The 552,026-nt window shown below is 44.5% G+C and overlaps 12 protein-coding genes, 5 long non-coding RNA genes, 1 other non-coding gene and 2 pseudogenes across 47 annotated transcripts; 9 read left to right on the forward strand and 11 right to left on the reverse strand.

Moving 5' to 3' along the window:
• Positions 1 to 10,184: 10,184 nt before the first annotated feature.
• Positions 10,185 to 32,989, reverse strand: DDX19A (DEAD-box helicase 19A). 2 transcript variants are annotated; one of them, XM_003998235.5, is made up of 12 exons: positions 32,834 to 32,989; positions 27,154 to 27,202; positions 24,286 to 24,336; positions 22,915 to 23,050; positions 20,466 to 20,558; positions 18,771 to 18,873; positions 18,045 to 18,159; positions 13,748 to 13,925; positions 13,130 to 13,367; positions 12,416 to 12,578; positions 11,735 to 11,926; positions 10,185 to 11,348 (listed from the first exon to the last, which is right to left on the reverse strand). In XM_003998235.5, the coding sequence occupies exons 1-12, from the start codon at positions 32,888 to 32,890 to the stop codon at positions 11,287 to 11,289; spliced, it is 1,437 nt and encodes a 478-aa protein (XP_003998284.1). In that variant the 5' UTR covers positions 32,891 to 32,989; the 3' UTR covers positions 10,185 to 11,286. The 2 variants fall into 2 exon arrangements, with proteins under 2 accessions (XP_003998284.1, XP_019675596.1); XM_019820037.2 differs by lacking the exons at positions 24,286 to 24,336; positions 27,154 to 27,202; positions 32,834 to 32,989 and adding an exon at positions 22,557 to 22,617 and having other exon boundaries at positions 22,915 to 23,055.
• Positions 32,968 to 49,158, forward strand: LOC111558057. The gene is made up of 2 exons (XR_006590680.1): positions 32,968 to 33,249; positions 43,713 to 49,158. It is a non-coding gene; the product is annotated as an uncharacterized LOC111558057 (long non-coding RNA).
• On the reverse strand, positions 45,266 to 66,707 carry LOC101087696 (ATP-dependent RNA helicase DDX19B). 5 transcript variants are annotated; one of them, XM_019820035.3, is made up of 13 exons: positions 66,600 to 66,707; positions 65,948 to 66,071; positions 56,814 to 56,862; positions 55,862 to 55,915; positions 55,006 to 55,141; positions 54,597 to 54,689; positions 51,038 to 51,140; positions 50,386 to 50,500; positions 47,951 to 48,128; positions 47,354 to 47,591; positions 46,640 to 46,802; positions 45,962 to 46,153; positions 45,266 to 45,575 (listed from the first exon to the last, which is right to left on the reverse strand). In XM_019820035.3, the coding sequence occupies exons 2-13, from the start codon at positions 65,993 to 65,995 to the stop codon at positions 45,514 to 45,516; spliced, it is 1,431 nt and encodes a 476-aa protein (XP_019675594.2). In that variant the 5' UTR covers positions 65,996 to 66,071; positions 66,600 to 66,707; the 3' UTR covers positions 45,266 to 45,513. The 5 variants fall into 5 exon arrangements, with proteins under 5 accessions (XP_019675594.2, XP_019675593.2, XP_006941790.4 ...); XM_019820034.3 differs by lacking the exon at positions 66,600 to 66,707 and adding an exon at positions 64,356 to 65,486 and having other exon boundaries at positions 65,948 to 66,566; XM_006941728.5 differs by lacking the exon at positions 65,948 to 66,071 and having other exon boundaries at positions 66,600 to 66,697.
• A 3,193-nt stretch (positions 66,708 to 69,900) lies between these two features.
• AARS1 (alanyl-tRNA synthetase 1) lies at positions 69,901 to 93,758 on the forward strand. Of its 3 annotated transcripts, none has more exons than XM_045046829.1 (21): positions 69,901 to 70,232; positions 73,299 to 73,463; positions 77,126 to 77,314; positions 77,662 to 77,807; positions 80,012 to 80,203; positions 80,746 to 80,890; positions 81,257 to 81,402; positions 82,029 to 82,137; positions 82,297 to 82,447; positions 83,404 to 83,528; positions 83,960 to 84,104; positions 84,884 to 85,062; positions 86,175 to 86,288; positions 87,746 to 87,952; positions 88,479 to 88,663; positions 90,495 to 90,603; positions 91,298 to 91,411; positions 92,011 to 92,130; positions 92,246 to 92,332; positions 92,736 to 92,849; positions 93,238 to 93,758. In XM_045046829.1, the coding sequence occupies exons 1-21, from the start codon at positions 70,224 to 70,226 to the stop codon at positions 93,421 to 93,423; spliced, it is 2,937 nt and encodes a 978-aa protein (XP_044902764.1). In that variant the 5' UTR covers positions 69,901 to 70,223; the 3' UTR covers positions 93,424 to 93,758. The 3 variants fall into 3 exon arrangements, with proteins under 3 accessions (XP_044902764.1, XP_003998291.2, XP_019675592.1); XM_003998242.6 differs by lacking the exon at positions 69,901 to 70,232 and adding an exon at positions 70,234 to 70,346; XM_019820033.3 differs by lacking the exon at positions 69,901 to 70,232 and adding an exon at positions 70,417 to 70,694.
• A 1,209-nt stretch (positions 93,759 to 94,967) lies between these two features.
• On the forward strand, positions 94,968 to 96,306 carry EXOSC6 (exosome component 6). Its single transcript, XM_023245549.2, has one exon. It carries the CDS (start codon positions 95,047 to 95,049, stop codon positions 95,863 to 95,865), a length of 819 nt encoding a protein of 272 aa, XP_023101317.1. The 5' UTR covers positions 94,968 to 95,046; the 3' UTR covers positions 95,866 to 96,306.
• A 757-nt stretch (positions 96,307 to 97,063) lies between these two features.
• On the reverse strand, positions 97,064 to 107,968 carry LOC102902362 (RNA-binding Raly-like protein). 14 transcript variants are annotated; one of them, XM_045046835.1, is made up of 7 exons: positions 107,337 to 107,968; positions 103,542 to 103,620; positions 99,696 to 99,749; positions 99,467 to 99,612; positions 99,169 to 99,321; positions 98,705 to 98,847; positions 97,064 to 97,784 (listed from the first exon to the last, which is right to left on the reverse strand). In XM_045046835.1, the coding sequence occupies exons 1-7, from the start codon at positions 107,413 to 107,415 to the stop codon at positions 97,746 to 97,748; spliced, it is 693 nt and encodes a 230-aa protein (XP_044902770.1). In that variant the 5' UTR covers positions 107,416 to 107,968; the 3' UTR covers positions 97,064 to 97,745. The 14 variants fall into 14 exon arrangements, with proteins under 14 accessions (XP_044902770.1, XP_044902769.1, XP_044902767.1 ...); XM_045046834.1 differs by having other exon boundaries at positions 99,467 to 99,615; positions 99,696 to 99,746; positions 107,337 to 107,966; XM_045046832.1 differs by having other exon boundaries at positions 99,467 to 99,615; positions 107,337 to 107,962.
• On the forward strand, positions 101,134 to 101,204 carry TRNAG-GCC. Its single transcript has one exon. It is a non-coding gene; the product is annotated as a tRNA-Gly (tRNA).
• Positions 107,969 to 109,315: 1,347 nt separating the features above from the next.
• On the forward strand, positions 109,316 to 140,545 carry LOC123382180. Of its 2 annotated transcripts, none has more exons than XR_006590163.1 (3): positions 109,316 to 110,324; positions 130,059 to 130,200; positions 135,948 to 137,042. It is a non-coding gene; the product is annotated as an uncharacterized LOC123382180 (long non-coding RNA). The 2 variants fall into 2 exon arrangements; XR_006590162.1 differs by lacking the exon at positions 135,948 to 137,042 and adding an exon at positions 139,872 to 140,545 and having other exon boundaries at positions 109,318 to 110,324.
• LOC101095392 (C-type lectin domain family 18 member A) lies at positions 112,231 to 126,331 on the reverse strand. Of its 6 annotated transcripts, none has more exons than XM_019820048.3 (12): positions 125,997 to 126,326; positions 125,395 to 125,513; positions 123,057 to 123,296; positions 118,260 to 118,357; positions 117,749 to 117,870; positions 117,452 to 117,559; positions 116,778 to 116,870; positions 116,270 to 116,376; positions 115,531 to 115,582; positions 115,142 to 115,238; positions 113,850 to 113,941; positions 113,165 to 113,337 (listed from the first exon to the last, which is right to left on the reverse strand). In XM_019820048.3, the coding sequence occupies exons 1-12, from the start codon at positions 126,133 to 126,135 to the stop codon at positions 113,300 to 113,302; spliced, it is 1,305 nt and encodes a 434-aa protein (XP_019675607.2). In that variant the 5' UTR covers positions 126,136 to 126,326; the 3' UTR covers positions 113,165 to 113,299. The 6 variants fall into 6 exon arrangements, with proteins under 6 accessions (XP_044901490.1, XP_044901488.1, XP_044901489.1 ...); XM_011290215.4 differs by having other exon boundaries at positions 115,531 to 115,660; positions 125,997 to 126,320; XM_006941732.5 differs by having other exon boundaries at positions 115,531 to 115,660; positions 125,395 to 125,486; positions 125,997 to 126,317.
• A 6,987-nt stretch (positions 140,546 to 147,532) lies between the features above and the next one.
• Positions 147,533 to 184,607, forward strand: PDPR (pyruvate dehydrogenase phosphatase regulatory subunit). 2 transcript variants are annotated; one of them, XM_023245673.2, is made up of 18 exons: positions 147,533 to 147,669; positions 153,788 to 154,081; positions 155,238 to 155,371; positions 160,768 to 160,849; positions 160,946 to 161,109; positions 161,813 to 161,934; positions 162,704 to 162,821; positions 163,553 to 163,702; positions 164,777 to 164,969; positions 166,655 to 166,779; positions 168,618 to 168,773; positions 168,969 to 169,102; positions 169,732 to 169,880; positions 170,373 to 170,485; positions 171,566 to 171,660; positions 173,214 to 173,303; positions 178,374 to 178,556; positions 180,132 to 184,607. In XM_023245673.2, the coding sequence occupies exons 2-18, from the start codon at positions 153,858 to 153,860 to the stop codon at positions 180,534 to 180,536; spliced, it is 2,637 nt and encodes an 878-aa protein (XP_023101441.2). In that variant the 5' UTR covers positions 147,533 to 147,669; positions 153,788 to 153,857; the 3' UTR covers positions 180,537 to 184,607. The 2 variants fall into 2 exon arrangements, with proteins under 2 accessions (XP_023101441.2, XP_023101442.2); XM_023245674.2 differs by lacking the exons at positions 160,768 to 160,849; positions 160,946 to 161,109; positions 161,813 to 161,934; positions 162,704 to 162,821; positions 163,553 to 163,702.
• Positions 182,325 to 196,052, reverse strand: LOC102902613. Its single transcript, XM_045045856.1, has 7 exons — positions 195,955 to 196,052; positions 195,671 to 195,867; positions 194,800 to 195,440; positions 188,425 to 188,718; positions 187,135 to 187,268; positions 185,413 to 185,605; positions 182,325 to 183,251 (listed from the first exon to the last, which is right to left on the reverse strand). The coding sequence occupies exons 1-7, from the start codon at positions 196,050 to 196,052 to the stop codon at positions 183,234 to 183,236; spliced, it is 1,575 nt and encodes a 524-aa protein (XP_044901791.1). The 3' UTR covers positions 182,325 to 183,233.
• Positions 196,053 to 197,710: 1,658 nt separating this feature from the next.
• LOC111558035 lies at positions 197,711 to 200,534 on the reverse strand. Its single transcript, XR_002738513.2, has 2 exons — positions 198,826 to 200,534; positions 197,711 to 198,375 (listed from the first exon to the last, which is right to left on the reverse strand). It is a non-coding gene; the product is annotated as an uncharacterized LOC111558035 (long non-coding RNA).
• Positions 200,535 to 206,036: 5,502 nt separating this feature from the next.
• Positions 206,037 to 210,822, reverse strand: LOC123382181. The gene is made up of 2 exons (XR_006590164.1): positions 209,295 to 210,822; positions 206,037 to 209,156 (listed from the first exon to the last, which is right to left on the reverse strand). It is a non-coding gene; the product is annotated as an uncharacterized LOC123382181 (long non-coding RNA).
• On the forward strand, positions 207,683 to 217,628 carry LOC102899111 (immunoglobulin alpha-2 heavy chain-like). Of its 2 annotated transcripts, none has more exons than XM_019820053.3 (5): positions 207,683 to 207,862; positions 214,978 to 215,337; positions 215,887 to 216,180; positions 216,507 to 216,563; positions 217,237 to 217,628. In XM_019820053.3, the coding sequence occupies exons 1-5, from the start codon at positions 207,775 to 207,777 to the stop codon at positions 217,539 to 217,541; spliced, it is 1,104 nt and encodes a 367-aa protein (XP_019675612.1). In that variant the 5' UTR covers positions 207,683 to 207,774; the 3' UTR covers positions 217,542 to 217,628. The 2 variants fall into 2 exon arrangements, with proteins under 2 accessions (XP_019675612.1, XP_006941800.1); XM_006941738.4 differs by having other exon boundaries at positions 215,203 to 215,337.
• A 1,392-nt stretch (positions 217,629 to 219,020) lies between these two features.
• On the reverse strand, positions 219,021 to 369,854 carry GLG1 (golgi glycoprotein 1). 2 transcript variants are annotated; one of them, XM_023245357.2, is made up of 27 exons: positions 369,388 to 369,854; positions 279,873 to 279,905; positions 269,107 to 269,193; positions 265,521 to 265,736; positions 259,650 to 259,853; positions 258,862 to 258,933; positions 257,766 to 257,949; positions 254,113 to 254,327; positions 250,119 to 250,240; positions 248,572 to 248,673; positions 246,841 to 246,994; positions 245,462 to 245,599; positions 243,150 to 243,236; positions 241,803 to 241,865; positions 240,972 to 241,085; positions 239,859 to 239,947; positions 238,611 to 238,728; positions 237,309 to 237,401; positions 233,596 to 233,733; positions 231,171 to 231,294; positions 230,113 to 230,255; positions 229,821 to 229,922; positions 228,527 to 228,634; positions 226,827 to 226,947; positions 226,102 to 226,208; positions 223,963 to 224,126; positions 219,021 to 222,916 (listed from the first exon to the last, which is right to left on the reverse strand). In XM_023245357.2, the coding sequence occupies exons 1-27, from the start codon at positions 369,826 to 369,828 to the stop codon at positions 222,841 to 222,843; spliced, it is 3,615 nt and encodes a 1,204-aa protein (XP_023101125.2). In that variant the 5' UTR covers positions 369,829 to 369,854; the 3' UTR covers positions 219,021 to 222,840. The 2 variants fall into 2 exon arrangements, with proteins under 2 accessions (XP_023101125.2, XP_023101123.1); XM_023245355.2 differs by having other exon boundaries at positions 219,021 to 224,126.
• LOC101095870 lies at positions 333,876 to 334,308 on the forward strand (annotated as a pseudogene).
• An 18,406-nt stretch (positions 369,855 to 388,260) lies between the features above and the next one.
• On the reverse strand, positions 388,261 to 430,634 carry RFWD3 (ring finger and WD repeat domain 3). Its single transcript, XM_003998245.6, is given in 14 exon segments — positions 388,261 to 390,609; positions 392,447 to 392,658; positions 393,536 to 393,750; positions 395,792 to 395,968; positions 397,254 to 397,404; positions 401,633 to 401,809; positions 401,812 to 401,860; positions 402,356 to 402,470; positions 410,981 to 411,072; positions 411,169 to 411,360; positions 412,980 to 413,050; positions 416,064 to 416,260; positions 425,400 to 425,871; positions 430,479 to 430,634. Coding segments are annotated over 13 exon segments (2,262 nt in total). The 5' UTR covers positions 425,870 to 425,871; positions 430,479 to 430,634; the 3' UTR covers positions 388,261 to 390,465.
• Positions 418,280 to 420,951, reverse strand: LOC111557996 (annotated as a pseudogene).
• A 13,864-nt stretch (positions 430,635 to 444,498) lies between the features above and the next one.
• FA2H (fatty acid 2-hydroxylase) lies at positions 444,499 to 497,897 on the reverse strand. The gene is made up of 7 exons (XM_003998246.3): positions 497,573 to 497,897; positions 471,527 to 471,619; positions 459,528 to 459,670; positions 458,610 to 458,716; positions 450,368 to 450,540; positions 448,806 to 449,058; positions 444,499 to 446,010 (listed from the first exon to the last, which is right to left on the reverse strand). Exons 1-7 carry the CDS (start codon positions 497,840 to 497,842, stop codon positions 445,931 to 445,933), a joined length of 1,119 nt encoding a protein of 372 aa, XP_003998295.1. The 5' UTR covers positions 497,843 to 497,897; the 3' UTR covers positions 444,499 to 445,930.
• On the forward strand, positions 466,711 to 472,630 carry LOC123382273. The gene is made up of 4 exons (XR_006590399.1): positions 466,711 to 466,796; positions 470,915 to 471,087; positions 471,289 to 471,638; positions 472,068 to 472,630. It is a non-coding gene; the product is annotated as an uncharacterized LOC123382273 (long non-coding RNA).
• Positions 497,898 to 552,026: the final 54,129 nt, after the last annotated feature.

Below are 552,026 nucleotides of genomic sequence, written 5' to 3' on the forward strand. Positions count from 1 at the left end.
CTAAAGCCTGGTGGCAGGACAGTGTACGCATAGGCTAGACTTCCGAGAACCATTTCTTGTTTGGGTCCCACTCAACTCAAAGCCAGCTGCCTTCCAGGTCACTAACTGGTTGGAGCAGCACTCCCCAATGTTGTACCTGTTGCCTCCACAATCAAGAGTTCCACCAAATTGTGTATCTTTTTTTTTTTTTAATGTTGGCCAAGGGCTGTGTTGCTTTGATCCCACAAAGATATCATATCTAGAACAACAGGTCAGCATTACCATTCGATTGCATTTGCAATAAACTGTCAGTTTTTAAGAGTCAAATGATGAGTAAGTGGGATGAGGAAAAAATCACCCACCCCTGTACAACTCAAGTTGATGGCAGCACCAATTTCTGTAGATGCTGTTAGAGTGTGGTGTTGACTTTTTTTTTTTTTTTTCCACTTACTATTTTGGACATTGTCCCAGGGACTTCTGTTTGGTCCATCTATCGTAGTCACCCTCATTCCATGGGTAAGGTTGTCAATCTGGGGATTTCACCAGGTAGTGAATGTCTCTTCCCTTTTGGGACAGGAAATTCCAGGCATGACTAATATTTTTGCAGTTTGCTTTATTGCCCTTTGCAGATACTGAGTTTTTTTACAAGTTGAAGGTTTGTGGCAACCGTGCAATGAGCCGGTCTATCAGCACCATTTTTCCAACAGCATTTGTTCACCTTGTGTCTGTGTCACATTTTAGTAATTCTCACAGTATTTCAAACTTTTTCATTACTATATTTGGTATAGTGATCTGTGATCAATGGTTACAACTTGCTGAAAACTCAGAAGATGGTTAGCATTTTTTAGCAATAAAGTTGTTTGTTTTTAATTTTTTTAAATTTATTTTTGAAAGAGACTGAGTATGGGGCGCCTGGGTGGCTCAGTTGGTTAAGCATCCGACTTTAGCTCAAGTCATGATCTCATGGTTCGTGGGTTTGAGCCCCACGTCGGGCTCTGTGCTGACAGCTCAGAGCCTGGAGCCCACTTCAGATTCTGTGTCTCCCTCTCTCTCTGCTCCTCCCCCACTCAGGTTCTGTTTCTCTGTCTCTCAAAACTAAAACATTAAAAAAAAAATTAAAAAAAAAAAAAAAGAAAGAGACTGAGTGTGAGTGGGGGAGGGACAGAAAAAGAGGAAGACAATCCAAAGCAGGCTCCAGACTCTGAGCTGTCAGCACAGAGCCCAACACGGGGCTTGAACCCACAAACTGTGAGATCATGACCTAAGCCGAAGTCGGAGGCAGTTGGCTTAACCATCTGAGCCACCCAGGCGCCCCAGGGCATAAACATTTTTATACATAATGCTGTTGTACACTTAATAGGCTACAGTATAGTGTAAACATAACTTTTATATATACCAGGAAACCAAAAAATTCATTACACTCACTTCATTGTGATACTTTATTGTTGCAGTCTGTGACCCAACCTGCAATCTCTCAGAGGTATGCCTGTACCTTAAAATGGGTCTGTGGTCTTATTGGACCCACCATTAAATGAACTTGGGTCAGAGCTCCATCTATCATTTGCCATAATAAGCCTGACTCTAACTGGTGGACCACTTTGGTTGGATGTGAGAGCTTGTATCTGATAACTCCTGAAGCTCTGGGTATTTCCCTTTCCCTAGTGCACTGTCACTTTGGGAAGTAGGTCCCTCAGGAAAGACATGGGGGAAGATTTAGGTTCCGCACCTGAGCTATGTCAGAGAGTCACTCCTCAAAGGACCCTGGAATCCTCTTGAAAAAGAGGCTCCATGTGTGACCTGAATTAGGTCTGGGAACTGGGTGAGAAGCTGTGAATCCCCAAGACTGTGACCCAGGCTCCTCAGCAATCTTTGAATTTCTGCTCCCATGCATGTTAAGCAGAACCTTAGTAGCCTGTCTGGCATCTAATTCCTAGAGATCCTAATGGTCCATTAACTATTGTCCCAAATCCTTGTAGGTCAGAACTCTAATTATCATCCTGTGGTCTGTTGTGGTAATGTGCCCACCACCACAAGTAGTAGGCACGTCTTTTTGGACTTTATCATGTTGGGATCACATCATTCTGACTTACACATGACCGCCAACAGAGTTCATCAAAGATGGCACACCAATCACTAATGCATTTTTTAATTTTTTAAACCATTTTTGATGTGGGATATAATCAATATGCAGAAAAGAGCATAAAGATCAGCGTACTAAAATAGATAATTTCATGAATTATTTTTTTTAAAGCTCCATAATGGGAATTTATTTGGCAAAATTTATAGATAAATAGATAACATTTCTATGGTAAAGAAAAGCAACTTCCACTGCCATTTCATTATCAAAATGGACTGAGGAAAAGGAGAAGAGAGGTGGTTGAACATGTTATTTGGAAGAATTAGAAAAACTAGAATGTTGTATATTTTTCCAGCTTCAATGAGATATAACTGACATATAACATTGTGTAAGTGTATAAGGTATACAACATCGTGCTTTTATATGTGTATATATTCCAAAATGATTACCACAATAAGGTTAACACATCAGTCATCTCATATAATTAACATTTTGTGTGTGTGTGGTGAGAACTTTTAAAATCTCTCTTAGCAACTTTCAAATATACAATACAATATTGTTAACTATAGTCACCATGCTGTACGTTACATCCCCACAACTTATTTATCTTATAACTAGAAGTTTGTAGCTTTGACCACCTTCACCCCACCACCTCCTCCCCCTGGGAACCACCAATCTGTTTTATGAGTTTGTTTTTTTTAAGATTCCACCTATTAAAAACAAAACAAAACAAAAAGATTCCACCCAAAGTGAGATCATATAGTATTTCTCTGTCTTATTTCACTTAGCAAAATGCCCTCAGTCCATCCATGGACTTTGTTGTTACAAATGGCAGGATTTCCTTTTTTATAACTAAGTAATACTCTATTTTATATGCCCCACCCCCACCCTCACACACCACCACATTTTCTTTTCCCATTTTTCCGTTGATGGGCACTTCGGTTTTTCTATGTCTTGTATATTGTAAAAAATACTGAATTGAACATGAAGGTGGAGATATCTCTTTGATTTCATTTCTTTCAGATAAATACCCAGAAGTGGAATTGTTAGGTTGTATAATAGTTCTCTATTCACATGCAAAAGAATGAAACTGGATCCCTGTCTTAAATCAGTCACAAAAATGATTCCAAATAGAGTAAGGACTTAAATGTAAGACCTGAAACCATAAAACCCCTAAAAGAAAATGTGGGTGAAAGCCCCTTGACATTGGTCTTGGCAATGGTTTTATGGATATGATACTGAAAGCACAAGCAAAATAAACAAGTGGGACCACATCAAACTATAAAACTGCTGCACAGCCAATGAAACAATCAACAAGATGAATGACAACCTCTGGAATGGGAGAAGATATTTGCCAAACATATCTGATAAGGGTCTAATACCCAAAATATATAAGGAACTCCTACAACTCAATAGCAAATAATTAATTAGATAGATAGACCATTTAAAAAGTGGGCAGTGGATCTGAATAGACATTTTTCCAAAGAAAATATTCAGATGGCTAAGAGACACATAAAAAGGTGCACAACACACTAATCCTCAGGGGAATACAAATGAAAACCACAATGAGTTATCCCCTCACACCTGTTAGGGTGGCTATTATCAAAAAGGTGAGAGATAATTGCTGGTGAGGGTGAAGAGGAAGGGAGCCCTTGTGGTGAGAATGCAAATTGGTGCAGCCACTATGCAAAACAGTATGGAGGCTCCTTAACAAGTCATTTTCAGATGAACACCCATAGCCACCACCCAGGCTGTGGGAGTAGTCCAGAGGCCTCCCCACTCCATCTTCCTTGCCAAGCACAACCCCCTTCCTGTCTCTGAAGGTGATCACTGCCCTGACATTCATGTTCACTTGAGTCTATTTCTGGATACTCTGTTTCATTAGCCTGATTGCCTAGACCTAAGCCCATATGGAAACGTGGTTAATAATAAATATGGCCTCTCAAATCATTTAGGAAAAGAGGGATGCTTACATAAATTTTATCAGGATAACTAGATAACTATTTGGAAAAAGATACAATTACAGTCCATACCTTAAACCATTCACCAAAATGCCAAGTGAATCAGAACTAAATGTAAAAAAATAAAACCCTAAATATGGTAGCTCTTTGATTTACTAAAACAGATAAATTTCAGCTTTGTAGTTGGTTTTGGATTGGGATTTTTTTTCATGCTCTATATAGTTCCCTGTATTGCTAAAAATGGGAACTTTTTCATGCTGTTTGTGTGTTCCAAACATTTTGTTAAATTCCTTTTCTGCTGATGTAATTGCCCCCATTTCATTTGTCCATAGGAGTTTATCCCTTATTCATTTTTTCCTTATAGGTTATAGGGGTTGTGGGAAAGCTAGGTTACGTGCAATGTTTAATCATATACTTAGTAGACACCTTTTCCTTCCTTGGTTTCCCTCTGTCTCCACAGAGTAGGCTCTTCGTGATTGCTTATTTAACTCCTCTCTGTCATGATGGAGGCTTTTGAAATAATTCGGAATTGAAGATTGTTTTCAGAAATAGTAGATCAAGAAACTGCTTGGGAACTTTGTACATGGATGGGGCTTACCTGCTATCTGGGTGGCTGGCCAGGGAACCAGACATTCCATGGGGGTGAAGGGGTAAGGATGAGCTGGGTTATGTTACGGTAACAAATACCCCTGAAACTCCCACTGGCTCAAAACAGAAATGTTTGTTTTTCACTCAAGCCACATTTCCATCCCAGGGATCTTCACTCATCATGGTTACTCAAGGACCCAGATGGGTAGTGATACCATCTGTGGTGGATTTGTGGTCTCAGGGGCAGGGAAAAGAGAATCTGGCGAACCACAAACTGTCTCTTAATGTCTACTCACAATTCCTTGATGCCAAAGGAGTCCCATGGCCATGCCTGAGTTTAGCTGAGATGTGAAACTCTTCTCTAGGTGAAGTACCGTGTGTGGATGAGCAATAATACAGTCTATAACACAGAGGGCTCTTCAGAGAGAAGTGCTTGGATGTATGGTTTGGACAGGGGCGGATGGATGCCTGGGAAGGGAAGGAAGGGGTTAAGTGTTTTACCCACCAGGGAACAGCTGCAGGCTGCCATTCAGCAGGCTAGGAGCTCCTTCCTGTAACATGTTTGGCAAGATTAGGAACAATTCTTCTTTGCTAGGTGAGAGAAAAGATGGGATCCTAAAACTGTATTGAAAAATCAAAATATTGCAAGGAAAATGAAAATCAAAACATTCTTTTCTGAGTGTGATTTAGGAATCAGTGCTCCTTCTCACCACCCTTCCAGAAAAATCACAGCTTCTGCAGCAAGTCTATGCCTGGGTGACAACCAACCCACAAAACTGCAAGAAGATGCCCCCTCTTCCCACTCTTGCTGAACCATGGCTATCAGGGCCAGCCTGTTCCTGAGAATACAGAATTAACACCTTTCATCTAACAACGGATTCTGTTCTTGAGCATAATACAGGCTCTTTATGGCAGCATGGTTTCCCTCCAGGGAGAAGGTAGAACATTTGGTGTCAGCATTCAGAGGGATCAGAGTTTAATCCTCCCTTTGCTATATACCCTTTGTTTTTTTTTTTTTTTTTACATAAAAAAATAATATATTCATTACAAAAATAATTCAAACATTTCATAAATATATAAAGTAAAACATGGAAGACTTCCTGCAGTATTTCATTTGTATTTATAACTTGTCATAAAATGGGTAAAGGGAACCATAGAAGGAAAGGGAACCCTGCCCACTTTGGACCACTGTTCTAGTCTCCCAGGCTTTGTCTCCAGAGCTCTTCCTGTGCAACCCATTTCCATACACCCTTCCCTTCAAGGGAAGGGTCTGGAATCTCAGCTTTCTTTGCTATGAAGAATAACTAAGTTTTAAGACTTGAGCATACATCAAAAAAAATTTTTTTAAGTATCAAAGTCACCTTAACCATGTGATCAAGATTAACATCACCAGTCTATACTTATATAAATACATGATTCAATATATTAATAAATGGGGAAGAGACAAATCTCCCATGTAGAATTCCAAATAATTTATGTAGCTACTGTGCCCTCATGGAGGGGGAGCATGCTCCCCACTCCTTAGATGTGCATAGTGACTTCCTTTCAAAGACTAAGGTATGGAAAGGAGGGGAGGAAGAGTAATTTTACAGTGGAAAAACCTGACAAACACTACCTCAGCCAGGTCATCAAGGTCAACATTAGCGACCTTGCTGACACTGATGTCATGTTGATTGTGCCTTTGTTATGTGATGAAAATGAAAATTTACCTCTGTGGTCTTCCTTCAGACTTCCATGTTAGACTTTAAAATCATTTTATTATGTAACTCTAATGAAATTTGGTTTGTGTTTTTATTCTTGCTTTAAAATGAGAGTATAACTAAGATTTTGTTTTTTTTACTTTTTTAAGATTTTATTCTTAAGTAATGTCTACACTCAATGTGGGGCTTGAACTCATGACCCTGAGACCAAGGGTTGAATGCTTCACCAGCTGAGCCAGCCAGGTGTCCTCAAGAGTGTGTGTGTGTGTGTGTGTGTGTGTGTGTGTGTGTGTGTATATATATATTTTTTTTAAGTTAAATATATATATATATTTTTTTTTTTCTCTTTTTTAGAGAGTGAGAACACAAGCGGGGAGATGGGTGGGCGGGGAGAGAGAGGGTAGGAGAGAAGGGGGGAGAGAGAGAGGGGGGGAGAGAGAGAGAGAGAGAGAGAGAGAGAGAGAGAGAATCTTAAGTAGTCTCCAGGCTCAGTGTGGAACCTGACACAGGGCTCGATACCTCAACCCTGGGATCATGTCACGAGCTAAAATCAAGAGTCGGACTCCCAACCGACTGAGCCACCCAGGTGCCCCAATATAATTAGGATTTTAAATATAGGATTCCCATTTATTGAATTTATCTCAATGACTATCTTCCTCTTTTCCCAAATTTCTAATATTTTTTTATTGCTGTCCAGTGGTATGCTGGTGAATTGTCTCTCTAAAAACAAATAAAACCCTGATTTGTTTAAGTAGGCTCCATGCCCAACGTGGGGCTTGAACTCAGGACTCTGAGATCAAGAATCACAGGCTCTACTGACTGAGCCAAGCAGTCAACCCAAGCAATTTGTAGTTTTTGCTCATTTCTGTGGTAAACACACCCAAAATGGCCAGTTTCAAATTAACAGTGACTTACTGCTTGTGTGAGTTTCAGCATGCCACCGTTTTTGTCTAAATTTACTTTAAAAAAAAAAATTTTTTTTTAAACGTTTATTTTTGAGAGAGAGGGAGAGACAGAGCATGAACAGGGGAGGATCAGAGAGAGGGAGACACAGAATCTGAAACAGGCTCCAGGCTCTGAGCTGTCAGCACAGAGCCCGACGTGGGGCTCGAACTCACGGACCGCGAGATCATGACCTGAGCCGAAGTCGGCCGCTTAACCGACTGAGCCACCCAGACGCCCCACTTTCTTTTTTTAATGTTTGTTTATTTTTGAGAGAGGGGGCAGGGGAGGGGCAGAGAGGCAGACAGAGAATCCAAAGCAGGCTTCAGGCTCCGAGCTGTCAGCACAGAGTCCGACATGGGGATCAAACCCACAAGCTGTGAAATGATGGACCTGAGCTGAAGTCGGGCACTTAACCAACAGAGCCACCCACGCACCCCCAAATTTACTTCTTAATCTTATGGTCTTTTTTAGTGTAATGTATTCTTTCTCTTTGAGCCTTCGAACATACTTGAAATCTTTTATCAGGGTATTCCAAAAAAGTAGTTTCACCCGGGGTGAATCTGAATCTGTTTTGACATTATTTGCACGCTTTCTTAGCATAGATTTCTTCCCCTGACAATCCACAGGTGAGTTTAGCAGTTGGCTCCATGCAGCTCCTGCCGCTTTGGTCTTTATTCTAGAATCAGGTCTGCTGACATTCAGTAATCTGGGAATATCACAGAACAGGCAGTCAACAGGATTGTGTCAATTACCTGTTCTAAATTGGGGGTGGGTGGGTAGTCCAAGTCCTCCCGCCGTCTGCCTGGGTCTGGGTCCTAATAAAAGTCTGCCATCCAGCGGGTGTGCAGGCTGGGTTCTGGTCCGGCTCCCTCCCAGCAGGGAGCCTGACTTTGCATGCGGTGCTTCCAGTACTCTCTACTCCATAAGCCCTAACAGCCAGTAGCTTGTTTCTGCAGTGGAGCCCAGCAAGCTTTTGGCTTCCGCCCTGCCTCACTACTTTGCATTTTTACTCCATTGCTGGTCCACAGAAATATTCATCTTGTTTTGGGGTCAGTGTGTTTTCTGTTTTCTGGCTTTTACCTTTTCTAGATCACTGTTGTTTGGGGGCCAAAGTGGGCATCACTTAACTGGAACACTGGTGCTCCACCTGGACTCCACCTCCTCACCCTTCCCTCCTTCCCTTGCCCTATCTCCCTTGAGTACCTCTTCTGCCCTCTTGTCCCCTACCTCTCTGGAATCTTGCTCCCCTTCTCACCCACCTTTCTCTTCTGAACCCCAGCTTGCACCCGCCCCTCACACACTTGCAGGCACTCTGTGCCTGCGCCTGGCGACACCTGCACGGACATCGAGCCTTTCATTCACTTACATCCACTCCTAATGGACCCTTTGTATTCTGAACCCCTCAGTGGCGAGGACACCCATACCCACAGCCCACATCCATAGCTGTGCCACCCAACTGCTCTTAAGGCAACCATAATCACTTGGCAGCAAGCAGGGGAAAACATTTAAAGACCTACAAGAACTTAGAAAATTTACTGCCACTACAGGAAACATGAGTAAATAATAATACAGGGAGGAGTACAGGCTAAATTGGGATTTATGTTCCTGGGATGAGGACAGCTCTCCTAGCCATGACAAGAAATCCAGGTTTCTTAAAAATGAAATCCGAGGAACATTAAACTTTCATGCAATATTAGAAAAAAACCCGAATTTGTAAAGACAAACTAGGAAAACATTCACCGAAGTCTAATTTCCTTAAAATAGCGGTGGCTTAAAATCATTAAGGATTTGACAATCCGATAGTAAAACGATGAGGCAAGAGCGGGCAACCCCAAAAGACAAAAGACAAATACCCAGGAAACTGAACACTTGCCAATCCTCACTAAATACAAAACAACAAAAAACAATGATGTAATTTCTTTTTGCTATTCAGACTGGCAAATTTGTAAAAATTGAGAATATAGAGGATTGGCAAGCAGGTAAGAACATAGAGGTGTTTTTAGATCACTGCAACAATGTAAGTTGGTAAAAACTTTTCGGCAGGGGACATCGGGAAGGTATTAAAATTTTAAATGTCCCCACTCTCTGACCCAGCAACTGTACTTCCAGGAATAGATCCTCCAGCGACTTTCACAGGGCAGAGGTGAGCGAGGCTGGGCACTGTGGCACCGTGGGCAGCACAATACAGTGGAACCTTGCCATGCCTGTCACTAGAGAAGCCATGAAATAAATGCTGGGGCAGCTAATGCTCAATGACGCCATCATCCAAAGAGACATAGATCTGCGTGCTGCACGTGTCACATGTCCAACATACCAGTAAGTGAAGTGGTAGGTTGCACAAGAGCCTGAATAGAATGTTCACATTTTTGTACAAGAGAAGTGAATATGTGGCGCCTAGGTGGCTCAGTTGGTTAAGCATCCAACTCTTGATTTTGGCTAAGGTCATGATCTTATGGCTCGTGGGACCGAACCCCGCATAGCACAGAGCCTGCTTGGGATTCTCTCTCTGTGCCCACCCCCCCTCACTTGCACTCAGACTCTCTTTTAAATAAACATTAAAAAAAAAAAAAAAAAAAGATGGGGCGCCTGAGTGGTTCAGTCGGTTAAGTGTCCGACTTTGGCCTAGGTCATGATCTCACGGTTTGTGGGTTCAAGCCCTGGAATGGGACCTCTGCTGACAGTTCAGAGCCTGGAGCCTGCTTTGGATTCCGTGTCTTCCTTTCTCTTTGCCCCTCTCCTGCTCACGCTCTCTCAAAAATAAATAAACGTTAAAAAAAAATTTTTTTTAAAGTGGATATACAAATAGAAGGAAATATATCAAATGTTCACCAAAATGCTAGCAATGGTTGTCCCAGAGAGGTGGAGACAGAGAGCACTTGTACTTTATATATGCGTGTATACACACACACACACACACACACACACACACACACACACACACACACCTTTTTTAATGAGCATATATTAGTCTAATAAGCAGAAAAATACAAATAAAAACAAATCATGATTAGTAAAGCCTTTCATAACTACTTTAAAATTTCTTAACATAATGATGGGTATAACTCGAATTTCTCTGTCCTTATTCATATAGGTGATGTATGAATTAAAGTAACCAATAGGCCCAGTATTATGGATAAAGAAAGAGCAGAGTTTTAACTTGGTCATAACTTCCTTTCCAAATTCTCCTGCTCATCTCCAGGCACGGTGTGACACCCACCGATAAGAATCAACTCACTTGGCCAGGTGCGTGTCAGAAACGCACCTGGTCTCCCCTGGCTGCCATGACTGACTCCCAGTGCCTGAGCAGACACAGCAACCACAGGAAAGGGAAGTCCCAGATTCTCACAGGATTCGTCTACCCTTGCCAGACCAAGTCCTCTGAAGATTCGCTGATTTCCATGTCTCTCTCCAAATCGGAGGTTTACAATGTGCTCACCCAGAGAGAAGCAGGGACATCCTCTGGTACTGAGAACAGGGGTAAAAGGGGTCAGCCAGCCTTCTCTGGATTTAGGAGAAGGAAGATGGCCTCAAGGGCGGGAGACATTGGTGGCAGGTCTCCGGTCAGGGACAGAGAAGGGAGAGCGCTCCCAGGTCTCCCCGCTGCTGCTCCCCACACTCCATCCATGCAGTGGGGCTCCCATGCCTGTGCTGCTGAGCCTCTCCTGCACCTACATCAACCATTTCTTCAGAGACTGGAAATGGGTCCTAACACCCCACAACAAAACAAGCAGGGGACCCTAGGCTCAGCCATTACCAACAGCAACCAGATTATTATAAAGATGGGGAAAACCATAGCTTAAAAGGGCAGAGGTGGGGGGAGGACTAAATTTTCCAAAACGTAAAATTTTCCTTCTACCTTCCCCAATCATTTGCACAATTTTTGTAAAGTCCAAACGTAATTTAAAATGAGGTAGGTAGTTTCTCTCTCCTCTGCCTCCTCTTCTTTGTGGCGACTGTCGAGGCCTGTGCCGTGAAAGCACCAGTCTCCCGTGCAGGGGGAGCACCAGGGGTGGGCACTGGTGACTGACGGAGCTTCTCAGTTGGCTATTTTCTCAATCTCATCCAAATCATCTGTGTCCAATCTTTCTATTTTCTTATCTGGGGAAAAAAAGAGAATTTACAGAGACATCCACACGGGGCTATCATGAACACACACACCTAGGGAAGGGACAGCACAGCAGGGAGGGAGGAGGCAGACGGGTTTCTGCCCCCATGCCAAGCCTCTGGCCACAGCAAACTTTCATGAAACCCCACGGGCTCCTGGTGCCTGAGCACGGGACAGAGCCCTAGGCCCTTCAAGCCTGGCCAAGGGGGCGCTGTTGTTCGAGTTCCTGACCCGAACTCACCAGGTGTGCTCTTCGAGAACTTCCATATTGTAGGAAAGGAGGGGAATGTGACAAGGACAAAGGCCTCTCGAGGAGGCCCCAGGAGAACCTGCCCCTCTAAGGAAAGGGCCCTGGCAGGGGACACTCCCAGGCACTCACTAAAATGCTCCTGGATTCTGTTCAGGATGTTCATGCTGTGCTTGCTGTCGACCATGTTCACTGCCAGGCCCCTCTTGCCAAAGCGGCCCGTGCGCCCGATCCGGTGCAGGTAGGTCTCGTTGTCCGGGTTCCCATCCTTGTCCACGGGAAGGTCAAAGTTGATGACGACAGATACCTGTTCAACATCAATACCTGCACGAAAGAGGGGTGGAGTCAGGACGGGAAACAAAAACCACCACCCACCACCAGGCGAGGCTGCCACACGCCAGCATCAGGTGGAGGAAGAGTCTGGGGCAGGCCAGCTCTGGGATTCGGGGACCGGGGGCACGCAGCAGAATCCAGAGGGAAAAACAGAACTCTGGCAGGTGCTAACAAAATTATGACCTCGCTAGAAGAGCCTCTGCTAGATACAAGAATCTGGAGATGCGGCCGAAACTTCACTAGGGGCCCCCAGGAGAGCAGGCACCATTCACTCTAAACCAGTCACTGCCTGTTTCCTTCCACCACATCAGGACTCCTGGCTTCTGTGAAAGTTCTCATCTGCTGGGGGAATCCAGCCTCTCCCAGAAAACAAAGTCAGCACCAACCCCAGCTGGACTCCCCCGAACCATCTGAGCGTCCCGTACGGGAGCCCTGCGCTCGCCATCCGGAGCCAGGCGAACAGGCACATTCTCTGCTCACCGCGGGCACACACGTTGGTGGTCACCAGCACCTTCTCTTTGCCCTCTCGGAAGCGCTCGATCACCGCAGCCCTCTGCTCCACCATCATCTCGCCGCTCAGCAGAGCCACCTGGTGGCCTTCTTTGGAGAGCTCTGCTGCCAGCCAACTAGCCGTTTTGCGGGTCTGGAGTGAAAAGAATGGTTTTAAATGGAGATACCTGGAAAAATAAAAACAAAAACAAACCTGCCAAAAAGTGGCTTGTTTCCATTAAAATACGTGAAAGCCTGCTGAGTTCAGCCACCAGGGTAGGCTTACCAATTTTACAAAGACAATTTTAGCCATGTGAATTTTTTTTGGATGAATTACTTAAATCATCTTAGTGTTCAGCTAGGAAGAGTGTGGTAGGAGCCAATATCTTCATTCTCAAATAGTCTATATTCTTAATGTTATATAATCATTTCATTGGATGTTATCTGGAGTTTTTCCCAAGGTATGTCTAAGAGGTGGGGCCAAAGAAAAGTTCAATTCTTCACAGTCTTTCCCTCATAACTCATTATAGTCTGAGGAGAATATGCCCTGGGGCAGGTGGAGGTGCTTCATCATTTCCTTTCTGGCCACACAGAGGACACCCAGTCCTCCTCAGCACTGAGGTGGAGCTGGCTGAAGGGAGGGCCAGGCACACCCTCCAGTGGAGCTCCTCCCCCGGCAGGCCTGCTGCTGCCACTGCTACTCACGTGGCAGAAGATCATGGCCTGAGCAATGGTGATGGCCCCGTAGAGGTTACACAAGGCCTGGAACTTCTCATCTCTGTTATTGCACAGGACGTAATACTGCTTGATGGTGTCCAACGTCTCCTCCTCACGCTTCAGTTTGATAATGTTTGGGTCTGGGACCACTTTCTGGGCAAATTTCCATACAGAGTCCTCAAAGGTGGCAGAGAAAAGCAGCATCTGGCAGTTCCTGGGCAGCATCCTGCAAGGGAAGACCCAGGTATGTGGCATGACCCCGAGTCTTTCCCTGGAAGGAACAGAAGACAGCCACCCCAGGCTTGGATGCTCTACACGCCGGGGAAAGAGGCAAAAGGGGGGAGGAGAACAGCAGGGAGGAGGCAAGAGCAGCCATGGGGCAGGGAGGGGGCTGGTGTTAGATTCCCTAAGTCTCCTTCCTCAACCCGTGATCAGTGCTGGCGAGCAAATGGCCCATCCAAAAAATGCTCCTGAAGGTCCTAAAAGCAAATAACCTAGATGGAGAAAGAAGAGGAGTTAAATACAGCAGGAGGAAACACAGTGAACAAGAAGATCTTTACTTGCAAGTCAGAAGACAGACGTTCATCTTGGCTTAAGAGTTCCTACCTCTGGATGCGGATGCTCTGGTCTTGGTGGCCCTGAGTAGCTATCATCACGTCAGCCTCATCCAGAACAAACACCTTGATCTTCTTAGGGTCAATGAACTTGAGCTTGGCGCACCAGTCCAGAACAGTCCCAGGGGTGCCAATGACAATGTGTTCACTGATCTTCTGACCTCTTTCCACTGTGAGACAAGATGTTTTCCGTGGGTATTTCCATGGCAAAACCAGCTTTGGAAATCAAAGCCTTGCCCATCCTTTCAGAGTTTGTAAAACTAGTTAATTCCAGATGTCAAAACACACAGGATTGTTATCCAAAAGTCTTGGGTTCTACTGTAAAGCAGGCACAGTGGCACCTATTTAACTGCATTGTGCTCAGGATTAAATCCCATGCAGTGACCCCTCAGTGTCATTTCTCATTCCTACTTCCTTCTGATCCAGCGTTGTCCCCCTCATTCCCCTCAACATTTCATATCATGCATTCACTCATGATCACAGATTTTCTCTTAAATTGGTAGTTGTGACTACCAGGATCCTGGCCCAATGAGTTTTTGTTTCATGAGACATTCTGACATGTAGACAGTTTTCCTAAGTACAAATTCTCTGACTCAAAAAACACATTACTTTCAAATTATAGCTGGTGGAAGTTGAAACCAGTACAACCATCTATCAAAATTGCTAATGCAGAGCCTGTGACCAGGATTTCCGCTATTAGGAATTAATCCTGTATGTGTATTAACGTGTGAAATAACATATATGCAAGGATATACACACTTCAAAAAGTAACTAATTAAGCAAAATATGATACACCCAATGGATGTTGCCAATCCAAGTATAAAACTGCTTAGGAACTGATAGGGAACAATCTCCAAAATACATTATTAAATGTGAAAAAAATTTACAGAGCAGTTTGTATAACACAAGAGGCAAAAAAGAATACATGTAATAAATGTACATGTGTGTGAGTACATATTTATACACACACACTTACATACACACTGTGTGCCTGCAGCCACATCTCTGGTGTGCCACATGAGAAACTAGTTAGTACTGAGTGCCTAAATTTAGGAAGGAGAACTAGGTGGTTGGGGGGGATGAGACAAAGTTTCAACCACATATCCTTTCAATTTAACACATGCGAACGTGTTAACTATTTTAAAAGCAAAATTTAGGGGTGCCTGGGTGGCTTAGTAAGTTAAGCATCTGACTCTTGATCTCAGCTCAGGTCTTGATCTCGGGGTCGTGAGTTCAAGACCCATACTGGGCTCCGCACTGGGTGTGAAGCCTACTTTAAAAAAAAAAATAAGTAAAAACAAAAACAAAATTTACAACTTGAGAAAGGACTTTCATTAGAGATGCATCAATTGGTGAGCCTGAGTGGCTCAGTCAGTTAAGCGTCCAACTCTTTATTTCGGCTCAGGTCATAATCTCATAATTCATGAGATTGAGCCCATGTATGGTTCTGTACTGACAGTACAGAGCTTGCTTGGGAGTCTCTCTCTCTGCTACTCCCCGCCCTCCCAGCACAATCTCTCTCTCTCTCTGTCAAAATAAATAAACTTAAAAAAGAAAATTTATCAATTATCTAATTATACATTGGAAGAATTTTGAATTAACTGAAACACATTGTAGTTCTCAATGTCCATTGCCTGAGAGTCAAAATTGAACCTTTAAAAAATAATACATTAAATGTAATTAATATATTAATCCTTCACACACAATGAAGTCCCAGGTTATTTACAAAGCACTCTAAAGAAGATGTACGTTGTCACAATATTGTGGTATGCTTTACTTCAACGTACCCACCAGTTTGAAGCATCAAATAAACACACAAAAATAATCAACCTAATAATTTTTGGATAAAGTAGTTTTGCTGCATGTTGAAGCATGATGGTTTTCTCCAGGAAAAGCTCTTTTGTGATTATGTGGTGAGCTGAACTAGCCATTTCTCTCTGTTAACTGACAAACCAGAAAAAATGAAGTTGGGAATTTGATATACACTTTCTTGAAGATGAACAGAGTCTGTCTCTTCAATGAAAATAATCCACTGTATCTGCTGCCACTGTAACATTTAAGCTTTCAAGAGAAAATGATTATTAGAGTTTTGGAACACTTGTATGCGCCACTAAGTTTGAGTTTCTTGATGTGTATAAATTCCTCTGATGAATTTGGTGGTAATATTAGTGCAGGTAATTTAAAGTCTGTATAACAAAATGTCTCAACATTTGGAAGGTCAGTGTTACCCAGGTATTTTTTTTCAATTTTTCTAATGTATATTTATTTCTGAGAAAGAGAGACAGAGTTCAAGTGGGGTAGTCAGAGAGAGAGGCAGACACAGAATCTGAAGCAGACTCCAGGCTCTGAGCTGTCAGCACAGAGCCCGATGCAGGGCTCGAACCCATGAACTGCAAGATCATGACCTAAGTCGAAATCAGACGCTTAACCAACTGAGCCACCCAAGTGCCCCCAAATGACCAAGGTATTTTAATGTAACAGTATGAAAAATTCAGTAGTATGATTTCAGATTCCACATTGGAACTAACTCTTAAGTAATTACCACTTGTTAAGTTTTGGTGTCACATCCAAAAAAGAGTATCTAAAATTATCTGAAAGGCCAGACTTTCTTCATATTCTTCTAAAGTAAGTATTTTCAGAAATTTCTCAAAAAAAAAAAAAAAGTAATTTCTCAATTTTAGCTTCTACTATGGCAAATATCGAAAGATAAAACCTGTATAAACAAAAATGCTTTGGGATCCTCAGTAATGTTTAAGAGTATAAGAAACCAACAAGTTTGAGAACCACTGTTCCAGGCACTTACAAACTGCTGGGTCAAAGGAATGTCTGTCTTTAGTTTTTCTTTTAAAAAAAAGTTTTTTTAAAACGTTTATTCATTTTTGAGAGACAGAGAGAGACAGAGTATGAGTGGGGAAGGGGCAGAGAGAGAGGGAGACACAGAATCTGAAGCAGGCTCCAGGCTCTGAGCTGTCAGCACAGGGGCTTGAACTCACAAACGGCAAGATCATGAGCCGAAGTCGGATGCTCAACTGACTGAGCCACCCAGGTGCCCCTGTTTTTAGTTTTTCTAAGTAATGCCAAACTGCTTCCAGAAAGTAACTGTACCAATGTAAACTCCCCACCAGAAGTGTATGGGCATTCTAGTTTGGTTTTTGTGGTTTTTTAAATTTATTTTGAGAGAGAGAGGGAAAGAGCATTAGTGAGCTCTCAAGTGGGGGGGGGGGGGGGGGGAGGGGAGAGAATCCCAAGCAGGCTCCTCACTGTTAGTGTGGAGCCCAGCACAGGGCTCAATCCCACAAGCCGTGAGATCATGACCTGAGCTGAAATCAATAGCTGGACGCTCAACCAACTGAGCCACCCAGGTGTCCCGGGCATGCCAGTTCTTGTTCGTCTGCATCAACACTTGGCATTGTCAGACTTCATTTTTGCCCATCTGGGAAGCACAGAGTGGTTTTAGGTTTACATTTCCCTGATGACAAACGAGGCTTATCATATTTACTGGCCGTCTGAATTCCCTTCTTTTGTGCAGTGTCTGTTCAACTGGGCCTCTTCTGTCCATTTTCCTATTAGACTGCCTACTTTTTTCTTACTGAATTACAGTTTTATATACTCTGTTAACTTCCTTTTTAAGTAGGCGTCATGCCCAGCGTGGAGCCTAATGTGGGGCTTGAACTCATGACCCTGAGATCAAGACCCTGAGTGATACCAAGAGTCGGACACTGAACCAAGCGAGCCAACTAGGCGCTCCCTACTCTGATAACTTCCTAACGACCATGTTCTACCTGCCCCTCCTCACCATTTTAGTCCATACTCTCTACACTACATACCATAGAACACATGGGAGAAATAATTGGTGGAAGGATTTCTGGTTTCGATAAGACCAAGTTATCTGGTCTTATCTGCTCCTAGTTTACTCTTACTAAAGCTGGGCTTGTTTTGAAACAAAGGGATGTGACCCCAACCTGCCATCCTAGACCTACTAATCCCTTGTTAATAAGCAGCTTCCAGAACTCTGAATGCTGAATTCAAAACCCTGTTATCTTAGTGAAGAACGACAGACTTTAAGAACTCTATGACCCATACAAAGATTTTTTTTTAACAACTCTAAATCTTTTAAGAGTAGAAAGGACTGTTAAATAACAAGTTTAAAACAGATTTGCTGAAAGCAATGCAGTGGGCCCTAAGGTCAATTGAACCAGAAAGTTTAATGTCATCATCACATCTTCAAAATTCAAACACCCAACTACCCTATCCTGCTCACTGCTTAGGTTTCACCCCTTTATACTCACATTTATTGCCTCGAACAGCATAAGCAAGCTTTAGTTCCGGATGAAATTTGCCCATCTGCTCAATCACTTTTCCCGTTTGAAGTGCCAACTCATATGTTGGGGAGAGGCATAAACACTGAACAAGGAAATCATAAAGGTTGAGTTTAAGAGAGTCTTTTAATAAAAGACAACAGGTGCTAATGCAACAAATATTCTTATATTATTATCACTTTTTAAAAAATGTTTTATCTATGAGAGAGAGAGAGAGAGAGAGAGAGAGAGAGAGAGAGAGAGAGGCAGAGAGAGAATCCCAAGCCGACTCCATGCTGTCAGCACAGAGACCAGCTCGGGCCTCGATCTCATGAACTGTGAGATCATGACCCGAACCAAAATCAAGAGTTGATGGTTAACTGACTGAGCCACCCAGTCACCCCTGATCTTACTACCATCTAAAAAGGCAGGGAACCACATCCTCTCCAACCAGGCCCACTTTTCAGCTATAGACCGAAGCCTTCAGCAGGGAGCCCTGGCTGGGTGAATGCCTTCAGAAGCCACTGTTTAAAGCTGCTGTTTCTGAATGAACTCTACCTAGAGGCCTAGTACATGAACCTGCTCTGCCAGATCCACAGTCTGAGGCCCAGGAAACGTTCAGATCCCTTAAGGGGTGCCCTCACTAACCGCCCACCAGATAGCACTGTCTTTCCCAGGGCAGGCAAGCCAGGGCCATCAGGATCCCCCAACCCTCACCTGGGGATATCTCTCTGCTGGTTCCACTCGGCTGAGCATGGCCAGGACGAAGGCGGCTGTTTTACCAGTACCTGACTGAGACTGAGCAATCAGGTTCTGTGGGCTGGATCAGGAACAGAAAGGAAAATAATATTGGTTAAACACAATAAAGTACCAGAATGTTCTTTCTGGATGGTAGGAATACAGAATATTCTTCCTTTAATCCAAGTTTTCTGCATTGAGGACAATGATAAATTTTTTATATGATGTTAAAAAACTGCTTAAATATTAAGGGAAAAAAATGATTCTTTGAGATGGGTTTACACCAAGAATCCTCACTCTAGACTCCAGCACAGCCAGGGTGCCCTAGTTTTGTACCCCAGGGGCCGCATGAAAATTAACACTGCAGAGTAAAATCTGTGCCAAGGAAAATCCCTGAAGACATTTTCTGCCAAGCTGTAATGTGTCTCCAGCACTCGGCTCCCCGTCTGTTTCCTTTTCTTTTTTTTTTTTTTTAAATAATGTTTATTTTTGAGAAAGTGTGAGCAGAAGCAGGGGAGAGTCAGAGAGAGAAGGAGACATAGAATCTGAAGATTCGAAGCACACTCCAGGATGTCAGCACAGAGGCCAGTGCAGGGCTTGAACCCACGAACTGTGGGATCATGACCTGAGCTGTAGTTGTAGGCTTAACCAACTGGGCCACCCAGGCGCCCCTCCCCTTTTCCCTTCTTTATGAAAATCCAAGACACCAAGTCAGGCAGATGCTTTAGAGGGAACTTTCACATTTTACTTCCTGTAACTCAGTCATGGAAATAGGTGGAATTTTTTGTCATTAAGCAAGAAAAATAATACAATTGAATGGGAAATGTTGCTCCATAAAGTAGGATACCAATTATCTACAGTTTAAAATATGTAAACAACTCTTAGATTCTTAGGAATGTGTAGATATGTAGTAAAAGTATAAAGAAATGTAAGAGAATGATGACCTGTTTCAGGATGACATTACTTGGGTTGGGGAAGGGGATGTGAATGCAGAGGGGTGCATGGGGGCTTCCACTGTCAACTAGATTTCTTGACAAGATAGGGTTACAGATGTTCTTGACACCATTTTTTGCAAGTTCCAAAAATTTCATACTAAAAAAAAATTTTTTTTTAACATTTATTCACTTTTGAGAGACAGAGACAGAGCACAAGTGGGGGAGGGGCAGAGAAAGAGGGAGATACAGAATCTGAAACAGGCTCCAGGCTCTGAGCTGTCAGCACAGAGCCCAACACAGGGCTTGAACTCATGAACTTCGAGATCATGACCTGAGCTGAAGTCAGATGCTTAACCAGCTGAGCCACCCAGGTGCCCCCAAAATTTCCTATTTTTAAAAACCCTGTTTTAAAAAAATGCACAGAATAACATTAGCTTTATCTGTTTTTCATTTATTTTAAAGATTTTTATTTATTTTTTAAGTAACCCCTACAAACCAATGCGGGTTTGAACCCACACCACCAACTGAGCTAGCCAGGTGCCCCCATTAGTTTTTACTGCTAAGTGGGAAAGGCAGAAGCTGTACCAAATTCCATCTGACTCTCTGTACTTGCTCAAGCTGTTTCCCTGAGGAAAACATGCTGTCCCAAATGTCCCATCTTGTTCTCAAGAACAGTATGTTTTTGGTATAGGACATTAAACCAAATTCTGAAGAGGTGCACTGGGATCTGCATACTCACGGCTCAGCAAGCATCATGGGTAATGCATTCTCTTGTATCTTGGATGGTCGATTGAAGCCCATGGCATAGACTCCCTGGAGAAGCTGTGGTTTCCTAGGAGGCCAGGGAGAGAAAGGATTGTTTCCTAGTTCAATTGTTTTAAAGGCCTAAATCTCTTTCCCTATATCTAGCAAAGAGTAACACTTCCTATCTCTGTCAGACATATCTTCCTAGGCCTTAAAAAATATTATCTAAAATGAAACCAAACCATCATCCTTCTCTCCTCAGTCTTAATCTACAACTATTAGACAATTCATAGAATACAGACAAGTTTTCTTTCTTGGAGAAATTCATGCTTTCAGCAGACCCCCACAAATATGATTGGTCTTGGATGGCAAATGTTCCCTGGATACTGCAAGAGTGGAATTTATTAATTTGTATAAATTGTATAATTTGCATAAAATGAATTATAAAAGGCGTACCTAAAAATAAACACTGCTTAACTGTATCACTAAGATATAGAAATCCCTTTAGAAAACAAGATTCACGTTTAATTTCTTGGTGCAGATGTTAAAATGAACCACAGTCATTTTGTATTCCATGGTCCTTCCAAAGCCAGCTATACAAACACTCAGGACAATCAAGAGGTAAGAGAATTGATTTAGCCAGTTTCTGGTAAAGAGGAGTGTTCAATCACCTGTACTGAACTTCACGAATGCTCATATTTGGTTATTATGTTTAGTCAAAATCAAGCATAGGAAAGCACCAGCTTATACAAGTAGCTACACAACAAATACAAATTAAAGTTGCTTTTTCATTGCATTTACAATAACCTCTCTGTTACCTCTACCACCGACAGGGTGTTCGACAAAAATCCCACCACACTATTTGTAAAGAAGAGCCAAACCAAGTCAAGCCTTCTGTTCTCTGAGCCTTCCCTGGAGTTAACAGGCTCTCTAAAAGGCACATTCGTCTGGCATATGTTGGTTCTCAGACACAAAGACATGTGAAAGCATAATCTTTGGTGTCTTCTGTTTAGAAGAAAAGGCTATGAAGCTCAACAGATTGTGATTTGGTTGCTAAGGAAACAAAGTCACAACTGAATGAAGATCCAAATGATCCAAGAGCTTCCAGCGGTTCATTATTTTCCTTTTATTTTGCAGATTAATTCAAAATTTTTAAGTACAAAACAAATATATTATATTAGGCAACTTAGGTTTTATTTTTTGTTTCTTCTAGCCAACAACTACTAAATCAGAGAGAGCTTGATTTTTCAGAAAGGACAATTCCTCACTGGTCAGACTGAGAGCACAAGTCCTTTAAATGAAAGGGGGTTTAAAAGCCATCTATACTTGGGGAAGCAAAACTGTCACTTCAGGAAACAAAAGAGCACATCTAGCCGTCCTGATATAGTTTACGAATAGAAGCAGAGATGGCAGAATTGCTGAATGAAGCCCTCCATGGGAGAAATACAGAAAGAAAAGAATAATTTCCTGAAAACATTAAAAAACAACAACGCTTTAAAAAACTTGTTCTTAACTGTTACTTCATTAATGACTTGATTTGGTTTAAGTTAGCTCTTATATTTTAAGTGTCTCTTATTCTAAAGCAGTGGTAACAGTTGGCAGGAATGTGGCCCCTATTGGCCCACGGTGGGCATATTAAAGATTTTGCTGATAAAGGTAATTCCACCACTTTCTTATTCACCAGCTGCTTTCTGTCTATGATTCAGGTCCTGGCAGGCAGCAAGAACGGTGGTTATGTCTTGTGTTACTCATAACACCCAGCACAGTACCAGGTACCTAAACCAATGATTCATAAACATTTCTTTACTAATATATTGAAGTAAACAAAAAAATTGGTATGACCTTCCATAATTCTGCTTTTAAAATAAAGCGATATTGGAAGTCATTCTTAGCACAATGACATGAATATGCTCCCTTACAGCTTAATTCTGGGTTCTGGATTGGTTTTTGTTTTGCATTCTGGAATACTGAAGACTGCTTTCCACTGTAGGTACTGGAAATCCTGCAAAGGCTCTTTTGATCGATTATATAAAAGCAGATAAACTGTTCTTAACCGTAAACCCTATAGTCTAACAAAAGGGCTTACCTAATAAGAAATGTTCCTGACATCCAGAAATCACCTGTCAGCCAATATTTTATTGAAAGTTCTAAGAGCATAAAAGAAAAAAGACTTTCAGCTATGATGAATAAATCTGTGGCATTTAAAAATCCCTCCCAAGAGGAGGAGAACTGGGTAGCCAAGAGACAAGGGTGGGAGGGAAACCGTCACTGTAAACTGTTTCATACTTTCTGACTTTTGAGTCATGTGAATTATCAAAGAAGCAAATACATTAAGATTCTTAAAAATAAAAGTAAAAAGTAAAATTCCCCAAAGATCTTGGAGATGCTAAGTTTTACAAAGGAGGGCCTGACAAGGAGCAGCTGTTCAAAGAACAAATACTCACAGCCGAAGCTCCTCAAAGGACTTCACAGAGTAGAGCGGGGAACTTGGGTCCCGCTGCAGGACTTCCACTTGGTTCGTGTTATCGACAAGGTTGCTTCTGATCAGCTTGTTGAGTAAAGACTGGGCAGCTCTGTCCTCTGTCCGGAAGAAACCAGCAGATTGTCTTCACGCTCGTTTGGCAAACTCACCCTCGTGAAATCTCTCTCCCCATCTCTGCACCAGCACCCAGGCGGCCAGGCTTGGCTGGAGAACAGTCACTCCCACCGGTCTCCCTTTAGAACGGTGACTGGGAAACCCAAAAGGGCTAAGCTGCCCTATTCGTCTTCATGCTTCTATTCTCCACTCATTCACTCTTCTCAGACCTCCACTTCTACCTCCTCCTCTCTTCTCAAACTTCTAATCCCTCACATCCTCACTCACCTGATGACCTCTCGTCTTCCTTCACAGAAAAGTACCAGTGATCAGAAACACTTCCCCATTCTGTCGTGACATTCCTATACATCTACCTGCATGTGCGCCCGTGTTCTCTACATTCCCTTTGGTAACCTGGGACGGACAGCCTGTGCTCCTAAGGCTAACCCCTCCACTGGTACGACAGGTCCCAGCCCCTCTTGCCCACAAGGATATTTCTCCTGACGCTGACTCTGTTTTGCGTGATCAGTTTCCTGTTCCACTGGAACATTCCCACCAGCATGTGAACACATTGTAACATTTTTTTTTTTAATGTTTATTCATTTTTGAGAGCAAGAGTGAGAAAGGGACTGGGGGAGGGGCAAAGAGAGAGGGAGACACAGAATCCGAAGCAGGCTCTAGGCCGTTAGCACAGAGCCCGGCGCTGGGCTCTAACTTACAAATCACAAGATCATGATCTGAGCAGAAGTTGGACCCTTAACCAACTGAGCCACCCAGGTGGCCCCAATATTTATATCTTCTTAATCAACTTATTACTTATATTTAACTACCTACTTCTAAAATACTTCCTTCTTCTGGTTTCTGGATACCACCCTCTTGAGGGCACCTGGGTGGCTCAGCCGGTTAAGGGTCCGATTCCTGGCTTCAGCTCAAGTCATGATCTCATGGTCCACGAGATTGAGCTCAGCATCAGGCTCTGCGCTGACAGTGCGGAGCCTGCTTGGGATTCTCTCTCTCTCTCTGCCCCTCCCTCACTTGCTCTCTCTCTCTCAAAATAAATTAAAAAAAAAAAAAAAAAAGGATACCACTCTCTTTCATTCTCCTTCTACCTCACTGACTGCTTCTTCTCAATCTCCTCTGTAATTCCTCCTCATCTCCTTAATCCAGTGCCTCTGGCTCCAGGAGGGCAAATCTTGGGTCATATTCTATTTCTTGGTACAAAGTTTTAAAGACAAATTACCTTTCTCTTCTTCATCTGTTTTCTCTGCAGCGGCACTGGTTTTAATAACACCTACAAAAGAAAACAGTTATCATAGTAAGAAAGGCAAATTTCAAACCCACCCAAAAGGTGTGACAACATAAAAACTAAATCTTAGTTAGGTGATCAAAATGTAAATATTTGGCATTTCTTTATGTTTAATGGGTTTTTATTCCTAGAAAGCACACAAGAAAATTTCAACTTTCTAGGAATGTTGGCTGACTTCACAGTGGATCAGAATATGTCACCTCTGATTTGCTTATCCTATTTTAAAATATACTATTATATTAGCAAACACAATCATACATAAGAAAGAAAACAGGTATTAAAAATTAAAAGCAAGAGGGGCACCTGGGTGGCTCAGTCGGTTGAGCGTCCGACTTCAGCTCAGGTCATGAACTCGCGGTTTGTGAGTTTGAGCCCCGCATCAGAGTCTGTGCTGACAGCTCGGATTCGGTGTCTCCCTCTCTCTCTGCCCCTCCCCTGCTCATGCTCTGTCTCTCTCTGTCTCTCATAAATAAATAAGTGTTAAAAATTTTTTTAAATAAAAAAATAAATAAAAGCAAGAGGTAAAATGTTCACTTTTGGTGGATTACAGGATTGTAAACCTGCAGGATTAAGTATCAACTTAAAAACGATTATAGGGGCGCCTGGGTGGCTCAGTCTGTTAAGCATCCAACTCTTGATTTTGGCTCGGGTCGTGATCCCAGGGTTGGGGAATTGAGCCCTGCTCAGCATGGAGCCTGCTTGGGATTCTTATTCTCTCTCATTCTCTCTCACTCTCTCTCTCTGTCTCTCTCTCTCTCTCTCTCCCCCTCCCTCCCTCCCTCTCCCTCTCTCCTCCTCTTCCTCTCTCTCCCTCTGTCCCTCTCCCTCACTCGTGTTCTCTCTCTCTCAAAACAAAACAAAATACAAAAAAAAAAAACCCTTGCAAAATAACATATTTTAGCGAAAAACAAAAAACTAGGTACAAAATAAATAGAAATCAGTAGTTTTCATAAATACAGACATATAATTGAAAAGTTCCCATTTATAACAGCAACTAAAATGATGAAATACTTCACCAAGAAATAAAATTAATAAAATCAAATAAATACGCAAGATTTAAATGAAGAAAACTTTAAAACAATAAAATAATGCAAACAGTATAGCTAAAATGCCAATAGATCAATTAAAGTGGAATTCTAAGATATTCAATTAGCCTAAAAGAAGGCAGCAAAAGAAAGGAAGAGAAACTATGAGACAAACAAATCAAATAGTAAAACTGCTTAAGTAAACCTACCATGTCAACAATTATATTAAATGTAGATGGATAAGAAAAATAAATAAAAGGCATCCAAATTCAAAGGAAGAAAACTGTCAATATTTGCAGAAGACATATATAAAAAACCCAAAGATGCCATCAAAAAACTGTTGGCACTAATAAATGAATTTAGTCAAGTTGCAGAATACAAAATCAATGCACAAAATCTGGTGTGTTTCTATACACTAATAATGAACTATCTGAAAGAGAAATTAAGAAAATAACCCTATTGGGGCGCCTGGGTGGCGCAGTCGGTTAAGCGTCCGACTTCAGCCAGGTCACGATCTCGCGGTCTGTGAGTTCGAGCCCCGCGTCGGGCTCTGGGCTGATGGCTCAGAGCCTGGAGCCTGTTTCCGATTCTGTGTCTCCCTCTCTCTCTGCCCTTCCCCCGTTCGTGCTCTGTCTCTCTCTGTCCCAAAAATAAATAAACGTTGAAAAAAAAATTAAAAAAAAAAGAAAAGAAAAGAAAATAACCCTATTTACAACTGCATTAAAAAGAATTAAATACCTAGGAATAAATTTACCAAGGAGGTAGAAGACATGTATACTGAACATCATAAGACATTATTGAAAGAAACTGAAAACACAAACAAATAGGAAGGTTTTCCTTGCTCATGGATTGGAAGGGTACTGTTAAAATGTCCATTATTATCAAAAACACGAATCAATGCACTCCCTGTGAAAATCCCAACAGTATTCTTCACAGAAATAGAACAATTTTAAAATTTGTACAGAACCACAAAAGACCCCAAACAGCCAAAGCAATCTTCAGAAAGAAAAACAAAGCTGGAGGCATCATGCTCCCCGACTTCAAACTAGATTACAAAACTGTATAATTAAAACAGTACGGTACTTGCATTAACAACAGACACATAAATCGATGGAACAGAACAGAGAGCTCAGAAATAAACCCACACATATTTGGTCAATTAATTTATGACAAAGGACCCAAGAATATACAACAGAGAAAGGACAGTCTCTTTAATAAATGGTATTGGGAAAACGGGACAGCCACGTGTAAAAGAACAGAACTGGACCGCTATCTTAACCATACACAAAAATTAACTCAAAATGGATTAAAGACTTGAATGTAAGATCTAAAGCCTTCAGAAGGAAGGCTGACACCTTGGTCTCAGACTTCTGGCCTCAAGAACTAGGAGACAGTAAACTTCGGTTGTTTAAACCACTCAGTTTGTGATACTTGGCATGTCAGCCTACCAAACTAATAAAGACAGAGAGTGAGAACTGGGTAAATGACAGTCCAGAACAGAAAGGAAGCCTTTCACCTGTTTAATACTTTGAGTTTTGAACCCAGATTAACTTTTCAGAAATTAAATACAAAGTTTAAAGAAACACATCAAGCGAACAGTGGCAGGAGTTAGAAACTAGATAAACTCTGGAAAACTAATGTATCCTCTTCAGTAACGAAACTGAATTTACTGGCTCTCAAATACCTACTGTCATTCGCCAAATACTATATGAAAACTCCTTTTCACACTGCAGCTACTACTGCAAAGCAGAAGAGCTAATAGTTACAAGTGACTCACCATTGGTATCTGGTTTGACTTTTTCTTCCTTGATTTGCAAATTACTCATCTGAATGGAAATAAAAGGAAACAGAGTTAAGCAGAGGACCCAAAGGAAGTCCCTTAGCCAAGAGAAGTTCCCTAGTGAAAGTCCAGCAGAACTAGTTCAGCACCTTTACTCAGGGAGTTATCCTGCTCAAGCAGGAGTCCTAAAAGCTTGGGTGACGACATCATTTTGGGCAACTTCAAGAACCTCAAAAAGGAGAGTGGGGTGGACTAAACATAGTAGTTGGGGGGAAAAGTTTGACAACAGCCTCAAACCTCTAATTTTCTTCCAACTTATGCTCTTTCTAGAACATCTAACCTTCATTAAATGCCTTTGATAGCCTATCAATGGCAAACACACAGTTCCCTTGCAGATACACTGAAGAACAACACTATCCAGGGGCGCCTGGGTGGCTCAGTTGGTTAAGTGTCTGCCTCTCAATTTCGATTTCGGCTGAGATCATAATCCCACAGGTGAGTTCAAGCCCCACATTGGGGTCCACGCTGACAGTATGGGGCCTGCTTGGGATTCTATCTTTCCCTCTCTCTGTGTCCTCCCCTGAGCTCTGTCCTCTCTCTTTCAAAAATACGTAAACTTAAAAAAAAAAAAAAAGTATCATCTAAGTATTTCAACTTTGTTGTTAGTCACGAAACCCACACTGTATTCATGCAACACTAAGCAAATAAATTACAGCCTTCTTTCTTGTCTTATCAACCCCCTCCACTACAAGTTAGGTAAAAAAAAAGTTATTTATTATGATCAAAGAACACACTCATGTTCCTGATTTAAAATATTTCAGGAGGCGCCTGGGTGGCTCAGTCGGTTAAGCGTCCGACTTAGGCTCAGGTCATGATCTCACGGTTTGTGAGTTCAAACACCACATTGTCGGGCTCTGTGCTGACAGCTCAGAGCCTGGAGCCTGCTTCAGATTCTGCGTCTCCCTCTCTCTCTGCCTCTGTCCTGCTCATACTCTGTCTCTGTCTCTCAAAAAGTGAATAAACGTTAACAAAATTTTTTTTTAATTTATCAGAAACCTGAACACAGGTTTTTTATTGATTTTGGCCACTAGTCCTGGTCAATGCAAACTTGCTTATAAGTTGCAGATTAAAGTGCAAGCAGAACAGTAATTTATACATTCATAATGAAGTCTCCAATCTCATGGGAATTATTTTCCCATGTTCAAAGTGTTGGTAAGAGTAAGGGTGTGACACAGAAGTGGTATTATAAAGGTGTGTTGTCAGGTTCTAAGGAGTACCCCAAATCAAGCCCTAGACCCCAAGCCCTGTCCCCAACAAGATCCCTGAACTATGCAATCATTCATTATCCTTATAATGACCACCAGTGTTTCCTGAGGGCATTGAGAACCATGTCTTCCACCATTCTCCCTTCCCTCAACTGACCCTGCTCATGGTCTTTGGAAGTCCACCCTCACACTGTAGGGATATTTATCTGATCTCTTTAGAAACCAGGTCGTCCAGAGAAAAATCAGACCAACATACTACTGGAGGTGGACACCCTTTACCTGAAGGCTAAGAGGAATGTTGGTACCTAACAGAAGGTATTTCATACTAGAACTTATCCACTGATTAACCTCATTTTTAGGATGAATTCACAGGGATTCACAGAAGAAGACTACTCTTGGGATGGGCTGAAAAACACAAATAAAACAGTCCAGAGTCCCCAGTCCAACCAAGTTGATTAGAGTGGTCTCAAAGCCTGACTGATGAGAAAGAAAACAATAACCAAATCTAATGTACTATAATTTGACAAAGAGATATGGTAACAAAAGATGCTTAGGGGATAGTCAGATCTATGAATTTGTCAGGATTTATTCAGCTGCATTCAAAGGTAAAACTACCTGCAGACTAGTATTCCTGTCTTGAGAGGTAACTCCATCATGGGAAAGAGGCAGGCCAATTGACTCCCATTCTCCTTCATTCTGAATTCATCTTCACCAAGGAACCTTCCAATTATTAATCATGCATCCAACAGAAGGCAGCGTCCCTGACCCTGGACACAGGCTTTCAGTTATGATAGAAGCATCCCTTCTGTATCCAAATTAACAGTAGTTCCTGCAGGCACCTGGGTGGCTCAGTTGATTAAGCATCTAACTTCAGCTCAGGTCATGATCTCACAGTTCATAGGTTCAGGCCCTGCGTGGGATTCTGACAGCTCGGAGCCTGGAGCCTGCTTCAGATTCTGTGTCTCCCTCTCTCTCTGCCCTTCCCCCACTGGCACTCTGGCTCTCAAAAATAGATAAAAAAAGTGTTAAAAAAAAAAAAAAAAGAGTAGCTCCTGAAGGGTGGCCAACCTTCCATCAATCCCAGAGTCCCTGATCTGTGGAGGGGTGAACTCTCTGGCACTCAAAGACACTTCAGAAAGGCTTCAAGATCTACCTCTATGACAATTCTAATCGCAAAAGGGTCAAATTATGTCTCCAAAAGATTCTTAGGGTTGCCTTTGGTTTTTGGTTTTGGCTGATCAGGGGAAGAGAGAGAAAGATATTAAACTGGTCATACAACCAAAAGAGGCAGCTAAGGAAGCCATTTGTGTTGGAAGAGATGACAGTAACAAATGAACCGGCATCAGGTCCTTTCTACTAATTCAAACTCTCAGAATCTTTTATTAGGGCTGCTAAAATTGCATCCAAACTAAACTCCCTGACATACCCCTCTTTCCCCTCCAAAACCAATTTTGTATGCAAGGAAGACTCTGAAGACACACCTTTGCTCACATAAGCGTAAACCAAACAAAAGTCCTGTGTGTAAATATAAGATCTTTGTCTTTGTGTTTTCTCTGTCCTCGTCTCTGTCATTTCCATTTACTACCTGTACACTTGAGAGCACAGCCATATGATAACCTAATACTATGAATTAGTTATTAAACTAAGACACACAAGACTACATGGAAATTTAAAAAAAGGGGGGGGGGGTGGAGGAGGGTCTTCCCCAGCTATCAGGAAGCAATATTTTCACACATTTATTTACATCAGCCTTCTGAGAAGTAGAGTGGTTAAAACCAGATGCCAAGTATGTTTAGGTCTATATGTACAATATTCATAATATCACAGCTAGATTAGAGTCATAGGTTTAAAAAAAATTTGAGGGGTGCCTGGGTGGCTCAGGTGGTTAAATGTCCGACTCTCAATTTTGGCTCAGGTCTGTGCCAAGTGTGGAGCCTGCTTGGGATTCTCTCTCCCTCTCTCTCTGCGCCCCCCTCCCCACACACTGCTCACACTCTCTCTCAAAATAATAAACATTAAAACAAATTTTAATTCTCAGTAACTATCTTTTAGAAAAGATCTTGTGTGAAGCAGTGGATTTTAAATGCTACGGTGCCAGAACCTCATCCTTTGTAATACTCTGATTTCTTTGTGGATAATAGCCAGTTTTATTTATTGTTAACACTTTATTTTATTTTTTAATGTTTATTTATTTTGAGAGGGAGAGGGAGAGTGCGAGCCGGGAGGGGCAGAGAGAAAGAGGGAGAGAATCCCAAGCAGGTTCCACACTGTCAGCACAGAGCGTGACATGGGACTCAGTCTCATGAACCATGAGACTACGACCTGAGCCAAAATCAAAAGTCCGACACACAACCCACAGAGCCACCCAGGTGCCCCTATAATGAGTTTCATTGCTTGCCCTGATTCTTCTTCTGAAGTCCAATGCCACAATTCCAAATGTGAGATACACACTCTGCAGAAAACAGTTAACACAGTTAACAGTTGCCTATCCTTAGAAAAACCAGCTCGCAAGGTTGGCCCCTGGTTGGCCCCTGGGAACTTGGACTTCAGAAGGGTTCCCACCATTCCCAGAACTGCTGAGGGGTTTGCTATACCTAAATTGTAAAAACATGTGATTTACGTTAAACATCCGCTTTCCTTCTGTAAGTCTGGAATTTTGGTACGTGCTAAGCAGAGGGTGACTTTGTGACAACTCTCCAATAAGAACCCTAAGAACTGAGTCTCTAATGAGCTTCCCTGACAATACTTCACATGTGTTGTTACAATTAGCTGGTATAGGACTTTAATTAAGCTGTGTGTAAATCCACCAGGAGAGGTGTAATAAATCAGAGCTGAGAGTACAGTTATGTGTTGGGTCCTATGAGTTCTCCCAGGAAATCACTGAACCTAGACAATTCCTGGGGACTCACAACACAGGTACTTACCAAGATGTCCTCCTTGTCTAAAATTCAGAGACCTCCAAATCAAATCTGCCCATCTTCCCTCTTCTCTAGTCCTGTTATTAGCATTTTACTAATACCACCTCTGGGATGCCGCCTGCAAACAACAACCTTTGCCTTTTTCCTAAATCCCGCACATTATATCGCCACAATTCTCTCTTAAATCCATCTCTTCATCGTCACTTCCACCACCCAACAACATATGCCCTTCTCTGGACTATTACAGTAACTTCCACACTGACTGGCTTTCCTGTAGACATCACTAACATTCTATGTGTTCAATAAATCTTGCCAGCTCTCAGATCTAATCTTGTCAGTATCCTGAAAAATCCCCAAACCGACTAAGAAAAGTCTCTCCTCTTGAAGTTCTCAGTTGAGGTTGCAAAGTACACTCTATATTTTCTGTACAGCTTCTATTACAACCCATACACTTAAGCTGCAGCAAAAATCAGTTCTGATTCTTGCTCTCTAGACAAGTTCAGCACTTTTGTGCATTTTCTCCTGAAATGTTATTCAACTCTATCTTACATGACTCATTCTCTATTATCCATTTGAAACTTCTCCACAAGCAATTTCTTATTCCCTATTCATAAACGTCCTCTCTCTTTTCAGACATCACTTACCGCATTATTCTTACCATTTTCACAGCATTTCCCACATTCTCACCTTCCCAACTAGACTGTAAAGATTCATCCTGTATTCCACTGGATTTAGACCACAATATTTGCTGACAAACTCACAATCTTCCCAAGGCAATCAAGGCTGACTGCAGAAGAAATGTTAACTTAAGCATTAAAAAGTTACATAAGACTTCCAGACGACCAGACAAAACTATTAAAATCAATAGTGAATTATCACTAAACAAACCTACGGTTACATATAAGAACAGAAAGCCAGTTTACACTAATTACCTTACAATTGAATAGATCTTCATTTATAAAAGAACCAGGATGTGAAACTAAATATTCCTTTTAAACATCAACGAAACAATTTGTAGTCCCTCCCGCCAACATTTGCAGTAGACTGAAACACGAAATCTAAACCTGAATCTGTTATCCTGCAAAAAGCTACCAAATGCCAGCCACGTTAAGAAAAATCCAAAAACAAACAAACAAACAAAAAAGGGTTTAGCACCGATTCATCCGGAAAACAGATCAAAGAGAGAATCAGCATCTAAATTTTCCTGTGTCTACAATCCCCAGTGAGGAAGTGCAATACAAGGAAAGAAAACATACAGAGCGGGAACAAATTTGCTACAGGACAAAAAAGTCTTTAACTGGCCCAGATGAATAGAACAAGCTTGACACTGGTCTCTATCGCCCTAGGCGCAAATCAGGGCCACGGGATTCACCGCCGCAAAGTCTAGGGAGGTGTGGGCCACAACCCTTCCCAACCCGGGCAGCTCCCGGGGCTCGAATCAGGGTCGGCTCGGGCCCCTGCTACGTTCGCCCCGCGAGAGCTGAAGCCACTGACCGACTTGACAGCCGCTTCCTGCTCGTCCACTGCCAGGGCCCACGAGTCGGTGGCCATGATGCGGGGAGCAGGGAGGCTGACTTTGGAAAAAATTCACCGCACCGCGCGCCAACACCTGCCCGGAGTCCACTATCTCCGCAAGAACCGCCCCCACGCGGACCGGAAGCGGCGGTGCCAAAAGTGACGTCAGTTCCCGCCCGGCGCAAGACGTCACTATTCTGCGCCGCGCCGGTCGTGCGCCGACGTGCGTCTCCTTCGGACTTTCCAGGAGCAGCCTCGTGCTTTCTTGAAATCCCTAATCTCTGCGAAGTCAAACTCTTAGTCCTCATTTTATTGCCTTACTTCACACTGAAGTAACCCAAGTTTTATTTTAAGCCCGTCACATGTCTCAGTGAATTCTAAAGCTTTACACAAAGGTAAGTCCCGTGAAGGTGCTGTAGATGCCAGTTTCTGCATGTTAACAATGCGATAACGTGTAAGAAAACAAAACGACAGCAATTGCCCTTGGACCCCCATAATTCAACCACTCCGAAAAATAAACACAACAGTGTTTTCTTTTTCTTCTGGTTCCTTCCAGTCTTTGTATGCATCAAAGTACGGGTATTTTACATAGTCCTAAACAAAGCACATACGATTTTAAATTAGACCTTTTTATTATAAAGTATTTTTTCATGTTGTAATTATTAACTTAATGGCATTATAATACTCCATCAAACTCCTATCACATAAATTACCTGACTCCCCTACATCTTTCACCGTGGGGATATAGGTTATTTCCAATATTTTATCACTAATTCTCAGTGAGCATCAGCATACCACCAAAAATCATCTTCTTTGCTTCCATTTCGCTGTTTGTCTCCTGGCCGCTCGCAGAATATGAACTCTTCAAACAAGAGCAAAGATTTTATCTCTTAGTCACAATTTGTGAGCCTAGAAAAGTTTACGGCATGTAATAGCCTCTCAATAAATATTTTTTAATGTGTAGATGAATAGACTAATAGAGATTTTAGTTCAACATGTGTTAAGGACACATTTCTAATAGCAACATTTATGTCAAAATATGTGAATGACTTGAACACTTGCAAGAGAGGAAACTAGTGGTCAGTAAGCATGTGAAAAAGAGCTTGAAATCATTGGTTATTAAGGAAAGGCAAATCATAATCACAATGAAATACCACTGCACGCTGCTAGAATCGCTAAAATTAAAGATTAATTTTCTATGTGTTGGTAAAAATGTGGAATGTTAAAGAAAAAAAAAGTTCAACAACATGGTAGAGATGGTAAGGCATAGAGGATAGGTATAGGGACTACTGCAGTGGGATTTTTCAGTGAGGGTGAGATACAGCATGAACAAGAGAAAATTTATAGCCGAGGACGGGGGAGGGAGGGTATGCATGGTCAGTGGACGGAAAATTACTACGAAGAAACATAAAGAGTAAGGGGAATTCTGGTTAAATAACCTAACAGGATTCTTGCTGACAAAATGCCAGGATGATCAGACATCACGGGGGGGATGGTGCAAAGATGAAGACTCTATCAGACATCGAGGGTGACCAGATGCCACCTGTGGGGGTTTCTTGCTAAAACTGGATTTTGCCAAGAACTGCACAGGTTAAGTTTAGGAGAAGGTTCAAGAACCCGACTAAAGTCAAGCAAAGAAAGTTAGTCAAGAGCAACTGAAACCCTCATACGCTCCTACAGAAATTGTAAAATGGCACGATTGGTTTGCATGTTTGGCAATTTCTCAGGAAGTTAAACCTACACCTACTCTTTGACCCAGCACATCTCCCAGTTACTATCCAAGAGAAATGGAACATATATCCACAAAAAGACTTGTACACAAATGTTTATAACAGACTTAGTCAAAATGGCCCCAAATTGGAAACAACCCAAATGTCCATCAACAGAAGAATGGTTAAACTATAGTATGTTTATTCAATGGACTGTTACACGACTCAGCAGTAAAAAGGAATAAACTACACATGATGAAGTAGATGAATTTTAGAGACATTGTGTTGAAGGAAAGATGTCAGACATGAGAGATGATTGCTGTAGGATCCATTTATATGCAAGTCAACAATAGGAGAAATGAAATCTATAGTGAGAACAGTCAGAACAGTGGTTGCATCTGGAGCGGGGAAGGTTGAGCAGGACATGAGAACTTCCTGGGTAATAGAAATGTTCTGTATCTTGATTGGGGTTCTGGTTACATAGATACATAAATGTGTTAAAACTCATGGAATCGTATATTTAAAATGTCACTTCATTGTATATACATTATACTTTTCAATAACATTGATTTAAAAAACAAAAAAGGAATAAAGTACTGATAATACAACAACAGAAATGAGAGCTTTGCCATCCCATAGACATGTTGAGCAAATGAATCCAGACACAAAGTACATAGTACATGCCTCCATTTATTTAAGTTCAAAACAGGTATGTATATCTAATCTATAGTGATAGAAATCAGAACAGTGGTTGCTGGGTTTGGGGGCGTTAGAATGTTTTCTCAGCTCTTAACGATTCATTGAAACGGAGCATGCACATACTGTGCTACAGAAGTGAGAATGTCAAATGCCATATTGTCTTCCCAAGTGACTGATCTAATTCCCATCAACTATACCACCAATGAGTTGAGACAAACTGCATTGTTAATGAGGAGCCACAACCATGGTGTAACTCTATGTTGGGCAGCACAACCCTGGGGGAGACTGCTAATATGTTTTCTGAGGAATAATGTTCCTTCTGTCCTACTATTTTAACAATTGCCTAAAGAAACAAATAGATTTTGAGGCACCCTTTCCTCAGGATTTTTTATCTCAAACATCTACACAGAAAACTCTCATGAGAAGCAAAAGGAGCAACACCATAAGACTTGTAAGTTCTTTGGAGGCAGAGGATCTTGCTTAGAGCCGTATTGAAGTCTGGGTGCCCACTGTCCTCTTTTGATTGCTATTTCGTTACAAAGTCTGCTGCTCTAGCATTGGGAGGGTGATTCCTACATTGCTTCCACTGAGACACAATTCGTTGTGCTAAATATGGTCTGTAGGGGAATTGAAGTTAGAATTTTTGCTTGCATTGGATTTGTAGGGTGTTTACTGAAATTTTTCTTTAGTTTACCACCCATATCTATTGGAAGGCTGGTGGGCATTTGTTTAGTCCAGGTGAGTGCTCTTAGGGAGGTCTAGGCTGAGGCTCCAGCTGGAACAATGAAATCAGCCAGGCTGTTTTAGAGCACTTCTGGGCAACAGGGCTATCTCTTTCCCTTCAGTTAGCATTTATATTCCAAAAGGAGAATATATTATATTCTTCCAGGAAGAAGCCACTGAGAATCCCACTCTTCTCCAGACCAGAGACCAATAGGAAGGGCACATTGTTCTGAAGCTGTGGACTATACAGCCTCCTGCCCTGAGTCAGATTCAACTAGACTGGGCAATGATAACATAATGCATTAACATTTTTTTAAATGCATCCTACAACAATCTACTTGAAACAGCTAAGTAAATTCTCACATTACTATTGTTATCGCCATTTGACAAGTAAGGAAATAGAGGTGCAGGGTAGTCAACTTTTTCAAGATATATGGCCTAGTAAGTGGCAAATCTAGGATTTAAATTCAGGGCAACCCAATTTCAGAAAGCACTGGGCAAAAAAACCAAAAACTAAGGGCAGAGTGCAGGGCCAGCATTCCTGGGACCCCTTCCTGGGGGTACTTTCTAACTGGCCTTTTGGGCCTGGGTGAGCTTGAACTGTATCTTACATGGAATTGCCTGATCACATGATTATTTTGATTTCATCACTAAACAGTGAGTCCTGTGGGCAGGGACCTTATCTGCTTTGCTCACCGGTGGTTCTCCAGCATCTCACCCAGAGCAAGGGCACAGTAAACAGTTGTTGAATTAGGTAGCGAATGAATCAGTGAATGAACTGGTGATCAATAAGTAACCATCTCTCATGGACACACCTGCCTCTGTGGCATCATCATTTGTTCTGAGTGAATGGGTGCAGGGATGTTCCCTGCTTGTGCCTGCGGTGGGGGTAAGCCTGATAGGATGGTGGCTCTGCCCTGGGAACTTCTCCTTTTCTTTCTGCATGTGGGAAGCAAGGGAGGGGAATGGGAGGAGGGATGCTAGAAGGATTCAGAAAATAACAGGAATAATGGCAGGAGCCAGACTAAGTCTGTATTTGGCCCATAAAAGTCTGATGACTATAATAACAAAAAATATGAATGAAAAAATGGGGATAATTTAAAATTTTTTAATGTTTTTATTTATTTTTGAAGGAGAGGGAGAGCATGAGCGGGGGAGAAGTAGAGACAGAAGGAGACATAGAATTTGAAGCAGGCTTCAGGCTCTAAGCTGTCAGCACAGAGCCCGATGCAGGGCTCGAACTCACGAACTGTGAGATCATGACCTGAGCCAAAGTCGGACGCTTAACCGACTGAGCCACCCAGACGAAAATGGGGATAATTTTAAAAGAAAATATGTCAAACATATTCCATGTTTTCATTTGTTGACACATTAACAAAGCAGATTTCCCTGTAAAACACATCCTGCAGACAGCTAGGAATTCAGTGATTGAGTAAAACCACTTCCCACTCTTACTGTACTTAACTATGAGGGAGACAGGCGCTAAGCAAGCGGTCCCAAACTTAGACATATTTATATATGAGGCAAATACAGCCTAGCAGTTAAGAATGTGGCCCTGGAGCCAGACTGCCCAGGTGTGAGGACTGGCTTGCTACTTCCTAGCTGTATGTGGTAGGGCAAATTCCTTAACCTCTCTGTTGTGTCTGTTCCTCATCTGTAAGGTAGGAACAATATTTGTTATGAAGAGTTAATAAGTTAATCCATGCAGACCTTTGTTCTTAAAGATTTTATTTGTTTGTTTATGGTAGGCTCCACACTCAGTATGGAGCCCAGTGTGGGGCTTGAACTCACAACCCTGAGATCAAGACCTGAGCTGAGGTCACGAGTCAGATGCTTAACTGACTTAAAGGTTTTAAGTAATCTCTACCCCCAACATGGGGCCCAAACTCACAACTCCAAGAGTCACACGCTCCACTGACTGAGCCAGCCAGGTGCCCCAGTTAATCCAAGTAGACCTTTAAAAGGTTACCTGACACAATGTTCATAAAACAACTACAGGGCATGATGGAAGTTAATGACAGGGGAGTGAGGCATGCCTTCCTGGAGACATGGTTTTTACCACTGAAATAGAAAGGACCAGGAAGGGGCAGAAGAAAGGGAAGGATTGGGAGGGGAGTTCCAAGAAGTATAACCATGGCAGCGGATGCAACTGGTCACAGATTGTTGAGGGAGCAACTTGGGGCGGGGCAAGATTCCCCCTCCAGGATCCTCTCCCCAAGCAGGATATCCCAGTCTCCTATGCTCTGAGGGGGGACTTCCAAGAGATCAGGAGTGGAACAGTACATTGGCCCCAGGCAGTGCCCCAGGGTAAAGCAAAAGGAGTGTCCTATGAGCTCCTTCCATATGGTTCCCTGGCTGCCTGCAGCATTGGAGGGCTCCTGTTTTTAGTTACCTTCTTTTTCCTCATGCTCATCTTAGCCGCAGTGCTGGAGGTGAAAACCTCTCCACCTCAGCCTTAAGTCCTAGCAGTATCTTTTCACTTTTGTTTTGGCTTTAAAGTGGGCTAGGGGAGGAAATATGATTTTGAGAAAGAGGGAATTTACAGGATCACCATCTTTTCTGAGACGTAGCCCAGCACAAGGGCAGATTTCAGTGATAGTGGAGCAGAAAGTATGAGGGAGAAAGTAAGACAAGTGAGGCAGATCGGGAGAGCCTAGTACAAATCATTTTACACAGTTTGGGCTTATCTTAAGAAATACGGAGTGTGTATGGGAGGGGATGATCTTAGGCAGGAGAGTGGGCTCAGACTCAAGTATTGGATCATATTGGCTGCCATGTGACAAATGAACTGGAGGAAAACCCAACTGGAGGCAGGAGCACCTGCTGGGAAGTTGATTCGGTAGATATGACAATGGTGATCTAGACCAGGGTGAATTCAAGAAACACCAATTGAACCATATGAAAGTGCCACTTTTATAGGTCGACAATGGTCAAACAGCGCATTTCATTTGGTTTAACATGATAGAAGCTAGAATGGATAGCCGTGGTGGATTAAAAATAGCCACAGATACTTCAAGCTCCTCCCATCAAGAGATCTTTATTTCCCCCCATCTCTGCACTGGCCTTGTGACTGAAGGATGTGACAGAAGTGCACTGGGGAGTTCTGAGCCACGGCTTCAAGGGAACTCACAGCTTCTCCTCTCCTTTCTTGAAACCCAGACCACCTGCCATGCTATGATGGTGAAAGACTGTGGAGGGTCCCAGCTGTGTCAGCTGAGCCCAGACACCAGCCAGGGGCATGCAGCTGCATGAGTGAGCCTGGGAGAGACCAGCAGAGCTACCCAGACTAAGTTGTTTTGAGCCACTGTTTTGGGGCGATGTGTTACATAGCAATGGATGATAGATACAAAAGGACCTTGGGATTATTGGTTGGGGAGCAGGAAGATTCCTGATGAATCCAGATTTCTGGCTTAAGCAATAGACAATTATAGTTCCATTTTGTGAGATCGTTAGAGGGAGAGCCAAAAGCAGAACATGAGTTTTTTGGAGTGATAGTGTTTGGTGGTAGTACAAGATAATGGGTTCAACTTTGGATATGTTGAGTACGGGATTCCTTGAAGATATCCCAAGTGCAAGTGTCCTGTGGGCAGTTGTTTTTTGTAACCCTGGAGCTCACAAATTGGGTCTTGGTATAGATTTTGGAGTTGCCAGCAGAAAGCAAGCTAGAGAAGTGAACAAGATTGCCCACAGGAGAGAAAGAGGAAGAAATGACCCCAAACAGTCCTATGAGGAACAGTCACATATAAGAAGTAAATAAAAAAGGAGCCTAACCAGGAGACTGAGAAGTGACCAGAGTGAAGGAAGACCAGTGAGTGTGGTGTGTCACTTTAGTCACCAGAAGACTCGTTAAAAGAAGAGATTGTTATGGTGTTAAATGCTGTTGAGTCAGATATAATTAAAAAGTGTTTTCTGAATTAGCAACATGTAGGTCATTGGTGCCCTTGGTGAAGGCTATTCCCAAGGGGCAGTGGAGGCAGAAGGTGGACTGCAGAGAGATAAGGAATGGGACTCAGTGGGTAGAAGCAACTCCTAGATTTTTGGCCACCAGGGAAAAATGTAAGGCTAGAAGATAAAGAATAGAGGGAGTTTGAATTTAAATAGGAGATAGGTATAAACAATTGGAAATATCAAGAAGAGTTAATAGATGAACCTTGAAGACATTGTGGTGAAATAAGCGAGTCCCAAAAAGCCAAATACAGTATAACCCTGCTTACATGAAGTACTTAAGAACAGAATCCTAGAAACAGAAAGTAGAATGGTGGTTGTTAGGGGTTAGGGGCAGTGAGTCATGGGGAATTGTTTATTGGGTATGGTTTCAGTTTTGCAGGATCCAAAAGAATTATGGAGATAGGTGGTGCTGATGGTTGCACAACGTTATGAGTGTTGTAATACCACTGTACAACTGAAAATAGTTCAGATGGTAAATTTTGTTAGGTGTATTTTACCACTCCACACACAAGGAAAAATTGAGGGGAGAGGGAACCAGCTAATGGGGGTGGGAGAGGTTGAAAATATGAGAGGGTGTAGATGGAGCAGGTCCTTAAACAGTCACAGGAGAGGGAATTTGGTGCACTGGTAGAGAAATTTAGACAATAGGGACTTCTCCCATTGTAACAGGAGGGAGAGGGAAGGATAGGTATGATTGGGGGAAGGTCTGGTGGCAGAGGGCTGAGGGCAGTTTTCTATTGTTTACTCTTGAGTAGGGAGATAATGGGGTTGGAAGTTTGAGGTGAGTGGAAGTCTTAAAATGGTCACTGGACAGAGTGGAAGAGTTAACTAGAAAGGACTAATGAACCATGAGGTTAGAGGTACTGCTGCTGTTTCTGAAGTTCCCTCCATGGACGTTAAATATGAAATCAGGTGAATCAAACAACATAGCATAATCCTACTTGCTTTAGAAATTAAAGCAATGCCAGAACACTGGGACCTGTTCTGTTGTTAAACCTGGACTCAAATGACATTGGTTTATCAGGACAATTTTTGTGCAAATTTAGAAGCTGTTGGTGTCTGAGGGGAACAAAGACCAGAGGACAACACACCTAGCACACTTGACCGAATGCCCGACCAGGGCTGATTCAAGATTCAAGTCCTTTCAAGACTAAGCATGGGGATGTGTGTTCTCAGGGATAAGAATGAGACTACTTGGCTTTTCTCCACTTGGACAATTCCAGGATAGTGGAAGCCTATGGATGAGAATAGAACAGTACAGTTAGTTGCAAAGACTCACAGAATGTGTACTGGTACTTCCAGAAGAGTTCCGTCTAAACACCCCACCCCCACCCCCGACACACACAAACACCCCTTCTTATGAGAGAAGCCAACTGTAGTCCTGGGTTATAGATCTGCATGAACAAAAGATCTGCTACCCCTGCCTGAGAGATATCACTAAAGCAGAAATGACATTGATCTGAACCGCTGATCCCCCAAACAGCCACCTATCTCAGACCTCATCTAATGTTTCCCTCCACCTACTCCTATCCCCCATCTTACAATTAGAACTACCATGGAGAAGCCCCTTGCTCCAATGAATACTCAACAGTGGGACAGTTTCTAAGCCAAGGCAGAAGCATCTAGCAACAGGGGCTGGAGAATGAGAAGACATAATGTAGGGGGGTGACAAATATCCTCCAAGCAGATTCCCCACTTGGTCTGACTTGCAACTAGGTGTTTGAAGCTATTCTGGGAAAGCCCTGTCCCAGATTCAGGATTAGGAAGGCAAGGGACTGGAGCCTCCTAGCATCAGCCCCTCAGGTTCCCTCAGCTCATTTTTAGGAGATGCTACAATCTGAGTCAATCAACAGAATAAAGAACATTTATTCTCAAGCAAAAAAAAAAAAAAAAAAAAAGGCAAAATTAGGTAAAACTACAGGGAGTTCCTAAGAACCTGACATCTATGTCTAAGACCAAGAAAAACCTGAAGACCCCTGAAATCTACAAGTTGATGAAGAGGGGCCAAGTCCCTGCTTGCAAAGGCGACAGGCCTGAAATCCTACATGCTGTGTATGAGACTCAACCCTGATGCATCTGTTCTTTCCAGACCTTCCCTTTGGGTTTCTCCCCAGAGTTATTTTGTACAGTGGATCTTTTAGAGCCACAATCCTTTTTGGAATAACAAGTAGGCATGAAACCCTATCATTCTTCCTCTGTGATATCCCTCCAGTCCCATTTCTTCTTTTGTGCTTTTTCAGTACAATCAATGGTATCCTGGCACTTGCTGTGTGATGGGACCGATGAAATCCTCTTCAAACTGTGTTCTCAGATGCCCGCCTTTTCCAGCTCCAATGTATCCTACGTACATGTGCTGGACACTCCTCCCAACCCCACCAATTTCATAACTGCCTTTCTGTGATTTAACAACCTTTAATTCACTACTAAACTCAAATACTGTTCAATCAAGTTTTCGTTTTGTATCAAGACTTTTCTCTGCTTATGTGGCAAGTCTGCTGTCCATACTGTCTTTCCAGTATGCTAGGTTTATTCTGGAGAAACTTAGTTTTAATATTGCTTTCCCCTGCCTAGGGCACTCTGTCACTTTTCTCTCAGGAGCAAACCCCACTCCTTTATGAAATCTTCTCTGGCCTCAGAATTCCTTACCTTCTGAATACTAATGACACTGAAACTGCCTTCATGTTAAATAATAAACAAGATGGAACAAAGGGAGAATACCTGCTTCCAAGACCTATTTGTATTTCTTCCCTAGGACGAGAAAAATTTATGTAAGGACTTTGTATTGGCTGCTGCTTTCTTTCTAATTAGGTAGCCAGTGTTCCCTGGTTTACCAGCAGGAAAAAAAGGAATGTGAGGAGCCCTCTGGCAACTGAGTAGGGCCCTTGGCCTATGGAGACATTGCAACTGTTTGTGCTGGAGCAGTGTCAACTCTGAAATGGAACAGTAGTATCAGGTGATGACTAGCCTATGAAATCATAGTTTTCTCCACTTAGACATGATCATTAATACCAGCAACCAAAAACATAATGTCTTCTTATACTCATTAATGTTGTCCTAGTAACGTGTACTTCATAATTAAGTTCAATTAACATCAATAACAAATACATCAACAATTGACTAATTCTTATGCATACGATGAATGACACTCAAAAAAAAAAAAAAAGCAATAAAATCCATTGTTTATGGATGATGAACATATCCAGAATCTTCCATTGGGCCCAAAATCTTTCTGCTAAGGTTGTTTCTCTATTGTAGGACATATCATTCCATACATGAGTACTAAAATGAGTAAAAGAAACTCTGTGGACTGAAGCTTACCATAGGCTCAGTACATTTTCAACAGATCATTGATGGCTCAAGATAGCACATGGTCACAGAGGCAGCTGTTGGCCACTGAGCCCTGGAAGCCAAGCTCTGGCAAGAATGAATATGGATTGTGAAGGAATCCATAACAGTGAGTCTTACGTTTTTAAAAGACACTTCTTTGGGAGACCTCTCTGCAGGAAAATGCATTTAAACGCTTCATAGATTCCATGAAACCCATCCAGTGAATTCTTAGGGGTTTGGACCAATTAAGAACTGTTGACCTAGATTTCTACCAGATAACTAGTTACTCCTACTCTTGAATCTGAACCATATCCCTTCCCATTTTGTTTAGATTTAGGGCTACACAGTAGACTGGTTATACATGTTGTGAGAAGGTGGGAGGGGAATCAGCCTGCAGCCTTGTGAGGAGTCTATACTCCTTTAATTATTGCCTTTGTTTTTAATTGTTTCAGGGTTGGTCCACAGCACTGCAGGAGGTGGGAGACAAAATTTCTTCTTACAAGAAGACTCCCAAGGTGGGTCAGAGTTGGCCAGACGCACAGAGAAGACTCTATAGTCAAATGCCAACTGGGGAAATGTAGTAGGATTAGCAGTCTGTTGGTCTCTGCAGTATCTGTAATGTCAGATTAAGGGAACCATCTGGAGGCTGCCATTGGCCCCTTCCCTTCCCAGGTAACCAATCTGGTCCTAAAACACAGGAATACTTAAAAGGATAATCTGGGATTGGAGCAGTTCTCATCACAGAAAATCCTTCTTCCAAGCCTGGGCCTAGTTCTGTATCAAGGTCAAAGAGCTGGAGAGAAGTCCTTTTCGCTGGAGTTTCAGTTTCATCTCATCTTTGCTCTGTAACTCTGTGGGTACCATCAGCCTTGGCCAGGTAGGAAATGTCGATTACTAGTATTTGCTCTAAATGTTCTACACAAAGATGCTCAGTAAGAAGGAAGCCAAGTCCTTGGCAGTTACTCCTGCCTTACACAGGTAAATGGCTAGTCCATCTAGTCCCTTATTGCATTGTTTGTATTCCAAGAACTGTGAGCTCAGACTTTCAGAATCCCTTTAAAATCAAGACACCAAGTATCTGAAATCATTCCCAGCTCTGAGAAATTTGCCTTCTGGGATCTGGAGACAAAGCCAGTACTTGTCACACTATTGCTGATCACTTGTGGAACTGCCTTGAGGCTGGTCATTAGCAATTTGAAGCCATAATTTTCACTGAGGATCCAAACCTTAGATCACCTTTTATTTGCCTGGGACTATGAAGGGGTCAAGGTGACACCTGGGATGTAAAAAAGATGCTGCAAGTGCCTGTAAGCCCAGGCTGTGTGGCAAGCTAGGGCCACCACCAACTCTCCACTATGACTCTACCACAGGCCTTACTCAAGCACAGGCAATGGACCCACTGGTAATCAGATGTGCACTATATACAGACTGCACCTGCTGATGAAAACCATGAGGTCGTGGTCCTGCAACACAAACCTGCATACACCAAAAGCCCCAGGTTGGCATTTTGGTCCATGCTGTGGGCAACAGGGCAGGCGGGGCTGACAACACTCAGATAAGGTGCCCCAGCCCCAGGTCACAGGCCTCATGCCATACTCCAAACATGATGGCTGGCTTATCACCTATCCTACTTGGGATCTCTCTCTGTCTCTGTGTCTCTCTCTTTTTTTTTTTTAACATTTAATTTTTGAGAGAGTGCACGCAGGAGAGGGGCAGAGAGAGACAGAATCCAAAGCAGGCTCCAGGCTCTGAGCTGTCAGCACAGAGCCTGATGCGGGGCCCGAACCCATAAACTGAGATCATGACCTGAGCTGAAGTCGGACACTTAACCGACCAAGCCATCCAGGCACCCCTATCTGTGTCCCTCTTCATCTCAATTCTGTCTGGAGGCTGGTCTTAACACTCCTGGCCAGAGAATAGGCAGGGGCTGCTGCAAAGATCTTGAACAAGTGATTAGCCACAGCGTCTAGATGGGGAAAATGCTGGCCAAAAAAAAAAGACAGAATTTCAAAAGGTAAATTTCTGTGTATTCACGCCTAATCTTCAAGAGTTGTGTAAACAATTTTTTTCTACCTTCCCCCATCATTTGCACAATTTTTGTCTAGTCCAAACGTAATTTAAAATGAGGTAGGTAGTTTCTCTCTCCTCTGCCTCCTCTTCTTTGTGGCGACTGTCGAGGCCTGTGCCGTGAAAGCACCAGTCTCCCGTGCAGGGGGAGCACCAGGGGTGGGCACTGGTGACTGACGGAGCTTCTCAGTTGGCTATTTTCTCAATCTCATCCAAATCATCTGTGTCCAATCTTTCTATTTTCTTATCTGGGGAAAAAAAGAGAATTCACAGAGATATCAACACGGGGCTATCATGAACACACACACCTAGGGAAGGGACAGCACAGCAGGGAGGGAGGAGGCAGACGGGTTTCTGCCTCCATGCCAAGCCTCTGGCCACAGCAAACTTTCATGAAACCCCACGGGCTCCTGGTGCCTGAGCACGGGACAGAGCCCTAGGCCCTTCAAGCCTGGCCAAGGGGGCGCTGTTGTTCGAGTTCCTGACCCGAACTCACCAGGTGTGCTCTTCGAGAACTTCCATATTGTAGGAAAGGAGGGGAATGTGACAAGGACAAAGGCCTCTCGAGGAGGCCCCAGGAGAACCTGCCCCTCTAAGGAAAGGGCCCTGGCAGGGGACACTCCCAGGCACTCACTAAAATGCTCCTGGATTCTGTTCAGGATGTTCATGCTGTGCTTGCTGTCGACCATGTTCACTGCCAGGCCCCTCTTGCCAAAGCGGCCCGTGCGCCCGATCCGGTGCAGGTAGGTCTCGTTGTCCGGGTTCCCATCCTTGTCCACGGGAAGGTCAAAGTTGATGACGACAGATACCTGTTCAACATCAATACCTGCACGAAAGAGGGGTGGAGTCAGGACGGGAAACAAAAACCACCACCCACCAGGCGAGGCTGCCACACGCCAGCATCAGGTGGAGGAAGAGTCTGGGGCAGGCCAGCTCTGGGATTCGGGGACCGGGGGCACGCAGCAGAATCCAGAGGGAAAAACAGAACTCTGGCAGGTGCTAACAAAATTATGACCTCGCTAGAAGAGCCTCTGCTAGATACAAGAATCTGGAGATGCGGCCGAAACTTCACTAGGGGGCCGCAGGAGAGCAGGCACCATTCACTCTAAACCAGTCACTGCCTGTTTCCTTCCACCACATCAGGACTCCTGGCTTCTGTGAAAGTTCTCATCTGCTGGGGGAATCCAGCCTCTCCCAGAAAACAAAGTCAGCACCAACCCCAGCTGGACTCCCCCGAACCATCTGAGCGTCCCGTACGGGAGCCCTGCGCTCGCCATCCGGAGCCAGGCGAACAGGCACATTCTCTGCTCACCGCGGGCACACACGTTGGTGGTCACCAGCACCTTCTCTTTGCCCTCTCGGAAGCGCTCGATCACCGCAGCCCTCTGCTCCACCATCATCTCGCCGCTCAGCAGAGCCACCTGGTGGCCTTCTTTGGAGAGCTCTGCTGCCAGCCAACTAGCCGTTTTGCGGGTCTGGAGTGAAAGGAATGGTTTTAAATGGAGATACCTGGAAAAATAAAAACAAAAACAAACCTGCCAAAAAGTGGCTTGTTTCCATTAAAATACGTGAAAGCCTGCTGAGTTCAGCCACCAGGGTAGGCTTACCAATTTTACAAAGACAATTTTAGCCATGTGAATTTTTTTTGGATGAATTACTTAAATCATCTTAGTGTTCAGCTAGGAAGAGTGTGGTAGGAGCCAATATCTTCATTCTCAAATAGTCTATATTCTTAATGTTATATAATCATTTCATTGGATGTTATCTGGAGTTTTTCCCAAGGTATGTCTAAGAGGTGGGGCCAAAGAAAAGTTCAATTCTTCACAGTCTTTCCCTCATAACTCATTATAGTCTGAGGAGAATATGCCCTGGGGCAGGTGGAGGTGCTTCATCATTTCCTTTCTGGCCACACAGAGGACACCCAGTCCTCCTCAGCACTGAGGTGGAGCTGGCTGAAGGGAGGGCCAGGCACACCCTCCAGTGGAGCTCCTCCCCCGGCAGGCCTGCTGCTGCCACTGCTACTCACGTGGCAGAAGATCATGGCCTGAGCAATGGTGATGGCCCCGTAGAGGTTACACAAGGCCTGGAACTTCTCATCTCTGTTATTGCACAGGACGTAATACTGCTTGATGGTGTCCAACGTCTCCTCCTCACGCTTCAGTTTGATAATGTTTGGGTCTGGGACCACTTTCTGGGCAAATTTCCATACAGAGTCCTCAAAGGTGGCAGAGAAAAGCAGCATCTGGCAGTTCCTGGGCAGCATCCTGCAAGGGAAGACCCAGGTATGTGGCATGACCCCGAGTCTTTCCCTGGAAGGAACAGAAGACAGCCACCCCAGGCTTGGATGCTCTACACGCCGGGGAAAGAGGCAAAAGGGGGGAGGAGAACAGCAGGGAGGAGGCAAGAGCAGCCATGGGGCAGGGAGGGGGCTGGTGTTAGATTCCCTAAGTTTCCTTCCTCAACCCATGGTCAGCGCTGAGGAGCAAATGGCCTATCAAACAAATGCTTCTGGAAGCAGTACAGTAAAGAACCTGATAGGAGCAAGAAGAAGTGTTTGAAGTAAAAGGAGAAGATGCTGTAGATCAGGAGGCTGAGACGTTCCTCTTGGCTCAAGAGTTCCTACCTCTGGATGCGGATGCTCTGGTCTTGGTGGCCCTGAGTAGCTATCATCACGTCAGCCTCATCCAGAACAAACACCTTGATCTTCTTAGGGTCAATGAACTTGAGCTTGGAGCACCAGTCCAGAACAGTCCCAGGGGTGCCAATGACAATGTGTTCACTGATCTTCTGACCTCTTTCCACTGTGGAGACAAGATGTTTTCCGTGGGTATTTCCATGAAAAAGTCTGCTTTCCTCTCTGAGAAAAATGTAAAGCTATGATGTATTTTAATGCAACTGTTTTTATGTTTGCCTTACTGTTTTAAGGAAAGGTTATGTTATCACTACAGTATTTAATAATGCTGAACAGATAAGGTAAGGATATACACAGTGAAAAGATGAAAACCTCTTCAGTAGTGTTCTTTTCCATTCTCTGTAGTCATCCAGTTGTCTTTCAAGGAGGCTCTGTCGTTATCTTTATTTCTTCTCTGTCAACATCATTCCCCCAGCCCAGGATGGCACTTCTCCCAAGCAGACTTTCACAGCACTCTCTTCAGTGCACTCTGTCCCTCAGCTACCTTAGCATCTACGTCAAACAAGCCGGTTGCCTCTACGCACTGTCTGTCCGGGTCAGTAAACAGGATTCATCATGAAAGGCTTTGCTTTCCCAAAGAAACACAAAATGCCTCTATTAGATAAAGTGCTTCCCCAGACAAGGCCTGGTGGACCATAGCATGTTCTTGACTGTGTGTGCAGTCTGGAACTTAGAAGATTAGGCTCTTCATTTTGAATTAGATGGCACTTATAATTTTTAGCCCTTTGATTACAGTCTTGACCAGACACATCAAGCTTCCTCTAAACAGTCAAAATTTTGCCCTAATGTGAATGTTGAGTAAATTCAAAGCCAACACATGCCCCTTCTTACTTCTGTTAAACAAACCAATTATAGCCCCCCACAAAAGTTATTCAGACTCCTCTGCCATTCTAACCCAAATTGAAAAATTTTAAATGTCTTATCATCTTTCACTAAATTTTATAATATTATTTACTTTTTAGAAACAATTTTAAGTTGGTATTAGGACATTGTACACTGAGTAGATTTCTGTAGTCACAGTTACAGGTTAGTGGTAAAGATTCACAGGACTTAGCCAAACTTTCAACAAGACTTTTTTTAATTACTTAAATATTGTTAATTTGTTGTATAATAAAAGTAGGAAACCTGAATAAGGGGGGGGGGGGGGGAAGCTCCAAACCAAAAAAAAACTCTTAAATACAGAGAACAAACTGGTGTTTGCTGGTGGAGAGGAGGTGGTGAGTGAGGGAAGGTGAAATAGATAGAGGGGTTATCTTTTACATTTAATCCACTTATCTTGATAAGCATTGAGAAAAATAGAGAATTGTTGAATCACAGGGGTGCCTGGGTGGTTTGGTTGGCTAAACGTCTGACTTCAGCTCAGGTCATGATCCCAGGGTTTGTGAGTTCGAGCCCCACATTGGGCTCTGCACTGACAATGCAGAGCCTGCTTGGGATTTTCTCTCTCTCTTTCTCTCTGCCTCTCCCTCACTTGTGTGCTCTCTCTCAAAAATAAACTTAAAAAAAAAAAAGAATTGTTGAATCCTTATATTGTATACCTGAAACTAATAGCACTGTATGTTAATTACAATCAATTAAAAAAAATGAAATGCCAGAGTTAATTGTTCATATTCTAGAACATTTTTTGTTCTTCTAATGATATTAAAAAGAAACTAGGCAATTAAATCCAAAATGTGCAACATTTTATAAGCAACTGGTCTGGCCTGTTCAAAAAGTCAAATGTACTGGGGGAGGAGAAGATGTAGGAACTATTCTAGATTGAAAGAGTGCATATCCACTAATTTGATCTTGGTTCAAAAACAAAGCAGCCACAAAGAAACACTTTTGGGGAAAAATAAAATGGACTAGATACCAGTTCTTAGAGAATCTGCTAACTCTCTTGTGATAAGGGTTTTGTGGGTATGCTGAAGAATGTCCTTATTATGAGATGCATGCTCAAGTATTTAGGAATAAAGATCCACAACATCTGCAATATACTTTCAAATGGTTCCCCCCACCACACACACACATACAGATAAAGTAAATATGGCAAAGTGATGAGTTTTTGAATGTACGTAAAGGGCACGTGTGTTATCTTTATTATTTCACCTACTGTGTATGATTTGAAATTTTTAAAATGGAAGTTGTTAGGGGAGCCTAGGTAGCTCAGTCAGTTAAGTGTCCGACTTCAGCTCAGGTCATGATCTCACAGTTCATGAGTTTCAGCCCCGTGTCAGCTCAGAGCCTGCTTGGGATTCTCTCCTTCTTTCTCGCTCCCTGCCCAACCCCCTCACTTTTGTGCACGCTCTTTCTCTCAAAATAAATAAACTTTTAAATAAAATAGAAGTGGTTAGCCTAATGAATTAGAATCACATATTCATACTCACATTTATTGCCTCGGACAGCATAAGCTAGCTTCAGTTCAGGGTAAAATTTGCCCATCTGTTCAATCACTTTTCCTGTTTGCAGGGCGAGCTCATAAGTTGGGGAGAGGCACAGACACTGGCAGGGAAAGAGTGTACAGTGAGATCTCAAGGGCAGTGGGGAACTACCGTCAGGACTTAGTTATTCCTCCAGCTGACGCTGAAGAAGGGTATGTAAATTAAAGTGCACACCATTTGATTTTTTAAGCTGCAAAGTCATAAGCTAGAATTCTGAAGGGTCAGAACTCTGGCTGGGTAAAGACCGTTGAAAATAGCTATTGGCCACAGGAATATAAAAACCCCCACATGAGCAAGGATCTGAAATTCCAGTTGGAGATTAGCTTCCTTTTCACTTACTCAGAAAGTTCTCAGAACTTTCCAAAGGATGATACTTTCCTGCAAGTAGAGGTGCCAAGTCTGTCAGCAGTATCCCAGAACTGGCAAACCACGGAGAAAGAACAGGATGTGTGTGGCTACTAGAAAATCAACCATATTGCTTGTGCTCCACAAGGGGCTCTGGTTTATGTAAAAAGTAATAAGCACCTTGGCTTTTATTCCATCAAATGTAATTTCTAGCTACATGTTAGCAGAAAATCCAAATTTACCAAGCTCTTACCTGGGGGTATCTATTTGCAGGTTCTACTTGGCTGAGCATGGCCAACACGAAGGCAGCTGTTTTACCAGTGCCAGACTGAGACTGGGCAATTAAGTTCTGTGGGCTGCACAAGAAAACAAACTGTTTAGGAGTGTAAATCTCAAGTATTCTCTTAGTTAAGCACAATGAAGAATAAGGCTTAGTTTACAGAAGGAGGCTTTGATTTCTGCAGTGGAGTTACACATCCTAGCTCCACAAACAAAGCACCACAGAGAGAAGACTATGGTGGGATTCAAAGCACACTCTGTATCTTTTATTCTTGACACAGCAGCCAGTGAGTGATTCTTTTAAAACGTGAGACCGCTTATGTCACTCCTCATTTCATTCAGAATAAAAGTGAAAATGCTTCTGTGTTACAATCTGGCTCCCTAGTGGTTCTCTGTTCTCAGCTCCTGCTACCTGCTCCCTTAATCACCTACTCCACCACAAAGGCCTCAGTGCTGCCCCAAAAGCATGCCAGCCATGCCCCCATCTCAAGGTTTCTGCACTGGCTATACTCTGCCTGGGGCAACTGTTCCAGGTGACAACATGTCAACTCTCCTCTCCTTCAAGGCTTTGCTCGCACATCATCTACTTGATGAGATCCGACCCTAACACTTGATTAGAATTGTAACCTACTTTGAAATACCTTAAAGAATGATGTATTGGTGGATAGATATATGATGAAGTATAATAAAATGTTAGTGACAGAATCTAGATGATGGGCATATGGGTGTTCACTATAAAATCCTTTCAATTTTGTTGTAAGTTCGACAATTTTCATAATATAAAGTTGGGGGAAAACTGCAATTCATTTCTTTGGTATTCCTCATCTCCCCTACTATGCTCTGTTTTTCTCTTTAGCATTTGTCACCGTTTTAACTTTTATTTATTTTAGTACGTTTATTTACTGAGAGAGAGCAAGAGAGAGAGAGAAAGCCAGCAAACGAGTGGGGGGACAGAAGATCCTAAGCAGGCTCTATGCTGACAGCAGAGAGCTCAATGCAGGGCTCAAACTCATGAACCATAAGATCATGACCTGAGCCGAAGTCAGACACTTAACCAACTGAGCCACTCAGGCGCCCTATCACCTTTTTTTAAAAACAGCTTGTAAATGTACAATTCAGTGGCATTAATTACATTTAAGACTTATATCTTTTAACATGCTATATACTGTATATTTTATTTATTTTTAATAAAAATAAATGATCTATACTCCAGAGTAAGCTCCTTATACAGGGCAGGAATTTTTGTCTGCTTTGTTTACTAATGTATCCAAGGATCTACAATAGTATCTGTTACATACCTGTACTCAATACATATTTGTTAATGAAGAATAGTACTAGATAGTTCTCTTAGGTCTCTTCTAACATTGATGATTAAAAATTGAGCATCTATGAAAGCATTAAGATCTCTAGGGGCACCTGGGTGGCTCAGTCAGTTAAGTGTCTGACTTCGGCTCAGATCATGATTTTACGGTTCATGAGTTTGAGCTCCACATTGGGCTCTGACCTGACATTGCAGAGCCTGCTGGGGATTCTCTCCTGTCTCTTCCCCTCCCCTGATCTCTAAATAAATAAATAAACTTAAAAAAAAAAAAAGATCTTTAAACACAAATGACCAATGTGAAACAAATATTCCATTTATTCATCTCTATGTTCAAAGTGTCAAGCTAAAAAGCAAGATTATTCATCATGAAAAAAGTCACTATTATGACATGGAACAAAGAAAATGTTAAGAAAATACAGACCCAAAATATCTTTTTTTTTTTATTTACTTATATTTTATTATTTTTTAAGTAGGCTTCATGCCCAGTGCAGAGCCCAATGCAGGACTGAACTCACAATGCTGACTTCGTGACCTGAGCTGAGATCAAGAGTTGGATGTCTGGGGTACCTGGGTGGCTCAGTTGGTTAAAGTCAGGTCATGATCTTGGCTCAGGTCATGATCTTGCAGTTTGTGGGTTTGGGCCCCACGTCAGGCTCTGTGCTGACAGCTCGGAGCCTGGAGCCTGCTTCAGATTCTGTGTCTCCCTCTCTCTCTGCCCCTCCCCTGCTCACACTCTGTCTCTCTGTCTCTCTCTCAAAAATAAACATTAGAAAAAAATTAAAAAAAAAAATTGGACGCTTAACCAACTGAGCCACCCAGGCACACCCCCAAAATATGTACTTTTAGACCATAGGAAAAGGAGTTTCAGGATTTAAATTATATGCAGCATAATTTTACATAATCATATATAATGTAGGGATTTATTTTTATAAAGAGTTCCTCATGCTCTCGAACCTCGTTTCTCAAAATGTGGTCTGAAACTAGCATCATCATAATCACTTAGAAGCTTATTAGAAAAGATGAACTTTAGTCCCCACCTCAGATGGAGACTGAAATGAGAATCTGTATTTTAATAAATTCCTATGAGATTCATATGCCTATGCAAGAGTGAAAAGCACTGCACCAGAAAACAACCTTGGTAATTACCCTATTCTGGTCTTTCAGAACACTGGTTTTTGCCTGTTATATTTGACACAATAAATTTTATATATCCATCTAATGAAATCATAGTGTATATGAATGATAAATGTTTATTTATCAACACAGATGATCATCTAAATTTTCTTTTTTTATTGTGTTTCTAAAAAAACTTTTTTAAGGTTTATTTATTTTTGAGAGAGAGGGACAGAGCACAAGCGGGGGAGGGGCAAAGAGAGACAGGGAGACAGAGAGTCCAAAGCAGGCTCCAGGCCCTGAGCTGTCAGTGCAGAGCCTGATGCAGAGCTTGATCTCATGACCCTAAGATCATTACCTGAGCCAAAATCAAGAGTTAGACGCTTAACCAACTGAGCCACCCAGGTGCCCCTAATTAAGTTTTTAAAAAGCATTTGAAGATTTTATATGGTTCCATTTTTTTAAAAAGGTATAGGGGCACCTGGTGGCTCAGTTAATTGAGTGTCTGTTGTTTCAGCTCATGTCACAATCTCATGGTCACAGGATCAAGCCCCTCTGAGGTTTTGCACTAGGTGTGAAGCCTGCTTGGGACTTGGGATTCTCTCTCTTCTCCCCCTTTACCCCTTACCCAACTGCACACATGATAAAATAAAAAATAAAGTAGCTATTAAAAAAAAAAAGGTATGGGACGCCTTGGTGGCTTAGTCGCTTAAGCGTCTGGCTCTTGATCTAAACTCAGGTCACGATCTCACGGTTCATGAGACTGAGTCCCACATCAGGCTCTGCGCTGACAGCGTGGAGCCTGCTAGGGATTCTCTCCCCCCCCCCCACCTCTGCCCCTCCCCTGCTCGTGCACCTCTCTCTCAAATAAATAAACATTAAAAAAAAAGGTATAGCTATAGATATGTAAGTTTACATAAAAAAGTCTAGAAGTCTCTAAATGTTAGTGAGGGGTGGAGACTACAAATGATTTTTATTTTTCCTTGTTTTCTAGCTTTTCTAAAATAAGCATGTATTACTAGTATAGTTTTAAAATAATAATATGATTTTTAAAAAATGGAATATTAAAAATGGGATAGAGTTGTATCAGGACACATACGGCTCAGCAAGCATCAAAGGCAATGCATTCTCTTGTATCTTGGATGGACGGTTGAAGCCCATGGCATAGACTCCCTGGAGAAGCTGTGGTTTCCTAGGAAAACAGTTAAAGATGAAAGTCACTGTCTCTTTGGCTGAGGAAAGAAGCCAAATATCTGAGGGATTTCTTTTTCTCTTTCTTACTGTTGTTACACACATTTTATTTACAACTAACAATACTTGAATTATGTGAAATTGAGCACAATTCACATTACCTGGCAATTTTACTTAATAGCCCAAAGCAGCTAAATTCTTTTATTAAACTTGTGTTAGCTAAAAATGTTCTGCTGTGATGAAAAATACATATATAATAGGACTAGGATCTCTATCTAAACACAAAGGGGAGAGTCAGAAAGTAAACAAATACTCACAGCCGAAGCTCCTCAAAGGACTTCACAGAGTAGAGCGGGGAACTTGGGTCCCGCTGCAGGACTTCCACTTGGTTCGTGTTATCGACAAGGTTGCTTCTGATCAGCTTGTTGAGTAAAGACTGGGCAGCTCTGTCTTCTGTCAGGAAAAAAAGAGCAAAGAATTTTATTTTATTTTTTATTATTTATTTTATTTTTAATTTTCATTTTTTTGAGAGCAAAGAATTTTAAAAGGCCATGAAATCCACCATGAATTCATCTGAATTTACTTGCCATTGGCATTTTAAGCAGTAACATGTATTTGTGCTAGGACTTTATCATGTAATTCGGCCTCATATCCCTCTCCAGGATCTATTCCAAACAACTCTTCTTTCTGGAGGTTATCTATTCTTCCTATGTGTACCTAAGTATTTACTCCCCAATCTATGCTCAATAGAAAATTAAAAATTATTAGCTTAACAAACACATCACAGCAATAGGAAAAAAACCCCAGAAATTAACAAAGTTTATATTTTGATATCATATACGCTATTTCTATCTTGTTATCTACGTTTAATATGTCCAAATATCATTAACTTTATTAGACAATGGGGATGCAACTTAAAATTTCTTTTATAATACCCTGTACAAGATAATCATTCAGGGAATATTTCCTGCTGCTGGAGTCCCATCAGTGGTTCAAAACAAAATTTCCCTAAAATGTAAACAATGAAAATTCTTTCAACAACTATGTTGAACTTTTATTAGCACTGTGACTCCCATTAAAGTCAAACCAAGTTGGGCATAAAAACAAAGCCATGTAACAATCTATTCTCTTAAGACTGTAGAACCTTGTGGGTATAGCTCTAGGCTGTGTTACCTTTCTCTTCTTCATCTGCCTTCTCTGAATTAGCATTGGTCTTGACAACAGCACCTTTATCAGACACAAAGTGGCCGTCATTCAGTATCACATCCCATACCCAACAGCTGAGACAATTCAAATTCTATGAGACACTAGAAATGTAAAGGCCTGGGGAGCAGAAAAATAAATGAGGAAACCAAGCCACAGATAAAAACATTTTATTGTTCCTAAATAAATAAAGGTATGAAACAATGTTTCTAACATTTCAATTCTTTCCTATTCCAAGTCCTCTCACTATACCTCAAACAAATGTGACTTTCCTCATATCATCAATATTTCTGAAATGTTATAGAAAGATGATCACAGCAGGCAATGATCACAAACCACCTTGATGTTCAACAGAGGAAATCATATTTCATCAATATATACACGCTATAATGCCATTAGGAATCTATGTATATAAACTATTGATTAATAGAAATGCATATTCAAACAATGTTGTCGTTATCAAAAAATATACAGAAAAAGATTGTAAGTAAATTTGGAATGAGGTTAATGTTTCTATTCCCTCCACCCCGCCAGTAATTTTAAGTACATCAACAAAAATTTAATGGATTTTTGGTAGATATGATTTTAGATAATGACAATAGTTTAATTCTCAGGTTGCTCATACTTTGCCTCTCTCATCTCAAATTGAGGAATATTTTGAAAAAACAACAAATAATCTTTGGCAGTATATTCTCATGGACAGCAATCAATTTGATCATTTATAAGTCAATTAGGCATCCTCATGCTTATATTAAGGACAATACAAAGCAAAACAGTCCAGTTTAATTCCCAAATCAAACAACTGCCAGTATCTGTCAGGCCCCTTCCTGGTACATATATAATTTTTTTTCCAGACAGTTGTTATGTCACAGCAGAAATACTAAAGGAAATCACATGTGCTTTCAAACTAGCTTTTACTCACCATTGGCATCTGGTTTGATTTTCTCTTCCTTAAGATGCAAGTTGCTCAACTAAATGGAGAATACGGAGAGGGGGGGAAAGTGTCAGGAAAATCACTTAAAAGATTGTGAATCAACAGAGCCTCCCCAATGAAGCTAGGGAGAAATGAGCCACACTCAAGACCTATTCATTAGGTTGTTCTGCTGGGCTCCTTTTGTTGACTAAATGAGTGAGAATAAACAAAATGTCCCATAAATACAGCAATAGAAAAAACCTGGTTACACAACAGCTCAAAATCCACACCTCCTAATTATAATCCCTAGAGAGAATTATAATTTGTGGGTTTGCTTAAGGCCCTTATTACAAAGACTCTCTCAGTAGAATACCACTTGAGTTGTCATTCTCTTGTATTACAAACAGGAAATTTTAAAAGATACTGGGAGATGCAGTCACACTTCAGACAGAGAATATCAGGTGGGAGGGCTGCAATGAAAAGCATCTGTGGGTAGGCATCAGTTATGTTGCAAGATATGTTTGCGCCACAGGACCACAACATGCCAATATGCATCCTCACATTCAAGATTTCCTTGTGATGGAAGTCTGATATATGTCTATTTTTTTAGTGTTTATTTATTTTTGAGAGAGAGAAAGAGAGCAGAGTGTGAGTGGGGGAGGGGCAGAGAGAGGGAGACACAAAATCCAAAGCAGGCTCCAGACTCTGAGCTGTCAGTACAGAGCCCAACAAGGGGCTTGAACCCACGAACCACGAGACTGTGACCTGAGCCAAAGTTGGATGCTTAACTGAGCCACCCAGGTGCCCCTGGAAGTCTGATATTTTAAACAGAAAACAGTCTGGGGCGTCACAGCACACTGTATAATCAAAATACCTAGCAATCTGAAGTGGGAAAGCAAAGAATTCAAAAAAAGAATTATTAGGACTTTGATCAAACACTATAAATTAGGCAGGACTTATCTCCTCTATTAGAATGAAAATACACTTTTATTTGTCAATTAAACCTCAGTAAAAGCTGGGTGGAAAAGAAAATACCTTAAAGACAGGAATGTTTTTATTTTTACTTGATCTTTGGATCTAGCAGAAAGCAGGTGCTCTAACCACAAAATATTAAGGGGGCTTAGGACATTATCTAGTGAAGGGTGAAAGAATGAAAATGGCTACTTTTTAAGAATTTGTTTAATGTTTATTTATATTTGAAAGAGAGAGAGAAACAAAGTGTGATGGGGGACGGGCAGAGAGAGGGACAGACAGACACAGAATCCGAGTCAGGCTCCAGGCTCCAAGCTGTCTGCACAGAGCTCAACTCAGGGCTCCAACTCACGAACCGTGAGATCATGACTTGAGCTGAATTCAGACGCTCAACTGAATGAGCCACCCAGGTGCCCCGAAAATGGCTATTTCTTAAAAGTGCCACCTATACCAGCAATTCTTTATGTTTTGAGGTTCATTCTGTCTTTCCTCTAAGTCCAAGAAAGGGGAAAAGCAAGAGAGGAATGAAAATGTTGTTTATTTTGATGGGTGGTTAGTTGGGATGGAGGAACCTCACTTCTCTATTGTTGCTAACTGAAAAGGGAGTTTCTGGTGTCTCTGTATGCTTTACTGTTAGGGGATGGAGAAGTGGGGGGGGAGGGGGAGGGACACACTGGAGAGACTGGCAAGAAAGGAAATTGTCATAAAGCAGTAAAAATCCTTCATTAATTCCACATGACAGCAAACACACCAACAGACAGTCAATATGAAGCAGCATATGATGTATGGCACCGTTCAATGTATTTGAGTCTTCTCTAAAGCACTCCTCCACACCCTGCCAACAAATCTAGTTCAAGTGTAGTATTCAGGGCTGTGGAGAGGGAGAGGGATACAGATTGGGGGGCAGGGGCACAGAGACAGACTGCCTGACTTACTGGCAATATTTAAACAGTTAATAGCACTCACTCCTAGGGTGATAACTGCCAGCTACAACAAATGATAGGGCTGAGGTACAAATGATTTAAGTATTAGAAACATCTATTACCCTAAAGCATTTTAATTATCAATGATAAAAAGAACAAACCATTCTCTTGCTAATATATTGTTCAAATGGAAGTTCACAGAGTAAATAGTTAAAATAACTGAAATGCAGGAAAAGTTGGTAGCAACAATGTAAGTGAAATTAACAGATGTATCAGGATTCTGGAGAGGTTCCAGCAGAATCTAAAAACATACCCAGGGGGGGCCTGGGTGGCTCAGTTGGTTAAGCATCCCACTCTTGATTTCGCTCAAGTCATTATCTCACATTTCGTGAGACTGAGTCCCACATCAGGATTTTTACTCACCCTCTCTCTCTGCCCCTCTCCTGCTTGTATGCTCTCTCAAAAAGTAAACAAATAGGGGCGCCTGGGTGGCTCAGTCGGTTGAACGTCCGACTTTGGCTCAGGTCATGATCTCACGGTTTGTGAGTTCGAGCCCCGTAGGGCTCTGTGCTGACAGCTCGGAGCCTGGAGCCTGCTTCAGATTCTGTGTTTCCCTCTCTCTGCCCTTTCCCCGTTCATGCTCTGTCTCTCTCTCTCTCTCCAAAATAAATAAACATTCAAAAAAATTTTTTTAAAAAGTAAACAAAACAAAACAAAACAAAAAAAACCCTCAGCCCTCACTTGGCTATAAGGACCTCAAAGCCTATAAAGCAAGACCGTGAAGGATGGATTACCCAGTACAGTGTCAGTGAACTGAACAGTGAAATTTATATTAAAAATACAGTTAGTTTAGGGGCATCTGGATGGCTCAGTTGATTAAGCGGCCGACTTCAGCTCAGGTCATGATCTCGCAGTTCATGAGTTCGAGCCCTGCATCAGGCTCTGTGCTGACAGCTCAGAGCCTGGAGCCTGCTTCAGATTCTATGTCTCCCTCTCTCTCTAGTCCTCCCCTGCTCACATTCTGTCTCTCTCTGACTGATTTAATAAATCAACATTAAAAACGATTTTTTTAATACAATAAAAAAATACAGTGAGTTTAGATACCTTCCTTTGCTCTATTTACTTGGACCAAAAAGGAGAAACGATTTTCTGATGCAACTTCATCACAAACCATTTTGAAATTAACCAAAAAGCAAAAGAACAAAAACATCCACTTTGTAAGATCTACATTCTTTCAATGCCTTTATTATTTGTTTTTAAGATGTGTTAAAATAATTGAAAATTGTACAGTTACACATTGCACTTTATTCAAAAGCACTTGAGAAAGGATTCTTGAGACAGAAGAAGGAAGATTTAATGTCAAATGAACTATACTGAATAGAGATTGTCTTCGGCAAAATGGTGAAGTCGAGGACCTGAGTCATACTTGTCAGTTTTCTAATCTGTTTGCCCTCCTCTAAATTGAAAAGAAGTCTCCAACGGAACAGAGGGGAACAGAGTGGAGCCACTGAAGAACAAGGAAATAAATATAAATAGAACCTAATTTTTCTTATCTAAGATGAATAAGGAATGAAGCTTAATGAATATTTAAAATACAGTAACCTTGTACTATACACATCACTGTCACCTATGTCACATAGTACCTGTGGTGATCCTCAGCAGCAGTTCCATAAGGCAGAGGGTAACAGAGGTGTCTTTACTCATTTGCTCAGTGTTAGAATACTGTGATCTAATTTACCTGTGCACGGTTAAGTAGATTCACAAACCTTATCCAGGCTCAACTAACTAATCCATACAATATGGGCAAGTAATTTAAAAGATTCCTGCAAAGAAACTGTGCATTATAGATAATGATAATAATGGCTATTACGCATGTAGGACTTGTAATAGGCATGTCCATAACCCAATGAGGTAACCTGATTATCTTCATTTTACAGATGTGGAAACTGAGGCACAGAAAGGTTAAGCCATTTGCCCAAGGTCACATAACTAGTAAATGATGGACCCAGAATACAAATCCAAGTCTGTCTGGCTACAAAGGCTAAGGGTTTGGTTTGTTTTTTTAAGTTTATTTTATTTAGAGAGGGACAGATAGTGAGTGGGGTAGGGGCAGAGAGAGAGAAAGAGAGAGGGAGAGAGACACGGACAGAATCCCAATCAGGCTCTGCGATGTCAGCACAGAGCCCATTTAGGGCTCAAACCCACAAACTGGGAGATCATGACCTGAGCTGAAATCAAGAGTTGGATGGTTAACCGACTAAGCCACCCAGGCACCCGAAAAGCTAAGGTTTTAACCTCTACACAATGGTGCCTCTCATAGATAATACTATTCTCATAGGAAATAATCATTTTAGGGGCAGCTGGGTGGCTCAGTCAGTTATGCATCTGACTCTTCCAGCTCAAGTCATGATCTCACAGTTTGTGAGATCAAGCTCTGCGTTGCACTCTGCACTGACAGCACAGAGCCTGCCTGGGATTCTCTTCCTCTCTCTCTGCCCCTCTCCTGTATGCACTTGCTCACTCTCCCAAAATAAATAAATAAACTAAAGAAAAAAAGAGAAGAATCATTTTAAGGATGATACAATGGTGCAGCCACTTTGGAAAAAATGCTGACAGTTCCTCAAAAGTTAAACATAGAGTTATTATATAATCCAACAATGCCACTTCTAGGTGTACACCCAAGAGAAATGAAAATACATGTTCACAGAAACATGTACATGAATGATCATAGCCAGCATTATTCAAAATAACCAAAAAGTAGAAACAATCCAAATGCTCATCAATGGACATTGATGAAGGGATAAACAGAATGGGATATATCTAGACAACGTAATATTTTTTGGCAATAAAAAGGAATGAAGTACTGACACCTGCTGCAATATGAATGGACCTTGAAAACATTATGCTAAGTGAAAACAGCCAGACACAACAGACCATCTATTGTATGATACCACTTATATAAAATGTCCAGAACAGACAAATCTAAAGAGACAGAAAACAAGTCAGCAGTTGCCAGAGAAGGGTGGGGAGAACGGAGTGACTAAAGTTTGAGGGAACTTTTTGGAGGTGGTGGAAATGTTCCACATCCTGATTGTGGTGATGGTTACACAACTGGATGCCTTTGTCAAAATTCACAGAATATGGGTGAGTTTTACTATACGTAAATTGTATCTCAGTAAACTTGACTTAAAAACTTTAGAGGGCCAGGGCGTCTGGGTGGCTTAGTCAGTTAAGCGTCCGACTTCAGATGAGGTCATGATCTCACAGTTGTGAATTAGAGCCCCGCATCGGGCTCTGTGCTGACAACTCGAGCCCGGAGCCTGCTTCAAATTCTGTGTCTCCCTCTCTCTCTGCCCCTCCCTCCCCTGTTCACGCTCTGTCTCTCTCTTTCTCTCAAAAATAAACATAAAAAAATTTTTTTAAACAAGCAAAAACTTTATAGAAGGCCAGTCCAAGAGATCCAACAGTCAACTAGTAAGAATTCGTGAAAGAGGAAATGAAGAAAAATAAGGGAGAGAAATCAACAATGAATATTTTTGAGAAAATTTCTCACAACTTAAGGACAAGATTTTCCAGATTGAAAGGACCCACCCAGTGCCCAGCAAAATGGATGCAAACAGATCCATACCAAGACTTATTAGCATGAATTTGCTGAATAATGGAGACAAACAGAAGATTCTTCAAGCTTACAAAGGGAAAAACAGGTCACATCAGGAATCAGAATGGTCTCAGACATCTCTATAACCAATAAAGAAATCTAAAAGGCAATGACACAATGCCTTTAAAATTTGGTAGGAAATTAATTTCCAACCTACAGTTCTACATCCAGCCATATTATCCAAATGATAGGGCAAAATAAGATATTTCCAGAAATTCAGTAGTATCTTAAAAATACTTACTTCCCATACACCTCCAGAAAGCTGATGGATGGCTCCACCAAATCAAGAAAGATGAGAGGCACCTGAGTGTCTCAGTCAGTCAAGTGTCTGACTTAGGCTCAGGTCACGATCTGGCTATTACCAAGTTCAAGCCCCGTGTCGGGCACTGTGCTGACAGCTCAGAGCCTAGAGCCTGCTTGAGATTCTGTGTCTTTCTCTCACTCTCTACCTCTCCCCCCGCTCACTCTTTGTCTCTCTCTCTCTCTCTCTCAAAAATAATAAAATAAACATTAAAAAAAAAAAAAGAAAGATGAAGAGAGGGGATACAAGAGGAGTGAATCCCCAGAATGAAGTGAAGGGAAATCTGCCCTGTTTTCCTCCAGACCCCAAAATGAGTTCTGTTCTGAACATAGGGAGAACTAGTCCAAAATGAAGGAGGCTAAAAGATGTGGGGGAAATTAAATTAATAAAATAATGTGTCTGAACATCCTGAGATAATCTTAGACAATTAGCAAAGAGCTTGGGGTTGAATTGGTGATAAATACAAAGAACATGAAGAAAAAATGCAAGGCAATTATAAATTCCAAGGAAAAACAGAAAGTTTTAGAGGAAAGTAAAAGTATTGATAAGTTACTAATTATAGAAACATGAAATACTGATCTAACTAAAATTACAATATAATGAAAAGGTAGGGAATGGGAAAGTGTGCATGTGTGGTGGAGAAAGGAGGATGGAGGAAAGAATCAAAATCAGTAAATACCTAAAACTGAAAACTCAAGAACTAGAAAAACAAATGTGTTCCCTAAAGGGAACAAGGAGGTCAATGATGTAAATCAGTTTCAAGAGAACTATTAGTTGTCTCTGGGGAGGAAAAAATTGGTGGTGGTGGAACCAGTTTTTAAAACTATTTGACTCTGAATTATGTGCTTATAAATTATTATCAGTTATTGGGGCGCCTGGGTGGCGCAGTCGGTTAAGCGTCCGACTTCAGCCAGGTCACGATCTCGCGGTCCGTGAGTTCGAGCCCCGCGTCGGGCTCTGGGCTGATGGCTCAGAGCCTGGAGCCTGTTTCCGATTCTGTGTCTCCCTCTCTCTCTGCCCCTCACCTGTTCATGCTCTGTCTCTCTCTGTCCCAAAAATAAATAAACGTTGAAAAAAAAATTTAAATTATTATCAGTTATAAAAAATAAGACAAAGTCCTTTTTCTCAAGAGATTCACAGAAATAAGTACTAACAAGTAGGTTCAAAACACTATCAGAACTTAGAGTGTTTAGGTGGGAAGAATGAATTCTACATAGTCACGTTTAACTCCTATCTTGTTTACTGTGCATGAGGCCCAGAACAAAAGTTAAGGTGATCAGAAGAGGATTTACTGACTGCTGGGCCTAGTAAGTCGATCATTCATTATCACTAAGCATGCTGAGGAAGCACACAAAGATGAGTAAGCCACGGTCCCAGAGTCCAGGAAGTTCAGAATCCGGAGATGGAGAATGACACAAAGGTGATTACCATCCAAGGTTGGGAGTGGGGAGTGCAGTCTACAATCAGTCTTGATTCAGGGAAGACGGGCAGGCGGCTGAGCTCTTCATCCCTGGGAGCACTCACCTGCTCTTATGTAACCCAGGAGGCGGATGGATAAACAAAGCCGCTCAAAGTCCAGGCTTCATTCCCACACGCACTCTACACCCATCCTGACCAAAGTAGCAACTGTCTTTCCAAGGGAACTGATCGTCGGTCAAAACTGACCCCTAACCCTTTTATGGCTGAAGCCAACTCACCGACTCGGCCGCTGCCTCCTGTTCATCCACCGCCAGGGCCCATGAGTCGGTGGCCATGGTCCCAGGCGCCGGTGGGACGCTGGTGCTGGCGGACTCGCTGGCTGGGGAAGCGCGATCGTGGGCTCCGTGGGGTCGCAGCAAGCCCCGCTCCGGCCCCACAGAGGGGGAAGTCATTCGCTTTGGCGGTGGAGACCGGAAGCGGCGCGCCACAGTGACGTCGGAGTCCGCGCCGGCTCTCCCCTCGCCCACTTCCAGCTGCAGCTTCCGTCGCTTTCGGACCCCCACCCTTACCTCTGCTTAGCTCACGTTTTCTTATCTAATGTCCAGAAACACAGACTGAGGTAGGTAGTTGTCTGAAAACACCTAAACTTCTGCCAACTGGCTCTCCAACCCACGAGCAAAACCACATTTCCGCCCAGCACGCTGCCACAGCAGCTCACATAGATTGAATGTATCAAAACAGCCATTACAGATACAGTAGTCACCAAAATGCATATTGAAATAAGGAGATCTTCAGGTTGTCATTTCAGTACCCAGGTGTTAGGAATCAGCCATATCAAACGCCATTTGGTTAAAAATTTGGCAGACTAAAAGAATTACACCTTCAAAAAGACTCTAGGAAGGTGCTAGGGAAATGTGTTCCAGGTAGAGAATTGAAACAAGAAAGAGCAAGGAGGTTTGTGTCTGAAGGACACAATTTCTTTCAACTTCTGTGAGTACTGACAAGAGCCAGGGATGAAATTGGTAGGAGATAGATGCAAAGGGCCACGCAAAGCAGCTTGAGGAGCAAATGAGTTCATTCCAGGAAACTCTTCCCTATCTGGCATGACTTTTGGAGTTAGCTGTGCCTGGTTGGAATCCCAGCTCTCCCGTTTAAGAGTTGAATGAATGGGAGAATTTTTTAAAGAAAAAAATATCTTGGGCTTTTAGAAGAGGTAAAATAAGGATTAAGTGTGACACACACTTTTTCCCCTAACTGGAAACAAACAAGGTCCTCTTCCCTTATTACTTCACTAGAAAGAAGCTGGCATTTTCCTGCAACCTGAGAAAACGAATCCCCATTTCTCTCTCTTTGCCAATATTCCACTTCAGTAAATTAATTTCAAGCAGTAGCAGGCTGTAGAATTTTACCTGTAGAGTATGAGTAAGAATGTTCAGGAAATGGTAAAGTATTTCTAGGCAATACCCTATTTGCCATGATTCTTTTTCTTCTGCACCCTTTAGGGTTAATTTGGTGAAGTTTTTTTGGAAATCTATAGGTGAGGATGTGCAAAAAGAAAAAGGCAAACACATCCAGGGAAGACATGACCTACATCTCATCATGTCAGAAGCAATCTTGAGAAAATTTTGCCAGCAAAATTAAATTGATCACAGGGCTAAAGGAGGTTAACAAATTGTTTTAAAGTATAATGAGATTAAAAACAAATCCAAAGTGTAGGACTGTATATAATAGGATACACTTGTGCAAAAAAAAAAAAAAAAAAAACACCTCATATATGCTTGTACATACTATAGAGAATGAGATACAAAACTGCTAACAGTGCCTGCTTCTAGTGAGGGGCTCTAGAAATCTGGGGTGGGAGAAGACTTACTTTTCGTTGTGTACACTTTATCCTCTGAAATTCATTTTCCATGTGCATGTTTTCTTTTTAAAGTTGTGAGTATTTCAGGCAAGAAGGGGAATAATACAATAAACATCTAGATTCCCACCTACGGCTTAATAAGTAAAACAGTTAACATTCGATTGAAGCCCCCTGTATAGCCATCCCAAGAGACAGCAGCTCTCCTAAATTTGGTGCTTATCTTTCCCATAAATGCTATTAGCATGGGTTGCTTTTCTCTATTAAGAAACAACCCCCAAACTTAATTAGCATCAGGATTCTAGACTCTGTCACCATCCCACACACCAGCACAATGGGAGGCAACTGCTAAGAAGCAAACTGGTTTCCAAAGTGGTGCATAGAGAGAGGACCCAGGGTCATAAGAGCAGCTGGATTTGAATTCAGCCTCTTGGCATTTACCCGCATGTGACCTTAGGCAGCCTCCAACTCCTCCGAAATTATGGTAAGTACCCACTGCACGGTTCAATTATTCAACTAAGGCTTTTGGCCCAGTGGCTGGCTTATGGCGAAAGCTTGACACATATTAGCTATAATTACTATTCCTGCCCCTCCAGGGGTGAGAGTGAGGAACAAGCCTAAATGTGTTAAAAAGGGTCTCATTTCTAACCTCAAAGATACTCACATCGCCCACGGGTAGGGCGGGCTGAAAGCGCCCCAGGGCGCGGCCTCGGATGCGGCCAGCAGCCCCCGCCATCGCCGCTCAGCAGGGCGGTTACCTCGGTCAACGGCCACTCACTGCCCTAGCCTCATTGGCTGAGGTCTGGTCCAGCCAGCCAATCAGCGGAGGGGACGGCCCAGCGTCGGGCAAGCGTGCCCGGGTACCTAGGGGCCCTAGGAGCGAAAGACAGTCTAGGCTCCAGCAAAGGGTCCTTTGTGTATTGAACTTTGTCATTTTTTTTGCTGAATATCCAGCTCCTTCCTTCGCTAGGCTGGAAACTCCATGAGTGCAGGGCAGTGTCTGCTTTCCTTAATGTTGACCTTCAGGGATTAATGCATAACAGACCTTCATTTGGTGAATGAATAGATGAGGAATGCCCATCCCCCACACAGATCAAACTTCTAAATCTTTATGTCTGAATAGGTGAAGAAGCTCTTTCTCTCGTTTATGTCCTTGCCACTGCAAGTGTGATCTCCCTGCAGCAGTGTAGATATCAGCATCTATGGGAGCCCTTTAGTATTCAGAATCTCGGGCCTCACTCCTAGACCTACTAAATCAGGATCTGCATTTTAAGATACCAGGTGATTCCTTAACAACTTACACTTTGAAAACTATTCAGTCATTCCCATTTGTCCTGATAGTAAATAAATGAAAAATCTAAATCCGTTTTTATAGGTTTTATATATATGTTAATATATATTATATATATAAATAATATAAATATATATTCTATAAGTATCTATAAATTATATATTATATATATAAATTATATATATAATATATATTATATATTTATATATAATATATAAATAATATACATAATATATATTTATATAAATATATATTTATATAATATATATTTATATAATATATAAATAATATATAAATATATATTATATATAATATATTATGTATAAATAATATATAAATATATATTATATATAATATATTATGTATAAATAATATATAAATATATATTATATATAATATATATTATATATAAATAATATATAAATATGTATTAATATAAAATAATATAAATATATATTAATATATATTACACTTTATTTTTGAGAGAGAGAGAGCACAAATGGGGGAGGGGGAGAGAGAGAGAGAGAGGGAGACACAGAATCCAAAGCAGGCTCCAGGCTCCCAGCTGTCAGCACAGAGCCTGATGCGGGGCTCGAATCCACAAACCGTGAGATCATGACCTGAGCCGAAGTCGGAAGCTCAACCAACTGAGCTACCCAGGCGCCCCGATGATAAAATATTTTAGGTGCTATGGGAGAGTTAGAATCTAGGACTATGTATTTCCAAAATGAAGTATTTTAGTTGTACTCTCTTGAGCTCTGTTAGCTTTGTCATGTCCCAAGAGGGTCAACCAGTGTTCTACTGCAGAGTGTGTGTAGTACTTATTCTTACCTGCAGGCCTATTTGCTCAGCCCAGAATAAAAGGTTTCTTAAAATACACAATTTGGATGTTGTATTGAGATAGCTTTCCTTCTAGTACATAGTTGACATTAAAAGAGGAAAATATCATAGAGAACTGGATAATTAGCTGAATAATTCAAGTAGAATGTTCAGAACAATCTGACTTTTGGGCCTCAATGATTTCTCTTCATGTGTATTGACCCAGTTGTTGGGTGAATGAAAATAAATAAAAAAAAAAAAATGTCTCTAGGGCCACCTGGTTAAGCTTCCAACTCTTGGTTTCAGCGCAGGTCAAGATCTCATAGTTTGTGAGTTCAAGCCTTGTACTGTTAGCTTGGAGCCTGCTTGGGATTTTCCCTCTCTCTGTCCCTCCCCCTCTCACTGTTGCTCTATCTCAAAATAGATAATATATATAAATATATACATATATATATATATACTATATATATAAATATAAACTTAAAAAGTATATATGTCTTTAATTCTTTCACTAGTGAAGGTGCTATCTGTTAGGGTCAGGTGTAAGGGAGGGTAAAGATAAGAGTCAGAGGCTAAAAAATTTAGCAGTCAAAGGCTTTATTTGGGACCTAAGGTCTCGGGTGAGGTTCTGTGACTCAGGGAGAGAGAGGAGTCAGGGAAGTCGCCCCCAAGTGTGGTGGGGTGGGGTTTTTAAGCTGCAGCGGTTCCGGGTTTAGGCCCCCGGGTGGGCCTTTTTCGCGTCAGGTCGTGCTGTCGCTTGGTGATTGGTTGACCTCCAATTCGTTCTGGCACGCTCCTAGGGGCTTTTTGTTGGGTTGCACTGGCAAGATGGCCCTCCCCTCTACTGTGGTTCCAAGGACATCCTAACACTATCTTAATAGTGACAACTCTGGCAACATAGTGAAGTTATTGAGACTACAACCAATATTACTTTTATTTTGAAAGTATAATGTGTACAATTTTGGCTTTCCATTTTAATTGTGGTGGCACACAAGTCTGACCTATTTCTCAGATTGTTTAGGCTAAATATGCTATTTTGCATCAGAGCCAATTTGCATCAGAAAAAAATTGCCCTTAGCTGTCTTAATCTTTGAGTGTCTCGGTGTCTTCAGGTGTTAAAAGCAGGTAATATTAGTAACTCCTTGTAAGGTTGTTGTGAAGATCAGATCAAAAGTTTAGATCAGTGCCGGTTGCATCCTAAACGCTCAACAAATGTAAATAAGTAGGATGATGATTAACGAATCACTGTGAACTGGGAAGTTAATTCAAGTGATTTTTTTTTTTTTTTTTTTTTACTGGCTTTTGAGCTTGACCTTCTTTTTGTATAGAATGCTCTTTTACATATAAAAGTAAAATATTTCTGCAATATCTTTAACCCAGTTAAGACCAGACCAGCAGCACAACTTTATTTATACTCATGTGTTTGGATATATGAGTTGATGGAGGTAATAGTGTAGTGGTTTAAGAGTATGGACTTTAGGGGCACCTGGCTGGCTCAGTGGGTAGAGCCTGACTCTTGATCTCAGGGTAGCTGAGTTCAGGCCCCACACTGGGCATAGAGCTTATTAAAAAAAAGAAGAAAAGAAAAGAGTTAAACACATGTGGGTTTGGATCATAGTTCTGTAAGTTACTCTTCTGAGCAAACTTGGGCAAGGCAGTTACCTCATCTGTAAAGACGGATGCCAGTTGACCTGCCTCATATGTAGTTGAAAAATCAAGTGGAACAATCTGTGTGAAATACAGTGCTTCACATGTAAATATTTACTATTATTTTTCAAAGGCAAATTGAGGACCAGATACCAACTCAATCGTCCCTCTTCAAGTACTGAATCTTTCACACCAAATCCAAGAAGGTCTGACAAAGACAAGTGTAACCATGAGCACAACAAATCAGAATCTTTTAAGTCTGAAAACCATTCTGCGACTAAAATGAACACAACAGAACTGTACAGCAAAAGCTGTGACCTCTACCAAACATGTCGCCCGTTACCCTTATTAACCAAGTCAACTATGAGGGCTTTGCAAACGAAAATGTCGGCCTCCAGAAACCAGTCACGTGACGTACTCCATTCCCTTCTTTCCCCGCCATTGCATCAGCCGATTTAGAGCCGCCTTCCTGGAACCCGACTAATAAGCTGATTCGTGCTCGGGTTGATTGGCATGATGACTGACCAATAAATGTCCCGGGTAGGTAAGCCATGGCGGGGCACTCTCCATGGGCGCGCTCTGATTGGGCAGGGCCGTGCGGGTTGCGAACCGGCGTGGCTCCGGGCGGGTGTAGCTGCTCCTCTGCAGGAACAGGTAACCGCGAGCTCTGGGTGGTGGGCTCTGAGGGAGGAGTTAGGGGCGACGACCTTTGAGGGAAGCAGACGGACCTCGGACAGTTCTGAGGCGCCGCGAGAGCGGCTGGGTCCTGAGGCCTGAGCGCTCAGTTGCCCTAGCGGGTCTCTGGGCCAGGCCTCGCGAGGCCTCTGGAACCGGAGCCTGAGCTGGAGTTGGTGCGGGCAGCCGCCTGGCTACAGCGCAGCGGGAGAAAGGCCTCTTGTAGACCCCTGGAGCGCCGAGGGTGGAGTGGCCTCGGGTGGCCTTGCCGAGGACCAGGACCTTGGGAGGATCACGGTTGCCATTGACTACCCGCCCAAAGCTGAGGTTTTTTATGTCCCCCGGTTTTAATCCCCTAGGGGCGGGCGAGGATTTGGGGGTGGTAGTGAGGGTAGTCTGGATGGTTGGAATGCCTCTTGTGAGCCATTTCCTAATTTCTTAAAATTAGATAAGTAGCTGATCCTGGTTCCGGTTCACCTGGAAGCACTTTCTATGCCCCATCATATTCAGCTATTACTTTGTCGGAGTCTGCATTTCCCGGTGTGCTTTAAGTTCACTAACAGTTTGCTGCTAAAGGATTATACCTAATCCTGAAGTACTTATTTAGCAACCATTGTACTAGATGTTGAGGATATACCCCTTTGGTGGGCAAAAATCAGTCATGATTCTCACAGAGGTGAAACTTCCAGCCTGCTGGGGACATGGACATGAGACAAGCAGTCCAATGCATGTGAAGTTATGAAGGAAGACACCTGGAGCTACCAGAATAAAATAAGGAGAATCTGGTCAAGGAGAAGCCTTTCTTAAATAAGTCTGTGCAATTGATATGTCAAAAATGAGGAAACAAGTAGGAAAATGCAAAGAGGAGTAGGGTAGACATAAAGAGCACATTGAAAGGTCCTGTGGCTGGAGCCTCAACCAAGGGCCAGTGTGATTTAAGGTACTCAAGACCTTTACAGCCCTGTTTGGAAGTGGAATCTGAGGACCATCCTTTTTGCTACCTCTGTATCTCATACAGCCTTCTAGTATATTTATACTGAATAAATAAATTTGTGATGGTGACACAGCTTTTTTTTTTTTTTTTTTTTTTTTTTTTTTTTTTAGTAGTCTCAGCCTCCATAGAGCTTATTGTCAATATATTGGATCCTTACATCATTTTGCAGTTATTTCTGTATGTGACTGTCTCCCTGTTGAGGGCAGAGAGTCATTCTTCTCGATTCCCAGCACAGTGTGCATTTATGTAGGTTGAATGAGTGAGCAAAATGGAAAATTTATGTGTCCTTTGTAATTCAGTTTATTTACCTCAGGTAGCCCATTTAGAGAAGGAGCAATGAACATTCTGAAACTGTGCTGTTGCTCAATCAGAATTGGCACTGTACGTTCATGTTTGCCACCATTACGATTCAGTGAGAGCCGTGATGAGGAGGGACGAGGAAGAATATGGTGTGATAGAGTTTCTAAAAACCCTAGCCTTGACTCTCAGCATGGACATAAAAATCCTTATCTATGGGCGTTTTATTCAGCTCTTTGCCTCTTTCAGCCAGTGTTTCACCATCTTTTTGCCCAAAGGGCTTTTGTTTGAGTAATGAGTTGATTCAGTTGTGAATAAATCAGTTGAAATTGTGTTTATGCATAAATCTGAGTCACAGTCTCTTGTTCACCTTGTATGTCTTTATTTTTTATCATCCGTATACGAAGGAAGAAAGGCCTTTGTACTAAGTGACTTAAAGTAATAGCATCCATATTCCTATAGGGCTTTCCAGTGTACAAATTGCTTCCCAAATATAGGATGGCTTTTGAGTGTCACGATACCTGGGTGGAGTAGGCAGAGTAGATGCTACTTTTTTACAAAAAAGGAAACGAGTTGTGATAAAGTGACTTATTTAAGATTAGAGTTGGGTCTTGAATCCTAGAGAATTAGCTAATGTCAGTGAGATGGTTCCCATTTTTTTCCAGATGCCCAGTGCTGCATGGCCCTACAGCACTATGCCAGTGATTGGTACCCTCCACTAAGGGCTGTCACTTTTCCCTAACCTGCCTCTCAGAAAAATCATAATAGATGTGAAAGAGTTTTGAAATTGTAAAGTTGTTCTATTTCCCAGTTTCTCTTCTGATTCCCTTTCTTTTTCCACTGGCTCTGAGCTCCACTGTCCTCAGTGTGGCTGCACCTTCCTCACTCCCTAGGAATCTAATAGGTGGGAAGGTCGCAATCTACCAGTTGTGCTGGGGGTGCTTAGGCTAGGTGGGGGTAGGTACAGTCCTACTTGCAGGCGGTCCCAGCTGTAGCCAGGCCCATCCCCAGGTCCACTGTGTTGCCACCAGCCTCCCCAAGATGGTCAGGCCAAACCCAGAGACCCTGGCTTTAGGGATAATACGATTTTGCACAATTCTAGGCATGTAGATGAACAGAGCTGGAAGGATCCTTAGAGTTCATCTCATATGGACCCCGTTTTTTGTTGGTGAGGTAAAGTAACTCCCTTAAGGACTTGAAGCTAGGACTGGAACCCAGGTCTCTTGAGCATTCCCCCAACCCCAGTGAGCTGCTCTGCTGGACCATAAACCATGACGTTTTTATTCTGATTTCCTAATTCCTGGCCAAGGCCATGGCAGACGTTTGGTGTAAATGAATACGTGAAGAAAGCACTCATGCTCTACTTGACGTGTTGGTATATTGAACCTTTTGAGGTTGGCACAGAAAGGAAGAACACGTGGGCCTGTTGCCTGCTGCTGCAGCAAATTTTGTTTCGATGATGATTTTAGCCTTGGATGTTACAACATAGAGGTTTTAGGATCAAACAGCTTACCGGTAGGATCAAGCAGCTTACCGGTGTCCTGCTTTGACTTGGCCTGAGAAGCCAGGAATCTTGTGTAATGTCTGCTTATCTCTTAGTTTCATTTCTCCTAATTTTCCTTTATTTTTTCTTTGGTTAGTTCCATAGGGTTAGTTTCAAGATGGATTCAACTCTAACAGCAAGTGAAATACGGCAGCGATTTATAGATTTCTTTAAGAGAAACGAGCACACCTATGTTCACTCATCTGCCACCATCCCATTGGACGATCCCACTTTGCTCTTTGCCAATGCGGGCATGAACCAGGTAAGGGTTTTTTGCTTTTTCGTAACAGTTTATTTATTTACTTTTATTTTTTATTTTTATTTTTATTAACAGTTGTTTATTTTCAAGAGACAGAAAGAGCGCAAGCAAGGGAGGGGCAGAGAGAGGGAGAGACAGAATCTGAAACAAGATGCAGGCTGTGAGCTGTCAGCACAGAGCCTGAAGTGGGGCTTGAACCCATGAACTGCAAGATTATGACCTGAGCCGAAGTTGGATGCTTAACAGACTGAGCTACCCAGGCGCCCCTGTTTTTTATTTATTTTTTAAGTGTTTGTTAAAAAAAAAAAGAGGTTAGAGTGGGAGAGAGCCAAAGCATAAGAGACTCAAAAACTGAAAACAAACTGATGGTTGATGGGGGGTGGGAGGGAGAGGAGGGTGGGTGATGGGTATTGAGGAGGGCACCTTTTGGGATGAGCACTGGGTGTTGTATAGAAACCAATTTGACAATAAATTTCATACATTGAAAAAATAAAAATAAAAAAAATAAAAAAATAAATGTTTGTTTATTTTTGAGAGAGACAGAGAGCCAGAGGGAGAGGGGCAGAGAGAGATAGAAAGAGAGGGAGAGAGAAAATCCCATGCGGGCTCCATGCCGTGAGCATAGAGCCCAGTGTGTGGCTTGAACTCACATACCGTGAGATCATGAGCTTAACCCAAACCAAGAGTTGGACCCTTAATAGACTGAGCCACCCAGGCACCCCTATTTATTTTATATTTTTACAAAGAGAGAGCACATGCATGCAAGGGGAGGGGCAGAGGGAGAGGGAGAGAGAGAATCTTAAACAGGCTCCATGCCTAGCATGGAGCCTAACTCTGGGCTCAATCTCATGACTGTGAGACCATGACCTGAGCCAAAATCAAGACTTGAAGTCTCAACTGACTGAGCCACTGAGACGCCCTCACTTTATTTATATTTTTAAGTAAGCTCAATGCCCAACATGGGACTTGACCTCCTGACCCCGAGATCAAGAGTCACATGCTTTACGGACTGAGCCAGCCAGGCACCCCTAGTCTGTAAAGTCTTGCTTTTATTTTCTGCTAAGGAAAAAGCTGGGTTTTATTAGTTATTGGTTAGGTTAATCTTGCTGAGCTCTGAAGAGACTTTTTAACTCAGCTATTGTCATTCTCCTTCAATCCTCCATTATCCTTTTTTTTTTTTTTTTTTTAATGAGTTCTTCAGGATTCTTTCAAAGCTTTGCATTCATTCCCATTCTGAACCATGCAGCTTTACTGATTTTTTAAAAACTCTTGAAGCTGCTGCCACTGATGCCAGTTTAGATCCACTGCTGAAGAAACTATTAGTAGGGTTTATGTTTGGGGCAATTGAACTATAAAATGTAAAAGATAATTTGAAAGCTTTATTGTGATGTTGAAAACTGTTTACCAGGCTGATTATGGAAGTGGATTCAGGTTAGTGCTCTCAGGGTTTTCCTTTGGTGGTTCTTTTGGAGCCGTGCTTAACGCAGTGTACCCACTGGCCCTTAGAATGTGTCTCACTCTGGGTAAAGGATAAGTTGACATTTTCTTTTCTTTCTGGTCTCTTTCCTGGCATGGAAAATTAGAGGCAATGGGAACATTTTCCATCTTGTATAACGTTAACTATGAAATTATACAGGTTTTCAATTATATGTGTAAATCTTTTGTATACACTTGGGATGGGGGCACTGATTTTACGTGGACTTGCAAGGTGATTGGTTTATTGGAACACTGGAGAGGTTCTTTTCTGCTCAGGCATTCCTAGGCATGGGTTTTGTCTTCTCCCACATGTGCTGACTATACTTGGGAGAAGAACCATGAGAGTTCAGTGTTTCTAAATGTTCTATGAATAACAGTAATTATTCCCCTCTATGTAGCACTTACTATATGCCAGGCACTGATCTATGTCTTTTATGTATATTGACTAATTTGATCCTCACTCTATACTGAAGCACTCACAGCTCAAGTAAATAGCCCAAGCTGACATAGCTGGTATGTGCTGGAGTGTGGATTTGAGCCTAGGTAGTCATTTGCTCAACTTTTGTGCTGTACTGTCTCTTAATCAGAGATATCTTAATGGTTGTTTTGCTTCTTTTTTTTCTTTATAATATTTTGAAACAGTATTTATTATACATCTGCCCTTTTTCAGGTACTAGACTGGGTGCTGGATATACAAAGATAAGTAATAATAGTTATTGTTTTTAAGAAGTTCATGGTCTGGGAGCACCTGGGTGGCTCAGTCTAAGTGTCTGACTTCAGCTCAGGTCACGATCTCACAGATGATGAGTTTAAGCCCTGTGTTGGGCCCTGCGCTGACAGCTCAGAGCCTGGAGCCTGCTTCGGATTCTGTGTCTCCCCCTCTCTCTGCCCTTCCCCCACTCATGCTCTGTCTCTCAAAAATAAATAAACATTAAAAAAAAAAAAAGGAGTTCATGGTCTAGTTCAGAACTGTCTAATGGAATTTTCTGCAATGATAGTAATGTTCTATATTTGGGCTGCCCAATATGGTAGCCACTAGTCATGCATGATTATTTGTTTAGATTTTTAATTAATTAATTTATTTTTAAAAGTAATCTCTACACCCAGCGTGGGACTCGAACTTACAACCCTAATATCAGGAGTTGCATGTTCCTCCGACTGAGCCATCCAGGCGCCCCCATGCATGATTATTGAGTTAGTGTGACCGAAGAACAGATTCTTTTTGTTTTTAAAAATTCTAATTAGTTCCTAATTATTTCATTTTAATTAATTTAAGTTTACAAGTAACAAGTGACTAGTGGTTACCAAATTGGACAGGTCTAGTGGGAAAATAAAACTAAGTCACATAACAATGATACATCAAATTGTAACTTGATAAATATTAAGGGCAAATAATATCTTATGTCTGAACGTCCAGTCATTCATTAAATGTGCTGATTTTACTCCCTTAATAGGTCTCCGTTTTTTTTTCCTTTATCACCTTTACTATTGAGCCAGCACATCACTTTGTACTCTTCTATTTTTCTTCTTTTTTCTTTTTATTCAATGTTATTTTAGAGAGAGAGAAGGAGAGGGGCAGAGGGAGAGAGAGAGAATCTTAAGCAGGCTCCACGCTTAGTGTGCAGCCTGACGCAGGGCTCAGTCCCACCCCATGACCCTGGGATTGTGACCTGAGCTGAAATCAAGAGTCCGATGCTCAACCAACGGAGCCATACAGGCTCGCTGACTTTTTTTTTTTTAAGTAAGCTGTATGCCCAATGTGGGGCTTGAACGGGGAAGATGAAGAGTCACTCACTCTACCAACTAAGCCAGCCCAGCACCCCCAGCACATCACTTTTAGAATAAGTTCTTCCAGAAAGATGTAAGTCCTGACCACCAGAGACTTGTGAGGAAGCACGGGTTTCCCTACATCAGCCTCTGGCTGTTATCACACATCCAGGAGGCCTTTCCCTTGTGCAGGTGGTGTTACTGGCAGTGGTTGGGACCGTTAGAGAACTAGGACAGGGACAAGCTGCTTCAAGATCAGCTGCCTCTATCGCAGCCCTGTCAGGCCACCTGCCTCAGAATTTTCCCTATTCCAGGCTAATTAAATTACAAATTGAACAGTTCATGTGTGGTTTCTTCCTGCCAGCCTGATAGAGCTGCAGCTCCTTAAAGGTTGAAATGTTCCCCTTTTTTTTTTTTTTTAGTTCAAACCCATCTTTCTGAACACTATTGACCCATCTCACCCGATGGCAAAGCTGAGCAGAGCTGCCAATACCCAGAAATGCATCCGGGCTGGGGGCAAACACAATGATCTCGATGATGTGGGCAAGGATGTCTATCATCACACCTTCTTTGAGATGTTGGGCTCCTGGTCTTTTGGAGATTATTTCAAGGTAAGCTCAAAAAGGAGATCAGTTTGGGGTTTTGAGTAAAATGGTCATTTCCGTTGAAGGAAATTGGTTCTAATTTTGCTTGTTTTAAGATATGAAGTATCATTATCCAGGGGATTCAGGAGTGAAGGGCATTTATTAATACTAAGACTTCCTGGAAGCAGTGCCTATCATTTGATTTCAATTTACATTTGGATGTCTCCTATAAATTGATCCAGGATTTGGCTGTGTTTACAGTGAAGGTGTTGTAGTTTTATATTTGTGTTCCTAAGGATCTGGACTTTTCCTACTCATATTAAATGGATTTTGGTTTGGCCACATGACACATACTTCTTTTTGTTATTTTGTAGGAATTGGCGTGTAAGATGGCTCTGGAGCTTCTCACCCAAGAGTTTGGCATTCCAGTTGAAAGACTTTACGTTACTTACTTTGGTGGGGATGAAGCTGCCGGCTTAGAACCAGACCTGGAGTGCAAACAGATCTGGCAAAACTTGGGGTAGGAATGCATCTCACATGTTGAGGGTGTGGAGGAATAAAGTGATTCCTGACTCAGTGCCAGAGACGGGTCTTAGGTCTTGGAGTGCATTGCCTTTTCCAGTTTTGGGCTGTGCAGTTTGAGGGGGAGCGGGGAGTGACTGGGAGCAATTCTCCTTTAGTGCATTCATCGCTTCTTACTAGATTTACTTGATCATTCCAGTGTTCAAAGCCTGTATATATAAGTCTCTCACTGTTTTGCTTTTTATATATTTTTAGAAATTGTGCATATAGTGCATATGTTGTAAAAATTCACACTACAGTACATAGAAATGTGAAAAATAGGAAATAGAAGATCCTTAAGATTAATCAGTGTTAATAGTTTGATGCCCCATGTATATAGTCTTCCAGGCATTTTTTTGTATTTCTGTCACCCTGTGTATATGTGTGTGTTTTTTTCAACACACTGGTTTTCTTCATATGAAACATGTTCTTTCTTATGGAAATGGAATGGACTCAAACAGATCGAGGACAAAGGAAGTTTGTTTGTTTGTTTGTTTTAAGTTTATTTATTGATTTTGAGAGAGAGAGCACAGGAGGGGCAGAGAGAGGGAGGGAGAGAGAAAGAATCCCAAGCAGGCTCTGAACCATCAGCTTGGAGCCTTATGTGAGGCTCTAACTCATAACCTGTGAGATCATGACCTGAGCTGAAGTCAGACACTTAACTGATTGAGCCACCCAGGTGCCTGGGTTGTTTTTTTGTTTTTTTTTTTTTTCCCCTTTAATGTAATATAATTCTAAAGAAAAATCATGGAGCATGAAAGTTGATGCGACAGATGAGCAGTATGTATTCTACGCTTCGAACTTAATAGGACTTATGAAGTGCAGCATCAAGAGGAATCTGAAAACGGGGTGACATACCTCCTGTAGATAGCTGGCATGCCTATGTCTTTGTCTCATTTTTTTATTCTTTTACTTTAAGTCTTAAAAAAGAGGCATAGCTTTTTACCACGCTTAACTAGTGCCACTTCTCTGTTTCATTCATTCTGTCATTTATTAACTAATTACTTTTACTCTACGTATGTTATTCCAACCCAGCTTCCCCTGGTACTTGGTCTGAAATCCCTACTTGGTTAGACACTATGTTCTAAGTGTACTTGGGACATTTTGGGCAGTAATGCATGGGAACCTTACATACTACTCTTGACTTTGGAGTCCTGTTTTGCTTGGCTTGTGTATGTCCAGACTCTGTTTGTCAAGCAAGCACAGTCTTTTTTTTTTTTTAAGGCGGCTTCATGCCCAGTGCAGAGACCAGTGCAGGGCTTGAACTCACGACCCTGAGATCATGACCTGAGCTGAGATCAAGAGTCGGATGCTTAACAAACTGAGCCACCCAGGCACCCCTGCAAGCACAATCTCTTTTGAGTGCACTGTTATCTAGCGGCTCTCAGTGGAGTCCAATATTTTAGAAATATTTTGATCTTATTAAATTCTTTCGGTATCATCTTAGGGTGAAAGACTTGACTACGTTGGGGCCTAGAGAAATGGCTTGAAATAGTCAGCAGGGTTTTTTGTTTTGTTTTCTCAGCAGGGTTTTAATGTGTTTTTTTTTTAATTTTTTAATGTTTATTATTTATTTTTGAGAGAGAGACAGAGCACGGCCAGGGAAGGGGCAGAGAGAGAGAGGGAGACACAGAATCCGAAGCAGACTCCAGGCTCTGAGCTGTCAGCACAGAACCTGATGTGGGTCTAAAACCCACAAACCATGAGATCATGACCTGAGCCGAAGTCGGACGCTTAACTGACTGAGCCACCCAGGCGCCCCGGTGTTTTCATGCTTATAGTAACTGTCATACAGGAAAGTCATTTCAGTTTTTAAAACAAAGGAACATTTGCAAAGAAAAGATTTGCTTAAATTCTGATCGTATTCAGCATGGATGTTTTCATTTTTATGTGTTCCTTTCTATGCTTTATCCATACCTCTGCTTATTTTTATGTAGTTATGATGGCAGCCTATGTGTATTTTGTATTCTATTGTAGTCACTCTTGAGAAGAGTCATGTTCTGCATCTTCGGGCTCAGCCTTAGTAATTGCCAAAGAGTGGGCCTTTTTTTTTTTTTTTTTTTTTTTAATAGAAACGCATAAGGTCTTTTGATGGTGGGTACAAGTCTGGGCAGAATCCTTGTCATTGGTTGTAACTGTGTTTGTCTTCACCACTCTGCACAGGCTGGATGACTCCAAAATCCTGCCTGGCAACATGAAGGATAACTTCTGGGAGATGGGTGACACAGGCCCCTGTGGTCCGTGCAGTGAGATCCACTATGACCGGATTGGTGGTCGGGATGCTGCACACCTCGTCAACCAAGATGACCCCAATGTGCTGGAGATTTGGAACCTTGTGTTCATCCAGTATAACAGGTGGCCTTGGGGTCCTGGACTGTATCTGCTAATAGCACCTTTCCTCAAGCCAAATAGAGGAAGAGGAACTTGGAGCACAAGTCTGTCTTCTCATCCTCGTCTTTGGGGACAGTGGAGTGGAGCTAAAGCAGGCACTAAAGGCATCAGGAGAGCCTGATGACTTTATTTATTTATTTAGATTTTATTTCTCAGGTTTTCCCTCTGATCTCTGAGACAGAGCAGAGATCTAATCTTTTATAAACTAGTTTTATTCCACATAGTACCTGCTTAAGGACTGACTATTCCTGTAATGTCATTTTTGTGGTAATTTGCACTGCTGTGTTAAAGCTCATTTCCTTGAAGCTCACCTTACTCTGTAATAGACCCCTGATTACTTCTTCCCTTTTTCCCTCTACTCCCCTCCTCCCACCACACCAGGCAGAGGAAAGTGGCAAATAGTCCCAGCCTGCAATCTGTGCTCTCTGTAAATGAGTTTTAGCCAGCAGGGAGGGGTGGCACCCCGGAGTGCTTGTTTCAACTTCCTTTTTCTCTGGATCGTGCAGGGAAGCCGATGGCATTTTGAAACCTCTTCCCAAGAAAAGCATTGACACGGGGATGGGCCTGGAGCGACTGGTGTCTGTGCTGCAAAATAAGATGTCCAACTATGACACTGACCTTTTTGTTCCTTACTTTGAGGCCATTCAGAAGGTACTGGTCTTATCGCAAACATTGCAAACTTCCCCGGAGGCTGGACTGTTAGGCTGGACAGTTAGCAGTACTGCCAGAGAGAAAATAATCATGTGCTTTGCCAGCTAAGGGTCCCTGTGACCACCTGCCAACTTAATCATTAATCACCCGAGGCTCTAAGCACCAGGTGGTGTAGTTTGTTGAGTGCAGGGGCCTGGCTGGAGGCTCTTTACTCCTGCTGTCACCTTTCTTGGTGTTGTAAAGTCTGGCAAGAGGGCCAGCCTTTTTCTTAATGCCCACTCAGTTGACTTTCTCAGGACCTTCTGGCGCAAGGCAGTGCCAGAAGCGCTGCTTCCTAATGAGCTGCCTCCTGGTTTTTACCTGTAGGGCACAGGTGCCCGGCCATACACTGGGAAGGTTGGTGCTGATGATGCCGATGGGATCGATATGGCCTATCGGGTCCTGGCTGACCACGCCCGGACCATCACCGTGGCACTGGCGGATGGTGGTCGACCTGACAACACAGGGCGGGGGTGAGTGAATCACACATGTGACAGGGTTAGGACTGCCACTGTGAGTTTGATGACTCCCTGTGAAACTGAAAGCCGTACTTTATTATTGTTTTCTTTGTCATTTCGGTAGTTGGAGGGGGTCCCTTTATGTTTTTTATGGATTAAGAGAGCTCCGGCTCAACATTACAGAGTTGCCACTATGTTAAATCTTTGGTGCTAAGTATAAGATGTGGTCAAGATTGTATTTCAGGCTGTCTGATAGGATATTGGCAGGGTGGGATGGGGTAGGTATTGATTGGCCCTGGACAGCTTTATTATTCACAGGGAGGACTTGGAATTGTGGGCATCAGCCATCTGGGTTGTACTTGCCTCCATTTCTGGGTCAGCAGAATGTGGTAGAAAAACAAACTGGGGTTACCCCAGGTCACCCTTGATGCATATTTGTGGGTATATTCCTTAGTTTTCTGCTGGACTGTGTTAATGACCTTGGCACATAAAAGAAGCAGTCTTAGAATAAAACAAAGTCTCTGGAAAAGAAAGACAAAAAGCTGGTCATGTTGCTTTGGATAGAATTCCAAAAGCTCCATTACAAAATGCTTATTAGCTGTGAAGGTTGTCTAGAGGAGATGGGCTTCTGCCTCTTACAGGTATGTGTTGAGACGAATTCTCCGCCGGGCTGTTCGATATTCCCACGAGAAACTCAACGCCAGCAGGGGTTTCTTTGCCACATTAGTAGATGTTGTTGTCCAGTCCTTGGTAGGTATATCTCCCTGCTTACCTCTTTTCTCCTAATGCACACAGCTTAGAGGGATGGGGTGAGAAATCATATACTGCTAATGAGAGTTGTTGGGGGGGGGGGGTCATAGAATGGTCTCTGTCTTTCTTGCGCCCACATCTCTGTTTCCTCTTTTCCAGGGGGATGCATTTCCTGAGCTAAAGAAGGACCCAGATATGGTGAAGGACATCATTAATGAAGAGGAAGTGCAATTTCTCAAGACTCTTAGCAGAGGGCGTCGTATCTTGGACAGAAAAATTCAGAGCCTGGGAGACTGTAAAACCATTCCTGGTAAGGACCAGTTTGTTCCTTTTTTCATCCAGCCTGGTTCATCTTTCCAGAAGAGGCAAGCCCTTTTTCACAAATGACAGCGGAGTCTGTGTCTCCAAGGGCTGTGGATAGCTTGATAACGCTGCTTTTGGTATAAAATGGTGTGTACGGTAAAATTGTAAAAGTATTATGTTATCGTGGCAAAGTATTTAAAGAACACAGAAGTAAAAAATGAGGATTCTTTTTCCTAAACTCATTTTTCAGAAGTAACGATTCTTAAGAGTTGTATAACTATTCAGAGCTTTTATCTGTTCGCATACAAACGTATGTAGGGGTGTGTGTGTTTTCCAGCAAAAATGGGAATATATGGTATATACTGTTTTGCAACTTGCTTTGTGTTTTACTAGACTGGAAAATTAATTCAAAAAAACTTTTTATTTTTTTCACTTTTTATTTCAGTGTAATGGACAAGGGGAAAGCCTGATGAATTTCCACAAACTGAATACACTTGTGTTCAGATTAAGAAACAGAACTTTTACTAGGAGACCTCTTATGGTTCCTCCAGGTCAATTCTGAAAGATTTGATGGATTTTCTGACAAGTGCACAGAACCAATACTAACTTGCCTTGTCTCCAATTCTTCTGTCACTGCCAGCATCATTTGAGAAGGGCTTGGGATGAAAAGGAAGAGGCTATGTCGTTTTTTTTTTTCTTTTTATTTTTTTTTATGTTTAGTTATTTTAGAGAGAAAGAGCACACGCGTGTGCACTCATCCACAGGGGAGGGGTTAGAGAGAGAGGGAGACAGAGAATCCCAAGCTGGCTCCACGCTGTTAGCACAGAGCATGACTCCGGGCTCAAACTCACAAAGCTCGAGATCATGACCTGAGCCAAAATGAAGAGTTGGACGCTGAATCAACTGAGCTACCCAGGTGCCTCTGTCTGCATCATTCTTACACAATTCTTTTGTGTTGTGCAGGGGACACTGCGTGGCTCCTCTATGACACCTATGGCTTTCCAGTGGATCTCACTGGACTGATTGCTGAAGAGAAGGGCCTGGTGGTAGATATGGATGGATTTGAAGAGGAGAGGAAACTGGCCCAGGTAAAGAACTTGGGGAGTGAGCAGAAAACCCAGCACGAAACAAGGCAGGACTTGGCTGCAAAGCAAACAAGGGTTCCTTCCATTAAAGTCTTTTGAAAGTCTGTTTTTCCCAAGACCACTGCGTGTCAAGTAGGGGCTCTCCAGCCCAGGGGGATATTTGGTAGTGATGTATGAAGACAGTTTTTGGTTTTTGCAACCGAGGGTGGGATGGTACCAGTGTCAGGTGGGTAGAGATCAGGGATGCCGCTCAACATCGTACAGTGGACAGCCCCCCAGAGCAAAGAATTCCCTGGCTCCAAGTGTCGGTAGTGCCGAGATTGAAAAACTCTCTTCTGGAGCTTTATATTGAGCATAGTTTAGCGATTTTTGAGTCCTTCAGAATTCTTTTTTTCCACATTAAGGTAACTTCTGTTTCTTTCTCATACTGGTAGCTGAAATCACAGGGCAAGGGAGCTGGTGCGGAAGATCTCATTATGCTGGACATTTATGCTATTGAAGAGCTCAGGGAGAAGGGTCTGGAAGCAACAGATGATTCCCCGAAGTATAATTATCATTCGGATTCCAGTGGGAGCTATGGTATGTTACTCTGCTTACTGTGGTTACCTTGGGTAGCTTTTGAGAGAGGTCTCCATCCAGATTAGGAACTGAGGATATCTATTGTGGCCTCTCCTGTCATGCTGTGTAGTCCTGCTCTGTGATTTTATACTAGAGTCCCTTGGTGATTAATTTTCTCTTTATTTTGGAATAATTATAGATTCATAGGGAGTTGTGAAAACATTTACAGGGACAGTCCTTATCCCCTGTACCCAGTTTCCCCTAATTATAACACCCTGCAGAAAACCAGGAAATGGCCACTGATACAGCCTTCAGTGGCTGTTGAATTTTGCATCAGGACAGTGGCATTCTAAAGTTAAGAAATCAAAAGAAATAAACAGGTAATACATAGTTCCTCTTTTTTGCTCCAGCAGAGATACCTAAATGTATCCAGGCAAGCCCACAAAATGAATACATTTTTTGTGAATTGACCTTGGGAGTAGGGGACTTATTACTACTCCTAAATACTTACCAGACTTGCTAGGTTTCTGCTCAGTAGCTCAGAGTTAGAGTGACCAGAACTACCAAAGTTTTACCTGGGAACTCCTCAGTCCCAGTTACCTATTCCCTGTGACAGTGGGTCACCCTACTGAGTGTTACATTCCCTGGTGTGAAGCCCTTTTGTGGAGTCTAATGGGCTTGCATGTAAAATAAAATTAGACACTTAGGACTTAAGGAGAGCTTAAGAAATAGAATCGAGCAAAAGCCAGCCAAGAGCATGTGAATGAAGTCATTGACCCTGTTTTCCCCTTTCTGTGCAGCATTTGAGAGTGCAGTGGCTACAGTGATGGCTCTGCGCAGGGATAAGATGTTCGTGGAAGAAGTGTCCACGGGCCAGGAGTGTGGAGTGGTGCTGGACAAGACCTGTTTCTATGCTGAGCAAGGAGGGCAGATCTATGATGAAGGCTACCTGGTGAAGGTTGAGGACAGCAGCGAAGATGTGAGCAAGCAGTTCTTCCTTGTCAGCCAGGAAGGGGAATCCAACAGAGGTCTGGGCCTGGACGCAGTGTTGCTTTTCTGGCTCCTCATAATCCTGGCATTGCGGAGCAGACATGACCAGTCTTTGAGTTGCAGTCCGTTGTCAGTGTCTCTGAAGCTGAGGCAGCTGCCTCTCGTACCACTGACCTCATTGCCATTAGGTCCCCTCTTAGCAGGATCCCTGCAATTAGGCAGCTTCGTTGATATTGGGTCCTCCCAGCTTTCCTCGTGAATAAGAAGAGGGCAGACATCTTGCAGAAACCTTGGCATCTAGCTCTGCCAGTGCAGACTCTGTGATCTTGGACGAGTTTCCTAGTCTCATGGGCTTGAAGTTCCTTATGATGGCTTTAAATTCTCTAAGATGCTCCTAAAGGGAACGTCTATGTATCTGTGAATATATATGCATATATATGCACATATATAAAGTGGTCTGTATATTTAATGGTAAGTATAGGTATTGTTAAACCTTAAAAACAAAACCATTATTTTACCAGGAAAAGTGAGTTTATTGGGGAATAGCAGAGAATGGCAACTTGGGACATGCAAGCTGTGGCAAAACCATAGGCAAGTCCAACAAACAAAGAGGAACTGATATTTTATAGACAAGAAGGAGGAAGAAGTTGGAAGCGGTTGTTTAAAGGAAAGTCCATGAGAGAAAATCACAAATTTGGCGTGTTGATGGTTTCTCACTGGCAGAGTTGCAGGGGAGTTGATTTCTTGCAGGAGATGCAGTGTGCATCTTTGCTTGTTAGGGCCTGTAATTGATGGTTCTTTCCTGTTGAGGATGCCCAGTTGGGTCTGTAATTGACAGTTCTTTCTGAAATTGATTACTGCTCCTGATCCTAGCTCCCTGGCTCCACTTTAATGAGGTTTCTCCTTATTAGTTTTTGGTGTATAATAATAGCGCATGTGTATATGTACAATAAGTACAACGGTATGAATGGTGCAACGTGTATAATGGTATATACACACTAGTAAGGAGGGTCTTAGAGAATGTGTGTATAGCATGTACTATATATAAAAATATATAAGATTTGGATTTATTTACTTACTGGTCTCCTGGACTGCTTTTAGAAAACAGAGTTTACAGTGAAGAATGCTCAGGTGCGAGGAGGGTATGTGCTGCACATCGGGACCATCTACGGCAGCCTGAGAGTGGGGGACCAGGTCCGGCTGTTTATTGATGAGGTGAGTTGTGTTATGCTAGTTGGCACTAGACCTGATTAGTAATCCTGTTCCTTTTTTTTTTTTTTTTTTTTAATTTAAATTTCAGCTTTATTGAGGTACAGTTGGCATACAAAATTCTAAGATATTAAAGTGTACATCACTTTAATGGTGATTTAATGGTGATTTGATACACATTATGAAAAGTATTCATCTCCTTTTGGTTTAAATTGGTCTATCATTATTGTTACTCCTAAGTGAAATTGTAAGTAGATTATTATAAATCGGGTACAGGAGTAGATTTTATGACGGGTGCAGCAGCAAGTTATTAAATGTGTATGTTCCCAAGTCAGGTGACAGTGATTTTTATTTTATTTGTTTCTTCTTTTAGAGACAGAGAGGGAGAGCAGTGTGAGCAGGGGAGATGGGCAGACGGGAGAGAGAGAATCTTAAGCGGCCTCCATGCTCAGTGTAGAGCCCATTGTGGAGCTTGATCCCATGACCTGAGGATCGTGATCTGAGCTGAAATCAAGAGTCAGAGGCTCAGTTGAATCACCCAGGCACCCCTGATTTTATTTATTTTAATTTTATATATTTATTTTAAGTAACCTCTATACCCAGCGTGGGGCTCGAACGTCCAACTCTGAGATCAAAAGTCGAATGCTCTTCTGACTGAGCCAGCCAGGCACCCCAGATGACAGTGATATTAGTTGAGACTTACAGACTTGTTTCATGGATTGCCTTTCTCCAGATTAACCTCAAATACTTCTTCAGGATCCTGAAATTCTGTATTAATTAGGAAATAGGTTTTGTTTGTGTGACAGAGCTCCAAAATAACAGTAGATTAAAACAAGATAGAAATGTGTTTCTCACCTCAGAGTCCAAGCTGATATAGAGGCTCCGCCCCACAAAATCATGGAGCCCAGCTATTCCTTGCTTGTTTGTCTATCATCATTCCTGGGATGTTGCTCTTGATTTCATAGTCCAAGAAGGTAGCCATCAGATCCATTTCTAGGCTAGGAGTTGGCAAACTTTTTGTGTAAGGTTCCAGATAGTAAGTAATTTGGGTTTTGTGAGCCATATGGTCTCAATCACAACTATATACTTACGATATTGTAGCATAAAAGCACCATAGACAATACGTAACCACATGGGAGTGGCTGTGTTCCAGTAAACCTATTTGTAAAAATGAACAACAGGCTGGATTTGGCCCACAGGCCGTAATTTACCAACTCTTGTTCTAGACAGTGGGAAAGAGCAAGGGGAGGGCATGTTCCTTCCCTTTAAGGGTGTGCATCATACCTGCTTACAACTCACTGACCGGAATTTATTCATATGGCCACAATTAACTGCAAGGGAGGCTGGGAAATGTAGCTCTTATTCTGGGCAGCCATGTGTCCACCTAAAAATTCGAGTAGTCGGGAAGGAGAGAGCAGGTATGACTAGCACACCTCTCCACCAGCTGCCTCTGCCCTTCACAGCCCCGACGGAGGCCCATCATGAGCAACCACACAGCTACTCACATCCTGAACTTCGCCCTGCGCTCTGTGCTCGGGGAAGCTGACCAGAGAGGCTCCCTGGTTGCTCCTGACCGCCTTCGGTTTGACTTCACTGCCAAAGGAGCCATGTCCACCCAGCAGATCAAGGAGGCTGAAGAGATTGCTAACGGGATGATTGAGGCAGCCAAGGTAGGTGTGTGTAAGCTCTTGGGTCGTGAGCCTTGCTTCTTCCCTCACTTTCCTTCCGTGGAACCTTCTCAGCAGTACAGATGCCCTTCCTCTATTGTACATACCCTGCCAAGCATGCACATTTGTTTGAAGCAGTGATTGTCAGCCACACTGGGTGTAGGGGCAGTAATGGTATCCTGCAGAGCAGCCTTAGGGCCCCTGGGGAGGGGGCAGAGGGAGGTTTTTGCTCCACCCCCTCCTTGGGACAATCAGAGCTCTTCTGGTTTTGTCTCCTTCATATGTAGTGCATCCATGTAAGATTTGGTTCACAGTTGAGCAAAATAATTGGAAATTCCCATTTTGATCCCCTTGACTTTACATGTAGTGCCTTGTGTCAGCAGGCTCAGGGCACGTGATGGGTAGAGCCAGGATTAGACTCCCAGAATCTTGCCTGCAAGACCACAAGGCCACACTTTCCCTGCCACTGCCTGCTGCACCTCCAGAGAAGATCTTTTCCCAGCTTTTTTCTGTCCTCTTTCCATGGCAGCCTGTCTACACCCAGGATTGTCCCCTGGCAGCAGCTAAAGCCATCCAGGGCCTGCGGGCTGTGTTTGATGAAACCTATCCTGACCCTGTGCGAGTCGTCTCCATTGGGGTCCCAGTGTCCGAGCTGTTGGATGACCCCTCTGGTCCTGCTGGCTCACTCACTTCTGTTGAGTTCTGTGGGGGAACGTGAGTATATCAGGGGGAGCAATGGATGGACTCACTTTTGGTTAATTTGATGCTACCCTTGGAGGATGTAGGTAATAGGCTAGACCCACTCTTATTTTTCTAAGGTTGGCATGAAGTTCTCAGAGATGTACTTGCCAAACAGCACTCCCAAGAACCTTAGTATCTTGTGCCCCTGTCAAACCCCTTGGTGTCTGATGTTGACATTTGCTGGGTTTGTGATGAAATATTCTTCCTAGGCTGGGGAAAAGCATTATCTTAACACTTATAGTTGCTTGGTCTTGTGTCCTGGGCTGATCCTGACAATGCGGCCTATGAATTCAGGATTCAGGAAGGCCATGGAGTGGTCACTACGTTCCTCAGCTGGTCCTAGCTCTTCTCCACCGCTGGGCCTTCACTTAGCTTCCTTGGCCAGCTTGAGCAGCATCTGGGGGTCAACCCCATTGTGTCAGGGGCCCTGAGTCAGGCTCTGCAGCATACCCAGCTCAGGTTGGCTTGGGAGAGACACCTGTTTGTTCCAACTTGCAGTCCTCTATAGCCCTTGGGGTCTGTAGCCCTTGGGAAACACCTGCTTGCACGGGAATCTTGTCGAGAAGAACATTCTTAAGGTCATGATGGAGCCCATCCCGGGCCTCCTGCTAGCCTCAGGCAGGTAGGGAACAGGTGAGCATATGGAGGAAGGGGTAGGGATTTGGGGCACCACATTCTTGGCCCTCCTCTGTCCAGCTGAATTAGGCTTTCAGATGAGTCCCACTCTGCTTTAATGCCTCCTTAGACATTCTTTGGAGCACAGAAAACTGCATGCAAAGCCTTTATACCACTCTCTCAGAATGACTGAAAGTTCATGAGCTCAGAGTTTGAAGTTCTCTGAGCAATTGGGGAATAAAACCTATTTACGGCGGGGTGGGGGGGGGGGGTGGCACCTGGGTGGCTCAGTCGGTTAAGCGTCCGGCTTCGGCTCAGGTCATGATATCACGGTTTGTGAGTTCAAGCCCTGCATAGGGCTCTGTGCTGACAGCTCAGAGCCTGGAGTTGCTTCAGATTCTGTGTCTCCCTCTCTCTCTGTCCCTCCCTGCCTCGCGTTCTCTCTCTTTCAAAAATAAATAAACATTAAAAAAAAATTAAAACTCCCAAACCTTTTTACAGGGTTGTGGTGAGATTTTAAAGGTAATCCTCCAATATTCTCAGCTAGTGGCAGGAATGGAAGAATATAGTTTATGTTCCAAAGAGGACCAAAAATAATGAATGTAGAGCCTGCCAGAGTAGCATTGTGTTGGGTGTTAGGGATTACAAAGCACTTTTGTTTGATTTCCTTTGGTTTTCATTGTAGTCCTCTGAGGGAGAATTATCCCCCGTTTTACTTAATGTATTTAAAAAAAATGTTTATTTATTTTTGAGAGAGAAAGAGCACAAGCAGGGGAAGAGCAGAGAGAGAGGAAGACAGGACTTGAAGTGGGCTCTGTGCGGACAGCAGAGAGCCCAGTGTGGGGCTTGAACTCACGAACTGTGAGATCATGACCTGAGCTGAAGTTGGGACATTTAACCGACTGAGCCACCCAGGAGCCCCAGATTATCCCCATTTTATACATGAGAAAACTGAAGCTCAGAAAGGTGGTGTTTTGCTCAGTGTCAGAGTGCTCTTAGCCCCAGACTTTCCTGGGCTTCCTGTCTGAGCCATACTCTGAAGTCAACTTGAAGGGCCTCTTCCCACTGTCCCCTTGAGGGAGGTTCCCTGGGACCTCAAAGACCTCAGGTCCTCACCAAGGGCAGATGTGGTAAGGACCGGGGTGCATGGGCTTTCTTGTCACCACGGACTTTATGTTCTGCCATTCAGGCACCTGCAGAATTCGAGTCACGCGGGAGCTTTTGTGATTGTGAGTGAAGAAGCTATTGCCAAGGGCATCCGGAGGATTGTTGCCGTCACAGGTGCGGAAGCCCAGAAGGTGAGCATATCAGGCTGGTTCGTGGCTTATACGAACAAGATAGGAAGAGCCCAGTCTGTGAATTAGGTAGCTGGTTTTGTAGCTGCTGCATTCAGAATTGGAAGTACAATGCTACCCCCCAAATGTCCTCTGGTTACTCCTATCTGGCAGAAGAAAGCCACCACCACACGAGACTTCCTAGCTATGTTGTGTTTGATCTTTAAAAATATATGTAAATTCTGCTATTTGCTCCATAGCATATCTGTGTCTAGAAGGGTAAACCATGATTTTGCTGTGGCTTCCAGTGCCCCCAGCCACTTCCTGCCATCTCCCTAAGGGTACGTGCCTAGTTTGAGATGCACTGTGTACGGGGATAGTGGCCCTGGGGGTGGGGCTGTAGCTGGTGCCTGATGTGTGCTGAAGCTTGAGGATTGATCATTTCATTGGGGTGAGAAGACCTCCTAACTCAGGAGTTCTTGTTTATCTCCTGAGCCTGAGTTAGTGCAGCCTTTCTGCTGGTCAGACCGGTGAGGAGGGTGCTCTTTTCTGGGGTACAAGGCTGCCAACACATGCTCCTTGGAGGACAAGAAACTTCTGGTGTCCTGGGGATGTGATGTTCCATAGCCTGCCATCAGTTGCCACAGTTGTTTCCAGACAAGAGTGAAGCTGAAAGTTACCTGACTGGGAGTTTACAACTCTGATTGTCTCTGTGCAGGCCCTCAGGAAGGCGGAGAGCTTGAAGAAATCTCTCTCTGTCATGGAGGCCAAAGTGAAGGCCCAGACTGCGCCAAATAAGGATGTGCAGAGGGAGATCGCTGACCTTGGTGAGGTAGGTGTGGCCTCCCTCCTCAGGCCCTGCTCAGTGCCAAGTGCTAGGCCAGATAAATCACACACTGCCTGAAGAACTCTCAGATCCTGGTTCCAGTGGCCCTTTGAACTGACTGCTGTTATCTGGCAGCCTTACAAAGGGGACTCCATGGATCCTAGTCTGTGGACCCCTGGCATCTGCTTGCTGCCCCCATTGCCAATGGCAGAGCCCATTCCAAGCATGAGTGGGCAGCAGTGTTGAGGGAGTTGGGGGAGTGGGTACCCACTATTTCCAGGTCTCCTCATGTCTGTTAATAGGTGGGGGCTTCCTGTGAGCCCATTATAGGCTGTATTCACTGCTTGGTAGGGACCAGCGCTTATAGGGGGTCCCAGCCCTCCTTATCTGCCTCTTTCTCTCTTGCCCTACTTGTTACATCTGCCGTAGTTGCTCATAAAGTGACTGGTCTTAAGGCCAGTGGATACCTTTTTGTTTTTTGTTTTCACTCTCCTCCTGGATAGTAGTCAGGGAAGACTTTGGTGTTGAAAGACAGAAGGGTGAGATGGACTTGGGCCTCCATCCTAGTGGTCCAGGTCCCAGGGGTGTTCTGGTTCTCGTTCCAGGCCCTGGCCACCGTAGTCATCCCCCAGTGGCAGAAGGACGAATTCCGGGAGAATCTCAAATCCCTGAAGAAGATCATGGATGACCTGGACCGGGCTAGCAAAGCCGATGTCCAGAAGCGAGTGAGTCCCACAGTGCTGGTGGCTGAAGGGAGCCAGGAGGATTCACCCAGCAAAGACTGTGCAGACCGCTGTCTGGTCCTTTGACCTCAGGCCTCTCTTCTGGACTTCCTTGCAGGTGTTGGAGAAGACAAAGCAGCTCATAGACAGCAACCCCAACCAACCCCTTGTCATCTTGGAGATGGAGAACGGCGCCTCAGCCAAGGCAACGCAGGGGCTGGGACTGCACGTGTTGCCCTGTGCCTGTCCACTACTTATCTCTTCTTGGGGCCTCAGCTCTCTGGTGGCTGGAGTCTGAGCTTTGTGGCTCTGAGTGGAGTGGTTGCCTGACAGCCTGCTCTCTGGGATTGAGGTTAGGCTGAGCCATGGAGAGACCTGGTGGCTGTGGAGCTACAGCTCCTGAGATGGAAGGCAAACCTCAGAGCCAGAGATGTGGGCAGGGCCTTGTTCTTGGGGCCTTCTCCGTGAGTCTCCCGGGACTAGCACCTGCTCTTAGAGGGGGTAGCAGTCGGGGGTGCTCTGAAAACTGACCTCCACAGGCTCGCTGCCCTGTGGAGAGCGTGGCTCCCCTTCCCGAGGCCACGGCCTGACAGCAGGTTTCCCCACAGGCCCTGAATGAAGCCTTGAAGCTCTTCAAGACACATTCCCCTCAGACATCTGCCATGCTCTTCACCGTGGATAATGAAGCTGGCAAGATCACGTGCTTGTGTCAAGTCCCCCAGGTCAGCACACCCTGTAGTCCTGTGCTGTTTGTCATGGTATTGGTAGCTTTTCGGAGGAAGCTTGCTTCTTAGAGTTGTTTGCCAAGACCCTTGTGTGTGGCTGCAACCAGTTAGAAAAGGCCATTCTCCTGGCCACCTGTTTGTCACCTCCTCCAGCAACGCTACCCTCAGGCCTTGTCCTAGGGGCTGTGTGTAACTGTGCTGATACCCGGCTTTGCGCTCTGCGTGCCTCACCCTGGCTGCGGGCTGGTCTCCATCGGTAGCAGCACCCAGGCAGGTGGGAGTGGGTGTCTGTGGCTCCCCCATCCTTTTTATTTTTGTCCCTTCTCCATGTCTCCCTCAGTCTCATCCTCTGTCCTGACTCCCACTTTTCCTTTTTGTCTTCCAGAATGCAGCCAACAGGGGCCTGAAAGCCAGCGAGTGGGTACAGCAGGTGTCAGGCCTGATGGATGGCAAAGGTGGTGGCAAAGATGTGTCTGCTCAGGCCACAGGCAAGAATGTGGGCTGCCTGCAGGAGGCATTGCAACTGGCCACTTCCTTTGCCCAGCTCCGCCTGGGAGATGTGAAGAACTGAGTGGTAGGGGCAGCTTCCACTGGGAAGCATCCTTCCCTCACCCGATGCATCCGTCCAGCCAGCTCTCCATCTGCCACGAGGACATGTGAATCTTCCCTCCTAACCCAGCACTAACTGGAACTCACCTGGGAGCTGGCCCGTGACTCAGTGCCCACGTTATGTTTCTCCCCTGAGCCCTACACACCAGCGGCATCTGTGTAAAACCACTACCCCAGGATTGCTATTTATCATTGTCATGCTCGTGTCTGTAGATAGAGTTCTTTGTAGGCCTGAGGTTGTGGGTCTACAGGGAGGAATCATTTTTGCTGCAGAGAATAAAAGGACCATGTGCAATACTTGATGATGCCATGTGATCTCTTAACCCCCATGTTCCCCTGTGTAACAGCCTGTGGCTCCTTGGGTATCTATCGAATAAATGCTGTGTCTCCACCTGGCTTCTGGTTGTGGTCCTCACCAAGTCCAGCTCCAGACCCCTGAAATTTGGGAATGGCCCGAATTTGGGATTACCTGAAGACACTTGTGGAGGTGGCCCATAGAACATGGGGCTGGAGGGTGAGATGGAGAAAGGCATTAGTCATTCAGTAGAATGTGGACCATGGGTTTACTGGAAGCAGTTCATAGGAGAAGCTCTCCATTTCCTAGGCCTGTGTCCCTCCCTTTTGATGTTGAGTCGTTGGGTGTGAGACCAGAGGTGTTCTCCAGTACAGGAGGTATTTAGGGTACGTCACTTGCCTACCACCACCTCTTTGACCCATCATTCTTGGTTTCCTGACCCAAAGGTATACAGTGAGGATTGGGACCTGCCCTGGTCCTGAATCTCTTCACTCAGGTCTGAGGATAGCTGGGTTTGGAAAGTGTGCCGGGGAGGTTATGGGTACTGCTTGCTTGTGCTGGCTCTGGCTGATTTCATGTCCCTGGGGTACAAGAGGTGGCCCTGGGCCCCAGGTTCACTCTCAGTCCTGCTGCTGCAGGAGAAGGAGGAAAGCAGGCCTATGCTGGGAGAAGCAGCAGAAGCTAGCTGTCACGGCCTGGGGGCGAGAAGCTGTCCTAGCCTGGAGTGTGAGAGAAGCACACAGCGGGAGGGTGCAGAGGACCCCTAGGGATACAAAGCATTTACACAAACCAGTGCAGGAGAGGCTGTTCCATTCATCAACAAGCATTACTCCAGGTAGGGTACTGAAGGTGGCAGGAATGACCAAGACAAAAGACAAGAATCATTTTGGGGCAAGGCAGTGGGGAATATGTGTGAGATAGTCACACAAATAAGCACAAAATTAAAATAACTATAACTTGCACAAGTGAAAGGACAAAGACCTATGCCCTGGGATTGCCCTGGCCCTAGAGGCTAGAGGTCAGCCAGGCCGGCCCAGGTCTCACTTCTGCAGGCCTGCCCCGTCGCGCCATCTATTCATCCATTCGCCCCTCAACATCCAGGTGTCCTTGCTGCAGTCCCAGGGCATTGCTCCGCTCGCTATTCTCCCTCCAGAACGGCAGGGGGCGGTGCCGAGTCACCCGCCGCTATCCCGACAGACCCCGCGCGGGCGCGCGCCTTTAAGCGGGCGGAAGAGCCCTCGCGCGAGCCCAGGTCGGCGGGCGGAAGCGGCTCGCGCTCCAGGCACCGCCATGCCTGGGGACCACCGCCGTATCCGAGGGCCCGAGGAGTCGCAGCCGCCGCAGCTGTACGCGGCCGATGACGAGGAGGCGCCAGCAGCCCGCGACCCGACGCGGCTGCGGCCCGTGTATGCGCGCGCCGGGCTGCTGAGCCAGGCCAAGGGCTCGGCCTATCTGGAGGCGGGAGGCACCAAGGTGCTGTGCGCCGTGTCCGGCCCGCGCCAGGCCGAGGGTGGCGACCGCGGCGGCGGCCCGGCCGGGGCGGGCGGCGAGGCCCCGGCCGCGTTGCGCGGCCGCCTGCTTTGCGACTTCCGCCGCGCGCCCTTCGCCGGTCGCCGGCGCCGCGCGCCCCCGGGCGGCGGGGAGGAGCGAGAGCTGGCGCTGGCCCTGCAGGAGGCGCTGGAGCCGGCCGTGCGCCTGGGCCGCTACCCGCGCGCGCAGCTCGAGGTGTCAGCGCTGCTGCTGGAGGACGGTGGCTCGGCGCTGGCCGCCGCGCTCACGGCCGCCGCGCTCGCCCTGGCCGACGCGGGGGTCGAGATGTACGACCTGGTGGTGGGCTGCGGCCTGAGCCGCACGCCGGAGCCGGCGCCCACCTGGCTACTGGACCCCACGCGACTGGAGGAGGAGCACGCCGCCGCCGGCCTCACCGTGGCGCTCATGCCCGTGCTCAACCAGGTGGCCGGGCTGCTGGGCAGCGGGGAGGGCGGCCCGACCGAGAGCTGGGCCGAGGCAGTGCGTCTGGGCCTCGAGGGCTGCCAGCGGCTCTATCCCGTACTGCAGCAGTGCTTGGTGCGGGCTGCCCGGCGGAGGAGCGCCGCCGCGCCGTCCTGAACCAGAAGCCGGAGCCACGACAGACGCCAAGGACCTAGCTGCCGCCATCCCCTAAAGGACCTGTGCCGACAGCTTCCAGACTGCGCCGAGCTGAGATCTCCGAGGCCAGAAAGGATCTGAGGAGGCGTGCACAGAACTGATGGCACTGGACAGCTGTGTTGCAACGATTTCATTAAACGTTTCTACTTGAGCCGGTGCTTCCCAGCTCCGACCAATTAGAGGAAACTTGGGAATGCGCCCTGACTCGCACGTTGAAAAAGACTTCAGCTGGACTGGCCTGGAAAACGGGGCTTGAAGCTCTTGTCTTGTCAGGGATGGACCCTATGCAGGCCAGCTAGTGACTCCCTTTTATAGAATTGGCCTGCTCTTGAGAGAGTGGACAGAGGGCTGTGCCTTGTCATTTATATCTGAGCTAAAACAAATTCCTTTATATCTGAAAAAGTCTTCTGTTGTGCTTCTTGTCAGTGGCGGACTTAACGGAGCAAGGCTCTTCTGAGCATGTAATGTGGTCTTGGGCCCCTGGTGTCAAGGGCTTGGGACAGCATTGTCATAAAGGTGTCCTGTTCCTTAGAGCAACATAAGCAGAAGAGACCGGCTGAAGGTGAAGGAGGTGCTGGGGTTGGTGTGGGGAAATGTGCTTTGAAGAAGGAGAGGCTGCCCCTTTGAGCACCATAGCGGCCGCTGCCGAGGTGTGGCACGAGTAGGGAGCGTTGTGTGGCCCCAGGAGCACTCTGGGTGCACTCTCTGGCCTCTGGTTTGGTGCTGGGCAAGACCAAAGCTCAGGGGTGGGTAGCAGAAAGGGGTTTGGCTCTGGGTGGAAGCCAGATCCCACCTTTCCTTGGCCGTGTGCAGAGCAGCACAGCCGGAGGCCTCCTGCACTGCTGGTAAGAAGTAGGGGTCCAGGCTGGCTTTGTTATCGTCTAGTCTTGCCTCCTGGGAGATGGCGGATAAACTGCCAGGAGTAAGAGCTTCTGGATGTTGGGAGACCAGGTGCAGCCTGGCCATTATTCCATATGGCAGAGCTGGCCTAGCTGAGTGACCACAAGAGTGGCATCTTCCCTGTGTGGCTCCTGTGCCCTGGCTTGGTAGGAGCTTCTGAATGTGCGTGTGTCCGGAGCTTGCTCAGCTTCTCCTGGAAGGCCTGACCTAAGGCAGCCAAAGGACCAGAATGAAGCTTGGAGACCATACCAAGAACCCCTGACCAGGGAAAAATACAAATTTTATTCTTCCCCTTTGACATTACAGCATTTCCAGAGCAGGTCTGAAATACACAGTGTCAAGCGAGAGACAAGATAGAAACAGGACGTAAAAATGATATCCCTATTCTGAATGAGGGCTTTATAGGGTGGGTGGGCAGTCTGGAACCAAAGGTGGGTTATGTGGGACACACACCGAGGAGCTTAAAGACCGGAAGGGACTGTAGAACTTGAGTGGATCTTCCTGTGCATCACTGGAACTGGGAAAGCGGGGCTGGTGGCTGCAGGACGCTCCACACTTGGAACTGGCAGGACCTGGAGAGGAGAGAAAAGCAGCCAAAGCAGTGCTTGCAGTCAGAGGGGCTGAGGCGCTCCCAAGGCAGGGGCCTGTTCAGCTGCCCCTTGCAAGACTGGGCCTCAGCCTCATGAGGATGGCGAGCATGTGCTAGGCAGTTGCAGGCCTCCCTCTCAGCCCCCCCGGCTGTCTGGAAGCTTGGCCTCCAAAGCCAAAGCCACCATTACGGAGAGGCTTCCCTGCTGGTGCGGCTGAGCCACGCCTCCACTTCATTGTCCTCCTTCCAAAATGGGTGCCTCTGGTTGCACAGGTGCCACCAGGAGGCCTTCCAAAAATCATACGAGGCAAGGAAGGAAGCCTGGGAAGGAGCTGGGAGGGGTTCCACTCTTCTACTGACTGCCCTCCTGGTCTGATGCATGATTCTTCACCTGTAGAAAGACAGAAGCAGGACTCTGGCCAGGAGGAATGAGAGCCATGGGGTGTCTGGGAAAGGGAGGTCTGTCTGCCAACATCTCCCCTCACCCCCACATCTCTTTCTGGGCAGCTCGGGCAGCTCAGTGCTCCTCGAGATTCTTCTAGAGGCCTGGGAACCCAGAACCCCTAGATAAAACAAACATTCCCTTCCTCTAGCCCAGTCTTTCCCCAGATGTGACTCAGGCCTGGGCAATAGTAATGGCCCTCCAGAGCCCAGCAGTTGGAGGGGCAAAGCTGGACAGGTGGAGGAAGGGAAGTTCATTACTGCCAGCCCCTCCACCGGCATCCTGGGCCCTGTTGAGATGGCCCAAACAAACCCGGGGCTCGGCCTATCTCAGGGACTACCAATAAGGGAGGAGGATATGGTAGGTCAGGGAACATTTGGGCCCTTTGATGTTGCACGAAGGGCTCTTATCAGACTCAGGTTGGATGTTCTCCATCCGGGAAGGTCCATGTGCCACAGCTTCCCCAGGGAGCACGGTACAATATAAGATGTGGGGGCAGGGAAAAGGCAGAAATCGGTTTTAACAAGCTTGCCAGGTGGTTCTCAGGCAAGGGGTGTTGGGCCATGAGGCACAGCTGTGATGTCTGTGGTGCTCAAAGCCCGCCTCCCGGCTTCCGGGGGAAGATGGTATTTCAGCCCAGAAGTGGCCCAGCTAGTCCAGCTGAGCTCATCAAGCCTGAGTTGAGAGGGGGAGACAACGCAGTGCAGGGCCCATCTTCTGGCGCTTGCCTGCGGTAGAAGTCCTGTGTCTCCCCTCAACCACCACTGTGGGCTCCCGCACAAACCCGAGTCTCTCCCTTGTTCACAGGGAGGCCACAAGGACTCAAACGCAGGGAGGGTGAGGATGAGGGGAGGTGCCGGGCCACTCACTGTCTCCTCTGGGTCTATGCTGTCCTCGGGGCTGTCTGCTTCTGGATGGGGCCTCTGGCCCCTGGGCTCCTGCTTGGCTTCAGTGTTGCTGCGTGAGGATCTCTTACTCACCAGGGCCCTGTTTTCTTCACTGGCCTCTGACCCTGTTGAGGGACAGTCGCCAGTTAGTGGCCGGGTTTGGAGGTCCCGGCTGATCTCAGAGAGGCTGCTTGGTGCCCGGCACTGATCTAGGGTGCCTAGGGCTTGAGACGACAAGATGGGGGTGGACTGGGACACTGCTCTGCCCCCAGACAGCTGCTGAGTGGTGGGGGGAAGGTCCTAGAACAACCTTGAAGCCATAGGGTCTTCAGCCATGGGGACAACCAGACCCTGGGGAGGGCAGGAAGGAGCCCTGCAGATGGAAAGCAGGATGCCAGGTGCCATGCCCCCTGGCACCTTCAGCAGTGGGCAAAGCTGGAGCTCACTTGGAGTGCAGGCTGGGCCCCCAGTTGGAGGTGCTTGACCCAGAAGCTGGTCCCTCTGCTGGTCCATGCGCTCCAGAGTCTCCAACAGACGGTCCACCTGGGCTTTGATCTGGCTTAGCTCCCCCCTGATGGAGTGCAGCTCCTCGGTCTGGACTGTGTGGAGAGGGGCCGGAGCTGGTGTCCCACGGCCCAGGAGGCAGAGGGCATAGCTGCCCATGCTCCCGGGCCTGCCCTCACTGCCGAGGTCCTCCCAGCTCTTTCCTAGCCCTGTAGGTGAAGGCTCTGCCCCTTCACTCACGCTTTATTTGCTCTTGGGGCAGGTGGCTCTTCCTGGGGCCCTTGTGGGGACTGCAGCTGCTCTTGATCCCCATGCCCACCTGGGTCCTCCGGATCTTGACAGGCACGCGGTTAATGAGTGGAGGGATTCTTTGGCATTCATACACACTACTGGGACAGGATAGAGAGGGAGTCAGGCCAATCAGCCCCACCTGTTTACCCAGAGGACCAACGGGGCAAGACCCACCTACCGGTAGGGGACATCTTCCCTGTACAGCTTGTAGTCCAGGTCATAGTTACTGCTGCTGCAACAGAGACAAATGGGGAAGGGGTCACTCTCCATGGCCAGAGTCCTTTCCCAGACCCATTTAACTTGAAGAAACTGAGGTGTGCAACTTTTCCTTAGAATCCCAGAATTCTCCATTGGAAGAGGCCTTAGGGACTTGACCAAGGCCATTTTGAGAGAACACAGCAAACCAGCTTCCCCATGTCTGGCCTCTAATAAGGGGTATCTGTCAGGTGGCCCCGGTGGGCAGGAGGGGTCAATCGCCTGCAGCCTTCTGGCCGGCCAGATCAGGGCTCTCCAAAAGTTTCTCTGTCTGACCCAGGAACAGCTGATGTTCTGGATCGTAGTCTGGCAAAGGATGAAAGGAAAGAGTTAAGTCAGGGCCCAAAGCCACAGTGGGGGTGTGAGAGCCTTTAATCCTTGGTTGGGATTGCCAGGATGTGGCCCAGCACTGACTGGCAGGGCCAGCCAGGCAGGATTAAGGCTGTGGCCAGGCCACCTTCCTCTTTGCTCCAGTCCTTGGGAGAGAGCAGGAGTCTGGAAAGTCACAGACTCTCGCTGCCCGGCCTCTCCCCCTTCTCTCATGTACCATGCATCTCCAGGCAGGGAATTGGTGCCTAGGAGGGATGTGGAGATGGGTGCAAAGAGAATTAAGCACCTGCCTGGGCAGGGAGGCTCTGTGGGGACACAGCTACAGGAGTTTCGGGTGCCATCTGCACCCGGGGCTGGAACGGGGGATAAGGATCAGAGGAGGGGATGCACGCGGCGGCAATACAGCTTCTAAAACAACTTTCGGGTGCTGTGCGTCCCCAGCTCAGGCCCAGCCCACGAGGGGCAAGGCCTGTAAGGCTACTGGGTCAGAATGGAGGACGTTGGGGGCGAGGGGAGGGAGTTCCCCTTCATCCTGAGACGCCCCACAGGCCGGTTAGTGAAATTTCCGGCCATCCATCGCCTCCGCTTTCTGGCTTCAGGAGATCTGGACGGGCGGCCTGGACACAGCAGGGATGCCGATTGCTGATTCCGGTGGTGGGAGGATCATCCTTGGAGAAAGGAGAAAGTGACAGCGGCGCGCCAGGAGGGCGCGTGCGCAGCCCCGGGGGTCGGGCTAGAGGTGGGTGGGGGTCCCGCGCCCAGCGCCCAGCGCAGCCTCGGGAGGGCTTGGAACCAGCCAGCGGGAGGGCTTGGGGGCTTGGGGACTTGGGGGCTAGGACGCTAGGACAGAACTGAAGCTGATGCGTCTCCGCTGGGCGCCACTGCTCAGGGAAAATTCTCTCTTCTGGATCCTTTGGGATTGGCTGGAGAGCTCCGCCCCCTCGGACCGGACGGAAACGTTGACGGAGAGCAAAGTGCTGAAGCCTGTGGCTGACCACCTGAGTCTCCACGGCAAGCAGTTCTTCGTAGTAGCATTGGTGGTTCAGTGGTAGAATTCTCGCCTGCCATGCGGGAGGCCCGGGTTCGATTCCCGGCCAATGCAATGGTCTGACTTTTTCCTCCCTTCCATTTTTTTTTTCTTACAACTTTTTGACGTAGTCAAAAATGAATGGTGTAGGAATGATATTTCATTGACTGCTTAGCACAGACTGGAGAGCAGCCTGAGTTGAAACACACACAGGATGGGTTTGGGAATTAGATGTTAGGCTACGTGCGCCCCACAGCCGTCCTTGCTGCAGTTACGGGGTCCCTCTTGGCCTGAAGGAAGGTGGGCTCTGGTGCCGGCCCTCCTACCCTCATCCCACCCCATGCCACCCCTCAGTCATCAGCCAGGGCTGATGGCAACTGCCCTTGAGTCTTTTCCCCCAAGGGGCAGTGGCCTGGTCACATGGCTTCTCCGTGCTCTGTCCTCTGATCTGGGTTAATTGCTACAGTCTGCGAGTCCGGGCTTCCCACAAAAGGAGAAATAGAACACTCCTTCAGAACGGTGCTGTGGGCAGAGGTCAAACCACCTGTGTCCGCGGGGACTTGGGACAATCCTCACACCACAGGCCTTTCCCTACAGGTTGAAAAATTCCATTTGGAGGCTCAGGTCACATGTCCTGGACTTGACTAGTTCTCACGGACAGGTCATCCAGCAGCTCAGCAGCTGCCAGAACACATCCCCAACCTGTCGTTCCTCTGGGCACCATCCTAAGACCCAGAGCCACAGTCCCAGCTGCCCACCCACTGCTGCCCTGGACCCAGGCGGCGCCAGTGACAGCCCCCTACCCCCCACCCCCACCCCGCAAAATGCTTCATTCTCCCTACTGGAGTCTCTACTGGGGATGTGTGACTTAAGGAAGTCACCCCTGCCCCCAGCCTTGAAGGCGGGGTCCCCTCTGAATGGAGTCCGAGCCCCTGCCAGGCAGCTGCCATTACGCCCCATTGCCTCCCTATTCCTGCACCTGCACCCTTCAGAAGGCTGGCAGAAGCAGGTCAGAGCAGGCTGGGAAGGTAGTGGGGGAGGACAGGAAATCCGAAGGTGACAAAGCGAAGAACTGAGGCCCTTAGGGGCAATGGGGTTGATTCCCATGGTCAGTTTGGGGTGTGCAGGAGGCCTCAAAAGTGGCCTCAAAAGTGGCCACGGTAAAAAAGCACATGAGAGAACTACAGCAGAGAACCACTTTGCTCCTATCAGACAGTGATAATTACCAAACCCCCAGAATCACGAGATGCAAGGCAAACCAACACCACATATGCAGTTCTGCTCCACTGAAGAGATGCGAGTTTAAAAAACCGCATTACCTGTGAGCACACACCTACTCATCAGCCCCAAACAAACGCAGTGCAAAAGCCACCCACGCCGGCACACTCACAGGGTGACACAGACCTTCAGGCTGACGCTGACAGGGAGAGATTTGGCTTAATCTCTCTCAAGGTCAACCTGGAGGTTCAGGGACTTCTCAGATCAGCCCCCAGCCCAACCCCGCCATCTCCTTTCCAGGAAGATGAGGCAAGGTGAAACCCAAAAGAGACTGGAAACTTTGGCCCCAGGGGATTTACACACTGCTGTTCCTAACAGCAAACACCTGCCCCACCGCCTCCTCCACCGCAAGACAGAAACCACCCAAATGCCCGCAGGAGGGCCAGGAGCTGAGTGAGGCCATCACAGATGCCCAGCTGAGGGGACACTCGTTACGCCTGTGAAAAGGGCACGTTAGCTGGCAGAACGTGACAAGCTCCTTTCTGAAAATGTTTAAAGATTTCTTAATATTATCCTCTTTTTTTTTTAATGTTTATTTTGTTATTGTTGGGAGAGAGAGAGCAAGCATGAGTTGGGGAAGGGCAGAGAGAAAGGGAAACCAAGAATCTGAAGCAGGCTCCATGCTGTCAGCACAGAGCCTGACTTGGGGTTCAAATTCACAAACCCTGAGATCAAGACCTGAGCCGAAGTCACATGGTTAACCGACTGAGCCGCACAGGCACCCCTTAACATTTTCTTACACTTCCCAAGTTAGGGGCAAGATTTCATCCAGGGAAGTTCCCATTTGCTACTTCCCAAATATCTGTACCTGGAAAAAGCCCCCAAGCACCATGAAGGTGGGGATCCCCTGGGAGGACCCATGCCCCCTGGCTCCAGGTGGGAGGAGGGGGCATCCTGCCTCGGTCAGCAGGTGGTGCTGGGTGACATCAGCGATGAGAAGCCTTGGAATGAACGGGTCATCTCCTTCAGTTTATGGACAAAAGCTGAGGCCGAGTGAGAAGGAACCCCCAGGTGCCACAGTGAGTTCCCTGAGCTGGCCTCCTGAGCTCCTTGTTCCATCCCAGGGGGACCCAGAGCCCCAGACAAGCCCGCAAGCAGCCCCCCTCCCCTGCGGACAACCCTGGACAGACTCACCAGGAGATGGCTGTGCCCGGCTGCCTCTTCTGGCCTTGCTGGGTGGGGCCGGGCCTGGGCTCTCCAGCCATGTCTAAATCTGAAGAGAGAAAGAGCAGGGCAGAGCATAAGAGGAGGGAGGGAGGGGCGCAGAGGAAGGGCCCAAGTGCACAGGGGCTTCACTCACTTCCAGGCTGGCCCCTCCCTGCTCCTCAGCCCCCAGGCAGTGGGTATGGTCCCCTGAGTGGCCCCGAGACACGGAGCAGCAGAGTGGGCCGCCTGGCCTGACCTCCTTCACACCCCGAACCCACCATGGCAATCAACCGCATTGCCTATGCCCTTGGTGGTACCATCAAAAGGCAGGAGGGACGATATCCGTGGTCTTCGTGTCCTCTGGGGAGACACCTAGCCCTGGCCAGAGACAGTTTTCGAGTGTTCTGCTGCCTGTCTGCCTGCCCACTTGCCTGCCTGCTCCCGGCCCACGCACTGCAGCTGCCTGTGGGCTAAGCCCCTGGGTCGGAGATGGTCGCGGTGGCTCTAAGAGAGAAGCAAAGCCAGCAGCTGGCCTGCTCTGGGGAACAAACACCCCACTGCCCTCTGTCGGTGGGGGAGGCAAGAGTCGGCCGATCCCATGTAGGGGAGGACTGAGATGGGTCTGTGCGCCAGTCACCGCAGATCTTCTAGTCTCTGGGCTCCTCTCCTTTGCTGTTCACCACTGGAGAAAGCAGCTCTTCCACAGTGGGAGAGGGAGGGGACTCCTGCGTACCCTCACTCGGTGCTCAGGGCCTGGCCCTAAGTAAGTGCCACTTGATGTCTGCAGAATTCATGAATGGAAGTCCATGAAATCGATTCTGTTTTTTTTTTGGGGGGGGGGTTGGATGCGACCCCAGAGTTTCGCTTGTGACTTCAAGGCCCCTCCCCTGAGCCCAACCCCTTTCTTCCTGTCTGTGGTCCACTGTGGCTGCCAAGATGGTAACAAATGGGAGCCTTCTCATTTTCCTGTTCTCAAGACTTCATGCAACACGAGAGCCAAGAGCACTTACTCAGCACCTGCTTGCTTGCCGTGGAGAACAGGAGACTGGCCGTAGTGTCTCTGAGGCACTGACGATCCAGACTGTGTGTTTAATTAGGAGGAAGTTGGAATTTATCACCCCCACCTTAGCCTTCCTCTTCCACTCATGCTTCTGATTCATCCACTCAAGGACACATTACCCAAATGTCCATGTACCAAGGTGAACGTCTGTAGTTTGTCTCGTCTGGCTTTCTGTGTCTATTCCTTTGGTATATCTATTTTTTTAAATTTATTTTTGAGAGAGAGAGACAGAACATGAGCGAGGGAGGGGCAGAGAGAGCCGAAGACACAGAATCCAAAGCAGAATCCAGGCCCCGAGCTGTCAGCTCGAACTCATGAACCGTGAGATCATGACCTGAGGTGAAGTCGGATGCTTAACCGACTGAGCCAACCAGGCACCCAGTGACGTATCTTAATACTCCTGGTCACTTTCACGTTTGCAATGTCCACCGGGGACAGAAAATCACACGCACGTCCACCACGCAGGGCAGAGGCACTTAGAAATTCCTGATGTGCCCAAGATAGAAGGCACAGCGTTAATATAAATTCATCATTCTCTTTGGGCTAAACATCATCACTATCCCCTAAAAATGAGAATACTGAGTAGGATGTGATTGCACAGAAATGAGAGAATGCAGAAACCTGCATCATTCTCCTGGGGCCCCGATCATAGGACCCAGCTTTGGGGGAAAAACCATTCAATGGTACCAGATTGCCAGTGATGAGTCAATTATCACCAGGGGGCTAGTGGAGTGTCTGGGAAGTTCACCACCTATGGCAAACCATGTCCACATGTGTAATGGGCATCTTCCTGAGCACCTATCACCTGCAGCCCAGAGCAGGTAAGCCTGGTTATGGCTGGCCCCACCCCCATTCAAGGGCTGTATCGTCAAGATTCCCCAGAGAAACAGAACCGATAGGATGTATACACAGAAAGAAAGAGATTTATCATAAGGAATTGGCCGACAAATCTCAAGATTGGCAGTCGGCAAACTGCAGACCCATGAGAGATAATGGCATAGTTCCAGTCCAAAGACCAACAAGTCTGAGACCTAGAAGAGTCAGTTTCAGTTCAAGTCTGAAGGCAGGAAGAAAGAAAACTGATGTCCCAGCTCAATGGCAGTCAGGTAGGAAGAGTTCCCTCTTACTCTTGGGAAGTAAATCTTTTTATTCTATTCAAGCCTTCAACTGATTGGATGAGGCCCACCCACATCCGCTTTACTGCATCAACCCCTTCAAATGTTGATCTCGTCCCAAAACACTCTTAATGGGGTACCTGGGTGGCTCAGTTGGTTAAGCGTCAGACTCTGGCTCAGGTCATGATCTCACGGTTTGTGAGGTCAAGCCCTGCGTCAGACTCTGGGCTGTCAGCTTGCTCAGAACCTGGAGCCTGTTCTGGATTCTGTCTCCCTTTCTCTCTGCCCCTCTGCCACTCACACTTTGTCTCTGTCTCTCTCAAAAATAAACAAACACTGGGGCGCCTAGGTGGCGCAGTCGGTTAAGCGTCCGACTTCAGCCAGGTCACGATCTCGCGGTCCGGGAGTTCGAGCCCCGCGTCAGGCTCTGGGCTGATGGCTCAGAGCCTGGAGCCTGTTTCCGATTCTGTGTCTCCCTCTCTCTCTGCCCCTCCCCTGTTCATGCTCTGTCTCTCTCTGTCCCCAAAATAAATAAAAACGTTGAAAAAAAATTTTTTAAAAAATAAACAAACACTAAAAAATAAAAAGCAAAACAAAAACACTCTTAGAGACTCACCCAAAATAATATTTGGCCAAATCTCTGTGCACCCCATGGCCCTAAGTGAGACACAAACTTAACCATCACAGGGACCAAGCACCAGGAAACAGGGTGGAGGTCTTTGTTCCACATTCATCTCTCATAAAGACCCCGGGACAGGTTTCCTGGGGGACATGCCCTCTTACATTCCCCCGGGGGCTGTGAGAGCCTGATTCATGGAACTCGGGACAGATAGTTCATGAACAGAAGTCATAATGAGTGACCGCAGATGACACAAGGGCAGGGGAGGTCAGCAGTCAGATGGGAAGGAAGCAGAAGACAGAAACAGACCAAGTGGATGGAAGGAAGGACTAGAATGAGGAAAAGGGAGAGAAGCAGAAGGGGGTGAACATCCTGGACAACTGGTCTCCAGGGTTCCCTGAGCCGACTCCCTGATGTGCCCACTCTGACCTCATCAAATGGGCGCAAAGTAGTTCACTTATTTTCATAGGGCTCCCAGGAAGGAAAGGGTCGCCGTGTCATCCCCAATGCTAGAATGTTGCAGCCAGCGGCCAGAAGTGATTGAACTTAACCATCTGCCAGATGGGGCTTCATCTTCACACCCAGCACCTCACCCAACCCTCACCGCAGCCTCGTAGGGTAGATGCTCTGAGTGCCCCGTCTCAGGGCCACCGTAACCGGGCTCAGGTGGACAGTGAGCTGAGAGGAGCGGTGGGATCTCAGTCCCCAGCCTGGCAACCGCTGCAGTGTTCCAACAAGTTAGAGGACTTACTTGAAGCCATCCAGTGGGGGGGGCGCCTGCGTGGCTCCGTCGCTCAAGTGTCTGACTCTTGATTTGGGCTCAGGCCATGATCTCATGGGTTTGTGAGTTCGAGCCCCACATCGGACAGTGAGGAGCTTGCCTGGGATGCTGTCTCTCCCTCCCTCTCTCTCTCTCTCTCTGCCCCTCCCCTGCTTCCCCTGCTCTCGAAATAAATAAACTTAAAAAAAAAAAGAAAGAAAGAAAATACCCAGTGGGATCGGCTGGAAGAGGAGGCTGGGTCTGTCAGCGCCTTCAGGCTGCACAGTCCTGGCGCCAGACTGCTCCATTACCGGCTCCACCCTGTGCAGAATCCAAAGCGGGGCGAGAACAGAGCACGGGCAGACAGAGCAATGCTGCAGGCCTGAGTCCCGGACGTGCCAGGCGGCTTCTCACAGTGGACGTGAGTCATTCCTTCTACCCCTTCACATCTGAGCCCCCTTCCTGTGTTACAGGTATCCCCTAGCTTTGAGACATAAACTGCCTCCCATGAAAGAGGCTGAAAATGTCCCTTTCCGCCTCCCTCTCCCGGCCTTCGTTGCCCTTAGGGCCTGGGCACGTAACGTGGCTCCTCTCCTCAGACCCACAGGCTTGACTTTGAAGGAGAGCTGCCAGCGTGAAGAAGTCCCTCTCAGCAATTGACGGTGGCAGTGGCCGCAGTTACATCCAGCTTTCAAGGGCGGTGCACCTCCGCCCCACGTTGGAGGCACTGGCTGTGGCGTCTGCGCCCGGCACAGGCAGCGAGGTGTTTTCCCGACCTGATGCTCTGACCTCTCCAAGAGCTCCTGGGAACTAAGCAGTAGCTTCGGCAAATTCCTTTTCTGCTTCGAGTCGCCAGAGTCGGTTTCTGTTGCTTAAAACAAGAACCTTGATTGACACAAAATAGGATTAGGTGTGGAAGGGGCTAAAAGCCCAGGGGGAAACGGGGGTGCTTTAAAGCTGGAATGTGGCCAGAGGACAGTGAAAATCCAGCTAGTATTAAGGGACAGGATACCAGGAGTGCATGGGATGCCATGGTGAGATAGTTAATCCTGCGGTCCCCCAGAACAAAGTGGCCCTCAAAGGCAGGGCTTTGGGGATCTGGCGGCTCCAGACATAGAAGGGTATAAAGATTACCCTGAGGTCAAGGGCTGTTGGCCAGAGGGCTGTGCTAATGGCACCACACAGCTTAAAGGAAAGGACAATCTCAGAATCCAAAATCTCTGCTCAAGTCATGGTTAGAAAACCAGGGCATTTTTTTTAATGTATATTTATTTTTGAGAGAGAGAGAGAGAGAGAGAGAGAGAGAGAGGAGAGAGACAGAGAGAGATCATGCTTGTGAGACCAGGGGAGGGACAGAGAGAGACGGCCACAGAGGATCTGAAGCTGGTTCTGTGCTGACAGCAGAGAGCCCAACGCAGGGCTCGAGCCCACGAACTGCGAGATCATGGCCTGAGCCAAAGTTAGAGGCCTAACTGGCTGAGCCACCCAGGCGCCCCCAAGAGCAGGAATTTTTATATCTTGCAGTTACAAGGATGAGAGAGTAAAATAAACCAATGTTCCAGCTTGATCAGTGGCTATAGAACGCCATCAGGTGGCCTCATACCCTTCCTTGCTAGGTCTCTAGCTGGGAGAGAATGGAGAATGGAGGGCAAGGCCATCAGAACGGGGCTCTTGGGGAAGGTGGAAGACTTAGGTACCTTCCACGCCCAGGGAACCTCCCTTGCCAGCAGAAGCTACCTCTTGGTCCTACTGAACACGCTAGAGGCACACACTTGCTGGCTATTTGCCAAGCCCATACCCCTCCCTGGGTACACATCTGGGTGGAGTTTCCTGGCCTCCCTTGCAGTTAGTGTGCTACGTGCTACGTGACCAGTGCACACGTGCAACCGTGGCCAGCAGCTGGCACTTCCCGAAATAATACCCCCCCTTAGGACCTTGCCATGAACGAGTCCCCTTGCGTGCCCTACCCCACCACCCCTCACTTTCTCCAGACTGAAACACCAAGTCAGACCCCTGCAGATCCCAGGGGGCCGATGACTTCAAATCTAGAAGGAGGATATGGAATCACCAAAAGAACCCAGAGATTTTGCTAATTTATATCGGCAGAAACCTGGCACAGTGATCAGGAACGGATTCTGAGGGTGGAGGGCTGGGGGAGGGAGCAAACAACATGAGACAGGGTCGAACATACTGATACTAAGCGGGGCTCGTCTGAGTAGCTGGGACGGTTCTAATTGTTTGCCCTGGTGGTTGCCTGAAACCCGGCCTTAATCGTGGCCAAATGACATTAGCTGAGGGCGAAGAAGAAAAATGAGCCCCTGACTTTCTGAGTTGACTAACGACCAGGCACAGTTTCAAGCAACTTGTTTCACAGATTTACTTAGTTAACAAGCGAGGTTCGATGGTGTACTGTTGATGAAGGAATCGAAAAAATTTGGGGCACGAGCTCAGCTGAGCTGACATTCATCCCTGTTTGCTGACCTCAGGCTCTGTCGCCAACACCTTAATGTACCAAGTCAGTTTATTATCCTCACTTTACAGAAGAACAGAAGGCAGAGAGATGTTTTGGGGGTGACCAAGTGTCCCGGATCGCCTGGGAATGAGAGGTTTCCAGGCACATGGGGCTTGCAGTGCTGACACCCAGACCGTTCCAGGCAGACCGGGGTGACGGGTCTCGCGCAAAGTAACGCAGTAAGTGACAGAGCCTGCCCTGAAATCCAGGTGGCCTGACTTTAGGCTCAAACTCTCCACCTCCACCCCGTGGTTCTGGCACCAGAGCCTGCGTCTGAAGTAGCCAGGGATCTTGTTAAAACCCAAGCCCTGGCCTCACCTTCCCCATTCAGTTGGCTGGAGGTGGTGGAGGTGGCTGAGAATTTTCTCTTCTTTTTAAAATTTATTTATTTATAAGAGAAAGAGAGAGAGAGCATACGAGCACGAGTGGGGGAGGGGCAGAGAGGGAAAGAGAGAGAATCCCAAGCAGGCTCCACCAGCGCAGGGCCGGACACGGGGCTCAAGCGCACGAACTTGTGAGATCATGACCTGAGCCAAAACCAAGAGCCAGGCGCTTCACCGACTGAGCCACCTGGGAGCCCCGAGAATTTGCTTTTCTACCACGTCCCCAGCTGACGCCAGTGCCGCTGGTCTGCAGCCTGACTTGGAGAAGCTCCGTGTTGTGCTGCCCTGCCTCCAGACGAGAAGCTTGGAATGGACTTTTCAGGTAGGACCTGCCCACTGCCACCTCCACTCGCAAACTCCTGGATGGCCCCTTTGCCACAGCACTGAGAAATACACGGCCGGGGCACAAGCCTTCGTGCCGGGAATGCTGACCGGCGAGGCCGCAGCAGAATGGGAATTTGGTGTCTGGGCTCAGGAGGGCACGGGATTGCCAGCATTAGTTGTCAGCGCAGAGGTGGGGTTGCCACACGGGTGGCTCCAGCGTCGCTGCCAGAGTTTACCCTCTGCAGTTCCTGCCAGCACTGGCCTGGGTGTCTACCTGGCCTGACTTTCAGCCGAATCTGGGGCACTATTTCTGGCTGCGTAAGCCCCCGGGCTGGCTCTCTGACTCTCCCTGGGATCCTGTGATCAGGATTTTTGTTGTTAATTGAGGTGAAATTCACATAGCAGGAAAGTAACCAGTTTGGTGGCATTTGTGAGACCACCACCTCTAAGTTTTCAAAACAAAACCCAGACCCATCGAGCAGTTACTCCCCATTCTCCTGCCACCCCTGGCCACCACCAACATGCGTTTTATTTCTGTGGATTTACCTATTCTGAATATTTCGTATGAATGGAACCATGATATGTGACCTTTTGTGGCTACTTTATTTCACTGAAAATGTTTTCAAGGTTCATCCACCTCAGCACGTATCTGTACTTGATTCCTTTTTGTTCTTTGAGAGAGAGACAGAGACAGAGAACGTGTCACGCAAGCACGGGGAGGGGCAGAGGGGAGAAAGAATCCTGTGGGATCATGCCCCGAGCCGAAATCAAGAGTCGGACACTTCATTGGCTGAGCCACCCAGGCGCCCCAGTACTTCGTTCCTTTTAATGGCTGAATAATATTCTTTGGCACGTACACACCAAGATTTGTTTATCCACTCGTCCGTTGATGGGCGTTTGGGTTGTTGCGAATAATGCTGCTGGGAACTTTGTGCATATAAGGACTTGTTGGTGCATAAGGACTTGTTGGTGCATAAGGATTTGTTGGAGTACTTGTGTTCAGTTCTCTCAGGTACATACCTAGCAGTGGGGTTGCTGGGGCATGTAGTAGCTGTGCTTACCTTTTTGAGGACTCCCCAAACTGTTTCCAGGATTTTATGTTCCCACCAGCAGTGTATGAGGGTTTCAGTTGGTCCAAGACCTCATCAACGTTTGTTATCATCTGTTTCTTTTTTTAATGTTTTTATTTTTGAAGGAGAGAGCATGAGTGGGGGAGGAGCAGAGAGAGAGGGAGACCTAGAATTTGAAGCAGGCTCCGGGCTCTAAGCTATCAGCACAGAGCCAGATGTGGGGCTCAAACTCACGAACTGTGAGATCATGACCTAAGCCGAAGTCGGATGCTTAACCGACTGAGCCACCCCGGTTATCATCTGTTTCTTTGATAACAACTATCGTAATGGGTGTGAAGTGGTATCTCAGTGTGGTTTTGCTGTGAATTTCCTAATGACTAGTGATGTTGTGTTTGTTGGTCACTTGTATAGCTCCTCTGGGGAACTGTCTATTCATGTTCTTTGCCTGTTTGTAAATCATTGTCTTAAAAAAAAAAAACTTTTTTTCATGTTTATTTATTTTTGAGAGAGAGAGAGAGAGAGAGAGAGAGAGAGAGAGCGAGCGAGCAGGGGAGGGGCAGAGAGGGAGACACAGAATCCGAAGCAGCCTCCAGGCTCTGAGCTGGCAGCACAGGGACCCACATGGGGCTCGAACCCACAAGCCGTGAGATCATGAGCTGAGCCGAAGTTGGACGCTCAACCGGCTGAGCCACCCAGGCACCCCAATCAGTCTTTTTTTTTTTTAATTTTTTTTTTTCAACGTTTATTTATTTTTGGGACAGAGAGAGACAGAGCATGAACGGGGGAGGGGCAGAGAGAGAGGGAGACACAGAATCGGAAACAGGCTCCAGGCTCTGAGCCATCAGCCCAGAGCCTGACGCGGGGCTCGAACTCCTGGACCGCGAGATCGTGACCTGGCCGAAGCCAGACGCTTAACCGACTGCGCCACCCAGGCGCCCCAATCATTGTCTTTTTGATGAGTTCCTTTTCTGCCGTGATTAAGTCACAACTGTTTCTATGTTTCTACTGCTTACAACCACAATAGAAACTGTGGCTGCTACACTTCTCTCCGTTCATGACCCCGGGCCACACTCCCACCTCCAACCAGCAAAGCAACTTAATGTTCACACATAACAGCATGCAACTGGGTAGGGGTGCATTCTGGACGCTAATGATGGCACCTGCCAGTCTTCACCTGCCCCCACGGCCGCTCTCACCACTGAAGGGAGAGGAGGGCAACGGGGCCATAACCCGCCCCAGTTCCGATAATCACAAAGAAAGCGGGAACATGTAGGGGCGGGCACGGTGAATACAGGGAGAGGGTGTGGGCAGAAGCGCAAAGCCGACAGAGGCAGCGGTGAGAGGGAGCTGGAACAGGAAGTCAGGGATGCAAACAGGGCTTCCAAATCTGTGCATCATTCAGGGGCTAACACCAGAAAACTTCCAGAGGGTGGTCTGGGTCATATGGGTGAGCAGGGAAGGGACTGGGGTCGGGGGTGGGCAACCAGCAGGAAAGCCTCAGGCACCCTCTGGTATTCCCAGGATCATCCTGACTCGGCTAGATTCCCCTTCAAAACAAGCAGGCACAAGTGATTCATAACTTAGTTTAATCCTTTGTGGGGTGCACCCTGGGCAGTGAGGACCCCCATCTGCCCCACAGGGTCCGGCACACACGGAGGAGAGTGGTCTCTTCTGACTGCCGGCCCTGGGCGCCTGACACCCATCTTCCCAATGAAAGCAGGCTGAGGGGCCCCAGCCCTCTCTGGGTCTGACTTGTGCCCCCTGCCTCACTTCCCACAGGGTCTGCGACCGCTGTGGATGTTGGGCTTGCAGCCCTGGCTTGGCCCTTGTTCCAGGCAGGTGTGCAGATGGGCACGCAGGGCTGTGCCTCGGGAGGCTGGCAAGGGAGAGGCCTGGCTGAGTCTCAGGGTCCCACGGCCCACCGGGACATGTGCTCCTCCGCTGGAAAGGAAGCCGAACCGAGCGAGGGTCAGTGGCAGCCCAGGCAGTCCTCGGATGGGGACCTTCCTATAGCTGGCCCTGAAATGGCTATCGTGCCCAGATGGAGCTCCAGACCTTTCCAGCAGGTGTTGCTGGGGGCCGGTTCTGGGCCAGGTTTCACCCCTGTTTCCCACTGTCGTTCCCTGGGCCCTAGGGAATCAGGAACACCAGTGAAACCAACAGGTCCCCAAGCAGTAGCTTTAGTGACAGGAGGAAAGGGACCTTGGAGAGATCCCTGGCCAGGCTGTATTCCAGTCCTGCTGCTGCGCAGACAAGCTAAACCGGGCGCTTCTTCCTCTCTGGGCCTCAGGGGCCCGCAGGTACGACAATGCCCCGAGCGGGACATCCCCGGCGGCCCTGCACGCTCAGACTCTCTCTGGGCCTGTGACCTGGCTATCCTAGTGCCTGCAGCGGGCCAGCAGGGACCTCAGAGGACAGGGACCCGGAAAGGGGAGGTGTGAGAGGGCCCTTACCAAACTGGCAGATGTAACGGTTCCGGGTTTTACAACGTTGGTCATTCCAGTTGAAGGCGGCTGATGCCTGCAGCTCCACGCAGTTGCCAAACCTGCCAGGCCAAGATGTCAGGTGCTCAGGGTGGACGGACAAAATTAGGAGCCTGGGGCAGGATTAAATCTTCCTCCAGGGGCGCCTGGGTGGCTCAGTTAAGTGTCCGATTCTTGGTTTCAGCTCAGGTCATGGTCTCATGGATCGTGGGATCGAACCCCGTGTCGGGCTCCTCACTGACCGTGCAGAGCCTGCTTGGGATTCTCTCTCTCTCCCTCTCTCTCTGCCCCTCCCCTGTCCTGCTCATGAGCATGCGCTCGCTCTCTCCTCTCTCAGAATAAATAAATAAACGTTAAAAAAAAATCTTCCACTCCAGCAGGCCACCTGCGTCTAAGAAGCCTAGGTGCCTCCAGCCCACATAAGGGGCTTCTGGGAGCCAGACCCATCCCCAGGCTCCCATGTCTGCCACTCAGGCCTCTGTAGCTCTTCTCAGGGAAGCTGGGAGGTCTCGGCAAACCCCCTACCTGGGCAGCAACTCCCCCTGCCCAGTGCCAGCACTCAGCCATGCCAGCCGGTGGGGGTGAAGGTAGGACCTGGAACAGTCAGGCCCATGTCCTTCCTCCCAGCAGGGAGAGGGTGTGCCTGAGAACCCAACCGGAACAGTGTCCTCTAGGTGACAGAGCAGGGGCATGGGCCCGGCTGCCATCAATGAGGTCGAAGGACGTGGGCCAGATTTTTGGAGCCCTTAGTCCACACAGCCTGACTTCCTCTACCCTGCCCCCACTTGCCCTGGGCATTCCTGGGCTCTGATGACCGGGGCAGGGCCGCCTAACCAGAAGGCCCTCCGTATAGGCTGGCTGGGGGATGGGCGTGTGCAGGACTGGATGCAGGTGAGTGGATTGCTAAAGACCCCAGAATCAGGGTGTTGATGTAGGCAGAGGAGCGTGGTGGTGGGGGACAGGTGGAGATAATGGAGGGCTGGGAGGACAGCTGAGGGAACAGTGGGGATGGATGGATGGATGGATGGATGGATGGATGGAGCCTTCTAGAGCTCCCTCTCCTTTATGTAAGCCCCAAGACGCTGGGCTGTGGCTCACATCAGCTGTACCCAGACTTCCTGGGCCCCGGGTAAGGCCCAGGCCCTCACAGGGCTCAGCCAGGCAGCAAGCCGGGTGGAGGTTATTCAGTGGCATCTGAGGGCTCAGCAAGCGGTCCCGCGTGAGAGAGGGAGCCCAGAGGAGGGAGGGCACTCCAGACTCACCCCTGGTTGTCAGGCTGCCCAAAGGCGAAACTGGTGAATGACTGGTGCTCCCCGGTGGTCCAGCGGAAGGAGTCCTTAGTGGTCTTGTAGGTGAGCCCTGGGCCCCAGCAGCTGAGGTTGGCCCACCAGCCCTGGGCCCCACTCAGAGCCCAGGCTCCCTGAGAGGAGCGCCCCCGAGCTTGGAGCCTGCTGCCTAATGCCTGTCCTTAATCACCTTCCCAGCTCTTTTGGCCCCCAGGGCCTCTCCCCCTCCCTCTTGTCAGTGCTCCCCACAGGGAAGGAGGTCGCCAGCCCGGTTCCGGGTCCTCGGCCCTCATCACACCCTTACCGTCTGCTGGGGGAGGTTTTGCAGCCCAGATTCCTGCACCCCCAACCAGCCAGGCACTCACCGATCCAGAAGTTTCTGGTCTCAAAGTCGCTGTCGGTCACCTCGTTGGTGGTCTCCAGGTGGCCCAGGTAGAAGGCGAGGATGTCCTGAACTTTCTGGCTCTCAATCTGGGCTAGCACCCCGCCCTTTCCCTGTAACCCCCACTCCACGTCACACTGGCAGGGCCCCAGAGCTCAGGCCGGCCCTTCCTATCCATCCCGACACCCCGAAGTGGCCAGGGACATCCTCTCCCCCGCCCCACAGCCTCCTGCTTCTTAGAGTAGGGGTCCCCCTTCCTCTCCCCTGCCTGCATCTCCTCTCTCTGTGCACAGGGGCCCAGACTGGCAGGGCCCTGACCTCGGGAAGGTTTTGTTTCATCTGTTCAGTGTCTTTAATACGTTTGAATGGGTTGCCGACATTAATAAATCTAGCGATGCCCATGAAAATCTGAATTGCTGGTGCTCTTGAAAAATCCCAAGCTCGGACCTCTGTGAACTCCTACACCTACGTGACAGCCAGTAGCTAGGACTGAATCAGGACAGCTCCTGAGGTGGGGGTTGGGCAAGGGCTCACCCCTGGGTCCCTCAGCTCATTAGGTGACCTCCTGGCTCCCATGGGCCTCTGAGTAACCCCGCTTTACACTAATGACCAGAGTCAGGTCAGAAGAAGTCAAAGGAGCCACTTCTCAGTCCCAGCTCCCTCCACTGAGACCCTTACTGGAGACCCTGGGGGTCCCTGGGAAGGCAGGGGTCAACCATCACCTGGCATTTCATCTTGGCTCCGTAGTAGGTGTCTGCCTCTGAGGACACCATGAAGCAGTCTCCGTCGATCCTCAGGTCACAAGTGTGGAAGGGGAAGCGCACCTTGGCTGGGGACAGGGGGGCCTGACTGTGCGTGGGGACCTCAGACTCATTATGCCTCGCTCCCTGCCGGGGCGCCAAGCTCAAGAAGCCCCATCCCCTTCCTCTGGCCACCCTCTCCAAGCCGGAGAGTGGGTGGGAGTCAGTGTTGTGCTGGTGAATGTGTAACAGTCGGCTTGCTTTCAAAGACAAAAAAAAGATATATAGAATTTGCCAATCTGTGCGGTACAGATACCCCCACCAGGGACAATTTCAAGGTACCAATGTGATGTCACCGAGCAGGGAGTTGGGAAGAGATGTGCACAGTAGACTCCTGGGAGCCGGTCCGAGCCGGCTCCAACGCTCTGCTGCTGAGGGGGTCCTTGGGGTGTGGCCTGGCTCATCGGGGGACCTTGGGGGCAGGACTTACTGGCACACTGGGCTCCCCCATAGCCGACGTCACAGACGCAGGAACACTCCTCGTCCCGAAACCGGCCATGAACGCACTCCACGCTGCACCGCACTGCCAGGGCAGGCGGGGAGGAACAGAGCTCAGCCCGCAGCCCCGGGACCCCACGCTGCCTCTCCCAGGCCCTGGAGTGTGGGGAATGGCCACCTGCGGCCAGCACGCCCCTCAGGGACGGAACCCGTCCCGGCTTCGACGGCTGCTACACTTGGTTTGATCTCCATTGTAGAGAGAAGCAAATTGGGGTTAGGGAGGGGGACCTGCCCATGGTCACCGAGCTGGGAGGGGGACACTGGGAGGAGAGTCTACTTCTAGATCCTGATAATGTCCTCCTGCTACCATCCACGGCCTAAGGGCCAGATCGGAATCTACTCTGAATCTCCTACAAAGCTCAGGGTCTGGCCGGTGGTGCTCAGGCTGTTTGTTGAATGACTATATGCAGTGTCCGGGGCAGCAAGTACCTGGTCAGCACCCACCAACTCCCTCAAGACTGTCTCCAAACACTTTGAGTGAGTGCAACACGGCCCCTGGACACCCACGCAACACCGTGTGTCCCCCCCACCCCCTGAGGCTGCCTGCATGTGCCCTGGGCCCAGACTTCACTCCCTGGGTGATCTGGAGCTCCACGTGCCCCTCACCTTGGCAGTATCTGCCTGTGTAGCCAGGGGGACAATGGCAGTGGCAGGTGCTGATGTTGAGACGTCCGTGGTTCCGGCAGCTCATGCGACATGGGTTCCTGGGGACCTCTGGTCAGGCGAGGTTGGAGCTCTGAGAGGGAACCTCCTTCAGGCAGCCCAGCCAGGTGCCTCCCGGGTGCTAAGGGCCACGGCTTGGAGGACAGTCCTACAGGACGCTGCCACCCTCCACGAGGATCACCACATCAAGCTCTCTTGTACCACTGTCCCAGCAGGAGGCGGGCGGGGTGGGGAACTTACCACAGAGCCCCCCTGCGTGGTCCCAGGCTTTGAAGCAGCCTGAGACGCTGGCCGTGCAGAGAGAGCACCAGGAGCCCTTCTTATAGGGAGAGATTGTCTTCCCGTTTAGCTCCCAGTTGCCTCTGTGAGAGTAAGCACCAGAGAGGGCTGCAAGGGCCTGGCCTGGGGAAAGGGCCTCGGCCCCTTCAGCTCCTTCTGGCCCGGCCAGGGAGTCAGGGAACAGGGAGGTGACAGGGAGGTGTCCTAGGAAAGGAAAAAAATGGCCTCCAAACTAAGGCTAATGCTCCATACTTCAACCGGGCACAGCGGAACAGTGCCTCCAAAGTCGGGCATCTGGGAAGCCACATTCTGCCTGGCCGGGCTCGTGAGTGCTGCCCACTTCCATACCCTCTCCCTTTCCTTCTTTCTGTGAGGGTGCAGACCAGGGGCAAAGGTCTTGTGAGTGGGTGGGTGAGCGTTTTACCCTGGGAGGACGTACCCTCCACCCCACAACGCAGCGGGGGGCGCTTACCCAGGAGAATAGGCGCAGACGAAGGCTTCAATCTCCGCCTGGGCCCCAGAGCAGGGCTGCCGCCCGCAGCCCAGTTGGCTCGAGGTGGCCCACACGAGCTGCAGGAGACATAGTGGCTCAGACCATCATCACGGCCCCCCCCCCCCCCAGTCTTCTGAGGGCCAACGGCACTGACGATGCCTGTCTGGGGAGGGGAGACGCAGCCTCTGCCCCAAACCAGACAGAAAGACAACTCCATCACCTCCCGGGGCCTCAGCAGTGGCAGCTGGGCTGGGCAGGGCTATGAGGACAGGTGGGAATAGCCTAGGAAGGCTGTCTGGGTGGGGGGAGTGGAGGGGTTTCAGTCAGCAGATACCTGAAGAAAGGAGAGAATCGTGGATGGGTGGAAGTGGCAAAAGAAAGTCTTGGACAGGGCTTCTGGGTGACTCAGTCGTTAGGGGTCCAACTCGATCTTGGCTCAGGTCACGATCTCATGGGTATGCGAGACGGGGTCCCGCATGGGATGTGGGCTGACAGCAGCACAAAGCCTACTTAGGATTCTCTCTCTCCCCCTCTCTCTGTCCCTCCTCCACTTGCACTCTGTCTCTCTCTCTCTCAAAAAAAAAAAAAAAAAAAAGTCTTGGACATCAAAGGTCTTGTGACCGATTGCACAGATGGCTACAACCCTTCACTCCTTCCTACAGCCCACGCTTAAATGTGCTCTTTTGCATCATGAGGAGGACCCTCTTTTCCAGCTTGACTCTGGCTGGCCCTGTGGCTTGCGTGGGCCAACGGAATGCAGAAGAAGTGATTTTGAGCCAGTTTTGAACCTAGGCCTCAGGAGACCCCACAGGCAGAGGTGAGCCAGCTGAGGCCACTCTAGACAGCCAGCTCCCAGAAAATCAGCCAAGTGATTGCCCTTGCACGTGGGCCCCACCAAGGCCGGAAGAACTTCCCCGCTGGGCCCAGCTCAGATTGTCAACCTGCAGAATCACAGGATGCTAAACTTGTGGGTAGTGTATCATACGGCAAAAGCTGGTAGGTGTAGGTCTCGGATAGTACTCCAAACTTAGATTTAAAACCTTGAAATCAGCGATAACTTGGAAACAGCGCAGGAATAGTTCAACTCCTGCAGCACTTAAAATGACAATTGTGAACTAGGGAGACACAGACATGTAGTCATATGTATATGTGTGTACCCAATAATTAGAGAATGTACATTCTCTTTAGGGATGCTCGGAGCTTTTGCAAACGTTGACCCCCCCTCCCTAAACCACAAAGCAAGATTCAACAAAGACCAAAGGAACAATAGCCTATGGGCTGCATTCTATAAATACAATGCAATAAAATACCGAGTAAATAGCTTAGAAGTAAGGGAAAGGAGAAAACAAAATTTAAGCATACACTTCGAAATCAAAGATATCATGATGGAAAATAGGAAACATGTAGAAATGAAAAATCACTGAACAGCAAAATTCACGGGATATAGCTAATGAAGTTTAGAGGGAAATTTATAGCTTTAAATGAATTTAGCAGAAATGGAAAAAGACTTAAAAATTAATCAAGAATATAAAAAAAACAGTAGGGCCGCCTGGGTGGCTCAGTCAGTCAAGCATCCAACTTCGGCTCAGGTCATGATCTCACGGCTTGTGTGTGAGCCTGGCGTTGGGCTCTGTGCTGACAGTGTGGAGCCTGCTTAGGGTTCTCTATGTCCCTCTGCCTCTCCCCTCTTGCTTGCTCTCAGAAAAAAATAAATATTAAAAAATATTTAAAAAAAAGAATAATAAACTGAATAAAGTAGGAGAAAGTAAATAATAGGGGCGCCTGGCTGGCTCAGAAGAGCAAAGGACTCTTGATCTTGGGGTTGTGAGTTTGAGCCCCATGTTGGGTGTAGAGATTACTAAAAAAATTTTTTTAACACTTAAAAAGCAAATAATAAAAATAAGAGCAGAAATTTAAGAAAAAAAGAAAAAAGAGGCTAAAAATAAAAAAAAGCTGATTTGTTCAAATAAACACAGCTCTGGCAAGACTGGTAAAGAATGAGAGAGAAGGCACAGATAAAGCTGAAAAGTTTGAGAGGACCTAGCTACAGACACAGCAAATCTTTTTAAAATCCCTGTTTAATTCTAGTTTTAAATCTCTGTTAAATACTGAACAATTCTGACCAATAAATTGGAAAACATAAAATGGACAATTTTCTAGAAAACAGAACTCGGCAAAACTATCTCAAGAAGAAGGAGAAAATCTGAAATGGTCTCTGACCGTTTCTAAAAGTTGAATCAGCAGTTAAAAATCCACACATACAACGCATATACACACAAAACAGCCCCAAAATAGAACAAGGCCCAAATAGTTTTACAGGAGAGTTACAGCAAATATTATAGGAACTATTCCAGGAAAGAGAAAATGAGGCAAAATTTGCAATTCATTTATGAGGTTAGCATCGCTCTAACCCAAGTAAGGGCAGTATGAGAAAAGGAAATCAGAGGTCAATTTCAATATCAAATAATAATTAGCAAAGCAGATCTAGCAATGAATTAAAAACAACAGGGGCGCCTGGGGGGCTCAGTCAGTTAAGCATCTAACTGCTGATTTTGGCTCAGGTCATGATCTCATGGTTCATGGATTTGAGCCCCCATTAGGCTCTGTGCTCACAGTGTGGAGCCTGCTTGGGATTCTCTGTCTCCCTCTCTTTCTGCCCTTCCTTTGCTCACTCTTTCTCTCTCAAAAATAAATACATACATACATAAATATTAAAAAAACAACAACAGTAACAACAACAACAACACACACACACACACTCTGCATTACATTATTTCACATCACATGATATGCCAAGTTGGCAAATATTCAAAATATTTAACAACCAGTAGGCATGGGTACTTGCCAATCAGAACAGACACTGGGCTGAAGGAGGATCCTGGGACCCAATACTGTGTCAGGCATTCACTTTTTGGCTCTAGATCATGGGACAGATTCTAGGTGTCTCAGGGAAGAGGCTAGGCCAGGTGCATTCTGGGAACTTAGGGCAGCTACTGTTTACTAATACATCAGTATTTTAGCACTTGCATAACTGTTATAGCATATAGTGTGTAGATGGAGAATTTTCCTTTCACAACTTTTCTATAAAGCCATAATTAAAATATGATTTGTGTGGGGATAAACAACAACAACAAAACAACAGAATAGGACCAATAACTCAGCAAAAAACTTACGGGCAGATGTGAGCTTGGTATATGACTGAGGTGGCATTATGAATCAGTGGGGAAGGATTCAATACTCAGTAGAGGATGCTTATTTGGAAAGACAATAAAATGAGATCCTATACCACACCTGCATGAAAAATTCCAGGAGGCATAATGACATCAATATGAAAAAGGAAAGCTTTGGAAGAAAAGATATTTCTGATGTCAGAGTGGAAAAGGATTTCTTAAACATGATACTACAAACAGATGAACTATACATTAAACTGAGAAAATGGATTAATACTAAAATCTAAAAGGTCTTTCATATAAAATATAAGATACACAAAGAAAAATATAAGCCCTATGCTAGGAAAAAATGTATATCCATATGACCAACAGAAAGCATAAAGAATGTAGAAAGGATGCTTGAAAATTAGTAAGAAAAAGATGCACCGTGTTATAAAAATGGGCAAGACATTTGAACAGGTAATTAACAAAGCAGGTAATATGCTCAATTTCAAATTAAAAATCAAGTGAGGAAGCATTTCACAGCCTCGAGTTGGTCAAAATCAAGGAGCCTGGCAATACTGGGGAAGCGAGAACTGACTTGTAGATGGGAGTACAGTTGGCATGGCCACTTTGGCAATAACTCATAAGGTTGTAGTTGCATGCTATGCTATGACCTGGCCATTCACCTTCTAAATGCATCCTAGAGAAACTCTGGACACATATGCACGAAAGGAGCTGAAGTAGGATTTGTGCATTGTGGAAGTACTTTTATTTTTTAAAATGTTTTTAAAGTTTGTGTTTATTTGTTTTGAGAGAGAGAGAGAACACAAGCAGGGGATGGGCAGAGAGAGAGAATCCCAAGCAGGCTCCGTGCTGACAGTGCACTTGACATAGGGCTTGAACTCACGAACTGAGATCATGACCTGAGCCAGAATCAAGAGTCAGGCGCTCAACCAACTGAGCCACCCAGGTGCCCCCGGAATGACTTTTAATAGTAAAAAAGTAGAAATAACCTAGATGCCTATAAATTGCAGTTTATTCATTGTGAATCACCCATGTGTATCTGGGTCAATGGAAGTAAATCTTAGAAACATGGTCTGGGGTGGTAAACGAGACACACACAGAGAGCACTCATATGGGACTTAATAACACACAACCCACTTGCAAAAGCTGTAAAGGTATGAAAACACTTAGACATGCAGTGAAAGTATTAAAAATGCTTTGGCTTTGCCTGTGTTTTTCAGTGCTGCACCCTAGCGCCTAAACAATGCCAGGTACATAAAATAAAACAAAGGAAATGTGCTTGGGACTGATCCACCTGGATTTCAGGAAGGTCACCCACCTCTGGGGAAGGACAGAGGAAAGAGCAGGAGTAGCGCTTCAGTTCTGTTGTTTGTTTTTTCTTCAGAGATGAGAAACAACTATAGTTAAACATTTTCTAAATCTGGGTAATGGGTAAAAGGGAGTCCATTATTTGATGTTTGAAATATTTCGTATTTAAAGCTGAAAAAAGTAAAACTATACAACTCGGGGGGAAAGTGACCACCAATTTCAGGACGAACGGTAGCCCTTCTGAGCTGCCCCCAGTGACCCAGGGGCCTTGGAGCCAGGGGCACAGCCTCACCTGAGTGTAGTGGGTGCAGGTGGCATTGGGGGCACACTCGGCTGCTGTGTAGCTGTACCGCTGCCCCTCTGCGAACCACAGGCCCACCACGTGGACGAAAGATGCTGAACCCACGGGCAGCAGCTGCACGTTCCAGCCCACTTGCTGCATGGCTCGAGGTGCCGATGCAGACTTCGGGGCTGGGGCACCACAGAGAGCCGCCTTGGCCTGAGCCCATCGAGCCAGGCTCTCGCTCCAGTCCTGGGGGCGGCACAAACAGAGACGTCAGCAGGGACCTTTGGGCCAGGCCTTAGTGATTCAACCTCCCCACAGGGTGTAGGCTCATGCAGAGAGCACTGGACGGGGATTCCTGCTTGGCCACCTGACCCCTCCAAGCTTCTTTCACCCACTTCCCCCCGCCCCCACCCCGCCCGGAGCCAGGGGAGGTCAGTCTGGACCTTGGAGAGCAAGGAGCTCTCCAAGATATGTTTGTAAAAGTACCGGCGATGTTTGGATGCCTGACCCAGAGCCTGGCTCTACCCAGGCCTGAGAGCTCCCATCCTTCTGACTCCTGTGTGGGTGCCCTTAGGCCCTGCCTTGGGCACCACCCCAGGAAGGGGGGTGATGGGTGTTCCTGAGGGAGTAGTGTTAGCCGGGTGATGGGATGGGCTTCTCTGGTATTTTTTCCTGTCTGGTAATGCGAGCCCTGGGCAGTGCCCAAGCCTTGCAAACTGGTTTTGTGTTTGCCATTAGGTACAACTGGTCTTGGCCATTGGCAGAAAGGTTCAGTTGCTCCCACTTGACTTTTCTTTGATGCAAAAGGCCTCAGCAGCCATGCTGCTTTGTCCCGTTCTCTAACCCTGGCCTTGGAGTGCGTTGGGGTGCCAACAGGGAAGCAAGACAAGAGAGGCTCCCGGCCTCAGGGTCTGGCCCCAGACAGCACTGTCCTCTGGAGCGGCCCCAATCTTTTCTCCCCACCCACAAACCAACAGACTTCCCCTCATACCCCCACTGCCACCCAGTAGTCCTCTGTCCTCTTAAACAAGGGGCTCATTGGGGCACCTGGGTGGCTCAGTCGGTTAAGCATCCGACTCTTGATTTTGGCTCAGGTCATGAACTCATGGTTCACGAGTTCGAGCCCCGCTTTGCTCTGTGCTGACAGTACAGAACCTGCTTGGGATTCTCTTTCTCTCTCTCTCTCTCTGCCCCTCCCCTGCTCACACTCTGGCTCTCTCGTTCTCAAAATAAACCTAAAAAATTTTAAACGAGGGGTTCAGCAATGAAGAAGACATGGGTCACCCCATCACCATGCCCTGGCCCAACCCAGCCACCCCATTAGCAGTCCCCTAATCTCCACGAGACTCAACATGAGGACAGTAAGGTACCTGTGGGGTAAGATTGTCATGGGAATTGCAACTTCCCCAGAGCCTCAGCCTCCACTGGGGGAAAGCCCGAGAGGGCTGCAGAGGTGAGGGAGGCTGAGTGGTGGGGCTCCATTCTCATCTTTTATGAAATGCTCTTTTTCTAAGACTTTGGTCAAAGGGGCATGAAAACTATAGAAACTACTGACCAGGTGATCGGGACGCCCCCACGCCAGGCGCTTGAGCTGGGAGCAAGGAGAGTGGGCAGTGGGGGCCAGGACCTGCGCCTGAGGAGGGGCAGAGCTGCTGCGGAGCAGGGAAGGGGGGAGAAACGACCCCTTCCCGCCGGCTCGCCCCACCCCCACCTCCTGGGAAACTGACCCAGGAGCTCTCAAGGTCACCACCACTGAGCCAGCCTGGAGGAGTTTATGGGAGGCAGCCATGGGGAACCCTGCCCACCCCCACACGATCCTGCTCTCACTCCCGGGCCTGTTAACATGGGCCGGGCTTGCGTTCCTGGGCCCCGGATGGTCCCCGCCCGCCCGCCCGGCGGTCCCAGTTGGTGTGGTGGGAAGTCCTCCCATGCTACCCAGCCCCCAGTGAATGAGGAGGGAGTTCAGAGGGGCCCCACTTAGTCATCCAGACAAACCATGAAGAAGCACTGGGCCCTGGTCACATTCAAGCCCCCTCCCTCAAGCGGGTGCTGCTCCCTCCCAGTCCTCTGCCCCTCTGATCCTGCTGGGACTTCTTTGTGGAGCACTCCTTCCTTGTCTTCTGGTCTCCCGGGCAACGGGATGGGATGTGAGGAAAGGCCAAAGAACTGCCCTTCTGGGAAGCAGGCAGCTGCGGAGCCCCTGCAACCAGGCATGGTCCCCTCAGTGGGCCAGGTGACTGGCTACCCCCCTGCCCTGCTCAGGTGGATGGGCGCCTGGCACCAGTCTGGCCTCCTGAGCCCTCTTCACGTTTGCCCCTCCAGCCACCCTCTTGGGGGTCCTCACCATTCTCTGCATGTTGGCTGCAGGAGGGTGCACCCGGCTGCGCAGGCGGTTGTGGAGGGACAGGAGCAGGAACGTCTCCTTACTGCTCAGAGCTGGGGTGGGAGACAAGGTCAGGCCCCCTGGGTGATGGGGTGGGGGTCACCGTGGCAAGATTAGAGTGCAGCCCTGCCCTTAGGAAACAAGAGCAGGAGGGGCTGGGGAGGATGGTGGGCATAAGGGAGGGCTCGCGCAGAGGGATGGGAGACGGGTGTGGGGCTGGGAGAGAGGCAGGTGCCCAGGCACCCTTGGGCTGAGGGCTGGGGTGAGGGTAACAGGAGGGGGTGAGGGCCAGGGGCTGGGTGTGTGGAGGAGTCAGCCCTGGGGCCCCTTGGCTGGTCTTCCTCCTGGACCCCCCAGCCTGGGCCCACTCCCCTTCATTCTTCCTGCTCCCCAGCCCCCACCCCCCAACCATCTCGGGCCCTTGGACTACCCAAGGGGACTCTTTAAACCACAGCTAGCCTGCCCAGGGCTCAGGCCTGGGAACTGGCTTCCAGCAGCCCCGGAGCACCCCTCTGCAGAGCTCACAGCGGCTCCACCTCTTTCCTCACCCGGGGGCCCCTTACCTCCAGGCGCGGGAGCCTGTTCCTCCTGCGGCAGCAGCACCTCCACCTCTGTCCGGGCCATGCCAAGGAGAGCCAGAAGTATGGGCAGGAGGCCAGGCCAGCGGCCCCCCAGCCTGGTGGAGGGCTCTGGCCACAGCATGGGCCACTCTGGATGTGGCCTGGCTCAGCCGTCCAGCCCGCTTCCCAGGCTAGATAGAGTGTTCACAATCTCAAGGGGTCAGGCTGTACTGGCAGACAAAAGGGGGAGGCTGGTGAGTAATCGGTGTATCCCAAAAGCCTCCCGTCGGCCCTGGCATGAGAGAAAGCCAGCTCCAATCCCAGGGCTCCACCCCCCTCCAGCCACTGGCCTGGCCAGCAGCCCTGCCCATAACAACCAACCCAGCAGTGTGCACTGACCCTGTGGCCCCTGCTAATCATTGCAGGATTATTGGAGCCCTTGGGGAGCCCTGGGAGCCCCCGCCGATTGGCCCACAGACATTCCAGGGCTGTGGATTAGCAAATGATGGCCGTGCCCTGGCCGGGACAGTGTCCTTTGGGCACATCGGTAGCTTCTACTCCCAGGCCCAGGGCAGGCAGGCGGGAACTGGGCAAGACCCCAGGGGAATTCTTCCCTTTCTCGGGAAGCTCGTCCCAACCCCCAGCCATGAATTAAACATAGACGGGTGGTAACCACACACCAGGCAGGTGCCACTGGTGGGCGGCGGCACTGAGGTGTTGGGTTTGTAGGGGAATAGGGGCTAGGGTTGCACCTGTAGGCCAAAAAAAGTGCCTTAGAACTCGGGGCGGTGTGTGTCTGGGCAGTGTCGGGGGCTGGGCCCCAGCACTATGGCCTCCCCCCAGCCCCCGCACGACTGCAGGCCAGGAGAGGGCCAGGCAAGCAGAGGAGACCACGTGATGCCCTTGGCTGACTGGAGTCCTGCTGGGAACAAGTCAGGCTCTGGACAAATAGGCAGTGTAGCAGGAGGGCAGCAAATCACCGTGATGCTTTGGGGCCTAGCCGAGGCCTACACAGTCCCACCAGGATAAGTGGAAACAGATCCGCACCGTGGCCCACATTTCTTAGAAAAGACGAGGCTATCCTGCAGGCCCTACCCAAATGCCCATATCCCTCTCAGGGGAGAGCAAAGTTTATTCCGCCACCGCAGCGGATAGCCTTGGAAGCCAACCACTTCCTCCTTCTGGAGTCTGTGTGACCTCTGACCTCTAGGCCAGCACCCTCTCAGAGCCAGGTGTCCACTTTTGGCGAACTCTGCTGAGACCCAAGTGGGCTTGGGTTTCTGGGGAGAAGCACTGATGGAACGTGTATTGTCTTCATGGGGGGTGGGGGCAGGGCCAGGCACAAGGGCCCGTAAGCTGGCCTGGGGTTGTGTATCCCCCCCACAGACTACCCGGGCCTTGAGTGTCTCCTCCCTAAACGGATGGCCAGACAGCCTCAGAGTCATCGTGTCTGGATCCTAGCAATGTTTAACAATAGTGTAGTGACCTCTTTCTGTAGAGCTTACAAAGCACGTTCATACACGTGAGTTCCCTTAATTGTCGCAACAGCACCGCGCAGCAGTCACCCGTCTTGAAGATGAGGAAGCCGGGCTCTGTGTGTCTGAGGGACTTGCCCCAGGTCACCTGGCAAACACGTGGAGGGTCCCAGCTAATCCGGGGTTTCTGTCTTCACATTCCTGGACACCGGTGCAAATCTGGTTTAATTTACACCGCGGCCTTTTGAGTTCCCCAAAATTCCCACAGCCCTGCTCTATGCCGGGTAACAAAACCCGATTCTTGCTCCTGGGCTTAAGAGATAAATGTGGCGGTTCTCCTGTGTAGCACGATGCCCGGCACTTGGGACAGGTCGGAAAATGTATTTTGAGGCCCCGGGGCGGGGAGTGACTTTTGAGGGGCCCTGGCCCACTGCAAATGGAGGCCAGGGCAAACCTAGCTTCAGGAGCTAGAAGAGGAGGAGCTAAGGTGATAAAACACCAGACTTCTGACTGCCTGGGTTCTGAGATACCCTGTGTGACCCTGGGATTGTCACTTCCACTCCTGGGTGTCAGTGTCCAATGGTGTTAAGCAGGCCTTGTGCCTTGGTTTACGTGACATTTAGTTCTGGGTCCAGGCTTTTTACAGGAGCCTGCTGAATATTTGGGGTGGGCACCTCCTTTCTTGCCTGGCAGATTGTCCCAGTAAGCATCTTCTAGTCTGATTTCTACCACCAAGCTTAGTTTTATTGTTCTGAATTCCATATAAACCAAGTCCTAGGATACACACCCTTCAAGGCCTAGGTTCCTCTGCTCTCCAGGTCTATGAGATTCACCCGTGTTGTGGTCTGTATCAGTAGGTTGCTTTGTTGTTTGTTTGGCTGGTAGTATTTCATTGGATTTTCATTCTCTTATTGATGGGCACTTGGGGTGTTTTAAGCTTCTGTTTATTATGAATAAAGTTGCTGTTGGGGCATCTGGGTGCCTCAGTCAGTTAAGCGTCCCACTCTAGATTTCGGCTCAGGTCATGATTTCATGGGGTGAGATCGAGCCCTGTGTCAGTCTCTGTGGTGGGTGTAGAGCCTGCTTAAGATTCTCTACCTCACTCTTCCTCTCCCTCTGCCCCTCCCCCTCCCTCTAAAAAAATAAAGTAAATCAAAAGGAAATTGATTATTAATACAAGTCGCTATCAACGTGACTGTACAATTTAAATTTTCTTTTAGTAACCAAAAGAAAGAAAGAAAGAAACAAAAGAAAGAAAGACAAAATAACCCAATTCAAGAGGGAGACATCGTAACAACTGATACAGCAGAAATAAAAAAACTTGTAAGGGAAGATTAAGAACAACTTTATGTCAATAAAATAGGCAATGTAAGTACAATGGAAAAATTCCTAGAAAGACAAATTACTAAAGTTGACTCACGAAGAATAAGAAATCTGAATAGGCCAATCACAATGGAAGGCATCGAATGAGTAAGCAAAAATCTTCTCACAAAGAGAAGTTTAGGTGCAAACAACTTCACTGCTGAATCCCATCAAATATTTAAGGAAGGAGTAATACCAATCACACATAAACGTTTCAGAAAGCACAAATGGAGGAGCATTTCCCAACTCATTCTGTAAGGCTGGCATCACACTGATATCAGAGCAAGACAAAGATGTCACAAGAAAATAAAACTATTGAACAGTATCATGAATATGGCATGAATACTGACCCAAAAGTCCTCTACAAAATATTACTTACCTAGTAACATAGAAAAAGGATTCAACACCATGACCAGGTAGGATTTACTCCAGGAATGCAAGGTTGGTTGAGTATTAACAAAAGTCAGTTAATATGGGGTGCTTGGGTGGCTCAGTCAGTTAACAGTCTGACTTTGGCTCAGGTCATGATCTCACCATTCATGAGTTCGAGCCCCGTGTCAGGCTCTGTGCTGACAGCTCAGAGCCTGGAGCCTGTTTCGGATTCTGTATTTGTCTCTCTCTCTGCCCTTTCCCTGCTCACGCTCTGTCTCTCTCTCAAAAATAAATAAACATTTAAAAAAAGAAAGTCAGGTAATGTAATAGAACAAAGGGCAAAACCCACACAATCACCCCAAAGACACAGAAAAAGTATCTGATAAAATCCCAAACCAATTCCTTGTGAAAGTTCTCAACAAGCTGGGAATAGAAAACAAAATCCTCATCCAGATAAAGGGCCCTGTTATGGGCTGGAATGTGTCCTCCTCCCCAAATGTATATGTTGAAGTACGAATCCTGGTACCTCAGAATTGGAATACATTTGAAGACAGAGACTTTTTTTTTTTTTAATGTTTATTTATTTTGACACAGAGAGAGAAAGCACAAGCAGGGGAGGGACAGAGAGAGAGGGAGAGAGAGGATCCCAAGCAGGTTCCACACTGTCAGCGCAGAGCCTGATGCGGGGCTCGATCTCACGAACCGTGAGATCATGACCTGAGTGGAAATCAAGAGTCTGATGCTCAACCGACTGAGCCACCCAGGTGCCCCGGAGACAGAGTTTTTAAAGAGGTAATTAAGGTTAAAGGAGGTCATGGGGGTGGGCCCTGACCTAATATGACTGATGCTCTTATAGGAAGAGGAGTTAGGATACACATAAACGCTGAGAGGAGATCATGTGAAGACATAGAAGGTGGCCGTCTATAAGCCTAGGAGACATCTTGCAGAAGAAGCCAGTCCTGTTACACCTTGATCTTGGCTTTCTAGCCTCCACAACTGTGAGTAAAATACATTTCTGTTATTTAAGCCACACAGTCTGGTACTTTGTTATGACAGCCCCGGCAAACAAATACAGACCCTGTGAAAATCCTACAGCAAACATCATACTTGATGGTGGAAGACTAAACACTGTCTTTCTAAGATCAGAAACAAGGTGAGAATGTGTAGTCTCACCACTCCTATTCCACATTATGTTATTGGATGTGTGATTAGTGCGAGAAGGTGAAAACTAAATGCATCCAGAAGGGAAAAGAGTAAGTACAACTATCTTCATTTGCAAATGATAGGCTCCTATATGTAGAAAATCCTGAGGAATGTTTAAAAAAAACTACTAGGGTGCCCGGGGTTGAGTACCCAACTCTTGGTTTCAGCTTGGATCATGATCCCGGGGTTGTGAGATTGAGCCCCATGTCGGGTTCTGTGCTGAGTGTGGAACCTATTTGGGATTCTCTCTCTCTTCCTCTGCCCCTCCCTCCCACTCATGTTCTCTCTCTCTCAAATATTAAAAAATAAAAATAAAAAAAAAACCCTACCACAAAGGTTTTAGGATATAAAATAAATAGACAAAATCAATTGTATTTCTACAAATTAGCAATAAACAATCCAAAATAGGGGGCGCCTGGGTGGCTCAGTCGGTTAAGCGGCCGACTTCAGCTCAGGTCATGATCTCACAGTTCATGGGTTCAAGCCCCGTGTTGGGCTCTGTGCTGACAGCTCAGAGCCCGGAGCCTGCTTTGGATTCTGTGTCTCCCTCTCTCTCTGCCCTTCCCCTGCTTGAGTTCTGTCTCTGTCTGTCTCTCTCTCAAATAAACGTTAAAAAAATGTTTAAAGAGAAATAAAAGAAGGTGAGAAATAGATCCTAAAATGTACATGGAAAAGGTGAAGGAATTAGAATAACCAAATTGTTTTCGAAAAAAAAAACAAAGATAGAGAACTTGTACCTGATTTCAAAATGTGCAGTGAAACTATAGCAATCACAAATATGCACTCTAGAGAAAGGATAGACCTACAGATCAAGGGAACAGAACAGACAGCTCAGAAAGAAACATTAAGTTTTATGGTCAACTGATTTTTGACCAAGGTGCCAGAACAAGTCAGTGGGGAAAGGATAATCTTGTCAACACGTGGTGCTGGGATCGTTGGATATCCAAATTCAAAACCACAAATTTACAGTTATTTCATAGTACCCACAAAATGAACTTCAAATGAATCATAGACCTCCATATAAAAGCAAGAACTGTAAAAGATCTAGGGGGAAAAAAACATGGGAGAATATCTTTGTGACCCTGAGTCAGGCAATGATTTCTTAGATATGACACCAAAAAGACAATTCATAAAACCAAAAAATCAGTAATTTCATAAAAATTAAAAACTTTTGACTCTCAAAAGACACCATTGTGAAGATGAAAAGACAGGCCTCACATTGAGAGAAAAAAATTTTTTTAATGTTTATTTACTTTTGAGAGATAGAGACAGAGCATGAGAAGGGGAGAGAGAGAGGGAGACACAGAATCCAAAGCAGGCTCCAGGCTCTGAGCTGTCAGCACAGAGCCCGGTGCGGGGGCTTGAACTCATCAACTGTGAGATCATGACCTGAGCCAAAGTCAGATGCTTAACTGACTGAGCCACCCAGACTCCCCAATAGGAAATATTTTTAAATCATATCTGGTAAAGGACTCATATGCAGTACACAAAGAACTCTTACAATGAAATAATGAGAAGACAAACGACCATTTTTAAAAATAGGTGTGGCACCTGGGTGACTCAGTGGGTTGAGCATCAGATTCTTGATTTTGGCTCAGGTCATGATCCCAGGGTTGTGGGACTGAGCCCCATGTCGGGCTCCGTGCTGACGGTGTGGAGCCTGCTTGGGATTCTCTGTCTCTGCCTCTTTCTTTGCCCTTCCCCCACTCACACTTAACATTCTCTCTCACCTTCTGTCCCTTTCGTGCTCTCTCTTGCGCGCTCTCTAAAAAAGGGGGAGGGCAAAAGATTTTCATAGATGTTTCACACAAAAAGACATATGAATGGAGAAAAAGCACACGAAAAGATGCTAAACATCATTAGTCACTAAGGAAATGAAAATTAAAACTACAATGAGATACCATCACGCACCCAGGAGAAAGGATAGTCCAAAAGACAGGTCCAAGTTTGAGTGAGATGTGGTGAAATTGGAACCCGCATATATTGCTGGTGGCCGGGGAAAACTGTACACTTTGGAAAAGAGTGTGGCAGTTTCTTAGAAAGTCAAATATATACTTACCACGAACCCCAGAAATTTTACTTCTAGTTATCTGTCCAGGAGAGACAGACACACACGTCCATACAAAGACTTGTCCACAAGTGATGGCAGCAGTAACATTCATAACAGCCAAAAGCTGGAAACAACCCAATGTCCTTTGAAATGTTGAACTGATAAACTGTGTTTAGCCATAAAATGGAACACCATTCGGCATTAAAAAGGACCAAACGTTTTCCCCACCTTGCTTTACTGAGATATAATTGACGGTAATGGAACATGCTTTTGAGTCATACTACAATTTGGATGAACTTCAAATACCTTCAGCTAGGGGAGTGGAGTCACACAAGTGATATGTTGGGCGATTTCGTTTATAGGAAATGTCCACAAAGGCAACTCTCTAGAGGCAGAAAGCAGATCAGTGGTTGTCTAGGGGAGGGGGTGCCTGGCTGGCTGGCTTGTGTAGAGCACGCGACTTTGATCTTGGGGTTGTGAGTTCCAGCCTCTTGTTGGGTGCACTTAAAAAAATTAAAAATCTTTAAAAAAAAAGGTTGCGTGGGGATGGGAATAGGGCTTGACTGACTATAATTCATGAGAGAGGGGCGCCAGGGTGGCTCAGTCGGTTAGGCGTCTGACTTCAGCTCAGGTCATGATCTCACAGCCCATGAGCCCAAGCCCCGCGTCGGGCTCTGTGCTGACAGCTCAGAGCCTGGAGCCTGCTTCGGATTCTGTGTCTGCCTCTCTGCCCCTCCCCTGCTCACACTCTCTCTTTCTCTCTCACAAATAAATAAACATCAACAAAATTTTTTTTAATTTCATGAGAGAACTTTTTGGGGCGACATAAAGGTTCTGAACCTGGATTGTAGGGACAGATGCCCAAATGTGTAAACTGACTGAAAATCATTCAACTGTACATATATGATGGATGCAATTCCTGGCAGGTAAAATATATCCCTCTAAAGCTGTTTAAGAAAACAAACAATCAGTAGGAAACACCAACTCATTTTATGAGTCCAGCATCACACAGATACCAAAACCAGACAGAGATACCACACAAAAAATTTTTAGGGCGACGTGTCCCTATGTCTGTAGTTTAGTTTGAAATGTGCCCAAACCAAGACTGATTGATAACTAGATGAACAAACACATGACAAAGGATGTTTAGTAGAATGGTAGGATCTAGCATTAGGTATTTGGGCATTCACTGAAAAATCCTTCAACTTTGCAATACCTTTGAAATCTTTGATAATAAAACGGAAAAAGAAATGTATCCATAACACAGGACATGGCTCAGCTGAGAATAAATTTTATGAAGTCAAACAGTATAAATAATATCGATGTTATCCAAAAAGGAGAAGAAAGACAAAGTTTAAAAATAGGTGGCAAGAGGAAGGGACAAGTATGGGGGTGGGGTGAGAGCTACGTGGCCGTCTAAGTCGGTAGAGAGTATCTGGGCTTCAAGTCTGAGAAATACGAGTATAAGGGCGACTGAGGAGGTTGAGTTAATGACCAGAAGAAAGAGCTGTAAGAGTTGATTGAGAATTGCAGGGGTGGGGTTGTTCAGGGACCTGCTGTTTATCATTATCGGCCTCGTAGTATTGCTCAACTTAAAACTGGTGTCTGTGTTACTTTGATAAAATAAGAATTAAATTAAAAAAATTAGCCACAGGGGTGCCCAGGTGGCTCAGGCGGTTAAGCATCCAACTCTTGATTTCAGCTCAGGGCATGACCTCGAGGTTGGTGAGTTTGAGCCCGTACCAGGCTCTGCAATGACAGTGTGGAGCCTGCTTGGGATTCTCTCTCACTCTTTTTCCTCTCTCTCTCTTTCTCTGCTTTTCCGCTGCATGCTCTCTCTCAAAAATACATCAATAAACTTAAACATTAGTCTCAAAAAGCTCATACTTAAGCTCTTGGAAATATAATAAGACCGGAAGCCTTTGCCTGTTTGGGGCAGATGATCAGGGAGAAGCCTGAAATTGCCCAAGACTGGCTCACTTAGGTCAGGGCTGCTTCTGTCTGGGGAGGGCGCCTGGGTGCTGGAGGGGCCCCCACCCTCCAGAGTCTCCAGATCCTGCCCCTGCCTCAGTTGGGGGCTGGAGTTTGCAGGAGCCTGGAGGCTGTGTGCCCATCTCCTGTTCCTCTTGGCTCCTGGCTGGCTGAGCAGCTGCAGTGTGAGTTCTGGAATCCTGCCTGGGGGAGGAAGGCAAAGCCTAGCTAGGCAAAGAGAGTTTTACATTTGAGATCAGGTGTGGCACTAGGTCATATGGAGAGAGGCTGTGCCTAACCCTTACTGAGAAGAGTAGAGGGAACACACATTTACAAAGCATTTTGAGAAGAAAAGGTGGAGTCTAGAACAAGCAAGTGTTTCATCAGGCCCAGAGCTCTGGACTCAGTAGATTTGGAAAGGAGAATGGGAACTTGCTTTTTTGCGTCCAAACCCTCCATGCTTGTTGCCACTGGAATTTCTCCCTCCCACAATTCTGCTGAACTTCCATTGGAAAAGCTGCCAGAAAGGAGCGTCTGGGTGGCTCAGTCAGTTAAGCATCTGAATTCAGCTCAAGTCATGATCTCACAGTTCGTGGGCTTGGGCCCCGCATCATGCTCTATGCGGACAGCTGAGAGCCTGGAGCCTTCTTCGGATTCTTTGCCTCCTTCTCTCTGCCCCTCGCCTCCTTGCACTCTGTCTCAAAAATAAAAGAACATGAAAAAAATAATAATAAAATTAAAAGGCCAATGCTTAAAAAAAGAGTGGTAACAAAGGCAGCTCTCAGGCACTGATTGTTGTGCAAGGAGCCAAGTATTTTATACACATTGTTTGAGTCTTGCAAAAAAAAGTATCATTGCTAATTTTACAAGCAAGTAGATAGAAGCTAGGATGATTACTTTTTTTTAAAGCTTATTTATTTTGAGAGAGTTGTATACACACAAGCCGAGGAAGGGCAGAGAGAGAGGGAGACAGACAGAGGGAGAGGGAGGGAATCCCAAGCAGGTTCTGCACTGTCCGAACTGGACGCGAGGTTTGATCCCACACCGTGGGAGCATGACCCTGGGAGCGTGACCTGAGCCGAGATCAACAGTCAGATGCTGAACTGACTGAGCCACCCAGGCGCCCCTATGACGATTAATTTTATGCATCAACTTGGCTAGGTCATGGTGTCCAGAAGTTTGGTCAAGTACTCCTCTGGATATTGTTGTACAGGTATTTTCTAGATATGATTGACAGTCGACTGTTTGACTAAAGCAGATCTCTCGCTATAACGTGGGTGGGCCATATCCATTCACTTCAGGGCATTAAAAAAAGCACCAAGGTCTCCAGAGGAAAAAGGAATTCAGCCCCTAGACTACCTTTGAACTCAAGAACCCAACATCAAACGTTCTTAGGTCTCCACCATGTCCACTGCCCTACAGATTTTGGACTTACCGGCCCCTACAGTCTGGTGAGCCAAATCCTTAAAATAAACCTCACCCTCCATACACACATCCTATAGGCTCTTTCTCTTTTTCTAGGCTTTATTGGTGCCTAATACAGAGGCAGGGCTTCCCTGCAGCACACACCAGATCTGTGGATTGCCTCGTCCACTCACCACAGAAGACCGAGGCTGGAACAGAGAGGGCTGGAGGACTTCTGGGGCACCTGAAGAGGCAGAGAGGATAGTGACCCACTCAAAACAACTCAGTAGTCCTTTATTAGACACTGTCAGCTCAGCCGAAGCGTCCGGTCTCACCAGAAGGCCATTTGAGAATACCTGTCAAAACTGTACGTCATCACACTCTGTGATCTGGCAATTTTATTTCCATAAATTTACCTTGGGAAAATAACTGGACTCAGGGATATTGGTAGACCTACAAACAGGACTGTTATAATAATGAGAAAATAAATGTACTTAGAGGAGAGGCTAAAGTTTTAAATGAGACACCCGGTCTATGCAGTACTATGCAGGCCCCATAAAAGGAAAATGAAGAACTCTCACTTCTGGGTCGGATGGAGTTGTTGGCAGCCAAATAATGTTCCCACTGAAAACAACTAGAAAAGCCAGAGGAACAGACGATATTTCAGGTTTAAGAGAGGTACAGAAGCAACAGTGGCCAGAAGGGTTAAGGATGTGCAGAGGGAAGAGCCACAGAGGTGCAAAGTGACAACTTTCAGCCATCTGCAATTGCCAATTCTGGCAAGAGGCTAAGGATCCAGGTTTTCCCCGGGGGGAAGGCTGCAGGTGAGACAAGAGAAATTAGCAGAGCCGTTTATAATCTCACAGACTGCAGTGACAAAACCGGAAGCCTGAGGAACCTCAAATATATGTTCAGTTATCACCATTACCTGAAGTCTGAAATTTTATAAAATGGGAACCTTAAAAGGTGACCCTCAGATGGTTCCAGCCCCCGGCCTTCAGGCCCCCCACTCCCCCCGCCGATGCCACACGGGGTGGAAATAAGCTGACGCCCCCAAGTCCTGCCCAAACGACAGATTCATGAACAAAGTAGATGACTGGTGTTTTAGAAATGACTTTTTTAAGCTTATTTATTTATTTTGAGAGATGCAGAGACAGCACGAGTGGGGGAGGGGCAGAGAGAGAGGGAGAGAGAATCCCAAGCAGGCTCCGCGCTGTCAGCACAAAACTGGACGCGGGGCTCCAACTCACGAGCCGCGAGATCCTGACCTGAGCCGAAGTCAGACGCTTAACCGACTGAGCCACCCAGGCGCCCCCAGAGTAGAGAATTGAGGAGCTTAAGCCCTCCTGTTGTGCTGCCTGGATTGGAATCCTTCCTCCACTACTTCTCCTCTAAGTCAACCAAATTCTTTAACCTCTCCGAGCCTGAGTTTTAGCTTCTTCAATTTGGGAACAGTAGAACCTGCCTCAGAGGGTGGTTATGAATCTAAAACGACCCGTGTCTGGCACAAAAACAGACATTCAGATCAATAGAACAGAATAGAGAACCCAGAAATGGACCCCCAAACGTATGGCCAGCTAATCTTTGACAAAGCAGGAAAGAATGTTCAGTGGAATAAAGACAGTCTCTTCAGAAAGTGGCGCTGGGAAAACTGGACAGCGACATGCAGAAGAATGAACTTGGACCACTTTCTTACACCACACAGAAAAATAAACTCAAAATGGATGAAAGACCTCAATGTAAGACAGGAAGCCATCAAAATCCTCAAGGAGAAAGCAGGCGAAAACCTCTTTGACCTTGGCCGCAGCAACTTCTTACTCAACACGTCTCCGGAGGCAAGGGAAACGAAAGCAAAAATGAACTACTGGGACCTCATCAAAATAAAAAGCTTCTGCACAGCGAAGGAAACAATCAGCAAAACTAAAAGGCAACCTTCGGAATGGGAGAAGATATTTGCAAACGACGTATCAGATAAAGGGTTAGTATCCAAAATCGAGAAAGAACTTATCAAACTCAACACCCACAAAACAAATAGTCCAGTGAAGAAATGGGCCAAAGACATGAATAGACACTTCTCCAAAGAAGACATCCAGATGGCCAACCGACACGTGAAAAAATGCTCAACGTCACGCGTCATCAGGGAAATACAAATCAAAACCACCACGAGATACCACCTCACCCCTGTCAGAATGGCTAACGTGAACAACTCAGGCAACCACAGATGTTGGCGAGGATGCGGAGAGAGAGGATCTCTTTTGCACTGCTGGTGGGAACGCAAGCCGGTGCAGCCACTCTGGAAAATAGGATGGAGCTTCCTCAAAAAATCAGAAATAGAAGTACCCTAGGACCCAGCAATTGCACTACCAGGCATTTATCCAAGGGATACAGGTGTGCCGTTTCGAAGGAACACACGCACCCCAATGTTCACAGCAGCGCTAACAACAATAGCCAAAGTAAGGAAAGAGCCCAAATGTCCATCGATGGATGAACGGATAAAGAAGATGTGGTACGTATGTACAATGGAGCATTACTCGGCCATCAAAGAGAATGAAATCTTGCCGTTTGCAACCACATGGATGGAACTAGAGGGTATTATGCTAAGTGCAAGTAGTCAGCCAGAGAAAGACAAATATCATAGGACTTCACTCATAGGAGGACTTTAAGATACAAAACAGAGGAACGTAAGGGAAGGGAAGCAAAAATAACATAAAAACAGAGAGGGGGACAAAACAGAAGAGACTCTTAAATATGGAGAACAAACCGAGGGTGGCTGGAAGGGTTGTGGGAGGGGGGATGGGCTAAATGGGGAAGGGGCACTAAGGAACCTACTCCTGAAATCATTGTTGCACTATAGGCTAACTAACTTGAATGTAATTTAAAAAAATAAAAAAAATAATAAACTAAAAAAAAAAATCTAAAAATAAATAAATTAATAAATAAAATGATCCATGGCAAGAACTTAGCCGACTTAGCCTGGCACCTGCTGCTGTTATTTTTACCAGCATTGTCTGATGGCCGTATGGATATAAAAACGCCCTCCCTCATTCTCTCCCAGGGAGCTTGTCTGCCCAGCTCCTGGTGGAAAGGCCTCAGGTGTGTGGGTCGGATGAGTTAATATTGATTGGTCTAGGCAATTTCCAAACATGGGATGGCTTGGGGTTTTAAAATCTGGACTCTCTCTGGGGCGCCTGGGTGGCTCAGTTGGTTAAGCGTCCGACTTCAGCTCCCATCATGATCTCACAGTTCTTGGGTTCACGCCCGGCGTTGGGCTCTGTGCTGACAGCTCAGAGCCCAGAGCCTGCTTTAGATTCTGTGTCTCCCTCTCTCTCTGCCCCTCCCCTGCTTGCGCTCTGTCTCTCTCTCAAAAATAAACACTAAAAAAAATGATTTAAAGTCTGGATTCTCTCCTTTTAGGGCATGTATTGCCAGGCAAATGTTCTATCCCTCTGAGCCTGCTTCTTGCCCCCCAAAACAGGGTTAAGGCTGTCTACCGAACAGGGTGAACACGTGGGGATGTTATAAGGCACCGTTCTGACACAAAGTGAGTCCCTGATAAATAGCAGCTATTAACACTAGTAACACTTATCCTGTGATACAGCAGGTAACAAATTAATTACTTTGGAAGGAAAACAAGGGTGGGGAATAACCTTTTTTTAAGTTTGTGTTATTTATTTTGAGAGAGGGAGAGAAAAAATGCGTAAGTGGGAGAGGGGCAGAGAGAGGGGGCGGGGGGCGGAGAGAATCCCAAGCAGGCTCTGCGCTGACAGTCCAGAGCCCAATGCAGGGCTCGAAGTCATGAACCGTGAAATCATGACCCTAGCCAAAGTCACATGTTTCACTGACTGAGCCACCCAGGCACCCAGGAATCACTTTTTAATGCAGAATTTGGGGAGCTTTAAAATTTTTGTATTATCTCTATTGTTTTAAAATTGTAATCCACATTTTAATAAATTTTAAGAAGATTAATACATTCCAATTATCAATAGAAATGTAAATATGCTATATTGTGTGCCACACACACATTTTTATCCCCATTTACAGGTGACTTGAGGCTCTCATTCGTTTCTACCAGACAATCCATTTGTGACCAACGGCCGCTGGTCAGAGCTCGGTTTCCCGACCGTGGTCACGCCACAGTCTCCCTCCTGCTGGCCTTACAGAAATTCAACCCAAGTGTCCCACAAACGACTAAATTCTAGAAAGTTACACAGCTGTGGAGGAGGGGAGGGGCTGTGCTCTTGGGGAGCCTAGATGGGGAGGGGCAAGGCCACGCCCCGGGTCCGCAGTGGTACAGGCTCCGCAGGCTCCCGATTTTCCACCAGTGCCCTTCTCCCTGAAGAGTCCACACCTCGAACGGAACTGGAGAACAAATAAACAAGAACAACCACATAACATACTGCCTCCAGTGCTTACGAAGGTCCCTGCTTGAGGGGAGAAGACGGAGTGAGGGGGAGAGTGCTAGATTCATGTCAAAAACCAAGGGAACCCGCGGTTATCCCATAACAAAGTCCTCCAGCTCACGGGAGAAACCAACAGACAGACCTCCGTGGGATTCGGGGAGGATAAAGAGCCAGCGCAAGACTCTGCCGTGCCAGGGGGCGCCTGGGTGGTTCAGTCGGTGAAGTATCTGACTTTGGCTTCGGGCCTGATCTCATGGTTTGTAGGTTCAAGCCCCGCGTTGGGCTCTGTGCAGACAGCTCAGAGCCTGGGGCCTGCTTTGGATTCTGTGTGTGTGTGTGTCTGCCCTTCCCCTGCTCACACTCTGTCTCTTTCTCTCAAAAATAAACAAACATTAAAAACACAAAAAAAGACTGCGGTGCCTAAGTAAGTGGGTGGAGTGAGGGAAGGGAGAACACTGCAGCAGTAGTTTTGATTCATTCTGCAACGGTTAGGTCTAGTCGCTTAGCTGTGTGTGATAAGAGACTGGAAAACAATTGGAGAAAGATTCCCACTATGACGTAGGAGTTTCTCAGCGTGGGGCATCGATCGGGTTGTCTGGTGAGAGCTGGTGTCCTCAAAGCAAAGAGAAAACAGAATTTGCTCAATTACACGCCACCGACATAACGGTCCGAGCGTCTCAAAGTGCTCACGTGAGCAGCAGGGAAACAGATACGATTACCTTGAAAGGGAAAAAGAAGGTTCTGAGAGCCGACCACTGTCAGGTGGGAAACAGGAAGCCAGTAGCCCCGTGCTAAGCGATTCATCAGCAGATAACGTTGAGTGGCTTAACGTAAACACCCTGATGGAAGGCTGCCATTAGAGCTTCAACCCAAACCCCTCGAGGAAGAGGAGGAAGAAAAGCAGGAGTTTTCAGTTTTTAAACAGACAAATTTAAAAATGAGTATTTCTTTAAGAAATAGAGCACACATACACTACGCCCCCCTCCAAATGTATAAGAAATGGTACAGGTAGGTTTCTCATTGTAAGTAAATTTTACTCCCTACCCCCTAAGAAAACAAAACCAAAAACCAAAAACTTGAAATACACATGGAACTCTAGTTAATGCTACAAAAGCTGAACTGTTTTGGAGGAGGAGGGGTCAGCTTCCATGATGAAAGAGAATGCTTCTACCAAACTGACCTTCCAAACGGTAACAGTTACACATTTAGAACAAAATACAGAATGTAATGCCCCAGAGGAACAAAGGCAGGCAGTTTTTAGAGGTGGGTCAAACGGAGCAGCAGCCTGAGCCACGGAGCAGCTAAAACTCCAACAGTAAAACCCACCAAGCTCTGGACACCACGAAAGGCGCCTCAGAAGAACCCAGGCTGCAAGAGAGCAAAGGGGAGCCTGAGAAAGGAGGCTGTCAGAGAAGGAAGATGCTCAATTACAGTGAAAACTCACTCAAGTCTCAGGCTGGCCCTAGAAATGTGCTTTGTGGGCAAATCATTTCAGATATGCCAACCCCTAGTCCCGGGAGCCCAACTTTTCCAATCTCTACTCTCTCCATCTCTCTCTCTCTCAATATATATATTGGGAGGGAGGTATATGGATATATACCCACATACTATATATATATATATATACATATATATATATATATATGTATATATATATATATATAGTATGCTCATATATATATATATATATATATATATATATATATGAGGGGAGCTTTAAAATTTTTGTATTATTTATATATAATATATATAGATTTATATATCTATATGTATAGGTATATATATCTCCTATAGGCTCTCTCTCTCTCTTTTTATATGGTCTCTATTGGTGCCTAATCCAGAGGCGGCTCAGGAAAGCTAACATCCCAGAGTCATCCACCAAGGAAGAGGCAGTGCAGGCATTCAGACCCAGGCCAGGTCAGCTCCAAAGTTATGCTCTTGACCAAATAGGACAGCGACCCTCTGACCTCGGACTCTGGGGGACTGAGTCAGACGATGCCCCAGATCCAAGTGCCGGAGGGCCCCTAACTCTGCAGAGGCCCCTCGAGGTGAGGACAGCAGGAAGGTAAGCGCACTTCGCTCTTTACGAAGCTGCACCAAAGAGCCTCTCCTCAGTCCCTCCCGTGCCACGGGGGCCGCATGGATTATCACCTCTCAGGGGGAGATTTGACGAGTCTGATTTGGGTTTCTAGTTAATCCTGACTACCTGCACTCCAGATGCGGGGCTGGGAGACCCGGGAAACCTCAATTCACGAGTCTCAGCGCCACCTACCGGTGAGTTGGTACACCCAAGGCAGAAAAGAGTCCTGTCTGCTCTCCCAGGCCACGAGGCCACGACGAAACTGCCATTTCACAGATTGGCAAACGGAGCTCGGAGCTCGCCCTCACCGCTTTCCCTCAAGTAATCATCTGGTGGATGCAGGGCGCAGCACAAGATGGTTACGGGGAAGCCAGTCCTTTGGGAGGGACTGACACGCGAGGAGGGGAGAGGACCACGTAAAGACAGAGGCGGAGAGAGTCCAGCGGCCACACCAAAGGGAGACCAGGTGTTGTGGGGAAGGGGAGGCTTCACCGAGAGATGGTGGTGATGTGGGCTGAGGTTCTGAAATTCTGGACGGTCTGCCAGGCTGACTGGAGGGGCTTGGGGGGGGGGGCATTTGTTTCCAAATGCAGAGCTCTTCCCTGAGCACAGCGGGACAGGTGCCAGGAAGGGCATCTCAGGGAGCGAGAGATGGGTCTGGCGGGTGCGAGTGGAGAGCAGGGTGAGAGGAAAGATGAGCCGCACACACACACGGGGCAAACAGGCCAGGAATCGGGCCCCAGCGTCGCACAGTGTGTGGGCCCAGAGCGAGTTCCACCATGAGGACCGTGCTCTGCCACACGCTAAGGAGTCCGGACGCAACCTCCGCAACGACTGGAGTCATGAGGACGCGCTAAGCCAGGGAGTACAACGATCCCACGTGTTTTGGAAAGACAGCCCTGCAGAGCGAGGACAGGGTGGGAGCAGGAGCGGGGCCATCTCTTCGGGGATCGTCATCAGAGCGAGGGATGCTACTCTCTGAACCCCGGCAGCAGCGGCAGGAACGAGAGGCCGGAAGAGACCAGAGGTCCGGGGACACCACTCGGTCGCGCTGGGTGACGAACCGGAGGTACGGGGAGAAGCCAGCGGGGCGACCAGATGACCCCGCGGTTTCTGACCCGGCTGACCATTCGTGGACTGGAAATAAAAGGAGATTTGGATGATGAGGTCGTTCCCGACGTGTCAGCTTATGGGGTTCTCACACGTAGCGGCTCAGAAGCTGGTTAGATGAGCGGAACAAAAGACCGGTGACTCCCGAGTTCGCGGCGAGGGAAGAGTCCCTCAAGGAGACGGAGGCCCTGACTGCGTCGTTCCTGCGTGGCCACGCGGCCAGACGCCCTCTATTCGAGCCGCGAGATGGCTGCTACACCCCAGCCCGGGACCCGGTGCGTCACAGAGCACTTGGCCTCACGCTTACGGGCCCGCAGGGGGCTGCGGTTTGGCGGGTGGCGGGTGGCCCTTGCGGGCCGGGGGGTCGGCGGGCTGGGCGTCAGGCCGGGTTCAGATCTGTTTCCCGAGTCTCCCCTCCGGTGTGATCCCATGATCCTCCAAGACACGGTGGCCGCTCAGGGCACCATCGCTGATGAAAAGCCGCACCCCGGAGGGCTACGGACGCGCGTAATTTGCCTTAGGGCCTCGCTCCGGGCCTGCACACCGCGGTCTCTGCCGACCTTTTATAAAAGTCCTCAGGACGGCTGACACATATACTCCAACCCTTTGACGCACTGCAAGGTCACCTGGCAGACGGCACAGGGCCTGAAAAGATCCGGGGAGCACAGCTAAGTGGGGCTCCTTACTGTTACATTGCGCGCTCTTTTCTCGCTCTCTGTCCCCAGCCTCAGACGTCCTCCTGGCCACCTGCCCTATGCTACGGCGCAGATGGCTTCTGGATTCAGAACGAACACCTCGGCTCCGTCTCTAGATCTTCCCACAAGCGGCATGATCTTGGAAAAGTCACGTTACCTCTGAGCCCACATCGTCTGCTAAAACCTCACCTACTAAGATTGTCACAAGATCCAATGGGATGAGGTATGAGAAGAGCCCTGTCCTGCTCTAAGTATCTTCCTTAGGAACCAGCGAAAGTCCTTCTGAAGCCACAGAGCTTTCACAGCTACCATTTGTCCTCCGGACTGCTCAACTCTTGGCACCCAGCGGTTTCGAGACACGAGAGAGAGAGCTTCCTGGAAGCCTCTCGAGAAGTACGGGTCAGACTTCCAGCCTGGTTGATTCCAGTTCACTCAGAGGGTGTTGCTTTACGTGTCCCGAGACGATTCCGAGGCACCACCGCTGGTGCCTACCGCATGCTTAGCACTTTCTTGGCTGGTTCAGTCTGTCGCGTGTTAGAGACTTAGATGTGAGTCCTCAAACCTTCAGAAGACTAAGGGAGGCTATCTGTCTCTAGCCATGCCGCCACTGCGCGGAGGGTGATGGAATGCCTGTGTGTGCTGTGCCTTGGTTTCCAAATCCTGTTTTATGCTCTGGTAACACAGGTGGATAAGGTTTTGTGTATCGTGTTTATCCTCTGTTATGGCAAATACTTAACACCCTGTCGCCAAACATGAAGCACGTTTCACAGTGGACTCAGCCAGAGTAATTAACGTGTCTGTTTATTCATTTGCAGACCCAGTCGCATGAAAAGAACACGTTAATTAAACTCCGGCTTGATGGAAGTACAGGGTAGGATGTTAATACCGCGCCCGCGGAGGCAGACGTGCTGGTCACTCTGGGCGCCTCAAGTCCCCGGAGCTCCTGTGAAAGAGCCCGTGCCCTAAAATGCCTCACGTGTCCTCAGCACCACCTGCTGTCACTACACACACACACAGAAAGGGGCTGAGCAAACTGCACATTTACAAAATGTACATTTTGTAATACAAAATGTAAATAAGGAGTTACAGCGCTGTACGATAATTACAATGGCATTTTCCTGTATCCCAAGAGCACACCGGAGAGTGAAGCGTTAACTGTGCTGCTAGAAACCCCTTGATTGAAACAAGCCGCAGAAACTTTCTACCCAGCAGGCCAGGCCTTTGATCTGGGGAAGAGAGGCTGTGGGTGGTGGAGGGGAACCCTCAGACCGAGTGATTGACTTTCTCTTTGTCCTTCCTGTCTACACCTACCGTGGGACATTCTGGCGTAAGGCATGAGAACCGAGAACCGAGAACCGGGCTTGGAGCAGAGAGGTGCTCTGAGCTCCAGTTCCTGGTGTGCAAAGGAAATCCTGGCATGGATCTTTTGAAACAGATGCTGAAACTATCCTCCCCACCCCTGGTAATTTCAGTCCTTGCGAGACAGAAAACCAAGAAGGCAGAATGTTTGCAACGGTGAATCCAAATACCACGAGTGAAAAGTCCCGTCAAGACGTGTAATTGTGCACGGGATGGTGTGCTCTGTGAAGTATCGTACAAGAAGTCACTCTGACGTTTCGTGGAGTAGGAGAAGCCCAGAAGAGAAAACAGTCAGTCCTCCTGAAGAATAGGGCATTTGGTGGGCATGAGAGCCTAGAAAGTACAAGAACCAACGTCGACAATAAAGGAGCCGTGGGACTTAGCCTTTTATCGTGGAGATGTAAATAGTGACGGTTGAGGGGCACCTGGGTGGCTCAGTCGGTTGAGCCTCTGACTCTTGGTTTGGGCTCAGGTCATGATCTCAGCGTTGGTGGGTCCCAGTCCTGCGTCCGGCTCTGCACTGGTGGTGCAGAGTCTGCTTGGGATCCTCTCTCTCTCTCTCCTTCTCTCTCCCTCTCTCAAAATAAATAAACATCAAAAAATAGTGATGGTTGACGTAAGCAGGGAGAAATGCGTACAGTGTGTTCACTACTTAACTGCACGTAAACGGAATGGAATTTACCACACCATCACTTCATTTCACCCACCGTTTCGTACAGACAACTAGGTTTCTCCCCAATTCACAAGCCTGAAAATGGCATAGGTGAAACTACTCATCAGGAAAACTTGTGAAGTTTTTCTCCCCAAACTGCCACATCTGGGACGTCCTCAAGAATACAACCTCAGATGGGTTGGTCTATTTCCTCTTCCTTTTGGGTAGTCAGGTGACACCAAGCTCTAAGCCATTAGCTAAAATACTGAAGAATTTCTCTGCACAGAAGCGCAGAATGTCTTCAACTTTTATGCGTCAGACCAGCAAGAGGCGGAGTTTCCATCCTCAGGCAGCCGGAACCCGGTGCAATGTAGCGTGTGAGTCAACTGGCGAGTCAGTGGGTAGACAGTTGTGCAGGTTGTGGGCCGGCCTGGTGCCACCGGGGTCCCTGAGCTTTCCTGCCACCCCCTAAAATGGCAGCAGCCCTCCGGTTCTTGTGCACTGCGGAATCCCATCATCAGAGGCCATAAGGAAACGAGACTGGCTCGTGTGGCAAGACGGGCTTCAATCCCAAGACCGGGAAGTGGAGAGTGTGGCCCACCGTGCAGTGGCGGCCGTGCCCTCACAACGCTCCCCATTCAAAGAAATACTGGCTGGACCATGCGCCAAGCGCTGCTGCAAGTGCTGCCGTGCCTAAGATTGAGGTTCTGTCGACAGGGTCCGGGGCCTGCCACTGGTGGCAAAGGCAGTCAGCGAACACATACTTTAGATAGTGATGAGTTCCACGAGGGAAAGAAAACAGGGCCAAGCGATAGGAAGGGAGGACTGGACGGGAGGCTTCTCAGAAGACGGAGTGAATGACTCTGCTTCCCTCGGGCCCAGGCAAGCCAGGAAGGTGCAGCGTGAGATCCCGCCCAGAGCTCAGGGTCGCTAAACCCGCCTCTGAGGTCGGGCCAGGCCCGCAGACCGGATTTCAGACGCTCTGCTAGAGCCTGGCCCAAGGAAGAGCCGAGCGCCTTCCAGAGACAAGGGACTGTCGGTCCACGCCGCCCTTTTGCGCCAGGGACTAGAGTGGCTTTGAGCCGCGGACCCGCTCGGGGACAGAAGCGGCAGGGCGCCTGGAGGGCAGAGCGAAGCCCCGCGCTCCCGACACCCCGGCAAGGCCGGCGACCCACCGCAGCGTCCCCGCTCCACTTGCACACTTCAGAAAGCAGCCTGGACCACTGGGGCGGGGGCCGAGCTCCCGGGGCGGGGCCTCGCGGGACCCAAACAAGCCCCACGTGGCAGGGGCGGGGCCGCCGCGGGGACGTCACGGCGCGCGCGTGCGCGTGTGCCGGCACGCGCGGGCGTACCCTTGCCGGGGGCCGTAAAGCGCGGAAGGTCGCGGTCTCCCGCTTCCCCGGAACTTTTTACTCCCTCCGCCCCGCCCCCTTCCCATTCCCAGTGCCCCGTTTCTGGCGGCGGGACCCCCGGCAACTGTTGTGGCTGCTGTTCCGCTGCCGCCGGGGTGCTGCTGACGGCGGAGCCCGCGGCGGCCCGTGAGGTAAGGAGACGGCGGCGGGGCCGCTCTGGCCTCCCCTCCGCGCGGGTCTCAGCGCCCCCCTTTTCGCTTTGGTCTTCCTCGGGGGTGGTCGCGGCCGCCCCTCGTTTCCTGTCGCTCCTGCCGGGTCGCTGGGGACTCCGGCGGCCCGGGGCGGGAGTGGGTCTGCCTCGTCTCTCTCAGTCGGTCTGCGGCTGTGCGGCGTCCGGCCGAAGGGGTCCGGGGTCCGGGCCTTGGGGCCCCGTGCACGGCTGCCCCCGGGCCTGCGCTCCTCAGCCCGATGTCCAGAGCGGCCGGGGTGCCCTCGCTTCGGGCCCCCCGCCTCGGGCTTACACAGCGCCTGGCGCGGGTTTGGCTGGTCTCGCCCGCCCTTCTCCCTCTGCAGGTGCAATCGTTTTCCCGCCTGGAGACGTGCGGTCCGCCTCTGCTTCGCTAACTTGTACGCCTGCCGCAGAGTGCGGCAAGCCGAGTTACCGGGAAAAGTGTAGGCCAGGGTGGTGAACGGTCTTCGTGATGTTTGGTCACTCGGGACCCCTGTGAAGGACATTCACATTAGATTCGGGAATCTCTGTAAGCGTGACGTCCGGGCATGCGGCCGGGGGAGGGGGGGGGGGGGGGGCAGGGGAGGAGGGGAGGGGTGCCGGTGCCGGGCCACGGGGCACACTTTTCCAGCGCTAGGGATATGTATTAATTTCTTAAACTTGCCTGATCACCTGGTGGCACGTTTTGACAGATACACCCCCGGGACCAGCCTCTCCAGAGAAAGAGCCTGGGATAGTGTTGGGGTTTTTGTCTGTTTGAAGGAAATGTCCCAGGTGGCCCTTCTGCTGAAGCAAGAGTGGGAAGTGTGTCGGTCGAGCTCCACTCACTAGGCTTCCTTGTGACCAGCGGCCCATTTGTACACACGCTGGGACCATACAGGGGAACAACCCAGAGGGACTTGGAGCTGTCCCTTGCTCTTCTTGTCGTAAGCAGGTGTGAGCATAACCAGTCCCGATATTGAGGTTGCCTTAGCGATTCTTCCTAGAGGGAGAGAATATTATAGGGCCATCTTAGTTTTTTGTTTTTTGTTTTTAAATATAACTTATTTTAAACCCGGCTCCACCTTTTATTTCTTTGTCTCTGACATCTTCAGATTCTTCTCTACCGGCCTGGGTGGCTCAGTTGGTTGAGTGTCCCACTCTTGGATTTGGCTCAAGTCAGGATCCCAGAGTCATGGGATGAGCCCCAGATCGGGCTTCATGCTCAGCGTGGAGCCTGCTTAAGATACTCTCTCTCCCTCTGTGGCCCCTCCCCGGCTCCTGCTGGCTCCCTTTCTCTCTCTGAAAAACAAAAAAAAACCCTGAAAACAATTTTAAAAAATTACTCTATGTGATTTAGATATCCCCTGAAATCTTGGAGCCTAGCCTCAAGATCTCAGAGTCCTCACTGAATTTTTTCCCATCTCGTTTATTGTACATTCTCATTCCTCCGTTGATTATATTTCCTAGGTGCCTACCCTGAATGCCGGCAGAATCACGTTGAAGTGGTAACTGGTCTCAGCTCCCAGAGAGCTCCATTGTAAGAGGAGACTAAAAACTAGCGCTTACTGAGTGCTTCTCGGGTGCCAGTTACCATGCTTTTCCTGTATTGTCTGTATTCCTGTAGTCTTTGTGGCAACCCGGCGAGGCAGGTGTTCGTAGCTCACCTTGTGGATGAGGAGCCTGGAGCACAGAGATGGAATGACTTGCTCAAAGCCATAGAGCTGATGAGAGGTGGGGGAGATTTTCAGACCCGTACCTGTCTGCCCCCAAAGCCTGCATTTCCAGCGGGGTCGCTGTGCCGTTTCCCTGATTGGCAAACAGGCTGTGACAGTGTGGGAGGCTCTGTGCTGGAGAAGTGCAGGGTGCTGTGGGAGAACACGGAAGAGTCACCTGAGGCGGTATTGGGGGAGAGGGGGTCTGATAAGCTGTGAAACAGGGTGAGAGCTGAGGGGATTATCCATGTTTGGGGGGCAAGGGGGCAGGAACTATGCCGTGTGGTTCGAAGGAACAGTGTGCCCCGATCCTGGGGGTTTCAGAGAGACTCAATGCCTGTCCTGTTGGAGGAATTATCAGTATGTCCGTCTGGCTGGAGAGGAGAGAAAGAGACCAGAGGTCAGGAATGAGCCTGATGATGAAGGATCTCGCACACTTCCTGTTCAGGACAATGCTTTTTTCCTCAGGGCGTCAGAAAGCCATTGCAGAGTTTTGAAGAGGGGTGTGAACAAGGGTTTCCTTTGAGAAGCCTCCCTCCACGCCCCTCCTCGGAAGGATTGAGGGGGGGTGGGGAGAATGGTGTGCGGAAGCCCTGTCGGGAAGCTTCTGCCTTCATCTGAGCGGGGAGGGCGGTCTGTACTCAGGTAATGGCAGTGAGGAGGGGGAGAGGTCGATGGTCTGAGGGAAATGTCGCCTGTGGAATTGTTAGTCCATGACGGTTGGCCGCATAGAGGAGGTGAGAGAGAGGGAGGTGAGAGAGGAGGTGACACCCGGGATTCTTGTGTATGGTGTCACTGCGGGACACAGAAGTGGAGCAGATTTGGAGATTGAGGCAGGTGGGTTTCCCTTCTGGATGTGCTCGGCGTGACCCACGGGAACCCAAGTGGACATGGCCATTGTTCAGCTCGAGGTGCAGATGTAAAGCTCGGGGCTGTTGTGGGCTTAGGCGTCAGTCTTGGTACGCGTGAAATGACCCTGGAGGGTGGCAGACTGAGAGGAGAAGCTGGTCCCAGACACCCTGAGGGACAGCAACACAGAAGGATGGGCGGGGGAGGGAAGGCGGTGTAGGTGTGACCGGGGTAGTCGGTGTCAAAATAAAACAGGGACAGAGTGCGTGAGTAGCGGGAGCGATCGGCGGTGTTCAGTGCCGTGGAGAGGGTGAGTGAGATGGGCCCGGTGTCCCTGGAAGGTGGCAACAGTGGCATTCTTGGTGAGAGCAGTATTCCGGCCTGCGGGACGGGAGCTTAACCGCTTGGGTTCGGGACGGTGGAAAGGGGGGAAAGTGACAGATACCATAGGAAGCCCTTCTTGTCAAGTGAAAAAGACAGGTTGTGACGTCATAGTAAATTTTGGTGTAGCCCGCCGGCAGACTGTGCAATCACCGAGGTGTAACAAAAAGGACTTTAAGACAGGTGGTGGCACACAGGTGGGTGTCAGGGGAGCACGTGCTGCAAGATAAATAAGTCTGGGGAAATTTCATCAGCCCTGGAATTGAGTATTTTGCATGATGGGAGATCTTAATTTCCTTCTACGTTTGTGTGGTTTACAAAGACCACAATTTTTATAATTCAGAATTTGTAAAATTAAAAATCACCATTGGAAGACTGGTACGGAGCCTTTCTTGTATTTCTTAAGTCAGTTGGGAGGGACTTGAGCATATTAAAATGCTGAGGATTGGAGGGGACACTGAAGGTACGTGGAAGGGGACAGTTGATGGAGCCGAGTCAAGGGAAGGAAGGAGAGAGAGGGATCCAGGGCACGTGGGGAGGGATCAACTTTTGACCCTACGAGGTTGAAGGAAGAGGTGGTCGTAGATGCAGGTGGAGTTTCAGGGGTTGAGGAGACAGGTTTTGTGTTTGGAAGGAAGGAAGGAGGTGGGGTCCCAGGTTGGGAGAGGAGCAGTGTTGTGGGTTCAGAACCTGAATGTAGACAGACATCTGCCTGTGGCTGAACACGCAGTGGCCCGGGGCTCGCTACGGGGTGCCTGCTAGTGTGAGCCATGAGGGAACAGGGTCTTTTCAAGCATGACCAAGTGGTAATGGTTCTGAAGGGAGAAGGGTGCCCGCCTCCCCCCCCTCCTGATGGCAAGGTCAGTGGGACGGGCTGGCCACGTGGCAGTGGCGTTTCCCTCAGTAGAGCTGTGTCTCTGTTGAAGCAGAGGTGGAGAGAAGCTAGGTGAAGGGCTGGGTGTTCCAGTTTGGAAAGGATGTTCTGGAGGACACGGTGGAGAGGTTTGGAGCGGAGGACAGCAGACAGAGAGAGAGAGAGAGAAAGAAAGAAAGAGAGAGAGAAATCAGTCATATGGAGATGAGATTGTGGGAAGTCTGGCTGTGGAGAAGCTTCTGTCTTGAGACGGTTTGGCGGGGACCAAGGAGGTGAGGCCTGGAGGTCACCACAAGGTGGCCAAAGTAATCAGCCCTGGTTGGATGGGATTTCCTTGGGACGCAGTGGAGGCCTGCTCGGTCTCAGTTCTGAGATCCTGTCTGATGGATGGGCACCCACACCTTGGCCTTGGACGACCTGGGCCGTCGGGGGCCCTCCGTGGGTCCCGGGCTGGTAGCGGCGTGCTGGTGGGCGCACGGGCTGCCAGGGCTCTCCTCTGAAGTGTCGCCGTCTCCCCACACTCGGAGACCGTGCCTTCGCCCACAGGGCTGTCTGCAGTTTCTTAAAAATTGAACAGTCTCTTATGCCCTTAGAGTAATTCTCCCTGGTGGCCTGAACCTGTCCGCTCCCTAGTCTACCTCATGGTGTTAGTCATCTCAGAGGGACATGCGCTTGGTCGCAGCCTGTGACTCCCGTGGTTCGTCATAAGCCTGCCATGACCGGTCCTCCCCTGCTTTCAGGAAGGGGCCGTGGGACCTGGTGTCTCCAGTCTGTGGCCTGTGCAGACGTGGGGCACGCCGTCCCTCACTGCGGCTTTGGGTTTGTTTTCTCTCTCCTCCTCCTCCTCCTCCTCCTCCTCCTCCTCCTCCTCCTCCTCCTCCTCCTCCTCCTCCTTCTCTTCTCCTTCTCTTCTCCTTCTCTTCTCCTTCTCTTCTCCCTCCCTTTCTTTCCAGGACCTCATTCTTTGTCACCGCCTCTCCTTCCTCCCCCACCTCTTTCCCTCTTCCTGGCCCTTCTCGCCAGCCCTGAAACAGTCTCCGTGGCTCCCACCTTTATAGACAAATAGCCTTGCTCCACCCCCATTCTCTCCTCCTGTCTGGGGTTTCTGCTCCCTTCCGGGCAGCACGTGAGGAAGCTGTGCACACTCCCTCATCTCCTTGCTCTTGAGCTTGCTCTAGGCCGTACTTCGTCCCTGGCACTCCCCTGGGAATGTCCTCTTTGAGGACACCAAGGACCTCTGTGTCGTCAAGTCCCAGCAGGCACCTGGCCGTCTTGCTCCATCCCTGGCCACCCTCTGTAGCGAACCATCTCCTCTCTCGGCTTCTGTGACACCTCTGCCCGGTTCCCTTTCCGCCGCTCAGCCGTTTGGACGCTCTGTGAGTCTGCCCCGGCACGCAGTCCCCCGTCCAGTACTTTCTTTCTCTTGCCAAGCTGTGCCTGCTGGGGAGCCTCAGAGTTGTTCCTCAGACTGCCGGGTCTCCGGATACCCCACGTCTTCCCCAGGCTTCAGGCCTGGTTATGTAGCTGCTTGGCACTTCCACGTGGATGCCTGCTAGGTGTCTCGCCCTGGACACCTCGGTATGCGCGCACGCGCCCTCACCGCCTCCCTCTCCCTCTCCTTCCTGCCTCCCTCTCCCTCCCGCCTCCCTCCGCATCCCTAGTCCTTCACACCTTAGGAAGTGGCACCCGTCGTCGCTTAACCTGGAAACTTTGCCATCGTCCGTCTTTCTCCCGCTCCCCATCTTAACATCCGGTTTGTTGGCAAGTTAAGTACTGTCATTTCACCATCCACGACAATCCAGTCATGGCTCTGACTCCACCGCCACCATCCTTGTGTGAGCCACCGTGCCCTCCCTCTTGGACTCCTGCGGTAGCTTCCTAGCCCTGCCTTTCCTCCAGTCCACTCCCCACTGTGGAGCCAGGCCGATCTTAGGAAAAGCGTATCAGATCATTTCATTCCCTGCTTTAGTATTTTCCTTTGCACTTGGAGTAAAATCCCAGCTCCTCGTGAGGCATCCAAGCGCTTGTGTCACTGCTTTCTGCCTGCCTCTCCAGCCTCGTCTCTGGCCGACTGTGCCTTGCCGTCGAGCTGTGGGCACGCTGGCCTCCCTTCTGTGCTCGGACTCCTTCAGGTGTGCCTCCCCTCAGGGCCTTTGCATGTGCTTGTGCCTCTGTCTGGATGAGGCATGATGATTATCATTCTCTGTTGCCTCCTTTTCTTTTGTCACTAACCCGGCGCACTGAGTACAGTGGAATGAAATCTGTTTGCTTTCTCTGTCTAGTTTGAATTGGGGAGAATCTCCTCTTTGGCCGAGTGGGAGCACATCTCCGAGCTGCTGACTGGCAGACGTGATGTTTTCCCGGTTGCTGTCGGTGGCCCGGAGACAAAGGACCGGCCGAGGATGGCAGAACTGGTCGTCGGGGAGAAGCGGTGCGCCAGCTGCCGAGGCGCATTCTGTCGCCCTGCCTGCCCAGGCACACGTGGTCATCTGTGGCGGTGGAATCATGGGCACATCCGTGGCCTATCACCTCTCCAAGATGGGCTGGAAGGATATTGTCCTTTTGGAGCAGGGCAGGTAAGGACCAGACGGGACCCAGCTTGGGGCCATGTTGCACCAACTGCGTGGGCTTCCCTCACCCCCTCTGCTCCCGGTAACCTGTCCCGGCAGTGGCTAACCTGTCGCTAGGTAGCATGAGAACAGTCACGGAAAGGCGAAATCTCCTGTCCATGGTTTTGCGATGTGCGATACCCGTGTTTTTGGGCTCTGAGAGAGGTGGCAGATGCCGCGGAGCCGAGTATCCGAAGAGGCTGCGTTTTATTTCAGGGTCCAGGCACATCTTACCATCTTGTTCTCCGGGTAGGGGCCGTCAAATGGCAACATAGACCCCGTGGCTCTGGAGCTCCCTCTATGGGCGGAAATGAAATTGGCTGCATCTGTCTTCTTTCTGTTCCTTTCTTTCCCCCCACTGAATTAACTTATTTTAGAGCCGTGCTAGATTTACAGAACAAATGCAAAGGTTGTACCGAGTTCCCGTGTGCCTCACGCCTGTGTGCACCTGGGACTGACATCTCAGGTTGGGGTTACCGTTAAATATGATGAATCAGTATGGATACCTTATTACTGACTAAGGTTCGTACTTGGTACAAGTTGTCTCACTTTCCCTTAAAGTCCTTTTTTGTTCTATTGCCTACCAGAAATTGAATGACGTTTAACAAGTCTGTTGTAATTCTCTCCGAATAGGCAATGCATTTATACGATTCAGAATTAAAAACTGTAAAAGAGTGTGCAGGGAAAGTCTGCTTCTCATCCCTGACTTCTAGCTGAAGTTTCCCTCGCTGGAGGCAAATTAAGTTCCTAGTGTGTCGTTGCAGACACCCCCCGTGTATATGAGCAAACGTGTTGGTCAGTGTGTACGTGTGTACGTGGGTCTTCACTTGCTATTTTTTTCTCTTTTTTTGTACAAGTTAGTGGCATATTAAGTAGTGCTCCTCCCATGCTGTTTTCATTCGGATTCCCATATTGTTGCAGAAGAGCATTCTCGTGCCTTTTTTATGGCTGCGCGGCGTCCCGTCGTGTAGGTGAACGCCAACATTTGAGATCCCTCTCCTGTCGGGATATTTAGGTTTCCGTCTTTTGATATTACGGTCGGTGCCAGTAATGAGGGTCTTTGAACTAGTTGCATTCACAGATATGCGAGTCTACCTAAGAGCATTTTGGATCCATCCCGCAGGCTGGCCGCTGGCTCTACGAGGTTCTGTGCCGGCATCCTGAGCACCGCCAGGCACTTGACCATCGAGCAGAAGATGGCAGACTATTCCAACAAACTCTACCAGCAGTTAGAGCAAGAAACAGGGATCCAAACAGGTAAGCAGGTACTCTGCCATTTACTGGTCTGCCTGTGGCCCGGACTCTTTCACTCGGTACCACATGCGGTCCGACACCAAGCCTGCCTGGGGACTTTAGTTGAGGCTTGAGTTTCAGTCCGAGCTCTGCACTCGTCCTGGTCTTACCTCGGGCCAGTGTGTGAGCGTGTTGAGCTGTCTCCCGTTTCCTTATCTGTCGAGGGGATTCGGTCATTATCTCGGATCCTATCCAGATGCCAGAATTCCTATGATGTGAAGGTTTTCCCGTGCCATTTCCTATTTCACCCTCTGAAGTATATATTAGGTGGCCACATCTGGCTCCTGAAGGAGGAAGAGAAGGAAGTGCTTAAGTTTTGGTGCTTGACAGTGAAATCATAGTCTGAGCCACTGAATTTCACCAGTCGCGCTTAAGGATATTTGTGACTGTAAAGCTTAAGCGTACGTTACCCCTTGTGTGCGTCACCAAGGGAAAAGAACCCGGGGAATCGTGAGCCGAATACGACCGGAGCAAGTAGGACGGGGAGACCAGGCTATGGGGCGGTCCCATATGAAAACAAGTAGGAAGCAGGTCTGTCAGCTTGTCGCGAGGTGATGGACTAGCCAGAAGCCCAGGGTTGAGCCTGTGTCGTAGCTGGTGAAACTGTTTGGTGGCGGCGGGAATTGTCCTAAGCGAGTAGCTGGGCCTAGTCGCTCGTGTAGCTCAGGGCTGCTCTTCAGAACACCTGCGTGATTCAAATCACAGGGAAGTCAAGACCCCTCCTGACCAGGACGGTAGCGCGATCTGTGTGCCAGCTGAGGTGGCTCTGCCATGTGGTCACGGGGTACGCACGGCCTGGGGCTCACTTTGCCGGCCAACTGGAAATTAGGTGGCGTATGACACAGTTTTCACTGGGGAAGGTGAGATCATAATCATCAGAGATTCTGACGACAGACTACGGTTTTCTAGCTTTCCCTTTCATATAACTCGCACTCTGGTGAAGTGTGACCTTGTTTGTCAATTGTGGGTTAAGATGAGCGTCCTGTAACAGGATTGGGTTGATGTGGCAGTGGAGAAGGGGAGATGCCAGGAGAGGAGCTACAGGCAGGCAGGAAGAGGCTGTACGTGCTTGGGCACGTGAGCAGGGTTCCCCGGCCGGCCCTGCGCTGGCCCAGTGCTGAGAGCGGGCGCCTCAGCCACCTCGCCCTGGTCCCTGCCCGGTAGATGAGCCCGACTCCCGTGGTGTCCTCGCTCTCAGCCAGGCTTGCTTTTGAGAGGCGAGGACCCGCGAGTGAAGATGGTAAATGTGCTTGGTGCCTGCCGCTGCACCGTCTCTGGCTTCTGTTAGGGAAGATGCGGGATACGTGCAGGACAGGCGGGAAGAGTCCCTCTGGGTTGGATTCAACTTGATGGCAGCCGGTACTTGAATCGGGTATCTACCAGGGATTGAGTCAGCAGAGGGTCCGTGTAATGGGCCCAGCGCCAGAACTGCTGACTTCCGGTCCACCGGTTCAGTTCCTCGTGCTTTGCCGGGCCTTGTGGTGCTCAGCTGGTTGGGTGCTAGAGGAATCAGGTCCTAGGCCTCTTTTCCGTAAGGTAAAACAATTTCAGTTGAGTTTTGGGTCCCCTCAAAACCCTTATTAGGTCCTGTATCCCCTTGATGCTTGTGGGACAGCACGGAAGTCAGGCAAGGGAGAGTCCGGGGATCAGTCAATCCGTCACCCCCAGTGCAGTTTAGCGGTGGTGCAGTAAAAGGTGACTTGGGGTACCCCGATGGAAAATTCTGTTACCCGGCAGAATGCGCAGGTGTGTGCTACTTGGATCGCTGCCAGTCGCTGGGCTGGTTTTAAGACATTAAATGAAGACGAGTGACCTGTGTACAACCTGGACTTCACGATTAGGATACTACATGCTAATCTTCTGAAAATAGTTCATTTACGTGAGGGGTATGTTCCCTACTTAAATATTCTGACACATCAGTACTTCATGCAGTGCCTGTTCCAGACCATGTAGCCCACGCGGATCTTTTTTCTTCAAATTTTGCCTTACCTTTGTCGGTGCTGTTTATTTAACAGTTTATCATATGCTCTTTGTCCCATCTTTTTATTGGGGATTATTTCTCCACTCTGTGTTACTTTCTTGTTCCTCAAATACAGAAATATTTTTAAATATATTTTTAAACATTTATTAATTTTTGAGAGACAGAGTACAAGCGGGGGGGGGGGGGGGCTGCAGAGAGAGAGAGAGACACAGAATCCAAAGCGGCTCCGGGCTCTAAGCTGTCAGCACAGAGCCCGACGCGGGTTTTGAACTCACGAACCGTGAGATCATGACCTGAGCCAAAGTCAGAGCTTGACTGATTGAGCCACCCCGGCGCCCCCAGAAACATTCTTAATAATAGTTAAATGAGGGGCGCCTGGGTGGCTCAGTCAGTTAAGCGTCTGACTTCGGCTCAGGTCATGATCTCGCGGTCCGTGAGTTCGAACCCCGCGTCGGGCTCTGTGCTGACTGCTCAGAGCCTGGAGCCTATTTCAGATTCTGTGTCTCTTTCTCTCTCTGATCCTCCCCCGTTCATGCTCTGTCTCTCTCTGTCTCAAAAATTAAAAAAATAAAAACGTTAAAAAAAGTAATAGTTAAATGAACCTGTTTTATTGAGTGCTCTTCAAATCAGCTCATATAAATAACTTGTCGTCTTTGTTTATACCTGCAGAGGAATGTGCCATAGTATGTGTTGGTTTGTTTATCCATTTTCCCATTACCTGACGTTTATCGTTTCATCTTCTTTTTTTACTCTTTTTTTTAATGTTTATTTTGAGATAGAAATAGAGCATGAGTGGGGAAGAAGCAGAAAGGAGGGGGGACACAGAATCCAAAGCAGACTCCAGGCTCTGAGCTGTCAGCCCAGAGCCCAATCCAGGGCTCGAACCCACGAACTGCAAGATCATGACCTGAGCCGAAGTGAGACACTTACCGACTGAGACACCCAGGCACCCCATAGTTTCCTCTTTTTTTTTTTTTTTTTGGTTCTAAATAATGATGCAGTAAAGATCCTTGTCGGTATATCTTTGTTTTCTCTTGTTATTTCTAATGGATAGATTTCTAAAAGGTGGATAATTTGAGCAAAGAGTGTGTGTATTTTAAACTCTGCTAGGTATTGCCAGATCATCCTCTGAAAGGGCCACCCTCTCACCATAAGTGTTTGAGAGCAGTTATATCTTTTTAGTCTTTCAACGCTGGGTATTATTTTTTATATTATTTTTTTCTCAAGTAATCTCTGTGCCTAACATGGGGCTCCAACTCATGACCCCGAGATCAAGAGTTGCCGGCTCTACCCGCTGAGCCAGCTAGGCGCCCAACATTGGGTATTATTCTTTTTGCTAATCTGAGAGATGGAAGAAGTTATCAGATCCTAATTTGCATCTCTTTCTTTTAAACATTATTTTGTGGGTTTATTGGCTATTTATATTTCTTTTCTAACTCGTCTTTTAATATTAGATGTGTACTTTGTTCTTATTGAATGTAAGAGTTCTATTTTATGGCTTCACACCTGTGACAGGAAATTTTGTGTCAGAAAGCTCTAGACCAAACTTTAAAAGTCCTCTGTGGGAAAACAACAGACCATTAATCTTGTTAACAGGTGATATGTTGTTATCATTGGTGGTTCTGTTGGGATGAGCACAATTTGACATCATGTGTGAAATGCGCTGTGTTATGTAGTTTTGTATACAGTGACACTCTCCTCCCATGTGGGATCTTTGGTAGTAAGTAGGAAGTGACTGCTGAACCCTTTGCAGTGAGATTCAGAGTGTGATGAGCCAGTGAATTACTGGCCAGGATCACTGCACTGGTCTGGTGTAGCTACAGTTTTTATTTTTTATTAAAAAAAATTTTTTTTAATGTTTATTTTTGAAAGACAAAGTATGAGCAGGGCGGGGAGGGGGGGTAGGAGAGGGGGACAGAGGATCCGAAGCAGGCTCTGCTCATGACCTGAGCCAAAGTCGGATGCTTAACTGATGGAGCCACTGAGGCTCCCCTAGCTATAGTTTTTAAAAGCCATTCTCTGAAATTTCAGTTCTCCAAACTTAGATGGACATTCTTGTCATGTCAGGGAAGGACATATTTATCTGATGGTTTCAAAAGAGATGAGGAAAATATTTAAATGATCCTCTGGTAGTGCCTTTTTAAAAGATAGCTGAGGCATGCCTGGGTGGCTCAGTCAGTTAAGCATCCAACTTGGGCTCAGGTAATGATCTCACAGTTTGTGAGATCTCACAGTGGGTTCGAGCCCTACATTGGGCTCTGTGCTGACAGCTCAGAGCCTACAGCCTACTTGGATTCTGTGTCTCTGTCTCTTTCTGCCCCTCCCCTGCTCATGCTGTCTGTCTCTTTCTGTCAACAATAAATAAACATTTAAAAAATTAAAAAAAAAAAACACCAAAATGGTAGCTGATTCAGTTTTTTCATCGTTAGAACTGAGAGTCATTGCACATTAGGGGGGTCGTCACTGACCAAAGCATGATCACAGGTGTGTCATATATGTTGACTGCAAAGAGCAGGAATCAACTCTGGCCAGCGTGGGCAAAAGGAGTTTGTTGGAAGGCCCTCGGAGCCAGTGAGTTGGCAGGAGGCTGCCGGCTGGAGCAGGCAACGTGGAGGCCAAGCCGTGGGGAACCCACAACAGGTAGCCCCTCAACTGAAACGGCCGGTCTGGCCAGGACGCTGCTGCTTCCGAGATGACTGGCCTCCAGCCATTCACCCACTTGCTCCAGACCCAGTATCCCAGGGGGTCTGATTGGCTGAACTTTGGCCACATGCCCATTGGCTATGCTAGGGAAGGAAAGGGTGGGTGTAGCTCCTGGGTGCCCATGTTGTGAGTGGCCTGCATTTGGGGCCATACTCCCACCTAAACCATGAGGAGAAAACCTAAAAAGACCAAAGAAAGAGGTGGGTTCTGGGGGTACATTCCCCTCCCAAAGGCTTTGTAGCAACAGTTATCTCTCATTTTGACTTTAAGAGTGATTATTTAAAGGGGCACCTGCGTGGCTCAGTCAGTTAAGCATCCAACGTTGGCTTAGGTCATGATCTCACGGTTTATGAGTTCGAGCACCACCTCTGGCTCTGTGCTGACAGCTCAGAGCCTGGAGCCTGCTTCAGATTCTGTCTCCCTCTTTCTTTGTCCCTCCCCCACTCATGCTCTGTCTCTCTCTCTCAAAAATAAACAAACATTTAAAAAAATAGAGTGATTATTTAAGATGTACATTAAAATCCTACTCACTCCTCCCCAAACCCCAGCTGACTATGTTTGGATGGGGCTATGCCAGGGCCGCTCACGGGTCTTCTAACCTGTTACCTAGTGGGCTCGCCCACCCGATCCCTGTAGCTGGCCTGGTCTGCTCAGTTTGGGCTGGTTTTCCTTCCAGGTTACATAAGGACAGGCTCCATCTTTCTGGCCCAAACTCAGGACCGGCTCATCTCCCTGAAGCGTATCAACTCCAGGCTGAAGTATGTATGAGACTAGAAGCCTGTCCTGACACTCCTGTCAGACTGACCTCTGCCAGAGGGCCATGCATGTCATTGTCCCCTTGTGTTCTGTGGCAGTGTCATAGGCATCCCTTCTGAGATCATCTCCCCCAAGAAAGTGGCCGAACTTCACCCTCTCCTAAACGTGCACGACCTGGTGGGGGCCATGCATGTTCCCGAGGATGCGGTGGTGTCCTCTGCTGATGTGGCTCTTGCCCTGGCAAGTGCTGCCTCCCAAAATGGTAAGCATGTTTCTGGGTGAGGAGGAAAGAGGTCATGTAAGAAGGTGTCTCCCAATCGGCAGTGACCCCAACTCGGCTTCCATATTTGAACACTGGCTCTTAGAATGTTTGTTTGAATATCCTCTCTTAAGTTAATAAGTGTTTTTCCTCACGGCCACATTTTTCTTATTAAAGTTCTAAGGAACTGCTTTTTAATAATGACCATAAGTTCAAACTTAGGGGAATTCCCCCCTCCCCCCCCCCCCCCCCCCCCCCCCCCCCCCCCCACAGAACGTGAGAAGCTCCGAGGGCAGAAGACCTGGTGGGGACTGAGTCCGAAAGCTGGTCGTGTCCTGGGTTTGGAATGAATGAGGGGAAGACTAAGTAGTGTCCATGGTGTTCTGCACTTTGGATGAACTGATTCATGGTGTGGGTGGATTTGGATTTAAGACGCCCTATTTAACCTTCTTCTCCCCTCCCCCTTTTATGGTTCCTAGAATTGAATTGTGTACTAAACTGACCTGCTGTTTTCAGTCACGGAAGAGGCCCATGGACACTGCCCCAGGATGTGGTTCCTGGAAGTTCTTGTGTTTTTAAATTAAAGCATTGACCTGGCTTTTTCATCATTTCTCACGGGTTTAGAATCTGCTGCAGAATCTGCTGCTGCCTTAATTCTGGGCCATCCGAAGATGGATGCACTGCCTCTTTCTTTACCTTGGAACAGGTGTGCAGATCTATGACCGTACAAGCGTGCTTCATGTAATGGTCAAAAAAGGCCAAGTAACCGGCGTGGAGACCGATAAAGGACAGATTGAGTGCCAGTATTTTGTCAACTGTGCTGGTCAGGTAGGTTAGCAACAACACTGGGTCACTGATCTAACGTAACAACAGTCACTGCTGTGACTAGGAATAGGGACCACCTATTCCTTGTTTGGACTAGAAACCTCAGAATTCTTGTGCGCTCCATCAGAAGCCTGTAGCTAGTCCTCAAGGAAAAGCACCGTCGTGACCTTTTCCTTCCTCCACCCTGGGTTAATGCGTGCTCTCCTGGCCAGGAAGGCCACAAAAACGGTTGGGCATTGACACATCCTCGTTGTTGGGTCTTCCTGTGGTATTTCATTTTATTCTACAACCTAGCACATAAGTATTAGGCTATCTTTTGTGTCAGGAGCCTGGATTCAGTTCAGAGCACTAAGCTGCTTCTACTTTTAAGGCATATTGGTGCCTTGCCTTCCACTCGACAATCTTCAGGTGACCTACGGGTACTTTTTGCCTCATGAAGATCACATATGATGGTATTCGGGGTTTGTTGTCGAGGTCAGGCATTTTGTTCGAAGGGCCTCGCTTGCCCCCCACGAGCTCCTAAGTCTGTCGTTCTTTGGTATAAGAATAATGGTTATGGTTAAAAAAAAAGAAGAATGGTTATGGTTTAACAAGCCTGGTGTTGCTCCCCCCCATGAACTGAGCTAAATAAAGCAGGCTGCAGTGTGGCTTCCCGCCCCAGACGTTGGGACAAGAGCACACATAGGCCACTTGAATTAAAATGAGCGGCTGAACTTGCTCATTTGTCTTTCTGTTCCTCTTCCCACCCACAAATCAATCCGTCCGTTTGTAGTGGGCATACGAGCTGGGTCTGTCCAACGAGGAGCCGGTTAGTATCCCGTTACATGCCTGCGAACACTTCTACCTTCTGACTCGCCCCTTGGAGACCCCTCTGCAGAGCAACACACCAAGTGAGGACTTACGCTTTGTCTTTAATCTCATTTCCTTGCCACTGTTCTGTCCTCTGAAAAGGAACACTTAGTGCTAAGGACAGACTCTGCTTGAGAGAGCCTTGTCTTTTCTGAAGCATGTTACAGGGAGGCGGACCCAATCCTAACTTTCCCGTAAGAACTCCTTACGAAAGGATGGATAAAATGGGCATTCCGCTGAAGCCGTGTTTTGGTTTGTTAGTTTTGTAAGCTAATTGCATTCCCAAACAGAGGTCCAAATTGAGAATATTTGGAATATAACCTGGAGTTTTTGACTTGAATGGCATACGTTGTAGAGAGCTTATAGGTAAGCTACAGAGTCAGGTTGCTCAGGGACCCCAAGCACCACAGGAGAGGGCTTGACATCACGTGGCAGGTCTCAACCCCTAGAATGAGCTCGCCGTACCCCCTTTCTGCTAGGCTTTCACGGTCACTACAGCAGTTCCATAGTCTGGTTGTGAGGACTAGACAGAGCTTCTAGGGAACTAAGCAGGTCAGGGATAGAGAAATAGTCTCCACTGTAATCTGAGAGGGAGGATCCTCCCCCGTCACCTTGAAAACTCTGTGTTCACTGGATGCTCTTCACTAACAGAGCCAGTAGGTGTTTTTGTTCTGCTTGTTTCTGTCCCTTTAGAAAGCTGGCTTGCTTCTAAACCTTGCTTTTCTCTTCTACCCACCCCACCCCCGACTCCCTTGTCATTTCTCTTCCTCAGCTGTTGTGGATGCTGATGGAAGAATTTATATCCGGAACTGGCAGGGTGGCATCTTGTCTGGGGGCTTTGAGAAGAACCCGAAGCCAATATTTACTGAGGGCAAGAACCAGCTGGAAATTCAGAATCTGCAGGAAGACTGGGATCACTTTGGTGTGTGAGCTACAGGATAACTATAATGCCCTGTGTTTGTGTAAGATGCTATCTTTTTGAAAGCATTTTCAAGAAGAGATTCTTCTTTGATCTTTGTAACAGCCCCATGAGGTGCTTTCAGAAGGCAGTCCACAGGGTCTGCCTGGTCTAAGGCTGCGGTCACTGGGTACTGGATTCGGGGGATGAAAATCTTGGTTAGGGGACCCCAGGCTTATTACTTAACTAAAATCATTGCTGAAATTCTAGGCTAGGAGGAAGCCTTTTGTGTAGGACTGCATGTAAGACTGAAGACGTTTTTAGAAAGCAGAATTGTTTTGTTAATACAGTCTTTTACTCGGTTTTTGTTTTTATTGAAGAACTGACCTACAGTACTGTATTAGTTTCACGTGTGCCTCACAGTGATTCGCTATTTATGTTCTACTCAGTTTTGTAATAATTTTATTTACGGGATAGTTAATAAAGGCCCATGTTTCCAAATTCAAAAGGTAAGAAACTGTCTGTAATGAAGAGTTTGCCTCCCAACCCTTGATGGACCTTTTAAAAAATAAACTTTTTATTCTGAGGCATTTTAGACTGTCAGAAGTGGAGAGAATAGTATACAGAACCTTCTGTGTACCCACCAGCCAGCTTTAGTCTGGCTTCATTTCTTACCACTGTCCCATATGATGGACTTCTTTTCAAACAGGCCAAGGTCCTGACTTCTGCAGCTTTTCCAACCGTGGAAATCCTTGCCTTTATCCTGTGTCTCCTCGAGTGTCACTGAAGAGCTTTCCACAAACAGCAGTCCCTTGGAGATCTTATCTGTAGTCACATGTATTGTGTGCCCTTCCATAGCTCCTGGCCTCTGCAAAGAAGCGTCCTTTTTCTTAGTCTTTATGCCACGCGCTTTGTAGGTGTGTCCGTTAATTACACCGGGGTTTCTACTTTCTGATCTAGGGCCCATTTGGCTCTTCTGAGAAAACCCCTTTCAAGTGATTTTCTGAAAGGAGAGGGAGTAGGAAAGTATAAGGAGTTGGAAGTCTTTGAATTCCCTAAAGCTGAGGACTCTATGTGGGTTTGTTTTTTATGGCTCAGAGCCCCTGCTGAGTTCCCTCCTGCGTCGGATGCCAGAACTGGAGACTCTGGAGATCATGAAGTTGGTCAACTGCCCCGAGACCTTCACCCCAGACATGAGGTGCATCATGGGCGAGTCTCCGGCAGTGCAGGGCTACTACGTCCTGGTGGGAATGAACTCTGCTGGCCTGTCGTTTGCAGGAGGGGCTGGAAGGTAAGTCTCTCTTGATTAGACTCTGCTTGCTGGGCTCTGCTGCGCTTCCCAGAGTTACTTGTTACTAATATGGTGTGTAGTGTGTGTATGTAATCCGGTGTGTTGATAGTAAGGAGGAGATACACCTCATTTGGGAGTTGTCCCCTTCAAAGTAATCACTGTGGGATATTCTAGCAGTGTCACTGTGCACAGGGTTTCAGTAACTCTTTTTGGAATTAGTCACGGAGCCTGTGGGATGTACTTTTCAGCTGTTTTGATCCTTTGAGTGTGCATTTGAGTTTGTAAACAGTAAGTATGGTGAGTGACACAGACGATCATGTTGAGTAGTACAAGTTTTCTTTAAAAATTACATATTGATTATGGGGCACCTCTGTGGCTCGGTTGCTTGAGCTGCCGACTCTTGACTTTGGCTCAGGTCATGATCTCAAGGTTCGTGAGTTCAAGCCCCACATTGGGCTCTGCACTGACAGTGTGGAGCCTGCTTGGGATTCTTTCTCCCTTCCTCTCTGTTCTCTCTCAAAATAAACGAACAAACATGTATGTGTATATGTAATAAAAAAATCACATACTGATTAAACAAGCCAGTCAGAAAGGACGAATACTGTGTGCAGTACCATTCATGAAGACAGACAGTATCACAGTGGTTGCCAAGGCTGTGGACGGGAATGGAGAGGGACTGCTTCTCAGGTGGATGGAGTTTCAGTTTGGGAAGATGAAGAGTTCTGGGGGTGGATGGTTGTGATGGTTACACAGCAGTGTCAGTGTACTTAATGCCACTGAACCTCACAATTAGAAATGACTGAGATGGTTGATTTTATGTTCTTTGTATTTTGCCACAGTTAAAAGTTACTTTTTTTTTATCAATGAGGCAATTTTTTTTTTTTTTTTTTTAAGTTTACTAAGAGACCGGTGGGAGAGGGGCAGAGAGACAGGGAGAGAGAGAATCCCAAGCAGGTTCGGCACCATTAGTGTGGAGCCCGACACGTGGCTCAAACCACAAACCATGAGATCATGACCTGAACCGACTGAAAAGAGTCAGAAGCTTAACCAGCCGAGCCACCCAGGCACCCCGAGGCCACTTTGTTTTTTAATTAAAAAAAATTTTTTTAATGTTTATTTTTGAGAGAGAGAGACAGAGTGTGAGTGGGCAAGGGGTAGAGAGAGAGGGAGACATAGAATCCGAAGCAGGCTCTAGGCTGCAAGCTGTCAGCACAGAGCCCGATGCGGGGCTTGAACTCATGAACTGTGTGGTCATGACCTGAGTCGAAGTTGGAAGCTTAACCAACTGAGGCCACTTTTCTTGAGTGACTTGTAGAATGGTTCTGAAAACAGTCATGGAAGAGGAGTTACCAAAAGCAGAGATATGATCAGATAGATGTATAACCTCCTGAAGGTTTTCCAGAAAAAGCCCATTGGATGTATGAATAAAGTATGTTTTTCATAGATGTCACTTATGTCTTAAAACACTTTCTAGGGAACCTTATCATTAGAACTAAGATTGTCATAGCAGATTTGAGAGCAGTAGATGGATCCGTGTTTGTTTCTTCAGAAAAATTAAGGAAATGGCCCAGAATTTCTCAGCCAGTCTGTGACAAGACAGGATGTTTGATTCTGTTGGTTCTTGTTTCCTAGTACAGTTAGGAGAGTATCCCATCTGAGGCCCAGCAACTTCCCCATCTAAACAGGTACCTCGCCGAATGGATGGTGCATGGTTATCCATCAGAAAGCATCTGGGAATTGGACTTGAAACGTTTTGGAGCCCTCCAGAGCAGCCGTACCTTTCTGCGCCACCGGGTCATGGAAGTCATGCGTGAGTAGAGCTTGATCCCATTTGCATCTAGTCGAAGGTGTCTTCTTGGGGGCTGTTGGATCATTCAGAGGAGCAGATCTTTCCCTCAGTTATTTAAGAATTGCTTCAAGTTGGCCTCTCGAGTTTGACTGGTAGGGGGCCCATGTTGGGGCATTAGGCCCCATGTGATATTTACATAACCGTCTCTTTAGTATGTTGTCCTTTATTTACCTCTGGGAACAGGAAAGAAGAAAAGGACTTACAGGTGGTAACTGCCATCAGACTTCCCGCAGCAGCTTCTTGTATATTCCTAGCATCGTCTGCTTTCCACTTTGCTTGGAAAGCGCCCGTGTCAGGTGAATGTTCTCTCTCCTCACTTGATCTTTGAGATTACAGTTTGCTTTCCAAGGCAGAGGATTTGGCTTGTTCTCAAAGCTTCAAGCTTCTCTGAGTGATTTTTGTCATAACTGTCACGTGCTAGCAAGATAGGAGACTACTTCTCATATAAATACAAAACATACATTTCTGTTCTCCTCATTCCTACTTCTCTCCAGCTTCATTCTAACTTGTTACTCTACCTTACCTTTATTTTCTAGAGACAGGTTTTGTATCAAGAATTGAACCAAACCAGATTGTAATTTCATCTTCCTATACTGAGGAACTATTCTGAGACTTTGCCAAAATATATAGCTAGATACTTGGGGCATGTTTATGTTCCCAGTTGAGTTTCTACATATGCTGTGACTGGCATCCTTTAACAATGAATTGTTGGTTTAATAGCAGGCGGTCCCATTCACGGTGAGGCCTTTGAACGACCTTTAGCACCTGTGTATTCACTTTTAGCCTGTCGTAGAGAACTCTTACTGGTGGGAGACAACCCGGCAGCAGTGTGGGTGGCCGCTAAGGTTATTTTTGGCAAATATTTTGGTTAAAATGTTGACTCGCCAGAAGTCTCAATTTCCCCAGCCATTTGTTACTTTAGAACCCGTGCAAATCATAATGGAGCTCGAGTTTCCCTGTGATGACCTGACACGCTGGGTAGCCTTCTCTGATTCTCATGTAATAGAAATGGGAGGCATGACAGGAAACGAGAAAAGGGTAAATAGAACCTAAAGTACCAGAGAAGACTGAAAAATTGTCGCAAGATAAGGCAACCAGCGTGGCTTCCTTCTCTTTAATTTCTCAGCCTCCTCCCCATTCTGATGTACCTCTTGTTTGGAATAGTTTGAGGTCAGCTCTTCTCTTTGGAAGGGACTAGAGATCACACTCTTTCTGGCTATTTTTACTTGTTGCTGTTGCAGATTGGACATTAGGAGAAATGAATTGTGACCCTAGCTTTGTTATGTGAATAATGTGACTGGGACAGTACTGTGCAGCCACCAAATCAAGGTATGCTATGTTCCCTTTCACCTCAGAAACGGGTTAAATGTTAGAGAGGAAATGTGTCTAACAGTCCTGAGATCCCAGCAACACAGGCACTGTAAAGAAGCAAGTGCCATGTTTTCACACTCTGCTCCTCAGATACAGTCTTCGTCTCTGCTGTGGGACTTAGCAAGGTTTACAAGCATGACCTTTCTCCCATTGTTTCTGCCTACTAACTTGAAACAGTCATTGAGAACAGAAACTTGGAGTTGTTAACCTGACTCACGGCCCTGTAACTCTGTGGAAAGATCAGGGCAGCTCTTGCAACATCATTCTTTCTTCCGGAGCCTGCCTGTTATACTGGGAACTGTTTGCACATTAGGTCCCGTTAGCCTGGAAAAGCATGCTCTTTTGAACAGGAGCGACTCCCGAATCTAGAGATGCTGTGTTCTCGGCTCGGTGGTTTGGGTTTGCAGAGACTGTTATTTCTGTTCTAGCTCTGCTGTATGATCTGAAGGTTCCCCGTTGGGACTTCCAGACCGGGAGGCAGTTGCGCACATCTCCCCTCTATGACCGGCTGGACGCACAAGGAGCCAGGTGGATGGAAAAACATGGATTTGAGAGGCCGAAGTACTTCGTGCCACCAGACAAGGGTAAGAAGGCCCGTTCTCATGTTTATTCTTTTGTTGCCTTGAGAACTAATAAAACCCATTTTTAAATGTATTACACTTAGAATGTGTTCCTGGAGGAATAAAGAAAAACCTGTCACACTATACTAATCCACATGGGGAGAGTCCTCAACATAAATGTCCTTTTCTCTTTTTCTTTTGTTGTTTGCCGGTCTGTAGACCTCCTGGCATTGGAGCAGAGCAAGACTTTCTATAAGCCAGACTGGTTTGACATTGTGGAGTCTGAAGTCAAGTGCTGTAAGGAAGCTGTGTGTGTCATTGACATGTCCTCTTTCACAAAGTTCGAAATAACAGTAAGTGCTTGAGAAACCCAAATAATAGATTAGAAACTTCTGAATATTTGTTGAATGTCTCCTTTTTTATCTGCCACTTCAAAACCAATTTTGTAAGACCTCTGGTATGTTTTAGTGTTTTACTAAACTGTAATACATTTTTCTGAAGTTTTAGCTCTTTGTTTCTGGGTTTTAATCTGCTTGTAGAGGCCCACTTACCATTAGAATCAAGAGCCAGTTGGGGCGCCTGGGTGGCTCAGTCACTTAAGCGTCCAACCTTGGCTCAGGTCATGATCTCGCGGTCTGTGAGTTTGAGCCCCGCGTCGGGCTCTGTGCTGACAGCTCAGAGCCTGGAACCTGCTTCGGATTCTGTGTCTCCCTCTCTTTCTGCCCCTCCCCCACTCATGCTGTCTTCTCTGTGTCTCAAAAATAAGTAAACAGTAAAAAGAAAACGAACAAAAACAACGAGCTTTCTTTGGAGCTTCTCACAGCGGAGTAAATCCGCAGATACTGTTGCTAAATCCGCAGATACTGTTGCAGTTGGGAACTGGCTAATTGAATTGCCTCAGGGGGTCACACTGCTCGGCGACTGTGTTACCAACCAGCTGTTCTTGTGCTCACTCTCTCTGCTTTCTTCCCTCCCCCTCCAGTCCACCGGGGACCAGGCATTGGAAATTCTTCAGTACCTCTTCTCCAATGACCTCGATGTACCCGTGGGCCACATTGTGCACACCGGCATGCTCAATGAGGGTGGAGGGTATGAAAACGACTGTAGCATAGCGCGGCTCAGCAAGCGCAGGTAAGGCTGGCTGCCGCCCTGCCCCCGACCCCCCAACCCCTGCAGTGCGCTGCCTCCTGGAGGTGTCCTCGCAGAGCAGAGCGTCCGGCTCACGGTCCGGGAAACCATGACCGTACTGAGGACAAAAAGACATTTCGGTAACTCCTGGCCAGTTCCTTAGCAATGCAGTGCAAATAGAAGCCACGGGGGAAAATGGGGAAGAAACATACCCGATTATATACAAATCGATGTGGAAATAACAGTCCCCCTACTGGGAAAAAGTGTTCTGGTGTGTCAGTAGGTCTGTATATCTTGGCACTAACAGGAAGCCGGGATCTTCGGTGCTTATGTGGTATATCCTAGAATTATGTGCCCCTGGCCTCCTCTGAAGGCAAAGAGGTCATTTGCCAGTATTCTGCTCATTCATTGGCTGCTTTGAAACGAGTTAACTTGACTGCTTCCTGAGGCTTTTTCTGCTGCCTGGCTTACATTACTTTCCGGTCTCCCTTTCAGTTTCTTCATGATTTCCCCAACTGACCAGCAGGTCCACTGTTGGGCCTGGCTTAAGAAACACATGCCAGAGGACAGCAACCTGCTTCTGGAGGATGTCACCTGGAAATACACCGGTAAGCCGGCCCTCCAGGCTCAGCTGCACAAGAGGCCAGCCTGTCCAGATACGTCTTCTCCATCTGCCTTCTTTATAGCTGACATTCAGAAATGGGGGTCAGAGTGAGAAGCGTGCTGGAGGCGCCCTGGTCATAGAACACTGATCCCTGATATGTCCCTGCATTTTTGCAAGTGAGGGGTGAGTTGTGCTTCAGTCCGTTTGTCTTGTTTCCCGCTGTGCCCCCTCCAGCCAGGATGGAGGAGTGCAAATATTGGCTGAATGAGTGAAAATTACTTCGAAAATACATTTTTAAACCTACTACCTAAATATTGTTTTCTTCAAAATTTCTCAACTTTTTTTAAGTGAGTGAATAATTCTTGAGGAGGACTTAATTTCCTGATGATCTACCTCTTCCTCAGCAGTCTTGTCAGGGAGCAGCCCCTTCCCTCACCTCCTCATTCCAGCTTTAATGCTTGCCTATCCCCCACTTCACTGCCCCTCACCCCCAACATGTCCTCGTGGCCAGTTCATCACAGCAGCAGATCTGTTTGGCTGTTTGCTACCAGACTGGCAAACTACACAATCTTACTGAACCAAAGTTGTTTCCTAGCCCAAGAGGGTGTTTGGGGTATAATTTCCACGGGCTGCTGTGCCAGGACGGAACCTGGGCTGGTTGGGCCGCTCTCACCATATAGCAACAGTGGGAGGAAGGAGGCGATGGGAACCGTGTGGGAGGTTTGTGGCCGGCCCTGGAAGTGGGCTCCCATCGCCCCGGCCAGGACGCGCTCTCACGTTCCCGGTCTAACCACAAAGGCGGCTATGGGATGTTGTTTCCCCGTGTCCCCGGGAAGAGGAAACACGCTGGCCAGGCTGTCTCTGGCCAGCAGTCAGCAGTGCATGCATTTACCAGGCCTGTCAGGAGAGGTGTCTGCCTGACTTGGGGCGTTCTGTGTCCATCCTGGGATTGCCTAAGCAGAGAGGCGCTTTCGTGGGCTTATCACCCAGGCCTGGCCGTGAGAGAGCAAGTCCCAAACAGACTTTTCCCTTTGGCTCAGCGGTGACTGGACTGGCCAGACATCTCTTGTTCTTTTCTGTTTAGCCCTCAATCTGATTGGCCCTCGAGCTGTGGATGTGCTGTCCGAGTTGTCCTATGCCCCTATGACTCCAGACCACTTCCCAAGTCTGTTCTGCAAGGTGGGTGCTAATTAAGTTCTAGTTTTTAAATGGACAGGGAATATTTCTTTTATAGGGATAGCAATTACACAGTTTCACTACAGCGTTAATGTCCACAGAACAAGGTGTTGGGGCTTTTATGGAGCAAATAAAATGTCCCAATAAATTCATCCCTTTATTTTTCACCTTTCTAGGTCTCCTTATTTAATAAGCATTAGGATATCTTTGAAGTGGATTTAACTTCTCTGAATATCAGTCCTTTCTATTTACTGCTTTTTGTAGCAGTGGATTACATGTGTAAATTAAAGGATTAGGACACTAACGCCAAAAAATGCCAATTAAGGTCGGGTTCCTTCTCTCCATGCAGTGCTTCTCCTTTTCCATTCACAGAGTCACTTCTGTGTGTAGTATCTCCAGGTAAGAGATGTTCAGGTGAAGCCCTAAACAACTTACATAAGTTTCTTATATTTGGCAGCAGTGGCATCTTGGAACTGAGTAAAAGAAGTAGTAACAATACTGATAAGAGAGGTGCAAACAGACTAGTGTTTTGACAACCTGTAGCAAAACAGCTGTGGGGCAGCTACTGACTGATGGAGGCTCTTTGAAGTTCAAACCTAAGCTGAGATCCACGTACTCATTGTACAGTGTCCCTTTTTCTCCGTGGCAGAGTGAAAGCAACAGAACAGTCTCACCGTTAGCCATCAGCAACCCTTCCCTGCATGGCCTTGGGTTCTGGAACGAATGATGCACCTATGTGAGCCTACAGGGTAGCAAGTTATGTTGGGCTTCCTGTGGGAACAGTTTGCTCCAGTGCCTTCTGGGACTTAACCACTTGCCATTATAGGAACAGGGATTGTGTCAGAGGCCTGTTAGGTAACTGAGCTGCTGTAAACACATTTTGAATTAGAAGCCTAATCTCTGACCCCAGGGTAGCAGGTGCACCATGTTCTGTGGTCATCAGGCATCCTCTTTTGTAGGGCAGGTGCCCTGGACTTGCCTGCCAGATGCCCCAGAGAAGACACAGGCCTGGTCTTTGTTGCTCTTGACACTCTTGACTGAAATCTTTTTAAGGTTCTTTCTTTATTTTTAGAGACAGTGCACAAGTGGGGTGGGGCAGAAAGAGAGGGAGAGAGAATTCCAATCAAGCTCTGCACTGGGGCTCAATCCCACGAACCCTGAAATCATGACTTGAGCCATAATTAAGAGACGCTTAGCCGACTGAGCCACTCGGGCGCCCCTAAAACAAACCCTTAGGAGGACTTTGCGAAAAGACATGTTTCACGATTGTAAAGACTTCGCCTCCACTTCCCGCCAGCAGCTTGGCTAGTGCTCCTGAAACGGTGATGTCTCATGAGAAGAGTGTAAAGACCGTGCTCCGTTTCTGGTGACCCCAGTACTCGGAAACAGACCACTCTGGGGATGAATTTCTCTCAGGCACATGGCTCTGCCGTAGGGTCGAAGGGTGCGGAGCTGATAAGAGGTTTACCTCAGGTGTTCGTTCCTTTAACACACATGTTGAGCGCTCACTTCCTCTGGAGACTCTCCGTGCTGACCTCCTCCCTTTGCTTCCACAGGAGATGAGTGTGGGCTACGCAAATGGGATCAGGGTGATGAGCATGACTCACACAGGAGAGCCGGGATTCATGCTCTACATCCCCATAGAGGTGAGCCCCGCGGAGGAAGGTGGCCGGCTTTCGCACCCCTGCCGGGCACTGGCAGAGTTAGAGAGCCAGATCTGACTGGGCCTCGGGAACGGAGGCAGGCTGCATTAGGGGCACTTTAACATTTTGGACTAAGTTACTTACTGTTTTGAATAGGAAATACGTTTATGTGGTTTAAAACCTATGGAAAGTATTTAGTGCCACCCGACCAGTTCCCATCAACCACTACCAGTGATACAACTATTAGTATTTGAAGGTCATGTCAGAGATTTTTGTGCATATGCGAGCCAAGTTCAAAGACATTCTTAGTCCCGTTTTAGAAACATAGATGGAAGCATACTGCTGTCCTTTATCTCTTCACCAATTGATGGTATAGATCTGCCCTGTCAGTCCCTAAAGAGGAAGCACTTCCGGTTTCTTTTTTTAACAGCAGGATAGTGTTCTGTCAGATCGTTGAATCATTAGGCTGGTACTAAGAGGCATTTCCGGTTGTAGGCCTTTGCTGTTATAAACAGTTCCGTGTACAAGAGCATCTCTTTCCTTGTACGTGTGTGCGTGTACCAGTACGGGGTTTTCACACTTTGGGCTGACAGAGAATTGTCAGTGCAGTTGTAATTTTCTTTATATGTGGGATGAAGCAACTTTTTGTAAAAGGCGAAAGATTTATGCGATCTGAAGAGAAACCAGAGTATGAAGCAACTTTTTGGAATGCATTTCCAAGGAAAAGCTCTTCTATAGGACCTGCACACTCCTGCCTGCCCGTCCGCCACCCTGTTCTGATGTGATCCTACCTTCTCTACCTGTCCCGCTACTTGCTTGTCCCTGAATGTGCTCCTGTTCCTTCCCCGGGGCCTTTGCATTTCCTCTCCCTCTCCTGGCTCGTCCTCCTCCCCCCCCCCCCCCCCCCCCCCCCCCCGACTCTCGCAGCTGTGCCTGCTTCAGGTCTTATTTGAGTGGTATCTGCTGGATGAGGCCCCATCCCCGGTTCCCCCGCTCCTCCTTCCCACTTTCTTTTTCTCTGTAGTGCCTACCACTGTCCGATAAAATCTGTTTTATTTTGTTCGGCAAGTTATCCTTGTTTAAGTGTCAGTTCTCCGAAGGCAGGAATATTTGCCTGTCTTAGCTTTTATTTCCCCAGCACCTAGAGAAGTATTTGGCACATAGTAAATGTTTAAGAAATGTTGCATAACTGAATGTTCCGGTCATACCTTTGTACATTTTTGTATTGAATGATTGGTCTGTTTACCAGTTTCTGAGCATTGTCTGAGTCAGATAGTCCTTGCTGTTGAGTTATAAGTTTTTTTCCCAGTTTGTCATTTGTCTTTTCATTTATTGTCATGTAGAAGGTTTTTTTAAAAAATCAGGAAAATGTTTCATATGTTGCAGAAGATTTTTTGATTTTTATTGTAATTGAGTTGATCGGTCTTTTGTGCCTTCTAGAGTTTGATATATAAAAGGGACTTCTCCACTCCAGGCTTATAAAATTTTCCCAGTTTTCTTCCATTACTTTTACAGTTAGTGGTGTTGCTGAGTATGGGTTTGTGGTTTTGTGTTTAATTTTTTTAAATCTTTTGAGAGAGAGAGACAAGAGTGCGAGCGGGGAAGGAACAGAGAAGGAGACAGAATCCAAAGTAGGCTCCAGGCTCTGAGATGTCAGCACAGAACCCAATGAGGGGCTCAAACTCATAAGCTGTGAGATCATGACCTGAGCCGAAGTTGGACGCTTAGTGGGTTCACTAAGCCACACAGGCGCCCCTGTGTTTTTTTTAAATATTTAAATGCTCCATCCTTTTGCAGTGTCTGTTGCTGTACTTGATGAGCTATGGATCACACATGTTTCCACATGGATGACCAATTGCTTTCACATCGTACCCTTACCAGATACTAAATTCTTGTATGTATTCAGGTTTATTTCTGGACCTTTATTCTGTTCCCTTGGTTTATCTGTTCATGATCCAGGATTATGCTATTTTAATTATGGAGTCTTTATTATATATTTTAATACCTTTTAGTACTTATTGTCCCTTATAGCTGGCAAACTCTGGAAAAAAATAATTCCTGTTTCCTTATTTCCCTTTGGAAACTTTATAATTATCTAGTATAATTATACTGCTGCTGGTATTTTTTGGATTATGTTACATTTATATATTAGGGAGAATTGATGAAATATGTTAAATCTTACAAAGAATGCCTTTTAGTTTTACTCAAGTTTTTTGGTGACCTTAAGAGGTATTTTGAAGTTTTCCTTATATATACATTACACATTTTTTAAGTTTACTTGAATAACATTTTGTTGTCGCTAGTTGTGAGTGGGAAGGGTGTCTTTGTTCCATTGTCTTTTAAGTGATTATGATTTTTGAAAGCTATTTTTTCTAGTCTATATCTCTTTACTAATTTATCTTACTATAGTTGTTTTTTAGTTGAGTACCTGGAATTTTCAGGGTTCAGTCTTAATCATAGAGACAGTAATGGTTCTTCTTCTTTCTTAAGTTTAATTCCTACAATTTCTTTCTCTTGTCCAGTTGTGACAAGGAGTAGGGATTGTAGGCATCTTTCTTGTTCCTGATAATTAGTTATATTACTTTTACGGGGTTAGGCTTTCTTATAGTTACTAACTGAAGCACAAATTTACTAGCCCATGAAATTCCATATGCTTGTCGAGACAACTGTAACAACACTAAGATGAAGGGATTATTCGCAATTTGAGAAGAGTTGCTACAAATGTAGCTGATCTGCTGTCCCTGTACAGGTAGGGGCTGGTTCTGAAATGTCACCTGGGTGCCCTTGTCATGAATTCACTGAACTCGATCAAGAGTGGCTCCAGCAGGTTTGTTACTTGAGGCCTTGGATTCTACTTCTCATTTTCCTGGGCTGCTCTTGTTTTTATGATTTTCAGTGAGTCCACAAGGTGGTTTGTGCCCTGCCTGGGTTCTTTACAAGCTGGCTCCTGTCCTCAAGAAGGGTATACAGCTGCCCCTGGCATAACACTCAGTCAAAGCTCCACATAGAACTTTTGACTCCTCAAAAACCTTAACTGCTAATAGCCTACCATCGACTGCAAGCCTTACTGTTAATAGACGTTTTGTGTGCTACACGTGTTGTATATTCTTCTAATACAGTGAGCTAGAGAAAACAAAATGTTATTAAAATCATATGGAAAATACATTTACAGTCATGTACTGTACTTACTGAAAACTCCACATCGAAGTGAGACACACATAGTTCAAACCCATGTTAACTGTACTTGTCTCTTTGAGGGGAAACAAAAACATCCCCCAAAACATGGGGACAGATGGCAGGTTCTTGTTTGGCTCACACTAAATCCCCAACAGCTAGAAAAGGAATATATGATGGGGACCTGCTTTTCTCATCTAATCCAAGACTAGTTACCTGCTTCAAATCTTTATTCCCTGGCCTTCCTCTTAACGATTCAATTGGAGACACTGAAGCAGTGAGTGCAACGGAGATACTGGCTTTTGATTATTCTCGTTTCCTGTCCATCCCCATGGGCCTCCTGCCCCCACCGTTGCTCATTCAGGTGTGTCACTTGCACGGGGGCCACACAGTGTATGGATTCAATAGCACAGGTTCTGTTTTTCTACAACTCTTTTCAAGTTGTCCTGACCACCGTGGCCATTCAGTAGATGCCTCTTTGGCTGCAGGAGAGCAACACGCAGGGCAGCAGACCCAGCCAGGGTACAGAACTGCAACACCAGTGAAACCAGTTTCTTTTCCATCCTTCCAGTTTTATTGAGATATAACTGACATATATCACTGTACAAGTTTAAGGTGCACAGAATGATGGATTGACATGCCCTGTGACATGACTGCCGTGGTAAGTTTCATTTTGCACCATTTATGTCTCATAGATTCGTGTGTCCTAGATCCTTGTGGGGCACAGGATGGCTCAGTGGGTTAAGCATCTGAGTCTTGATTTCGGCTCACCTTACCATCTCAATTTGTGAGTTCGAGCCCACAGCATGGAGCCTGCTTGGAATTCTGTCTGCCCCACCCAGGCTAGGTCTCTCAAAAATAAACATTGTTAAAAAGCTTTTCTCCTTGGGATGAAGACACTTAGGATTTACTCTTGTAACAACTTGTGTTACTTGTCACACAGCAGTGTCTGCTGCGGACATCAGGTTGGGTATTCCATACCTAGTTCTCGTTTGTCTGGTAACTGAAAGTTTGTACCTTCTGCCTCCCTTCCTCCAGTCCCCACTTTCCTCTCCCCACCTCTGCCAACAACAACTCCAGCCTCTTTTTCTGCAGATTTGGGTCATGTTGTTTGCGATTGTACACGTAAATGCGATCATGAGACGTTTCTCTAATTAATTTCTCTTGTCATTTTGTCTTTTTAGTTATTAAAGCTAATAATGTAGTCTGGTACTAGGCTTTAGACATCACAGAATACGTTTAAACATCACACAGTAGGAGTATCTGCCTTCAGTTGAGGAAACTTTATTTAGGGTGTCTGACACTTACAGTTTCCAGAACCAAGAATAACATGAGAGGCTGGCCATTGTGGGACACGGGTAGGGTGCGCCGCCTTCCTGGCTCAGTCACTTGAGCGGGGTGGGGGGGGGGGGACGCGGGTCTCTGAGATGTGCCATCTGTGGAAAAAACAGACATTGCCCATGGGGTCCTGTGTGACACACATTTCCCAGCACGGGCAATGCACGTGAGGATGGGGTGGGGAGTTGGGGCGAGAGCAGAGCCGCGGTGGCTGAGCGGACTGAGAGGCACTTGTGGGCCTGGCCGTTGATGGGGTGGTGAGAGTGTGTGTAGGATTCTCATTTGAGGACTGCTGTGTGCTTGGCTCCCTGTCCCAGGCTCCACAGAGAAGGGAAAGCTATGGATCTTGCTTCCATGGAGTGTAAGTCGGGTTAGGGTGACCCTGGCTCATTACTCCTGGGTAGTGATGCTTCAGTTGCTCGAGGATGAGACGACCTGAGAATTTCATACACCCTCCTCGCTTGTTGAGGTTCACGGTGTCCCCCATTGGGTGCTGCCAGACACACTCCGTGTTGAATTCGGAAGGTGTGCGGGCTGCTGACCTCTCGTTTCTCCCTCTAGTATGCCCTCCATGTGTACAACGAAGTGATGAGTGTTGGGCAGAAATACGGAATCCGGAATGCTGGCTATTATGCTCTTCGTAGTCTTCGAATCGAGAAGTTCTTTGCTTTCTGGGGTCAGGATTTAAACACCCTCACCACACCCCTGGAATGTGGACGAGAATCTCGGGTGAAACTGGACAAGGTACGGTATCGGCACGTTCTGCCCTAGCAAGGAAGGGCTGAAGTGGAGGCCCGCGAAGGGCCTCAGGTGGACGAAGACAGTGAGGAGTCCTCAGGATGAAAAGTGTGTCCGGCCTGATAGGAAAACATGGTATGTGGAGAACACTGGTTCTGAGCACCTGGCTTGCTCTTTGAACCGGACCACCGTGAGGCTGGAGTTGCTCCACCAACTGCGGCAGCCGTGTGCCCCACTCGGCTCCCTTTTAGATTGGCACTTTCAGGGAAGTTTTTCCAAGAACGTGCCACAGACATTTGTAAAAATCAATCTTCCATTCAACAGACTTTTTTTCCCCCAGAGTAAATAGGAACATCATTTTTTATAAAGTCCTAGGTCAAGAGGATGTTAGTGACAAGTCTCTTTCCCACCTCTGAAGCCCAGCAAACTGCACTACCGGCTGCAGCAGCTTGTCTCTGCTTCGAGAACTCTTGAGTATGCAAACACACAAGCGAACGCTTTCCCCTCTTGAACCTGGATGGCTGGGCACCACACGCCTGCTGTATTATTGCACCTTTTTGTTTTGGATGTTTATTTTAGAGAGAGAGAGAGAGAAAGCATGAGTGGAGGAAGGGTAGAGAGAGAGGGAGACCCAGGATTTGAAGCAGGCTCCAGGCTCTGAGCTATCAGCACAGAGACCAACATGGCGCTCGAACTCACGAGCCAGGAGATCATGACCTGAGTTAAAGTCAGACTCTTAACCAACTGAGCCACCCAGGCGCCCCACACCTTGTTTTTTTAGGTTAAACCTAACAAAATACCTTAGCAGTACAAAATACCCCTATCAGTACAGGAGATTTCTAGTTGTCTTTGTGAGCAATTACAGATCACTTTTTCTCTCAGGTATAAAAGTAATGAATACTAAATTTTGGAAAATAGGGAAAAATATGAAGAAAATTAAGAATCATCTATTTTATAAGTTTTTTTTTTTTTTAATGCTTATTTTTAAGAGAAAGAGTGTGACCAGGGGAGGGACAGAGAGGGAGACAGAATCTGAAACAGGCTCCAGGCTCTGAGATGAGGGCAGCAAGCCTGACACAGGGCTCGAACTTAACAAGCCAGGAGATCATAACCTGGGTCGAAGCTGGACACTTAACCGAGATGCCAGGTGCCCCCCAAATCACCTATTTTATCTGTACATAATCAAGAGTTTTTTTTTTTACCCTGCTCATGTTTCTCGCACATTCAAATACATACATGTGTGGGCTTTCTCTTGAGATTATCTAAAAACATGGTTTTTTGAAAACAATTATAGCAAGTATTTTTGAATTTTTCTTCCTATTTTTTTTCTGTGTGGTCTTGTGGTTGAAATCTATGTTTACAAAAGAGAAAAATGTACACCTGTGTTACAGAAATTTTCTGAGTAGGTCTTCTATATTGTGAATGCAGTTTTTTCACAAGGTGGAAAATCTACATTTTCCCCAAATCTGGGGAGTGGGGCCCTGCTCCCATGGCAGGGACATCAGGGGACCCTACCCACCGCCCCTTCTGCGCCCAGCATCAGCATGTCAGCCTGCTTTCAGCATTGCCGTTCTCTCCTAGGGGATGGATTTCATTGGCCGGGATGCCCTGCTGCAGCAGAAACAGAACGGGGTGTACAAACGCCTAACTATGTTCATTCTGGACGATCACGACACCGATCTGGACCTCTGGCCCTGGTGGGGAGAACCCATTTACCGCAACGGGCAGTACGCAGGCAAGACCACCAGCAGCGCCTACAGCTACACCCTGGAGCGCCACGTTTGCCTGGGCTTCGTGCACAATTTTTCCGAAGACACTGGGGAAGAACAGGTTGTGACGGCAGATTTCATCAACCGGGGAGAGTATGAGATTGACATCGCGGGACACCGGTTCCAGGCCAAGGCCAAGCTCTACCCTGTCACCTCCCTCTTTACCCACAAGCGCCGAAAGGATGATGTGGAGCTAAGTGACTTGCATGGAAAGTAATGCCGGGCTCCCCTCCAGTCCCAACCCTCTGCTTCCCATCTTTTACCTCCCGGATAGGATTTTAAGCTTCACCTGCTTTAAACCTTTTGCTTTGCAACCTCTCTTCTCCTTCCACCTTCCCTCCTCCCTTTTGCAGTGCAGTTAACCATCTAATACTCCCTCTGGGCTGTTCTTCCAGCCCCCCACTCCACCCCTCTCAGATCCTCATGGTGACACAAAGCATGTGTGACAGGCAGGACAGGTAAAGACTGCACTCGTGGAAGTGGGGAGCCAGGGGTCTGATTTCTCTGGCTGTGTCTAGAAGCAGGGGAAGCTGGTGGTATGCAGGCTGCAGGGCAAGAGTCCAGCTCTGTGAGGCTGACTTTTCTCCGAATAACCTGCTCATCTTGGCGGGTTGCTGTGGATCCGAGGCAGCCCCTTGCGAGAGCCCGTGCTGGGGGTTGGCACCGATCCCTCTACAAGAGGATGACCATCTACCTCATTCACGAGCGGCACCATGTGCATGTTCTTTGGTCTGTAGCAAACAGCCGGCCTGGGACATCCCAGCCTCCCTACTGACCCAGTTACTAGATTTGCGGATCAGGGCCACCCTCCTAACATTTCCTTCACGTCTTGCTGATCTCTAGAAGAGGGTCTGGGGGCCTGAGTAAACAAGCCAGTGTTTGAAAGGGAAAGACCATGTTGCCTTTTGTATTGATCTTCTTGGAAAATGTACCGCACAGAGGTGGTTTGCTGCTGTCTGAACAGTGCTGCTGCTTTCAGCTGCTCAAAGCTCACTCTTCCCATCTTGACCATCCTCTTCTCCAGGTGCATCTTTGTCCCCTCTCCTTACCTGCCCCTTCTGCAGCAGGCCCACTCGGCAAACACTGCTGTCCCTTTGGAACAGGGAGGGTGTGTGGTCCTGGGGAGGAACTAAATCATGCTGGCCGTGCAGAGTTCAAGAGCTACTGGACTCTCAAGTTTTGCTTCCTCGGGCACAGAACAGACAGATCTGCACAGAGATGACCCTCAGGAGTCTGGGGAGGGTCCTGTGAGAGTCTGCTCTTCATCCAGCCATCTCTCTGTAGCTCTGGAAGAGAAAATGACTGGGCCCTCCACTCTCTTACGCAGTGTCTGTCTGCTAACGGTGAGGCTGGGCTGTCAGAAACTTGTCCACCCTTTGCACTTAAAGTCCAGTGGGGGCAGTTTATACACAAAGTGCTGTCACAGATTTGAATGAACTGTTGTCTTGATATCTTGGAAGCGTTAGCTCTGACGAGTCTGTCAGTCCATTATAGAAGGGCCTTTTGTTCTCCGTGAGCAGCTTAGAACTCTCACGTGTGTCTGCCTGCTCTGGCGTTTCTTTGGGATCTCGGTTTACCCCCTTCATCTGATAGATTCCCTATAGAAACTTCTTGTCCTCTGCCTAGCCAGACAGTTCCTACTTGATTACTGATTGTAGTGTCCATTTTTTAAAAGAGGTCTTCGTTGATTTATTAAGGGAGTATGTGGTTACAACTGTTAGGGCCTCACTATGTGATGGGCTGAGAGATGCTGCTGCAAGGATGGGGGAGAGGTGTCACCTCGTAGGACAGGGCGCAGCAGCTGTGACACATGGGGGAGAGCAGGAATCAGGCACCTGCTCAACACAGGTGTTAGCAGCAGGGGCCCAAGTGACCAAGAAAGCTGGAAACAGGCACTGTAGAGCTAAAGGTATCCCCTGCCCTGTACCACTCTCGTCTTTGAAGAATTTAAAAGAAGTTCTAGATTTATGTGTAAATTACATCTTGTCCATAAATAGGGGCACACTTTTAAGACTCGGGCAAGATGTATTTATTGAGTGCCCTGACACACACACTCAGCTTTTGGCACTTTAAAATTCACCCTGGAAATCTTTCTTGGTTAACAATGTGAATCTGGCACTTGTCTCTCTTTGGTCCTAACCCTGAAGTGGGTGACTCGTTCCTGACTTCAGCATACCTGACAGAACATCCTGCAATCTGTCGTTCCCATCATGGGTTTGCCTTGTGTGTCTGCTCCTCTGTCCCTAGAGATTCAAAGGATCTGGATGCTTTGTGAATGCGTGGCGGGACTTGGGTTTCAGATGGCTGGTACTTTTTTCTCTGTGAAATGATCCTTCATCACTTCTTATGGTCTCTTGAGGGAGGGGCTCTGTGTTCTTCTGTCTTGTCCACATATTCAACTGGACAATCTTGTTTTATCTGGAAACAGAAAGCGTGCCAGCCTCAGACGAACACAGAGCAAAAAGGGACAAGATCTACCTGCTTGGATAGCCTACCTGATGTCCTGTGCCCGGCTGGGGGGCCCTGTACCCCCAAATACAAGAGATGCTGTTCAGAACAGGGGCCCAGAGACCGTTAAGCTCAGTGAGTAACCTTAGTTATCCCGTTTCTGCAGGAGGAGAGTCCTGCTACTTGGACTCTCACCAGGAGACATGCTGTCCCTGGATTCTACCTTCTTAAACACACCAACAGTTTTACCTCTTTCCGTTCTAAAAGTGGAAAGTAACTCCACCTTTCTCCCTTACCCTGCCTCTGAATGCATTTGAAACGTTAACCCCGCCTCCCCACCATGGAAGTGGCAGGAATGACAGTTTTCTAAAAGCGGTTTTGCTTCACTGAAGCGAGAACCCACCACCTTGATTTCTGGCTCTTCTTATCCTCTGCCTGATGAACGCACGTGCTGGCATCTGAGTCTTCACCATCCTCTGACAACCTAAGGGAGATAAAAGGGAATCTTCCATAAGCTGTAGTCCGGGTTCTGACCCCAGAAGGCTGTGTCCTGGTACAACTGCACTGGCTTTGCTTTCAAGGGTTAGCGACCGGGTTCAGTGTTTTGCATCTTTGCAGCTGCATGGTCAGTATCATCAGCAAGGGTCCCCTTTAGCATCTGAGGTAGGGGTTTGGTCACTAGTGCTTAGTATTGAAGAACTTTCCATGGTTTTCATTTCCTTTCTGCACACCACCCTTAACCCACATCCCTCCCAAACTTGCCAGGAGCAGCTTTTCATCAGCATGAAAAAGGGAAAATTTGCACGAGTCAAGAATTGTCAGAGGGGATGACAGGGTAGGTGACAGAGTCTGGGAGCAAGCTCTGGGTCTCCTGGCTGTGCCTCTCCCCGCGACCCCCACCCTGGCCTCCATGTTAAGGTGCTGAGTTGTAAGGCTCCTCCATCACCCGTACAGGACCTGGGTTCACACTCCCTCATCACTACAGATGCACTATTTTTCAAGAGAACTATTTTTGTATGTCTTTGCCTTCTCTTTGTCCATTAAACACCAGAGTTTAGTCCTTGTATAATATGATTCTTGACTTCTGAGCAGAGAATCTGCATCCCTTGGAGAATTCCACGTTTCTTCATGGGCTTTCTTCCTCATATTTAGATGTACCTATTTTTATCCTTTGCCAACCTTCTGCCTTCTTGGTTTTCTGTCTCTAAAGGACAGAAATTACAAGGGGTGGGGAAGGTATTTTTAGTATCTGTTTCAAAAGATCTGTGCCAGGATTTCCTTTGCACACCCGGAACTGGAGCTTGGAGCACCTTTCTCCAAGCCCGGTTCTCGTGCCTTACACCAGAATGTCCCATGGTAGGTGTAGACAGGAAGGATGAAAAGAAACTTCGCTCAGTCTGAGGGTTTCCCCAGCCACCCCCCATAGCTTCCCTTCCCCATATCAAACAGGGATAGAAAGTTTCCACAGCTTGTTTCAATCAAGGGGTTTCTAGCAGCACAGTTAACACTTCACTCTCCGGTCTACTCTTAGGATACAGGAAAATGCCATTGTAATTATTGTACAGTGCTGTAACTCCTCCTTTACATCTGTAAATATGCAGTTTGCTCAGGCCCTTAGTGTGCAGTGACAGGTGCTGCTGAGGACATGTGAGGCACTTTAGGGCATGGGATCTTTCTCAGGAGCCCTGGTGACTTTAGGTACCCAGGGTGACTGAGCACTTCTGCCTCTATGAATGCGGTATTAACATCATGCCCTGTATTTCTTTCAAGCCAGATTCCAATTAAGATGTTCTCTTCATGTTATTAAGTTTGTAAATGAATAAAGAGACATTTTAATAACTCTGGTCATAGCAACTTGTGAAATGTTCTTCATCTCTAGCAACTTGATGTATTTGCCATCACAAGGGGTAAGCACTCCCCATAAAACCATTTATACCAAAGCATAAAAAAAAAAAAAAGAATGTGGAAACCAAGGTAAGACATAAGCATTATGTTACCCTTTGTGTAGGGCTGACAGGTGTAGAGAAAGTCCCCAATTATCTGAAGTTACGGTCTCAGTCACTGGATCTGACCGCCCATCCTGCCTTACGGTTGATTGCACAGTAAGGAACCTGGCACTTGAAATATCCCCCATCCATGTGAAAGCCCACGCTGGCATGGAAAAATGGGCTCTCTATATATTCTTGCACACACAGTAGGAAGAGAAGAAAATGGAGAGGAGCACCCAGTGATCTTTCCCTGTAATCTAAAAATGTAGTCACTGGTCTTTGTTTACTGACCTATTGTTGAGCAGCTACAATCTGTGAATTGAGATAGGCAAACATGTCTCTAATAATCGCATGAATCTGTCTTCCAAAACCACTTGCTAAATTTCCAGATCATCGAATGATCAACATTAAATACAAAAGTACATCCCACAGGCTCTGTGGTAATTCTGAAATAAGGGTTCCTGAAACCCTGTGCACAGTGACATTGCTAGAATATCCCACAATGATTCCTTGAAGGGGACAACTCTCAAATGATGTGTATCTCCTCCTTACTATCAATACACCGGATTATACACACATTCCACACCATATTAGTAACGAGCAACTCTAGGAAGCAGAGCAGAGCCCAGCAAGCAGAATCTAAGCAAAAAGACTTACCTTCAAGCCCCTCCTCCAAACGACAGGCCAGCAGAGTTCACTCCCACTAGGACATAGTAGCCCTGCACTGCAGGAGACTCGCCCATGATGCACCTCATGTCTGGGGTGCAGGTCTCGAGGCAGGTGACCAACTTCACGATCTCCAGAGTCTCCAGTTCTGGCATCCGACGCAGGAGGGAACTCAGCAGGGGCTCTGAGCCATAAAAACAAGGCCCGGCAAAGCACAAGGAACTGAACCGGTGGACCGGAAGTCAGCAGTTCTGGCGCTGGGCCCATTACACGGACCCTCTGCTGACTCAATCCCTGGTAGATACCCGATTCAAGTACCGGCTGCCATCAAGTTAAATCCAACCCAGAGGGACTCTTCCCGCCTGTCCTGCACGTATCCCGCATCTTCCCTAACAGAAGCCAGAGACGGTGCAGCGGCAGGCACCAAGCACATTTACCATCTTCACTCGCGGGTCCTCGCCTCTCAAAAGCAAGCCTGGCCGAGAGCGAGGACACCACGGGAGTCGGGCTCATCTACCGGGCAGGGACCAGGGCGAGGCGGCTGAGGCGCCCGCTCTCAGCACTGGGCCAGCGCAGGGCCGGCCGGGGAACCCTGCTCACGTGCCCAAGCACGTACAGCCTCTTCCTGCCTGCCTGTAGCTCCTCTCCTGGCATCTCCCCTTCTCCACTGCCACATCAACCCAATCCTGTTACAGGACGCTCATCTTAACCCACAATTGACAAACAAGGTCACACTTCACCAGAGTGCGAGTTATATGAAAGGGAAAGCTAGAAAACCGTAGTCTGTCGTCAGAATCTCTGATGATTATGATCTCACCTTCCCCAGTGAAAACTGTGTCATTCGCCACCTAATTTCCAGTTGGCCGGCAAAGTGAGCCCCAGGCCGTGCGTACCCCGTGACCACATGGCAGAGCCACCTCAGCTGGCACACAGATCGCGCTACCGTCCTGGTCAGGAGGGGTCTTGACTTCCCTGTGATTTGAATCACGCAGGTGTTCTGAAGAGCAGCCCTGAGCTACACGAGCGACTAGGCCCAGCTACTCGCTTAGGACAATTCCCGCCGCCACCAAACGGTTTCACCAGCTACGACACAGGCTCAACCCTGGGCTTCCGGCTAGTCCATCACCTCGCGACAAGCTGACAGACCTGCTTCCTACTTGTTTTCATATGGGACCGCCCCATAGCCTGGTCTCCCCGTCCTACTTGCTCCGGTCGTATTCGGCTCACGATTCCCCGGGTTCTTTTCCCTTGGTGACGCACACAAGGGGTAACATACGCTTAAGCTTTACAGTCACAAATATCCTTAAGCGGGACTGGTGAAATTCAGTGGCTCAGACTATGATTTCACTGTCAAGCACCAAAACTTAAGCACTTCCTTCTCTTCCTCCTTCAGGAGCCAGATGTGGCCACCTAATATATACTTCAGAGGGTGAAATAGGAAATGGCACAGGAAAACCTTCACATCATAGGAATTCTGGCATCTGGATAGGATCCGAGATAATGACCGAATCCCCTCGACAGATAAGGAAACGGGAGACAGCTCGACACGCTCACACACTGGCCCGAGGTAAGACCAGGACGAGTGCAGAGCTCGGACTGAAACTCAAGCCTCAACTAAAGTCCCCAGGCAGGCTTGGTGTCGGACCGCATGTGGTACCGAGTGAAAGAGTCCGGGCCACAGGCAGACCAGTAAATGGCAGAGTACCTGCTTACCTGTTTGGATCCCTGTTTCTTGCTCTAACTGCTGGTAGAGTTTGTTGGAATAGTCTGCCATCTTCTGCTCGATGGTCAAGTGCCTGGCGGTGCTCAGGATGCCGGCACAGAACCTCGTAGAGCCAGCGGCCAGCCTGCGGGATGGATCCAAAATGCTCTTAGGTAGACTCGCATATCTGTGAATGCAACTAGTTCAAAGACCCTCATTACTGGCACCGACCGTAATATCAAAAGACGGAAACCTAAATATCCCGACAGGAGAGGGATCTCAAATGTTGGCGTTCACCTACACGACGGGACGCCGCGCAGCCATAAAAAAGGCACGAGAATGCTCTTCTGCAACAATATGGGAATCCGAATGAAAACAGCATGGGAGGAGCACTACTTAATATGCCACTAACTTGTACAAAAAAAGAGAAAAAAATAGCAAGTGAAGACCCACGTACACACGTACACACTGACCAACACGTTTGCTCATATACACGGGGGGTGTCTGCAACGACACACTAGGAACTTAATTTGCCTCCAGCGAGGGAAACTTCAGCCAGAAGTCAGGGATGAGAAGCAGACTTTCCCTGCACACTCTTTTACAGTTTTTAATTCTGAATCGTATAAATGCATTGCCTATTCGGAGAAAATTACAACGGACTTGTTAAACGTCATTCAATTTCTGGTAGGCAATAGAACAAAAAAGGACTTTAAGGGAAAGTGAGACAACTTGTACCAAGTACGAACCTTAGTCAGTAATAAGGTATCCATATTGATTCATCATATTTAACGGTAACCCCAACCTGAGATGTCAGTCCCAGGTGCACACAGGCGTGAGGCACACGGGAACTCGGTACAACCTTTGCATTTGTTCTGTAAATCTAGCACGGCTCTAAAATAAGTTAATTCAGTGGGGGGAAAGAAAGGAACAGAAAGAAGACAGATGCAGCCAATTTCATTTCCGCCCATAGAGGGAGCTCCAGAGCCACGGGGTCTATGTTGCCATTTGACGGCCCCTACCCGGAGAACAAGATGGTAAGATGTGCCTGGACCCTGAAATAAAACGCAGCCTCTTCGGATACTCGGCTCCGCGGCATCTGCCACCTCTCTCAGAGCCCAAAAACACGGGTATCGCACATCGCGAAACCATGGACAGGAGATTTCGCCTTTCCGTGACTGTTCTCATGCTACCTAGCGACAGGTTAGCCACTGCCGGGACAGGTTACCGGGAGCAGAGGGGGTGAGGGAAGCCCACGCAGTTGGTGCAACATGGCCCCAAGCCGGGTCCCGTCTGGTCCTTACCTGCCCTGCTCCAAAAGGACAATATCCTTCCAGCCCATCTTGGAGAGGTGATAGGCCACGGATGTGCCCATGATTCCACCGCCACAGATGACCACGTGTGCCTGGGCAGGCAGGGCGACAGAATGCGCCTCGGCAGCTGGCGCACCGCTTCTCCCCGACGACCAGTTCTGCCATCCTCGGCCGGTCCTTTGTCTCCGGGCCACCGACAGCAACCGGGAAAACATCACGTCTGCCAGTCAGCAGCTCGGAGATGTGCTCCCACTCGGCCAAAGAGGAGATTCTCCCCAATTCAAACTAGACAGAGAAAGCAAACAGATTTCATTCCACTGTACTCAGTGCGCCGGGTTAGTGACAAAAGAAAAGGAGGCAACAGAGAATGATAATCATCGTGCCTCATCCAGACAGAGGCACAAGCACATGCAAAGGCCCTGAGGGGAGGCACACCTGAAGGAGTCCGAGCACAGAAGGGAGGCCAGCGTGCCCACAGCTCGACGGCAAGGCACAGTCGGCCAGAGACGAGGCCGGAGAGGCAGGCAGAAAGCAGTGACACAAGCGCTTGGATGCCTCACGAGGAGCTGGGATTTTACTCCAAGTGCAAAGGAAAATACTAAAGCAGGGAATGAAATGATCTGATACGCTTTTCCTAAGATCGGCCTGGCTCCACAGTGGGGAGTGGACTGGAGGAAAGGCAGGGCTAGGAAGCTACCGCAGGAGTCCAAGAGGGAGGGCACGGTGGCTCACACAAGGATGGTGGCGGTGGAGTCAGAGCCATGACTGGATTGTCGTGGATGGTGAAATGACAGTACTTAACTTGCCAACAAACCGGATGTTAAGATGGGGAGCGGGAGAAAGACGGACGATGGCAAAGTTTCCAGGTTAAGCGACGACGGGTGCCACTTCCTAAGGTGTGAAGGACTAGGGATGCGGAGGGAGGCGGGAGGGAGAGGGAGGCAGGAAGGAGAGGGAGAGGGAGGCGGTGAGGGCGCGTGCGCGCATACCGAGGTGTCAAGGGCGAGACACCTAGCAGGCATCCACGTGGAAGTGCCAAGCAGCTACATAACCAGGCCTGAAACCTGGGGAAGACGTGGGGTATCCGGAGACCCGGCAGTCTGAGGAACAACTCTGAGGCTCCCCAGCAGGCACAGCTTGGCAAGAGAAAGAAAGTACTGGACGGGGGACTGCGCGCCGGGGCAGACTCACAGAGCGTCCAAACGGCTGAGCGGCGGAAAAGGAACCGGGCAGAGGTGTCCCAGAAGCCGAGAGAGGAGATGGTTCGCTACAGAGGGTGGCCAGGGATGGAGCAAGACGGCCAGGTGCCTGCTGGGACTTGACGACACAGAGGTCCTTGGTGTCCTCAAAGAGGACATTCCCAGGGGAGTGCCAAGGACGAAGTATGGACTACAGCAAGCTCAAGAGCAAGGAGATGAGGGAGTGTGCACAGCTTCCTCACGTGCTGCCCGGAAGGGAGCAGAAACCCCAGACAGGAGGAGAGAATGGGGGTGGAGCAAGGCTATTTGTCTATAAAGGTGGGAGCCACGGAGACTGTTTCAGGGCTGGCGAGAAGGGCCAGGAAGAGGGAAAGAGGTGGGGGAGGAAGGAGAGGCGGTGACAAAGAATGAGGTCCTGGAAAGGAAGGGAGAGGGAGAAGAGAAGGAGAAGAGAAGGAGAAGAGAAGGAGAAGAGAAGGAGAAGAGAAGGAGAAGAGAAGGAGAAGAGAAGAGAGAGAAAACAAACCCAAAGCCGCAGTGAGGGACGGCGTGCCCCGCGTCTGCACAGGCCACAGACTGGAGACACCAGGTCCCACGGCCCCTTCCTGAAAGCAGGGGAGGACCGGTCATGGCAGGCTTATGACGAACCACGGGAGTCACAGGCTGCGACCAAGCGCATGTCCCTCTGAGATGACTAACACCATGAGGTAGACTAGGGAGCGGACAGGTTCAGGCCACCAGGGAGAATTACTCTAAGGGCATACTGTTCAATTTTTAAGAAACTGCAGACAGCCCTGTGGGCGAAGGCACGGTCTCCGAGTGTGGGGAGACGGCGACACTTCAGAGGAGAGCCCTGGCAGCCCGTGCGCCCACCAGCACGCCGCTACCAGCCCGGGACCCACGGAGGGCCCCCGACGGCCCAGGTCGTCCAAGGCCAAGGTGTGGGTGCCCATCCATCAGACAGGATCTCAGAACTGAGACCGAGCAGGCCTCCACTGCGTCCCAAGGAAATCCCATCCAACCAGGGCTGATTACTTTGGCCACCTTGTGGTGACCTCCAGGCCTCACCTCCTTGGTCCCCGCCAAACCGTCTCAAGACAGAAGCTTCTCCACAGCCAGACTTCCCACAATCTCATCTCCATATGACTGATTTCTCTCTCTCTTTCTTTCTTTCTCTCTCTCTCTCTCTGTCTGCTGTCCTCCGCTCCAAACCTCTCCACCGTGTCCTCCAGAACATCCTTTCCAAACTGGAACACCCAGCCCTTCACCTAGCTTCTCTCCACCTCTGCTTCAACAGAGACACAGCTCTACTGAGGGAAACGCCACTGCCACGTGGCCAGCCCGTCCCACTGACCTTGCCATCGGGGGGGGGGGGAGGCGGGCACCCTTCTCCCTTCAGAACCATTACCACTTGGTCATGCTTGAAAAGACCCTGTTCCCTCATGGCTCACACTAGCAGGCACCCCGTAGCGAGCCCCGGGCCACTGCGTGTTCAGCCACAGGCAGATGTCTGTCTACATTCAGGTTCTGAACCCACAACACTGCTCCTCTCCCAACCTGGGACCCCACCTCCTTCCTTCCTTCCAAACACAAAACCTGTCTCCTCAACCCCTGAAACTCCACCTGCATCTACGACCACCTCTTCCTTCAACCTCGTAGGGTCAAAAGTTGATCCCTCCCCACGTGCCCTGGATCCCTCTCTCTCCTTCCTTCCCTTGACTCGGCTCCATCAACTGTCCCCTTCCACGTACCTTCAGTGTCCCCTCCAATCCTCAGCATTTTAATATGCTCAAGTCCCTCCCAACTGACTTAAGAAATACAAGAAAGGCTCCGTACCAGTCTTCCAATGGTGATTTTTAATTTTACAAATTCTGAATTATAAAAATTGTGGTCTTTGTAAACCACACAAACGTAGAAGGAAATTAAGATCTCCCATCATGCAAAATACTCAATTCCAGGGCTGATGAAATTTCCCCAGACTTATTTATCTTGCAGCACGTGCTCCCCTGACACCCACCTGTGTGCCACCACCTGTCTTAAAGTCCTTTTTGTTACACCTCGGTGATTGCACAGTCTGCCGGCGGGCTACACCAAAATTTACTATGACGTCACAACCTGTCTTTTTCACTTGACAAGAAGGGCTTCCTATGGTATCTGTCACTTTCCCCCCTTTCCACCGTCCCGAACCCAAGCGGTTAAGCTCCCGTCCCGCAGGCCGGAATACTGCTCTCACCAAGAATGCCACTGTTGCCACCTTCCAGGGACACCGGGCCCATCTCACTCACCCTCTCCACGGCACTGAACACCGCCGATCGCCCCCGCTACTCACGCACTCTGTCCCTGTTTTATTTTGACACCGACTACCCCGGTCACACCTACACCGCCTTCCCTCCCCCGCCCATCCTTCTGTGTTGCTGTCCCTCAGGGTGTCTGGGACCAGCTTCTCCTCTCAGTCTGCCACCCTCCAGGGTCATTTCACGCGTACCAAGACTGACGCCTAAGCCCACAACAGCCCCGAGCTTTACATCTGCACCTCGAGCTGAACAATGGCCATGTCCACTTGGGTTCCCGTGGGTCACGCCGAGCACATCCAGAAGGGAAACCCACCTGCCTCAATCTCCAAATCTGCTCCACTTCTGTGTCCCGCAGTGACACCATACACAAGAATCCCGGGTGTCACCTCCTCTCACCTCCCTCTCTCTCACCTCCTCTATGCGGCCAACCGTCATGGACTAACAATTCCACAGGCGACATTTCCCTCAGACCATCGACCTCTCCCCCTCCTCACTGCCATTACCTGAGTACAGACCGCCCTCCCCGATCAGATGAAGGCAGAAGCTTCCCGACAGGGCTTCCGCACACCATTCTCCCCACCCCCCCTCAATCCTTCCGAGGAGGGGCGTGGAGGGAGGCTTCTCAAAGGAAACCCTTGTTCACACCCCTCTTCAAAACTCTGCAATGGCTTTCTGACGCCCTGAGGAAAAAAGCATTGTCCTGAACAGGAAGTGTGCGAGATCCTTCATCATCAGGCTCATTCCTGACCTCTGGTCTCTTTCTCTCCTCTCCAGCCAGACGGACATACTGATAATTCCTCCAACAGGACAGGCATTGAGTCTCTCTGAAACCCCCAGGATCGGGGCACACTGTTCCTTCGAACCACACGGCATAGTTCCTGCCCCCCTGCCCCCCAAACATGGATAATCCCCTCAGCTCTCACCCTGTTTCACAGCTTATCAGACCCCCTCTCCCCCAATACCGCCTCAGGTGACTCTTCCGTGTTCTCCCACAGCACCCTGCACTTCTCCAGCACAGAGCCTCCCACACTGTCACAGCCTGTTTGCCAATCAGGGAAACGGCACAGCGACCCCGCTGGAAATGCAGGCTTTGGGGGCAGACAGGTACGGGTCTGAAAATCTCCCCCACCTCTCATCAGCTCTATGGCTTTGAGCAAGTCATTCCATCTCGGTGCTCCAGGCTCCTCATCCACAAGGTGAGCTACGAACACCTGCCTCGCCGGGTTGCCACAAAGACTACAGGAATACAGACAATACAGGAAAAGCATGGTAACTGGCACCCGAGAAGCACTCAGTAAGCGCTAGTTTTTAGTCTCCTCTTACAATGGAGCTCTCTGGGAGCTGAGACCAGTTACCACTTCAACGTGATTCTGCCGGCATTCAGGGTAGGCACCTAGGAAATATAATCAACGGAGGAATGAGAATGTACAATAAACGAGATGGGAAAAAATTCAGTGAGGACTCTGAGATCTTGAGGCTAGGCTCCAAGATTTCAGGGGATATCTAAATCACATAGAGTAATTTTTTAAAATTGTTTTCAGGGGTTTTTTTTGTTTTTCAGAGAGAGAAAGGGAGCCAGCAGGAGCCGGGGAGGGGCCACAGAGGGAGAGAGAGTATCTTAAGCAGGCTCCACGCTGAGCATGAAGCCCGATCTGGGGCTCATCCCATGACTCTGGGATCCTGACTTGAGCCAAATCCAAGAGTGGGACACTCAACCAACTGAGCCACCCAGGCCGGTAGAGAAGAATCTGAAGATGTCAGAGACAAAGAAATAAAAGGTGGAGCCGGGTTTAAAATAAGTTATATTTAAAAACAAAAAACAAAAAACTAAGATGGCCCTATAATATTCTCTCCCTCTAGGAAGAATCGCTAAGGCAACCTCAATATCGGGACTGGTTATGCTCACACCTGCTTACGACAAGAAGAGCAAGGGACAGCTCCAAGTCCCTCTGGGTTGTTCCCCTGTATGGTCCCAGCGTGTGTACAAATGGGCCGCTGGTCACAAGGAAGCCTAGTGAGTGGAGCTCGACCGACACACTTCCCACTCTTGCTTCAGCAGAAGGGCCACCTGGGACATTTCCTTCAAACAGACAAAAACCCCAACGCTATCCCAGGCTCTTTCTCTGGAGAGGCTGGTCCCGGGGGTGTATCTGTCAAAACGTGCCACCAGGTGATCAGGCAAGTTTAAGAAATTAATACATATCCCTAGCGCTGGAAAAGTGTGCCCCGTGGCCCGGCACCGGCACCCCTCCCCTCCTCCCCCCCCCCCCCCCTCCCCCGGCCGCATGCCCGGACGTCACGCTTACAGAGATTCCCGAATCTAATGTGAATGTCCTTCACAGGGGTCCCGAGTGACCAAACATCACGAAGACAGTTCACCACCCTGGCCTACACTTTTCCCGGTAACTCGGCTTGCCGCACTCTGCGGCAGGCGTACAAGTTAGCGAAGCAGAGGCGGACCGCACGTCTCCAGGCGGGAAAACGATTGCACCTGCAGAGGGAGAAGGGCGGGCGAGACCAGCCAAACCCGCGCCAGGCGCTGTGCAAGCCCGAGGCGGGGGGCCCGAAGCGAGGGCACCCCGGCCGCTCTGGACATCGGGCTGAGGAGCGCAGGCCCGGGGGCAGCCGTGCACGGGGCCCCAAGGCCCGGACCCCGGACCCCTTCGGCCGGACGCCGCACAGCCGCAGACCGACTGAGAGAGACGAGGCAGACCCACTCCCGCCCCGGGCCGCCGGAGTCCCCAGCGACCCGGCAGGAGCGACAGGAAACGAGGGGCGGCCGCGACCACCCCCGAGGAAGACCAAAGCGAAAAGGGGGGCGCTGAGACCCGCGCGGAGGGGAGGCCAGAGCGGCCCCGCCGCCGTCTCCTTACCTCACGAGCCGCCGCGGGCTCCGCCGTCAGCAGCACCCCGGCGGCAGCGGGACAGCAGCCACAACAGTTGCCGGGGGTCCCGCCGCCAGAAACGGGGCACTGGGAATGGGAAGGGGGCGGGGCGGAGGGAGTAAAAAGTTCCGGGGAAGCGGGAGACCGCGACCTTCCGCGCTTTACGGCCCCCGGCAAGGGTACGCCCGCGCGTGCCGGCACACGCGCACGCGCGCGCCGTGACGTCCCCGCGGCGGCCCCGCCCCTGCCACGTGGGGCTTGTTTGGGTGCCGCGAGGCCCCGCCCCGGGAGCTCGGCCCCCGCCCCAGTGGTCCAGGCTGCTTTCTGATGTGTGCAAGTGGAGCGGGGACGCTGCGGTGGGTCGCCGGCCTTGCCTTGCCGGGGTGTCGGGAGCGCGGGGCTTCGCTCTGCCCTCCAGGCGCCCTGCCGCTTCTGTCCCCGAGCGGGTCCGCGGCTCAAAGCCACTCTAGTCCCTGGCGCAAAAGGGCGGCGTGGACCGACAGTCCCTTGTCTCTGGAAGGCGCTCGGCTCTTCCTTGGGCCAGGCTCTAGCAGAGCGTCTGAAATCCGGTCTGCGGGCCTGGCCCGACCTCGGAGGCGGGTTTAGCGACCCTGAGCTCTGGGCGGGATCTCACGCTGCACCTTCCGGGCTTGCCTGGGCCCGAGGGAAGCAGAGTCATTCACTCCGTCTTCTGAGAAGCCTCCCGTCCAGTCCTCCCTTCCTATCGCTTGGCCCTGTCTTCTTTCCCTCGTGGAACTCATCACTATCTAAAGTATGTGTTCGCTGACTGCCTTTGCCACCAGTGGCAGGCCCCGGACCCTGTCGACAGAACCTCAATCTTAGGCACGGCAGCACTTGCAGCAGCGCTTGGCGCATGGTCCAGCCAGTATTTCTTTGAATGGGGAGCGTTCTGAGGGCACGGCCGCCACTGCACGGTGGGCCACACTCTCCACCTCCCGGTCTTGGGATTGAAGCCCGTCTTGCCACACGAGCCAGTCTCGTTTCCTTATGGCCTCTGATGATGGGATTCCGCAGTGCACAAGAACCGGAGGGCTGCTGCCATTTTAGGGGGTGGCAGGAAAGCTCAGGGACCCCGGTGGCACCAGGCCGGCCCACAACCTGCACAACTGTCTACCCACTGACTCGCCAGTTGACTCACACGCTACATTGCACCGGGTTCTGGCTGCCTGAGGATGGAAACTCCGCCTCTTGCTGGTCTGACGCATAAAAGTTGAAGACATTCTGCGCTTCTGTGCAGAGAAATTCTTCAGTATTTTAGCTATAATGGCTTAGAGCTTGGTGTCACCTGACTACCCAAAAGGAAGAGGAAATAGACCAACCCATCTGAGGTTGTATTCTTGAGGACGTCCCAGATGTGGCAGTTTGGGGAGAAAAACTTCACAAGTTTTCCTGATGAGTAGTTTCACCTATGCCATTTTCAGGCTTGTGAATTGGGGAGAAACCTAGTTGTCTGTACGAAACGGTGGGTGAAATGAAGTGATGGTGTGGTAAATTCCATTCCGTTTACGTGCAGTTAAGTAGTGAACACACTGTACGCATTTCTCCCTGCTTACGTCAACCATCACTATTTTTTGATGTTTATTTATTTTGAGAGAGGGAGAGAGAACAAGCAGGGGAGAGGGGCAGAGAGAGAAGGAGAGAGAGAGAGGATCCCAAGCAGACTCTGCACCACCAGTGCAGAGCCGGACGCAGGACTGGGACCCACCAACGCTGAGATCATGACCTGAGCCCAAACCAAGAGTCAGAGGCTCAACCGACTGAGCCACCCAGGTGCCCCTCAACCGTCACTATTTACATCTCCACGATAAAAGGCTGAGTCCCACGGCTCCTTTATTGTCGACGTTGGTTCTTGTACTTTCTAGGCTCTCATGTCCACCAAATGCCCTATTCTTCAGGAGGACTGACTGTTTTCTCTTCCGGGCTTCTCCTACTCCACGAAACGTCAGAGTGACTTCTTGTACGATACTTCACAGAGCACACCGTCCCGTGCACAATTACACGTCTTGACGGGACTTTTCACTCGTGGTATTTGGATTCACCGTTGCAAACATTCTGCCTTCTTGGTTTTCTGTCTCGCAAGGACTGAAATTACCAGGGGTGGGGAGGATAGTTTCAGCATCTGTTTCAAAAGATCCATGCCAGGATTTCCTTTGCACACCAGGAACTGGAGCTCGGAGCACCTCTCTGCTCCAAGCCCGGTTCTCGGTTCTCGGTTCTCATGCCTTACGCCAGAATGTCCCACGGTAGGTGTAGACAGGAAGGACAAAGAGAAAGTCAATCACTCGGTCTGAGGGTTCCCCTCCACCCCCCACAGCCTCTCTTCCCCAGATCAAAGGCCTGGCCTGCTGGGTAGAAAGTTTCTGCGGCTTGTTTCAATCAAGGGGTTTCTAGCAGCACAGTTAACGCTTCACTCTCCGGTGTGCTCTTGGGATACAGGAAAATGCCATTGTAATTATCGTACAGCGCTGTAACTCCTTATTTACATTTTGTATTACAAAATGTACATTTTGTATTACAAAATGTACATTTTGTAAATGTGCAGTTTGCTCAGCCCCTTTCTGTGTGTGTGTGTAGTGACAGCAGGTGGTGCTGAGGACACGTGAGGCATTTTAGGGCACGGGCTCTTTCACAGGAGCTCCGGGGACTTGAGGCGCCCAGAGTGACCAGCACGTCTGCCTCCGCGGGCGCGGTATTAACATCCTACCCTGTACTTCCATCAAGCCGGAGTTTAATTAACGTGTTCTTTTCATGCGACTGGGTCTGCAAATGAATAAACAGACACGTTAATTACTCTGGCTGAGTCCACTGTGAAACGTGCTTCATGTTTGGCGACAGGGTGTTAAGTATTTGCCATAACAGAGGATAAACACGATACACAAAACCTTATCCACCTGTGTTACCAGAGCATAAAACAGGATTTGGAAACCAAGGCACAGCACACAGGCATTCCATCACCCTCCGCGCAGTGGCGGCATGGCTAGAGACAGATAGCCTCCCTTACTCTTCTGAAGGTTTGAGGACTCACATCTAAGTCTCTAACACGCGACAGACTGAACCAGCCAAGAAAGTGCTAAGCATGCGGTAGGCACCAGCGGTGGTGCCTCGGAATCGTCTCGGGACACGTAAAGCAACACCCTCTGAGTGAACTGGAATCAACCAGGCTGGAAGTCTGACCCGTACTTCTCGAGAGGCTTCCAGGAAGCTCTCTCTCTCGTGTCTCGAAACCGCTGGGTGCCAAGAGTTGAGCAGTCCGGAGGACAAATGGTAGCTGTGAAAGCTCTGTGGCTTCAGAAGGACTTTCGCTGGTTCCTAAGGAAGATACTTTGAGCAGGACAGGGCTCTTCTCATACCTCATCCCATTGGATCTTGTGACAATCTTAGTAGGTGAGGTTTTAGCAGACGATGTGGGCTCAGAGGTAACGTGACTTTTCCAAGATCACGCCGCTTGTGGGAAGATCTAGAGACGGAGCCGAGGTGTTCGTTCTGAATCCAGAAGCCATCTGCGCCGTAGCATAGGGCAGGTGGCCAGGAGGACGTCTGAGGCTGGGGACAGAGAGCGAGAAAAGAGCACGCAATGTAACAGTAAGGAGCCCCACTTAGCTGTGCTCCCCGGATCTTTTCAGGCCCTGTGCCGTCTGCCAGGTGACCTTGCAGTGCGTGAAAGGGTTGGAGTATATGTGTCAGCCGTCCTGAGGACTTTTACAAAAGGTCGGCAGAGACCGCGGTGTGCAGGCCCGGAGCGAGGCCCTAAGGCAAATTACGCGCGTCCGTAGCCCTCCGGGGTGCGGCTTTTCATCAGCGATGGTGCCCTGAGCGGCCACCGTGTCTTGGAGGATCATGGGATCACACCGGAGGGGAGACTCGGGAAACAGATCTGAACCCGGCCTGACGCCCAGCCCGCCGACCCCGCGGCCCGCAAGGGCCACCCGCCATCCGCCAAACCGCAGCCCCCTGCGGGCCCGTAAGCGTGAGGCCAAGTGCTCTGTGACGCACCGGGTCCCGGGCTGGGGTGTAGCAGCCATCTCGCGGCTCGAATAGAGGGCGTCTGGCCGCGTGGCCACGCAGGAACGACGCAGTCAGGGCCTCCGTCTCCTTGAGGGACTCTTCACTCGCCGCGAACTCGGGAGTCACCGGTCTTTTGTTCCGCTCATCTAACCAGCTTCTGAGCCGCTACGTGTGAGAACCCCATAAGCTGACACGTCGGGAACGACCTCATCATCCAAATCTCCTTTTATTTCCAGTCCACGAATGGTCAGCCAGGTCAGAAACCGCGGGGTCATCTGGTCGCCCCGCTGGCTTCTCCCCGTACCTCCGGTTCGTCACCCAGCGCGACCGAGTGGTGTCCCCGGACCTCTGGTCTCTTCCGGCCTCTCGTTCCTGCCGCTGCTGCCGGGGTTCAGAGAGTAGCATCCCTCGCTCTGATGACGATCCCCGAAGAGATGGCCCCGCTCCTGCTCCCACCCTGTCCTCGCTCTGCAGGGCTGTCTTTCCAAAACACGTGGGATCGTTGTACTCCCTGGCTTAGCGCGTCCTCATGACTCCAGTCGTTGCGGAGGTTGCGTCCGGACTCCTTAGCGTGTGGCAGAGCACGGTCCTCATGGTGGAACTCGTTCTGGGCCCACACACTGTGCGACGCTGGGGCCCGATTCCTGGCCTGTTTGCCCCGTGTGTGTGTGCGGCTCATCTTTCCTCTCACCCTGCTCTCCACTCGCACCCGCCAGACCCATCTCTCGCTCGCTGAGATGCCCTTCCTGGCACCTGTCCCGCTGTGCTCGGGGAAGAGCTCTGCATTTGGAATCAAATGCCCCCCCCCCCCCAAGCCCCTCCAGTCAGCCTGGCAGACCGTCCAGAATTTCAGAACCTCAGCCCACATCACCACCATCTCTCGGTGAAGCCTCCCCTTCCCCACAACACCTGGTCTCCCTTTGGTGTGGCCGCTGGACTCTCTCCGCCTCTGTCTTTACGTGGTCCTCTCCCCTCCTCGCGTGTCAGTCCCTCCCAAGAGGACTGGCTTCCCCGTAACCACCTTGTGCTGCGCCCTGCATCCGCCAGATGATTACTTGAGGGAAAGCGGTGAGGGCGAGCTCCGAGCTCCGTTTGCCAATCTGTGAAATGGCAGTTTCGTCGTGGCCTCGTGGCCTGGGAGAGCAGACAGGACTCTTTTCTGCCTTGGGTGTACCAACTCACCGGTAGGTGGCGCTGAGACTCGTGAATTGAGGTTTCCCGGGTCTCCCAGCCCCGCATCTGGAGTGCAGGTAGTCAGGATTAACTAGAAACCCAAATCAGACTCGTCAAATCTCCCCCTGAGAGGTGATAATCCATGCGGCCCCCGTGGCACGGGAGGGACTGAGGAGAGGCTCTCTGGTGCAGCTTCGTAAAGAGCGAAGTGCGCTTACCTTCCTGCTGTCCTCACCTCGAGGGGCCTCTGCAGAGTTAGGGGCCCTCAGACACTTGGATCTGGGGCATCGTCTGACTCAGTCCCCCAGAGTCCGGGGTCAGAGGGTCGCTGTCCTATTTGGTCAAGAGCATAACTTTGGAGCTGACCTGGCCTGGGTCTGAATGCCTGCACTGCCTCTTCCTTGGCGGATGACTCTGGGATGTTAGCTTTCCTGAGCCGCCTCTGGATTAGGCACCAATAGAGACCATATAAAAAGAGAGAGAGCCTATAGGAGATATATATACCTATACATATAGATATATAAATCTATATATATTATATATAGATAATACAAAAATTTTAAAGCTCCCCTCATATATATATATATATATATATATGAGCATACTATATATATATATATATATATATATATATATATATATATATATATAGTATGTGGGTATATATCCATATACCTCCCTCCCAATATATATATTGAGAGAGAGAGAGATGGAGAGAGTAGAGATTGGAAAAGTTGGGCTCCCGGGACTAGGGGTTGGCATATCTGAAATGATTTGCCCACAAAGCACATTTCTAGGGCCAGCCTGAGACTTGAGTGAGTTTTCACTGTAATTGAGCATCTTCCTTCTCTGACAGCCTCCTTTCTCAGGCTCCCCTTTGCTCTCTTGCAGCCTGGGTTCTTCTGAGGCGCCTTTCGTGGTGTCCAGAGCTTGGTGGGTTTTACTGTTGGAGTTTTAGCTGCTCCGTGGCTCAGGCTGCTGCTCCGTTTGACCCACCTCTAAAAACTGCCTGCCTTTGTTCCTCTGGGGCATTACATTCTGTATTTTGTTCTAAATGTGTAACTGTTACCGTTTGGAAGGTCAGTTTGGTAGAAGCATTCTCTTTCATCATGGAAGCTGACCCCTCCTCCTCCAAAACAGTTCAGCTTTTGTAGCATTAACTAGAGTTCCATGTGTATTTCAAGTTTTTGGTTTTTGGTTTTGTTTTCTTAGGGGGTAGGGAGTAAAATTTACTTACAATGAGAAACCTACCTGTACCATTTCTTATACATTTGGGGGGGGCGTAGTGTATGTGTGCTCTATTTCTTAAAGAAATACTCATTTTTAAATTTGTCTGTTTAAAAACTGAAAACTCCTGCTTTTCTTCCTCCTCTTCCTCGAGGGGTTTGGGTTGAAGCTCTAATGGCAGCCTTCCATCAGGGTGTTTACGTTAAGCCACTCAACGTTATCTGCTGATGAATCGCTTAGCACGGGGCTACTGGCTTCCTGTTTCCCACCTGACAGTGGTCGGCTCTCAGAACCTTCTTTTTTCCTTTCAAGGTAATCGTATCTGTTTCCCTGCTGCTCACGTGAGCACTTTGAGACGCTCGGACCGTTATGTCGGTGGCGTGTAATTGAGCAAATTCTGTTTTCTCTTTGCTTTGAGGACACCAGCTCTCACCAGACAACCCGATCGATGCCCCACGCTGAGAAACTCCTACGTCATAGTGGGAATCTTTCTCCAATTGTTTTCCAGTCTCTTATCACACACAGCTAAGCGACTAGACCTAACCGTTGCAGAATGAATCAAAACTACTGCTGCAGTGTTCTCCCTTCCCTCACTCCACCCACTTACTTAGGCACCGCAGTCTTTTTTTGTGTTTTTAATGTTTGTTTATTTTTGAGAGAAAGAGACAGAGTGTGAGCAGGGGAAGGGCAGACACACACACACACAGAATCCAAAGCAGGCCCCAGACTCTGAGCTGTCTGCACAGAGCCCAACGCGGGGCTTGAACCTACAAACCATGAGATCAGGCCCGAAGCCAAAGTCAGATACTTCACCGACTGAACCACCCAGGCGCCCCCTGGCACGGCAGAGTCTTGAGCTGGCTCTTTATCCTCCCCGAATCCCACGGAGGTTTGTCTGTTGGTTTCTCCCGTGAGCTGGAGGACTTTGTTATGGGATAACCGCGGGTTCCCTTGGTTTTTGACAAGAATCTAGCACTCTCCCCCTCACTCCGTCTTCTCCCCTCAAGCAGGGACCTTCGTAAGCACTGGAGGCAGTATGTTATGTGGTTGTTCTTGTTTATTTGTTCTCCAGTTCCGTTCGAGGTGTGGACTCTTCAGGGAGAAGGGCACTGGTGGAAAATCGGGAGCCTGCGGAGCCTGTACCACTGCGGACCCGGGACGTGGCCTTGCCCCTCCCCATCTAGGCTCCCCAAGAGCACAGCCCCTCCCCTCCTCCACAGCTGTGTAACTTTCTAGAATTTAGTCGTTTGTGGGACACTTGGGTTGAATTTCTGTAAGGCCAGCAGGAGGGAGACTGTGGCGTGACCACGGTCAGGAAACCGAGCCCTGACCAGCGGCCCTTGGTCACAAATGGAATATCTGGTAGAAACGAATGAGAGCCTCAAGTCACCTGTAAATGGGATAAAAATGTGTATGTGGCACACAATATAGCATATTTAAATTTTTATTGATAATTGGAATGTATTAATCTTCTTAAAATTTATTAAAATGTGGATTACAATTTTAAAACAATAGAGATAATACAAAAATTTTAAAGCTCCCCAAATTCTGCATTAAAAAGTGATTCCTGGGTGCCTGGGTGGCTCAGTCAGTGAAACATGTGACTTTGGCTAGGGTCATGATTTCACGGTTCATGACTTCGAGCCCTGCATTGGGCTCTGGACTGTCAGCGCAGAGCCTGCTTGGGATTCTCTCCGCCCCCCGCCCCCTCTCTCTGCCCCTCTCCCACTTACGCATTTTTTCTCTCCCTCTCTCAAAATAAATAACACAAACTTAAAAAAAGGTTATTCCCCACCCTTGTTTTCCTTCCAAAGTAATTAATTTGTTACCTGCTGTATCACAGGATAAGTGTTACTAGTGTTAATAGCTGCTATTTATCAGGGACTCACTTTGTGTCAGAACGGTGCCTTATAACATCCCCACGTATTCACCCTGTTCGGTAGACAGCCTTAACCCTGTTTTGGGGGGCAAGAAGCAGGCTCAGAGGGATAGAACATTTGCCTGGCAATACATGCCCTAAAAGGAGAGAATCCAGACTTTAAATCATTTTTTTTAATGTTTATTTTTGAGAGAGAGACAGAGCGCAAGCAGGGGAGGGGCAGAGAGAGAGGGAGACACAGAATCTAAAGCAGGCTCTGGGCTCTGAGCTGTCAGCACAGAGCCCAACGCCGGGCTTGAACCCAAGAACTGTGAGATCATGACGGGAGCCGAAGTCGGATGCTTAACCAACTGAGCCACCCAGGCGCCCCAGAGAGAGTCCAGATTTTAAAACCCCAAGCCATCCCATGTTTGGAAATTGCCTAGACCAATCAATATTAACTCATCCGACCCACACACCTGAGGCCTTTCCACCAGGAGCTGGGCAGACAAGCTCCCTGGGAGAGAATGAGGGAGAGCGTTTTTATATCCATACGGCCATCAGACAATGCTGGTAAAAATAACAGCAGCAGGTGCCAGGCTAAGTCGGCTAAGTTCTTGCCATGGATCATTTTATTTATTAATTTATTTATTTTTAGATTTTTTTTTTTAGTTTATTATTTTTTTTATTTTTTTAAATTACATTCAAGTTAGTTAGCCTATAGTGCAACAATGATTTCAGGAGTAGGTTCCTTAGTGCCCCTTCCCCATTTAGCCCATCCCCCCTCCCACAACCCCTCCAGCCACCCTCGGTTTGTTCTCCATATTTAAGAGTCTCTTCTGTTTTGTCCCCTCTCTCTGTTTTTATGTTATTTTTGCTTCCCTTCCCTTACGTTCCTCTGTTTTGTATCTTAAAGTCCTCCTATGAGTGAAGTCCTATGATATTTGTCTTTCTCTGGCTGACTACTTGCACTTAGCATAATACCCTCTAGTTCCATCCATGTGGTTGCAAACGGCAAGATTTCATTCTCTTTGATGGCCGAGTAATGCTCCATTGTACATACGTACCACATCTTCTTTATCCGTTCATCCATCGATGGACATTTGGGCTCTTTCCTTACTTTGGCTATTGTTGTTAGCGCTGCTGTGAACATTGGGGTGCGTGTGTTCCTTCGAAACGGCACACCTGTATCCCTTGGATAAATGCCTGGTAGTGCAATTGCTGGGTCCTAGGGTACTTCTGTTTCTGATTTTTTGAGGAAGCTCCATCCTGTTTTCCAGAGTGGCTGCACCGGCTTGCGTTCCCACCAGCAGTGCAAAAGAGATCCTCTCTCTCCGCATCCTCGCCAACATCTGTGGTTGCCTGAGTTGTTCACGTTAGCCATTCTGACAGGGGTGAGGTGGTATCTCGTGGTGGTTTTGATTTGTATTTCCCTGATGACGCGTGACGTTGAGCATTTTTTCACGTGTCGGTTGGCCATCTGGATGTCTTCTTTGGAGAAGTGTCTATTCATGTCTTTGGCCCATTTCTTCACTGGACTATTTGTTTTGTGGGTGTTGAGTTTGATAAGTTCTTTCTAGATTTTGGATACTAACCTTTTATCTGATACGTCGTTTGCAAATACCTTCTCCCATTCTGAAGGTTGCCTTTTAGTTTTGCTGATTGTTTCCTTCACTGTGCAGAAGCTTTTTATTTTGATGAGGTCCCAGTAGTTCATTTTTGCTTTCGTTTCCCTTGCCTCTAGAGACGTGTTGAGTAAGAAGTTGCTGCGGCCAAGGTCAAAGAGGTTTTCGCCTGCTTTCTCCTCGAGGATTTTGATGGCTTCCTGTCTTACATTGAGGTCTTTCATCCATTTTGAGTTTATTTTGTGTGTGTGGTGTAAGAAAGTGGTCCAGGTTCATTCTTCTGCATGTCGCTGTCCAGTTTTCCCAGCGCCACTTGCTGAAGAGACTGTCTTTATTCCACTGAATATTCTTTCCTGCTTTGTCAAAGATTAGCTGGCCATACGTTTGGTGGTCCATTTCTGGGTTCTCTATTCTGTTCCATTGATCTGAGTGTCTGTTTTTGTGCCAGACACGGGTCATTTTAGATTCATAACCACCCTCTGAGGCAGGTTCTACTGTTCCCAATTTGAAGAAGCTAAAACTCAGGCTCGGAGAGGTTAAAGAATTTGGTTGACTTAGAGGAGAAGTAGTGGAGGAAGGATTCCAATCCAGGCAGCACAACAGGAGGGCTTAAGCTCCTCAATTCTCTACTCTGGGGGCGCCTGGGTGGCTCAGTCGGTTAAGCGTCTGACTTCGGCTCAGGTCAGGATCTCGCGGCTCGTGAGTTGGAGCCCCGCGTCCAGTTTTGTGCTGACAGCGCGGAGCCTGCTTGGGACTCTCTCTCCCTCTCTCTCTGCCCCTCCCCCACTCGTGCTGTCTCTGTGTCTCTCAAAATAAATAAGCTTAAAAAAGTCATTTCTAAAACACCAGTCATCTACTTTGTTCATGAATCTGTCGTTTGGGCAGGACTCGGGGGCGTCAGCTTATTTCCACCCCATGTGGCATCGGCGGGGGGAGTGGGGGCCCTGAAGGCCGGGGGCGAGAACCATCTGAGGGTCACCGACATGTCTATTGCTTGTGGCTGGTCGTCAGCTGAACACCTACACGTGGGCTCTGCCTGCGGCTGCTTGGCTTCCTCCCAGCACGGCAACCCAGCAACATTATCAGTCATTCGACGAGGCAAATTAAAACCACAATGAGCTATCACTACACCCCTACCAGAATGTCTAAGACCAAAAAGACAGACCATGCCCAGGGGTGTCAAGGATGCTCTTGTACAAACATTTTGGAAAAGGGCCGGGCGGTCTGTTAGGAAGTTAAACATCCACGTACCTGTGACCCAGCCATGTAACTCCAAGGTAATCCCTGCGAAAGGAAAGGAGAGTGTATACAAGCGCTTACACGTGAATGTTCACAGCAGCTTTATTTGAAGGAGCCAACAATGAGAAACACCCCAAATGTTCATCAGCAGGTGAACAGATAAGTAAATTATGGCATACAGTGAAATACAATTCAGCAATAAAAATTAATTAACTATGGGTACATGGAATAACATGGGCAGCTCTCAAAGTTACGACGCTGAGTGAAAGAAACCAGACAAAAAAGTGCATGCACAGTATTATTCAATTTACATAAAACGTTTAGAAAACGCAAACTGACCTGTGGTGCCGGGAAGCACGCCAGCGGTTGCCTGCAGGTGCTAGAAGTGGGGTAGAGGGAGGGATGACAGAGGGGCACCAGGAAACTTTTAGGGCTGGTGGATGTGTTCAACATCTTGATAGCTGTGATGGTTTCAGGGGCATACGCACGTCAAAATTTACGAAGCTGCACACTTTGAATATGTACAGCTTACTGTGCGTCAATTGTATCTCAGCTTAGAAAATGAATACCAACTCGGGTGGAAAAAGAAAGGGCGTGTGGGGGGAGATGCACTGTGGTGGCCATGTTGGAAAACATGACCTACCTCATTCACCAGGTGCTTCCAACATGCCGGGTACCGTGTGTGCTAAGTGCCTCGTGGCACTGGCGCTGATTCCACCGGATAACCCAACCTGAGGGAAGATGAGGAGGTGGCCAATTATTTATTGTTATGATTATCTTGGTTGCTATTACAGAACCACGAGGTCTGGGTCTCTCTGGGACGGAAGGATGTCTCAGGGCTCTGGTGAGCAGGCCATCAAGGCTTTTCTTCCCGAGCCGCAGGAGAAACTGCGGGCCACTTCTTGGGACAGTCAGGAAGCAGAGCAACGTGGAGAAACAGGTGGGGGCTTTGTGAGAGGGTGTGGGGACATGGCTGCCGAACTGAGAAGCTGGAAGGAGGCAGCAGAGGGGCCCCTCTTGGGCGGGAGAGGCCCCCCCCTTCTTCTGTTACATTAGCCCCTTTGGACAGGTAGGTGCCTGCTCTGGACCCTCTGGTGACTGCATCCAGCTTTCCTCTGGGAACCACCATGCTGTGACTCCAAGTCCCCAAAGACCTTCTCAAATTGCCCCCATGCCTCAGCTTCCAGAGGGCACAGGTGACCCAGGCCCAGCCAGCGCACTGATCACAGTGATGGGTTTTGGCAGGTGCATGGTCCAGGCTAGGTCGACCAACATCAGCCTCGGACTCTGCTTCAAGTAACAGGAAGGAGACTCTTCCTTTTCTCCGAGGTGGCTACGCTGGCCAACCTGAGCCTTGGGCCCTGGGGGACATCTTTCCACCATGTGTGGAGAGCCTGCCCGCAAACCAAACGGAAAGAAAGACGGCTACAGAGCAGAGAGAAAGAAAGGGGTGTGCCTCTGACATCACAGTTCAGGCCTGCGGACCCAGCCAGACCCGAGGCCGGGACCTCTCCGGGACTGGTTTCAGGGCCCAGTAAACCAAATCCTCTGCTGAACTGCTTGCAAACCAAGTGGTCCTCTGTGCTTCGCCCCAGCACTCAGATGCCCCACCCCCACCCCTCCAGGGGCTTTCCGAGAGACCCGGATATTGGGGTTGGCCCACAATTGCACCGCGCCTGTGTCTGTACCCCCCCCCCCCCCCCCCTGCACCTAGGGAGGAAGCCGACGTCAGGCCTCTCGTTCTGGGGCCACAGGAAGGGCCCGGTTGGAGAAGCTCTGCACGCTCCGTCCAGCCTCGGGCTGATACGGAGAGAGATGGCGTCGCCACCAAAGCTCCCGAGTAGAGTCCCGGCGTCCTGGCGTGGCTGGGCCCTGTGTGTCTGGCTGCTGCGCTCTGTCTCAGGTGAGCTTCTCCCCTCTCTCTGTCCCAGATCCTAATTAGGCCTCTCGCTCCGTTTAAAATATTGTTTTAATGTTTATTTAGTTTTTGAGAGAGAGCGAGAGAGGGGCAGAGACAGGGAGCAGGTTCCAGGCTCTGAGCTGTCCCACCACCGTGAGATCATGATCTGAGCCGAAGTCAGCCGCTCAACGATTGAGCCACCCAGGCGCCCCTCTCGCGTTTAATGGGGATGGAGGTTTGTGACTGTGGACAGATTCTGGTTTAGGAGCGTAGCGAGGACTATTGGAAGCGGAAGGCGGGAGAGCGGCTGGTGCACAGCCGGGTGGACCCCTCACTCCCACCTCCCATGAGGAACCTAGGCCTGAGTGACTGCAGGGTGCTGAGAAGGGGGGCGGGGGAGGTGCAGGGGCTGGACCTGGACAGACAGAGGGGCTTGGGCGGGGCAGTTGAGGGCTGGGAGGGGCGGTCTCGGTACTTGGGGAAGGGGTCAGATCACCCGTGCCTTGCGTCCCGTGGAGCTGAACAGAAAGAGTAGAAACTGGTGACACTGATTAAGGAGGCACTGTATGCTAGATTTTATCTCACTGAATCCTATGACAATTCTGTGAGGTAGATTCTACAACCCTCATTTTAGAGTGAGACTGAGGCTTAGATAAGGTGTCCACAGTCACACAGCTAGCTAGTAGATGGGGGTCTGGTGAAAGCGGTGGAGTTGGGGGGCAGGTGTGACATGGGCTGGGGCATGACATTGGGGCCAGCAGGAGCAGCGGGAGGCTGGGGGCCATCCGGGTGGCAGGAGGTGACCCAGGCTCAAGAGGTTTTGGTGGAGGGGAGGACAGCTGTGTGACAGGGTCTGCAGGACCTGGAGACTGGGACTTGTCTGCAGGCTGGGGAAGCTGGAGGATGGGGAATGCAGGGGTGGGGGGTGGATCTTCCTCACTCTAATTTGGTGGAAATGAGGCCGGAGAGAAATTGAGGAACCCTCAGGGAAGAGCTACCCCAGTGCGCTTGTCCAGGAGCCAGGAGAGAGGGTGACGGAGATCCCAGGGACTGAGACTAAGGCACCAGAAGGGCTGATGGACGGGTGGGAGGGGAGCAGAGTGGGGTCAGCCCCTGGGGTTTGAAGGCAGACCCGGCTTTGACCCAGGAGTGGTCAAGGTAAGTGCCACAGAAAGGTCAAGAGAGATGAGGGCGAGGAAATACCACTACGTCCTGGGTCTTGGTGTTCGAGCGTGATGGGAGAGACTTGTTCTTTTCAAAATGTGAAACTTTTCATTTCTGACGGTGATAGTAAAGCCTGCAAGGTAAAATTACACAGCAGTAGATTTATTAGAAGCTCTAAGACCTACCATGGTCCCGAACCCACACGCTACTGCTGTTAACGGTTTTAAATTTTCCTTCAGGTTTTGGGATATTAGCAAAAACAGATACGTACGTGTTTAAGAGAATTCCCGTTCCTCCACATCTTTGCCGAGACTTGAGAATTACCTTTTTCATTTTAGCCATTGAGGTACGCGTGCGCCTGATGTCCTCCTAGTCTTTTTTTTTTTTTTTTTAATCTCCCCATAGTCTTAATTTCTGTTTCCCTGATGAATAATGGCATTGAGCGCGTTTTCATGTTTGTTGACCTTTAGGATATCCTGTTCTGTGAAGGGCCCATTCAAATCTTCTGTTCATGTTTCTATTGGTTCATTTGACTTTTTGTTTATGATTTATGGGAGATCTTTATAAAATCTAAAAATCTAAATAGAACTCCTCTGTTGGTTATTTGTGTTGTATCTTCCAGTCCATGGATCTTTTCGCTGTTGTTAATGGTGTCTTCTGATAAACAGCCACTCCCAATTTTAATGTTGTTTACATAATAGTTTTTCCTTTATAACGGACTTTTTTTGGTGTCGTATTTAAGAAATCTTTGCCTACTAAGATTTGTTTCCGAGGTTTATGCTGATAAAGATATTCTCGGGGTGCCTCGGTGGCTCAGTTCATTAAGCTTCTGACTTCGGCTCAGGTCACGTTCTCACAGTTTGTGAGTTCCAGTTCCGCATCAGGCTCTCCGCTGTTAGCACGGAGCCCACTTAGGATCCTTTGTCCCCCTCTCTCTCTGCCCTTCCTCTTCTCGTTCTTTCTCTCTCTCTCTCTCAACATAAATAAATAAATAAAGATATTATCCTATGTTTTCTTCCAAGCTTTCCTGTTTTACATTCCAGATTTAGATGTGTAATCCAGCTGAAATTTTTGGTTGTAATCCAGTTAAAGTTGGAGGTTAAAGTTCACTGCTTGTGCAAAACAAACAAACTCACTGCTTGTGCATATGTGCATATCCAGTTGACCCAGCACAAAAGGACGTCCTTTCTCCATAGCCTTATAGCATCGCTTTGTCATAAAACTGTAGACACGTTTTGGATTCTGGCTCATGTTCCGCTGATCCCTTGTGTATTCTTGCACCAATACCACACTGTTTTCATTACATCAGCCCCTTCAAAGTTTTGGTTCTTGGGAGTGTAACTCCTCCAGCTCTGCTGTTCTTCAAGATTGCCCTAGATATTCTAGGAACTTTGCATTTGCATAAAAATTTTAGAATCAGCTTATCATTTTCCACAAAAAGACCTGCTGGGGTTTGATGGGAACTTTTAAATGTACTAAGACTTGTTTTATGGCTCAGAAGACGAGCTAAGTTTGACGCTGTGTATCACTTTAGGAAAAACTGACAACTCCATCACAGTGAATGTTCTAATGCATGCGCGTGGTATCTGTCTCCACTTACTCACATTGTAAACATTTCTTTCAATAATGTTGTGTGGATTTCAGTGTAGAGGACTTGCATATTTTTAGGAGATTTATTTCTAGGGAGGGCACCTGGGTGGCTCTGTCGGTTAAACGTCTGACTCTTGATTTCGGCTCAGGCCATCATCTCACAGTTCTAGAGTTTCAGCGCCACATGGGGCTCCACGCTGACAACATGGCGCCTGCTTGCCATGGTCTCTCTCTCTCTCTCTCTCCCTCCCCGTCTGCAGCTTGTGTGCGTGCTCTCTCTCTCCAAATGAACTTAAAAAAAAAAGATTCATTTTTAGGTATCTGTTGGTTTTGATGCTATCATAAGTAGTATTTTGTTAATTTTATTGTCTATTTATAGTTAATATAGAACTATAATTTATTTTTCTATACTTACCTTATATCCAGTGACCTTGATAAACTCATTTATTAATTCTAACAGATTATACATTTAAAATTTTATTATGTTTACCACTAGGTTGTCTGTAAATGCGATTTTATTTCTTCTTTAACAGTCCTTAGGTGTTTTTAGAAACAACTTCTGTGAAGTATACGTGTCACGCAATCCACTTAATTTAGATGCACTGTACAGTTTAGTTGTTTTCAACAAATGTACCAAGTTTATCGGTACATTTACCAATGTACCAATGCAACTATAACCAGCATTGAGTCTTAGAGCACTTTTATCATCTGGATAGATCCCCCGTGTCTGTTTCCACTTATTGTATCAGCAGCACTCACACATTTTTTGACCCATCACCTTCTTATTTTCATTTACTTCTAAATACTGCTATACTTCCAGATTTACTCTTTGACCCATGGGTTATTTAGAACTAAGTTATTTTCCAAACATTTGGGAATTTTCCAAACATCTTTGTCATTGGTCTCTAATTGAATTCCACTGTGGTCAAAGAACAATGTGTGTGTGACTTGAATCCTTTTAAATGTATGAAGACTTGTTTTATGTTCAGAATATGATCTAAGTTGATAAAGGTTCCGTGGGCATTTGAAAAATAAGTGTAATTGGGGGTTGTTGGGTGGAGGGCTCTATAAGTACTGTTTTGTAAATTGGTTGATGGTATTATTCAAGGCGTCTGTATCCTCAGCGATTTTCTACCTGCTTGTTCTATCAAATATTAAAAGATGGGTGTTGAAATCTCTGGCCATTATTGTGGATTTGTCTGTCTTTCTGTGCAGTTCTATTACTTTTGCTTCTTTTATTTTGAAATTTCATTATGTGTGTAAGTGTTTAAGATTGTTATATTCTCTTAATGAATTGAACTCTTTAACATTATGAAATAAAACTTTTTACTGTTAGTATTCTTTGCCCTGAAATCAACTTTATCTGATTTTGATACTACCCTTTCTGTTAAAAAAAAATAGTAGCATAGTATGACATTTCCATCCTTTTTCTTTTAAATTATTTTTGTCCTTATGTGGGTTTGTTGTGGATGGAATATCCACAGGATTCCTGTCCAATCAGACTTTCAGTTGAGGTGTTTAGACCACTTACATTTAATATGGTTATTGAAATGGCTGGGTTTATGTCTTTCTGTTGGAATGACCCTTTTACATCGTTAAGTGTACATCTTCATCTCTTCGTACTATTTTTTGCCTTGAAGCCTATTTGATCTGATGTTAGCATAGGTGTATCAGTGATAATAATACTTTTACTTGCAGTGTTTTCAAGTCCTAATATTTAGGGTGTGATCTTTGTTAGGTTATAGTTGTTAGATTTTGATCCATTCTGTCTGTCCTAGTCTTTCAATTGTAGAATTTAGTCCCCTTATATTTAGCATATTTACTAATATATTTGGGTTTATACCTACTATAGTCCTTGTTTCTCATTCCCTTTTCTCTTATTTGTTGTCCTTTTTTGCATTCTTTTTTTTTTTTTTTTCAATTTATTTTTGGGAGAGAGAGGGAGACAGAGTATCCCAAGTAGGCTCCACACTGTGAGTGCAGAGTCCGACGCAGGGCTCAGACTCACTGTGAGATCATGACCTGAGATGAAATCAAGAGTCAGATGTTCAACTAATTGAGCCACCCAGGTGCTCCTGGATTCTTTTAAAAAATATTCCCTCCTCTAAAAACTTGTTAATTATACATTCTTTTATTATTCTTTTAGTGGGTACTCCTACAGATTAAAATATGCATTTCTGACTTCATGGTCTAATATAATACTACTTTGACCACTTCTCTAATGAGGCTATAATGTTAGAGTATTTTAACTTCACTTGCCTCCTCCCAACTTCTGTGTTGTTCTTATAAGACATTTCAAGTCGACATTTCTATTGCTTTGTACAGACAATATTTATTTATATTTAACTGCATATTTACCCTTTCTATTACTCTTCATTCCTTCATGCATTTCCCCGTTTCCATCTAGGGTCGTTTTTCTTTTGCCTGGAGATTTCCCTTTAGGATTCCTGTAGGTGACATATTATCTCAGCTTTTATCTGGGAACATCTTTATTTTCAAGATGGTTTCATTAGGTAAGAAAAAATTCTATGTTGACAGATTTGTTTGTTTGTCTTCACGCAAGAACTTTAAATGTCTTTTCATTGTCTTCTGGCTTCCATCATCTCTGATGAGAAGTCATCCATCAGTCTTCGTGTAACACAATACAACGATCAAAATAAAGAAGCCAAAATTACTATGATTCAATCTACAAATCTTACTCAAAATTCACCAGTTTTCTCTCCAATATTCTTTAGAGTAAAATAAATATATATAGATGATCTCTATATATATATGGACCATATATATATATGGTCCAAGATCTGATCCATGATCACACACTGCATTTAGTTATCATGTCTCTTTATTATCCTTTAGTCTGGAACAGTTCCTTAGTTTTCACCTTTCATGATGGAGTACAGACCAGTTATTCTGTAGAATATACGTCAACTTGGGTTTGATGCTTCAAACCTGATGTTTCCTCATGATTAGATTCAGGCATGCATTTATGACAGGAATACCACTGAAAGATTGTGTTCTCAGTGCCCTGTATCAGGAGGCACATGATGTCTATTTGCCCCGTTCCTGTTGATATTAATTTTGCTCATGTGGCTGGGTGCCTGGGTGGCTCATTCAGTTCCGCGTCCAGCTCTTGATTTGGGCTCAGGTTATGATCTCACTGTTCATGGGATCGAACCCCGCGTCACACTCTGCCCTGATGGTGTGGAGCCTGCTTGGGATTCTCTCTCTCCCTAGCTCTGCCCCTCCCCCACGCGTGCTTTTTCTCTCTCTCAAAAAAAAAATAAAAATAAAAATAAAAATAAAAATAAAAATAAAAATAAATAAACTTACCCAAACCCAAAATGTTTTATCATCTATTGATGCTTCTTGTCTGAGTGATGATTCCTATGGTGGTTGTCAAATGGTGGCTTCCTAATTCCAGAATTCCTTCTACAATTAGAAGTGTATGGAATGCAGTTTTAATAGAGTTCCATCTACTACTCATTTGCCTTGTTCCTAGGGCTGACCCATTTGGGACATCGAACTGAAATCCTGGTGTATACAGCAGAGTGTTTCCTTTTGAGATGTCAAACTCTGATCATTTATCTTCTCAGCACTGTGACTCTGCAAAATTCCGCTCTGCTTCACAGAGGTTGGACTTAGCTTTTAAGGTTCCCATCTTATAAAATTTCAGACTTCAGGTAATGGTGATAACTGAACATATATTTGAGGTTCCTCAGGTTTCCGGTTTTGTCACTGCAGCCTGTGAGATTATAAACGGCTCTGCTAATTTCTCTTGTCTCACCTGCAGCCTTCCCCCCGGGGAAAACCTGGATCCTTAGCCTCTTGCCAGAATTGGCAATTGCAGATGGCTGAAAGTTGTCACTTTGCACCTCCGTGGCTCTTCCCTCTGCACATCCTTAACCCTTCTGGCCACTGTTGCTTCTGTACCTCTCTTAAACCTGAAATATCATCTGTTCCTCTGGCTTTTCTAGTTGTTTTCAGTGGGAACATTATTTGGCTGCCAACAACTCCATCCTACCCAGAAGTGAGAGTTCTTCATTTTCCTTTTATGGGGCCTGCATAGTACTGCATAGACCGGGTATCTCATTTAAAACTTTAGCCTCTCCTCTAAGTACATTTATTTTCTCATTATTATAACAGTCCTGTTTGTAGGTCTACCAATATCCCTGAGTCCAGTTATTTTCCCAAGGTAAATTTATGGAAATAAAATTGCCAGATCACAGAGTGTGATGACGTACAGTTTTGACAGGTTTTGTCAAATGGCCTTCTGGTGAGACCGGACGCTTCGGCTGAGCTGACAGTGTCTAATAAAGGACTACTGAGTTGTTTTGAGCGGGTCACTATCCTCTCTGCCTCTTCAGGTGCCCCAGAAGTCCTCCAGCCCTCTCTGTTCCAGCCTCGGTCTTCTGTGGTGAGTGGACGAGGCAATCCACAGATCTGGTGTGTGGTGCAGGGAAGCCCTGCCAGGGCTCATGTCTTATCTTGGTACCAGCAGTTGAAGGGGAGTGGCCCCACCTTCCTGCTGAGTCAGCGAGAAGGGGCTCCCCCCAGCTATGGTTTTGGTGTGAATCCTCGCTTTCTGGCAGAGATGGACCCAGCCCAGAATGCTGCGCTCCTGACCGTGGGCAATGCCAGCCCTGCTGATGAGGGCACCTACTACTGTGCCATATGGTTTTCAGGCCAGTATGTCTTTGGAGAAGGTACCCGACTGCTCTATCAGGGTGAGTCTAAGAGTGTGGGGATCTGGTGCCCCTAGTGCATACGAGTGCAATGGAGCTGGTGGCAGTGGGCAGAAAGGTGTAGATGGTGGAGCCCCCTTGGAGGAAGCTGTTGTCGGTAGGATGAGGGAAAGAGAAGGAGGGCCAGGAGAGTAGACTGCCAGCAGGGAAAATGCTCAAGCTTCTGGATGGTGGAATTGGCTGGAAGCATTTGAGGATGGACAGAAACACCTTAGACCGGATTTTTAGGCCTGGGAGGGGAAGCCTCATCAAGAACATTAAATCCCTTCCCTTCCCTTGCTCTGTAGTAAGGATACTGGAGGCCCGGAGGACAGAAGGTACATGTGGCAGAGATAAGCTTAGCTCATATTCTGCCCAACAGGCCAGAAGGCCAGTTGTGGGGCAAAGGAGATTCTGACAAAGGTGAGGGAAGGCCATAGAGGAAGGGTAGAAGAGTCTCCAGAGGCCCCAGAAGGAGGGGGATCAATAGGACTGAGTTTGGAAGAGGCTGGTGGTATTGGGTAACATCCTTCTTCCTCTCATTCCCCACAGCTAAGAGGCAACCCCTGGCTCTGCAGCCACCTGAGCTGAGCCTGTTCATCCCAGCCTACGGCCCTCCCTTCCATGTACTTTGTGTGGCCCTAGGACATAACCCTGACCCTCTGAGGGTGTCCTGGGTCCTGGAAGGCCAATACCTGGAGGAAGAGGACTCCACTGGGGGAGCTGGGGATCCCATGGTCAGCTGGCTGCAGCTGCCTCAGGAGGTGGCAGGAATGTCTGTGACTTGCCGAGGCTTGCACCAGAGTGGAGTCTTAGAAGTCGTGCTGCCCCTGCCCTGGGGCCGAGGTGAGTAGAGAGGACCCAGGGGTTGTGCTCCAGTCTTCCTGATGCAACCACCTGGAACCCAGACATCAGTTACTCCCTGGCAAACCATAAAGTCAAGATAAGCACTGCTGTGTGTGGCAAAGAACCCTTGGCTCTGCCCTAGCTTCTGGTGAAGCCTGGACGTGGCTTTGGAGCCCGTGCAATGTTGTGGGACGAGCTACCCCCAAAGTCCTAATACCTACTCTGTCACTCCTGGCTTCTGTGTTCCCTAGTGGTGAATGCCTGCTTATTTCCTTTGGGGGACAGGGCACAGGGAAGCTATATGAAGGGCATCTGCTCTGTTCCAGGGCACAGGAGAACGCTGGAAGTGGAGAATGCGAACAAGAGTGGACACATTCTTCTAGGTACGGACCCCCCGACACTGACGTGGGACCCCCTGGGTGGTGAAGCCTTGACTTTTCACGGTCATCGACTCATTCAGCAATCATTTTATGGAGTACTAAGTATTTGCCAGGGCAGAGAGGTGACTGGAACACAGTCTGAATATTAGTGAGTCTAGAGGGGTAAGTCAGACACTGAACCAAGGTTTAAAATGCAAGGAACACTGCACTAAAGGTCCTAGGACAGGAACACAGGAAATATTCAGGAGCTCAGCCAGGAGAGGGGCCCTCCCACTGGGGGGTCTGGGAAGCTCCTGTGTTGATGCAGTCAGAGCTGAGCCCTGAGATTCTGGCTGGAAAAGGTGTAGACCCAGTCCAAAGCACCTGGGTCTAGTCCTGGTTCAGCCCTCAACATTCTGTGGCCCCTAGGGTGGGGGGGGGAGGTGGAGGAGGAGTCTTTTACCCTCTCTTGGCCTCAGATCCACCTACCTACTTACCCCATCCAGTCCAGACCATCTCTGCACTTACAGATCTTAAGTCTAACTTTTTATCCTATAAATGGGGAGTAACACAACTTCACAGAGGATAAAGTGAGCCAGAGAGGCCTCCTTAGGAGGAGGCAGGGGCAGGGAGAAGCCCATGAAGATGCATTGTTCATTGTGGGCCCACTTTCACCCTGTGCCTGTCTCCCTCACAGTGGAGCTGGAGCAGATCCTCATTGCCACCACCTACTGCTACCTGGGACTGCTGGGCGCATCTCTCATCTACGGCCTCATCCTGGCTGCTCTCTGGAGGAATCGCTGTTGTTGGGCCCACCCTACGGAGCCACTCCCCAGAGGGGGTCAAGGAGCGGCCCCCGGTTCCAGGGCGCAGGTGGGCAGGAGGTGCACTCCTGCCGCGGCCCCGGAGCACAAGTGGCCGAGCCCCAGGGGCTTCCATGTCCTCCGAGGGGCTGCCCATGCCCCGGACCCTCCCTCCTTGCTCCGGCCGGCTTCCTCCTAGTCTGCTGCCTTTCGTTACCCATTGGGTCCCCCTTTCTCTCTCAGGCTGTCCAAATTTCTCCATAAATACAGGGAATTTGAGAAGTTACTGCTGTGCTGTGGGTTGTTCTGGGCAAGGGAGGTGGGATCCTGGGACCAAGGCCAATACCTTCCAGGGGAGGGACGTCCAGGGTATGGTCTGGCTCTGAGGACAGGTCAGCCACTGCAGCCTGGAGCCTGAAAGTCATACAGGTCCCAAGGCCACTCTGGCCGGCCAGAGGGAAACGCATGTGGCAGGGGCAGACCGTCATGTTTTGCTGCTCACTAGCTGAGAAAGCCGGGTCACACCCACCCTCTCTCACTTCTTCATCTAGCAGAGGGTTGGGTATCTAAAGTTCTCCCCCTTTTTGGCTAAAATCCTTTCATTCCTCAGCCCCTTTTGAGAACAAATGCCAAATGCCTCTGAGGATTTAAGTTGGCCAAGGGTTTTTAATCAGAAAGATCACACAGAATTTGAGGGTAGGGTGATTCCTTCAGAGACTGCTAAGGCAGCACGGTCCCCACTACTGCTGTGGCATCCCGTCAAGGGGCCGATGCTGCGAGCTCGGGAACCCACTTCTCCCTTGTGGGAATACCAGTGACTTCATTTCCCACACTTGCACCACAGCAGGCAGCCTCTCTAAGACTCTCAGGAGCATCTGGCCCCAGACTCCTCCCATCCAGGGTGATGGCTGCCCAGAGTTCCCTACAGAGTGTTTCCAGTTGTTCTCTCTTCCTCTTTTGTTCTTCTATGCTTCGCCTTCTCCTGGCCTCCACGCTACACGCAGGCCCACCATCTCCCATGTGACAGCTGCAAAAAGTGGATCTGAGTTCTGAGAAGAAACCCTGGGCCCAGGGTCCTCTGGTCCTTTCTCACCGGGCATCCTAGCACTCAGATCCTGGTACAGATGTTTCTACTTCGAGAAATCCTTGTGTCCATGCAAACTCCTTAAGTGAGGATTTTGTAACACCCACATGCAAATTCACTTTGCCATAGCGAAGGAGACAGAAGCCTCAGGAAGGGTGTCACAGGGGTCACTGGCCCTGGGACTGGGCTGTTGGAACGGGGAGGTGAGGGCTGATGAACAGGGACCTGACAGGGCATGGACAAGAAATGTGGCCTAGTTCTGGGCCCAGAGGGAAGGTGACCACTAGAGACCAGTGCATCCATGTGCCTTATGTGCAACGATGGGTCCCAGCTACGCTCTCCCCAGGAAGGAGCCTTATGATGTGGTTTAAAGTGAGTAATTCCCAACACATGAACCTGACGGTCAGAAAACCTTGGATTCGGCCTCTAAAGTTCCTGCGGTCCTACCCTGCTTGACCTATTTAGCTGAGGAGACAGAAACGACACCACCAAGCGCAGCGAGTAGGGTCAGGGTGCACAGCTCGGGAGATGCTCCTCACAGAGCAGTTGGTTGGGGGCGTCCTCCCAGTCACCAGAGAAGATTTAACAAGTAAAAACCTGCAAACTCTTTATTAAATTCTCCCATTTCATCTGTACAGAAAAAAATGCACATTATGTTCAGGATCTCAGTAACATCTCAAAATTACACAGCATGAACATGTAAAAACAAGGAACTGCTGGGATTTTATACATAGAAAGAAAAATCATTTACAAAAGAGGCTTGTTAATTTTACTTTTCTGTATTTTCTTTCTTAAAAAAAAAAAAAAAAAGTTCAAGGCCTAAGATGTCACACAGCATCTGCTGTTCAGTCTGTTTTCCTGCTTGGACTGACCTGGGAACACTGTGCCGGGAGAAGCTGCTGGGAAGGCTCCTGCTGCCGGCTGTCCTGCTGGCCACCCGACCCCGTGCACTGACTGCAGTCTGCCCGGGGCCTCTCCAACCTCCCTAGCTCCTGGCATAGGCCTGCTGGGCTCTGGGGTCCAGGTTCCATGGGTTCCATGGGCTCCATGGGTTCCATGCTGGGGGAAGGCAAAAACAGAATATAGAGGCACTATCTGAATTTTCTCCTTGCCCAGGAAGGTTTCTCTACTCCATGTATCCCAACAACATCCCTACCGGTGTGTTGTGACACATCTTGGGAGGAGGAAGGAGAGGAAACCACCATCAGGATCCTGCTACCACCAGACTAAACAGATAGTTCCACCTTGTGCTCCAGATAACAAGCAGTCCTGGGGTCTCCATAGTGATCTCACTAGACGGCTGGGAGAAGCTTGTCACTCAGAAGAGTCAGTCTGGGTTTGCTATGACTTATCTGTTGTCTGAGGTCAGGGCAAGAAGGGGGATTCGGCTTCAGACTCGAATGCCCTAACATGTGACCCTGGTCCTAATGGAGAGGAGGACCAAGAGGAGTGTATTAGAGAGATGGCCAACCAAAGACAAGAGACAGAGATAGAGAGAGTGAGGGAGGAAGGGAGGAGGGGCAGGCCAGAACAGGAGCTGTGGCCCCACGGCCCTTGGGAATCAGGGAGCAGTGGAGAAGAGGTGAAGGAAAGAAGTGTCCCTGAAGGCCGAGGAGAAATTCAGGGTACCCGAATGCTGCATTCGATAAAGCTACGTAGGTGCTGTCCAAAGCGGGGGAGAAAAAAAGGATCTTTCAGGTTTCCCAAATCCGTAAGAACCTGAAATACAAATATATATACCAAAATGCACACAATTCAAAAAGCCCTATGCTTGTGGTTCTGTGGCCAAAATTTAGGTTGAATGGGTCAGGCTGGATTGGCTGGCTGCCACGGGTCCCTTCCAGCTTCCTTCTCTGTATCTGCTTGCTTAAAAGAAGCTGGATGTGGAGAACATGTAGTTTTTGGTGGGGGAGGGGAAGAAACGGGATATGAAAGCTTTTTCTCAGAAGAACTTGAGACCAGCTAAGTAAGAAAGAGGCCCATGAAGCCATCTCTCTCTCCCTGGATGACTCCCTGGAGTGGGGATCTGTGGGACAGAAGCTGTACCGCAAGTCTGGGGGTGGGGAGGATGGGAGACATTTCCAGAAGTCATACTCACACAAGAGAGTGAATCTTTTCTTGGGAAGACAGGGAAGTCGGCACAGAAGTCCCGTTCCATTTTGTCTGATGAGTAAATGGATACTATAGACCTCTTTACCACTGGATTCTTTTATGACACAACTTCAGGAAATAGGAAGAAGTGAACTCTGACAATTCTGTCACCTCTTCTAGGAAAGCAGAATCTCCCTCCCTCTCTCGCCCAGGCAGAGCTGCTCACTGTTCCCCCGAAAAGGAAGCACAGGATATCAGACAGCCGGAGGCCTGCAGTGAATTCGAGCCAATGCCTGCTGAGTACCAGTACTCAGGATGCACTGGTTTGGAGTGCGTTGACTGGACCCACAGGACTGGCAGTGGCAGCCAGAGGGCCTCCAGGGAATGTAGAGGAGGAAGACTTTCCTGCTGGAGTGAACCCAAGCCTCGGCTATGCTCCTACCTCAGCACATCTTGCTAGCACACGTCTCCTGGGAGAGCAGCAATAGCAGAGGATGGTCAGGGCCGCACCAGGGTAAGGGTCTCACTTCCAGGGCTACTCTTCTGGGAGAGAAACTCAGCTAGAGGGAAGAGTCTTGTTCTTGACAGTTGCCCTGCATTTCCGATCTCCTATACCGGAGGGCCTCCAGGCCAGGAGAGTAACCTCTCGGGGCCTCTGGAGTGTTCTGGAGCACACTTCATATGACTTCCCCAGACCCTGGAGAGAGCTAATAAGGCCAGATGAGTTACCTGGATTTTCGGCAAACGCCTGAGGCCTTGACTGTGGAAAACCCCCCACCAGCTGCTTGTTATTGTCCACAGGCTAGACATCAGAAGAGATAAAGGCCAAGGTCCATCATCAGCTTCTCCACTAGGGCGATTTCTTCTTGAGTCGACTAGGTAATTTACTCATGATTGACCTCTGAGGCCAGTGACCAGAGGTGCCCCAGAACCTGTGTTATTATACCAAATGGGGGGCAGAATGGATACAGTTGAGCTGCAGGTTCAGAAGGTGCTGGGCCCCCTGCAGGTAGAAAACTGCTCAGGACACTACCTGGGACTCTCAAGAATCAGTCATATGAAACTATTCCAAGCAGGATGGTGAAATGCTTTCTAGCAAAAGCAACAAAAATACTGGCAGAATTATCCCTTTTATTTATTGTATCATTTCTAAAGATGATAAATGTTTCAAGAATCAAAATCCTTTTCAAGCTTCCAGATATGCTTCAGACAAAGCCAAAATGTCCAGATACCTTAAACTATTGGTTTGTTTTACAAACACTAGGAGGGAGAACGCAGAGATGGAGAATGGTACCCGCACACTCACCAAATGGTGAATGTTTTATTCTATCCTGTGAACCATGCCAGACAGGTCAGTGGGGGCCTGCGTTGAGAGGACATCCCCGGTTCTCAATCCCAAGCCCCCAGGCCAGGTGGGAACTCCTGGAAGTGGACTATCCGGACCAGCTCAATTCAGTCCAACAATGGTGGTGGTAGGGGTATGCTGCTCAGACTCCAAGAGTTTCAAGTTTTGGAAGAACCCCAGGACAGGTGTTGAGAATCAGGAAGACCCTAACGGCAAGACTGAAGGGACCAAGCAGCTGAGCAGTTCCCCTTGGTAACTCGCAGTACCCTAGGCAGTGGGATACAGCTGGCTTCTGGATCGCACTGCCTCCTGGAAGGGGAGCAACGAGCAAAGAAAACCACAGTATTCTAATATACATCATTCAGATGAGACAAGGAGTAATCTGCATCAACCGATCCACAAACTGACCCACTTTGTATCGAACACATTTCAGGGGAGACAAATGTTGCATACGTCCCGCAGCACATGTGGACAGTGGCAAAGGGGGGGCAGGGCAAGGAGGGGCGCCATGGTCTATGTGGACAGTTTTAGGCACGTGATTTATAATACTCTGTGGACGTCTAACAGGTTAATAAAATATATATTATATAAATATATCTCCTACTGTACATGCCGCCCTCTGTGCACCCACTGTAACTCCATGCCCCAAACTCAAACCAAGGTGTGCCAAGTTGCACTGTGATGCCTGCACTCCTCCCCTTTTACACTCCAAACCTGCCATCCCACACTGCAGGGACGAAGGAGGACGGCCAGGAAGATTGCTTGCATAAAGCTAGATTCTGGAAGTACAACATCTGATGATTCATCAAAGTACAACACTCAGCCAATGCCTACTACAGTGGGTGTACGCAGCAAATGGACAGAAAGAAAAAAACAGATAAAAGGCTCCATCTTTTAACGTAATAACTTTCCAAGTCCTCTCTACAAAGAGGCATAAGGGAGCTTGTCTGGGAAGGTGGCCTTGAGCCTGCACAAGGGTCAGGTTGGACTGCCAGTCACATCTTGAGACCACACTAAATCTTTATAAGCCATTGTCTCTGACTTGCACTGTTGCCTAAAAACTGAGCAAAGTGAACCAATCCCTGCTCCTCCTTCCTGCCCCGAGCTCCCTCTCTGCTGCAGTCCCTGCCTCCCTGCAGGCCTTCCAGACTAACCACCATCCCCAGCAGGGTCAATCCGAATGTAACTGAGTCCTGTGCTAGCCTGGAGGAGGAAGATTCCTGGGATCCTGCTCCTTGGGACTCAGGGTCCAGCCTCTGACCAGCTTCCCACTTTTGATCTCCTCCCCAACCCATCTGCCTCTGGCTTAGGGAAGCTCATGCTTGCTTTACCTCACTGAAGTGAGGGGGTCATAGAAATACTCATGGCCTGGGGTCCTGACCAGCAGTGGCTCTATTAAGGTGAGATCTGGAAGGCATCACTGTTTTAGCAGAAGAAAACAAGACCCAAAGCAGACTGGTCACTGATTTCCCACTCGTCGGTGAAGTCCGTGGCCCCCACATGGTCCAAAGGTGCTTTTGAGAAATGAGCAAGACATCCCAGTTATATAGCATATTGGGTGCTGTGTTTTCCCCGTTAAGTCCTGCTTCATTTTACAGTCACAGAGAAGAAATAACCCCATTGCCCAAGTCAAGCCTGGAGGAGATGTGTTATATACATTTTTTTCTTTCTTTAAAAATTTCTTTTTTTCTTTTGTTTCTTTCTTTTTTTTTTTTTTTTTTGGTGGTTTTTGTTTTGTTTTGTTTTGTTTTTTTTAAAAATCATTTGAGTTGCAGGTCAGGTAAGTTGGTTCTCGAAGTACTGGTAGTTCCATTGGTACGAGAGAGACTTGTCTACGAGCAGGTAAACCCAAATTTGCCAACAAAGGCAATAACCAAAGCGGCCAGCTGCTGCTGTTGCACAAATGGTCGAGGAGGAGGAGGACACCATGGACACGGGCGAAGTCTGAGATGGGACAACGCAGAGGACACCTGCTGCTGCTCTAACATGGGTGTTGATGCCACCTCCTAGAAGAACGAGGTGAGTGGGTACACTATACAGGAGGGCTGTACAAACTGGGCACTGGACAGGTAGTTCCTTTGGTGGTCACGGTGGCTCTACCTGTCCTTGAGCTCTCGTGTTACTCGCTTGGTGATACGTCCACACATCAGGCCAATCAGGAACAATATACAGATGCTCCCGCTGATCACAGACAGAATGTAGTTCTTTGATGGAGATGTCATCACTTGCATGGCGAGGTCAGAGAAGCCATCAGCCGGGGCCACCTGGAAGGACACACAGCGGCACAGGCCTTGGACACAGAACTGGGTTGGAGGCAGGGCTAGGTCTAACTCGCCCCTCTCAATTCCTAGTTTAATTTATGTCATTTCCTTTTGGGAGAAAGGGCAAGGGACAAGACAATCAAACACAGAGCCACAACTCCTTTTCCTGATCACACTATGGTATATATCTACTACATAAGGCGAGAAAATACAGACAACTACAAAGAGGTGGGGTCTCATATTATCCATCTCACGCCATCCCCGCCCCTGCCAACCTGACAGCAGCCCTCACACTCAAGACCTGGCCACATAAGCCCTCGCAGAGCACTCAACAGGTTTTCAATCATTTAGTCCTCGTACCAATCCTTGAGAGTAGATTGTATTCCTCCCATTTTACAGATGAAGACCCACAGGCCAAGGGGTGGGACGTGATTACTTGTACCAGGTCACACAGGGTCTTAGGTGTTCTGATTTATTATTAAAAACCACAGAGAACAAACAGTTGAGATTGTGTTGGATGCTGGTTCTGTATCTTGACTTCCTGTCACTCACCATTAAATAAGGAGTGCGGTCCCATCAGAAACAGTTTGCAAGTATGACTCAGGCTGACCGAGTACACTGCATTGCTCCTGTAATCACAGGCTCTGCAGCCTAGCCAGTCTTCATTCTCAGCCTCACTGCTTTTCTGAACGGACCTCTCTCTATGCAGCCTGCTATGGCAGAATCAGGGCCAAAAGACTCCCCAGGTGCACACGGACCTGTTCTTTTGGGTCTCAACTTAGCCTGGGTGCCTGAGAGGCTGTGCCCAGGGATGTCTGGCTACATCTGTTTCTATGCTCGTCCCGCATACGTAGAGCAGAGTGAGATTAACGTGATCTGAGCACTGACATCTGTCGACACAAAACAAGCAGTGGAATCTCTTTGCAGCAACGTTTAGCAGCTCCCCAGCAGAAGCAGAGAGAAGGAAGAGACTGACTTGGCCCCTCTCCGCTGCCTCACTTAACGGAGGGCTTCCAAGCCAACTTCGTTCCTTCGGGAGAAGGGGTGAAGGGCGTATGTGCTACTTGGACAGCTGCGATCCCTTCTCTTCATTTCCCTTACTTCTAGGTGTGAAGACTTGTCATGGTCTTTCCTGTTTGCCTGGTACCCTTGACCTTTCATGTGGGTGACAGGAGGAACTGGCCAAGAAGCAGGGGGGTCCTCATGATCGCTTTCTTAACCTAAGGCAACTGGCAATGTCCATCCCGATGTGGGGTGATAGAATGTGGATCTAGAAACCTGACTTTCTCGCTGAGGCACCTTGGGCAGGTCACAGTTTCCTCCATTGTAAAGTGGGGAAATAATCACTCCACTTACCCTGCTGCGTTTCAAGGTTCAGTGAGGTCGTATGTCCAGCGAAGTGTTAGGCACCACAAAGCAATGTGCACATGAGAAGAACTGTTACTCTTCTCGCTGAGGCTGCATTTTTGTACGAAAAATCTCCCCTAGCCCAAGTCTGCCTGGGTATCACACACATTCACCTGTCCTGATGTCTCTCTACCCTATCAGCGTTCCTGTTTCAGCCTAGCTGAGGGCGAAGGCCGGGGCTCGTCGCACATACATATGCTCCTGCCAAACACTGACTAAAATCAGAAAAACGAGCTTTAAGACAACAGTGGCCAGCCTGGTTGCTTTCCCCTGGGCATGATTTCTGGTTCTCTTTGCACAGCTGGCTTTTATCCCATCCTTTGGGTGACTCACTTTTCCACGGTGGACTATGGGCAAGTGAGGACAAAGCAGTGGCCCCGGCAAAGCCTGCAGACACTGGCAAAAGGAGATGGTGGCCGCAGGCTCAGAGACAGCCAGGGAGGCTTCCAAGGGCAGTGCCAGACTTTTCAAATACACTTACTGCTGGTCTCGCAACAAGGACAAAAAGACAAGTGGAATATCTGGGGAACGGACAGAGATGGCCACTTCAGGAGATTCTCTTGGGCATTACCTTTGCTGCATAACTCCACATTTCAATCCGGTCATTGAGACGTTTTTTGCACTCAGGTTGTAACCTCACCCGCTTATCCTCCAGGGCCTCCATGAGACAGGACATTTCTGTGAAAGAAAAGGGATGAGAAGAGTCTAAAACTGTACAGAACAGAAATTTCTATGAGGTTGGGGAGGAGGGCACCTTATCACCAGAGAATTCAGATGTATAGGCTACACAAAGTTAAATCCATTCTAGGAAATTGGACCAAAGATTTAACACGGCGAAAAATGATGTTGAGTTTCCAAGGGACCAGCTGCCCACAGACCCTTAAAACCTTCTTATTTTATTGGGCATGTCTGGCTCAGAAACAACTTTCTTCTACCTGCCCAGGATCCACCCAGTGTGGCCACTGGGTGAGCTGATGAAGCTGCTCTAGTTTGGCCAAGGGGGAAGAGGCCATGATCATGAGTTAAGTTTTGCTTCCCTGATAAATAACTCAACCTTCCCTTTTCATCAGAACCTTACCTCTGGTTATGTCTAGGTCAGTTCAAACCTGCAGGATTATTCATTCCTAAATTCATTCTGCCACAAAAGCCTAGTCCCGGCATCAACCAGGCCCCCAGAGGATGTTGTCTGTGGTTGTGCTGCAGCTAGAGAACAGAGTACCCGCAAGTGCTGTCTCAGAAGGAGTCTGTGCTCCTCCCAAGGTAGTTCAGAGAGGGCCAGAGTGAACAGTGACTTACGACGCCCTCGGCCGGGGGTAATGGCTGCACAGTGGTGCTTAATGTCCAGGGCACACGCTGTATGAAGAACTGGGTCCACAAAGATGTCTGCTTTGCTTTCCTTCAGCATGTTTAACACTTCCTAAGAAGGAAGAATCATCGTAGAGCAAGCTTTTATAGAGGAAATACATCAGATTTGTTATCTGCAAATACTTTACATACGAAGAGTAAAGTCAAGGAGGGAAGGGTGTGGGTTAACAACAGAACTTACTCTGAGACAGGGACAATGTGGTGATGACACAAAGAATGCAGATTTTTAGCAAATGATTCCATACACTCGGAGGCCTAGTATGATCAAAGCTATGTGCTAAACGAAGCGGGGGCTACAAGATCAGATGTGGGTTTCTGGCAGTCTGGTGGGCTGTATATGTTGCATACTAAATGTTAGTATTTATATCGGTTGGTATAATACGGCTATTTTCTTAAGAAAAATGAAAATGTGAAATCTAGAAACCAGAGTTTTGGGGCATCTGGGTGGCTCAGTTGGTTAAGTGTCCAACTTTGGCTCAGGTCATGATCTCACAGCTTGTGAGTTTAAGCCCTGCCTTGGGCTCTGTACTCACAGCTCAGAGCCTGGAGCCTGCTTCAGATTCTGTGTGTGTCTCTCTCTCTCTGCCCCTTCCCTGCTCGCACTCTGTCTCTATCTCTCTCTCAAAAATACATAAACACTAAAAAATATATATAAAAAAAATAAAAACCAGAGTTTTAAAACTCCCAGGCAAACAAAGAAAAATGTTTGCATAATGTTTCATGTTACCTCCGTTATCCTCAAAAGATAAAAAAGATTCACAGAGCATAATTTTTACTGCAAGAAAAACTCTTAGTGAGTCTAAAGATGTCCTAAACAAGAGGAACATAACCATGATGGAAGTGACATCAGCTCTGCAGACTTTCCATTTAGACTTGAAAGAACAGGAGGTAACAACAGGCCAAAAGTGCTTTCTTAAATAAAAATTAGTTTGCTCAAGAGAAAGACTACAGGCTCTGTAAAGCAACAATAATAAAAACAAGAAAACAAAAAACAAAACTCAAATATTACTCTTCAAAGTTAAATGGGATCATCTGATGACAAACTAGTCCAAGGAAAACTTCTGGATTTAGCTTTTGGCCATCTCCCATTATTCCTCAGGCCGTGTGGAATCAGAAACATTTCAGCAGATGAAAATATCTGTGTACAATATTCAGTGACTCAAAAATGACATCACTCAAACACTTTTCAAAAAAAGACAAAGCTTTTTTAAAAAGATCAAATATATTATTTCATTTGCAATTTTCCAAGATAATGTATGTTTAATAGTCATGTTTTGATAACTTCGTTTTTATAAGCTATTTCTGAAATGATTTTTATGAATGCAGTATCTTTACTGATACTATTGGACTTGACATTTTGCTTTCAGTTCTGCACTCACAGGGCCTTAAACCACGGCCTGGTCATGGGGATCAGACATGTTCATAAATAATGAGTACATGTGGAAGAATATTTCAGTTATAGGTGATTAATTGTCAAGAATCTAGTGCAAGTTTCGTAAGAGGGAAGAAACGTATAATCCCGGGAAGGAAGGTTTAGATGTTCTTGCTAAGATATGCAGACTACAGCATCAGAAGGGAAGAAAAAGTTTTGTGAAAAGCAGGCAGGGAAACAAGGCCATTGGCAGTATTACCTTTTTACATGCGTCCGTTTTGATTTTGAGCAGGTTAACTTTGAGGCACTCTTCTACTTGACCTGTCTGCTCTTGGGCAGCTGCTTCCTCAGCACACAGATTGGAGATCTGTTCCAGAGACACACAAAACACATCTCTGCTGTCACCAGAAACCCTGTCTCTGAAACCTGCAGGTTTGGTGACCCTCCCATATGGTCTGGATGTCTCCTCAGTCTCCTAGTGGACTTCACGCCCCGCCCCCTGTCCTGGATGAGATGCTGGGCTCCATTCACTGTCACAAAGACTGGCACACAGACTCAAAAACCAGTCAGTATACTGACGTTTATGCTGTCAACCCTGACATTTGAGTCAGAGTGTCCCAGGACTAGTCACAAAGAAGGCTACCCCTTGATTCCACAGGAGGAAGGTTACATAGCCAAGTGAAATACTAAAAGCAAATGGCTGGCATTTACAAAGGTTCAGAGTCAACCTCAACTCACAACTTGGCAACACACACACACACACACACACACACACACACACACACACACACAGGTTCTAAAACACAGTCCACACCAAAGATTAAAAACTTAAGTCTTCCTTGGGAGCTGTGAATGAGCATCTTTAAAAAATCTTCAGCTATGAACCCCTAAAACTGACATATGTCGAACACAGTTCTCCACATGGGCTTTTCTAGCTAGGAAGTCAAAGTCCAAAGACAGGCATTTCTTTAGCGCTATTATAGGAGCACTTTCTTCCTCCCCCCCACCCCCAACTTTTTTAACATTTATTTATTTATTTATTTTTGAGAGAGAGAGAGCGCATGCGCGCAAGTGGGGGAGGAGCAGAGACAGAGGGAGACACAGAATCTGAAGCAGGCTCCAGGCTGTAAACTGTCAGTACAGAGCCCAATGTGGGGCTCAAACCCATGAACTGTGAGATCATGAGCTGAGCTGAAGTCGGACACTTAACCAACTAAGCCACCCAGGCACCCCAGGAGCACTTTCTCTTTCTGGCAAGTCTTGGGGAATTCTAGGTTGAGCATCAGAATAAGGAGAAGGAAGAACTATACGGAGACAGATATAGTAAAAGAACACTCTAATACAACAGAGAAATATAGAACCAACACTCTATAGTGATAGGATGAATGTCAAGTCTAATTCAGTGTCACAGGGAACCAGAAATTCAAACAATGAAAAGTCCAGAAGATGGGCCCTGGATTCAGGGCTAAAGGGAAAGACGGTACAGAACTTTTCTTCAATAAACACTTCTCTGACCAGCTCTGTTCACAACCAGCTTCAGACCCAAATCCTACCTCATCTGAGCAGTGTAGCTGGAGCTGAGGATCTAGTCGGTAATCCAGAGCAGACTCCTGGATAATAATCCGGATCTGGTCTTCACAGTCCGAAGAGAGCCGCTACATTTGACAAAAGGAGAGTTCATCAGCCTATCAGACAGCTTGAGCTATTTATTTGGTCCCTGGTTTGGGAAGGTACGAAAAAGGTCTTGGGAAAGTAGGAGTAAGCTAGGGGCTTCTAAAGAAAAACCTGCCGGGAGTAGAGGGGCTTCTATAAACACACCTCTGCAGAGAGCCCAGGACTGTTTACCTGGTCAGCATATCTGAGCTTGAGGCACGAGATGACTTGGCCTTCCAGTTCCGAATCATCCTTGGCCTTAGTCAGGATACCATGGCAGAATTTAGGAATGTCAGCTTTACAGGCTTTCCTTAGCACAGGGTTTAAGCGGTAATCTAGAGTGGAAAGTTGTCAGTATGTGATAAAATATTCCACCTGGATTCAAAAATATTCAAGATCTACCTTTCAAAAGGGTACATATTACATCAATGACCACAAATAAACTACTGATTTGTTTATTTGCTAAACATTTACCGAGCATTCATTACACTGTTTTTATTTTTTAAATTAAAAAAAATTTTTTCTGGGTGCATGTTTTTATTTTTTATTTTGGGGGGGGAGAAGAAGAGGGGGGAAATATTTTAAGCAGGCTCCACGTGGGCTCAGCGTGGAGCACAACACGGGGCTCAATCCTAAGACCCTGGGATCATGACCTGAGCTGAAATCAAGAGGTGGATGCTCAACCTACTGAGCCACCGAAGAGTCCTGACTACACTGCTTTTAATCAGCAATATAATTAAATGAAAGGGTAGATGTGGACACAGAGACCCCAGGAATTCTACCTTGCAGCACGTCTGTGGGGTCTGCTGGTACCAGTATTCTTTAGTAGTTCTCAAAAAAATCACTCAGCCATCACCAACCTTCCCCATAACAGAGGTTTTGGAAAACACTGAGAATACTAGACTCATCTTGCCCACTATGTTCTAAGGTCTTGCAACTCAGAGCTGAAATTTCTCTGTTCTAAAAAACATTACCCATATATTCTCCTGCCACATGCATGAAGTTTTGTTAAATCTCTAGACTTTTCAAAGAACTCCAGCCTTGACTTCCTGTCTCCTCTTTCCTATGACTTTCATTCTGCCAAATACTCTTTGAAGGAAGAATATGTTATTTTCCTTACTAGATCCAGACTCTTCCCTTGAAATCCACAGGCAACAAAATATCTGTAGTTTAATTAGGTAGATATATGTCGACTCAGCTCCATTTAAGCCACATTCAATGGAACCAGGAAAGCCAAGCCATGATGTTACCTGTGTTCTGAGTGATCTGGCGCTTGGTTATCATCTGTTTGCATTTGGGATCCATCAATTCACTGTTCTTATTTTGCTTCAAGCACTGCAACATGGTTTTGGAATCTGCCTCTGGACAGAACCTCTGCAAGAAACAAAGATTTACAAACGTAGTTATCCAAATATGGCAATGAACATCATCTGCATCACCCTTCCACCTACTGGTGAGCTAATGACAAAATCAGCTTGAAGATATCACTTGGTACAAGAGAAACAGCTAAACCTGAATAAACACCCAGACTCCACTTCTCCTTTTATCAAGTCTCTACTATAGCTCTCACATTTCTCCCTACTACCCTCACTGTTTCCTATTTTGCACAGGATTGATTCTGTACCTGCATGGCTATGTTACATTACATGGCATCTCATGATCTTAAACACTGTTAAAGTAAAAACATAACATTGTACCAGGTGGCCAGGTAGCCCTCAAGCCATATCCACCCAATCCCAATGGGAAATTTAAAAATTACCCACTGAACAATGTGAACAGGAATGTGGGTTAAGGACCTGTCTAGTTCATCTTTTAACTATGGGGGCTATAATGCTACCAAACGGTGTGGGGCTAGTCCCTGTACACTTGTTAGTGTCCTTGAAGTCAGAGATCCATTTTGGACTAACAATAAATTCTACCTCTATCTGCTAATCAACAATGTATCTGCTAATTACAGCCTACGGATATCTTAATATAAGTTGATGACTGATTTTTACAAAAGTCATCAAAATCTTACAAAATTCCCTCAGATCAGAGCCTGGCATTTCAGCTTTTACACAGGACTCAAATCTACCAGGGTCAACTAAAGACATTTCTAACTTTCACAATTCTGTTTGGTATCTGAAAGAGTGAAAAGCAGCGTTTTATTTTATTTATTTTTTATTTTTAAATTTAATTTTTAAAAATTTACATCCAATTTAGTTAGCATATAGTGGAACAATGATTCAGGGGTGGATTCCTTAGTGCCCCTTACCCATTTAGCCCATCCCCCTTCCCACAACCCATCCAGCAACCCTCAATTTGTTCTCCATATTTATGAGTCTCTTCTGTTTTGTCCCCCTCCTTGTTTTTATATTATTTTTGTTTCCCTTCCCTTATGTTCATCTGTTTTGTCTCTTAAAGTCCTCATATGAGTGAAATCATATGGTATTTGTCTTTCTCTGACTAATTTCACTTAGCATAATACCCTCCAGTTCCATCCACGTAGTTGCAAATGGCAAGATGTCATTCTTTTTGATTGCCGAGTAATACTCCATTGTATATGTATACACCACATCTTCTTTATCCATTCATCCATCGATGGACATTTGGGCTCTTTCCATACTTTGGCTATTGTCGATAGTGCTGCTATAAACATGGGGGTGCATGTGTCCCTTCGAAACAGCACACCTGTATCCCTTGGATAAATACCTAGTTTTGCAATTGCTGGGTCGCAGGGTAGTTCTATTTTTAGTTTTTTGAGGAACCTCCATACTGTTTTCCAGAGTGGACCAGCATTTTATTTTAAAAGTAGTATTTTATTTTTTAAGTAACATTTTATTTTAATAAAGCATTTGCTTTTATTTTATCTTAAGTGTATTAGAACCTTAAATTTAAATCTCTTTATACATGTGGATACAACAAGGAACTGGCATTTAGGTTCTCAAGTTAGCCTGTTACAGAGAACGTTCACTGGAGAAGTATACGAAACAAAAGAACATATAAAATAGAAAAGCCTTTTGACTGTGGTAGGTGGATGATCAAGACATTTGGTGGTGACTTTCTCAACATACCTACCACTAACTGCCCTCAAAATCAATCATATATTGGGGCGCCTAGGTGGCGCAGTCGGTTAAGCGTCTGACTTCAGCCAGGTCACGATCTCACGGTCCATGAGTTCGAGCCCCGCGTCAGGCTCTGGGCTGATGGCTCAGAGCCTGGAGCCTGTTTCCGATTCTGTGTCTCCCTCTCTCTCTGCCCCTCCCCCGTTCATGCTCTGTCTCTCTCTGTCCCAAAAAAATAAATAAACGTTAAAAAAAAAATTAAAAAAAAAATCAATCATATATTTACTGGGTATCTATTTACTTGTGCCTTAGGTCAAAGTGAGGTCAGTTAGCTTAGCTCGATGGTTGTCAAACTTGAGCGTGCATCAGAATCAACTGGAAGGCTTGTTAAAGCTATTAGCTCTGCTCCCAGAGTTTCTGATTCAGTAGGCAGAGGGTGGGGCCCAAGCATTTGTAAGTTTCCAGGGGGTGATGATGCAGTTGAGCTAGGGACCACACCACGAGAACCACTGTCTCCTCTGTATAAAACAGGTTGAGTGGAAAGATTATAAAATTTGCTCCAAAGTTTAAAGAAGCTTATGTTGTTATTTTTATTTACCCTGTACTTAGCCCCTGGTTTGGGATCCCTTACCTTTATCATCTGCTTGCAGACTCTCATAAGTGTATAGTCTAGTTCTGGGTCCATCATCTCTGTCTCCTGTAGCTTAAAAACTTTCTGGTGGCAACGAGTACTTAGCTGCTTCTTGTTTTCTTTCAGGCATTCAATAATCTAGGGCATAAGAATTATGGTCAAGTTAAGGGATGTATCAGGGATTGATAATCTATATGTTCTCACTACAGCATTCAGTTCTTAGTGCATCCCCTCTCTTTCATTCCATTCCTAATTCCAAGGTAAGAGGAGTCAGAATTTCCTCACGAAGGAGAATTATGCTTGCAGATTTACAGCTTTAGGTCTAACAGTGAACCAGACTGTATAAAAATAATGGATGAGTTGAGCAGGCTGCACTGGAGGCTAAAGGGAAGGAATCCCCCTCAAGATTCTTGTTTTTTTCTGTCCTCTAGCTCTTCTTTGTCAAGACTCCATTTGGAGCACACATTAGGCACTCTGCTTTTCTAGGGAGCAATATCCCTGACTAGTCAGTAGGCACAAGCTAGGAGGTTCAGTTCCACTCACCATTTACCCCATGAGAATAGAGCATTAGATGCCAGGTATGAATGAGGCCCAGTCGCTACCCCTGATAAATACACAGTCTCACAGGGCAAACTTTTATAAACAACTACAATAAACAAATCAAAAAATAATAAATAAATAAAACAATGGGTGGCTCAGTCGGTTAAGCATCTGACTCTGGATTTCAGCTCAGGTCATGACCTCAGGTTCGTGGGATCGAGCCCTATGTCAGGCTGTGTGCTGACACTGCAAAGCCTGCTTAGGATTCTCTTCCTCTCTTTCTTCCCCTCCACCCTCCCCTCTGTTTCTCTCAAAAAATAAACAAATATCTAAGAAAAAAAAAAAGACGAGGGGTGCCTGGGTGGTTCAATTCATTGGACATCTGGCTTCGGCTCTGGTCATGGTCTCACAGTGCGTGAGTTCAAGCCCTGTGTTGGGCTCTGTGCTGACAGCTCAGAGACTGGAGCCTGCTTTGGATTCTGTATCTCCCTCTCTCTCTGACCTTCCCATCACTTGCACTCTCTCGCTCTCTCAAAAACAAACTTAAAAAAAACAGATGAGGGGCGTCTGGGTGGCTCAGTTGGTTAAGTGTCCGACTTCAGCTCAGGTCACGATCTCGCGCTCTGTTGAGTTCGAGCCCCACATCGGGCTCTGTGCTGACAGCTCAGAGCCTGGAGCCTGTTTCGAATTCTATGTCTCCCTCTCTCTGCCCCTCCCCCGTTCATGCTCTGTCTCTCTCTCTCTCAAAAATAAATACACGTTAAAAAAAAAAAACCTTAAAAAAAAAAAAAGATGAGCAGGTTAACATAAAAGCATAAAGTGCCATATGATGGATTTTAAGATAGTGAATTGAGTATAAATCTCCCCTTCCTTACACCAACCTTTTAGATATTATTAAAAAAAAAAAATGAGGGGCGCCTGGGTGGCTCAGTTTGTTAAGCCTTGACTTTGGCTCAGGTCACAATCTCATGGTTTATGAGTTTGAGCCCCACGTCAGGCTCTGCTCTGATAGCTCAGAGCCTGGAGCCTGCTTCGGATTCTGCGTCTCCCTCTCTCTCTCCCCATCCCCTGCTCACACTGTGTGTGTCTCTCTCTCTCTCTCAAAAATAAATAAACATTAAAAAATTTTTTTAAAAAATGAAATAAATGATAAAGAAGGGAAGCAGATGGGAATCTGCAGGAACTAGAGCTGTAGCATAAAGTCATGAGACTTCTATGAAATCCTCAAGGGACAACCAAGAATCACCAAATAACTGAGAGGAAAAAGTAAGAGAACAATTAAAAAAATATATTTAATGTCCTCAGAACAATACAGAAAGAAATGGTAAACCAGAATCAAGAACAGATGGTTATGAGAGGAACCAGTAACAGATTATGGAAACAAAAAATAAAACTCCCAACTGGGAGTCTCTCTAAAAACAGAATGGACACAGCTGAAGAATACATCTTTAAGCTGGGAGATAGACCTGAGGAATTACCTCAATGCAGTACAAATAACAAAGAAATGGCAAGTATGAAAGAAAAAATGAAGAGACATGGAGGACAGATTCAGATGTTCCAACTGTCTAATATGAGTTCTAGAAGGAAGTAAAAGCAAGGCAGTATTTGGAAGAAAACAATAATTGAGAATTTCCCCAAATTGAGAAAAACATGAATTCTGAGACTGAAAGAGCCAACTAAGATAAAGAAAAAAACAAAACAAAACAAAAAACCCATCCCTGATTACATGCCAGCGGAATTATGGATCATTAAAGATAAAGAGAAAATTCAGAGTAGATGATCTGCACAGACACGAGAGTGAGATAGACATCAGCAATAGCAGATACAAGACGATAATGAAGCCACTATCTCAAAGGCTAAAGCACCAGTGTGGTGCTTTCAGGGCAATTCCCTGAACTAGAAAACGTAGCTGAGTCACTAGAAGAACATTACAAGAAAAAAAAAAATCACTTCTTTGTACTTCATTCCTGACTAATACTAATTCAGGACAGGGCCCAGTTCTGTGCGTTAAAGAAACAAGATTTCCCAGGTGATTCCTATGTGACTTCCAGTTAAGAACTTTTGTGCAACAGGCACAGAGTAAGGGAATAATCAATTCTGGAGGTACACGGTGTTAGAAAAGCTACAGAGAGGAGGAGACATTTGAAGGATTGTGAAGAGCTTCTTAGGCAGACAAGGTGGAGAAGGACAAGCTAACCTGAAAGAGGGAAGAGAATGAACAGGAAAACATGAGGAATGCAGGTAAGGAACTTCCTTTGGGAAAGTCTGGTGAAGCTTAGGAGGGGATGACTAGGCTGGACAGAATGTGACGAGGCTCATTCCACCAGCAAAGAATTCACGGCTAAAATGTTAACTTCACATTTTCTTTTTTTTTTTTTTTAAGTTTATTTATTTATTATGAAAGAAAGGGCAGGGAGAGATTGGCGGGGGGGGGGGGGGGGGCGGGGGGGGGCGGTACAGACAGGGAGAGAGAGAATCCCAAGCAGGCTCTGTGCTGTCAGTGTGGAGCCTGATGTGGGACTTGAACGCATGAACCGTGATATCATGACCTTAGCCAAAACCAAGAGTCAGACACTTAACCGAGTGAGCCACTCAAGCGCCCCCCCTCTTTTTTTTTTTTTTTACTTAAAGTGTATTTTGAGGGGCGCCTGGGTGGCTCAGTCAGTTGAACGTCCAACTTTGACTCAGGTCATGATCTCACACTCATGTGTTCGAGCCCCACATCAGGCTCTGTGTTGACAGTGCAGAGCCTGGAGCCTGCTTCAGATTCTGTGTCTCCCTCTCTCACTGCCCCTCCCCCCTCGCACTCTGTCTCTCAACTACTCTCTAAATAAATAAATAAACATAACAATAAAAAATTTTTTCAAGTGTATTTTGAGAGAGTGAGAGAGAAAGAGCACAAGCGCACAAGTTGGGGAGGGAGGGAGGGAGGGAGGGAGGGAGGGAGGGAGAGAGAGAGAGAGAGAGAGAGAGAGAGAGAGAGAGAGAGAGAGAATCCCAAGCAGGCTCCTCACAGCCAGCAGAGAGCACAATGTGGGGCTCAAACTCATGAACCATGAGATCATGACCTAAGCTGCAATAAAAAGTCAGACACTTAACCGACTGAGCCACTTAGGTGTCCCAAAATGTTACCTTCACAGTTTCACAATTAAAAAATATAAACAGACAGTTACCTGAGCATTGCCATACTGCACAGTGGAACAGTAGTTCTTGATGTCACTCTTGCAAGCTTCATACAGATCTGGTTCCAGACGGATGTCCTCTGTCTGTATGGGAGGGGGCCAGCATGGAAAAGTGAGGTTACTCAAAACTGGAGATGTCAAATGTTCTACATATTCACGTACTGACCAGATCTTGTCTAGTGACCACAACCTTTACACAGCAAAATAGGAGCAGTGGGGCCACCGCAGTAAAAGGAGAGCTGGCATTTAGTTTCAATTCTGCACTAACTAGCTAGATGGCCTTGGACTTTTTTTGCAAAACAAAATGCTGCCACCTACCCGGCCCCTTCGCAGGACTGCTGTGAAATGAAGTAAGATAATATGATGTGGAAACCACTTCAGGAAATTAAAGCATTATATAAATGTAGGGTTCTACTTTTATTATTGTTTTATTGAAAGAGCGAGGTCCAACGCTAGGGACCCAAAGTCTCAATTACACTAGGATATCGAGGAGAGCTCCACTTCACACATAATTACCACCGAATCACTCCCACCCTACGTGAAAATCTGGTAATGTAACTTTTGCAATATTACTGGTGTTTGGTGTTCATTACTAGTTTTTAGTTTTTATTTAGACTGAAGTGAAATAAGTAGAATTCACAATACAGAATATACTAAGCATTTTTAGCTGTTTAGCTTAACCTCAAAAGCAACATAAGTTTCCCCTTAGAGCGCACACTGCATTCGACTTGCCAGTAACTGTTGTACCTCGTGATCTGTAAGCTCTTCAGGGCATGGCATTCCCCTGGAGACTGTTGTGGGTCAGGGAGTGGGCACAGATCTCCAGCTGACACGAGCAAATTGAGGGAAGGATCTGGCTACAGGCTGTGGGGGAGGGAGGAGGTCTCTCCTGTTCTACTTTCCTGCTGGAGACGACGTGGAGCAGGAGGCCAGAGCCGCTGCAGGTAGCCATGGTGAGGGGAAGCAGCCTTACCATGAAGCTGGTGCCACGAACAGCAAAGCAAACAGGGAGAGACCCTTGATCCTTGAGGGCATTACTGATGCACGGACTGTATCATGTGCTTACAGCTTGTCCTATAGTGAGCTTCCAGTTACATGTGGTAAAAATACTTTATCGGTTAGGAAAAGTGAAGCAAGAAGCTGTCACATGGTAAGATCTGAGCACAAGGCTCCAAATCTTAACAATCATAATAATGGCTAAAACCTTTCAATTTGCCCTCACCCTTCACCCAACTTTCCAGACCCGCCTCTGTGTTTCTGGGACCAGAGGCTGTGCTATGTATGAGGCATTACCATCTCTAGCTCCTCCACCCGCAGCTGCTTGCGGCACTTCAGGGACACCCTGTGTTCCTTGGCTTCCTGTAGAGTGTCATTGCGCACAGTGGTGCTCAGACAGATCACCACGTCCACCCTGCCAAGGAAAGGAGAAGGCTGAGACTGGCTGGAGCCACATGAGGGCAGAGAGCCAGGGGCTGAGCTGGGGCAGGGGCCACATCAACACTCCAGAATGCATGACCCTCTTTACCACGTTTTTGAATGCTTTTTCTAGAAGTCTCATTGTGTTAAAAGCGCTAAAAGCAGTAACCTGACTCTCTTATGTCACAAATGACTGAAGGCGCACTACAATCCTGACAGGTAGGGAGGCCACAAGAGGGGACGTAAGGACAGTTCAATGCTTGTTTTGCTAAAAACATGAGACCAGAGAGGAATGCTGCTCTTAACTCTAGACTGTGTCTTTCTTTGATGAGCTGTGAAATTCATTCTTGAGAGGTACAGGACCTTGAGCAAAATGGGAACTTGATTTATATGAGGGAGAGAGATGTGTTCTAGAAACATGCCTTTGCAAAGAGTAAGATGGAAGAATTCAGGCAGCCATGCTGTAAAAGCCCATCACCGTCTTCACTGAGACCTAATTCTTTTTTTTTTTTTTTTTTTTAATGTTTATTTTTGAGAGAGAGCCAGTGTGAGCAGGGGAGGAGCAGAGAAAGACAGTGAGAATCCCAAGTAGGCACCGCACTGTCCACGCAGAGCCCGATGCGGGGCTTGATCTCATTAACTGTGAGATCATAACCTGAGCCAAAATCAAAAGTGGGACGCCTAACCGACTGAACCACCCAGGCGCCCTGAGACTGAATTCATAAATGAATAAAGTTTTTGTTTCCAAACTAGACCTCTAATTCAGTAAAAGCCCCTGCTGCTCTCCCAAAGAGTTAACATAACGGAATGATGTTGGGAGGCAGTTAACCTCTTATTCATACTATAACTGGCTTCTCTAAGTAACAATCTAAATCTGCCTCTTCAGTCAGACAGCCTGAACCTGGGAACATTAAAATCGCCCCTTTAGCCTCCAGGCTCTCTGTGTCAGAACCACCACCGTCCCCTGTGGCTGCAGGCAGCCATAAAGATCATGTGGCCACACAGCCCAAGTGCATGGCCGTACTACCAAGGGAGTGTGCAGGCCTCCAAGGCTAACCCTACCAGTACACAGGACATTTGTCCAGAGTTTAGGGAAGCAGAATTAATCAATTAAACGTTACATACTTCTTTTTTATGTTGGGGCAAAGTTTCAACACATCCTCCTTGCAGGCCATTTTAAACTTGTAAGAAAACCGAAAATCCTTCATCTGCACCTGAAAAAGATGATGAGAAAGAAAATCAGCAGCTCTGTGGCAAGTTCCGGTTGGCAGTGCTGGCTGATTGCACAGAGACTGCAGAAGCCTGCCTTCCACGCCCTGTGAAACTTGCTCTCCATCTCAGACTTCGTGACCTGCCAACCTCCCCATTATTCCCTCTGCTAAGGGTACCCTGGCGTTCCTGCCATTCCAATCATGCTGCTCCCTCTGCCACGAAGCCCTTCTCCCAGATCCTCCCTGGTCCGCGCATCACCTCCTCAGCATTTCTACTCAAACATCTCCTTCTCAAGTCCCCTTTCTCCTTCATCCTCTAGCCCTTATGCAGCTCTAGCCCACCTGAGACTCTGTACTTATTTGTAAATGTGTTTTGTGTCTTTCTCTTACTAGAACACAGAACAGACAAGGGCAGGGTTTGTTGCCCACTGTCTCCAGTACCCACACTCCAGAGGCCCTCAATATCATTTGGTAAAGGCAGCCACGTAGCCCATAGGCCCTGGGAAGAGATCAATTTTATACAGATGACAGATTCCATCCTCCCGGGAAGGAAGTGCTTGCTTTACCAGAAACACTTTCTTTAGACATGTGTAACTGTGAAAAGTACAGTTTAACCTGATGTGGATGCCAGACCTGGGTAGTACGATTTAGAAGAAAAAAAAAAAGGCTTAAGAGTTCAGTACACTGATAGACATTTGGGCTGCTGCACTGAACAATGACAAAACAGCAGATCCCAGTCATACTTTCTGTGCAAGCAAAGGTTAACGTATCTTATGAAAAGCAAACAATGTGACTCATCGCTATTCCCTAAGGGTACAGACTCCATCTTTATTTAGCACTGCATTCCTAGAGCCTACCATCGTGCCTGGCCATAGTGGAAAAGACCGTATTTTTTGAGAGCCAGAGAGGACATATATTTGGAAAAAAAAGATTTCTCACAGAAGAGGTGCCCTGATGCTCTGGAAGAGAAAGAATTCAGAGCCATCCAAGCAGCCAAGACAGCCAGGATTTGCCTGCTGTTACTCACCAGCTGGAAGTGGGTAACTCCAATGGCGCACTTCTCATTCATATCCTTCTGGTGTTTGTTCTGAATCAGACACTCCATCAGGTCCCCAGAGTCTATCTGGTTATCTGCCACATCCTGGGGAAGGCAGTGCACATTTACATTTCATTTCTAACAATTAGTGAACAAATCGTGCACCCTAGTTCATAGAAAAATGGAAAACGAGACTGATTCTAGAGCCTTCACCAACAAGATGCCTCATAAATTATACCAAAATAAGCCTGCGAAATTACAAGGGATGTTTATCAGTGTTTATCAGTATTGGCACAGCAAGCTGCCCTGCATGAAGCTCCGACACGAACATGTACTGTGCAGGGTTTTTACTCCTTCCCCTACATGACGCCAGCAGCTGGCTTTCAGCATCACACCCAACATTGCCTCCTGGTTCCGGCATGGTTTCACCCCTGTAATTTAGCTAGTTCAAAATAACAGAATTAATTTAATTTACAAGAAGAGAGTCGGGAGGTGCAGCTACTATTAATGCTAACAAACCCCAGGCTGATGTATTGGCGGCAACACGGCTATGCTCAGGAGGGCCTCCCCCTGCCCCCTTGTAAAGGGCATCTCCACAACTGCCACTAACCACATACCAGGTCATCTACCAACGATAATCAAATAAGGTTTCTGAGAATGGTGGCACCCGTCTCTTGATTTTGTTTACATTTTTCACTTTAATTCATCAATCTGATGATCACTCAGGAGTAATGTATGCCGAAGACAAGGAAGTTAGTGCAACACACAAAGTCCCAGTGAATTTGGTTTTGTTTTGAATCCATTTCTCCAGACATTACTTACGTGGCAGAAGTTCTGAATTATGGGCTCACAGGCTCTCATCAGTAAGGCTTCGATCTGAATATCCTGTGGGAGATTAAACATATTAATAATTCTGCTTTAGAGTCAGTAGTTTAGGAAGCGGGCCAAGTTTGTGTTTCCGACTCAGTAGCAAGTGATGGGCATTTGCCATCGCCATAATCTAAGGTGTCCATCTGGAAGCTAGTCGGGTCTTTAGGTTAGACAGCCACAGCACAGAGAGAATTGCTCCTTCATTATATTCTGAAAGGCAAGGTTTTCTAGAGGCAGATACCCCTTGGGCCTGAGCAAAAGATAAGGCAGAATTAAGAACAGTACAGAAAATAAAACATTTAACAGTAATCCTAGTGTTTAGCCTTTGGAGTTTTTCCAAATGGCTAAGCAGTTCAAAATGAAAATGCGGGTAACTGACATCTGTCTTTAGTTTATAAGCTCCTAAAACAGACGACAAACCACTGCCTCTGGGGAACATACACAAATGCCTTTAAGCAGACAGCAACCTCTGTGCAGCACTGGCTGCTGAAATAATATCTTCCTTTAAAGAGTGACACACCCCAGAATGTCCTCAAAAGCCCATAAGGACAATGAAAATTGGAGAAGGGAGATGACAGAAGATGAAAGAAAGCAATAAACTTTTGAAAAATAGAAAGCAAAAAAAAAAAAAAAAAAAGACTAGCTGAGCAATGTAATTGTACGTATTGATACTTTTGACAATTCAAACAGTTCTAAAAGGCTTATGATAAAAAATATAGCAATTTCCCGTTTCCCTGATTTCTGCTCCCACAAGACCATTTTAACATTTTTATCTGCTCCTTCCCCAGTAATGCTGTATTTCTAAATAGTATTTCTTGCTTATGAGACTTTCTAATTTCTTTTTTAATATTTTAGTGAGTTACACGGATAAACACGTGTATTCAATCTTCCACATTTAAGTGGAAATCCCAGCCTTTTATTTTCTTAATGATGACACAAACATTACCAGATGACCTAACCGAAAGAGCTAAGGTAAGAGAACAGGAACGGGAATGTTCGGACTGGGCTTGCACGTGACTGAGAGATCTGAAGCACAGCTGCTAGCTTTTCTTAAAGGCCAGGGAAAAGATTGGTCTAATCACTGTGATAATTCTAATTTATGAAGAAAACCAAAGGGCTAAATGTATGGGCTATTTCTCTGGAGAAATGAGGAGAGGGGTTTAGGAAACAAAACAAAACACTTCTTGGTAAAGCCAGCGGAGAGAAGTGACACTCTCGGGGCTGAAAAACAGCAAGCCTGAGAACAGAGGACAGGTTGCTGACAGGGCTGCCGCCATCTACAAGCTGCAGACTGCTTACCTCAGATTCTAACTCAGTGAGGTTGCCGACTATATCTCTGCACTCTACAGCCAGGTCGTCAAGGTGGTCCTGGAGGCACTCTAGCTCCTGCAAGTAAGAAAGCAATCCCTTGGCATGTGTCAATTATATAAATGAACAAGGGAAGCAGAGAGAACAGGGTCTACTACTTCCTTTTCAGTGGTCCTCCTTATCTTTCCTTTTAAAAACTATTTCACTGAACAGAACACTAAAGCTTTATTTGAGTCCCCAAACTGGGATTGTTGAAAAATAAGTACTTGATGTAAAAGGGTAGTTAAGAGGGTCACAAGGGGCTACAATAGCCATGCAAATCCTACAGAAGGCCCAATCAGTAAGTCCAACAAGAATCAATGTCGAGATGTCCTCAGAGTCTAAAAATTTCATCAGGCCTTTATTCCACTCTATCAACAACCTGCCATTCAATTTTAACCTATGTTTTGAACACCTTTGCTCCCATTTTAAATCTGAGCACCAATAATAATCAACGAACAACAGATTTACAGGGAAAGACATGGAACATTTTAAGACTTTTCATGAGCAAAGTAGGCTGGGACCCAGGATCCAAAACACAGCATAGAACTTATAGCTCCTGCAAGTCAAATGTGGGATTCTAACCTTGGCCCACATAGAAAGATCCTGAGGAAAACTGCAAAGCAAATGAGCACATTAGGGTTTGGACATCTAAACACTATCTCATCTAGGCTTTGGAAACTGACCTGGAGAGACCTCGTAGTATCATTCCATGACTATTCCCTTTAGAAACATAGAGGTTTTAAGTAGAACAGAAGCTCATTTTCCCAAAGCATATCAACAGCTATTTCTCAGCAAAGGGCTCTATTAAAGGATCAAGTTTAACTTACTATTTTGCAAGAATCTCTGTTTTGGAATTAGAATAGGAAGTGATGAGCAGGGGGGTGTAGGAATTATACAATGCCCAGAAAGCGGGGGTGGGGTGGGGAATCCCTAAAGGAAAATGCATAAAACCTCGGGAGTAAGATAAATGGCTAAGGGAAAAATCCCAGTCATAGAATCCTTTCCTGAGCCAAGCTTCACAGCAATGGACTGCCACACAGCATAGCTTTCTCACTGTTACTTCAAAGGGGGTATGGAAAGAAACTGTTTTCTGGGATTCCATGTGACCATATCTTTTGTTTCATTAGACAGAGGCAGCAGAAAGCTGAACTGCAAGCGTTTTCTAACAATAAATTTGACAGAACTGCAGCAGGCCCAGGAGGTAGCCTGCTGAAAATGGCATTCCCAGGGTGAGCAGATCTGAATAGTGAGCCATGTTGCTTCTTAAACATACCCCGTTCCTGCACGGGTAAGTTTTTAATAGTTTAATCCCAGAGGATATTCTGGAGTAGTAAAAATGGAACCTAGAAACCTGAGTTCACACTTTGTGCTAGTATTACTGGAGCTTTAAACAAGGACTTACTCCTCACCACAGAGGACACACTACCTTCTAACTTCATTTGCTAGAAAGCAGTAATGTAGCTTTTCTATTTTTTTAAAGCAGGCACAAAATCGTTAGGAACCATTCACAGCATGCATGTAATTCTGGGGGCTGCTGCTTCTCTATGCTTTCCGGTATGGAGAGGTTATGACACAACGGACCAGATGTCTGGTTAGGATTACACCTGAGTATTAGGAAAGGAAGTCAGTACACTTCCTTCACTTCTTGAGTCTCAATTCTGTCAATTACCAAATGGAAAAGATAATTCCCATTCCTACATATCTCATAGGACTACTGGATGGCATGCATGCTATTCATGTATGCCAGTATTTAGAATTGTTTATATTTATACACTGCCTTCTCTCGAAAGGACTTAACGTACCTTGTAAAAGTGAGAAGAGAAAAAAAAGGCAATATAAAATAAAGTTAGAATGAGTTAAAAAATAGGAAGAAAAAGAAAATATGGTAAAGAAGGGGGGATGGAGCTAGCAGCAAACCTGGTACACAAAAGCCTACCACAAAATCTCATATACTTGCTAGAGGCAGGTCATACCTTTGGCTCCAGGCTTTTTAAGAGGCAACACGAAGGGGGAAAATAATCGCTTCCAAAATACAGTAACCATAATATAAAAACAAACCAATGGCTTAGGAAAAGTAGTATTATTCCTTCCACAGAGACGAAAGAGAAAAATTTCCTTAGGATTTCTTATGAAGAGGACACTGAATAATGTAACAAAAATAAAGATTGTATTTTATGGTCTGTACTCTATATAAAATGTTAATTGTGATGATGATGATGATTATTACTACTGTAAGATAAATAGGTGGCTATGTGAGCTACCTGTCCAGTCTCTGTTTTTTCACTGCACCATTTTCCCAGATCGATAAGGCATTTATCCTGAAGGCCAGGATCCAGCTTAACATCCATGGCACGCTGGTGTAGGATCCTTTGGACTTCTGCTCGGCACTCTCGTGAAAGCTGTATGAGAAAGAACAAGCAAAATACTTTAAAAGTACCAGAAGCAAGGGTGCCTGGTTGGTTGAGCATCCGACTTCAGCTTGGGTCATGACCTCATGATCTCATGGTTCATGAGTCTAAGCCCCACATCGGGCTTGGTGCTGTCAGCGAAGAGCCTGCTTAGGACCCTCTGTCCCCCTCGCTCTCAGCTTCTCCCCTGCTCACACTCGCTCTCTCTCGCTCAAAAATAAAATAAACATTAAAATAAAAAAGCACCATAACCAAAACAAAAAAGCACTAGATAAAGGATATCTGTTGTCAGGAAACTAACAGAGAACATTATAGTAATTTATATAAACTTTATACCTCAAATCTCTTCCAGAATAAGGATTAAATTTTCTAGGAGACTTCTAAAAGCCTGTATCTCTAGGAATGAGATTATACATTCAATATTTTCTAATACACTATTGAGACAACATCCTTTTCTCAAAATACTCTGATAAAAAGTGAACCGGATTTGTTCAGGTTAGGTTAGAGTTTTTTGTTCAGCGGAACTAATCTGCTATTACTCTATGAATGTAGAGTAGAATGCGGGCTCCAGTTCAGGAAAAGGCACACACTTGGGTCAGGAACATTAAGTTCAAATTTACCTAAACTCACAATAAGTCTAAAAACCATCTGTATCCTGGTTAAGAGCTTCTAATGGAACTTTAAAGTTAAATAAAATTAGGGTGGCAATATTTGTCTATTTGTCATTTAGATTTTGGTAATTTAGGGGCACCTGGGTGGCTCAGTCAGTTGGATGTCTGACTTTGGCTCAGGTCATGATCTCACAGTTTGTGAGTTCGAGCCCCACATCAGGCTCTGTGCTGACCACTTGCTCAGAGCCTGGAACCTGCTTCAGATTCTGTGTCTCCTTCTCTCTCTGCCCCTCCCCCGCTCACGCTTCGTCTCACTGTTTCTCAAAAATAAATCAATGTAAAAAAAAAAAAAAAAAAGATTTTGGTAATTTAAAGAAAAAACTGGAAATGTCCCCTGACTTACTTTGTTGAAAATGTAAAATCAGATGGAAAGAAGCTGGTGAAGCAACTCTATGATTAGTCGCTGAATAATGGAAGTTTCTAGTAGTGCAGCAACCCCTCCCTGCCAGATATACTAATAAACAAAGTTTCCTACAATGACAGAAGTCAGCACAATACAACAAACTAACTAAAAAAACAAATGGTTGATAAGAAGAAATGAAGTCAGTATTGAATGCATACCCTCCTGCCCTGTTCCTCTGTGCGGTAGGCATGTCTATATAAGCAGGAGAACACAGCTCCGGGAGGCATAAGTTCACTGGTTTCATTCCAACCATGGGTGTGGCAAAGACGAGATGCATCTCCTTGGCACTTGCGGTATAAGACAGGGTCCAGCCTATAAAGTTAAAAGATATTCCTGAATTTTGTTCTTCAGGAAGACACAGTGGTCAATCTGTAGAAGTCTGTTGACCTTGGCACAGAAGATTTAAGTTCTACCTCAAAGAGGCCAAGACAGCTATGTAAGATGCGCAACATTACAACAGCAGACTCAGCACTAACACGCCCAGGCTGAAATGAGAAAATAAGGGCTGTAGCTTATCACCAGGCAATTCACAACTTTCCACTCAATACTTTTTTTCTAAGTGTGAAATTCAATCCTATCTGATACACTAGATTCAATAGGATCAGGAAATGGCAAGATAAACAAAATCCCTCACTCGACTTCCTTTCCAGTAAAACTGTTACTCTTCTTCCTCCCATGCAAGCTAAGGCAGTTCCATTTTTAGTTTACCTGAATATGCTTATCAACTTAAAAAACTTGACATTTAACTCTGACTCTGGAGACAATGGATTAAGGCAATGAGCCTGCAGCTTCTCCAAATCAGACCAATAGATGCTTAATTCTGTCCACATCATAATGTCAACTTTAGGGGAGAGCTAGTGAATGGGAGGAGAAAAGCTAATACTTAATGAGTAGCTTTTAGGCCTGTGAAGCATTTTTTTGATCATGGGTAAAGGAGTTACAGAAGAGGAAAAACAGAGTTTTGATTAAGGCAGTAAACTCAGTAAACTACGTAAACAGAGTTTAGACTCTGAGTCTAAACTCAGGCTTAGACGGCCTGAGAAAGTACAGAGAAATTCCCATGTACTTTTCTGTAGTCCTTTCCAGAGCTAATCTGAGGACACAGAAATAAAAATACATTGAACCTTCTGAGTAATCACTTCCCAGTAAAGTTTGTGGGTGACATATTCAATCACTAGAAAAAGTTAATGACCAAACTCCAGGGGTTAAGATAACTGAGTCAGGAAGGAGCTGAGCCTGGGTGCGGCAGGAAAAGCCAGCTTCCCAAGCTGTCGGGTCCTGGCTGTTCTGGAAGTAGAAGGGAAACTGAGACATAAAAAGAGGAGGGCATTGAAGCCAGTAAGTTACAGTGATTCTGACTGCAACACAGATCCTTCTTCTATTTCGTCCCCTACCCCTCCTTTCTTGACTAACAGGATGAGAAGAGAATTAGAGAATCAAGTTGTCACTTATTGATAAGAGCCTCTTAAGATAGAAAATTCAGTAACTTTGAATAGTTAAAGGAATAAAAGTAAATTCCCATATCCAGCACAAATCAATAAAAATTAAAATGCACTAGTATCTTCTTAGAAACGTATCTGAAGATGCTTCTGCTGCCCCACAGGTGCCCAAGTCCTTTCAGGATAGATGTTTGTGGTATCAGAAACATTTGACTCTGACTTCCAAAATAGTAGCGAATGGGGGCACACGGGGACAGACCTGCAGGGGCTGCCTCAGCTTTGAGATACTATTCTGAAAGCAAGAAAGGTTTCTCAAGGGATTGGAGTGTGTCAGCTATCCCCGAACTTACAAACATATTCCTACCGGTTATTTCAAATAATACAAAAGATACTGACTACACAGGAGAACATGCTGAGGCTTACACTTGATTCTGGCTTCAAAATACTCACTTCCAATCTCGGGAGATGAAATACTGCAGCTCTAACAGACGGTGTTCACAATCTTCCACCATTTTCTCCGTGTACAAGTGCTCCATCAGGCACGAGAGGATCCTGGGAATAAAACAGGGATGAAATTGTAGCAACAGGTTTGGAATTCTCACATCAATATTTCCTTGGTCTGTAGAAAAAGTCATTGAGCTATTTTTGAGGGCAATCAGGGATTTACTTTTCTGAGAATAACTCAAATTAAATCAGTCTGACAATGATTATGGCTTCTAACTTCAGGACCACTTAGCACTTAGGACTTAGCTTACTTAAGATCTGTGTGCAGCTGCTTAATTTTTAACTGTTAGTTGTGAAAATTCTCCAACACACACAAAAGTAAAGAATCACACATTAGCCACCTTCCCTTCCCATAACTTTATCAACGTATGGCTAAGTTTGTTTTAATTCTACACCCCCTTGCTGGTATTTTGAAGCAAATCCCAGATACCTTATCATTTTATTCATAAATACTTGAGCATGTTTCTCTATGAGAACATAATACTATAACCCACGAAAAGAAATTAATTTTTAAAATCCTTAATGTCATGTAATATCCTGTTAGTTTTCAAATTTTTTCCCAATTTTCTTATGCCTTTTTATATGTTCATTCAAACCAGGACCCAGAAAAGGTCCACACGCTGCATTTAATTGATAGTCTCTTCAAATGATTTTTAGCTATAGCAGTTCTCTCCTTCCCTCCCTCTTCCTTGACCCCTCGTGCTCAATGCAGTTATTTTTATATTGGTAAATATTCTTAATTAGTCTTCACTGTGTTTATCTATCTCCTCCAACTGCATAAAAAACTTTAAAGAAGAATACCCTTTTTTAATCCCCTGCTATAGCATGAACAGCAGGAGTGTATGCATAACAGAATGATGACAAATATGGACTGCATTCATTTTATTGTTGATTACTGCCAGCTGCAGGCTATGCGGATTTGTGCAGAATGGGAAACCTGTTCTTTACTTGCAAACTGGTTTTAAAACTAGTTTGTGCATCACATGGAGAAAACTACTGCATGACATTCAAATACTTTAGTATAGCATTTTATAGCTTTCCTAAATCTTGGACGCAACTTCAGAGTTCATTTTGTTCATGATTATATCCTCTAACCACAACAGTTTTTATTTCAATTAGAATTAATTAATTTCTAATAATTATCAAGTAGCCAATGTAAACAATGAGTCAATATACAAATAGGATGAACTACAGAGACAAAGTAATGTGTCACTTTATCCTGAGTGTTTCTCTCTCGTTTTCATTTGACCATTAAACGGATTATTCAGCGACTTAATGCACAGGCCCATACATGCTCGGTCACAGTCAGTGAACTTCAGCACAATGCTGGGTCTCGGTGTCTCTACATCATGGATGAGGCAGAGCCAAGGGCTCCATTTCAGTACTAGTTCTATCAAAAGTTGGTATGTGTTTCTGTTTAGAAGGAATGTTTCTGGCGCTACACTGCCAAATACAATACAATGTAAATAAATACCACAAATAAGATAACCTACATTGGGTCTCCTGATCTTATGTGTTTGCAGGCCGTCTGTATAACAGATTCACAAGCTTCATTGAGAGCTCTATCAATGCGGTAATCTGCGCCAGGGTCCGTCTCCTGAATCAGTGTTTGCAGCTGGATTAAAAGAAAATTAAGAAAGAGGAACATCTCTTACATATGAGGGAAGAGCAATGTCATCTTTTCAAATATTTACTTGGTCTGGTATATCACAATGTACTGTTAACAAGTTTAACAATTAACAATTGTCACTGGCCAAGCATAAGAGCTCCTGTCAAATACATTCCAACTGGCTTCTCTACCTTGAGCCTCAGTTTTTCTGTTTAAGCTACTGTGGGGATTGCTTGTCTACCTGTCTGGACCATCTCTGGACATTTCCAAAACAAAAGCTCTTTACAATATAAAGCCTGCCTTTTCCCTCATATCTGCCTATTTGTTAATCAGATTGCTAAATCTGACCCTCACGGCCAAGCCAGAATCGAGTGGACAAGGGTAAAGAGAAGACATTTCCACTCAGAGACCTAATTTGGTTGTAAGAATCTAGAATTTGGATTATGCAGCCATTGGCATTAAAACAAGCATGCTCCACACTATTAAAAACAAATGTGAGATTTCATTTAACTTGTAAGAAATATCAATTAAAAAAACAAGAATGCAATACTTATAATTTCCATTTTTCCTCAATTATCTTTTATACAACGAAGAGGTAAAGCAGAACTTGCTCAATATACATATCCAGAAAAATACTTGTCGGGCGCCTGGGTGGCTCAGTCGGTTGAGCGTCCGACTTTGGCTCAGGTAATGATCTCGCGGTCTGTGAGTTCGAGCCCCGGGATGGGCTCTGTGCTGACAGCTCAGAACCCGGGGCCTGCTTCAGATTCTGTGTCACCCTCTCTCTCTGCCCCTCCCCTGCTCATGCTCTGTCTCTCTGTCAAAAATAAATAAACGTTAAAAAAAAATACTTGTCATGATACAGCTGAAAATGAGAGTATTTTCTTTAACATCTATTTTTGCCTGGTCCATTCTCTGTCATGGAATAAAGTGAGAGCATGAGAAGATGGGCCTCTAATTCTTTTTTCCGGTCTTTGAGGAGAAAGCAGTTGGGGCAGAGGAAAAAACTCCAAATTAGGGATCAGAGGACCTGAGTTCTATTAATAGTTCTGGCTCTGCCAGAAATTAGCTTTGAGAACATGGTCATGATTAACCTCTACTGCAGTTTCTTGAACTGAGGAAGAATTACAAGAAAGAGTCATATACAAGAGAAGGATGTATAAACTGCAAAGCATTTTACACATGTAAAAGATCATTATTAGTACAGATGGATACCAGATGGTGTTTTGGGGTGGGAATCTTAAATAACAGACAACAAATTTAAAAACTAGAATCCTTCTGGTTTGGGTTCCCTATTTTCCAAGTTAAAGTCCTTTCTGTGTCACAGATTTAGCCTTTGGAGGAGAGTCTTCTCTGATCTTCATACATGTGACCTACAATCCCACAGGGGCTCATACGAAAGCACTGACCCCATCACACATGGGGGGAGAGAACACAGATCAAAAGGAAATGAAGAAAGAAAATCCCAATTCTATCTATCCTAAAAAGTCAACAATCAAGATAAGAGAAATAGAAAAGATTTCTGGGGCGTCTGGGTGGCTCAGTGGTTGAGGATCTGACTGGTTCAAGTCATGATCTAGTGGTTTTTGAGTTCAAGCCCTGCCTTGGGCTCTCTGCTGTCAGTGAAAAGCTCACTTTGGATCCTCTGTCCCCCTTTCTCTCTGCCCCTCCCCTGTTTGTACTCTGTCTCTCTCTCTTAAAAAAAAAAAAAGTTTTAAAAAGTATTAAAAAAGAAAAGAAAACAAAAGATTTTCAATATTCTGGGAAGGAAGTTATTTATACCAATTGTCGGTGGCAATTTGGAGAAGCTACAAAATGCTCTGCTTAGCTGATAGGAAGATTATCATCAATGTTAGTAGTAACATTTGCTGACAAAGACCAAAATATTTACATCTTTTTCTGAGGGAAGTTTTAAGTATCATGGGGATCTGGAAGTCTCTGCAAGAACTGTACAGGTTAAATATCCATAAGTGACAGGCAAACTTTGAGAATTCAAAATGAACACACCAGACTGCAGCTCCTAAAAGGAGACAATGACTGCCTTACAGACTCTAGAGGGCTAACAGCCCAAGGGCTCACTGCCACTCTGGAGCCCAGGGACAGCAGTGTGGGAAACAAACACTATGAACATAAATCGCTACGTGATTATACATCTATTCCAGCCCCCGACTGCTTAGGAAAAAACTGGGGAAATGCTTGTGAGAAATTTTCTTCTAGACAAAAAGGTGAGACGGGAGGTCCGTATTTACCTTCCAAGATGAGCCACTAGTTCTTTTTAACAAGCTAAATTTCAAAAAGCCCTGGAGGTAGATGGTGTGAAATTAAGTTAAACCAACTTATTTTGTGTTTTTTTTGTACACTTTGGTATAAGTGTAGCCTCAGTAAAGAGGTTTATTCCTGACCAACTCCCTCCCCTTTACATGCTGCATTAAGGATGAGCTTCAAGTATAGGAAGTCTTGATTCACTCTTGGTCTGAGGCCCAAGCACATATTGTCACAGAGGTTTCCCAGGACAATCACCAGCAAGGATTGTTCCTGAAGAACCACAATGTTCCAACTAAAACCACAGTAGATTCCTGAAGCCTTCCTTCTATCTGGGTTCGGGATTCTGGAGAAAATATATATATATATATATATGTATATATATATATATATATATATATATATATATATATATATATATATACACACATATATATATATATATATATATTTGTCTATTTTTTTCCACCACTGGACGTATAATTTACTTTCGACTCTGGGGGGTGAGTAAGAGAAGCAAAGATGAAATTTTACTCCACATCAAAATTCTATGGACATTTTGTGTTTCAGATTGTCAAATTCTGGTTTTCTAATACTCATTTTTTAATAAAAATGTCAACAACAAAAAAAAACAACTGAATTGTGGTTTTCTAAAGTTTCACTGAGAAACTCAACTCCCTAATTTAGGATACAAAGCTAAATGGTATCTTTTGTGCGTCCTAAGGGATGTATGGGGTACACTGTACAGGGTACCACTGTTCCATCTGGTACCGAGAATGGTTCAAAGACTCTTATTCAGTAAAAAGTAATAAATGTGGACAATGGTAATGAAACAGATGCACTGCATCTATAGTATTTTGTTAACTTTATATTATGCCCCTCACCTGTAGTTATTCAACTGTTCATGAACCCCAGATCAAAAGTAACTTTATCTTTAAAAAAAGGGAAAAAAAGGAATAACTTTATCTTCCCAAGAAGTACACTCATCTTTTCCAAATATCTTTATAGAATTCACGTACAGTTTGGGGCCAGAGAAAGAAAGACCCTTCCATGCACAGTTGCCCCTGGTGTAACAAGAAAGATGGTGTCATTTTGAAAATAACATGCTCTCTTGATCCTTGTGGCCAAGAATTCACAGTATGCTGCACATTAATAAAAACAAAAACAAAAACAAAAAACAACAAACTCTTAGAAACTCTCAATTCCTTTCAGCTCTTTTTCAGCCTCAATCTAATCAAGCCTATAGAGAAAGGCAAATCGTCTTTTGGTGCAGGATATTTTCTAATTTACCAGAACCTGGTTTGCCTTGGTTTTGAGTTTAGAAATTTCATCTAGCAAGTTACTTTCCTTTAAAAACTCCAGCAAACAATGCATTTTACCTATTTCTTTAAGTATATAGCTCCATTTATTGTTTATGAATTCAAACTTTTGCTCTGCAGCAAATTCCATGTTTTTATTAAGGTATGCCTGAACAATATTCTGTGTCTGGTTCCTAATGCCCAGTGTTAACTGTGATGCCACAAACGATCTAGATAAAGGAAGCTGAGACAGCATCAGGAGGAGACTCAGCCGATAAAACAGAACATTCCAAATGGTAGTAGAAAATTTTTCCTTACCGCTTGCTGGCAGTTCATTCCAAGGTTCCCTTTTTCCCCACGAACTACTTTCATTAGACAATGCAGAGTTCGCCCTTTTCGATGTAATCCAGAACAGTGGTGTTCGATCTCGCCCCGACAGCTCAGGATGATCTCGGGGCTCAAAGAAAAGTCTTCCATCAACATGCGCCGGTAATCTAACATCTCCCCCTGGCACTCACTGCTCACTTGTCGTCCTAAGTTAGGATTTAAGTCACGACATTATGGATGGTGCGCATTACAATCAGATATCACCACACATAAAAGTACATGTTTTCCTCCAGAATATAATACCAGTTATGCTATTAGCTAGACTGAAAAGCTTAGGATATAGCAAGCATCAGCATAAAATGAGTTTGAGACTTCAGAGACTAGGGTTTATCTTGACAGTATTCTGCATTATACAGATTTTATACTACTAAACTAATAATGCAAATGCTGTGCCGATGGCAATCTTATTTTTTTTTTATTAAAAAAAATTTTTTAATACTTATTTTTGAAGGAGATAGAGACAGAGTGCAAGTGGGGGTGGGGCAGAGAGAGAAGGAGACACAGAATCCAAAGCAGACTCCGGGCTCTGAGCTGTCAGCACAGAACCTGACGTGGGGCTCGAACCCACAAACTGTGAGATCATGACCTGAGCCAAAGTTGGACACTTAACTGACTGAACCACCCAGGCTCTCCATCGAGGTCTTATTAATAAGGTAACTTTTAGAGTAACAATGAAGGCTAAGAACAACCCCTACTGGTATGCACAGTTAAAGCCTGTGGAAAAGACTACACTTCAAATATTCACTACAGCCTCTTCAGCCCCCTTCGTTGAGCTAAAAAATGCCAACTGGGAAATCTTAAGAAAGTTTCTTAAAAAACAGCTTTACTGAGGTGTAATTAAGATAAGATAAACTGTATTTTTAGAGCATACAATTGGAGAAGTTTGACATATGTATACGTTGTTGAAGCCATCACCACAACGAAGATATTGAACATATCCACCAACTCCAAAAGCTTTTCTTATGGTCTTTGAGAATCTCTCCCTCCCTCTCCACCTAAGCCCCTCCCCTATCAACTACTGATCTGCTTTCTGTGACTACAGACTAGTTTACTAGTTTCTACTTTTTAGAAGATGATATAAACAGAGTCAGACAGTACAGACTCTTTTTTTGTCTAACTTCTTTCACTCAGCAAAACTATTTTTAGATTCATCCATGTATCAACAGCACATTCCTTTTTATTTTTAAGTAATATTATTTCATGACACGGACAGACTACAATTTCCTTATTCCTTCAAATGTTGTTGGACATTTGGGTCACTGCCAGTTTTGGGCTATTACAAATAAAGCTGTTATGAGCACTCAATTGTAAGAGTTTATATGGATATGCCTTCATATCTCTTGGGCACATGGCTGGGTCATATGGCAGATGTGTGCTTAACTTTTAAGAATTTGGCAAACTATTTTCCAAAACTGTTGTACTATGTTAAATTCCATCAGAAACATGAGATAGTCCAGTTCCTCCACATTCTCACTAACACGTAATATGGTCAGTCTTTTTAATATTATGCAATTGGTGTAATTTTTCTGAATTATTGCACATAGCCTTTGGCAGTGTATTTACTGAGTCTTCCTGTGTTTCTTATTAATCTGCAGTTTAAGAATATTAACTTTTATGAATACCAAAATTAGATTATATTATACATACTGTTTCACAATATTCTTATACTACTCAATAATCTCTACCTTTCCATTTTAGGACAATCTCATCTAATATCCACACCATAATCAACAATCTCCGTTTATCTCCAAAATGTCCTTTATTTGGTATTCAACCCAAGACCATGCATTGTCCCAGGTTGCTATTCCATGGCTTTGAAGCTTAGGAGTTTTTCACTATCGAGATATGGAAAAAAAAAAAAAAAAAAAATCACCAAAAAGTTCCGAGTTTTATTTAATGATTGATTTTTCCCCTTATCTTTTCAATCACTAACCAACTGTCCCAGCATCATTTATTTAATAAGAGCTAGGAATTTAATTTTTACAGCTTACAGCCAATATTCAGAAAGACAACCCTCATCTTCTATACGACCTTCTTGGTTCCTTTTCAGGGGTTGACTTTTGGACTCAACAGACCATGAGTGTGGTTCTAAGGGGTCAATCCCTTCTTCTTTTACTGCTTAGTTTCTTTATTATTATTATTTTATTTATTTATTTTTTTAGAGAGAGAGAGTGTGAGTGGGGGAGAGGGGCAGAGTGACAGAATCTTAAGCAGGCTCCATGCTCAGTGCAGAGCCTGATGTGGGGCTCAGTTCTATGACCTTAGGATCATGACCTGAGCTGAAGTCAAGAGTTGGAAGTTCAACTGATTGAGCCACCCAGGCACCCCTACTGTTCAGTTTCTTAGTATCATCGATGTTGTAACAATAACAGTACCTATCACTTATTGAATGTTAAGTGCTATTCCAAATAACCTCATTCAATCTTCATAAGAACCCACCATAAATATTATTTATGTTTTTTGGATAAGAAAAATGAGTTTGTGGGGAACCCAGGTGGCTCAGTCAGTTAAGCGTCTGACTTCGACTCAGGTCATGATCTTGCAGTGAGTTAGAGCCCCACATCGGGCTTGCTGCTGATCCTCTGTCCCTCTCGCTCTGCCCCTCCCCAACTTGCGCTCCCTCAAAAAAAAAAAAAAAGGGGCGCCTGGGTGGCGCAGTCGGTTAAGCGTCCGACTTCAGCTCAGGTCACGATCTCGCGGTCCGTGAGTTCGAGCCCCGCGTCGGGCTCTGGGCTGATGGCTCAGAGCCTGGAGCCTGCTTCAGATTCTGTGTCTCCCTCTCTCTCTGCCCCTCCCCCGTTCATGCTCTGTCTCTCTCTGTCTCAAAAATAAATAAATGTTAAAAAAAAAATTAAAAAAAAAAAAAAAAAATCTTAAAAGAGAAAAAGAAAAATGAGTTTGGGAGAGATTAAGAAATATTAACAGTGGTCACTTAGCTATTAATTTAAATTTGGTGATAGAGCCATTAATTTAAAGCCATGCCTCTCTGACCCAAAGCTCATACGCTAAATTACTATGCTATGACTCTCCTAAAAATGTTGAATATGCATTTTAAAAATTAAACTATTTGAGGGGCGCCTGGGTGGCTCAGTCGGTTAAGCGTCCGACTTCGGCTCAGGTCACGATCTCGCGGTCCGTGAGTTCGAGCCCCGCGTCGGGCTCTGTGCTGACAGCTCAGAGCCTGGAGCCTGTTTCAGATTCTGTGTCTCCCTCTCTCTCTGACCCTCCCCCGTTCATGCTCTGTCTCTGTCTCAAAAATAAACATTAAAAAAAATAAAAAAATAAAAAAATTAAAATTAAACCATTTGGATTTGAGACATATACCTTAAAAAAAAAAAAGCTGGCATGTAAAGAAAAACAAAATTGGCAATTATTGAGCTAAGAGAAAGAGGCCTTTAATAAGGCTTAGGGATACTAAGCCTTCAGCTCTAGGAGTTATGCTTGCAAACAAAGGCTCCTGAGTCACAAGGCACATGTAAACTCAGAAGGGCAAATACAGGAGGAAATTAACATTTACGTGTACAAGAGACACTAGAATGTGAATCCAAAAGGAATGAAAAGGAGAAAAAGAAATTAATTCTTACCTCTGTGCACAGCTGACTCCAGACACATCAGAAGGTAGGAGAGCCTTGCTTCCCGAGACCGTGGAAGGTTCTCCACATTACACCGGTATTTCTTCAAGTCACTCTTACAGGATTTGGCCAATGAATAACTGACTTTATAATCCTGGGCAATCAGCTTCTGGCGGGTTGTTAGTGCTTCTCGACACTGAATAAAGAGTGTAGCAAAGAGTAAGACCACTCAGGTGGTTCGGCCGCTCACACATACAAGCAGAGGCTCGTGGTCAAGGGTATGTCAACAACTGCAGTTGTTACCAAAATGCCTACCTTTAAGTTTGGCTAAAAGTGAACACAAGTGTGCTGGGGTAAGAGGCAGAGATAAATGGATGGAGAAACCCTTGGAATTCTACAGTGAATTTCTGATTGTTGCTGCAACAGTACCTAAAAACACACTTGGTAGATTCTAATACATTAGCTTGACAAAGTATGCTTTTCCTCTTCAACAATATCCCTAAAGTAAATTTCTCAAGAATCAAAGTGGCAACTGACAGAGCACTCTGTAAGTTACATTCTATGCTTTTAAAATATAATTATTCAATAGTAAATTATATAAGCAACTGAAATGAAACATTTCTTCAGCTGCATACGACAGTAAATGGCAGGAGAGCAAAACCAAGAATAATTATTCTTTTAAAAGTCATAAAAGATTCTTGCATTTATCCAGGAACAGCAGACTAATGGTAATGAGAATGCTTAATGAGACAGCTGCCGAAAAATTAAATAGCTAATTACCTGCAAAGCACATTGGTTTGGTTAGCCTAAACTTCCTGAGTATGTGAGGCTGGCTTCAATGTGACCGTGATACAAAATTCTCCAACTTTACTTCCAAAATTGATTCTCAACTGGCTTCCCGGTATCTAGATATCACAAGGCTTCATTTTCTGGGCTTAAGCAAAATATGCTTTGGTTCTCTACTGAAAGCCAAGTGTCTCTCCTCTGAAAAGGGTAAGCTTTATCATTTATATCCTGGTAATGAGTTTATAAGAATATTATTTGAGAGGACTTGAGAAAACTTTTAAGAAATGAATAAAATACTGGTGTATTTCAAAATAATACTGACCTTCTCACTCATGGATTCTTCAAACTTATGGTTAAAGAGGCATTTATACACTCTGCCTTCACCAGCTTGCGTCTGTAAGATGGAACACACACATGATGATGAGGATGATAACAATCAGCTGAGTGGTTATGCTGGGCCCTATCCACAACCTTATACAGAACCTCCTGTTAAATTATTATAACGGTGAGCACTTCTGAACAAATGGCTCAGCCATTTATAACATTTAGTGGCCTTTGGAAGAAAATGGTGATTGCAGGAAAGATGAAAAAAAATTTCCCATGATGCTTGGCTACTGTCCTTTGTTCCCAGATATAATGTTAATCAGGGAACCAAGAGAAGTGTGTTGTCAGTCTCTTCTTACATTATGTTGGAGCCAATAAAACTCATAATCAGTGGCTCTGATGGCTAAAACTGCTTATTCAAAACAGCAGAGGGTGGAAATGTACACAAGTTACTCTCAGTTCTTTGTTTTAAGAATGGAGACTCTTCCATTTCATATGTTAGCAAGTTTTTCTATAAGGTCTGCAGATAGCAATCAAGGATTTCATTTTAAAAGGTAGCCACCTGCTGTTTTGTTTATCTTAGCCCAAAACAAATAACATGTAATATGGTAGTTTTAGCCACGAAATAGGTATGAACAGGATTCCATCAGTCTCTGTTATCCTGGGACCAACTCCACCTTCCCTTTCAGTGCCTTGTGTGCACGGGAGAGTGTGTGGTTTATTTTGTTTTGGACTGAAGTATTAAAAAATATTTTAGAGAGAAGAACCGTTTCTGAGCTGACTCACATTTTCACAAAAACGCTCCCGATCATCTCGGCAAGCAAAATATAAATGCCGGTCTAGATGAAAGTCATCTGAGGACAGCTCAGCCACCCGCAGAATGGCTTTCTTGCAGAGTTCAGAGACTTGAATCTTGGGATCTCTCTCTTCGGCTTCCTTCACCAGGCCCTTTTCCAAGCATGATACCACCTCACCTTGTGAATGTGCATCCTAAAACAGCAAGGATACTAATATTGTAAAACTCTCACCACAATGAGTTTCAAATAAACATCATTTGCTTTAAAAAAAAAAATTCTCAATTCAATATATAGTTGGCTTATTCACATTCTGTTGAGAAATCAGGTGGGAACCAACCACCCTGGGAACCAACCACACTGTGGAAGTTACAGAAAACGTCCTCAACAGTCTTCTGTTACAATGGAATACTGGCATGCTACAAATGGAAAGAGAGATCCTGGGAGATTTAAGTATAGTTAAGTTAGCACTAGAAATAGAAACCTGAGGGAGTGCCCGGGGGGCTCACTTGGTTAAGTGTCTGACTTCAGCCCAGGTCATGATCTCAGGGCTTGTGAGTGTTGACAGCTCAGAGCCTTGGAACCTGCTTCGGGTTCTGTGTCTTCCTCCTTCTTTTTCCCTCCCCAGCTCGCACATAAGCTCTGGCTCTCTCTCTCTCAAAAATAAACATTAAAAAAAAGAAAGAAACAGAAACCTGAATTCTTTAAGTTTAAAATGTCAGAAAAATTTTAAGAATTTACATTAGCTCCACGTTCTGATTGTGGTTCATGTCAATGTTGAAATGACACTGCAGAAATCTCTGTTCGTCTACCTCAAAGGTGAGGTATTTCCCCAGCAGTCAAGTTGGGGAAAAAAAAAAAAAAAAAAAAGCAAACCACAAAATCCACTGAGAAAAGATGTTACAGAGACCCTCCTTCTCATTTTTCTACTCTATACTGTCCACAAAGACCCCAATATGTACAATTTATTGTGTAATACTCACTTTGATGTTTTGGATTTATCCTAATGAGATTTAATGAGATTACCACCCTTTATACAAACTGCTTTTGAGAGCTCTCCTAAAGCCATCCAATTATCTTTAATTGTGCATTGCATCATCCCCATGGCAACCACAAGCATCCATTCACTAAAAATATGAGAAATTTCCCCTAAATATTTTTTATTCAGGAGTCCTAATCTGCTATACTCTGAAGATATGGCTCAAAAACGTGACAGGTATAACCATAAATACAGCAAACCAAGCAGTAGGAAGTATATGCTATCTTTTATTTATACACACAATCTTGTTAAAGTAAAATACCATATCTATGAAATCATCTGTACATAATAAAACGATTCCTAAAACAAGCAGGGAAGCATCTACTTTAAGCGAAATTTCAATTCAACAAAAAAAATTGTGGTTTTTTTTTTCTACTTTGTTGTAATGCGATTTGTTCTATATAGGACATTAATTTCTAAATTATTTCCAGAAAAATGTCCAAGTTGTCTCCCATTATACCTGTGGAGAGGGGATAAGAGCTGTGGTACCTCTTGTGCAGAGGAGTAAATACAGGCCTAGAGTTTATCAACTTGACTTGAGTTGCAGAAGGGAAGGTGCCTAGCTAACAGTCCATCATTTATTTTTCCAGACCTTGGGGTTCTAGGATATTCCTATAATCTGTATGTGGATGTTTTAGATTTTTCCTGAGGAGGGTTCACAGTTTTAATTAAATTTTCAAAAGGTGTACTGACCCAAAAAAGATTTGGAAGCACACTCTACTAGCAGATTTTCATGCCTCCTATTCTCTATCTGTACCTGAACCTTGCTCACTAGCTGTATGATTCTATCCCATGCTTAAAAACCCAAGAGGACCAAGAAGGTTTTTTAAAGAGCACTTCTGAATAGGTAAACAAAACTCCAAGAGACAAGTGACAAAAAGATAAGGACAGAGACAAAAGTTGACACAAACCCCAGAAATCTGGAATAAGGCTCATTTTTTCTTCCTAAATCATGAGTGATCTCAGGTTTGTCTGACTAGGGCCCATTTAAGCAAGGCCTACATGTTCCACTTTCCAAAGGAGAAACAAACCTATGATAACAAAGGCTTGGCCAGAAACCTCAGTCACTTACTATTCACAGTATATAAAAGATTATTATAAACATGATTTTATTTTATAAAACAAAACAAGATCCTTTACCAAAGTTGAGTAGCCCATTAACTTAATTAGGTGGCTGCTAGCAACTAGGTCTTAATCATATAAACATGAAAATAATAATCTGATAGTCAACTTTTCTCTCTCTTTTTTTTTTTTTTTTGAGAGAGTGAGTGTGTGTGTGTGTGCGTGCGCGGGGAAGGGGCAGAGAGAGAGGGACACAAGAGAATCTCAAGCAGGCTCTGGATGGTCAGCACACAGAGCCCAACACGGGGCTTGAACTCATGAAACCGTGAGATCATGACCTGAGCTGAAATCAAGAGTTGGACGCTTAACCGACTCAGCCACCCAGGCGCCCCCTGAGAGTCAACTCTTGATTTATATTTAGTCTTTAATCTTGGGTCACAGGGTAAAGAAATGACTTCCGTGTAATGAGTCTTAAGTGTTTCCCTGTATACTCAGGGTTTGTAATGGTTTTAAATGTGCCATCAGTAAGATTATCTATTTAGGGCTGTTATATTTCCTAATGGTTCCATTTGCTTCTTCTTGGATTTAAATAAAGGCAGCAGCATCAGGGTTTAAGACCCCCTAAGGAATCTAAGATTTAATTATAATTATAGCAATTGTAGCACCACATATTGGTACTGGGCTATAACATCATCTCCATTAGAGGTTTTCATTCATCTTAACTTTAGATAGACAATTTTTTCAAATAAAGATATTTCAAGTATTCTTATTGGTTCCCCCAGAGTCTCTGAGCTTTTCAGTCTAGCCCGTTTTACTTTTATAACTGAAATGTATGTAAATATTTGAAAAGAAGACTGTATGGCTAATTCCAGAATAAGAATGAAAGCAAGGGAGGAAAACTGCACAGTGGCACACCATTGACAGGAAAATAAAATTACTTAGGTTAAAAAAGGTTACGTTACTAATATATAGGCTTAACACTGAGTAACAAATGATCTTGCTAATGGACTTAAAATGAAACTTTAAAAGTTCTGTGGTGAGACAAAGGTCTTAAAACTACTGCTAAGTGTCCTGATCAGTTTTTAGCAATTTGATAGGTAGTATCTTTTCTTCCCCATAAACCTTGTCCTTTTTTTTTTTTTTTTAAAACAGAGAAAAATAACATTAATCTCAAAAAGGTAGGGAAGAACTCAGTTTTCATTTCTGCTATAAACCATTCTCTATTTCAATATTTTTGGTGTCTTCTTTGATCTTCCTTACTAGACAAAGAGAGAAAAAGACCGTCCAAACGTATTCAAAGTAGTTGGTTAAAAGCAGGGAATGATAAAATTATTTAACCACTGAATGAAAAGTCTAAAAGTAGTAATAATGTGGCACATTTCCTTAATTAAGTTCCTATAATGGATGATACACCGTACTTTTTCTTCAGATGATCTGCCCTTTCATTTTAACTGTGTTTGTTCAGAAAAAAATGTTATTAATATATAGTCTTTGTTGGGGCATCTGGGTGACTCAGTCAGTTAGGCATCCGACTCTTGATTTCGGCTCGGGTCATGGTCTTTGTGGTTTGTGAGTTCAAGCCCCACATCGGGCTCTGTGCTGACAGCATGGAGCCTGCTTCAGACTCTGTCTCCCTCTCTCTCTTCTCCATCCCTGCTCATGCTCTCTCACTCTCAAAAAATAAACATTATAAAAAAATTCGTAATCTTTGTTCTCAAATTTATATATACTAACATTTTGAAAAAAATAATAGTTTTAAAATCATGACTTTTCTATATTCATACAGAGGCAGGGTACAGATTAACCATGACCCCTTTCCTCTGACCATTGGAGGAAGTCAGTTCAAAGCCAGTCACAGAGGAATTTGCAAGCTTCATTGGCAAATATGAAACTGATGAGCCTATTTTCTTCTGTGGTCAGAAGCTGATTCATTAATCTTCAGGATAATCTGCATATCTAAATAACTGGCTTCAGAAAAGGAAACTACCATTTAGAAAAGCCAAGAAAGGCTAAAGACCTGCCTCCCTCCTTTTTAAACTTGGCTGCAGTACCAGAGTGGGTTATATAGGAGGGAGCATGCTTTTTCGAGTGCAGGTGTGAATCTATCTTCTTGTCCTCGAAATACAGAAGAAAGTCTTTGATGCTAGGATAGGGATCTGATATAAACAGAAATTCACCTAAGCAGTAGGTATGGCAAAAGATAACCATGACAAAAATGCGCAGCCTGATGATCCATAGAAGTGTTTCTGTTAACAAAGCTGGGCAAATAGTCCTCACTGTCCTGTCTTTGGGCTCTAGTACTACTGTGTTCTGCGATCGTTTCAGTCACTGTAACTTAATAACTCATATATGCAGTTGAAAGCAGGTTTTATTCTGACAATTCAGATTGCCAGGGGGAGGGAAGCTAAACAGCAACTACCTTGGTGTCAAAAGGAAAAACTACTACAAAGAGAGATGAATCGTAATGGTCTACTCTACGGTGTGGACCACTAATCACAAATATGGAAAAGTGTCATCACTGATTCCTAAAAAAATGTGTCTAGGACACTTATGTGAAGATTTTTAAAAGAGTGAGATATGGAAGTGGAAATAATCTCTCACACCCTAAATAAAGGCAGAGGCGCTTCCTGAATAATTAGGGTAGCTTAAGTGCTTTTGTGCCATTTGTAGAGTCTGCTGGGAAGGAAAAAAATCTGCCTTCTTGATTAAAACTGGCCTTTCTTTAGCTGCCAAAAGCTGTATGCCAAATTCACAGCACTTTCAAGACTGACTCAGAGGTGCCCTGTGAAAGGGCTAGAGCCCTGTGCTGGTGGGAAGGAAAAGGTATTTGGGGACAGCCAGGTAAGAACCAGCACTAAAAGCTTCCAATGAACTGGTGTGTGCAGCTCTGGCAATCTAACACCAGGCCCCCTTGGTCAGTGACAGAAGCCCGCAAACCACGGGACAATGAACAAATAGAGGGCAAAGCGACAAAGGGGTTTTATTTTCTATCATATTTCCGAAAGAGCAGATTAATGAGCAGTGGCAATTAATAGCTGATGCCAGACATATGCCTCAGACCACCTCTCCCTCGGCAGCTGTTACTTCTCAGGAGCTTCCTTCATTTTGCTGAGCCAACAAATTCAGAATAAACCTGGCCAAACCTCCATTATGACCTCCTGGACAACAGATTCATAGGAACAAAAGGAAGACCAGATAGATATAATTAAGAAAGAAGAAATTAGCTAGGTAGTTATTTTCTTTCCTATCTTTACTAAAACTAGTTCTTTTGAGAGAAAGATAACAACAGATCACATTTATAGAGTACCTTTCTTGTCAGAAGCCCAAAGTACCTTTATGTACCTTAAACTTTTCTAATATTTAAATATCTTCTTTTGTAGCAGTGTGCTTACTAATTTTTTTTTATAGCAGCAATAAGGTATTTGCAGAGAAAGGTTAGAAAATTCAAGTCTCTTCTAATCCAACCACTTTGCCCACAGACGACAAAATGCTCTGGCAAGGAACAATACAGGCACCCGGCAAGTGGTTTAGTATTTTGAAGAGGACACTACTCTTGGCTGATATTAATTCCTCTGCTTCCCCATACAGTACTGAAACACAAACGAAATGCATTCACAGGTTAACGAGTCTTAGATCTGAGGGCTGTCTGGACCTCTACTTCAAGGCCACCTCCAGCCCTAAATTTTTCCCATGCCAGTTATACAACACTTTACATTCATCAAGTTTGCAGGACCCCTTTGGTGAAGCCAGTATAGTAGATACCTTTTCTCCAAGCCGAATACTGCCACATTTCAGAATGTTGATGTCATTTTTGCAGTCATCCATGAAGCCACAGATTAGACGGTAATCACTGAAAATGATGGCCGTCATCTTGGTGATGTATTGGTGGCACTGGTATTCAGTGATATTGCCTCGGTGATCCACCAAGCAGGAAACCAAGTAACCTTTTCCAACTGGTTCATCAGCACATTCTTTAATCTGCTCCAAAGAAAGTGGCTGTTTTACACAAGTATTTTATTTTCCTATCATGTAACTTTTATAAAAGAGAGAATGTGTGATCTTTTCTTATTGATTTCCCATCTCTGTATTTGGGAGAAAAAGAGGAAAACACTTAGAAATACATTTATTTTAAAGAAAATAGTGGCGGGCATATTCAGATCGTTGTACTCTCTAGGAAATACCCGCTAAATGTGTTTTGCAAGAAATTTTTACAATTTCAGCTTTATTGAGATATAAATAAAAAGAGCTTCTAACATCTACAGCTTCAGAATGGCTGTACTGAAAAGTTCCTTTATCCACGCAAAGAAGGCAATGGACAGTGAGATTAATCTGGGAAACAGGTCTGGAAAACAGGTGCAGAAGTGAAGTCTAGTACCATGTCCCAAGTCAAGCTACACAGCAAACCATTACTGTCAGGGAAACCTAATGGCCAAAAGGAGGGAGGCAGGAAGGCATAATATTACTTCTTGACATGACATTAATGTGTTCTGAATTAACTGTGGATTTGGACATGTGTTTTTGAACTTTAGTAGAGTCCCAGCTTCGCCACTGTGGTCTGGAACACAAACATGTTTAAAATGATGCTCAGTGCAGTCTGGCAAAAAGTCTGAGAAGGGGAAGGCCACTGCAAATCTAATTTGGGTGGTTTAGACAACATGTTCTAGAGGATCAAGCACAGAGTAATTCCACATGGTTACTGTTCCTGCAAAGTGCATCCCAAACCACAAGTGCTAATGAAGCAAACTAGCCAAAAAATGCTGAAATTCAGTCCTAAAAGAGTAAAATCTACTTATAGGGTTGTAAGCTTGAATTATAAAATGGGGAAAGTTGTTTGCAAAAATCCTACTGCATTTGAAGAACTTAAAAACAAACAAAAATGGTAGTTTTGACAAGAGTAAGGGGCCCAAATGTAAATGTTTATTTTTACTATAAATGAGAAGAGAATGTTTTACTGGTTTTTTGAAACCAATAGAGACCATTCTCTACTATCACACTTATCGTAAATATGTATAGAGGGCAAAACAAATACACCACACACACATCATCCTATAGCCCACTAGGTCTCTTCATGTCTAATTCTTGTATCAAATCCAGATCAAGTCAGACACTCTGTTCAAGACAGAAGACTGTTTACTTTTAAAGAAGCAAACTTGAGAATTTAAGTAAATAGTCTCACTCTGGCTTCAAGAGGCAGCAGAGACCTTCAACAATCAAGATGAATGCAACTCTTTCAACATAACCCTGAGGTTTTTTTTTTTTTTTTGGAGATGCCTAAAAAAGAGGGTCATGAATGTATTTCCAGGAAAAGGCTTGTTTTGTTTTGAGTAAAACAAAAGTTTCAAAAGTGAAAGGAAGGCATTTGTAATCCAACCAATGAAAAGCCTGTGTAAGAACACAAAACTAATGGCAGACACCTGGGTTTTAAAACTTAATAAAGTGCAAGAGTTCAATACAGCCCTTATACTGGGCAATCAAGTTTATAAATCTGAAGAAAAGCCAGGAGCACATTTTGAATTGGAGCCCCAATAAGAAAATAAATGTGTATTTAGCTTCAATCACTTGAGATTTTACTGAAGCACAGAGACTGAGTACCTATTTGTATTTTAGTTCACCACCAGTTACAATAGGGCATGGTGTTTGATTCAGAAGATTACGCTTTCCTTCAGCCATTCCATTGGCTAGAAGTTTAATAAGACAGAAGGAAAATTTCTAAGATTAACAGCAAGAACCACAATAAATCACCAACATATTTATGAATGGGAGTAAACTCTGAAGTGGCTGGGGAGCAGATTCATTAGAATCATTAGATTCTGGGGAGCAGATTCATTAGAAAAATGCTGCTGTCACTCTGTTTTTGACGTGAAGCAGGAGGAAAGCAGGAGGAAAGCAGGAAGCGAGCAGTATTTGCTTCAACTACAGAGAGTAAATAAGTTTGGTTTGCAATTTGCAGGTATTCTTGTGATGCTGTTTTTCTCCTTGCAAATAGGATTGCAAGAAAGAAGATAGGAGAGAGATGTAGAATAAAACATTTTGTGGGCAATTAGGTTCTTCCTGATTTTAATTTTCCTGATTCCAGTATAATCTCCCTCCTAGGGAGGGATAAATTCCGGTTTTTACTTGAAATCTTTGACAAAACCACAACACCCCAAAAGGTTACAAGAGAACCATCATTACATACCCATTATAAGAAAACCAATTATACGTATATATATCTTTTATAAGCCAGCCAAGAGTGAAATTTTTCTGATGAATATGCAGAGACTCTGGGCAAAATTTCCACAAGGCAATCAAAGTGCTATAAACAGCTAACCATATAGCTAGCTAAGGGACTATGAGGTGTGCAATACTAAAGCCGAAGCCCAATGTTTTCAAAGATACGCTATTCTGTTCTGAAGCCCCAAGGTAACTATGAAGAAGGATAACTGCTTTAAAAGAATAAAACATATCAGATCCAGTATTAGAAGGTGTGAGGAAGCAAACAGGTTCTAAACAGGGTCCCGTAATGATGTAACTGAGGAACAAAGCTGAGGGCTTATCTGGTTGGAAGAGGGTGGTCCTGCTAAGAACCCTTAGAGCTAAGAAAGCGGTCCTGAATTGAGTCATCAGTAGGGTAGTTTGAGGGCAGATCTAGATGTTGCAAAATGTACAATTATTAACTCTGAGGTGGAAAAACAGCAACTGTTCTTTGTGATTCTTATACTTCAGTATGCAGAAATCTCTGGCTTTTTGAAATTCCTATCACTGATTCCAAAAAATAAAATAAAAATTTCAATACCACAATTTTCACTAATATCATTTGTTGAACCAAGACAGTTGAAAAGTTTCCCCAATTAGCACCCATACAATGCTATACTATTTTCATTATTTTTATTTTTATACTCAACATCTAACTATAACAACATACACAATCCTTCCACAAACCTTTTTAATGCTAACTCCTATTATTTGAAGCATATGCCTCTGTGGTCCAATTGATCCAAACGTGTAACTCAGAAACGTTGATAAGCCTCTTGGGGAGACCATTTTGATATGCTTCAGACATCAGCAGATTGTAAAAAGTGTGACCGCAGCACTGATGACAGAAGCAGTTGTGTCCTCCATCTGGGGACCAACGGAGCCTGATTTCCAATGTGTCTGAATCAATAGCGTCCTACTGTAACTGTAGGTGAATACAGGAGGCTAGTTATATTCCCCACTGCAGTGGCCTCTCTCAGACCATGTAGATGTGAATTCCAAGAAAAGTAAAGTAACTGAGTCAGTTATTCCTCCCTTAATGACTGGTCTGGTCAACAGATGTAATTTTCTCTTCTAAGCCATTAAATACCCACAAAATTCTGTCACGACCTACCTCTGATATGGTAGATTTGCAAACCTCTCTGGCCACAGATTCAAATTTGGGGTCTGTAGTTAGATTCAGCTTGTAATTCCACAACAACTAGGTATAAGAGAAAAAAAACAAACAAAACACTGCAGTTAAAATAGTATGAAATTTTCCATCAATGGTTACCGTAAGTGACAAAAGTCCATTACACAGAGTCAGATAAAAGCATATTCAGTTAATGAAAAGTAAAGTAAGAGGGGTGCCTGGCTGGCTCAGTCAGTAGAGCATGCAACTCTTGGTCTTGGGGTTGTGACTTTGAGCCCACGTTGGGTAGAGATGACTTAAAAAAATTAAATCTTAAAAAAAAAAGAAAAAGAAAAGTAAGATAAAAATGTCATTTTGTTTACAGATAAAAGGAAAAAAAAATGAGGGCACCTGGGTGGCTCAGTTGCTTAAGTGTCCTGCTCTTACTTTTGGTTCAGGTCATGATCTCACAGTTGGTGAGTCTGAGCCCGTCATCAGGCTCTGTGCTGATGGCTTAGAGCCTGCTTGGTTTTCTGTCTCTCTTCTCTGGGCCTCCCCGGTTCACGTAGGCACATGCACACATGCTCTCTCTCTTTAAAAAAATGTGCAGACAAGGGCACCTGGATGGCTCAGTTGGTCCGACTTTAGCTCAGGTCATGAGCTCATAGCTCGACTTGAGAGTTCAAGCCCCATGTCGGGCTCTGTGCTGACAGGTCAGAGCCTGGAGCTTGCCTCAGATTCTGTGTCTCCCTTTCTCTCTGCCCCTCCCCTGCTCACCCTCTCACTCAAAATAAATAAACATTTAAAAAAATGTGCAGACAAAATAAAATATTAACCACTCAGACATACTTGTTTATTTTTTCACTTAAGAACAATTTTTTTTAAGTCAAGAAAAAACTGCAATTAAAATCTCTGGTAAGGTTTTCAGAGAAAACATTAATAAAGTTGTACAAGCTAAATTTTATTAAGCCTATTAAAAGTATAACCCTGAAGCTCAGATTTGGTAGCTTTAGTTGCAGATTTCACAATCCACGGTGCTTTCATAGATCAGTTTTATGAAGGAGAGATGCCCAGAATCTAGTTTCCTTTATTCCTTTAAAATTCCTTTCCTATCTTTATTCCTTTAAAATTCTCCCTTGTCTTGACATATACACCATAAGGTCTACTTTACACAACTGTTTTAACATGTTTTAAACTGCAAAATATCTAAAGCCATTACTGTTCACAGGTGAGGGCTTAATATTACCTTAGCTTTGCAGCTTTACTTAAAATTTTTCCAATATATGATTCATTTTCTGAAAAGTAGCCCAAAGGAGCCCTTATTCTAGGCTCAGCTGGAGAGACAGAGCAGGGACTTTGTATGATGCTGAAAATGGAGAGATTGGGGGAGGGAGAAGCAGTTCACAAGTCTTTCTCCTATACTCCAAGACTAAACAATGCAATCACTCACTGATTCACTCAAACATCTGATTAGCACTTATGATCTACCACGCAAGTCTAAACTCAAGGTCTGCATAGGCTATTACAGGAAATAGAAAAAAATGTTCTGAGTATGTACCGTTTTAGGAGCTGGGAGTTAAAACAGGAGAAAGACAAAGACTGTCCAGTGGTGGCTATGGTCAATGGCAAAGTACTGCAAGTATTTGATTAACAGCAACACAAGGTACCACAACAGTACAGGGAAGGAGTACCCGAGACTGCGTTGGGGCATTTGGTCCAGTAAAGTTTACCATAGGAAGTGCTATCTAAGATAAAACCTGAAAGACAAGCAGTTAGCCATAGTAAAGGGGTAAGGAGAAGACTATTTTATTAGGTAAACGAAACAGGATGCACAGCTCACTGAAAGTGATGCAGGGCATGCCAGAGAAACACGAGTCCAATGGAAGACTGACTCTGAAGAGGCAGCCCAAGGCCAGGTCATAAACCCCTAATAAGCTATGTCTGAGCTCCAACCTGAGAATAACAGGGAGTCACTAAAGGGAAAGGGAATGACATGACCAGATCTGCTTTTTAGAAGGAGAACAGTCTTATATAACCTGTGTTAGGAACAATACAGAAATAAGCAGCTAATTCTGTATAGGAGTACTAAAGAAAATTTTGTGAATAAATAAAACATGAAAAACAAGTGGGATTTCTGCTCCTCTTCTCACAAAAAAAAAAAAAAAAAAAAAAAAAAAGCCAGCAAAAAGCTCTAAACTCTCGACTCTCATCAATAAGTGAGTTTTTAGAAAAAAAAAAGGAGTAGAATCTGGCCACCATCTATAACAAAATCTCTAAGAGGACGAACTTCTGCCTTGTTCAGCACAGTGTATGCCAAGTGCCCTGAAGAGGGAATGATGGAACACATAGGTATCAACAAATATTTGTTTAATAGACATACAAAAGAACAAACTTATACCATTATGAGTGACAAGTTCAAACAACAGGACATATGAGGCCAAACTGAGAAGGGGTATAACAGAAGCTTAGCTCTAACTGAAGAAATCTTGGGCCTCCTGGTTCCTCACACGCAAAGATGAATCCAGTGAATCAAAAGACAAGGTCAGAATTTAGACAAACACATTTTACAATTATCTATTAATTCAGTCCGTACTACTTGGTCATTAAATTTTATATTTTAAAATTAAAGCAACATTCTTCTTTTAAAATCTTATAAGAACATTCTAATATTCTGTATGTATATCTAACCAAAGATAGATTAAAAATTTCCCTCCTTATTGAGTGACTTGTAGCTGACTCAATGCCATTTCTTTCAGAAAGAAAGAAAGAATGAGAAAGAGGGAAAGAAAGAAAGAAAGAAAGAGAGAAAGAGAAAGAAGAAAACAGAAAGACAAAGAGAGGAAGGAAGGAAGGAAGGAAGGAAGGAAGGAAGGAAGGAAGGAAGGAAGGAAGGAAAGAACAAGCAAGCAAGCAAGAAAAGCTGTCTGATAGCTCAAGGATTTAGAGTAAACAGCAAGAAATGACAGAAAAATTATAAAATACAAACCACAGATTGCTTTCTTACTTCTATGCAAACTCAGATGTCCTATGATGGGCTAGAAACTGATTTTTTGTCAAAGCCATTTAAATAATCACTTAGATCTTCTGAAATGTCTTTAACTTTTAATTTGGCACCCCTCATCCTTTATTTTTCTTTTACTTTGAGATAGAATTCACATACTATAAAAGCCACCACTTTACAGTGTAGAATTCAGTGGTTTTCAGTGTATTCAGAGGTGGTACAACATCACCATTTTCTAATTCTAGGACATGCCCATCACCCCAAACAGAAACCCTACACTCACTTTGTCACTCCTCATCCTTTCTGCTCCCATTCTTTGGCAACCATTAATCTATTTCCTGCTCTTTTATATTTTAAAGTTTATTTATTGGGGCACCTGGGTGGCTCTATCAGTTGAGCATGACCCTGGCTTACATCATGATCTCATGGTTCAATGAGATTGAGTTCAATCCCCACAAGGGACTTGCTACTGTCAGCACAAAACCCACTTTTGGATCCTCTGTCCCCACCCCCCTCTCTCTGCCCCTCCCTTACTCGTGCTCTTTCAAAAAGAAACAAACATTTAGAAAAAAAAGTTAATTTATTTGGGGGGGGGAGGGGCAGAGAGAGATGGGGGTGGGTGGGATAGAGAGAATCCCAAGCAGGTTCCAACCTGTCAGCACAGAGCCCGCCTTGGGGCATGAACCCACGAATTGTGAGGTAAGGACCTGAGCCCAAATCAAGAGTCATTTAACCAAATGAACCACCCAGGCACCCTCTGCTCTTTTATTTTTAACATGACCTAGTAATGATTATTACTCTAAGTAGAAAGGGAATTCGGGGGCGCCTGGGTGGCTCAGTCGGTTAAGCGTCCGACTTCAGCCCAGGTCACGATCTCGCGGTCCGTGAGTTCGAGCCCCGCGTCAGGCTCTGGGCTGATGGCTCAGAGCCTGGAGCCTGCTTCCGATTCTGTGTTTCCCTCTCTCTCTGCCCCTCCCCCATTCATGCTTTGTCTCTCTCTGTCTCAAAAATAAATAAAACGTTAAAAAAAAATTAAAAAAATAAATAAATAAAAAATAAAAAAAAAGAAAGGGAATTCAGCACACGAAGCCACCAGTGTCTTTTCCTCTAGGAAACACACACTGCACACTTCATTACTGACAGTGGATTACTCATACCATACTTGATAAATGTCCTCTCCTGAGTGGTTATAATCAACTAAGAAAAATTAGTGCAACTGACAATAAGTGCTATCAGTTAGCAGAATGCATTTCAGCTTCAACTTTCTTAAACATAAGATGTTCACTTTTAATTCATCTACATACCCATCTCCCTCACCCAGACACATATTGAGTAACTGCTATAATCTGGAATCCAGCTAGGTGACAAAATTGAGAAGAGTGAAGGAAAAAAGCCACCGTCTCGGCATTCAAGGAGCTCAACCATAGGAACCAAAAGATTTGAAAGAGTCAGACTGAAAAGAAAATAAGCAATAAAAATATAGTGTGATAAATCTGATACCAGATGCATGCAGAAGATATTATGGGAATACAAAGGAAGAATACAGCTCAGTGAATGTGGAGGAAGGGCAGGTGTGGGAAGCAAAGACCAAGTTATACTGGGCTTGATCCCCAAGAATAAGAAGGAATTTTGTCAGGTGGGAGATTGGGGTTCTAGGAGTACAAAGCTAGAGAGCACAGAGAACGCAATAATAACTTCTGGGGACATCCACAGTTCAGAATGGCTGCAGTTGAGGGATGAAAGCTGGGGCTGGCAGGTTGCAGGCAGGGGTCAGATCACACTGTGTATTAGAGCTCACATTAAAGAATGCGTATTTTACCTTACAAGAAATGGGAAGCTAATCAACAATTTTAACCAGAGAACTCAAAAGCTTAACTCTGGTCACAGTGCAGAGAAGGGCAAGACGAGGGGAGGGTAGCAGACCAGTTAAAAGCCATGTACTGCTGGCTGGGAGAAGATGCGATGTATCTGAGGTATTTGGGATAATGACAAGTTTTGGGTGTGGAGGGAGAAGCAAAAAGCTTCCTTCACAGCCAAGCTCTTTGAAAAGTATAGCTCATTTTATCCACTTCCTCTTCCATTCATCTTACAACTTTTAAATCTTGTTTAGTTGAATAAGTAGTTAAAAAATCAAAACAGGGGCGCCTGGGTGGCGCAGTCAGTTAAGCATCCGACTTCAGCCAGGTCACGATCTTGCGGTCCGTGAGTTCGAGCCCCGCGTCAGGCTCTGGGCTGATGGCTTGGAGCCTGGAGCCTGTTTCTGATTCTGTGTCTCCCTCTCTCTCTGCCCCTCCCCCGTTCATGCTCTGTCTCTCTCTGTCCCAAAAATAAATAAACGTTGAAAAAAAAAAATTAAAAAAAAAAAATCAAAACAAACAAGCAGTTTCCAGACAAGTCCTTTTCTGAAGTCCTACCAACTCCCCAGAGACAAATATTTCAAATTCCTTTTGCTGATTTTTTTTTTTTACAGATATTACCTCTACAATTTTAAACTACCTAATTAACTGCTATTTCTTGATTTGTTAGTTTTAGATATTCTGTAATATTCTATAAAACTTTATATGGTAAAAGAGAAGGAATGAACTTTTATATGCTTCTTCCTGATCCCAATTCTCCCAATATAGTTAAATCATAACGTCAGATGGTGAGTATTTACATTAGTGGTGCTATACAAAAGTATACATGCTGAGCTATATAGAACATTATTATTTCATTCCTTCCACTTATAGTCTGTCACAGAGTTAACAGTCATTTATTTCATGGGCCTATTTTTCTCCATGGTCATTACCAATTAATCCCCAATCTCTAACTGGAAAAGTAGAGAGTTTGGTTCTAGAAAGGACTATGAGGCAGAGTAAAAATGTGAAGTCAGCAGTTGGAGCGTGGAGTTCTGTGGAAAGGAGTAGGCTAGATAAAAGACAGGAACCACACACTGTCACCAGAGAACACAGGTGACAGGACAGGAACCAGACAGGAACCACACACTGTCATCAATTGCGCCAGGGAAACCCTGGTGGCAGTCTGCTTAGTCATCTGTGTGTTCTCTCCAGATAACAGCTCAGGTGTGAGAAGAAAAGACTCACAATGGGCACAGGGAGGAGCCCTGGCTTAGAAGACTCATGCCCCGAGGGAACCACTATCTCTTATAACAACCCTCTGGGCAAAGCTTTCAGGGTCTCTGCAAGGGACACACTCAGGTATGAGTCACCGCATCAGGGAAGCCCCAGCTATGGCACCCCTATCGAGTAATTACAATTCACTTACAGTTCTTTCGGGTCCAAACAGAATGTACCATTTAGGATCATTTTCATCATGACCTATACTGCCTTGAAGCTTAGCATTTTACTACTACCAGACCACCAGAGATCTGAGTTACATAGTGAGTAGAATTCAAATTCTCATGAGGAAAGGGAAAGGGTTTTATTAACCTTTCACTCACAGGACTATTAAAATAAGCTGCTATAAACATTCTTGAAATGACACACAAACATTCCTGTTAATAAATATCTGGAAGTGAAATGGTTGTATCATGTATAATGCTTATGTTCAGCTTTAGTACATAAATGCTAAGCAGCTTCAAAAGTAGTTATACTAATTTACATTATCACTATCAATGCATGAAAATTCCCTTATTCCATAGTCACATCAATACTTGGTACTGATACCATCAGTCTTTACAATTCTGGCAATTTATCTAATGGTGAATCACTGAGGTTTTAATTTCCATTTCCCTGATTACTAATGAGGTTGAGTACCTTTTCATGTATATATAGGTCATTCAACCATCATCTTTAGGAAATGGATGCTCAACTATCTTACCCATTTTTCTTTTTTTTCCTTTTTTAAAGATTTATGTATCTAAGTAATCTCTACACTCAATGTGGGGCTCGAACTCATGAATTTGGAGATCAAGAGTTGCATGCTCTTCCAACTGAGCCAGGCAGGTACCCTTCCTTTTTCCTTTCTTTTTTTAAATGGCTTATCTCAAATTTATCCATCCAATAGTTATGTTGTATCTTAACTTATGGCATAATTTCTATTTTAAAAGTCACTTAAATTAAAAAGAAAAAACAAACTGAACCACCAAAAAACAGTTCACTCATTTCTCTCATCCTCTGTCCCACTCCCGTAACAACCACCAATCTGTTCTCTGTAACTATGAGCTTAGTTTACTTAATTTTTAAATTTATTTAGATTCAGCACAGAAGAGGGAGCATCCAATGTTTTTGTTTTTGTTCTTTTTTAAAAAAAAAAATCTATACAAACATTTACTCTATTCCTGCCCAAGGGTGGAGGAGAAGGGGTCAGGGCACTACTGGGGCTACAGGCCTTTGCAGACAGCCCTTGGGGGAGAGTGGGGCTCCTGCAGGAACAGTCCAGAGGCCAGTAGGCCTTGTGGGGCAGGGTCTGGAAAGCGAGACCCTGAAGGCTGACACAGGAGCTGGCTTGGCTCCCAGAGGTCACAGAGTCCAGGTGGGTTTGGGGGGTACCAGTTCCCCGGCTCTGGCCCAGGCCAGGATGGACTCTCAGTCTTGGTAGGTGCTGAGGTGCCAGGTCCCCCAACTCCCCGCCAACAAGAGGGAAGGCAGCACCCGGGTCTTCCTCCTCTGGGTGAAGACCACAACTGTGCAAGTCCCTGGGTTCAAATTACAAATAATAAAAACAACAATATAAAATTTAAAAAAAAAATTAATATTTGAGACAGAGATAGCGCACGAGCGGGGGAGGAGCAGAGAGAGAAGGAGACACAGAACCCTAAGCAAGATCCAGGCTCTGAGCTGTCAGCACAAAGCCCAACATGGGGCTCAAACCCACAAACCATGAGATCATGACCCTAGCCAAAGCTGGATGCTTAACTGACTGAGCCACCCAGGCACCCCAACAATATAAAAATTTAAAAGACAGCCCCTGTCCCAAACACCCACAACTAGCCTGCCTGGCCTGATCCCCACCTCCAGCAGGAAAGAAGAGGCAGGGACAGGAGGCCTCGCCAGGCACTCAGCAGAGCTCACTGGGTTTCACTTTAACATAACGTTAAAAAAAAAAAAAAAACCACAACAAAAAAACCCATAATGTTTAGCATTATTTCACTTTAGCATAATGCCTTTCAAAGGTCCCACCATGTTGTCACAAATGGCAAGATTTCATCCTTTTTTATAGCTGAATAATATTCCACTGTATATATATCACATTTTCTTTATTCATTCATCCATCAATGGACACTTAAGTTGTTTCCATGTCTTGGCTACTGTAATGCCATAATGAACATGAAAGTACACATATCTTTTCAAGTCAGTGTTTTCATTTTCTTGGAATAAACACCCAAAAGTGAAATTGCTGGATCGTATGGTAGCTCTATTTTTAATTTTTTGAGGAACTCTATGCTGTTTTCCATAGTGACTGCACCAATTTACATTCCCCCCAACAGTGCATGGGGATTCCCTTTGCTCCACATCCTCACCAGCACTTGGTATTTGTAGTCTTTTTGATAACAGCCATTCTGACAGGTGTGATTGTAATCTCTAATTACTGACTGGTATTATTTTTTCCGTAAATGTTTATTTAAAAACACAAAACAAAACAATAAATCCATCTGGTCCTGGAGTTTTCTTTATGGGAAGATTTTTACCTCCAGATTCATTTTTTTAAAGTAAATACAGGTTACTCAGATTTTCTACTTCTTCCTGTGTTAGTTTTGGTTAAGTTTGTTTTTTTAGGAATTTGTCCATTGGGTAAACATTTTCAAATGCATTGGCCTAAAAACTGTTCATAACTAATCTTATCTCTTGCTTGACAACACTAACTCATTCCAGAACTCCCTATTAGGTGGAAAGTTGTTTAATTTTTAAAATTTGTTCCATTAACTTTAATGGGAAAAACCATAATGCATCCTATTCCGACCCAAAAGTGTATTACTTTGCTAGTACTGCCATCAAAATACCACAGACTTGGTGTCTTAAACAACAGTGATTTATTTTCTCACAACTCTGGAGTCTGGAGGTCTGAGATCAAGGTGTTGGCAGTACTGATTTCTTCTGAGACTTCTCTCCTTGGCTTGTAGATGGCCATCATCTTTTTGTATCTTCACATGGTCTTCCCTCTGTGTCTATGTCCTAATCTCTTTTTATAAGGACATCAATTCTCCTGTTTTCTGTATACTATTTGGCCCCTATTCAGTAGTGTCAAATCCTTCCTAACCCCCAAAGCCTTTTGGGGTTCTAGGGCACAGATAAGCTGCTTTCTGGGATTTCCCCTATGGCAGATATTTTATTCCCAAACTTATGCTTTATAAATAATGCCACAACAAATATTATCTTATAGACACATCTGAATCCATTCTTAGAAGTAAAAATGCTAGGCCAAAGAATATACACATTTTAAGTTGACTGCTTTATAAAGAAGTTTTTCATATTTATATTCCTATCCATAGGCTAGAGAGGTGTTTAGCCACTTTTTCTTTTATACTTCAAGGGGCCTAAAGTCTCTGTAGAAACTACTCAACCTTTCCATTATGGCGTGGAAGGCAACCAAAGACAGTATATGTAACTGAATGTGCGTGGGAGCATTCCCATAAAACTTTATGTGTAACAGTGGTTTGGATTTGGCCAATGGGTAGCAGTTTGCTGATTAGTGGGCTAGAGAGCTTAAATCCCCATATTCCCATCAATACTGTGTATTTATTAATTAATAATTAGTAATTATTACTGTGTAATTTATTAATTTTTTTATATTTGCTAATCAGATGGGTGAAAACAATGCACTCATTTGTCTTTTAATTTTCACACTTTTAACTATAAGAGAGAATCAACTTTTTCATTATTTACTGGACATCTTTTTCTTTACCTGTGAATAGTATATAAATATCTGTTGCCTGTGTCTATTAACAGCGCTTTCTATTAAAGAATATAGGCCTTTTTATCGGTGTTGCAAATACTTTTTCATAATATACCGAACATTTTTGAAGGAAAAATAAAATCTTTTGAGTTTGTTTAATGCAATCAAATTTACCCATCTTTTTTTACAAATATAGTTCTTAATGTTCTGTCATGTTTTAAAACACCTTCCTCGTGTTCATGTTTTCTTCTAGTACTCCTGTGGTTTTATTTTTACTTTGAATCTCTGACCTATCTACCCATTCTTTAGAATAAGCAGTCAATCTAAGCAGTTAGCCTGCTTCTCTGCTCTTACATCTGCCCTCCAAACTGCCTTCTACACTGTGACAGTGATTTCTTCCAGCACTGTCAGATATAGGACTACTCACTCCTCTTTTAAGACCCAACTCAAGTCTCATTTCCACTTTTAAGTCTTTCTTGACATCAATCCCCCCGGAGCAAAATTCACTTTTCTTTCCGCTAACTCTAATACAGGCCTCTGTCTTCAAGGTATTCACTTGTAGGTGCCTGTAGTTTCTATCACAATGTACGGTACATAGTATGTGACTGTATTATGACTGAATAAAACAACTTTAAAATATGGAATTCTAAAGTTGTAAACTTGAAAAGCAGAGAAACAATTATTTTCATATGGTAGCTATAACTGAAGTAAAATTTAAACTTAAGTACGTAAATATTATTTGACAAAACCTGCTGGTTTCTAGAATGGAAGGGTATTTGCAGATTTACCATGATCCTTAAATAAGGCCGATCATCATGGTTAAGATGGAGGGAATCTAAGAAGACATAATATTTCTCAGAATAACAGGAAAAGCATCCTGAACCTGTCACACATATAAAGCATATACAGTGAACTCTGGAAAATCCATACTTACATGATTGCAGTCTGAAGAAATCTCATTTTCAGGCTAAAAGGGGGGGAAAAAAAGACAATGTTAAAAAAAAAAAACCTCAGTTTTCAAACACCACCAAAATAAACTCAAAACAAGAAATGTGAATATTTAACTGAATATGCTTCTTCAATTTAAGAAGGAAAATGGGGCTTATATATCTTTTAGATAGCTGGGGAGAAATATACCAGAAAAGGAGATGAGACATAACCCCTTTGTAATCAATGGTTTGATCTGAAGATAGGGACAGGGGAGAATAAAGTACTAAAGAAACAAAGCTATAGGGACATCAGGATCCTTACAGAACACTTCATAATTCTGAAAGCTAAAGAAAATCAGGCACAATACAGGTGTCCTTTCTAAAGTTAGATATCTTAAAAAAACAACACAGGGGCGCCTGGGTGGCGCAGTCGGTTAAGCGTCCGACTTCAGCCAGGTCACGATCTCGCGGTCCGGGAGTTCGAGCCCCGCGTCGGGCTCTGGGCTGATGGCTCGGAGCCTGGAGCCTGTTTCCGATTCTGTGTCTCCCTCTCTCTCTGCCCCTCCCCTGTTCATGCTCTGTCTCTCTCTGTCCCAAAAATGAATAAAAAACGTTGAAAAAAAATTAAAAAAAAAAAAACAAAAAAACACAAAACAAAACAGACTTATTAAAGAGGGCAGGGGCACCTGGGTGGTTCAGTCGGTTAAGCATCCAACTGTGGATCAGGTCATGACTTTGCAGTTTGTGAGTTTGAGCCCCGCATCAGGCTCTGTGCTGACAACTCAGAGCCTGGAGCATGCTTCCGATTCTGTGATTCCCTCTCTCTGCTCCCCTACCCCGATCACTGTCTGTCTCTGTCTCTGTCTCTCTGTCTCAAAAATAAATACATATTAAGAAAAAAATTTTTGAAGAGGACAAAGAAGGTCCATCAAATGATTTAAAAACTAGTCTTATGCCACCACTAGGTGAAGTGAGGTCATGGGTACATAGGACCTCTATGTAACTTCTTAGGAGCCTATAATCTTGCAAGTATATCATTTAAATAGAAAGTTTTTTTAAAAAATAGAAATTATATATATAGTCCCATGACTATATGTGCTCTGCAAAGCCAGGTACATGTACCAGAAGTAAAATGAACTTTCTATTCCATAATTTAAAAAGTAAGCTAGGTTATGCTTAATGTTACATAACGGCAATACACATACTTAGCTTCCTTGTTCATGCCTTTAAAAAAGATACAATTGTAAGACAAATACCATTTCATCTGAGTTTCCATAGCATTCCAACCTGTTCAAAGGAAGGGAATTCTGTGCACATTCTATGAAATATCACCAAAGCAGGTCTTAAAAGATGCCATTTTCAAAATAAAAAGATTCTTTCTATTCACGGATAGAGATAAGGCAATAAACAGTGAATATTAACAAGTTAAGCAGCCACAACTAGCATCAATCACTTCAGAAAGAAAAAGTTTTCTAGGGAACTACTAATTCCACTGTAGAATTTAATAGGCATTGACACTAATATAAAAACTTGTTTTTGTACTTATTCATAAAATATTATAACTGACTTTAATTAGGTGTGCCTGGGTAGCTCCGTCGGTTAAGCATACGACTCTTGATTTTGGCTTAGGTCATGATCTCACTGGGATTGAGCCCCGAGGTGTGCTGTCAGTGCAGAGCCTGCTTGGGGGTCTCTATCTCCCTCTCTCTCTGACCCTCATCTCCACGTACATACACTCTCTCTCAAAATCAAAAGACACACACACACACAAAAGGAAAAGTGACTTTAACTAGATTCCTAGGTAATCATAAAATTACAACATACCATCTTTGGACTGTTCCCCCACTTGTCTACATAAAAACAGGTAATGCCTTTTTGGGGGGGCTTTCTAGTCTCAGAAATCAGCCTCTATACTATGACTGAAACTAGCTTAACTCTGCTCCCTCCACTTCAATCCCAAGTGCTTGTCTTACATCTCTTAACAGTTTATTATTAGCAAGAAAGCTTTATTTTGTTTAGGCAGCTTTCTGCCTTATCCTGTTTTAATCTATCCCTTAAATATTTTCCAATCAATCAGCAATTCTTGCTCTTTCTCAAACAAAGCACAAAGCCAATGAGTAATACTATCATTTCAACTAGTATTCATTTCTACTACACAATAACTTTGGATTAAAGGGGCATTCTTGAGGGGGGCCAGCCAGCTGGCTCAGTTAGTAAAGCATACGACTCTTTATCTCAGGGGTTGTGAGTTCATGCCCCATGTTGAGCGCGCAGCTTACTTTAAAAAAGGAGCATTCTTTTTAAAAAAAAATTTTTTTTTTTTTAACGTTTATTTATTTTTGAGACAGAGAGAGAGAGCATGAACAGGGGAGGGTCAGAGGAAGAGGGAGACACAGAATCTGAAACACGCTCCAGGCTCTGAGCTGTCAGCACACAGCCCGAGGCGGGGCTCAAACCCATGGACCGTGAGATCATGACCTGAGCCTAAGTCAGACGCTCAACCGACTGAGCCACCCAGGCGCCCCTAAAAAAGGAGAATTCTTGAAAGAAATCCAGAGCATTGGAGCATTTTCAAAATAATTTATTTAAATAATATGCAAGTTGCTCATGGAAAAAGTGTTATGTTTACAGTTCACAGGACCTATACGAGCAAATTGACAGTTTTAATGGCTTGCTTCCCTACATTGGTAGACTGGATTATTTCCCCTAGTTTTTTACTCCTCTTTAATAGCATCTGATATCCACAACCTTTGCTCTGTAACTCTGCATAGCCTCCTGCTGCGCAATGAGTATACACCCTGCTCCAATGATATAAGGCTAGGCTACTACTGACTTGCTTTGGCCAATGGGATTTTAAATAGACACAATAGAAGAGATTTTATTTACTTTTAAAAATGTTTATTCATTTTTTGAGTGAGAGAGAGAGAAAGAGAGCATGAGCAAGGGAGGGGTAGAGTGAGGGAGACAGAATCCAAAGCAGGCTCCAGGCTCTGAGATGTCAGCACAGAGCCGGCTGGCAAGCGGGGCTCAAACTCAGGAACTAGGAGATCATGACCTGAGCCAAAGTCAGACGCTTAACCGACTGAGCCACCCAAGCGCCCCAATAGAAGAAGTTTTAAATGTGCTTTTCACTCTCACACTCCTGCCATTTCCCAAGAGAAGAACACGTCCAGGCAGCTGCTAGTACAAGGAAAAGAGACATGTGCAGCAGACTTAAACCCTACCTATAGCCCAGAGCAGAGCCATCCTAAATGACTTGCAGAGCCATGGGCAAGAAAAGTAAGTATCTGTCATTATGAGAACTTGAAATTGAGGGAGATGGTTATGAAGAAAAAAAATGAATAATATACCTATCAAGCAAATGGAATAATAAAAATCTGAAATCCATTAAGCCACAATTGATAATAGCTACAGTCTAATTTAGTGAATTATGTTAGTAAATACAGAGTACTATAGCTTTTTATGAAAGAAACACGTGAGCCACAGAGACACAAATGAACTGCACATTGGGAGCCCAGTGTTTCATTTTCGTCTCTTTTGTCATCTTAATTTGCAATAGGCAATAAACTTATTTTTTTTTCTTTTTAGATTTAGTATCTCTTCCAAGAAAGAGAAGATGACAACATAGGAATGCTATAAGAACCAGGCTATGATTTGGGCGCATGGGTGGCTCAGTCAGTTGAGCACCCGACTCTGGCTTAGGTCATGATCTCTCAGTCCTTGAGTTCAGGCCCCACATGGGGCTCTATGTTAACAGCTTAAAGCCTGGAGCCTGCTTCAGATTCTGTCTGTCTGTCTCTCTCTGCCCCTCCTCCACTCATGCTCTGTCTCTCTCTCTCTCAAAAATAAACATTAAAAAAAAAAAAAAAAAAAAAAAAAGAACCAGGTTATGATGTTAGGCCATTGAGACTAACAGAACTAAACAGCTATGTATAATTGCAAATAATTTCAGAAATTTAAAAGGGTCTGTAGAATCAAAGGTCATAGAGATGGTTCAGAGGAAGTGAACAGAGACCTATCTGCAAAATATAAAAAATAAAGTAGTATACCCAAACAGTGGGAACATGAATGCCAGCACAAAGTAACTCCAGAGGAAGTATAAAAAGAAAATGCTATGGTTTAGCACGACCATTTGATAAGACTCTAAAAGGCAAAAATATCAGGGACCAAAAACAGATGTGGGTGCGGATGCAGGTTTGATTCTCAGACTGTACCACTCCCATGATGTCCCAATCAAATCACTTCATCAGACATAGTATGTATCTACTTCTGCAAAACTATAAATGCAGATAGGCTTGATTACCTTTAACCTAAGAAGATGAATCGCGTAGAGAATAAAACCCAGAATTACTGAGGTAGAATAAGGCTGAGGATTTTTTGTTTACTTTGTTATCAATGAAATAATACTCTGAAATGATCCCAAGAAATGAAGCAACAAGTAAATACTGGATAATTGTGATGGACCCAAAATTGTGTGAGGGATTGTTGTGGGATACAGAAGAAAGATAAGCCACTGTCTCTAACCTCAGGTGGTTTACAATCCAGTTGAAGAGATAAAATGGTGAAGTCATGCAATTAAGCAAGAACTGGGACTTGAGCTAGGCCTGAAAGATGAGACAAAGGAATGATTTCCATGGAATACGCAGGGTAGATGATCCCCTAGAGCTCAAGAAGAAAATAAGAGAATCTCTCTTTACTTTTTTAATGTTTTATTTTTGAGAGAGAGAGCAAGTGGGAGAGGGGCAGAGAGAGAAAGAGACTGAGGAACCGAAGCAGGCTCCATGCTGTCAGTGCACAGCCCCACGCAGGGCTCAAACCCATGAACCCGCGAGACCGTGATCTGAGCTGAAATCAAGAGTCAGGTGCCCAATCGACTTAGCCAATTAGGCGCCCAGAGAACCTCTTCTTAAAAAAAAATCATCTTTTAATTTACATTTTAAGGTTTAATAATGCATATATTAGAATACTTAAGGGGCACCTGGGTGGTTCAGTCAGTTAAGCATCCAACTTCAGCTAAGGTCATGATTTTGCGGTTTGTGGGTTCGAGTTCCATGTCAGGCTCTGTGCCGACAGCTCAGAGCCTGGAGCCTGCTTTGGATTCTGTGTCTCCCTCTCTCTCTGCCCCTTCCCCGTTCGTGCTCTATCTCTCTCTCAAAAATAAAATTTTAAAAATTAAAAAAAAAGAATTAATATTTTATAAGTAACTATAAAATATTGTGGTATATGTAGTAATTTTTTCAAATGATAAAGAAGAACATGATCAAAATAGAGGATTAAGAACTGAAACCTTCCTTGTAATCAGTTTAGGAGTCCTATCCTCACTCTCTCCCCATTAAATCAGAGGCAAAGAGCAGGCTCCTAGCCTGTGGAACTATCAAATGAGAAGCTGAGCTTTGCTATATTATTAGCTGCTCTCCATCATTCTAGAGACAGAATGGTGGACTTCAAAAGAAGTGTCTCTGGGGTGCTGCGGTGGCTCAGTGGGTTAAGCATCACACTCTTAATTTCGGTTCAGGTCACTATCTCTTTGTTACAAGTTCGAGCCCTGCGTCAGGCTCTGCCCTTGACAGTGTGGAGCCTGCTTGGGATTCTCTGTCTCTGTCTCTTTGCCCCTCCCCAACTTGTACATGCACTCTCACATGGGCACTCTCTCTCACAAAAATAAATAAACATTAAAAACAAAAGAAGAAATAAGCGTCTTCCATCAAGTGTTTCCTCATGGAAAATAAATAATTGTCCTCTTGGCAATGGATCTGGGAGGAGAAGAATTTATGATAAGCCTCATAAATAGCTGTTAATTTAATGACCAGACTCTGTAGAAGAGACTGCTGAAATTACATATATTAGTATCAATAAAAAAAATTTATGAACAGAGGAAAGAGAAAAGGAGAGTGTGACACATCCCCTCAACCCAACACGGCAGTGACTGAAACAGAGAAAGAGCTCAAATAATGCTGAATGAACAATGTGGCAATAACACCATAAAGGAGATAAGCACTGAGTGCTTGGAGACATCGGCCTGACTCCAATAAAGAATGTCATGGATAGCAGGAAAAGGTAAAAGTGTCACTTAACTGAGCTAGATGTCAAATTCATTTCTGACATGATGGACTGCAAGATAAATGGTTTTGTGTCCAATTTTACAGATGAAGATCTCAAAATCCAGAAAAACTGAGTAATGTGATCAAAGTACACTTCTAGGAGACAGCACAACAGGAATTTAAATAATGCTAATAAATGGCAACTAATGCTCACTGTGATGCTTTCAGCGTGATGCCTCCCAAAAAAGGCTCCGTAAGGTCAGGTTGAGCACAATGACTGGTGGGGGATGGGGTGGAGGGTCTTCAGGAGGTGCAAGAAAAGAAAGGCAGACAGCATGAATAAACAGAACAAGTACTCTAGAATGATCTGACAGCCACATGATGAATTTACATGCAGGAAGCACAGGTAAGTAAAGACTGGAGTAATTAGACCAACTATGAATCCAGAGTAGCCCTATGGTAACTACAGCAAATTATAAAAAAAACTTTGCTTAGTTCACTTGGCCTTTCTTTTTTTTTTTTTTTTTTTCAACGTTTATTTATTTTTGGGACAGAGAGAGACAGAGCATGAACGGGGGAGGGGCAGAGAGAGAGGGAGACACAGAATCGGAAACAGGCTCCAGGCTCCGAGCCATCAGCCCAGAGCCTGACGCGGGGCTCGAACTCACAGACCGCGAGATCGTGACCTGGCTGAAGTCGGACGCTTAACCGACTGCGCCACCCAGGTGCCCCTCACTTGCCCTTTCTAAATCAATGATTTAAATGTTTTGGGTATTACTGTACTCCAGTCTCCTTGTTGGGTAAGCAAAAGATGATGTAGTTCACTTTAAGGCTTAAAACTACTTGTCCTTCCTCTAAGCTCTGTGAATTCAAAATGGGTTTTAACTAAAGGGATACAATGGCAGAAAAAAGACAACGGATGCATGAAAATATTCAGCTATAGAAGCTGTGTGATTTTGGTGTGTCACTTAACTTCTCCAGACCCCTGAGGACAGAACAGGGATTTCTTCACCTAGGATCATGAACTGACTTTAGGGGTGAGACTCTCTTGAAACTGAATACAAACTTTTGTGCGGAAGTATATTTTTCTGAGAATTCATAGCTGTCATGATAAATCTCACAAAGAACCATAAGGCACCAAAAAATTAAGAAACAGTGGTCTAAGATGGTTGAGATTCTTTGCAGCTGTAGGAGGCTATAAGATGTGAGATGTGGAAAATAGAAATAGAAGTATTTATTGATTTCCATGTCTTTTAATGTGGGTAATTTGCATATTATGACTATAGTTTCCCAGTGCTTCATCTTAATCATTCTCTGCTGGCCAAAGCACAACAGGTTTCAGAATAAACTACTGAAAAGCCTGAGTCTGAATATTCTCAATTAAATCAACCATCACATTCACTTAAAAGGATGGTTTTTACAGAAAGTACAAGTCTGAACTCTGATTTCCTCAAGGTGAACAGGCTGAGTTAATGAGTCTGGCAGGAGAAATTGAAGGATTCACAAAACTTACTTGGAAGTTGTCCCAGTTTCTGAAATAGAAATGCTTGGGAGCTGGACTGTGTCTAAAATTTGGAACATTCTACAGTTAGACAGACTGAAGTTGAACTACCCACCAGATCACACCTGGTACTAAATTAAGTGATAATAGACACTGTTTATTAATCACCTGTGAGAAAACAAAGAAAAAATGTCAACAGTATCAGTGCTTTTATAGCCTTGCACAAATCTGAAGGCTGGGCAACAACCTGATGTCTCCCTGTGATTAGAAACATTCTCCTACAATAGTAAGGAGATTCTTCTTCTGGGAGTTTGTTCATTAAGAACCCAGTAAAGTGCCAATCATATGAACAATTCATTTATTAACATGACCCAATCCACCTGCCTCCTGCCCACCAAAAAAAAGGCAAACTCAATATAATACAGTTGGTAATGATTAAAGTCAGTTTTCTATAAGAACGTTTTGGTGAACTTTCCGTGAGCAAGTATAAAGTGAATCTTAATCTTCTGTCAGATTCATAACCAAGTTCTTTTCAGTACATTATTCTGGCCAATGAGAATTAACTTTTCTTATTTGTACCCAGGGACTGCTGCTAAGTATTGTTTTTCCAAAAGGACAGTGACCAGCATAGGCTTTGTGCCCTCCAACAATGCTTTTCTGATTCACTAAAGAGTTGTGCTTTTGTGTGATTCTTTAACATTCAACCAACTTTTCAGAATGAATTTACTATAAAGGTCCAGTGGGAGATTTATTTTTAAAAAGGGTATGAGACACAGATTATAGATGCTGGCTTTCAAGTAAATCAATTAGTGTGGTAGGGAAGATAAAACATGAGTCTACACCTAACCATTATACAAAAAGTGGAGTCTGGGGTGGGAAGAGGGCCTGATACTTTAAAGAATGAAGAAAGTCCCCCTTACCCACTATGGGTAGGATAACAGAAAGAAGTCAGAGCGGGGCACCTGCATGGCTCAGTCGGTTAAGCTTCAGACGTCAGCTCAGGTCATGACCTCATGGTTTGTGAATTCAAGTCCCACATCCAGCTTCCTACTGTCAGCATGGAGCCAGCTTAGGATCCTCTGTCCCTCTCTCTTTGCCCCTCCCCTGCTTGTTCTCTCTCTCTCTCTCTCTCTCAAAAATAAACAAAAAAGACAAACAGAGACACTTGTGAAAATATATGGAATACATCATAGGTAAGGCACCTAAGGGAATCTGACAATATACTCTTTGCAGTCCATATTTTTCTATTTTCTTTCTCTTTCAGTGTGTATTTCAAAGGGGATGGTTAGGGCAGGGAAATATGGGAAATCCACACTTTCTAGAACATGGCAAGTAGCAATCTGGTCCTCTTAAGAGTCCTAGATTAGTAGTTCTAAGAAAAGCACATTAACCATTTTATGGTTTAGTTGTGTCGGTATGCTCAACTTTTAGGTGAGATATTTATTTATTTATTTATTTATTTATTTATTTATTTATTTATTTATTTATTTTTCCATTTTATTTAGGGGGGAGAGAGAGAGAAAGAGAGAGCATGCATGCACACACAAGGAGGTGGGAAGAGGGCCTGAGTTGACAGGGGGATCTCAAGCAGGCTCTGTCCTCAGTGCAGAGCCCGATGTGGGGCTTGATCCCACAACCCTGGGATCGTGACCTGAGTTGAAATCAAGAATCGGACGCTCAACCAAGCTGAGCCACCCAAGCGCTTCTATGTGGGAGTTTGAGAATGAGAAGTGAAAACAAAATTCTCTGAAGGACATAGTATGAATAAGGAACAAAAGGTCAATTTTTATATGGCATCCTTTATATGTTTTATTTAATTTGCCATCTCAGTTGATTTGGAACAGCTGAATATACAGGACCAAATTTGTCAAAGCAGGAGCTACTGAGCCAAATGCAAAGTGGGAAATGAAAAGAGAGAGAAGTTTTCCAGGCATGTGACAATACTATTAGGGATTACGGCCAGTAAATCTGGACTGATTCTGTCAATGCAGCTCAGTACCTCCAATCCGACTATGTTACTTCTGTAATTGTGAGAAGATAAAAACAAAAAAGGCATATAAAATTACAAGATGCAAAAAAAGTCCCAAAATGAAATATAATTTCTCATGAACCATACTCAAGTATCTAAAAATACCACATCTCTTCCATACTGACCAGGGGTTAGTACACTACTTACTTTAACTGGCCTAAAGAGAGGCAAAGAGCACAGAGCTGCCAGAACGTGCAGAACCCTTTCTGTATAACCCAGCGCAAATGATTGGTGCTTCTTCTTCTTCTTCTTTTTAAGTTTATTTATTTATTTTGGGGCGCCTGGGTGGCGCAGTCGGTTAAGCGTCCGACTTCAGCCAGGTCACGATCTCACGGTCCGGGAGTTCGAGCCCCGCGTCAGGCTCTGGGCTGATGGCTCAGAGCCTGGAGCCTGTTTCCGATTCTGTGTCTCCCTCTCTCTCTGCCCCTCCCCCGTTCATGCTCTGTCTCTCTCTGTCCCCAAAATAAATAAACATTGAAAAAAAAAATTTAAGTTTATTTATTTTGAGAGACAGAGAAAGAGAGAAACCAGGGGGAAGGGGTAGAGAAAGGAGGACAGAGGATCCAAAGCAGGCTCTGTGCTGACAGCAGAGAATCCGATGTGGCACCCCAACTCACGAACCGTGAGGTCATGACCTGAGCTAAAGTCGGACACTTAACCGACTGAGAGTCACCCAGGTCTCGCTATGACTGGTGCTTCTGAAGAGAACAGCTTTGACTCAGGGACTAGCCTTCCATCTGAATAACAGAGCAACTGCATAATTCTGAAGCATGTGTAAGCTTTGAAGCAGGAGCCTCAGGGGGACAAATCTTAGGTTAGATGAGAGAGATAAAGGCCATCTGAATACTGGGAAATGCTAAGCTGAAATGGGGGAAGAAGGGTACCTGGTACCTTGGCATCAATAGATGCTTAAATGGACTCAAAAAGTGTCAGAGAAACAGCAAATAGTTTTATACAAATAGTGTCTCCTGGAAAGGGAGTCACATCAAGAAACTATATGAGGAAAAGTAATCACCACTGAACAACGGTAGATATGGAGAAAGATAAATGTAACAGAGAAATTAAAAAAAAATTGAATACAGTTAAAGATAATGACAAATATAGCTATCAGAACCTACAGACATTGCTGCAAATAATTCTGATCAAAAGCTTTAAAAGATATTATGTCCTGAAGCTTAGAGAATCATCAGAAGGTCAGAGAATTAAAAGCGTAATTTAGAGATAACTTATCCAAGAAATTTTCAAACTTTTGGGACCTCCTCCTTACTCCTCATGACTATCTAAGGCACCACAGACTCAACACAACTGAGGTAGTCCCAAACCACTTCCCCAACCACCCCTGTACCACTCTACCCCTCCACTTAAGTCCAAAATGGGGATGGTGTTTGCTCAATGTCACTGAATCAATTGACGGCTGAATGAAAACCTTAAGGTTCCATATAAATGCTATTAAGTACATAAGAAAACTCAATCTGTGTGAAAACTGAACTGGGAAAACCGAGCATACTTGAGCATTGTTTTGAGATTTGAAAACACGGCTGTAAAAAAAAATATATTCCTTCAAAAATCAAAAAGCAAAGCCAGCACCACAACACAAAAACCCAAACTCAAGGGAAAACTCCACCTTTTCCTTTACTTCTTAAACCTCCATTCTAAAACCCCAAATTTAAAACCTCCGGTCATGTCACACCTAGGAAAGAGGTTTCAGCCTCCACTGAAACAACACTTAATGATTATTTTCAGGAGCTAGTCTATAACCAAACTGTCACATGAAAAAGATGGTGTGTATTTAATACCTGTCTCATATTTATAGGCCTTTTACTCTGTAAGTAACTCTTCTGATTCCCTATCAAATCTAGCCCTTTATCTACTTGAGATATCTCCACTTTATAGTCTCCTACCTGGCATCTAACTTCTTTTGAATGGCAACACTATACCTTAAATTTTGGCAATCCTATAGGAATATTCTGGTCAAGAACTGATCATTGGGTAGACCCTAATGACGGATCCTAATTTGTGGTACAAAAGCCTATTGGTTACTGCCAGCAAAGTGGACAGGTTTAGCTTGGTAAACTGATGGTGAGTCAGGGTCCATTCTGGTCCACCAGTCCCCTTCTTTCTCCAAAAAAAATGACCCAGATAACTTCCCTCAAGAAAGAGAAAATGTGGGCCTCTGTGGTGAATTGTATGCTTTAAAATGGTAAATTTTGTTATGAGTATTTACCATAAAATACCAGTAAAATGAAGAAGTGGGCCTCAATTTGAAATCTGAAGACTGAACTACTCAACACGAACTCTGGACTGTTTCATTCTACCCTCAAACTTCTTCAAACACACTTTATAACTGACAAAGTTAGTGAAATCTTATATGCTATGGTTCACAGATTGAAATGGGAACTAAACAATCAAAGAAATTATGAAATTAAGTAATCTGGCTGATAGCCCCACATGTAGATGTACAGGCTCTTTGGATTATGGACAAAATCTCTTTGGACTGTGGATGAGATGTGTTCTCTTGTTTTAATTTGGGCACTCTAGGCTCCTGGCTTAGAAATGGACTGCAAACTCTGATCATAATCTCTCTCCTGTTTGAGGTGCAGTGTTCAAACGCATCATCTCCAGTCTTAAATGATGGATCAGATGATACAACAAACAAATGATCATCCTACAATACAAACAGGAAAAGTTGATATATATAGTGGATGAAATGACTACTACCTGAAACTGGATATGCAACCACAATTCTTTAAAACAGTGGTCTACATCCAGATTGATCATATCCCCAGATGATAATGTTCCATTTTTCAGTCTGGGCTGAAGAAGGATAAGAGGGGACAGATAACCAAGACCAATTCTGTTAACGTAAGACTGTAGACCACCTATGTTAAACATGACATAGTTGTTGTTTCAGGGAATCTCTGCCCAAGAAAGACAGACTGCAAATCAATAACTTCACCATTTGATTCAGGGAATTCCTAATAGATCAATTTACCAGAGACAAGAATCTTCTCATCTGAGCAAATGACTTCCTTATCTAACTAACATATTTCTGCATTAAGAACTGCTTTAGGGGTGCCTGGGTGGCTCAGTTGGTTAAGCATCCGCCTTCAGTTCAGGTCATGATCTCAGAGTTCATGAGTGCGAGACCCACATTGGGCTCTCTGCTGTCTTCGGCTTGGAGCCCGCTTTGGATCCTGTGTCTCCTCTCTCTCTGCCCCTCCTCAGGTCATTCTCTTTCTCTCTCTCTCAAAATAAATAAATTAAAAAAAAATTAAAGAAGAATTGCTTTAAGACCTCTAACTCGAAGGGTCCACCAATTCTAAATTGTTGTATTGCAAATTTTGTCCAATCACAATCAGTTCCCTTCTTTAAAAGACCCTTTGAAACCACTTTATGTCAGATCTCAAAGGCATTTAAATATCCCAATTTTGACTTCTTCCTGTCAAGGTGGTATCCTCCTATCTGTAGTAAGTACTAATAAATTCAGGTTTGATTTATTAACAGATTGGCGTAATTCAGAAAAGTATATTGGGGTCCATACCAAGTGATCCTTCAATATCTAGCTCAAAGAAGGACTTTGGGGCTGAACTGGAAAAACCTCAATTGATATATTTTAAAAACTGAATCTTCTGAGGTTTATAAACATCAGTAACACGAATAATCTAATGAAATCTTCTCAAGTTTCCCATGTTTTTCTTTAGATAACATCAATCTACAGTTGACAGAACAAGATACTACCAAGTATACATCAATAATCACCACTATATCAAATGCTGAAGTGATGTAAATTAAACACTTACTTTGGGAAATATTGATAGATTAATGTAAACAATAAAGATGCGATATTTTACAAGAATTATCCACAATCTCCAAACCATATCTTTGCCTTTTAAAGTGATATTTTTCTATTATAAAATTAATGGATTTTGAAATCAAAATCTAAAGAACAAAAGACCAGGAGGATCCTTTAATGGTACTCCAACTGAGCCAGTGCTCATTGTATGACCTAAATAGATCATAACTCTCAATACTTCAATTGGAATTGGCAGAAAACTACATAAAAAGTGAGACATTCTGACTCCAACTAGTTGCATATCTACTATGATTCCATAAACCAATACTACCTTTCTGAGGAAGGGAAAATATTGTTACAGAAAGGGAATAGTCAAAGTATAGAAAAGGTGTAGTTCACGGGGAGAAGGTGAAAGGACAAAGGTAGAACAGTTCCAGATGCTTTTAGATTTACTATTTTTAAATACTTTATAAAGTATGCCGATGGTTCAAGTACGCATTACTTTCCGGGTAAAGAACATTCACCTCAAATAATGGAAACTAAAGATGCTCCAGGTATTTCTAAGCACTCATTACTATACAGTCTACACCACTGGTTATGCAGCATAGACTTGCGAGAACTAGGATCAAAGTTAGGTTCTTCCAAGTACTAGCTGGACTAATTATTTAACTCTTATAAGCCTAAATTTCCTTATCTATAAATGGGGATGAGTATTTATTACATATGCAGGAATAAATTAGGCAAAGCACATAAAGCACCTATGAGTACTCACAATAAGCATACAATAAATATTATCTATAATATTATTATAGTATACTTCTAGAAGATTATTAATTTTGTACTGCCCTAACTCCAAAACACAGCAATAAATCAATCTCAGAAATAAGGAAAAAAGTAAGTAAAAAGAGGTTTTCTTTTAAGCCTCAACTTCAGGAGTAAGTTTGTAGATCTATAGATTCTTAGCTAGAGGAAGGCAACTTCAGTTTTAACAGTTCAATTACAGGGGCGCCTGGGTGGCTCAGTTGGTTAAGCGTCTGACTTCAGCTCAGGTCATGATCTCACGGTCCGTGAGTTCAAGTCCCGCGTCAGGCTGTGTTGTCAGTTCAGAGCCTAGAGCCTGCTTCAGATTCCGTGTCTCCCTCCCTCTCTACCCCTCCCCCACCCACACTCTCTCAAAAAATGAATAAAAGAAAGTGGCCAAAATGAACAAATCAGGAGACTATAGATGCTGCCAAGGATGTGGAGAAACAGGAACCCTCTTGCACTGTTGGTGGGAATGCAAACTGGTGCAGCCGCTCTGGAAAACAGTGTGAAGGGTCCTCACTATGACCCAGCAATAGCACTGCTAGGAATTCACCCAAGGGATACAGGAGTGCTGATGCATAGGGGCACTTGTACCCCAATGTTTATAGCAGCACTTTCAACAATAGCCAAATTATGGAAAGAGCCTAAATGTCCATCAACTGACAAATGGATAAAGAAGATGTGATATGTGTGTATATATATATATATATACACATATATATATATATGTATACACATATATATATGTATATACATATATATATGTGTATACATATATATATATATATATATATATATATATATGTATGTATACACACACACACACACACACACACACTGGAATACTACTTGGCAATAACAATGAAATCTGGCCATTTGTAACAACGTGGACAGAACTGGAGAGTGGTATGCTAAGTGAAATAAGTCAGGCAGAAAAGCATAAGAGACTGTTAAAAACTGAGAACAAACTGAGGGTTGATGGGGGGTGGGAGGGAGGAGAGGGTGGGTGATGGGTATTGAGGAGGGCACCTTTTGGGATGAGCACTGGGTGTTGTATGGAAACCAATTTGTCAATAAATTTCATATTAAAAAAAAAAAGAAATAAGTCAGGCAGAGAAAGACAGATATCATATGTTTTCACTCATATGTGGATCCTGAGAAATTCAGCAGAAGACAGGGGGAAGGGGAAGGGGGGAAAAAAGTTACAGACAGGGAAGAAGGCAAACCGTAAGAGACTCTTAAATACTGACAACAAACTGAGGGTTGATAAGGGTGGGGGAGAAGGGAAAGTGGGTGATGGGCATTGAGGAGGGCACCTGTTGGGATGAGCACTGGGTGTTGTATGGAAACGAATTTGACAATAAGTTACACACACACACACACACACACACACACAGTTCAATTACAAAAGTGATAATTAATAGCTACATTATTTATGTAACTATTTATTAATGTAATTATCCAAATTACATCAGGATAAACTGGAGTAAAGGAATAAATTAACTTAGGAAATTATGGTAGAAAAATCTTATGCCAATGGAAAGAACAATCTTTAAGTGACTTCATCAAGTTGCTTAGCACAATTATGTGTGTGTGGAATTTCTGCCTGCCTCCACCCTTATCTCTCAATCTAATACCCATATACAAATCCAGATGTGATACCTATTTTGAACTTCATTTAGGTTGCTTCTACGTAAACATGAGAGGTTTAAACAGTTTTGGTTTTGTTCACTCATATATTTTAAGGCTCCAAACAGCCTTTGTATTTAAATCCAACTGTTCAGATGCAGTTCTCTTTAAATGTGCAAACAAACTAAGGCTATTACTCAAGTAAAATCACGTTTCTAAATTTTACTTGGGAAATGTTTTTAGCCTACCATTGGCATTCAATGCACTTCTCTCCTCACACCAAACTCAAGTGGACTCCTTCTGTGCAAGTAAATACTACTTGTGGTCAGTTTAATAGGCAAGATCAATGACTTTGATAATTCAGTTTAAATGTCATGCATCTGTCTGTGTTATTTCAAATCACTTGACAGCCACCTATAAACAGGTAATAAATATAAAACAGTGCAAACGAGGTCTAGGACTATACCATAATTCTTTCAAATACACTCAGATCTTACAACAGTATCTTTAAAACTTTGATCATCATAATTATTATTCTTCCGAAGAGTATGGGAAATCTAATGTCTAAAATATGGGGCTCTGGGGGCGCCTAGGTGGCTCAGTCAGTTAAGTGTCCAACTCTTGGTTTCAGCTCAGGTCATAATTTCATTTTGTGGGATAGAGCCCCATATGATTTCACAGTTCATGGGACTGAAACCTTCATAAGACTCCGCACTGAGCGCAGAGCCTATTTGGGATCTTCTCTCTTCCATTCTCTCTGCCCCTCCCCCTTGTTTTGTCTGTCTGTCTCCCTCAAAATAAATAAATAAACTTTAAAAAATACGGGGCTTAGATTAAAGGTCTTTAGATCTTTAGTCTACACAAGAAATAGAGAAGATAAGAATCGATGACTGGAGTAAAGTTTGGTATTTCAAAGATAATATTTTAAATGCTAACATGTGATACAAATGAAATGCCTCATGGACCAGAGAAAAAGGACAGACCTTATAAACAACATAAGTGAGCTACAAAAAGCACGCAAACATTTTCCTAACTGAAATCTTACTAAATAATCCACAATACAGAATTTGTCTGGGGAAAGGCTCTCTGTATCAGGGAAAATATACCTACTCAGAAGCAAGAGGTGATATCTAATAACCCAAAACATATACATATACATCCATATAGATAGATAGATAGATAGATTCCCCCCCCCAAACCAAAACACATTTTAGTTAAAAAAAAAAAAAAAAAAAAAAAAAGACCAGGGTGGGATGGATAGCAGAAAGTCAATCTTGGACTGCTCTCACTGAAAGTCTTGATTCTGGTGCCAAGAAGAATTTTTTTTTTTTTAATTTTTTTAACGGTTATTTATTTTTGAGACACAGAGAGACAGAGCATGAATGGGGGAGGGTCAGAGAGAGAGACACACAGAATCTGAAACAGGCTCCAGGCTCTGAGCTGTCAGCACAGAGCCCGACGCGGGGCTCAAACTCATGGACCGCGAGATCATGACCTGAGCCGAAGTCGGACGCTTAACCGACTGAGCCACCCAGGCGCCCCAAGAAGAATTTTTTTAACCTGCTACCTAGATTCTCCATGTTATTTATTTTTATTTACTTTAGTATGCAAGGAAAAAACCTTCAAGCATTTATTTTTTTGTAATGTTTATTTATTGATTTTGAGAGAGAAAGAGAGTGAGCATGATAGGGGCAGAGAGAGAGGGAGAGAGAATCCCAAGCAGGCTCCAGGTCCACTCAGAGCCCAACTGGGGACTGGATCTCACAAACCGTGAGATCATGACCTGAGCCTAATCAAGAGTCACATGCCTCACCGACTGAGCCACCCAGGCGCCCCAAAAGTTTTAAGATTTAAATGAGAGGAACTGGGGCGCCTGGATGGCTCAGTTGGTGAGGTGTGTGACTCTTGATTCAGCTCAGGTCATGATCTCATGGTTTGTGAGATCCAGCCCCCAGTCGGGCTCTGAGCTGGACCTGGAGCCTGCTTGGGATTCATATTCTCTCTCTCTCTCTCCCTCTCTCTCTCTCCCTGCCCCTCTCCCACACATGCATGTGCTCTCCCTCTCATAAATAAATAAATAAATAAATAAATAAATAAACAAACAAACAAACAAATTTAAATGAGACTTACCTTCTCTGTAATACCTACTATAAATAAAATCCACAAAATGAAACATTCTGACATTTAAAATATACACTTCAGATGTTAATGGTGTTGTACACTACTCTGAGCCATTTGTCTGGTTAAGAATCTTACAACACTTGGGGCGCCTGGGTGGCTCAGTCGGTTGAGCGTCTGACTTCGGATCAGGTCATGATCTCACAGTTCGTGCGTTCAAGCCCCGCTTCGGGCTCTGTGCTGACAGCTCAGAGCCTGGAGCCTGCTTCAGATTCTGTGCCTCCCTCCTTCTATCCCTTCCCCACTCATGTGCTCTCAGTCTCTCAAAAATGAATAAACAGTAAAAAAAAAAAAAGAATCTTACAACGTTATAAATATTGTTACCTAGTTATGCCATTAACCTAAGGAATTCAAGAAGCACATTAAGTACTAATTAAGTAATGTACCAAAAACCTTTGGCTATAACTTTAATTTTAAAACTTTATCTCAGATTAACAAATACACAGAGGTGCCTGGCTGGCTCTGTCAGTGGAGTGTGCAACTCTTGATCTTGGTGCTGGGTGATCTTGATCTACCCACATGTGTGTAGAGATTGCTTAAAAATAAAATCTTAAAAGAAAGAAAGAACAAACAGGCATGCCTGGGTGGCATCTGACTTCAGCTTAGGTCATGATCTTGCGGTTTGTGAGTCTGAGCCCCACGTCAGGCTCTGTGCTACAGGTCAGAGCCTGGAGCCTACTTCACATTCTGTGTCTCCCTCTGCCCCTCCCCCACCCACACTGTCTCTCAATAAAGAAACATTAAAAAAAATTTTTTTTAATTAACAAATACATGTTTTAAAACATAAAATAATATGGAATAATTTTGGCCTAAGAGCAAGTTAATGAAGTTTCAAAAGAAAAGTGAATGCATTAATACCTCCTTTCCAAAAGGTCTGCCACTATATAAATGACCTCAATATACACGACTTACCAAGATAATTTATTCAACTGGTTACTAAAATTGTCCCTGCTTCCAGATGAAGAAACAGTGCATAAAAATAGGAAATTGACTTCTCTGGTTTAAAACAATCTCTTATTAGTTCACCTTGGGGCCACTAAAAATTCCTAAGTTTTCCTGGTTTTATTTTGTTCTCCTGCCCTCTTGGGGGTAGTGCCTCAATTAAAAGCAAGCACACACAAAAAAATCCTATAAATGTAAACTTTCTTTTCAACCTTTTCCCTATTTCACCAATACCTTAATTAATATAATTATCTATCTTCTCTAAAAACGTCAGAAATAAAAAACAAAAAAAATAAACATTCTTCTTCCAAAGATGACTAATCACCCTTGCCTTAGAATTTAAGTAGCTCTAGCTTACATCATTAATTGCGACCAAAAGAGATCAGACAAAAGTATCTTCCATCTATGTAATGGCTTAAGGCTACAGTTTCTACTCATGACAAAATTCAGGGTTTTTTCATATTTAAGCTTTCTTTTTGCATAGCGAGGAAAGCAACTGACCGGGTAAGACTATGAACTTGTTAATTCACATTCTTATTCTACCAGTTAATTTATGCTATGATCTGGGCAAAGCCAATTATTAATCTCATCCTCTGCCACAGAATGCTTTGATTTTGAACTACAGTGAAAAGAGAAAAACACATTTTTCAAACCTTTTCCCTACAAAAAATAGAGCCATACCTTTCTGAAGCCCTCTGACAATTTTGGTAGTATAATTACCAACTCACAACAGCTTGTACCTGTGAAAAATATCCACTTCCAATAAGAGGGATCATTTAAATGGTCTCTGATCCAAAAGTTGCATTCTTGTGAGATATACTGAGGACAGCTTAAACTTGAATTTTCAGAACAGAAGAATAACTAATTCAGGATGAAAGATTCCAAGTTTTAAAGTCGATATTCAGGATCAGTTTCTGAATGAGAACCTGACTCACAGCAAGCCCTGGAGCTGCTCCTCCATTCTAAAAATATCTGCCACAGGGCACCTTATTCATTCTGAACTGAATAAGAATTTCAAAGCTATGCTCTAATTCTTACTTGGTGCAACCATGACATCACAGAGCAGGCAGTGGCACAAATAACTGTGCTGCAATAATTTGGCTACAAGTTATATCTATCTTGAAATTCTTCCTGAAAGTATTAAAATCCTAATGCAATAAACTTTTGGTTGATCACCCCCCCCCCCCCCCCCCCCCAGTCTCTGGCAGTGTTTTTCTTTTTAAGATAACTAAGGGCAGTTCCGGGAAGGCAGTGATCACAGTTTGGGCCACCACAATACCAGGCATACAATGGCATTCCATATACATTTGTTATTTGGTTGACAGAAATCCTATCTGATCTCTAGGCTTCCAAAGGCAAGCTGTCCGACAATGGCATCACAATGAAATAAACTTCTCTGAAATTTCTTCCTTTTGGGTCTATTTTTCAGGTCTTTTAATTAAAAAAAATTTTTTTGTTGTTCATTCTTTTTTTTTTTTAACTTTTTTTTAATGATAATTTATTTTTGAGAGAGAGAGACAGAGCATGAGGAGGGGAGGGGCAGAGAGAGAGGAAGACAGAATCCAAAGAGGCTCCAGGCTCTGAGCTGTCAGCATAAAGCCAGACATGGGAATCCAACCCATCAACTGCGAGATCATGACCTGAGCCAAATTAGGCCGCCTAACTGAAAGGGCGGGCCTACGCCAGCCGACTCCATCTTGTTCTGTGTCCTTCACCTTGACCACACCTCCTCCCCTTGAGTAAACCCTCCCTCACCTGCCTAACAGGACTCGGACCCTTCCCCAGGACCCTTCCCCAGCCAATCGGCTGAGGCCATAGCCATTACCTCACCAACTGCCCCCAGGCCCCAATAAAACCTTTGTCCTTTTGAAACTCTCTTTCCCTGGTATCTCACCGCTGCGTCGGTGCAGGTAGGGGATTGAGCTCGAGCTAGCTTGAATAAAGGCTCTTTGCTTTTGCATCGGACTCGGCTCCCTAGTGGTCTTTGGGGATCACGAATTCTGGGCATAACATAACCAACTGAGCCACCCAGGTGCCCCCTAATGTTTATTTATTCTTGAGAGAGAGAAAGACAGTGCAAGTAAGGGAGGGGCAGAGAGAGAGGGAAGCACAGAATCCGAAGCAGGCTCCAGGCTCTGAGCTGTCAGCACAGAGCCTGACACAGGGCTTGAATTCACCATGAAAGCATGACCTGAGCTGAAGTCGGAGGCTTAACCGACTGAGCCACCAGGGCACCCCTCAGGTCTTTTAATTTCAACACTAATTCTCTAACACAGCCCCAAATTAATTTTTTTTAACGTTTATTTATTTTTGAGAAACAGAGAGCGATAGAGAACGAGCAGGGGAGGGGCAGAAAGAGAGGGAGACAGAATCTGAAGCAAATACAGCCCCAAAGTAAAACCAAAACTATGCAATGACTTTAAGCTGGACAGGACAAAAAAATTACTAAATAAAGAGATCAAAGAGCACTACTCTTAAAAAATTAAGTCCACTATTTTGGTTTCTTGATGGAAAAGCACTAGGACAGGGAAGAAAAAGGTTATCAAGAATTATATTTCTGGAGTTCCTCCGCATACAGTTATGTTTCTGGAGCTTAGGAAAAAGGTTTAGGCCTGTGACAGAGATATGGGGATCACGACATTTAGGTGGGAATGAAATTACCTCAACCAAGTAAGAATAGAATCATGACATTTAACCACCTGATTATAAGGAGGTGACTGAGAAAGAAGAATCTGACAGAAAAGCCACAGAGCAATGTCTTTTAAAGTTTTTATTTTAATTTCAGTTAGTTGACATATAGTGTTAAATTAGTTTCAGGTGTACAATATAGTGATTCAACAAGTCTATACATCACTCAGTGCTCATGAGGACAGGTGTATTCCTTAATCACCTATTTGACCCATCCTCCTATCCCCTTCCCCTCTGGTAACCATCAGTTTGTTCTCTATAGTTAAGAGTCTGTTTCTTGGTTTGCCTCTCTCTCTTTTTACCCTTTGCTTGTTGGTTTCTTAAATTCCACATGAGGGAAGTCATGTGCTATTTGTTTTACTGTGACTTATTTCACTTAACATTACACTCTCTAGCTCCATCCATGTTGTTGCAAATGTCAAGATCTCATTCTTTTTTATGGCTGAGTAATATTCCGTCTTACACACACACACACACACACACACACACACACACACACACACACACACACACACACACCATCTCGTCTATATCCATTTATCAATCAATGGACACTTGGGCTACTTCTATAATTTGGCTATTGTAAATAATGCTGCATTAAACACAGGGGTGCAGTTATCCCTTTGAATTAGTGTTTTTGTAACTTTGGGGTAAATATCCAGTAGTGCCATTACTAGATCATAGGGCAGATCTATTTTTAACTTTTTGAGAAACTGCCATACTATCTTCCACAGTGGCTGCACCAGTTTGTATTCTCACCAACAGTACAAGAGGGCTCCTTTTTTGTCTACATCCATTGCCAATACCTGTTGTTTCTTGTGTTTTTTATTTTAGCCATTCTGACAGGTGTGAGAGGATATCTCATTGTAGTTTTGATTTGCATTTCCCTGATGATGATGTCGAGCATCTTCTCATGTGTCTGCTGGCCATGTGTACATCTTCCTTGGAGAAATGTCTGTTCATGTCTTCTGCCCATTTTTAAAATGGATTATTTGTCCTTTGGGTGTTGAGATGTAGAAGTTCTTAATATATTCTAAAACTGATTCATGGTGATGGTTACATTATTCAGTAAAGTTACTAAAAATCACTGTAAACTTGAAATGAGTGGCTATGTTAAATATCCTTCAATAAAGCTGTTTAGAAAAAAAGGCAAGGTTGAGTACTGCATCTTGCACACCATGATATGGATACTATTTCTAGTGTAAGAAAATGTGTGGTGAGATTTATAATAAAGAAAATTTATAGGCTCCCACACCAAGCAAGCTGGAAACCCCTCCCACAGATACCTAAGCATGTATTCTAATTTTTTTAAAAGAGAGAGAAATGTTTTCTTTATTAAAGTTCATGGCAGTCCTCAAAGGTCAGAAAGTAAAATCTGGTACACATACACAGAAAGCAAAGGTATTAGGTTATAAATAGATGGTATTTAATTTTCAAAGGCTCAAAATGGAGTCACTTGTGCTAACTCAAGACTTCATACCTAACCTAATTGACAGTTTCAGTCTCTCTCAGGAATGTAATCTTAAACCACTCAAACTGGAATTTCCTAGTCAGCACTAGTGAGGTCTTCTGCCTGAAAGATCCCTTGTGGTCCCCAAAGAAAGATATGAGGTACTTTGGTCCGTTCTTGTCCTTGCCCCGTTCTGCCTACACAAGTCTCCCATTTTGTACAGCTCAGAGCTCCTTTCTATTTGCTACATGTGGTGCTATGAGATTCATCACCGAGTAAAGCTAATTTGACCTTTAAATTTACTCAGTTGTATTTTATTTTTTAACAGTAACCAATTCCCAGTCAGGTATATTTGAAAATATAGAGAAATTTTGTTTATCACACTGACTTGGGGGTAACACTGGCATTTAGAGGGCAATGTTTAAACTACAATTTACTCTTTTTAAAAATAATAAATCAGGGGCAGCCTGGGTGGCTCAGTTGGTTAAGTATGCGACTTAAGCTCAGGTCATGGTCTCATGGTCCGTGAGTTCAAGCCCCACATCAGGCTCAGGGCTGACAACTCAGAGCCTGGAGCCTGCTTCAGATTCTGTGTGTTTGTGTGTCTCTCTCTCCTTCTCCCCCACTCGTGCCTTTGTCTCTCTCTCTCACAAGTGAATAAACAAATTAAAAAAATAAAAAATAAGTAAATCAGGAATATATACTGTATTCACTTACACTTAATAAAAGCTGCCTTGATGTTATTAGGTCAAACAGTTCTAAGCAGGCATTTATCTTTTGATAAAAATACAAAAACTATAAAAGGGGCTTAGTATGCAAATGTCCTTCAATGCACAGGACAGTCCTGCACAATGAGGAATGGTCCCTCCTAAACACCAAAAGCATTCTTCCTGAAAAAACACCAATTTGAACCATGTTCCTATTAGCATCTGAAAAGGTAAAGTACCTGTAGGTTCTTATTCTATAATATTTAAATATAAGGCATCAACATTACCAACAAAATACTCCAGATTAGGGGGGCCTAAATGGCTCAGTCTGTTGAGCATTCAACTCTTGAATTTGGCTCAGATTATGATCCTGGGGTCGTGGTATGGAGCTATGTTTCAGGCTCTGTGCTGAGAGTGGAGCCTGCTCAAGATATTCTCTCTCTCTCTCTCTCTCTCTCTCTCTCTCTCTCTCTCTCTCTCTCTGCCCCTTCTCCCCCTGCTGCACTCTTGCTCTCTCTCTCTCTCTCTAAAATAAAATTTTAAATACGTGTGTGTGTGTGTGTGTGTGTGTGTTCGTGTGTGTGTATTCTACTATATGCAAATCAAAAATATAATTTCCCCAAATTTTGTTTGAAAGATCACACATGACTACCAGATATTCAAATTTTAGAAACAACATCAAGTATTTAAAGAGATATTTAATTTTTCAGTTATTTGTCACTTAGTTGGAACCAGGCTTATTAATTCCCTCTCAGCTTTAAGCAGCTTCTTTGACAGACCAAGCAATAACATTTGTAAGCACTTCTCTGTACTGCTGAAATGTAGTATTTTTCTTTGAGCCTTTATTTAAAAAAAAAATTTTTTTTAACGTTTTATTTATTTTTGAGACAGGGAGAGACAGAGCATGAACAGGGGAGGGTCAGAGAGAGGGAGACACAGAATCTGAAACAGGCTCCAGGCTCTGAGCTGTCAGCACAGAGCCCGACGCGGGGCTCGAACTCACGGACCGCAAGATCATGACCTGAGCCGAAGTCGCCGCTTAACAGACTGAGCCACCCAGGCGCCCCACTATGAGCCTTTAAAAAGTGTAGGGACACCTGGGTGGCTCAGTAAGTTAAATGTCCCACTCTTGATTTCCGCTTAGATAATGATCTCAACTTTCGAGAGATGGAGCCCCACGTCAGGCTCCATGATGACAGCGTAGAGCCTGCTAGGGATTTTCTCTCCTCTCTCTCTGCTCATGCTCTCTCTGTGTCTCAAAATAAATAAATAAAAACATTAAAAAATATTAGAAGGTGTCATTTCATCAGCTGCCTGAGAATATAAGCATAGTATATCTCTCTAGTAAAGCATTAAACTGTATTATTGAAATGCTTCTATGTTCTTGGAGGGTGAAATTTTGTCTATTCCACTTTTTTAGCTAGCACACAGTAGGTGCTTATAACTGTTTTAAGAATAAATAAACAAGGGTATTGAAAACTAGTAAACTATATGATAAAGAAAACTTATCTGCATGTCTTTATTTTCAGGAGAATCAACTAATTTTATACTGGAAAGCCTTAACAGTAATTTTATAAAATTAAGAAACATTTGGGGGCACCTGGGGGGCTCAGCCAGTTGGGCGTCTGACTTCGGCTCAGGTCATGATCTCACGGTTCATGAGTTCGAACCCCGTGTCAGGTTCTGTGCTGACAGCTGGGAGCCTGGAGCCTGCTTTCGCTTCTGTGTCTCCCTCTCTCTCTGTCCCTCCCCTGCTCATGAGCGCTCGCTCTCTCTCTCTCTCTCTCTCTCTCTCTCTCTCTCTCAAAAATAAACATAAAAAAAAAAAAGAAACATTTGGATGAAGGTCACAATGAACTAAATGACAGCTCTAGCACAAAACAAAGAACAGGGAGAGGACACTTATTTGGAAAATACAATATACCTATTCGAAGGAAGGACAAAATACACAGAAGTGAGAGGACAGCAATTGGTCCCTTCTGTCTGTCATGTTCTAAACTCTTTCCATCACATAGAATTACAAATTTCAGCCCATCTTCCAACACTTCTGCCCACACCTAGGACCAATACTTGCAAATAACTTTCCTTTGGATATTTGATCAGGGAAGGAGGTGGATAGGAGAGGAAGAGATTATTATTCAGAGAAGACAGAGGTGGAGTACTAGAACCACAAGGGTACTAAATCTATTGTATTAATTGTGTTCTAAAAAGAATATACTTCCCTTTCTTGCAAGTCATTCAAAAGCTTTTTTTCTGAAGATGGGTGAGAGATTCCATGAAATTTTGAGTATGTGTTTTTATAATGTGGCCAAACGTTAAAGCTGGTGGGAAAAAGAGCTGCAAGACTCAACTGGTAGTATATACCATAATGTCCTGGAATCTTAATATATCTTGGCCAATATGCTGACTTAAAAAGATAAGCACATGGGGAGCAGCGGCTTTGCTTCATGCCAGGCAATGTCTCCACAGGGTGTGGGTTTCCTAGTGGAATAGCAGTCATACCATATGGTGCTACTTTTATTGGCATGGGCAGGACAGAAGCTGCCAAAAATTCAATGCGCTATTTTGGGCCATGAAACGTGATAAATCCCAAATTTAAAACATTAAGAATTTTTAAACTAAAAAATATCTTTTTTTAAAGATTTCAAATATTGGACTTTTGTAATCAAGGCTCAACAGGGTAACAGCTCTCAGTCTTTGAAATAGGACAAATATGCACACAAAAGTCAAGAGTTGGGAATACTTGGCAGCTCTTCTCTGAAAATAATGTTTTAAGGATTGAAGTGAAAACTCCATGGTTATACCACAAATATAAAGGTGCAATGTATAAAACAGCTTTTGAAATACTACATTGTGAAAACATCAAACGAAGGCAGTATATATGAGAAGGTCAAAGATGGTTCATCCATAGGATGGATTCTATATTTCTCTCTAGCCACTTCAAGTTTTAGCACAGTAAGATAACTCCAAGTACTCAAATAAGCTGATCTAATGTTTGAAGTCAGAGCAAGCCTGGAAATATTCATGTTGAATCCAACAAACTACTTATAAGTGCTTGTACTTAACCCTTACAAGTGCAGTCCTAGATTGGAGTAAGTAGGTCCAGGATTCTAAAAACAACTTTAAATGCTATATTAAGGCTGGTAATATTAATTTCAGAAAAGCAATTTTTGAGCTTCCACACTTGTGTCAATGCTAGCCTTTTCCCCAAGCCTGCTCCTTTTTCCTGAATTAGGTTAATTATAAGCAATAAAAATAGCTTTTAGTTTGCCCTGAAATAAAATGGGTTTTATGAAGTGCTTTACATAAGACAAGAAAATCTGAAGATTAAGGACTTGGTTGAATCTAAAATTACAAGTGAGGGGTGCCCGAGTGGCTCAGTGGGTTAAGCGTCTGACTTCAGCTTAGGTCATGATCTCACCGCTCTTGGGATTCTAGCCCTGCATTGGGCTCCGTGCTGACAGCTCAGAGCCTGGGGCCTGCTTCAGATTCCGTGACTCCCTCTCTCTGCCCCTCCCCCCACTAGTGTTGCGTCTCTCTCGCTCTCAAAACTAAACATTAAAAAATAAAACAAATAATATTACAAGTGAAAACTCCATTTTCCTGCCCACCCAATACGTTGCACAAATTATCTACAGTAAAGCGAACTGTAAATGCAAATAACTTTCACCTAAAGAAGGCTGTGGTTCAGCCATCCCCAATATGTAGAAACAGTCGTACAAGCTACTGAGGTTCTCAAAGTGCAGCAATATCAGCATCTGCAAATTCTTAAGACCCCTACCCGTAGATCTACTAAATCTGTGTTGTAACTTCAAGGCTGCAGATGACTCAATGCATGCTTTAGTTTAAAAACCAATGAAGGCTTGGGCTTTTGATATAAGAAAAATAAAATATGCCAAATACAGATCATTGTTGCTGAAAAGCAATTTAACAACTTTGTTTTTTTCTGCTACATTTGCTGTTATAATTTCCTAAGAACATCAATGCCTAGAAGTCATATATTAATCAGAAGCTGATGACAGGAAGAAATAAGAAATGCCTTTGAGTGCAGTTTCGTTTTTAAGATTTTATTTTTAAGTAATCTCTACACCCAATGTGGGACTCAAACTCACAATCCTGAGATCAAGAGCCGCACGCTCAACCTACAGAGCCAGCCAGGCACCCCCCAACTTTTTTTAATAAAAGAAAATATCAACTTTAAAGTGCAGTTGGTTCTATTCCTGAATCATTATTACGCTATATGTTAACTAACTTGGATTTAAATAAAATTGAAAAATTGAAAAAAACTAAAGTGCAGTTGGTTTTGTGTGCAAGTATGCGTGTTGGGAGACAGGGGGCTTGCCTTTAAGTGTTATGCCAAAGGCTAAAACGATGTTATATGGCTGGTTTCAAATGCACCAGGTGAACTATGCACCAGAATGAGGAAGAATTCTTGAAAGAGGAGGGGAATTCCAACAGATGAGAAGGAAGAGAGATTTCAGGCTGAGGGGACAACGTTCATTCACTCCTTCATTTCCTCTGGTAGAGAGGCTAGAGATGCGCTAGAGACGAGTGCCGCCTGAGACAGTCATGGACACTCCCTCAGGGAGCTTAAATTCTGAGAGTACTTTAGTAAAGAAAAAAGGGGCAGACGAAAATTACAGCAAATTTTGTTGTGCAAGAACAAATCAGTGAATAAAGAATAACAGTGGGAATTTATTTTAGGTGAAGAGGGCAAGAAAGGCTTCTCTGTAGATGTCATTTCAGCTGAGCTCTGAAGGGAAAGGATACAGCTGTGAAAAAGTGGGTAGGAGAGGTGGGGAGGCACTAAGAGCAGCCTAGGCAGAAGGAACATCATATAATAAAGAGTCTGGCATGTTTTAGCAGCTAAAGAAGGCAGTGTGGACAGAGCACAGAGAGAAGTGAAGCGGCAGAAAATGTATTCAAAAAGAAAGTGAGTGGGCTGCCTGGGTGGCTCAGCCAGTTAAGCGTCTGACTCTTGATTTTTAGCTCAGGCCATGATCTCACGGTTGTGGGACTGAGCCTCATATTGGGCACAGCAAGGAGCCTGCTTGGGATTCTCTCTCTCCTTCTCTCTCTCTCTCTCTTTCTGCCCCTCCCCTGCTGATGATGCATGTGCGCTCTCTCTCACAATAAATCAACTTTAAAAGTAAGAGTTTAGATTTTATTAGAAATGCAATGAGAAAATGTTAAAGGATTTCAAAACAAGTTTTTAATGTTTATTTATTCTTGAGAGAGAGAGACAGAGGGAGACAGAGACGGTGTTAGTGGTAGGGAGGGTCAGACAGAGAGACACAGAATCAAGCAGGTTCCAGGCTCTGAGCTGTCAGCACAGAGCCCAACACGGGGCTCAAACTCACAAACCATGAAATCATGGCTTAAACCAAAGTCGGACGCTCAAGCGACTGAGCCACCCAGGCACCCCAGTGTTAAAGGTTCAATCAGGGGATAGACAAGATGAAATTACTTCTGTAAAAGAAATTGTTTATTCATCACTTTTCAATAAAATTCTTTTAAAAAATAAATTGTGAGGCATACTTTACGTTAATAAAATTCACATATTTTAAGTGTACAGGCTGATGACTTTTGACAAATGTATCTGCATAATCACCACCACAATGAAGATACAAAACATCTCCCTAAGTTCACTCCTGCCCCTCTACTATCTCTTCTGTCCCCACCCCGGCCTTAGGCAACTAATGGTCTCTGCTCTATCACAGTAGATAACATCTGCCTATTCAAAATTTCCTATGAATGGAAACACTTCCAAGTCTATCCACTTTTAATCGCAAAATGCCTGTGAGAGTCATTCCTGCCATTGTGTATATCAGTAATTTATTCCCTTTTTGCTGCTAAGTGGTACTCTGTTGCATAAGTACACCATAATTTGCTTATCCATTCACCCACAATTGGGTTGTTCCCAGTTTGGGCTCTTAATGAATAAACCTTTTCTGAACATTCACATGAAGATCTTTATATGTGAGTATATTTTCATTTCTTTTTTTTCTTAATATGTATTTTTGACAGGGAGAGAGAGTTGGAGCTGGGGAGCGGCAGAGAGAGAGAAAGAGAGATATCGAGGATCAGAAGCGGGCTCTGCAAAGAGTCCGATGTGGGGCTTGAACTCATAAACCGTGAGATCATGATCTGAGCCAAAGTCCGAAGCTTAACAGACTGAGCGACCCAAGCACCCCTCTTTTTTTTTTTTATTACTTGTGAGAGACAGAGAGAGAGAGAGACAGAGAGACAGAGAGCGAGTGCTCTCACATGTGCAAGGAACAGAGAAAGGAAGAGAGAGAATCCTAAGCAGGCTCCCCACTATCAGTGCAGAGCCAAGATTGAGGCTCCATCTCACAAACCAAGAGATCAGGACCTGGGCTGAAATCTAGAGTTGGAGGCTTAACCAACTGAGCAACCCAGGTGCCCTACTATGTTTTCATTTCTATTGGATAAATATCTAAGGGCAGAGTTTCTGGGTCACATGTTAAGTGTATGTTGAAAGAGGAAAATTTCAACAGTTTTCAAAAGTGGTTATATCAACTCAGACCCCATCACCACCAGCAATGTATGAGAGCTCTAGCTGCTCTACCTCCTTGACAACACTTGCTTGTGTTTTTAATTTTAGCTCTTCTAGTAGATGTTAAGTGGTATCTCATGGCTTAATATGAATGTCCTTGATGACTAATGATATACAGAATTTATGCATGTGATAAACGTCCATTTTAATATTTTTTTGGAAAGCACTGTTCAAATCTTTTTCCTTTGGTTTTTTAAATGTTTTTATTTATTTTTGAAAGAGAGAGCGAGCAGGGAAGGAGCAGAGAGAGAGAGGACCCGAAGCGGGTTCCATGCTGAAAGCAGAGATCCCCATGTGGGGTTTGAACTCACCAACCGTGAGATCATGACCTGAGCTGAAGTTGGATGGTTAACCAATTGAGCCACCCAGGAGCCCCTTTCCTATTTTTAAAATGGAGTTATTATTTTTTAAAGACTTCTTGATTTATTCTAGATACAAATATCTTCTAATCTGTGGCTTACCATTTCATTTTCTTGATGGTTATATTTATATATTTATGTATGTAGGTATGTATGTATTTAGATTTTATTTTTTGTAATCTCTACAGTCAATGTGTGGCTCAAACTTACACCCCCAAGACCAAGAGTCACATGTTCCACCGATTGAGCCATTCAGGTGACCCTGATGGTGACTTTAAAAGAGCAGAAATTTTAATGTTTATAAAAATCACATTTAGAGGCACCTGGGTGGCTCAGTCGGTTAAGCATCCGACTTCGGCTCAGGTCATGATCTCATGGTCCGTGAGTTCGAGCCCCGCGTCGGGCTCTGTGCTGACAGCTCAGAGCCTGGAGCCTGTTTCAGATTCTGTGTCTCCCTCTCTCTCTGACCCTCCCCCGTTCATGCTCTGTCTCTCTCTGTCTCAAAAATAAATAAACATTAAAAAAAAATTTTTTTTTAAATCAAATTTACCCATCGTTTTCTTTTTATGGTTAGTACCTCTGTGTCTTAAAAATTCTTTGTCTATTCCAAGTTGATGAAGAATATTCTGTATTTTCTTCTAGAATTCTTACTAGTTTCGGTTTTAGTTTAGGTCTATGATCCATTTCAATTTGAATTCTGTGAAGGTGTGAGGTAGGGTTGAAATTAATTTTTTCTCATATAACAGACTCTTCAACAAATTGTGCTAGCACAACCACCTTTTCCTTCTGATTGGCACCTCTGTCGAAAATTATTTGACCACACATATGTGTAGAGGCCACTTTTAGGCAAAAGACCTGAGCAATGGAAACCTGACCAAGGGAAAAGGAGCCACTGTTAACCCCCTGGCTCAATACAAACAGGCCTGTCAGGCAACCCACCTCACAATATCCGTAAACTCTAACCGATGGGCTACTTACAACAAGGCACAGGTATCAAAATGGAAAATTCTACATGTTCCCATACCTCCTTCACTTTCCCCCCTTAAACACACCCTCCTACCATTGCTGTGTTGCAGAAAATCTCTGCTTTGCCGTCCTGCCCACCCACTCCCTTAAAGTATATTCCATAAACTTTTATCTCCTTTGCTCTACCTCAAGTGAATTCTTTCACTGCCAGTGCTTCCGGCTTCCACCCAATTGGGTCACCCCCACATTTGGGGGCCCCCATCCAACTGGAATAAACACCACAAATGTAGAGCCCTACTTATGGACTTTCTATTCTGAACCATTCATCTTAAAGGGATAGACAGTATTTTAGGCTTGGGGGCCATATATAGTCTCTCTTATACTCAACGTGGAAACTATTCAAAAGCATCTTTAAGGAAACAGGTTTGCCTTGTTCCAATATAACTTTCTTTACAAAACACACGGCCATTTCACAGGCCTCTGATTTATAAGTTTATCTTTCTGATAATACCAAACTGTTCTGATTACTTTATAGTAAGCCTTTATAAACTGTCTTGAAATACAAATAATGCAAAGTATCCAATTTTATTTTCAGTTGTCGACGCTATTTCTAGTTCACTTGCATTTCCATATGAATTTTAGACTCAGCTTGTCAGTTTCTACTTCCTACCTTCCCATCCCTCCCCTCCCCTGCAAAAGCCTGCTGGGATTTTGATTGGGATTGCATTCAATTGAATCTGCAAGTGTTCCAAATCCAGGAAGATTATCTCTATTTATTTAGATCTTTACTTTCTTTCACCAGACTTATTCTTAATGTACTGTTTTTTAATGCAAATTTTAATACCTACTAAGCACACGTAAAAGCAAAGCAAAACTTACTTTTTGTGACAACTCTCAGATTCCTACACTAACTGGGTGTCAAAAAACTTAATTCTATACTACCCCAAATTAGCACAGACCCCAAAGATTGAAGGGTCAGTCCCACAAGACTGCCCACACTTCAGACACCAGTCAGAGGTCCCAAGTCCAAAGACACTTACACCTCTTTCCAACTTGGCTACAAATTTGAGGGTGCTAACACTCCCTCCTCAGTTTTGATAATTCTCTAGACTGACTCACAAAACTCAGGAAAACATTTTATTTACATTTACCACTTCATTATAAAGGATACAACTGAGAAATAACCAAATGGAAGAGATGCTTAGGACAAAGTGGGAGGAGGAGTCACAGGGCTTCCAAGCACCTTCCCAACGCCTTGATATGTTCATCAACCCAGAAGCTCCGAAGGTCTTCTAGTTCAAGAGCTTTTATGAAGCTCAACCTCTAGCCAATTGCCCACACCATCTTCTTAGGAGTTGGTAGGTGGGACTGAAAAATTCCAATCCTCTAATCACTTGGTCTTTCAAATGACCAGCCCCATCTAGGGGCCTCACCCCATACATTTAAACTCAGGTGTAATGGAAAGAGGCTTGTTATGAATAACAAAAGAATTCCTATCATTCAGGAAATTCCATGGCTTTTAGGAGCTCTGAGCCTGGAACTGGGGACAGTCAGACCAAATATACTTTTTATCATATCACTCAACTCTTTAAAAATGAGGGAAACTTGTTTCCTTGTAAATATGCCACAAATATACCAGTGTCAAAGTAGTGTGTATGAGTTGGATCACTCAGTCTGCTACTGCAACTGCCTTTTTAAAATCAAAATTAGGGGCACCTGGGTGGCTCAGTCGGTTGAGCATCCGACATTGGCTCAGGTCACGATCTTGCGGTTCGTGAGTTTGGGCCCCGCATCAGGCTCTGTGCTGACAGCTCAGAGCCTGGAGCCTGCTTCTGCGTCTCCCTTTCTCTGCCCCAACCTACTCGCATTCTGTCTCTGTCTCTCTCAAAAATAAACATTAAAAAAAATTTTTTTTAAATCAAAATTAGCTTGGGTCATTTCAAGCACAATAAGGACCCAGAGCAACAGAAGTGGTTTCAAAGGAGTTATCTTTACAGTGTTTCAGCAGCCACACCTCAGCCATATCCTCAGGAGAATGTGGGTTACGATTCAGGGAGAATTCCCCATTCTCCCAGATAACTCACTAAATCCAGCTTTTACTTCCTCTTCTAGGAGAGAGAAATTCTCCCTGGTAACTTGTATTTCAGTTCATGGCTGAATCACAAAACCCTGCTTCATCTTTCTTCAAGATTTGACTATTCAGATTCTAACTTAACAGTATTAGTTAAATAAATGACAACTTTATTGAATATTCTTTAAAATAGGTATAGACCCCACAGAAGCTTCAATTCCAGTTCTTACACTTTGCCATTATTTTGGTCTTCTTGTGGCTGATAAAAGCTGTTTTCACTGTATATCCAAATTCCACAATGGCACACAGTTCTTTTATAGAAGGAGCCATGTGGTAACAGCAGTGATGAGGGAGCATAGAGCAAGCTGAGGGCAAAGTACAGGCTAATAGCAAGCCCCCTCTCCCAAGGTAGAATATGTGTGATAATCCTCAGACATTCCTGGCTACCCAAGAACAAAGGAAAGAGGTTTAAGTGTTTGCCATGATGATGTGGGAAACTAAGGCAAATGAAAAATTAAATTCCTTTACTGGCTACAGCCCAATGACAAGTCCTTGAAACAGGGTGACATCCTTCAAGAAGCTCAGCTGCCTGGATGATGACACTTTGCTAGGGGCAAAAGGGAATATGGGCTTAACATTATCCTGACCCCCTCCCCACCCCATTCCACAGGATCCTGTAAATCTACTTTAACATATAAAAATGCCTTTGGAAACTTCCTTTATCTCAACTCCCCCAAGGTATATGCTGGCAATCATACTCCAAGCTCATCGCCTCCTGATATACATCTGAAGGGTCTCATGACTGAGGTTTTGTTAACAGTAATAAATGGCATTTTCCTAACAGCAGCTAGCACCTCAAGGTCCTGGAAACACAGCTTCCAAAATTCCTTAGGGACTTACGCTGTTACTGAACCCCTCCCAACCTGAGAATATATAATCAGTTACCTGTCACAACCCCAGTGAAGCTCTTTTTGCCCATAGGTACTGTCCCTGTGCTTTAATAAAATCACCTTTTTGTACCAAAGACATCTTCAAGAATTCTTTCTTGGCCATCAGCTTCAAACTCCCGACAATCACCCTAAAATCCCATCATCAGGATTCACATATACAAAGATACAAATTATCAATCTAGATTTATTATGAGATTAAAAATCCTCAATCAGGGGTGCCTGGGTGGCGCAGTCGGTTAAGCGTCCGACTTCAGCCAGGTCACGATCTCGCGGTCCGTGAGTTCGAGCCCCGCGTCGGGCTCTGGGCTGATGGCTCAGAGCCTGGAGCCTGTTTCCGATTCTGTGTCTCCCTCTCTCTCTGCCTCTCCCCCGTTCATGCTCTGTCTCTCTCTGTCCCAAAAATAAATAAACGTTGAAAAAAAAAATTAAAAAAAAAATCCTCAATCAAAGCATATGCATCCAACATTCTTAACTGTGGCAACATGGCTGTAACCATGATAAACCTCAGTAGCATGTCTTTAGAAACCAGGTGGTACAACACAAAATGGTCATCTACAGGAGATGCTTGGGAATTACTGTTTGCACAAAATCAGTCTTGAAAAAACATTTTTTTTGTTCAATTCCTCAGCATTACGTATTTAAATCCTACTTTTTTTCCAAAATGATTTAAGACAGGATTTCTTCAATAAATGGTTGGGACTCCTACATTTTTCTCAATAGACTGCTGCTAAATACGAGTTGGTCACTTAAAGTTAGATGGGACTTCATGAAACCATGATGAAAATGAACAGAAAAAGAACTGTTAGAGACGGAAACTTTGTAAAATGCATGAATAAAATTATCTTTTGATGATGTATCTTATTAATATTCATTTCTTCAACTTGCAAATCCAATTACATCACTGTCACTTTAACTAGCTTTCTGCTCAACAGTGGACCTACTACTGATAGATACCCAAATAAAAATGAGATTCTAATATAAAAAAATGTAATTTCCTTCCATTTGTTTTATAAGATTTTGTGGTGAAATGTAAAACACCCACCAATAAAGATAGTTTTAATCAGTTATAGCTGTGCTTAGGAAATACCAACTAGATGGATTATTGTCACATACTGACCAAATGATGACTGTTGTGGTTTTAAAAATACATTCCTAAGACACTTGGGTGGCTCAGTGGGTTAAGCGCCCGACTTCAGCTCAGGTCATGATCTTACCGGTCCGAGCTGGAGCCCACATCAGGGCTCTGTGCTGACAGCTCTGTGCTGACATCAGGGCTCTGGAGCATGCTTCAGATTCTGTGTCTCCCTCTCTCTGCCCCTCCCAAGCTGGCACTCTGTCTCTCAAAATAAATACATATTAAGAAAAAAATTTTTTTAAGAAAATAAAAATACGTTCACAAATTGCAACTTTTCCTTCTTTGAAACTGGATGGGGTCACCAGAACACCCAAATCACAATCTTGTCTTTCTCTACTGGCTTTGTTCCAGACTGACAAAACATAAAACAGGTCAAGTACTCAGTTGTCAAAGGATCCACTGTATAGAACACACGTTAAAAACGTAAACTCAGGGTTCTGGTCAGCAGACCTTTCCAGCAAAGCCTGCCTTTGAGTTGACTTGCAAGATTTTGCATTTCTTCCTTCACTGGTCAATAGCAAAGTTATTGAGAATGTCTTTTTATACTAGGAAATAATTATCCTAAAATGACGCTGAAAACCTCTCCCCTCCTTTATTATTTGTTTAATCAATACATGTTAAAGTAACAAGAAAAAAACCCTTAAAAACAGAGAAGTGAGGGTTGCTGGTGGGGTGTTGGGTAGTGGGATGGGCTACATGGGTGATGGGCATTAAGGAGGGCACTTGTTGGGATAAGCACGGGGTGTGATATGTAAGTGATGAATCACTAAATTCTACTCCTAAAATCATTATAACACTATATTGTTAACTAACTTGGATTTAAATAAAATTGTAAAATTTAACTATTTTATTAAATTTAATTATAATTATTAAAAATTATAAAAATTTTAAAAACCCACAAAAGTGTACACTTAGCACAAGTTTCCTTTAAATCATCAACAAATGTGATCCCATTCTCCATATGATTTACAACTGTTTTTATGTTTCTCTAGAAAATAACCATGCATAACATCAACAACTGTTGATATGTGTTAATGTTTCTGTAATATCGTGCAGCAGAGGCAAACTTCTCACATACTGCAAAGGATGGCAGAAAACAAAGCCCATTGCTAGTTTCTCCTTCTATGGAAAGAACTAGGATCATTCCCAGGCTTTCTCTATTAATGCTAACTAAGAAACTTGGTTTGGAATATATAAACCTTTATTTGCATTTTGCTGTGGAATATCATATGGTTTCACGTAACAATAGATTAACTTTATTATGTTTTTCCTAAACATAAACAATTAGTAAACAATTACTAAAATGTGTCCCCATTCCTGAATACAGGTGGACCAATGGCTCAGAAACAATTCGTCCAGGATTTAAACAATTTCTGGGGAGGGGCCCCTGGGTTGCTCAGTCAGTTAAGCATCAGACTTTGACTCAGGTCAAGATCTCATGGCTTGTGAGTTCAAGCCCCACTTCGTTCGGGCTTTGTGTTGACAGCTCAGAGCCTGAAGCCTGCTTTGGATTCTGTGTCTCCCTCTCTCTCTACCCTCCCTCTCTCTCTTTCTCTCTCTCTCTCTCTCTCTCAAAAATAAACAAACATCAAAAAAAAATTAAGAAAAAAACTTCTGGGGAAAAAATTCAGCACTAATTCATTCAGGGACAATTATAAGCTGGTGAAATTCATCTACTTTATATTACAGTAAGAGTTAATTCCAAATTCCTAAACCACTAAAAATCCGTTTTGTTTTTACTACAAGAAAGCAAAATAGTCCTACAGGAGAAAAGCAAGATGTTAGAAACAAGCAACAATAAGAACCTATTGATTACTTCATTATTTTATAAAACTTGACTTAATTAGTTCTTCTACTAGAAAGCTTAAAGTCTTTTACTAGGAGACATAAACTTTTCTCCACAAAATTGTTTTAGTTTGAGGATAACTCAAGAACTTTAATTTAACAAGTTTTTGTCTGGACCATCTTAGTGTGCAGATTATATACAAAATGACTTAAAAGTCTGGAGCCAAGGAGTAAAGTAGAGCTGAAACTAATAGTCTCACTGTATACAGGCTGTTTACATTATACGTAAGACAGTTAAGAACAATTTGTAAGAACAATTCTAATAGTATGATTTTAATTAACTTAACCGTATTCTCATAAAGAAAATCTCTTCAGATTTTCACTGTTCAGGAATAGTGAAGAACTTGATCAGTTTGGTATGAGGAAGATTTACCCTTCATACGTTAGTCAGTAGGATGAATTTTTACTAACCAATTCCACTCCTGCTCCATATTCACGTAGTCAGCAAAACTAGAAGGGCCTTTGTTCTGACAAATCCTTACTGGAAGATTACAAAACTTTTTTTTTTTTTTTTTTAATTTATTTGGAGAGCAAGAGAGAGAGCACACACATGTGTGCATGAACACGGGCAAGGAAGGGGCAGAGAGAAGGAGAGACAGAATCCTAAGCACGCTCTCCACTGTGAGCACAAAGCCCAACTCGGGGCTTGAACTCATAAACCCTGTGATCATGACGTGAGCCGAGATCAAAAGTCAGAAGCTTAAAGGACTGAGTCACCCAGGCACCCCACAAAACTTTTCCAATTCTGTAACTACATACTATCAGGTTGTGAGTTTCATTTTATTTTTAGGGATCTATATTTACTGGATATTCATTTTACTATACAATAATTTAGATGAAGTAAAGCAGTAAGACTCCCAATTAAGGCAAATTTTAATCATAGAGGTTTTTAGGTACTAAAATAGGCAGGAAGTTCTGTTTGGGTCTAGAAAACAACCAGACTATATGCTGATCTAAGAGGGTGTGACTGGATGGTGAATACAATTTGAAGATACTGGTAGACCAAAACTTTGTGCACAGTTAATTAAGACACTATTCCAGGTTTGAACACTGTAGGAAAACAGATGAAACGCTTGAGTGACGAGTTTTAAAATTTAACAGATAACAGGAAGCAAAGAAGGCTGATGATCTTGGTCAGAAGACTGTATCCCGAAAGCATCATTAAAGTCTAGTGCAGCTATCTAGAAGCAGTCAGCTTGGTGACTTGATAGAAACTGTCCTCTCTTGAGCCTGGACCTTTAATCAGTTTCCCCTATACTAAAGGGGAAGTAAAATGAATCCTTTTTAGAAGATATACTAGTTATTTGGAAAGAACATATACTAAATAAAGAACATTTTAAAACAGTAGATACATACTAATTTAAATAAAGCAGTAAAACAACAGAACCCTGGTAGTTAAAAAATTTAAATACGTGCATTTTGATTTACAGATGGTCCTCAACTTTCAGTCTGATTTTCATACATTATCTACTTAGATACCGAAGAGACTTTTAAATGTTGACCTCCTATTTTGTATTTACCATCTCACAAACTTTTTTTTTTAATGCAAGGGATATAAATTGCAATTTTTACTTTTGAGTACAGTTGACATAGTGTTACATTATTTTCAGATGAACAACCTAATGATTCAACAAGTTTATACATTATGCTATATTCACCACAAGTGTAGCTACCACCTGTCACAATACATCACTACTATAGTATCACTGACTACGCTCCTTACGCTGTTCTCTTTATCCCCATGACTCCATACTAGAAACCTATTATCTCCCTCTCCCTTTCATCCATTTTGCCCATTCCTTCACTCTCTCACGTCTGGCAACCATCAGTTTGTTCTCCGTATTTATAGGTGTGATTCTGCTTGTGTTTGTTTATTCATTTGTTTGTTTTTTAGATACTACAAGAGTGAAATCAAATGGCATTTCCCTTATTCAGTCTCAGCATAATACATAGCATAACACACTCTAGATCTATCCATGTTGTCTCAAATGGCATGATCTCATCATTTTTTATGGCTGTGAAATATCCCATTGTATATAAATATCACATCTTCCACATCCATTTGTCTATCAGTGGACACTTAGGTTGCTTCTATATCTTAGCTATTGTAAATAATGATGCAATAAACATAGGAGTGCATATAACTTCTGGGGCACCTGGGTGGCTTAGTTAAGTGTCCGACTCTTGATTTCTGCTCAGGTCATGATCTTGTAGTTCGTGGGCTCTGTGCTAAAAGGACAGAGCCTGCTTGAGATTCTCTCCCCCTCTTTCCCTGGCCTTCCCCTGCTCTCTCACGCACTCTCAAAATAAGTAAATAAACTTAAAAAAAAAAAAAAAGAGTGTATCTATCTTTCCAAATTAGTGTTTCATTTTCTTTAGGTAAATACCCAATAGTGGAATTATTATGTCATATGTTATTTCTATTTTTAATTTTTGGAGGAACATCCATACTGCTTTCCATAGTAGCTGCACCAATTTGCATTCTCAACAATAAAAATGCATGAGGGTTCCTTTTCTCCATATGTTTGCTAACACTTGTTATTTCTTGTCTTTTTTTAATTTAGCCACTCTACCAGATGTAAAGGGATATCTTGTCCTGGTTTTGATTTGTATTCCCCTGTCAATTAGTAATATTGAGCATCTTTTCATGTGTCTGTTGGCCATTTGTATGTCTTCTTTGGAAAAATATCTATTCACGTCTTCTACTCTTTTTTTAATCTGTTTTTTGGTGTTATGTAAGTTCTTTATATTTTTTGAATATCAATCCCTTATCGGATATATAATTTGCGAATATCTTGTCCTATTCAGTAGGTTGCCTTTTAGTTTTATTGATGGTTTCCTTCACTGTGCCAAAGCTTTTTTTTTTAAAGAGAGAGAGCAAGAGCAGGGGAGAGGGGCAAAGGAAGAGGGGGAGAGAGGGGGAGGGGGAGAGAGGGGGAGGGAGAGGGAGGGAGAGGGAGGGAGATGGGGAAGGGAGGGAGGGAGGGAGGGAGGGAGAGGGAGGGAGAGAGAGGGAGAGAGGGAGAGAGGGAGAGAGAGAGAGAGAGAGAGAGAGAGAGAGAGAGAGAGAGAAATGGAGAATGAATCTTAAATAGGCTCCAAACTCAACACGAAGCCTGATGCAGGGCTCGATCCCATGATCATGGGATCATGACCTGAGCCAAAATCAAAAGTTGGATGTTCAACCAACTGAGCCACCCAGGCACCCCTTATTTATTTGTTTGTTTGTTTCTATTTTATTCTCTTTGATGCAATTCTAAGTGATGTTGTTTTCTTAATTTCTTTGCTACTTTCATTGCTAGTGTATATAAATGTTACCAATTTCTGCGTATTAATTTATTATATCTTGCAACTTACTGAATTCATTTATTACTTCTAGTAGTTTTTTTAGTGAGGTCTTTAGTATTTTCTATGTACAGTATCATGTCATCTGCAAATACTTGACAGTTTAACTTCCTCTTCACGAATATAAAATCCTCACTTCTTTTTTGTCTGATTGCTGGTGGTTAGGACTGCCAGTATTGCATTGAATAAAAGTAGCGAAACTGGACATCCTTCTCTTCTGCCTTGTCTTAGAGACAAAGCTCTCAGTTTTTCCCCATTGAGGATGATGTTAACTACGGATTTTTCATACACAGCCCTTACTATGTTTAAGTATGTTCCCTCTAAACCCACTCTGTTGAGAGTTTTCATCATGAATGAATGTTGAATTTTGTCAAATGCTTTATGTTTATGTGCATCTGTTGAGATAATCATATGGTTTTTATCCTGCATTTTTTGATGTGGTATATCATGTTTATTAATTTGTGAATACTGACCCATCCTTTCAGCCCTGGAATAAATCTCATTTGAACATGGTGAATGATCTTTTTAATGTATTTATGTTCCACTGGCTAATACTTTGCTGAGGATTTCTCTATGTTCATTAGAGATATAGATATTGGCCTAGGTTCTTTTTTTTTTTTTTTTAAGTTTATTTATTTATTTTGAGAGAGACAGAGACAGCAAGGGCAGAGAGAGAGGGAGAGAGAGAAAGAGCATCCCAAGTAGGCTCCATACTGCCAGCACAGAGCCCAACGTGGAGCTCGAATTCACGAAACCGTGAGATCACGACCTGAGCCAAAACCAAGAGTCAGATGCCTATCTGACTGAGCCACACAGATGCCCCACTTCTTGGGTTCATCTTGTTTGTTAATACTCTGTGCTGTTTGGACTTAGACATCTAATTCCTTCCCAAGGTTAGGAATGTTTTCAGTTACCATTTCTTCAAATAAGTTTTCTACCCCTTTCTCTCTCTTCTTCCTCTTTTGGGACCCCTATCACATGAATGTTTGTTTGCTTGATGTTGTCCAAAAGATCTGTTAACCTATCTTCATTTTTCAAACTCTTTTCTCTTTGCTGTTCAGCTTGTGTGCTTTCCATTACTCTGGGTTCCAGATCATGGATACATTCTTCTGCATCGCTAATCTTCTGTTGATTCCTTCTAGTGTGTTTTTTATTACTGTGTTCTTCAACTCTAATTGGTTCTTGTTTATTTACTATCTCTTTAGTGAAGGTATCACTGAGTTCTTCGGCTCTTGTCTCCAGCTTAGTTAGTATCTTTATGATCATTAGTTTAAATTCTTTAACAGGCATATTGCTTACCTCCATTTCATTTAGTTCTTTTTCTGAAATTCTTTCTTGTTCTTTCTTTTGGAACATATTTCTCTGTCCCTCCATTTTACTTGACTTTCTGTATTTGTTTCTACGGATGGGGTGGAGCAGCTACTTCTCCTAAACTTGAAGGAATCGTCTTGTGTATGGTCATCCCCTATGATGACTATGTGTACTTGGTAACTTTTCCAGCTGACAAACTTTTGAGCTACTAAGTGGAGGTACCACCTGCCCACCAATATTTCACCTTAGGCAGTATCACCACTTAAGGTGCACCTTTGTGAAATTATTAGCATTAGTTGGAATTAGTGGGGAAAGATGGGGGGAGGGCACAAGTGCTAATATTAGCAAAAAGAAGCATCTCTAATTGAACTGATTGCTTTCTGTTCTTAAGCCAGTTTTCCATGTACTCAATTATGAAGGATGGATAATAAATGAAAGAATGTACACAAATATTTGAACTGTATTACTGAAAACTGTACCTAAAACACCTGCTTTATAACACGTTTTTAACGTATATGGCTTCCATCCATGTTTCTATGAATACACGTTCATAAATTTGAGTACCTGAGAACCTCACGACATTTTTAGAGGATGTGAAGAATTTGCTTTTTTTGAGAGGAGGGGCTGTTAAACTTGCTTTCTCTCCCCAGGAATTGAGGACTGTTTTATGTATTAGTTACTTAACTTTGGCCCTACAGGTACTGGGAAACTAAAGTAGTTAGAAGAAAAGGATGTCCTAAGAGAAGGGCAGATAAAAATATTTAAATCCATCTTCAAAAAGTTAATCTCATCTTGGGGCGCCTGGGTGGCACAGTCGGTTAAGCGTCCAACTTCAGCCAGGTCACGATCTTGCGGTCCGTGAGTTCGAGCCCCGCATCAGGCTCTGGGCTGATGGCTCAGAGCCTGGAGCCTGTTTCCGATTCTGTGTCTCCCTCTCTCTCTGTCCCTCCCCCGTTCATGCTCTGTCTCTCTCTGTCCCAAAAATAAATAAACGTTGAAAAAAAAATTAAAAAAAAATAAAAAATAAAAAGTTAATCTCATCCTAAAATAAAACGAAATTTTAAGCTAATTCTATTATCCATTGTCATTGTACACCTTCCTTTTACTTTTTAAATTAAGAATCTAACTACAGTTCCCTATTTCTTGCTTCATGTGACTTTTATCATTAAAAATAATCCTCTCTAAACCATCTTGAGGTTTTTCTGCTGTTTTTGCTGTTTAAAAAACAACTCTCTCCTCCTTAATGCTTTATCCTCTTTAACCCTCTATTCCTTTTTGGACAGTTTTGGACAGTGACATAAGATTATGTACCAACTTGACTAGGCCAGAGTGCCCAAACATTTAGACAAACATTATCCTCATCCAGGATTTGGTTATTTTATTTCTCTAGCCTCTGTGTCTCTGATGGCTCTGAGAGTTTGGAGGAAGCATGGTCAGGTATTTTGTAGACTATCCCTCAATTTAGGTTTATGTGGTATTTTTCTCACAGGTTACAGGTTTTGGAGAAGAAGTACCACTTTCAACACGTCATATCAAAGGCATACATGATATAAACATGACATTACTAATGACGCTAACTTTGATCATCTGGTCAAGGGAGTGTCTACCAGATTTCTCCACTGTAAAATGACTCCCATCCACCTTCCCAGAGCCTACTCTTTGGAAGCAACGAACTAAGCTCAGCCCATACTCAAGAGCTAAGCTCTACCTCTAAAGGGGGAAATATCCATATAAATTATTTGCTATTCTATATAGGAACTTGTCTCTTCTTTCCCATTTATTGACTTAATAAAATTAATTTCTGTCTCCATGTCAGTTCTCCTTTCAACCATGAATGGCAACAGCATTTTCTCAGTGAGCAACCCCCACATACCCAATGGAACTTTGGGTTTACTTTGATTCCTTTTACTCCTGCATGTTCTGTATCTTAGTCCTATAACAAGCTCTCCCAAGTCACTTTTCACTGCTGTTCAGACTTAGTCAATATCTTTTTCTTCTGTCATTGCTTTAATCCAGGCCATCCTCATCTTCTAGACGACTTAAATAAGCTCTGAGCACATCTCATTTTTTTTTTTCCCCTCCATGTGTTTTTCGGCTCCAATCTGCCTTTCATATCACACAATCATACTGTATGAAAAGAAATGTTTGCAGAGGTAGAAACCGTATTCTTGACTCTAGATTTGTATCTAGAATATAGAAAGTGCATAATAAATAAATGCTGAGAAGTAGAAAATACAACGATATTTTTCTTCACCACAGTAATCTCCATGGTAGGAATTAAACACAGCCTGTAAAAAATTAAATAAACAATAGAAATATTTAAATGTTAATTATTTTAAACCTAACATATATTGCCAAGGTGTGAATGAATGTAAATGTACAAGGAGGTATGTAAATGTTAGATAAGAAAATATTTAAGGTGTTGCAAAACTATAACTAAGAAGCTAAGGAAAGAAAAATGTCTTTGTCTGGAAAAAGAATGTAGGGAGTCTAAGAATCCAGACTCCTCAACAGTCTCCCCAAACCTGATGTCCTGACCTTTCTACAGGAGAAAATCCTGACTAAAATGACATATCCTATACCACAGGGATCCAATCCTGTCTCTTGACCTGTAAGCAGGAGATAACGTGGTATAGCTTTGCCAACTATTTATTTAACACATGAAATAAAGGACGGTAGGACAGTGGCAAAACAAAAACAAAAACAGAAAGACAAGGCAGGGAGGGGGGACAAATCTTACTCTTGTTGAGGAAATAAAAGTGTGAGTTTCCCAAATGTCATTTACTTTGCCTTGCTTTTATAAAATGCTAATAACATTTCTGACTAGAAAGAATTTTAAATTCTTATTTTTTTAATATAGAGAGATATGATTGCATAAAGGCTGAAAACTGCTTAAATCAGCAAAACACCAGAACTTCATTATTATAAAGTTCTCAAGTTTATTGCTGAGGAATGATTAACAGCTGAGATCTATAATTCATGGTATGAAACACGAGTACTGGCTTCTTAGAGTTGCCTTTCAGAGAGAGAGAGAATTTTCTGCCTCCTTTGTTTTGTTTTGTTTTGTTGTTGTTGTTGTTGTTTGGTGGAAGGAACACAATCATCTGTGTTGTAACATCTATTTCCCTCAGCTCTAGCCTGGCTCACAGTGGTTCAGTGATGTTTGCAACGCCAGCTCGTTAGAATGTGAAATGAGCCAAGTGGCAGGTATCTCTTTATTCTAATGAAAGAAGTGAATCAAAAACATTAGAGTTTCCTAGGACATAGGACTGATCTTGATTTGGGTCACTTCGGAAGTAAAACTCCCAAAGACAAAAATCACTGCTTCCAATACTCAAACCCTATTACATACAGTGAGGTCCTGTTTGTCTCTCCCACTTTTAGTCCTACTGTGTTCCAGTGGCTTCAGGTGAGACTCATTCCTAAGAAAGTAAATCAAATGATTCCACTCTCAGACTATACATGTGACATTCCTAAGTGTTTCGGGGACTCAGACAATAACAAACAATAAAACATTTGCAAATAATGGTGGCACAGATGCAGTAGGGATCAGAGATACTCGGGCTACCTTGCCACCAGGTAGAGGCCATGAAGGAAGCCAACCCTGAAGTAGAGGGAAGAGAAAAATGAGTCCAGCTAAGAGGCTGAGCTCCAGTATCTAGCTAACTCCGAAGCCACTGCTGTTCCTTATTATAGTTATAAGAAACAAATTCTCTTTTTAGCTTAACCTAGTTTGGAGAGGGCTTCCTGTCACTACAAAAGAGTCACACCCTTAACTGATTTAGTGAGGAACGTGTACTTACTTAAATGTCACTCAGATAAATCAAAGGTGAAGAAAAAATATTAGAATAATTTTACTACCTTTTATTTCTTTTTTAACTTCTTTCATTTGAGAGAGGAAAAGAGCACATGTGTGCAAGCACAAGCAGGGGAGGGAAACAGAAGGAGAGAGAATCTCAGGCAGGCTCCATGCTCAGCATAGAGCCTGAGGCTGGGCTCAATCTCAAGACCCTGGGATTATGACCGGAGCCAAATTCACGAGTAGGATGCTCAGCCAACTGAGCCACCTAGGTGCCGCACAGAATAATTTTACTATCTTTAATGTAACCCTGTTTATTTAAAGTTGTAATGACAACACAGTAAAGGTCTCCTTTCAAGAAATCAAATAGTATGATGCATACTATATGCAGAGTGCAATGAAGTCACTAGTCAAATTTAAGAGGATATGGGAAAAAGAAACATAATACTTTTAAGACATTACAGTTTACTACTCTATACTCCGGCAAATGGGCCTGTTTAGTTCCTAAATACAATTTCTGTCTAGTATCTCCTAAAAGTAACATGACGTACTTTTGTATCATTTATCTTTCTAATCTCAATGGGATCTCTCAGCCTACTAAATTATATTTCTCAATAAGGCCTAGAAGAGTTATTAAATTTTCACCTACGTATTTGAAGTCTCATCTGTTTTTTTTAAAAAAAAATTTTTTTTAACGTTTTATTTATTTTTGAGACAGAGAGAGACAGAGCATGAACCCACAGACCGCGAGATCATGACCTGAGCTGAAGTCAGACGCTCAACTGACTGAGCCACCGAGGCACCCCTTAACCACATTTTTATATCAATGATCTAGCACCAGTGTTATGAAAATTTGAGCAAGTTCTGTTGCTATACTTGTCTTTTTGTTTAATATACATTTTTTGTTTGTTTTTTCTCTCTTGACTCTTGCATCCTTACAGTAGTTGCAGCAGCAACAAAACTCTGAGTTTTGATTGGTTTCATTTCACAAACCTATCTCTGAGAAAGCAAATATGATGACTTCTTTCCAGGGGTACTTACATGTCACCACCTTCTGGGTCTTCCAGAGAGGCAGGCATTTTATTTTTAATAGTTCTTCAAACCTCATTTGATTTGTTCTGCTGTGAGACTATCATTGAAATACTTTTTAGGATTTCAGCATACTATAGCTGTAGCCAGGGATCTGTTAATAGAATTTGTTTAATATTGAGATATAAACTTAGTAGTTTGCCAGGTGCCCATTAAAAAACAGATGAGGGGCGCCTGGGTGGCTCAGTCGGTTGGGCGGCCAACTTCGGCTCAGGTCACGATCTCGCGGTCCGTGAGTTCGAGCCCCGCGTCGGGCTCTGGGCTGATGGCTCAGAGCCTGGAGCCTGCTTCCAATTCTGTGTCTCCCTCTCTCTCTGCCCCTCCCCCATTCATGCTCTGTCTCTGTCTCAAAAATAAATAAAAACATTAAAAAAAATTTTTTTAATGTGGTTAAATGTTTACAGCCTAATAAATACTAACACTCTCAATTTTTCAATTCATAGCATTTTGAATTATTCAATGCCTAGAATAACCCCAGTTTGACTTTATAATGACTATCTCAGCTGACAATGATCCTAGACATAATTCATTGTGTAAAATGTAAACATCAGTGTTGACTTTGATGCATAATAAACCAAAGCACGTTACAAAGCAGAGTTGTCAAATCACATACGGGGCAAAAATGCCATCCCTTATGGCACAACTACATTAAGTAATTAACTTCTTTTGCCTCTGTTAACCACAAGATTCAGTATGAGAGGGGACCTAAGTACCAACTCTTAAGCTTCCATTCATCACCACACCAATTTGATTCACCTTCTGCCATGTCTCTGACATACTGCTCTAAAACTCTGTTTTGCTACTCAAGACATACCTAATTTGAGACCACTAACACCAAAACCAAGAATCATAGCAACAGTCTACTATAAATGACTAAAATATCTCATCTTCCTGTAATACTTAAATACCTTAATTCCTAGCTTGTGTAGTCCAGAGCAACATAATAAACCACATTCTTAAAGAGGAGTAGCCAGCAAAGCCACTTGTTTGATATTAAGAAAAACTTGTCATTTCCCTAGCTATACCAGTGTGTAAATGTAACAGAAATTGGGTATTTCTTACCCAAATCTTTCTGATTTGTTTTCTTGGAAGGGGAAAATCTTTAGGAATCAAAATAATTAGATGACATCCTTTTACATCTCACCTGTAGATTTAGACTGGAGAATGTCAAATTACAATTGATTTGGTTCTCATATATAAGGTAACTTAGAAAAACGGCTTAATGTAAAAAAAAAAAAAAACAACTGCTGAAACCTAAAATGAGTATCAGTTACTAGATTAAGCTTTCTTCAAAATAACGTTGATATAAGAGTTGAACATTACATTTCCACTAGGCATGTCACAACTTCTGAGTATAGGGTGGGTGATCTTCTGTCCAGGCACTACAGAAGTCTTCTGTAAGTGTTTTGGTAATCATTTTTTTCATAACAAGCCTGAATTTTCTATATTGGTAAGCACAACAACAAACATATCTGACCAACTCAAAAGACCCAAAGATAATTCTTTTCTTAAACTGAAGAAAATCAAGTTTGTGTGTGTGTGTGTGTGTGTGTGTGCTTAAACTGAACATTACCCAATGACTTTAATGACTCTTGGGTTCTCCCTCCTGAAATTTGACTCCCTATTTAATTCTTACAGTTCTATGTATACCTTCTATTTGCTTAATCAATAGTATCCTAAACCTAGTGTACATGTGATCTACTAGAGAAGCTTAAAAAAAAAAAAAAAAAAAAAACAGATGTGATAATATATTTCTTATAATGGAGGTTATCGGTTATTGGTTACTTAGAAAAAAAGCCAACCAAAATCAACTCAAATTGTTGAAAAATTTAAAAATCTTCTTAAAAGCAACAAATAGCTAACAACATTATAGGTATTGCCAAGCTAGTGCTGAAAGAAAGAAGGATACCTAGAAACACAGAACTCAAAATCTCATTTTTGCCTTGAATATACTTGCTATACCTATCAAAATGGGTCCTCCTTTTTGAAGGGCTATGTGGGCAGAAATGAAGCCAAGATCTGCCCAAGGTAAAAAGTCTAATAAGAGATGCTCTTGCTTTAAGCTGGAATCTCAAAAGGCTACACTTTTAAGGGCAAACTACAATTAAACTAGCTCTTCCTCAGATTTGCATTGTCTGGCCATTTCAGAAAACCTTAAAACTCTGAAACTGATTTAAGGTGATCTTGGTGTGGTGATGGGTGATGGAACTGGTAGCAGTCAGAAATGCCTAACAGAATAAATAAAAATCCTTTCTGAAAAACAGCACTTTATCTTAGGCCCCAAATCATTCCTACAAATAATTTCCCCAAAAACCAGTGAGTGGCATACAGTGAAAATAACTAAACATACTGTGCAATAAGACACCATGAATGAGAATCAGCAGAAAGACAAAGAAACAGATCTTTAAAGACTTCAGTTATTGGTACAATTAGATAAGAGAACAATCATAATTGCCATACTTTTAAAAAAATGTTTATTTATTTTTGAGAGAAAGAGGGCCAGTGGGGGGGGGGGGGTGGCAGAAAGTAGGGCAGAGGAGCTGAAGTGGGCTCCGTGCTGACAGAAGAGAGCCCAACGTGAGGCTCGAACTCATTACCATGAGATCATGACCTGAGCCAAAGATGGTCCTGCCCCCATAAATGGTATACTTAACCTTCAGAATACTAGGAAAAATCATGTAGGTAATCACCAGAATCATCAGAATACTAAGAAAAATACTAGGAAAATCATCATTTACCATTTTTATATTAAATACTTCATGAATAATTTATAGTAGAATAAGTCAAAGTAGAAAACTTAATTAAAAATCTTGATATACCTTTTAACACAGTACACCCAAACGGTTATTCTTTATTATCCTGCGTTTGAAGGTATACATAACCAGCTCTTTATCAGCTGTCAGTGACAAATCTAAAGCATATCCATCTTGTAAATATTGATCCCAGATTTCAAATACATCCTTAATAGATTCCATCTCATCATTGCTTCTGCTGCTTCCTGTACTTTCATTATCAAAATGCAAAAGTTTTTTTTTTTTTTTAATTTTTTTTTCAACGTTTATTTATTTTTGGGACAGAGAGAGACAGAGCATGAACGGGGGAGGGGCAGAGAGAGAGGGAGACACAGAATCGGAAACAGGCTCCAGGCTCTGAGCCATCAGCCCAGAGCCCGACGCGGGGCTCGAACTCACGGACCGCGAGATCGTGACCTGGCTGAAGTCGGAAGCTTAACCGACTGCGCCACCCAGGCGCCCCAAAATGCAAAAGTTTTTAAAATTTTGATACCTCATAATTTTGTGGGAAACAGGACTGCCTCTTTGCTCTATTACCACAAAACATTTCATTTATGTATTAATAAAAGCCAATCAGAATAATAAACCCAAAGAATGTTTTCATTTCTACTTCACCTATATCCTTCTGTTAATCTCTGTATACACACTTGACTTAAGCATTTGTCCACTGGTCTAGTAAATTTTGGTGCAAAAATATAATAGATGTACAAACACTGCCACATACTCTTCTAGCAAAAGATGTTCTAGGTACTTGTCATAAAATACTGCATGATGAAGACCTTCTTGATGAATAACTAATTACATGAGATGTATTTCATTTTCATCCTTAGAAATAATTTGTTCACCCACTGAATTTTTAGTTTCAGAAAATTTAGCCAGGATATTGTCATTTGAATACTCCGTCCAAAATGATGCTTCTATATTATAGACCAGTACTGCCCAACAGAAATATGAGCAACATATGTAATTTTACATTTCTTAGTAACCATATTAAAAAAGTAAACAGAGGTGTGCCTGGCTGGCTCAGTTAGCATAGTGTGTGACTCTTGATCACACTGAGTTCGAGGCCCACATTGGGTGTGAAGCCTATTTAAAAAATAAAAATAAAAAGCAATCAGCAAGACACTATGGTACTGGCACAAAAACAGACAGACACTCAGATCAATGGAACAGAATAGAGAACCCAGAAATGGACCCACAAACATATGGCCAACTAATCTTTGACAAAGCAGGAAAGAATGTTCAGTGGAATAAAGACAGTCTCTTCAGCAAGTGGGGCTGGGAAAACTGGACAGAGACATGCAGAACAATGAACCTGGACCACTTTCTTACACCACACAAAAAAAACAAACTTAAAATGGATGAAAGACCTCAAGGTAAGACAGGAAGCCATCAAACTCCTCGAGGAGAAAGCAGGCGAAAACCTCTTTGACCTTGGCCGCAGCAACTTCTTACTCAACACGTCTCTGGAGGCAAGGGAAACGAAAGCAAAAATGAACTACTGGGACCTCATCAAAATAAAAAGCTTCTGCACAGCGAAGGAAACAATCAGCAAAACTAAAAGGCAACCTTCAGAATGGGAGAAGACATTTGCAAACGACGTATCAGATAAAGGGTTAGTATCCAAAATCGAGAAAGAACTTATCAAACTCAACACCCACAAAACAAATAGTCCAGTGAAGAAATGGGCCAAAGACATGAATAGACACTTCTCCAAAGAAGACATCCAGATGGCCAACTGACGTGTGAAAAAATGCTCAACGTCACGCGTCATCAGGGAAATACAAATCAAAACCACCATGAGATACCACCTCACCCCTGTCAGAATGCCTAACGTGAACAACTCAGGCAACCACAGATGTTGGCGAGGATGCGGAGAGAGAGGATCTCTTTTGCGCTGCTGGTGGGAATGCAAGTCGGTGCAGCCACTCTGGAAAACAGGATGGAGCTTCCTCAAAAAATCAGAAATAGAAGTACCCTAGGACCCAGCAATTGCATTACCAGGCATTTATCCAAGGGATACAGGTGTGCCGTTTCGAAGGAACACACGCACCCCAATGTTCACAGCAGCGCTAACAACAATAGCCAAAGTAAGGAAAGAGCCCAAATGTCCATCGATGGATGAACGGATAAAGAAGATGTGGTACGTATGTACAATGGAGCATTACTCGGCCATCAAAGAGAATGAAATCTTGCCGTTTGCAACCACATGGATGGAACTAGAGGGTATTATGTTAAGTGCAAGTAGTCAGCCAGAGAAAGACAAATATCATAGGACTTCACTCATAGAAGGACTTTAAGATACAAAACAGATGAACGTAAGGGAAGGGAATCAAAAATAATATAAGAAATGGGAGTGGGACAACACATAAGAGACTTAAATATGGAGAACAAACAGAGGGTTACTGGAGGGGTTGTGGGAGGGGGGATGGGCTAAATGGATAAGGGGCATTAAGGAATCTATTCCTGAAATCACTGTTGCACTATATGCTAATTTGGAGGTAAATTTAAAAAATAAAATTAAAAAAATAAAATCTATACAACCCCCAAAAATCTATTAATTAATTAAATAAAAAAAGAAAAAGTAAAAAGAAACAGGTGAAATTAATTTTAATATATTTTATTTAACCCAATATATCCAAAATGTTATTTCAACAAGTAATCAATATAAAAAATTGAGATATTTTACATTTTTTCTCTTTCCAGGTCTTGGAAATCCCATATATATTTTACACTTACAGCACATCTCAAGTCCACTTTTTAGTGCTCAATGGCCTCACATAGCTGGTGGCTACCATACCAAAAAGTAGGGGCATCTGGGTGGCTCAGTCGACTGAGTGTCTGACTCTTGGTATCAGCTCAGGTCATGATCTTGTAGTCATGGGATCAAGTCCCACATGAGGCTCTGCACTGATAGCATGGAACTTGCTTGGGATTCTCTCTCCCACTCTCTCTGCCCTATTCTCACTCTCTCAAAACAAATAAAAAGCATAAATCTATAGTGCTACTATTTGTCTCTTTACATTTCTCTCCTAATTCATATAACTGTGAAGTATTTTCTTCTGTCAATGTTCTTCTCTTTGCCAGTATGGGCAGAAAATGAAAAATTCTTAATTTTCAACTGTGTTCAACAAAAGCCTAAACTATGAAAATAGTATCTTAGAATTACCAAAGGGTGTAATGCATCCATATGGTAACTGTAAGATAGAAACTAAATTCTCCTTGAAAGACTTCTAAGAAAGAATAAAGGCCATGAGATATCAATTCTTTTTTTTAATTTATTTTCATTTTTTTTTCAATATATGAAATTTATTGTCAAATTGGTTTCCATACAACATCCAGTGCTCATCCCAAAACGTACCCTCCTCAATACCCATCACCCACTCTCCCCTCCCTCCCACCCCCCATCAGCCCTCAGTTTGTTCTCAGTTTTTAAGAGTCTCTTATGCTTTGGCTCTCTCCCACTCTAACCTTTTTTTTTTTTTTCCTTCCCCTCCCCCACGGGTTTCTGTTAAGTTTCTCAGGTTCCACATAAGAGTGAAAACATATGGTATCTGTCTTGAGATATCAATTCTTACAAGTACTCTTCTTCAAAAGAGAAACTAAAAAACTAAAACTGGGTCCAATGGAACCTTATAGTACAGCAAAAGTTAAAGAAATGAGACAAATTTGACATAATCTTTACAGAATAAAATATAAAAAGTGATCTAGCAGATCTAGAACTGGAAGAGCCTAACAATTTTGAAAAAGAAAAGTAAAAAGACACTGTACCAGATTTCAAGACTTATTATAAAGCAAATGTAATCAAGAGTGAGATACTGGCAAAAGCATAGAGACAAAAGGAATGAATCTATCCATGTGTTAAAACTCACAGATTGTGTGCACACATACACACAAAAGCAAATTTTACTACATGTAAAGTATATCTTAAGGTAAAAAAGGAAAAAATGATGAACTATAGTAATTTAGTTTAAAAAAAAGTACAAAGAGTTAAGCAGCTGGGCATAATGGAAAAGAAAACTAGTAAACTGCAAGGTAACTCAAAAGAAATTATTCAGAACATAGCATGAAGACGTTATTAAATGTGAAACCTTCCACCACAGCAGCCAGTGAAGAACAGAACAAAAGGCTCTGTGATACCCCATGGCCATGCACCTCAACAAAGGCCACAAGATGACCAAGAACATGAGCAAGCTGAGGCACAGGCACCACTGTGGATGCCTGACCACACATACCAAATTCCTCTGGGACATGACTGGAAAGTTATGTGGCTTTGCCTCATACAAGCAGAGCACCTTGAAGCTGTTACAAGTCTCCAAGGATAAGCAGGCCCTCAGGATCATCAAGAGAAAAGTGAGGACACACAACCAGGCCAATAGGAAACATGAAGACCTGAGCAAAGTCTTGACTGCCAAGAGGACTGCAGCTGCCAAGGACTGAGCCCTCTCCCCACTCTGTGTATATTAAAACCTTCACAGAAATAAATAAATAAACATGGAAAAACAGTAAGAAATCTAACTTGGTTGATGTTTTAGAAGAGACAGAGTAGGGCAGTTAAGGGCTGAGAATTTTCCAGAATGGATGAAAGACACTAAACCAAAAAAAAAAAAAAAAAAAAAAAAAAAAAAAAAAAAAAACCTCAGGGATGCCTGGGTGGCTCAGCTGGTTGAGCGTCCAACTTGATTTTGGCTGGATCATGATCTATAGTTTGTGAGTTTGAGCCCCACATCAGGCTCTGCACTGACTCACAGGACTTACTTGGGATTCTCTCTCTCTCCCCGTCTCTCTCTGCCCCTCCCTGCTCACACGTGCACTCTCTCTCAAAAAAAAATAAATAAATAAAAATAATTCAAAAATTTAAATCAAAAGAAACTCAGTAAACCCTAAGCCCAACAAATAAAAGGAAATTACCACATGGAAAAATCATAGTGAATGAGGGAAACAGAAGGTATCTGAAAAGAAGCCACAGGAACTGACTGTTCAATACTAACAGTGAAAGCCAAAAGACAGTGGACAGAAGGAAATGTGCTAAAAGAAAAAAATATTCCAAACTAAAATTCTCTACGGAAAGATTTTTTTTAAGGCCACAAATTTCTCCCATTTCTTTTTGTCCCCTCCCATTTCTTTATGATCACCCTTTTGAATCTGATACTGTCATTACTCCCATCAAGGAATGGAGTCTAGGGGTGCGTGGGTGGCTCAGTTGGCCAAGCACTGAACTCTGTTTCCACTGAGGTCATTGTCTCTTGGGTCATGAGACTGACCCTTGTGTCAGGCTCTGTACTGACGGCATGGAGTCTGCTTGGGATTCTCTCTCTCCCTCTCTCTCTCACTTACACACACTCTCCTCTCTCTCCAGCTCACATACACACACACACACACACACACACACACACACACACTCTCTCTCTCTCTCTCTCTCTCTCTCTCTCTCTCTCAAAATAAATAAAGTTAAAAAAAAAAGAGAGATGGGGGCTAATTCCTCCACTCTTTGGAATCTTGGCTTGGCTACCCAATTTGTTCTGGTCAATGAGACGTCAGCAAATATGACAGCAAAGGTTTGTAAAGTGCTTGTGCATAGGAACTTATCATTTCTATATTGATTTTTGAAGCTAGTCACCACGTGAAGGAGTTTAGGCTGGCCAGCTGGATGATGAGAGGTATGTTGCCCAGTTACCCCTCTCACCCTAGCCGATCACCGGACATATGACTGTCTAGCCCCCAGATGGCCTGACAAATGACTGTAGATACACGAATGAGCTGAGCTGACACCCTGTAAACCAGAGACAAGCCATCCCATTGAGCCCTGCCCAAATTGCTGACCTACAGATACATGGGGAAACAGTTGTTGTTTTTGAGTCATTGAGTTTGGGATGGTCTGTTATCCAGAAATAGATAATTGACACCTAGACCCAACAAAAATATCTTTTAAGAATAGGGTAGAATAAAGACCTTTCCAGACAAACAAAACCTGACAGCTGGCCACTAGGAGACCCTCACTGAAGGAAATTCCAAAGAATGTACTGTAGGCAGAAGGAAAGTTGTCCCAAATGGAAGGTCAGAGATGCAAGAAGGCATGAGGAACAAAGAAAGTGCTAAATATGAGGGTAAATCTATAAAAAATATTGATTTTGTAATAAAATAATAATAGAATGAAAAAAAATTCAACGCCAGTTGCTTTTGTAATACAATAACAACCCCTTAAAGTATTTAAAATATTAAATGCTCCAGGGGCGCCTGGGTGGCTCAGTGGGTTAAGCGTCAGACATCAGCTCAGGTCATGATCTCAAGGTTCATGGGTTTGAGCCCCACATCAGGCTCTGTGCTGACAGCTCAGAGCCTGGGGTCTGCTTTGGATTCTGTGCCTCCCTCTCTCTCTGCCCCTCCTCCACTTGTGCTCTTTCTCTCCCTCTCTCTCTCAAAAATAAATAAACATTAAAATTTTTTTTTAAATATTCAACACTCTGGGCACCTGAGTGGCTCAGTCAGCTGAAGGTCAGATTCTTGACTTCAGCTCAGGTTATGATGCCAGGGTCATGGGATTGGGCCCCGCATTGGGCTCTGGGCTCTACACTTGAGCATGGAGCCTGCTTAAGATTCCCTCCCTCTGTCCCTCCAACTCCCTTTCTCTTTCTCTCTCTCTCTCCCTCTGCCCCTCTTCCCTGCTCATGTTCTTTCTTTCTAAAAAATAAAAATTAAAAAAAAAATCAATGCCAGCAATCATTCCCAGACATTCTGATTTAATTTACCTGAGACATCTAGGTACTGATAGTTTAAAAATCACCCAAAGTACAACTAGGGTTTGGAATCACTATCTTAGGTCTTGCATATTTAAAGTTGGCATTAATCCCCACCTTCTTTCTCCTTTTATTTGGCTTGCCTTTTTTGAATTTAATGACATGTGATTCTACATTGAAATAAGTTTTTAAAAACGTACTGTCTTCTGTAATACAAAGAGGCTCACCTTGGGAGATATTAAAGGTCTTAAAACAATTACTATGTAATTTCTAATTATTTTTCATCAAGAGGTTATGACTATAAATTCACAGGGTATTCCCACTTGCAAGCATTAAAGAAAATTTCAGCTAAGGCTAAAGCTAAACAGGTTTTCTGGTTAATGTTCTTCTACAATATACTGAACAAAATAGTAACTAATATAAAAGACCAGGCTACAGGCCATCTGTTAACTAAACTAACAATAACAGATCTGGATACTGTGCTACTCAAAATATTCTATGTTAACTGCTCATTTTCCTAAAATTGCTCTGTTGACTAGATACAGCTGATGGTGCTTATGATCTAAATCAATACACGAACTTAAGAATTACAATAACCCTCAAAGCAAACCTTTAAAACGCTTAAATGATGAAAGATTCCAAAGTAATGAATTCTGGCTGCAATATCAAAGTAAGAAGGAGTGAAATTAATGTAAGGAATAAGAAAATGATGCACCTAACAGACAATATAAATAAGCAGATTATATAAGCCATACCTAAATGAGTTTAAGATGCCCCATTATTTCATTTAAGATGAGTTTAAGAGCAAAAAAAACTCTGCCAATTATAATTATGTCATACAATTTAAGATGCATCCTGATTTCAAAGATGTTAAGGTAAAAAATAAAAAGTATGCTTTACCACCAATAAAATATGATAAAACATTATAACCAGGCAACCAGGGGATTTTTGCCAGAAGCTGTCTACCAGTATTAAAACTCTCAGCCAAACCAACCATACACAACCCAATTTAACATCAAAACAACAGCCTCAAGGAAACAACACTCTCTCTATGCAACAAAGGTATCAAAGAGAAAATGTTACATCTGTGGAGAAATAGCAATATTCAAATTCATTACCACCCCTAAAGCAGTATCACAAAAATGTACATACCCACCCAAGAGAGAATGCGTAAGTGTGCTGGTTCACGTGTGCACCATGCACATTCTCTGTCTCTCAAAAACCCAAACTAGTTTAATCAAAGTCTGCAGCGTCACACTGGCCCTAATTAATAAAAGTCCATACCAAATATAAAAACTGACAAACTCAGCAAATTCCTACAAAAATGCAGGATTACTTAAAGAGATTATAGCAAAACATTGTTCTAGCTGAAGATGATGCTAATTCGGATGGACTGTAAACCATTAAAAAGAGATATATGTACATAATATATTCTAAGACAAATTTGTCCTACAAAGGGACATGTCATAATTACTGTCAGCTTTGCAAGCCACACACAATCTTTACAATCTTGGTGTTTCTTTTAACAATCTTTTAAAACTATAAAAACCATTCTTACCTCCAGAAACTCACAAAAACAGGCTGTGGACTGGATTTAGTCCATGGGCTGTAGATTGCCAATGTCTGGTCTAAGATATAAATGGGCATAAATGGGTGCTTCATAAAACAAGACTGCTAAAGAAATTAGCGAACAGATCTATTCTGGATTTTAATTTAATAGGTTTGGGAAAAATGCTTTAACAAGAACTGCTAAACCAAACCAAACCAAAACAAAACAAAACAATGAGGCCTACTGAAAAAAACTTTTTTTTTTATTCTTTACATTTAAAATCTAATCTTTGGGGGTGTCTGGGTGGCTCAGTCGGTTGAGTGTCCAACTCTTGATTTGGGCTCAGGTCATGATCTCACAGTTCATGGGATCAAGCCCCACAATTGGGGCTGACAGTGCAAAGCCTGCTTGGGATTCTCTCTCATTCTCTCTCTGCTCCTCCCCTACTCACTCACTCACTCTCCTCTCTCTCTCTCTCTCTCTCAAAATAAATAAATAAACTTAAGTTTGTTTAAATAAAATCCAATCCTTGACAAGCTTCTGTTTATGCATAGGAACTTGAATGAGTAGCTGAAGAAATATTTTTACTTTTACTTCTTAGAGAAAATCATGTATCAATTCTAATGTAGGAAAATAGACATTGAAATCTTACTGAGGTCAAACCATTTTTTCTAATGACTTCTATCATACTTTATATATTGGACCCCACCCTCCACAAACCTGGACTTCAACAAAAATACACAAAGAATAACTTTCAGAGGATTATCCTATCCACTTTGCTAATAGCAAAGCCTATACAGGTTCTATAAACGTCAAGAAAGAGAAATGAATCTCTAAGATCAGTAAAATGCCAAAGCTAGGGCAACAGCTTTTGTATTAGTGCTGCCTGGTACACTTGTTTATAAAGGGAAAAATAAATCCATAGGGAGTTTTATATAAATGGTGTTTTCAGTAGTTATTAAACTTAAAAACTGAATGCCAATTCAGATAAATCTCTGTCAAAGTGACCAGATATATACGCTTAGCTGTTCCTATGTAGAAGGAAACATTTCCCAATTTAAAAACTAGATTCACACACGTTCTAAGTAAATCTATTCCGATCAATTGTTTGAATCACAAAGGAAATCACCAAAGGCAGACTCTAGAAATGTCTTCTGACAAAGAACTCTGCAAAGTTAAAATGGGCCATGACTATGGATCGAGAAAGAAACATAGCTAAAGGAGTGTAATCTGTAACGACTGTAATCTGTAATGAGAATCCCACATACAATGACAAAAAGTATAAAACATCAAAGCAGGGGGATCACATGTTTTGCTCTAAGTATTCTGACTTCACACTAAAATGTTCTTATAGCAATCACTTAGACTTGTTTTCTGTTCTCTGTTAAAGCTAAAAGGATGAATAAAACACAACTTTGGGTTGATTTTTGCTTTTGTTGTTGTTTTTTTTTTAACCAACCAGACCTAAAGGCAATGAGTTTGATCTCTCTTTTGGAAAACTGTTTACTTATATGAGTATGTTGATGACTCATGATTGATGAATAAAAATGAGACAGAGACAAAAAGGAAATGGACCAAAATTGATCTCATTAAAGTAGGTAAAAGCTTTCTGCAGAACTGAGCCAATTAATACCATATTCTACATCTACAGACTTGTCTGAATACTGTCTGTGGTATAGCAGTCTATTTTATCCTTTGCTTTGTAGGATTTCTTGCTCTATTAAGTTCAATTTCAAAGTAAATACTGTCAAGTGTGCTTTATGAGGACTAAATGTAAATCATTTGTAATAAATCAATAGATAACATCTAATATTAAAAAGTAACAAGAGAACAACATAAATATTCTACTTAAAAATTAGGTAAATGCAAAAATAAAATGCTAAAATTGAGTTCAAAGTGGGGAGAGCTAAAATAGAGATTATAGTTTTCCATTATAAACCTGGTAGCACTCTGACTTGTATAATCATGTATTAAAACTATGTATGTATTACTTGAATAAAAAAAGGATGGGTGGGGCACCTGGATGGCTCAGTCAGTTAAGCATCCAACTCAGGCTTAGGTCATGATATTATAGTTTGTGAGTCTGAGCCTCCCAAGGAGCTCTCTGCTATGGGCATGGAGCCCACTTCAGATCCTCTGTCCCCCCACTTTCTCTCTGCCCCTCCCTACTCATACTCATACTCTCTCTCAAAATAAATAAACTTAAAAAAAAGAATTCACTTAAAAAAAAGTGGGAGAGGGGAAAAGACTAAAGCCATATGCCTGCCAGGACATATAGTGTCTATGTGAGACTATGGGAGCATCTTCTGAACTTGTACCACTATTCTGCTCTGCTGTGGTTCAGTATGCAAAAAGTTACCCAGTCTAGAAATATTGGCTTGGTTTGGTTTTCTTAATTTCTCCCAAAATACCATTTACATAGATTATCCTGAGTCCTCTAGTTAAAACAAGATTTAAGAAAAGAAATTTCAGGGACACCTGGGTGGCTCAGTCGGTTAAGCGTCCAACTCTTGGTTTTGGATCAGGTCATGATCACATGGTTTTTTGAGTTCGAGCCCAATGTCGGGCTCCATGCTGACAGTGCAGAGCCTGGTTGGGATTTTCTGTCTCCCTCTCTCTCTGCCCTTCCCCTCTTGAGCTGTCTCTCTCTCAAATAAATAAACTTAAAAAAAAAAAAAAAAAAAAAGACCTCTGAAGCAATGTTTTCACCAAGATGACACAGTCTTACAAGGCATTTCAGTAATCTTTAACTAGTTGGAAATAGGTTAATGTGTCCTGATCCTGAAAACTGTTTTAAGAGCCAGCTCTTAATAATCCATATAAATGGGTTAGGATCATGAATCAGAGGGTTCAAGGCTACCCCTGAAATGTTAAGTAGTGATAACACACTAGGATTTGAAAATTTAAATGCATAAACCATTTTAAAAACTTAGGAGATCTTCATTTAAAGGTATTAGCTCAACACTTCCAGAATAGCTGAATCTCATGCTGCACATTTTTTTTAAAACACAGATCTAAATCCTAAAGGTTATTAAAGATGCTAAATCAAAGAACTAAATTGAAAATGTTGCTCTTAGTAGGGATAAGAACAAATCCCAGTGAGCTTTTTCCAGGCCTAGGAGATCCAAGGGTTGGGTAAGAGAAAAACAACGGTTCACCATAGGAAGCATAGGAAGTCCCTGAGAATCAAATCCATACTAACGATAGATGCTGTGACGTTTTTGGTTTTTAAATCAAGCACCAATTTTTAAAAGTCTAAGTATTGTTAATATACTTCTAGCTTTTTTCCCCTAGAAGTGACAGGCCTGTACTTCATATTATTTGCAGAGCTGTGGATGACATAATCTCTTCCCCAAAACTGCAACTACGAACAAATAATTAAGAAAAATAATTATGAAATAGTATATAATATTTTTTTACTTAAAAGTGAGTTTACAAACTTGAATATAACTTACTGAGATAAGGAGATGCTTCTTGTTTCGATTTTTTGCATGTTTAACTTTTTTTTTTTTAATTTTTTTTTTCAACGTTTATTTATTTTTGGGACAGAGAGAGACAGAGCATGAACGGGGGAGGGGCAGAGAGAGAGGGAGACACAGAATCGGAAACAGGCTCCAGGCTCCGAGCCATCAGCCCAGAGCCTGACGCGGGGCTCGAACTCACGGACCGCGAGATCGTGACCTGGCTGAAGTCGGACGCTTAACCGACTGCGCCACCCAGGCGCCCCTGCATGTTTAACTTTTAGAACAATTCAGCTAGGTGGAATTTTTCAGCCAGGTTACATCACCCAGGAGCAGTACTTGGGAAGTCATCTATTAATAGGTTTTTGAAAAATCAACTGTTTGTGAACAATAAGTTGTACAAAACTTCAAAAATTTTTATTTTCTTTTGAACTTATATTCTGCTGGTGCTGTAGCAAAAGCCAACAAAATTGCACTTCTAGGAAATGTACGTAAGTACAGGGCATTTCACTGCAGAATTGTTCATAGCTGTGAAATAAGAGAAATAACTTTAATACTCATGCATAGGAAAGTGGTTGAATAAACTAAGGAAGATATTTATGAAATGATTTAAAGTGATTTCCAAAATATAATGTTAAGTGAAAAAAAGCAAAATGCAAAAGAGTAAACTATGCTGCTTCTGGGGTAAGAAAGGAAATTAAGAAAATATATGTATATCTGCTCACCTGTACATAAAGAAACAGAAAGTATACACTAAAAACTGAGAGCCTGGCTACGCTGGGGATGTGCAGGAAAGGATGGGAATGGGGTAAAAGGTTCAGCAGGAAGGTAATTCTAGAACCATGTTATTTTTACTGACCCAAAATTTTAAAAGTAAGACTGGGGGGAGGCAAAAATGCAATTCAAAGGAAAAAAAATGAACCTAACTCTATTTCCAATTAACAGCATAACCATAAAGGAGAGAGAAGGAAGGGGAAGGGAGAATAACTTAAGCGGCTCATTAACACAGTATTTTTTTTTACTCTATATCCTCAGTCTAATGACAAAAAGTGCTATAAACAAACACTGAACTCTAGTAGGTTTTCTCACAAAGGCATAGCTTAACATTCTAAAATTATTTTAAGCATACTACAGGATTCAGAAATTAAATAAATAATTTGAGGACAATAGGAACCAAGTTTTTCACTGTCAGAGAAGGGAATTATAAACATGGAAAGGGAGAAAGCTAGAATGAACCTTGTGGTGCTGGAGGTATTGATATGAATAAAAATCACTTTTTAACATGTGTGTCTATACATATAGATATGAACAGATGTCTATGTGTATACATACACATTTGGGTACGCATATGTACATATGAAAGTGTGTATGTAAATACCCACAAACACACACACACACACACACACACACACACACACACACACACACATACTTTATACATTTTCTGGCTCTGCCTGTTGAAGCAGTAACACTTCAGAAGCACTGAGCACATTTAGCACCTGGACCTTGGCTTCTAAATACCATTCTCCACTAAAAGCAAAGAGATCCTTGGAGAAGTGGTTGATTGTAGAGCTAAGGATTAGAAAATAGTACAAAATGAGCCTAAGAGACTTCCAGGTTCTAGGTCGCTATGTAAAGAGCTTTGAAATCATCACTCCTATCTTTACAACAAGAAAAAAGATTAACTAAAAATTAACAATTCTTCTTACATCTATCAGAGAACTGAAGTCACAGGGTAAACTCTGGCCAAAATTTGGAGAGACAGGGGTGTCTGGGTGGCTCAGTCAGTTAAGCCTCTGGCTTTGGCTCAGTTCATGATCTCAAGGTTCATGAGTTTGAGCCTTGTGTTGGGCTCTGCGCTGAGAGCCCAGGAGCCTGCTTTGGATTCGCTCTCTCTCTGTCTCTCTCTCTCTCTCTGTCTCTCTCTCTCTGTATTCCTCCTTTGCTGTCTCTGTCTCTCTATCTCAAAATAAGCATTAGAAAAAAATTGGAGAGACAGGTAAGTACAGAGAATCACAGCTTACCAGAAGCTGAAGCCCAGGAGGAGACCACTGCTAGAACCAGTACTCAGGGGAACACAGGAATTGTAACTGATGACTGCTCCAGGCTCAGTGTGGACAGCTTGAGAGTTAAAAACCCAGGAGAACGAATGATATGAAAATGACACTAAGTAAATGATTTCATTTACAACAGCATCAAAAAGAAAAAAAAAAAAAATACAGAGGAATAAACTTAACCAAAGAGGAGAAAGACTTACACACTGAAAACTACAAAACATTCTGGATAGAAATTAAAGACACAACTAAATGGAAAGACATGCCATGTTCACAGACCGGAAGACTTAATGCAGTCAATACTACCAAAGAGATCTATAACTGAACGCAATGCCTATGAAAGTCCCAATAATGTTTTTTGAAAAATCCATTCTAAAATTCATATAGAATCCCAACGGACCCTACCCTGAATAGCCAAAACACACTTACTGATTTCAAAACTTATTACAAAGCTATAGTAATCAAAACTTTGGTGCTGGGGCGCCTGGGTGATCCAGTCAGTTGAGCGCCCAACACTTGATTTTGGCTCAGGTCATGATCCTAGCGTCGTGGGATCAAGCCCCATGTCAGGCTCAGTGCCAAGTGTGGAGCCTGCTTAAGATTCTCTCTCTCCCTCTGCCCCACCCCTCCAAAAAAACAAAAACCAAACAACAACAACGACAAACAAAACCTGTGCTGCTGGCATAAAGACACATAGACCAATGGGAAAGAATAAAGAGCCCAGAGATAAACTTGGGCATATATGATCAAATAATTTTCAACAAAGATGCCAAGACCATTCAATGGGGAAAGGACAGTCTTTTCAACAAATTGTATTAAAGAAACTGAATATCGTCATGCAAAAGAATAAGCTGGACCCTTACCTTATAGCAGCAAGTACAAAGTTTAATTCAAAATGGATCCAAGACCTAAATGTAAGAGCTAAAACTATAAAACTCTTATAAAAAAAAGCACAGGGGAAAACATTATAACATTGAATCTGGCAATGATTTCTTGGCTATGACACCAAAAGCACAGACAACAACGACAAAATAAACTGGAATACATCAGAATTAAAAACTTCTGTGCATCAAAGTACACAATCAGCAGAGTGAAAAAGACAACCCACGGGATGAAAAAAATTTGCAAATTATTTATGTGATAAGAGGTTAATATACAGAATATATAAAGAACTCCTACAACTCAACAACCAAAAACAACCCAATTAATAATAGGCAAAGACTTAAATAGACATTTCTCCAACAAAGGTATACAAATCAAAGACGGTATACAAATAGTCAATACGCACATTAAGATGCTCAACAAAACTAATCATTAGGGAATAAATCAAAACCACAATAAGATATCACTTCACATTCATTACAGTGGTTACTATTTTTTTATGCATTTATTTATTTTTTGAGAGAGAAGAACACATGCACACACACATGGGCGAGAGAGAGAGAGAGAGAGAGAGAGAGAGAGAGAGAGCGCACGCGCGCACGCGCGAGAGCAGAGGGAGAGAAGAAAGAGAGACTCCCAAGCAAGCTCCATGCTGTCAGTACAGAGCCTGACACAGGGCTCACAATCTGTCAGATCATGACCTGAGCCAAAATCAAGAGTTGGACACTTAACCAACTAAGTCCCTAGAGCCCCCCAAAGCTAGGTCCTTCTACACAGACACAAAATCAGGAGACGCACTGAGAAAGTTTAGGTATTATATAATGTACTGAAAAACTTCTAGCTAGATCCAGAATGTTTACTCTTAGTGATCCTGACATTTTACATTCCTAAAGCTACAATTTCTCTTTACAGGAGCTGCTTGTGGTGCTTTTCCCAACTGTTCTGGATCTATTCCAGAATGTCATTTAAGCCATTTTTTGTCTACTTTCTTAAGAGATCACCCAGGCATTATTTGTGGGGTGCAAAGCCTCCAGGGTTTGGATTCACCCCAGAACTACTCTGCAATATTAACACTATGACAATTTAGAAAGTAGCTACACAATTATTTTGGATAATAGAGCTAAACATCTTTTTACTTTTGCTGAAATTTAACTTCAGAATGAAACAGTTCTGAGGAAGGAAAAAAAGAAGAAAAGCAGAATAATTTTTACTCTGTAGATCCTAAGTTAAACCTGAGATATCAACTCTCTTGGGAACTGGTAAGATTTGTAAAGTCCAGGGGTATAGCCTTTTAGTACTTCAAAAAAATTATATATCTTGTTTTCTGTTACCAAACTGATTTGAATCTGCTCACCCCTTTCTTCTTGTATAAGCATTTATATTCATCCTCTTCCTCTCCAGCACGTCCAATCTTTCACCTTCTATTGGTTCCTCTTAAACTAAAATAAACTTATTTCCTTAATCGTGAAAAATCTTTATTTAACTAGGATATCCTTCTTCCAGATAGTCTCCCCTCCTGCCTCTAACAAACTTCTGAAATAGACTAAAACAGTCTCAAAGAGTCCAAATTTGGATTCTATAGAAACTGTTCTATCTCAATTTGACAAAAGTAATGCTCTTTTCTCAGTTATCAGCCTTAACTATTCCGCTATTTACCCTACTGATTACTACCACTACCACCTCCTTTCAAATTTCTCCTTCCTTGGCTCCCACAACTAAAATTTCCCTCCTTGGTTTCCACAATTAAACTCTTCTAAATCTTCTTTTAACTCTCAACCACTCCTTTTGTTGCCTGTAATTCCCTCACAAGCCTCTTTCCAACCCTCAATTGTGAGCATTCCCCAGGCTCAGTCCTTGCAATCATACTCTTCTATTTACACATTCTTTAAGAGGCTCCAACCACTTTTATACCTCCAACTACAGCCTTTTAAGCTCAATGACTAAAATTTAGATTCAGTTCAAGATGTAGTTCCAAATTTACATCCTCTTACTGGAAATTGCTTGAAATACCTGGCTGTCATTTCAAATTCAATACAAGCTAAGAATTATGTATTTTTGGAGATAGCCTAACAGTTAAACTTTGACTTCTTGTCACCTGCTTAAGCCTTAGTGTTCCTTCAGCTCAATCATTTCCTCAGGAAAATATTTCCTGACTCTGATTAATCAAATGTCCACATACTTATCTTTCACAGCACTTCTCATAGCTCTAATTTTCCATTTATTTTGTGGATTCTTTAATGGCTACTTCTTCCACTAGATGGTAAATTCCATGAGAGCAGGGAGCATGTCTTTTCAAGAGTGGGAGGTGAGGGGTATGAAAATCACCATATTCCCAGCACCCATCATTAAGTTTTGGATATGAAATAAACAATATTTACCCAAAATTTTCAAATAAATGTACAGAAGTACTCTAAATGTTTCCTAGCTAATGAGTCTCCCATCAATCCCATCTCCATCGCTACTAGACCACCACTGTCCAGGTCTTTACTTCACAGTTGAATTACAAAAGCAGCTTACTCAATGAGCTCCTTCATATTTTCCTTATGTCAATCTACACTGAACACAAAAATCATTTTACCACGCCATTATCCAAACCCATAATTTTCAGGAACTTCTTATTTCTCTCAAAACAAATCTAAATGAATGCAGACATTTCACTAAAAACCTCAATTTGCCATGAATACTAATGTCAGCTACTCAGGGCAGCTCTTCCCACTAGCCGTGGCTTTGAAACACACTGATTCTTCCTTCTCTTTGAATCCCCTTTATTCTAAGTTCCTTGCAGACCACCACCAGTAATATTACCTTGGAAATGTTACTATTAATTGCATCACAAATGCCTAATATTAATTAACCAAGTTTTGTTGGCAACAGATTTACAAGCCATCTCTTAGGATGTGTTTCTTCCAAGGTACAATTAATATTATTATTTATAATATTCTTATCAATTATAGTTTCAAAAAATTTCATTTTATAAATCTGTCCTGAAATTCTAATGATCACTGATTCAAAAATTCTAAGTAAAATTATGGCAAATTAAATTCTGCTATCAAGAACAACAGATGAAGCCTGGTTCTACATTAGAAAAATCTATCAGTATAATATACTTCATTCAGAAACTTCACATTTCCTTTTCCAAAAATTGTTTCTATACAAAATAAATAAAACATATCCTTAAAAATAAGAAAAAAGTCAACCATAATATGTCACTATGCTATGATACAAAAATCTTTATGAAATACAATAGTATGTAACACAATCAAGTGGCTTACTTTATCATTATTTAAACCAATAATTTATTTTTTTTTTATTTTTTTTTCAACTTTTATTTATTTTTGGGACAGAGAGAGAGAGCATGAACGGGGGAGGGGCAGAGAGAGAGGGAGACACAGAATCGGAAGCAGGCTCCAGGCTCTGAGCCATCAGCCCAGAGCCTGACGCGGGGCTCGAACTCACAGACTGCGAGATCGTGACCTGGCTGAAGTCGGACGCTTAACCGACTGCGCCACCCAGGCGCCCCTAAACCAATAATTTAAACTGGATTTTCTAGGGGCGTCTGGGTGGCTCGGTCGGTTGAGCATCCGACTTCGGCTCAGATCATGATTTGGCAGTCTTTGAGTCTGAGCCCCACGTCAGGCTCTGTACTGACAGCTCAGAGCCTAGAGCCTGGAGCCTGCTTTGGATTCTGTGTCTCCCTCTCTCTCTGCTGCTCACCTGCTCGTGTTCTCTCTCTCTCAAAAATAAACATTAAAAAAAATTTTAATATAAATAAATAAATAAAGTGGGTTTTCTAATGTTAAGTATAATGTTTTTCCCAGACGGATTTTTCACATTATATATAGTTAAGAACCACAGAGAGAGAAATATTAACAAAATTTGAAAAGATTCATTTTCAAAACCTTTATACTACACCTAAAAGATCTAATCCCATGCCTGCATAATTTGATTCATGTTTTAATACAAACAACTTCCTGAACTAAAAAGCTGCATTATTAAAGTTAGAATACCTCTGGATTAGAAAAAGAATAAACAGGTAGGCAAACAGTCAGGCAGGTACCACATAACTAGAAAACCACTAGTAAATGTGACCCAAGAATTCTGCAGGAAAGGAAGACTATCAAATAGTCTTGCAAAAATTAGTGCTTACAGAGAATGAAATGGACCTCGGTTCATGATTAAACACTATTTAAAAAAAAAAAATTTTTTAACATTTACTCATTTTTGAAAGAGAGCGAGTGGTGGAGAAGCAGAGAGAGAGAGGGAGACACAGAATCTGAAGCACGCTCCAGGCTCTGAACTGTCAGCGCAAAGCCCGACGCAGGGCTGGAACCCACAAACCGTGAGATCATGGACCTGAGCTGAAGTCCAGTGCTTAACGACTAAGCCACCTGGGCGTCCCTAAACACTATTTAAAAACAAACCAAAAAACCTTAACAGTCACACTCCTTGAACTTTATGAAATAATTCTGTCCTCACACCATATCCAAACTAAAAAAAAGACAATGAGAATTTTGCCACCAATTTTTAAAAAGAATTCCAATTTGGTTTTTCAAAAGGAACTAAACAAGGAATCGAACTGCTCTTTGTTTTATCTCCAGTGTAACATTAAATCCAGAGACATTAGGTAATTTGCCCAAAATGAAAACAAAGGAGAAAGGGTATAAGGATGATATAGTGGCATAAACACAGAACCTGTTTTGAAATGGTACTGCATATAATTACCTTTGTTAAAAGTATAAAGCAAATACATAGGTCTAAGCCCTCAAGTTAAGCCAAACGGTGTAGACACATAACACCAAGAGGCCTCTATCACTAAACTTATCAATAACATAAAAACCAGCCTATAAACGCTAATCCAAAATATTAAATCAAATCCAAGTTTACATACAAATATCAAATTAATCATACATTAATGGGAATACTTACTTTAAATTATCTAAAAAATTTTTAATTTTTAATGTTTATATTTATTTTTGAGAGAGAGACAGAGTGTGAACAGGGAGGGGCAGAAAGAGAAGGAAACACAGAATTTGAAGCAGGCTTCAGGCTCCGAGCTGTCAGCACAGAACCCGACGCGGAGCTCAAACTCAGGAATTGTGAGATTATGAACTGAGCTGAGTCAGACGCATAATCAATTGAGTCACAAAGGCGTCCCTAAAAATAATTTTTAAATACTTGTTCATAAGCTGTTCCAAAAATTGAAAGACCCATAATTCTTCCAAGTAACCCTAAATTGACATGAAATAATCTGCCAACTCCCACAGAACATCCTGATAAGTAGTAGAGATCTTTATAAACCACAGAAAGGTTTCCAGTTTACAAAACGCTTTCAAGTCTAGTACATCTCACTCAATCTTTACTCCTTACAACTGCTCACTTTTACAGTTAAAGAAACAAGCTCACCAAATTGACCTGCACAAAGTAATTTAGCATCTATGGATTTCTGACTCCAAAATTTTAAAAAGTATTATATATATTCATCCTTAATCAAAATACTTTCCTTCATCAATAAATAAACATTAGTAACAGAATAGGCCTAACAGCCTGAAAATAACCACTAACTTTCTAAACTAAGTTGTGTGACAAAATCGGTTATTAAGAATTCATTACAATGAATAACTAAATGTTTGCTCACCAATTAATCAGTTTGCTGTGGGGCAGGGGTGGGCGGGTGGGGCAGAATTAAAAACACAAATACTGGGCCACCTGGGTGGCTCATTCAGTTAAGTGCCCAACTCTTGATTTTGGCTCAGGTCATGATCTCATGGTTCATGGGTTCGAGCCCCACTGTCCAGGCAGAGACTGCTTGGGATTCTCTCTCCCTCCCTCTCTCTCTGCCCCTACCCCACTCTCTCTCTGTCTCTCAAAATAAACTTAAACAAAAACAAACAAAAACCCCACAAATACAAACAAACACTAAATAATGGGCATCACTAGTTTGAATATGTGCAAAATGACCACATGTTGTTGCAAAAACTATATGCACTGGGAATGCAAGCTGCTGCAGCCACTCTGGAAAACAGTATGGAGGTTCCTCAAAAAACTAAAAATAGAACTATCCTACAACCCAGCAATTGCACTACTAGGTGTTTATCCACCTAGTAGTGGATATAGGTGTGCTGTTTTGAAGAAACACATGCACCCCCATGTTTATAGCAGCACTATCAATAATAGCCAAAGTATGGAAAGAGCCCAAATGTCCACTGATGGATGAATGGATAAAGAAGATGTGGTATATATATGTATATACAATGGAGTATTACTCAGCAATCAAAAAGAATGAAATCCTGCCATTTGCAACCATGTGGATGGAACTGGAGGGTATTATGCTAAGCGAAATTAGTCAGAGAAAGACAAAAATCATATGACTTCATTCATAGGAGGACTTTAAGAGACAAAACAGATGAATGTAAGGGAAGGGAAACAAAAATAATATAAAAACAAGGAGGGGGACAAAACAGAAGAGACTCATAAATATGGAGAACAAACAGAGGGTTACGGGAGGAGTTGTGGGAGGGCGGATGGGCTAAATGAGTAAGGGGCACTAAGGAATCTACTCCTGAAATCATTGTTGCACTATAGGCTAATTAATTTGGATGTAAATTTTAAAAAATAAAAAATAAAAAACCATACACACAGCTATTTCTTGAATAATCTGTTTCTGTGCTGAGAGCAAACATTTGCCATGGTTGAATTTACTTTCTTTTTTTTCTGCTAGAAATATGATGAATTCAAAAGTGCTGCAAGGAAAGAAATTAACCATTGGGGAGAAATATTATATAAATGTTATATAAATACATTTTATATAAATGAGTTTGTTTGCCTCAACAAGTAGCATCATTTCACAAGTATTCTAGTTTGTAACCTAACCACATATTAAAGAAAAAATAACCCAGAACCCTACATTTTAAACACCTTCTGGCAAAAAGGAGTCATTACTAACACCAAAGCATTTTAACATATATCCAATCACACTAAATTGACTTAGAAACTTTCACCTGACAGCCATCTTCTGAATCCAAGAAATACAGAATAAACCTATGTCTAAACTTCAGCGTGTCAACGGAATTAATTTATCATCACAAAATACTGATCTCTCAATCACCCAATGGAGAAATGAAATAATGGAATTTTTTAAAAAGTAAACTAAACACAGACATTTCACAAAAGATTAACAACATCCTATAGAAACTATTATTATTATAACTAAATTATTAAACAAACAATTATTTTGGGTGATGGAGGATACTGGCTCAGAATAACAATTATTCTGCATTTTTGCTACATCCTACTTGATATGTTCTAATTAATTTAAAGAATAAATCTATCTCACTACCTCAAGGCAATCTACAAATCACCATTATGTGGCATTGCTAAACCTTCATGTATAATAGCAAAAGTTCCAACATGTATCAATTCAGATTGCCATGCTTTGCTGCAGGGTCTGCCATTCAGGAGAAAGCTCAATTTCCCAAGTTTGGTATACCTTAAAGCATCTGGAATTCCTTTTAAGTTACGTAAACTGATACTTAAAATAATGGAAAGAACACATCCAGAATCAGACAACTATGGAAAAAACATCTTGAGAAACTGGTGAAAAAGGAAAGTCTAAGGATACTGGCTTTCCAGGGCCGAATGAAGCCAACCTGGCTTCAGAAAAGACTACTGGTTTTCCTAACTTCAAGAAGGGAAATTCAGTTGCTTTCTACTAAGGTGCAAGAGTTGTTTTTTTTTTTTTGTTTGTTTGTTTTAAGTTCTGGCAGTAGGATGATGTTTTGTTTAGTAGGTATAATAAAAACTATGAATTAAAATTGACATGGAATACAATTTTTCACCCAGCTTACAGTAAGTGTTTAACACTAACATCTTTGGGGCACCTGGATGGCTCAGTCAGTTAAGCGTCCAACTCGATTTTGGCTCAGGTCATGATCTCATGGTTCATGAGATGGAGGCTGGCTGTGTCCTGACAGCTCGTAACTTGCTCAGCATTCTCTTTCCCTCTCTCTCTGCCCCTCCCTCACTCGTGCACGCGTGTGAGCACTCTCCCTCTCTCTCAAAATAAATAAATATTAAAAAACACAAAAAACATGGGCGCCTGGGTGGCGCAGTCAGTTAAGTGTTCGGCTCAGGTCATGACTTCACAGTTCGTGAGTTCAAGCCCAGCATCAGGCTCTGCACTGACAGTGTAGAGCCTGTTTGGGATTCTCTCTCCCCTCTCTCACTCTGCCCCTCCCCCACTCGCATGAGCACATGTGCACTCTCTCTCAAAATAAATAAATAAACATTAAAAAAACTAACAAGTATCTTAAAAAAAACCAACATCTTTATGTGATAAAGCAAGTGTAGTAAAATATTAATAGAATTTCAGTGACTGAGTATGTGAGTGTTCAATGTATGATTTTTTTCAATGTACAATTTCTTTAAACTTCTCTGTATGCTTGAAATTTTACATAATAAAATGGGGGCTAAAATGAAATGTACCTCTTAGAAACAGTGGTCATTAAACAAGATAATGTACATAAGCACAGAGCAGGTGCCCTGTATAATTTCTTTGTCCCTTTTGAACAAGGTCAGTTATCCAAAGAATGGGCTGCCTCAAAAGTCAACAACTTCAGGTTCTAGCAACATATATGTTCTTCAGCAAAGAACATAACTTGAAAAGCCTTCATCAATAAACAGTATAAACGAAGTCCTTTCAAAGTCATAGGTAAACTCGGAAGAAAATGGGAATCCCCTAGCTGCCAGGAAAAGGAAGGAAGAAGGATGGATTAAAAACCATGGCACCAAAAAAAGAGGAAGGAAGGAAGGAAGGAAGGAAGGAAGGAAGGAAGGAAGGAAGGAAGGAAGGAAGGAAGGAAGACTGTTTTATTAACCTAGGGCTTGGGGCTTAATGACCAGGAACAGGTCAAGATTTGCCTGATCCTCAGCAAATATTATGAAACTGGGCAAAAATAATATAAAAACAGGGAGGGGGACAAAACATAAGAGACTCTTAAATATGGAGAACAGAGGGTTACTGGAGGGGTTCTGGGAGGGGGGATAGGCTAAATGGGTAAAGGGCATTAAGGAATCTACTCCTGAAATCATTGTTGTACTGTAGGCTAACTTGGATACAAATTTAAAAAATAAATTTAAAAAATATTATAAAATTGGAACTGAGATCAATTATGTACTATTGAAACTGCTTCCATACTTTATATGAAAGAGACTATAACACAGAAAACTGATCACAAGAAAAAACTTTCTACACCCTTAGAACAGAAAAAAAGAAAAACCTGATTGTTTATCAACTTTCACCTTCCTAAAGAAAATGGGAAGGAACATGACTTCTTCATGTGACAAATCAAAGGCTGGCACATGAAACTGACCTGACTTGCCCAGACAACTAAGACAAAGCTTGCTAGCTGTCTGCAGGACTTGTGTGCTCTGTTCTCCTTTTCACAGCACCAAACTGTCACTGGGAGTACTTACTCGTCCCCGGTGTATCTAGGTACCTGCACATGAAAAGGTATCACCATTGGAATGTGAATAAGAGAGAGGTGATCACCTGAGGGCCAGGGATTTTTAGAACAGGAGGTTGAAAGGGTGAATTTTATGTTACGTGGATTATATGGAAGGAAGGAAGGAAGGAAGGAAGGAAGGAAGGAAGGAAGGAAGGAAGGAAGGAAGGAAGGAAGGGAGGGAGGGAGGGAGGTTGGTTAAAAAAACAGGGGGATGGGGTGCCTGGGTGGCTTGGTCGGTTAAACGTCCGACTTTGGCTCAGGTCATGATCTCGCGGTCCATGAGTTCGAGCCCCGCGTCGGGCTCTGTGCTGACAGCTCAGAGCCTGGAACCTGTTTCAGATTCTGTGTCTCCCTCTCTCTCTGCTCCTCCCCTGTTCATGCTCTGTCTCTCTCTGTCTCAAAAATAAATAAACATTAAAAAAAATTAAAAAAAAAAAACAAAAAACAAAAAACAGGGAGGTGCCTGGGTGGTCAAGCCCCCATGGGTCAGGCTCAGCACTGAGGGTGGAGCCTAAGATTCTTTCTCTCTCTCCTCACGCTGAAAATAAATAAATAAATAAATAAAAATTAAAAAAAAAATTTAACTGGGAAAAAAAGCCCTAGGAAACAAAAACACAAGATTGGAGGGGGCCAGGGTCTCTGGATCACCAGATGGCTGACAGTCTCCCACAACTTTTCCTATGTTAAGCCACTGATATTTTGGAATTCACTGTGGCAGTTAGTTTTACCCTAAATAATACATTAACCAAAAGGAAATCTTTTATCTTCTAAGTTAGTAAAAGGCTTGGCTCAACCCAGTTAGAGAGAAGCTGACCCCTTGACACTTAACAAAATTATACCTATGGCATTCTCCTGCTAAAGTAGTTTTGTCAACAAAGGGCAATAAAGATCTTTAACTTAATTTTTAAAAACGTCAAATAGGTAACATATCTGGCTCAAGTTTCTTTTAATTAAAAATATAAAGGGCATATTGGAAAGTTCTCACACATTTTTATCCTCCAATAGCCTAGTTTCTTCTGTATCCTTTCAGAGCATTCTAATGCAAATACAAGCAAATACCAATAAATATTTTTCTTCTTTTTACTTTGTCTTTGATTACAAAAAAGGTAATATACTATACCAAGTGGTAACTTTACTTTCTTCATTTAAGAACAGATCTTGGAGATCTTTCCATACCTGGCATAAACACCTTCTTTTCTACAGCAATACAATAGCTCATTGTATGGATACACAATAACTTATTTAATCACCCCCTTATTAAGAGGTTTTGGATTGTTTCCAATTATTTGCTATTACAAAAAAAAAAAAAAGAAATCATCAATCAAATACTTCCTACACATTGTTCATACTGTTATATATAAATTTTCAGAAGAAGGTCTATTGGGTCAAAAGATCTATACATTTTTTACAATTTTTATAAATAATTCACGATCTCCTTTTCTAACAAATTACCCCTATTCATTCCCATTTGATACGTCAGAAATTAAAATTCAAGTCACAGTGATTTCTACTACTGCTTATGAAGGATTACTGGAATTGCCCCCATACTAATTACCAAGTAGACAAAATATAAAATAATTTTCAGTGGCTGGACAACAGGCAGCATAGGTCTGTGATCCCTAAGAGAAGGGAAACGAACAAGGTGTACCTGATGATTACCCCAGCTTACTGCCTGGAGGTGGTTTCTAGGCTGCAGCACAGGAGGGGGAGCCCAGACAGAATCTAGTGTTCTCACTGAGAAGAGGAGAGAAATCAAAAGTTCAATGGATTCAAGAGGACTAGAACTTGCAAGATAGAGTACTGGAAAAGAGAGAATACAGGATATCTGCGGAGGGATCACCCTGGGTTTTGTCCTATCCTATCTATGCACGTGTGGTGGCAAACAAAAAAAAAAAAACTGAAAAGCGAATAGACCAATTAATTCCTGACATTCACACAAGGAAGGCAGTAGTTCATTCCCAGCAGCCAGAAAAGAGAGACCTTAAATAACTTGGGACACTGGGTAGAGTCCCGTAAGAGTCACATCCTACTAGTAGAATTCAATTAGGCACAGACTACAGGCTGCTCCAGACTTACCCTAACAAAGCTTAAAAGCAAGCCTCAAAAGGCTCAAACTGATCTGCATGTAACCTCTGTGCCAGACAAAATCTAACATCCTTTAAAGTAACTCAACAAAATTCAGCACTCAAAGATGTAAGATGCACAGTGGTCAATATTCAGTAAAAAACCACCACACATGCAAAGAAGCAAGAATGTGACCCACAGGAAGAAAAATTAATCAGTAGAAAAAGACCAAGAAATGACAACTGATGTAATTAGCAAATGAGGACCTTAAAACAGCTATTATAAATACACTGAAGATTGTAGGAGTGCCTGGGTGGCTTAGTCAGTTAAGCATCCAACACTTGCTTTCAGCTTAGGTCAAATCCCACAGTTTGTGATCCATGTCAGGATCTGCGCTGACAGTGCGCAGCCTGCTTGGGATTCTCTCTCTGCCCCTTCCCTGCTCACGCATGCATGCACACCCATGTGCTCGCTCTCTCTCTCTCTCCCCCCCCCTCTCAAAATAAATAAATAAATAAAAAGATTATAAAGGAAGGGGTGGCTTAGTTGGTAGAGCACGTGACTCTTGATCTTGGGGTTGTGAGTTCAAGGCCATGTTGGGTGTAGAGATTACTTAAAAGTAAAATTAAAGGGGTGCCTGGGTGGCTCAGTTGGTTGGGTGACCAACTTCGGCTCAGGCCATGATCTCGCAGTTTGTGAGTTCGAGCCCCGCGTCGGGCTCTGCGCTGACAGCTCGGAGCCTGGAGCCTGCTTCGGAGTCTGTGTCTCCTCCTCTCTCTGCCCCTCTCCTGCTCACATTCTCTGTCTCTCTATCTCTCAGTAATAAACGTTAAAAAAAAATGAAATAAAAAAAGTAAAATTGAAAAAATGACTGTAAAGGAAAACATGAACATAATAAAAGAGAGAAATGGGATACTATATAATATTATATAAAAGACCCCAATCTATTTTACAGATGAAAAATAAAATATCAAAAATGAAAAATACATTAGATGGCTTTACCAGACTGAAGACCACGGAAGAAAGCCCAAAGATACAGCAATAGTAATTATCCAAAATGAAACAGAGAGGGGAAAAAACAATTGTTGGTGCAGGGGAGAGGGAGAGAGGAGAGGGGAGGGTGAAGAACAGATCCTCAAGACTTGAGACAATAGCAAGCAATTTAACCTATGAAAAATTAGAGCACAGGAGAGGAAGGACAGAAAAACTATTTGAAGAAATAACAGGCACATAGTATATGTTCAAAATTTATTGACAGATTTATTTAAAAACGGAAAAGGGTTATAAAAAACAAAATGAAAATATGTATGTAAATGTAAAAGTTATCAGAAAAGCACTGTGGAGGGGTGCCTGGGTGGCTCAGTGGGTTAAGTGTCTGAGTCTTGACTTCTGCTTAGGTCAGGATCTCACGGTGTGTGTGGAGCCTGCTTAAGATTCTCTCTCTCTCCATTTCCCTCTGCTCCTCCCTCACTCATGCACTCCCTCAAAAAAGAAAAGAAAAGGAAAAAGAAAAGAAAAGCAATGTGATAACACAGAAAGACAGAGGCTTTAAATTTAAAAAGATCTGGGTTGGAGTCTAGCTCTTATTCTTAAAACTTATATGACTTGGACAAATCACAATCCATCTGATTCATTTTGTTATCTGTAAAATAAGGCTGGTAATCTGTCCTATCTACCGTATATTTTGTCAAGAGTTGGAAATAATATAAAGAGCATTCCATAAACCACATATTGAATAGCAACTTACATGACTCATAGTAATTATTTAGGGAGAAGATTGTTAGGCCAATACTTAGTTTATAAAAAGCAAGCATATTAGGGTGAGTTCCTCTCTGACATTACACTTGGTCCCACATTTCCCCTCCCCTACGCCAAGAGTTAAGAAAAGCTGGGGCACCTGGGTAGCTCAGTCGGTTAAGCATCCAACTTCAGCTCAGGTCATGATCTCGTGCCAACGTTTAAAAAAAAAAAAGTTTATTCTTCTTTAAAAAAAAAAAAAAGAGCTAAGAAGTTTTTTGGAATACATCATTTTATATGAAACAAAACTCTCAAGTCATCTTTTTTATGCCAGATAATCCCACTCATCAATTAACCCATACAGTGAGTGCTCAATAAATATTTACAAGTGATGAGTGAATCTACACCGATTCTCTTCTTTTTTTCTGGGGGCAGGTAAACCAAAAGAAAAGCTTGGGGGGAAAATTTCAGGAAGACTCCAAAGGTGAAGCCCTACACGAAAATGACTAATTCATCCTATCTCCTCACTCTTAGCTGTAGATTTCAAGATACAAAAGAGTAAACAATGAAGTTGCTGCAAACACATATACTATTTACTCAAAATCGGAACTACTATGATGAACCATATGAAACTGCTGTTTTTTGTAAGTCAAATATGATCAAATATTAGAAGTGCTGGTAGGGGGACAGGGGCAGTGGACCAAGCAAAGGGAAAGATACTAAACAATATGCTGGGGCAGAATATTCCCAAATCACTGAATATAAAATCTTTACCAACAAATGTTGTTTACATAAAAACTGTAAACTCACAAGCTATAAGGCAGTGCTTTCTGGAAGCCTACCCCACTAGGCTATGTATTTGTGTGGGAGAACAGCAGGATGTTGCATGAGCTAGCAGGAGGCAGAGCTGGAGAAAGAGGCATAGATCATCCCACTAAAGAATGTAAATTTGTCTCCACAAGAGGAAGGGAACCACACCAATGTCTTCTGACTTCTGCTTTCACTGCTCTACTTTCTCCCATTTTAGATATGCTTTCAAGTTGGAAATCAATATACAATAGTATAAATTCTTGAAACTTCTTAAAATGATAAACAACTGTGAGTTCCTAATAAACAAATCAACTGTAATAGGAGACTGGAATTTTAACTGTTTCAACACTTATTCAAAATGAACTCTGCTACCAAATAACCTCAAGAAGAAGGCTTACATACTGCAAATATTTTGCAATGCCCTTAATGTATGATTAACTTATGTATTTATACTTTAATATAGATTGTTTCACAAGCCAGAGAATGCTGCAACCTCAGCAATATCAAAGTCTTTACATATTACTCCCCCTCTGAAAAGTTGCCAATTTTCAGGAAATTTTTAGTGATTTTGAAATTTATCTGGTTTTACAAAGGGCAAAAAGAGAATCAATGCGTTCTTTTTCTCAGCTAATAAAAAGCTATGTTCTTAGTCATTCCATTCTACAGAGGGAGGATCTGCGTTAAGTAATGCTGTCTTCAGAATACAAGAACTAATTCTTTTCCTCTCCTATTTAAGAACGGGACTTTCCTCTTTGTCTGATTGGCAGTATATTCCAAATTTAGGCATCATTTAGGCCATGAGAACTGAAGAACATTTGGTAGAACTGAATTCCTCTACCCAGAGAATTCACTCCTTTGCACTCCATAATCTCAAAGTGCACACATTTTTAATACTCAGTAAAGACTAAATGTTCTTGATCTTTCTCTTCAAGTAAGTTCAACTAAAGTTTTCATGAAGGAGCCTAGGAAGAATTACATAAAAGGTGTGACACATTACATTTCCCTTCACATTTCTTTTAAAACAGTGAACATAAAACCTCATCTTGAACAATTTCATCTGCAACAACAAAGAGAAAGGGAAGGCAAAGACCATTTATGGGCAAATGCAATTTGATGCATGGTCTACATATTTTAAAAAGTTTGATCCTCACCATAACCCTGTGGGAGTAGGTTTCATATCTCAGTTTTATAGATAAGAAAATTGAAAGTTGGAGAAATTAATTTGTCCAAGGTCAGAGTAAGCGATAAGTGAGCTGGGATTTGAATCCAGGATTGTAATTCTGATTTTTATATCTTCCCTTAATAGGTGTGCTCAGTAGATGGCACTAATTTAACAGATGGCAGATTTTGTTCATAATTAAAGCCCTCCTTTACATCCCCTTCTCCCTCCTTGAAATTTCTGTCCACTTCAGAGTGGTTATCACATTACAGAGCTGCTTTGGACAGTGCAGGAACTTTGGGAATTCTGTTAAGTGACCTGCAGGCTCTTTCTAGTTAAACTTAAGTTACAAATGAAAATACCTTCTGTATCTTTCTTTAAACATTTCTTTTTCTTTTATTCTTTGTTGTTGTTGTTACTCTGCACTTTAACTGATTTATAGCTTGTATGCACATTCTCCTGGTTAATTTTTCTTATATACCATTTCAACTCACTGTTTATCTTGCTTCTGATTCTAAATATATCACACTTGTTATTTTTTTTTAAAGGAACACAAAAACAGTTTCAGAGTCTGTTCTATTTTATAAGTGTACAGATCCAGGAATTCAAGTCAGCACCCATTTTCACTATGACTTCCCCTACAAAGAGTTATACATGTTATTCAAGCCTTCATTAGGAGAAGGTACTATAAATACTATGAATTCAATCTAACATAACTTTCCAATTTCAATAAAATTATTAAAACTGAATGAAAATAGATGCCTAGTTCTCTTAATTGTTTTTAGATTCCAGTCCACACTTCTTGTTCCTCCACACTCTATTTTGATGCAGATACAAGGATTAGTACTGGCACTGTTCGGAGGACCATCACTTGAGCTTCCTTCGTAGGTTTCAAATTTATGTAACTCAACCAAAGATGAACCACTTACTGACTTCCAGTTTTATGAGTATTGCTCTTCTCAAGCTAAAGGAGCGCCCCTTACAATTCATAATCTAGACACAGGGAAGACAAGATTCATCCATAAACCAGATTAGGAGACATTTTAAGGTAGCTAAATTAAGAATTTCATGATATGGGGGTACCTGGCTGGCTCAGTCAGTACAGCATGAGACTTCTGATCTCACGGTGGTAGGTTTGAGCCCCACTCTGGGTGTAGAGATTACTTAAAAATAAAATCTTTAAAAAAACAAAAAAAGGAATTTCATGATATGAATAACCAATTTAAGAAGAATGAAGAGCTTTTTTCTGATTCTCCCAACCATTTCTTCTACTCATATCATAAATGCCCATAGCATTTAATTTACCATTCTTCTATGATACTATTTTATAACTTATATTAATAATTTTTAGTAAAACTATCTTTTTCTTCTTCTAGATCAGCCCTAATAGACATATAATATAAACCACATCTAAACCTTGTTGTATAGTCATATTAAAAAATTAAAAAAAATTGACTTTAATAAAGCACTTAACCCAATATATCCAAAGTAAATTGTCATTTAAACATGTAATCAATATAAAAAATTAATGAGACATCTTAAATTTGTTTTTTGTACTAAGTTTTTAAAATCAAGTGTGTCTTTCACACTTATAGGGCATCCCAATTCAGACAATTCATGTTTCAGTTTCTCAAGAGCTACATCTAAGTGGTGACTGCCACACTGGACCACCACAGGGACAGAAGGAAGAAGAATGAGCTATTTTACAGTTGGACAGACTTGCTTTCAAATCTTAATTCCACTATTTATTAGCCCTGAGGCAGTCTCCTCATTAAAAAATAATTAATAATAATAATAATAATACATCTCTGACAGGATTAAATGAGACATAATGCCCAGAAAACATCTGGTCTCTTAGCAAGCACAGGGCACACAAAAAGCCTTCAATAAATGCTAACAATTACCATGTATTTATACCCTCTAACACTAAGCACAGTGTCTTACACATAGTAGGTATTCAATAAATGTTTGTTGAAGGAAGAAAAACTAATTTGCATGACATCCTATAACCCATTTTAATTGCTTCTTTTTCAAATATATAAATATCTCATATAAACAAGTAAGTTTTGGGGCACCTGGGTGGCTCAGTCAGTTGAGTGTCCAACTTCAGCTCAGGTCATGATCAAACGGTTTGGGAGTTTGAGCCCCGCAATGGGCTCGCTGCCACCAGCGAAGAGCCCCGTTCAGATCTTCTGTCCCCCTTTCTCTGTCCCTCCCTCCTGCACTTGCACTCTCTCAAATATAAATATTTAAATAAATAAACAGGTAAGTTTTATTTTTTGGATTGTTGCTGGCTAAATTGTTTTTGAACACATTAGGCGAAATATACAAAAGGAAATGTACCATTTTATCTTTCGGACTGTTCAGGTATTTTACTTTCTTCCAAAAAAACAGTGAATTATTAAGCCAATATATGCTATTAAGCACTCTTTATCAAGAGACTTCTTAAAAAAGTATTTCTTGGGGTGCATGTGACTCAGGACCTCATGATTGTGAATTCAAGCCCCATGTGGGGTGTAGAGATTAACAAAAGTATTCCTCATCAATAACAGTGGTATTTTACAGGTAACTCTCAATTATCTGCAGGAATATTTTTATCTCAGGTTGGGATGAAAACACATCCCATTTCTGGGCTTTACTTGAAAAACAAGCCAGTTGTATATGTAAAACCCTTTACAATCTGGACTCTGAAAAAATTCTCAAGCTCTCTATTTCAGACAGTACAACCCCCTAAATTTCTTAAAGCATTTTCCCTTTTCACCTGTGCTTAGAATTCACTTGCACATAATTGCTTTCTTACAGATCACAGAATCACAAAGTATCAGAGCTATTAAGAAATATTCCAGTCTTGGCATTTTCCAAAGCATGTACTGTAAAAGGTACATAAAAGGTAAGCAAGATAATTTCGGATGGTATTAGTATTGTATACTTTAACTGCCATATATTTTGTTTAGTGTATATTAGAAAAATATAACTGTCACATCAAACTCAAAAATTCATGTATATCTTCACTTATGACATGGTTAAAGTAGACAGTCACAATTTGAGCGAGGGGAAATTTTTTTTTTAATTTTAATTTTTTAGACAGAGAGAGAAGCAGTGGGCTTGCAAACACAAGCATGTGTGAGCGGGGGAGGGGCAGAGAGAGGGAGACAGAGGATCCAAAATGGGCTCCAAGCTGACAGCAGAGGCCTGACACCGGGCTGGAGTTCACCAACTGCAAGATCATGACCTGAGCAGAAGTCAGCCGTGTAACCAACTGGGCCACCCAGGAGTACCAAGGGGGCAGGAAACTTTTAAGCTTAGAGTAGCAGAGCTGGATTCCACCCAAGTTTAAATCCTAACTTTCTGCTCTTTTCATTGCCCTAAAGAATCTACTGTCAATATGACATCAAGGGATTAACACTCTCCTATATAATTGTTTCTTGATTATAATCTCATTTATCAAACCAATTATAAGCAGTGGCGGTGTCTTAAAGTACTAGTGTTCTTTCACAATGATAGGTGCAGAACAAGAGATCAAAAATGCCTTGATTTTGTGGTTAGATTGCTTCCAACCACTGAGAGTTAGCATTGGAGGAAATTCCACATTGGCTCAAACAGAACAATCATAATATATCCTAAACTCAAACAATGTTTGGATTAACTGCCATTTGCATTATTCATATCACTATTTCCTCCCATGAATGAAAAAGGAATCAGGAGATGGTATGCCTATAAATCCTAGCAACCATACGACATATGCATGCAGAGGATATAAGAAACTTGTACAGGTTAAATAACAGGGGTCTTACAAATTGTATTACCCAAACCTGTCACTTAATACATGAGGAAACTGGGACTCAGAGTGGTAAGAAGACTTGCTCACAGTCATATGGTTTCCTAACGGCAGTGCCAGCTCTAGTCCTAGTTCACTGTGCTGTTCCATGGATTCAATACAAATAGTAGAGAAATATATCTAAATTTTTCCATTATACTAGTACAAATCCTGCTTAAGGTGAGATGGGATTTGAAAATCTTTTCATTAAGCAGAAATTCTGCTCATGATGGACTTAAACTAATAAATTAAATTAGCTTTGTCTAATAATGCTGGTCTGTCTGCCTGAGAAATCTACAATATTCCAACGCATAGGAGCTGTTGCTACCCAACTGTTCTTGGTAGTGAAGAAAAAAGGATTCTAATTCCAGGTGACTCTTCTTATTTTGTGTACATTTCTGAACCCCTGGCATTCTCAACAGTCTTAATTTCCTTAGCTGCAACCATCCATGGTAGATTGCAAAGCATAAGGTCTTTTGAAGTCAAAAAGAACTTACTGAATACCAGGTCTTACCACTTAGGACATAACATCAGACAAATCACTCCAACTCTCTGAACCTGTTTCTCAACTAAGGTAATAAGATATTCACCTCACAGGACTATCAAGAGCATTAAATAATATGATATAGACAGTGCAGAACATGATCTTAGGATACAGTTAAGTGAAAGGTTAAGAAGAGAATAGAGGCACCTGGCTGGCTCAGTTTGTGGAGTGTGTGACTCTTAATGTCAGGGTTGTAAGTTCCAGCCCCATACTGGGTGTAGAAATTACTTAAAAATAGAAATCTTTGGGGCGCCTGGGTGGCGCAGTCGGTTAAGCGTCCGACTTCAGCCAGGTCACGATCTCGCGGTTCGTGAGTTCGAGCCCCGCGTCAGGCTCTGGGCTGATGGCTCAGAGCCTGGAGCCTGTTTCCGATTCTGTGTCTCCCTCTCTCTCTGTCCCTCCCCCGTTCATGCTCTGTCTCTCTCTGTCCCAAAAATAAATAAACGTTGAAAAAAAAATTAAAAAAAAAAAAAATAGAAATCTTTAAAAAAATTTTTTTTAAAGAAGAGAGTAACAAAAATTCTCATCTATGAGTTTAAGAGCAGGTTTATGGTTTGTAATGTTTAAATGTTAATTCCTGTTCAATACATAAAATATCTTAAATAAGTATCTACATTTTTTTTTTAAGTCCTTGTCAAAGATACACATTGAAGTAGTTAGAAAGTGAAATGACATGTATCTGGGACTTGCTTTAAAGGATGCCAGTCTCCCAACTCCTGTGCCATACAAACAAAATTAGTAGAGATAGTTGAAAGTGGGTGATGCATACCATGGAGAATCACCATACTACTCTATTTATGTATATACTTGAAATTTTCCATAGCAGAAAGTTATTTATTTATTTGTTCATTTACTTACTTAATTACTTAATTTTAAGTACACTCCATACCCAGCATGGAGCCCAATGCAGGGTCTGAATTCACGATCCTAAGATCAAAACCTGAGCTGAGATCAAGAGTCAGATGCTAACCAACTGAGCCACCCAGATGCCCCACAAAGTTTTTTGTTTTAAAACCCAACAAAAAACAACACAAATAAAAAGCTAAGAAAAACTATACACATAAGTAGTAAACTTTTCCCCAAAAACTAATGTCTCCATCAGAAACTTCTAAACACAAGATAATACTGGTCATTTCAGCCAAAATAAAGTATCTTAAAATTACTCTCAATACAAAGCATGTTTTATCTCTTTATTAAATACTAACTAAACAGCAGTATCTTCTCTTTCTTTGGTATTATTATTCCTCCACCTGGTAGAATAGCCTAGAGTATATTTTTTCCTTTTTCCCCTTTATACATCCTTGTTATATTTTTTTAATGACTAGAACTACCATTAGTTCTATATGTATATACAAGTATGTAAATATACATGAATGTATACACATATACATATGTATATGTATATAAAAATAACTAGGACTACTATACTACCATTACTACTCTTACATCTATTATTTAATAGTGCACCCATCGGGTATACTTGACCTTTTAAAGTTTGTTTGTTTGTTTATTTATGTATTTTTATTTTGAGAGAGAGATGGAGAGCATGCAGGGGAGGAGCAGAGAGAGAGACAGAAAGAATCCCAAGCAGGCTCCACACTGTCAGTGCAGAGTCTGAAATCACAAACTGTGAGACCATGACCTGAGCCAAAGTCAAGATCAGAACACTTAACTGACTGAACTACCCAGGTGCCCCTATCCTTGACCTTTTAAAAAGCAGGACTCATCTGGGGCAGATGATCCAACTTCGGCTCAGGTCATGATCTAGCAGTCTGTGAGCCTGAGCCCCACGTCAGGCTCTGTGCTGACAGCTCAGAGCCTGGAGCCTGCTGCAATTCTGTGTCTCCCTCTCTCTCTCTGCCCCTACCTCGCTCACACTGTCTCTCTCTCAAAAATAAACATTAAAAAAAATTTTTTTTAAAAAAGCATGCTTCATCTGAGAGGATTAAAAAAAATCCCTCACATAACACATAACCTTCAAAATAATGGACAAAGTGAGGAAAAGCTGTGAACTATAGCCCATTTGCAAATTTACTATACTTTACACATAGATTTTTAATTTGTTGGCACATGATGCATTAAATAAACTGAAAGTATCAGTTGAAATTATTTAAAGGTAACCATAAATACCTGCAAATAACTTTTGGAAGTGAATTACTATAAAACTTTGAACACTAGACTACAGTACAACCTTAAAATATCTGAACTTAAGACTTAACACTATATACTCCCATCTTGTTTCAAAATAAAAACGTTTACTGGGGCGCCTGGGTGGCTCACTCGGTTGAGCTGCCGACTTTGGCTCAGGTCATGATCTCGCGGTGCATGAGTTCGAGCCCCACGTCGGGCTCTGTGCTGACAGCTCAGAGCCTGGAGCCTGTTTCCGATTCTGTGTCTCCCTCTCTCTCTGACCCTCCCCCATTCACGCTCTGTCTCTCTCTGTCTCAAAAATAAACAAACATTAAAAACAACATTTTTCAAAATAAAAATGTTTACTATACTAACATTTATTATTATTATTTTGTTATGTTTTATTTATTTATTTTGAGAGAGAGCGAGCAAGAGTGGGGAAGACGCAGAGAGAGAGGGCACGGAGCCTGACACAGGACTCAATCCCACAACCTTGGGATCATGACCTGTGCCAAAATCAAGAGTCAGATGCTCAACTGACTGGGCCACCTAGGCAACTCTACTATACTACCATTTAAATACTCACACACTTTGCCTTTTCATAATTTTCATAGCAAGTACACAGAGAACAATCTTCTCCAAATTTGTATCCAAAAGGATAAAGAAGCACATTATGTCAACTTCCCTATCAAACAGTCCCACTTACCAAAAAGCAAAGACAAAACATATTCCATAATTTTACTTCAAATGTGCCTAGGCAGTTTATTTCTTTAATTCAGATATACTCTTTCAAACATATAAATGAGGTTTAACTAATTCTCAAACTAAGTGTGTTAAAATTTCCTTCTGCCATCTTTAAAGGAAGAAAAAGTAGTTTCAAAATAGTTCCACCTCCAGATGCTTGGCTGGCTCAGTCTGTAGAGCATGCAACTCTTGATCTCAGGATTGTGAGTTCAAGCCCCACTTTGGATGTGGAGCCTACTTAAAACAGAAGAAAAAAAAAAAAAAAAAGGTTTCACCTCCTGAGAAATAACACAGTCATTCATGGTACTCTTCTTTCAACTTTTAAGTTTATAAAATTATAGGAAAATTAATTAAATTGGAAATTTGGAAACCCTGCTCTCCAAAATACCCCACCTCCAAATTACATGACACCTTTTCTTTCTTCCTCTGGAGCTAAAACTGACTCCATTAGTTTATTCATCCTCAATCAGTCGGCAATATTTACTAAGTCTCAGCAATGAATTAGGTACTCTGGAAAGTTACAAAGGAAATATAGGAGCTACTAACTACCCTCAAGGAGTTTATATATCATCCCCATAAAGGAAAAAAAAACAACAAAACAACATAGTTACTGAAAAATATCTTTGCTGAGAATCTCACAGTCAATGTGGAACAGGGACTACATCTTCAAGCCAGGTTCTTTACACTAAGTAATGCAAGACAGTGTCCACAAAATTAAACAGACTCCAAAAAGTGGCCAAATCTAAGTTATTTATGGATTACATATGCTGCTACACACTTCTACATGCATGACAAAGGAAGCCAGCTCCCATAAGTGGAGGTTTCCAAACGCCCCTAATGCACACAAAGAAAGAGACATGTACTCCATGCATGGGCCACTTTTTGCTACTTTCCCTAATAACATCCTGTTTCTGCCACAACCACTAACAAAGTGTTCAGTCACCAATATTAGGGTCCTACTTTGAGGGAACAACATCTATTATATACCCTCAGAGACCAAACAGAAAACTCCAAAAAGCCTGACAGTTAAGAATCTTAGCTGTATCTACAAGAAAAGTAGCTGAAAAATAAGGAATAACAATGGATTATCCTTCTAGTCTTCAAGCTGTAGATGAGAAGTCATCTGCGGCCCCACATTTCTGTTGGCTCTGGAAACTTCCTTTCTGTCTTCTGATTATGTGTGTCTTTTCCTCTTGTGAACTACTCTGTATAGAATACTAGATAAAGCAGATACCACAGTGGGATGGGGGTAGGGGTGTACTGCCAAAGCTAGCAATTTTCTACAAACCAGTGGTCTTCCCATGATCATGAACACCCCAGACAATTCTGATACAATTCCCCAAATAAAACTGTTATCAAGAGCAGTTTCATTCTATTTGTCAACCTTTGGGCCTAATTCTATACACCTAAACCTTAAAACAAAACAAACCCCTACCAGATTTGCTCCGACACTTTGATAATTGTCAAATATACTGCAGCATTAAATTTAGAAAGGACATTCTCTGTGTCACTTAACTGAATCACGTTAAAGAATATCAAATCTAGATCTCATTAAGAGGTCCTGTTAAAATCATATTCAGACGTCAGAAAGGCAAGATCCCACAACCCAATCACAAATACTGTATAGGTATTACAGCTTCGACTGCTGTCCCAACTTTTCAAGCTTTGGGACTCTAAATTACTTGGAGTAACAGCTTAAACTGGAGATGCACTACAAATTGACCAAAAGAAATTAAGAAAATAAAAGACATACATTAGTTTCAGCACGTATTCATAGTAAGAATTTGCGAATTAGAAAAGAATAGGGTAAAGACAGTAAATTCGATGTTTGGACTACAATACACATCAGAACAGAACCCGAGCTACCTAAACAAACCTTACCTACTGCCAATAAACAGAAGAGCGTTTCTTAACGGCTTAAGTACGACAACCATTTTTTTTTTCATGCTTAAAAGGGCTGCTACAAATTGTCCAAGTCGAAACAAATAGCAAAATTCTAAGCCGGTCTTCGGCGAGGAGCTACTGTGCTTAGAGCATCACACAAAAGACCGAAGCAAACATAAACACGCTCTGGGCCTTCGCAGATAGCGGCCAGGAGCCAGGGTCTGACTCCCAGACCCCCGCCCCGGCGAGGGAATGAGGAGTGGGGGTGGGGTCCTCTTCTCGGAATGCGCCGGGGAGCTAGCTAGGGACGGGGAGGGAAGGAGCGAGTGCAGCACAGAGGAAGAGAGAGAAGCAGCGGACCGGCGTCAGCGGCTCCAAGGCCGGCAACACCCTCAGGCCCGCACCAGGCCTGGCCCTCCCGGCTCCGTCCCGCCTCCTCCTTACCTCCCTCACGTCCTGCAGGCACTCGAGCACCGCCAGGTTGTTGCTCCAGGTGTGCTTGGGACACACACGGGTCACGTCCTCCCTGCAGGACTCTTCCTCCGCTAGCTTCCAGCCCCCGCCAGCCCCGCCGGGCCCCGCTCCGCCCCGCCGGGCCGGAGGCCCACCCGCCGGGAAAGGCGGCTGCGGAGGCTGAGGCGGTTGCTGCGGTGGCTGCTGCTGGTGCTGGAGCTGAGATGACTGAGGCATCTGGAGCAGCGGCTGACCCGCCTGCCCGCCTCCTCCAGTCTGCCCTACAAAGGACGGAAAGTTGGCCCCCGGGCCCTGGCCCTGGCCGTGGCCGCCCTGGCCCGGGAGTTTCTGGGCCCCGGCCGCCGCGAGCAGCAGCAGCTGCAGCGCCGCCGACAAGCGGAACATCCTCCGTACACGTCCACACGCCGCCATCTTGGGTCCGCGGCGAGCTCGACGCACCCGCCGGCGCCGCGTATTTAAATGAGGGGGCGGGGCGCGGGCGGGGCCCGGTGGGGCCCACCCGAGCCCCTCCTCTGCTGGCGCCGACCGGGGTACTGAGGGCAGAGCCCCCGAGGAGGCTGCGCTTGAAACGGCCCACGCCCTGGGCCTTAGAGGCTCTTTGCCGGGGAAATTGCTGGAGTTCCTTAAAAAGCCTGGGCAGGGCGGCTATGAATAATTCCCTCGGCTGTCGTCACAGGAGAATAAAAAGGAATTGGGATTGCCACAACCAAGATGGCCGGTAGAGTATGTCGCCTGTTCAGTGACGGGGGTAGGTGGGGGGAAAACAAAAACAAAAAACTTTGTGTGTAGACGTGAACTTTACACGATCAGGTGTATTCCGAAACCTGAGAGTCTCTTCTTGCATCTCTCCGTGCTGCCTTCCACCTGCCTCAGAACCTTTCTTACCCAGGGAAGAAGGCAGCATTGGATAAGGGGTAGGAGCCCCGGTTAGGAGCACAGGTTCCGAATTAAGGAAAGACCCGGTTATAATCTTTGCTGCTCTGAAGACTAGGAAACCCTTTAACTTCTGAGCCTTATTCTTCTCGTCCCATGAAGAAGAGGAGGAGCTCTAACGTAAAGTATAATTGTGAAGTTTAGAAATAATAATAAGGAAAGTGCCTGGCCCACAATATAGAATTCAAAAAGTTATAGCCAATACTATGAATAAGCTGGGAAGCCTTTTGCGCCTGAGTCCCGACTGTAGACTAGAACTTAACCTCCTGTTTAAAGGAGGAGAAGGGCCGCCTGGGTGGCTCAGTTGGTTAAGCTTCCAACTTTGGCTCAGGTCATGATCTCAAGGTTCATGGGTTTGAGCCCCGTGTGTGGCTCTGTGCTGACAACAGGGAGCCTGGAGCCTGCTTCAAATTCTGTATCTCTTTCTCTCTGCCCCTCCCCTGCCCGCGCTCTCTCTCTCTCTCTCTCTCTCTCTCTCCTCAAAAATAAACATTAAAAAAAAATAAAAATAATAATAAAGGAGGAGAAGAAAAAAGATCTTTGAGGCCTCAAGTTGCTCAGGGTGAACTGTGCTTACCCGAAAGCAGCATCTTGGGCACTTTAGGGAATGGTTGATTCACTTCACACTGGTGTCCCTCCCTCTCCTTAAGAGATAGGATATGTCCTTAAGAGATAGAATACCTTCTCAAAGGTCTACACATCCATTGTGTCATTTGAGCCTTGTATCAGGCCTGGGTTGGATTCTAATTCAACTGAGGAATAGCACAGAGGAATGGGCAGTGAAGATCAGATCAGACATAACTAGTCTAAAAAGCCAGGTGGACTCAGGGAACCCATAAGGATCCCCTGAGATTGAGAATGTTCTGGGGGTACAAACTGCCCACTTTGGCTGACAGCAGGCCTCTATCTCTGGGAATGAGGGTGTGTTGGCCTCTCTGGCAACACTCACCCCTGCTGATGCCATAAAATGGTCCTGAGGCTGCTGCTGAACTTCAGCATTGACTAAGTCAGCCCAGGGTAAGCCACATAAATGTACATATTCATGAACAGATACATGGCATAGGTAAGTTGTCAGCAGGCTAGAGTCATCAGAAGTTCTTAAAAAGTCACTAAGGGCCATTAATTTTCAGTAATGGGTCTGTCTGCATTGCACTCAGACAAGTGGGAGATTATTTTAAACTAATTTAAGGCTGGGGGCACCTGGCTTATTCAGTCAGAAGAGCATGTGACTCTTAATCGCAAAGTCAGGAGTTTGAGCCCCACGTTGCATGTAAAGATTACTTAAATAAATAAAACTTTTTAAAAAATTTAAAAGATAAATAGTTTAAGGCTAGCAGTTGACAGTCTGTTAAAAGAAGCCAGCAGTTGCCTATCTCTCAGCCTTACTGAGGAAACCCCATACCCAGCCACAGATTGCCTCTGAAGATAGGGAGGAGTGTATGTGCTGATCTTGAAATCACAATGACCAAGAAGCGAGAAACCCAGAGAAATCTGGGAACCTGGCCAGCCCAGACTGTGTTAGGCAAGTCTAGACTTTATATAAGGCACAAACCCCTGAGCCAGTGGGAAGAGGGTTGACCTAACCTGGGTCTCCTGACCTCAGTGACTTTTCAGTACAAAATAGACTGTCCCTATCACAAACTCTGAATTCAGTTTACCCTTTATTGTACCTTTTGTTTCTTGTTCGTCACTTCCTTGATGCACTCAATATGCATAGGTTGAGTTTGGGTTGTTTTGTTTTGTTTTGTTTATGCCAGGCATTGCTCAAAAACTGGCTGAAATAAACAGTAAGACAATAAACAAAGAGCAAGATCATTTCAGATGGTTTAAGTGCTCTGAAGAAAATAAAAGGTATGCGCGGTGGCTGAGGCAGGGAGGGTTTTTGTGGAAAGGCAGGTGGGGAAAGGCTTTCTGAGTGATAACTGAACTAAGAGCCAATTGGCATACAGATGCCAACCATATAAAACATCTGGATCTCAAGTTGGCTTAGCCTACTCAGGCTGCTATAACAAAATATCACAGACCGGGTGGCTTATAAACAATAGACATTTGTTTCTCACAGTTCTGGAGGTGGGAAGTCCGAGATCAGAGGGCTAGTATGGCCAGGTTCTGGGGAAGCCTCTTCTGGGTTGCAGACTGCTCACTCCTCGCCATGTTCTCATACAGTGGAAGGAGCTAGGGAGTTCTCTGGGGTTCTCGATAAGAACACTAATCCCATTCATGAGAGCTTTCCTCTCGCGACCTAAGCACCTCCAAAAGGTCTATCTCCTAATATAATCACATTGGCTATCAGTATTTCCGCATATAAGTTTAGGGCAGACACAAACATTTAGACCATGGCAAAAATGTTCAGAAGCAGAGAGTAACAAGTTGAAAACCCTGGCATGGGAATAAGCTTTCAAAATAAAGACCTATATGGCTGACTTGAAATGAGGAAAGAAGAGAATAGAGGAAGGAGTCAGAGAACTGGTCAGAGGCAGATCATGGAGGGCCCTGTAGACCCTATATATCCATGTAATTGGGGAGGATTCTGATTCCAAACAAAGAGTTTGTTTTCCCACTGAAAGAAAATCATAAAAGCTAGACAACATACATAAAATATTTTTGAACGGCACCTGGGTGGCTCACTTGGTTAAATGATCGGCTCTTGATTTCAGCTCAGGCTGTGATCTCATGATCCGTGAGTTCGAGACTGGGAGTGGGGTCTGCCTGACAGTGTGGAGCCTGCTTGGTATTCCGCCTCCCTCTCTCTCTCTCCCCCTCCCCTGCTTGCTGTCTGTTTCTCTCAAAATGAATAAAAGTAAACTTAAAGGGGCACCTGGGTGGCACAGTCAGTTAAGCATCCAACTCTTGATGTCAGCTCAGGTCATGATCTCATGGTTCGTGAGTTCAAGCCCCACATCAGGCTCTGTACTGATAGCGCGGAGCCTGCTTGGGATTCTGTCTCTCCCTCTCTCTCTGCCCCTCCCCTGCTTGTGCTCTCTCTCAAAATAAATAAATAAACTTAAAAAAATAAGAAAATTAAAAAAAATAAAAAATAAATAAACTTAAAAAAAAAGTTTAAAATGTCTTTGAAGACATTAGAAGTAATTCAGGGGCACCTGGGTGGCTAGTCGGTTGAGAGTCCGACTGCGGCTCAGGTCATGATCTTGTGGTTTGTGGATTCCAGCCCTGTATGGGGCTCTGTGCTGACAGCTCAGAGCCCCCGGAGCCTGCTTCAGATTCTGTCTCCCTCTCTTTGCCCCTCCCATGCTCGAGCTCTGTCTCTCTCTCTCTCTCTCTCTCTCAAAAATAAACATTAAAAAAAAATGTTTTTAAAAGAAATAACAAATGCAAGGTCTACAATCTTTGAGAAAAGGGAATTCCATAGCCCAGATTTTTTTCAGAGTTGTACTATCCAAATTGTGGCTCAAAAGAAGTGAGCCCATACAGAAAGCAGCAATCTCATAGGGCTGAAAATACACAGGTACAAGTTCAAAGCACCCAATGTGTCTGGGGCTTAAGAGTCAAAATACTGGAGAGAAGAAAACCACAGAGAAAGAGCCAAAAATCGGCAAATACATTTCTCTCAAGTCTCTGGCTGACTCCTAAGCTGTGCAAGCACAGAGTGAGACTCCGCAAACTCAGAAGCAAACAATAGCTGGGAAAGCAATTAACTGAGAGCGTTTTCAGGAGCCTCATGTGTACTAAAGAAAGAAATACAAGTTAGAGTTTAAAGCCGGCTGACCCACAGAGGCCTTGGTAAACACCTCAGGCTTTAAACTGGAAGGGTTACACCCTGGGAACAAAGGCCACACCCCAGGAGAAAGGACAACACCCGAGGAGTGAGGATACTGGCCCAGAAGAAAAGGCAAAATTACAATAGTTCAACCCTAATAAAAACCTGCCTCCGTGGGGTCTAAGTGACCCACCAGTAAGAAGAAAACATAATCCTTCTGGAGACAGATAACATCATCGAAAGCCTCTACAACTTTTATTTATTTTTATTTTTATTTTAAGATGTTTTTAAATGTTTATTTATTTGAGAGAAAGAACACACACACGTGGGGGGGGGGTGGCAGAGAAAGGGGGACAGAGGATCCAAAGTGGGCTCTTGCTGACAGCGGAGAGCGCAATGCGAGAGGCTCAACTCCAAAACCGTGACATCATGAACTGAGCCAAAGTCGGTGCTTAACTGACTGAGCTACCCAGGTGCCCTGCCTCTACAATTTTTAACCTGCATGATCCAGCACTGGATCAAAAATTATGGGGCCTGCTAAAAACAAAACAAAACTGAACTAAATAACCAAAACCAAAAAGAACAAAAAAGTCAACAAAAGCAAACTCCCTATGATTCAGATATTGGATTTAATCAGATAAGGACTTTAAAATAGTTGTGACTAATAGAAAAGATAAAAGATAAAATAGGGGCGCCTGGCAGGCTCAGTCAGTGGAATGTGTGACCCTTGATCTCAGGGTTGTGAGTTCGAGCCCCACCTTGGGTGCAGAGATTATTTTTTTTTTAAATCTTAAGAGAAAGAGAAGGTAAAATAGATGACAAAGAGAGCATTTCAACAGAAAATTGGATTCTCTACAAATAATCAAATGGACGTTCTAGAACTGAATTAAAATTCCTTAGATGATTTTAACATCAGTGCCTTAATCTGTTTGGGCTGCTGTAACACAGTACCATAGACTGGGTGGCTTAAAACAATAGAAATGTATTTCTCACAGTTCTGGAGGCTGCGAGTCCAGGATCCAGGTGCTGGCAGATTTCGTGCCTGGCGAGAGCCCGCTTCCTGGTTCACGGACAGCCCCATCTTCTTGCTATAAACCTCACTCGGCATAAAGGCGCTAGGGAGCTCTCTGGGGTCTCTTCTAAGACACTGTTCCCATTCATGAGACCTCTGTGTACCCTCATGAAAATCAAAGAGAAAGAAAAACACTGTTTAATGTTTTTATTTTCTTTTAAGTTTTAAGTTTTTTAAGTTTATTCATTCACACCTGATAGAGCGCAAGCCGGGGAGGGGCAGGGGGAGAGAGAGAGAGAGAGAGCAAGAAACCCAGACAGGCTCCGCACTGCTAGCACCGGGCCCAATGGGACACGGGGCTTGGGCTCACTAACTGCAAGATCATGACCTGAGCCAAAGCCAGGTGCTCAACCAACTGAGCCACCCTAGCGCCCAGAAAGAAAAAACTCTTAAAAACAAAGACACATCATTTTCAAAGGAGCAGTAACGTTAATATCTGACTTTTCAGGGGCGCCTGGGTGGCGCAGTCAGTTAAGCGTCCGACTTCAGCCAGGTCACGATCTCGCGGTCCGTGAGTTCGAGCCCCGCGTCAGGCTCTGGGCTGATGGCTCGGAGCCTGGAGCCTGTTTCCGATTCTGTGTCTCCCTCTCTCTCTGCCCCTCCCCCGTTCATGCTCTGTCTCTCTCTGTCCCAAAAATAAATAAACGTTGAAAAAAAAAAATTAAAAATATCTGACTTTTCAGTAGAAACTATGAAGTTAGGATTTCATAGTTGGGGAGGGGACACAAACAGTCTATATGGCAGAGACAGAATTATTGGAGGGAAACAGGTCAATAGAAAATATCCAAAAGGAAGCACAGAAAGAATAAAAAGATTTTTAAAAAGGACAGAGTGGAAGAGATACATGGGACACAGTCAAAAGTTCTAACATCTAGGGGCGCCTGGGTGGCTCAGTTGGTTAAGCGTCCGACTTTGGCTCAGGTCATGATCTCATGGTTCGTGGGTTTGAGCCCCACATAGGGCTCTATGCTGACAGCTCGGAGCCTGGAGCCTGCTTCGGATTCTGTGTCACCCTATTTCTCTCTGCCCCTCCCCCGCTCACGCTCTGTCTCTGCCTCTCAAAAATAAATAAATGTTAAAAAAAAAAGTTCTGGGTACCTGGGTGGCTCAGTCAGTTAAGCGTCTGACTTCGGCTCAGGTCATGATCTCGCAGTTTGTGAGTTCAAGCCCCACGTTGGGTTTGTGCTGACAGCTCAGAGCCTGGAGCCTGCTTCGGATTCTGTGTCTCCCTGTCTCTGCCTCTCCCATGCTCGTGCTCTGTGTCTCTTTGTCTGTCAATAATAAATAAACGTTAAAAAAATTTTTTTTTAAGTTCTAACATCTATATAACTAGAATCCCAAGAGGAGAGGAGAAAGGTAGTGGCACAGCTCAATATCTGAAGAGACATGCTTTGAATTTTCCCAAACTGACAGGTATCAACCTTTGGATTCAAGAAGTTCCATGAGCCCTAAGCAGTTAAACACAAAGAAAACCACATCTTAGTACATCATCATGAAACTGCTGAAAATCAAAAAGAAAGAAAAAATCTTAAAAGCGGATGAAGACATATTATCTTCAAAGTAGCACTAACACTAATATCTGACTTTTCACTAGAAACTACGGAAGCCAGAAAGCAGTAGAATGACATACTTTAAATACTGAAAGAAAAAAAAAAAAAACCCACAAATTATTGCTAACCTGGAATTGTACACCCAGAGAACGTGTACTTCATAAATGAAAGTAAATTAAATATGACATCCAAAGCACAAGCAACGAAAGAGAACAGATGGATTTCCTCAACAGTTGGATTTCCTCAAAACGTAAACCCTTTGTGCATCAAGGACACTATCAAGGTGAAAAGACAGCCCACAGAACGGGAGAAAATATTTACAAAGTATATATGTAGTATCCAGAATATGTGTAGAATCTTTATAACTCAATAATAAAAACACAAATAATCCAGTTGTAAAGTGGGCAAGAGATCTGAATAGTCATTTCTCCAAAGAAGATATACAGAAGGCAATAAGCACATGAAAAGATGCTCAACATCATTAGTCGTTAGGGAAATATAAATCAAAATCACAACCAGATTCCACTTCACACCCACTAGGATGACTATAATAAAAAAGAAAAAGACCAAAAAAAAAAACCCAAAAAAACCAAAAAAACCCCGGATAACAAGTGTTGGACAGGATATGGAGAAATTAGAATCATCATATATTGCTTGCAGGCATGTAAAATGGTGCAGCCACTATGGGAAATTGTTTGGCGGTTTCTCAAAAAGTTACACGTAGGGTTGCCATATGACCCAGCAATTCCATCCCTAGGTATATACCCAAGAGAATTGAAAACATGTGTTGACACAAAAACATAAATGTTCATAGAAGGATTATGCATAAAAGCCAAAAAGTGGAAACAACCCAAACGTTCATGAAATGATGCGTGGATAAATAAAATGTGGTACATTCATACAATGAAATATTATTCTGCTATAGAAAGGAATGAAGTACTGATCCATGCTAAAACATGAATGAATCTTGAAAATATAATGCTAGAGGCACCTGGGTGGCTCAGTTGGTTGAGCATCCGACTTTGGCTCAGGTCACAATCTCACGGTTCATGAGTTTGAGCCCCGCGCCAGGCTCTGTGCTGACAGCTCAGCGCCTGGAGCCTCCTTCGGATTCTGTGTCTCCCTCTCTCTCTGCTCCTCCCCTGCTCACACTCTGTCTCTCTCTCAAAAATAAATAAAGATTAAAAAATTAAAAAAAAAAGAAAATATAATGCTAAATAAAAGAGTCAGACACAAAAGGTCATCCGTTGTATGACTGCATTTATATGAAATACCCAGAATAGGCAAATCCATAAAGACAAAAAAGTAGATTAATAGTTTCCAGGAGATGGCGGGGGGGGGGGGGGGGGGGGAGGTGGGAGGGAGAATTAAAAAGTATGGAGTTTTTCCTTTGGGGGTGATGGAAATATTCTAGAATCAGATAGTGGTGATAGTTGCATGACTTTGTGAATATACTAAAAAACACTGAATGGCTTACTTAAAAATGGTTAAAGTAGTGAATTTTATATTGTGTGAATTTTATCTCAATAAAAAAATTTTAATACAATTGGATCCACTTAAAAAAGTTTAAGTGAAGATACTTTCCGAAAACTGAAGCTCAGATAGTGAGATAACTCGTTTCTAGCAGACCAGCGCTAGTCTAGGCTGAAAGAAAATGACCCCAGATGGAAGCCTAGGACTGCAGGAGGGAATAAAGAGCACTGACAGAATAAATATGTGGACAATGAATATGATTTTAAGCAACAATAGTGAGGGATTTATAACAGATGTAACAGTGGAATGTATGACTCCCATAGTATATAATCAGGGATGGAATAAACCCTGGAATTTTTTTAAAAATGTGATTTTTTGGGGCGCCTGGGTGGCTCAGTCGGTTGAGCGTCCAACTTCAGCTCAGGTCATGATCTCATGGGTCATGGGTTCGAGCCCTGTGTGGGGCTCTGTGCTGACAGCTCAGAGCCCGGAGCCTGCTTTGGATTCTGTCTCTGTCTCTCTCTGCCCCGCCCTGGCTCACACTCTGTCTCTCTCTCTTAAAAATAAACATTGGGGCACCTGGGTGGCTCAGTCAATTAAGCGTCCGACTTCGGCTCAGGTCACTATCTCAAGGCTTGTGAGTTGGAGCCCCAAGTCGGGCTCTGTGCTAACGGCTCAGAGCCTGGAGCTTACTTTGGATTCTGTATCGCCTCCTCTCTCTGCCCCTCCCATGCTCATGCTCTGTCTCTCTCTGTGTCCCAATAATAAATAAACGTTAAAAAAATTTTTTTTAAATAAACATTTAAAAAAATACTAAATCCACTTAAATTTAAGTGCAATGGGAAAAAGAATATAAGGGCAACGGGAAGCCCTTGGAGGTTTTCAGCAGGGGTGTGAGTTGATCGCCAAGCAAGAGCTAGTAAAGGTAGGGTCTTAAATACGTCACAACCACCCCCATAGTGCTCGGTGTGGTGTTGGGCACCCAGAGGGCAATCGGTGAGGACTTACAGAATGGCCAAGCTGCTTCTCCTACTGCTGGATGCCTGAAAGGGTCCTGAGTGCCTGAAACCCTCCAGTTGCTCCGTCATCTGCTGTTTGGGCAAACAAGGTGAAAAGAGGTGATTGGGTAGATCAGTCGCCCACCCCTTCCTACAGTCTTCTGATTGGAGGGCTGTGGCGGCTTCCACAGTTCAGCCTCACTTCCCCAAACTTGGCCGTGCAGCTCAGTCACTGGAGCGATTTGCAGACGTGTCTGATTATGGTGTCCAGGAGTGTGCCTTTTCCGACTAAGTTGGCACTGATCCCTGATCCCCGCGGGTCCTCAGTAACCGGTACTCTGGTATAGGGCTGCTCTGGTGGCCTCCCTCTCCTCAGGCCACTGCCTGACCTTTGCCATATCCAAGATTTCAGGATCAAAGAGAAGTCACCACTGACCCCTGAAGTTCTAACACTTTCATCCTGAAACTTTTTTTCTTATTCCTCAACACTCCTCTCAAAAGGTTGCAACGTTTTTGAAGCCTCCCTGGGAAGATTAACCCCTTGTCAACATGTCATTTTTATAGCACTTATTTTCTGAGCACCTCTTATTTCCTGCCTTGGGGATGGGACTGTGGTTTAGGACAGCCATTTCATTATCTACTCCAACATTTGCCTTCTGGTGGGTTATTCTGGGTTCTCTGAGAAGCGATCTCCAAGGGTGCCTGGCTGGCTCGGTCAAAGGAGTTTGTGACTGTTGATTGTGGGGTTGTGAGTTCGAGCCCCATGCTAGGTGTCGAGATTGCTTAAATAAGCAAAATTAAAAAGAAGGAGGAGAAGGAGGAGGAGAAAGTAGAGAAGGAGGAGAAGGAGAAGAAGAAGTCTTCAGACAGGATGAGCCATGGAAGAGATTCATGAGGATGAAACCTTCCCAGGAATGAGCCCACTTTAGCACCTCTGCCACACTCAGTCCTTGGCTAGGAGTAGCCCTTGGGGAATGCGGCCTCAGCGTGAACGCGGTGATGGATTTCAGAGCACTATCAGTCTGTCAGTCAACTGAGCTCCCACAGTTGGAGATCTGAGAGGCAAGTTTTCATGACCACCGTACTCCACTCTTTGGACCCCGCAGAGTTCTTTCTCTCCATTAGTTTGGTGAACAGCTACTCCATAGTTTCCACGGATCTCTTTTTCTGAGGTAAGAACTCACATGAGCGAGATCAGCGAGATAAACTACCATCTACTACTGCAAGTTGTCTCAGGGCTGCAATGTATTCACTTTTCTCCATTCTGAATTTCTATTACCCTCAACGAGCAGCTAGACGTCTCGGTGGATTACTTGGTAGTGTGACCCAAGACTTCATTCCTGGGTTGCTGGTGGTGGTAGTGTCTGAATTCTTGGTCATTGTACCCTTCTCAGTCTGGTGTGGTATTGTTGCACATATCTGTTTATACTTACAGAGGGGCAACGGAGAACCAGAAGGCACCCAAGCAGACCACCTGGGTATTTCCTCCTGCCCCCCCCCCCCCCCCCCCCCCGCCTATGTACAAGCAGCCCTACTTCCTCCTATTGATCAGGGTTAGTTTCTGCCACCATTTTATATCTACTGGTCCCTGGGCACAAGGTCCCAAAGTAGCAGTCATAACGTGTAGTTCAGGAGGACCTTTGCTGTGTCCTCTGGCAAGGTGCACCCCCTGTAGGGACACAGGACTTCAACCATGTGGAGCCCAGAGTTGTTGGGATGGGAAGCACAAAATCACCCTGGTCATGGAGAGTGATGGTAAGTGGGGTCACTCCTGTTTCCCCACATTGGTTCGTGGACCCATGTATTCCTCCTACTGGGGATTCAGCAGCATATGGAGGTCTCTTATTTAGTACTGCATCCTGAAGAAAGGCACCCCATGCTTTGAGTGTTGTTTCTGACCTAGTGCTTCAGCTGTGCTTTTAGAAGGTCATTATCAGTGTTCTGTTAGCTGGCTGCTTCTGGAGAATGTAGTATATGATATGAACAGCAGATACCATGGTCATGGGCCCCCTTCTGCAACCCTGGGTGGTGAGTTCACTGTAAATTGAGTCCCCTGGGTGAGATGTTATGCCGTGTGGTAATCTGTGCCTCAATCAGGCGTTTTGCTGACTGGCACTCTGGGAGCAAGAAAGGCAAATCCATATCCAGAATAGCCCTACAAGGATGAATTTTGGGCCTTCTCGGAAGGAAGGAGCACTTTGTAGCAGACTTAACACCACACAGTTGCTTGATCTTCTCTAGGAATAGTGCATGTCAGAGATGCAGTGTCGGTCTCTATCGCTGACAGGGTGGACGTTCAGAGGCAGCCTTGGTAAGTGGGAGCCCATTCTCCCATATGGACTTTGGGTCCATATGTAGCCTCCATCTCTGTCACCATGGCCACTCTGTTCATGGGCCCAGCGTGTCAAGTCTGCAAGGACTGAACACGGGCTAATGTCGATTGACCTAGTCATTTTGCCTACTTGGTTGTTTGTGTTTCTTCCATGGTGGAGGCTTTCTGGTGCGCATTGGCATATCAAAAAAATCATATGTTGTACCTTCTTCCATATAGTTCATCTACATCCACCAGTCCACTGGAACCTGCCCGGGAACCTGTACATAATCTCACCTTAGACCACTTGCCCTTCCATACAAAGTGGAAAGCCAAGGGCACGGCTTGCAATTCCATTTGTTGGGAATGTTTTTCACTCTCCATCATCTTTCAGGGTCACACTTGTATCCTTCATGTCTTTAATGGTGGCACTAATCTCCACCATCCTTCATCCCCCAATAAAACAATGCTTTTAATTTACTGTTTTGGCCAGTGATGGAGAGCAGTTTCTAAGGCTTACATTTGTTTTTTACGGTTATAATTCTTATCCCACAGGCCAGAAACGCAATGTGGCATTATTCTAGATCATTTCCAGTTATATATTTGGGACTGGGAAATGATCGCTGGACAAAGGGGCGCCACTATGAGCCATACGTTAGCTAGGATCCCATTTATTACTTGCCCCCAGAGGCCAGGGGGCTAGTGATACTTTTGGTCTCTGAGGGTCAACTCAGATCGAGTGTCCAATGGTCCTCAAAATATTTGGTTATTTCCCTTTCACCAGTATCCAGTCACCCAAGTAAATGGCCATGAATCTCTCTGGGGGAAGGACTGAGGAAATCACTGTGATGGTATACATTTTCCCTGGTGTTGCAGGATCTTTGTTTGTAGGCTCCCAGCTACTTATTCATCCATTGATTTGTTCTGGATCTGAAAATTGGCTCAGGTCTAGACACTGGGCACAGGAACATGACTTACTGGAGATGGCCACCCTTAGTGCCCCACTCTTCCATTTCTATGGACTTTTTTGGTTATGGATGTTAAAAATCACCCTTGTTGATTGCATCTGTTTTGCCCCTAGAGATGCTATCTTTTATTAACCCTCTCCACAACTCCCTGATGACTGACCCTTTGGTTGCCTCTTCAGTCATGGTGGCATTAATGGTAATTGTGGTCTCCTCAATACTTGCAGTTAAGTACCACCATCTGGTCTTTATTATTCTGGGGTCCCATCATCCCCATCTTACTACCTGTTTTCTGGAACACTCCCAGAACAGCTTCTATTAGTTTATGTTTCCTGGAAGCAGACAATAAAAGGGAATTAGCTATCCCTCTCTCTCTATCCCAGAGAGAGAGAGCAAGTGGGGGTAAGGGCAGAGAGAGAGAGAGGGGAGAGAGGGAATCTCAAGCAGGCTCTGCACTGTCAGCATAGAGTCCAATGTGGGGCTCGAACTCACAGACTATGAGATCATGATCTGAGCTGAAATCAAGAGAGCATCCGACTCTTGATTTCGGCTCAGGTCATGATCCCAGGGTCATGGGATCAAGCCCTATGTCAGGTTCGGCACTGATCATGCAGCCTGTTTAGCTTTCTCTTCCTCTACCCGTCTCCCCCACTCAAGCTCTTTATAAAACTAAAATAATCTTAATCAAAGGAAATGCAAATCAAAACTACAATGAGACATGACCTCACACTCAATAGGATGGCTACCATCAAAAAAATCCCAGAAAATGAGGGCACCTGGATGGATCAATGGGAAGAGCATGCGACTCTTGATCTTAGGACTTGGGTTTGAGCCCCGTGTTGGGCACTTAAATAAAAAATTAAAAAAAACAAACAAACAGAAAATAACAAAAAAAGGTGGGAGAGGATGTGGAGAAATTAAAACCCTTGTGCACAGTTGGTGGAAATGTAAAATAGTACAGCAGCTATGGAAAAACAGTATGGTGGTTTCTCAAAAAATTAAAAACAATTACCATAACCCAGCAATTCCACTTCTGGGTGAACAAAACTGAAAGCAGGGTCTCAAAGGGATATCTGTACACCCACGTTCATAGCAACATTACTTGTAATGGCTAAAATGTGGAAGCAGCCCAAGTATCCCACTGACAGAATAAATAAGCAAAATGTAGTATTTTATACAATAGAATATCATTCCATCTTAGAAGGGAAATTCCTTCCTCCCTCCCTCCCTCCTTTCTTTCTTTTCTTTTCTTTCTTTCTTTCTTTCTTTCTTTCTTTCTTTCTTTCTTTCTTTCTTTCTTCTTTCTTTCTTTCTTTCTTTCCTTTCTTTCCTTTCTTTCCTTTCTTTCCTTTCTTTTTTCTCTTTCTTTTCTCTTTTCTTTCTCTTCTTTTCCCTCCCCTCCCCTCCCCTCCCCTCCCCTCTCCTCTCCTTTCCTTTCTTTTAATGTTTAGAGGATCCCAAGCAGGCTCCACGTTGTCAGTACAGAGCCAGACATGGGACTCAAATTAATGACCATGACCTGAGCTGAAATCAAGAGTCAGATGCTTAACCAACTGGGCAACCCAGGTGCCACTAAGAAGGAAATTTTTAACAAATCTTGCCACATGGGTGAACCTTGAGGACGTTATGCTAAGTGACATAGTCAGTCACAAAAAGACAAATACTGTATGATTCCATTTATATGAGGTAATTAGAGCAGTAAAATAGAGAAAGTAGAATGGTTGGTGCCAGGGGGTGGGAGGAGGGAAGAATGGGGCGTTATTATTTAATGGCTATAGAGTTTCAGCTTTACAAGATGAGAAATTATGGACATGGATGCACAACAATATGAACTTAATACACTGAACTGTACCGGCTCAGTTGGTAGAGCATGCAACTCTTGATCTCAGGGTCGTGAGTTCAAGCTCCACATTGGGCACAGAGCTTACTTAAAAAAATAATAATAAAGAAAAAAATGTGTAACATGGTATATTGTGTTATGTGCATTTAAAAAAGAAATTTCTGGGGGGTGCCTGGGTGGCTCAGTCGGTTAAGCGTCTGACTTCAGCTCAGGTCATGAACTCATGGTTGGTGGGTTTGAGCCCTGCGTTGGGCTCTGTGCTGACGGCTCAGAGCCTGGAGCCTGCTTCAGATTCTGTGTCTCCCTCTTTCTGTTCCTCCCCACTTACACACACACTCTCTCTCTCTAAATAAGATTTAAAGAATTAAAAAAAAAAATAAAAGATTTAAAATGTTTATTTATTTTTGAGAGAAAGAGTGACAGAGCACGAGCAGGGGAGGGGCAGAGAGAGAGGGAGACACAAAATCCAAAGCAGTTTCCAGGCTCTCAGAGCTGTCAGCACAGAGCCTGATGTGGGGCTCAAACTCATGAGCCGTGAGATCATGACCTGAACTGAAGCCGGACGCTTAACCAACTGAACCACCCAGATGTGTCCCGTGCATTTTACCATACCATAATACAAAAATTAGCAAAAAAAAAAAAAAAAAAAAAGGAGGGGGGCGGCGCCTGGGTGGCTCTGTCAGTGGAGCATCTGATTTTGGCTCAGGTTATGATCTCATGGCTCGTGAGTTCTGGCTTGCATCCGGCTCTGTGCTGACGGCTCAGAGCCTGGAGCCTGCTTCAGATTCTGTGCTCCCTCTCTCTCTGCCCTTCCCTTTCTAGTACTCTGTCTCTAAAAAATAAATAAACATTAAAAAAAAAAAAAAGGAGGAATTAGCTATGTGAAAAAAATTATTTTGGATAACATCTGTAGGAAAAATTGGGTGAGTGAAAGAGCCGTTAAACACGATGCAGGTCTGACCCTGTGTGAAATGGAGAGGGATGGAAAGATGTGTGGGTGGAAACAGACTGAATTGAGACTGAACTGTTCAGCCTTTCCTAGAAATGGGCCTCAGTATCCCTGCCATCCTCAGTCATTGCCTGGAATAACCCCAGGGAAGTGTGGCCCTACTGTGGATGCAGTTATGGATTTTCAGAGTTCACAAGCTGGAACAGCAGTCAATTATGCTCCCCACTGTTGGGAGTTCTGAGTGGCTCATTTTCATGGCCACCATACCTAGGCAAATTCTGTAAAAGGTGTACCATAACATTGGGACTTAAGGGATGAAACATGTAAAAGCAGGGCCATTTGGGTGGCTCAGTCAATTAAGCGTGCTACTCTTGGTTTCAGCTCAGGTCATGATCTCATGTTTCATGAGTTTGAGCCCCACCTTGGGATCTGTGCTCACAGTGCGGAGGCTGCTTGGGATTCTTTCTCTCCCTCTCTCTCTGCCCCTCCCCTACTCACACTGTCTCTCTCAAAATAAATAAACTTAAAAAAAAAAAATGTAGTAACATGCTTCCAGGCATGCCCAAGTTATGCAGCTAAGGGACCTCAACTTGTCTGTCCCAGACATGTCAGTGATTATCTAGGCTGAGAATCTAAGATCCGGAGAGGAACCCAGCATTTTAGGGTATGGATGTCCCTACCTCCCTTACAACAATTTGCCAAGTTGCACAAACTGTGGTCCTTGCTCTAAAGGAATTTCATGCCTTTTTTGAGGGGGAGGGAGGGTCTTAATCAGAGACATTAATGTTAGCAACTGATAATGTAGGTTTCCTTTCCTTGACTCAGGTAGCAAATGACTCATGTGAGCTGAGGGAAGGAGCATATTGTTTGCCTAGTGAAGCAGTGTCACTCTTGACAGTCAGGATACCATCCTCATGAGGCCAACTGGTGGCATGGTCAATTCTAGAGTTTCCACTGGGGTACAAGTCAGGTGTCAGCACTTCACAGGGCTTAAGCTTGCGCAGCAATTTCTCCTCTCCTGTCCTCAACACCCTTTAAGTTAGGCCCTCATTCCTTCCTACGTGGTCCTGGTTAATTTAACAATCAACTGTCTTTTTCAAAAGGCCCCATATTCATATCCCCAGATATGACCTTTTGAGTGACAACCAATTTTCTACACCATGTGTAAGAGAAACGATTGAGCCACACCAACATCTAACAGCCCCACCATAGCTCAAGCCTAGGAATTGACCAGGACCCTTCTGGAAACACCGCTTTAACCTAGCGGTGGCATTTTAATCAGATGGCAGGGTCTTTATTCCGGGGAAGGTATTCCCTCCTTTATTTCAAGAACAAGTGGTCTGCCAAGCCCGCCACTTTCACGAACTCACAGTCCACCCAACTGTTGGCAACTCACACAGAGCTTAGCTTACAGAACAGAACCTCCAGGTCTTTTGACCCAATCATCTGCTAAGTCCTGAATTTCCTTTGTTTTCCTCTCAGAGGAGAACATTTCCTTTTAACCAAATCTAGATATTGTTAGTTTCGGCCCACGTCCAGCCTGTAGGTGAGCCCTTCTGCTTATTGTAGCCATATACGGATAAAGCTAGTGTTACTTTTAGGGGCTAGTGAGGTTCATGGCCATGGCAGCCCTCCTCAAATCCCATCCCAACACCAGGCTCCTTATTTAGCCAGCCTTGCACCCTGCTTTCTAGAGCAAACACACAGCTCCACCACTTTTTTTCCCCCCTTCAGTTGACCTCTGTGATGAGCCCTGACCTGGGTGGTTCCAGCTATGTGTCTAGCCTCTTCCACTGGGCGGTGGTGCTCCCGGCCGCGGCACCCAGAAGAGGGTAAAGTATCAACGATAATATTCACAACTGTCTGCTTTATTTTCATTTTAAACGTAGAAGGAATAAGTTGTGGGGGAATCAGCCTAGGCTGCCCCGGAGACGGAGACGTCAAGAATGAAAGTGAACTTCCACCCAGGTTTCCCAAATCCTGCTTAGCTGTCAGTAATGTAAAGGACAGGATGTAAACATGAGGATATGAAAAATTTAATTACACGCCACCTACTGTCATTTTCCTTTAATAGGATTTTTAATTGTTGCTTCCCCTGTGAATTGGAAGAACTATACTTATTCTGCAACACTGCTTAAAAATTAATCAATACATTAGGAAGGGAACTATAAAGGGATAAATAAACAGAAGCAATTGTTACCAACACACAGAAGTTGACTCATTAAAAGACAAGGACATACAAATGTCTGTTTCCAGAATTTCATTTGACAGCCAGTCACCGAGATGGGAGACAAGAGTACCGTGGAAGAGAAAATAATGGCGTTTGGTTTCTTAGGAATGTGGGGGTTACTCCCAGGACCTCTGTCATCTGCGGTTGGGGTACCAGGCTCCGTGACAACAGCAAGCCTACACCTATGGATCTGGTCCTCCTGGAATCGAGTATACTCCGTTTGCTGTTCAGCTGGAAAACATCTTCAGCCTTTCCAACCTAATCCCGGAACCGTGATTTGTGGCAACAGAAATACCTCAACTAAACGCAAAAAAAAGACGCTGAGGCAAGAGGCCAGAACTGTGCCGAGCAGGAACCCAGAGTCCACGCTTGCCCAGGGCTGCTGCCGCTGACCGAAAGAAATAAAAGGGTAAATCCTCTCTTGCACTCCCCTCCCCCACATTACAGTTTTCTGGATTCAAAGTAAGTAACAAGAAGCCAGCAGGCAAAGGGAGTCTGCGAAGTGTAGTTTCCAAGATTAAGCCCTTTGGATCTGAAAGCAAACAAATAACCAGTGTGGGTAAGTTAAGAAGCAAACACACAGCTTCCCATTAACAACAGTAGAACAGAATTGCCAGTTAAACCACCGCAACCACCTCATCAATTTAAAGGAGATGTTTACTTCAGATCCAGGGACCATCCTGTGAAATTCAGACCCAGTTCCACATGAAATGAAGAAATCTATCAGGCTGAGACTGTACCCCTTGCCCAAGAGGCAGACAAGTTCCTGCCCCTGGCAGTCAGAGAGGCAAAAGACGCCAGCAGTTGGTACACATAGCAAACGCTTTATTTTCATATTAACATTAAAACATAAAGCACAAACATTAAAACACAGAACATGAACAGAGATCCCACTACCCTGTTTGTCACAGCAGGTACAAGGATATATGCCAATAAGATATTTGGAGTCTGCTTAACTCCAAACCCTCATATGGGAAACCTCCCTTAGAGACAGGGGGGAGGGAACATGTCGGGGCAGAGCCTGCTGCAGCACAGGAGACCAGAGCCTGGGACTACATGATCTCCTGCTGGATGAGGGATGCAAGGGTAGGATGGCTGGGGGCAAGGTCTTTTCTTTTAAAGAAACCAGTTGAAGTTACATAAATTTCTCTCTAAAATGTCCAAATTTACTGGAGGAATGCAAGAATTGGCAAGACATGAGATTCACCCAACTTCCCTCGTAGTTAAGTCCCTTGGTTCCTCTGCGTGGCGGAATCAATCAGCATCCGCCTTGGTCAAATCCTAACCCTACCGTGGGATTTGTCTCTGCCAAAGACAAAGGCAGCCAGGGCCAACTGCATCCTCTCTGATGACCTGCTGAAACCAGATGAGTCCTGCTTTTTAATCCAAATCCCTTTCTGCCACTGATGCTCTAGGTCTGGGCCGTCATTCTGAATCATCAACATATTGAAAGGAGTATCTCCTCTGAGAAAGAGCCTGGCTCTTTCCCAGGCTCTGGAAACTGGCTTTTTGAAAGATGTCCTAAAACAGAAGGAGGCCACTCTTTAGAAGGCACAACAGGAACTTGAAACTCTGGGGTATCTGTGGCAATAACCCTCTGCTGGTGAGAAATGCTAGAAACCGCGCAGGAGTTGTCGGTCAGAACTATTTTAAAATAAAAATAATAACGCTTCTAGAGCAATTATTTTAAAAAGTCACACTGTTGGCCATCCTGCTTCCAAGAACGGGGCACTGACCGCCCACACCCTGGGCGCGTTCTATTGTAGACTGCGGTTTAGCAGAGCAGCCGTAGGCGAGGCAAACAGATACAAACGGAAGCCTTTCCCCCTACTGGAGAAAAGTGAAGTTCGCAATGTTGGACAATCCACGGCTGGAACAAAAGCTGATGGGCTTCTCCCTGCAATCCGCACAGGTCTCCAACCACTCTTATCTTCCTGAGAATATTTCACTGACAAGAGTCTTTAAAAAGGCTAGAAGGGAGGCATATCAGAGGAAGCTGAAGTCACACACCAGTTTCACACGCGGAAGGCTTTAGCTTCTGTTCCCAGCAGTGGTCTCAGCAGCTTCTCTTTTGCAAGCCTGTCTTGCTTAGCCCCTCTCCCTTGACCTCTTTTACGGGGAGAGAATCAAACAAGAGCTGTGACATGTTGCTCATGTTTTCCTGGTAAGAGGGAAAAGGAGGGGTCTTCAGAGCACTGGTTTATGTAAAATCAATCCGGAGGTCCTCAGACAGCAAGAAAAAAGGAGGCTTCCCCACTGCTCCAACAACCGGTCTCTTCTCTCGGCTCCCACGATGTGATGAACCTAATGTACTCAGCATTCCGAGAGGGTCCACAGCGCATCAGCTGCCTCCATCACTGGGCCTGCCAATATCCCAGCACCGCACACCTGGAATGTATCTGCTGCTGCCACAAAGTAGACCAGATGCGCTCGACCTCACACTTCTGCGGGGATGAGACCAAGTTGCTGAAAGGCTGTCAACACGCCAGGTCAGAAATGGATCAAATTCTTCACCAGGTTGTACAGTGCCCTCTTGTGTTCAACTGAAGACTCTTCTGCATCCACGCAACATGGAAATGGTCAGTCTCTTCTGGGACGTTAGCATCCATTCCTGAGTTCGAGTGACAAGACCACTTAGGTGGGTGTCACACCCTCCAGAAAATGCTTGCTGCACACTCGTTCTAAATGACTGCTGGGAGGATACTCTCTGAGGTCCAGTAGAATGTCTGATCAGAAATACAGATTCTCAACAGATTCATGAAGGCTTTGAGCCCAAGACAATGATAACGTAGATGCAGTACCAATCACGTATTCTTTGGATGGACACCGCAAATACACAGTCTGTAGTGTTTCAGTGACCTGGCCTCTTAGAATCACATTAATTCCAAGGAACCATGATCCCAGAAGTTCTAGGCCACAGACAGTAAGCAGAGATCTTGCTCAGGGCTGTTACGTGCTAGCAAACATTTAACATTCACCAGCAGCATGCCTGACAAGTTCCAGACACAGTCACTCCCACCGATACATGTGGACCATCTTCTCTGTTAAGGTAGCCAAGTAGCTGTTGTGGTTCACCTCAAAAGGGCAGATGTCCAAGACGGGCTGATCGGCCTGCAGTTCCTGTAGCAACGAGCCACTGCCAGCATCCCACAGCTAAAGAAGACAGACAGAGTTCAGGGTCAGGAGTCATTCAATTCAGCTGGGGGACTTGCTTGCTCTATTGCTATATTGCTATACAATATAGCGGTTCCACAGCTCCGTACAACACCCGTTGCTCACCACGAGTGCACTCCTTAATATCATGGGACAACTCTGAAAGGGCTGCAGAGAGAGCGCTGCCAGGGGAGTACGACAGACTGTTCTCAACCTTCACAAAGCCAGGACACACAACATCAGGCGTGGGCTCTGCCACTGTGATCAGCAATGAGTCTACCTCTGAAAAGCAAGCCCAGCATCCAGCTCTTCCATCAAGGTGCCAGCAACTCTTCTAGGCACAGAACACTCAGCAAGACAGAAAGTCCCTTTCTCAGCCCTCATGAAATCTATCTAATAACTAGCGCTTGCTTTTCCTTTTCAAAAACTTTTTGTTATGAAAAAATTATTTTTTTTTAACATTTATTTATTTTTGAGAGACAGACAGAGCACAAGTTGGGGAGGGGCAGAGAGAGAATGAGACCCAGAATGCAAAGCAGGCTCCAGGCTCTGAGCTGTCAGCCCAGAGCCCAATGCGGGGCTCGAACTCACGAACTGTGAGTCGGATGCCCAACTGACTGAGACCCACAGGCGCCCCCGTTATGAAAAAAAATTTTTAGGGGGCACCGGGGTGGCTCAGTCGGTTAAGTGTTCGACTTCAGCCCAGGCCGTGATCTCACAGCTCGTGAGTTCGTACCCTGTGTCGGGCTCTATGCTGACAGCTCAGAGCCTGGAGCCGGCTTTGGATTCTGTGTCTCCCTCTCTCTCTGCCTCTCCCCTCTCGTGCTCTCTCACTCTCTCAGAAATAAATGTTAAAAAAATTAAAAAAAAAATTTTAATATCAAGTATAGTAGTACAACAAATTATTAAGCTTTTACCATATCTGCTTTACTGATTCTATTGTTTTCTTTACTGACTTCATATCATTTTACCCTTAATCTATAGTGCTATCCAGTATGGTGGCCACTAGCCACATAAAGCTATTTAAGTTAAAAATGAAAAAAAAAAATTAAAAAAATTAAGTCTTCATTCACACTGATCACATTTCAAGAACTCATGTGGCTAGCACAACTGTATTGGTCAGCAATGCTCCAAAGCTTGATTACATTTAGGTTCAAGGGCATCTCATAAAAGGCGCTATGTATTTCATATCTTCTTACATCAAGAGGCAAATTGGGGTGCCTGGGTGGCTGAGTTGGTTAAGCATCTGATTGTTGATTTTGGCTCAAGTCTGATCTTGTAGTTTGTGAATAACTTGAGCCCCACGTTAGGTTCCTTGCTGACAACATGGAGCCTGCGTTGGATTCTCTCTCTCCCCCTCCACTGCTCACACACGTGCGCTCTCTCAAAATAAACTTTTTTTAAGAGGCAAATTATTTTTTGTTAACCCACTTACAGTGAGGTCGATCACTGTGTTCAAGTTATAAAAGAATGACCCATCCACTCTACAATCCCCCATCAATCATTCATCTTTTGGTGATGAAACTGTTGCCTGAAACAACTGTTTTATAGGAGTTTCAGTAGTTCCTTAATTTTTGTTTTAAAGGTTCACAAGACGGCCCATGGGATACTACAGCTCATATAAAAAAGAATGAGGCGAATCTACAGATATTGAAATGGAAAGATATCCAAGCTAGGAAGCTAAATGGGAAAAGAGCACATTACAGAGTGTGTCTCAAAGCGTGCCTGGTGTAAAAACAAGCAATCGTACATATACACATACACAGATGTGTGCAATCAAGGAGAACGTCGGTTTTTTCGCTTTACATACTTCTGTATAAAAAAATAATAGGCTCACCAGGGCAGAATTTGATGCTTCATCCCCAGTACACACCAGGATGCTGCCATCACTCTCCGGGTTTTGGAAAATGGCACTTTTGGTCAGTAGTTTGCAAGTGGGTCCCCCAAGGAATGTTTGCACAGGATGGCAGGAACAGACCAGCTCTCCAGCATCGTCCAGCGTGGAGGACATCTCCATCAGCACACTTCGTAAAGTGCTGTGATTTTTATCTATGGGACAGAGGAGTCAGTGTTGCTCCGTGGGGATGATCCCAGGAAATTAATGAAGATCCTGAACCTCACACGATTACAAACTACTGAGTGGAAGAGCCACAGTTTATTAGATCATCAAGAGTAGCTACAAAGCAAACAAAGCAACAAGAACAAAATAATACATGGGGCGCCTGGGTGGCGCAGTCGGTTAAGCGTCCGACTTCAGCCAGGTCACGATCTCGCGGTCCGGGAGTTCGAGCCCCGCGTCGGGCTCTGGGCTGATGGCTCAGAGCCTGGAGCCTGTTTCCGATTCTGTGTCTCCCTCTCTCTCTGCCCCTCCCCCGTTCATGCTCTGTCTCTCTCTGTCCCAAAAATAAATAAAAACGTTGAAAAAAAAAAAACAAAAAACAAAATAATACAGCACAAATGAAATTCCGAACCGCAGGCTAGGATAAAGCAAGTTATCTACAATAGACTTTTGCCTATGAGGGAAACAATTCTCGGCGTAAGCTATCCCTTTTAGTAAAATCACTGTATCCTGCCGCCCCCTGCCTTGGTTTTTGTCTTCCTTCAGGGCAGGCAGATGACACGAAACTGCGCTGAGGGGGATGCCCTGGCCTCAGGGGCAGGACTCTTCCTTCCATTACTAAGTCACAGGGGCTCCTAAAGGGGCTAACTCGCTCCAGGGAGTACCTGGCAGAATTTGCCCTGTCACATAAGTGAGGGGTAGAGGCGGCATCTATGGAGGAATGCGGAGCCACTAGCCTCAATATAGCAGCAAGAGCTGTTAGCCTGCGAGGGGCTCTCCGGTGCCACCTGAAGGGCAGGGCAAGCTCTCCCCTCCTCCCCTGAACCGACTTGCTCCCAAACAGAACAAGGACGTCCCAGCACTCACCAGGCCTGTAGGTCACAAGACAATGCCGGGTGCTGCTCTCCGTCTGAAAGTCTACGCAACCCCCTGGCTCTATGGGCAGCACATGAGGACAATGAGAAAAGCCCATCTTTAGCTCCCAGAAGGAAGCGTTCTCTAAGGTTCCAGCCAACACGCCACCATAAGGAAATGCAGCCGAGGCAGCTCTGGGTATGTATGACAGGGATACCAGGGGGCATCTGAAGGGAAAGAAAGGAAACGATGTGTCACATTCCAATACTTGTACTACTCCAGACTCCACTAGCAGGAGCCCTCAAGCACACTACAGAAGAGGTTAACGACCTCTACAGAAGAGGTTAACGACCTTCTGGGGCACCTGGGTGGCTCGGTTGATTAAGCATTCGACTTCAGCTCAGGTCATGGTCTCACAGTTTGTGGGTTCGAGCCCCATATCCGGCTCTGTGCTGACAGCTCAGAGCCTGGAGCCTGCTTCGGATTCTGTGTCTCCCTCTCTGTCCCTCCCCGGCTCGTGCTCTGTCTCGGTCTCTCAAAAATTACCGTTTAAAAAAAAAAAAAAAGACCTTCTTTGGGTCACTATCCTTTGACATCTGGTAAAATCTACCAACCCATACTGCAGAAACTTTAAAAGAGTACACATATAATCTTTGGCATCTAATTTCAGAGGAGATGTCACATATTCTAAAATTAGTTTTTAAAAATGACTAGGGGGGCACCTGGGTGGCTCAGTCAGTTAAGTGTCTGACTTCGGCACAGGTCATGATCTTGTGGTTCATGAGATCGAGCCCTGCATTGGGCTCTGTGCTGACAAACTCAGAGCCTGGAGCGGCCTTCAGAGTCTGTGTCTCCCTCTCTCTCTGCTCCTCCCCCACTAGTGATTCCTCTCTCCCATCTCACTCTCTCTCAAAAAATAAACATTAAAAAATTTTTTAAAATTAAAAAAAAAAAAAAGGACTAGGAAATTTAATACTACAAAGTCACAGTTACAAGAGAGCTTGACCAGTGTGAAGTTTCTAGAAATGGGGTTAGATGTGTACACAAGGAAAGTCAGAAAGGAAATGCAGCTTATACATCTAATAAAGTCTCCAAGATGCAGTTGACAGACCCTTCAATTAAAATATAGCCTGAAGCAAAAACATTTTTTTTAGATTTGTGTAAGTAATCTCTACACCCAATGTGGAGCTTGAACTCATGACCATGATATCAAGAGTCACATGCTCTTCTGACTGAGCCAGCCAGGCGCCCCTGAAAAAACTACATTTTAATTCAGAAACAGGATGGTTTCATTAGAAATGTTCTAAATCTCTTTCTGCAAGCACATGACCAGGAATGTGTGCCAAGAATTCTCTCAGAAGTGTCAGCCGGTAGACTATGTTCCTGTGAACTTTGTTTCTGCTGAAGTTGCCCAAGTGGTCGCTGTGCCTGCTTTCTTTCATTGCCCCGTCATGTCACAATGAAGCAAACTAAAACAGAAATGAACACTGCATACCACTATTCTTTCCTTGCTATTTGCTCTATTCGATTGCCTACTCTTGAGCAGATCTCTCTACATCAGTGGCAGTTACCATGCTTGCCTGTAGTTCACACTTCTAAAAGTTTACATCAAGTCATCTTCAGGCCTACAGACCACACAACTGAAGCATGATTCTACCCCACTCAAATGAAAAGACCTCAAAGTGTTGAGCCTAGGTTTTCGTAACCAGTTACTACTATGGTGATATCTTCTGAAGAGTCACAGTGGTGCTGGTGAACAGCCATCCTCAGAATCCGGGCTGACTTTATAAACCTCCCAACTTTGTAAATGGTTATAAAGGATAAATCATAGTAATTGGTATCTTTAGACCAAGTTGGTTTAGCTGGAGATTAGGGAAGTTTTAAATCTTTTTTTTTATAGGCCTACCTTTTACTGATCTCTTCCTGTGTGTTAGACATGTGGACATTAAAGCAAGTCTGTGTAACAGGCCAAGAATTGAGACCAAGGAGTTTGGTTTTGAACGCAGATCTGACTTCATTTCGCCACACTGGGGGAGGAGCGACTGTATGAACCTGGCTATACTTGGTTCCAGGGCTTTCGACTGTGTAGAAATACCACGAACACATGCTCTAAGGATCTTAGTGATTCCCAAGTGACAACACCTCACTGGTCTCAGGAGAACTGCCCTCTGAGGAATTCTGATCAACTGTGAAACACACTCAGAAGACAGGATTCATACAACGGTCCAAGAGAAAGCTGCTACAGGGGAAAAGTAAGTGGCTACCCACCTGGCTTTCTGGGGTACTAACTCCTGGATGTGACAGCTCGTGTTTCGAAGGTCATACACCAGAATTGAACCATTGACCAGTCCAGCATAGATGTGATTACTTTCATCAAGACACCAGCAGCAGCTCCAGACAGGACGTCCAGCGTTGTAAGTCTGGACCACTGTATTTGTCTCCAGGCTGTGGAGATAGAAGACTTTTACAACCATGTGTGAAGGAAATCAATTATAAAACAAAGATGTAAAGACCATCACTGAAATGATAATCCCTTAAGAACACACCCCCACACCCAAACTATTTGGGATTTCCAATTTCCTCTAGGGACTGCCCAGATAATCCCTTTTAATTCCAAAATATTTATTTTGGGGGTTACAGGTTTTCTTCTTGAAATGTAAGGAGATCAAAGAGATATTTAAACAGTACATTCCCTACTCTACCCCTATTTTCTATAATTAGTATTATGCAAGAAATCAATATTCAATGCTGAAAAAATTAGAATATACCTATGAGAAAAATAAAAACTAACAATCTAACCACCCAGAGGTAGTCATTAATAACACTTTGGTATTTAACCTGCCCTTTGCATCTATTTTTTAACACGACTAGAGAAAAAAATCATAACCTATATATACATATAAAACATAATGCTACATGGAGTTTTGGGGCAAATTAAGCTGAAGCATTCTTGAAAAGTCAAGAGGCTTCTCAGGTCTGACAGTGCTATCATGATGTTCCTCAGATTTAACTGCAGAATAGGAAGCCAACTATCAGACATCTGATCAGAACTACTTTCTAAAAGATGAAGGCACTAAGTACATCCCATCTGGTTCACAGCAGTCACATGAAAGATGAAATATAGTGACTGAGGGTTACTGATGAGAGAAGTCATGGCACCCCAGGACAGTGAGTTCCTGGTGAGCATTTCTGTTAGGCAGAATGGTCCTCGTAACAGACCAGCAACAAGCAGTTCCAAGCTGGTTTGGTAACTCCATGGTGCCAGGTACCAAGGCTCCTTCCACGTTATCATTCGACCATCTCTAGCGTGTTACTCTCATCTGCGCGGCTTAAGATGCATTTTGTAACATAAGTAATTTTATTTTTATTTTTTTATTATTTTTTTTTTTAATATGAAATTTATTGACAAATTAGTTTCCATACAACACCCAGTGCTCATCCCAAAAGGTGCCCTCCTCAATACCCATCACCCACCCTCTCCTCCCTCCCACCCCCCATCAACCCTCAGTTTGTTCTCAGTATAATTTTAAAACATAACGTTGTACGTAACATTTATGATGTCGCATCTACTTTGATGAGCAGCACATTTTATATTCAATGAAACTGGATCTCAGAAGACAATGCCTTAGACCACAAAATGCAAGCTAAGGCCATCTTAATACAGATACTGATTTCTACGCTGTTTAACACTAAACAGCCCAGGCCCCACCGTCCTCCCTAAAGCACTCACCTGGTCAGTTTAATAGTGCTGTCTAGGGAAGCAGAGAGCAGTAGGCCTTTGGGCTGACTACTGAAAGCCAGTCCACGGATCTGTTTGCTATGCATGGGAATGTACTGACTGCTTTGCATGTTGGCAGTACTCAACATCTTAACACCAAAGCCTGCCAAAGACAAGAGAGTGTGAAACAGATCACCGAAAGTCAATTCAAGGCAAAGCAAACGACCTTTTCAAGTAGCTCCTTCGTTCACCTTTCCTGGCATATAAATCCCTGGAAAACAGCTGGTCAAACAAACAAAAAAATTCCCCAGGGTTATAATTATTTTAAAAAGCATATTCTACTCCAAATGCCCAGCAACAGGTGAATGGATAAACCACTATGTGAACATGTACACAGAACAGAATGCTACCCAGTAATAAAAGGAAATGAAATATTGATATACATATTAATACGGACGAATCTCCAAAACTTTATGCTGGAAGAAGCCAGACAAAAAAGAACAATGCTGCATGATTATATTTAAGTTAAATTCTGGAAAATGCAAACTAATGTATAGTGACAGAGAGTAGATCAGTGGCTGCCTGGGAATGGGGAGAGGAGGGAGGGGCAGGTGGGAGATGGATTATAAAAGGGCATGAGAAAACCTTGGGGCAATAGGTATGTTCATTATTTTGATTACAGGGATAGTTTCAAGGGTGTATACATAATTCACCCAACTGTATACTTTCAATATGTGCAATTTATTGTATGTCAGTCATACTTCAATAAAGCTATTAGCACAGAGACTATTCTACTTGAACCACAGACACTGAAGATGTAGAAGAGAAGGAACAATAAAGAATGAACACAGGTAATCTCTATATCAGGTGGTTAAGATATGCTACATTTGTTTGAATGGAATAAAAACAGATGACACTTCAAGTATTCTAATTAATTTGTGTCATTCCAGAAAGGGAAAAAAATCCCCCCCAAACTTGTCCTTGATAGGTCCTTAAAAAGTCATGTTACTGTTCTCTTACTAGGCTATGTAAATATATTATATTTGTTTTTACTAAGTATCCATTATTATCCAAGTTATCCACAAACAGGATTTGTCAAATCCTAGATTCAGGATTCGAGTCATACCTCAGCTTCTCCAGGGAACCAAGTGGGAAAAGTTTATTGTGTTCTCTGCTGAAACAGAATTAGGACAGCCAGAGAGACAAACACAGAAACCACAGGCTTTAAATCAACAAGGGAACACGAATACTGGCCTAGTTAATGATCAAGAGAAGCAAGGAGAAATTAGCACCAACAGGCTATCAAGAAGAGCTAGCTGTACAGTGTGGAATACATGCATTAGAAAAAAGGAACCGGGGCGCCTGGGTGGCTCAGTTGGTTGGCCAGCCGACTACAGCTCAGGTCATGATCTTGTGGTCTGTGAGTTCGAGCCCCACGTCGGGCTCTGTGCTGACAGCTTGGGGCCTGGAGCCTGCTTCAGATTTTTTGTATCCCTCTCTCTCTGCCCCTTCCCTGCTTGCTCTCTGTCTCTGTCTCTCTCTCAAAAATAATAACCATTAAAAAAAAAAAAAAAAAAGGAACTGGGTGGCTGAGTTAGTTAAGTGTCTAACTTGTGACTTCGGCTCAGGTCTCACGGTTCCCGAGATCATTTGTGAGATCAAGTCCCACATTAGGCTCTACACTGACAGCATGCAGCCTGCTTAAGATTCTCTCTCACTCCCTCTCTCTCTGCCTCTCCCCTTCTTGTGAGCTCTCTCTCAAAATAGATAAACTTTAAATAAACAAACAAGAAAAAAGGAATGGGGTCTCCTGGAGGCTCAGCCTCACAAACCATGAGACCATGACCTGAACTGAAATCAAGAGTTGGACGCTTAACCAGCTGAGCCACCGAGGCATCTCTGAGCTTCCAACTCTTGATTTTTGGCTCAGATCATGACCTAACGGTTGTGGGACTGAGCCCCACATTGAGCTCCGCGACAGCGTGGAGTCTGCTTCGGATTCTCTCTCTCTGCCCCTCTTCCTTGCTCGTGAGCTCTAAAATTTAAAAATAAATATTTTCCCAATTTGGTGAATCTTACTAAAAATGTGGATGGGATACAGAAACATTATAAACAGTCCTTTTATGTTCTCCTCAAAAGGACTTTCTCTCAACTCACAGCTATAAGTGATTAGAAAAATATATAATAATCTAGGAATTGTACTCCAAATCCTGATTATACCTAAGTTTGGAGGGACAGAGTTTTGAAGCATTTGAACAGAATGTTTAAGTGAGTAAACAGGAAATCAGGCTAAAGCAAAAAGACCTGACAGCTGGAGGAAATCATATGCTGAAGATCATGGAAAGAAACATCTATAACCATCAGGAATAATTTAATTGAGCATATGAGGAGATTTGTTTTTCAACCTTAAGACAATCTAAAATTTGGGGCACCTGGGTGGCTCAGTCAGTAGAGCCACCAACTTCACCTCAAATCATGATCTCACAGTTGTGAGTTCAAGCCCCACATTGGGCTCTGTGCTAACAGCTCTGAGCCTGGAGCCTGCTTTGGATTCTGGGTCTCCCTCACTCCCTGCCCCTCCCCGGCTCATGCTGTCTCTCTCTGTCTCAGAAATGAGTATTAAATAAAATTAAAAAAAAAAAAAAAGACAATCTAAAATTAATCTTAAAAAAGCACAAAATTTGAGAAAATTTAGTATTAATGTATTATTATCAATACTAATCTATGTATTTCCAAATTCTTTTATTTGGAATTTGTCAATTTAACACTACTGAACATAAGTATTAAATCTCGTTTCAACTTGAATTAGCCCTTGGGATATTATTTTAAAAAAGAATTCGAGGGGTGCCTGGGTGGCTAGTTGGTTAAGCATCCCACTCCTGATTCTGGCTCAGGGAATGATCTCACGGTTCATGAGATCGAGCCCTGTGTTGGGCTCTGCGATGACAGCACAGAGCCTGCTTGGGATTCTCTCTCTCTCTCTCTCTCTCTTTCTCTCTCTCTCTCTGTCTCTCTGTCTCTCTGTCTCTCTCTCCCTCCCCACTCTCTCTCAAAATAAATAAATAAACATTAAAAAAATTATTAAAAAAATATTCTTAGTCTAGGGATGCCTGGCTGGCTCAGTGGGTAGAGCATGCGACTCTTGATCTCAACGTTCTAAGTCTGAGCCCCACGTTGGGTGTACAGATAACATTTTATCTTATTGATTTAAAGTTTATTTAGAGGAAGAGAGAGAGTGTGTGCACATGAGCAGGGGAGGCACAGAGAGAGACGGAGAGAGAGAATCCCAAGCAGGCCCCGCGCTGTCATCACAGAGCCCAACACAGGGCTCGATCTCACGAATCATGAGATCATTACCTGAGCAAGAATCAGGAGTGGGACACTTGACTGAATGAGCTACTCAGGCACCCACCCTCCTTTTTTTTATTTCAGAGAGAGAGAGAGAGAGAGAGAGAGAGAGAGAGAGAGAGAGAGAGAAAGAGAGAGAGAGAGAGCAGGCGTGCACATGAGCAAGGGACAGGGGCAGAGGGAAAGAGAGAGAGACTCTTAGGCAGGTCCCACACTGAGCATGGAACCTGACACGGGGATCATGACCTGAGCAAAAAATCAATCAAGACCAGAGCAAAAATCAACAGTCGGACACTGAACCGACTGAGCCACCCAGGGACCCCAAGATAACTCAAAAAAACTAATACCTTAAAAAAAAAAAAAATTCCAGTGTAAAATGAATCTGTGACAAGGGCAACTGGGCAGCTCAGTTGATTGAGCACCCAACTTCAGCTCGGGTCATGATCTCACGGTTTCCGAGTTTGAGCCCCACATCAGGCTTGTTGCTGTCAGCCTGTCAGCGCAAAGTCCGCTTTGGGTCCTGTTTCCCGCTCTCTGCCCCCCACCCCCAAACTTACGTTCTCTCTCCCTCTCAAAAAATTAAACATTAAAAAAAAAAATCTGTGACCTTATTTATTAAAAAAATTTTTTTTGCCCCTAAGTAATATCTCTACACCCAACATGGGGCTCAAACGTAAGTCACATGCTCTACCAAGTGAGCCAGCGAGGTGCCTCCACGGGGCATACAGGGAGTGCTGTCCTTCTCCTTGGCCTACACTAGTAACCCATACTTCCAAGAGCCCCATCTTCCTCTTACTTTATCACGGTTATTGGCATTTCTGAGCTCTTGGTGAACAAATCTACAGGATGAAGCCAACACTTTGGCCAGACACTAAAGATACCTTTGCAGTACCTCAGAGGACCTGCGTTAACAGACTAGGAAAGGTGATCTGGTGGGCCGGGGTCAGTGTTCACCCACTAGTGAGTCCTGGATTCTCCAAAAAGAGAGAGAAATAAATGAAGTCCAATAATGAACATGAATGCTGAGGTTCTGGATGGTTCACCTGGCAGGAAGGAGGACTGAGGAGAAGGCTGTGACACCACCAGGCAGCTCAGAGTGTCACAGTATGTCATGATTCGGCAGTTTCCTGTCTGAGACACCGTGAAGGTCTTCTGGAAACGGTACTTGTGCTGGCCCTGGCTGGAGGGCAGGCAGCTCAGCAAACGTGCCTGGGAGCCCCGGGATGCTGTGAAATCTGATCCCGATGCTGCACAAGAAGTTTTTGCAAATCCTAAAGTGAAAAAGATTTTGTAAATGTGCAGCCTTTTCATTTGATATTCCCCTCATACACAATTCCTTGATTTAATATGGGATGTTTTCTCCATTATATGAAACCGCTGACATGAATCCTAGAGGACTGATGCGGTTTTCACAGTATTTCAACCAGCAACTGAACTAAGGAGAGCACAGATCATAAAACAGTAGTGTTCAAAGTCTTTAATGGTCATTTTGTCTAAACCCATCATTTTAGGGGCAGATTCAGGGAGGTAAAAATGACTTAGGGTTCAAATTATCAGCTAGCTGATTAATTTCTTAAAAGTTCAAATTGCAGAATTCACCCTCGAGTGTGCACGCTGCCCTAATCAAGAATGAAACACTTGTTCTTGTTTATTTCCTGAAAAGCTTGATAGATCCTTCTTTGTATCTGAGAGGAACGGAAATCCAATTTAGATTCCTCTTCCGTTTTTATCCCGAAAGCTCTCTGGATGAGAAAGGGTAAACCTACCTGGACACGACTATGAAGCTTAGCGCACTCATCAGTGAGGACTTGAAGTTGGAGCCGGCACTGTGCCGATTCTAACTCGGCCTGCTTCCTTAGCATCTGCTCCTTTAGTAAGGAACTAGAAGGGGAAGCCAACAACAGGGGGAGATTAGGAAGGCGGCAAAAGACCTCCCATCAAGATGTCAGATTAAGTTCATGCTCTGATATACACACTTTGCTGTAAATATGTCGCGATGGTGAATATGAATGTAACAAAAGAGAAAGCTCTCACATCCAGAAACACTACAGAAAAGTAGCATGCAGGGCTGAACTCGTGAATCACTGAGGTTCAGTGTTAAGGAAGGCAGTGAGGACCAGGAGTTTGGCTCTTACCATGGAATGAGACTAAAAATGCAAAAATGCCAAATGAGGGAACAGAGCCAAGCTTATCGCTTGAGTTAGGGCCAAAAGAGTAAAATGGCATGTTAAAAGACCACAAAGTTATCTGCTGGATTAAAAGAAAATAATAAGCTGCCAGCTGTTCATCAGATACTGACATTAAGTAATACTACAAAAATGAGGCTGAAGTTAAAAAGACAGAAAGTATATACCTGGAAAATACTAAGATCATTTAGAATTCAACAGCATGAATAGGTATAAAGAGGAATTATACATAAGGAAAAAAATACACTCACCAAGAACAAAAATAAATTTGTATGTACCTAAAGACACTTTCAAAATATGAAATGCAAAAAAAAAAAAAATATTTCCACTCCAACAAGATAGGATAGAAAAAAGATGAAAGCTGGAAAGGAAGGGATAAAGCTGCCCAACTTATCTTCACGGAAAATTCAAGAGAAGTCACAAATTATTAGAGCTCAGCAAGGCGCTGGAATTAAGATCAAGAAAATTAGATTGGGGCACCTGGCTGGCTCAGTAGGAGTAGCATGTGTCTCTTAATGCCGGGGTCGTGAGTTCGGGCCCCATGTTGGGTATAGAGATTACTAAAAAAATAGACTTAAGAAAAAAAAGAAATTTAGATCAAGTATTTCCCATATGCCAGGTAACTGATTAGTAAATGTAATACAAAAAGTTCATTCACAACAGCAAGTCTAACAATAACAACCTAGGAATACAGTGAAAGGGCATGCCAAGACCTTGATGAAGCAAAGCACACTAGTAGAAGGCACAAGAAAACAGCGAATAAGCGGAAAGATATTATAGAATGCTCATGGCTGGAAAGACTCAAAATCATGAAGGTGGAACTTCTCAAAAATTTAATGCAATTTCAATCAAGATTTCAAAAGTTTCCTTTGAAATCTTGATTGAAATTACATTAAATGGAACTCAGCCAACTAATTTTAAAATTAATACGGAAGAGCAAAGTGCCAAGAATAGCAAAGTCAATTTGAAGAACAAGGTGGGGGGACGTATTTTAAAGCTACAACCTGGGAATACTGGGGTGAGAATTAACAAAGAGACCACAGAACCTAAGAGTAGTCCGTTCATATACAGAAACTTAATCTAGCGTAGAGGTAGCAATGAAAACTCACACAGGAAGAACATATTACTTATTACACTACAACAACTGGCTATCTGTAAAACGAGATTTAAGAAATATTCAAAACCTATGTAAAAAGCAAAAAATTTAAAGACCTTTAGATGATGTTATGTCTTTAAGACTTTGAAGTACTAGAGACAAAAAAACCCACAAAACAAGTGATAAAGGACTGTGTTAAAATTAAAAACTCATGTTCAACCAAAGATACCATAAACAAATTAAAGAGACAAGCCCAGACTGGAGGACTATATCTGCAATATACACAAGCAACAAAGCATCAGTACAGCTGACCCTGAACAACATGGGTTTGAGCCTCGCCAGTCCATTTACTGTGGATTTTTTTCAATAAATACATTGGAAAACTTTTTGGAAATTTGGAACAATTTGAAAAAACTCACAGATAAACTGCGTAGCCCAGAAATATAGAAAAAATTAAAAGTTAGATATTATTGTAAGGATATAGTGTAGAATACATATAACATATAAAATATATGTTAACCCACTGTTTATGTTACCAGGGAGGTTTCTAGTCAACAGTAGGCTATTAATAAGTAGTTCACCTTCGGGGGAGTTGAAAGTTATATGTGGATTTTCTACTGTGGGATGGGCTGGCACCTCTAACTCCTGGGTCAACTGTATAAGGAAAACACAAAAAACTACACAGATCAATAAGAAACAAGCAATGTATTTTGCTCAGTATCAATGAACAAATGATATAAGCAAAACTGACAGAAGAGTACGTCCAACTTCATTAATAACTTAGGAAATGCAGATTAAGTAAATACTATTTCACTTCATGAGACCATCAAAATTAAGTCTGATAATACAAAGCAGACAAAGTATGAAAAAATAAGAGATCTGGCTTCTGCTGGCGGGAATATATATATTGGGAAGAGCTTCTTGGAGGAACAATTTGACAGTATCTAGTAAAGCTGAAATTATATGTGACCTATGATAAAGTAATTCCATTTCTAGACCTAAGGAGACTATTGCCCATCTCTCTGCACCGTGGCTTATGTTAACAAAAACTGGAAACCACCTTAACTGTCCACAACTACAAAATATGGATAGGAAAATTCTAAATTAGAGAACTAGAAGACTATACAGAAGTTAAAATGAATAAGCTAGAGCTACACGAAGTTGGGTATGTGCCCCAATCATAATACTAAACCAAAAAAACAAGTTACAGAGGAAAATCATAATCCAATAACATTTGTATAAAGTGTAAAAACTTCCTAAATCATACTATAATATGATTTATAACTCCTCTGAGGAAAGTGATGGAATTAAGGACATGTAGTTCACAAGAAAGCTTTTGCTCTATCTGTAATGATTTATTTATTTACTTAAGGCCTTAAACAAATATGGCAAGTTGTTAAGATCTGATAAAGTCAAGTACAAGGGTGCTCATTGAAGTCTCTATTTATTGGCATTTTCAAAATGTTCACATTTTCTAAAGAGGATAGGGGGCATACTGATTATGTGTAATCAGCAAGGTTTATTTTTAATTTTACTTCCAGTGTAGCTAACATACAGTGTTCTATTAATTTCAGGTGTGCAATATAGTGTTTCAACAATTCTATATATTACTCAGTGCTCCTCAAGGTAAGTGTACTCTTGGGGTGCTTGGGTGGCTCGGTAGGTTGAGTGTCCACCTCTTGATGTCGACTCAGGTCATGATCCCAGGGTCGTGGGATCAAGTCCCGTGTCTGGCTCTGTGCTGAGCATGGAGCCTGCTTGGGATTTTCTCTCTCCCTTTGCCCCTCTTCCTAGATTGCGCACTTGCTCTCTTTCAAAAATAAATAAATAATAACAACAACAGTAAGTGTACTCTTAATCTCCATCACCTATTTCACCCATCACCTGCCTCCCCCCCCCCGCCCCGCCCCATCTCCCCTCTGGTAACCATGTGTTTGTTTTCTATAGTTAAGAGTCTGTTTTTTGGTTTGTCTTCCCCCACCCCCGCCTTTGTCTACTTGTTTCTCAAATTGCACATGAGTGAAATCATATGGTATTTGTCTTTCTCTGACTGCCTTACTTCACTTAGAATAATACTCTTTAGCTCCATCCATGTTGTTGTAAATGACAAGATTTGGTATATATATACTACCTCTTCTTTATACGTTCATCTATTGATGGACACTTGGGCTGCTTCCACAGTTTGGCTATTGTACATAATGCTGCTCGAAACATAGGGGAGCATATATCCCTATGAATTAGTGTTTTTGTAAACTATGGGTAAATACTCACTAACGTGATGACTGGATTGTAGGATAGTTCTATTTTTAATTTTTTGAGGCAACTTCCATACTGTCTTCCACAGTGGCTGCACCAGTTTGCATTCCCATCAACAGTGCACGATGGTTCCCTTTTCTCCATATCCTCGCCAACACCTACTGTTTCTTGTGGTTTTGATTTTAGCCAACAGGTGTGATAGGATATCTCATTACAGTTTTGATTTGCATTTCCCTGATGAGTGACGTCCACCATTTTTCATGTGTCTGTTGGTCATGTGTCTGTCTTCTTTGGAGAAATGTCTGGTCATGTCTTCTGCCCATTTTTAAATTGGATTCTTTGGGGTGTGTGTGTGTGTGTGTATTGATTTGTATAAATTCTTTATATATTTTGGATACTAACCCTTTATCAGATATGTGATTTGTGAATATCTTCTCCCATTCCATAGGCTGCCTTTTAGTTTTATTGGTTGTTTCCTTTGCTATGCAGAAGCTTCTTATTTTGATGTGGTTCCAATAGCTTATTTTTGCTTTTGTTTACCTTGTCTCAGGAGACCTATCTAGAAAAATATTGCTACGGCTGATGGCAGAGTAATTAGTGCCTGTGTTCTCTTCTAGGATTTTTATGGTTTTAGCTCTCAAATTTAGGTCCTCCATCCATTTTGAGTTTATTCTTGTGTATGGTGTGAGAAAGTGGTACAGTTTAATTCTTCTGCATGTAGCTGCCCAGTTTTCCCAATACTATTTGTTGAAGAAACTGTCTTTTTCTCATTGCGTATTCTTTCCTGCTTTCTCAAAGATTAATGGCCATATAATTGTGGGTTGATTTCTGGGCTTTCCAGTGTTCCATTGATCCACGTGTCTATTTTTGTGCCAGTACCATACAGTTTTGACTACTACATCTTTGTAATATAACTTGAAGTCTGAACTGTGATGCTTTCAGGTTTATTTTTCTTTTCCCAAATTGCTTTGGCTATTCGGGGTCTTTTATCATTCCATACAAATTTTAGGAATGCTTGTTCTAGTTCTGTGAAAAATGCTGTTGGTATTTTGACAGGGATCACATTAAATGAGTACACTGCTTTGGGCCATATAGACATTTTAACAATATCTGTTCTTCCAGTCCACGAGCATGGAATGTCTTCCGTTTCTTTGTGTCATCTTGAATTTCTTTCATCAATGTTTTATAGTTTTCAGAGTACAGGTCTTTCACCTCTTAAGTTTATTCCTAGGTTTTGGGGTTTTTTGGTGCAATTTTAAGTGGGACTGTTAATTTCTCCTTCTACTGCTTCGTCATTAGTATACAGAAATGCAACAGATTTCTGTACACTGATATTTCATCCTGCCAATTGACTGAATTCATTTATCAGTTCTACCAGTTTTTGGTGGCCTTTGGGTTCTCTACATATAGTATCATGTCATCAGCAAACAGTGAAAGTTTTACTTCTTCCTTACCAATTTCGATGCCTTTTATTTTTATATTTTATTTCTCCTGTCTGATTGCTGTGGTGAGAGTGGACATCCCTGTCTTGTTCCTGACCTCAGGGAAAAACCTCTCAGTTTTTAAGGATGATGGGTTTTCCATATATCACTTTTATTGTGTTGAGGTAGGTTCCCTCTAAATCTACTTTGTTGAGGGTTTTTTATCATGAATCGATGTTGTACTTTGTCAAATGCTTTTTCTGCATCTACTGAAATGACTATGCTTTTTATCCTTTCTCTGAGATAATATATCACACTGGTTAATTTGTAAATAACAGATCACCCTTGTATCTCAGGAATAAATCCCACTTGATCATGGTTAAAATTTTTTTAAGTGTATTATTGGATTTGGTTTGCTAATACTCTGTTGAGGATTTCTGTATCTATGTTCATCAGAGATATTAGTCTATAGTTCTCTCTCTCTCTCTCTCTTTTAGTTCTCTTTTTTTGTGTGGTGTCTTTATCTGGTTTTGGTATCAGGGAGGCACTTGCCTCATAGAATGAATTTGGAAGTTTTCCTTCCTCTTCTATTTTTTGGAAAAGTTAGAAGAATGGTTATTAACTCCTCTTTAAACTTTGGTAGACTTCACCTGTAAAGCCAACTGGTCCTGGATGTTGGTTTGTTGGGAGTTTTCTGAGTAATCAGCAAAGGTTTTTTTTTATGTTGTTTTTTTTTTTAATTTATTTTTGAGACAGAGAGAGACAGAGCATGAGCAGGGGAGGGGCAGAGACAGAGGGAGACACAGAATCCGAAGCAGGCTCCAGGCTCTGAGCTGTCAGCACAGATCCTATGCGGGGCTCAAACTCACAGACAGTGAGATCATGACCTGAGCTGAAGTCGGATGCTCAACCGACTGAGCCACCCACGCGCCCCGCAAAGTTTTAAATACAATCATATATTAACTGCGACACCTACAAAGTAAGCTTTTTAAACAAAATTGCCCTCTCCACACAGCTACCATGTAAAAATGCTAAGTATTTGTTGGACCAAATATGAAAAAATAAGGAAGAAAATGAAAATCACCTGTAATTCCACTAGTCAGCGACTACCTGTATTTTTTTTTCACTTTGCAAAAATATAATCACCATAATGTACTTTCACATGACAAAATATTATGTGCACTTTAACATCAGTTTAAACAAATGTGTAGAATTCTATCACATGAATATGCCAGAGTTTACTCAATCAGTTAATTCTCTCAGTTTGGATTATTAACAATGCTTACATTTTTTTTTTTAAGTTTCTTTTTGAGGGGGAAAGAGAGAGAGACAGAGCACATGAGTGGGGGAGGGGCAGAGAGAGAGACACACAGAATTTGAAGCAGGCTCCAGGCTCTGAGCTGTCAGCACAGAGCCCAAAATGGGGCTCAAATCCAGGGATAAGATCATGACCTGAGCCGAAGTCGGATGCTTAACAAACCAAGCCACCCAGGCCCCCTGGATTATTAACAATGTTTAAATGAAAAGTCTCATTAAATAAATCTTTGCACGCATTTCTTCACAAATTGTTTCTTTAGAATAAATGCCTGCAGATTTACTTTTGAAGGCTTTTAAAGCATAGTGCCAAAGGCCTCTAAAGAGTTGTGTTGGTGTACATTCTTACCAGCAGTGTTGTGAGAAAACCCAAGTCCCTACACTCTTTCAGTGGGGGGATATATATATTTTTAATGTTCTTAAAGTTTATTTTAAGTAGTGTTATTACCAATTGTTCTTGGGCTTCCAAAATGCTGATAATTTCTTGCACAGCACTACATGTGCAAAGCTTCACTTAGGAATCTTCCATGGAGAGTGCTGCTGTAGGAGGGCTTAGCGACACGAACAAACAAACGGGGGAACAAATGGCAACACTTAAGCCGTGTGCCAGATGCTCTTTTCTGTTATTGCTTTGTTTAAAGTATCATTACGCCTATTCTAGGGAAGAGGAGATTAAGACTTGGAGAATGTTCCAAGTGGTCTTGAACTATATACAAAAAGTAAGATGAGGAATTCCTGACTAAGGTATTTAGCAGCAGAGGCAGGCAGTAAATGTAATCCTTAGGGAAGAATCTGAATACGCTACAAAAATTCCAGGGACTCACTCTGCTGGGGTCTGCCGCCCACACCAGGTGTGAGGTATTACTGGAGGGCTATAGGTTTCTCTATGACTTTTGATTTGGAGAGGGATTAAGACACCATGGTCTTCTTCCCTGGGTCACGCTACTACAGCCTTAAGTGTCAGAGCTGATTCCAAGTTGGTGGGGATAGCTAAGTGCTCCTGCAGAAGGAAAAGTCACTCCATTCCTTCTGAATTTACCTGTTCTAATCTGCACATGGCACTCAGGCCCTGAAAGCAGAAACTTACAAGAGGTACAGGGCACAGAAGAAATGAGCGGCAGGGTCTACCACCTGTCATCCTTCTTTCACCTTTCCCTCCCCCCCCCCCCCTTATTTTAGACCAAGAGAGCGAGCGGGGGAGAGGGGCAGAGGGAAAAACAGAGCGAATCTTAAGTAGGCTCCATGTTCAGTGTGGAGCCCAATGCAGGGCTCGATCCCACGACCCAGGGATCATGACCTGAGCTGAAATCAAGACTGGGCTCAATTGAGCCACCCAGGTGCCCCTTCCCCCCGTTTTGAGGAAGGAGATTTTCATGATCCAGGTGTCAGTCTTCCCAGAATGAAAATATTATGTGATGAAACACTGGTTAATATTCCTTAGATTACAGGACAGAAACTTGACTTTAGCTGGCCAACTAAAATTGAAAACTAACGTTATCACTGAGAAATCCACTGGAAACTAATTTAGGCATGGCTGAACTGAGGGTCAGGAATCCGTCTTCCTCCACTGCTTAGCTCTGCTTTCTTGTGCACTGACTTCATTTTTAGATAAGCTCTCCCTACCCTATAGTTGAGAAGGTTCATTCAGTGAACCTCGGGCCTACACTCACTGAGCTAGCTGAAGTTGGAATTAGTTGTTGCTCTGAAACCGCATTTAAAAAAAACGTTCATTTATTTTCAAAAGAGGGTGAGAGAGAGAGTGCAAATGGGGGAAGGCAGAGAGACAGAGAGGGGGAGACAGAATCCAACGCAGGCTCCAGGTTCTGAACTGTCAGCACAGAGCCTGACGCGGGGCTCAAACCCACAAACCGCGAGATCATGACCTGAGCCGAAGTCGGACGCTTAGCTGACTGAGCCACCCAGGCGCCCCTCCAAAACATCAAGAACACACCATGTAGACCTCCCTCAGAAGACATCAGACGTGTACTTATAAATCACAATGGGAGACCGATTGCCAGTGATCCCCAGTACGGTCCAAGTAAAGCCCGAGAACCACATTAAGTGTGACTCATACCTCCTTTTTCAGATTTGCCAGGTAGTCAGATTCTTGTCACCTACCTTTTCATTTGCTCATGTTCACTAGTGTCCAGAGCTCTCAGGGTTCGGGCATAAAGAACCACGATGTCACTGTGCTTGGCTTTCTTGTTGCACTAAAGAGCCCAACAAGACAAAGTTAGTGTGGTTCTAGGAACCCTGACCTAACATGCTGACTGTGCACATGCACAGTCCTTATGTAGGGTTCTTACCTGAGGACATTTTCGTGTCTGTCCCTTGAGCCACTTAGAAATGCACTTATACCCAAAGAGGTGCCCACAGCGTAACGCTGAGAGTCGGTGATCCCCAGCATTGGTCCAAAGTTCCAAACATATTGTGCAAGTGTCCCCTTCTTCATCATCCATAGGAACAGAAGATGGAAGAGGACTGGTCTTCTGGGGAGACTGGACGGAAACCAGAATACATTCAAATTAGAGAGAATGCATATCGGTCTTGAAGAGGATGTGCGACTGTCACATCAACAAAACCACACAAAAACAATACAAACCCAACTGAAAACACTGTAGCAAAACCGTAACAGTTCGGAATCACTTGCCATTCTTTGTTAAGACGCAAGCTGCCCAAATGTTTCATAACAAGCCAGGAAAATACTACCATCCTTTCATCTTAGGAAATTCTTGGATATTTTTTTCATGCAAATGAAGAAAAGGAGCTATGTTTACAAAGATACAAAACAGAACAAAACAGACCTGGCAGTTACCCAGATAATCAACAACAGGGAATAACAGGTTTGTTATACGTTCAAAATTAGATTCCTAATCAACTCAAGCAGTTATACTTGGCTCATGTAAATCAAAATTAAAAACAAAAACAGAAAAACAAAGGATATAAACAGCTTACCAAAAACTACAAATGGTTTGTTAAGTGTTTATTTATAACTGAAAAATGCAAATTAAAGTAAGAGATCATTTTTTCATTTATTAGATGGTATAAGCTGATGTCTGATGACACCAAGCAATGTTGAGGGTTAATGAAGAAATGGGCATGTTTATATATTGTTGCTGCAGGTAGAAAGTGACACAAATTGTCCATGGCATTATCTATAAAGACTAAAATACGTGTATCTTTCCTTTTTTAAAAAATGTCTATTTATTTTGAGAGAGACAGAGAGGAGAGAGCATGTGCATGTGAGCGGGGGATGGGCAGACAGAGACTCCCAAGCAGCTGTCAGCGTAGAGCCTGATGTGGGCTCAATCCCACAGGCCATGAGATCATGACCTGAGCCAAAATCAAGAGTTGGATGCTTAACCGACTGAGCTCCCATGTATCTTTCCTTTGACAGAGCAATCTCTCTGCTAAAATATACCTAGCATATATTCGTCACAAATACTTGCAAGACAACTGTACAAAGCACGCACTTGTACCAGGGAAGGAAGGAAGGAAGGAAGGAAGGAAGGAAGGAAGGAAGGAAGGAAGGAAGGAAGGAAGGGGAGAGCAAGAGAAAGAAGAAACAACTATAGTGTATGTGACAAAAGAGTTGACCAAAAATTTATTTATAGATGGGACACTATGCAGTGATTCATGAGAGTCAACTTTATGTACTGATAAAAGGTATAATCAAAACTTAACCTTGTTAGGTAGGTAGGACAAGTTATCCTCACATCTACCCCTACTTTTTATTTTTTAATGTTTATTTATTTTTGAGAGAGAAACAGAGAGACAGAGCACGAGTGGAGGAGGGGCAGAGAGAGAGGGAGACATAAATCCAAAGCAGTCTCCAGGCTCTGAGCTGTCAGCGCAGAGCCTGACATAGGACTGGAAACCATGAGCTGTGAGATCATGACCTCAGATCATGACGTCCAAGTAGGACGTCTAACGCCTGAGCCACCCAGGTGCCCCTACCCCTGCTTTTTTAAACCTATGAGGAAGCAGCCACATAAATAAGTGGACTGGATCCACACGCTGACCTCCCACCTACAAAGTCTGCAAACTTTCCACTTTAGCCTGCAGCCTCTTCTTTAAATGCAAATCACCACTTCATTTAAAAGGATGCTCATATTACCTGTTTGGGAAGGGTCTCTCCTTCACGGATACTTGTAACTTCTTGTTCTGCTGAGGTTCCTCCTACTTGGTCTGCCAAGTCATTTCCAGAAATGATAAGATTAGTAACGCACAAAAGAAGACAGAAGTCAGGAATGAGAGTCTAGCAGGAGAGCCTAGCGTATCACAGCTTTCCATTTCTAATTGGTAGTATTAACTTTCCTAAGTTGTGACAGTGAATTTATTTTTTAACTTATTTTGGATATTTTCAAATATGCATAAAACCAGACTGAACAGTATAAATAACATGTAAGTACTCATCACCCAATTAAAAAAAAAAATCGATCTTGTCGCCAATCTTTTCCCAACTAAGCCCCCCCAGCCCCATTATTTTCTTTTACAAAGCTTAACAACAAACTCTAAAATGTCATTTCACTTATAAAAACTTCTGTAATACTAACTGATAAAGATTTCTTTTTACATCAACACTATCCTTATCACGCCTAACAAAACTAATAATCTCTTAATACTAATACCCAGTTCATATTCAAAATTTCCCAGTTGTTTTCAAGTTACTCATTACACTACATTTATTGCTATCAGAATCTAAGCAAGGCCTCCACAACGAGTTTGACTGTTACATATGTGACGTTTTTTTTCACTCTAACAATTCTTCATTTTTATCCCTTCCCTGTCACTGATTTGTTGGAAGATATCTGGTCATTTGTCTTATGAAACACTCTAATCCCAAATTTGCCTGACTGCTTCCTTGTGGTATTGCTTAACTATTTGCTCTATCACCGATATTTCCTATAAACTGGCAGTTAAACCTAAGGGCTTCAGTGGATTCAATTCTGTTTTCTGGCAAGAAGAGGGGCAGCAAGAATACTTCTTTGGTTGTATGCTTCTTCTTTTTTTTTAATTTTTTAACATTTGTTCATCTTTCAGAGACAGAGACAGAATGCAAGCAGGGGAGGGGCAGAGAGAGAGGGAGACACAGAACCGAAAGCAGGCTCCAGGCTGTGAGCTGTCAGCACAAGAGCCCGACACGGGGCTCAAACCCACGAACTGTGAAATCATGACCTGAGCCAAAGTCAGACGCTCAACTGACTGAGCCACCCAGCACCCCTCCCCCCCCCCACCGACCAAAGTTTTTTTTTTTTTTGTAATTTTACTGTACTGCCTCTAGACTTCAAAGTGCTCCCTACTTCTGGGTTTTATCACATCTATTATTCTAATAATAGAATGGTTTCTTTTTTTACACTAGGTCTCTGATCCACTTATTTCTTAATTTTATAGTGTGAGGAATGAATCCAGTTTTTACAATATTAATTTAAAAGTCTCCCTTTTCCCCACTATTTGAGATATTCTCTTTCCAATATACTAGAACTTCATGTATGTTTAGATCTTTTTTCTAGATGTTCCAATGGAACACATTTTAGATTTAAATGGTTGCATCTCTGGTATTATTTACCTTGTTCTTCTACTTACTGCAAACTGGGCAACCTGGTTATTATCTCTAGAGTCTTAAACAGACTCAGGGATTTGGGTGGCAGTAACAGTATTTCCTAAGTGCTATGGATGTTTCTTTCTTTTTTTAAATTTTATTTTTAAGTAACCTCTACACACATCATGGGCTTAAACTTACAACCCTGAGACCAAGAGTCGCTTGCTCTGCTGACTCAGCCAGCCAGGCGCCCCTCTATGGAGATTTCTGATCGCAACACATCAAAATGCACATTATGGTCTGGTGGTGTCAGCCTGCTTCCTCCATTGAAAGGAATCCCATCAACCTTTCAACCTAATGGTTTTAGGATCCACTGCTGATCTTTGCCTAGATACAGAATTCCATGAGGAGTCACACAATTATGACTTTTTCCTGTCATCTCTGCTCCAATATTAGCTGGAGTTTTTCTATTTCAAAGAACTTCCTTGGGGGTAGGTGGGAGAAATGAAGAGGCAAAGAGAATTTTTAGGGCAGTAAGAGTACCCTGTATAATGATGGGGATGTCATTACACGTTTGTCGAAACCCACAGAATGGAAAACCTGAGGTGAACCCTAAGGTGAAGCACGGACTTGGAGTGAACATGCCACGGATTAGATGCACCATTCTGGCGACCGGTGCTAACAGGGAGGCTGTGCACGTGTGAGGACAGGAGTGTGTGGAAATCTCCACGCTGTCCTCTCAATTTTGTTGTGAACCTTAAATACTCTTAACAAACAAACAAAACCTCCTTCATCAGCCAATATTTGGTTTTCCTGAATACAGTTCACCCAGGGAAAACAGGATAAATGCGTAATCCTTTATTTACCAGTTTTCAGAGTAATGCGTCAGGGCTCTAATAACTTAGGATGCTGATAAGTGAGCTTTTAAAAAAGCACATAACTATGAATTAGGATTTTTCACAGATTTGATGTATTTCAACCTATATCTCAATCCATACTCCAAGACTGCACCCATTATTCGTTTTGATGCTCAAACTGTCCCATCTTGAAGCCACTTAGGAGCCCCTTTAAAGTTGCTCCTACGCCTACCGACCTGATGACTCTCTGAGAGATGGCTCCCTTGCTTTCTAGCACAAACGCCCTAGGCTCATTTTGTATATTTCCTATCCCAGTCTTGGAAAGCCACTTCTCCAAGAAGTCCTGGGTCCCTTTAGTGGGAAAAGACCATAATCTGGGGTATCAGAGGGTAAGCAGGACATATGCTCCAGGGTCTCTACCCACTACTGCTAAACATAGCTCTACTTGCATAACACATGGCATTATAGTAGGACTTAAAAACTGGCCGACTAGACAGGGTACCGAATTTACAACGCTTTTCTTTAAATAAAGAACCTACTACCTTATAAGATGTCAAAGAAGATGAAAGAGAATATAAAATGCCATCACAAAGTGACCAACTGACTGGGTCACAGATCACATTAAATTTCAAGTCAGATCAAATCCTCTATATGGAATCATGGCCAGTGAAAGCTTTGTACTGTATGAAGCAGGAATCTACTGACATCTGGGGGCAAAAGGGAAAGTATCACATCACAAGTCTAGACTTTCTAGCTTTCTGGGTATTAGCCCTGTGAATCCAAAACTGAGCAACATACTCACCTTCTATAACAACGGCTCTAGGTTCCTCTCCCTGGACAACAACCTCCTCATACTCTGTGGAGCTGTCGGAATCAGAACTACTGGAGACCTGCAAGTCCTCAGAGACAGGATTCCTGGTCTCTGAACCATGAGACGTGGTTGGCAACTGAGGCTGGGTCCGGCTCACTTGAAAGTAAGCATCCAATGGTGCTCTGGACCTACGTAAGCAAAAAGACAACAGAATTACATACAGTACCATGGACCATCAACACAAGAAAAAGCCACAGTAATCTGAGAGTAAATCCTGGTCATTTCAACCCATCTCCAGGCAGTTAAATGTGCCTTTGAACACTGAAGCACAAATAGCAGTTTTAGGCAGATGTTGGCTGGCCCGGATATTCTCTTTTCCACTCAATTATTACATTAGCCACACTGGAGGTTGACTCTTGCTAAAACCAAATTCTACTTTACTGGCCTTTGGCCGTGTGTCAGTATCTTTTAAGGGACACAACTCAGCAATCTGTCTCCTGATATTAGGGGTTGAAAGAGAGTGGGAAAGAAGAAAAAGGGCTCTGCTGATCAAAAATGGCCTCAAGGGAATTCTGCTCCTGCAACAACACAGACCAAGGTCCTTCGGGGTAGAATGTGAAGTCCTGCTTCAGTCATCATGGTTTTACCTCTTATTTCAAAACATTATTTTTCTTTTTAAGTTTAAATAATGTCGGCATGATATCAAAAATTAACTCAAGATGAGAAGAGCAGGGAGCAGAATTAACCCTATTCTGGCTGGCTGAATTTTAACCATACCCATTACTGTGCTGTAGTTTCATTCACAACCCACCTATCAAACCACACCCTACTTACAGCACAGAATGACATCTGATAGTAAAAATCAGAAAGGTGTTCTGTACTTCCTCTAGCTGATAATTATAAAGTATTACTGAAAGGTAATCCACTTTTAAGTTTCAATAACTGTCTTTATAACATTAAGATACATTATTACCCAGAAACATTGTTGGAGACTGCTCACTCAGAAAAAAATTGATTTCTTCTAGTTCGGCTACAATTTATGGCAAACTAGGGTGTTCTATTAAAAATGATGATAGAATGGAACAAAATAAATATTTGGTATCTAATTCAACAGAAGATACACCTTTGTAAAAAAAAGAAAGAAAGAAAGAAAGAAAGAAAGAAAGAAAGAAAGAAAGAAAGAAAGAAAGGTGAATAAATTGAAATGAGAAGTAGCAATTGTGAATCCTTTTTGACTCACAATTTAAAAGTGTGCCGTTCAGGGCACCTGGGTGGCTCAGTCGGTTAAGCGTCCGACTTCAGCTCAGGCCACCATCTTGCAGTTTGTAGGTTTGAGCCCCACATGGGGCTCTCTGCTGTCAGTGTGGAGCCTGCTTCAAATCCTCTGTCTTCCTCTCTCTCTGCCCCTCCCCTGCTTGCACTCTTTTGCTCAAAAAATAAAAAATACGAATTTAAAAAAAGTACACCAATTCAGTGGTTTTCAGCATAACTACAGGTTAGATAACCATCACCACTATCTTCTTCCAAAACATTTTCGCCATACCTAAAAGGAACCCTGTACACATATAACCAGTCCTTCCTTCTTCTCCCCTTTCTGCAACCTCTAGCAATCACTAATTTAATTTCGGTCTCTGTGGACTTGCCTATTCTGGACATTTCATATGGTACAATCATAATATATATGGCCTTTTGGGTCTGGTCTCTTTCATAACTTCATGATATATACAAGGACCACGTCACCTGTGAATAGCTATAGTTTGATTTCATCCTTTCTAATTGGAATGCCTTTTCTTTCCCTTTCTTTCTCTTTCTCTCTTTCTCTCTTTCTTTCTAATTGCTCTGGCAAGAACCTCCAGTACAACAGCAAACAGAATTGGCAAATTCTTGTTCCTGACCTTAGGAGCAAAGCTTTCAGTCTTTAGTAAGTTAGTAAGTTAGATGAGGGTTTTTTTTATTCATGGTCTTTATCAGGCTGAGGAAGTTCCCTTCCACTGCTAGTCTGTTCTTTTTATCATTAAGGAGTTTTGTCAAATGCCTCTTCATCTATTAAGATGTTCATGTTTCTTTCCCCTTTATTGTATTAATATAGTATCTCACTATTTATTTTTTTTAACGTTTATTTATTATTGAGAGACAGAGACAGAGCATGAGCAGGGAGGGACAGAGAGAGGGGGAGACACAATTCAAAGCAGGCTCCAGGCTCTGAGCTGTCAGCACAGAGCCCGACGCAGGGCCTGAACCCACAAACTGTGAGATCATGACCCGAGCTGAAGTCGGACACTTTACCGACTGAGCCACCCAGGGACCCTATTTTTTTGTATGTTGAATCAGCCTTCCTTTCCTAGAACAAATCCTGTTTGGTATTAGTGTATAATCTTTTTTATATGTTGTCGGATTCAGTTTGCTAGTATTTTGTTGAGAAACGTTGTATCTACATTCATAAATTACCAATAAACGATATTGGTCTATAGTTTTCTTGTGATGCCTTTATATGTTTTTGGTATTGGAATAATACTGACCTCAAAGAATCAGGAAGTATTCCCCCTGCTTCCATTTTTTTGAAAAGTTTGTTAAGTATTGGTGTTATTTCATTTTTTCTTTTAACTGGGAAAATAACTTTATTTTCTTTAGGTGTATGGACAGATGTTTAGTCTCAGAATGTTTGGAATTGCTTCTCGGTACCAGCAGCCTTGGTGACTTTGAGCTCAGGGAAGCACACAGACTTGCTCAATGGCTAGCCCTCGCCCACTGTTACATTGTTGCCAGTCTAGACATCCCCGAAGCAGGGGGACAGGTACACAGACAAGCTCTGGTGGCGTTTTTCAAAGCAGTTGTATTTTTGGAGGTAGTGGAAGTAGGCTCAGTGGATGACAATGGTTCTTTTCATCTTTATCTTCGTCACCAGACCAGACAGAATCTGCCCTCGGATGGAGACCTTAGGAGTAAAGGGGCATTTCTTGCCAGTACAGGTGCACTCAATGGCCTCCTTGGGCATCTGGAAGCCCCAACCAATGTTTTTGTAGTATCACAGGAACTTCTCCTTGCTGGTTTCTCCAAACAAAACCCTCGTTTTTTGTTTGTTTTTTAATGTTTATTTTGAGAGAGTGAGAGAGAGAGAGAGTGAGAGAGAGAGAGAGAGAGAGAGCGTGCGCGAGCAGGAGAGGGGCAGAGAGACAGAGAGAGAGAATCCTAAGTAGGCTCCACATTGTCAGCACAAAGCCCAATGTGCTCGATCCCACAATCCATGAGATCATGACCTGAGCCAAAATCAAGTCAGACGCTCAACTGACTGAGCCACCCAGGTGCCCCTAGCAGAACCCTCTTCTTATTTTGAAAGATAATTGGCTGCTTTTGGTAGGCATGCTCAGTCAGAATGTCTGCCATCTTCCCAATCGTCTGAAAAAAGGAAAGTCCAGAGGGTGTCTGGGCTTCCTCATCAACTGCCTATTGATTTCACCTTTAAACATTTGGTAGACTTCACCGGGGAAGCCACTTACTTCTGGGCTCTTCTGTGTGAATTTTGTTTTTAAATTACTAATTCAATCCCTTTATTTGTTAATCATCTATTCAGATTTTCTTTCTCTTCTTGAAAGAATACTGATAAACATGTCTTCTCAGAAGTTTGTCAATTTCACCTAAATTATCTAATTTCTTGGTATAACCCTGTTCACAGGGGTGCTTGGGTGGCTCAGTCAGTGGAGCATCCGACCCTTGATTTTGGCTCAGGTCACAATCCCAGGGTCACAGGATTGAGCCCCACATGGGGCTCTGTGCCAGGTGTGGAGCCTGCTTGGGATTCTGTCTCTCTTCCTTTGCCCCTGTCCTCTGCTCTCTAAAACACCAAAAAAAATCCCAAAACAAAAACAAAAATGTTCACAGTATTCCCTTATAAAATTGCTTTCTTCTGTAAGAGTGATAGTGATGTTCTTTCACTCCTGATTACTCTGGGTCTTCTCTCTTTCTTGGTCAGTCTACCTAGAAGTTTGTCAATTTTGTTGATTTTTCAGAAAACCAACTTTTGGATTAGCTGGTTTTCTCTCTTGGTTTTCTATTTCTATGAAATCTGTTTCATTCATATCTGCTCTAATGGTCATTATTTCCTTCTTTCTGCTTGCTTGCTTTGAATTCTGGATTTTTTATTTTGTTTGCTTTTCTTTTTCTAGTTCCTTAAGCTAAGTTATTGAGTACTTTATCCTTTCTTAGCACGGCATTTAACAGCTATACATTTCCTTCTAAACACTGCTTTAGCTGCATCCTAAAAGTTTTGGTATACTAGGTTTTTCTTTTAATTCATCTCAAAGTATTTCCTAATTTTTCTTGGGATTTCTTCTTTGAACTCTTGGTTATTTAGGAGTTGTGTAATTTCTGCATACTTGTGAAATGCCCCAAATTCTTTGTTACTGATGTCCAGTTTCATTCTGTTGTGGTCAGAGAACATATTTTATATGATTTCAATCCTTTAATTTTATTGAGTCTTGTTTTATGCCCTAACATATGATCTGTCCTGGAAAATCCTCCGTGTGCACTTGAGAAATAGGGATACTCTGCTATTAAGTGAAATTTTCTATTAGATCTAGTAGGGTTACAGTATTGTTCAAGTTTTCTGGCTCCTTGTTGACTTTCTCCCTAGTTGTTAAACTCATTATCAAAAGTGGAGTACTGACATCTCCTATTATTACCAGTGAATTATAGATTTCTACCACCAATTATGACAGTTTTTGCTTCATGTATTGGGGGCACTGTTACAGGGGCATATAGGTTTATAATTTTTATATCTTCTAGATGGATTGGCCCTTTTATCATTATAAAATGTCATTCTTGACTCTTATAACAATCTTTAAAAAAATTTTTCTTTAAAGTTTATTCATTTTGAGAGGGAAGAGCATAAGCACAAGGTGGGGAGGGGCCGGGAGAGAAAGGGAGAAAGAGAGAGAATCCCAAGCAGGCTCCACACCATGAGCACAGAGTCCAATGCGTGTCTTGAATGCACGAACCTTGAGATCTTGACCCAAACTGAGGTTGGACGCTTAACCGACTGAGTCACCCAGGCACCCTGACTCTTATAACAATCTTGGTCTTAAGGTCTATTTCATCTGATATTAGTACATTAACTCCTACTCTCTTATGGTTACTGTTTGCATAATGTTATTTTGGTCCATCCTTTTACTCTCAACCTACTAATATCTTTGAATCTAAACTGTCTTGTAGACAGAATACAGTTGGATTAAAAAAAAAAACAAAACAACTCAATGCTGCTGATCTGCACCTTTTGATTTGTGTTTAATACAACTGCATTTAAGGCAGGATTTATATCTACTGTTTTGCTGTTTTCTTTCTTTCTTTAAGATGTCTTTTATTTTTAAGCAAACTCTACACCTAACATGGGCCTCAAACTCACAACTGTGAGATCAAGAGCCACAGGCTGAAACTGAGAGGCACCCTTGCTTTGCTCTTTTCTATAAGACTATGTCTTTTTTGTTCATATAGAAATGTCTATTCCAAATTCTAATAGAAAAGTTTAGGGGTGCCTGGCTGGCTAGTCAGTGAAGCGTGTGACTCTTGATGTTGGGGTTGTGGATTCAAGCCCCGTGTTAGGTGCAGAAATTACTCAAAAATTTAAAAAATCTTGGGACACCTGGGTGGCTTAGTCTGGTGAACATCCAATTCTTGATTTCAGCTCAGGTCATTATCTCAGGGTTCAAGAGTTTGAGGAGCCAATAAGTCTCCTGGTCTTCGCTGAGTGTGTGACTGTGTGTGTATGCTGGGGCACACCTTCAGTAATCAGCCAGGCAGGTGACAATTCTTCCTGCTTGTGCAGAGCCTCAACGCCAATAAGAGTCGAGGAATTAGTGCCTTCTTAGGTCTTTCCTGGGCGCGGGCACAGTTGTACACAGCCCTTGGCATATGTGTGGCCTTCTAGATTTCTAAGAATATGTCAGAGCTTTTCAAAACCCCTACGAAGATCTCATTCCTTAGCTCTTCCTTTTAAGCTTTTTGGTTAGTTTAGTTTGCCCCAGTCGTTACGCACCACCTCAGGCAGCCTCTGGGGAACAGGCTTTCAGGCTTTTTAGACTGGGCCTAAGTGCTAAATCAGGAATAGCCCTGCAGGTGAGATCTTCTAGGAAACCACCAAACAGGACAAAGAAAGGGAATTCTCTGGGAATGAGGCTCTGAAGGAACTCCCATTCCGTTCTACTCCCTCACGTTTTCACCGTGATCGCAGGCAGTGGCTTTTCATGGTTACACTAAGCCAAAGAGGGATCTGGGAGCAAGGAATGTCACGAAGCTTACTGTTCTACTGACATCAGCTGTTTGGTTTGGTTTGGTTTTTAATATTCGCTCCCTGAAAATGGTGTAAGTATCTGTTTAATTCCCAGCATCCTGCAAGTTGATTCTGCTAAATTTTGCCAACTGTTTCAGAGGTCCGGCCATTTTTACTGATGTCACTCAGGTTTTCTTTTTAAAAAATACTAATAAGCAACTTTATCAACTTATTTTTGGGAATTGTGTGTGAACAGCAGCTTTAGCTACCATGAGACCAGCACATAAGAACAGTATTTCTTAAGTACATTTTAATCAAATGAAATCCACACTAAAGTGAGGCTGAGGGGCTACTGGGCATGCACACTGAGCATTCCTGCATAGAAACTGGTAAAAAAAAAAATCAAGTGATTAAAAAACACTCATTAAGACAGTAAAAGGCATTTCCAAAGTCAGATGGGGACACAGGAAAGGGGACTATCGTCATGAGGAAGTGCTAGGTTGGGTGTCTTTGGGAGTACAACCTTGAAACCCAAGAAATCCTCTTTCCCTCCACTTATTATCTCTGAATTAAAAACCAGTGTTAGTTCTTGCCCCTTGCCTAGCCTCTATAGTCCCAGATTCCATAAGCTCCATGAAAACAGGTACCCTGATCTGTCCTGCTCACAATGTATCTCCAAGGCAAAGTTCAGTCTCTCCTAGAGTGGAATGTCAGAAATATTTGATGAATGAGTGATGATGCTGACAGCCAGAATCAGAATCAAGCAGCCTCAAACAAAGAAACGGGAAAGGAGTTTGTGATCTTGGCTGAGAAGCCTGTTAGGAAAATACCTCATTACCCAGTTTTCTCTGACTCTGGCTTCTCGGTGGATGGAGTCTGAGGCACAGCTGCTCACCCTGGCCCAGGCTGTCAGCACCTGGCCCAGAAATGGTCTATCAGGGGAGTAAATGCCAAACACCACAGTGAGAAATTCACGTTAAGAATTCAGAAGGTAAAGGGGCGCCTGGGTGGCTCAGTCGGTTAAGTGTCCGACTTTGGCTCGGGTCATGATCTCGCGGTCCGTGAGTTCGAGTCCCGCGTTGGTCTCTGTGCTGACCGCTCAGAGCCTGGAGCCTGTTTCAGATTCTGTGTCTCCCTCTCTCTAACCCTCCCCTGTTCATGCTCTGTCTCTTTCTGTCTCAAAAATAAACGTTAAAAAAAAATTAAAAAAAAAAAAAAGAATTCAGAAGGTATAAAAAAATAATAAAAAGAAATTCAGAAGGTAAAATAAGCAATTGGTCCTGGAAAAGCTCATATTTTTATGTGAATTTAGTGTGGCATTTACTTACAACACAATATTCAGGGGGAAGAAGTTTCAATACCACATTTACGTGGCTCCAGAATCCATGTTCTCTCCAAGTAACTGCACAGTCCCTGGCCCCTTAGATTTATTCGCTTTGTACAGACAAACATACAGTTGTCAAAGAGCTCAACTAACATCCTTCAATATCTAGGTTCTGTAACCCAGTTTCTGAGCACAGAAGCAATTTTCTGATCAGCGTGTAGCTTCTGTGTATAAATACCTTTTAGGAGAATTATGCTAACGGTGCCAGCAAGAGAATCTGGTCTCTGTGGTATTTCCATTTGTCTCTGTAAATTGGCATCTGGTTTATAAGCATCACTCTCCTGTGAGTTGGTAAGTGTACCCCACCAAGAGCAATCAGCTCTGCCCCCAACTCCCCTCCCCCAAGAGAGTATACGAACATCCAAGGCTGAGGAATACTGTGAGGCCTCCTGGCAGTCAGCCAGTTCCTGGGGACACCATTCTCAACTCTCAGCACACTTACTTTGAAAGGCTCCCCAAACAGCACTGCAAGGTGCCTCCCCTATGACACAAACATACGAAATCTTATTCTGCCTTCACAATCAGAATGGCACCTTACATAACAGTAGCATGCGTGTGAAACTCCTGTCGACACAAAACGAAGCACATCAACCCTGATGGGTCACATCCAGAAAAGACCAGGCTCCGGAGACTGGACCAGCTGTAACAGAGCACCCTCCCCTTGCCCCAAACAGTAATCGTCAGAACCCAGGCAAAAGGATGCCAAATCCAGGATCAGAAGGCGCAATCCCAATTCCAGAGGTACCACAGTCAAAACACAAATGATTCCATCGGCTTCCTCATTTGTAAAACACAGTGAACAGGTGGCCTAGTTACTGCTTGTTAGTATCATCTCTTCATTTCCATAATGTAAGGAAAACACACGGATCTGACCGAAGCTTCCTCTGTCTGTATAGAAAACAAGTGAGATCAGGGTTCCAATACCAGCTCAACTCCATCCCTGCAGTGGCTATGAGACCCTGAACGAAACACTTTCTCAGGGTCCAAGTTTCCCTCACATATAAAATAAAGATCTTAAATTCAAACTACGTGAAATAAAGGGTTTCAAATAAAGGAGGAAGTTAAAAAACAGACAAGGCATAGACACCGGTTACTTTTCATAACGACCCTGTCAGGACCTGACAGCTAAGGTCTTCAAGAGGCAAGTTCAACCCAAAAACTATAAAAGAAAATTACTTTCAACTCTGCAACACACTCTCGGGTGAGGAGGGGTGGAATGTTTCCCCACTTAGCGAGATAAGCTCTAACTTTATCGACACCGTACTTTTCACAAGGCTTCTCTGAATCCAGCCCGCCCGTCTTCCAAAGTCTACTACCCCGTTACACGGAATGCCAATGAACAACGGATCCTGGATAGCCGAAGTGTGGACTCAGGACTTAAAAAGTACTTCTGCGACGTGCCAGCGATCTGAGGAAGAGCCACTTACTTCTCCAGAAGCCGGTGCCAACAAACCAGCACCTACTTTCCAAAGCACCTCAGTGTAACTGAGTCCCTCAGTTACTCTGTGAAGTGAATAAGGCAAGCGCTTTCATTTTCATCTAACTCCCGAGGAAACGGGGGTTCAGCAAGGCCACCTGATTTGCCAAAAGTCACAGCGGCAGCCCTCGGCGCACTAGGGCCAGAACCGGCGTTGGCAACTCCCAGGGCGGCACCGATCCCGAGACGGACACGAGTTTTTACCTGGCACGGTCAGTCCTCTGAGATGCTCCGGGTCTTGACCTGCGGGAGGCAGACCCCCTCCTCCTGGCCCTCACTGGCCCCACGTTGTTGTCTGAAGGGGGCCTCAGGAACTCCAGCATGCCGTGAAGCCTCTGCAGCCCGCTGAGGAAGCTGTTCATCGACTCCAGTGACGACACTTGGACGGGGCGGTTAACACCAGGTCCCTGCCCGTGCTCCTCCGAAGCTCCCGGATGAACGTCCTCCACACCATCTTCTCCCAACCGCTCCACTTCCTCCGTCGGGTCCGCAGACACCTGCGGAGCAGGCTGGAGCGGGGGCGGCCCCCCGTGGCTGCCGGCCACTTCGGCAGGTAGAGGCTGGAGCGGGGACGGTCCCTCCTGGCTGCCGGCCACTTCGGCAGGGGCGGGCTGTTCTGCAGCATGATGCTCTAACTCCATCTCAAGACTATACTCCATTTCTTCATGAGCCATCACTGGGGAAGTAATGTTCGTAAAAAGTATCAGCAAAGGAGAGAAAACATGCCAGGTAGCCGATATAATCACATCTAAGTCTTCTAGATGTTCTGTTTAAGATCATTCTCGGCAAAACTGAAAATCTTCAAGAGATTTTAGTTACTTATTTTAGGTCAGAAGGGTTCGGCCATCAACTTTTTCCCTCCGTAACAAGTACTTATAAAACTAGCTTTCCGGCTTACCCTTTACAAATGTGAAGGCATGTGATCACAGATGTTTCTAAAGCAGAAACATCTAGGAAATAAGAGGGTTGAACTACTGTATCTGAAAGTAATTTCCCAGACCTCCTGCAGTTCTTTGTCATGACCTGAAAACAGAGATTTACCAAAACAAATGCACAGAACGCTACATCTGATTTTAGTGGGCAATATTCATCTTTCACAGCACCAAGTTACAAAGGATAAACAGAAAAAGGACATTTTTACACTTGCAAAATTAACTCAATACTAACTCAAAACAGAAATTTACCTAATTTTTCCAAAAAAGGCTGAGCAAACCTGATTTACTTCATCCTTGCCATTATTTTTGTTTCCCCTCTCTAATGCCATTTGTTAGCCCATTTAACAAATGTTTATTCAGTGCCTGTCATGTCCCTTTCCTTATTTGGTTCTTGTCTCTAATTCCACTATGTTAATCCATTCAAGAAATATTAAGCACCTGTTAAGTAGTCAGATCCCCCATAGAGGCAATGACAGGATAAAACTGTGTAAAGGATAAAATTCTGTCACAGAGTTTACATTCTAGCAAACACGAGAATAATCAAATAAATGTGGAAATTATACATGGTGATATTTGGTTTTGGGAGGAGTCGCGGATTACCATTTTAGATGCTCTTTCAGAAAGACTGAAAATTGAGCCCAGGCATGAAGGACTAAAAGAAGCTGGCCATAGGAAGAGCCAAAGAAGAGTTTCAGAAGGAAAACAGTACACAGCTCCCTGATGAGCATGGGTTTGGTAAAACAGAAACCAGACAGATGTAATGAACACAGTAATGAAGAGTGCAAGTATGGGATGAGGTTGATGAGGCCAAACACTAGCACTAAAAGCTTTGGTAAGGAGTTTCTTTTCTTTCTTTCTTTCTTTTTCTTTATTTGAAAGAGAGAGAGCGTGCACATGCACTAGCAGGGCAGAGTGGGAGAGAGAGAGAATATCAAGCAGGCTCTACGGTCAGTATGGAGCCCGACACGGGGCTTGATCTCACAACCCTGGGAACATGACCTGAGCTGAAATCAACAGTCAAGAGTCACCCGGGCGCCCCAGGAGTTTCTTTTATGTTAGGAATGGACTGTAGGGGGAGCAAGATTGCAAGTAAGCTAAGCCGTTTACAGACTACTTGTGGGAGTGCAAACTAGTGGTCCAGAAGCTTGGGCAAGAGTGGTAGCAGCGGAGATGGAAAGTAGTAGACAGCTGTAAGAACTGTCAGCATAGACATGTCACTTAAAATCATAGATTAAACTACCTAAGAAGGAAAGGGAGAGAAGAAAAGTGGGCCAAGGATTCAAAACCGAGAGGTTAACATTAAAAGGATAAGTTACAGGACAAGAGCGCAGAACAAAGGCTGTGAAGGAGGAGAAAACCTGGTAGAGCATGACGTCTCGGTCTTGGAAGAATGTTTCAAGGAGGGAATGGTCAAGTGTGTCTAGCGCAGAAGAATGGTCACTAGATTTAACAATGTAGCGAGGACACATAACCTAGAAAAGAGCAGTTTCCGCACAGCGAGGGGGCCCGAGGCCACACTGGGGTGGGCCAAGTAAGTAGATGGAATACAATACACATGCTGGATGAAGCACACGTATCTTTCTTTTTCTAGTCATTCCTGAAAACCCATTAACATGACAACTCCCCCCAACTGCATTAGAGAAAGGATAAAGGATAAATCACAAAGACAAAGCAAATTCAAACAGGGCATGAGACAATGCAATTTTTGCTAGAACTGGTAACTTCTTAGTAGAGCTGAAAAGATGAAGCCCAAATGACTGCAAAGAGGGGGTTACTGTGTGCTACAGAGAAGCAAGCGGACTCCCACCGAGGGGACTGCAGAAACCAGGCAACACAGAGGACAGTGTTGAACGTGGAGCTGAAGAACAGGACTGGTTGAAAGCCTGTCTCAAACGAACAAAAGCCAGCCAAACACACACCTCCTCCACCTCTGCTGTAGGAAGCTGGAGGTTTGTACCAGACAGGCTTAAGACCAGCATGGGTGACAGCAAAGCAGTGAAAATAAGCAGTTAAGTGCAAGTCTACAAACTGAACAGTGTGAGACTCTCCCAACTCTTCTCCTCACTTTTTCCCCCTGCACAAATCCGGGACACAATATTCTGGTTTATATACGTCCTCTACCTAAAGCAGGAAATTAGAGGACTCTTCTCTAGAAAAAAAAAAACCAACCTAAAAATACTGACAGTTGTGAATCCCCAAGAAAATGGGTGAGGCTCTGTCCCTCTATCTAACAGTAAAAGCCTACTACCTGATAGCTTGACAGGGTTCAGCCACTCATATAAAGCTTCCAAACAGCCTCAAGGGGGAGGGCAGGGGCTCTCCTTAAAAAGGAACTAATAGCCAAGGACCAACTGACATTTTGAGTAAAGCCTCCAAAATGAGGGAGAGACCAGAGCAGACAAACAAAAAACTTGGAGGGAAGAAAGGAAATTAATGCAAGAAACTGTAAAAAACAAAACAAAAACCAAAAACATATACAAACAAAAACAAAACAAAACAAAAAACTCCTCAAACTTACAAGAAAAGAATACCAGGGAGGAAAAAAGGACACATTGGAAAACAAGGAAGAGCTCTGGGAAATGAAAAATGACAGATGACAGCCAAAATAAAATATTTAATACAAGGATCGGAAAAAGTCGAGGAACTCTTTCAGAAAGTAGAATAAAAGATGATCAAAAAAAGACAGTAATAAAATAAAAATGTTAAGCCAGGATATTTCATTACCTTTAGTCCTGGAAAGAGAACTCAGAAAGTGGAGAAGAAACTAAAACAGGTTATAGAGGAATCCACTATAATGCCATTTTTAGGATAATGAAAAACATGAAAAATCATGCTACTATCTGGACTTATACAACTGTAGTACAAAACAAACCTGGGCATGAAAAATAACAAATTCAGGAAGAGAGTTCCGAGGTTCTCATGGGCTTCAACTCTATATATGTATGTATGTATGTGTGTGTGTGTGTGTCTATATATATACCTTTTTTTATTTCTTAAAAAAGAAAAAGAAAAAAGAAAAGGATGCAATTACAGCAAAAGGTTTGTTAGATCCAGATGGTGTGTGCACAGGTTTTTATTTTTTATTATTCTCCCTACATATCAGTATGATTAAATATTAGAAATGAAGTTTCTTCCCACCTTATGTCAGTTTTCATTTAAGAGCAACCAGTTTTCATTAGAACAGCAAAGCAGACAGCTGAATCCAACCGATTCATTACGGTATACACCGCAGCAACAAGTACACAGCAGGTGCTAAATACCTACTGAATTATCCACACACCTAGCGGCAGTCTGGAGCAAAGCTTCCCAACCACTGCGGGGAAATATACATCCTCCAGCCCAGGACTATGTCAGGAGTGACCAGAGCCAAAAAGCCACCCCAAGCCTTGAGCTGCCTTGTCCTGGACCTCGGCATGCCATACAAATGCCATTTTCTATGTGTGGCGTTTAAGTGGACGCTTAAGACGTTAATTTTCCACTTGTCATCTTTCCAAACTTTGTTACTCAGATGTAAGTCTGTAACAGGTGGGACGATGGCCGCCAATTACAGGATAAGGGGCCGAGGCATGCAGTCTAGCCTATGTGGTTCAAATCCCCGTACTACCTGTGGCACCTTAGGCCGGTTTCCTAGCCTCTCTGTTCAACTTGTTCATTTCTAAAACGGGGAATAAAAATATTTACTTTTTATTTATTTACTGAGTAAATAGTATTTACTGAGCGCCTGGGTGGCTCAGTCGGTTGAGCGTCTGACTTCGGCTCGGGTCATGATCTCACGGCTCATGAGTTCGAGCCCCCCGAAGGGCTCTGTGCCTGCACAGAGCCTGGAGTCCGCTTCGGATTCTGTGTCTCCCTCTTTCTCTACCCCTCCCCCGCTCATGCTCTGTCTCTCTCTCAAAAATAAACATTCAAAAAAATTTTTTGTAAGTATTTACGTCACAGTGTCGCTGCGAAGTAAAGCTGGATAAAACCAAAGAACAGGTTCCTCCGTGAACTTGAAAGTTACGCAAGTAACGGGCGCCCAGCGGGAAAGCAATTCTATTTGCACATGAAGAGCTAGGGGCTCGGCACCCCGGATGGAGAACGGCCGGCGGCGGACTCTTCTCCTGCCTTTCCTGCCTTCACCCCCACCTCCGGCACCTCCCCGGTCAAGCCAGAAAAAGCGTGGGTTCGGGGCCCTCAACCCCAACCGTTGGGGCCGCCCGGAGCCACCGAACCTCCCTATGCTGCCAGGTTCTGTGCCCGCCCGCAGCTCCCCTCGTGGGGGCGACCCCAGGCCCTGCAGCCAGGGATCCAGCCCGGGAAGTTATCCTGGAGCCAAGGCCTGGGTAAAGGCAAGTGCTCCCCTTACCTAAGGCCGGGGGATACACTGCAGGGCTTGCAAAATCGCTGCGGTGGCGGCCGTTTCTTCGGAAGAACTCGCACACTTCGGGGGCAGCAGCTACTTCCTGAGCAGCTCAAGCTGCCCGCCCGACTTGCGGGCGCAGCCTGCTCCTATTGGACAGCACTCCTAGACGGCAGCCAATACCCTCTCTTCTTCTTCCGTTGGTCTCCGCGGGCTGAAAAAGCGGCACTCTCATTGGCTGGTTCTTCATTGGCTTGTTCTTCGTAAACTGACTGCGCGAGGCCACGCGCAAGGGGTCCTTGTACAATTGGTAGAAATCTTCGTCCGTCACCTTGTGCCCAGCCCACAAAGAGAAGACTCCAACAAGGGTTTCCCCGCTCTTTATTTGAACTTTCTGGCGGGAGAAAGTTGTAAAAAGATCCTTCGGATCTTTCTGGAGCCCGATCCGTGGGACAACCCAGCTCATGTATATCCTTTCGTGAGGTTGAAGAGCTCCTGAAAAAGAACTTGCTTACACCATCTCTTTAATCCCAAACCATTGCAATAAATTGCTTGCTAATAGTAGCAAACTATTGTAACTAGGTGACTATGGTCACATTATTTGACAGCAAACATTTTTTGAGGAATCTTGCTTAAAGTCGAAATCTCACTTTTTAGAAGGAAGACCTAAAAATCTAAACCTCAGGCAGAGACTGCACATTGCCAAAATTTTATTTACTCAGCTGTCAATTTTCAGTGGAATTGGTGGCAGAGGAGAGCATAAATAATTGAAAGTCATGGATAATCCAATTTTCTCCTCTGAACCTGTTAACCAAAGTCAGTGTTAGCATTTGTATTTTTTTCGTTTCCTGCCGCCTAAGGGACCTGCTACTGAGCTGTATAGCCTGGCTAATATGAGGAGAAAGAAATTTGCTTTTGTAAACAAACATAAATGAAAAACGTATGTACTCATATAAATCCTGCATGTTCAATGGAGCAAAATTAGAGGATGCAGAGAAGCAAAAAACAAAAATGGTCTCTATCCAGAGAAATCATTATTAACTTTGTTTAAAATCTTCCTTTATCTAAATATATACATTTAGATATAGATGGGATAGTGTTTTAATCTTAAAATATATTTTTTGAATTGCTTGCCATGTTAATAAATACATAGGCACATTATTGAATACTGGGTGATTCTTTGAAAAAATTTTAAATAAAAATAGGTGACATATCACGTGATAAAAAAAATTGGACAACACAAAGAGCTGTTTCGTGAAAAGTATACAGAATGTTTCTAAATGGTTCTGATATTCATTCATGATGCACCTGCTGGACTAGCTAGGAGAAAAACAATAAAGACACAAGTCAGAAACTTATAGTCTTGGGCACCTGGGTGGCTCAGTCCATTAACCACCTGACTTGCGCTCAGGTCATGATCTCACGGTTCGTGAGATGGAGCCCAGCTCACAGCCTGCTTGGGGTTGGTTCTCTCTCTCCCTCTCTCTGCCCTTTCCCTGCTCACGCTTGCACACGCTCTCTCTCTTAAAATAAATAAACTTAAAAAAAATAAAGTGCAGCACATCCATAAAACTACAATACGCTGCAGAGCTGCAATGCAAGTTGGGAAAAAGAACAATCTCCTTTACCAAATATTGACGACCAGAACAGTGTTGGCCTGCAGTCCTTTTGCTAATTCCCATAGCAAAGAGATAATAGACTTAAATGTAAATTCTAAAAACTATAAAACTTCTGCAAGAGAGCAGAAGAAAATATTCCTGACCTTGGGTTAGGTAAAGATTTTTTAGATATGACCCTCAAAAGCATGACTCATACGAACAAAAACTGATCAATTGGATCCCATCAAAATTTAAAACTCTGCTCTCCAAAAGACATTGTTTGGAAAATGAAAGATGAACTGCACACAGGTAGAAAAAATTTGCAAATCATGTATCTGATAAAGGGTTTGTACCCACCATTTATAGAGAACCCTCAAAACTCAATAACTGGCAAAACAAAACAACCCAATTTAAAATATGGGCACAAGATTTGAACAGACACTGGGCCAAAGAAGATGTATGGACAACAAGTTAAATGAAAGGATCCTCAACATTATTAGTCATTAAGGGAATGTAAATTAGAGGCTCAATGACATACCGCCATTATATAATTATTAGAATTGCCAAAATTAAAAATCCTGGCCATACCAAATGTTGGCTAGGATATAGAGGAACTGGAGCTACACTGCTAGTGGCATGGAAAATTCCACAACTCTTTTGGAAAACAGTTTGACAGTTTCTTAAAAAGTTAAATGTGATCTTATGATCACATATAATCCAGCAATTTGTTTTTAGGTTTGTACCCAACAGAAAGGAAAGCATATGGTCAAATAAAGACTTGTATGTGAAAGTTCGTAGCAGCCTTATTTCTCATAGCCAAAAGCAATAGACAATTCAAATTTTCATCAACAGGTGAATGGATAAAAAATGCGAAATCCATACAATGCAATTGTTTTCAACAGTCAGAAGGAATGAATTAGCAATACATGCAAGCACGTGGATGAATCTTCAAATAATTATATTGAGTAAAAGAAAGCAAATTTTACACACCGAATGATTTCAGGCACATAAAATCTTAAAATGGAAACTAATCTATAGTGGCAGAGAGTAGGTCAGTGGTTGCCTAGGGGGAAAGGGGAGTAGAAGGCAGTGATTACAAAGGAGCATGAGGACGCTTTGGGAGTTGATGGGTATATTCATTATGTTGATTGCGGTGGTATATACATACATCAAAACTTATCAAATTACATTGGGGGGTCTGGGTGGCCCAGTTGGTTAAGCCTCCGACTTTGGCTCAGGTCATGATCTCCTGGTTTGTGGGTTCAAGCCCTGCATTGACTCTGTGCTGACAGCTTGGAGCCTAGAGCCTGCTTTGGATTCTTGTCTCTTCCTCTCTCTGCTCTTCCCCTGCTCACACTCTGTCTCTCCCTAAAAAATAAGTAAACATTAAAGAAAGTTTTAAAAACTTACCAAATCACACACTTTTAAGTATTATAGTTTATTGTATGATAATTATACCTCAAAAATGCTGCTAAAAGTCAAGATTGCGGGGCAGGAGTGGATTGTATGGGCATAATGGAACTTTCTGGCATGATGATAATGTTTATTATCTTGATGGGGTTTAAGTTACTCATGTGTATACATTTGTGAAAACTCATCACATGGTATGTTTAATATTTGTGCATTTCACAACATCGAAAATTTACCTGCCCCCTGCCCCCAAAACGCATAAACAAACATTAAACTCTAGTTCATGATAGAAATGCTGAAGTGTTTAGAAATGAAGTGTACTGATGCCTGATATTTTCTTTTAAATGCATAAAAAATAAGGATGGGTTAATGGGTATAAAGAGGCATGGTTATAGAGGTGTGTGATAAATATAGTACATCGTTAGTTGTAGAATTTAGGTGATGAGTACACAGGTGTTTGGAGTGTAACCCCACTGATTTTTTGGTGTATTTGAAAATTTTCATAAATAGTGTTGGAGAAAAAAATTAGGTACAAGGCCTTAGAGGATGTCCTGTGGAAGAGAGGGACCCAGGAGATTAAGTGTTGTAAGTTTCTTTTCTTTTTTTTTTATGTTTTATTTCATTTTTGAGAGAGAGAGAGAGTGCAAGTGGAGCAGGGACAGAGAGAGAGAGGGAGGCACAGAATCCAAAGCAGGCTCTAGGCTCTGAGCTGTCAGCACAGAGCCCAATGCGGGGCTTGAACCCATGAACTGGGGGATCATGACCTGAACCAAAGTCGGAGGCTTAATCGACTGAGCCACCCAGGTGCCCCTAAGTGTTGTAAGTTTCACAGTGAATCCACTTCTGCTGTGGGTCTGCCTGAGTATACATAATTAATCTACAAGAAAGACTTCTCATTGTACCTCCTACAGCAAAGACAAGGGATTTTAAAGATGAAAATTGTAGTACCCGATAAACTCTAGAAAAGAATACTTTTAAATGTTCAGCCTGTCCATATTTATTCTTCTCCATTTTTTTATTTATAGAAAAAATATGTTCCAGGTTTTTAAAGAAACAAGAATAAGTAAACAGTAAAAAAAAAAAAAAAAAAAAAGAAATCAGCCATAATTTTATTCCTCAGAGATGATTACTAGACTATAAGCTCCAAATGTATTTTGTCTATTGTCTCCTCAGTGATCAGAACAATGCCCAGCGCATTTGCTATTGAATGACTTGGGATGAGTTCTGGGGGGGGGGGGGGGGGGGGGGGGGTGGGGAACAACACGTAGAGGTAAGTGTTAGTGTATCCTAGGTAAAGCATACACCATGAGCAAAAGCGTAAAAATTCAGAACAAATGGGCCACATGCAGGAGACACGGGTCTGAGTCCGTCAGGGTTTAAAATTGAGAGCTCTTAGGCTAACATACTGTGTCCTCTACAACACTAAAATAATTTTTAATAGATGCCAACTTTTAAAAAGATGAAAAATTTACAGAAAAATATGAATTTTCAGCAACTTTTTTTTTTTTTTTTTTGCATAACAGAAAGCTCTGGAAATATTAGAACCCCTTTCCTATGTGATAAAAATAGGCTGGAGCAGAGTAGAGGCTGTCCTTCTCTACAAAGTTCATTTGTTTGCTGAAGTCCCCTCCAGGCTCAACTTAACACATTTAGGTTCCCCTCCTAGACTCTTTAGGTAACCAGAGTTTGCAGTCTCTAGTAGGAGAGCTCTGGGATCTGATACTGGAAGTTAGGTTTGGGTCAGATATACAAGGCCACGGGTATCCACTGAAGAATTCGTACCGATTTCTATGGGCAAGGGGAAGGATTGAACAGTGTTTGCTCAGTTACTACCCTTTATACTCTGTAGTAACTTTAGTGGAAACACTTCCCCATTCCAGGGATGCTCTCCTCTGTCTGGAGCTTTGTGGAAGGTCTGAGAGATGTGGATCTAGAATGGGAGGAGACATTCCCAGGGACGGAGATGGTGTGAAGAAACTATGGATAAGCAGCTAATAACATGGTGAGATAAAAATCCGAGGAGGAGAAATTATCCCAGGGATACTGGAAAATGGAAGGAAGGAAGGAAGGAAGGAAGGAAGGAAGGAAGGAAAGAAGGAAGGATGGAAGGAAGAGAGAGAGGGAGGAAAAAAGACAGAGAGAGAGAGAGAAGGGGGGGAAGAGAGAGAGAAAGAATATAGGCTGGCGTAAAGTAATCTGCCTTCTGAACCTACTTTGGACTAAGCAGTGGCCTTAGGGCAGGGTTTCTGAATAACACTGATGTTTGGCTGGATAATTCTTTGTTGTAGGGGGCTCTCCTGTGCACTGTAGGGTGCTAAGCAGTATCTGTCCACTAGATGCCAGTAGCATGCCCCACCCGCCAAATTGTGAAAACCAGCAATGTCTTAAGAGATTGCCAAATGTCCCCTGAGAAGCAAAACCACCCCTGGTTGTGATCCACAAAGGAAATCTTTCACAAATGTGAAATAACACGTGTGGTTCATGCTCTTCAGACCGCAAAGAACCCCACCTTTAAGAGAGAGCCACCTGGAGGGCTCCCGTGCCTGGGAATCATCAAGGATCTCCTGCAACTGTGAAGGGCAGTCATCACCCAGTGGCTCCTAGTGCCGGTCCACAGATACCAGCTGGTAAATTTTAGAATCACAGCCTGGCATGGAAACAATGACATGAGAGGTTTAAAAAATTGCTCTGGCACTCACATACCTCTCTGGATGCTAATGGCTGGCATCAGAACTAGGGAAGAAACAAGAAACAAGAGCTTCCAGTGACCCCACTGACCAGTCCGGGCAATGCCCACTTTGAAGAATGGACCTCCCAGGACAGCATTGATGGGAATCTCTAGTCTATTGAAAGGGGAACCCAAACCCATCTGAGCCAGCCTTCACACTGGTTACTTTCAAACGGGATCTTCCCAGTGACGATTTCCCAGAGGACAATTCTAAAGCCAAAAGAAAACCAAGAAACTGAACAATCATGACGGGTTTCCCTTTTTCCATACCTCTCTATTTCCATAAAGCTCTGAATTTTCTCATTACCACCCAGTACCACTCAACAGAGTTGAGTTCTGAGGGTCCTCAGAAGTTTAACTTGGGCTTTCCCACTCGGTTCACTGAGTTAGAATCTTCACGAGAAGACGGACATAGCTGTATATTTAAGCTTTTTTTTTTTTAACTTTTTTAAATTTATTTTTGAGACAGAGAGAGACAAAGCATGAACGGGGGAGGGGCAGAGAGAGAGGGAGACACAGAATCCGAAACAGGCTCCAGGCTCTGAGCCATCAGCCCAGAGCCCGACGCGGGGCTCGAACTCACGGACCGAGAGATCGTGACCTGAGCTGAAGTCGGAGGCTTAACCGGCTGAGCCACCCAGGCGCCCCTGTATATTTAAGCTTTTATGGCATATTTATTATACACATTTTCCAGTATCTGAAGTGAGAAGTAGGGTGCAGAATTGACTCTCTTAGCCTTTTTTCTCCCAGTTTCTTAACTGATGGAAGTCTGTGATTTGCTCACTTGAAATCCTACAGGTTAGACACCAAGGCGACTTACAGACAGAACGAAATAGCACAATCTTGGGTGGGGGTGGGGGGTAGAGGGCAGAGGGCTGGTGTTACTCATGACTGTCAGGGAAAAACTACAGGACGTATTTCCACCGGTATCTTCTACCTGGGTGACTACACTAGTAACATTATGGATTCAACTTATTATTGGGCAGCAACCAAGAGAAACACAGAGAAGTTTCTTCTGTATAAAATGGGGCAACGCGGATCACTCGAGATAATGGTTATAAAGCACCTGTAAACTTGGTAAGTTGTAGTTGTCCTCGCATTCCTGTATTAGATACGGGGCTTTCTCAGTTGAGGACTCAACTCCACTAAGTGAGGCTGGACAGGGTGCACAGAGCCACCCTATGGCTTGCTTTCTCTCCGAAGCAGGCGAAGACAGAGGGTATTACTCTAAAGCGAAGTAAGTCAGAGAAAGACAAATATCCTATGATTTTGTATGTGGAATTTAAGAAGCAAAACAGATGAACATAGGGGAAGGGAAGGAAAAAAAAGATGGGATAAAAACAGAGAAGGAGGCAAACCATAAGAGACTCTTAAGTACAGAGAACAAACTGAGATCAAACTCAGGGGTGGGGGATGTGGGTGGGGGCTGGGCTACACAGGTGGTGGGCATCAAGGAGGGCACTTGCTGGGATGAGCACTGGGTGTTGTATGTAAGTGAGGAATCACTAAAGTTTATACCCGAAACCAATACTATATGTTAACTAACTTGCATTTAAATTAAAAAAAGATGATGTGAAGAAACCAATTTTGCATCATGTTAATTAGAGTTTGTTGATTACTATAAAATTGAAAATTGCTGTTCTGCCTTCGCTAAAAAAAAAAAAAATAAATAAATAAATAAAAAATCATGCCCCACGTCGGGCTCTGTGCTGACAGCTCAGAGCCCGGAACCTGCTTCGGATTCTGTGTCTCCCTCTCTCTCTCTACCCCTCCCCTGCTCACACTCTGCCTCTCTCTCTCTCAAAAATAAATAAGCGTTAAAAAAAAATTAAAATTAAAAAAAGCAGCAGGTGAGAAAATGATATGGGGGCATCCCTCACCCCCTCTGGTCTATCCGACCCTATAGGATGGCCAGCCTCTGCCTTTGGATTTAATATGACAACTGTGAGTTACTCTGTTGGCCCTGCTTGGTCAACACCGTGACTTTAAAGAAGCCACAGCACAACTGATGTTCCCTTTGCTCCACGCACGCTGGCCATTAGTGCCATGCCTTAGTCCAGAGAACTGCCAGCCCCAAACTCAGCCAGACACCCAACTCTAGAGGCAAGGTCAGGAAAAGGAGTAGACGCTTAGATGGCTCATTCCCCTTTCACTCACATGTTTACTGAGCACTGACGTCCTCTGACATCTAACGCCCCGCTGGATACCGGGGATGAAAGGCTGAGAAGCACATGTTTCAGTCCGGTGAGGACCACGAGAGTGGCACGGGCACGGTGTTTGAGAGCACTTATATCCCACTGGCGAGGGGGAAAGGCATCTGAAAGTCAGGAAAGACCTATCTTGTGTTATTTAAGGGCTGTCCCAGGCACTTGTAAGGCTGGAAGAAAGTCATCTGTGGATGACAAAGAGAATATTCTTCTAGCATTTGGGAATTGTGGACATCGAGTTAACAAAACCTTTTCCTCTTCTGTAAAAGGATCTTTCAGTTAACTTAAAAAAATTTTTTTTAATGTTTATTTATTTCTGAGAGAGAGAGAGAGAGAGAGAGAGAGAGAGAGAGAGAGAGGGCATGACTGGGGGAGGGCAGAGAGGTAGACACAGAATCCAAAGCAGGCTCCAGGCTCTAAGCTGTCCACATAGAGCCTGACGTGGGGCTCTATGAACTCATGAACCATGAGATCATGACCTGAGCTGAAGTCGGACGCTTAACCCACTGAGCCACCCAGGCACCCCTCAGTTAACTTTTTAGCTCCATTCCCCTGAGAACCTGATAAGGGCAGATGGTCATCTATGTGCCCAAATATTGCTGATGATTAAAGCCCCCTGATTGGTAAATTGCTTATGAGCTAGGGGTTGGGAGGGTATGAGAACTATAAATGAGGGATGCTGGGCTCTGTGGCCACTCTTATTACTGACACACCCTTTGTGGTGACACCTGAAGATATGCCCATGGAGTTGTTACAAGAGAATATTGACTCCTGTGTGTCACAAGGCTTCTAAGCCTGGATGGCCCCACACCCACCGGAGGGAAGCCTCTTTCGCTAGCACCTGGGGTGAGAGCAAAGAGAATATCTCCTGGATGACTGTGGGGACAGCTGCGGGGACTCCCACTGGAGAGAGGGATTTGATGCTATCCTCTGCCAAGCCATGTATCCTGCATGCCATTACTCTCAATGCCAAGTGTGGCTTATGGTAGTCTCATGAGTCTGAATGCCTAGTTGGATCTAGGAAAATCCTGCAGGGACACAGAAGTGGTGTCCAGGTATTTAAGTGGAAATGACTCTTAGCCTGTCCCTGCTAAGCAGGTGTGAGGGAAGATAGGCATCAGAACAGCAGGCAGGATTGAGCCTATCCTGTGGTGGGCACACGGAAAACTGTCCAGGCAGGTGTAGAGGTGAGCCCAGTGCTAAGGTTAAGGCAGAGAAACAAGCAAGCACAGCCTTTCCGGGAAACATGTGTCCCTTTCCCAGCATTAGTGACACAGGTCGAAATCAGAGTCACCCGGAAGACTGTGCTCACCATCACTTTGTAGCAGTCTGTCACCAGGAAGCTCGAGCTCTTGATGTTTCCGTGGGGTTCTGCAGGTGCTTCCAAATGGTGCTGTCTGACACGACCAAAAGCATTATATACCCACATCAGTTGTTTGACGGCTATGGATGAAGGGCGAGGGGCCCTGGGACAGGGACGGGAGGCTATAAAACTTTTAGGCACTTTCAACTACCCATAAGTGCCAAGGGTCTTCATAATTTTACATATAGAAATTTTACATATAGAAAACCCAAAGAATTCATAAAATTCTTTTTACTAGAGCTAATAAATGAATTCAGGGGTACCTGGGTGGCTCAGTTAGTTAAGCCTCCGACTTCCGCTCAGGTCACGATCTCCCAGTTCACTAGTTCAAGTCCCCTGTCAGGCTCTGTGCTGACATCTCAGAGACTGAATCCTGCTTCAGATTCGTTGTCTCCTGCTTTCTCTGCCCCTCCCCCACTCACGCTCTGTCTCTCTCTAAGAAATAAATAAGCATTAAAAAAAGTAAAATAAATGAATTCAGCAGAGTTGCATGATACAAGACTAACACATGAAAGTCAGCTGTGTTTCTATAAATCAGTAATGAAAAAGACAAGAAGGAAATTAAGAAAACAATTCCATTTACAATAGCAGCCAAAAGAATAAAATATTTGGGAGTAAATGTGAGCAAGTGGGTGAAAAGACATGTACGCTGAAAATGACAAAACAGTGCAGAAAAAAAAAAGAGCTCTAGGAATAAATATGTGGACCCCACTCCTCTCCATCCTGCCAATCTCTTGTAGGTGCCTCTATTTGCAGCCAATAAGCAAGTGAAGAAACTGACGCAGTTCACACACAGTATGGCGTGGAATGGGGGAAAGATGCAGAGTGAATCGGGAGAACAAATGGAAAATAACTAGCACATCTCGTAATTCTAATGTTTGATGTCTTTGTGAGTGTATTTCTGTTGCATATTGTTTCTTTTCTTTTTTAATATAATTTATTGTCAAGTTGGCTAACATACTCTTGGTTTTGGGGGTAGATTCCCATGCTTCATCACTTACATACAACACCCAGTGCTCATCCCAAGTGCCCTCCTCAATGCCCATCTGTTGCATATTGTTTCCATCAGCTTTTATTCATGGTGCCTTTTTTCCTTGTGCGTTTTGTTTTGTTTTTATTGTGAGTTATAGTCCTTGGAATTTTATCTGTGGGAATTTTAGGGGACCTTGATTTATGTTGCATTTCTCCACAGAAATTTATAAGGGCTCCTGCTGAAAGCCCTGGGGTTTCACCAGTCGGGAATACTTTACATGAAATTTTTGACCTGGGGTGTTTCAGACCACCCAGTTTGCATAAATTCAGGCTTCAGACCTCCATCAGGGCTGTGCTTGTGGTTCTACATTCTCAAGAGAAACTTTCTCCTCTCCATGCAGGCAGTGCCCTGGGAAGGTAGGTTTATTTCTGGTTCACTCTTACACTGACAATACAGCCCTTTGGGTTCTGTGGCAGACATATATGGTGACCCTGTTCTCACCCTTCTGTCCACCTCTGGTCTTAACCTTAATTGTGGCAGAAGGTTCTGTCTGACCACTGTCTCAGCTTTGATTTTGGCCACAGTTACAAGCGGAAGCTCCCACTCAGCTTGTAGTAATTGTATCCCATTTCAAGTACACACATCCATCTCTCTGCTTTTGCTCCAGGACCTTTGTCAAAGAATCTGGTTGGCTTACATGCCTGGACAACTTGTAAGTGAGGAGGGAGTAGACACCCGGGAAGAAATCCTCAACCAACAGGAAAGGAAGCTGGTCGATAAACGTTCCAGCCTCTTGTCCTTTAGGTGGACAATCCTGGCAGATACCCTGTCTGCTTCTCAAGATGACCCTGTAGAATCTGCATAAGAACCTCACACACTCATCCTTAAAATTAAAAAAAAAAATGTTTACTTTGAGAGAGAGAGAGAGAGAGAGAGAGAGAGAGAGAGAGAGAGAGAGATCTTAAGCAGGGGAGGGGCAGAGAGAGAGGGAGACACAGAATCCAAAGTGGGCTCCAGGCTCTGAGCTGTCAGCACAGAGCCCGATGTGGGGCTCAAACTCACAAATGGTGAGATCATGACCTGAGCCTAAGTCAGATGCTTAAGCAACTGAGCCACCCAGGCGCCCCTCACATACTCATCCTTATATGCTCTCCCCCACTTTCCCTTTCTAATCCTTCCCAATTCCTCACTCTATTTCCACAATCACCTCCCAAATTAACTACTATGTCCATGTTCTCGTTTTAGGGACCCTAAATGAAAATCGGTTCCCCCCGCTTTATGCTTTTGCCAAAACAAGATCTCCTTCTCCTTCTCCTTCTTTCTCCTTCTTCTTCCTCTTTATCACTTCTTTTTTCCTGCTACAAGCTTATAAGGTATTGGGGATGGAGTGAAGATGAGAGTTCTGGCATTTTCCAAATTTCACATTCAACTTGCAGCATCCTTAGTAGGTACAAATTATTCATTGTGCTATTATCACCTCACTGTAAAGAAAGCTCCAGTCAAATCTCTACAGCCAGCATATCTTCATAGAAAATTAGAACCAGAAACTCATCAACATAGTTCCAGGTTTCCCTCAAAAACATCAGATGAGACAAAACAGTAAGTCAAGAGAACACGTAAAGTGGAAAAGTGCTGGAATTTTACAACCAGTGACATCTGATTTGCAGTCACGAAGGCAGTCAGAAGGGGCAGAGCCCCATGCTGTCAGCAGAGGGCAGCAGAGGCCAGAGAACAGGTGGAGAAGCAAGACTCCAACAATGTAACCCGTCAGAGATTTGACAGAGACAAGACTAACATTTATTGAAGCCTGTTACAAGTTGGGCATTGTGCTGGGCACAATAAGAAATGGTACAAAGTTCAAAGACAGAGAACAGAAGCCAGAGCCAATGGAGGAAAAGAACGGAGTCCAGTTAAAAGGGCAGTTCTTCAGGTCAGCCAAGAAACGCCCAAAGACAGCCTATCTAGAAGTACAAGCACAGCGCCAGAAATAAATAGAATGGCTAGGGCCTGTCCTCTGCCAGGGCAGCTGGCTTGTTGGTACAGAATCAGATAGGGTAAATTGCTCGGATCACTGAATCATTCAGCCTGGATATTTACACCAATCAGAATTTCAATGGCCCTTTGCCTGAGCAAACATTCAACTTTCTTGATGGTTTTGTGTCTGCTCCCACTACAGAAATAAATATAATCACGTGCCATGAGTTCCAGGCTTTCCCATCATGCTATCTGTGTTGGCATTTTGATAATGCCCCTGCTTGCTTTAGATCTGATCTTTGGCTCATGTCTCTTGCACATGATAATAAATTCCCTGACTTTACTAGACGGTCGCTGAGCAAGGAATGCACCATGAGTACCAATTTGCTTGAGGTTAAGAGCCTCATAGCACTTATATTCTTTTCTGTACAGTGAGACTTACTGTCTTTCAAAGGCTCTGTGGAAATTCCTAACCCCCTGGAAAGTTCTAGTGGGCACAGGAAGCTCTGGGGGAATCTGTCCAATGTTCACCAAGAAGACTTTCTCATTAATAGGTTGGCTTGGTTTTACTATTTTTTCCCCTAAATCTTATTATCATGCTATAAACTTACTTGGATTTCAGTGTTTCTTATGAGTTTTGTTTCAATCTTTTTAAATAAGTTTTTTCCAGTGCTTTTTTTTTTTTTTTTTTTTTTGCTCAAACTTGTTCATCTTAGACTTTTCTCTGATGGACTTACATATTTACACCCAAGCAATCTCTTCCTCTGTGCTTCCTTCTTGTTTCTTCCTGTTCCTTGGGTGCGATGCTCTGCTGTCAGATTTCCAGCAACATCGAGGAAACACAGGTTGTGATTTCTGCCGCTTGGATGGGCCGGATTGCAGGAGCTTGTGGGATGGGTGGCTCAGACAGGTCACACCTGTCTTCAGGCTGGGAGCCACATGGACAAAGTCACCGCGTGGCTGCTGGAGCAGGGAGAGGCAGCAGGGGCGGGGGCTCTCGCCTCGTCGCCAGAGTCTCACCAACGTTAGCTTTCTATCCGCTTCCCCATCTTTAGGCAGGCGAATTCACAGCCCACCTCCGCCGGACCGATTGAATTAGACACTGAGGGTGGAGGACTTGGATCTGTACTTCGACAGGTTCCCCAGGTGGGAACTGACGTGGCTGAGAAGGCATCCCAGGAAACTAGGTTACATCTAGACCGAACTGGCCTGAAATTCTAGTTCCCACTGTGGGCATTTGTTGTTACAGCCTTTCCCCCTTCATTTTAGGAAAGTCGACTGGAACCTCATTTGGGATCTGATAAATTCCAGAAGAAACACTTCCCCAGTGGTGCATCAAGGCGGCTGGTAAGAATGCCGACCCTCCAGCTCCAGCCCATGTCCCGGCAGTGAGGGGAGATGTGGTCTGCGGAGAATTTTAAGACAGTAATAAGACCGAATAAGAGGATAAGAGTTGGCAAGCTTTGCAGCATGGAGCCTGCTTGGGATTCTCTCTCTCCCTCTTTCTCTGCCCTTCCCCTGCGCCTGCCTGCTCTCTCAAAATAAGTAGAATAAACTTGAAAAAAGAAAGAGTCGGCAAGCTTTTTATCATCACTATGCTCCAGCAAGTCCACACAGCCTGGTCAGTAGTAACATAAACACCCCTCCCTGCTGGACCAACTGCCTTCTTCCCCTCCCCCCCCCCCCCCGTCACCCCTCCCCCACTCCCCCCCCCCCCCCCCCCCGCCATGAAGTTTGGTGAGGCCCCAGTCAACAAGTGCCAACAAACTTTTGTTGATTTCTTTTTCAAGGTTTTTATTTTTCAAAATATACAATTTATTTACACCTTTATGTCACAACTGTAGTTTGTATATTTATTCCAAAATCTTTAAATAACTCCACAGTAAACAGTACAAATCACAGGATCCGTCAAGCTGCTTCTCTGTAGCCTTTACACTCTTAGAGATTCTAAAATGTTTCAAGTAGTAACGGTTTCTGGGTGAGAAGAGAACAAAAACGGGACAAAATGTCTTACATAAGCCTGATGTGTGGGATTAGATATGGCGATCTGAGCAGCTACTCGGTCGGGGGCCAGACTAAGGGCATTGATATAGTTGATAAATAAGACCCTCTCATGAGCAGTGAGGGTTTTGGTTACGAGGCGGGGGTGGGAACCTCATCTGCTGGGGGAGGTGCAGGGAAGCAGCTGGGGAGGGGGTAAGGCACCGCATGAAGGCTCCTTCTCGGCGTGAGGAGGTGCTGGCTGGAAGGGTCCTGAGTGGGGCGGCGGAGGCCCACCGGTGCCAGGCGGAGGTCAAGAATGGCCAGAGACGGGGTGGGGCTCCTGCCCACCGAGAGGCCCCGGTCGCCTCCCCCGGGGAAAAGCTGTGTGATTCTGAAGGCAGGTGGGGAGGTGGCTAGAGGAGCTGGCGGTTCCTCAAGAAAGGGGCCCGGGGTCCCGCCAGCTAGGAGGCCATGCCAGAGGCCCCCCGCCCCTCTGCACAGGCCGGTAAGGGCCGGGCGTGTGGCTGGGGCACGTGTGGCAGCCTGAGGCATCCGGCGGTGCAGCTGGCATTTGTGATCGGGGGCAGGGGACAAAGGCACTGCTCCGGGTCTGGAGGTGGCCCATGGGAGGCATCATGTTGTCTCTCTCTTTGTGAGAGCCCTTCATCCACCTCAGTGCTCTCCTCTCATCAGGAGAACAGCCAGAGCCACCAAACCCTCCCCGGGAAGGGAGGAAGAGGAAGACGAGGACCCCTGGCCCCGTAGACTCACTTTGCTGTTAACACCGGCAGCTCCACCACTGGGCGGTGGGGGGGGTTCTCCCAGGTGGCCCAAGGTGCTGAGACACAGGTGGGTCACAGGCCTGGCCCCAGGGGTCAGTTTCCTTCATTCCCCTTGGGAAATTCCCCATTGGCCAGGTCCTGAAGCCATCCTGTGGGCAGGGAAGCTAATGGAGAGGCCAGGACGCTCTAGAAAAGAGATAGACCCTGAGAGCCACCTGGGCGCCTCGTGGACATGACCCTCCAGTGGGGGGTCAGGAGGGCAGTCTCAGGGTCTGTCTCAGTCTTCCGGGTCTCTCCAGCATGCCCCCACCAAGCCCAAAGGCCCGACAAAGCCTGTCCCGCCTGGCCAAGCGAACCTTCTTTGCAGGGTCTGGATGGGGGGTGGGGGTGAGGCAGGGGCCACGGCTGGGCTGAGGGCAGGACGGTGGGGCTGGGAGTTGTCACTGCATCTTCAGGTGGGGCTCTTCCGGCATAAGGGTGTGGAAGAAATGATCCCACAATTTAGTGCTGATGCCAAATCCTAGAGAAGGAGAGAAATGGGGAGAAGATGAGGGACCGGTGAAGGCGTGGGAGAAATTTCCTCGGGAAGGGAGCCTGGGGAGGGCTAGCACGCAGGCAGGGTTTGAACATCTGTCCCCGCTGGCCTTCCCATCTCTCAGGGCCCTCCTGGCAGAGGTTGAGAGCAGAGTACTTGTGTTTGTAGTCTCCCAAGGATGCCACTGGAATAAACCCAAGTTCCTTATCCAGCCTGTGTTTGGTGGGAGAGCCTGGCCCTTGCCTGAGTCTCTTCCCCTCTGTCTCACACTTCAGCTTCTTCCTTCTCTTTGGAGATGTCAAGTTCATTCCTGCTGCAGAGGCTGGAACAGAGGCTTTGCACCTGTTGCTTCTGGGATGTTCTTTCCCCAGACATTGGATGCTGGCTTCTCTTAGCTTAGGCCTCAGCTGTAAAGACACTTCTGCAATGATATGTTCCTAGACCACTTTACCTAGTGCTGTTTCATCCAATGCGGTAGCCACTGACCTGTGTGGCTGCTGAGCCCCGAGAATGTGGCTGGAGCTACGGAGGCACTCGATTCCTAATTTCATTTCATTTCATTTCATTTTTTTTTTTCTAATGCTAATTTATTTTTGAGGGAGATAGAGACAGAGACAGAGCGTGAGTGGTGGAGGGGCAGAGAGAGAGGGAGACACAGAATCCGAAGCAGGCTCCAGGCTCTGAACTGTTAGCACAGAGCCCGATATGAGGCTGGAACTCGTGAACCACAAGATCATGACCTGAGCCAAAGTTGGAGGCTTAACCTACTGAGCCACCCAGGTGCGCCCCCCCCCCACCGTTGTAAGTTTTAATTTCATTTTATTTAAAAAATTTTTTTTAAATGTTTATTTATTTTTGACACAGATAGAGACAGAGCATGAGCAGGGGAGGGGCAGAGAGAGAGGGAGACACAGAATCCGAAGCAGGCTCCAGGCTCTGAACTGTCAGCACAGAGTCCGACATGGGGCTCGAACTCACAGACCACGAGATCATGATCTGAGCCGAAGTCGGACACCCAACAGACTGAGCCACCCAGGTGCCCCAATTTCATTTTATTTTAAATAACTTTAATTCCAATTTAAAATTTTATAGTTGACTGAGTTACTGGAAAACTTTTTTAAATTAATTAATTTATTTTTTACGTTTATTTATTTATTTTGAAGGGGGGGCAGAGAGAGAATCCCAAGCAGGTTCCCTGCTGTCAGCAAAGAGCCCCACACAGGGCTTGATCTCCTGAACTGTGAGATCATGACCTGAATTGAAATTAAGAGTCAGAAACTTAACCAACTGAGCCACCCAGGCACCCCTATTTATTTATTTTGAGAGGGAGACAGAGTGAGCGAGCAAGAATCCCAAGCAGGCTTTGCACTGTCAGCATGAAGCCTGACTCGGGGCTCAAACTCACAAACTGTGGGATCATGACCTGAGCCGAAATCAAGAGTCATGAGTTGAGTGATTATTCAACCAACTGAGCCACCCAGGCACCCCGATCTACTGAAAAACTTTTAGGCATGTTTAGGACAACTCACCTAATGTGAATTCACTTTTTTAAATAGTCAATTTTATAAACTCTAAATACAGATCAAGTATTTCTAATAAGGGGCGCCTGGGTGACTCAGTCGATTAAGCGTCTGACTTCGGCTCAGGTCATGATCTTGTGGTTTGTGAGTTCGAGCCCCGCATTAGGCTCTGTGCTGACAGCTTGGAGCCTGGAGCCTGCTTCGGATTCTGTGTCTCCCTCTCTCTCTGCCCCTCCCCTGCTCATGCTCTATGTCTCTCTCAAAAATAAATAAGCATTAAAAATTTTTTTAAAGCATTTCTAATGAAAACTTAGCACTTGAATTGAGATGTGCCGTAAGTGCAAAGTACACACTAGATGTTGTGAAGATGTAACATAAGAAAAATAATGTAAAATATCTCATTAGCGATTTTTTATATTGGTTACAGGCGGAAATGGTAATATTTTGGTTGTATTTGGCTTAATAAAATATATTGGTTTTTTTACTTTTTTTAATGTTAATTTTTTTTTGAGAGAGAGAGACGGAGTGCAAGCAGGGGAGGGGCAGAGAGAGAGGGAGACACAGAATCCAAAGTAGGCTCCAGGTTCCAACCTGTCAACACAGAGCCTGACATGGGGCTTGAACCCATGAACCAGAAGATCATGACCTGAGCTGAAGTCAGATGTCCAACTGACTAAGCCACCCAGCGCCCCTTAATAAAATATATAATAAAAATTTTTTAAAAAATGTTTTTATTTATATTTGAGAAAGAGAGAGAGAGAGAGAGAGAGAGAGAGAGAGCAAGCTTGAATGGGGGAGGGGCAGAGAGACAGAGACAGAATCTGAAGCATGCCCAGGCTCCAAGCTGTTAGCACAGAGCCTGATGCAGGGCTGGAACCCATGAGCCGACGTCAGGCGCTTAACCCACTGAGCCACCCAGGCACCTGTAAAATATATTATTAAAACTAACTATATCTGTTTAATTTTGCTTGTTAACGTGGCTACTAGAAAATTTGAAATCACATCTGTGACTCGCGTTGTTTTTATGACACAGAGCCGGACCCTCCCCGACAGCTCGTGGTTTCTTTTCTTTGAGGCCCTCATCACTGTCTAAGGTTATCTTTGCTGTTTGTCTCCCGGTGGGTACGGTGGGAGCCCCCGGCTTGCCTTCCTGTGTATCCCCAGCACCCAGAACAGTACCCGACCCTTGGTAGGGGCTCACTGGTGGCTGTAAAATAAATACGAGAACGAATGAGGGAGGCTGGGAGTGGGCGGCCTCACCTGACTGCTGATGTGCAAAGTGATGCTTGACGTGGTGAGCCTTCATGTTGTACAGGTAGGAGCCCTTGTGCGGCGAGCCGAAGTGCAGGTAGTAATGTGTCATGTCGTAGAGGATGTACCCCAGGAGGCCCCCAGTGAACACAGTGCCCCCCACCGCCTCCGGCAGGAGGAGCTGTAGCAACGCGTAGAAGAAGGCAATGCCCAGAGAAGCCGGCACCGGGGGAAAGACCAGGCGGGACTCATCGAAGGGTGCCTGCGGAGGGAGAGGCTCACGCGTCAGCAGACGGCCGGGCGGGCGGCCTGCCTGTGGTCCCAGCACCGCAGAGGACAGGGGCAGAGCCGCCCGCGCGTTCCAGTGAGGCGGCAGCAACCTGTCACGGGTGGGCTTGGCACCTTCGGTGGCTTTGGGGAGGGCAGGCCACCATGCTTGAAGGCCCTTGAGAGACTGTCCCGCTCCCAATTTCCAAGCCAGGACGGGCCCTGGAGACCTGTCCAAGAACAGGGCGGCGGACGTGATGTGGGCGGCCGGCGGGCTCCCAGCCCAGGAGGCCACGTTGGCCCTGGAACTTGTTAGGTGCTAGAGAGGAGCCTCACCGCCAGATACCATGCGGGGTACCCGGACGGAGGCCTGATGTTGTCTGGGGGGCCAGCGCACCAGCAAGAGGAGGTTAACGCAGGCTCACAGGGTAGACCGGTACCAGAAGTGTGAGCGGATGCGGTCTCCCTGTCCCCACCTCCTAGGGGGCGTTCCAAGGGGGTGTGGTCACAGTGAAGCAGCTAAGAGAGCCGAGCCTTAGACTCCAGCTTCAACAGCCAAGGGCCTGGCATAGAGGTAAGGTTTTAGAGACTGCTTGGTGAGTGTTCTGAGAAGGGACAGACCCTCTCTGGGCTGGAGGAGAAGAGAGAGAGAAAGCAGGTAATAGCCACAGAGCAATGCGCGGGTGTGGGCCTCCCCCCCCCCCCCCCCCCCCCATCCCAGGACCAGCTCCTGGAAGAAAAAGGCAGGAAGGGAGGGAAGCGGGGAGGGAGAAAAGAAGAAAGACAGTTGAGAGCACAGACTCTGGGGTTCACAGAATGGGGCCCAACATCCTGGCTGTGCCAGGTGTGACTTTGGACAAGTTCCTCAGTTTCTTAATTTCTCTAAGCCTCAGTTTGCGGCTCTGCGGAATGGGGAGAACTGTAGCACCATCCTCAGAAGGAAGCTCCACCAGGACAGTGAGTTTTTAGTTTTGTTCTGCTGTGTCTAGAACAGTGCCCGCAGGTAGTGAGCGCTCAGTGAACGTCTGTCGAATGAACGAACGAACGAATGAATGAGATGCTGTGAGGATTAAAGATGACGGCTGAAATGTACCTGCAGCGTGCCTGGTGTCAATAATGAATGGTGTGCAGACACGCATGCTCACTCCGTCCACGCCCGCTTCCAGTTACGACCCAGTCACCCCTCTGAGCAGCAGCAAATGCCCTGATGGCCACTTGTTCCCGGCCTGACTCCCAGAAAGATCAGCAGCTCCCCCGAGCGGGTCACGGTTGCCAGGCCCCGGGCAGGAGCCTGCCCTGCTCACCTTGTGGTGCTGGCCATGCAGGACGAAGTGCAGCAGGATAAGGTAATAGCTGTCCCCGGGGGGCTTCATGTGGAACAGGAAGCGGTGGATGAGGTACTCCGTGAGGCTCCAGAGGAGCAGCCCCAGCACGAAGAGGCCCGGGAACACGGACTTAGGCATGGCCACCGAGTACTCTGCAGAATGGCCAGACAGAGGCAAAGTCAGGGCAGACAGCCCCAGTGGGCGCTAAGGCCTGGTGGCTCCAGACACGCCATCTCACGGCCCCGTCACCTTGGGGGCTGCTGCTCTCCATCCAGCAGCTCTGGGGCCGGGCCACACTGATGGGACTCTTGGGTCAAAATGGGAAGGAGGCCGTGAGGGGCTGCGGCGCTCAGAGGGGTCCTCCCTGGGAACAATGGGGCTGCTGGCCAGAGGTCTGGGATCTTCCTTAGGGGGACTGAGGGGAGCAGCTGTTGCCAGTGCTGGAAATTTCTCTGGTGCTATGTTCTGAACGTGTTCCCCCCACCCCCCCTCAAATTCATAGGTGAACAGAAACATCACTGCCAATGCGATGGGATTAGGAGGTGGGGCCTTTGGGAGGTGATTGCATCATGAAGCGGGAACCCTCCTGAACAGGACTAGTGTCCTTATAAAAGAGACTGCACGGGGTGCGTGGGTGGCTCAGTCGGTTAAGCGTCTGACTTCAGATCAGGTCATAATCTCGTGTTTCTTCAGGCTCTGTGCTGACAGCTCAGAGCCTAGAGCCTGTTTAGGATTCTGTGTCTCCCTCTCTCTCTCTGCCCCTCCCCGACTCATGCTCTGTCTCTCTCTCTCAAAAATAAATAAACATTAAAAAAAAGCGGGGGGGGGGGGGGAAAGAAGGGCAAAGACTGCACCTAGCTCCTTCCCCTTTTGGCCATGTGAGGACATCATAAGATATTTGAGACCTGCAAGAGAGGACTTCACCTGACCAGGCTGGCATCCTGATCTGGGACTTTTAGTCTTTTGAACTGTGAGTAATACATTTCCTATTTTTTATAAGTCACCCAAGCTGTGATGTTTGATTAAAACGGTCCAAATGGCTGACGCTTCTGGGAAGGGTGACTTTGTTTCGGTGGCATAAGGGAGAGGGAGGGACGATCCCAATGAAGCCAGCAGAGCCTGGGGGTTATTGATGAAAGCTGTTAACAACCCGGGATCGGGATCGGTGGGGCTGGGGGTAGGGCAGGAGGGACAGGAAACCCAAGCAGAGAAATCTTAGCAGACAAGACTTAAAATCACATCTGTGAGGGAGACGTGAAACAACCGAAGATGATTCGCTCGGAGACCAGAAGACTTCAGAGATGTAACTGTCATCAGGTGCGAGTTCCCAACACCCAGTGGTCTGAGGACAGCCCGCAGTCGCTGAGGGTCTCCTTCCCTTTCCCCATTCATTCTTTGACTTCATGGTGACGTCAGCTCTGGTCACTGTTTTCTCCAAGCCTAACCTCACCCTCTTAGCTTTACTTTTCCCCACAAGCCACTCCTTTGGCCAGACTTCCTCTCCCTTTTTAAGAATAATAGTCTCACTGAAATATAATTCACATGCCGTACAATTTACCCACTTAAAGTGTATAATTCAGTGGTTTCTAGTATACTCAGGATTGTGCCACCATCACTAGTCAATTTTAGAACATTTTCATCCCCCCAAAAAGAAACCCTGTATCCATTACCAGTCACTCCCCACTTTCTTCCACACCCCCGCCACTTTGCAACCCGTGGAAACCACAAGTCTATGTTCTGTCTATGGATTTGCCTATTCAGGACAGTTGATATAAATGGACTCATAAAATACGTGGTCTTTTATGACTGGCTTCTTTTACATATACTATTTTGAAGGTTCACTGATATCGGGTGCCTGGGTGGCTCAGTTGGTTAAGTGTCTGACTCTTGATTTCTGTTTAGGTATTAATCTCACGGTGCATGAGATCGAGCCCTGCGTGGGGCTCTCTGCTGACAGCTCAGAGCCCGCTTGGAATTCTCTGTCTCCCTCTCTCTTTGCCCCTCCCCTGCTCTCTCTCTCTCTCTCTCTCTCTCTCTCAAGGCCCATGGATGGCTCAGTCGGTTGAGCGTCTGATTTCAGCTCAGGTCATGATGTCACAGTTTATGAGTTCCAGTCCCGTGTTGGGCTTGCTGCTGACAGCGCAGAGCCCACTTTGGATCCTCTGTCTCTCTCTCTCTCTCTCTCTGTCTCTCTGCCCTCCCCCACTGCCGCCACTCTCTCTATATACGTCAAAAATAAACATTTTTTAAGAAGGTTCATCCATGTTGTCATATGTATCAGGACTTCCTTCCTTTTTAAGACTGAGTATTTTTCCATGTTATGCATAGACCATCTCCGTTTATCCATTCCTCAGTTGATGGGCATCTGGGTTATTTCTATTTTGGGGCTGTGACGAATAATGCTGCTATGAGCGTTCATGGACAAGTTTTTGTGGGGGCATGCTTCAGTTGTCCTGGGGATAAGCCTAGGAATGAAATTGCTGGGTCGTATTGTAACTATGTTTACTCTTTTGAGGAACCACCAAACTGTTTTCCAAAGATAGCCGTTCTCTTTTGATCTTTCCTCCATCTCCCTTACCCACCCCCATGAACCCTCAACCCAGTACAAGAACCTGTCTGTCCTCTGCATATGCAAGCTGCTGAGCACAGAGGGCGAGCTGTGTAGACACGGGTCTGGAAGCTTCAACCTCAGCTCTTGCGCGGTGATCCTTTTATGTCTCCAGGCTTAGATCCCTTCCTGCTGCTCTCAAACACTGCCCCCTCCATCCACCCAGCCTCCTACTTCAGACTTCCTCCACACCTTCCCTTCCACCTTTAACCATACCCAATTCTGCCCCCGCCCTTGAACTCCTTTCCTGCTCCTCAGGGAAGAGAGAGGCACCCAGGCACCTGGGTACTGGATGGTGGCAATAATCATAACAACAGGTGTATACAGATCAGTAACTACATACCGAGCACCATGTAAGTGATTTACATGGATTACTTCATGTTTCCCCTCACTGCAACCTTATGAGGGAAGCCCTGACATTACCCATATGGGTGAGGATATGGAGATACAGACAACTTAAGTTACTTGCCAGGCTCAACCCACTAGGGAGTGCAGAGGCCACAGCCTGCTTCCCCCACCCCCTCCATCCCGAGCCCCTCCATCCCAACCAACTCCTCTCTGGGCATCTTCAACTTCTTCTCTAGTGGGCTTTCCCATCATAGACTCTCCCTGATTCATAGCCGAGCCTATGGGAAAGACAGACTAGACTCGTATCTCTACTTGATTGCTTCCCATTTGATTCTCAAGCCCCTACAGTCCGTCTTCTGCCCCAAGCCACTGGAATTGCAAAGGCTATTCAGGATATACTTCTTGCCAGATCTAGTAAGCTTTTCAATTCATCCCCTGCTTGGCTGTGGCATATGATATTAGTGACCAGTCTCTTCTTGAATCTGGAGCCCCCACGAGTTCCTAACCTGAGGTTGTTGAACACCCAGAGTCCTCAGCTGGATTCCAGGGTGTCTGTGAAACTCCTGAAATGGTAACCTAAAGGATGCCTCTTCGTACGATTTTTCAGGAAAGCGAGTCCACAGCTTCTCAGAATATCTCGAAGGATCTACAACCAGTATGGTTAGAATACACAGCTTGGCTTTTCTCCTCTTCCCTAGATGCCCCTTGTCAGGTTCCATCGTGGAAATGCTGCCTCAGTCCCCAGCGTCAAAGCCTTCCTGCTCCACTCTCCCATACTCCCTGCTCGATGCGGGAAGGTGGCCACACCCACAGGCTGACCACCCCCCACCCCAGACCCACACTTCACCCCAGCCCCGGACAGCCACTTGCTACAGGGGAACCTCCACATGGCTGTCCACAGGCCCCCAAAGTCAACAGTGGCCAGACGAGACCAATCTTCTTCCTCTTCTCCGTGCCCATCCTATCACCCCACGATGCTCCTCTTGGGTTCTTTCCTCTGCCAGAGGCACCAATATCCACATGTGACCAAAGGCTTAACTTATCCCTTTCCCTCGCATCCATCCAGGCACCTGTAGGCTCCCCCTCTTTAACATGTCTTGGCAAAGCAAAAGAAGCCAGACACAAAAATCCACGTTCTGTATGGATCCATTTGTATGGAATGTCTAGAAGTGGCAAATGTGTAGAGACAGAAGGTAGATGTGGTGGTGGCCAAGGGCTTGGGGCGTGGGAAATGGAGAGCAATGGGATTTCCTTTTGGGGTGATGAGAATGTTCTGGAACTAGACAGAGGCGGCAGTTGCACAATGTTGTGGATGTACTAAATGGCACTGAATTGCTCGCTGTGAAATGGTTAATTTTGTTATGTGAATCTCATCTCAATTAAAAAAAAAATCTCTCTCTGGTCGATTCTTTGCTCTTAATCCCCTACTACCTTATTACTTCTTGCCCAATGATGGCATCTGCCTCCCATCCCAGTCCCCTGCCTCCGTGCATGTTCAAACCCTTCCACGGTGCCTCGTTACCTTTAGGTAAAGTGCAAACACCCAAAGAGGCACTCAGAGTCCCTTGAGACCCGCCCAGCCAGCCACATCCCGCCTCGGTTCCCTGTTGCCTGGTAGTGGGACCAAACCAAAGCATGTGTGGCTCCTTAGATGTACCACATCCTCCCACCTCCCCATCTTATCCCTAATTTTGTTCATATTTTCTTTACTGGGATTCCCTCCCTGCTCCCTTATCCTCGGAGATTCAGCCCACGTGTCTCCTGCGAAAAGCCTCCGCAGATGCCCCTCATCCCCACTGGGGCTGGTTTTGAAGCTCCCACCCCGCCCTTCATATCATATCACAGCTACCGTGCTGCACCCTGGCTTGCGGGTTTTATCATTCGTCCCCATTTTATGGCAAGGGAGGCCTTTCATTTGATATCTCCAGGCCTTCACACAGCAAGTGCTTGGATACTTGAGAGATGGGTGGTTGGAAGCAAGCCCCTCTGAAGGGTCGTACCCAGGTGAGGTCTGATCTGTGTCATTCTAAGGGTAGAACTGGGGCTAGAGGAAGGCAGCTTCGGGTTCTGTTGAAGGAAGCGTGGATGGCCACAGGTGGCTGCTGAGGAAGGAAGAAAGCCCAGGAAGGCAGGGAGGAGGAGGTGAGCTTCTAGCTCTTTGGAACAGAATCTAGGCCCAGCCCCATTCTGACAAAACAATGAAAGACCAAGGTGAACCTGACCTTTTGTACCAGGCTGAGCTGAGGGTGGGGGGAAGGGTGGGCAATAATCATGACCTTGGCTTGAAAGCTTCTCAAATGGGACCGTAGTGATGACTGTTGGCTCAGTGGGGAGGGAGCAGTGGCTTTCTAAAACCCCTCCCCCACACAGGGCCTACCAGCCACAGAGTGGTAATTTAGAGCCAGATCCCTAAGAACGGGCACTGAGAGGAGGCTGGCTTCCTCCTCTCTACAGGTCCTGACCTGCAGCTCTGCAGGTTACTGTCCCACTGTGGTGGGCTCAGTGGGTGGCAATTTATCAGGACATCAACCTACGCCACGTCCACATTTGGTACAAGATGCTTCCCTAACAGCTCTGTGCGAGTGGCCGCCTGACCTTGGCTGAGCTGCTCTGGTAGGCGAGGAACCCTGCTTCTAGGGAGGTCCTGACACCTTTGGGGTCCTTCAAAACATGCTGGTTTTGGGCTTTGGCTTTGCAGATGTGGGTTCATATCCTAGCTCTGTACCACCTACCTCGGTGTTTTCTCAACAGTAAAATATCCTACGCATTGTGAAAGGCTGTCGTTAGGATGGAGGGAATAGACCACCTAATTATATGATAAGTATAGATAATACACAGTAAGAATAATATATTTTCAGATAGTAATACTGATAATATAATGCTCCTTATATATAATAAGTAGCTACTATAATATTTATTTAGCTACTATAATTTTTAAATGGGATCATTCACATTTAAATATGAGGCAAAATACATCTAAGTTCTAACTTGTGGTCCTACTGTGCCCATCTTCTCTTGATTCTCCTTGTAGAGTTCTGGAGGGTCCCTGGTTGAAGAAGCTCCCCAGCCTCCCGCCTCCCCCTGCCCAGAGTGCAGGAGCCCCACCTCGGTGCTCAGCTTTCCCATCAGCAGGGAGAGGACTGGACACACAGGAACATTCTGTGGCCACAGACTTTGGTCTTGACCTTGGCTCGGACTCCCACAACAGAGCCCGTTGGAGGCCTGCAGCGCCACCCGGGGTGCCGCTGGGCAATGGTTCTGGCTCAGCACTCCCTCTCATCTGCTCCCAGGAACTGCTCTAGGGGCCATCCTCAGTTTCCAGAACCCCTCTGCCTTTCAGAGCATTCTCATTCACGCATCTAGGCATCTCAGCATCGCACTGGTGTCTCTGTTCAGCTTCCACTGCCTCTCGGCCTCCCGAGTCCTCTGCCTCTATTCCAGCGCGCCCTCTGTCCACCAGCTGCACCGGGACCCTGCTGAGTACCCCCTGCCTCACTTCGCTGGCTCTTAGTTTCTCTGCTGGCGCCCGTGCCTTGCCTGACGAGCTTGGGGAGGAGGGAGGGATGTGGACACATCTCTCTCACGCCATCATCACTGGCATCACGGTCACAGACTCTACACTGGGCCTCTATTAGTGCATTTCAGCGCTCTGCAGAGGTCTGCGTTCAGGCCAAGCCCCAAGTCACCCTCCCTGCCACACAGAAGAGTCCCCTCCTATAGGTCAAGTCTCTGCCCGCCCCCTCACCCCAGCATCACCCCTGTCGGCCCATCCGGCCGGAGCTGGTACCGAGTGGCATCTCTGGAGGGCTCCTGCAGAGGGACCCGGGCCAAAGCTCTGGCATCCCCTTCCCCCTCCGGCTGCCAGCCCCGGCGGCCCAGCCACTGTTGGTGATTGTTAGGGGAGCGCCGGGTGGACAGTGGGCGATTCAGCGAGCAGGCCTTCTGAGCAACAAGCCTTGTGCTGTGCCTGAGCTATTCAGCGTGGGCAGAAAAGGGTAACCTTGGCATGTGGGGCGTGCACATTAACCCTTGGTGACCGGGAGCAGTTTGGGGCTCGGGGGGACTTCCTGCACTTGTTCGTCCCCCATCCCAACCTGGGCCAGGTGGGAAAACTGAGGCTCCCATCGCTGTGGCCAGGGTCCCTCTCACCTAAGCCATTCAGGCCCTCAACTTGTCCCCCACCCTGCAAAGGTGGGCTGGGAAGAGACGTTGGAGCGTGGGGAGAAGGAGCCTGCGTCCGGCAGAGAGAGGGAGGCTCTGAAGGCGCACAGTCAGGAATGGGAGACGTGCGATCAGGAGAGGAAAGCCCGCCTCACCCGCTCCCGGCACCCCTCCCCTGCCTGTCCCCTAACCTTGCCTGGGTCCGAGCCACCCACCAGGGGCTAGCACCTCCCTGAGGCAGGCTGTGCCAGGACACGGGACCATCTGTGCAGGCGGTATGTTTCTGGGGACACAGGTAGGTGGTAAGCTTGGGAAGCAGCGGGCAGAAGTGGCCACCCCCAAACCTTAGAGACTCAGTCACATAGGCTCTTTGGAAGTTGCCCCACATCGGCCCTTCCCTCTGTCCCCTGATCCTCAAAGCTGGGGGGCACCCGATATTCACATTCTAGCCATGTGACCCTGAATCCTCACTTGACTTTTCTGAGGTATTATGTCCTTGTCTCTAAAAGGGCATGATGATAGTACCTTTCTCATGGGGATGCTGGGAGGGTTAAGTGAGGTGGTCCCTGGAATCTGGCAGGTGGTAAGCGCCCAATAGTGGTTAGTGGGGTTCGTACTCCAAGTCAGGACTTCTGTTGCATGAGCTTTTGCCCAGGAGACACCGTAGGACACTTCCAGATCTTTCTCTCCCAGGTTCTAATCTGTGCTGTGTTCAGTGGGCCATTTTGAGTTAAGCTCTCAGCTGTGCATCTAGTGAAATGATTTCATTTTGGTTTCGTTGACAGTCCCAAGTCCTACGTTTTATAGTATTACACTCAGCAAGAAGCCCTCTCCTTCATTGCTACGTCTCCTGATGAAATAATTTCGTTTAGTTTCTGCTCACGTGTTGTTGTTGTTGTTGTTGTTGTTGTTTTTATCCATTTGGGGCTGCGGTCGGGGGAGCCTGACAGTTTTCTTTGTCTATTGCTACAGATAGGTCTCGTTTACAAATGTTTGTGAGGTGGTTTGGGGTTCTGTGTTCTTCAAAACTCAGGACCAGAGACACCACTGAAATTTCCTGCCTCCAGGACCCAGGGGAGCAAATCAGGAAGGAACCAACGTTACCTGTGGAGAAGGAAGCAAAGAGTCGAACGTTGCCCTGGGCAAAGGTTCGGTAGTAGGACCAGCTGAGGTACAGCACCAGGGGTGTCCAGATGAGGGGGACAGAGTACCTGCAGGAGGATCCTCAGGGTGAGAAAAATACATGCACAGGGGCTCAACAGGGTTCAACTTCCCCAGAGACGCATCGCTCAACTAGAGGAAGGAGTAAATGATACCAAAGCATGTGCGGAAAGCATATGGAGACATAGGGCCAAAGGGACACTGCTTTGGGGATGGGGAGAAGAAAAGAAGAGAGAGGCTGTAAGTCTATCTCCTTCTGTCTCTGAAGCGAGTTACTGGCAGAAAAGAATTGCATCCCTGTGTCTAGACTCTGTGCCGCTGGATTGATGCCGACCTCTTGTGGCAAAGAAGCCAATTGCAGGCAAAATTGTTCCCATGGGCTTTCCAGGCTGGAAAACCCTCCTAAGAGTCTGGAATGGAACAGGGGTGGCTGTTCTATTGACCCTGGGTGGCTCAGTTGGTTAAGCATCTGACTCAATTTCAGCTCAGGTCATGGTCTCACGGTTGTGGGATCAATCGTGGTGTTGGGCTTAGCATGAAGCCTGCTTGGGATTCTCTCTCCCCCTCACTATGCCCCTGCTCCACTCATGCTCTCTCTTAAAATAAATACATAAACTTAAAAAAAAAAAAAGAATGAGGTGACATTTAAAGTGGCTTCTGGCTACATGTTAGGTTGTCACTCACTCAATGGATAAACCAATAAGAATGGATTGTATCTATGGCATGTTCCACTGTCCCCAAGAGTTGACACTACAGCTCTGGGCTCTGGAGAGGGACCCAACTGTCCCTTCCCCTTCTGTATCTGACTGGCAGCAGCAGGAGAGAAGGACAGCCCCACCACGGGCCCAGAGCAGGGCTCACCAGGCAGTCTTGGAGAGGGCCTCGATGAGGTCGGAGTGGAAGAGGCGGATGGGCCTGGTCACTGGCTGGTGGACCCACTCGTCATACTTCTCTCCCAAGTGGCCTACCTGCCACAGCAGGGGCTTCCGCCAGTCTACCAGATCCTGCAAGAGACAAAGTCAAGTGCACTTGATATTCACACCTGTGCACATTCACTCTCCCATTTTCTGGTACGATATCCCAATCTCCATTCCCCACCTAAGCTCACATGATCTGTACCCACCCCTCCACTTCAATGATCCTAGAACTGACCAAGACACTCATCTCAGCCTTCCAGTCACAGAAACGGGATCCAGGACAGGTCCATGACCTAAGCCGGTGCAATGAGTTGTCAGACACCCTTTCTTCCTGCTGGGGTTGCTAAGCTGGCACAGCACGACCCTGGAGTTGCTAGCAGACTTGGTCAACACAGAGGATGGCCAACCTAGGAGCTAGAGACACTGAATCTGGGTCATGACACCCGAGCACCCGGATTCAACCACACCCGAAGACTGAAGTCTCGCTCAGGACTCTTTGGGTCCAGAAGCCTCAGACAACAGGCCTGCTCTCTCAGCTGAAGGTGGGGCAAAAGGTGCAGCATCAATCTGAGGACACAGCTGTGAGGGTCCATGGCTGCATCGTATAGGCATGTTTAGAATCCAGGCCTGCGTGTTGATGAATTGGAGGTGATGTGCTGTTGGAATTCTCCAGTGTTAACTTTGGAACTCTGTATCCGATTGGGACAAGAGTGCTGTGGAGCCTTTATGGTCAGCAACCCAGTAAACCTCACACAAAGTGAAGGCTGTTGGACACCGTTTTGAAGGTCATGGCTGGCAGCCGACACAGGTCTTTTCTGATAGCACAGCAGTGCTGAAGCCGGAAGTTGCGATGAGATTTTGTTAGGAGAGAGACCCTAAGCTTTCTGTACATCTTTGCTCTTCTCCACTGTAATTTTTATTTCTTTGCACATTTTGAGCATGAACACTTGATGTGACATTGTAGCAAATGATGCATGACTTGCCTTCCACATCTAGCTTTAGTCCCTCAAACCCATGGCCGGGTCGTGGGCATGGACTTACTTTAGATACGAATGGGAAAAAAAGTCTATGATAGGCATATTAAGTCTGCAATTTTATGAAGTTAGCTACAGAAAATAAATTATTTGGCCCCTGCAAAAATGAAAACAAAAACAATAAAAAACAAAAAAACTGTATTAGTGGGGCACCAGGGTGGCTCACTCGGTTAAGTGTCCGACTTCAGCTCAGGTCATGATCTCGTGGTTTGTGAATTCAAGCCTCACATCGGTATCTGTGCTTATAGCTCAGAGCCTGGAACCTACTTTGGATTCTGTGTCTCCCTCTCTTTCTGCCCCTCCCCCACTCGTTCTCTCTCTCTCTCTCTCTCTCTCTCTCTTTCTCTCTCTCTCTCAAAAATAAACATTTAAAAATTAAAAAGAAACTGTAGTAGCAATCTCTCTCTCTCAAAAATAAACATTTAAAAATTAAAGGGGCGCCTGGGTGGCTCAGTCGGTTAAGTGTCCGACTTCAGCTCAGGTCACGATCTCGCGGTCCACGAGTTCGAGCCCCGCGTCGGGCTCTGGGCTGATGGCTCAGAGCCTGGAGCCTGCTTCCGATTCTGTGTCTCCCTCTCTCTCTGCCCCTCCCCCGTTCATGCTGTGTCTCTCTCTGTCTCAAAAATAAATAAAAATGTTAAAAAAAAGTTTAAAAATTAAAAAAAAAACTGTAGTAGCAATAAAATAGGCCTTTTCCCTTTTACCATGGGCTTTCTTCTTGATATTGGTCTGGATGATTCATTCATTCACCCATTCAAACTATTATTCATTCAAAAATTTGCTTGATATTTCATATATGTGTATATTTTTATGCAAGCAGCTGGGAAAAAGAAATGGAAATGTAAGAGACCATCTTTGCTTTATATAGCTTAGTGCTTAATTAGAGTTGACTGTAGAGTCAGGCCTAGGTGCAATTCCTGCCTCCATCACTTACTGTGTGACCTTAGGCAAATTACTTGACTTCTCTGAGCCTCAGTTTTCCCAGCTATGAGATGGAAGTAATGATACCCGCATAAAGTGTTCAGCAAGCTAAAACATGCCAGGGGAGGGGCGCCTGGGTGGCTCAGTCAGTTAAACGTCTGACTTTGGTTCAGGTCATGATCTCACGGTTTGTGGGTTCGAGCCCCACATCAGGCTCTGTGCTGACCGCTTGCTCAGAGCCTGGAGCCTGCTTCGGATTCTCTGTCTCCTTCTCTCTCTGCCCCTCCCCCACTTGGGCTCTGTCTCTCTCTGTATCTCAAGAATAAATAAATGTAAAACTTTCTAAACAACAACAACAACAACAACAACAAACACACCAGGTGAGGTAGTTTAGTGGTGATGCAAGCAGACTGAGATTAGAAGGCAGAATGATTGGTACCAACGCCTGGGTCCAGGGTAGGAGAAAGGCCTTGCAGAAAACCTAGGGTTTGGGTTAGAGCCCACAAAGCATGGAAGACTTGGAAAGAAGAGGGGAAGGGTGCAGGAGGAGATATGGAGTTGAGACTATGACCTACGGAGGTCAACTCTATGGAGTTGAGACTGTGGTCTATCTGGTATTTTGACACCAGTCTGCAGGGCAGTAGGAAGAAATCTGTTGATGGTCTTAGATGACAGAACACCCAGTACCAGGCCCAGGAGTTGGTACTTTATCCTCCAGGCCAACTGTCTCCAGGGTGGGGGTGTATGCATCCCCTAGGGGTACTCAAGGCTGGTCCACAGATGCAGGGAGAAAATTTTAGAGACTCTTTCTGTTTGTGACACATTTATCTCATCTTTAAACCATGTATGGATATTTTCTAATACAAGAGTACATTAGCACATGCAAATAATTTAGAGATAATTAAAATAGACATGTAATGGACAAGGTGCTCTAAATGTTTTACTCATAGGGATGCAAGATCAAAAAAGCCCGGAAGCTGCAGCTCTAGGAAACGCAAAGCCCTTGAAGATTTCTGAGGAGTCCGCATATTGAAGAAGATTAACCTGGGTGCAAATCAGTAAACCACAACCGGTAAAGAACAATGAACTTGTAGTGAGAGACCACTTTCAAAGCCAGCCATGTATCAGCCATGGGCAAGTGCCTTTACCTCTTGGAGCTCCTAGGCTCTGGCATCTGTAAAGCTGGGTGTGCCCTGACCTTCCACCCACAATAGGAGAGGGGGTCAGATGCGCCCAGTGCATGGTGGGTGTCAATGAATCTCCAAAATAAGGGAGTTAGGCAGTGTCAGGAAAGTAAGAGTGTGTACGTGGAGGAAGAGCACTCGCGCCTGGGACAAGGAGTCAACAGTGATTCAGAGACCTGCTTTCCCGCGTCCCTGGCCGGAACGTCATCCTTGCACAGGCCTCCATGCCAAAGCTGGTGTGGCTTCAGCAGATCCCAGCCCTGCCAGAGGCGAAACGAGCCCCATTATCACAGCCTTGGAACAGGGTTTAGGGGCCTCAGGGCCAGCAGGGAGTTCACTGGGCCTTCTTTCTGTGCCTGTGACCAGGGAGGAAAGGCCCCAAATCTTTGTGGTTCCTGCCATGTGAACTTGGTGATTCCCAGGTGGTGGCTGCCTTCCTGCTTCTCAGGCTAGAGGATGACTCATGTCAGCCTGGAGCCATCCATCCAGCACCAGTTATACCTGGCGATCACCCAAACCTCACCTGGCCCCAGCTCCCTTCCTGGCCCCAGTCCCCAAGTCTCCTTGACTTTCTCCCTTGGTTCTAGCAGCAGATAGATTCATTGGGTACACACTGTCTCATTCCTTCCATTCCTCTGCCTTAGGTCTCTACACACGCACGTACACAGCACCATCGCCACCAGGAAAAAGAACTGGAGGAACCAGCTAGCGGCCTTTGTTTACACCTTATCTTGCAGCGCCTCCAGAGCCCCACCTCAGAGGAAGCTAAGCCGGGGTCATGGTGAGAGCTTGAGGCTTTGTCCCAATTGCAATAACTTTAGAACTAACATTCACAGGGCATTTGTCATCTGTATATTCATCATGTACCAAGCACGGTTCTAAACATCTTACGTGAATTAAATCATTTGACCCTTGCCGTACCCCTAACTAGGTAGCTACTATTATTATTGTTATTTTGCAGATGGGAAACGAAGGTGGGCAACTTGCCCAAGGTTGCCCAGTTACATCTTTTTGATGAGTTGGCTCCTTTATCATTGGGAAATGGCCATTTTGGTCCCTGGTAATATCCTTTATCCAAAGCCCACTTCGTCTGATTTTAATAGAGTCACACTGGGCTTTTTTATGCTTGGTGTTTGTACGGTCTATCTTTTCCTACCCTTTTACTTTCCTCTTGCATTTGTCTTTACATTTAAAGAGCATCTCTTGCAGACAGCATATAGTTGGGTCTTGCTTTTTTATCTAGTCAGACAATCTCTGCCTCTTAATTGGAGTGTTTGGTCTATTTACATTTAATGCTGGGTAGGTCTACTACCTTCTTTACTACCTTGTTTTCTATTTGTCTCCTCCACTTTTCTTTCTTGTCTTGTTTGCATTAATCAAGTATTTAAAAATATGCTATATTATAATCTCTATTGGCTTTTTAGCTATGTTTTTGTATTTTTCCTCCAGCTATGCTCTAAGGATGATAATATGCATATTTAACCTATCACCATCTATCTTTTTAAAAAAAATTTTTTTTAATGTGTTTGTTTATTTTTGAGACAGAGAGAGACCAAGCATGAGCAGGGGAGGGGTAGAAAGAAGGGGAGATACAGAATCTGAAGCGGGCTCCAGGCTCTGAGCTGTCAGCACAGAGCCCGACACGGGGCTTGAACTCACGGAGTGTGAGATCATGACCTGAGCTAAAGTCGGACGCTCAACCGACTGAACCACCCAGGTGCCCCTATCACCATCTATCTTGAACGAACCCCCTGGATTTTATATGTTCCATTTTTGCATGTTACACACAACACTCTATGCCTGTACACTTAGTTCAGACTTAGCTACCTTAGACAATGAACGTTTCTAGCTATATATAACACAAGGGTATGGCCAGGCAGGCCTATCTCTCAGCCTAGCAGTGGTTTGGGCAAATTTTTGCCTGTTGATCCATTTTGCCCTTATTTCATAAAGTGAGTAGAAAACAGCATAGGATTTATAAGCTTAATTCAGTTGAGACACAGGAAGAATGTCTAGGTGAGCGGCAAGCTGGGAATCTAGCCTGAATCTTATACCCAATTGCAAAGGGAACAGAACAAAAGGACAGAGCAGGTGTGGAGAGCTGGTTGTTTACAGGTGGGGTAGATAGGGCCAGCTCCCTCAGCCCCCCCCCCCCCCCAACATGGGCATCTCTTGTTTGATGTCCTGTGGCCCACCTGGTCTTTGGACATGACTTTGGTTCCTTCCTGGGTAGGCCAGTGGGCACTGGCCATGTACGAATGGAAGACTTGCTATCTAGAGTTGGTCACAAGGCTGCCTCCGACCTGATCACTGGCCTTGGAGGACCTCAAACCTGGCTCCATGTCTAGCCCACAGTACATTTCTGTGAGGGAGCCCTCCTTGGTGCCAGGGAGGGCCATGTCACTCTGGGGGCTGAGGCACTGCCCTGAAAGAATCCCAAGGAGGCTCATTTTCCCCTCTGCAAACATCCCCCTCAGTCCTCAATAGCCAACACCTATATTTCCACTACTGGAGCATCAGCCACTATTCCAGGGGAAGTAAAGCGAGCCTTCCATGCAAGTATAGAAATCCAGGCCCGCTGCCCTCCTCCCCATTTTATGGGTAAGGGCATTGTGGCCCAGAGGGTACAAGTGACTCTTGAGATGGGACTGGTTGGTCCTGGGGCAGGGGTGACCCCGCCACCCCCCCCTTCCCTCCACACAATCTCCTAGGAGCTGGGACATTCACCATATGCTCAACCTTCAGTTAGATATACATGCACTGACAGGGTGTCTTTTCTCAATTCTCTTCCAGCCCCAATCCCTGCCCGAGAGAGAAAGTGTCAGCTGGATGCTAATGCGTCCAACACTTCTCACTTACTGGGTCATTTCCAACATGGCAGCTGGCTGGGAACTGGTCTTGAGAAGGGAGGATGGTAGAGAGGAGAGCTCAGAATCCAGGGAGATGGGAAGGGTCTCAAAGTAAATTTCACTTCCTCTTCTCCCGGGCTGAGGGCCCTTAATCCTCCCATACAAATGGCTCTCTTCCTTCCCCTTCCAAGCTGGCCCCAGGTCCTGGCCCCTCCCCACCTCTATGTCCTGGGGCTCTGTGAAACAAGGAACTACAAGGAAAAAGATCTGCAGCCTCTGTCTGGTCCTGAGTGGGGAAAGGAGGAGGGAACAGACCACTGACCACACTTCCAGTTCCCAGGCATCTGGGGGTTTCCATAGCAACCTTCTCAATAACAAATCCTCCTTTTTCAAATGCGGAACCTGATGCTCGGAGACAGCAAGTCATTCACTCAGGGGTGCCCAGCTAAAACTGACGGCATGGGTGAGGGTGAGGATGTATCCAGAAACTGTTTGTTGGGGAGGGGGGTGGTCATTTAATGAACTCAAAAATCCTGAGCTACAGCCTGGGCCCCGGAAAACACATGTAAATCGGGATAAATTTGGCCCAGAGTCCTACGCCCCTCCCCCACCCGGCTCTGCCCTTGACCCAAGGGTGGGGGAGGGCTCTCCCGGGCTATGTCTGGAATGCAGCTGCAGCAAGGCCTGCAGGGGGAAAGGGCAGCCTGCTGCCCAGAGGGAGCCTGGAAGGGTTTGCATGCTGCCAGGGTTGGAAGGGAGCCTTCTCTGCTCCCCAGGTCCCCCTCCCCGCAGGCAGCACAGGGGTCTGCTGGCACAGAACTCTTCTGAGGGCCAGCCCCAGCTCAGGAGTGGCAAACTGGGAATCTGCTCTTCCCCGGACAGGGCACACGTGGGGAAAGGGGACTGGGACGGCAGCTCTGTGCCAGCAGCTCCTCCCACCTCTGCAGCCATAACCTAAGGCAATTGTTTAAAGAAATGTCCACCCAAACCGCAGAGCTGCTGAGCTCATAGCTCCAGGGATGGCTTCCGAGCCAGAAAGGCGGGGGATGGGCTTCTAACCAGCAGTGGCCAGTGGGGAGGGGAGTGAGGGCTAGAAGCTCTACAAGAATCCTGGCCACTGTTCCTTTATCCTTGTCACAGGTCCCCTGGGCTCAGACTTCATGTCCGTTATCCTACGTAAGTTGCGATTTTGAGAACTGGAGCCTGACATGGTCCCATTTTACAGGTGAGGAGACTGAGGTCAGATGCTCAGTGGTATATGCTGCAGGGGGGACGTGCACCCAAGCCAGCGCAGCTCCAGAGCCCGAGGTCTCAAAGGGCCAGGAGGCCTCCTATCAGCTGGCTAGGCGCCGCCGTGACTGTGAATTCGTCAGCACAGAGGCTTTGAGGGTCCCACAGGAGGCCTTACGGGGTGCCTGAAGGCCTGTCCTGTACAGTCTAACTGGGGGTTCCCAGCTGGACAAGCTCAAACCCACAAAGGCAGTTCTGGACCACCCACCTCCACCCTATACCCCGGGGGAAGTGGTGGCCTTCCCCCATGAGGGTTCAGAGATGAGAGTGGTTGGGGAGCAGGAGGTGAGGGCCAGACCCCAGGGAGAGAGGTTTGGCCATGTCATACAGAAAGCCAATGGGAACTCAATCCTCAAGGCTGAAGAACTCAGAGGGGACCTGCCCTCCCCCCCCCCATCCCAAAGCGAGGTGGGCTCTTCTTTAACCCTTTCTATACCCTTTCCTACACTCTGGGCAGCCTGGCTTTCTTGACACCTACCCTGGGGAGGGTCAAGGTGAGACAGGAGGCCCAAGGAGACCCAAGGTGACCAGGGGACAGAATGCTGGGAGGTGAGCCAGGCCTGCACCCACAGTGTTGAGGTTGACCCTTCCCCAGATGTGGGCTGGCCGAGGGGCCCTTGTCTGGATCCAGGGGCTATTCTCCCCAGTTCTCAGTGACATACCTGGGTGTGCTGAAAAGCTAAACCCATGCAGCCAATGTCAACATCTTTGTAGGCACAGGCGAACCCCGGAGCAGCCCTTGATGCCGAGGGTCCTGTGTGTGGGGACGTATGTATAGACCTAGGGTTAGAGAGCTTCCCAGTGTTTATTGCTTCGTGACACACCTGGATGGATGGTTCTACCTGTTTCTTAGGGGAAGAGAGTGGGCCTCACCCCCTGGTAGCCTGTGGAGCTAGAGCACTTCTGGCTCGGCTCAAGGCAAGATGGGAAGGAAGACTCTACCTCAGCCTCCGCCCTCCCTTCTGCCCTCCCCTCCCCCAGTACAGGCCTCAGGGTCTTATTCGTGGCCAGCTGTCAGGGTGGAAGGAACACATGGAAGGAACAGGTCAGGGGAGGGGGCTCAACAGCCCTGTGGTTACAGGCAGGGCCACTGAGCCAACCAGCAGAGCCACTTGGGACAGGAGCCCTCAGCTCCTCCTCAGTAAAACAAGGATCATTTTTTTTTTTTAAGTTTGTTTGTTTTGAAAGAGAGAGAAAAAAAGACAGAGAGAGAGAGAGAGACAGCATGAGCAGGGGAGGGACAGTCAGAAAGACAGAATCCCAAGCAGGCTCTAGTCAGCACAGAGCCCAACACAGGGCTCGAACCCACGAACCATGAGATCATGACCTGAGCTGAAATCAAGAGCCAGAGCTTACCTGACTGAGCTACCCAGGTGCTCCAAAGCAGGATCATTCTAATCCTTATCTTGTCCTGGTGTTCAAATGATTGGATCAGACAGTAGACAACGTCTATAAAGTGCTCAGCCCGGCATCTGGCACTTGGTAAGAGCTCAATGAAAGAAGCGTTAATTCAGGGCTAACTCCGCTTCCCCGGGGGGATCTGGGCTGGGAACCTTTGCAAACCCCTCGAATCCCTCCAGTTCTGATTCTTGGGAGGCTGGCCCCCAAAGTGGGGAGGGTGGAGGAGGCTGGGGGTGCAGAGAGACTGAAATGGACACAGTCGAGCGGTGAAAAGAGGCAGTGGAACAAATAGGACAGGTGCATCTAGAAGCCAGGAGCAGTGGGCGGCTCCGGCCACCTATACCGAGACAAGCTCCAGGCTGGCTGGGTTCCAGAACACGGGGAGAGACACGCAGGGGCTAGTGTAGGGTGAGGAGCTACAGTGTGGTTTCTCATCCCACAAGGAAGCTGGGCATGACTGAGTGATCCAGTGAATGATTTAGAAATTGTTCCAGTGAAATCCCATGCAGAGCCTGAAAGTCAGCCGATATTGCACCTGTAAGCAGGGCGAGGCACCCTGGGCTTGCTTCCTGGCCCTTTCAGAACCTTCCGCCCTTTGCCCAGGTACCCCCACCTCAGTTTCCCCTCACTCTTTCCAGAACAGCCCACTCTGTCCTCCAGCTTCCAGACCCTTCCTTAGCAGCCCCCCAGAGGGGCTCCCTTGAATGCAAAACACGAAGGGTTAACTTTGGCAAGTCCTGCCCTAAGAGCGGTGTCCAAGTCCCCGCCAGGCCCGGGACCCCGGCTGAGTCAAAGCGACTGCCCTGTGGGCCTCTCTCCTCAGCTCCTCAAGGTCCAGACCCAACGGACGCCCCCAAGCCCCTGGCCTGGGGCAGAAACAGGTGTAGGGTCTAAATCAGACCAGGGGCTTAAGGGCTCGCCCAGCCTCTCCACTCCCCCAAAGGGACTGGGATTGAACCTGTGGGAGACGAATGCAAAACTAGGGAAAAGCGGGGCACCTGGTTCAGTCAGATGAGCGTCCGACTCTTGATGTCAGCTCAGGTCATGATCCGACCTGGTTCGTGAGATTAAGCCCCGTGTGGGGCTCTGCAGTGACAACGCTGAGCCTGCTTGGGATTCTCTCTCTCCCTCTCTCTCTCTCTCTCTGCCCCTCCTCCGCTCACGTTCTCTTTTTCTTTCTCTCTCTCTCAAAATAAATAAATAAACTTAAAAAAAAATAAGAAAAAGCAAGCCAGGCACTGTTCACTCTCCCTGGGAAGCCCAGCTCCCCAGGCTGACCCCCACTGCTCCCAGTGGGGCTGGGGGCCCCTTCCCAGGGCAGGTCTCCAAGCCCTCTCTCAGCCGGAGACACAGGAGGAGGGGGGAGGAGGAAGAGAGAAAGTGTGTGAAAGAATGACAGAGAGGCAGAGAAGGTGAGTCAGGCTGGGCTGCCAGGAGCCAGGAGCAGGCCCTGGGAGGGGAGGAGGAGGGAGGCCTCTCTTCCACTCTGGTGGGGAGCGGGGCTGGTGGGGAGCGGGGCACGGGGCACACGGAGGAACAGGACTTGATTTCCCCTCCCCCCACCACATACAGTGACACGGCTGGAGTCAGCCTTGAACCTGCAGCCTGGGGAGACTGAGAGGACCCTGCCCCAGGGCGGGGCTGGCAACACAAGATCCCCTTGTCCCCTGGGGTGCCAGGGTGGCCCAGTCTGTTAAGCGTCAGACTTTGCCTTGGGTTGTGTGTTCATGGTTCGGTTCGTGAGTTTGAGCCTGCGTTGGGCTCTGTGCTGACAGTGTGGAGCCTGCTTGGTGGGGCGGGGGACTCTTCCTCTCTCTGCCCATCCCTGGCTCTCCCTCGCGTGCTCTCTCTTCAAATAAATAAGTAAACTTAAAAAAAAAAAAAAAAAAAAGAACCCCTTGTCCCCAGCCAGCCTCCCTTGGCAGTCCCCTCCCTTCCAGGATCATTCTCTCTGATTCTCTCTTGCCGCGGTGCCACAGGGCTGCCCACATCCATCCAGTCCTGGTCGGCTCTCTCTTTATTGCCTTTCCTACACTCAACCCTCCAGGCCAAGCTCACGGGCCCCAAGCATCCCTCTTCGCTGCTCCTTTCCGGACCACCCGGCCCGCTGAGCCCTGAGCTGGACACCCGCAGCTCACTCTCTGGGCCTGCCCTCATCCCCACACCCTCCCCCGCCTTCAGCGGCTCCTGTTTTTCCAGGATGAGGCCCTGACGCCACAGCTTCCGGGGTCCCTGTCCCATTCAAGCTGGCTGTCTCCCCATCCGTCCTACCCATGTGCAGAACAAGTCCAAGCCCCCAAAACTTCCAGAGAAGACACCCAAGGGGCGTCTTTGCCATGGGCTGAGGGGCTCCCCCAGAGGCAGTGGCAGTTCCCATGTGACAGCTGCTGTCTCCGGGTTCCCGGGGTCCTTCCTGAAAGGGGCCCAGGAAACAAGCAGCTTTGCGGATCCTCCCCACCTCGGGCCACCTATGTTCTCTGGGTGTGCTTCTCACATCTCCCCAAGTTGTAATAACTGCTGGCCGGGATGCTCTGTCCTCCCCAGCAGGTTGTGTGCTCCTTGGGGGCGGGGGCCTGTCCTGTTGTCTCCTGACCCTGGTGTCCAGCACAGGTAGGGGACATTCATGGATGTGCACGGTGGTGTCTATTCCAGGCTTGGGACAGTTCAACCACCCAGGTTGGAGGGAAATGGTGCTCAAGTCTGGTTCCCTCCAGATCTCCCAGGTGATACAGCTTCTACCCCTGTTCCACTGAACGACCTCACTTCCTCTGTGACCCGTCAGCTCATCCAGGATTCCTCAAACCCGCTTCATCACAGCAGGAGAGGTCAGGTGCCACAGATGGATGTTGTAAATGGTGCCAGCTGTCTCCCCCGGGGCCTCAAGGCTCCCCCCTCCCCCCACCCCTCCCCTGTACGGCTGGTGACCCCTGAGAGTGATTATTAGCGTCTAGGGGAAGCTCTGCCCTGCAGGCTGGTCAAGCTGGGTTTGTCTGGACCTTCTGAACTTGTCATTGTGTTCTTCTCAGCCCCAGGCTCTGTGGGAGACCACCCTCTGGGGTGTTTGGTCGGAAGAACCCCCGTGTGTGCAGTTTCCCCACACCCACCACCTCGGCTCTGGTTTGCTTTCGCGCTATGAATGTCTGCTTCCCCATCTCAACCCTCCTGGGAGGATGTCACAAACACGCACAGCCTCTGGCTCCACACACTCCCGCCTTGGCCCCAGGAGCCCCGGATCATCTCCCAGCCCTGCCCTCTGCCAGCTACCTTGTCCCAGTCCACCACTTTGAACTTTGGCTCCATCAAAGGGTCTGTCTTCTGAGTGTTCACAGAGGCCACAGTCCCATTCTCCACGGAGCCCTGGGGAGAGAAGAGACAGGTGGTTATCTATGGTGCTGGGGTGGGAGTGGGGGGAAGGGAGCAGGGAGCCAGCCCAAGGCGAGGCAGCCCACAGTGACGAGAGCCTCTTGCTGGGGCAGGGTGGGTGGAAATCAAGGACACTGAGTGCATCTGAACATAGGTAGACGCTACTTGTGTCGTTCTCCGCAATTTTCTCCTCCTTTTAAAAAATAATTTCTGTAAGAACAAGAGGCAGAAAGGTATGGGAGAGAAAAAAAGCTGGCAGAGAGGCTATAGGAAGTTAGAGCCATCAGTGGGTATGCTGTGGGCAAGGGAGTCCCTTCCAGCCTCTCTCTCTCTCTAGGTCCCTGGCAGGTATCAGGCAGAGGGAGGCACAGGGTGGCACCCTGGGCACCTGGTAGGCTCACTGTGCCATTCCAGTGACCACCGCACCTCCCTCCCTTCCCAGGAATTGCAGAGCCCGTGGGTCACAGGCTGGGGCAGCTAGGTCCACATGCCCATAAGAAATGCAGCCCAGAGAAGAAGACGGTCCCTCTAGGAGCTCCCATGTGTGGGTCAGCAGCTGTACGTGGGGCAGAACTGGCAGAGAGGTGCCCAGATGGGCTCAAGGTGAAATCGAAGTCGCAGAGAAGCCAAGTCAGAAGGAAATGGAATTGTGGAATGTACCAGGAAAGTCACATGGCTGCAGCTGGCCCTGACGTCATGGGGTGGTGGTGAGGAGGCTGGGGAGGGCAGGAGAGAGGTGGGGAGAGCAATGCCACTGGGAGGCCTGCCCTCAGATGCCCCGTGACTAAAGCATACTGTGGTGCCGGTGACCGTGGTGGGGACCCCGGAAGCAGGGTACTTGGCAAGGACTGAGGAGCCGAAGCAGCCCTCTGGGGTTTCTATTGGCACAATTCTTCCATTTTTGCTTCCAAACGAACCAAGAGAAACTGGGGGTGACGGCGAAGCTGGCATTCTCTGGGGAAACCCATATCAACCCAAGTAAAAGTAGACTTCTGTGGTCCTGTCTTGGGGTGGATATGTCAGTGTTTTTAGTCTGGGTCACCGTACTGATACCTGAATTCTTTTCTTTTTTTTCTTTTCTCTTCTCTTCTCTTCTCTTCTCTTCTCTTCTCTTCTCTTCTCTTCCTCTTTTCTTTTCTTTTCTTTTCTTTTCTTTTCTTTTCTTTTCTTTTCTCTTTTCTGTTCTCTTTATTTCTCCCTTCCTTTCTTTGCTTTCCTTCCTTCCTTCAATGTTTTTAAAGTTTATTTATTAATTTATTTAGAGAGAGCACACACAGTGGTGGGGCAGAGAGAGAGGGAGAGAGAGCGAATCCCAAGCAGGCTCTGCACGGTCAGCACAGAGCCGGGTGCGGGGCTTGAACTCATGAACTGTGACATCATGACCTGAGCCAAAATCAGGAGTCAGATGCCTAACCGACTGAGCCACCCAGGCACCCCTTGGATTCTTAGAAAAGGATCTTGGGGCACCTGGGTGGTTCAGTTGGTTGAGCGTCTGACTTCGGCTCAGGTCATGATCTCACGGTTTGTGAGTTTGAGCTCCCCATTGGGCTCTGTGCTGAGTGTGCAGAGCCTGCTTCATATCCTGTCTCCTCTCTCCCTGCCCCTCCCCCACTTGCTCTCTCTTAAAAATAAACATTAAAAAATTATAAAAAAGGATCTCAAATGACCTCTTAAGGTCAAGGAAGAGTGGATTTCATAGCATATTGTACAATGAAATTCCCAAATATCCAATACAAATGTCACATAATAAACTCGTCCCTTCTAGTTCTGTTCTACCCTCAAAATACCCTGGAGCACCCCCAGTCACTGAGCTATTGATTCTCCCTTCCTCCTGATAGTTATTTTCTCTGGGGCACCCCAAATCCTTTCTTAAATTTTTTTTTTTAACATTTATTTATTTTTGAGACAGAGAGAGCATAGAGTATGAATGGGGGAGGGGCAGAGAGAGAGGGAGACACAGAATCGGAAACAGGCTCCAGGCTCCGAGCCATCAGCCCAGAGCCTGACGCCGGGCTCGAGCTCACGGACCGCGAGATCGTGACCGGAGCTGAAGTCCGACGCTCAACCGACTGAGCCACCCAGGCACCCCCCAAATCCTTTCTTAAATTGTGTCATCTGACCCTTCTCTGCGGCCCCACGTCCACTCACTGCAACCCCATCGGTCCCTCTCAATAAAACAAAATGCTGGTCTCGGGGACCTGCCCGCCCATCCCAAACAGGGAAGGAGTCAGCACACGTATTATCATTTAATGTTTCTGTGCTACGCTTTTCACACATCCCTGAATGGCAGACACAAACCGGAAGCAGAAGAAAGGGCCATCCCCCTCACGGCCCTGGGCCGCGTCCAACCCGTGCTTCTGCTCACTCAAGTCTGGACTGTTTCCTGAGATTTCCAGTCCTTGGAAAAGTCTTCTTTCTGCCCAACTGGCTGCCTCCGATTTTCCGGGAGTCGCTCCTGGTTCCTTCCCTCTAGGACTGTGCACACTTTCTCCTTTTCACCTGAGAGGCTCACACCTATTTGAGGATATGCAACACCCTAGCCCTCTGTCATCTGCTTTTCCTCAAGACCCTCTTAGCACATAAGAGAGTCTCTCAGTGTAAGGATTGGCCGGCTGTTCCTCGTCCAAGGCAGATGTGATGGGACCAGCACAGAACCCAGCAGCGTTCACGCCTCCCTGGTGTGGAACATGAGGGGGACTGAGCTCCCGCCGGCCCTCGGGGACTGCCATCCTGACGCACACACGTTCACTTAGCTTCCACCCCCCCTTGAAGCCTTTCGTATGGACGTCTGCTGCTGGCATCGTGTGGAGAGCTGGTGTGGCCCGGGAGGTGGTTTGGACCGGCACACCTGTTCACTGGAGGGCCCCAAAAGATATGTGATGAGGGTTGGGATGCCCAGAAGAGCAACGGAGGAGAGAGCAGCAGGCAGCAGAAAACAGAGAAAGCCTGAAAAGGAGACCTGCAAGGGGGAGTTTGCAGGGACCGGAAGCCCTGGCTCCTCATCAGCTTCCTCTTCGGGGCTGACGGTCTCAGCGCGGCACCACCGTGGCCCTGCCTCTTCCCTCGCATCTTTCCTCCCACGCGGCTCTCATCCACGGCCACCGTTTTCGTGCATTCATCCAGCCACACACGTCTGAGCGTCCCTGATGTGCCTCAGCATCAGCCCAGAAGACTCCCCATCTCTACCTCTCTGACCCTGGCCCCACTCCTTGCCTCCGGAGAATGTTCCCAACTACCCACATTATGGTCTAACCCAAAGCCCTGCTGTCCCCTGTCCCCTCTGACACCGCTTCCTAAAAGCGAACACAGCATCACCTCCTGTAAATCGGCTTATGGTTGACTTCCCTATATTTAAAATCTTTCCCCTGTATTTCCAAACTGCTCTGCTGTCACGCCCTTGGATTTAACTCCAATTTTCCCCTCTAGCCAGCATTTTCCTTCTCGAATGTCATCCTTCCAGGATGATGACAAAGGTGAATATTCACAAATGCTTCCTCTGTGCCCAGTGCTTTAATCTTCAAAACGACTGTATGAACAACTGTATCATCTCTCATTTGCCAACTTTTTCTTATTTTTGTAAATATTTATTTATTTTTGAGAGAGAGAGAGAGAGAGAGAGAGAGAGAGAGAGAGAGAGAGCGCAGAGAGAGAAAGGGAGACAATTCCAAGCAGGCTCCACATTGTCAGTGCAGAACCCGACGCGGGGCTCAACCCCCACACACCATTAGGTCACGACCTGAACCGAAATCAAGTCAGACGCTCAACAGACTGAGTCACTCAGGCCCTCTCATCTGTCAATTTAAAAAAAAAATACTGTCGATGTGTCCCCCCTGCCTCAGTTGGTACTTATAATTTCCTGCCTCCTGCTTGGGCAACGTACGTTTGGGCAATTATATCATTTGTGCAATGGATCCCAATAGGGCAGGATATATTTCCTCTTTCTTACGGTGCCTAGGATGGGCTCCTGGAAATATTAGGTGTTCCACTCATTATTTCTTGAATGCACCACGTTTCAATGTTCTTTGCGAAACGGCCAGGGTTCCCTGAGGGTCAGGCAGTGGGGGGGGCGTGGCCGCCGGGGGCGTGGCTGCCGGGGGCGTGGCTGCTGGGTATAAAGTCCTGAGGCTCCACAGGGCTCCTGTTTCCTGAGAATGTAAAATAAACCTTAGATGAGACAAGTGGACCGGGACACTGAGCACACCTTCTTAAAACGCCACTCTGGACAGGGCAGTGCCCAGATACAAGGGTCAAAATTACAATAATCCGAGCCATATATTCTTGGCGCTCTTTGGCCAAGTACACGTGTTAAGCAGAATTAAAAGTGAGTCAGACTTACACAGGAGTGCTAGCATTTTATTTTGCCAAATAAAAATATTTTTTAGGGGTACCTGGGTGGCTCAGTCTGTTAAGCATCCGACTTTAGCTCAGGGCATGATCTCAGAGTTTGTGAGTTCAAGCCCAGCATTGGGATCTGTGCTGTCAGTGCAGAGCCTGCTTTGGATCCTCTGTCCCCTGTCTCTCTGCCCCTACCCCGCTCTCTCTCTTTCTCTCTCTCTGTCTTAAAAATAAACATTAAAATTTTTTTTTAAGTACCATCAGCAGCATTTCATAAATGAACGAAAATTTCAACACCAAATAGGTAGGAAACACATACTTTCAGAATGAAAGACAGTTCTTCCTAAGGAAGGACATTTGACATTTGACATTTACTTTTTTTTTTAAAGGGACCTATTTATAAATATTTATTAATGCAGAAAAATTACAACCTAAAATTTTGTTTTGTGAGAACTAATTGTGCATAATTATTTTCTTGATTCAAACTGGCCTGTGTGGGGCTCTCTCATCTACACGTGACAGGAAGTAGAGTCAATGTCTACACGTTCCACTTCCAAGGTTTTCTTAAAAATTAGTAAAAACCCAGTTTCACAGACAGGTGTGTGGGCTTCCAATGGAAACAGAACTTTTACTTTTTTTTTTTTCATTCAACTGGAAAAATCCTGGATGAAAATAGGGAAGTGGGAGAGAGCCACGCCCATGGTATGGCCAGCACGCGGCAGCTGGGGATTCCCTCGAGGGGCGCCTGGGTGGCTCAGTCGGTTGAGTGCCCAGCTCTTGATTTCGGCTCAGGTCATGATCCCAGGGTCATGGGAATAGGGCTCCATGCTGAACTTAGAGCCTGCTTAAGATTCTCATTCATTCTAATTCCCTCTCTCTCTCTCCCCCTCTCCTCTTTGCCTCTATCCCTGGTTTACATTCCCTCTCTAAAGTTAAAAAAAAAAAAAAAAAAAGATGGGTCCCTTGAACCCTGGATCAGGCCAGTGAAGGCTGGCACTGGGGGGTGTGCTGCCCATGGAGGAGGAGGGCAAGAGGGAGGGAGGAAAGGGAGCAGGCACCCTTCTTCCTTTCCATCTCCTCCCTCCTTCTGGGACCCCAGCTTCCTCTCCACTGGAGAGTCCTGGAGCCGCCAGGTAGCAATGTCATGGGTGACATGCTCTCGGCAAATAAGTTCCAGACTGACCACGCATAAGCCAGGTGCTCTCTGGGTGGCCTCCTCAGGACCACACCCCTCCTTGGCAGACGTCCAGGTTATTAATCACAGGACTGTACACACCTCTGGTCCGGGAGGAGACTTCAAGGGGAGTCAGCACGCTGGTAGCACCAGGAGCAGATACACTTGGGGAGCAGGAAGTGTCCTCTAGCGCGTCTTTCGTTGACTATTTTTCTCGAGTCCAGCTGTGAGACTTCCAAGGCCTCAGCGCCTTTACCCCCACAAACAGGACAAAGACCCTCCCGAAGAAGGGCTTCCACCCCCACTCTGGAGGCTGCTCCCATCTGACCCTGGGCGCGGGGGTTCCAGGAACGGGTCCTCCTGGGAGCCGCTGCCCCGCACGCACTGGTCTGGGCCACATTTTCCAGCCTTCCATGCCCCGGTGTTTATTTTATAGTTGAGCCGGGCTCACCCTTGAATTCCACAGGCAAACACCATCCATGAATCAGAAGTGTGTAAAGGTCGTTCCTGGGAACTAGGGTACAAGCTCAAGCGTTAAAAAATATTTTTTTTTTAAAGTTTCTTGGAAACTTCCACAATGCATTATTTAAAAGACTCTCCCGCTCCTGGAAGCAAGCCAGAGAGATCTTTAAAAACCGAAATGCGTCAGAGAGGGAAGAGCACGTGCGTTCTTTTCCAGTATTTGGAAACCGTTCTGCCTTTGGGCTGAACAAGTTTCAGTGTTTTGGTAAAGGAGGGGAGAGGTAGGTAGTCAGGCTCTCAGTGGCTTTTGTAAGAGTGGTCGGCGCAAGTGCGAATGAGTGTAGTTTGACAGGGGGTGTGCGGCCCATCTGTGGAAGGCGATAGCTTCCTCAGAGGGTCCGCCTGGAGGACACGGGTGGCTGTGGGGCAGCAAGAATGGAGTGGAACACCCACCTCCTCGTCCTGGCATCCTTCCCCCGCTGTGAAGGGGGCAGGAGACACGGCTAGAGGCACTCTAATGGCCAGGTCCCAGGCTGTTTGAGAAGAGCCTGATGGCCGGAGCAGGCTGGTGCTCCAGCGGTGGTGAAAGCATCTCACTCTCCTGCATTTCCCCGTGACGGTCTCCCGAGCTAGAACGTGAGCTCCATGAGGGCAGAGGTTTGCTGTCTCGCTCACCGCTAGGTCCCCAGATGATGGCACAGGGTCAGTATTCGTGCTTGTGGGATGACACATTAATGCGTACATGGTGGCCTGTTGAGGCTCTAGGGGCCCAGGCCTGGAGAGGCCACTGAAGTGTGGGCGGGGCGGGTGGAAAGAGAGCTCCCCGATGCCTTCCAAACCCTGTGTGTACTTAGAAAGAGAAGGTCAACGTGCTCAAGGATGGCCGATGTGATGGGCCAAGGAGACCCGGTAAGCAGGCCCCGCCCATTCTGAGGTGAGAAACTCTGAACGTGTTGGGAAATATGGCGGCGGCCGCAGGAGGGCGTTTCCATCTCCTCAGATCCTCCAGCCCCTGTTCAAAGCTGCAAGGAGAGAAGCCGGTGGGACAGCAGTGCCAGCCCTGGCTTCTCCCAGGGCAATGCCAGTTCCTGGCTAATCAAGAGGCATTATATCCAAGCCGAGGCTCTCCTCTCATGGAGAGTCCTGTGGACACAACTGCCCCTCCTGGGTTCTATCCTCCTCCGTCCTCTCTCACACTGAGTTCAGCAATCTCAGACCCCAACTCAGAGAGGACCCAGGAGTCACTCCTGTCGGCTCCCTAAGGTTTCAGCCAGTGCCCGCGACACCCGCCTCTCAGGGAGGTAGTCCTGGGGGGCAGCTTGGGGCCGGGGGGAACAATCTGGGGCCAGCCTCTAGTTCCAGAGGCTGCAGATTCACCTCTAGACTAAGGGGCATGGTTCTAGACCAGGCTCCATTGCCAACTTGCTATGTGACCTGCGGATCCTTCTCTAGCAACAAGAAACCGCTTAGGCCTGACAGGGCATCCCGAGTTCCCGCCCTGCCCTTAGAGGTTGGGCCGGTGACACCAATGAGTGAAGTGGGCAAAGTGTGGTTCGTAATATGGACTCATTTTGTTTGCATAAAAACACGTGGGAATATTCTTCACCTCCACAGGGAAAAACGCTCACTCTCGTTTTTAAAACATGAGGTGCCGAGACACAAACAAACAAAAAAACAAAACCGTGAGGCACCTTTTTGCTAGAGATGAAAGAAACATGGGAAATGCAGCAGGAGCAGAAACCAAGGGTCATGGTCACTTGGTCTTGAATGGAGTGGACCTCAGGAAGCCTGAGGGGGTGCGGCCCACCGAAGGGGGAGCAGCCGTGACTCAGGTCCAGGTCAGGTGAGGAAGGAGCTGAGCGTCGCAGACCTCCCCGTTTCTAAGAAAAGCTGGAAAACTAGATATTTGGGTGAAATTTCCAGATTTTAAGATTTGTTTTGCATTTAAAACCAACAGACAAAGGATGTGGGCTAAACCGCCCTGAGCGCAAACGCAGCCCCCGGTCTGCCGGGTTGAAGTGCTGGGCGAGCTGCGGCCCTCCGCCTCACGGTACAGCCGCAGAGAAGGATGCGCGTGGACAGCCAAGAGCAGGGGTTTTGTTCTCCCGTGCAAGGCCCAGAACACGGACTCTGCACCCGCGTGGGGCAGGCCTCCAGCCAGCTGTATCAAGGCCCTGAGTGGATTGGGTGCCAGAGCCCCAGCAAGGTTCACTGCAGGGTGACCGTCGGCCTCCTCCCCGCCTCCGGTCTCGCAGAGAGGACTGACTCCAAGAGGAAGCCAATTACTGGTTCTCTTTCCCCGTGTGTGGCTGGAAAGGAGACAAAATCTGTGACGGTGTGAAGGAATCACAGCGGAGACACAGGCCGGGCACCAACGGTGTGACCTACGGGGCCTCATTTCCCAGTACAGAGGTCTGGTACGGGTTGAACTATGCCCCCTCCCAATTCATACATTGGAGGGCTAACCCCCAGTATTTCAAAACGTGACCTTATTTGGAAGTAGGGTCATTGTAGAGGTGATTAGTTACAATGAGGTTCTAATCCTATGCGATCTGTGTCCCTATAAAGAGGTGAAGTCTGAAGAGCAGGGAGGACACCACGTGAAGGCAGAGACGGGGGGGGGGGGGGGGGGGGGGGGGGGGAGGCACCTACAAGCCCAGAAACTCCAACGGTTGCCAGTAATCCCCCAGAAGCTAGGGAGCGGCCTGGAACCCGTGCTCCCTCCCAGCTCTCAGCGGGGACTAACCCTACTACCGACACCTTGATCTAGAACTTCTAGCCTCCAGAACCACAAGACAATAAATCCCTGTTGCCTAAGCCACCCGGTTTGTGGGACTTTGCGACCCTAGCAAACTAGCACGAGGCCTGAACCAGGTTCCCCCGGGATGGAGACAAGACCACGGAAGGAGAAGGAATTGAGCCAGAAAACAACAGGAGGAGGCGTCCAGGGACGTGTGGAGAGTCTGTCGCTCATCCTCTGCGGGGGAGGCGGCAAAAACCAGGGTCTCGTGCCCAACCCAGCCTTCCCACCAGATCTGCCGTGGCAGCCGGCACAGAGAGCCCTCGGCGGGGAAGATGTTCAGGCACCGCCCCCTTCCTAGCCCGCTGTTGGCTGTCTGGCAGCCAGGGCTGGCCTGGTTCCCCTTCCTCGGGGCCTGAAAAGTCACTCCTAGTTTTCCCCACAGGGAAGAGGCAGGCTGAACTGGGGAGGGGGGCGGGTGTCGGGCAAATTGCCGCCTTCTTCAGTGGAAACCGTGGCCAGCTTTGCCCCGTTCCCCCTCCACTGGGGCACGTGGCTCTGGGACAGACGAGCCACCTCCATGGTGAGCGCCTTTCCCACCCCACATGTGTGGCCGGCATCTCATTGGTATCGACACGGTTGTCCCTGAGAGACTGGCATGAGGTATTCCACGGATGGGGGAAACAAAGGCACAGAGGGACCAAGTCACCGCTTCCAGGAGTCTCAAATGGTTGCTGGGACAGCCAGACAGGAAGCCATGTCGACTGCGGTCCCACTAAGGTTCTTTGCGCACCACCCCTGCCTCTTCTGGGAGGGCTCACCGGGAGGCTCCCGGGTCCCTGGCGGGGACTCTGCCTTAGCCCCCCAGACCCTGCTGTCCCCAGGGAGGGCTTGCCTGGAGGGCGCACAAGGGGGAGAGAAAAGAGAAGAACAACAGAAAGCCTGCACTCTGCAGGGTAAACAAACAAGCCGACCCAGAGGCGGTGAAAGGAAGCAGTGTGCTGAGGGTGGGGGCCGCAGGAGGCGGGGGCTGGCATAAAGGAATGTTGTTCAGGAAAGCCGGGGCTGGGCACCCAGGGATGGACAGATGGCCTTTTATCCCGCAGCCTGGGTTTGGCCTGAAAACCCTTTCTCTGAAACGAGATGGTGCCCAGGCCCTGTGTCCAGCTGCCTCCGGCCTCTAGGGGCCCAAAGGAAGGTGGGGACTCCAGTCCGCACTGGACTCGATGTGGTCCTGGGAAGGTAGGAGGGGGGTAGGCCGGGGTAGGGGGCGGGTGCAGACCCAGAACCACAGCTGCACCAAGAGTCTCCCTTGGGGGAAGCCTTCTGTGTTAACAAGCCCACCCCTGAGGCCTGTAGGGGACCACTGGTTGCTTTCAGTGGCTAGAAATTTAGGGCTAAAAGGAAGGCAGCAGGATCTGCTTGCTTTCATTTCTAACGAGCTGCCCTCTGCCAGACTAGGTCCAAACCAGAAGCCCTGGGGCCCTTCCTCTCCTTAAAACATTTAAAATAAAGCCTTCCTGTGCAAAACCAGAAACGACAATAATACTGGGCAGGTGACAAGGCACCCCCCAAACACCCCCACTTGTTGCCCACCCACGATGGCTGCAAGGTGATGAACTCTGCTGGCCGCTGTCCCTGGATTCACGGTAGGAAGAAGAAAGGAAAAGAGAGCGAGTGGCAAACGTGTGCCTGGGGTGTGACCAACTTATCCCGCTCAGGAGGTGTGGGGCATGGACCAGACCACCCCAGCCTCCAGGGTCCTTGCCATCGGTTCGCTGTGGACCTGGTATTGCTTCCCCTGATGACACGATCCCCCAAGGAGCACGTCACGAGCCACCTTGTCACCAGAAGCAGAAGCCTGTAGAGGTGGGCAATCCAGGACATCAGAAAAGGGAGACAGTGGATTAAAAATACTAAATCACTACTCAGATCTCTCCAGAATACACCCACAACTTTTCAGGCTATTAACTTGATTCTCTACTAGGCTCTGCCTGCCATGGACCATCTGCATCCACAGGGAGCCTCTCTTCTCTACCTCTAACCTCAGATTAGGGCACCACACCCAGGAATGCACCGAGTCAAGCGGACACGTGGTTTTTTTTCCCAATGGAAGCCTGACTCTGGGATTTGGGGCAGCTGGGAGCCCGAGGTTGGGGTGGGGGTGGGGCCTGGGCTTGGTCAGGGCGGACAGGAGAAGATCTGAGGCTCACCTCCTCAGTCCCGCCTTACAAAGTCCTGGTGGGCACTACAGCACCTGACTTTTAACCCCGATGAGCGGCACCAACAGCCTGCAGGACTGGATAGGACACTTCTAGACCATAGTTTCTCAAGACTTAGGCCTCCAAGCACCTCAGGCAGGCTTACAGAATGTGCTATGTGCAAGGAAAATACATTTAAACCATCTAACATACATTATCTCCTCATTGGCCCAACTTCTATGTTAAAATACATTTTGGACTTATCATGGAATGCTCCAGTCCTATAAGGACTATGCTGAAAATACTATATTCTGCTGATTTTGTTTGTTTTGTTTTAAGGAAGCTTCATACCCAGTACAAAGCCCAATGTGGGGCTTTAACTCACAACTGTGAGATCAAGACCTGAGCTGAAATAAAGAGTTGAACGCTCAACTGACTGAGCCCCCCAGGTGCCCCTATGTTTTGCTGTTTGTTTTTAAATCTTTTTATTTATTTATTTTTGAGAAAGAGAGCACACATGGGGGAGAGGCAGAGAGAGAGAGGGAGACACAGAATCGGAAGCAGGCTCCAGGCTCTGAGCTGTCAGCACAGAGCTCACTGTGGGGCTCGAACCCATGAACCATGAGCTCATGACTTGAACCGAAGTCGGCCGCTCAACTGACTGAGCCCCTCAGGTGCCCCTACGTTTTGCTGTTTTTAAAAGAAGAAACAAGACCACTGTTTACAAATGACCTCATAATCTCGCTATCCCAGAAATAATATTCCCAAATTTTCCTTTTACGATCTACTAGTTTAAGAGAGATAATTCACTGCTATTGTCAACGTTGGTTACAGATGATTATATTGCCAAAAATAATAGAAGGCACTGAACTGTTTTGCAAGCAAAACAAAACCATAACAACGACAAAAATCAACCTGCCTTATACCTGCTACTTTTTACGGATTCCAATCTACTGATGCAAACTATTCTCTCTCTCCATGCCCGGACATGGAATCTTCTCCCATTTACAGTCGAGGATGTTTATGTTCAGAGAGGTTGACTGGCTTGTCTCCAGGGGTATGATTAGTTCTAGAACACAAGACTGTTGGGTTCTGAGCCTGTGTCTTCTTTTCCACTCTCATTTAACCTAGTTCCAAACTCAGTGCACGTCTCTTAAACTAAGAAAATTGCCATGGCGAGTCCGAGAACTGGCATCTCCTGGTGAGCTACAGCCTGTACTCCATGTTTTACGCTCATTAAACATCATGTTTATACTCGTCGCTACAAGGTGCTTTAAGGGATGATGTCCTTGAACAATCCCAGGACAAACTGTCCTTCTGGGTGTTCAGTGCCTCTTTGATATAGCTACCGCTCAGGGACATCACTTAATACACAATCTGGTGTGGTCAAGGGCAAGAAGGAACTATTTGTTGAACAACACAGGCATACCACCTTCCTGGAAAGAGTCATCAGATTAGGATACCATTATCCTAGAGAGAAATACCTTTCAACTCTGGGTCACAGCTCTAGCTAGACCAGTGCTACCCCAGAGAGCTTTCTGCAATGATGGAAATGTTCTAGATCTGTGCTGTCCAATATGGTCCCCTATGTCTACTGAGCACTTGAAATGTGACTCATGTAACTGAAGTACTGAACTTTGATTTTATGGCATTTTAATTAATTTTAAATTACAAAGCCACATGTGGCAAGGGGCTACCATATTGGAGAGCATAGCTCTGGACTCATATATTCAACTACCACTTAAAATCTCTACCCGAGTGTTTCCTTGGCATTTCAGACGCAATGTGGCCCCAAGGGACTTTGATTACCCCACCCCAAATCTGGGCTTACACCCAAGCATTCACTTCCCATATATCAAACCACCCAGTTACTCAAGTCACCTTGGCATCATCCTCAACTCTTTCTCTTACTCTCAGCGTTTGGTCCATCAGCAAGTTGTAGTGGTTCTACCTCCAAGACATTTCCAATTCCTAGACACTTCCTCTGTCTCAATAGCCGCTCAGTCCAGGCAACCTCCCTCTGTCATCTGGACAATAGCGATGTCTTCTTAGCTCTCTTCCTGCTCCTCCTCTTGGCCCCCTGCAACCTACCCTCCACAAGGGAGCTGGAACAATCTAGTAAAATACAGACCAACTTTGTCAGTCTTCCACTTAAAATCTTCCAGCCTAGTCTCGAAATAAAATCGAACCTCCCCAACGATGACTATGAGCTCTACAGAGGCAGGGCTCCTGCTTCCCTCCCCACTCCACCCCACACCACACTCCTCTTCACCTGCAATGCTGTAGCAGCAGAAGAGCCTCCTTTTGGATTCCTGATGCCACATACCCCAGGACCTTTGCACTTGCTGTTCCTGCTGCTTAGAATTTTTTTTGCTTTTTTACCCAGTTCTCCTTTATGATGACTCCTTTGTTTCCATCAGATATCAGTTCAGAGAAGACTTGCCAGACTACTCCTGTCAGAAGCTGTAGCTGTTACTCTGTCACAGCCCCTGTTCTAAAATACATGATCTATTTTGTTGTATAATATATGCACATATGTATATGTATATACACATAGACTATAACAGTCTACATAAAATATGATATTCTGTTGTAGCTCTTGTCACCACCTCTAACTGTCCTATCTGTCTCCTCCCCTCCACTGGCAGGTATACCCCGTGAAGGCAGTCACTAGTTGTCTTTTTATCCTCAGCACTGAACTCAGTCTGAGCATGAGGAGACATCATCTATGTTTGTGCCTGAGCAGGGAAAGGAATGGTAGGCAGAGGAAGGCAGGCCTGCAGGTCCCCGGGGCCACTTGAGGCTTTTGCCAGCGTCATCTTTGGAGACATCCCGTCCTAACAGTGGTCAGTTCCTCGGCCCAGTTCACTTGTCCAGGTGAAGATAGAATGAGGGCAGCAGGTCGGAACAGACCCCACAGGCCCTAGCTGGGGGAAGGGGCCACACTGGGAGATTAGGATGTCACCACTCTCCAGCTCCTCTGGGGGGTGCGTGGCTTTGCCCAAGAGGATCTGAGCTACGTAGCAACTCGGGTTCTGAAAACATCTATCTCTTGCCGCCTAAGAGAAATCTACCTTTTCTTGGCAGAAGCTGGGGCTGAAGGGGCTTATTATCACCCTATTTTGATTTAATCTACACGTTTCTGTCTTACAGATCTCACGTGATTTCACTGTGGCCACACAAATCTGGTAGGGACGCAGGGAATAAGGGAACCGAGGCCACGAGTGTTTGCATGAGTCACACAGCATCACACAGCCAGGGCACAGGTCTTGGACTGCAGACCCCAGCCTCCTCCTCTTTCTGGATGGGTGGGTGAGAGGGTGGTCTGTCTGCACAACTGCTCTGTGACAAGCCCCACACCAGGAGCCTGGGGATGCTGATTCTTTAGGACTCCCAAGAGACCTGCCCAGCGAGAAACTTTCATGTTCCCAGTTTTCCATCCCTAGTTTCCCTCTGCCCTGAGCCTTCTAGGGCAGTGGGCTGCAAACTTTCCAGGGCTTCTGAGCCACACACAGTATTTGTTAAAAATACGGATTTCTGGAATCTCGCTTCCAGAAATTTTAATTTTATAGATTTGAGGGGTGCCCCCCAGGAGAAAAAAATATATATATATAATATATAATATATATAATATAATATATAATAAATAAATAAATATATAATATATATTATATATTATATATTATATATTATATATTATATATTATATATATACTCATATAATTACATATTATAATATACTATGCTAAGTAATTCTTTGAGTTAGTTTACGTGCATGTTTTTTCATTCAAATGAAACATCAAACTTGTCATCCAAGTCTTCAATCTTTGGACCTCTGTTGCTACTAGAGTAATTTTCCTGAAATCTAACACAGTCTGTAGTGCATACCACACTTGCTTCCATCTAGGTTGTTCGAGTGGTAGAGTTGTTTAGTGACATCTGTACCGGGTGGAATGGTGTCCCTCGCCCCCACCCCCCCACCCCCAACCAAATTCATGTTTACCTAGAACCTGTGAATGCAACTTTATTTGGAAAGAGGGTACCTGCAGCCGTCATGCAGTTAATTTAAGGTCCTACTGGATTAAAGGGGGCTGTGAGTCCAATATGACTGGTGTCCTCAAAAGAAGCGGGGAAATTTGGAGATGCGGACACAGAGATACAGGCAAGGACGCGTTTGTGAGGATGGAGGCAGAAATTGGAGTGGTATAATCTACAAGCCAAGAGATGCCCGCCCCACCAGAAGCCAGGAAAGGGGCAAGGAACAGATTCTCCTTCAGAGCCTCCAGGAGGAAACGACTCTGCCCATACCTTGAAGTCAGACTTCTAGTCTCTAGAACTGTGAGATGATTAATGTCGCCTTTTAAGCCACCTAGTTTGTGGTACTTTGTTACAGCTTCTTGAGAAAGTAATACAATATTACTAGAAATGTAATGTTTTGTTGGGCTTAAGTGTGCGTGTGCGGTGGATTTTTCTTTTAGTTTTCCACTGTTCCTTTAAGAATTTTTCTCTGTGTGATGACTACAATGTAACTACTTAGTATTTTTTCCAATGTTTTCTTATTGAAACATTTTAAACTGCAGTCCAGCTGAAAGAATCTCCCGTGAACACCCAGTAGTATCTCCACTACCTAAAGTCCTACCATTTACATTCCACAGGGTCTTATTGTAAAAGCAATCTTTAAAGCTTTGTATGTATCCACACTAGCTTTTGTCATCAAGAGGTCATATCTACAGGAGTGAGTTACTAAATAAGTATTAAATTTATTTACTTCCCTTTAAAAAAATTGGGTCTAATTCTCATAGAGTAAAAACAAAAACAAAACAAAACAAAACAAAACAACAAAAAAACTACTGATCTTAAGTGTGTAGTTTGATAAGTTTTGACAATTACATGCCTCCTGGCAGCCAATGTCCAAGTCAAGATGCAGGACATTTCCATCGGTCCAGAAAGACCCAGGAATCTTTTTTTAATAAGCTTCTCACTTGATCTTGATGAAGGAAGGTGGGGGCAAAAGCATCCCTGTCCCTTGGCCGGAGGGACGAGAGTTGGAGATTTACAGCGCTTTGCAAGAAAGATACCAGGTTCCCTGTCAGCAAATACAGCTGTTTCACTGCTCTTCCAGCCTCCGGCCACGGGCTGCGGACACACTGAGGGTGGGCACACAGGACCCATCCGTGTGCAGAGCTCCAGCGGCAATGCTGCTTTCACCACACCCCTCCCCGCCCCTGCATTCCCCGCTGAAATCGCTACCATTCCATGACCGCTTGGACACCCACTTTGGACGCCTCCCTCCCTTCCAGTATTGGTGCCTGGGGCCTGTCGCCTGTGTGAGCTTCCCTGAACTCCCTCCAGACTCTCGCCACACGACCTCAGGGTCCAGGGCATGCCAGGCAGCCCCAGCCCCTGAAAGTCAGACTGTTTCCCCAGCACCAGCAACATGGCCCAGAAATGATGCTCAGCCCCTGTCCTGCCCTTTGCTTTCTCTGGTGGAACATGTGACAGCAAAATCCTGGCTGGAATGGAACAGAAGGAAGGCGGTGGGGGGAGGAAACCCTAATGGTTAAAACCTAAAGAAAAACGAATGATTTCATTGGAACAGAATAAAGCCCTCACATGGACCAAAGTATATCTGTGAATGGTTGATGTGTGATAAAGGTGTTTTTTCAGCCAGTGGGAAAAACAATTATTTCATAAATCTATTGGGATAACCGGCTGGTCATCTGAAAAATATAAACCTAAAATAATCTCTATTTTTTTCCTGATATCAAAAAAATTTCAGGTAGATAATAAATTTAGGCAACTACAAAATCATAAAGTAGAGGTGTCCTTTCTAAGAATGATAAGACAATGTTTTATGTTTTAAAGGTTTAATTTTAAAGATTTAAATAGAGAAAAAAACATTAGACAAGTCAAAAGACAAATAACTGAAGGAAATATAGTAATACATATGATGGGAAATGGTTAATATCCTTTACATGTAAGGAGTGATTATCAGTCAGTAAGAAAAAGATGCCCCTTGGTTTAATCTCATGCCTAAAATTTGTCCCTAATGTGTATGCACTGGAAATACTGGGCACCTAGAGACCAGCCACATTGCGGGATCTCTCAGAACTATAGGTCTCTCATCTATGAAATGGGAGAATGGATATCTGCCCCACCTACCTTGAGGGTTCAACTAGAAATCTATGAGAAATATCTAGAAAAATGTAAATCACTATACAAATTTGGATGTGTTACTATTAGCCCTAGAGGCATCGTTATTATCCAAGTGTTCTTTATCTGAGTCCCTGAACATCCAAGTTGCAAAGAATGGCAAAAATCCTCTGAACGTACAGCTATTCACAAGTCAACTGACCATTTGTGAATTTGATTCCTGCTCAGATTGACCACCGCCTCCCCCAAATCCCCAGTCTACCTAGGCAAAGTGATGGTTGGGGTTGCTATCATCTGACAACATACAGTGTTACGAAATGCAAGCTCACTGCAAAGTGAAATTGAAAATCAATGCCAAGGGGCACCTGGGTGACTCAGTCAGTTAAGCGTCTGACTTCAGCTCAGGTCATGATCTCGCAGTTTGTGAGTTCAAGTCCCGCATCGGGCTCTGTGCTGACAGCTCAGAGCCTGGAGCCTGCTTCAGACTCTGTGTCTCCCTCCCTCTGCCCCTCCCCTGCTCATGCTGTCTCTCTGTCTCTCAAAAATAAGTAAATGGTAAAAATGAAAAAAATTAAAAAAAATTAATGCCAAAATACAAAGAATTTAATGAAGTCAGTGAAACTGAAGAAAACTGTTTAGCTCACAATTCTGCAAAATAAGAATTTGGCAAAGTTGGGCTGTTTAACGCTGAAACACAGGTAACCCACAAAGGACGAGGCTCTTCAAAAGAGAATGAATGAATGACCTGTTTATCACAGGATCAAGAAAGATCCTCAGCTCTTAAATACTCTAGCTAAAATGACTCTCTTTACGATCATGCTGTGAACAATGTGAAGTTTGGAATGTCCCACTGTCACTTTCATACAGTTTTGTCAGAAAAACCACACATGTGCACAAAAAGCACACCGCTTGATTCGGTATTTGCTCAATTAAAGGACCTGCCCACGAATGCAATCTTAATTTTGCTGTCAGGTTAAAATAAACTAAAACAATTTTCAGTTTCATTTTTATTTTTTAATTGTTATTAAATTTTTCCTTTTTTAAAAAGTAATCTCCACACCCAATGTGGGGCTCAAACTCATGACCCCGAGATCAAGAGTTGCATGCTCTACCAACTGAGCCAGCCAGGCACCCCTTCCATTTCATTTTAAAAAATAATCGCTTCCCCTCTCCCAAACCCCTGCTCCATTTTCTATGAAAGTTTGGTCTTCATTTAAAGTAGATTCATTTTGGGGCATCTGGGTGGCTCAGTCGGTTAAGCATCCAACTTCGGCTCAGGTCATGATCTCACTGTTGGTGGGTTTGAGCTCTGTGATGGGCTCTGTGCTGATTGCTCGGAGCCTGGAGCCTGCTTCAGATTCTGTGTCTCCCTCTCTCTCTGCACCTCCCCTGCTTGCACTCTTCTCTCTCTCTCTCTCTCTCCCTCTCTCTCAAAAATAAACATTAAAAAAAAAAAGTAGATTCATTTCAAGTGACCTTCTTTCCTAGGAGTCAAAGACTTTCCCATGTAGGTCTAAGGAACAACTGAATTTTTTATGACACCCTGTTTTCCAACCTGCAAAAGCCATTACACTTGGCAGGCCAATGGGTCTTGCTGGGATAACCACTAAATCAGGTTAGTCTGACCTTTTTCTGGCCTGTGGGGGGTGGTGTACAGGATCACAGAGTCTTGATTCAGCCCCATATAGGTGACCCTTAATATTCCTCCATAGCAGTCAGTCTCACAGTGGGGGCCTTGAATTGACTTAAAGATTGGAGGTCTATCTTTCATCCTTGTGGATAAATGAGGCCCGTTTCATAGCCTTTCATTATGATATAAGACTAAGGACTAGATCTTAGGAACTAAGTGGGTTATTATGGACCATTAACATCTGGAACTTATAAAACTAAAACTAGCCATTACTAGAGATCCCTAAAAACCCTGATTCCACTTTCCAGGGGGAAATCTGAGCATCATGCAATGCTAAGCAATGTTGAGAAGGTTCTAATGGGCACAGAAAAAATGTAGAGAACCAGAATTCTACTCCTTTGAAATTCTGTTCCCTTTAAAGGAGAAATTAAGACTACTTCATGTTGGTAATTATCAGTCAAGCGTGTTGTAGATTGCATGGTTTAGTCTACGTGTGTAGTCACATGTTCTTTATCAACGGAATTTCTGGCTACTAGTTTTCCTATGACAGGACTTTACGATGTATCTATAGGAATCAGAGTTCAAATACTTTAAATCCCCCCAAATTGATTATCTGGTACCGGTATTTAAATATTTTGCAATATACAATCAAGACAAGAAAACAAAGTATTTGGAGAATTATGCTTTACAACAAAAAATCTTAAATCCGAGGTTTATACATCATATCATGCAAGATGAGTGGTGATTAGAGAAGATTGGGAACTACTGTTCTGAGACACACACTGTAGAGAGATTTGCATGACAAGACACAGGAAAGAGTAAACGGAACTGGAAATCCAGGCAGCCCAGGTCCTGCCTGAGCACGTCATACAGGCACTTACAGCCACATGGGGCTGGTCACAGCCTTGACAGCAAAGGAGGCTCTTGACTGACATTTTCTTTTCTTTTTTCTTTTTTAAGTTTATTTATTCATTTTTGAGAGAGAGGGAGAGCGAGCAGGGGAGGGGCAGAGAGAGAGGGAGAGAGAAAGAATCCCAAGCAGGCTCTGCACCATCAGTGCAGAGCCCCAGGTGGGGCATGAACTCACAAACCACGAGATCATGACCTGAGCTGAAATTAAGAGTCAGATGCTTAACCGACTGAGCCACCCAGGCGCCCCTTGACTGGGATTGTCTATGGATCACTTCAGGTCTTGTAGGCAGACTCATGGGCATGGGTGAATGGCAGTAGCCTGGTATGGAAGACATTTTGTCAACTCTCTCTGGCTGAGAATAACTGAGGGCGAAGGCAGAAATGAGTGATTCACTTGATAGCCCTCCATCCTTCCCATCAAACTCCCAACTCTTTTAGCCAAAAAGAGGAACTGGAAAGAGACTTAACTTTGTAATTCTTGAAGTATCTAGTGTGTGCTAATATTACCACTTTCCTTTCATTTTCATTTTCTTTTTTTAGTTTATTTAGTTAGAGAGAGAGAGAGAAAACAAGCATGCACAAGTGGGGGAGGGGCAGAGAGAGAGGGAGAGAGAGAATCTCAAGCAGGCGCCGTGCTGTCAGCATGGAGCCCAATGCGGGGCTCAAGCCCACGAACCGCGCAATCATGCGTGACCTGAGCCCAGATCAAGAGTCAGACAGTCGACCGACTGAGTCACCCAGGCACCGCCCCCACCTCCCCGCCCCCACCACCCGCTTTCCTTTTCAATAGTGCACATGCCTCAATTTTCCAAGCAGCACAGTCATTCATTTATTCAAACATTGATTAGTTTCTGTTGGCATTCGTCAGTGTGCTACTGTGTCCTAAAGAGACCCACATGAATCAGACGAGTCCAGTTCTGGGGGTGGGGGTATATAGTTTAGTTGAGGAGATAAGACACATAGTGAAAATACAGTAAACGAGGATGAACATCATGAGCACTGTAACACAGGTACGGGCAAAGTGCGGGGAGCTCTGTGGAAGCAGCAGCATTGGAACCAGACTTAAACCGGGTGGCGGTGAGGAGCCCGCGAGGGCTTAGGAATCCTGCTGTAACATGAAAAGGTCCCAGGCGGTAGGGTGTAGGAAGTACTGGCAGGGAGAGGCCTGCCTGGGAGATTTTGCTGTAAGAATGAGCAGAGCGGGGCTCTGGCCAAAGTAGGGGAGTCGTGGGGAGACATCCTGGAAGGAAGACCAGGAAATTCATGCGGATCAGTGTGTGGTCTGTGCAAGCCATCCACTCTGTCTTTCTAGTTAGTCCCCGTTTCCCCCTCCTTCTACCGCCCTGGATTCTCCAGGACAGAATGGGGATAGTTACTGTTCTGAGGAAGGAAAACACAGATAATCTCCCGTAACATAGTGTTGAGGGGAAGCAGCCATCCAGCAGAGTGCACGTCGTATGATTCCGTTTCAACTGTGCAAATGTTTCTTTGAAATGAGGAGCAAGAGAAATGAGCAACGGAGACTGAGAAGTAACAACCAGGGAGGGGGGTACAGGTGGCGAGGTAGGTAGAGTAACCCCCCTCCCCAGTCTGTGTCCCAACACCTGGAACCTGTGGATATGTTACCTTACATGGCAAAAGGGACTTCACAGATATGATTAAATTTAGGACCCTGAGATGGGGAGGTTTTCTGGATGATTCTGGTGGGCTTAGTGTGATCACAAGGGTCCTTAGAAGTAAAATATGGAGGCACGAGAGTCAGAGAAGAGACATGAGAGCAAAGGTTGGGGCAATGCAATTGCTGGGAGGGGGCCACGAGCCAGGGAATACCAGCAGCTTCTAAAAGTTGGGAAAGGTAAGAAAATGGATTCTTCCCTCGAACCTTCAGAAGGAAATCTGCCCTACTGACTTATTTTTGACTTCTGAACTCTAAACTATGACAGAATACATTCGTGTTGCTTTAAGTCACGGAGTTTATGGCAATTTGTTACAGCAGCCACAGGAAATGATAGTGGAAAACTAAAGGGTGTGGTCTCGGGAAGCCCATGAAGAAAGCGTATCAAGGAAGGAAATTGGTGACCACATCAAAAGTTGCTGCCAGGCCAGGTGAGGCAAGGTGCAAACTGGTGACCGGCTTTAGTGAGGCGAAGGTCCCGATGACCTCGACAAGGGCAGTTTCGGCAGCGGGGTGGGAACTCTGAGTCCTCCTGCACTCAGATATCCTACCCAGTGAGTTACTCAAGCCCTGGAGCTCTGAATGGCCAGCCTCCAAAGGCTGGCAGAACCACACAAGGCAGAGTCCGAGGACTTCTCAGCCGCTCAGAGATGGGTGCACCCTGTGGCATTAGGACACGGCACCCAGAGATGCTCAGACATCCGGGTTACCTGACAACAGTGGCTGGGGCATCCGTGTGTGTAAGATGGGGAGGTAGGAACCACCCTTTCCCAGTTATTAGCCTCTTGACGGCAGGTTCAGAGGGAGGGGAGGATCCTGGCTGGACTATCATAAAAGCTGTAGCTCTCTCATTAGAAAAAGGCACAACCATGTATATCCTTTACACACAAATTCATCTCTTTCACCACTCCCAGAAAATGACCCACAGAACCCCAGGTGCCTCGGTGGCTCAGTCTGTTAAACATCTGACTCTTGATTTCGGCTCAGGTCACGACCTCATGGTTTGTGAAATCGAGTCCTGAGTTGGGCTCTGTGCTGACAGCACGGAACCTGCTTGGGATTCTCTTTCCCCTCTCCCTTCCCCTGTTGTCTCTCAAAATAAATAAATTAATTTTTTTTTAAAAAGGAGAAGCTATTCTTTGGATATTTTCCGAAGTGTGATATCCACTCCACCGATGGTACCCAAGATGATTTTAGGGAATACAAGGGATGAGCCTTTCCTACCTTAATAGCTCTCTATTTTAAATAGCATGTAAAACTTGTGATTTCACTGGTATTATTGCTTAGGGTGAGTAAATGGTAAAATAAAAAGTGAGTCTACTTAAATATTACATGTAATAGTTCGAGGGGTATACGAATTCAGAAAAAAAAAAAAAAAACTTGACAGTGACTCATGGATGACACAAGTCCGGGAAACACAGTATCTATGATCTTGCGAGGAGATGTGAACCCAAAGTGCCTTCCTTTCCTATTTATTCCTTTTAAATGCTGGTTGCAGCTCAGTAAATGGACCTCATGTGCCACTAACAACATGAGCTCCAGTTGGAAGAGCACTGCTCGTATCTCAGCTTGGACTGAGCAGCTTGACCCTGTTAGCCCCTGAGGGCCCAGGAGGAGAAGGGGGCCTGACTTCTCTGCTCAGCCGTAGCTCTGTCACTTGCTCAGGGCAGGCAGCTCAGCTTTCTCAAGTCCAAGACCACGGCCACAGCAGACTTTGTTTCATCCCCACAGTATGTTGGCTCAAACGAGTTTGACTTGTTTTATGTGTGTGTGTGTGTGTGTGTGTGTGCCTTTGCGTGAGTGTGAATGTGTGTGTCGGAGTACCTACGGGTGTGTGAAGGGCTGTGTGGCAAATTGGGGAACAGGGGAAACCAAAGGGACCGGGACTTCTCCCTGGAGATTTCACAGCAGAGCCCCAGGACACTCTCCTTCAAGGACCCCTCCAAGGGGCACGATTCAGAAATGAACTCCAAACAAACAGCTGGGTCATGACATTTCCCTTCCCATCACCCCACCTGGTCCTCACATTACAGAAGCTAGGCTCTGAGCTCAACAGAAGTCAGCATCCATGGCCTGGCAGGAGGAGAGAAGGGAGGTGAAGAAAGTGATATAGGGGGTGCTTGAAGGGCTTAGCCAGAAAAAAGAACAGAAAGTCTCCGTTCAGGCCTTAAGAAGAGGGCTTCTCTCAGTACAGGTACAGGTACATTCCAGATTTCTCCTCTGACTACTTTTCTCCCTCAGTTTAAAGACAACATTATACTAGTCTCCAGGATAGAAATCTACAGACAAAAGCCGACAGGCCACTGCAGTATGGGGTAAGTACGGCTCCTGGTCAAGTTTGACCATGGGTTTGTGATGCGAACGTGACAACCACTACACTACGGAAACTGAGCCATGGGTTTTTAAGTGTGTTATTAGTTTTTAGGTTTTTTTCCCACATCCTCAGACTGGGGCCCAGATATAAAGATGCCTGCAACATGGCCACATTGGGACCCTTGGGGTAACAGGGGAGTGCAGGGGTAGGAATCAAATTCGGTCGCTGTCTTCTCTGAGTCCTCCCTGAGGGTGAGGTAGGGCGAAGCAAAGCAAAAGCATGGGGGGTGGGGCCATCTAGGGCAGCTGTTGGGGAAGGGGGGTGGGTTGGGAGTTTGGAGGGTGGCTCCCAGTAGCCATCACAAGCCTGGAAGTCTCTAGTATTCCGGTCCCAACCTCTCATTTCCTGCACTCAGCTTCAGTTGTATCCACGGCTAAACCTCTGCCCCTTCAGGACCTGGCACCAAACGCCAACTTCCAAGATTCAGCTGGGCTCCCATTGCAGAACGCTGAGCCCTGGTGCTTTACCTATGAAATCTCTCCAATTCAACCCCGTTCTGCCCTTGGTCACAGCCACCATCGTGCCTTCTCCTCTTGCCCAGTCCACGCGGTGGCCTCCTGCCTGGCCTCCTCACACCCACTCGGGCTCCCTGCGTTCCTTTTTGACACTGGAGCCAGGGCGATCTTCCAGAGATGCAAATCTGACCACACCACACCCCTTCCTGAATCCCTTCCCCGGCTTTCTGTCATTTCTTAGAATCGAGTCCCAAATCCTGCCCACAACCTAGGAGGCCCTGCATGATGTAGCCCTGGCTGACCTCTGGCCTCCTCCCCCTTCTCTCTCCATGCCCGCCAGCCTCTGGCCACACTGGATTTACTTCTGTCCCTTGACTGCTGAGACCTTACCCTTCAAAGCCTTCTTGGCACATGCTGTTCCCTCTGTCTGGAATGCTCTTCCCTCCACCCGTCACCAGGCTAATACCCTATTTATGGGTAGCTCTCAGTCCAAATGTTACTTTCTCAAGAAAGCTCTCCTTCAACTTCTCACCTCCAAATCCATATTCTGATAGCACTAGGTAATTAATTACTCTGCAGTTAGTATGTTCCCTCATTAGCCTGTTTGCTCTACGAAGACTGTATTGGTGCTGATGACTGGCGCCTCCCCAGGCCTACCCAGCTCAATGCTGATAACCATCAAGGGACCAAGCCAGTGAGTGAAGAAGTGACTGAAGTATTAAACAAGGTGGTCCGGTGCAGAGCCGCCCGGAACAGTGAGAGGCAAGTCCTTTTATCCAAAGATCTAAAAGCATTTGCTGGGCCCACCCTGAAAGCAAGAGCTAGAAGCAGGGAGCGGCTGTCAGCGTAATGCCCAAGCACGATGGCCCCGCTGTCACCAATCCTACAGCTGAACCTGGGGAAGGCCCAAGGAGGCAGTTTGCCTCTGGCTCGGCCTACCTGCAGCCCTGTGGATAGGGGCCATCTCCCATATCCTGAGATCCTTGGGATGGAGATGGAATCGATTTTGCAGCCAGGTACATTTGGCTTTGGTGCTAACTAGCTCTTTGACTTTGGGCAAATTACAGAGCCTGCTCGAGCCTCAGTTTCCACATCATAAAATAGGGATAACAAATCTACCCCAGGATCAGTTGGAGGTTTAACTACCGTAAAGAGGCTGTACCGCATGGCAGCATGCTGTTCACGGTGCTAATCCCCCCTCCTCTAAAAAACTAGCTTAGTCTTGTCATTTCGGTCTTTTGGACCCCCATGCCCACATGCAAGACAAGCAATACTGAGGGATGGAAGGACATAGTCCACGCCGGACACTGCCCTAACCTCTAGCGATCCAGGGAAGCCCTAGTGCCGGAGAGGGCAGCACCAGGAAATCCAAACTGGCTGAGAAGGGTAACGGATCCGTAACTTTTGGAAGCAGGAGCAGGGTGAGGTGGGGAGGGGAGCACAGGTGAGGATGAAGCAATTATTCAACAGAAGTGAAGGACGGATGCAAAGGGGGAGAGGCTGATAAGGGAACAGGAAAGAAAGGAAAGATTGAGAGTGTGCGCGGCTGGTAAAAGGTGATCCAAATTGTCAGATGGCAGGGGCTGCAGAAGGAACAAGTAGGAAGGAGGGAGCAGATAGAAGCCGGTCAGGGGAAATGTTGGAGAGCAAGGGCAAGTCCTGGTGAGGGGGACCGGTCGTGACCTGTTACCTGGAGAGAAGGGGGAAGCGAAGGTGAGGGCGGAGGCTGTCACCTTGGGTCCTCCTAGAGGGCAGGTGAGCCTGGCTTGCCGGCGAGGGGAGAGTGGGGGAGGGGGGAAGGCGAGTAGAGGGGTGCGACCCCGGGCCGGGTTGTACCTGAGGGTCTCCTTGCAGCTCGCCCACGTAGTACTGCTCGAGCCAGCGGCGCGCGTTGGCCGAGTGCCGGTGCGGCGGCCCGTCCAGGTCGGCGCTAACATCCTCTCCAGCCCGCGCCCGCAGCAGCTGCTCGCCCCCCGGGTGGTGCCGCACGAAGCCAGTGAGGTCGTAGAGGCGGGCCCCGCAGCGGACCCAGCAGTCGCCGGCCGCCAGGCGCCGCTGGACCTCGGCGGGTGAGAAGGAGGCGGCGGGGGGCGGAGCGGGGGCCATGGCGGGAGAGCGGAGCTCGCAGCTGGAAGCCCGGGCTTCTGCTCGGCGGCAGCCCAGCTTGCTTCTAACATCCCCGGAGCCGCGGCCGCCTTGACGGGCCGGCCGCCACCGCACCTGCTCATTTGCATGCCGCTCTCCTATTGGCCGCTCGGCCGGACGCTGCTCGAGCCCGGAGGCGCCCTCTTCCCCATTGGCCCGCAGGAAGCTTGGGCGACGCGTGCGGGGCTGGCCACCCGCTGCGGGGGGAGGAGCGGGGGGCAGCCAGGTGGCCCCGGGCAGGTAGAGGGCGCGCCGGCCAGGTGTGTCCCGTCGCAAGAGATCGAAGGGGACGGGCGGATGCAGGCGGAGCAACTCTTCCTGTCGCGGGTGGCTGCCTGGACGGACATCCTCGGTGGCGTGATCGCTACTGGAATAACTCTTCCGCTGCTGTCTTTTTGGGAGAAATTTGCAGCTTTCGATTCTCAGGCTCCTAGAGGGGGCGAGGAGTCGGGGAGGCAGGGCGAGGACTCGAGTAAGGCGAGTGAGGCTCTGGGCTCGGACGCCCTCGAAGCCGGTAATCACAATATATAATATTTTAACGTAATATTTAAAAGATGTTCACAACAACGTGAATGTACGATTTAATACCACTGTACACTTAAACATGATTAAGATGGTAACTTTTACATTGTGTATATTTTATCACAATATAGAATCGTTTTTTAAGTCATGTTTTTGTAAATAAAGTTTTATTGGAACCAGGGCTAGTGAGGCGAGAGAAGCAAGCTGGTTAAGTGCAGGATTGGATCTTCAATATTTAAATTTCTGGTATTGTGTTCACCGTGGACTTTTTGCATTAATTTCAAAGTTTTAAAAACACTGCGTTAAAATATTCTTTATCTTGATTGTGAAGTGTTGTGGGCACAGACATAAATTGTGCACCCAGAGTGACTGCCTCATTCTAATCTTGTCCTGGGGAGAGGGGGGAGGACCCTGAGGGGAGAACAGAGAATCCAGCTAGCATCTGTCTCTCTCAGGAAGTTATTTTCAGGGTCACCTTTGTGCTCTCCTGGGACTGGGCACCTGTGCCCAGCTGGCCCTGTGAGAAAGCCTGGCCCAGAGGCCTTAGGGGCCACCCGAACAGTAGAGGCATCCAAGCTCAGGACACTTGTCCCTTTCTTCTCTCCCTTCTACTTCTCTCCTGGTGCGTCCTCAGGGAGTAGGCAAGAGTTGGGCTTAGCCTGGGTGGAACCGCTGTCCAACAGGCCTGGAGGCCTTAGGTCACAAATGTTTTTCTCAAGTGGTGAATGCATAGTCACCCTCACCCCATTTCCACACCTCTTCTGTTCCAAATACCTTGCCTGTGCAAAAGCAGTCTGCGGGACTTCGCCATTTGCATTTTACACCATTGCCTTAAACACCTGAAGTTGACCAAGTAGTTTAAGGCATCTGCTCAGAATCGTAACACACTTACCATAGTAATTCCAATGATAGAAATTTGGCCTTACAGATATACTGTATAAGGATGTGTATGTAATAGTATTAATTGCAACACTGCTTACAGGTTAGAAACAACCCTAGTGTTCATCATAATGGAGGACTAACTGAATAACCGATGATGCATTCACACTGTGAAAGGCTATGTAGCCATTAGGAAGAACCAGGTAGATCTGTATGTACTGATAGGGAATAATCTCCAGGACATTTTCAGTGGAGAAAAAAAATAGTGTGCATGGTGGGCTACACATTATTTTGCTATTTTTAATTCTTTAATCTTTAAAAATATTCTGAAAGCAAACAAAAGAGTGTATGCAAATTTCTTTTTTTTTTTTAATTTTTTTTTTAACGTTTACTTATTTTTGAGACAGAGAGAGACAAAGAATGAACGGGGAAGGGTCAGAGAGAGGGAGACACAGAATCTGAAACAGGCTCCAGGCTCTGAGCTGTCAGCACAGAGCCCGACGTGGGGCTCGAACTCACGGACCGCGAGATCATGACCTGAGCCGAAGTCGGCCGCTTAACCGACTGAGCCACCCAGGCGCCCCTGTATGTAAATTTCAAAGCAAAAAGAATGTATTCAACTCAGTGAATTTGCCTCCCAACCCGGGAGCTGGGACATTTTAAAACACCTGCACGTACCTCTGTACTCCAAAACTTCCATCTCTCTGCCTCTCCCCAAGAGGTAATCACGGTGCTGGCTTTTGTGCTTATCCTTCCGTTGCTTTTTATTTTTAATATTTTTATCACGGCTGGGGCACCTAGGTGGCTCAGTCGGTTAACCGTCTGACTTCAATTCAGGTCATGATCTTGTGGTTCGTGAGTTCGAGCCCCACATAGGGCTCTGCACTGACAGTGTGGAGCCTGCTTAGGATTCTCTCTCTCCCTCTCTCTGCCCCTTCCTCACTCTCGCTGTCAAAATAAATAAATGAACTTAAAAAATATTTTAAAAATATTTTTATCACATCTGTGTATATGCTTATACAATATATTATTTAGATTAGCTTAGAGTTTTATGAAAATCACATGATACTGTATTTTACTTTATGTGGCCTTGCATGTTTGACTCAATATCATTTTAAGATTTATCCATGTTGGCGGCACCTGGGTGGCTCAGTCGGTTGAGTGTCCAACTTCAGCTTAGGTCATGATCTCATGGTTCGTGAGTTCGAGCCCCACGTCGGGCTCTGTGCTGACAGCTCAGAGCCTGGAACCTGCTTCAGATTCTCTGTCTCCCTCTCTCTGACCCTCCCCTGTTCATGCTCTGTCTCTCTCTGTCTCTCAAAAATGAATAAATTTAAACAAATAAAAAAAAAAGATTTATCCATGTTGTTGAGGGTCACTGTAGTTCACCAGTTTTTCAGAGCAGCGTCATATTCCACTATATGAATTTATTTACCCATTTTCTTTACTTGAGTTTTTTTCTTTTTTCTTTTCTATTATGAGCATTCTTAAAAAAAATTTTTTTTTACATTTATTTATTTTTTCAGAGACTTAGACAGAGCACAAGTTGGGGAGGGGCAATGAATCTACTCCTGAAATCATTGTTGCACTATATGCTAACTAACTTGGATGTAAGTTAAAAAAATAAATTCAATTAAAATATATATATGCATATATATATATAATATGCATATATATATATATATATATATATATATATATATATGGCCTTATTATTAGTTGCAAAAAAATGCAAAGTTGTGACACCTTCCCTGTGAATTTAACCTTTTATCATTACAGAGTAAATCTGTTCATCTCTTTTAATGATTTCTGCTTTTCTGTCTATTTAGTATTCCTAAACCAGCTGTATTTTGGCAAGCACAAGTCTAGAATATATTTGTTCGTGCTCTTTTTTTTTTTTTTTTACTTTTACTTTTTCCATAATCATATGTTTAGCTTTCTCTCTTGTAATCAGTGAACAGTGCGTTTTTAAAACGTTTTTGACTGACAGCTTTTGTCTTTTAAAGATTGGGAAGCTTAAAAAAATTATTGCAAAGGAAAAGTTGAATTCAGCTTTCCCTTAGGTCAGCAGCCCCTTCCGGACTGCCTTATTTCTTCTTATTAACCACTGAGCCACCCAAGATCATGATATTACCGCTCACTTGGCCCCAACATCCAAAACCTTAGAGTCACCCAACACCTATGCCACACCCTCCTCCTTTAAAAGGCATCTCCTATATTTCCTTTTCCTTTTATTTTTTTTTAAAGTTCGTTTATTTTATTCAAGTAATCTCTATACCCAATGTGGGGTTCGAAGTCATGACCCTGAGATCAAGAGTTGCTCACAGCTCCAACTGAGCCAGCCAGGTGCCTCTCACTTCCTTTTCATTTTAGAAATGTTAAAGTTAAGGGGCACCTGAGTGCCTCAGTCGATTAAGCATCCAACTTCGGCTCAGCTCATAATCTCATGGTTTGTGAGTTCAAGCCACGCATCGGGCTCCGTGATGACAGCTCAGAGCCTGGAGCCTGCTTTGGATTCTGTGTCTCCCTCTCTCTCTCTGCCCCTCTGCCGCTCATACTCTCTCTGTCTCTGTCTCTGTCTCTCTCTCTCAAAAATAAACATTAAAACATTTTTTTAAATGGGTAAACACTTAAAAATTTTTAAAAAGCAAAGAAATGTTAAAGTTAAAAGTGGCCCAAGAGAAGGACCATGGCTCAATCTTAATTCTTTGGTAGATGAGGAAAATGAGACCCCAAATCACACTGCTAATGAGGAGTACAGCTAGAAGCCGAGTTCTCTTTCGCTTTAAGGTTAAATGCTCATTCTTCCATTGCCACTAGACACGAGCAGCTCAAGGCCCCGTCTCGCCTACGTGGTTGTTGCTTTGCTCCGAACAGAGCTTCTGACGCTGGAGGCGCATAGTAAATATTTGCCGAAACTGAACTTCACTCTCTAACTCAGATTCTCCCCTCACGCTGACTCCTGCAATGGCTCTGACAGTCTCTTTTCCTCCAAGCCCCAGCCCTTCCAGTCCACCTTCAACACCACGAAGAACGGACATTTCATTCAGTGCATGGCATCGCCCTGCTCAGAACCTGCCAGAGGTTCCCTCTGGCAAACACCGTGAGATTCGAATTCGACCTGGGATGTAATCCCGTACCTCCTCAAACTCGCCTCCCTCTCCTTCAGAGGGAGAGATCCTTCTATCTCTCCCGCTGGCTGGCCTGACCCCGCCATTCCAGGACCACCTCTCCAGAGAGTATTCTCAGCATACAGCGTCCTGTGCTGTTACCCAGTCCCTACCTAGACTGGTCCCTAAGGAGAAGCGCTGGAGGCAGGGAATGTTTCTCGTGTTGGTTTGAGTCTCCAGCGCTTAGCACACAGGACAAACCCAATATCTGCTAATAATTATACCAGTAAACATAAACACACATTTGCCTCTAGCATACGTGTGCACACAGAAAACATACAGTTGCATACCCCTTTTAAGCACTCATCTGAATACTAAACATTTTGCCGCTGTTGGGCTATCTGAAGGTACTATCTTTTTATCCCACGGGTCATGGAATATGGGCCTCATTCACTGTGGGACAAACCCTAGGTTTTTCATTGGCTGATTGTTTGGTTTGCTAAAAGGCAGCGTTGTGTGAGACGAAGCACTGAGTTTGGGTGTTTTTTTGTTTTGTTTTAGTTTTATTGAGATATAATTGATACACAGCTCTGTGTGAGTTTAAGGTGTGTGATCTCACTCATGTATAGAATCCAAAAAAGCGCCCAAACGTAGAAGGAAAAAACCAAAACAAAACAGATCACAGTTACCAGAGATGGAACCATTGATTTGTGACTCAGAAGCCCCGAATCTACTTTGGGTCCGGACACTGGCCCCAGTGACTTTAGCAAGTTTCTTAAGCTACTGAAGGCTGATTTCTTTCACTTTTTTAAAAATTGAATCAGAGTTCACATGACATAAAATGTATCATTTAAACTGTTTTAACACGTACAATTCAGTGGCATTTAGTTCACAATGTTGTACAACCATCACCTCGACCCAAGCATTTTCATCACCCCAAAAGGAAACCCCGTGCCCGTTAGCAGTCACCCCCCCATTTCCTTCTGCCCCCAGCCCCACCCTAGGCCCTGGCTACCAGTAATCTGCCCTCTCTGTGGATTGGCCTATTCTGGATATTTAACATAAATGGAATCGTACAATATATTTGTGTCTGCTTACTTGTACTTAGCGTCAGTTTTTCGAGGTTCATCCGTGTTGTAGCACGTATCGGCACTTGATTCCCTTTTCAGGCTGAACAACATTCCCGCACTGTATGGACAGACCACACTTTGTTGATCCATTCGCCAGTTGAATGACGTCTGCAGTGTTTCCACCTTTTGACTCTTGTGAATGGTGCTATGAATACTTCGCTTCTTTTTGTGTAAAACTGCGATTTAATAGGCCCCCTGGCCTGGCTGCCTTAAAGGCTGGGTGAAACCCAGAGGAGAGCACATAAAAAACATTTCACGAGCTGCCGCCCCATGCACGTGTGTGGTGGGGTGCTGGTGGTAGACTATTACGGTTATGCTTCTCGGCTGATTTACCCGCTATGGCCTCCGCCCTTTCTCAGTGCCAGCTTGTCATCCAATGCCAGCTCCCGGCCTGGCAGAGACCAGCTGCTCACAGCTGAACCTAGACATCCATTCTTGGCCATTTCAGGTAAAGCAATCAGGGCAAAAGGTGCCAATTAACTACGAGGACAATAGCGTGCTTTGGGGTTCTGAGTCATAATCTGGCCTTGCTGCTGTTGGGCCTGAGTTACTTGTGGGTAACTGGAATGAGCACCAAACAAATCCGCTGGGTGGGGTGCCTCTAGACCGGTAGGGTAGGCAGTGAGTGATTGGGGTTAGTGAGAAACTCTTTTAGTGGCTCTATGCTAGACAAGACTCCCGTGCAGAGGGTGACCTTCACTTCCTCCCTGTTGGCCAAAGCCCACTCTCTAGTTATCCAGGACACCAAAGAAAGGAAAGCTATCCATATGCCCCAACAGGGGAAAAAGAACATGAAGCTATAGAGTATTTGTAAAGCAACTCATTAAAAAAAAATGTCTAAATTGCTATGATGTTGAGTACAAAAAACAGAATATATGCATTAAGAAATGATACTTTAACATGAAGAGACACTTCTCCAAAGAAGACATCCAGATGGCCAACCGACACATGAGAAAATGCTCAACATCACTCATCATCAGGGAAATACAAATCGAAACCACCACGAGATATCACCTCACCCCTGTCAGAATGGCTAACGTGAACAACTCAGGCAACCACAGATGTTGGCGAGGATGCGGAGAGAGAGGATCTCTTTTGCACTGCTGGTGGGAACGCAAGCTGGTGCAGCCACTCTGGAAAACAGTATGGAGGTTCCTCAAAAAACTAAAAACAGAACTACCCTACGACCCAGCAAGTGCACTACTAGGTATTCATCCAAGGGATACAGGTGTGCTGTTTTGAAGGGACACATGCACCCCCATGTTTATAGCAGCACTATCGACAATAGCCAAGTATGGAAAGAGTCCAAGTGTCCATCAACGGATGAATGGATAAAGAAGATGTGGTATATATATGCAATGGAGTATTACTCAGCAATCAAAAAGAATGAAATCTTGTCATTTGCAACTACGTGGATGGAACTAGAGGGTATTATGCCAAACGAAATTAGTCAGAGAAAGACAACTATCATAGGACTTCACTCACATGAGGACTTCAAGACACAAAACAGATGAACATAACGAAAGGGAAGCAAAAATCATATAAAAACAGGGAGAGGGACAAAACATAAGAGACTCTTAAATATGGAGAACAGAGGGTTGCTGGAAGGGTTGTGGGAGGGGGGATGGGCTACATGGGTAAGGGGCATTAGGGAATCTACTCCTGAAATCACTGTTGCACTATATGCTAAATAACTTGGATGTAAATTAAAAAAATAAAATAATTCACTGAGAAAAAAAAAAAGAAATGATACTTTAGAGGGGCACCTGGGTGGCTCAGTCAGCTGAGCATCCAACTTCAGCTCAGGTCATGATCTCATGGTTCCTGAGTTCAAGCCCTGCATCGGGCTCTGCCCTGACAAGTCACAGCCTTGAGCCTGCTTCGGATTCTGTATCTCTGTCTCTCTCTGCCCTCCCCTGCTCTCTCTCTCCCTCTCTCTCTCTCTCTCTCTCTCTCTCTCTCTCTCTCAAAAATAAACATAAAAAAAAAAGAAATGATAGTTTAGAAAATTAATTAGAAAAAGCCTCCAGGCAGTGGGTGCTCAGGTGACTTAGAACAGAGAAGTCTGGAATTGGTGCAAATTATTCTATCCACCCAAGGTTTTTGCTTGGGGGTCGGGGCCCCATCTGATTTTTTTGTGTGTGACATTTATACACTTGCTGGGACACAGTGTGTGAGGTTGGAGTTTTCCTCCTTGGTCAACAGATGAGAGCACCATCCTGCCGACCTCCATGTTCTTACACCCACCACCCCCCGCCCAGATCAAAGATGAAAAGGGTGCAAGGGAAGTGAGAGCCGCGGGTCTCGGGTCCTTGTAGAGGATTGGGAGCCTCTGTTCTCTCACTTTCTGCAGACCAACTTTGGCCCCAATGTGTTGATGTATGTGCACAACCATCTTAATGATGGCAGCTCTTATTCTGTTCTCGCTCTTTGGCTTGAACTCCTTGTGGATTCCAGCCCCTTCTCTGACACTCACTTTCTGAATGTTTATCAGCCTCTTTGATGGCCCCTCCTTTTTTTCCCCCATCACCAGCATATTTTCTTTTTCCCACTGCCCCTGAGATGGAGCTATTCACAAGGTCAGCTTCAAGTCTCCATTTTCCCCTCTGTACTTTTCCCTTGGTGACTGTATCTACTACTTTGACTTCGACAACCATCTCTTGTTGTTGAATTTTAAATCCATAGCTCCATCCCTGACCCTCTCTCAAATCCAGAGAGGTATTTCTGATGACACCTGAGCCTCCTGCAAGCCCCACATGCTAAACCCAAACCGATTATCTTGCCCCTAAAACCAGCCTCTCCTGTTTCTGCAATGGCATCATGAAACTTTCAATACTCAGTGACGGACCTCAGCATCCCCATTTAGTGCTGGTCTCCCACACCATCCAAACCAACCAGCAGCTGAATTGTGTCCAGTCTACCTCTGAGATGTCTCTTATCTTCACCTCACCTTCACCGTCAGGATACAGATCCTTACGTCAATCACGAGGACCAAGGAAGCTCACATTACTTCATTCAATAAAGGCTGTTGGGATAACAAGTCAATTACTAAGGCAAACGAAAGTCTGTGAGTCAATTTGGAGAGTAGGAAGCAAACATATTAAAGGAGCGTGTTAGAGCTGCCTGGATTGGCTCAATGTCCACTTGAGAAAGTTGGAAAAATATGCACCGAGAGGTTTTTGGAAATTACTTCCCATTTGCATGTTTATATTTCCTGTCTTTTCTCCCCCCTGAAATGAACATGTGTGAAAAAGGGATGAGGAAAAAAAACCTTATTGAGATTAACATTTGTTTATATGGGTAGTACACAAATGTGCTATTACCATACAAAAGTTTTATAAGGAAAAAAATTGGATCAAGGGCTGGGGGTGAGGGAAAGAATGGACCATAAAATTGCATGAAGAACCTTTTTTGAGGGCAATGGAAACATTCTAAGTCTTGATTTTGGTGGTGGTAACAAGACTATATTTGTCAAAACTCAGAACTGCATGTCTAATAGGGGTGAATTTTACTATATGTAAATTATACCCCAATAAACCTGACTTTAAGAAAAGAGTTATGTAATATAGAAATTTATAGAGTGAGTCAGGCAAGCCTTCTTTCAGTTATCATCCCCCCGGCCCAAACCCCCAGTTCTACTTCCTGGTCAAGAGGTAGCCGATATCCAGTTTAGCTTATTTCCTTCCGTTCTCTCCCCACCCCCACTTCTGCTCCTCATACACACTTTTTTTGAAATTTACATAACATTGTATTCGTTTCAGGCACCCGTCTTAATGGTTTGACATATGCATATGTTGTGACACCATCACCACTCTAAGTTTAGTTAATATCCATCGCTGAATGTAATTACATTTTTCCTTGTGATAAGAACTTTCAAGATCTATTCTCTTAGCAAATTTCAAATATACAGTACAATATGGGGGTGCCTGGGTGGCTCAGTTGGTTAAGCATCTGACTTCAGCTCAGGTCACCATCTCTCAGTTCATGAGTTCAAGCCCTGCGTAGGGCTCTGCACTGACAGCTCAGAGCCTGGAGCTTGCTTCAGATTCTGTGTCTCCCTCTCTTTGCCCCTCCCCTGCTCACATTCTCTCTCTCTCTCTTTCAAAAATACACATTAAAAACATTTTTTTTACAGGACAGTGTGTTAGCTATAGTCACCATACTTTACATTACATCCCCAGGATTTTTTTTAATGCTAATTCCTTCATTTCTTGGGTACATTTTATTTACTTATTTATTTTGAGAGAGAGAGAGTGTATGTGAACAGGGGTGGGGCAGAGAGAGGAAGAGAGAGAATCTCAAGCAGGATCCTCGCTGTGAGCACAAAGCCCAACTTGGAGCTCAAACTCATGAACTGTGAGATCATGACCTGAGCCGAAATCAAGAATCAGTTGCTTAACCAACTGAGCCACCCAGGCACCCCCGCAGGACTTTTAAAAAAATCTTATAACTGGAAATTTGTACCTTTTAACCATCTTTACCCACTTCACACACTCTCCTCCTCCTGCCTCTAGTAGCCACTGAACTGTTCTCTGTATCCGTAAGTTTGTTTGTTTGTTTGTTTGTTTGTTCTTTAGATTCCACATATAAGTGAGACCATACAATATTTGGCTTTCTCTATTTCTTTTTTTTAATGTTTATTTATTTTTGAGAGAGAGGGAGGGAGAGAGATAGCCTGAGCAGGGAGGGGCAGAGAGAGAGGGACAGAGGATCTGAAGCAGGCTCTGCACTGACAGCAGAGAGCCTGATGTGGGGTTCGAACCCACAAACCACAAGATCATGACCTGAGCCAAGGTTGGACGCTTAATGGACTGAGCCACCCAGGCACCCCAGCTTTCTTTATTTCACTTAGCACAATGCCTTCAGGGTACATCCATGTTGTCACAAACAGCAGAACTTTCTCCTTTTATATGACTTAATATTTCATTTTGTGTACACATGTATACATACACACACACACACACACACACACACACACACACACACACCACATTTTCTTTATCCAGTCACCCATTGATGGACATATAGGTTGTTTCCATATAGACACCTATATCACAATGTAGCTTAGAAATGGGGTGCCTGGCTCAAAGTACATAACACCCTTGATCTCGGGGGCATGAGTCTGAGCCCCATGTTGGGTGTAGAGATTACTTAACTAAATAAATAAACTTAAACAAAAAATCAAAACAAAACAGTCTAGCTTAGAAATCACTCCATATTAAGTCAAGGAGATTCTCCTCATTTTCTCTTCTAGTTTCCTAGTGTTTCACAAGGTGGATATAACACAGTTTTATTAAAACAGCCTCCTTTGTGTAGAAGTACATTTAGATTATTGCCCGTATTTTGCAATTACAAATTATTCCAGAACGAGTAGTCGTATACATATTATTTTTATATGGCTTAGATGAATATTTCCAGGGTGAATTCCTAAGAATGAAATTGCTGCGTTTGGGGGTAAGTGCATTTATAGTTTTGTTAGATGGGCCCAAACCCCGTTCCACAGAGGAAACACCCCGTTGCTCTCCTACTAGTAGCACATGAGAGTCAACAGTGTGTCGTCAAACTTTACAATGCTTGCCCATCCGATAGGGAAGAAATTGTGTAGTCGATTTGCATTTCCCTTATTAAGAATTGGAGTTATCTTTTAAAAAGCCTTTCTGGGGGCGCCTGGGTGGCTCAGTGGGTTGAGCGTCCGACTTCGGCTCAGGTCACGATCTCGCGGTCCGTGAGTTCAAGCCCCGCGTCGGGCTCTGTGCTGTCTCTGTCTCAAGATAAATAAACATTAAAAAAAATTAAAAATAAAATAAAATAAAAAGCCTTTCTGATGCAAGTCTCCTCCCACTTAAATACTCCCTACATACTGACTATTGCCAAGTTAAAAATATTTGAGCGTGTTGCTAAAGCTTTGCTGACTGTAACGTACACTCCCTCTAGTATACAGTGTTATCTGCCCCCTGTCTCAATCCACTTTCCAACTGCACCTCCAATTCTTGTCCACATATCAGAAGAGCAGACCGGATTCATTAGCGCTAAATACACTCTTTTTTTTTTTTTTTTTTTTTTTTTGCCTCTGAGGCTTTTCTCACTGTGGTAGTGCCCTCTTTTGGGGATGACAGTTATTCTCTTCCCAGGAATTGATATTTGTCTCTATCTCAGGGCCCAGCTTAACTATCTACCCTAACTTCCCTCATTCATATTTGTCGTATCTGTCCATCAGTCATCCCCCTTACCAGACTGTAGATTTTATACCAATGACTTTCTCTACAGGAAGAGGGGAAATACTGAATCACCAGAGAAGGATTTTTCCTTTGTTTTTCTTTTAGAGCACGAGGTGGGGGGAGGATGAGACGGAGAGGGAGAGGGAGAGAGAGAGAGAGAAAGAGGGAATCTTAAGCAGGCTCCTTTCTCAGCACAGCGCCCAACGTGGACTGGATCCAGCCCCTGAGATCATGATATGAGCCAAAATCAAGAGTTGGATGCTCAACTGACAGAGCCACCCAGGCGCCCTGAGGATTTTTCTTTTAGCAAACATACTCTTATGTTCAGCTCATCACACAATTATTACATGTATGAAAAGTTCTAGAGAAATTTGTCATGTTCTAGGGGGATTTGGATACAGTGGTGAAGAAATCAGGTAAGTTCTCTCTCTGAAGGAGCTGACATTCTGGGGGAGACCATTAATTTAAAAAAATCAGTAAATAAACAGGAAGTCAAAAAGTGAAAATTACCAATCAGAGAATTTAAAGCAGGGTGACGTGAAGATTTCCTCTTCCATTAAAGATGGAATAAATCAATGAAACCAAAATTGGTTATTTGGGAAGATCATCAAGATGGATAAAATTCCAGACAGATTGATAAAGAAAAGAAAAGAAGACATAAGTTAACAATGTCAGGAATATTGGGGCATCTGGTATGAAGACGGACGGTGACAATGGCTGCACAACATTAGGAGTGTATTTAATACTACTAAACTGTATACTCCAAAATGGTTAAGACGAGTGGACACCCGGGTGGCTCAGTCAGTTGAGTGTCCGACTTCATCTCAGGTCTGATCTCACCGTTCGTGGGTTCAAGCCCTATGTCGGGCTCTGTGCTGACAGCTCAGAGCCTGGAGCCTGCTTCAGGTTCGGTGTCTCCCTCTCTCTGCCCCTTCCCTGCTTGCACTCTGTGTGTGTGTCTCTCTCTCAAAAATAAATAAACATTAAAATTTTTTTTAACAATATCAGGAATGAGAGAGGTGAAACCTTCAGCTATTAAAAACTTAATAAGGGTATATTACAAACAATTTTTTCTCTAATAAATTTGACAATTTAGATGAAATGAACTAATTCCTTGAAAGACACAAACTACCAAAACTCATTGAAGAAGAAATAGATCACCTAACTAGCCCTATAACTATTAACTAAAGTGAAATTATAGTTTAAAATTTCTCACAAAAGGGGCACCTGGGTGGCTTAGTCAGTTAAGTGTCCAACTTCGGCTCAGGTCATGATCTCACGGTTTGTGATTTCGAGCCCCGTTTCAGGCTCTGTGCTGACAGCTCAGAACCTGGACCATGCTTGGGATTCTAGGTCTCCCTCTCTCTCTGACCCTACCCCATTCTCTCTCTCTCTCTCTCAAAAATAAATAAACATTAAAACGTTTTTTAAAACTTTCTCACAAAGGAAATTTTAGACCTATATGACTTCACTGGTTAATTCTACCAAACATTGTCTTCACTGATCATTTTACTAAACATTTAAGGAAAAAATAATACCAACTCCATGCAAACTCATTCAAAACTTGAAGAGGCAATACATTAACTTATATTTTGAGGCCAACATTACTCTAATACCAAAACTGGATTTTAAAATTACAAGCAAGTAAAACCACAGACCAGCATCACTCATTAACATCATTGCAAAAATTCTTCACAAAACTTAAGCAAATTGAACACAACAATACATTAAATAGATAATACATCGTGACCAAATGGGGTCCATCAGGAATTCAAGCTTGGTTTAACATTAGTAACTCCGTCAATAATATCATCTTATTAACAAGATGAAAAATGCAAAAGCATATGATCATCTCAGTAAATGCAGAAAAACATCTGACAAAATCCAATATTCATTTCTCATTTTTCAATTTTTAAAATTGTAGTAAAATGCACAAACATTAAAATTTACCATCTTAATCATTTTTTAAAAAATGTTTCCTGGGGTACCTGGGTGGCTCAGTCAGTTAAAGTGTCCAACGCTTGGTTTCGGCTCAGGTCATGATCTCACAATTTGTGAGTTTGAGCCCCACATCGGGCCCTGCACTGACAGTGCGGCGCCTGCTTGGGATTTTCTGTCTCCCCCCTCTCTCTTCCCTTTCCCTGCTCTCTCTCCTTCAAAAAGAAATAAACATTAAAAAAATTTTTTAAAATGTTTACTTATTTTTGAAATAGAGAGTGCCGGCAGGGAAAGGGCAGAGAGAGAAGAGGACAGAGGATCCCAAGCGGGCTCTGTGCGGACAGCAGCGAGCCAGATGCTGGGCTTGAACTCACAAACCGTGAGATCATGGCCTGAGCCAAAGTCAGACGCTGAACCAACTGAGCCACCTGGGTGCCCCCTCATCTTAAGCATTTTGAAGTGTACGGTTTAGTAGTATTAAATACACTCATGATGTTGTGCATCCATTGTCACCGTCCATCTTCATACCTCTTTTTGTCTTGCAAAACTGGAACTCTATACCCGGTAAACAATAACTCCCCATTCCTCCCCGCCCCTAGCCCCACACAACGACTATTACACTTCCTGTCTATGATTTTGACTACTCTTTTAAGTACCTCAAGTTTCATCCATGTTGTAGCATATGTCAGAATTCCCTTCCTTTTTAAGGCTGGATAATATTCCCTTGTGTGTACTACATTTTCCTTATCAATTCCTCTGTTGACCGATACCCATTTCTATCATCCTGTCATATCCCTTCTTCAAAGGAAGACTAGAAGGCAACATCCTCAGTCTCCTAACGGGTATCTTTGAAAATCCTACAACTAATACAAAACTTAACGGCAAAAAAATGGATACTTTCTCCAAATATCAGTATGAATGCAAGGATTCTACTCTTACCACCTTTATTCAACATTATACTAAAGGTTAGAGCCAGAGCAATTGACAATAAAAGGAAATGAAAGGTTTCCAGATTGGAGAGGAAGTCAAATTGTCCTTATTGAGAGATTACATGACTAAAATCCAATGGAAGCTACAAAAAAGCAACTAGAAGTATTATATGAGTTCAGCAAGGTTACAAGGTATAAGGTTAATTTACAGAAATCAATTATATTTCCGTATACTGGTAACAAACTGGGTTTGAAATTAAAAAGCAATACTGTTTACAAGGCATTTAAAAACATGAAATAATTAGGAATACATTTGACAAAAGATGTGTGAAACCTGAATCAGGAGAACTACAAAACATTGCGAGAGAAATTAATGAAGAACTAAATAAAAGGAGACATACTATGTTCAAGAATTGGAATGCTTAATATTGTTAAGATGTTACTTCTTCCTAAATTGATCTACAGATTGAATGCAATTCTACTAAAAATCCAGCAGAGTATTTTTATAGAAATCAACAAACAGTTTCTAAAATTCAGTGGAAACCCAAAGGACCTAGAATAGAAAAAATAAATTAGAAAAAGAACAATCTGGGGGACTTAAACTACCTGATTTCAAGACTTATTATAAAGGTACAGTAATTGAGGCAGCATGCATAGTGGGGATAAAAAAATAAATAGATGATAAACCAGTGTCTAGAAACAAACAAAAAAAGCAAATAAATATATTCAAATATGTATTTTATATAACACTTTATCGAGCCATAATCCACAAAACATATAGTTAGTCCATTTAAAGTGTATAATTCAATGGTTTTAAGTGTATTCGCCAAGTTTTGCAATCAACACCACAATCAATTTTAGAACATTTTCGTCATCCTGAAAAGAAACCCAATATCCATTAGAAGTAACTTCTTAATCCTCTCATTACGCTTCCCTACCCAGCCCTAAGAAACCACTACTTTACTTTCTACCTCTATAGATCTGCCAATTTATTTCCACATCCTATAAATGGAATGATAAAATATGTGACCTTTGGTGCCTGGTTTCATTCACTTAGCATAATGTTTTCAAGGCCCATCTAGGTTATAGCACATATGAGTATTCAATTTCTTTTTATTGATGAGTAATAATCCATTTTACGGATAACACACTTATCATTTATCCACACATTACTTGATTAATCTTTAAGTTGTTTCCACTTCTTGGCTGTTGTGAGTAAGGCCGCTATAAACATTCATTACGAGTTTTTATGTAGACATGCGTTTTTATTTCCTTAGGGGTAGAACTGTGGCAACTCAATATTTGACATTTTGAGGAACCGTCAGATAGTTTTCCAAAGTGGATGCACTATTTTCCATTTTCACCAGAAGTGTATGAGGGGTCTAATTTTCCTACATCCTCACCAACATCTGTTGTTGGCTGTTGTTGCTACCATCCTAGGGGTGTGGAGTGATATCTGATTGCAGTTTTCATCCTTACTTCCCTGATGGCTAATGATGTTGAGCATCTTTTCATATGCTTATTGGCCATTTGTTTGTTTTCTTGGAGAAATGCCTATTCAGACCCTTTGCCCATTTTTAAATTGGGCTATTTGTCTTTTTATTATTGAGTTGTAAGTGTTCTTTATATATTCTAGATGCAAGTTCTTTATTAAATCTATAATTGCAAATTTTTAATCTTATTCTGTCATTTCACTTCCTTGATGGTGTCCTGTGAAGCACACAAGTTTTTTTTTTTTTATTTCTGTGATGTCCAATTTATTTATTTTTTCTTTTGTTATTTGGGCTTTTGGTGTTCTAGATTAGGACGAATTGACTAATATAAGACCATGAAGATATACGCTTATGTTATCTTCATATTCATAAGAGATATTGGTCTATAGTTTTCTTGTGATGTGTTTAATTTGGGTATCAGGGTAATACTGGGCTCATATAATGAGTTGGGAAGTGTTTCCTTCTATTCTAGTTGTTTGGATGAATTACAAATAATTGATATAAATTCTTCTCTAAATGTTTGGTAAAATTTACCAGGGAATCTGGGCTTGGGACTTTCTTTGTGGGTAGTTTTTAATATTAGTAATTTATTCTCTTTACCTGTTATAGGTCTATTCAGATGTTCTATTGCTTCTTGAGTCAGTTTTAGTAGTTTGTATCTTTCTAGGAATGTATTCATTTCATATAAGTTATTAAATAGTTGGCATATAGTTGTTCATAGTATTACCTCATAATCCTTTTTATTTTTGTATGGTTATAGTAATGTTCTCTCTTTCATTGCTGATGTTTGTAATCTAAGGACTCTCTCTCTCCCCCACCCTCCCTCTTTCCCTCTCCTTCTCTCCTTCTCTCCTTCCTTCTCTTCCTCTCCAGTCTAGCTTAAAAAAAAAGCTAAAAGCTATTTTGTTGATTTTGGGGTTTGTTGATTTTCTCTCTTGTTTTTCAATTGTCTATTTCATTAATTTTCACTCTAATTCTTATTATTTTCTTCCTTCTGCTTGCTTTGGATTTAGTTTGCTCTTCTTTTTGTAGTTTTTAAAGTAGAAGGCTATTAATTTGAGATGTTTCTTCTTTTTTTCTTCTTTTTTTTTAATGTTTATTTATTTTTGAGAGAGAGAGAGAGAGAGAGAGAGAGAGAGAGAGGAAGCAGGGGAGGGGCAGAGAGAGAGAGGGAGTCAGAATCTGAAACAGGCTCCAGTCTCTGAGTTGTCAGCATAGAGCTTAATGCGGGGCTTGAACTTACGGACTGTGAGATGATGACCTGAGCCAAAATAAGACCCTTAACTGACTGAGCCACCCAGGCTCCCCAAGGTGTTTCTTTTTTTTAATACAAGTATGTACAGCTATAAATTTATCTCTAAGTTCTTCTTTCACTACATTATATACATTTTAGGGTGTTATATTTTCATTTTCATTCATTTCAAAATATTTCTAGTTTCCCCTGTGACTTCTTTATTGACCTATAGGTTATTTAGGCATGTGTTGCTTAATATTCACTTATTTTTGAATTTCCCAAATTTCCTTCTGTTAATTTCCAATATTAGCTCATTGTTATTGGAGAGCAAACTTTGTATGATTTAAAACCTTTTGAATGTATTGAGGCTTGTTTTAACACTTAGCATGTGGTCTACCCTGGAGAATATTCCATATGTACTTAAGAAGAATGCATATTCTGTTGTTGCTGAGTGGAGTGTCCTAGATATGTCTGTTAAGTCTCATTGGTTTATAGTGTTAATCATATCTTCTATTTTCGTTGTGAGCTTTTGCCTAGTTGCCCTATCCATTATTGAAAATGGAATACTGAGGCATCCAATTATTATTGTTGAATTGTCTATATCCGTCTTCAGTTTTTTTCAGTTTTTGCTTTATGTGTTTTATGGCTCTGTTATTAGGTACATATATATTTATAATTATTATATCTTCTTGATAGGTTGATCCATTTAACATTGCACAATGTTCTTCTCTACCTTTAGTAACATTTTTGTTTTAAACTCTATTTTATCTGATATTAGTAAAGTTATTCCAGCTTTCTTACAGTTGCTGTTTGCATAATATATCTCTTGCAACCCTTTTACTTTCCCCCTATTTGTATTTTTTAATCTAAAATATGTCTCTTGTAGGGGCACCTGAGTGACTTAGTTGGTTAAGTGTCTGACTCTTGATTTCAGCTCAGGTCATGATCTCGTGGTGGTGAGATAGAGCCCTGCATAGGGCTCTGCGCTGACAGCATGGAGCCTGCTTGGATTCTTTCTGTCTCTCTTTCCCTGCTTCTCCCCCACTCTCACTCTTACTTTCTCTCTCTCCCAAAATAAATATTCGAAAAAAAAATGTCTCTTGTAGATAGAATATAGTTAAATCTTCTGGTTTTTAAAATATCCAGTTTGAGGGGCACCTGGGTGGCTCAGTCGGTTAAGCATTTGACTTCAGCTTAGGTCATGATCTCACTGATCTCGGTTCCCTGCATCGGGCTCTGTGCTGACAGCTCAGAGCCTGGAGCCTGTTTCAGATTCTGTCTCCCTCTCTGCCTCTGCCCCTCCCCGACTTGTGCTCTGTCTCTCTTTCAAAAATAAATAAACATTAAAAAAATTTAAAATATCCAGTTTGACAATATCTGCCTGTTCATTGAAGTGTTTAATCCATTCACATTTAATGTTATTTTTTATGCAGTTGGCATTAAATGACATTATACTTTTTGTTTTCTATATGTCTCATGGCTTTTTGTTACTCTATTCCTCCTTTACTACTTTATTTTGCATTAAGTGAATATTTTTTAGTGTAACACTTTATTTCCTTTAATGATTTTTTTTTCTACCAGATCTCTTTGTGTTCTTTTTCAGTGGCTGTTCAAGGACTTACATATACATCTTAACTTATCAGGGTCTACTTCAGATTTATATTAACTTAATTCCAGGGAGATGTAAGAATGCTATTCTTATATAGTTCTATTCCACCTTCTTTTTTTGTACTATTATTAATATATATATTATCTCTTTATGTGTTACAACTCCTACAATACATTGTTATAATTACTACTTTATATAATTTTGTCTACTCAGGAAGCTGAAAACAGAAAAGAGAGAAAGTATGTTTATAGAGCTAAAGTAAGCTTTTTATTTACCATTTCTGATTCTCTTCATTTGTACCTGTGAGTTCCAATTACTGTCCAGTATCATTTCCTTTCTCCAGTACAGCCTTGCTCCTATCTACCTCCTTTGTACTGTCATTGTCGTGTATATTACATTTCTATATGTTATAGGTCCAATCATATAACTTTTGTTTTACAATCACACAAATACAATTATATATATATATATATATATATATATATATATGTATATATATATATATATGTATATATATAGTCTTATACAAAGAAAGGGATGGCCTGTGATAGGAGTAAGGATGGCTCATACATGGCAGAGAGAGTCCGGCATGTAAGCAGATGATTCAGATAGCATGGATATAGAGTCAGGTCTAACACTGCTACTTTCTCAGTAAAGTATGAGGCAAGACCCCAAGTAACAATAGAACTTGGAGCCAAAAGGAAGGGACATGTTACTGATGGTACTATAGATAATAGGCCATCCAGCTGGGCAGATCTGTATAGCTGGCTGCTAAAAATGTTATTTGTTGGGTGGAGTCCCAAGTTTATTAGTAGGTATTTAAATAATCACAAGTAACACTATGCTTATATACACACACCAATGGTGACTTTAACCAGAGACAAGCCCTCAACTATCCAGAAAATCTGTGAATTTGTAGCGCTTTCCAGTGACTGACACACAGTAATAGCTTTAGGAATGTTATTAAACTGATTTAGATACAGAATATACATTTCCTTGCCTACAAAGAAAGACTTCTGATGGACTACCAGAAAACATAGTTTTTAGGATATTATTTCCAGGGGTCAGAATAGTTTTCTGGAGATCTATCCACACACTCTACCCAAACTTCATGGCACAAAGTAGGGACACAGGTAATCAAGCACAATCAAAATAAAGGCAGGTCTAAGCTAAGTGGATTGACTCCTTAACTTGCCTCCCTTAGTTATAATCAGTTGTGCAGACACAGTTGTAAACATCTGCCTATAAACATCTGCCTATACAGGTATCCACAGTATTAAAGATAAACAAAGCAGGATATTAATTACAGCAGTAAAAACAGAATTTATTCTATAACTACTGATAGTAGGGGAAAGGACTGAGCTCCATTCTGATTTGTGCAGACATGACCGGATATTTTATTTTATTTTATTTTGTATATTTTTAAGTTTATTTATTTTGAGAGAGGGAGAGAGCAAGAGCAGGGGAGGGGCAGAGATACGGGAAGAGAGAGAATCTCAAATAGTCTCCATGCTGTCAGCACAGAGCCCAAAATGGGGCTTGATCCCATGAACTGTGAGATCATGACCTGACCCAAAATCAAGAGTCAGACGCTTAACTGACTGAGCCACCCAGGCGCCCCAACGTGACCAGATCTTTTAAAGACAGAATGAGGGAGTAAGGAGGGAAAGAGAGTGGGGCTCTAGTAAAAGTGACAAATGGTTGGTCAGTGTCCATATGATTAGGCTAGTTGTGTCTGTTAGCTGGCAATTATGGAAGTTAGGACCCCATCTTCCCACAGAGACCAGAGACAGAGGCCCTATCCTTTCTCGAAGGAATGGCTTTCAGATCCTTGAGAAAGAGACTCCTGACTTGCAGGAGATACATATATATCTCAAAAGGAACAGAGGAAGGATTCACTGTTCTAAATAAACAGACTGTAAACTTGGAACTGGCAGATTTAAGCTTTCGTAGGCAAGTATTTTATAGGGCGGGGTTTGGAAGTCATCTAGGAACATGCCTTAAGCCGCTGGAAGCCATGCTAAAATTTAGATGGAGTCCTGATGTGTCCAGAGTTCTGCAGTTTTCAACACACACTTACACCCACACCCACGCCCACACACACACATTCTCATTCAATATCTTAGTTCACCCTAAGTTCCACAAGATCCATATTGAAATTCTTTCTCTTCTTTGGAAATCTGGTGGGGAAGTCTTGAATGGAGCAATGTGTAAAGCTGAATGCTGGCACATTGTAGGGCAGGGGCCTGTGGAAGAAGGACATTATGTACACAATGAACTTGTGGAAAAGAGGCCTAGAAAGTTCTCTCCTGTCTGCTACCATACCCATCTTTGCAGCTTCCCTGAGCCCAACCCCACACCCAGGGAACATACCAAGTGGTTTATTAGCTTCAGCCCAGGAAATGGACTTGGGGGAAAGGAGAAGCCCTCCAAAATGCCCATCGATAGTCAGAGCCTATAAATAATCCATCCCTCTAGCTCTTAGAGCACCTAACCCAGGACCCTGTCTCTGACTCATGACCTTGGGCTGTATGCCTCCCCGGGGCGATCCTCCCCTTGCCCAAGCCTGCAGAGCATCATTTGAAGAGCCTCCCACGCTGAAGCCTGGAAGGAGGTGCAGAGAACAGTTAAATCCCGGGCCCTGTGTGTGTGTGTGTGTCAGGGGTCGTCACCATCTGGAGTCCTGGCAGCGGATGCCCAGCCGAGTGTGGGCGCTGGACCTCCTGGGGGCTGGGTGCAGACACGGGGTTCAGCACCCGCCTTCGTCTCCGCTCACCACTAGGTGGCAGACTTGCCTAGGCAAGGCCTCACGTCTGCCCTTGTCACAGCCGGGCCGGACCTGCCCAGGAGGGGTGCGCGAGAAAGTCAGTGTCATTCTCTCTGAAAACCGAATCCCAGACAACAGGAATGCACCTAGTGGGTATTGTGCTAAGTGAAATAAGTCAGACTGAGAAAGACAAATACCATATGATTCCCCACATAAGTACAATCTGCAAACAAATAGGCCACCAATGAATAAACAAACAAAAGCAGAATCAGACCCCAAAAATACAGAGAACAAACTGATGGTTGCCAGATGCTAGAGGGGAGGGGGTGATGGGATAGGCAAAATGGGTGAAGAGGAGAGGGAGATACAGGCCTTGGGTGTGGAATGAACAAGTCTTGGGCATAAAGAGGCAGACCATGAGGAGCACAGTCAATGATACTATAATAGCGATTTAATGGGACAGGAGGCAGGTACCTTTGTGGTGAGCACAGCGTGATGTATAAACTTGTCAAATCACTATGTTGTACACTGGAAACTAATGTACCTGTGTTAACTACACTCAAATAAAAAGAAGAAAATGAAAACAAACAAAACAAAACAAATAAACTGGAAATAATTCCCAGAGCCACCTGGGGCACCAGAAAATGAACATGACCCCCATCAGGGATCCTTCACCCATTTTTGTGCTGAGACTCCTTTATTTTTATTTACTTATTTTTAATATTTATTTATTTTTGAGACAGAGACAGACAGAGCATGAACGGGGGAGGGTCAGAGAGAGGGAGACACAGAATCTGAAACAGGCTCCAGGCTCTGAGCTATCAGCACAGAGCCGGACGCGGGGCTCGAACTCACGGACCGCAAGATCATGACTTGAGCCAAAGTGGGCCGCTCAACCGACTGAGCCACCCAGGCGCCCCATGTGCTCGGACTCCTTTAGAGCGATGGTGGAGCTGCAGCACCCTCCACGAATGATGGTTCCAAGTGCATAAAATATATAGGATTAAATAAGAAGATCTAGGAATTTTGGAAACGTAGGCACAAGTGACTTTTCTTGATCTCTGCAATGACCAACATGACATGAATGTCTCTGATTTCTGTGGGTACCGCTAATACTACTCTGGTTTATTTGCTGCCTACATTCATAATTGAAGAAAATCTGAAATACCACTTAGAGGTTAGTGAGATTGAAGACTTAATTAGTTTCCCATGCAAGTTCAAGGATTCCATGAATTCTCTCTGCAAACCCAAGGTTAAGAAACCCTTAGTGAAAACAGAGGTGATAAAGATGGGTGGAGTTTAAATTGAGTGTCTTAAGTCACGCAAAGGGACACCTCAGTCCCTCCATGTGGAGACATGCCGAACATTTTCCTGTTCTGCCCTAGCTTCCTAGCTCAGTGCTTCCTCAGCCTTGACCCTAAGAGGCTGGATCTGAGCAGCCCTGAACAAAGGCATAGCCTAGGTCACCAGGGTTTCAGGAGACATTCCTAGAAAAAGTGGAGATTGGCAGGAGTCTAAAATGTCATCCAGGTGCACCCTTTTGGTTTCCAGAGATTGAGACACAGGAGGAGTAAGTGCCCAGTGTCTTACCACTCATTCAGGGCAGAGCCAAAGGTCCAGCCTCCATTTCTATTTCCCCACTTGGGTCTAGAGGACAAACTGGGAGGGACACAGTGAGGGAGATCTCCCCAGAGCAGGGGACTCACCGGGGCTTTACTGAGTCACCAGGTAGCCATGATGGGGAGTCTGGTTTCTGTGAGAGTGGGGGTGCTCAGAGTAAGCTTCCCTGAGAAAACATTTGAACCAAAACATAAGAGAGGGAGGGACTGAGCCAGGAGGACATCTGAGGAAAGAGTGTTTCACAAAGAGTGAAGTGCTGAGACAAAGTGCTGAGGCAACAATATGCTTGGAGTGCTTCCAGAAGGAAGCCATGTATCTGAAGAAGAGCAAGGGATGACTGACAGAGAGAACAGTAGGAAATGAGGTCTGAGAGGTAACCAGAGACCAGACCTAGAAAAGTGTCCCACCCTTTTTGCTGGGACTTTGCCTATTGTAGTGTGTGAAATAGGGACCCAGCAGAGTTTTGAGCAGAGAGAGAACACAATCTGACTTATGTTCTAACCTGGGTGATCACATGTTCCAGTTTACTGGAGTCAGTACTGGCTTATTCCTCTTGTCCATTGTAATTATTATTAGCACTCCTTTTTCCTCTCAAAGAGGATGGCAACTTAGAGTCACTTGGGTAAGGTCACATGGCTGCCATGTTGAGAAAGACTGAAGGGGGTCAAAGATGAGAGGAAGAGATCACTGTAATAATCCAGGCAAGAGCAAATGGTGGCTTTGGCCAGAGTAGTAGCAGTGGAAGTGGGAGAAATGGAAGAATAAATCCAGAATTCAGTTTTTGACACGTTAATTCGAGACATCTACTAGACTTCCAAGAAGTCATTGGCCAAGAGGTGGATGCTGCTGGTCCATGATGAGCCTCTGGTTACTTGTACCCTGTGTCTTCTGCCCTCTACTGCCTGGTCCACACAGACTTGTTGAGGATGCAGTTGGATACACAGGAGAAATGATACTACAACCTAAGGGTGGGCAGGGGGAGCCCTGGCTCTCCCTACACAGAGCCTGGACCACAGAATCTCTTATGTCCTTAAGGGATCCAGCTTCAGGGATCCAGACACTCTCCTAGTGTCCTCCTGTCCCAAACAGCCCAAGAGTTTAGAAGGCCACCTGGCTACATGAGGCAAGCTGTGCTCATGGTTAAACACTCAAACATTATCCACCATTTTTTGCTAGGACTTCACATACCCTATAATCCAGCACTGGCTACACAATTTGTGGTGCCCAGTGCAAAATAAAAATGCAGCGCCCCTTGTTAAAAAATTAATAACAAGAATTTTTTTCCTTGCGATAAGAACTTCTAAGATCTGTTCTCTTAGCAAATTTCAAATAAACAGTACAGTATGTTAGCTTTGGCCACCATGCTTTATGTTACACCCTTGGGACTTTTTTTTTCAATCTTGTAGCTGGAAATTTGTACCTTTTGACCACCTTTACCCATTTCACACTCCCCCCTCTCCTGCCTCTGGCAGTCACCCAACTGTTTCCTCCATTGTTTGCTTTTCATCTTTGCCCCAATCTATCTCATTTGATCTGAGCTCTAAGAAGTGTTTCGGTTTTTAGCAAGACAGTCAGTCAGGGTCCATCCAGGAAAACAGTAACCACAATAGTTATTTTAACAGAGAGAATTCAATAAGGGGAATTCAGCAGGTACTAGAGAAAAGGCAAAAAAGGGAATGTTGACATAACATAGACATTGTAACTTCAGGAAGCAGCTCTCACCCCAAGGACTGGGAGGACAAAGAGGGGATGTTGGGTCCATTGGAATTCAGAGGATTATGTGAAGGGGTCAGGGTGCTACAGCTTAGACCTCTGGGGAGTAGTTCCTGCCAGCTTAATGTGGTACCTCAGAAGGTTAAGGGATGGACCCTCCAGAACTGGACCCCAGATTGCCAAGGAGTGGGCACTGCCTGGCTGTTGTCTTGAAGGAGTGTGATAAAGTTGGTTTGGGAAGTGCAGAAAGTGCCTGTCAGGGTAGAGCACACTTGCTGTGGTGACGTTGGTAGGAACAGAGAGCGAACAGGATGGAGCAGCTCCCTCTTCCCCTGAACCCGCCTTTCCTTTCCCTTTTGCACCATTATTGCCAGAGCTCAATGTAGAGCCAGCTGGCCAAGCAGAAATGTGGCTATCAGAGTCTCAGCCCAGCACCATGAAGCAGAGCACAGAGGGTAGGCTGGAAGAGGAGAGATAGTAGATTGCATCCACCAAGTCATGAAGTCGGACAGGCCAGAGCAGTCCATTGTAGGATGGAAATGGTATATTCGGACCTGAGTCAATGAAGAACCAGAGGACAAAAGTAAGCTGAGAGGCAGATAGGCCAGACCCATGTACCAGCCACCACGGTCACAAGGGTCCGAGCTGTGGTGTCCTGAAATCCATCACTGCGAGGGCCCTGAGGCCATGCCTGCCATGAGCTGCTCCCCACCATGACCACACATGACACGTATATTGAGGCAGTCCTGTTCCTGGTAGACACAGGACTCCTCTGACAGCCAACTTTGGCTCCAGAACTTCCCAATGTCTTGGCCAAACCTTCCTTGGATGCATGGCAGCCTAGAATTCTTCCATCCATCTCCCTTTCCCCACTTGGGCTCATATTTACATTAGGGTCTAATGATTCCTGCAATCTCTCTATTTTCGCTCATACAGGAATTTTCCCTCCTTTATTCATTTCCTTTGGTCAGGTACCCAAGTTTACAAATTCATAATAAAATGCTTCTTGGAGCATCTGAGTTTCTCAGGAGCATTGTCAGAAACAAGTCTTCAGGATGGTCAGCATCTGCTCCAACTCCAATTCCCATGGCCAGGTGGTGGGCAGGAAACACCCCACTTCTCCTCCCCAAACTTCTACTAGAAACGAATACACTGAAGCCTGACAGCAGCCTCCTCAGATTCTGCAAAAGACTCCACATGCCAATAAGCAAAAGCTCATCAAGTCAAAGGTACAAAGGCCCAAATATCTTTGGCCCTCGGAAACAGCTCAGGCATGAGGATTGCCCAGAGAGTTCCAACTCACCTTGGGGGCATTTTGGGGCGGGGCGGGGGAGGGTGGTGGCTTGTGAACTGGTTTAGGGGAAGTGGAGGAAAGGAGGACAATGGCCGTTGTTTGGTGCTGCCCTTGAGGACAGTTGGACAAGGGCTAAATGTTAGAAACTGGGAGCTCCTCCTTGATCTGGATCCCCCTTCCCCAACTGGGGACTGTGCATCCTTTTGCCCTCTCAAAAGCTGGGGCCACACCACCCCCATCGTACGACCCCAGGAGCTCCAAATAGTACTGCCTGCTATGTTTCCAGAAGTGGAGCCACCCCTGGGGATCAGGCTGAGGGCTCCCGTCTCTTCTAGACTCTATGTTGTTCTAAAATGGATTGTAGGGCATGAGAACTTTTCTATCCTCTCCTGTTCCTTCTAAGCCAAGAAAGTCCACTTTTTGGCTAAAAGCCCATTCATTTCCTTAAGGCTCCTTTCCTTAGGGCTTTCCTTAGCTTTCTTAGGAAACTTCTACTCTATATATGCATTTGCACTCATTCACACTTACAAGAACCTTTCGTCCTTCATGGTCCTACAACCTTCAAGATGAAATTTTCCCTTTATCTTGGCAAGTTATCACTAAGATAACTTACCTCCTTCTCAGAGATGATAAAGACACTGAGTGGGAAGGGTGGGATGAACAGTGTCAGGTACGCCAAAGACTAGTTTGATTCTTTGTGATAGAAGTGATAGATGGGGGTGGAGGCTTGGTGTGGTTTTCCCCAAAGTGTGACTGTAGCAGACCTGTTGGTGCCCTGCCCAGATCCTCTAACTGGGCAAGTGCCCCTCTCCTCCAGCTCCAGGGTGCTGCCAGTAGCTTACACCTATGCTGTTCTCTTGTCCTTGGCCAGAGCTGCCTTGCCTAGAGATGCTTCCAAGGTTATGTCTTGCCCTCCAGGCTCAGCCTATGGCCAATGACTAATGGATAAGCGTATAAAACAGCTCAGCCCCTTTTGCCTCTGGGTGTGTGTGGGGACCTCTGAAAGTTTTGTCAACATTCACATTAAAGTTTCTGAGAAATCCTGAAATAGAAAAAAAACACAAAACCTAATTAACCCCCTAGACCCCACTTTAGCCCGTCTAAAGCAATGTGTCCCAAGGGGCCAGTCAGGTTCAGAAGTAGGTTGGGTGGGGGCAGGGCGGGGGGGGGGGGGAAGGAGATTAGGAAGCATCATTTGGATTAGAAGGAACATCAAGAATGTTCTCAGACTAAGTCAATTCTGAGGCTGGATTTAGGGTTTGGAGATTCAAGGGAGGATTTGTTCTGTGACTGACTTGAAACCCTGGGGAAACTTCTAGGCCAGTAGCCATCTGAGTCCAATCGTAAACACAAATGAGAAGGTTAGTACCAACTTGAACCCCAGGTTACAGGTGTGAAAGCATCATTCTCTTACCCTGCTGGCTCCACTGTTGATCCATGGTCACCACTCCTTCGTACCTTGCTTTACTCGAGGACCACACGGGGTGACCCCCTTACCTCCTTCCACTGCTAAATGGGGGGAGTATTACTTGACTATAGAAAACTTCTTTTTCTTTCTTTCTTTTTTTTTTTTTTAAGTCAGCTCCACTCCCAACGTGGAAGCAGAGAGCTGTTTGTTCCCGAGATGACTTGTGGTGTGGACACAGAAGTGTCTGTGTGTGGTGAGGACACACATGATGTGGGCATGCACAGCTGTGTCTTACCCGAGGAGACTTCCTGCGTGAATGGAAGGCCATGTGCACACAGGACCCTCCTGGCTTCACGTTTTCATTGGTTTTAAAATGTGGGCAAAGGTTTTGAGGGGAGCAAAACTCACAGAAAATCAGCACCCTAAGAGCCTCCTGCTAATCTCTGGGGAGAGTGAGCACCAGCTCAGGTACCACCTCCTCCATGATGGCCTCCCTGATGCCTTAGGCATAGTTCTCCTCCCTGGCTTTTCCTGTGGTACCTGGCACATTCCTCTCGGCATGGTCTGGCTTAGAGTTGATATTCAATAAACAAGTTAAGCATAGGCTTAATAAAGTATGTTTTACAGAAAATTATTTGGAAACCACAAGTACAGTCTACCTATGAAAACTTAAATTTTCTAGTAGCCACAATTAAAAAGATAAAAAGAAACAGGTAAAATTAATTCTAATATTTTATTTAACCCAATATATACAATATATATATATATTTTTTTTTTCATTTTAAAAAAATGTTTCTTTATTTCTGAGAGAGAGAGAGAGAGAGAGAGAGAGAGAGAGAGAGAGAGAGAGAGCATGAGCAGGGGAGGAGCAGAGAGAGAGAGAGAGAGAGAGACAATCTGAAGTAGGCTCCAGGCTCTGAGCTGCCAGCACAGAGCCCTATGTGGGGCTTGAACTCATGAACTGCGAGATCATGACCTGAGCTGAAGTCGGATGCTTAACCGACTGAGCCACCCAGGAGCCCCCAAAATATATTTTTTAATGTTTATTTATTTTTGAGAGAAAGAGAGTGTGAGTGGGGGAGGGGTGGAGAGAGAGAGGGGACAGAGGATCCAAAGCGGACTTTGCCTTGATGGCAGAGAGTCCAGCGTGGGGCTCGAACCCGTGAACCATGAGATCACAACCTGAACCAAAGTCAGATGCTTAACTGAGTCACCCAGGTGCCCCAATATATACTAAATATTATCAAAACTGTATACAATCACCATAGAAACCTTTTTTTAAAATTGAGGTATAATTGACATACAATATTGAATTAGTTTCAGGTGTACAAATGAGTGATTTGACATTTGTATACATTAAGAAATGATCAGCACAATGTCTAGTTACCATCTGTCACCTTATAACATTAAAACAATATTATTGACTATATTCTGCATACTGTACATTGCATCCCCATGACTTATTTATTTTATAACTAGAAGCTTGTACTTTATCCCTTTTCATGCACTTCACAGCCCCCTGCCCAGGCAACCACCAATCTCTTCTCTGTATTTATGAGTCTGGGTTTTGTTTGGCTTTATTTTGTTTTGTTTTGATTGTTTTTGAGGTTCTACCTAGAGGTGAAATCATGCAGTATTTGTCTTTGTCTATCTGACTTATTTCACTTAGCGTGACACCCTCAAGGTCCATCCGTGTTGTCACAAATGGCAAGATTTCATTCTTTCCTACGACTGAGTATTACTCCAGTATATACATTTACCACATCTTCTTTATACATTCACTTATCAATGGACTCTTAGGTTGTCTTCATATATTGACTATTCTAAGTAATGCTGCAATGAACATAGGGGGTGCATATATTTTTTGAATTAACGTTTTCATTTTCTTCGGATAGATACCCAGTGGTAGAATTGCTGGACCATATGCTATTTCTTTTGTTTTTTTTTTTCTTTCAAACATTTTTTTAAGTTTATTTATTTTCAAAGAGAGCACAGGTGGGGTAGGGCAGAGAGGGACGGGAGAGAGAGAAACCCAAGCAGGCTCTGCACTGATGGTGCGGGGCTCAAACTCACGAACCGTGAGATCACGACCTGAGCTGAAATCAAGAGTCCAATGCTTAACCGACTGAGCCACCCAGGTACCTCTGATATTTCTGTTTTTAATTTTTTAAGGGCACTGCATACTGTTTTTTGTCACGACTGCACCAATTTACATTCTTACAATAGTGCACAGGCGTTCCCTTTTCTCCACATCCTCCCCAACACTTGTTATTTCTTGTTGTGTGTGTGTTTTAAAATAATCATTCTGGCAGGTGGAAGGTGATGTCTCATTGTGGTTTTTACTTGCATTTCCATGATGATTAGTGACATATCTTTTCATGTACCTGTTGGCCATCTGGATGTCTTTTTTGGAAAAATGTCTATTTAGATCCTTAGGCCATTTTTTAATTGGTTTGTTTGGGTTTTTGTTATTGAGTGTACAAGTTCTTCATGTGTTTTGTATATTAATCTCTTATAAGACATATGATTTGCACTATCTTCTCCCATTCAGCAAGTTGCCTTTTCATTTTGTTGATGGTTTCTTTTGCTGTGCAGATATTTTTAATTTGATGTCATTCCTTTTGTCTATTGTTGCTTTTGTTTCTCTTGCCTTTGGAGTAAGATGCAAAAAAGCATTGCTAAAACCAGAGTCATGAAGCTTACTGCCTGTGTTTGCTTCTAGGAGCTTTATGGTTCTAGTTTTTACATTGAAGTCTTGGATTATTTTGTTAATTTTTGTATATGATGTAAGATAGTGGCCCAGTTTCATTCCTTTGCATGCGGCTGTTCAGTTTCCCCAACACCATTTATTGAAAAGACTGTCCTTTCCCCATTGTATATTCTTGCTTTCTTTTTTGTAAATGATTTGACCAAATATGTGTGGGTTTATTTCTAGGCTCTTTATTTATTTTTTTTAAGTTTATTTTTTTTTTTACTAAGGTCTACACCCAGTGTGGGGCTTGAACTTATGACCCCGAGATCAAGAGTAGCATGCTCTTCTGACTGAGCCAGACAGGCACCCCTCTGGGTTCTTTATTCTGTTCCATTGATCTATGTGTCTGGTTTTATGCCAATACCATACAGTTTTGATGACTATAACTTTGTAGTATAGTTTGAAATCAGGGAGCTTGATACCTTTGGCTTTGTTCTTCTTTCTGAAGATTATTTTGGCTACTTGGGGTCTTTTGTGGTTTCATACAAATTTTAGAATTATTTGCTCTAGTTCTGTGAAAAATGCCCTTGGAATTTTGATGGGGGTTGCATTGAATCTGTAGATTGCTTTGGGCATTATGGACATTTTAACAATATTAATTCTTTAAATCCATGAGCATGGTATATCTTTCTATCTATTTGTGTCTTCCATTTCTTTCCTCGATGTCTTATAGTTCTCAATGTGCAGGTCTTTTACCTCCTTGATTAAATTTATTCCCAGGTATTTTGTTCTTTTTTTATACAATTGCAAACAGGCTTGTTTCCTTGATGTCCCTTCCAAATAATTATTTGCGTATAGAAATGCAATATCTTTTTGTATATTAATTTTGTATCCTGCAACTCTATTGAATTATTAGTTCTGTTTTTTGGTAGACTCTAGGATTTTATACATTTAGTATCATGTCATCTGCAAACAGTGACAGTTTTCCTTCTTTCTTTCCAATTGGATGACTTTAATTTCTTTTTCTTGCCTAATTTCTATGGCTAGGACTTCCAATACTATGTTGCATAAAAGTGGGAAGAGTGGGCATCCTTGTCTTGTTCCTAATCTTAGAGGACAAACTTTCCGTTTTTCACCATTGAGTGTGATGTTAGCCATGGGCTTTATAATGTGGAGATAATTTCCTTCTATTTCTAGTTTGTTGAAAATTTTTATCATGAGACAGTATGAATGTTGTAAAATGCTTTTTCCGCATCTATTGAGATAATCATGTTTTTTAAATCCTTTATTCTGTTAATGTGATGTATCATATCAATTGATTTTCATACGTTGGAACATTCTTGCATACCTGGAATGAATCCCAGTTGATCATGGTGTATGTTCCTTTTGATATATTGTTGAATTTGGTCTGCTAATATTTTGTTGAGGATTTTTGCATCTATGTGCATCAGGGATATTGGCCTATAATTTCGTGTGTGTGTGTGTGTGTGTGTGTGTGTGTGTGTGTGTGTGTGGTGTCCTTTTCTGGTTATGGAAACATTTAATGAGATATTTTATTACTTTTTTAATGTATTAAGTCTTTGGAATTCAGTATGAATTCACAGTACATCTCAATTCAGACTAGCCACATTTCTAGTGCTCAGTAGCCACAAGTGGCCAGAGGCTACTGTATTGAGCAGCACAGATTTAGGGCATCTGCTATACAACGGCCACTATGCTGAGCACTTTATACCCACGTCATCATAATAAAAACAATTATAATCAGACCGTATTGCATACGGTCGATGCGATGTTTCCTACTTGCATCATGCCAGGCATTATGCTAACAGCTTTAGTGGATTATTGCATTTAATTTTCACTGCAGTCCTATGGTTACATGCCATTGTTATGCATACTTACCACGAGGGGACTGAGAATTAGAGGTATTAAGAAATTAGCCCAAAGCCACACAGCTACTGAGTGAAGGAGCCAAGCGTGGAGCCTTAGGCAGAACTTGCTTTCCTGAGTAGCTTCTACCTTGTTTCCCAAAATCCTCATACACACCTGGCCAAGCACGTTCCTAACATAAGGGTTCTGAAGTCCTTACAATTTCTGGTATTATGTAAATTCCACTGTTTTGCCTGCTCACCAAGGCTGATTTTTTAAATGTGGTGACAAAACAATGATTTTGAAGTGGTGATTTCTCAAATTTTAGGGTATGGTAAGACTCACTTGGGATTACAATCACTTGCTTGTAAAAATGCAACTTTTTGCCCCAATCTTCTGAGATGTTGATTTAACATATTTGGAGTAAGCTCACAAACCTGCGGGACCTCCCCCAGTTTTCTCCTCCATAAAGCAATGAGAAAATTGACAAAAGTGTCCAGAAACAGTTTTTTTTTTTCAGAATTCTAAAAAATAGCCAAAATCTTGCAGCAAATCAAGGAGCATTTATTCAAGAAAAGCTCCCATATAGTTTCTGTAGGTACACCAAATAAAAACTTCATTTGTTAAAAAAGAAAGAAAGAAAAGTGGCCAAGTCTTGGTAAGAATGGCAAAAGCTATAGTGTTTTAACTTTCCCTCGTCCTTGCCCTTCTCTCCACCTTCATGGTAACCTTGAAACCGAGAGCTTGAAATCATGGGGAAATCCAGTGTGCATGCTCAAGAATGATACAGAAAACCCTAAGTTCTTACCTCTGTCTGACTTTGAGGCTCTACGTAAGCAGGAAGCGGAGGCTAAGGAGGAATTATCAACGGCCGGGATGAGTATTGAAAGCAAACCCCAGCACACACACACAGCCCCTTGGCAAAGACTTACTGGTTCCAGGCATTTAAGGAAATCTCTGTCCAATCATTAGCTGACACAAAGCAAACCAGAGTGCAGTGGCCAACACGATCAAGGAATACAGACTTTAGAGAATTACTTCAGAAAGGTCACTAAACAAAAAAGCAGTAACAACAAACAACAGCAACAACAACGACAACAAAAACTCTGGTGCGAGAGTGTAGAGGGATCTCATGTCCAGATTTACCAAATTATATGACTTCAAATGTCCAGTTTTCAATTAAAATTTATGAGACATTCAAAGAAACAAGAAAGTACAGACAGTCTCCAACTTACCATGGTTCAACTTATGAGTTTTTGACTTGATGATGATGCTAAAGTGATATGCACTCAGTAGAAACTGTACTTTGAATTATGAATTTTGATTTTTTTTTCCTGGGCTAGCAATATGTGGTGTAATAATCTGTGGAAATGCTAGACGGTGACAGTTCCCAGTCAGCCATGTGATAATGAAGATAAACCACGAATACACTTAAACCATTCTGTACCCATATAACCATTTTCTTTTTCCTTTTTTTAAGTTTATTTATTTTGACAGGGAGAGAGTGAAGAAGGGGCAGAGAGAGGGAGAGACAGAGAATCCCAAGTAGGCTCGACACTGTCAGTACAGAGCCCAACGTGAGGCTCAAACTCACAGACCTCAAGATCATGACCTGAGCTGAAGTCTGATGCTTAGCCACCCAAAAGATTTCACCAAAAAGCTGCTAGAACTGATTCATGAATTCAGCAAGGTGGCAGGATATAAAATCAATGCACAGAAATCGGTTGCATTCCTATAAACCAACAATGAAGCGACAGAAAGAAATCAAGGAATCGATCCCATTTACAATTGCACCAAAAACCATAAAATACCTAGGAATAAATCTAACCAAAGAAGTGAAAAATCTATATACTGAAAACTAGAGAAAGCTTATGAAGGAAATTGAAGAAGACACACAAAAAAAATGGAAAAAGATCCCGTGCTCCTGGATAGGAAGAACAAATATTGTTAAAATATCAATACTACCCAAAGCCATCTACATATTCAATGCAATCCCTATCAAAATAACACCAGCGTTCTTCACAGAGCTAGAACAAATAATCGTACAATTTGTATGGAACCAGAAAAGACCTTGAATAGCCAAAGCAATCTTGAAAAAGAAAACCAAAGCAGGAGGCATCACAATCCTGGACTTCAAGCTATACTACAAAGGTGTAATCGTCAAGACAGTATGTACTGGCACAAGAACAGACACTCAGATCAATGGAACAGATTAGAGAACCCAGAAATGGACGCACAGCCGTATGGCCAACCAATCTTTGACAAAACAGGAAAAAATATCCAATGGAGTAAAGACAGTCTCTTCAGCAAATGGTGCTGGGAAAACTGGACAGCGACATGCAGAAGAATGAACCTGGACCACTTTCTTACACCAGACACAAAAATAAACTCAAAATGGATGAAAGACCTCAACGTAAGACAGAAAGCCATCAAAATCCTCGAGGAGAAAGCAGGCAAAAACCTCTTTGACCCCGGCCACAGCAACTTCTTACTCAACACATCTGCGGAGGCAAGGGAAACAAAAGCAAAAATGAACTATTGGGACCTCATCAAAATCTAAAGCTTTTGCACAGCGAAGGAAACCATCAGCAAAACTAAAAGGCAACCGACAGAAGGGGAGAAGATATTTGCAAATGACATATCATATAAAGGGTTAGTATCCAAAATCTATAAAGACCTTATCAAACTCAACACCCAAAAAATGAATAATCCAGTGAAGAAATGGGCCAAAGACATGAATAGACACTTCTCCAAAGAAGACATCCAGATGGCTAACATGGAAAAATGCTCAATATTACTCATCATCAGGGAAATACAAATCAAAACCACAATGAGATATCATCTCACCCCTGTCAGAATGGCTAACATTAACAACTCAGGCAACAACAGAGGTTGGTGAGGATGCGGAGAGAGAGGATCTCTTTTGCATGCTTGTGGGAATGCAAACTGGTACACCCACTCTGGAAAACAGTCTGGAGGTTCCTCAAAAAATGAAAAATAGAACTACCCTATGACCCAGCAATTGCACCACTAGGTATTTACCCAAGGGATACAGGTGTGCTGTTTCGAAGGGACACATGTACCCAATGTTTATAGAAGCACTATGGACAACAGCCAAAGTATGGAAAGAGCCCAAATGTCCATCAATGGATGAATGGATAAAGAAGATGTGGTATAATGGAGTATTACTCGGCAATCAAAAAGAATAAAATCTTGTCATTTGCAACTACGTGGATGGAACTAGAAGGTGTTATGCTAAGCAAAATTAGTCAGAGAAAGACAAATATCATATGACTTCACTCATATGAGGAATTTAAGGTACTAAACGGATGAACATAAAGGGAGGGAAGCAAAAATAGTATAAAAGCAGGGAGGGGGATGGGGCGCCTGGGTGTCTCAGTCGGTTAAGCGTCCGACTTCGGCTCAGGTCATGATCTCACAGTTCGTGAGTTCGAGCCCCGCGTAGGGCTCTGTGCTGACAGCTCAGAGCCTGGAGCCCACTTCACATTCTGTGTCTCCCTCTCTCTCTGCCCCTTCCCTGCTCATGCTGTGTCTCTCTCTGTCTCAAAAATAAATAAACATTAAAAAAAATTTAAAAAAAAAGCAGGGAGGGGGACAAAACATAAGAGACTCTTAAATACAGAGAACAAACAGAGGGTGACTGGAGGGGTTGTGGGAGGGGGGATGGGCTAAATGGGTAAGGGGCACTAAGGAATCTCCTCCTGAAATCATTGTTGCACTATATGCTAACTAACTTGGATATAAATTAAACAATAAATAAATAAATTAGTAATAATAAAAGGGACCAAAAACTGAAAAAAAAAAAGTTGCTAAGAGAGGGCGCCTGGGTGGCTCAGTCATTAAGCATCTGACTTTGGCTCAGGTCATGTTCTCACGGTTTGTGAGTTTGAGTCCTACATTGGGTGAGCTTGAGCCCCGCTCTGGGTAAACACAAGCGCTGCTTCAGGTGAGGCCTGCTTCTCTCTTTCTGTGCCTCTCCTGAGATTCTCTCTCTCTGTCCCTCGCTCACTTGCACCCTCTCTCTCAAAAAAAAGAAGCTAAGAGAATAGATCTTAAAAGTTCTCATCATAAGAAAAACTGTAACTGCATGGTGATGGACATTAACTAAACTTATTGTGGTGACCATTTTACAGTACATACCAAATAATGTATGCACCTGAAACAAATACAATGCTATATGTCATTTACATCTAATTTTTAAAACTGGAAAAAGGGGGGAAAATACATTATTAGTATTCACTCTTGCATTAAACAAGATTGAGCATTGTTTACAAAATTTGGTAGGAGAGTCATGCAATGAGTATAAAGCAAACAAATATTTACTCCTTAGAACAAATCAGAGAAAAGGAGAGACATAGTTAAGGACCAGTTTCCTAGTAACAATAATGTTTATCTAATTAATGATGCCATACTAATAACTACCTTGTTAATTATCTACTATCAGTAATTACATTATTAATAATAACAATGTTGTTGGGGTGGCAGGGTGGCTCAGTCGGTTGAGCTTCCGACTTTGGCTCAGGTCATGATCTCTTGGTTCATGAGTTCGAGCCCCATGTCAGGGTCTGTGCTCCCCAGCACGGAGACTGCTTGAGATCCTCTTTCTCTCCCTCTCTGCCCCTTCACCACTCATACCCTTTCTCTCTCTCTCTCTCTCTCTCTCTCTCAAAATAAATCAGTAAACTTAAAAAAAATAACAATGGCATTAACTATCAACAATAAACTCTCAACAGATGGACACTTTTAGAGCCCTGATATTCATTAGCTACTCAAACATTCAACCAACCTTCCTTTCATGGGATATTTATTTATTTATTTATTTATTTATTTATTTATTTATTTTAATGAAAAAAAAAATTTAGGGGCACCTGGGTGGCTCAGTCAGTTAAGTGTCTGACTTTGGCTCAGGTCAAGATCTCACAGTTCATGGGTTCAAGCCTGGCGTCAGGCTCTGTGCTGACAGCTCAGAGCTGGAGCCTGCTTCAGATTCTGTATCTCCCTCTCTCTTCCCCTCCCCTGCTTGCACTCTCCCCGCCCCCACCTGTCAAAAATAAATAAACATGAAAAAAAAATTATTATTTTTTTTTTAATTTGAGAGAGATACAGAATCTTAAGCTGGCTCCAGGCTCTAAGCTGTCAGCACAGAGCCCCGGGCAGGGCTCAAACTCAAGAACCACGAGATCATGACCTAAGCCAAAGTAGGACCTTTAACCGACTGAGCCACCCGGGCGCCCCTTCATGGGATCTTTAGAACTTAAGTATTTCAAGAGAAGAAGGCATTTTCCTACAGGGACTCTTGCTCTAATTAATTACTCTTTTTGTAAAGTATTTCTAGCTAGAACCAGTAGAGGCTAACACATTGGGTGACCCATGTGACCTCTCACAGGTGCTGTGTGGAGAAGTAATAGCCCAGGATTTGTCCTTAATTATCTTCGTTTTTTATGGTGTCATTTGTTCAATGATTTATTTGTTCATAGACTTATTTAAACCATTTTGCATTTAGGCAAAGTGCTGACTTAAAAAGCTGTGAAGGGCACCATGAAGGGGTAGAGAGAAAGGATTATTGAGCACTTACTCTACCCTCTGGAACATAAACTTTGACTAATACGGTTGTCATTTTCCAAGGTGGCAAGAATCACTTTCACTTTATTAACACCAACCGCTTATCGGCATGACCAGTGACCCTGCCACAGTTGTAGCTTTTGAAATTTTCCCACATCTCACACGTCCTTGGTCATTAATTTCTCTAAGGGCTGGCCAGGCTGCAGTCAAACAGGAGTTCGCCTTGTGGGGGCTCAGGACTCTTGCTCTCTTCTCTCTGCCTCAGTGACCTTATCGTATTTTCTGAGCCAAGGGAGTTAGCAACGACAGTATTTTTTTATTTATTTGGTCATTTGTTTATGATTTATTTGCTTGTGCATTTGTTCTGCCTAACACGATATAAATGTATCATCTTATAGTTCTGGAGGTCAGAAGTCCCAAAGAGTTCTCTGGGGCTAAAAATCAAGGCTTTGGCAAAGCCGCATTTATTCTGGGGACTCTAGGGGAGAGTCTGTGTCCTTGTCTTTTCCGAAGGCTGCCCACATTTCTTGGCTTGTGGCCCCTCCTTCCATCTTCAAAGCACATCGCTCTACATTTCTGGTGTTTATAAGCTCCCCAGTCTATGCAATTTTGTTACAGCAGCACAAACAGACTAAGACACCCTGCAAGATGACACCTTCACAGGTTTTGGAATTAGGATGTGCACATCTTTGGGGCCCATTATTCAGCCTGCCTCGGTGACATCTTTAAGCTGTCAGCTGCCTACAGTACTGCTTTTCCAAATGAACAGAAAATGGAATTTTAGTTTTGGTGCTGATTTTATTAGCTCAGCTCTTGTTACCCAACTTGGCATATGGTAGCCAGAGCTAACCAGCCACGGGAACCTCTGAGAGTCTGCCGAATCCCTCTAGGGTTAAGCTGCGTAAATATTTGAAAAGGCTGGAGGCACGGGGTGCTTTTGGCTTCTCTGTTCTATGAGCTGGCCAAGATCTGTCCCGTGGCTGGTTTACTCCTTTGGGAAATTTCCAGCCATACTTCCAACATTCACATGGTGTTCCTAATGACAAAAGTCTTAAAAAACAGAAAAATCAGAGTCCATGAGAAAAAAGGAAGCTATTGCAATCAGAAAGACAAATAAAGGCCCTTTTTATAGTCACCCCTATGAAAATAATTAATGCGCCAACATAGAATGGCATAATGTAGACTCTATCTTGCATTTTGCTTTTTTTGTTGCTTGTTTCAAGTTTTTATTTAAACTCTAATTAGTTAATATGTAGTGTAATATTGGTTTCAGGAGTAGCATTCTGCTTTCAAAGAACTACATAGACTTTTTAAAGCTACTGAGTAGAATTAGGCAAGGCTATAATTTTTTTTTTCCATTTAGGAGTTTATAGAATAGATTGTTATTTCACATGTCATAGAAAGTACAAATGTCCTTCTAGAAGACAAGGACAAATCAACAGTAAAAATGGACTAAATGAGCTGAGACACAGCAGTCATCTCTATCTTTAGTTAGAAATGTGTTGCCTGGGGCACCTGGGTGGCTCAGTCGGTTGAGTGTCCGACTTTGGCTCAGGTCATATCTTGCAGTTCGTGAGTTCAAGCCCCGTGTCGGGCTCTGTGCTGACAGTTTGGAGCCTGGAACCTGCTACAGATTCTTTTGTTTCCCTCTCTCTGTCCCTTCCCCACTCATGCTCTGTCTCCCAAACATGAATAAACGTAAAAAAAGAAAAAGAAAAAAGAAATGTGTTGCTTAACTGTAAAGGGAGTAGTACAGGTTACTTTAAATAATACTTTACCTAAAAGCCCCTCCGTTTTGACAAATCGGTGGATGTCATTATTTGATATAACTGAGTTAACAATGACCTTAAAGGTACTTTTGTGTTCAAGGAACACAGGTGGCACAATTAAATTATTGCACCATCGTGTTTTTTGCATGTAGGCTCGTTCTTTTTCAATGGTCTCTCACCCATACGTGTGAGGAAATGGGAGGGTAGAAGGTAAGAAGCTAAAGGGCAGAGGGCATCCACCTGAGCCAACAAGATGAATACCCAAGAACAGAATCCAGGTCACATCCTGCCCACTCATGACCTGCTAGTTGTGGGAAAGTAGTCCTGAGTGAGAGCCGTGGCTTTTCAACTGAAACTTGTCATGAGAGACACTTACTTCATTTCTCCGTGGCTATTTCTTTACCTGAAAAATATCAGTAAGAATGAGAAACTTGACCAGGGGACACTTTTCACATTTATCTGGAGTTCTAAGTTCGATTTGTATATACACAAGTGTGGAAAGGGCTTGATGGGGTAGCTACAGAAACACAACGTAGAGTACAGAACCCAATAAGCTCTTAACAGGCAGCGGGAAGATGAGCCGTGATCGAAGTTGAGGCTAGGGAAGTGTTGCCAAACTCAGAAAGACTGGTAAGGATGAAGTGTGAAAGATGACCAGAATATACGATGACCTGGGTCCAGACATTTATAATTAAGTCCAGTTCACAGATGCGGACTTGAGAGCCAGACTGAGAAAAGCCAGAACCGGTCCATGTGTGGACCCAAGCTCCCCAGTTCTGGCTGCCCTTCTTGGCCACTTGCCCTGAACCACTCTCGTGGGGCCATGGCATGTTTGAGAAGCTTACTCAGCTCTCCTTAAGTGGCTAAGTGAGTTTGCAGTCCTGGAAAGGCATAAATAATAAACATATGCATGATGAGGAAATAGAGTTTTGATATAAACTGTCAATCCTGGTGTGAAAAGTTGTATGCTTGTGCTTTTTTTTTATAGGGCTTCATTCATTCAGTTTTCAATGGTTTGAAACATTTCAGACAATCTGATATACTAGAGAATTTGACATGTAATTTTAATTGTAATCCTAAGGAAGATTTAACTAATTAAGTGTGCAGTCGACATTTAAATGCAGAGGAGTTCTGATTTTTCCAAATGTATAAGTTTGGTTTTTAACATATAGAAGTGCATTAAGATTTTTATCTTACTAAATGTAAATTTTGATTTATTGGATAAAAGTTATCTAAATCCCTAGCAAAACTGTATAATTGGATTTGTAAGGCTTTTCTCTTGGGTGCCTACAAAATTCAGACTTAAGGAAAGAGCTTAACTTTCCTACATAAAGCATACAGAAGAATAAGTTCTTTTTTTTTTTTTTTAATGTTTATCCATTTATTTTGAGAGAGAGCAAGTGCGTTCATGGGAGCAGGGGAGGGGCAGAGAGAGAAGGAGAGAGAGAACAATTTGTGCAGAGCCTGATGTGGGGAGTGATCCCACAAACTATGAGATCATGATCCAAGCCAAAACCAAGAGCCGCCCAAATGACTGAGCCACCTAGGCACCCTAAGAATAAGTTCTTTTTTTTTTAATGACCTACTCTTTTCACTTATTTTTATTTTTTTAAGTTCATTTATTTATTTTGAGAGAGAGTGCAAGCGGTGGAGGGGCAGAGAGAGAGGGAGAGAGAATCTGCGCTGTCAGCACGGAGCCCAGTGCAGGGCTGGAACTCACAAACCTTGAGATCATGACCTGAGCCAAAATCAAGAGTCAGACACTTAACCCGCTGAGCCCCTCTGGCGCCACAAGAATGAGTTCTTTATAGAAGAATACCAGCCACTGAATTCAGAAGGAACGACAGACTTGGAAAGGCATCATGCTGCAAACCTTAATAAAGCAGTGATTTGGGGCAATGACTCTCACCCGCCAGAATCAGCAGTGAAAAGCTCAAGAGTTATGTTGACAAAGGATACATCTGGCAAAACCTAAGTCCATAGATCGATCATTCTTCACATCACAAAAAGAGAAACGACCAGTTATTATGTGTCTCCTGATGCAAGTACACACCACTATATTGAATGAATTCTTGCCATAAAAGCAAACCTGAATGTAATCAAACCTCTAGATTACAGTTGCCAAATTTAGCAAATAAAAATACAAGACGACCAAATACTGCATGGAGCATTCTTACACACACACACACACACACACACACACACACTTATTCACTGTTGAAATTCAAATTTAACTGAGTGTCCTGTATTTTCTCTGGAAAACCTACACAGCTCTGTCTACCTACTGGTTTACAGGAAATACATAGGCATGCAATCAACAAAATCTAGAATGTAGAAAATTCTACAGGACAAATATCCTTCAACAAATAAATTGTGGAGCAACAAGAGGGGATTTTTTGCTAACTGGAAGAAAAAAATGATTTGTTCTTTGACAGGTAAATTGCAAGAATGGAAAAGAGTGGAAACCTATAGATCCTTTAGATTCAAAGAGACTGAGAGGCATAGCAATGAATTTAATGTATGGACTCTGGATCCTGATTTGAATAAACATTTGTGACACAGTTTAGGAAATTTGAATGCTAACTGAATATTTAGGAATTATTGTTAAAAGTTTTAAGTGTCAAGGCGCCTCGCTGGCTCAGTTGGTAGAGCTTACCACTCTTGATCTCGGGGGTCGTGGGCACAGAATTTACTTAAACATTTTTATTATCTTTTTAATGTTTTTTTATTTATTTAGAGAGACGGAATGAGGGGCAAAGAGAGGGGGGAGAGAGAATCCTAAGCAGGCTCTGTACCGTAGACACAGAGAGTGACCGCGGGCTCAATCTCACGAATCCTGAGATCATGACCTGAGTGGAAACCGAGAGTCAGTTGCATAACCGACTAGGCCACCCAGGCGCCCCTACTTACAAAAAATTTTTTAAGTGTCATAGCTGTGCTTCACAGAACAATACTGACCTCCTGAAATACATACTGAGGTCCTATGAATGAAATGATACGATGTCCCAGATTTGCTTCAAAATAACCCTGGGGCAAGTGGGAAGGGAAAGAGGCTGGAATGAAATGACATCAGCAGGTGCTAACAGGTGTTGAAGCTGGGTGGGAAATGGTTCTTCATAGCATATGATTTTGGGGTGCCTGGCTGGCTCAGTTGGTAGAGCTTGTAACCCTGGAGTTTGAGGTTGTGAGTTTGAGTCCCATGGTGGATACAGAGATTACATTAAAAAATTAAAATCTTAAAAATTATACAAATATACCACATGATCTTTGTATATATTTGAAAAATTGTTGAAAGTTTTTAAAAGGGGTGTTTAAGAAAAACTGAGGCTTACATGTAGAACTTAAACAAAATATTAAGGCACATATATAAATTTGCATGCCTTCATAATAATTGAAAGGAATGATAAATTTAAATTACAATTTAGTGAAAATAAATGTGCTATTGTTTCCCCTATCTGTCAACAGACTCCTTGAATCCACCCAGAGGCTCCTCTGGAACCTGAGGATCCACAGATTTCGGATTAAGAACTCCAAAATCAGCATAACAAAAAAAGGTCTTGGAGGTTCCCAAGAATAGCACTGAAAGGTAGGCGGGGAGGGTCTGCTTAAAGATGGGGGGCTACGGGGAAGAAACATTAGCGAAACAGAAAAATTTATGCCCCACAGTCTTTAATTCCACAAAGGCTAGAAAATATACATGAAGGCAGAAGCCTCAAGATGTAATTAGCAATTAGTGACAAAACCTGAAAATAGTAAGAGCGTGATTGGTGCACTTTCACACTTGGTTAGAACGTTTTAGCAAATATTTACAAATCCTTTCTCACAATATTTAAGCTTTGATACCACAACTCATGTATGATACCATTGATAGATACACGTCATTATATATTTCTCCAAACTCCAGAGAGTGTACAACAGCAAGAGTAGCCCTAAGGTAAACCAGGGACCTTGGGTGACAACTGTGTGTCAGTGCTGGGTTCATCGACTGTAATGAATGAACCATTCTGGTGGGGGATGTGGATAACGGAGAGGCTGTGACTGTGTAGGGCAGGAGGTAAACGGGAACCCTCTATACTTTCGATTCAACTTTGCTGTGAACCTAAAATTAAAAATAAAGCCTTAAACAATTTTCTTTTACATTTATTCATTTTTGAGAGACAGAATGAGACAGAGCACCAGCAGGGGAGGGGCAGAGAGAGCAGGAGACACAGTATCTGAAGCAGGCTCCAGGCTCTGGGCTGTCAGCACAGAGCCCGACGCGGGACTCAAACCCTCCTCGAACCGTGAGATCATGACTTGAGCCGAAGTCAGTCACCTAACCGACTGAGCCACCCAGGTGCCCTGCCTATTTTTTTTTTTTTATGTTTATTTATTTTTGAGAGGGAGAGAGAGAAAGAGAGAGAGAGAGAGAGAGACAGAATCCAAACCAGGCTCCAGGCTCTGAGCTGTCAGCACAGAGCCTGACACAGGGCTTGAACTCATGAACCTGAGGCTCGAGATCATGACCTGAGCTAAAGTCGGACGCATAACGGACTGAGCTACCCAGGCCCTCCAAGCCTTTTTTTTTTTTTTTTTTTTTTTTTTTTTTTTTTTTTAAGTGAGGTATCACTGCCTATCTTGGTCTGCTTGCCGTTCTCAGGTAACCAGTTATCAGTTTAACACATGTCCTTCCAGAATGTTTCCTACATATTTATAGACACATATATGCACCACATATTTATAGGTACATACATGACAGCTTCCCTGCTGTCATCTGACTGGTAAGTGACCCCTTGAGTAAAGGTTAAGCGATCATTAAGGTACTGATTGATAATACTCTGTGACCCTCTTATACAATATCTGGTAAACACACACACACACACACACACACACACACACACCCATAAAATGACTTCTTAAGGATAAGAATAACTACAAAGATGCTAAGAATTTGGTTTAGTAGATAAAAACTTGGTTCGCTATTTGCAAGTGGCATTAACCTGACAAAATCTGTTGTAATCTTGGGTGAGACCCTGATGTCTAAAGGCTGGCCTGTGTGCTCAGCAAGGTCCTGCTGTAACATTGAACATAAACACCTGCATAGAACGTCAGCATCAGAGAGGGCCACTCTGAGGCCAGGATGGCGCAAGACAAAAACAATAGCACTTGGGACTTACACCTGAACACAGATAAAACCCAAACAGCATCAAGCCACGAACTACAAAGTACCCCCCCTCTCTCAGCCAGTATGAGCAGAGGCTGCTGCTGCTTTACCTGTAACAGCTGTAGCCTCTCTCTGGTCTCCCGTCCTATAATTAAGTTTTATTAATGTATCTAATCATAGAACTATCCTTGCTTCTGACAGGAATATGATATCCAACTGAGAGCAAACCTTCACTTCCATGAACCTAACAGCAAATCACCTAACACCAGTGCGAATCCCGTAATGACGTCCCACCGTCTCACAGAGCGGCCCCGCAGGGACCACGGTGAGGTTCTCCCTCTCTGCAAGGAGGAATAAAGCCAGCTTGCTTACCTACAGGTCTGGTCCTGGTGGTCTTCAGCCTCACAAGGCTTTTTTTTCTTGAAAACGTTTAAAACAGTAGATCCTGAAGTTCCTGGTTGGCTCAGTCGGTTAAGCGTTGGACTCTTGATTTCGGCCCAGGTCGTCATCTCGCAGTTAACGGGATTTAGCCCGGAATTGGGCTCCGTGCCGACAGCGTAGAGCCTGCTTGGGATCCTCTCTCTCCCTTTCTGTTTCTCTCCCAAAATAAATAAACAAACTTTAAAAACAGTGTGTCCTGCCCTCCAATTCTCATAGATCAACCCTCATCAATGATTGCTTCCCACAGTGGATTTAGTGATCACCTCCCCAGTATCTATTTTCCATTTCTGTTGGTATCTATCACCAGTTTCATTCTTTCGGGTAACCATCCCCACTCAGCCTACCCGTTCAACTCATTGGCTACCAGGAGCCTTAGAGACTCGGGTCCTCTACATGGCCAGTGAAGACCACCTCTCATGGGGAGCCACCGGGACCACACTGCAGGCGCCTCTCCTGTGGCTGGGAGGACCCAGGTCCTTACCACACCCAGCGGCCCAAGAGCCTCACAGCTACGCAGCATAGGAGAGGCAGGTGAACCGGGGCTGGAAATGATTATTATTTCATGTTTAAATGTGTCTGCGTGCAGTTTTTTGTTTGATAAAATTGGAATTCTAACCTAAGTTCTTTATCATGTCTTTTTTACTTAGTGTATTACCATTTGCCCCAAATTGCTCCAAATTTCTTGAATTCAAATTTCTTGGGACAGACCTCAGCTAGCCCGTGTGAGGTAAATCTCTTTTTTTGCTCTTTATATTCAATTTTGGAGACTATTTTAGACGAGTCAAGTTTTCTTGGGTGCCATTGTTATTGGAAGGACTATGTAATATATACAATGTCAGCATTTTTTAGGGAAGGACTTTTAAGGGGCGCCTGGGTGGCTCAGTCAGTTACGCGTCCGACTTCAGCTTGGGTCATGATCTCACGGGTTGGTTCGTGAGTTTGAACCCTGCATCAGGCTCCTTGCTGACAGCTCAGAGCCTGGAGCCTGCTTTGGATTCTGTGTCTCCCTCTCTCTCTGCGCCTCCCCTGCTTGCGCTCTGTCTCTCTCGAAAATAAACAAACATTAAAAAATAAATAAATATGCTTTTAATTGTCACTACCTATTACCTAAGCTATTAACCTTAAAATAATGATGACATCTGCTTACTTTGGACCACAGTGCTATTGCATCTGAAATGGAAAACACACTCATAAAATTTTTTTCGTGATAAATCTGTTCAATAGAACTTTAGAGGCATAAGCACATATTCTTTGGGTGTGGGCTTTTCTGACCCATATAAACATGTTGCCTCACTTACAGCTGTCCCATTTAAAACGAAATTGAGGGACTCAAGTGCTTTGCACCTAGCTATTTCTAACACACAAAATTCTTCTCAGTCAGGCACTGAGTAGCCAGCAAAAACTTCTCTTTTTATATTTAAAAAAAAAAGTTGCTTATTTGTTTGCTTCTGGCAAGGAATACTTGTAACATTTAATATTATATTAAATCAATTAATATTATATTAACTTAATGTTAAAATACTAATTTTCTTACATTAAAGAGTCAAAGCATAGCAAGTAAGCAAAGCATTTTTTACACAGTAAAAAATCAGTACAAAAAATTAAAAATAAAACATAAAACTCTTTTATCACCCCCAAAACCCTTCCAGGCCTATTCTCCAGAAAAAATTCTTATTAACAGTGTATGCTTCCATTTATAAGTGTACATGTATACATTATTCTTCAAAAAACCAGAAACAGGACCACACTTTATACACAGTTTGGGTGTTTTTCCACTTAATATATATGGCAGCACATATAATCTGTGTCCATGTATTTACAAGGGTGCATAATATTCCATTGTATGCACATACCACAGTTTATATAATTCGGCCCCTATTGATGAACAGTCAGGTGGTTTCATTTTTTCTGCTAGGATAAACAATGGGAAAGTGAACATTTTCATACTAATGTTTTTGTGCATTTGTGTAAGCGCATCTGTGCAATAAATCCCTACTGATAAAATGGAGTCAAAGGGTTGGGTATCGGACCATTTGAGAGCTATTGCCAAATTGTTTTCTAAGAAGGCAGGGCGAGTTAACACCCCTACCTGCAGTATATGACATATACCGCATGCTGGCCAACGCTGGTTTTTTAGCTTTTTTTTTTATCTTCGCCAGTCTGATGCGTGGGAAATGGTATGTTCTATGTGTGCCTGAGTTTTTAACCAGTACACAATGAGTGCGAGGTTACTGCCATTTCTGCGTGGGGTGACCCGATTAAATAAAATCAGGGTGGTAACAGGGATGGAAGCTATTTCAAAAGTTTATCCTTATTTAGAGGCACCTGGGTGGCTCAGGTGGTTAATCATCTGACTTCAGTTCAGGTCATGATCTCACAGTTCGTGAGTTCAAGTCCCCCATCACGCCTCCGGCTGTCAGCACAGAGTCTGCTTGGGATCCTCTGTCCCCTTCTATCTCTGCCCCTCCCCCCTTGCATGCTCTGTCGCTTTCAAAAATAAAATAAACATTTAAAAAAAGTTTATCCTGATTTCTACGAATGAGTGGTTGCCTTTGCAGCCTACATTGGAAAGATTAATTATATGCTGAGCAGGGCTTCTGTGTCACTTTCAGATTATTCCTTGATCTTAAAAGGTCAAGCTAAGAATTAAAGGGAACTACTACCCTGATAACATAAGAAATAATCACAATTTTGATTCCGTTATTTAGAAATAGCAGCACATGTCATTTGTAATCTTGACAATGACAAATCCATATTGTGGATTTATGTGAAACAGGTGGTCTCAAGAACAGGCTAAATAGAAAAATGGGTGTAGTAATTCTTCAAGCTTTTCTTTACCTCTTATGAACAGTTTTGAAAGCAATCTATTAGGGCCACTGGGAGGAATTTTAAATCCCTTCTTGAAATACATGTAAATAATCTTTTTTATTTTAGAAGGGTTTTAGATTTACAGAAAAATTGAAAGATGGTACAGACAGTTCCCATATACCCCACGCTCAGTTTCCCCATTTATTAACACTTGTCCCCCAATCAGTTGTTCCCCACTATCATTTTTCTGTTCCAGGATCCCATTCAGGATCCCACATTACATTCAGCTGTCATGTCTCCTTTGGCTCCACTTGGCTGTGATAGTTTTTCTGACTTTCCTTGTTTTCGATGACCTTGACAGTTTTGAGTACTGGCCAGGTCTTTTGTAGAATGTCCCTCAGTTGGGATTTGTCTGATGTTGTTCTCATGATTCGACTGGGCTTAGGGATTTGAGGGGGGAAGACCCTAGAGGTAAATGCCCCGTTCATCCACCATGTCAACTGTCATATCACACTGTCAACATGACTCATCACTGTTGCTGTTGATCTCTATCACCTGGCTGAGTGAAATCCATTTATAAACTTCCTGTGTTGACATAACCAAGGTTACAGTGATGAGTTGAGTCTTGAGTATTTCCAAAGTACATTGTGCCGGCAAGGCTGAGTATTAGGGAGCAGGAAACCCCTAATTCTCTTGGGGACCCTGCCAAGGGAGTGGAGAGAACGCTATGCCAGACTACAATGAAGTTCGAAGCAATATTGGAAATTTATAAATACAATTGTTCAAAATAACCCCAGTGAGGGAAGTACAGTAGCCTTCCCTTATTGGCAGGGCATACATTCTCAGACCCCCAGTGGATGCCTGAAACCACGCATAGAAATGAACCGTGTGTACTGTGTTGTGTTTTTTACAAACACTATAAACCACACTATGCTTTTTCCTATGCATACGTAGCTATGATAAAGTGTAATTTATAAAGTAGACACAGTAAGAGATTAACAATAATAATTAATAATAAAATGGAAAAGGGGCGTCTGGGTGGCTCAATCAGTTAAGTGTCCGACTTCGGCTCAGGTCATGATCTTGTGGTTCGTGGGTTGGAGCCCCACAACAGGCTCTATGCTGACAGTGCAGAGCCTGGAGCCTGCTTCAGATGCTATGTCTCCTTCTCTCTGCCCCTCCCCTCTCACTCTCTCTTTCTCTCTCAAAAATAAACACACATAAAAAATAAATAAAATAGAACAATTGTAACAATATACTGTAATAAAACTTACATGAATGTGGTCTCTCAAAATATATTTTTTTGAGAGAGAGAGCAGGGGAGGAGCAGAGAGAGAGTAGGATTCAGAGAGGCTGAATCCCAAGCAGGCTCCACACTCAGTGCTGAGCCCGACACGGGGGGCTCAATTCCACGACCTTGGGGTCATGACCTGAGCCGAAATCAAGAGTCAGATGCTCCATCGACTGAGTCACCCAGGCGCCCCTCTCTCTCAAAATATCTTAACTGTACCGTACTCGCCCCTCTTGTGATAATGGGAGATGATAAGGTGCCTACGTGACGAGATGAAGGAGGTGAATGACGTGGGTGTTGTGAGGCAGTGACAGGCTACTGTTGACCTTCTGACCATACATCAGAAGGAGGAAGCGTTGCTCCTGGATGGGAGTCGACCGTGGGGAGCTGAGACCACGGAAAGTGAAACAGCAGATAAGGGGGGACGACTGTACTGGTACTCACGCTCTGCAGAGGAGAAAACCGAGGCACGGCGCCAAGGATACAGGCGAGATGCGCCGGAGACCACGCGGCCTGGGCACAGGGTCCAAGTTCAGACCACTGGGTGCAGAGCCTTGCCAATGCTCTCACTAGTCTTAACTTGCATTTCCCAGACTATTAGTGAGACTGGATTATCTTTCCTTTGGTTTATCAGCCAATGGACTTCTTTTCAAGAATTCTGTTTGGACAAGGGATACAAAGGAGGACCCCAGGGGGACATACAGGGTGAGAGCCAAAGTCAGAGCTGCCAGAGACACGGAGGCGTGGCGCCCGTGCTGGTGCCAGCAGCTGACTAATTTCAGGGCACAATTTCGGTTATGTCCCTGGGCTGGGCTTGCCAGATTCAGCACAAAAAAAAAACAAGATTCCCGCTTAAATCTGAACTTCAGATTAACCACAAATAAGCATGTTCTGACTGAAATTCAAATTTGCCTGGGCATCCAGTATCTTATCTGGCAACCTACCCTCTGGCTACGGTGGCGCCCTCCACCCCCAGGCCTGATGTCCTAGCCCACCTGGAGCTTCTGTGACTTAACTTCTCTTTCATAAATCTCTTCCCTGCTTCAAAAAGCTATGCAAGAGTCTGTCTGTCGTGTGACACGAAAACCTCTTACACTGTGACTCCATCAGTGCGGGAAGATCAGTGAAAGATCTGGAAGGTTTCAAGAAAAGATGAGAGTACACAATTCTTCACGGAAGAGAAAAGCACTGCGTGCTTACCTCTGCAAAGTGTCTTTCCAGAGAATTCCGCTCAAGGTGTCATTATGAAACAAATTGTTAACACTTGCTTGCCTCCAGGGCTTAGGTTACAATGAACTTACGTTACACTTGAAATGCCCAGGCTTTGGAGTTAGTGACTCCTGGAATAGTTCTGCACCTTTACTTTACAGAAGAATGATTAGATTTACAGGAGTCCTGTGCCCTCTCTGCAGTCACACAGCAAAGCCGGGATGAGAAAAAAGGTCTCCATAGTCACAGACACCATCCCGACTGCTCCAAATCTGTAACCTGAAAGCCCTCCTTATAGTGCACACTAAGATGCAAGATCATAAAACAGCCAGAGTTGTGTCCCATAGTGTGTCCCTGTAAAGGGTAGCACAGTGCCTGAAACCCAACAGATACGTGTTAAGTGAATGGGTGGAAAAGTAGAGTCAGAACCAGTGGAATATCCTTTAAGAAAATACTCCGTTCAGCATTAATGTATTGAGGCACATTTTTGCAAACCCAAAGTTGATCTTGGCACAAAAGGACATCATGAAGCAGACAGAGGGAAAGACAGTGATTTTCCTTCATCAAGATTCCTATGGTTCTGGTGCAGCCTCTTAATCAATGCAAGAATCCCCTCTACGACACCCTTAGCAGGGGCTACCAACTCTTCCAGTGATGGGAACTCGCTGACTTTTGCCGAACAATGTCAAGTTCAAGTCTCCCCTGTTGTAATCCAGGAACACGCCACCCCCCTTCCCCCATCCTGCTGAAGTCACTTCTATATTTAATATCTCAGGAAGGCAGTTCTGGGCTGCCTCCCCTCGCGCTCTCACAGATTTCCTGGAACTCACCATTGATCCAGGCAGTCCAGGCTGCGGCTTGCTTGCTCAGACCTCAGCACCCACATTCATTCCTTCTTTCACCCATCAGTCCATCCTGAACCTTACCCCTCTTCTTTCATTCCTTCGCACCCCGGTGACACAAAGTTACCGTGTGGCAAAGGGTTACCAGCAGTTGAGGTTAAGTATGGCTCAGAATGGGGAATGACTTCAAGTTGAATGTGAAGTATCACTGCTCTGAAAAACTTTTCAGCCATTCCCCACCTCAGGAAATTTCTGGGCGTGTCCCTCTGTGGAGTGAGACCTGCCGCGTTTCTCTCTTCTCCCCAAAGCTCTCCAGGGAACGTGCAAGCTCTCTCATCTGATTAGACAGGCAATTGAAGCTTTGTTTTTTGTGTCTCTTCTCTGACCTGCCCAGAGACGGCTCACCTCTCACACCCAAAGAGGCTCGTTGGGAGTTACATTATACCCATATGTGCAAGCCATTACAATCAACTGTTGTCATTTCTTCCTGCTATTCTTCCACGAACTTGAATGCTGTTCCCTTGCAGCCTATTTCTGTTCATCCTACTTTGGGCTTCCGGAACTACAGATTAAATCCGTCAGCCACTGAAAGTCCGTGTTTCATGTCTTCTCTTTATCTTCTCTTCATCAGGTCAAAAATTTTCCAACTTTTACAATAATTCTTCATTGTATATAGTTTCCAAACCCTTCACCACCTTGCTTATTACTTGAACTCTGTTCCTCTAAAAATGCCCAGGAATTGACCACAATGATCCATAACTGTGCCTAAACAGGACTATTACCTCCCCCCATCCAAACAATAAAGGCTGACATTTTGTTGACTTTTGGCCATAAATACACATTGTTGGCACCTACTAAACATGCAGTTAGCTAGACCCTCTAGGCCTTTTCTGTACGAACCCTGCATCCTGTACTTCTACAGCTAATTATTTCTAACTAACTGTGGATTTTGTATGTATCCTTCATAAAACTCATCTTTTTAGTCAGGATCCATGACCATAATTTGCTGATTTTTTTTTCAAGAAGGTTATTTTCTTTTAGTCATCTCTATACCCAGCATGGGGCTCAAACTCAAGAGTCGCATGCTCTGCCGACTGAGCCAGCCAGGCGCCCTTTAAATCGTGATTTGATGCAATTATCCAATGTACGAATTACGCATCTCAGCTCTGTGTCACGGACCAATCTTAAACAAATAAAGACGTTTTCATATAAGCCATCCATCAGGAATTGTTGTACATTCTTGCTGTTAAAGCAATGTGAGTGAAGTAAGTCAGGCTAACCTACAGGAAACCTGCGTTCTAATCCCAGCTTCATTATTCAGAATGTCTGTGGGTCTCAGTCTTCCCAAATGTAAAATGCGCTGTGTTCCTGGTAGGGTTGGTGAAGGGCAATGGTGAGAGCACATAAAAAGACATACACCTGACTCCAGATTAATGTTGTTATTTTATTTTCTCCTTATTTCAGCTTCTGCCTTTCTCACTGACTTCCAGATTTGATATTGGTAGAATCCTCTGCACCGCCTCACCCACCAGGCTCCTAGACTTGGTTTGACCGCATCCATCTTCCTCATTTATAAATTTTAACAAGGTTTCTCATTTAAAAACGCAATTTAAAATTAATGTTAAAAGGCCAGGTTTTAGCAATATGTGAGAAATGTTCATACTCGCGAAGGTGCAGGGCAGGATTTGAAACGACTTTTCTGATGATACATGTTTGTTCAATCACTGGATCAATCTAGGGTGAATTACATACAGGTGAGCAGATCTTCCATTTCACAAGTACAGAAACAGGTATAGGCTAGTCTGGATTAACCTTTATCCTTAACCTCATTTCAGACCGAGGAACTGAGCAGATTCTTCAAATGAGGTCTCTGCTGCCACCTAGTGGTAATAATTTCTCAGCTTTAAATTTGTAAATGTTCAGGAAATTCTGGGCTCTAAAAATTACACCTTGAGCTCCACTCTGCCATCTCTACCTCAGATTTTCCAACTATATCGGAGCCTTTTGTGGGAAAAACCAAGAATATCCTCTATTCATACTGCAAAAAACATTTACACTCTGTTGTATCAAATGTGTCTAAAATGTTTGATTCCTTTAAGGTACAGATTGGCCCAAGCCTTTTAAAGCCAGCAAAAACATTTTCCAGATGGGAAAGAAAACTCAGCTCTGTTGGTTTTGTTTTGTCTTTTTTCCATTTCTGATTTCCATTAGGAAAAGAATCAAAAACATAGTAGTGCAGAGTGTTCTCAATTAAGAAAGTCACAGAAGAAAGTAACGTCTGGTCTGGCCTGGGGCCTTTAAGCCAGAGTCAGTCCCAGCGTGGACCAGGGAGTTCTAGCAAACTTTCAACCTTCTGAAATCACTGGGGGGTGAGAGAGAATGCCTTCCTGAAGGGCAGTCCAGAGCCATGGCAGTCAAGAGCTAAGTTCAATGACAAAACATAGGTCATTTTTTTTTTTCAACACAGGCCATTTAATCTAATCATTTTCTCTTCCTTTATATTGTCTTGGCTTAATATAGCAAAATAAAGGTAGTAATTAGAGACTGTTTTCAGATTATGCTACTGTAAGAAAATTTTTATGGTAGAAGAAATGTACTTTTCTTACCGTTTTTCTGTTAGTCCAATTTGGAAGAGTT

The sequence above is a fragment of the Felis catus genome, chromosome E2 (assembly GCF_018350175.1).
Source record: "Felis catus isolate Fca126 chromosome E2, F.catus_Fca126_mat1.0, whole genome shotgun sequence".
In the NCBI taxonomy this organism is placed as follows: Eukaryota; Metazoa; Chordata; class Mammalia; order Carnivora; family Felidae; genus Felis; species Felis catus.

Coding starts and splice junctions, on each gene's coding strand:
- GLG1 (XM_023245357.2), bottom strand. CDS start 369,828: ATGGCGGCGTGTGGACGTGTACGGAGGATGTTCCGCTTGTCGGCGGCG. Junction 241,086..241,802: donor TAATTCAGAACTTCTGCCAC/GTAAGTAATGTC, acceptor TGCCTTCCCCAG/GATGTGGCAGATAACCAGAT. Junction 238,729..239,858: donor TGCCCCAACATAAAAAAGAA/GTATGTAACGTT, acceptor TTTCCTTGGCAG/GGTGGACGTGGTGATCTGTC.
- AARS1 (XM_045046829.1), top strand. Junction 77,808..80,011: donor CAGATCTGGCAAAACTTGGG/GTAGGAATGCAT, acceptor CACTCTGCACAG/GCTGGATGACTCCAAAATCC. Junction 82,448..83,403: donor AGACTGTAAAACCATTCCTG/GTAAGGACCAGT, acceptor TGTGTTGTGCAG/GGGACACTGCGTGGCTCCTC.
- FA2H (XM_003998246.3), bottom strand. CDS start 497,842: ATGGCCCCCGCTCCGCCCCCCGCCGCCTCCTTCTCACCCGCCGAGGTC. Junction 459,671..471,526: donor AAGTGGTGGACTGGGACAAG/GTAGCTGGCAGA, acceptor TGTCTCTTGCAG/GATCTGGTAGACTGGCGGAA. Junction 458,717..459,527: donor GCCCTCTCCAAGACTGCCTG/GTGAGCCCTGCT, acceptor ATCCTCCTGCAG/GTACTCTGTCCCCCTCATCT.
- LOC101087696 (XM_019820034.3), bottom strand. CDS start 64,529: ATGACTTCCCCCTCTGTGGGGCCGGAGCGGGGCTTGCTGCGACCCCAC. Junction 46,803..47,353: donor AGGCCATGATCTTCTGCCAC/GTGAGTAGCAGT, acceptor CTTTCACTCCAG/ACCCGCAAAACGGCTAGTTG. Junction 46,154..46,639: donor CACCAACGTGTGTGCCCGCG/GTGAGCAGAGAA, acceptor TCTTTCGTGCAG/GTATTGATGTTGAACAGGTA.
- LOC102899111 (XM_019820053.3), top strand. CDS start 207,775: ATGGCGTCGCCACCAAAGCTCCCGAGTAGAGTCCCGGCGTCCTGGCGT. Junction 207,863..214,977: donor GCTGCTGCGCTCTGTCTCAG/GTGAGCTTCTCC, acceptor CTGCCTCTTCAG/GTGCCCCAGAAGTCCTCCAG. Junction 216,564..217,236: donor GAGTGGACACATTCTTCTAG/GTACGGACCCCC, acceptor TCTCCCTCACAG/TGGAGCTGGAGCAGATCCTC.
- LOC102902613 (XM_045045856.1), bottom strand. CDS start 196,052: ATGTCTTCAACTTTTATGCGTCAGACCAGCAAGAGGCGGAGTTTCCAT. Junction 195,868..195,954: donor GCGTGTGAGTCAACTGGCGA/GTCAGTGGGTAG, acceptor CTAAAATGGCAG/CAGCCCTCCGGTTCTTGTGC. Junction 188,719..194,799: donor AGCCCGCGGCGGCTCGTGAG/GTAAGGAGACGG, acceptor TTCTCTGTCTAG/TTTGAATTGGGGAGAATCTC.
- LOC101095392 (XM_045045553.1), bottom strand. CDS start 126,135: ATGCTGTGGCCAGAGCCCTCCACCAGGCTGGGGGGCCGCTGGCCTGGC. Junction 117,560..117,748: donor CCACGCAGGGGGGCTCTGTG/GTAAGTTCCCCA, acceptor TCGCCTGACCAG/AGGTCCCCAGGAACCCATGT. Junction 113,338..113,849: donor CCGTTACATCTGCCAGTTTG/GTAAGGGCCCTC, acceptor CTTCCTTTCCAG/CGGAGGAGCACATGTCCCGG.
- DDX19A (XM_003998235.5), bottom strand. CDS start 32,890: ATGGCCACCGACTCGTGGGCCCTGGCAGTGGACGAGCAGGAAGCGGCT. Junction 12,579..13,129: donor AGGCCATGATCTTCTGCCAC/GTGAGTAGCAGT, acceptor TTTTCACTCCAG/ACCCGCAAAACGGCTAGTTG. Junction 11,349..11,734: donor CAGAATCCAGGAGCATTTTA/GTGAGTGCCTGG, acceptor TTTTTTCCCCAG/ATAAGAAAATAGAAAGATTG.
- PDPR (XM_023245673.2), top strand. CDS start 153,858: ATGTTTTCCCGGTTGCTGTCGGTGGCCCGGAGACAAAGGACCGGCCGA. Junction 161,110..161,812: donor AAGTGCTGCCTCCCAAAATG/GTAAGCATGTTT, acceptor ACCTTGGAACAG/GTGTGCAGATCTATGACCGT. Junction 166,780..168,617: donor CCGGGTCATGGAAGTCATGC/GTGAGTAGAGCT, acceptor TTTCTGTTCTAG/CTCTGCTGTATGATCTGAAG.
- LOC102902362 (XM_045046832.1), bottom strand. CDS start 107,415: ATGGAGCAGTCTGGCGCCAGGACTGTGCAGCCTGAAGGCGCTGACAGA. Junction 99,750..103,541: donor CCGGGCACAGCCATCTCCTG/GTGAGTCTGTCC, acceptor TCTCTGTTGCAG/CAGCAGTAACTATGACCTGG. Junction 98,848..99,168: donor GGGCCCAGCCTGCACTCCAA/GTGAGCTCCAGC, acceptor GTCCCTCAACAG/GGTCAGAGGCCAGTGAAGAA.
- EXOSC6 (XM_023245549.2), top strand. CDS start 95,047: ATGCCTGGGGACCACCGCCGTATCCGAGGGCCCGAGGAGTCGCAGCCG.